At 55.2% G+C, this 475,635-nt stretch overlaps 1 protein-coding gene across 1 annotated transcript; it reads right to left on the bottom strand.

Annotated features, from left to right (window-relative positions):
- Nucleotides 1-34,216: 34,216 nt before the first annotated feature.
- On the bottom strand, nt 34,217-460,543 carry DOK1 (docking protein 1). The gene is made up of 5 exons (XM_069202607.1): nt 459,962-460,543; nt 391,438-391,737; nt 267,465-267,576; nt 207,825-207,997; nt 34,217-39,231 (listed from the first exon to the last, which is right to left on the bottom strand). The coding sequence occupies exons 1-5, from the start codon at nt 460,016-460,018 to the stop codon at nt 37,975-37,977; spliced, it is 1,899 nt and encodes a 632-aa protein (XP_069058708.1). The 5' UTR covers nt 460,019-460,543; the 3' UTR covers nt 34,217-37,974.
- Between the last annotated feature and the right edge of the window lie 15,092 nt (nt 460,544-475,635).

The raw sequence follows: 475,635 nt of genomic DNA, 5'->3' as shown, positions 1-475,635 counted from the left end.
TGGGTGGCATCCTTGAGCTGAAGATGATGTCATCCTTTTGTGACACAGAATGGGTCGCATTCTTGAGCAGAAGATGTCATCCTTGGGTGACACAGAATGGGTGGCATCCTTGAACAGAAGATGTCATCCTTTGGTGACACAGAATGGGTGGCATCATTGAACAGAAGATTATGTCATACTTGGGTGACACAGAATGGGTGGCATCCTTGAGCAGAACATGTCATCCGTGGGTGACACAGAATGGGTGGCATTCTTTAACAGAAGATGTCATCCTTGGGTGACACAGAATGGGTGGCATCCTTGAACAGAAGATGATGTCATCCTTGGATGACAAAGAATGGGTGGCATCTTTGAACAGAAGATGATGTCATACTTGGGCGACACAGAATAGGTGACATCCTTGAGCAGAAGATGTCATCCGTGGGTGACACAGAATGGGTGGCATCCTTGAGCAGAAGATGTCATCCTTGGGTGACACAGAATGGGTGGCATCCTTGAACAGAAGATGATGTCATCCTTGGATGACAAAGAATGGGTGGCATCTTTGAACAGAAGATGATGTCATACTTGGGAGACACAGAATAGGTGACATCCTTGAGCAGAAGATGTCATCCTTAGGTGACAGAGAATGGGTGGCATCATTGAACAGAAGATGATGTCATCCTTGGGTGACACAGAATGGGTGGCATCCTTGGGTGACACAGAATGGGTGGCATCCTTGAGCTGAAGATGATGTCATCCTTGGGTGACACAGAATGGGTGGCATCCTTGAGCAGAAGATGTCATCCTTGGGTGACACAGAATGGGTGGCATCCTTGAACAGAAGATGTCATCCTTTGGTGACACAGAATGGGTGGCATCATTGAACAGAAGATTATGTCATACTTGGGTGACACAGAATGGGTGGCATCCTTGAGCAGAACATGTCATCCGTGGGTGACACAGAATGGGTGGCATCCTTTAACAGAAGATGTCATTCTTGGGTGACACAGAATGGGTGGCATCCTTGAGCAGAAGATGTCATCCTTGGGTGACACAGAACGGGTGGCATCCTTGAACAGAAGATGATGTCATTCTTGGGTGACACAGAATGGGTGGCATCCTTGGGTGACACAGAATGGGTGGCATCCTTGAGCTGAAGATGATGTCATCCTTGGGTGACACATAATGTGTGGCATCCTTGAGCAGAAGATGTCATCCTTGGGTGACACAGAATGGGTGGCATCCTTGAACAGAAGATGTCATCCTTTGGTGACACAGAATGGGTGGCATCATTGAACAGAAGATTATGTCATACTTGGGTGACACAGAATGGGTGGCATCCTTGAGCAGAACATGTCATCCGTGGGTGACACAGAATGGGTGGCATCCTGGAGCTGGAGATGTCATCCTTGGGTGACACACAATGGGTGGCATCCTTGAGCTGAAGATGATGTCTTCCTTGGGTGACACAGAATGGGTGGCATCCTTGAGCAGAAGATGTCATCCTTGGGTGACACAGAATGGGTGCCATCCTTGAGCAGAAGATGTCATCCTTGGGTGAACCAGAATGGGTGGCTTCCTTGAACAGAAGATGATGTCATCCTTGGGTGACACAGAATAGGTGGCATCCTTGAGCAGAAGATGTCATCCTTGGGTGACACAGAATGGGTGGCATCCTTGAACAGAAGATGTCATCCTTGGGTGACACAGAATGGGTGGCATCATTGAACAGAAGATTATGTCATACTTGGGTGACACAGAATGGGTGGCATCCTTGAGCAGAACATGTCATGCGTGGGTGACACAGAATAGGTGGCATCCTTGAGCACAAGATGTCATCCTTGGGTGACACAGAATGGGTGGCATCCTTGAACAGAAGATGTCATCCTTGGGTGACACAGAATGGGTGGCATCATTGAACAGAAGATTATGTCATACTTGGGTGACACAGAATGGGTGGCATCCTTGAGCAGAACATGTCATGCGTGGGTGACACAGAATGAGTGGCATCCTTTAACAGAAGATGTCATCCTTGGGTGACACAGAATGGGTGGCATCCTTGAGCAGAAGATGTCATCCTTGGGTGACACAGAATGGGTGGCATCCTTGAACAGAAGATGATGTCATCCTTGGATGACACAGAATGGGTGGCATCTTTGAACAGAAGATGATGTCATACTTGGGTGACACAGAATGGGTGGCATCCTTGAGCAGAACATGTCATCCGTGGGTGACACAGAATGGGTGGCATCCTTTAACAGAAGATGTCATCCTTGGATAACACAGAATGGGTGGCATCCTTGAGCAGAAGATGTCATCCTTGGGTGACACCAAATGGGTGGCATCCTTGAGCAGAAGATGATGTCATCCTTGGATGAAGCAGAATGGGTGGCATCCTTGAACAGAATATGATGTCACCCTTGGGTGACACAGAATGGGTGGCATCATTGAACAGAAGAGTATGTCATACTTGAGTGACACAGAATGGGTGGCATCCTTGAGCTGAAGATGTCATCCTTGGGTGACACAGAATGGGTGGCATCCTTGAGCAGAAGATGTCATCCTTGGGTGACACAGAATGGGTGGCATCATTGAGCTGAAGATGATGTCTTCCTTGGGTGACATAAAATGGGTGGCATCCTTGAGCAGAAGATGTCATCCTTGGGTGACGCAGAATGGGTGGCATCCTTGAACAGAAGATGTCATCCGTGGGTGACACAGAATGGGTGGCATCCTTGAACAGAATATGATGTCATCCTTGGGTGACACAGAATGGGTGGCATCCTTGAGCTGAAGATGATGTCATCCTTGGGTGACACAGAATGAGTGGCATCCTTGAGCAGAAGATGTCATCCTTAGGTGACACAGAATGGGTGGCATCCTTGAGCTGAAGATGATGTCATCCTTGGGTGACACAGAATGGGTGGCATCCTTGAGAAGAAGATGTCATCCTTGGGTGAAGCAGAATGGGTGGCATCCTTGAACAGAAGATGATGTCATCCTTGGGTGACACAGAATGGGTGGCATCCTTGAGCAGAAGATGTCATCCTTGGGTGACACAGAATGGGTGGCATCCTTGAACAGAAGATGTCATCCTTGGGTGACACAGAATGGTTGGCATCATTGAACAGAAGATTATGTCATACTTGGGTGACACAGAATGGGTGGCATCCTTGAGCAGAACATGTCATTCGTGGGTGACACAGAATGGGTGGCATCCTTTAACAGAAGATGTCCTTCTTGGGTGACACAGAATGGGTGGCATCCTTGAGCAGAAGATGTCATCCTTGGGTGACACAGAACAGGTGGCATCCTTGAACAGAAGATGATGTCATCCTTGGATGACACAGAATGGGTGGCATCCTTGGGTGACACAGAATGGGTGGCATCCTTGAGCTGAAGATGATGTCATCCTTGGGTGACACAGAATGGGTGGCATCCTTGAGCAGAAGATGCCATTCTTGGGTGACACAGAATGGGTGGCATCCTTGAACAGAAGATGTCATCCTTTGGTGACACAGAATGGGTGGCATCATTGAACAGAAGATTATGTCATACTTGGGTGACACAGAATGGGTGGCATCCTTGAGCAGAACATGTCATCCGTGGGTAACACAGAATGGGTGGCATCCTTTAACAGAAGATGTCATTCTTGGGTGACACAGAATGGGTGGCATCCTTGAGCAGAAGATGTCATCCTTGGGTGACACAGAACGGGTGGCATCCTTGAGCAGAACATGTCATTCGTGGGTGACACAGAATGGGTGGCATCCTTTAACAGAAGATGTCATTCTTGGGTGACACAGAATGGGTGGCATCCTTGAGCAGAAGATGTCATCCTTGGGTGACACAGAACAGGTGGCATCCTTGAACAGAAGATGATGTCATCCTTGGATGACACAGAATGGGTGGCATCCTTGGGTGACACAGAATGGGTGGCATCCTTGAGCTGAAGATGATGTCATCCTTGGGTGACACAGAATGGGTGGCATCCTTGAGCAGAAGATGCCATCCTTGGGTGACACAGAATGGGTGGCATCCTTGAACAGAAGATGTCATCCTTTGGTGACACAGAATGGGTGGCATCTTTGAACAGAAGATTATGTCATACGTGGGTGACACAGAATGGGTGGCATCCTTGAGCAGAACATGTCATCCGTGGGTGACACAGAATGGGTGGCATCCTTTAACAGAAGATGTCATTCTTGGGTGACACAGAATGGGTGGCATCCTTGAGCAGAAGATGTCATCCTTGGGTGACACAGAACGGGTGGCATCGTTGAACAGAAGATGATGTCATTCTTGGGTGACACAGAATGGGTGGCATCCTTGAGCAGAAGATGTCATCCTTGGGTGACACAGAATGGGTGGCATCCTTGAACAGAAGATGTCATCCTTTGGTGACACAGAATGGGTGGCATCATTGAACAGAAGATTATGTCATACTTGGGTGACACAGAATGGGTGGCATCCTTGAGCAGAACATGTCATCCGTGGGTGACACAGAAAGGGTGGCATCCTTTAACAGAAGATGTCATTCTTGGGTGACACAGAATGGGTGGCATCCTTGAGCAGAAGATGTCATCCTTGGGTGACACAGAATGGGTGGCATCCTTGAACAGAAGATGATGTCATCCTTGGATGACAACGAATGGGTGGCATCTTTGAACAGAAGATGATGTCATACTTGGGCGACACAGAATAGGTGACATCCTTGAGCAGAAGATGTCATCCTTAGGTGACACAGAATGGGTGGCATCATTGAACAGAAGATGATGTCATCCTTGGGTGACACAGAATGGGTGGCATCCTTGGGTGACACAGAATGGGTGGCATCCTTGAGCTGAAGATGATGTCATCCTTGGGTGACACAGAATGGGTGGCATCCTTGAGCAGAAGATGTCATCCTTGGGTGACACAGAATGGGTGGCATCCTTGAACAGAAGATGTCATCCTTTGGTGACACAGAATGGATGGCATCATTGAACAGAAGATTATGTCATACTTGGGTGACACAGAATGGGTGGCATCCTTGAGCAGAACATGTCATCCGTGGGTGACACAGAATGGGTGGCATCCTTTAACAGAAGATGTCATTCTTGGGTGACACAGAATGGGTGGCATCCTTGAGCAGAAGATGTCATCCTTGGGTGACACAGAACGGGTGGCATCCTTGAACAGAAGATGATGTAATTCTTGGGTGACACAGAATGGGTGGCATCCTTGGGTGACACAGAATGGGTGGCATCCTTGAGCTGAAGATGATGTCATCCTTGGGTGACACAGAATGGGTGGCATCCTTGAGCAGAAGATGTCATCCTTGGGTGACACAGAATGGGTGGCATCCTTGAACAGAAGATGTCATCCTTTGGTGACACAGAATGGGTGGCATCATTGAACAGAAGATTATGTCATACTTGGGTGACACAGAATGGGTGGCATCCTTGAGCAGAACATGTCATCCGTGGGTGACACAGAATGGGTGGCATCCTTGAGCAGAAGATGTCATCCTTGGGTGACACAGAATGGGTGGCATCCTTGAACAGAAGATGATGTCATCCTTGGATGACAAAGAATGGGTGGCATCTTTGAACAGAAGATGATGTCATACTTGGGCGACACAGAATAGGTGACATCCTTGAGCAGAAGATGTCATCCTTAGGTGACACAGAATGGGTGGCATCATTGAACAGAAGATGATGTCATCCTTGGGTGACACAGAATGGTTGGCATCCTTGGGTGACACAGAATGGATGGCATTCTTGAACAGAAGATGATGTCATCCTTGGGTGACACAGAATGGGTGGCATCATTGAACAGAAGATGATGTAATCCTTGGGTGACACAGAATGGGTGGCATCCTTGGGTGACAGAATGGGTGGCATCCTTGAGCTGAAGATGATGTCATCCTTGGATGACACAGAATGAGTGGCATCCTTGAGCAGAAGATGTCATCCTTAGGTGACACAGAATGGGTGGCATCCTTGAGCTGAAGATGATGTCATCCTTCGGTGACACAGAATGGGTGGCATCCTTGAGAAGAAGATGTCATACTTGGGTGAAGCAGAATGGGTGGCATCCTTGAACAGAAGATGATGTCATCCTTGGGTGACACAGAATGGGTGTGTAAGGAAATGCCTCCTTGGCATGGTTGCCCCCTGACTTTTTGCCTTTGCTGATGCTATGTTTACAATTGAAAGTGTGCTGAGGCCTGCTAACCAGGCCCCAGCACCAGTGTTCTTTCCCTAACCTGTACTTTTGTATCCACAATTGGCAGACCCTGGCATCCAGATAAGTCCCTTGTAACTGGTACTTCTAGTACCAAGGGCCCTGATGCCAAGGAAGGTCTCTAAGGGCTGCAGCATGTCTTATGCCACCCTGGAGACCTCTCACTCAGCACAGACACACTGCTTGCCAGCTTGTGTGTGCTAGTGAGGACAAAACGAGTAAGTCGACATGGCACTCCCCTCAGGGTGCCATGCCAGCCTCTCACTGCCTATGCAGTATAGGTAAGACACCCCTCTAGCAGGCCTTACAGCCCTAAGGCAGGGTGCACTATACCATAGGTGAGGGTACCAGTGCATGAGCATGGTACCCCTACAGTGTCTAAACAAAACCTTAGACATTGTAAGTGCAGGGTAGCCATAAGAGTATATGGTCTGGGAGTCTGTCAAACACGAACTCCACAGCACCATAATGGCTACACTGAAAACTGGGAAGTTTGGTATCAAACTTCTCAGCACAATAAATGCACACTGATGCCAGTGTACATTTTATTGTAAAATACACCACAGAGGGCACCTTAGAGGTGCCCCCTGAAACTTAACCGACTGTCTGTGTAGGCTGACTAGTTCCAGCAGCCTGCCACACCAGAGACATGTTGCTGGCCCCATGGGGAGAGTGCCTTTGTCACTCTGAGGCCAGTAACAAAGCCTGCACTGGGTGGAGATGCTAACACCTCCCCCAGGCAGGAGCTGTAACACCTGGCGGTGAGCCTCAAAGGCTCACCCCTTTGTCACAGCCCAGCAGGGCACTCCAGCTTAGTGGAGTTGCCCGCCCCCTCCGGCCACGGCCCCCACTTTTGGCGGCAAGGCTGGAGGGAACAAAGAAAGAAACAAGGAGGAGTCACTGGCCAGTCAGGACAGCCCCTAAGGTGTCCTGAGCTGAGGTGACTCTGACTTTTAGAAATCCTCCATCTTGCAGATGGAGGATTCCCCCAATAGGGTTAGGATTGTGACCCCCTCCCCTTGGGAGGAGGCACAAAGAGGGTGTACCCACCCTCAGGGCTAGTAGCCATTGGCTACTAACCCCCCAGACCTAAACACGCCCTTAAATTTAGTATTTAAGGGCTACCCTGAACCCTAGAAAATTAGATTCCTGCAACTACAAGAAGAAGGACTGCCTAGCTGAAAACCCCTGCAGAGGAAGACCAGAAGACGACAACTGCCTTGGCTCCAGAAACTCACCGGCCTGTCTCCTGCCTTCCAAAGATCCTGCTCCAGCGACGCCTTCCAAAGGGACCAGCGACCTCGACATCCTCTGAGGACTGCCCCTGCTTCGAAAAGACAAGAAACTCCCGAGGACAGCGGACCTGCTCCAAGAAAAGCTGCAACTTTGTTTCCAGCAGCTTTAAAGAACCCTGCAAGCTCCCCGCAAGAAGCGTGAGACTTGCAACACTGCACCCGGCGACCCCGACTCGGCTGGTGGCGATCCAACACCTCAGGAGGGACCCCAGGACTACTCTGATACTGTGAGTACCAAAACCTGTCCCCCCTGAGCCCCCACAGCGCCGCCTGCAGAGGGAATCCCGAGGCTTCCCCTGACCGCGACTCTTTGAACCTAAAGTCCCGACGCCTGGGAGAGACCCTGCACCCGCAGCCCCCAGGACCTGAAGGACCGGACTTTCACTGGAGAAGTGACCCCCAGGAGTCCCTCGCCCTTGCCCAAGTGGAGGTTTCCCCGAGGAATCCCCCCCTTGCCTGCCTGCAGCGCTGAAGAGATCCCGAGATCTCTCATAGACTAACATTGCGAACCCGACGCCTGTTCCTACACTGCACCCGGCCGCCCCTGCGCTGCTGAGGGTGAAATTTCTGTGTGGACTTGTGTCCCCCCCGGTGCCCTACAAAACCCCCCTGGTCTGCCCTCCGAAGACGCGGGTACTTACCTGCAAGCAGACCGGAACCGGGGCACCCCCTTCTCTCCATTCTAGCCTATGTGTTTTGGGCACCACTTTGAACTCTGCACCTGACCGGCCCTGAGCTGCTGGTGTGGTGACTTTGGGGTTGCTCTGAACCCCCAACGGTGGGCTACCTTGGACCAAGAACTGAACCCTGTAAGTGTCTTACTTACCTGGTAAAACTAACAAAAACTTACCTCCCCCAGGAACTGTAAAAATTGCACTGTGTCTACTTTTAAAACAGCTATTTGTCAATAACTTGAAAAGTATACATGCAATTTTGATGATTTGAAGTTCCTAAAGTACTTACCTGCAATACCTTTCGAATGAGATATTACATGTAGAATTTGAACCTGTGGTTCTTAAAATAAACTAAGAAAAGATATTTTTCTATATAAAAACCTATTGGCTGGATTTGTCTCTGAGTGTGTGTACCTCATTTATTGTCTATGTGTATGTACAACAAATGCTTAACACTACTCCTTGGATAAGCCTACTGCTCGACCACACTACCACAAAATAGAGCATTAGTATTATCTATTTTTACCACTATTTTACCTCTAAGGGGAACCCTTGGACTCTGTGCATGCTATTCCTCACTTTGAAATAGCACATACAGAGCCAACTTCCTACATTGGTGGATCAGCGGTGGGGTACAAGACTTTGCATTTGCTGGACTACTCAGCCAATACCTGATCACACGACAAATTCCAAAATTGTCATTAGAAATTGATTTTTGCAATTTGAAAAGTTTTCTAAATTCTTAAAAGACCTGCTAGGGCCTTGTGTTAGATCCTGTTTAGCATTTCTTTTAGAGTTTAAAAGTTTGTAAAAGTTTGAATTAGATTCTAGAACCAGTTGTAGATTCTTAAAAAGTATTCCAACTTTTAGAGGCAAAATGTCTAGCACAGATGTGACTGTGGTGGAACTCGACACCACACCTTACCTCCATCTTAAGATGAGGGAGCTAAGGTCACTCTGTAAAATAAAGAAAATAACAATGGGCCCCAAACCTACCAAAATACAGCTCCAGGAGCTTTTGGCAGAGTTTGAAAAGGCCAACCCCTCTGAGGGTGGCAACTCAGAGGAAGAGGATAGTGACTTGGAGGAAAATTCCCCCCTACCAGTCCTATCTAGGGAGAACAGGGTCCCTCAAACCCTGACTCCTAAAATAATAGTCAGAGATGCTGGTTCCCTCACAGGAGAGACCAACACCTCTGAAATCACTGAGGATAGCCCCAGTGAAGAGGACATCAAGTTAGCCAGGATGGCCAAAAGATTGGCTTTGGAAAGACAGATCCTAGCCATAGAGAGGGAAAGACAAGAGATGGGCCTAGGACCCATCAATGGTGGCAGCAATATAAATAGGGTCAGAGATTCTCCTGACATGTTAAAAATCCCCAAAGGGATTGTGACAAAATATGAAGATGGTGATGACATCACCAAATGGTTCACAGCTTTTGAGAGGGCTTGTGTAACCAGAAAAGTGAACAGATCTCACTGGGGTGCTCTCCTTTGGGAAATGTTCACAGGAAAGTGTAGGGATAGACTCCTCACACTCTCTGGACAAGATGCAGAATCTTATGACCTCATGAAGGGTACCCTGATTGAGGGCTTTGGATTCTCCACTGAGGAGTATAGGATTAGATTCAGGGGGGCTCAAAAATCCTCGAGCCAGACCTGGGTTGACTTTGTAGACTACTCAGTGAAAACACTAGATGGTTGGATTCAAGGCAGTGGTGTAAGTAATTATGATGGGCTGTACAATTTATTTGTGAAAGAACACCTGTTAAGTAATTGTTTCAATGATAAACTGCATCAGCATCTGGTAGACCTAGGACCAATTTCTCCCCAAGAATTGGGAAAGAAGGCGGACCATTGGGTCAAGACAAGGGTGTCCAAGACTTCAACAGGGGGTGACCAAAAGAAAGGGGTCACAAAGACTCCCCAGGGGAAGGGTGATGAGACAACCAAAACTAAAAATAGTAAAGAGTCTTCTACAGGCCCCCAAAAACCTGCACAGGAGGGTGGGCCCAGAGCCTCTTCACAAAACAATGGGTACAAGGGTAAAAACTTTGATCCCAAAAAGGCCTGGTGTCATAGCTGTAAACAGCATGGGCACCAAACTGGAGACAAGGCCTGTCCCAAGAAAGGTTCCACTCCAAACTCCCATCCAGGTAACACTGGTATGGCTAGTCTCCAAGTGGGATCAACAGTGTGCCCAGAGCAAATCAGGGTCCACACTGAAGCTACTCTAGTTTCTGAGGGTGGGGTGGATTTAGCCACACTAGCTGTCTGGCCGCCTAACATGCAAAAATACAGACAGCAACTCTTAATTAATGGGACTAGAATAGAGGGCCTGAGGGATACAGGTGCCAGTGTCACCATGGTGACAGAGAAACTGGTTTCCCCTGGCCAATACCTGACTGGAAAAACTTACACAGTCACCAACGCTGACAATCAGAGAAAAGTACATCCCATGGCAATGGTTACTTTAGAATGGGGAGGGGTCAATGGCCTGAAACAGGTGGTGGTCTCCTCAAATATCCCAGTGGACTGTCTGCTTGGAAATGACCTGGAGTCCTCAGCATGGGCTGAGGTAGAACTAAAAACCCATGCAGCAATGCTGGGTATCCCTGAACTGGTGTGTGTGAAAACAAGAGCACAGTGCAAGGCACAGGGTGAACAAGTAGAGCTGGAGTCTGGAAGAATGGCCCAGCCTACCAAGAGAACAGGAAAGTCAGTTGGGAAACCAACTGCAACACAGCAAAAGAAAGGGAACCTCTCTTCTCAGGAAGAAGTTCTGCCCTCTGAGGGAACTGAGCCTTTGGAGCTTGAACCTTATCAGGTTGAGCTCTTAGGCCCAGGGGGACCCTCAAGGGAGGAGCTGTGTAAGGGACAAGAAACCTGTCCCTCTCTTGAAGGCCTTAGGCAGCAAGCTGCTGAAGAGTCCAAAGGCAAGAAAAATGGAACGCATAGGGTCTATTGGGAAGATGGACTCCTGTACACTGAGGCCAGAGATCCCAAACCTGGTGCCACTAGGAGAGTGGTAGTGCCTCAGCTGTTCAGAGAGTTCATCCTAACATTGGCCCATGACATTCCCCTTGCTGGACATTTGGGACAAACCAAGACGTGGGAGAGGTTAGTCAACCACTTCTACTGGCCCAATATGTCCAACATGGTTAAGGAGTTTTGCCTCTCCTGCCCCACCTGTCAAGCCAGTGGTAAGACAGGTGGGCATCCAAAGGCCCCCCTCATTCCACTTCCAGTGGTGGGGGTGCCCTTTGAAAGAGTGGGTGTGGACATAGTTGGTCCACTAGAACCTCCCACAGCCTCAGGAAATATGTATATCCTGGTAGTAGTGGATCATGCTACCAGGTATCCTGAAGCTATTCCCCTTAGGTCGACTACTGCCCCTGCAGTAGCCAAGGCCCTCATTGGTATCTTTACCAGAGTGGGTTTCCCTAAGGAGGTGGTGTCTGACAGAGGTACCAACTTCATGTCAGCATACCTAAAGCACATGTGGAATGAGTGTGGAGTGACTTATAAATTCACTACACCTTACCATCCACAAACTAATGGCTTAGTTGAGAGATTCAACAAGACATTAAAGGGCATGATCATGGGGCTCCCAGAAAAACTCAAAAGGAGATGGGATGTCCTCCTGCCATGTCTGCTTTTCGCTTACAGGGAGGTGCCACAGAAGGGAGTAGGATTCTCACCCTTTGAACTTCTGTTTGGTCATCCTGTAAGGGGACCACTTGCCCTTGTTAAAGAAGGCTGGGAGAGACCTCTCCATGAGCCTAAACAGGACATAGTGGACTATGTACTTGGCCTTCGCTCTAGAATGGCAGAGTACATGGAAAAGGCAACCAAAAACCTTGAGGCCAGCCAACAGCTCCAGAAGTTTTGGTATGACCAAAAGGCTGCACTGGTTCAGTTCCAACCAGGGCAGAAAGTCTGGGTTCTGGAGCCTGTGGCTCCCAGGGCACTCCAGGACAAATGGAGTGGCCCTTACCCAGTACTAGAAAGGAAGAGTCAGGTCACCTACCTGGTGGACCTGGGCACAAGCAGGAGCCCCAAGAGGGTGATCCATGTGAACCGCCTTAAGCTCTTCCATGACAGGGCTGATGTCAATCTGTTGATGGTAACAGATGAGGATCAGGAGGCAGAGAGTGAACCTCTCCCTGATCTTCTGTCATCAGACCCAAAAGATGGCACAGTAGATGGAGTGATCTACTCAGACACCCTCTCTGGCCAACAGCAAGCTGATTGTAGGAGAGTCCTACAACAGTTTCCTGAACTCTTCTCCTTAACCCCTGGTCAGACACACCTGTGTACCCATGATGTGGACACAGGAGACAGCATGCCTGTCAAGAACAAAATCTTTAGACAGTCTGACCATGTTAAGGAAAGCATCAAGGTGGAAGTCCACAAGATGCTGGAATTGGGAGTAATTGAGCGCTCTGACAGCCCCTGGGCTAGCCCAGTGGTCTTAGTCCCCAAACCTCACACCAAAGATGGAAAGAAAGAGATGAGGTTTTGTGTGGACTACAGAGGGCTCAATTCTGTCACCAAGACAGATGCCCATCCAATTCCAAGAGCTGATGAGCTCATTGATAAATTAGGTGCTGCCAAATTTCTAAGTACCTTTGACTTGACAGCAGGGTACTGGCAAATAAAAATGGCACCTGGAGCAAAAGAAAAGACAGCATTCTCCACACCTGATGGGCATTATCAGTTTACTGTGATGCCCTTTGGTTTAAAGAATGCCCCTGCCACCTTCCAAAGGTTGGTGAATCAAGTCCTTGCTGGCTTGGAGTCCTTTAGCACAGCTTATCTTGATGATATTGCTGTCTTCAGCTCCACCTGGCAGGATCACCTGGTCCACCTGAGGAAGGTTTTGAAGGCTCTGCAATCTGCAGGCCTCTCTATCAAGGCATCCAAATGCCAGATAGGGCAGGGAACTGTGGTTTACTTGGGCCACCTTGTAGGTGGAGGCCAAGTTCAGCCACTCCAACCCAAGATCCAGACTATTCTGGATTGGGTAGCTCCAAAAACCCAGACTCAAGTCAGGGCATTCCTTGGCTTGACTGGGTATTACAGGAGGTTTGTGAAGGGATATGGATCCATTGTGACAGCCCTCACTGAACTCACCTCCAAGAAAATGCCCAAGAAAGTGAACTGGACTGTGGAATGCCAACAGGCCTTTGACACCCTGAAACAAGCAATGTGCTCAGCACCAGTTCTAAAAGCTCCAGATTATTCTAAGCAGTTCATTGTGCAGACTGATGCCTCTGAACATGGGATAGGGGCAGTTTTGTCCCAAACAAATGATGATGGCCTTGACCAGCCTGTTGCTTTCATTAGCAGGAGGTTACTCCCCAGGGAGCAGCGTTGGAGTGCCATTGAGAGGGAGGCCTTTGCTGTGGTTTGGTCCCTGAAGAAGCTGAGACCATACCTCTTTGGGACTCACTTCCTAGTTCAAACTGACCACAGACCTCTCAAATGGCTGATGCAAATGAAAGGTGAAAATCCTAAACTGTTGAGGTGGTCCATCTCCCTACAGGGAATGGACTTTATAGTGGAACACAGACCTGGGACTGCCCATGCCAATGCAGATGGCCTTTCCAGGTTCTTCCACTTAGAAAATGAAGACTCTCTTGGGAAAGGTTAGTCTCATCCTCTTTCGTTGGGGGGGGGCGTTGTGTAAGGAAATGCCTCCTTGGCATGGTTGCCCCCTGACTTTTTGCCTTTGCTGATGCTATGTTTACAATTGAAAGTGTGCTGAGGCCTGCTAACCAGGCCCCAGCACCAGTGTTCTTTCCCTAACCTGTACTTTTGTATCCACAATTGGCAGACCCTGGCATCCAGATAAGTCCCTTGTAACTGGTACTTCTAGTACCAAGGGCCCTGATGCCAAGGAAGGTCTCTAAGGGCTGCAGCATGTCTTATGCCACCCTGGAGACCTCTCACTCAGCACAGACACACTGCTTGCCAGCTTGTGTGTGCTAGTGAGGACAAAACGAGTAAGTCGACATGGCACTCCCCTCAGGGTGCCATGCCAGCCTCTCACTGCCTATGCATTATAGGTAAGACACCCCTCTAGCAGGCCTTACAGCCCTAAGGCAGGGTGCACTATACCATAGGTGAGGGTACCAGTGCATGAGCATGGTACCCCTACAGTGTCTAAACAAAACCTTAGACATTGTAAGTGCAGGGTAGCCATAAGAGTATATGGTCTGGGAGTCTGTCAAACACGAACTCCACAGCACCATAATGGCTACACTGAAAACTGGGAAGTTTGGTATCAAACTTCTCAGCACAATAAATGCACACTGATGCCAGTGTACATTTTATTGTAAAATACACCACAGAGGGCACCTTAGAGGTGCCCCCTGAAACTTAACCGACTGTCTGTGTAGGCTGACTAGTTCCAGCAGCCTGCCACACCAGAGACATGTTGCTGGCCCCATGGGGAGAGTGCCTTTGTCACTCTGAGGCCAGTAACAAAGCCTGCACTGGGTGGAGATGCTAACACCTCCCCCAGGCAGGAGCTGTAACACCTGGCGGTGAGCCTCAAAGGCTCACCCCTTTGTCACAGCCCAGCAGGGCACTCCAGCTTAGTGGAGTTGCCCGCCCCCTCCGGCCACGGCCCCCACTTTTGGCGGCAAGGCTGGAGGGAACAAAGAAAGAAACAAGGAGGAGTCACTGGCCAGTCAGGACAGCCCCTAAGGTGTCCTGAGCTGAGGTGACTCTGACTTTTAGAAATCCTCCATCTTGCAGATGGAGGATTCCCCCAATAGGGTTAGGATTGTGACCCCCTCCCCTTGGGAGGAGGCACAAAGAGGGTGTACCCACCCTCAGGGCTAGTAGCCATTGGCTACTAACCCCCCAGACCTAAACACGCCCTTAAATTTAGTATTTAAGAGCTACCCTGAACCCTAGAAAATTAGATTCCTGCAACTACAAGAAGAAGGACTGCCTAGCTGAAAACCCCTGCAGAGGAAGACCAGAAGACGACAACTGCCTTGGCTCCAGAAACTCACCGGCCTGTCTCCTGCCTTCCAAAGATCCTGCTCCAGCGACGCCTTCCAAAGGGACCAGCGACCTCGACATCCTCTGAGGACTGCCCCTGCTTCGAAAAGACAAGAAACTCCCGAGGACAGCGGACCTGCTCCAAGAAAAGCTGCAACTTTGTTTCCAGCAGCTTTAAAGAACCCTGCAAGCTCCCCGCAAGAAGCGTGAGACTTGCAACACTGCACCCGGCGACCCCGACTCGGCTGGTGGCGATCCAACACCTCAGGAGGGACCCCAGGACTACTCTGATACTGTGAGTACCAAAACCTGTCCCCCCTGAGCCCCCACAGCGCCGCCTGCAGAGGGAATCCCGAGGCTTCCCCTGACCGCGACTCTTTGAACCTAAAGTCCCGACGCCTGGGAGAGACCCTGCACCCGCAGCCCCCAGGACCTGAAGGACCGGACTTTCACTGGAGAAGTGACCCCCAGGAGTCCCTCGCCCTTGCCCAAGTGGAGGTTTCCCCGAGGAATCCCCCCCTTGCCTGCCTGCAGCGCTGAAGAGATCCCGAGATCTCTCATAGACTAACATTGCGAACCCGACGCCTGTTCCTACACTGCACCCGGCCGCCCCCGCGCTGCTGAGGGTGAAATTTCTGTGTGGACTTGTGTCCCCCCCGGTGCCCTACAAAACCCCCCTGGTCTGCCCTCCGAAGACGCGGGTACTTACCTGCAAGCAGACCGGAACCGGGGCACCCCCTTCTCTCCATTCTAGCCTATGTGTTTTGGGCACCACTTTGAACTCTGCACCTGACCGGCCCTGAGCTGCTGGTGTGGTGACTTTGGGGTTGCTCTGAACCCCCAACGGTGGGCTACCTTGGACCAAGAACTGAACCCTGTAAGTGTCTTACTTACCTGGTAAAACTAACAAAAACTTACCTCCCCCAGGAACTGTAAAAATTGCACTGTGTCCACTTTTAAAACAGCTATTTGTCAATAACTTGAAAAGTATACATGCAATTTTGATGATTTGAAGTTCCTAAAGTACTTACCTGCAATACCTTTCGAATGAGATATTACATGTAGAATTTGAACCTGTGGTTCTTAAAATAAACTAAGAAAAGATATTTTTCTATATAAAAACCTATTGGCTGGATTTGTCTCTGAGTGTGTGTACCTCATTTATTGTCTATGTGTATGTACAACAAATGCTTAACACTACTCCTTGGATAAGCCTACTGCTCGACCACACTACCACAAAATAGAGCATTAGTATTATCTATTTTTACCACTATTTTACCTCTAAGGGGAACCCTTGGACTCTGTGCATGCTATTCCTCACTTTGAAATAGCACATACAGAGCCAACTTCCTACAGGGTGGCATCCTTGAGCAGAAGATGTCATCCTTGGGTGACACAGAATGGGTGGCATCCTTGAACAGAAGATGTCATCTTTGGGTAACACAGAATGGTTGGCATCATTGAACAGAAGATTATGTCATACTTGGGTGACACAGAATGGGTGGCATCCTTGAGCAGAACATGTCATTCGTGAGTGACACAGAATGGGTGGCATCCTTTAACAGAAGATGTCATTCTGGGGTGACACAGAATGGGTGGCATCCTTGAGCAGAAGATGTCATCCTTGGGTGACACAGAACAGGTGGCATCCTTGAACAGAAGATGATGTCATCCTTGGATGACACAGAATGGGTGGCATCCTTGGGTGACACAGAATGGGTGGCATCCTTGAGCTGAAGATGATGTCATCATTGGGTGACACAGAATGGGTGGCATCCTTGAGCAGAAGATGCCATCCTTGGGTGACAGAGAATGGGTGGCATCCTTGAACAGAAGATGTCATCCTTTGGTGACACAGAATGGGTGGCATCATTGAACAGAAGATTATGTCATACTTGGGTGACACAGAATGGGTGGCATCCTTGAGCAGAACATGTCATCCGTGGGTGACACAGAATGGGTGGCATCCTTTAACAGAAGATGTCATTCTTGGGTGACACAGAATGGGTGGCATCCTTGAGCAGAAGATGTCATCCTTGGGTGACACAGAACGGGTGGCATCCTTGAACAGAAGATGATGTCATTCTTGGGTGACACAGAATGGGTGGCATCCTTGGGTGACACAGAATGGGTGGCATCCTTGAGCTGAAGATGATGTCATCCTTTTGTGACACAGAATGGGTCGCATTCTTGAGCAGAAGATGTCATCCTTGGGTGACACAGAATGGGTGGCATCCTTGAACAGAAGATGTCATCCTTTGGTGACACAGAATGGGTGGCATCATTGAACAGAAGATTATGTCATACTTGGGTGACACAGAATGGGTGGCATCCTTGAGCAGAACATGTCATCCGTGGGTGACACAGAATGGGTGGCATTCTTTAACAGAAGATGTCATCCTTGGGTGACACAGAATGGGTGGCATCCTTGAACAGAAGATGATGTCATCCTTGGATGACAAAGAATGGGTGGCATCTTTGAACAGAAGATGATGTCATACTTGGGCGACACAGAATAGGTGACATCCTTGAGCAGAAGATGTCATCCGTGGGTGACACAGAATGGGTGGCATCCTTTAACAGAAGATGTCATCCTTGGGTGACACAGAATGGGTGGCATCCTTGAGCAGAAGATGTCATCCTTGGGTGACACAGAATGGGTGGCATCCTTGAACAGAAGATGATGTCATCCTTGGATGACAAAGAATGGGTGGCATCTTTGAACAGAAGATGATGTCATACTTGGGAGACACAGAATAGGTGACATCCTTGAGCAGAAGATGTCATCCTTAGGTGACAGAGAATGGGTGGCATCATTGAACAGAAGATGATGTCATCCTTGGGTGACACAGAATGGGTGGCATCCTTGGGTGACACAGAATGGGTGGCATCCTTGAGCTGAAGATGATGTCATCCTTGGGTGACACAGAATGGGTGGCATCCTTGAGCAGAAGATGTCATCCTTGGGTGACACAGAATGGGTGGCATCCTTGAACAGAAGATGTCATCCTTTGGTGACACAGAATGGGTGGCATCATTGAACAGAAGATTATGTCATACTTGGGTGACACAGAATGGGTGGCATCCTTGAGCAGAACATGTCATCCGTGGGTGACACAGAATGGGTGGCATCCTTTAACAGAAGATGTCATTCTTGGGTGACACAGAATGGGTGGCATCCTTGAGCAGAAGATGTCATCCTTGGGTGACACAGAACGGGTGGCATCCTTGAACAGAAGATGATGTCATTCTTGGGTGACACAGAATGGGTGGCATCCTTGGGTGACACAGAATGGGTGGCATCCTTGAGCTGAAAATGATGTCATCCTTGGGTGACACAGAATGTGTGGCATCCTTGAGCAGAAGATGTCATCCTTGGGTGACACAGAATGGGTGGCATCCTTGAACAGAAGATGTCATCCTTTGGTGACACAGAATGGGTGGCATCATTGAACAGAAGATTATGTCATACTTGGGTGACACAGAATGGGTGGCATCCTTGAGCAGAACATGTCATCCGTGGGTGACACAGAATGGGTGGCATCCTTTAACAGAAGATGTCATCCTTGGGTGACACAGAATGGGTGGCATCCTTGAGCAGAAGATGTCATCCTTGGGTGACACAGAATGGGTGGCATCCTTGAACAGAAGATGATGTCATCCTTGGATGACAAAGAATGGGTGGCATCTTTGAACAGAAGATGATGTCATACTTGGGCGACACAGAATAGGTGACATCCTTGAGCAGAAGATGTCATCCTTAGGTGACACAGAATGGGTGGCATCATTGAACAGAAGATGATGTCATCCTTGGGTGACACAGAATGGGTGGCATCCTTGGGTAACACAGAATGGATGGCATTCTTCAACAGAAGATGATGTCATCCTTGGGTGACACAGAATGGGTGGCATCATTGAACAGAAGATGATGTAATCCTTGGGTGACACAGAATGGGTGGCATCTTTGGGTGACAGAATGGGTGGCATGCTTGAGCTGAAGATGATGTCATCCTTGGATGACACAAAATGGGTGGCATCATTGAACAGAAGATGATGTAATCCTTGGGTGACACAGAATGGGTGGCATCCTTGAACAGAAGATGCCATCCTTTGGTGACACAGAATGGGAGGCATCATTGAACAGAAGATTATGTCATACTTGGGTAACACAGAATGGGTGGCATCCCTGAGCAGAACATGTCATCCGTGGGTGACACAGAATGGGTGGCATCCTTTAACAGAAGATGTCATCCTTGGGTGACACAGAATGGGTGGCATCCTTGAGCAGAAGATGTCATCCTTGGGTGACACAGAATGGGTGGCATCCTTGAACTGAAGATGATGTCATCCTTGGATAACACAGAATGGGTGGCCTCTTTGAACAGAAGATAATGTCATACTTGGGCGACACAGAATGGGTGGCATCCTTGGGTGACACAGAATGGGTGGCATCCTTGAACAGAAGATGTCATCCTTGGGTGACACAGAATGGGTGGCATCCTTGAGCAGAAGATGTCATCCTTGGGTGACACAGAATGGGTGGCATCGATGAACAGAAAATGATGTCATCCTTGGGTGACTCATAATGAGTGGCATCTTTGAATAGAAGATGATGTCATACTTGGGTGACACCGAATGGGTGACATCCATGAGCAGAAGATGTCATCCTTGGTTGACACAGAATGGGTGGCATCCTTGAACAGAAGATTATGTCATACTTGGGTGACACAGAATGGGTGGCATCCTTGAGCAGAAGATGATGTCATCCTTGGGTGACACAGAATGGATGGCATTCTTGAACAGAAGATGATGTCATCCTTGGGTGATGCAGAATGGGTGGCATCCTTGAGCAGAAGATGTCACCCTTGTGTGAGGCAGAATGGGTGGCATCCTTGAGCAGAAGATGATGTCATCCTTGGGTGACACAGAATGAGTGGCATCCATGAGCAGAAGATGTCATCCTTGGGTGACACAGAATGGGTGGCATCCTTGAACAGAAGATGATGTCATACTTGGGTGACACAGAATGGGTGGCATCTTTGAACAGAAGATGATGTCATCCTTGGGTGACACAGAATGGGTGGCATCATTGAACAGAATATGATGTCATCATTGGGTGACACAGAATGGGTAGCATCCTTGAGCAGAAGATGTCATACTTGGGTGACATAGAATGGATGATATCCTTGACAGAGGGTGATGTCATACTTGGGTTGTGTTCAAACAGAAGATGTCACCCCTTCTCTTGAAGTGAAACTCAGAACATACCCGGAATCACAAATGTCAGTGCTGAATGGTAAGCATGAATCTTCCTCAATCCTGAAGAGCTGGCCTTAAAGACGCTAACCCTCACCGTGGTCAGCGAGAAGAACCATGACGCTGGCTCAAGCCAACAGTGATGCTTTTTAAGGACGCAGAGCCCTCGTCCACCCTTAGGTGGAATGCTTCAGCATAGGGCCCGCCCTTTACACATGGTGGTAGCCTCCAGCCTCACTCCAAGGAATCACTCTGCGTGGAAGGCAAGAAAGTACAATGTGTCTGAAGGGACGGTGAGGGATGAAAAATTAATATTAGCTCAAAGTGTGAAAATTTGTTTTATTCCAGGCCAAACAAAGCTACGATTAAAAACATCACTGTACCCTGTAAATCAAGCCAGCAGGTTTGAGCCCCTTTCAAGACCTAAAACCAGTCTACATTGTGTCTTTGAGGAGACTGAATGGACAAAACCAATCGGTTATCTTCGTTTTTGGATTCACTCCCCAGCTGAAGAACCCTAAACAATGGACGGCTCCTGATTAATACTGAGGGATAGGGTGTGGTGGGGGAGTGGTGGGCGTGTGGTGGAAGTGGGGTGGGCACATGGTGGAGGTGTGGTGTGAGAAAGTAGCCTCTTTCTAGCCTTGTTACCCCCACTTTTGGCCTGTTTGTGAGTGTATGTCAGGATGTTTGTCACTGTTTTCACTGTCTCACTGGGATCCTGATGGCTAGGCCCCAGTGCTCATAGTGAAAACACTATGTTTTCAGTATGTTTGTTATGTGTCACTGGGACCCTGCTAGTCAGGACCCCAGTGCTCATAAGGTTGTGGCCTATATGTATGTGTCACTGGGACCCTGTCACACAGGGCTCCAGTGCTCATAGGTGTGCATGTATGTGTTCCCTGTGTGGTGCCTAACTGTCTCACTGAGGCTCTGCTAACCAGAACCTCAGTGGTTATGCTCTCTCATTGCTTTTAAATTGTCACTAACAGGCTAGTGACCAATTTTACCAATTTACATTGGCTTACTGGAACACCCTTATAATTCCCTAGTATATGGTACTGAGGTACCCAGGGTATTGGGGTTCCAGGAGATCCCTATGGGCTGCAGCATTTCTTTTGCCACCCATAGGGAGCTCTGACAATCCTTACACAGGCCTGCCACTGCAGCCTGAGTGAAATAACGTCCACGTTATTTCACAGCCATTTTACACTGCACTTAAGTAACTTATAAGTCACCTATATGTCTAACCTTTACCTGGTAAAGGTTAGGTGCAAAGCTACTTAGTGTGAGGGCACCCTGGCACTAGCCAAGGTGCCCCCACATTGTTCAGAGCCAATTCCCTGAACTTTGTGAGTGCGGGGACACCATTACACGCGTGCACTACATATAGGTCACTACCTATATGTAGCTTCACAATGGTGACTCCGAATATGGCCATGTAACATGTCTATGATCATGGAATTGCCCCCTCTATGCCATCCTGGCATAGTGGTCACAATCCCATGGTCCCAGTGGTCTGTAGCACAGACCCTGGTACTGCCAAACTGCCCTTCCTGGGGTTTCACTGCAGCTGCTGCTGCTGCCAACCCCTCAGACAGGCATCTGCCCTCCTGGGGTCCAGCCAGGCCTGGCCCAGGATGGCAGAACAAAGAACTTCCTCTGAGAGAGGGTGTGACACCCTCTCCCTTTGGAAAATGGTGTGAAGGCAGGGGAGGAGTAGCCTCCCCCAGCCTCTGGAAATGCTTTCTTGGGCACAGATGTGCCCAATTCTGCATAAGCCAGTCTACACCGGTTCAGGGACCCCTTAGCCCCTGCTCTGGCGCGAAACTGGACAAAGGAAAGGGGAGTGACCACTCCCCTGACCTGCACCTCCCCTGGGAGGTGTCCAGAGCTCCTCCAGTGTGCTCCAGACCTCTGCCATCTTGGAAACAGAGGTGCTGCTGGCACACTGGACTGCTCTGAGTGGCCAGTGCCACCAGGTGACGTCAGAGACTCCTGCTGATAGGCTCCTTCAGGTGTTAGTAGCCTATCCTCTCTCCTGGGTAGCCAAACCCTCTTTTCTGGCTATTTAGGGTCTCTGTCTCTGGGGAAACTTCAGATAACGAATGCAAGAGCTCATCCGAGTTCCTCTGCATCTCTCTCTTCACCTTCTGATAAGGAATCGACTGCTGACCGCGCTGGAAGCCTGCAAACCTGCAACATAGTAGCAAAGACGACTACTGCAACTCTGTAACGCTGATCCTGCCGCCTTCTCGACTGTTTTCCTGGTGGTGCATGCTGTGGGGGTAGTCTGCCTCCTCTCTGCACTAGAAGCTCCGAAGAAATCTCCCGTGGGTCGACGGAATCTTCCCCCTGCAACCGCAGGCACCAAAGAACTGCATTACCGGTCCCTTGGGTCTCCTCTCAGCACGACGAGCGAGGTCCCTCGAATCAAGCGACTGTGTCCAAGTGACCCCCACAGTCCAGTGACTCTTCAGTCCAAGTTTGGTGGAGGTAAGTCCTTGCCTCCCCACGCCAGACTGCATTGCTGGGAACTGCAACGTTTGCAGCTACTCCGGCCTCTGTGCACTTCCGGCGGAAATCCTTTGTGCACAGCCAAGCCTGGGTCCACGGCACTCTAACCTGCATTGCACGACTTTCTAAGTTGGTCTCCGGTGACGTGGGACTCCTTTGTGTAACTTCGGGTGAGCACCGTTTCACGCATCCTCGTAGTGCCTGTTTCTGGCACTTCTCCGGGTGCTGCCTGCTGCTGAGAGGGCTCCTTGTCTTGCTCGACGTCCCCTCTCTCTCCTGACGCAATTTGTGACATCCTGGTCCCTCCTGGGCCACAGCAGCATCCAAAAATGCTTAACGCACGATTTGCAGCTAGCAAGGCTTGTTGGCAGTCTTTTGGCGGGAAAACACTTCTGCATGACTCTCCACGGTGTGAGGGACCCGTCCTCCAAAGGGGAAGTCTCTAGCCCTTGTCGTTCCTGCAGAAACCTAAGCTTCTTCTGTCCAGTAGAAGCTTCTTTGCACCCACAGCTGGCATTTCCTGGGCATCTGCCCATCTCCGACTTGCTTGTGACTTTTGGACTTGGTCCCCTTGTTCCACAGGTACCCTCGACTGGAAATCCATCGTTGTTGCATTGCTGGTTTGTGTCTTTCCTGCAGAATTCCCCTATCACGACTTCTATGTCCTTTGGGGAACTTTAGTGCACTTTGCACTCACTTTTCAGGGTCTTGGGGTGGGCTATTTTTCTAACCCTCACTATTTTCTAATAGTCCCTCTACAAGGTCACATAGGTTTGGGGTCCATTCGTGGTTCGCATTCCACTTTTGGAGTATATGGTTTGTGTTGCCCCTATCCCTATGTGGCCCCATTGCATCCTATTGTAACTATACATTGTTTGCACTGTTTTCTAAGACTATACTGCATATTTTTGGTATTGTGTACATATATCTTGTGTATATTTCCTATCCTCTCACTGAGGGTACACTCTGAGATACTTTGGCATATTGTCATAAAAATAAAGTACCTTTATTTTTAGTATAACTGTGTATTGTGTTTTCTTATGATATTGTGCAAGTGACACTTGTGGTATTGTAGGAGCTACACTCGTCTCCTAGTTCAGCCTAAGCTGCTCTGCTAAGCTACCATTATCTATCAGCCTATGCTGCTAGACACCCTATACACTAATAAGGGATAACTGGGCCTGGTGCAAGGTGCAAGTACCCCTTGGTACTCACTACAAGCCAGTCCAGCCTCCTACATTGGTTGTGCAGCGGTGGGATAAGTGCTTTGAGACTACTTACCACTCTTGTCATTGTACTTTTCATAAGAGAAAAATATACAAAACAAGTTCAGTGTGTGTACACATAACTAAAAAAGTTTTGCATTTCCTCTTTTCACTCTTTTCTAAAGTGCTGAAAAGTACTTCTAAACTTTCAAAATGTTATTAAAAGTTTTTAAAGTTTTTTTTTCTCTGTCTTTCTAAAAAGCTCTGACAAACTTTTTTCTCTTTTTCTATCACTTAAACTCTTTCTAAAATGTCTGGCACAGGCCAAAATGTTGACCTGTCCAAAATTGCATATGACCATCTTAGATGGAAAGGAGCAAGGAGTCTCTGTGTAGAAAGAGGTTTGAGTGTAGGGAAGAATCCTTCCTTGGAATTGTTACTTAACATGCTTAGAGAACAAGATAAGGCTAAAAGTGCCCCATCTGTGGAAAAAGTAGCTAATGGTTCCCAATCTGATCCAGGGACTACCCCAGGAAAAGATTCAGGAAAGAAACTTCTTAGCCTGCCCGTTACTAGACAGTCTAGCATAGTTGGTACTGAGGTGGAGTCACATCATACAGATGATGTGCTCTCACATTACACTGTCAGCCAAGCTGTTAGGGTGCCCTCTGTAAGGGACAGGTCTCCTTCTGTTCATTCTCATCAAACTTCTGTGTCTAGGAATGTCCCTCCCACCATCCCTGATGACAGATTGTTAGAAAGGGAACTCAATAAATTGAGGGTGGAACAAACCAGACTGAAGCTTAAAAAGCAACAGCTGGATTTGGATAGACAGTCTTTAGAACTAGAGAAGGAAAGACAGAAGTTGGGTTTTGAAACCCATGGTGGCAGCAGCAGTATTCCCCATAGTCATCCTGCAAAAGAGCATGATTCCAGGAATCTGCACACGATAGTTCCCCCTTATAAGGAGGGGGATGACATTAACAAGTGGTTTGCTGCACTTGAAAGGGCCTGTGTTGTACAGGATGTCCCTCAAAGGCAGTGGGCTGCTATCCTATGGCTATCATTTAGTGGAAAAGGTAGGGATAGGCTCCTTACTGTGAAAGAAAGTGATGCCAATAATTTTACAGTTCTTAAGAATGCACTCCTGGATGCTTATGGCTTAACCACTGAACAATACAGGATAAAGTTCAGAGAGACCAAAAAGGAGTCTTCACAAGACTGGGTTGATTTCATTGACCATTCAGTGAAGGCCTTGGAGGGGTGGTTACATGGCAGTAAAGTTACTGATTATGACAGCCTGTATAACTTGATCCTGAGAGAGCATATTCTTAATAATTGTGTGTCTGATTTGTTGCACCAGTATTTGGTGGACTCTGATCTGACCTCTCCCCAAGAATTGGGAAAGAAGGCAGACAAATGGGTCAGAACAAGGGTGAACAGAAAAGTTCATACAGGGGGTGACAAAGATGGCAACAAAAAGAAGGATGGTAAGTCTTCTGACAAGGGTGGGGACAACTCTAAAAATGAGTCTTCATCAAGCCCACAAAAACACTCTGGTGGGGGTGGTGGGCCCAAATCCTCTTTTAATCAAAACAAAGAAAAGAAACCATGGAGCTATTTATGTAAAGTAAAAGGCCATTGGACAACAGATCCCAGTTGTCCAAAGAAAAGCACCAAGCCTCCTACCACTACAACCCCTACTGCTACCCCTAGTGTCCCTACTAATAGCAGTGGTGGTGGGAGCAAACCTACTAATAGCCAATCCAAGGGAGTAGCTGGGCTCACTTTTGGTAACTTAGTTGGGGTTGGTCTTGTTAGGGAGACCACAGAGGCTGTGTTAGTCTCTGAGGGGGCTATTGATTTAGCCACCTTAGTTGCTTGTCCCCTTAATATGGATAAGTACAAGCAGCTACCCCTAATAAATGGTGTTGAGGTTCAGGCCTACAGGGACACTGGTGCCAGTGTGACTATGGTCATAGAGAAACTGGTCCACCCTGAACAACACCTACTTGGTCACCAGTACCAAGTAACCGATGCTCACAACAACACACTTAGCCACCCCATGGCTGTTGTAAATCTCAACTGGGGGGGGGGGTTACTGGTCCAAAGAAAGTTGTGGTAGCCACAGATTTACCTGTAGACTGTGTACTAGGAAATAATTTGGAGACATCAGCTTAGTCAGATGTGGAGTTGGAGGCCCATGCAGCAATGCTGGGCATCCCAGGGAATATTTTTGCTTTAACCAGGGCTCAGGCCAAAAAGCAAAAAGGACAGGGAAGCTTGGATCCTGGAACAATGGACCAAGTGCTCCCTAAAGCTAGGGCTAGTAGAAGCAAACCACTTCCTACTATCCCTCCCTCTACAGTGGATTCAACTTCTGAGGAAGAAGAATTCCCTCCCTGTGCAGAACCTACACCAGAGGAGCTTGAAGCAGACACTGCTGAGCTTTTGTGTGAAGGGGGGCATGCCAGGGAGGAGCTGAGTGTGGCACAGCAAACCTGTCCCACATTAGAGGGTCTAAGACAGCAAGCTGTCAAACAGGCTAATGGGGATGTCAGTGACTCTCACAGAGTTTACTGGGAGGACAACCTCTTGTACACTGAGGCAAGGGATCCTAAACCTGGAGCTGCCAGGAGATTAGTGATTCCTCAGGAGTACAGAAAGTTCCTCCTAACTCTTGCCCACGACATTCCCCTAGCTGGACATCTGGGACAAATGAAAACTTGGGACAGGCTTGTTCCCTTGTTTCATTGGCCTAGGATGTCTGAGGACACAAAAGAGTTTTGTAAGTCCTGTGAAACCTGTCAAGCCAGTGGCAAGACAGGTGGCACACCAAAGGCACCCCTTATTCCACTGCCTGTGGTTGGGGTTCCCTTTGAAAGGGTAGGGGTTGACATAGTTGGCCCCCTTGACCCTCCTACTGCTTCAGGCAATAGGTTTATCTTGGTGGTAGTGGACCATGCCACAAGATATCCTGAAGCAATTCCTTTAAGGACCACTACAGCACCTGCAGTGGCAAAGGCCCTCCTGGGAATATTTTCCAGGGTGGGCTTCCCAAAGGAAGTAGTATCAGACAGGGGAAGCAATTTCATGTCTGCATACTTAAAGGCCATGTGGAAGGAGTGTGGTGTGACTTACAAGTTCACTACACCCTATCATCCACAAACAAATGGACTGGTGGAGAGATTTAACAAAACTCTCAAAGGCATGATTATGGGTCTCCCTGAAAAACTCCGCAGGAGATGGGATATCCTGTTACCATGCCTCCTTTTTGCCTACAGGGAGGTACCCCAGAAAGGAGTGGGCTTTAGCCCCTTCGAACTCCTCTTTGGACACCCTGTTAGGGGTCCACTAACACTTGTCAAGGAGGGTTGGGAGCAACCTTTAAAAGCTCCAAAACAAGATATTGTGGATTATGTACTTGGCCTCAGATCAAGGATGGCTGAGTACATGAAAAAGGCCAGTAAAAACCTTCAGGCCAGCCAAGAGCTCCAGAAGCAATGGCATGACCAGAAGGCTGTTTTGGTTCAGTACCAACCAGGGCAGAAAGTGTGGGTCTTGGAGCCTGTGGCCCCAAGAGCACTCCAAGATAAATGAAGTGGACCCCACACAATTGTTGAGAAAAAGGGTGAAGTCACCTATTTAGTTGACTTAGGCACTGCCAGGAGTCCCCTTAGGGTGCTCCATGTCAATCGCCTGAAACCCTACTATGACAGGGCTGATCTCACCCTGCTCATGGCAACTGATGAGGGACAAGAAGAAGACTGTGATCCTCTACCTGATCTCTTCTCTTCCACAGAACAAGATGCTCTTGTGGAAGGTGTCGGTTTGGCTGATTGTCTTACTGCTGAGCAGAAAGACCATTGCATAAATCTCCTAGATCAATTCTCTGAACTCTTCTCTACTGTGCCAGGTACCACTTCTTTGTGTGAGCACACTATAGATACTGGAGACAGCTTGCCTGTCAAAAGTAAAATCTATAGGCAGCCTGACCATGTCAGGGACTGCATAAAGCAAGAGGTGCAGAAAATGTTAGAACTGGGAGTGGTTGAGCACTCTGAAAGTCCATGGGCTTCTCCTGTGGTACTTGTACCAAAACCTTATTCCAAGGATGGAAAGAAGGAAATGCGGTTTTGTGTAGACTACAGAGGTCTCAACCAGGTAACCAAAACTGATGCTCACCCTATACCCAGGGCAGATGAGCTCATAGATACATTGGCATCTGCCAAGTATCTAAGCACTTTTGATTTGACTGCAGGGTATTGGCAGATCAAATTATCAGAAGATGCTAAACCTAAAACTGCATTTTCAACCATTGGAGGACATTACCAGTTCACTGTAATGCCTTATGGATTGAAGAATGCACCTTCCACTTTTCAGAGGTTGGTGAACACAGTCCTGCAAGGGCTGGAAGCTTTCAGTGCAGCATATTTGGACGATATAGCTGTCTTTAGATCCAGCTGGGATGATCACCTGATCCACCTATGGAAAGTTTTAGAGGCCCTGCAAAAGGCAGGCCTCACTATCAAGGCTTCAAAGTGCCAGATAGGGCAGGGTAAGGTGGTTTATCTGGGACACCTTGTTGGTGGAGAACAGATTGCACCACTTCAAGGGAAAATCCAAGCAATTATTGATTGGGTTCCCCCTACTACACAGACCCAGGTGAGAGCCTTCCTAGGCCTCACTGGGTATTACAGGAGGTTCATTAAGAACTATGGCTCCATGGCAGCCCCTCTTAATGACCTCACATCCAAGAAAATGCCTAAAAAGGTATTATGGACAGCAAACTGTCAGAAAGCTTTTGAGGAGCTGAAGCAGGCCATGTGCTCTGCACCTGTCCTGAAAAGCCCTTGTTACTCTAAAGAATTCTATGTCCAAACTGATGCATCTGAATTAGGAGTAGGGGCAGTCCTATCACAACTTAATTCTGAGGGCCAGGATCAACCTGTTGCTTTTATTAGTAGAAGGTTGACCCCTAGAGAAAAGAGTTGGTCTGCCATTGAGAGGGAGGCCTTTGCTGTGGTCTGGGCACTGAAGAAGTTGAGGCCATACCTGTTTGGCACTCACTTCATTGTTCAGACAGACCACAAACCTCTACTTTGGCTAAAACAAATGAAAGGTGAAAATCCTAAATTGTTGAGGTGGTCCATATCCCTACAGGGAATGGACTATACAGTGGAACATAGACCTGGGAGTAGCCACTCCAATGCAGATGGACTCTCCAGATATTTCCACTTAGACAATGAAGACCCATCAGGGAATGACTAGTCTTATTGTCCTTCGTTTGGGGGGGGGGGGTTGTGTAGGAAAGTACCATCTTGCCTGGCATGTTACCCCCATTTTTCACTGTATATATGTTGTTTTAGTTGTATGTGTCACTTGGACCCTGGTATCCAGGGCCCCAGTGCTCATAAGTGTGCCTGAATGTATTACCTGTGTAGTGACTAACTGTCTCACTGAGGCTCTGCTAATCAGAACCTCAGTGGTTATGCTCTCTCATTTCTTTCAAATTGTCACTAACAGGCTAGTGACCAATTTTACCAATTTACATTGGCTTACTGGAACACCCTTATAATTCCCTAGTATATGGTACTGAGGTACCCAGGGTATTGGGGTTCCAGGAGATCCCTATGGGCTGCAGCATTTCTTTTGCCACCCATAGGGAGCTCTGACAATTCTTACACAGGCCTGCCACTGCAGCCTGAGTGAAATAACATCCACGTTATTTCACAGCCATTTTACACTGCACTTAAGTAACTTATAAGACACCTATATGTCTAACCTTTACCTGGTAAAGGTTAGGTGCAAAGTTACTTAGTGTGAGGGCACCCTGGCACTAGCCAAGGTGCCCCCACATTGTTCAGGGCCAATTCCCCGGACTTTGTGAGTGCGGGGACACCATTACACGCGTGCACTACATATAGGTCACTACCTATATGTAGCTTCACAATGGTAACTCCGAATATGGCCATGTAACATGTCTATGATCATGGAATTGCCCCCTCTATGCCATCCTGGCATAGTTGGCACAATCCCATGATCCCAGTGGTCTGTAGCACAGACCCTGGTACTGCCAAACTGCCTTTCCTGGGGTTTCACTGCAGCTGCTGCTGCTGCCAACCCCTCAGACAGGTTTCTGCCCTCCTGGGGTCAAGCCAGGCTTGTCCCAGGATGGCAGAACAAAGGACTTCCTCTGAGAGAGGGTGTTACACCCTCTCCCTTTGGAAAATGGTGTGAAGGCAGGGGAGGAGTAGCCTCCCCCAGCCTCTGGAAATGCTTTCATGGGCACAGATGTGCCCAATTCTGCATAAGCCAGTCTACACCAGTTCAGGGGACCCTTAGCCCTGCTCTGGCGCGAAACTGGACAAAGGAAAGGGGAGTGACCACTCCCCTGACCTGCACCTTCCCTGGGAGGTGTCCAGAGCTCCTCCAGTGTGCTCCAGACCTCTGCCATCTTGGAAACAGAGGTGCTGCTGGCACACTGGACTGCTCTGAGTGGCCAGTGCCACCAGGTGACGTCAGAGACTCCTTCTGATAGGCTCCTTCAGGTGTTGCTAGCCTATCCTCTCTCCTAGGTAGCCAAACCCTCTTTTCTGGCTATTTAGGGTCTCTCTCTCTGGGGAAACTTCAGATAACGAATGCAAGAGCTCATCAGAGTTCCTCTGCATCTCTCTCTTCACCTTCTGCCAAGGAATCGACTGCTGACCGCGCTGGAAGCCTGCAAAACTGCAACAAAGTAGCTAAGACGACTACTGCAACTCTGTAACGCTGATCCTGCCGCCTTCTCAACTGTTTTCCTGGTGGTGCATGCTGTGGGGGTAGTCTGCCTCCTCTCTGCACTAGAAGCTCCGAAGAAATCTCCCGTGGGTCGACGGAATCTTCCCCCTGCAACCGCAGGCACCAAAGAACTGCATTACCGGTCCCTTGGGTCTCCTCTCAGCACGACGAGCGAGGTCCCTCGAATCCAACAACTGTGTCCAAGTGACCCCCACAGTTCAGTGACTCTTCAGTCCAAGTTTGGTGGAGGTAAGTCCTTGCCTCCCCACGCCAGACTGCATTGCTGGGAACCACGACTTTTGCAGCTACTTCGGCCTCTGTGCACTTCCGGCGGAAATCCTTTGTACACAGCCAAGCCTGGGTCCACGGCACTCTAACCTGCATTGCACGTCTTTCTAAGTTGGTCTCCGGCGACGTGGGACTCCTTTGTGTAACTTCGGGTGAGCACCGTTTCACGCATCCTTGTAGTGCCTGTTTCTGGCACTTCTCCGGGTGCTACCTGCTGCTGAGAGGGCTCCTTGTTTTGCTCGACGTCCCCTCTCTCTCCTGACACAATTTGCGACATCCTGGTCCCTCCTGGGCCACAGCAGCATCCAAAAACACTTACTGCACGATTTGCAGCTAGCAAGGCTTGTTGGCGGTCTTTCGGCGGAAAAACACTTCTGCACGACTCTCCAAGGCGTGTGGGATCCGTCCTCCAAAGGGGAAGTCTCTAGCCCTTGTCGTTCCTGCAGAAACCTCAGCTTCTTCTGTCCAGTAGAAGCTTCTTTGCACCCACAGCTGGCATTTCCTGGGCATTTGCCCATCTCCGACTTGCTTGTGACTTTTGGACTTGGTCCCCTTGTTCCACAGGTACCCTCGACTGGAAATCCATCGTTGTTGCATTGCTGGTTTGTGTCTTTCCTGCAGAATTCCCCTATCACGACTTCTATGTCCTTTGGGGAACTTTAGTGCACTTTGCACTCACTTTTCAGGGTCTTGGGGTGGGCTATTTTTCTAACCCTCACTATTTTCTAATAGTCCCAGCGACCCTCTACAAGGTCACATAGGTTTGGGGTCCATTCGTAGTTCGCATTCCACTTTTGGAGTACATGGTTTGTGTTGCCCCTATCCCTATGTGTCCCCATTGCATCCTATTGTAACTATACATTGTTTGCACTGTTTTCTAAGACTATACTGCATATTTTTGGTATTGTGTACATATATCTTGTGTATATTTCCTATCCTCTCACTGAGGGTACACTCTGAGATACTTTGGCATATTGTCATAAAAATAAAGTACCTTTATTTTTTGTATAACTGTGTATTGTGTTTTCTTATGATATTGTGCATATGACACTAAGTGGTACTGTAGGAGCTTCACACGTCTCCTAGTTCAGCCTAAGCTGCTCTGCTAAGCTACCATTATCTATCAGCCTAAGCTGCTAGACACCCTATACACTAATAAGGGATACCTGGGCCTGGTGCAAGGTGCAAGTACCCCTTGGTACTCACTACAAGCCAGTCCAGCCTCCTACAGCGACCAGCTACCAGCTGTCCGCCAAATTATGACCGTAGCCGGAATTCCACCAGAAGGATGGCGGAATTCCAGCTATGGTCATGGCAGCGGAAGGCGGTAAGGTGGCGCTGCTGACAGCAGCAGCGTCACACCAGTAGACCGCCGCAGACCGTATCATGACCCATGATACGCCTTGGCGGTGTTCTGGTGGCGGACGCTGCTGCCGGCAGGAGAGCCCGTCCTGTCTCCTGCCGGAGGACCCCCTGACAACAGGTAAGTAGGGTGCTCTGACTGGGGAGGGAGGTGGGGGTGTTTGTGTGTGGTTGTGTGGGTGTCTATGCATGCGTGTATGCATGTGTGAGATGCGTGTTGTCTGTGTGTGCATGTATAGATGTGTGAGTGGATGAATGTTGTATTGTGTGCATGCGTGTGTGCATGTATGCATGTCAGTGTGTGTGGATGTGTGTGTGAATGGATGTATGCATGCAATGATGAATGTGGGTATGAAGTGTAAATACAAGTGTTCAATGGTGCGTGAAGGTGTGGGTATGTCGTGGAGGGGTCTGGAGTGGGACGAGGAGTGGGGGGGTACCAGGGAAGGGGAAGGGGAAGACCCCTATCACTGAGAGGGAAGGAATTTCCTGTCACTGATAGTGCCTACCGCCATGGTCTTCTTTAAGACTGCCACGAAAACCATGGGGGTAGGCAGGGTCATAATCCCGCAGGCCACCTGGCTGGAGACAGCTGTCGTTACCGCCTTGGCGGACGATGTGGTACATTTACAGTATGGCTTGGGCCAAACCACCAATGTCGTATTATGGGGAAAAGTAGCACCAGCTTATTGGCAGTACTTTTCTCCATTTTACCACCGACCGCCAGGGTTGTAATGAGGGCCTCTGTGTGGATTTTGATTGTCTCATAGACAAGACAAAGCAGCAGAAATCGCGTCACCTTCCTCTGCACAGGGGGGCGTGTCATGGGCGTTGCTGAGGGTGTTCCCATGCAACACCCGTGGACTTTGACGCATCCCCATATTTACTCATGATGTAACCTGGAACAGCGCAAAAACCTTACGCTATCCCAGGGGATGAGTAACAACCAGAAATATTGTTATTTTCTCCTCGTTTTTTTCCTCTTTCCATGCATGGTGCATTCTGCAGCACACAAAACGTGGAAAACGCCTCCCAGGATTCTTTGTGTGCAGGAAGGTGGCCCTTCCTGCACAAAAACAATCCTGCGTGCAATGCAGGCTCCCTTGTACTATGGTGCGAGGGTGCCTGTGTTGGTGCTCGGCAGCAGTTTGTGCACCAGCGCAGGGGGGCGGACAGAAATACACTGTATTACATAAATACGCCACGTTCCTGCCCTTTCACATTGGCTTAGGGCAGCGCCTCAAGAAGACTTGTGCCGCTGCCCTTCGCCAACTGACCATCCAGAGCCTAGAGTATCTGTGCTCTCTCCCTGACTTCACTCCAGTAGGTAGTAAGTCTGTCCTTGATATTCAAGATGGCCTCTATAAGGTGCACTTCACCTAGTGAAGGACTCTGGAACCCTCTCCCCGAGGCTTTCTCTGGTAGGTGAGAGGTTTGGGGTGAAAGGTTTGTTCCTGATTTCCCTGTTTGAGATCATTTCTTGTTTTTTCATTTTGAGGGGAGAAGTCGCACTGCTCTTTCTTTGCTTTATAAAAAGTGTGTGTGATCCCCTTCTCATCTCTCTCCAACAAAGGTACATTTTGGAATTAAAAAAGGCACAAACACATATTAGTTAAAGAATAAAAATGTGTATTAAAATAGTTTTAGTTAAAACCAATAAACAGTGCTTCAGCACACCAGGTACATTCTACACCTGGTCCAGGGCTTCAGATATCACAACTGCTTGTCCCAGGTGAACTCTCCCAGGCGTCACTGCGCCTGCTGCACACAGAGCGCTGGATCTGATGGGGCTTCCCTTAGACTATATCCTGTGACTGCTGTGGCACATGTGTTTCTCCTATAGTGAAGTAAAGTCCTAAACACAACTCTATCCTTGGGTGTCACTCCCTGCACCCCCACCCACCGGTGACACCCCTTCAACCCCAGACACTGTGGCGTCTCAATGGCAGGCACTGATCTCTGTGGAGTCACACTGACATAGTGCCTTGCACTGGCAATGTATCTTATAAGCACAATCCTAAACTGACTTTGGCACAGAGGCAGAGGGCACAGTCACCAGTCCAGCTGCAAGTCTCCTGACCATACCTTTGACAATGTAGAGAACCAGAGGGGCAGAGTTTCCTTGACAGACGGGCAGTTACCTCGACAAGGGTTGAGTCACCTGGACAGGGGGCAGGGAAGACTCAACAGAGGGGCAGAGTCGCTTCAATAGAGTCGCCTCAACAGGGGTCAGAGTCGCTTCAATAGAGTCGCCTCGACAGAGGGGCTAGGTAGACTCGACAGAGGGGAGAGTCACCTCGACATGGTAATAGAGTAGGCACGACTGAGGGGCAGAGTCGCCTCAACAGAGGGGCAGAGTGGCTTCGACAGAGAGGCAGAGTGGCTTCAACAGAGGGGCAGAGTCACCTCGACAGAGGGACAGAGTGGCTTCAACAGAGGGGCAGAGTCGCCTCAACAGAGGGGCAGAGTGGCTACGACAGAGAGGCAGAGTGGCTTCAACAGAGGGGCAGAGTCACCTCGACAGAGGGACAGAGTGGCTTCGACAGAGGGGCAGAGTCGCCTCGACAGAGGGGCAGAGTGGCTTCGACAGAGAGGCAGAGTGGCTTCAACAGAGGGGCAGAGTCACCTCGACAGAGGGACAGAGTGGCTTCGACAGAGGGGCAGAGTCACCTCGACAGAGGGGCAGAGTGGCTACGACAGAGGGGCAGAGTGGCTTCGACAGAGGGGCAGTCACCTCAACAGAGAGGCAGGGTGGCATCGACAGAGGGGCAGAGTGGCTTCGACAGAGGGGCAGAGTGGCTTCGACAGAGAGGCAGAGTGGCCTCTACAGAGGGGCAGAGTTGCCTCGACAGAGGGGCAGAGTGGCTTCGACAGAGAGGCAGAGTGGCTCCGACAGAGGGGCAGTCACCTCGACAGAGAGGCAGGGTGGCATCGACAGAGGGGCAGAGTGGCTTCGACAGAGGGGCAGAGTGGCCTCTACAGAGGGGCAGAGTTGCCTCGACAGAGGGGCAGAGTGGCTTCGACAGAGAGGCAGAGTGGCTCCGACAGAGGGGCAGTCACCTCGACAGAGAGGCAGGGTGGCATCGACAGAGGGGCAGAGTGGCTTCGACAGAGGGGCAGAGTGGCTTCGACAGAGAGGCAGAGTGGCCTCTACAGAGGGGCAGAGTTGCCTCGACAGAGGGGCAGAGTGGCTTCGACAGAGAGGCAGAGTGGCTCCGACAGAGGGGCAGTCACCTCGACAGAGAGGCAGGGTGGCATTGACAGAGGGGCAGTCACCTCGACAGAGAGGCAGAGTGGCTCCGACAGAGGGGCAGTCACCTCGACAGAGAGGCAGGGTGGCTTCGACAGAGGGACAGTGTCGCCTCGAAACAGAGGCCGAGTGGCCTCTACAGAGGGGCAGAGTGGCTTCGATAGAGGGGCAGAGTGGCTTCGACAGAGAGGCAGAGTGGCTCCGACAGAGGGGCAGAGTGGGTTCTACAGAGGAGCAGAGTGGCTTAGACAGAGGGGCAGAGTGGCATCGACAGAGAGGCAGAGTGGCTCCGACAGAGGTGCAGTCACCTCGACAGAGAGGCAGGGTGGCATCGACAGAGGGGCAGACTGGCTTCAAAAGAGGGACAGTGTCGCCTCGACAGAGAGGCCGAGTGGCCTCTACAGAGGGGCAGAGTGGCTTCGATAGAGGGGCAGAGTGGCTTCGACAGAGAGGCGGAGTGGCCTCAACAGAGGGGCAGAGTGGCTTAGACAGAGGGGCAGAGTGGCATCGACAGAGGGGCAGAGAGGCTTCGACAGAGAAGCAGAGTGGCCTCAACAGAAGGGCAGAGTGGCTTCGACAGAGAGGCAGAGTGGCTTCGACAGAGGGGCAGAGTCGCCTCGACAGAGAGGCAGAGTGGCCTCTACAGAGGGGCAGAGTTGCCTCGACAGAGGGGCAGAGTGGCTTCGACAGAGGGGCAGAGTGGCTTTGACAGAGGGGCAGAGTGGCTTCGACAGAAGGGCAGTCACCTCGACAGAGGGGCAGAGTGGCATCGACAGAGGAGCAGAGTGGCATCGACAGAGGGACAGAGTGGCTTCGACAGAGGGGCAGAGTGGCTTTGACAGAAAGGCAGCGATGCCTCAACAGAGAGGCAGGGTAGCCTCAACAGAGGGGCAGAGTGGATTCTACAGAGGGGCAGAGTGGCCTCAACAGAGAGGCAGAGTGGCCTCAACAGAGGGGCAGAGTGGCTTCTACAGAGGAGCAGAGTAGCCTCAACAGAGGCAGAGTGGCCTCAACAGAGAGGCAGCGTGGCCTCGACAGAGGGGCAGAGTGGCAGTGACAGAGGGGCAGAGTGGCTTCGACAGAGGGGCAGAGTGGCCTCGACAGAGAGGCAAAGTGGCCTCGACAGAGGGGCAGAGTGGCATCGACAGAGGGGCAGAGTGGCTTCGACAGAGGGGCAGAGTGGCATCGACAGAGGGGCAGAGTGGCATCGACAAAGGGGCAGAGTGGCTTCGACAGAGGGGCAGAGTGGCTTTGACAGAGGGGCAGAGTGGCATCGACAGAGGGACAGAGTCGCCTCGACAGAGGGGCAGAGTGGCCATCGACAGAGGGGCAGAGTGGCATCGACAGAGGGGCAGAGTGGCCTCGATCCTGTGACCACTAACCCATTGTTTATAATTCTGATGAGCAATCGTTTATAATGCTGATGGGGGACAAGTGGGCGACTAAAGTATCTTTAATAGGAATGTACCATGTTCCTCCTTCCCTCTTCTCACAACATGCAGCTGGGTGTTGCTGGGGCATGTGAGGGTGCCCTTGGCATGTCGTGGTGCCCTTGGCATCCAATGGTGCCCTTATCGTGAGGTGTGCCCTTGACATGTGAGAGTTTAATTGTTATCTGAGGGTGGCATTGGTATGTCAGTGTACCCCTGGTATTCGATGAAGACATTGGCATCTGAGGGAGCTATTTGCTTCCGACTGTGCCCTTGTCATGAGATATGCCCTTTGCATGTGAGGAACCCTTGATATGTGACGGCGCCTTGGCACATGAGGGTTCCCTTTGCTTGTGACTGTGCCCTTGTCATCTGAGGGTGCACCTAGTGTGTGAGGGTTCCAATAGCATCAGAAGGTGCCCTTGGTATGAGAGGATGCCCTTGGCTTGTCACAGTGCCCTTGTCGTTGAGGGTGTCCTTGGCACGTATGTGAAGGTCAGCACAGGCTGAGTGCATACAAAACAGTGTAGGTACCAGTAGGCAGCAGGAGGGTTTCCTAAGGAGTGTTAGCAGCCTGTTCAGTCCTCTGACACCTGGGGTTGGCTGAGGGGGTGATGTGTTTTTCACACTCCTGTGCCCCTGTACTGGTCCCACAGTCATTGCTACCAATAGATTCTTCTTGCCTGCACCCTACAGCTCCCCAAGGTCCTCATAAATGCTTGTGCTTCTCTGCTCATCCACCGAATGCTCTTGGCCACCTTCCCTCTGGTCACTGGAGGGGGACACTGCGGCCCCTTGTCCTCTGCCCGGCTTGATTACACGGCTATAGACTGCATCAGAGACAAGGCTGCTACTGTTGCTGTTGTTAACATTGTGAGTGCCCCATGGAGCTCTCCCTGACATGCCCTGGTCCCCAAACTTGGTAACTTGAGGCTTTGGGGCAGGTACAGGTTTCGGGCCCTTGGGTTTGGCCTTCGGCTTCTGGTTGAGTGGTTGGGACAAAGGCACAGAATAATCATCAGTGCTGGGATTGTAGGGGTATTCGTAGCCGAGCTTCTCGTCTATAGCCTGCGTCTTCCATGCATCTTGTGACAGAATGGCTTCATCGTAGATTTTCAAAGTGGCTAGGCTCGAGGTGGGTATCGGGGCAGGAGGCCGAGCTCTGCCCTCTGGCTCATCATATATATGGTTTGCCTTAGGAACCTTCCCTTTGACATCTGGAGGTGGATTCAGCATCGCCAAGTCCACCTGCTCGTAGAGATCGGCATATAGGGGACCCAACATCCCTTCCTCTGGCATGGCATTAGGCCTTACCAGAGTGGCAACTTTACCTGCGCCGCTGGCCACGCTATCCACAGGGTCCGAGTACAAGTTGTCGAAACTCGGCTTGTGGAATCTCATGGAGTCCTTGGGCTCAGAGTAGACGATGGTTGGGTCTTCTAAGTTTTCCAGCAGGCTTTTGGGCACCTTGTGAAGAGGGGATCGAGGAGGAGTATTCAAGACTGTAGGCTTGGCTGTTGGTACTGGGGGCTCTGGAAGAACCCGTCCCTTGAGCATCTTCACTGCCTCTCTCTCCTCAAGGCTTTTGAGCTTCACCTCCTTCTTCACGAACAAGGCCTCATTGGAGCCCACCTTGTTTATCGGCCAGGTTCTGATGGTATCTCCAGATGTGATGTCCGTGTTGGCCGTATCTCCTGGGAGCTCCTCGTCTGTGGTGGTGGCATTGTTTTCAGTCACAGATTCCGCAATGGTGTTCCTGATCTGCATGAGCATAGGGCAGTCGGCGTCCAAGGATGAGTAGCTTTGGCGGTTCTCATCAGCTTGCGCCTTTTGCTCCTTGATTGAGGACTCCACGATGAGGAAGATCTCATTACCCTGCTTGGTCTCGAAGGTGAAGTTCCCAGGGCCTGAGTCACAGCGTCTGCCGGCTTCAAAGGAGAACATGACCTAAGGGAAAAGCAGAAGAGACTTTAAAGAACCATCCTCCATAGAGTACAGAACAGCCAGAGTGACGTAGGAGCGTCTGTCATTGCAAGCATGCTTCGACTCTTGACAGTAGCTGTTGTTATAAGAACACGCCTCTGCATTAGTGATCAGTTATGAACAATGAATACATATCAGCAGTTTGAGGTTCATAAACACAATGGGGGTCATTCTGACCTTGGCGGTCTTTTCGCAAGACCGCCGAGTTACCGCCGCGGTGAAGACCGCCGACCGCGGCGGTATGCCGCTGTGCGCATTCTGACCGCTGGGAGCGTTCCGCCGGAAAACCGCCAGCAGCCACACTGGCGGTCGGCGGGAAAGTGGAGACTGGTCAACCTCCACCACCACGCCAGCAGAACACCGCCCACAGAATTACGACCCACATTTCTGTGTGGCGGTCTTCTGTTGGCGGTCTTCTGTTGGCGGTCACCTCCCCATGGCTCCTGTCACCTCCCGGAGGACCAACGCACAAGGTAAGTTGATCGTCCGTGAGGGGAGGGGGTGGGGGGTGTGTTGTGTGATGTGTGCGTGCATGGGGGTGTGCGTGTGAGTGTGTAGAGGGGGTGTGTGAGTGCGTGCATGCGGGCGGGGAGTGCTGCTGTGCCTATGGGCAATGTGTGTAGTTCGGCGGGTGCGCATGTCGGCATGTATGTGTGCGGGTATGTGTCCCCGTTGTGTATGTGTGTGTGTAGGGGGTGTGTATATGTGCATGTTGGGGGTGTGTGCATGTCGGGGTGCGTGTATGTGCATGTCGGGGTGGGGGTGGGGAGGGGGTTCGTACCACCTCTGGGGGGTGGCAGGGGGGTGGAGGGTGTGGGGGGAGGACTCGGGGGGCAGTGGGGGGTGGGGGAGACCCCTATCAGTGCCAGGGAAGGAATTCCCTGGCCCCGATAGTGCCTACCGCCATGGTTCGCATGGCGGTTCCCGACCGCCAGAAACCGCAGCGGTAAGCAGGGTCATGATACCGTTGGCGGTCTTGGGTCGGCCGCCGGACCGGAGTGCGCAGACTCCAGCCCGTCGGTCATGACCGCCGTGGCTGTCGGAGTGGGGAAGTGGCGGTCGATCGCGGCGGTGACCGCCGCGGTCAGAATGCCATTTTTTATACCGCCGGTCTGTTCGCGGTCCGACCGCCGCCTCTCCGCCGACCGCCAAGGTCAGAATGAGGGCCAATGTCAGCAGTTTGAGGTTCATGGACAATGTCAGCTGTTGGAGGTTCATAGACAGAATGTCAACAGTTCGAAGTTCATAGACTGTGTCAGTTGTTTGAGGTTCGGGGACAGACAATGGTAGCAGCTTGAGGTTCATCAATAGACAATGTCAGCAGTTTTAGGTTAATGGACAGACAATGTCAGCAGTTTGAGGTTCATGGACAATGTCAGGAGTTTGAGGTTCATGGACAGTGTCTGCTGAGATTCGTGAACAGACAATGGTAGCAGCTTGAGGTTTATGGACAGACACTGTCAGCAGTTTAAGGTTCATGGACAGACAACGGAGCAGTTTGAGGTTTATGGACAGACACTGTCAGCAGTTTGAGGTTTATGGACAACGATAGCAGTTTGAGGTTCATGGACAATGTCAACAGTTTGAGGTTCAAGGACAGACAATGTCAGCAGTTTGCGTTCATGGACCGACTGTCAGCAGTTTGAGGTTCATGGACAGAGAATGTGGAAGGTATGAGATACACTGACAGACAGTGTGGGGAATTTGAGCGTCACACATTATGAGCAGGCTGAGGTACAGGAACAGACAATGTGAAAAGCTTGATGCACATGGTTATACATTGTGAGGGAGCTGACATAAATGGACAGACAGTGCCAGGACTCTGAGATACACAGACATACATTGTGAGTGTTCTGGGTTACACTAGTAAACAATGTGACAAGTTTGAGGTAGGTTCATAGGCATTGTGAGGAGTTTGAGGTTTATAGGTAAACATTGTGAGGAGTTTGCGGTTCATGGGTAGACACTGTGAAGAGTTTGAGGCTCATGGATAGACATTGTGAGGAGTTTGAGGTTTGTGGGTAGACATTTTGAGGAGTCTGAGGTTCATGGATAGATACTGTAGGGAGCTTCAGGTTTGGGGGTCAATATTATGAGGAGCTTCAGGTTTGTGGGTAGACATTGTGAGGAGTTTGAAGTTCATAGGTAGACATTGTGAAGAGTTTAGGTCCATGGGTAGACATTGTGAGGAGTTTGAGGTTCATGGGTAGATATTGTGAGACGCTTGAGGTTTATGGGTAGACATTGTGAAGTGTTTGAAGTTCTTCAGTGGACATTGTGAGGAGTTTGAAGTTCTTGGGTAGACATTGTGAGGAGTTTGAAGTTTGTGGGTAGATATTATGAGGAGCTTGAGGTTTGTGGTTAGACATTGTGAAGCGTTTGGCATTCATGGGTAGACATTGGGAAGAGTTGAAGTTCATGGGTAGATATTGTGAGGAGTTTGAGGTTCATGGGTAGGCATTGTGAGGAGTTTGACGTTCATAGGTAGACATTGTGAAGAGTTTAGGTCCATGGGTAGACATTGTGAGGAGTTTGAGGTTCATGGGTAGATATTGTGAGACGCTTGAGGTTTATGGGTAGACATTGTGAAGTGTTTGAAGTTCTTCAGTGGAAATTGTGAGGAGTTTGAAGTTCTTGGGTAGACATTGTGAGGAGTTTGAAGTTTGTGGGTAGATATTATGAGGAGCTTGAGGTTTGTGGTTAGACATTGTGAAGCGTTTGGCATTCATGGGTAGACATTGGGAAGAGTTGAAGTTCATGGGTAGATATTGTGAGGAGTTTGAGGTTCATGGGTAGGCATTGTGAGGAGTTGAGGTTCATGGGTAGATATTGTCAGGAGCTTGAAATTCATGAGTAGACATTGTGAGGAGTTGAGGTTCATAGACAGGCATTGTGAAGAGTCTGAGGTACAAGGCAACCCATTATGAGGAGTCTGAGGTTCATGGGTAGATACTGTGAGGAGCTTGAGGTTTATGGGTAGACACTGAGACATTTGAGGTTCTTGGGTAGACATTGGGAAGAGTTTGAGGATCTTGGGTAGGCACTGTGAGGAGTTTGAGGTTTGTGGGTGGATATTATAAGGAGCTTGAGGTTCGTGGGTAGACATTGTGAGGAGTTTGACGTTCACGGGTAGATATTGTGAAGAGTTGAGGTTCGTGGGTAGACATTGTGAGGAGTTTGAGGTTCATGGGCAGATACTGTGAGGAGCTTGAGGGTCATGGGTAGACATTGTGAGGAGTTTGCAGTTCATGGGTATACAGTGAGAAGTTTGTGGTTTGTGGGTAAATATTGTGAGGAGTTGTGGTTCATCAGCAGACATTGTGAGGAGTTTGAAGTTCATGGGTAGACAATATGAGGAGTTTAAGGTTCATGGGTAGATATTGTGAAGAGCTTGATGTTCATGGGTAGACATTGGGAAGAGTTGAGGTTCATGGGTAGACATTGTGAGGATTTGAGGTTTGTGGGTAGATACTGTGAGGAGTTTGAGTTTCAAGGGTAGATATTGTGAGGAGTTTGAAGTTCATGTGTAGACATTGTGAGGAGTTTGAGGTTCATGAGTAGACATTGTGAGGAATTTGAGGTTCATGGGTAGACACTGCGAGGAGTTGAGGTTCATGGCAGGACATTGTGAGGAGTTTGAAGTTCATGGGTAGACACTGCGAGGAGTTGAGGTTCATGGCCAGACATTGTGAGGAGTTTGAAGTTCATGGGTAGACAAGGTGAGAACTCTGAGATTCATGGGTAGATATTTTGAAGAGCTTGATGTTCATGGGTAGACATTGTGAGGAGTTGAGGTTCATGGGTAGATAATGTGAGGAGTTTGCGTTTCATGGGTAGATATTGTGAGGAGTTTGATGTTCACAGGTAGACCCTGAGAAATTTGAGTTTCATGGGTAGATATTGTGAGCAGTTTGAGGTTCATGCATAGAAATTGTGATGCGTTTGAGGTTCATGGGTAGACACTGTGAGGAGTTTGAGGTTTATGGGTAGACAATTTGAGGAGTTTGAGGTTTGTGGGTAGATATTGTGAGGAGTTTTCAGCTCATGGGTAGACACTGTGAGGAGTTTCAGTTTCTTTGATAGATATTGTGAGGAGGTTGATGTTTGTGGGTAGATATTTTGAGGTGCTTGAGGTTCATGGGTAGAGATTGTGAGGAGCTTCATATTCATGGGTAGATATTGTGAGGAGCTTGATGTTCATGGGTAGACATTGTGAGGAGTTTAAGATGCATGGGTAGCTCTTGTGAGAAGTGTGATGTTCATGGGTAGAGATTGTGAGGAGTTTGCAGTTCATGGGTAACCATTGTGAGGAGTTTGAGTTTAATGGATAGATATTGTGAGGCATGTGAAGTTCATGGGTAGACATTGTGAGGAGTTTGCAGTTCATGGGTAACCATTGTGAGGAGTTTGAGTTTAATGGATAGATATTGTGAGGCATGTGAAGTTCATGGGTAGACATTGTGAGGGGGTTGAGGATCTTGGGTAGGCACTGTGAGAAGTTTGAGGTTTGTGGGTAGATATTGTGTGGAGTTGTGGCTCATGTGCTGACATTGTGAGGAATTTGAGGTTTGTGGGTAGATACTGTGAGGAGTTTAAGGTTCATGGGTAGATATTGTGAAGAGCTTGATGTTGATGGGTAGACACTGTGAGGAGTTGAGGTTCATTGGTAGACATGATGAGGAGTTTGTGGTTGGTGGGTAGACATTGTGAGGAGTTTGAGGTTCATGGGTAGATACTGTGAGGAGTTTGAGTTTCGTGAGTAGATACTGTGAAGAGTTTGATGCTCATGGGTAGACACTGTGATGAGTTTGAGGTTCATGGTTAGGCATTGTGATGAGCTTGAGGTTGATGGGTAGACATTGTGATGAGTTTGAGGTTCACAGGTAGACATTGTAATGAGTTTGAGGTTCAGGGGTAAAGATTGTGATGAGTTTGAGATTCATGGGTAGATATTGTGAGGAGATTGCAGTTCATGGTTAGATATTGTGAGGAGTTTGATGTTCATGGGTATACATTTTGAGAAGTTTGAGGATCTTGGGTAGACACTGTGAGGAGTTTAAGGTTTGTGGGTAGATCTTATGAGGAGCTTGAGGTTCGTAGGTAGACATTGTAAGGAGTTTGATGTTCATGGGTAGACATTGTGAGGAGTTCATATGCATGGTAGACATTGTGATGAGCTTGAGGTTCATGGGTAGACATTGTGAGGAGTTTGATGGTCATGGGTAGACACTGAGGAATTCGAGTTTCGTGGGTAAATATTGTGAGGAGTTTGTGGTTCATGGTTAGACACTGTGAGGAGTTTGAGGTTAATAAGGCAAACTTTGTGAGAAGTTTGAAGTTCATGCGTAGATATTGTGAGGAGTTGAGGTTCATTGATAGACACTGTGAGGAGTTGAGGTTCTTGGGTAGACATTGTGAGGAGTTGAGGTACATAGACAGGCATTGTGTGGAGTTAAAGTTCAGAGTTGGACAGTGCGAGCGACACTTGGACAACGCAAGGAGCTTGGGACAGAGGGACAGTGTGAGATGCTTGGGACAGAGGGACACCTGAGGAGGAGAGACAGTGTGATGAGCTTGGGACACATGGAGAGTGTGAGGAGCTTGGGACACATGGAGAGTGCGGGGGCTCGGGACACACAAGAGTGTGGGGAGCTTTGGACACAAGGACAGTATCAGGGGCTTGGGACACACGGAGAGTGCGGGGGCTTGGGACACACGCAGAGTACGGGGAGCTTGGGACACACGGAGAGTGCGGGGAGCTTGGAACACACGGAGAGTGTGAGGAGGTTGGGACACACGGAGAGTGTGGGGAGCTTGGGACACACGGAGAGTGTGGGGAGCTTGGGACACACGGAGAGTGTGAGGAGCTTGGGACACACGGAGAGTGTGGGGAGCTTGGGACACACGGAGAGTGTGGGGAGCTTGGGACACACGGACAGTGCGGGGAGCTTGGGACACACGGACAGTATGAGGAGCTTGGGAAACACGGAGACTGCGGGGAGCTTGGGACACGGACAGTGCGGGGGGCTTGGGCCACATGGAGAGTGTGAGGAGCTTGGGACACATGGAGAGTGCGGGGAGCTTGGGACACACAGAGAGTGTGAGGAGCTTGGGACACACGGAGAGTGCGGGGGGCTTGGGACACACGGAGAGTGCGGGGAGCTTGGGACACACAGAGAGTGCGGGGAGCTTGGGACACACAGAGAGTGCGGGGGCTTGGGACACACGGAGAGTGCGGGGAGCTTGAGACAAACGGACAGTGCGGGGAGCTTGGGACACACGGACAGTATGAGGAGCTTGGGACACACAGAGACTGCGGGGAGCTTGGGACACACGGAGACTGCAGGGGGCTTGGGACACACGGAGAGTGCGGGGAGCCTGGGACACACGGAGAGTGCGGGAGCTTGGGACACACGGACAGTATGAGGAGCTTGGGACACACGGAGAGTGTGGGGAGCTTGGGACACACGGAGAATGCGGGGAGCTTGGGACACACGGAGAGTGCGGGGAGCTTGGGACACACGGAGAGTGTGGGACACACAGAGAGTGCGGGGAGCTTGGGACACACGGAGGGTGCGGGGAGCTTGGGACACACGGAGAGTGCGGGGAGCATGGGACACACGGAGAGTGTGGGGAGCTTGGGACACACGGAGAGTGCGGGGAGCCTGGGACACTTGGAGAGTGCGGAGAGCCTGGGACACACGGAGAGTGCGGGAGCTTGGGATACACGGACAGTATGAGGAGCTTGAGACACACGGAGAGTGTGGGGAGCTTGGACACACGGAGACTGCAGGGAGCTTGGGACATACAGAGAGTGCAGGGAGCTTGGGCCACACGGAGAGCGTGGGACACACAGAGAGTGCGGGAAGCTTGGGACACACGGAGAGTGCGGGGAGCTTGGGACACACGGAGAGTTCGGGGAGCTTGGGACACACGGAGAGTGTGGGGAGCTTGGGACACACGGAGGGTGCGGGGAGCTTGGAACACACAGAGAGTGCGGGGGGCTTGGGACACACGGTGAGTGCGGGGAGCTTTGGACACACGGAGAGTGCGGGCCTTGTGACACACAGAGAGTGCGGGGAGCTTGGGACACACGGAGAGTGCGGGGAGCTTGGGACACACGGAAAGTGCTGGAAGCCTGGGACACATGGAGAGTGCGGGGAGCCTGGGACACACGGAGCGTGCGGGGGGCTTGGGACAAACCGAGAGTGCGGGGAGCTTCGGACACACAGAGAGTGCGGGGCGCTTGGGACACAAGGAGAGTGTGGGGAACTTGGGACACACGGAGAGTGCCGGGGAGCTTGGGACACATGGAGAGTGGAGGGGCTTACGAAGCACAGAGAGCGAGGGGGGCTTGGGACACACAGAGACTGCCGGGAGCTTGGGACACACGGAGAGTGTGGGGAGCTTGGGACACACGGAGACTGCTGGGAGCTTGGGACACACAGAAAGTGCGGGGGGCTTGGGACACACAGAGAGTGCGGGGAGCTTGGGACACACGGACTGTGTGAGGAGCTTCTGACACACGTAGAGTGCGGGGGCTTGGGACACACGCAGAGTGCGGGGAGCTTTGGACACACAGAGAGTGCGGGGAGCTTGGGACACACAGAGAGTGCGGGGAGCCTGGAACACACGGAGAGTGCGAGGGGCTTGGGACACACGGAGAGTGCGGGGAGCTTGGAACACAGAGAGTGCGGGGAGCTTGGGACACATGGAGAGTGGAGGGAGCTTGGGACACACTGAGACTGCGGGGAGCTTGGGACACACGGAGAGTGTGGGGAGCTTGGGACACACAGAGAGTGCAGGGAGCCTGGGACACTTGGACAGTGCGGGGAGCTTGGGACACACAGAGAGTGCGGGGAGCTTGGGACACACAGAGAGTGCGGGGGCTTGGGACACACGGAGAGTGCGGGGAGCTTGAGACAAACGGACAGTGCGGGGAGCTTGGGACACACGGACAGTATGAGGAGCTTGGGACACACAGAGACTGCGGGGAGCTTGGGACACACGGAGACTGCAGGGGGTTTGGGACACACGGAGAGTACGGGGAGCCTGGGACACACGGAGAGTGCGGGAGCTTGGGACACACGGACAGTATGAGGAGCTTGGGACACACGGAGAGTGTGGGGAGCTTGGGACACACGGAGAATGCGGGGAGCTTGGGACACACGGAGAGTGCGGGGAGCTTGGGACACACGGAGAGTGTGGGACACACAGAGAGTGCGGGGAGCTTGGGACACACGGAGGGTGCGGGGAGCTTGGGACACACGGAGAGTGCAGGGAGCTTGGGACACACGGAGAGTGTGGGGAGCTTGGGACACACGGAGAGTGCGGGGAGCCTGGGACACTTGGAGAGTGCGGAGAGCCTGGGACACACGGAGAGTGCGGGAGCTTGGGATACACGGACAGTATGAGGAGCTTGAGACACACGGAGAGTGTGGGGAGCTTGGGACACACGGAGACTGCAGGGAGCTTGGGACATACAGAGAGTGCAGGGAGCTTGGGCCACACGGAGAGTGTGGGACACACAGAGAGTGCGGGAAGCTTGGGACACACGGAGAGTGCGGGGAGCTCGGGACACACGGAGAGTTCGGGGAGCTTGGGACACACGGAGAGTGTGGGGAGCTTGGGACACACGGAGGGTGCGGGGAGCTTGGAACACACAGAGAGTGCGGGGGGCTTGGGACACACGGTGAGTGCGGGGAGCTTTGGACACACGGAGAGTGCGGGCCTTGTGACACACAGAGAGTGCGGGGAGCTTGGGACACACGGAGAGTGCGGGGAGCTTGGGACACACGGAAAGTGCTGGAAGCCTGGGACACATGGAGAGTGCGGGGAGCCTGGGACACACGGAGCGTGCGGGGGGCTTGGGACAAACCGAGAGTGCGGGGAGCTTCGGACACATGGAGAGTGGAGGGGCTTACGAAGCACAGAGAGCGAGGGGGGCTTGGGACACACAGAGACTGCCGGGAGGTTGGGATACACGGAGAGTGTGGGGAGCTTGGGACACACGGAGACTGCTGGGAGCTTGGGACACACGGAAAGTGCGGGGGGCTTGGGACACACGGAGAGTGCGGGGAGCTTGGGACACACGGACTGTGTGAGGAGCTTCTGACACACGTAGAGTGCGGGGGCTTGGGACACACGGAGAGTGCGGGGAGCTTTGGACACACGGAGAGTGCGGGGAGCTTGGGACACACAGAGAGTGCGGGGAGCCTGGAACACACGGAGAGTGCGAGGGGCTTGGGACACACGGAGAGTGCGGGGAGCTTGGAACACAGAGAGTGCGGGGAGCTTGGGACACATGGAGAGTGGAGGGAGCTTGGGACACACTGAGACTGAGGGGAGCTTGGGACACACAGAGAGTGTGGGGAGCTTGGGACACACGGAGAGTGCGGGGAGCCTGGGACACTTGGAGAGTGCGGAGAGCCTGGGACACACGGAGAGTGCGGGAGCTTGGGATACACGGACAGTATGAGGAGCTTGAGACACACGGAGAGTGTGGGGAGCTTGGGACACACGGAGACCGCAGGGAGCTTGGGACATACAGAGAGTGCAGGGAGCTTGGGCCACACGGAGAGTGTGGGACACACAGAGAGTGCGGGAAGCTTGGGACACACGGAGAGTGCGGGGAGCTTGGGACACACGGAGAATTCGGGGAGCTTGGGACACACGGAGAGTGTGGGGAGCTTGGGACACACAGAGGGTGCGGGAAGCTTGGAACACACAGAGAGTGCGGGGGCTTGGGACACACCGAGAGTGCGGGGGGCTTGGGACACACGGAGAGTGCGGGGAGCTTGGAACACGGAGAGTGCGGGGAGCTTGGGACACATGGAGAGTGGAGGGAGCTTGGGACACACTGAGACTGCGGGGAGCTTGGGACACACGGAGAGTGCAGGGCACACAAGGAGAGTGCGGGGGCTTGGGACACACGGACAGTGTGAGGAGCTTGGGACAGAGAGTGCGGGGTGCTTGGGACACATGGAGAGTGCGGGGGCTTGGGACACACGGAGAGTGCTGGGAGCTTGGGACACACGGAGAGTGCGGGAAGCCTGGGACACACTGAGAGTGCGGGGGCTTTGGACACACAGAGAGTGCGGGGAGCTTGGGATACACGGAGAGTGCGGGGAGCTTGGGACACACAGACAGTGTGAGGAGCTTGGGACAGAGAGTGCGGGGTGCTTGGGACACATGGAGAGTGCGGGGGCTTGGAACACACGGAGAGTGCTGGGAGCTTGGGACACACGGAGAGTTCGGGGAGCTTGGGAAACACGGAGAGTGTGGGGAGCTTGGGACACACGGAGGGTGCGGGGAGCTTGGAACACACAGAGAGTGCGGGGGCTTGGGACACACGGTGAGTGCGGGGAGCTTGGGACACACGGAGAGTGCGGGGGCTTGCGACACACAGACAGTGTGAGCAGCTTGGGACACACGGAGAGTGAAGTATGCGGGGAGCTTGGGACACACGGAGAGTGTGGGGAGCCTGGGACACACAGAGAGTGCGGGGCACCTGGGACACACGAGAGTGCGGGGAGCTTGGGACACACGGAGAGTACGGGGAGCTTGGGACACACAGAGAGTGCGGGGAGCTTGGGACACACGGAGAGTGTGGGGAGCTTGGGACACACGGAGAGTGCGGGCGCTTGAGACACACAGACAGTGTGAGCAGCTTGGGACACACGGAGAGTGAGGGGAGCTTGGGACACACAGACAGTGTGAGCAGCTTGGGACACACGGAGAGTGAGGGGAGCTTGGGACACACGGAGAGTGCGGGGAGCCTGGGACACACGGAGAGTGCGGGGAGCCTGGGACACACAGAGAGTGCGGGGGCTTGGGACACACCGAGAGTGCGGGGGGCTTGGGACACACGGAGAGTGCGGGTAGCTTGGGACACACAGGGAGTGCGTGGGGCTTGGGACACACAGGGTGTGCGGGGGATTGGGACACACAGAGTATGCGGGGAGCTTGGGACACACGGAGAGTGTGGGGAGCCTGGGACACACGGAGAGTGCGGGGCACCTGGGACACACGGAGAGTGCGGGGAGCTTGGGACACACGGAGAGTGCGGGGAGCTTGGGACACACAGAGAGTGCGGGGAGCTTGGGACACACGGAGAGTGTGGGGAGCTTGGGACACACGGAGAGTGCGGGCGCTTGAGACACACAGACAGTGTGAGCAGCTTGGGACACACGGAGAGTGCGGGAAGCTTGGGACAGACGGAGAGTGCGGGGAGCCTGGGACACACGGAGAGTGCGGTGGGCCTGGGACACATGGAGAGTGCGGGGGGCTTGGGACACACGGAGAGTGAGGGGAGCCTGGGACAGACGGAGAGTGCGGGGGGCTTGGGACACACGGAGAGTGCGGGGGGCTTGGGACACACAGAGCGTACGGGGGCTTGGGATAAACCGAGAGTGCGGGGAGCTTCGGACACACAGAGAGTGCGGGGCGCTTGGGACACAAGGAGAGTGTGGGGAGCTTGGGACACACGGAGAGTGCCGGGGAGCTTGGGACACACGCACAGTGTGAGGAGCTTGGGACAGAGAGTGCAGGGTGCTTGGGACACATGGAGAGTGCGGGGCTTGGGACACACGGAGAGTGCTGGGAGCTTGGGACACACGGAGAGTGCGGGGAGCCTGGGACACACGGAGAGTGCGGGGGGCTTGGGACACACGGAGAGTGCGGGGGGCTTGGGATACACGGAGAGTGCGGGGAGATTGGGATACAATGAGAGTGCGGGGAGCTTGGGACATACGGAGAGTGTGGGGGCTTGGGAAACACGGAGAGTGCGGGGGACTTGGAACACACAGAGAGTGCGGGGGCTTGGGACACACGGAGAGTGCGGGGAGCTTGGGATACACAGAGAGTGCGGGGAGCTTGGGACTCACGGAGAGTGCAGGTAGCTTGGGACACACGGAGAGTGCGTGTAGCTTGGGACACACAGGGAGTGCGTGGGGCTTGGGACACACAGGGTGTGCAGGGGGATTGGGACACACAGAGTAGGCGGGGAGCTTGGGACACACGGAGAGTGTGGGGAGCCTGGGACACAGGGAGAGTGCGGGGCACCTGGGACACACGAGAGTGCGGGGAGCTTGGGACACACGGAGAGTGCGGGGAGCTTGGGACACACAGAGAGTGCGGGGAGCTTGGGACACACGGAGAGTGCGGGGAGCTTGGGACTCACGGAGAGTGCAGGTAGCTTGGGACACACGGAGAGTGCGTGTAGCTTGGGACACACAGGGAGTGCGTGGGGCTTGGGACACACAGGGTGTGCAGGGGGATTGGGACACACAGAGTAGGCGGGGAGCTTGGGACACACGGAGAGTGTGGGGAGCCTGGGACACAGGGAGAGTGCGGGGCACCTGGGACACACGAGAGTGCGGGGAGCTTGGGACACACGGAGAGTGCGGGGAGCTTGGGACACACAGAGAGTGCGGGGAGCTTGGGACACACGGAGAGTGTGGGGAGCTTGGGACACACGGAGAGTGCGGGCGCTTGAGACACACAGACAGTGTGAGCAGCTTGGGACACACGGAGAGTGCGGGGAGCTTGGGACACACGGAGAGTGCGGGGAGCCTGGGACACACGGAGAGTGCGGGGAGCCTGGGACACACGGAGAGTGTGGGGGGATTGGGACACACGGAGAGTGCTGTGGGCCTGGGACACACGGAGAGTGCGGGGGGCTTGGGACACACGGAGAGTGCGGGGAGCCTGGGACACACAGAGAGTGCGGGGGGCTTGGGACACACGGAGAGTGCGGGGGGCTTGGGACACACGGAGAGTGCGGGGAGCTTGGAACACGGAGAGTGCGGGGAGCTTGGGACACATGGAGAGTGGAGGGAGCTTGGGACACACTGAGACTGCGGGGAGCTTGGGACACACGGAGAGTGCAGGGAGCTTGGAACACACGGAGAGTGTGGGGAGCTTGGGACACACGGAGAGTGCGGGGAGCTTGGAACAAACGGAGAGTGCGGGGAGCTTGGGACACACGGAGACTGCGGGGAGCTTGAATCACACAGAGAGTGGTTTGGGAAAAAAAGAGACTGTGGTGAGCTTGGGACACACGGAGAGTGCGGCAGGCTTGGGATACACGGAGAGTGTGGGGAGCTTGGGACACACAGAGAGTGCGGGGGCTTGGAACACACGGAGAGTGCGGGGAGCTTTGGACACACGGAGAGTGCGGGGAGCTTGGGACACACGGAGAGTGCGGGGTTTGGGACACACGGGGAGTGTGAGGAGCTTGGGACACACGGGGAATGTGGGGAGCCTGCAACACACGGAGAGTGCGGGTGGCCTGGGACACACGGAGAGTGCGGGGAGCTTGGGACACACGGAGAGTGCGGGGGCTTGGGACACACGGAGAGTGCGGGGAGCTTGGGTCACACAGAGAGTGCGGGCAGCCTGGGAAACGCGAAGAGTGCGAGGAGCTCAGGACACACCGAGAGTGCGGGGGGCTTGGGACACAAGGAGAGTGCGGGGGCTTGGGACACACGGAGAGTGCGGGCACTTGGAACACACGGAGAGTGCAGGGAGCTTGGGACACAGGGAGAGTGCGGGTGCTTGAGACACACAGAGAGTGGTGGGAGCTTGTAACACACGGAGAGTGCAGGGTGCTTAGGACACACAGAGAGTGCGGGGAGCTTGGAACACACAGAGAGTGTGGGGCGCTTGGGACACACGGACAGTGTGAGGAGCTTGGGACAGAGAGTGCGGGGTGCTTGGGACACACGGAGAGTGCGGGGGGCTTGGGACACACGAAGAGTGCTGGGAGCTTGGGTCACACGGAGAGTGCGGGGAGCCTGGGACACACGGAGAGTGCGGGGGGCTTGGGACACACGGAGAGTGCGGGAGCTTGGGATACACGGAGAGTGCGGGGATCTTGGGACACACGGAGAGTGTGGGGGCTTGGGAAACACGGAGAGTGTGGGGGACTTAGAACACACAGAGAGTGCAGGGGCTTGGGACACACGGAGAGTGCGGCGAGCTTGGGACACGCGGAGAGTGCGGGGGGCTTGGGACACACGGAGAGTGCGGGGTGCTTGGGACACACGGAGAGTGCGGGGAGCTTGGAACTCACGGAGAGTGCGGGTAGCTTGGGACTCACAGAGAGTGCGGGGAGCCTGGGACACACGGAGAGTGCGGGGAGCCTGCGACACACGGAGAGTGCGGGGCACCTGGGACACACGGAGAGTGCGGGGAGCTTGGGACACACGGAGAGTGCGGGGAGCTTGGGACACACAGAGAGTGTGGGGAGCTTGGGACACACGGAGAGTGGTGGGCGCTTGGGACACACGGAGAGTGCGGGGAGCCTGGGACACACGGGGAGTGCGGGGAGCTTGGGACACACATAGAGTGCGGGTAGCTTGAGACACAGAGAGAGTGCTGGGCGCTTGGGACACACGGAGAGTGCTGGGCGCTTGGGACACACGGAGAGCGGTGGGAGCTTAGGACACACGGAGAGTGCTGGGCGCTTGGGACACACGGAGAGTGGTGGGAGCTTAGGACACACGGAGAGTGCGGGGGACTTGGGACACACGGAGAGTGCGGGGGCTTGGGACACACGGAGAGTGCAGGGAGCTTGGGACACACGGAGAGTGCGGGCACTTGGGACACATGGACAGTGTGGGGAGTCTGGGACACACGAAGAGTGAGTGAAGCTTGGGACACACGGAGAGTGCGGGGAGCTTGGGACACACGGAGAGTGTGGGGAGCTTGGGACACACAGAGAGTGTGGGGAGCTTGGGACACACGGAGAGTGTGTGGAGCTTGGAACACACAGAGAGTGCGGAGCGCTTGGGACACACAGACAGTGCGGGGAGCTTGGGACACACCGAGAGTGCGGGGGCTTGGGACACACGGAGAGTGCGGGGAGCTTGGGACACACGGAGAGTGCTGGGCGCTTGGGACACACGGAGAGTGGTGGGCGCTTAGGACACACGGAGAGTGCGGGGAGCTTGGGATACACGGAGAGTGCGCGGAGCTTGGGACACACGGAGAGTGCGGGGAGCTTGGGACACATGCAGAGTGCAGGGAGCTTGGGATACACGGAGAGTGCAGGGAGCTTGGGACACACGGAGAGTGTGGGGAGCTTGGGACACACGGAGAGTGCTGGAGCTTGGGACACACGGAGAGTGCGAGGGGCTTGGGACACACGGAGAGTGTGGGGAGCTTGGGACACACAGAGAGTGCTGGGCGCTTGGGACACACGGAGAGTGGTGGGCGCTTAGGACACACGGAGAGTGCGGGGAGCCTGGGACACACGGGGAGTGCGGGGAGCTTTGGACACACGGAGAGTGCGGGGAGCTTGGGACACACAGAGAGTGCAGGGCACACAAGGAGAGTACGGGGGGCTTGGGACACACGCAGAGTGCGGGCACTTGGGACACACGGAGAGTGCAGGGAGCTTGGGACACACGGAGAGTGCGGGCACTTGGGACACATGGAGAGTGCAGGGAGCTTGGGACACACGGAGAGTGCGGGTGCTTGGGACACACAGAGAGTGCGGGGAGCTTGGAACACACGGAGAGTGCGGGGCGCTTGGGACACACGGACAGTGTGAGGAGCTTGGGACAGAGAGTGCGGGGTGCTTGGGACACATGGAGAGTGCGGGGGCTTGGGACACACGGAGAGTGCTGGGAGCTTGGGACACACGGAGAGTGCGGGGAGCCTGGGACACACGGAGAGTGCGGGGGCTTTGGACACACAGAGAGTGCGGGAGCTTGGGATACAGAGACAGTGTGAGGAGCTTGGGACAGAGAGTGCGGGGTGCTTGGGACACATGGAGAGTGCGGGGGCTTGGGACACACGGAGAGTGCTGGGAGCTTGGGACACACGGAGAGTTCGGGGAGCTTGGGAAACACGGAGAGTGTGGGGAGCTTGGGACACACGGAGAGTGCGGGGAGCCTGGGACACACGGAGAGTGCGGGGAGCCTGGGACACACGGAGAGTGCGGGGGGCTTGGGACACATGGAGAGTGCGGTGGGCCTGGGACACATGGAGAGTGCGGGGGCTTGGGACACACGGAGAGTGAGGGGAGCCTGGGACACACAGAGAGTGCCGGGGAGCTTGGGACACACGGACAGTGTGAGGAGCTTGGGACAGAGAGTGCAGGGTGCTTGGGACACATGGAGAGTGCGGGGGCTTGGGACACACGGAGAGTGCTGGGAGCTTGGGACACACGGAGAGTGCGGGGAGCCTGGCACACGGAGAGTGCGGGGGGCTTGGGACACACGGAGAGTGCAGGGGGCTTAGGATACACGGAGAGTGCAGGGAGCTTGGGATACACGGAGAGTGCGGGGAGCTTGGGACACACGGAGAGTGTGGGGGCTTGGGAAACACGGAGAGTGCGGGGGACTTGGAACACACAGAGAGCGCGGGGGCTTGGGACACACGGAGAGTGCGGGGAGCTTGGGATACACAGAGAGTGCGGGGAGCTTGGGACTCACGGAGAGTGCGGGTAGCTTGGGACACACACGGAGAGTGCGTGTAGCTTGGGACACACAGGGAGTGTGTGGGGCTTGGGACACACAGGGTGTGCGGGGGGATTGGGACACACAGAGTATGTTGGGAGCTTGGGACACACGGAGAGTGTGGGGAGCCTGGGACACACGGAGAGTGCGGGGCACCTGGGACACACGGAGACTGCGGGGGCTTGGGACACACCAAGAGTGCGGGGGGCTTGGGACACACGGAGAGTGCGGGTAGCTTGGGACACACAGGGAGTGCGTGGGGCTTGGGACACACAGGGTGTGCGGGGGATTGGGACACACAGAGTATGCGGGGAGCTTGGGACACACGGAGAGTGTGGGGAGCCTGGGACACACGGAGAGTGCGGGGCACCTGGGACACACGGAGAGTGCGGGGAGCTTGGGATACACGGAGAGTGCGGGGAGCTTGGGACACACAGAGAGTGCGGGGAGCTTGGGACACACGGAGAGTGTGGGGAGCTTGGGACACACGGAGAGTGCGGGCGCTTGAGACACACAGACAGTGTGAGCAGCTTGGGACACACGGAGAGTGCGGGAAGCTTGGGACACACGGAGAGTGCGGGGAGCCTGGGACACACGGAGAGTGCGGTGGGCCTGGGACACATGGAGAGTGCGGGGGGCTTGGGACACACGGAGAGTGAGGGGAGCCTGGGACACACGGAGAGTGCGGGGGGCTTGGGACACACGGAGAGTGCGGGGGGCTTGGGACACACAGAGCGTACGGGGGCTTGGGATAAACCGAGAGTGCGGGGAGCTTCGGACACACAGAGAGTGCGGGGCGCTTGGGACACAAGGAGAGTGTGGGGAGCTTGGGACACACAGAGAGTGCCGGGGAGCTTGGGACACACGCACAGTGTGAGGAGCTTAGGACAGAGAGTGCAGGGTGCTTGGGACACATGGAGAGTGCGGGGCTTGGGACACACGGAGAGTGCTGGGAGCTTGGGACACACGGAGAGTGCGGGGAGCCTGGGACACACGGAGAGTGCGGGGGGCTTGGGACACACGGAGAGTGCGGGAGGCTTGGGATACACGGAGAGTGCGGGGAGATTGGGATACAATGAGAGTGCGGGGAGCTTGGGACATACGGAGAGTGTGGGGGCTTGGGAAACACGGAGAGTGAGGGGGACTTGGAACACACAGAGAGTGCGGGGGCTTGGGACACACGGAGAGTGCGGGGAGCTTGGGATACACAGAGAGTGCGGGGAGCTTGGGACTCACGGAGAGTGCAGGTAGCTTGGGACACACAGAGAGTGCGTGTAGCTTGGGACACACAGGGAGTGCGTGGGGCTTGGGACACACAGGGTGTGCGGGGGGATTGGGACACACAGAGTAGGCGGGGAGCTTGGGACACACGGAGAGTGTGGGGAGCCTGGGACACAGGGAGAGTGCGGGGCACCTGGGACACACGAGAGTGCGGGGAGCTTGGGACACACGGAGAGTGCGGGGAGCTTGGGACACACAGAGAGTGCGGGGAGCTTGGGACACACGGAGAGTGTGGGGAGCTTGGGACACACGGAGAGTGCGGGCGCTTGAGACACACAGACAGTGTGAGCAGCTTGGGACACACGGAGAGTGCGGGGAGCTTGGGACACACGGAGAGTTCGGGGAGCCTGGGACACACGGAGAGTGTGGGGGGATTGGGACACACAGAGAGTGCTGTGGGCCTGGGACACACGGAGAGTGCGGGGGGCTTGGGACACACGGAGAGTGCGGGGAGCCTGGGACACACAGAGAGTGCGGGGGGCTTCGGACACACGGAGAGTGCGGGGGGCTTGGGACACACGGAGAGTGCGGGGAGCTTGGAACACGGAGAGTGCGGGGAGCTTGGGACACATGGAGAGTGGAGGGAGCTTGGGACACACTGAGACTGCGGGGAGCTTGGGACACACGGAGAGTGCAGGGAGCTTGGAACACACGGAGAGTGTGGGGAGCTTGGGACACACGGAGAGTGCGGGGAGCTTGGAACAAACGGAGAGTGCGGGGAGCTTGGGACACACGGAGACTGCGGGGAGCTTGAATCACACAGAGAGTGGTTTGGGAAAAAAAGAGACTGTGGTGAGCTTGGGACACACGGAGAGTGCGGCAGGCTTGGGATACACGGAGAGTGTGGGGAGCTTGGGACACACAGAGAGTGCGGGGGCTTGGAACACACGGAGAGTGCGGGGAGCTTTGGACACACGGAGAGTGCGGGGAGCTTGGGACACACGGAGAGTGCGGGGTTTGGGACACACGGGGAGTGTGAGGAGCTTGGGACACACGGGGAATGTGGGGAGCCTGCAACACACGGAGAGTGCGGGTGGCCTGGGACACACGGAGAGTGCGGGGAGCTTGGGACACACGGAGAGTATGAGGAGCTTGGGACACACGGAGAGTGCGAGGAGCTTGGGACACACGGAGAGTGCGGGTAGCCTGGGACACACAGAGAGTGCGGGGGCTTGGGACACACGGAGAGTGCGGGGAGCTTGGGTCACACGGAGAGTGCGGGCAGCCTGGGAAACGCGAAGAGTGCGAGGAGCTCAGGACACACGGAGAGTGCGGGGGGCTTGGGACACAAGGAGAGTGCGGGGGCTTGGGACACACGGAGAGTGCGGGCACTTGGAACACACGGAGAGTGCAGGGAGCTTGGGACACAGGGAGAGTGCGGGTGCTTGAGACACACAGAGAGTGGTGGGAGCTTGTAACACACGGAGAGTGCAGGGTGCTTAGGGCACACAGAGAGTGCGGGGAGCTTGGAACACACAGAGAGTGTGGGGCGCTTGGGACACACGGACAGTGTGAGGAGCTTGGGACAGAGAGTGCGGGGTGCTTGGGACACACGGAGAGTGCGGGGGGCTTGGGACACACGAAGAGTGCTGGGAGCTTGGGTCACACGGAGAGTGCGGGGAGCCTGGGACACACGGAGAGTGCGGGGGGCTTGGGACACACGGAGAGTGCGGGAGCTTGGGATACACGGAGAGTGCGGGGATCTTGGGACACACGGAGAGTGTGGGGGCTTGGGAAACACGGAGAGTGTGGGGGACTTAGAACACACAGAGAGTGCAGGGGCTTGGGACACACGGAGAGTGCGGCGAGCTTGGGACACGCGGAGAGTGCGGGGGGCTTGGGACACACGGAGAGTGCGGGGTGCTTGGGACACACGGAGAGTGCGGGGAGCTTGGAACTCACGGAGAGTGCGGGTAGCTTGGGACTCACAGAGAGTGCGGGGAGCCTGGGACACATGGAGAGTGCGGGGAGCCTGGGACACACGGAGAGTGCGGGGCACCTGGGACACACGGAGAGTGCGGGGAGCTTGGGACACACGGAGAGTGCGGGGAGCTTGGGACACACAGAGAGTGTGGGGAGCTTGGGACACACGGAGAGTGGTGGGCGCTTGGGACACACGGAGAGTGCGGGGAGCCTGGGACACACGGGGAGTGCGGGGAGCTTGGGACACACATAGAGTGCGGGTAGCTTGAGACACAGAGAGAGTGCTGGGCGCTTGGGACACACGGAGAGTGCTGGGCGCTTGGGACACACGGAGAGCGGTGGGAGCTTAGGACACACGGAGAGTGCTGGGCGCTTGGGACACACGGAGAGTGGTGGGAGCTTAGGACACACAGAGAGTGCGGGGGACTTGGGACACACGGAGAGTGCGGGGGCTTGGGACACACGGAGAGTGCAGGGAGCTTGGGACACACGGAGAGTGCGGGCACTTGGGACACATGGACAGTGTGGGGAGTCTGGGACACACGAAGAGTGAGTGAAGCTTGGGACACACGGAGAGTGCGGGGAGCTTGGGACACACGGAGAGTGTGGGGAGCTTGGGACACACAGAGAGTGTGGGGAGCTTGGGACACACGGAGAGTGTGTGGAGCTTGGAACACACAGAGAGTGCGGGGCGCTTGGGACACACAGACAGTGCGGGGAGCTTGGGACACACCGAGAGTGCGGGGGCTTGGGACACACGGAGAGTGCGGGGAGCTTGGGACACACGGAGAGTGCTGGGCGCTTGGGACACACGGAGAGTGGTGGGCGCTTAGGACACACGGAGAGTGCGGGGAGCTTGGGATACACGGAGAGTGCGCGGAGCTTGGGACACACGGAGAGTGCGGGGAGCTTGGGACACATGCAGAGTGCAGGGAGCTTGGGATACACGGAGAGTGCAGGGAGCTTGGGACACACGGAGAGTGTGGGGAGCTTGGGACACACGGAGAGTGCTGGAGCTTGGGACACACGGAGAGTGCGAGGGGCTTGGGACACACGGAGAGTGTGGGGAGCTTGGGACACACGGAGAGTGCTGGGCGCTTGGGACACATGGAGAGTGGTGGGCGCTTAGGACACACGGAGAGTGCGGGGAGCCTGGGACACACGGGGAGTGCGGGGAGCTTTGGACACACGGAGAGTGCGGGGAGCTTGGGACACACGGAGAGTGCAGGGCACACAAGGAGAGTGCGGGGGGCTTGGGACACACGGAGAGTGCGGGCACTTGGGACACACGGAGAGTGCAGGGAGCTTGGGACACACGGAGAGTGCGGGCACTTGGGACACATGGAGAGTGCAGGGAGCTTGGGACACACGGAGAGTGCGGGTGCTTGGGACACACAGAGAGTGCAGGGAGCTTGGAACACACGGAGAGTGCGGGGCGCTTGGGACACACGGACAGTGTGAGGAGCTTGGGACAGAGAGTGCGGGGTGCTTGATACACATGGAGAGTGCGGGGGCTTGGGACACACGGAGAGTGCTGGGAGCTTGGGACACACGGAGAGTGCGGGGAGCCTGGGACACACGGAGAGTGCGGGGGCTTTGGACACACAGAGAGTGCGGGGAGCTTGGGATACACAGACAGTGTGAGGAGCTTGGGACAGAGAGTGCGGGGTGCTTGGGACACATGGAGAGTGCGGGGGCTTGGGACACACGGAGAGTGCTGGGAGCTTGGGACACACGGAGAGTTCGGGGAGCTTGGGAAACACGGAGAGTGTGGGGAGCTTGGGACACACGGAGAGTGCGGGGAGCCTGGGACACACGGAGAGTGCGGTGGGCCTGGGACACATGGAGAGTGCGGGGGCTTGGGACACACGGAGAGTGAGGGGAGCCTGGGACACACAGAGAGTGCCGGGGAGCTTGGGACACACGGACAGTGTGAGGAGCTTGGGACAGAGAGTGCAGGGTGCTTGGGACACATGGAGAGTGCGGGGGCTTGGGACACACGGAGAGTGCAGGGAGCTTGGGACACACGGAGAGTGCGGGCACTTGGGACACATGGACAGTGTGGGGAGTCTGGGACACACGAAGAGTGAGTGAAGCTTGGGACACACGGAGAGTGCGGGGAGCTTGGGACACACGGAGAGTGTGGGGAGCTTGGGACACACAGAGAGTGTGGGGAGCTTGGGACACACGGAGAGTGTGTGGAGCTTGGAACACACAGAGAGTGCGGGGCGCTTGGGACACACAGACAGTGCGGGGAGCTTGGGACACACCGAGAGTGCGGGGGCTTGGGACACACGGAGAGTGCGGGGAGCTTGGGACACACGGAGAGTGCTGGGCGCTTGGGACACACGGAGAGTGGTGGGCGCTTAGGACACACGGAGAGTGCGGGGAGCTTGGGATACACGGAGAGTGCGCGGAGCTTGGGACACACGGAGAGTGCGGGGAGCTTGGGACACATGCAGAGTGCAGGGAGCTTGGGATACACGGAGAGTGCAGGGAGCTTGGGACACACGGAGAGTGTGGGGAGCTTGGGACACACGGAGAGTGCTGGAGCTTGGGACACACGGAGAGTACGAGGGGCTTGGGACACACGGAGAGTGTGGGGAGCTTGGGACACACGGAGAGTGCTGGGCGCTTGGGACACACGGAGAGTGGTGGGCGCTTAGGACACACGGAGAGTGCGGGGAGCCTGGGACACACGGGGAGTGCGGGGAGCTTTGGACACACGGAGAGTGCGGGGAGCTTGGGACACACGGAGAGTGCAGGGCACACAAGGAGAGTGCGGGGGGCTTGGGACACACGGAGAGTGCGGGCACTTGGGACACACGGAGAGTGCAGGGAGCTTGGGACACACGGAGAGTGCGGGCACTTGGGACACATGGAGAGTGCAGGGAGCTTGGGACACACGGAGAGTGCGGGTGCTTGGGACACACAGAGAGTGCAGGGAGCTTGGAACACACGGAGAGTGCGGGGCGCTTGGGACACACGGACAGTGTGAGGAGCTTGGGACAGAGAGTGCGGGGTGCTTGGGACACATGGAGAGTGCGGGGGCTTGGGACACACGGAGAGTGCTGGGAGCTTGGGACACACAGAGAGTGCGGGGAGCCTGGGACACACGGAGAGTGCGGGGGCTTTGGACACACAGAGAGTGCGGGGAGCTTGGGATACACAGACAGTGTGAGGAGCTTGGGACAGAGAGTGCGGGGTGCTTGGGACACATGGAGAGTGCTGGGGCTTGGGACACACGGAGAGTGCTGGGAGCTTGGGACACACGGAGAGTTCGGGGAGCTTGGGAAACACGGAGAGTGTGGGGAGCTTGGGACACACGGAGAGTGCGGGGAGCCTGGGACACACGGAGAGTGCGGTGGGCCTGGGACACATGGAGAGTGCGGGGGCTTGGGACACACGGAGAGTGAGGGGAGCCTGGGACACACAGAGAGTGCCGGGGAGCTTGGGACACACGGACAGTGTGAGGAGCTTGGGACAGAGAGTGCAGGGTGCTTGGGACACATGGAGAGTGCGGGGGCTTGGGACACACGGAGAGTGCTGGGAGCTTGGGACACACGGAGAGTGCGGGGAGCCTGGGACACACGGAGAGTGCGGGGGGCTTGGGACACACGGAGAGTGCGGGGGGCTTAGGATACACGGAGAGTGCAGGGAGCTTGGGATACACGGAGAGTGCGGGGAGCTTGGGACACACGGAGAGTGTGGGGGCTTGGGAAACACGGAGAGTGCGGGGGACTTGGAACACACAGAGAGCGCGGGGGCTTGGGACACACGGAGAGTGCGGGGAGCTTGGGATACACAGAGAGTGCGGGGAGCTTGGGACTCACGGAGAGTGCGGGTAGCTTGGGACACACGGAGAGTGCGTGTAGCTTGGGACACACAGGGAGTGTGTGGGGCTTGGGACACACAGGGTGTGCGGGTGGATTGGGACACACAGAGTATGTTGGGAGCTTGGGACACACGGAGAGTGTGGGGAGCCTGGGACACACGGAGAGTGCGGGGCACCTGGGACACACGGAGACTGCGGGGAGCTTGGGACACACAGAGAGTGGTTTGGGACAAAAAGAGACTGTGGTGAGCTTGGGACACACGGACAGTGCGGCGGGCTTGGGATACACAGAGAGTGTGGGGAGCTTGGGACACACGGAGAGTGCGGGGAGCTTGGGACACATGCAGAGTGCAGGGAGCTTGGGATACACGGAGAGTGCAGGGAGCTTGGGACACACGGAGAGTGTGGGGAGCTTGGGACACACGGAGAGTGCTGGAGCTTGGGACACACGGAGAGTGCGAGGGGCTTGGGACACACGGAGAGTGTGGGGAGTTTGGGACACACGGAGAGTGCTGGGCGCTTGGGACACACGGAGAGTGGTGGGCGCTTAGGACACACGGAGAGTGCGGGAAGCCTGGGACACACGGGGAGTGCGGGGAGCTTTGGACACACGGAGAGTGCGGGAAGCTTGGGACACACAGAGAGTGCTGGGCGCTTGGGACACACGGAGAGTGCTGGGCGCTTGGGACACACAGAGAGTGGTGGGAGCTTGGGACACACGGAGAGTGGTGGGAGCTTAGGACACACGGAGAGTGCTGGGCGCTTGGGACACACGGAGAGTGGTGGGAGCTTAGGACACACGGAGAGTGCGGGGGGCTTGGGACACACGGAGAGTGCGGGGGCTTGGGACACACGGAGAGTGCAGGGAGCTTGGGACACACGGAGAGTGCAGGGAGCTTGGGACACACGGAGAGTGCGGGCACTTGGGACACATGGACAGTGTGGGGAGTCTGGGACACACGGAGAGTGAGTGAAGCTTGGGACACACGGAGAGTGCGGGGAGCTTGGGACACACGGAGAGTGTGGGGAGCTTGGGACACACAGAGAGTGTGGGGAGCTTGGGACACACGGAGAGTGTGTGGAGCTTGGGACACACGGAGAGTGCGAGGGGCTTGGGACACACGGAGAGTGTGGGGAGCTTGGGACACACGGAGAGTGCTGGGCGCTTGGGACACACGGAGAGTGGTGGGCGCTTAGGACACACGGAGAGTGCGGGGAGCCTGGGACACATGGGGAGTGCGGGGAGCTTGGGACACACAGAGAGTGCGGGGAGCTTGGGATACACGGAGAGTGCGGTGAGCTTGGGATACACGGAGAGTGCGGGGAGCTTGGGACACACGGAGAGTGCGGGGAGCTTGGGATACACGGAGAGTGCGGGGAGCTTGGGACACACAGAGAGTGTGGGGAGCTTGGGACACATGGAGAGTGCGGGGAGCCTGGGACACACGGAGAGTGCGGGGGCTTGGAACACACGGAAAGTGCGGGGTGCTTCGGACACACAGAGTGCGGGGAGCTTGGGACACACGGAGAGTGAGGGGAGCTTGGGACACACGGAGAGTGCGGGGAGCTTGGGACACACCGACAGTGTGAGGAGCTGCGAGGAGCTTGGGACACATGGAGAGTGTGGGGAGCTTGGGACACACGGAGAGTGCAGGAGCTTGGGACACACGGAGAGTGCGAGGGGCTTGGGACACACGGAGAGTGCGGGGAGCTTGGGACACACGGAGAGTGCTGGGCGCTTGGGACACACGGAGAGTGGTGGGCGCTTGGGACACGGAGAGTGCTGGGCGTTTAGGACACACGGAGAGTGCGGGGAGCCTGGGACACACGGGGAGTGCAGGGAGCTTGGGACACACATAGAGTGCGGGGAGTTTGTGACACACGGTGAGTGTGGGGAGCTTGGGATACACGGAGAGTGTGGGGAGCTTGAGACACACAGAGAGTGTGGGGAGCTTGGGACACACGGAGAGCGTGTGGAGCGTGGGACACACAGAGAGTGCGGGGCGCTTGGGACACACAGACAGTGCGGGGAGCTTGGGACACACGGAGAGTGCGGGGGCTTGGGACACACGGAGAGTGTGGGGAGCTTGGGACACACAGAGAGTGCTGGGCGCTTGGGACACACGGAGAGTGGTGGGCGCTTAGGACACACGGAGAGTGCGGGGAGCTTGGGACACACGGAGAGTGCGGGGAGCTTGGGACACATGCAGAGTGCAGGGAGCTTGGGATACACGGAGAGTGCGGGGAGCTTGGGACACACGGAGAGTGTGGGGAGCTTGGGACACACGGAGAGTGCTGGAGCTTGGGACACACGGAGAGTGCGAGGGGCTTGGGACACACGGAGAGTGTGGGGAGCTTGGGACAGACGGAGAGTGCTGGGCACTTGGGACACACGGAGAGTGGTGGGCGCTTAGGACACACGGAGAGTGCGGGGAGCCTGGGACACACGGGGAGTGCGGGGAGCTTGGGACACACGGAGAGTGCGGGGAGCTTGGGACACACAGAGAGTGCTGGGCGTTTGGGACACACGGAGAGTGCTGGGCGCTTGGGACACACGGAGAGTGGTGGGAGCTTAGGACACACGGAGAGTGCTGGGCGCTTGGGACACACGGAGAGTGGTGGGAGCTTAGGACACACGGAGAGTGCGGGGGGCTTGGGACACACGGAGAGTGCGGGGGCTTGGGACACACGGAGAGTGCAGGGAGCTTGGGACACACGGAGAGTGCGGGCACTTGGGACACATGGACAGTGTGGGGAGTCTGGGACACACGGAAAGTGAGTGAAGCTTGGGACACACGGAGAGTGCGGGGAGCTTGGGACACACGGAGAGTGTGGGGAGCTTGGGACACACAGAGAGTGTGGGGAGCTTGGGACACACGGAGAGTGTGTGGAGCTTGGGACACACGGAGAGTGCGAGGGGCTTGGGACACACGGAGAGTGTGGGGAGCTTGGGACACACGGAGAGTGCTGGGCGCTTGGGACACACGGAGAGTGGTGGGCGCTTAGGACACACGGAGAGTGCGGGGAGCCTGGGACACACGGGGAGTGCGGGGAGCTTGGGACACACAGAGAGTGCGGGGAGCTTGGGATACACGGAGAGTGCGGTGAGCTTGGGATACACAGAGAGTGCGGGGAGCTTGGGACACACGGAGAGTGCAGGGAGCTTGGGATACACGGAGAGTGCGGGGAGCTTGGGACACACGGAGAGTGTGGGGAGCTTGGGACACATGGAGAGTGCAGGGAGACTGGGACACACGGAGAGTGCGGTGGGCCTGGGACACATGGAGAGTGCGGGGGCTTGGGACACACGGAGAGTGAGGGGAGCCTGGGACACACAGAGAGTGCCGGGGAGCTTGGGACACACGGACAGTGTGAGGAGCTTGGGACAGAGAGTGCAGGGTGCTTGGGACACATGGAGAGTGCGGGGCTTGGGACACACGGAGAGTGCTGGGAGCTTGGGACACACGGAGAGTGCGGGGAGCCTGGGACACACGGAGAGTGCGGGGGGCTTGGGACACACGGAGAGTGCGGGGGGCTTGGGATACACGGAGAGTGCGGGGAGATTGGGATACAATGAGAGTGCGGGGAGCTTGGGACATACGGAGAGTGTGGGGGCTTGGGAAACACGGAGAGTGAGGGGGACTTGGAACACACAGAGAGTGCGGGGGCTTGGGACACACGGAGAGTGCGGGGAGCTTGGGATACACAGAGAGTGCGGGGAGCTTGGGACTCACGGAGAGTGCAGGTAGCTTGGGACACACAGAGAGTGCGTGTAGCTTGGGACACACAGGGAGTGCGTGGGGCTTGGGACACACAGGGTGTGCGGGGGGATTGGGACACACAGAGTAGGCGGGGAGCTTGGGACACACGGAGAGTGTGGGGAGCCTGGGACACAGGGAGAGTGCGGGGCACCTGGGACACACGAGAGTGCGGGGAGCTTGGGACACACGGAGAGTGCGGGGAGCTTGGGACACACAGAGAGTGCGGGGAGCTTGGGACACACGGAGAGTGTGGGGAGCTTGGGACACACGGAGAGTGCGGGCGCTTGAGACACACAGACAGTGTGAGCAGCTTGGGACACACGGAGAGTGCGGGGAGCTTGGGACACACGGAGAGTGCGGGGAGCCTGGGACACACGGAGAGTGTGGGGGGATTGGGACACACAGAGAGTGCTGTGGGCCTGGGACACACGGAGAGTGCGGGGGGCTTGGGACACACGGAGAGTGCGGGGAGCCTGGGACACACAGAGAGTGCGGGGGGCTTCGGACACACGGAGAGTGCGGGGGGCTTGGGACACACAGAGAGTGCGGGGAGCTTGGAACACGGAGAGTGCGGGGAGCTTGGGACACATGGAGAGTGGAGGGAGCTTGGGACACACTGAGACTGCGGGGAGCTTGGGATACACGGAGAGTGCAGGGAGCTTGGAACACACGGAGAGTGTGGGGAGCTTGGGACACACGGAGAGTGCGGGGAGCTTGGAACAAACGGAGAGTGCGGGGAGCTTGGGACACACGGAGACTGCGGGGAGCTTGAATCACACAGAGAGTGGTTTGGGAAAAAAAGAGACTGTGGTGAGCTTGGGACACACGGAGAGTGCGGCAGGCTTGGGATACACGGAGAGTGTGGGGAGCTTGGGACACACAGAGAGTGCGGGGGCTTGGAACACACGGAGAGTGCGGGGAGCTTTGGACACACGGAGAGTGCGGGGAGCTTGGGACACACGGAGAGTGCGGGGTTTGGGACACACGGGGAGTGTGAGGAGCTTGGGACACACGGGGAATGTGGGGAGCCTGCAACACACGGAGAGTGCGGGTGGCCTGGGACACACGGAGAGTGCGGGGAGCTTGGGACACACGGAGAGTATGAGGAGCTTGGGACACACGGAGAGTGCGAGGAGCTTGGGACACACGGAGAGTGCGGGTAGCCTGGGACACACAGAGAGTGCGGGGGCTTGGGACACACGGAGAGTGCGGGGAGCTTGGGTCACACGGAGAGTGCGGGCAGCCTGGGAAACGCGAAGAGTGCGAGGAGCTCAGGACACACGGAGAGTGCGGGGGGCTTGGGACACAAGGAGAGTGCGGGGGCTTGGGACACACGGAGAGTGCGGGCACTTGGAACACACGGAGAGTGCAGGGAGCTTGGGACACAGGGAGAGTGCGGGTGCTTGAGACACACAGAGAGTGGTGGGAGCTTGTAACACACGGAGAGTGCAGGGTGCTTAGGGCACACAGAGAGTGCGGGGAGCTTGGAACACACAGAGAGTGTGGGGCGCTTGGGACACACGGACAGTGTGAGGAGCTTGGGACAGAGAGTGCGGGGTGCTTGGGACACACGGAGAGTGCGGGGGGCTTGGGACACACGAAGAGTGCTGGGAGCTTGGGTCACACGGAGAGTGCGGGGAGCCTGGGACACACGGAGAGTGCGGGGGGCTTGGGACACACGGAGAGTGCGGGAGCTTGGGATACACGGAGAGTGCGGGGATCTTGGGACACACGGAGAGTGTGGGGGCTTGGGAAACACGGAGAGTGTGGGGGACTTAGAACACACAGAGAGTGCAGGGGCTTGGGACACACGGAGAGTGCGGCGAGCTTGGGACACGCGGAGAGTGCGGGGGGCTTGGGACACACGGAGAGTGCGGGGTGCTTGGGACACACGGAGAGTGCGGGGAGCTTGGAACTCACGGAGAGTGCGGGTAGCTTGGGACTCACAGAGAGTGCGGGGAGCCTGGGACACATGGAGAGTGCGGGGAGCCTGGGACACACGGAGAGTGCGGGGCACCTGGGACACACGGAGAGTGCGGGGAGCTTGGGACACACGGAGAGTGCGGGGAGCTTGGGACACACAGAGAGTGTGGGGAGCTTGGGACACACGGAGAGTGGTGGGCGCTTGGGACACACGGAGAGTGCGGGGAGCCTGGGACACACGGGGAGTGCGGGGAGCTTGGGACACACATAGAGTGCGGGTAGCTTGAGACACAGAGAGAGTGCTGGGCGCTTGGGACACACGGAGAGTGCTGGGCGCTTGGGACACACGGAGAGCGGTGGGAGCTTAGGACACACGGAGAGTGCTGGGCGCTTGGGACACACGGAGAGTGGTGGGAGCTTAGGACACACAGAGAGTGCGGGGGACTTGGGACACACGGAGAGTGCGGGGGCTTGGGACACACGGAGAGTGCAGGGAGCTTGGGACACACGGAGAGTGCGGGCACTTGGGACACATGGACAGTGTGGGGAGTCTGGGACACACGAAGAGTGAGTGAAGCTTGGGACACACGGAGAGTGCGGGGAGCTTGGGACACACGGAGAGTGTGGGGAGCTTGGGACACACAGAGAGTGTGGGGAGCTTGGGACACACGGAGAGTGTGTGGAGCTTGGAACACACAGAGAGTGCGGGGCGCTTGGGACACACAGACAGTGCGGGGAGCTTGGGACACACCGAGAGTGCGGGGGCTTGGGACACACGGAGAGTGCGGGGAGCTTGGGACACACGGAGAGTGCTGGGCGCTTGGGACACACGGAGAGTGGTGGGCGCTTAGGACACACGGAGAGTGCGGGGAGCTTGGGATACACGGAGAGTGCGCGGAGCTTGGGACACACGGAGAGTGCGGGGAGCTTGGGACACATGCAGAGTGCAGGGAGCTTGGGATACACGGAGAGTGCAGGGAGCTTGGGACACACGGAGAGTGTGGGGAGCTTGGGACACACGGAGAGTGCTGGAGCTTGGGACACACGGAGAGTGCGAGGGGCTTGGGACACACGGAGAGTGTGGGGAGCTTGGGACACACGGAGAGTGCTGGGCGCTTGGGACACACGGAGAGTGGTGGGCGCTTAGGACACACGGAGAGTGCGGGGAGCCTGGGACACACGGGGAGTGCGGGGAGCTTTGGACACACGGAGAGTGCGGGGAGCTTGGGACACACGGAGAGTGCAGGGCACACAAGGAGAGTGCGGGGGGCTTGGGACACACGGAGAGTGCGGGCACTTGGGACACACGGAGAGTGCAGGGAGCTTGGGACACACGGAGAGTGCGGGCACTTGGGACACATGGAGAGTGCAGGGAGCTTGGGACACACGGAGAGTGCGGGTGCTTGGGACACACAGAGAGTGCAGGGAGCTTGGAACACACGGAGAGTGCGGGGCGCTTGGGACACACGGACAGTGTGAGGAGCTTGGGACAGAGAGTGCGGGGTGCTTGGGACACATGGAGAGTGCGGGGGCTTGGGACACACGGAGAGTGCTGGGAGCTTGGGACACACGGAGAGTGCGGGGAGCCTGGGACACACGGAGAGTGCGGGGGCTTTGGACACACAGAGAGTGCGGGGAGCTTGGGATACACAGACAGTGTGAGGAGCTTGGGACAGAGAGTGCGGGGTGCTTGGGACACATGGAGAGTGCGGGGGCTTGGGACACACGGAGAGTGCTGGGAGCTTGGGACACACGGAGAGTTCGGGGAGCTTGGGAAACACGGAGAGTGTGGGGAGCTTGGGACACACGGAGAGTGCGGGGAGCCTGGGACACACGGAGAGTGCGGTGGGCCTGGGACACATGGAGAGTGCGGGGGCTTGGGACACACGGAGAGTGAGGGGAGCCTGGGACACACAGAGAGTGCCGGGGAGCTTGGGACACACGGACAGTGTGAGGAGCTTGGGACAGAGAGTGCAGGGTGCTTGGGACACATGGAGAGTGCGGGGGCTTGGGACACACGGAGAGTGCTGGGAGCTTGGGACACACGGAGAGTGCGGGGGCTTTGGACACACAGAGAGTGCGGGGAGCTTGGGATACACAGACAGTGTGAGGAGCTTGGGACAGAGAGTGCGGGGTGCTTGGGACACATGGAGAGTGCGGGGGCTTGGGACACACGGAGAGTGCTGGGAGCTTGGGACACACGGAGAGTGCGGGGAGCCTGGGACACACGGAGAGTGCGGGGGGCTTGGGACACACGGAGAGTGCGGGGGGCTTAGGATACACGGAGAGTGCAGGGAGCTTGGGATACACGGAGAGTGCGGGGAGCTTGGGACACACGGAGAGTGTGGGGGCTTGGGAAACACGGAGAGTGCGGGGGACTTGGAACACACAGAGAGCGCGGGGGCTTGGGACACACGGAGAGTGCGGGGAGCTTGGGATACACAGAGAGTGCGGGGAGCTTGGGACTCACGGAGAGTGCGGGTAGCTTGGGACACACGGAGAGTGCGTGTAGCTTGGGACACACAGGGAGTGTGTGGGGCTTGGGACACACAGGGTGTGCGGGGGGATTGGGACACACAGAGTATGTTGGGAGCTTGGGACACACGGAGAGTGTGGGGAGCCTGGGACACACGGAGAGTGCGGGGCACCTGGGACACACGGAGACTGCGGGGAGCTTGGGACACACAGAGAGTGGTTTGGGACAAAAAGAGACTGTGGTGAGCTTGGGACACACGGACAGTGCGGCGGGCTTGGGATACACAGAGAGTGTGGGGAGCTTGGGACACACGGAGAGTGCGGGGAGCTTGGGACACATGCAGAGTGCAGGGAGCTTGGGATACACGGAGAGTGCAGGGAGCTTGGGACACACAGAGAGTGTGGGGAGCTTGGGACACACGGAGAGTGCTGGAGCTTGGGACACACGGAGAGTGCGAGGGGCTTGGGACACACGGAGAGTGTGGGGAGCTTGGGACACACGGAGAGTGCTGGGCGCTTGGGACACACGGAGAGTGGTGGGCGCTTAGGACACACGGAGAGTGCGGGAAGCCTGGGACACACGGGGAGTGCGGGGAGCTTTGGACACACGGAGAGTGCGGGAAGCTTGGGACACACAGAGAGTGCTGGGCGCTTGGGACACACGGAGAGTGCTGGGCGCTTGGGACACACAGAGAGTGGTGGGAGCTTGGGACACACGGAGAGTGGTGGGAGCTTAGGACACACAGAGAGTGCTGGGCGCTTGGGACACACGGAGAGTGGTGGGAGCTTAGGACACACGGAGAGTGCGGGGGGCTTGGGACACACGGAGAGTGCGGGGGCTTGGGACACACGGAGAGTGCAGGGAGCTTGGGACACACGGAGAGTGCAGGGAGCTTGGGACACACGGAGAGTGCGGGCACTTGGGACACATGGACAGTGTGGGGAGTCTGGGACACACGGAGAGTGAGTGAAGCTTGGGACACACGGAGAGTGCGGGGAGCTTGGGACACACGGAGAGTGTGGGGAGCTTGGGACACACAGAGAGTGTGGGGAGCTTGGGACACACGGAGAGTGTGTGGAGCTTGGGACACACGGAGAGTGCGAGGGGCTTGGGACACACGGAGAGTGTGGGGAGCTTGGGACACACGGAGAGTGCTGGGCGCTTGGGACACACGGAGAGTGGTGGGCGCTTAGGACACACGGAGAGTGCGGGGAGCCTGGGACACATGGGGAGTGCGGGGAGTTTGGGACACACAGAGAGTGCGGGGAGCTTGGGATACACGGAGAGTGCGGTGAGCTTGGGATACACGGAGAGTGCGGGGAGCTTGGGACACACGGAGAGTGCGGGGAGCTTGGGATACACGGAGAGTGCGGGGAGCTTGGGACACACAGAGAGTGTGGGGAGCTTGGGACACATGGAGAGTGCGGGGAGCCTGGGACACACGGAGAGTGTGGGGGCTTGGAACACACGGAAAGTGCGGGGTGCTTCGGACACACAGAGTGCGGGGAGCTTGGGACACACGGAGAGTGAGGGGAGCTTGGGACACACGGAGAGTGCGGGGAGCTTGGGACACACCGACAGTGTGAGGAGCTGCGAGGAGCTTGGGACACATGGAGAGTGTGGGGAGCTTGGGACACACGGAGAGTGCAGGAGCTTGGGACACACGGAGAGTGCGAGGGGCTTGGGACACACGGAGAGTGCGGGGAGCTTGGGACACACGGAGAGTGCTGGGCGCTTGGGACACACGGAGAGTGGTGGGCGCTTGGGACACGGAGAGTGCTGGGCGTTTAGGACACACGGAGAGTGCGGGGAGCCTGGGACACACGGGGAGTGCAGGGAGCTTGGGACACACATAGAGTGCGGGGAGTTTGTGACACACGGTGAGTGTGGGGAGCTTGGGATACACGGAGAGTGTGGGGAGCTTGAGACACACAGAGAGTGTGGGGAGCTTGGGACACACGGAGAGCGTGTGGAGCGTGGGACACACAGAGAGTGCGGGGCGCTTGGGACACACAGACAGTGCGGGGAGCTTGGGACACACGGAGAGTGCGGGGGCTTGGGACACACGGAGAGTGTGGGGAGCTTGGGACACACAGAGAGTGCTGGGCGCTTGGGACACACGGAGAGTGGTGGGCGCTTAGGACACACGGAGAGTGCGGGGAGCTTGGGACACACGGAGAGTGCGGGGAGCTTGGGACACATGCAGAGTGCAGGGAGCTTGGGATACACGGAGAGTGCGGGGAGCTTGGGACACACGGAGAGTGTGGGGAGCTTGGGACACACGGAGAGTGCTGGAGCTTGGGACACACGGAGAGTGCGAGGGGCTTGGGACACACGGAGAGTGTGGGGAGCTTGGGACAGACGGAGAGTGCTGGGCACTTGGGACACACGGAGAGTGGTGGGCGCTTAGGACACACGGAGAGTGCGGGGAGCCTGGGACACACGGGGAGTGCGGGGAGCTTGGGACACACGGAGAGTGCGGGGAGCTTGGGACACACAGAGAGTGCTGGGCGCTTGGGACACACGGAGAGTGCTGGGCGCTTGGGACACACGGAGAGTGGTGGGAGCTTAGGACACACGGAGAGTGCTGGGCGCTTGGGACACACGGAGAGTGGTGGGAGCTTAGGACACACGGAGAGTGCGGGGGGCTTGGGACACACGGAGAGTGCGGGGGCTTGGGACACACGGAGAGTGCAGGGAGCTTGGGACACACGGAGAGTGCGGGCACTTGGGACACATGGACAGTGTGGGGAGTCTGGGACACACGGAGAGTGAGTGAAGCTTGGGACACACGGAGAGTGCGGGGAGCTTGGGACACATGGAGAGTGTGGGGAGCTTGGGACACACAGAGAGTGTGGGGAGCTTGGGACACACGGAGAGTGTGTGGAGCTTGGGACACACGGAGAGTGCGAGGGGCTTGGGACACACGGAGAGTGTGGGGAGCTTGGGACACACGGAGAGTGCTGGGCGCTTGGGACACACGGAGAGTGGTGGGCGCTTAGGACACACGGAGAGTGCGGGGAGCCTGGGACACACGGGGAGTGCGGGGAGCTTGGGACACACAGAGAGTGCGGGGAGCTTGGGATACACGGAGAGTGCGGTGAGCTTGGGATACACAGAGAGTGCGGGGAGCTTGGGACACACGGAGAGTGCAGGGAGCTTGGGATACACGGAGAGTGCGGGGAGCTTGGGACACACGGAGAGTGTGGGGAGCTTGGGACACATGGAGAGTGCAGGGAGACTGGGACACACGGAGAGTGCGGGGGCTTGGAACACACGGAAAGTGCGGGGTGCTTCGGACACACAGAGTGCGGGGAGCTTGGGACACACGGAGAGTGAGGGGAGCTTGGGACACACGGAGAGTGCGGGGAGCTTGGGACACACCGACAGTGTGAGGAGCTGCGAGGAGCTTGGGACACATGGAGAGTGTGGGGAGCTTGGGACACACGGAGAGTGCAGGAGCTTGGGACACACGGAGAGTGCGAGGGGCTTGGGACACACGGAGAGTGCGGGGAGCTTGGGACACACGGAGAGTGCGGGGAGCTTGGGACACACGGAGAGTGGTGGGCGTTTAGGACACACGGAGAGTGCGGGGAGCCTGGGACACACGGGGAGTGCAGGGAGCTTGGGACACACATAGAGTGCGGGGAGTTTGTGACACACGGTGAGTGTGGGGAGCTTGGGATACACGGAGAGTGTGGGGAGCTTGAGACACACAGAGAGTGTGGGGAGCTTGGGACACACGGAGAGTGTGTGGAGCTTGGGACACACAGAGAGTGCGGGGTGCTTGGGACACACAGACAGTGCGGGGAGCTTGGGACACACCGAGAGTGCGGGGGCTTGGGACACACGGAGAGTGCGGGGAGCTTGGGACACACGGAGAGTGCTGGGCGCTTGGGACACACGGAGAGTGGTGGGCGCTTAGGACACACGGAGAGTGCGGGGAGCTTGGGACACACGGAGAGTGCGGGGAGCTTGGGACACATGCAGAGTGCAGGGAGCTTGGGATACACGGAGAGTGCGGGGAGCTTGGGACACACGGAGAGTGTGGGGAGCTTGGGACACACGGAGAGTGATGGAGCTTGGGACACACGGAGAGTGCGAGGGGCTTGGGACACACGGAGAGTGTGGGGAGCTTGGGACACACGGAGAGTGCTGGGCGCTTGGGACACACGGAGAGTGCTGGGCGCTTAGGACACACAGAGAGTGCGGGGAGCCTGGGACACACGGGGAGTGCGGGGAGCTTGGGACACACGGAGAGTGCGGGGAGCTTGGGACACATGCAGAGTGCAGGGAGCTTGGGATAGACGGAGAGTGCGGGGAGCTTGGGACACACGGAGAGTGGTGGGAGCTTAGGACACACGGAGAGTGGTGGGAGCTTAGGACACACGGAGAGTGCGGGGGGCTTGGGACACACGGAGAGTGCGGGGGCTTGGGACACACGGAGAGTGCAGGGAGCTTGGGACACACGGAGAGTGCGGGCACTTGGGACACATGGACAGTGTGGGGAGTCTGGGACACACGGAGAGTGAGTGAAGCTTGGGACACACGGAGAGTGCGGGGAGCTTGGGACACACGGAGAGTGTGGGGAGCTTGGGACACACAGAGAGTGTGGGGCGCTTAGGACACACAGAGAGTGCGGGGAGCCTGGGACACACGGGGAGTGCGGGGAGCTTGGGACACACAGAGAGTGCGGGGAGCTTGGGATACACGGAGAGTGCGGTGAGCTTGGGATACACGGAGAGTGCGGGGAGCTTGGGACACACGGAGAGTGCAGGGAGCTTGGGACACACGGAGAGTGCAGGGAGCTTGGGATACACGGAGAGTGCGGGGACCTTGGAACACACGGAGAGTGTGGGGAGCTTGGGACACATGGAGAGTGCAGGGAGACTGGGACACACAGAGAGTGCGGGGGCTTGGAACACACGGAAAGTGCGGGGTGCTTCGGACACACAGAGTGCGGGGAGCTTGGGACACACGGAGAGTGAGGGGAGCTTGGGACACACGGAGAGTGCGGGGAGCTTGGGACACAACGACAGTGTGAGGAGCTGCCAGGAGCTTGGGACACATGGAGAGTGTGGGGAGCTTGGGACACACGGAGAGTGCAGGAGCTTGGGACACACGGAGAGTGCGAGGGGCTTGGGACACACGGAGAGTGCGGGGAGCTTGGGACACACGGAGAGTGGTGGGCGCTTGGGACACGGAGAGTGGTGGGCGTTTAGGACACACGGAGAGTGCGGGGAGCTTGGGACACACGGGGAGTGCAGGGAGCTTGGGACACACATAGAGTGCGGGGAGTTTGTGACACACGGTGAGTGTGGGGAGCTTGGGATACACGGAGAGTGTGGGGAGCTTGAGACACACAGAGAGTGTGGGGAGCTTGGGACACACGGAGAGTGTGTGGAGCTTGGGACACACAGAGAGTGCGGGGCGCTTGGGACACACAGACAGTGCGGGGAGCTTGGGACACACCGAGAGTGCGGGGGCTTGGGACACACGGAGAGTGCGGGGAGCTTGGGACACACGGAGAGTGCTGGGCGCTTGGGACACACGGAGAGTGGTGGACGCTTAGGACACACGGAGAGTGCGGGGAGCTTGGGACACACGGAGAGTGCGGGGAGCTTGGGACACATGCAGAGTGCAGGGAGCTTGGGATAGACGGAGAGTGCGGGGAGCTTGGGACACACGGAGAGTGTGGGGAGCTTAGGACACACGGAGAGTGCTGGGCGCTTGGGACACACGGAGAGTGGTGGGAGCTTAGGACACACGGAGAGTGCGGGGGCTTGGGACACACGGAGAGTGCGGGGGCTTGGGACACACGGAGAGTGCAGGGAGCTTGGGACACACGGAGAGTGCAGGCACTTGGGACACATGGACAGTGTGGGGAGTCTGGGACACACGGAGAGTGAGTGAAGCTTGGGACACACGGAGAGTGCGGGGAGCTTGGGACACACGGAGAGTGTGGGGAGCTTGGGACACACAGAGAGTGTGGGGCGCTTAGGACACACAGAGAGTGCGGGGAGCCTGGGACACACGGGGAGTGCGGGGAGCTTGGGACACACAGAGAGTGCGGGGAGCTTGGGATACACGGAGAGTGCGGTGAGCTTGGGATACACGGAGAGTGCGGGGAGCTTGGGACACACGGAGAGTGCAGGGAGCTTGGGACACACGGAGAGTGCAGGGAGCTTGGGATACACGGAGAGTGCGGGGAGCTTGGAACACACGGAGAGTGTGGGGAGCTTGGGACACATGGAGAGTGCAGGGAGACTGGGACACACGGAGAGTGCGGGGGCTTGGAACACACGGAAAGTGCGGGGTGCTTCGGACACACAGAGTGCGGGGAGCTTGGGACACACGGAGAGTGAGGGGAGCTTGGGACACACGGAGAGTGCGGGGAGCTTGGGACACAACGACAGTGTGAGGAGCTGCCAGGAGCTTGGGACACATGGAGAGTGTGGGGAGCTTGGGACACACGGAGAGTGCTGGGCGCTTGGGAAACACGGAGAGTGGTGGGCGCTTAGGACACACGGAGAGTGCGGGGAGCCTGGGACACACGGGGAGTGCGGGGAGCTTGGGACACACGGAGAGTGCGGGGAGCTTGGGACACACAGAGAGTGCTGGGCGCTTGAGACACACGGAGAGTGCTGGGCGCTTGGGACACACGGAGAGTGGTGGGAGCTTAGGACACACGGAGAGTGCTGGGCGCTTGGGACACACGGAGAGTGGTGGGAGCTTAGGACACACGGAGAGTGCGGGGGGCTTGGGACACACGGAGAGTGCGGGGGCTTGGGACACACGGAGAGTGCAGGGAGCTTGGGACACACGGAGAGTGTGGGGAGCTTGGGACACACAGAGAGTGTGGGGCGCTTAGGACACACAGAGAGTGCGGGGAGCCTGGGACACACGGGGAGTGCGGGGAGCTTGGGACACACAGAGAGTGTGGGGAGCTTGGGATACACGGAGAGTGCGGTGAGCTTGGGATACACGGAGAGTGCGGGGAGCTTGGGACACACGGAGAGTGCAGGGAGCTTGGGATACACGGAGAGTGCGGGGAGCTTGGGACACACGGAGAGTGTGGGGAGCTTGGGACACATGGAGAGTGCGGGGAGTCTGGGACACACGGAGAGTGTGGGGGCTTGGAACACACGGAAAGTGCGGGGTGCTTCGGACACACAGAGTGCGGGGAGCTTGGGACACACGGAGAGTGAGGGGAGCTTGGGACACACAGAGAGTGCGGGGAGCTTGGGACACACCGACAGTGTGAGGAGCTGCGAGGAGCTTGGGACACATGGAGAGTGTGGGGAGCTTGGGACACACGGAGAGTGCAGGAGCTTGGGACACACGGAGAGTGCGAGGGGCTTGGGACACACGGAGAGTGCGGGGAGCTTGGGACACACGGAGAGTGCGGGGAGCCTGGGACACACGGGGAGTGCGGGGAGCTTGGGACACACAGAGAGTGCGGGGAGCTTGGGATACACGGAGAGTGCGGTGAGCTTGGGATACACGGAGAGTGCGGGGAGCTTGGGACACACGGAGAGTGCAGGGAGCTTGGGACACACGGAGAGTGCAGGGAGCTTGGGATACACGGAGAGTGCGGGGAGCTTTGAACACACGGAGAGTGTGGGGAGCTTGGGACACATGGAGAGTGCAGGGAGACTGGGACACACGGAGAGTGCGGGGGCTTGGAACACACGGAAAGTGCGGGGTGCTTCGGACACACAGAGTGCGGGGAGCTTGGGACACACGGAGAGTGAGGGGAGCTTGGGACACACGGAGAGTGCGGGGAGCTTGGGACACAACGACAGTGTGAGGAGCTGCCAGGAGCTTGGGACACATGGAGAGTGTGGGGAGCTTGGGACACACGGAGAGTGCAGGAGCTTGGGACACACGGAGAGTGCGAGGGGCTTGGGACACACGGAGAGTGCGGGGAGCTTGGGACACACGGAGAGTGGTGGGCGCTTGGGACACGGAGAGTGGTGGGCGTTTAGGACACACGGAGAGTGCGGGGAGCTTGGGACACACGGGGAGTGCAGGGAGCTTGGGACACACATAGAGTGCGGGGAGTTTGTGACACACGGTGAGTGTGGGGAGCTTGGGATACACGGAGAGTGTGGGGAGCTTGAGACACACAGAGAGTGTGGGGAGCTTGGGACACACAGAGAGTGTGTGGAGCTTGGGACACACAGAGAGTGCGGGGCGCTTGGGACACACAGACAGTGCGGGGAGCTTGGGACACACCGAGAGTGCGGGGGCTTGGGACACACGGAGAGTGCGGGGAGCTTGGGACACACGGAGAGTGCTGGGCGCTTGGGACACACGGAGAGTGGTGGGCGCTTAGGACACACGGAGAGTGCGGGGAGCTTGGGACACACGGAGAGTGCGGGGAGCTTGGGACACATGCAGAGTGCGGGGAGCTTGGGATACACGGAGAGTGCGGGGAGCTTGGGACACACGGAGAGTGTGGGGAGCTTGGGACACACGGAGAGTGATGGAGCTTGGGACACACGGAGAGTGCGAGGGGCTTGGGACACACGGAGAGTGTGGGGAGCTTGGGACACACGGAGAGTGCTGGGCGCTTGGGACACACGGAGAGTGGTGGGCGCTTAGGACACACGAAGAGTGCGGGGAGCCTGGGACACACGGGGAGTGCGGGGAGCTTGGGACACACGGAGAGTGCCGGGAGCTTGGGAAACACAGAGAGTGCTGGGCGCTTGGGACACACGGAGAGTGCTGGGCGCTTGGGACACACGGAGAGTGGTGGGAGCTTAGGACACACGGAGAGTGCTGGGCGCTTGGGACACACGGAGAATGGTGGGCGCTTAGGGCACACGGAGAGTGCGAGGGGCTTGGGACACACGGAGAGTGCGGGAGCTTGGGACACACGGAGAGTGCTGGGCGCTTGGGACACACGGAGAGTGGTGGGCGCTTAGGACACACGGAGAGTGCAGTGAGCCTGGGACACACGGGGAGTGCAGGGAGCTTGGGACACACATAGAGTGCGGGGAGTTTGTGACACACGGAGAGTGCGGGGAGCCTGGGACACACGGGGAGTGCGGGGAGCTTGGGACACACAGAGAGTGCGGGGAGCCTGGGACACACGGGGAGTGCGGGGAGCTTGGGACACACAGAGAGTGCGGGGAGCTTGGGATACACGGAGAGTGCGGTGAGCTTGGGATACACGGAGAGTGCGGGGAGCTTGGGACACACGGAGAGTGCAGGGAGCTTGGGAGACACGGAGAGTGCGGGGAGCTTGGGACACACGGAGAGTGTGGGGAGCTTGGGACACATGGAGAGTGCGGGGAGCCTGGGACACACGGAGAGTGCGGGGGCTTGGAACACACGGAAAGTGCGGGGTGCTTCGGACACACAGAGTGCAGGGAGCTTGGGACACACGGAGAGTGAGGGGAGCTTGGGACACACGGAGAGTGCGGGGAGCTTGGGACACACCGACAGTGTGAGGAGCTGCGAGGAGCTTGGGACACATGGAGAGTGTGGGGAGCTTGGGACACACGGAGAGTGCAGGAGCTTGGGACACACGGAGAGTGCGAGGGGCTTGGGACACACGGAGAGTGCGGGGAGCTTGGGACACACGGAGAGTGCTGGGCGCTTGGGACACACGGAGAGTGGTGGGCGTTTGGGACACGGAGAGTGGTGGGCACTTACGACACACGGAGAGTGCGGGGAGCCTGGGACACACGGGGAGTGCAGGGAGCTTGGGACACACATAGAGTGCGGGGAGTTTGTGACACACGGTGAGTGTGGGGAGCTTGGGATACACGGAGAGTGCGGGGAGCTTGGGATACACAGAGAGTGCGGGGAGCTTGGGACAAATGGAGATTGCAGGGAGCTTGGGACACACGGAGAGTGCGGGGAGCTTGGGACACACATGGAGTGAGGTGAGCTTGGGACACACGGAGAGTGCAGGGAGCTTGGGATACACAGAGAGTGTGGGGAGCTTGGGCTACACGGAGAGTGCGGGGAGCTTGGGACACACGGAGAGTGCAGGGAGCTTGGGATACACGGAGAGTGCGGGGAGCTTGGGACACACAGAGAGTGTGGGGAGCTTGGGACACACAGAGAGTGCGAGGGGCTTGGGACACACGGAGAGTGCGGGGAGCTTGGGACACACGGAGAGTGCGGGGAGCTTGGGACACACGGAGAGTGCTGGGCGCTTGGGACACACGGAGAATGGTGGGCGCTTAGGACACACGGAGAGTGCGAGGGGCTTGGGACACACGGAGAGTGCGGGAGCTTGGGACACACGGAGAGTGCTGGGCGCTTGGGACACACGGAGAGTGGTGGGCGCTTAGGACACACGGAGAGTGCAGTGAGCCTGGGACACACGGGGAGTGCAGGGAGCTTGGGACACACATAGAGTGCGGGGAGTTTGTGACACACGGAGAATGTGGGGAGCTTGGGATACACGGAGAGTGTGGGGAGCTTGGGATACACAGAGAGTGCAGGGAGCTTGAGATACACGGAGAGTGCGGGGAGCTTGGGACACACGGAGAGCGTGGGGAGCTTGGGACACATGGAGAGTGTGTGGAGCTTGGGACACACGGAGAGTGTGGGGAGCTTGGAACACATGGAGAGTGCGGGGAGCCTGGGACACACGGAGAGTGCGGGGGCTTGGAACACACGGAGAGTGCGGGGGGCTTCGGACACACAGAGTGCGGGGAGCTTGGGACACACGGAGAGTGAGGGGAGCTTCGGACACACGGAGAGTGCGGGGAGCTTGGGACACACCGACAGTGTGAGGAGCTGCGAGGAGCTTGGGACACATGGAGAGTGTGGGGAGCTTGGGACACACGGAGAGTGCGAGGGGCTTGGGACACACGGAGAGTGCGGGGAGCTTGGACACACAGAGAGTGCTGGGCGCTTGGGACACACGGAGAGTGCGTGGGGCTTGGGACACACAGAGAGTGCGGGGAGCTTGGGACACACGGAGAGTGCTGGGCGCTTGGGACACACGGAGAGTGGTGGGAGCTTAGGACACATGGAGAGTGCGGGGGGCTTGGGACACACGGAGAGTGCGGGGGCTTGGGACACACGGAGAGTGCAGGGAGCTTGGGACACACGGAGAGTGCGGGCACTTGGGACACATGGACAGTGTGGGGAGTCTGGGACACACGGAGTGCGGGGAGCTTGGGACACACGGAGAGTGAGGGGAGCTTGGGACACACGGAGAGTGCGGGGAGCTTGGGACACACCGACAGTGTGAGGAGCTGCGAGGAGCTTGGGACACATGGAGAGTGTGGGGAGCTTGGGACACACGGAGAGTGCAGGAGCTTGGGACACACGGAGAGTGCGAGGGGCTTGGGACACACGGAGAGTGCGGGGAGCTTGGGACACACGGAGAGTGCGGGGAGCCTGGGACACACGGGGAGTGCGGGGAGCTTGGGACACACAGAGAGTGCGGGGAGCTTGGGATACACGGAGAGTGCGGTGAGCTTGGGATACACGGAGAGTGCGGGGAGCTTGGGACACACGGAGAGTGCAGGGAGCTTGGGACACACGGAGAGTGCAGGGAGCTTGGGATACACGGAGAGTGCGGGGAGCTTTGAACACACGGAGAGTGTGGGGAGCTTGGGACACATGGAGAGTGCAGGGAGACTGGGACACACGGAGAGTGCGGGGGCTTGGAACACACGGAAAGTGCGGGGTGCTTCGGACACACAGAGTGCGGGGAGCTTGGGACACACGGAGAGTGAGGGGAGCTTGGGACACACGGAGAGTGCGGGGAGCTTGGGACACAACGACAGTGTGAGGAGCTGCCAGGAGCTTGGGACACATGGAGAGTGTGGGGAGCTTGGGACACACGGAGAGTGCAGGAGCTTGGGACACACGGAGAGTGCGAGGGGCTTGGGACACACGGAGAGTGCGGGGAGCTTGGGACACACGGAGAGTGGTGGGCGCTTGGGACACGGAGAGTGGTGGGCGTTTAGGACACACGGAGAGTGCGGGGAGCTTGGGACACACGGGGAGTGCAGGGAGCTTGGGACACACATAGAGTGCGGGGAGTTTGTGACACACGGTGAGTGTGGGGAGCTTGGGATACACGGAGAGTGTGGGGAGCTTGAGACACACAGAGAGTGTGGGGAGCTTGGGACACACAGAGAGTGTGTGGAGCTTGGGACACACAGAGAGTGCGGGGCGCTTGGGACACACAGACAGTGCGGGGAGCTTGGGACACACCGAGAGTGCGGGGGCTTGGGACACACGGAGAGTGCGGGGAGCTTGGGACACACGGAGAGTGCTGGGCGCTTGGGACACACGGAGAGTGGTGGGCGCTTAGGACACACGGAGAGTGCGGGGAGCTTGGGACACACGGAGAGTGCGGGGAGCTTGGGACACATGCAGAGTGCGGGGAGCTTGGGATACACGGAGAGTGCGGGGAGCTTGGGACACACGGAGAGTGTGGGGAGCTTGGGACACACGGAGAGTGATGGAGCTTGGGACACACGGAGAGTGCGAGGGGCTTGGGACACACGGAGAGTGTGGGGAGCTTGGGACACACGGAGAGTGCTGGGCGCTTGGGACACACGGAGAGTGGTGGGCGCTTAGGACACACGAAGAGTGCGGGGAGCCTGGGACACACGGGGAGTGCGGGGAGCTTGGGACACACGGAGAGTGCCGGGAGCTTGGGAAACACAGAGAGTGCTGGGCGCTTGGGACACACGGAGAGTGCTGGGCGCTTGGGACACACGGAGAGTGGTGGGAGCTTAGGACACACGGAGAGTGCTGGGCGCTTGGGACACACGGAGAATGGTGGGCGCTTAGGGCACACGGAGTGTGCGAGGGGCTTGGGACACACGGAGAGTGCGGGAGCTTGGGACACACGGAGAGTGCTGGGCGCTTGGGACACACGGAGAGTGGTGGGCGCTTAGGACACACGGAGAGTGCAGTGAGCCTGGGACACACGGGGAGTGCAGGGAGCTTGGGACACACATAGAGTGCGGGGAGTTTGTGACACACGGAGAGTGCGGGGAGCCTGGGACACACGGGGAGTGCGGGGAGCTTGGGACACACAGAGAGTGCGGGGAGCCTGGGACACACGGGGAGTGCGGGGAGCTTGGGACACACAGAGAGTGCGGGGAGCTTGGGATACACGGAGAGTGCGGTGAGCTTGGGATACACGGAGAGTGCGGGGAGCTTGGGACACACGGAGAGTGCAGGGAGCTTGGGAGACACGGAGAGTGCGGGGAGCTTGGGACACACGGAGAGTGTGGGGAGCTTGGGACACATGGAGAGTGCGGGGAGCCTGGGACACACGGAGAGTGCGGGGGCTTGGAACACACGGAAAGTGCGGGGTGCTTCGGACACACAGAGTGCAGGGAGCTTGGGACACACGGAGAGTGAGGGGAGCTTGGGACACACGGAGAGTGCGGGGAGCTTGGGACACACCGACAGTGTGAGGAGCTGCGAGGAGCTTGGGACACATGGAGAGTGTGGGGAGCTTGGGACACACGGAGAGTGCAGGAGCTTGGGACACACGGAGAGTGCGAGGGGCTTGGGACACACGGAGAGTGCGGGGAGCTTGGGACACACGGAGAGTGCTGGGCGCTTGGGACACACGGAGAGTGGTGGGCGTTTGGGACACGGAGAGTGGTGGGCACTTACGACACACGGAGAGTGCGGGGAGCCTGGGACACACGGGGAGTGCAGGGAGCTTGGGACACACATAGAGTGCGGGGAGTTTGTGACACACGGTGAGTGTGGGGAGCTTGGGATACACGGAGAGTGCGGGGAGCTTGGGATACACAGAGAGTGCGGGGAGCTTGGGACAAATGGAGATTGCAGGGAGCTTGGGACACACGGAGAGTGCGGGGAGCTTGGGACACACATGGAGTGAGGTGAGCTTGGGACACACGGAGAGTGCAGGGAGCTTGGGATACACAGAGAGTGTGGGGAGCTTGGGCTACACGGAGAGTGCGGGGAGCTTGGGACACACGGAGAGTGCAGGGAGCTTGGGATACACGGAGAGTGCGGGGAGCTTGGGACACACAGAGAGTGTGGGGAGCTTGGGACACACAGAGAGTGCGAGGGGCTTGGGACACACGGAGAGTGCGGGGAGCTTGGGACACACGGAGAGTGCGGGGAGCTTGGGACACACGGAGAGTGCTGGGCGCTTGGGACACACGGAGAATGGTGGGCGCTTAGGACACACGGAGAGTGCGAGGGGCTTGGGACACACGGAGAGTGCGGGAGCTTGGGACACACGGAGAGTGCTGGGCGCTTGGGACACACGGAGAGTGGTGGGCGCTTAGGACACACGGAGAGTGCAGTGAGCCTGGGACACACGGGGAGTGCAGGGAGCTTGGGACACACATAGAGTGCGGGGAGTTTGTGACACACGGAGAATGTGGGGAGCTTGGGATACACGGAGAGTGTGGGGAGCTTGGGATACACAGAGAGTGCAGGGAGCTTGAGATACACGGAGAGTGCGGGGAGCTTGGGACACACGGAGAGCGTGGGGAGCTTGGGACACATGGAGAGTGTGTGGAGCTTGGGACACACGGAGAGTGTGGGGAGCTTGGGACACATGGAGAGTGCGGGGAGCCTGGGACACACGGAGAGTGCGGGGGCTTGGAACACACGGAGAGTGCGGGGGGCTTCGGACACACAGAGTGCGGGGAGCTTGGGACACACGGAGAGTGAGGGGAGCTTCGGACACACGGAGAGTGCGGGGAGCTTGGGACACACCGACAGTGTGAGGAGCTGCGAGGAGCTTGGGACACATGGAGAGTGTGGGGAGCTTGGGACACACGGAGAGTGCGAGGGGCTTGGGACACACGGAGAGTGCGGGGAGCTTGGACACACAGAGAGTGCTGGGCGCTTGGGACACACGGAGAGTGCGTGGGGCTTGGGACACACAGAGAGTGCGGGGAGCTTGGGACACACGGAGAGTGCTGGGCGCTTGGGACACACGGAGAGTGGTGGGAGCTTAGGACACATGGAGAGTGCGGGGGGCTTGGGACACACGGAGAGTGCGGGGGCTTGGGACACACGGAGAGTGCAGGGAGCTTGGGACACACGGAGAGTGCGGGCACTTGGGACACATGGACAGTGTGGGGAGTCTGGGACACACGGAGAGTGAGTGAAGCTTGGGACACACGGAGAGTGCGGGGAGCTTGGGACACACGGAGAGTGTGGGGAGCTTGGGACACACAGAGAGTGTGGGGCGCTTAGGACACACAGAGAGTGCGGGGAGCCTGGGACACACGGGGAGTGCGGGGAGCTTGGGACACACAGAGAGTGCGGGGAGCTTGGGATACACGGAGAGTGCGGTGAGCTTGGGATACACGGAGAGTGCGGGGAGCTTGGGACACACGGAGAGTGCAGGGAGCTTGGGACACACGGAGAGTGCAGGGAGCTTGGGATACACGGAGAGTGCGGGGAGCTTGGGACACACGGAGAGTGTGGGGAGCTTGGGACACATGGAGAGTGCAGGGAGACTGGGACACACGGAGAGTGCGGGGGCTTGGAACACACGGAAAGTGCGGGGTGCTTCGGACACACACGGAAAGTGCGGGGTGCTTCGGACACACAGAGTGCGGGGAGCTTGGGACACACGGAGAGTGAGGGGAGCTTGGGACACACGGAGAGTGCGGGGAGCTTGGGACACACCGACAGTGTGAGGAGCTGCCAGGAGCTTGGGACACATGGAGAGTGTGGGGAGCTTGGGACACACGGAGACTGCAGGAGCTTGGGACACACGGAGAGTGCGAGGGGCTTGGGACACACAGAGAGTGCGGGGAGCTTGGGACACACGGAGAGTGGTGGGCGCTTGGGACACGGAGAGTGGTGGGCGTTTAGGACACACGGAGAGTGCGGGGAGCCTGGGACACACTGGGAGTGCAGGGAGCTTGGGACACACATAGAGTGCGGGGAGTTTGTGACACACGGTGAGTGTGGGGAGCTTGGGATACACGGAGAGTGTGGGGAGCTTGAGACACACAGAGAGTGTGGGGAGCTTGGGACACACGGAGAGTGTGTGGAGCTTGGGACACACAGAGAGTGCGGGGCGCTTGGAACACACAGACAGTGCGGGGAGCTTGGGACACACCGAGAGTGCGGGGGCTTGGGACACACGGAGAGTGCGGGGAGCTTGGGACACACGGAGAGTGCTGGGCGCTTGGGACACACGGAGAGTGGTGGGCGCTTAGGGCACACGGAGAGTGCGGGGAGCTTGGGACACACGGAGAGTGCGGGGAGCTTGGGACACATGCAGAGTGCAGGGAGCTTGGGATACACGGAGAGTGCGGGGAGCTTGGGACACACGGAGAGTGTGGGGAGCTTGGGACACACGGAGAGTGATGGAGCTTGGGACACACGGAGAGTGCGAGGGGCTTGGGACACACGGAGAGTGTGGGGAGCTTGGGACACACGGAGAGTGCTGGGCGCTTGGGAAACACGGAGAGTGGTGTGCGCTTAGGACACACGGAGAGTGCGGGGAGCCTGGGACACACGGGGAGTGCGGGGAGCTTGGGACACACGGAGAGTGCGGGGAGCTTGGGACACACAGAGAGTGCTGGGCGCTTGGGACACACGGAGAGTGCTGGGCGCTTGGGACACACGGAGAGTGCGGGGGCTTGGGACACACGGAGAGTGTGGGGAGCTTGGGACACACAGAGAGTGCTGGGCGCTTGGGACACACGGAGAGTGGTGGGCGCTTAGGACACACGGAGAGTGCGGGGAGCTTGGGACACACGGAGAGTGCGGGGAGCTTGGGACACATGCAGAGTGCAGGGAGCTTGGGATACACGGAGAGTGCGGGGAGCTTGGGACACACGGAGAGTGTGGGGAGCTTGGGACACACGGAGAGTGCTGGAGCTTGGGACACACGGAGAGTGCGAGGGGCTTGGGACACACGGAGAGTGTGGGGAGCTTGGGACAGACGGAGAGTGCTGGGCACTTGGGACACACGGAGAGTGGTGGGCGCTTAGGACACACGGAGAGTGCGGGGAGCCTGGGACACACGGGGAGTGCGGGGAGCTTGGGACACACGGAGAGTGCGGGGAGCTTGGGACACACAGAGAGTGCTGGGCGCTTGGGACACACGGAGAGTGCTGGGCGCTTGGGACACACGGAGAGTGGTGGGAGCTTAGGACACACGGAGAGTGCTGGGCGCTTGGGACACACGGAGAGTGGTGGGAGCTTAGGACACACGGAGAGTGCGGGGGGCTTGGGACACACGGAGAGTGCGGGGGCTTGGGACACACGGAGAGTGCAGGGAGCTTGGGACACACGGAGAGTGCGGGCACTTGGGACACATGGACAGTGTGGGGAGTCTGGGACACACGGAGAGTGAGTGAAGCTTGGGACACACGGAGAGTGCGGGGAGCTTGGGACACACGGAGAGTGTGGGGAGCTTGGGACACACAGAGAGTGTGGGGAGCTTGGGACACACGGAGAGTGTGTGGAGCTTGGGACACACGGAGAGTGCGAGGGGCTTGGGACACACGGAGAGTGTGGGGAGCTTGGGACACACGGAGAGTGCTGGGCGCTTGGGACACACGGAGAGTGGTGGGCGCTTAGGACACACGGAGAGTGCGGGGAGCCTGGGACACACGGGGAGTGCGGGGAGCTTGGGACACACAGAGAGTGCGGGGAGCTTGGGATACACGGAGAGTGCGGTGAGCTTGGGATACACAGAGAGTGCGGGGAGCTTGGGACACACGGAGAGTGCAGGGAGCTTGGGATACACGGAGAGTGCGGGGAGCTTGGGACACACGGAGAGTGTGGGGAGCTTGGGACACATGGAGAGTGCAGGGAGACTGGGACACACGGAGAGTGCGGGGGCTTGGAACACACGGAAAGTGCGGGGTGCTTCGGACACACAGAGTGCGGGGAGCTTGGGACACACGGAGAGTGAGGGGAGCTTGGGACACACGGAGAGTGCGGGGGCTTGGGACACACGGAGAGTGCAGGGAGCTTGGGACACACGGAGAGTGCGGGCACTTGGGACACATGGACAGTGTGGGGAGTTTGGGACACACGGAGAGTGAGTGAAGCTTGGGACACACGGAGAGTGCGGGGAGCTTGGGACACACGGAGAGTGTGGGGAGCTTGGGACACACAGAGAGTGTGGGGCGCTTAGGACACACAGAGAGTGCGGGGAGCCTGGGACACACGGGGAGTGCGGGAAGCTTGGGACACACAGAGAGTGTGGGGAGCTTGGGATACACGGAGAGTGCGGTGAGCTTGGGATACACGGAGAGTGCTGGGAGCTTGGGACACACGGAGAGTGCAGGGAGCCTGGGACACACGGAGAGTGCGGGGGCTTGGAACACACGGAAAGTGCGGGGTGCTTCGGACACACAGAGTGCGGGGAGCTTGGGACACACGGAGAGTGAGGGGAGCTTGGGACACACGGAGAGTGCGGGGAGCTTGGGACACACCGACAGTGTGAGGAGCTGCGAGGAGCTTGGAACACATGGAGAGTGTGGGGAGCTTGGGACACACGGAGAGTGCAGGAGCTTGGGACACACGGAGAGTGCGAGGGGCTTGGGACACACGGAGAGTGCGGGGAGCTTGGGACACACGGAGAGTGCTGGGCGCTTGGGACACACGGAGAGTGGTGGGCGCTTGGGACACGGAGAGTGGTGGGCGTTTAGGACACACGGAGAGTGCGGGGAGCCTGGGACACACGGGGAGTGCAGGGAGCTTGGCACACACATAGAGTGCGGGGAGTTTGTGACACACGGTGAGTGTGGGGAGCTTGGGATACACGGAGAGTGTGGGGAGCTTGAGACACACAGAGAGTGTGGGGAGCTTGGGACACACGGAGAGTGTGTGGAGCTTGGGACACACAGAGAGTGCGGGGCGCTTGGGACACACAGACAGTGCGGGGAGCTTGGGACACACCGAGAGTGCGGGGGCTTGGGACCCACGGAGAGTGCGGGGAGCTTGGGACACACGGAGAGTGCTGGGCGCTTTGGACACACGGAGAGTGGTGGGCGCTTAGGACACCAGGAGAGTGCGGGGAGCTTGGGACACACGGAGAGTGCGGGGAGCTTGGGACACATGCAGAGTGCAGGGAGCTTGGGATACACGGAGAGTGCGGGGAGCTTGGGACACACGGAGAGTGTGGGGAGCTTGGGACACACGGAGAGTGATGGAGCTTGGGACACACGGAGAGTGCGAGGGGCTTGGGACACACGGAGAGTGTGGGGAGCTTGGGACACACGGAGAGTGCAGGGAGCTTGGGACACACGGAGAGTGCAGGGAGCTTGGGATACACGGAGAGTGCGGGGAGCTTGGGACACACGGAGAGTGTGGGGAGCTTGGGACACATGGAGAGTGCAGGGAGACTGGGACACACGGAGAGTGCGGGGGCTTGGAACACACGGAAAGTGCGGGGTGCTTCGGACACACACGGAAAGTGCGGGGTGCTTCGGACACACAGAGTGCGGGGAGCTTGGGACACACGGAGAGTGAGGGGAGCTTGGGACACACGGAGAGTGCGGGGAGCTTGGGACACACCGACAGTGTGAGGAGCTGCCAGGAGCTTGGGACACATGGAGAGTGTGGGGAGCTTGGGACACACGGAGACTGCAGGAGCTTGGGACACACGGAGAGTGCGAGGGGCTTGGGACACACAGAGAGTGCGGGGAGCTTGGGACACACGGAGAGTGGTGGGCGCTTGGGACACGGAGAGTGGTGGGCGTTTAGGACACACGGAGAGTGCGGGGAGCCTGGGACACACTGGGAGTGCAGGGAGCTTGGGACACACATAGAGTGCGGGGAGTTTGTGACACACGGTGAGTGTGGGGAGCTTGGGATACACGGAGAGTGTGGGGAGCTTGAGACACACAGAGAGTGTGGGGAGCTTGGGACACACGGAGAGTGTGTGGAGCTTGGGACACACAGAGAGTGCGGGGCGCTTGGAACACACAGACAGTGCGGGGAGCTTGGGACACACCGAGAGTGCGGGGGCTTGGGACACACGGAGAGTGCGGGGAGCTTGGGACACACGGAGAGTGCTGGGCGCTTGGGACACACGGAGAGTGGTGGGCGCTTAGGGCACACGGAGAGTGCGGGGAGCTTGGGACACACGGAGAGTGCGGGGAGCTTGGGACACATGCAGAGTGCAGGGAGCTTGGGATACACGGAGAGTGCGGGGAGCTTGGGACACACGGAGAGTGTGGGGAGCTTGGGACACACGGAGAGTGATGGAGCTTGGGACACACGGAGAGTGCGAGGGGCTTGGGACACACGGAGAGTGTGGGGAGCTTGGGACACACGGAGAGTGCTGGGCGCTTGGGAAACACGGAGAGTGGTGGGCGCTTAGGACACACGGAGAGTGCGGGGAGCCTGGGACACACGGGGAGTGCGGGGAGCTTGGGACACACGGAGAGTGCGGGGAGCTTGGGACACACAGAGAGTGCTGGGCGCTTGGGACACACGGAGAGTGCTGGGCGCTTGGGACACACGGAGAGTGCGGGGGCTTGGGACACACGGAGAGTGTGGGGAGCTTGGGACACACAGAGAGTGCTGGGCGCTTGGGACACACGGAGAGTGGTGGGCGCTTAGGACACACGGAGAGTGCGGGGAGCTTGGGACACACGGAGAGTGCGGGGAGCTTGGGACACATGCAGAGTGCAGGGAGCTTGGGATACACGGAGAGTGCGGGGAGCTTGGGACACACGGAGAGTGTGGGGAGCTTGGGACACACGGAGAGTGCTGGAGCTTGGGACACACGGAGAGTGCGAGGGGCTTGGGACACACGGAGAGTGTGGGGAGCTTGGGACAGACGGAGAGTGCTGGGCACTTGGGACACACGGAGAGTGGTGGGCGCTTAGGACACACGGAGAGTGCGGGGAGCCTGGGACACACGGGGAGTGCGGGGAGCTTGGGACACACGGAGAGTGCGGGGAGCTTGGGACACACAGAGAGTGCTGGGCGCTTGGGACACACGGAGAGTGCTGGGCGCTTGGGACACACGGAGAGTGGTGGGAGCTTAGGACACACGGAGAGTGCTGGGCGCTTGGGACACACGGAGAGTGGTGGGAGCTTAGGACACACGGAGAGTGCGGGGGGCTTGGGACACACGGAGAGTGCGGGGAGCTTGGGACACACGGAGAGTGTGGGGAGCTTGGGACACACAGAGAGTGTGGGGAGCTTGGGACACACGGAGAGTGTGTGGAGCTTGGGACACACGGAGAGTGCGAGGGGCTTGGGACACACGGAGAGTGTGGGGAGCTTGGGACACACGGAGAGTGCTGGGCGCTTGGGACACACGGAGAGTGGTGGGCGCTTAGGACACACGGAGAGTGCGGGGAGCCTGGGACACACGGGGAGTGCGGGGAGCTTGGGACACACAGAGAGTGCGGGGAGCTTGGGATACACGGAGAGTGCGGTGAGCTTGGGATACACAGAGAGTGCGGGGAGCTTGGGACACACGGAGAGTGCAGGGAGCTTGGGATACACGGAGAGTGCGGGGAGCTTGGGACACACGGAGAGTGTGGGGAGCTTGGGACACATGGAGAGTGCAGGGAGACTGGGACACACGGAGAGTGCGGGGGCTTGGAACACACGGAAAGTGCGGGGTGCTTCGGACACACAGAGTGCGGGGAGCTTGGGACACACGGAGAGTGAGGGGAGCTTGGGACACACGGAGAGTGCGGGGGCTTGGGACACACGGAGAGTGCAGGGAGCTTGGGACACACGGAGAGTGCGGGCACTTGGGACACATGGACAGTGTGGGGAGTTTGGGACACACGGAGAGTGAGTGAAGCTTGGAACACACGGAGAGTGCGGGGAGCTTGGGACACACGGAGAGTGTGGGGAGCTTGGGACACACAGAGAGTGTGGGGCGCTTAGGACACACAGAGAGTGCGGGGAGCCTGGGACACACGGGGAGTGCGGGAAGCTTGGGACACACAGAGAGTGTGGGGAGCTTGGGATACACGGAGAGTGCGGTGAGCTTGGGATACACGGAGAGTGCTGGGAGCTTGGGACACACGGAGAGTGCAGGGAGCCTGGGACACACGGAGAGTGCGGGGGCTTGGAACACACGGAAAGTGCGGGGTGCTTCGGACACACAGAGTGCGGGGAGCTTGGGACACACGGAGAGTGAGGGGAGCTTGGGACACACGGAGAGTGCGGGGAGCTTGGGACACACCGACAGTGTGAGGAGCTGCGAGGAGCTTGGAACACATGGAGAGTGTGGGGAGCTTGGGACACACGGAGAGTGCAGGAGCTTGGGACACACGGAGAGTGCGAGGGGCTTGGGACACACGGAGAGTGCGGGGAGCTTGGGACACACGGAGAGTGCTGGGCGCTTGGGACACACGGAGAGTGGTGGGCGCTTGGGACACGGAGAGTGGTGGGCGTTTAGGACACACGGAGAGTGCGGGGAGCCTGGGACACACGGGGAGTGCAGGGAGCTTGGCACACACATAGAGTGCGGGGAGTTTGTGACACACGGTGAGTGTGGGGAGCTTGGGATACACGGAGAGTGTGGGGAGCTTGAGACACACAGAGAGTGTGGGGAGCTTGGGACACACGGAGAGTGTGTGGAGCTTGGGACACACAGAGAGTGCGGGGCGCTTGGGACACACAGACAGTGCGGGGAGCTTGGGACACACCGAGAGTGCGGGGGCTTGGGACCCACGGAGAGTGCGGGGAGCTTGGGACACACGGAGAGTGCTGGGCGCTTTGGACACACGGAGAGTGGTGGGCGCTTAGGACACCAGGAGAGTGCGGGGAGCTTGGGACACACGGAGAGTGCGGGGAGCTTGGGACACATGCAGAGTGCAGGGAGCTTGGGATACACGGAGAGTGCGGGGAGCTTGGGACACACGGAGAGTGTGGGGAGCTTGGGACACACGGAGAGTGATGGAGCTTGGGACACACGGAGAGTGCGAGGGGCTTGGGACACACGGAGAGTGTGGGGAGCTTGGGACACACGGAGAGTGCTGGGCGCTTGGGACACACGGAGAGTGGTGGGCGCTTAGGACACACGAAGAGTGCGGGGAGCCTGGGACACACGGGGAGTGCGGGGAGCTTGGGACACACGGAGAGTGCGGGGAGCTTGGGACACACAGAGAGTGCTGGGCGCTTGGGACACACGGAGAGTGCTGGGCGCTTGGGACACACGGAGAGTGGTGGGAGCTTAGGACACACGGAGAGTGCTGGGCGCTTGGGACACACGGAGAGTGGTGGGAGCTTAGGACACACGGAGAGTGCGGGGGGCTTGGGACACACGGAGAGTGCGGGGGCTTGGGACACACGGAGAGTGCAGGGAGCTTGGGACACACGGAGAGTGCGGGCACTTGGGACACATGGACAGTGTGGGGAGTCTGGGACACACGGAGAGTGAGTGAAGCTTGGGACACACGGAGAGTGCGGGGAGCTTGGGACACACGGAGAGTGTGGGGAGCTTGGGACACACAGAGAGTGTGGGGAGCTTGGGACACACGGAGAGTGTGTGGAGCTTGGGACACACGGAGAGTGCGAGGGGCTTGGGACACACGGAGAGTGTGGGGAGCTTGGGACACACGGAGAGTGCTGGGCGCTTGGGACACACGGAGAGTGGTGGGCGCTTAGGACACACGGAGAGTGCGGGGAGCCTGGGACACACGGGGAGTGCGGGGAGCTTGGGACACACAGAGAGTGCGGGGAGCTTGGGATACACGGAGAGTGCGGTGAGCTTGGGATACACGGAGAGTGCGGGGAGCTTGGGACACACGGAGAGTGCAGGGAGCTTGGGATACACGGAGAGTGCGGGGAGCTTGGGACACACGGAGAGTGTGGGGAGCTTGGGACACATGGAGAGTGCGGGGAGCCTGGGACACACGGAGAGTGCGGGGGCTTGGAACACACGGAAAGTGCGGGGTGCTTCGGACACACAGAGTGCAGGGAGCTTGGGACACACGGAGAGTGAGGGGAGCTTGGGACACACGGAGAGTGCGGGGAGCTTGGGACACACCGACAGTGTGAGGAGCTGCGAGGAGCTTGGGACACATGGAGAGTGTGGGGAGCTTGGGACAAACGGAGAGTGCAGGAGCTTGGGACACACGGAGAGTGCGAGGGGCTTGGGACACACGGAGAGTGCGGGGAGCTTGGGACACACGGAGAGTGCTGGGCGCTTGGGACACACGGAGAGTGGTGGGCGCTTGGGACACGGAGAGTGGTGGGCGCTTACGACACATGGAGAGTGCGGGGAGCCTGGGACACACGGGAGTGCAGGGAGCTTGGGACACACAAAGAGTGCGGGGAGTTTGTGACACACGGTGAGTGTGGGGAGCTTGGGATACACGGAGAGTGCGGGGAGCTTGGGATACACAGAGAGTGCGGGGAGCTTGGAACAAATGGAGATTGCAGGGAGCTTGGGACACATGGAGAGTGCGGGGAGCTTGGGACACACATGGAGTGAGGTGAGCTTGGGACACACGGAGAGTGCGGGGAGCTTGGGATACACAGAGAGTGTGGGGAGCTTGGGCTACACGGAGAGTGCGGGGAGCTTGGGACACACGGAGAGTGCAGGGAGCTTGGGATACACGGAGAGTGCGGGGAGCTTGGGACACACAGAGAGTGTGGGGAGCTTGGGACACACGGAGAGTGCGAGGGGCTTGGGACACACGGAGAGTGCGGGGAGCTTGGGACACACGGAGAGTGCGGGGAGCTTGGGGCACACGGAGAGTGCTGGGCGCTTGGGACACACGGAGAATGGTGGGCGCTTAGGACACACGGAGAGTGTGAGGGGCTTGGGACACACGGAGAGTGCGGGAGCTTGGGACACACGGAGAGTGCTGGGCGCTTGGGACACACGGAGAGTGGTGGGCGCTTAGGACACACGGAGAGTGCAGTGAGCCTGGGACACACGGGGAGTGCAGGGAGCTTGGGACACACATAGAGTGCGGGGAGTTTGTGACACACGGAGAATGTGGGGAGCTTGGGATACACGGAGAGTGTGGGGATCTTGGGATACACAGAGAGTGCAGGGAGCTTGAGATACACGGAGAGTGCGGGGAGCTTGGGACACACGGAGAGTGTGGGGAGCTTGGGACACATGGAGAGTGTGTGGAGCTTGGGACACACGGAGAGTGTGGGGAGCTTGGGACACATGGAGAGTGCGGGGAGCCTGGGACACACAGAGAGTGCGGGGGCTTGGAACACACGGAGAGTGCGGGGGGCTTCGGACACACAGAGTGCGGGGAGCTTGGGACACACGGAGAGTGAGGGGAGCTTCGGACACACGGAGAGTGCGGGGAGCTTGGGACACACCGACAGTGTGAGGAGCTGCGAGGAGCTTGGGACACATGGAGAGTGTGGGGAGCTTGGGACACACGGAGAGTGCGAGGGGCTTGGGACACACGGAGAGTGAGGGGAGCTTGGACACACAGAGAGTGCTGGGCGCTTGGGACACACGGAGAGTGCGTGGGGCTTGGGACACACAGAGAGTGCGGGAAGCTTGGGACACACGGAGAGTGCTGGGCGCTTGGGACACACGGAGAGTGGTGGGAGCTTAGGACACACGGAGAGTGCGGGGGGCTTGGGACACACGGAGAGTGCGGGGGCTTGGGACACACGGAGAGTGCAGGGAGCTTGGGACACATGGAGAGTGCGGGCACTTGGGACACATGGACAGTGTGGGGAGTCTGGGACACACGGAGAGTGAGTGAAGCTTGGGACACACGGAGAGTGCGGGGAGCTTGGGACACACGGAGAGTGTGGGGAGCTTGGGACACACAGAGAGTGTGGGGAGCTTGGGACACACGGAGAGTGTGTGGAGCTTGGGACACACGGAGAGTGCGGGGCGCTTGGGACACACAGACAGTGCGGGGAGCTTGGGACACACCGAGAGTGCGGGGGCTTGGGACACACGGAGAGTGCGGGAGCTTGGGACACACGGAGAGTGCTGGGCGCTTGGGACACACGGAGAGTGGTGGGCGCTTAGGACACACGGAGAGTGCAGTGAGCCTGGGACACACGGGGAGTGCAGGGAGCTTGGGACACACATAGAGTGCGGGGAGTTTGTGACACACGGAGAATGTGGGGAGCTTGGGATACACGGAGAGTGTGGGGATCTTGGGATACACAGAGAGTGCAGGGAGCTTGAGATACACGGAGAGTGCGGGGAGCTTGGGACACACGGAGAGTGTGGGGAGCTTGGGACACATGGAGAGTGTGTGGAGCTTGGGACACACGGAGAGTGTGGGGAGCTTGGGACACATGGAGAGTGCGGGGAGCCTGGGACACACAGATAGTGCGGGGGCTTGGAACACACGGAGAGTGCGGGGGGCTTCGGACACACAGAGTGCGGGGAGCTTGGGACACACGGAGAGTGAGGGGAGCTTCGGACACACGGAGAGTGCGGGGAGCTTGGGACACACCGACAGTGTGAGGAGCTGCGAGGAGCTTGGGACACATGGAGAGTGTGGGGAGCTTGGGACACACGGAGAGTGCGAGGGGCTTGGGACACACGGAGAGTGAGGGGAGCTTGGACACACAGAGAGTGCTGGGCGCTTGGGACACACGGAGAGTGCGTGGGGCTTGGGACACACAGAGAGTGCGGGAAGCTTGGGACACACGGAGAGTGCTGGGCGCTTGGGACACACGGAGAGTGGTGGGAGCTTAGGACACACGGAGAGTGCGGGGGGCTTGGGACACACGGAGAGTGCGGGGGCTTGGGACACACGGAGAGTGCAGGGAGCTTGGGACACATGGAGAGTGCGGGCACTTGGGACACATGGACAGTGTGGGGAGTCTGGGACACACGGAGAGTGAGTGAAGCTTGGGACACACGGAGAGTGCGGGGAGCTTGGGACACACGGAGAGTGTGGGGAGCTTGGGACACACAGAGAGTGTGGGGAGCTTGGGACACACGGAGAGTGTGTGGAGCTTGGGACACACGGAGAGTGCGGGGCGCTTGGGACACACAGACAGTGCGGGGAGCTTGGGACACACCGAGAGTGCGGGGGCTTGGGACACACGGAGAGTGCGGGGAGCTTGGGACACACGGAGAGTGCTGGGCGCTTGGGACACACGGAGAGTGGTGGGCGCTTAGGACACACGGAGAGTGCGGGGAGCTTGGGATACACGGAGAGTGCAAGGAGCTTGGGACACACGGAGAGTGCGGGGAGCTTGGGACACATGGAGATTACAGGGAGCTTGGGATACACGGAGAGTGCGGGGAGCTTGGGACACACAGAGTGCGGGGAGCTTGGGACACACGGAGAGTGAGGGGAGCTTGGGACACACGGAGAGTGCGGGGAGCTTGGGACACACCAACAGTGTGAGGAGCTTGGGACACACAGAGAGTGTGGGGGGCTTGGGACAGAGGGACACCTGGGGAGGAGAGACAGTGTGAGGAGCTTGGGACACACAGAGATGCGGGGAGCTTGGGACACACAGAGAGTGCCGGGAGCTTGGGACACACGGAGAGTGCGTGGGGCTTGGGACACACAGAGAGTGCTGGGAGCTTGGGACACACGGAGAGTGCTTGGCGCTTGGGACACACGGAGAGTGGTGGGAGCTTAGGACACACGGAGAGTGCGGGGGGCTTGGGACACACGGAGAGTGCGGGGGCTTGGGACACACGGAGAGTGCGGGGATCTTGGGACACGCGGAGAGTGCGGGCACTTGGGACACACGGAGAGTGCAGGGAGCTTGGGACACACGGAGAGTGCGTGGAGCTTGGGACACACGGAGAGTGCGGGGAGCTTGGGACACACGGAGAGTGTGGGGAGTTTGGGACACACAGAGAGTGCGTGGAGCTTGGGACACACGGAGAGTGCAGGGCGCTTGGGACACACAGAGAGTGCGGGGAGCTTGGGACACACCGAGAGTGCGGGTGCTTGGGACACACGGAGAGTGCGGCGAGCTTGGGACATACGGAGAGTGAGGGGAGCTTGGGACACACGGAGAGTGCGGGGAGCTTGGGACACATCGACAGTGTGAGGAGCTGCGAGGAGCTTGGGACACATGGAGAGTGTGGGGAGCTTGGGACACACGGAGAGTGCAGGAGCTTGGGACACACAGAGAGTGCGAGGGGCTTGGGACACACGGAGAGTGCGGGGAGCTTGGGACACACGGAGAGTGCTGGGTGCTTGGGACACACGGAGAGTGGTGGCCGCTTGGGACACGGAGAGTGGTGGACGCTTAGGACACACGGAGAGTGCGGGGAGCCTGGGACACACGGGGAGTGCAGGGAGCTTGGGACACACATAGAGTGCGGGGAGTTTGTGACACACAGTGAGTGTGGGGAGCTTGGGATACACGGAGAGTGTGGGGAGCTTGGGACACACAGAGAGTGTGGGGGGCTTGGGACAGAGGGACACCTGGGGAGGAGAGACAGTGTGAGGAGCTTGGGACACACAGAGATGCGGGGAGCTTGGGACACACGGAGAGTGCAGGGAGCTTGGGACACACGGAGAGTGCGTGGGGCTTGGGACACACAGAGAGTGCTGGGAGCTTGGGACACACGGAGAGTGCTTGGCGCTTGGGACACACGGAGAGTGGTGGGAGCTTAGGACACACGGAGAGTGCGGGGGGCTTGGGACACACGGAGAGTGCAGGGGCTTGGGACACACGGAGAGTGCGGGGAGCTTGGGACACACGGAGAGTGTGGGGAGTTTGGGACACACAGAGAGTGCGTGGAGCTTGGGACACACGGAGAGTGCAGGGCGCTTGGGACACACAGAGAGTGCGGGTACCTTGGGACACACCGAGAGTGCGGGTGCTTGGGACACACGGAGAGTGCGGCGAGCTTGGGACATACGGAGAGTGAGGGGAGCTTGGGACACACGGAGAGTGCGGGGAGCTTGGGACACACCGACAGTGTGAGGAGCTGCGAGGAGCTTGGGACACATGGAGAGTGTGGGGAGCTTGGGACACACGGAGAGTGCAGGAGCTTGGGACACACGGAGAGTGCGAGGGGCTTGGGACACACGGAGAGTGCGGGGAGCTTGGGACACACGGAGAGTGCTGGGCGCTTGGCACACACGGAGAGTGGTGGGCGCTTGGGACACCGAGAGTGGTGGGCGCTTAGGACACACGGAGAGTGCGGGGAGCCTGGGACACACGGGGAGTGCAGGGAGCTTGGGACACACATAGAGTGCGGGGAGTTTGTGACACACGGTGAGTGTGGGGAGCTTGGGATACACGGAGAGTGTGGGGAGCTTGGGACACACAGAGAGTGTGGGGAGCTTGGGACACATGGAGAGTGTGTGGAGCTTGGGACACACAGAGAGTGCGGGGCGCTTGGGACACACAGACAGTGCGGGGAGCTTGTGACACACCGAGAGTGCGGGGGCTTGGGACACACGGAGAGTGCGGGGAGCCTGGGACACACGGAGAGTGCTGGGCGCTTGGGACACACGGAGAGTGGTGGGCGCTTAGGACAGACAGAGAGTGCGGGGAGCTTGGGATACACGGAGAGTGCGGGGAGCTTGGGACACACGGAGAGTGCGGGGAGCTTGGGACACATGCAGAGTGCAGGGAGCTTGGGATACACGGAGAGTGCGGGGAGCTTGGGACACACGGAGAGTGTGGGGAGCTTGGGACACACGGAGAGTGCTGGAGCTTGGGACACACGGAGAGTGCGAGGGGCTTGGGACACACGGAGAGTGTGGGGAGCTTGGGACACACGGAGAGTGCTGGGCGCTTGGGACACACGGAGAGTGGTGGGCGCTTAGGACACACGGAGAGTGCAGGGAGCCTGGGACACACGGGGAGTGCGGGGAGCTTGGGACACACGGAGAGTGCGGGGAGCTTGGGACACACAGAGAGTGCTGGGCGCTTGGGACACACGGAGAGTGCTGGGCGCTTGGGACACACGGAGAGTGGTGGGAGCTTAGGACACACGGAGAGTGCTGGGCGCTTGGGACACACGGAGAGTGGTGGGAGCTTAGGACACACTGAGAGTGCGGGGGGCTTGGGACACACGGAGAGTGCGGGGGCTTGGGACACACGGAGAGTGCAGGGAGCTTGGGACACACGGAGAGTGCGGGCACTTGGGACACATGGACAGTGTGGGGAGTCTGGGACACACGGAGAGTGAGTGAAGCTTAGGACACACGGAGAGTGCGGGGAGCTTGGGACACACGGAGAGTGTGGGGAGCTTGGGACACACAGAGAGTGTGGGGAGCTTGGGACACACGGAGAGTGTGTGGAGCTTGGGACACACGGAGAGTGCGAGGGGCTTCGGACACACGGAGAGTGTGGGGAGCTTGGGACACACGGAGAGTGCTGGGCGCTTGGGACACACGGAGAGTGGTGGGCGCTTAGGACACACGGAGAGTGCGGGGAGCCTGGGACACACGGGGAGTGCGGGGAGCTTGGGACACACAGAGAGTGCGGGGAGCTTGGGATACACGGAGAGTGCGGTGAGCTTGGGATACACGGAGAGTGCGGGGAGCTTGGGACACACGAAGAGTGCAGGGAGCTTGGGATACACGGAGAGTGCGGGGAGCTTGGGACACACGGAGAGTGTGGGGAGCTTGGGACACATGGAGAGTGCGGGGAGCCTGGGACACACGGAAAGTGCGGGGGCTTGGAACACACGGAAAGTGCGGGGTGCTTCGGACACACAGAGTGCGGGGAGCTTGGGACACACAGAGAGTGAGGGGAGCTTGGGACACACGGAGAGTGCGGGGAGTTTGGGACACACCAACAGTGTGAGGAGCTGCGAGGAGCTTGGGACACATGGAGAGTGTGGGGAGCTTGGGACACACGGAGAGTGCAGGAGCTTGGGACACACGGAGAGTGCGAGGGGCTTGGGACACACGGAGAGTGCGGGGAGCTTGGGACACACGGAGAGTGCTGGGCGCTTGGGACACACGGAGAGTGGTGGGCGCTTGGGACACGGAGAGTGGTGGGCGCTTACGACACACGGAGAGTGCGGGGAGCCTGGGACACACGGGGAGTGCAGGGAGCTTGGGACACACATAGAGTGCGGGGAGTTTGTGACACACGGTGAGTGTGGGGAGCTTGGGATACACGGAGAGTGCGGGAAGCTTGGGATACACAGAGAGTGCGGGGAGCTTGGGACAAATGGAGATTGCAGGGAGCTTGGGACACACGGAGAGTGCGGGGAGCTTGGGACACACATGGAGTGAGGTGAGCTTGGGACACACGGAGAGTGCGGGGAGCTTGGGATACACAGAGAGTGTGGGGAGCTTGGGCTACACGGAGAGTGCGGGGAGCTTGGGACAAACGGAGAGTGCAGGGAGCTTGGGATACACGGAGAGTGCGGGGAGCTTGGGACACACAGAGAGTGTGGGGAGCTTGGGACACACGGAGAGTGCGAGGGGCTTGGGACACACGGAGAGTGCGGGGAGCTTGGGACACACGGAGAGTGCGGGGAGCTTGGGACACACGGAGAGTGCTGGGCGCTTGGGACACACGGAGAATGGTGGGCGCTTAGGACACACGGAGAGTGCGAGGGGCTTGGGACACACGGAGAGTGCGGGAGCTTGGGACACACGGAGAGTGCTGGGCGCTTGGGACACACGGAGAGTGGTGGGCGCTTAGGACACACGGAGAGTGCAGTGAGCCTGGGACACACGGGGAGTGCAGGGAGCTTGGGACACACATAGAGTGCGGGGAGTTTGTGACACACGGAGAATGTGGGGAGCTTGGGATACACGGAGAGTGTGGGGAGCTTGGGATACACAGAGAGTGCAGGGAGCTTGAGATACACGGAGAGTGCGGGGAGCTTGGGACACACGGAGAGTGTGGGGAGCTTGGGACACATGGAGAGTGTGTGGAGCTTGGGACACACGGAGAGTGTGGGGAGCTTGGGACACATGGAGAGTGCGGGGAGCCTGGGACACACGGAGAGTGCGGGGGGCTTCGGACACACAGAGTGCGGGGAGCTTGGGACACACGGAGAGTGAGGGGAGCTTCGGACACACGGAGAGTGCGGGGAGCTTGGGACACACCGACAGTGTGAGGAGCTGCGAGGAGCTTGGGACACATGGAGAGTGTGGGGAGCTTGGGACACACGGAGAGTGCGAGGGGCTTGGGACACACGGAGAGTGCGGGGAGCTTGGACACACAGAGAGTGCTGGGCGCTTGGGACACACGGAGAGTGCGTGGGGCTTGGGACACACAGAGAGTGCGGGGAGCTTGGGACACACGGAGAGTGCTGGGCGCTTGGGACACACGGAGAGTGGTGGGAGCTTAGGACACACGGAGAGTGCGGGGGGCTTGGGACGCACGGAGAGTGCGGGGGCTTGGGACACACGGAGAGTGCAGGGAGCTTGGGACACACGGAGAGTGCGGGCACTTGGGACACATGGACAGTGTGGGGAGTCTGAGACACACGGAGAGTGAGTGAAGCTTGGGACACACGGAGAGTGCGGGGAGCTTGGGACACACGGAGAGTGTGGGGAGCTTGGGACACACAGAGAGTGTGGGGCGCTTAGGACACACAGAGAGTGCGGGGAGCCTGGGACACACGGGGAGTGCGGGGAGCTTGGGACACACAGAGAGTGCGGGGAGCTTGGGATACACGGAGAGTGCGGTGAGCTTGGGATACATGGAGAGTGCGGGGAGCTTGGGACACACGGAGAGTGCAGGGAGCTTGGGACACACGGAGAGTGCAGGGAGCTTGGGATACACGGAGAGTGCGGGGAGCTTGGGACACACGGAGAGTGTGGGGAGCTTGGGACACATGGAGAGTGCAGGGAGACTGGGACACACGGAGAGTGCGGGGGCTTGGAACACACGGAAAGTGCGGGGTGCTTCGGACACACAGAGTGCGGGGAGCTTGGGACACACGGAGAGTGAGGGGAGCTTGGGACACACGGAGAGTGCGGGGAGCTTGGGACACACCGACAGTGTGAGGAGCTGCCAGGAGCTTGGGACACATGGAGAGTGTGGGGAGCTTGGGACACACGGAGAGTGCAGGAGCTTGGGACACACGGAGAGTGCGAGGGGCTTGGGACACACGGAGAGTGCGGGGAGCTTGGGACACACGGAGAGTGGTGGGCGCTTGGGACACGGAGAGTGGTGGGCGTTTAGGACACACGGAGAGTGCGGGGAGCCTGGGACACACTGGGAGTGCAGGGAGCTTGGGACACACATAGAGTGCGGGGAGTTTGTGACACACAGAGAGTGCGGGGAGCTTGGGACACACGGAGAGTGCTGGGCGCTTGGGACACACGGAGAGTGGTGGGAGCTTAGGACACACGGAGAGTGCGGGGGGCTTGGGACACACGGAGAGTGCGGGGGCTTGGGACACACGGAGAGTGCAGGGAGCTTGGGACACACGGAGAGTGCGGGCACTTGGGACACATGGACAGTGTGGGGAGTATGGGACACACGGAGAGTGAGTGAAGCTTGGGACACACGGAGAGTGCGGGGAGCTTGGGACACACGGAGAGTGTGGGGAGCTTGGGACACACAGAGAGTGTGGGGCGCTTAGGACACACAGAGAGTGCGGGGAGCCTGGGACACACGGGGAGTGCGGGGAGCTTGGGACACACAGAGAGTGCGGGGAGCTTGGGATACACGGAGAGTGCGGTGAGCTTGGGATACACGGAGAGTGCGGGGAGCTTGGGACACACGGAGAGTGCAGGGAGCTTGGGACACACGGAGAGTGCAGGGAGCTTGGGATACACGGAGAGTGCGGGGAGCTTGGGACACACGGAGAGTGTGGGGAGCTTGGGACACATGGAGAGTGCAGGGAGACTGGGACACACGGAGAGTGCGGGGGCTTGGAACACACGGAAAGTGCGGGGTGCTTCGGACACACAGAGTGCGGGGAGCTTGGGACACACGGAGAGTGAGGGGAGCTTGGGACACACGGAGAGTGCGGGGAGCTTGGGACACACCGACAGTGTGAGGAGCTGCCAGGAGCTTGGGACACATGGAGAGTGTGGGGAGCTTGGGACACACGGAGAGTGCAGGAGCTTGGGACACACGGAGAGTGCGAGGGGCTTGGGACACACGGAGAGTGCGGGGAGCTTGGGACACACGGAGAGTGGTGGGCGCTTGGGACACGGAGAGTGGTGGGCGTTTAGGACACACGGAGAGTGCGGGGAGCCTGGGACACACTGGGAGTGCAGGGAGCTTGGGACACACATAGAGTGCGGGGAGTTTGTGACACACGGTGAGTGTGGGGAGCTTGGGATACACGGAGAGTGCGGGGAGCTTGGGACACACGGAGAGTGTGGGGAGCTTGGGACACACAGAGAGTGTGGGGCGCTTAGGACACACAGAGAGTGCGGGGAGCCTGGGACACACGGGGAGTGCGGGGAGCTTGGGACACACAGAGAGTGCGGGGAGCTTGGGATACACGGAGAGTGCGGTGAGCTTGGGATACACGGAGAGTGCGGGGAGCTTGGGACACACGGAGAGTGCAGGGAGCTTGGGACACACGGAGAGTGCAGGGAGCTTGGGATACACGGAGAGTGCGGGGAGCTTGGGACACACGGAGAGTGTGGGGAGCTTGGGACACATGGAGAGTGCAGGGAGACTGGGACACACGGAGAGTGCGGGGGCTTGGAACACACGGAAAGTGCGGGGTGCTTCGGACACACAGAGTGCGGGGAGCTTGGGACACACGGAGAGTGAGGGGAGCTTGGGACACACGGAGAGTGCGGGGAGCTTGGGACACACCGACAGTGTGAGGAGCTGCCAGGAGCTTGGGACACATGGAGAGTGTGGGGAGCTTGGGACACACGGAGAGTGCAGGAGCTTGGGACACACGGAGAGTGCGAGGGGCTTGGGACACACGGAGAGTGCGGGGAGCTTGGGACACACGGAGAGTGGTGGGCGCTTGGGACACGGAGAGTGGTGGGCGTTTAGGACACACGGAGAGTGCGGGGAGCCTGGGACACACTGGGAGTGCAGGGAGCTTGGGACACACATAGAGTGCGGGGAGTTTGTGACACACGGTGAGTGTGGGGAGCTTGGGATACACGGAGTGTGTGGGGAGCTTGAGACACACAGAGAGTGTGGGGAGCTTGGGACACACGGAGAGTGTGTGGAGCTTGGGACACACAGAGAGTGCGGGGCGCTTGGGACACACAGACAGTGCGGGGAGCTTGGGACACACCGAGAGTGCGGGGGCTTGGGACACACGGAGAGTGCGGGGAGCTTGGGACACACGGAGAGTGCTGGGCGCTTGGGACACACGGAGAGTGGTGGGCGCTTAGGACACACGGAGAGTGCGGGGAGCTTGGGACACACGGAGAGTGCGGGGAGCTTGGGACACATGCAGAGTGCAGGGAGCTTGAAATACACGGAGAGTGCGGGGAGCTTGGGACACACGGAGAGTGTGGGGAGCTTGGGACACACGGAGAGTGATGGAGCTTGGGACACACGGAGAGTGCGAGGGGCTTGGGACACACGGAGAGTGTGGGGAGCTTGGGACACATGGAGAGTGCTGGGCGCTTGGGAAACACGGAGAGTGGTGGGCGCTTAGGACACACGGAGAGTGCGGGGAGCCTGGGACACACGGGGAGTGCGGGGAGCTTGGGACACACGGAGAGTGCGGGGAGCTTGGGACACACAGAGAGTGCTGGGCGCTTGGGACACACGGAGAGTGCTGGGCGCTTGGGACACACGGAGAGTGGTGGGAGCTTAGGACACACGGAGAGTGCTGGGCGCTTGGGACACACGGAGAGTGGTGGGAGCTTAGGACACACGGAGAGTGCGGGGGGCTTGGGACACACGGAGAGTGCGGGGGCTTGGGACACACGGAGAGTGCAGGGAGCTTGGGACACACGGAGAGTGCGGGCACTTGGGACACATGGACAGTGTGGGGAGTCTGGGACACACGGAGAGTGAGTGAAGCTTGGGACACACGGAGAGTGCGGGGAGCTTGGGACACACGGAGAGTGTGGGGTGCTTAGGACACACAGAGAGTGCGGGGAGCCTGGGACACACGGGGAGTGCGGGGAGCTTGGGACACACAGAGAGTGTGGGGAGCTTGGGATACACGGAGAGTGCGGTGAGCTTGGGATACACGGAGAGTGCGGGGAGCTTGGGACACACGGAGAGTGCAGGGAGCTTGGGATACACGGAGAGTGCGGGGAGCTTGGGACACACGGAGAGTGTGGGGAGCTTGGGACACATGGAGAGTGCGGGGAGCCTGGGACACACGGAGAGTGCGGGGGCTTGGAACACACGGAAAGTGCGGGGTGCTTCGGACACACAGAGTGCGGGGAGCTTGGGACACACGGAGAGTGAGGGGAGCTTGGGACACACAGAGAGTGCGGGGAGCTTGGGACACACCGACAGTGTGAGGAGCTGCGAGGAGCTTGGGACACATGGAGAGTGTGGGGAGCTTGGGACACACGGAGAGTGCAGGAGCTTGGGACACACGGAGAGTGCGAGGGGCTTGGGACACACGGAGAGTGCGGGGAGCTTGGGACACACGGAGAGTGCTGGGCGCTTGGGACACACGGAGAGTGGTGGGCGCTTGGGACACGGAGAGTGGTGGGCGTTTAGGACACACGGAGAGTGCGGGGAGCCTGGGACACACGGGGAGTGCAGGGAGCTTGGGACACACATAGAGTGCGGGGAGTTTGTGACACACGGTGAGTGTGGGGAGCTTGGGATACACGGAGAGTGTGGGGAGCTTGAGACACACAGAGAGTGTGGGGAGCTTGGGACACACGGAGAGTGTGTGGAGCTTGGGACACACAGAGAGTGCGGGGCGCTTGGGACACACAGACAGTGCGGGGAGCTTGGGACACACCGAGAGTGCGGGGGCTTGGGACCCACGGAGAGTGCGGGGAGCTTGGGACACACGGAGAGTGCTGGGCGCTTGGGACACACGGAGAGTGGTGGGCGCTTAGGACACACGGAGAGTGCGGGGAGCTTGGGACACACGGAGAGTGCGGGGAGCTTGGGACACATGCAGAGTGCAGGGAGCTTGGGATACACGGAGAGTGCGGGGAGCTTGGGACAAACGGAGAGTGCTGGGCGCTTGGGACACACGGAGAGTGGTGGGCGCTTAGGACACACGAAGAGTGCGGGGAGCCTGGGACACACGGGGAGTGCGGGGAGCTTGGGACACACGGAGAGTGCGGGGAGCTTGGGACACACAGAGAGTGCGGGGAGCTTGGGACACACGGAGAGTGCTGGGCGCTTGGGACACACGGAGAGTGCTGGGCGCTTAGGACACACGGAGAGTGCGGGGAGCTTGGGACACACGGAGAGTGCGGGGAGCTTGGGACACATGCAGAGTGCAGGGAGCTTGGGATACACGGAGAGTGCGGGGAGCTTGGGACAAACGGAGAGTGTGGGGAGCTTGGGACACACGGAGAGTGATGGAGCTTGGGACACACGGAGAGTGCGAGGGGCTTGGGACACACGGAGAGTGTGGGGAGCTTGGGACACACGGAGAGTGCTGGGCGCTTGGGACACACGGAGAGTGGTGGGCGCTTAGGACACACGAAGAGTGCGGGGAGCCTGGGACACACGGGGAGTGCGGGGAGCTTGGGACACACGGAGAGTGCGGGGAGCTTGGGACACACAGAGAGTGCTGGGCGCTTGGGGCACACGGAGAGTGCTGGGCGCTTGGGACACACGGAGAGTGGTGGGAGCTTAGGACACACGGAGAGTGCTGGGCGCTTGGGACACACGGAGAGTGGTGGGAGCTTAGGACACACGGAGAGTGCGGGGGGCTTGGGACACACGGAGAGTGCGGGGGCTTGGGACACACGGAGAGTGCAGGGAGCTTGGGACACACGGAGAGTGCGGGCACTTGGGACACATGGACAGTGTGGGGAGTCTGGGACACACGGAGAGTGAGTGAAGCTTGGGACACACGGAGAGTGCGGGGAGCTTGGGACACACGGAGAGTGTGGGGAGCTTGGGACACACAGAGAGTGTGGGGAGCTTGGGACACACGGAGAGTGTGTGGAGCTTGGGACACACGGAGAGTGCGAGGGGCTTGGGATACACGGAGAGTGTGGGGAGCTTGGGACACACGGAGAGTGCTGGGCGCTTGGGACACACGGAGAGTGGTGGGCGCTTAGGACACACGGAGAGTGCGGGGAGCCTGGGACACACGGGGAGTGCGGGGAGCTTGGGACACACAGAGAGTGCGGGGAGCTTGGGATACACGGAGAGTGCGGTGAGCTTGGGATACACGGAGAGTGCGGGGAGCTTGGGACACACGGAGAGTGCAGGGAGCTTGGGATACACGGAGAGTGCGGGGAGCTTGGGACACACGGAGAGTGTGGGGAGCTTGGGACACATGGAGAGTGCGGGGAGCCTGGGACACACGGAGAGTGCGGGGGCTTGGAACACACGGAAAGTGCGGGGTGCTTCGGACACACAGAGTGCAGGGAGCTTGGGACACACGGAGAGTGAGGGGAGCTTGGGACACACGGAGAGTGCGGGGAGCTTGGGACACACCGACAGTGTGAGGAGCTGCGAGGAGCTTGGGACACATGGAGAGTGTGGGGAGCTTGGGACACACGGAGAGTGCAGGAGCTTGGGACACACGGAGAGTGCGAGGGGCTTGGGACACACGGAGAGTGCGGGGAGCTTGGGACACACGGAGAGTGCTGGGCGCTTGGGACACACGGAGAGTGGTGGGCGCTTGGGACACGGAGAGTGGTGGGCGCTTACGACACACGGAGAGTGCGGGGAGCCTGGGACACACGGGGAGTGCAGGGAGCTTGGGACACACATAGAGTGCGGGGAGTTTGTGACACACGGTGAGTGTGGGGAGCTTGGGATACACGGAGAGTGCGGGGAGCTTGGGATACACAGAGAGTGCGGGGAGCTTGGGACAAATGGAGATTGCAGGGAGCTTGGGACACACGGAGAGTGCGGGGAGCTTGGGACACACATGGAGTGAGGTGAGCTTGGGACACACGGAGAGTGCGAGGAGCTTGGGATACACAGAGAGTGTGGGGAGCTTGGGCTACACGGAGAGTGCGGGGAGCTTGGGACACACGGAGAGTGCAGGGAGCTTGGGATACACGGAGAGTGCGGGGAGCTTGGGACACACAGAGAGTGTGGGGAGCTTGGGACACACGGAGAGTGCGAGGGGCTTGGGACACACGGAGAGTGCGGGGAGCTTGGGACACACGGAGAGTGCGGGGAGCTTGGGGCACACGGAGAGTGCTGGGCGCTTGGGACACACGGAGAATGGTGGGCGCTTAGGACACACGGAGAGTGTGAGGGGCTTGGGACACACGGAGAGTGCGGGAGCTTGGGACACACGGAGAGTGCTGGGCGCTTGGGACACACGGAGAGTGGTGGGCGCTTAGGACACACGGAGAGTGCAGTGAGCCTGGGACACACGGGGAGTGCAGGGAGCTTGGGACACACATAGAGTGCGGGAATTTTGTGACACACGGAGAATGTGGGGAGCTTGGGATACACGGAGAGTGTGGGGATCTTGGGATACACAGAGAGTGCAGGGAGCTTGAGATACACGGAGAGTGCGGGGAGCTTGGGACACACGGAGAGTGTGGGGAGCTTGGGACACATGGAGAGTGTGTGGAGCTTGGGACACACGGAGAGTGTGGGGAGCTTGGGACACATGGAGAGTGCTTGGAGCCTGGGACACACGGAGAGTGCGGGGGCTTGGAACACACGGAGAGTGCGGGGGGCTTCGGACACACAGAGTGCGGGGTGCTTGGGACACACGGAGAGTGAGGGGAGCTTCGGACACACGGAGAGTGCGGGGAGCTTGGGACACACCGACAGTGTGAGGAGCTGCGAGGAGCTTGGGACACATGGAGAGAGTGGGGAGCTTGGGACACACGGAGAGTACGAGGGGCTTGGGACACACGGAGAGTGCGGGGAGCTTGGACACACAGAGAGTGCTGGGCGCTTGGGACACACGGAGAGTGCGTGGGGCTTGGGACACACAGAGAGTGCGGGGAGCTTGGGACACACGGAGAGTGCTGGGCGCTTGGGACACACGGAGAGTGGTGGGAGCTTAGGACACACGGAGAGTGCGGGGGGCTTGGGACACACGGAGAGTGCAGGGGCTTGGGACACACGGAGAGTGCAGGGAGCTTGGGACACATGGAGAGTGCGGGCACTTGGGACACATGGACAGTGTGGGGAGTCTGGGACACACGGAGAGGGAGTGAAGCTTGGGACACACGGAGAGTGCGGGGAGCTTGGGACACACGGAGAGTGTGGGGAGCTTGGGACACACAGAGAGTGTGAGGAGCTGCGAGGAGCTTGGGACACATGGAGAGTGTGGGGAGCTTGGGACACACGGAGAGTGCAGGAGCTTGGGACACACGGAGAGTGCGAGGGGCTTGGGACACACGGAGAGTGCGGGGAGCTTGGGACACACGGAGAGTGCTGGGCGCTTGGGACACACGGAGAGTGGTGGGCGCTTGGGACACGGAGAGTGGTGGGCGCTTAGGACACACGGAGAGTGCGGGGAGCCTGGGACACACAGGGAGTGCAGGGAGCTTGGGACACACATAGAGTGCGGGGAGTTTGTGACACACGGTGAGTGTGGGGAGCTTGGGATACACGGAGAGTGTGGGGAGCTTGGGACACACAGAGAGTGTGGGGGGCTTGGGACAGAGGGACACCTGGGGAGGAGAGACAGTGTGAGGAGCTTGGGACACACAGAGATGCGGGGAGCTTGGGACACACAGAGAGTGCTGGGAGCTTGGGACACACGGAGAGTGCTTGGCGCTTGGGACACACGGAGAGTGGTGGGAGCTTAGGACACACGGAGAGTGCGGGGGGCTTGGGACACACGGAGAGTGCAGGGGCTTGGGACACACGGAGAGTGCGGGGATCTTGGGACACGCGGAGAGTGCGGGCACTTGGGACACACGGAGAGTGCGGGGAGCTTGGGACACACGGAGAGTGCGTGGAGCTTGGGACACACGGAGAGTGCGGGGAGCTTGGGACACACGGAGAGTGTGGGGAGTTTGGGACACACAGAGAGTGCGTGGAGCTTGGGACACACGGAGAGTGCAGGGCGCTTGGGACACACAGAGAGTGCGGAGACCTTGGGACACACCGAGAGTGCGGGTGCTTGGGACACACGGAGAGTGCGGCGAGCTTGGGACATACGGAGAGTGAGGGGAGCTTGGGACACACGGAGAGTGCGGGGAGCTTGGGACACACCGACAGTGTGAGGAGCTGCGAGGAGCTTGGGACACATGGAGAGTGTGGGGAGCTTGGGACACACGGAGAGTGCAGGAGCTTGGGACACACGGAGAGTGCGAGGGGCTTGGGACACACGGAGAGTGCGGGGAGCTTGGGACACACGGAGAGTGCTGGGCGCTTGGGACACACGGAGAGTGGTGGGCGCTTGGGACACGGAGAGTGGTGGGCGCTTAGGACACACGGAGAGTGCGGGGAGCCTGGGACACACGGGGAGTGCAGGGAGCTTGGGACACACATAGAGTGCGGGGAGTTTGTGACACACGGTGAGTGTGGGGAGCTTGGGATACACGGAGAGTGTGGGGAGCTTGGGACACACAGAGAGTGTGGGGAGCTTGGGACACACGGAGAGTGTGTGGAGCTTGAGACACACAGAGAGTGCGGGGCGCTTGGGACACACAGACAGTGCGGGGAGCTTGGGACACACCGAGAGTGCGGGGGCTTGGGACACACGGAGAGTGCGGGGAGCCTGGGACACACGGAGAGTGCTGGGCGCTTGGGACACACGGAGAGTGCGGGGAGTTTGGGACACACCAACAGTGTGAGGAGCTGCGAGGAGCTTGGGACACATGGAGAGTGTGGGGAGCTTGGGACACACGGAGAGTGCAGGAGCTTGGGACACACGGAGAGTGCGAGGGGCTTGGGACACACGGAGAGTGCGGGGAGCTTAGGACACACGGAGAGTGCGGGGAGCCTGGGACACACGGGGAGTGCAGGGAGCTTGGGACACACATAGAGTGCGGGGAGTTTGTGACACACGGTGAGTGTGGGGAGCTTGGGATACACGGAGAGTGCGGGGAGCTTGGGATACACAGAGAGTGCGGGGAGCTTGGGACAAATGGAGATTGCAGGGAGCTTGGGACACACGGAGAGTGCGGGGAGCTTGGGACACACATGGAGTGAGGTGAGCTTGGGACACACGGAGAGTGCGGGGAGCTTGGGATACACGGAGAGTGTGGGGAGCTTGGGACACACGGAGAGTGGTGGGCGCTTAGGACACACGGAGAGTGCGGGGAGCCTGGGACACACGGGGAGTGCGGGGAGCTTGGGACACACGGAGAGTGCGGGGAGCTTGGGACACACAGAGAGTGCTGGGTGCTTGGGACACACAGAGATGCGGGGAGCTTGGGACACACGGAGAGTGCAGGGAGCTTGGGACACAAGGAGAGTGCAGGGAGCTTGGGACACACGGAGAGTGGTGGGAGCTTAGGACACACGGAGAGTGCGGGGGGCTTGGGACACACAGAGAGTGTGGGGAGCTTGTGACACACAGAGAGCGTGGAGAGCTTGGGACACACGGAGAGTGTGTGGAGCTTGGGACACACGGAGAGTGCGAGGGGCTTGGGACACACAGAGAGTGTGGGGAGCTTGGGACACACGGAGAGTGCTGGGCGCTTGGGACACACGGAGAGTGGTGGGCGCTTAGGACACACGGAGAGTGCGGGGAGCCTGGGACACACGGGGAGTGCGGGGAGCTTGGGACACACAGAGAGTGCGGGGAGCTTGGGATACACGGAGAGTGCGGTGAGCTTGGGATACACGGAGAGTGCGGGGAGCTTGGGACACACGGAGAGTGCAGGGAGCTTGGGATACACGGAGAGTGCGGGGAGCTTGGGACACACGGAGAGTGTGGGGAGCTTGGGACACACAGAGAGTGCTGGGTGCTTGGGACACACGGAGAGTGCTGGGCGCTTGGGACACACGGAGAGTGGTGGGAGCTTAGGACACATGGAGAGTGCTGGGCGCTTGGGACACACGGAGAGTGGTGGGAGCTTAGGACACACGGAGAGTGCGGGGGGCTTGGGACACACGGAGAGTGCGGGGCTTGGGACACACGGAGAGTGCAGGGAGCTTGGGACACACGGAGAGTGCGGGCACTTGGGACACATGGACAGTGTGGGAAGTCTGGGACACACGGAGAGTGAGTGAAGCTTGGGACACACGGAGAGTGCGGGGAGCTTGGGACACACGGAGAGTGTGGGGAGCTTGGGACACACAGAGAGTGTGGAGAGCTTGGGACACACGGAGAGTGTGTGGAGCTTGGGACACACGGAGAGTGCGAGGGGCTTGGGACACACGGAGAGTGTGGGGAGCTTGGGACACACGGAGAGTGCTGGGCGCTTGGGACACACGGAGAGTGGTGGGCGCTTAGGACACACGGAGAGTGCGGGGAGCGTGGGACACAAGGGGAGTGCGGGGAGCTTGGGACACACAGAGAGTGCGGGGAGCTTGGGATACACGGAGAGTGCGGTGAGCTTGGGATACACGGAGAGTGCGGGGAGCTTGGGACACACGGAGAGTGCAGGGAGCTTGGGATACACGGAGAGTGCGGGGAGCTTGGGACAGACGGAGAGTGTGGGGAGCTTGGGACACATGAAGAGTGCGGGGAGCCTGGGACACACGGAGAGTGCGGGGGCTTGGAACACACGGAAAATGCGGGGTGCTTCGGACACACAGAGTGCGGGGAGCTTGGGACACACGGAGAGTGAGGGGAGCTTGGGACACACGGAGAGTGCGGGGAGCTTGGGACAAACGGAGAGTGTGAGGAGCTGCGAGGAGCTTGGGACACATGGAGAGTGTGGGGAGCTTGGGACACACGGAGAGTGCAGGAGCTTGGGACACACAGAGAGTGCGAGGGGCTTGGGACACACGGAGAGTGCGGGGAGCTTGGGACACACGGAGAGTGCTGGGCGCTTGGGACACACGGAGAGTGGTGGGCGCTTGGGACACGGAGAGTGGTGGGCGCTTACGACACACAGAGAGTGCGGGGAGCCTGGGACACAAGGGGAGTGCAGGGAGCTTGGGACACACATAGAGTGCGGGGAGTTTGTGACACACGGTGAGTGTGGGGAGCTTGGGATACACGGAGAGTGCGGGGAGCTTGGGATACACAGAGAGTGCGGGGAGCTTGGGACAAATGGAGATTGCAGGGAGCTTGGGACACACGGAGAGTGCGGGGAGCTTGGGACACACATGGAGTGAGGTGAGCTTGGGACACAAGGGGAGTGCGGGGAGCTTGGGATACACGGAGAGTGTGGGGAGCTTGGGCTACACGGAGAGTGCGGGGAGCTTGGGACACACGGAGAGTGCAGGGAGCTTGGGATACACGGAGAGTGCGGGGAGCTTGGGACACACGGAGAGTGTGGGGAGCTTGGGACACACGGAGAGTGCGAGGGGCTTGGGACACACGGAGAGTGCGGGGAGCTTGGGACACACGGAGAGTGCGGGGAGCTTGGGACACACGGAGAGTGCTGGGCGCTTGGGACACACGGAGAATGGTGGGCGCTTAGGACACACGGAGAGTGCGAGGGGCTTGGGACACACGGAGAGTGCGGGAGCTTGGGACACACGGAGAGTGCTGGGCGCTTGGGAAACACGGAGAGTGGTGGGCGCTTAGGACACACGGAGAGTGCGGTAAGCCTGGGACACACGGGGAGTGCAGGGAGCTTGGGACACACATAGAGTGCGGGGAGTTTGTGACACACGGAGAATGTGGGGAGCTTGGGATACACGGAGAGTGCGGGGAGCTTGGGATACACAGAGAGTGCAGGGAGCTTGGGATACACGGAGAGTGCGGGGAGCTTGGGACACACGGAGTGTGTGGGGAGCTTGGGACAAATGGAGAGTGTGTGGAGCTTGGGACACACGGAGAGTGTGGGGAGCTTGGGACACATGGAGAGTGCGGGGAGCCTGGGACACACGGAGAGTGCGGGGGCTTGGAACATACGGAGAGTGCGGGGGGCTTCGGACACACAGAGTGCGGGGAGCTTGGGACACACGGAGTGTGTGGGGAGCTTGGGACAAATGAAGAGTGTGTGGAGCTTGGGACACACGGAGAGTGTGGGGAGCTTGGGACACATGGAGAGTGCGGGGAGCCTGGGACACACGGAGAGTGCGGGGGCTTGGAACACACGGAGAGTGCGGGGGGCTTCGGACACACAGAGTGCGGGGAGCTTGGGACACACGGAGAGTGAGGGGAGCTTCGGACACACGGAGAGTGCGGGGAGCTTGGGACACACCGACAGTGTGAGGAGCTGCGAGGAGCTTGGGACACATGGAGAGTGTGGGGAGCTTGGGACACACAGAGAGTGCGAGGGGCTTGGGACACACGGAGAGTGCGGGGAGCTTGTGACACACAGAGAGTGCTGGGCGCTTGGGACACACAGAGAGTGCGTGGGGCTTGGGACACACAGAGAGTGCGGGGAGCTTGGGACACACGGAGAGTGCTGGGCGCTTGGGACTCACGGAGAGTGGTGGGAGCTTAGGACACACGGAGAGTGCGGGGGGCTTGGGACACACGGAGAGTGCGGGGGCTTGGGACACACGGAGAGTGCAGGGAGCTTGGGACACACGGAGAGTGCGGGCACTTGGGACACATGGAGAGTGTGGGGAGTCTGGGACACACGGAGAGTGAGTGAAGCTTGGGACACACGGAGAGTGCGGGGAGCTTGGGACACACGGAGAGTGTGGGGAGCTTGGGACACACAGAGAGTGTGGGGAGCTTGGGACACACGGAGAGTGCAGGGAGCTTGGGACACACGGAGAGTGCGGGCACTTGGGACACATGGAGAGTGTGGGGAGTCTGGGACACACGGAGAGTGAGTGAAGCTTGGGACACACGGAGAGTGCGGGGAGCTTGGGACACACGGAGAGTGTGGGGAGCTTGGGACACACAGAGAGTGTGGGGAGCTTGGGACACACGGAGAGTGTGTGGAGCTTGGGACACACGGAGAGTGCGGGGCGCTTGGGACATACAGACAGTGCGGGGAGCTTGGGACACACCGAGAGTGCGGGGGCTTGGGACACACGGAGAGTGCGGGGAGCTTGGGACACACGGAGAGTGGTGGGCGCTTGGGACACGGAGAGTGGTGGGCGCTTACGACACACAGAGAGTGCGGGGAGCCTGGGACACAAGGGGAGTGCAGGGAGCTTGGGACACACATAGAGTGCGGGGAGTTTGTGACACACGGTGAGTGTGGGGAGCTTGGGATACACGGAGAGTGCGGGGAGCTTGGGATACACAGAGAGTGCGGGGAGCTTGGGACAAATGGAGATTGCAGGGAGCTTGGGACACACGGAGAGTGCGGGGAGCTTGGGACACACATGGAGTGAGGTGAGCTTGGGACACAAGGGGAGTGCGGGGAGCTTGGGACACACGGAGAGTGTGTGGAGCTTGGGACACACGGAGAGTGCGGGGCGCTTGGGACATACAGACAGTGCGGGGAGCTTGGGACACACCGAGAGTGCGGGGGCTTGGGACACACGGAGAGTGCGGGGAGCTTGGGACACACGGAGAGTGGTGGGCGCTTGGGACACGGAGAGTGGTGGGCGCTTACGACACACAGAGAGTGCGGGGAGCCTGGGACACAAGGGGAGTGCAGGGAGCTTGGGACACACATAGAGTGCGGGGAGTTTGTGACACACGGTGAGTGTGGGGAGCTTGGGATACACGGAGAGTGCGGGGAGCTTGGGATACACAGAGAGTGCGGGGAGCTTGGGACAAATGGAGATTGCAGGGAGCTTGGGACACACGGAGAGTGCGGGGAGCTTGGGACACACATGGAGTGAGGTGAGCTTGGGACACAAGGGGAGTGCGGGGAGCTTGGGATACACGGAGAGTGTGGGGAGCTTGGGCTACACGGAGAGTGCGGGGAGCTTGGGACACACGGAGAGTGCAGGGAGCTTGGGATACACGGAGAGTGCGGGGAGCTTGGGACACACGGAGAGTGTGGGGAGCTTGGGACACACGGAGAGTGCGAGGGGCTTGGGACACACGGAGAGTGCGGGGAGCTTGGGACACACGGAGAGTGCGGGGAGCTTGGGACACACGGAGAGTGCTGGGCGCTTGGGACACACGGAGAATGGTGGGCGCTTAGGACACACGGAGAGTGCGAGGGGCTTGGGACACACGGAGAGTGCGGGAGCTTGGGACACACGGAGAGTGCTGGGCGCTTGGGAAACACGGAGAGTGGTGGGCGCTTAGGACACACGGAGAGTGCGGTAAGCCTGGGACACACGGGGAGTGCAGGGAGCTTGGGACACACATAGAGTGCGGGGAGTTTGTGACACACGGAGAATGTGGGGAGCTTGGGATACACGGAGAGTGCGGGGAGCTTGGGATACACAGAGAGTGCAGGGAGCTTGGGATACACGGAGAGTGCGGGGAGCTTGGGACACACGGAGTGTGTGGGGAGCTTGGGACAAATGGAGAGTGTGTGGAGCTTGGGACACACGGAGAGTGTGGGGAGCTTGGGACACATGGAGAGTGCGGGGAGCCTGGGACACACGGAGAGTGCGGGGGCTTGGAACATACGGAGAGTGCGGGGGGCTTCGGACACACAGAGTGCGGGGAGCTTGGGACACACGGAGTGTGTGGGGAGCTTGGGACAAATGAAGAGTGTGTGGAGCTTGGGACACACGGAGAGTGTGGGGAGCTTGGGACACATGGAGAGTGCGGGGAGCCTGGGACACACGGAGAGTGCGGGGGCTTGGAACACACGGAGAGTGCGGGGGGCTTCGGACACACAGAGTGCGGGGAGCTTGGGACACACGGAGAGTGAGGGGAGCTTCGGACACACGGAGAGTGCGGGGAGCTTGGGACACACCGACAGTGTGAGGAGCTGCGAGGAGCTTGGGACACATGGAGAGTGTGGGGAGCTTGGGACACACAGAGAGTGCGAGGGGCTTGGGACACACGGAGAGTGCGGGGAGCTTGTGACACACAGAGAGTGCTGGGCGCTTGGGACACACAGAGAGTGCGTGGGGCTTGGGACACACAGAGAGTGCGGGGAGCTTGGGACACACGGAGAGTGCTGGGCGCTTGGGACTCACGGAGAGTGGTGGGAGCTTAGGACACACGGAGAGTGCGGGGGGCTTGGGACACACGGAGAGTGCGGGGGCTTGGGACACACGGAGAGTGCAGGGAGCTTGGGACACACGGAGAGTGCGGGCACTTGGGACACATGGAGAGTGTGGGGAGTCTGGGACACACGGAGAGTGAGTGAAGCTTGGGACACACGGAGAGTGCGGGGAGCTTGGGACACACGGAGAGTGTGGGGAGCTTGGGACACACAGAGAGTGTGGGGAGCTTGGGACACACGGAGAGTGCAGGGAGCTTGGGACACACGGAGAGTGCGGGCACTTGGGACACATGGAGAGTGTGGGGAGTCTGGGACACACGGAGAGTGAGTGAAGCTTGGGACACACGGAGAGTGCGGGGAGCTTGGGACACACGGAGAGTGTGGGGAGCTTGGGACACACGGAGAGTGTGGGGAGCTTGGGACACATGGAGAGTGCGGGGAGCCTGGGACACACGGAGAGTGCGGGGGCTTGGAACACACGGAGAGTGCGGGGGGCTTCGGACACACAGAGTGCGGGGAGCTTGGGACACACGGAGAGTGAGGGGAGCTTCGGACACACGGAGAGTGCGGGGAGCTTGGGACACACCGACAGTGTGAGGAGCTGCGAGGAGCTTGGGACACATGGAGAGTGTGGGGAGCTTGGGACACACAGAGAGTGCGAGGGGCTTGGGACACACGGAGAGTGCGGGGAGCTTGTGACACACAGAGAGTGCTGGGCGCTTGGGACACACAGAGAGTGCGTGGGGCTTGGGACACACAGAGAGTGCGGGGAGCTTGGGACACACGGAGAGTGCTGGGCGCTTGGGACTCACGGAGAGTGGTGGGAGCTTAGGACACACGGAGAGTGCGGGGGGCTTGGGACACACGGAGAGTGCGGGGGCTTGGGACACACGGAGAGTGCAGGGAGCTTGGGACACACGGAGAGTGCGGGCACTTGGGACACATGGAGAGTGTGGGGAGTCTGGGACACACGGAGAGTGAGTGAAGCTTGGGACACACGGAGAGTGCGGGGAGCTTGGGACACACGGAGAGTGTGGGGAGCTTGGGACACACAGAGAGTGTGGGGAGCTTGGGACACACGGAGAGTGCAGGGAGCTTGGGACACACGGAGAGTGCGGGCACTTGGGACACATGGAGAGTGTGGGGAGTCTGGGACACACGGAGAGTGAGTGAAGCTTGGGACACACGGAGAGTGCGGGGAGCTTGGGACACACGGAGAGTGTGGGGAGCTTGGGACACACAGAGAGTGTGGGGAGCTTGGGACACACGGAGAGTGTGTGGAGCTTGGGACACACGGAGAGTGCGGGGCGCTTGGGACATACAGACAGTGCGGGGAGCTTGGGACACACCGAGAGTGCGGGGGCTTGGGACACACGGAGAGTGCGGGGAGCTTGGGACACACGGAGAGTGCTGGGCGCTTGGGACACACGGAGAGTGGTGGGCGCTTAGGACACACGGAGAGTGCGGGGAGCTTGGGATACACGGAGAGTGCGGGGAGCTTGGGACACACGGAGAGTGCGGGGAGCTTGGGACACATGGAGAGTACAGGGAGCTTGGGATACACGGAGAGTGCGGGGAGCTTGGGACACACAGAGTGCGGGGAGCTTGGGACACACGGAGAGTGAGGGGAGCTTGGGACACACAGAGAGTGCGGGGAGCTTGGGACACACCAACAGTGTGAGGAGCTTGTGACACACAGAGAGTGTGGGGGGCTTGGGACAGAGGGACACCTGGGGAGGAGAGACAGTGTGAGGAGCTTGGGACACACAGAGATGCGGGGAGCTTGGGACACACGGAGAGTGCAGGGAGCTTGGGACACACGGAGAGTGCGTGGGGCTTGGGACACACAGAGAGTGCTGGGAGCTTGGGACACACGGAGAGTGCTTGGCGCTTGGGACACACGGAGAGTGGTGGGAGCTTAGGACACACGGAGAGTGCGGGGGCTTGGGACACACGGAGAGTGCGGGGCTTGGGAGACACGGAGAGTGCGGGGATCTTGGGACACGCGGAGAGTGCGGGCACTTGGGACACACGGAGAGTGCGGGGAGCTTGGGACACACAGAGAGTGCGTGGAGCTTGGGACACACGGAGAGTGCGGGGGCTTGGGACACACGGAGAGTGCAGGGAGCTTGGGACACACGGAGAGTGCAGGCACTTGGGACACATGGACAGTGTGGGGAGTCTGGGACACACGGAGAGTGAGTGAAGCTTGGGACACACGGAGAGTGCGGGGAGCTTGGGACACACGGAGAGTGTGGGGAGCTTGGGACACACAGAGAGTGTGGGGCGCTTAGGACACACAGAGAGTGCGGGGAGCCTGGGACACACGGGGAGTGCGGGGAGCTTGGGACACACAGAGAGTGCGGGGAGCTTGGGATACACGGAGAGTGCGGTGAGCTTGGGATACACGGAGAGTGCGGGGAGCTTGGGACACACGGAGAGTGCAGGGAGCTTGGGACACACGGAGAGTGCAGGGAGCTTGGGATACACGGAGAGTGCGGGGAGCTTGGAACACACGGAGAGTGTGGGGAGCTTGGGACACATGGAGAGTGCAGGGAGACTGGGACACACGGAGAGTGCGGGGGCTTGGAACACACGGAAAGTGCGGGGTGCTTCGGACACACAGAGTGCGGGGAGCTTGGGACACACGGAGAGTGAGGGGAGCTTGGGACACACGGAGAGTGCGGGGAGCTTGGGACACAACGACAGTGTGAGGAGCTGCCAGGAGCTTGGGACACATGGAGAGTGTGGGGAGCTTGGGACACACGGAGAGTGCTGGGCGCTTGGGAAACACGGAGAGTGGTGGGCGCTTAGGACACACGGAGAGTGCGGGGAGCCTGGGACACACGGGGAGTGCGGGGAGCTTGGGACACACGGAGAGTGCGGGGAGCTTGGGACACACAGAGAGTGCTGGGCGCTTGAGACACACGGAGAGTGCTGGGCGCTTGGGACACACGGAGAGTGGTGGGAGCTTAGGACACACGGAGAGTGCTGGGCGCTTGGGACACACGGAGAGTGGTGGGAGCTTAGCACACACGGAGAGTGCGGGGGGCTTGGGACACACGGAGAGTGCGGGGGCTTGGGACACACGGAGAGTGCAGGGAGCTTGGGACACACGGAGAGTGTGGGGAGCTTGGGACACACAGAGAGTGTGGGGCGCTTAGGACACACAGAGAGTGCGGGGAGCCTGGGACACACGGGGAGTGCGGGGAGCTTGGGACACACAGAGAGTGTGGGGAGCTTGGGATACACGGAGAGTGCGGTGAGCTTGGGATACACGGAGAGTGCGGGGAGCTTGGGACACACGGAGAGTGCAGGGAGCTTGGGATACACGGAGAGTGCGGGGAGCTTGGGACACACGGAGAGTGTGGGGAGCTTGGGACACATGGAGAGTGCGGGGAGTCTGGGACACACGGAGAGTGCGGGGGCTTGGAACACACGGAAAGTGCGGGGTGCTTCGGACACACAGAGTGCGGGGAGCTTGGGACACACGGAGAGTGAGGGGAGCTTGGGACACACGGAGAGTGCGGGGAGCTTGGGACACACCGACAGTGTGAGGAGCTGCGAGGAGCTTGGGACACATGGAGAGTGTGGGGAGCTTGGGACACACGGAGAGTGCAGGAGCTTGGGACACACGGAGAGTGCGAGGGGCTTGGGACACACGGAGAGTGCGGGGAGCTTGGGACACACGGAGAGTGCGGGGAGCCTGGGACACACGGGGAGTGCGGGGAGCTTGGGACACACAGAGAGTGCGGGGAGCTTGGGATACACGGAGAGTGCGGTGAGCTTGGGATACACGGAGAGTGCGGGGAGCTTGGGACACACGGAGAGTGCAGGGAGCTTGGGACACACGGAGAGTGCAGGGAGCTTGGGATACACGGAGAGTGCGGGGAGCTTTGAACACACGGAGAGTGTGGGGAGCTTGGGACACATGGAGAGTGCAGGGAGACTGGGACACACGGAGAGTGCGGGGGCTTGGAACACACGGAAAGTGCGGGGTGCTTCGGACACACAGAGTGCGGGGAGCTTGGGACACACGGAGAGTGAGGGGAGCTTGGGACACACGGAGAGTGCGGGGAGCTTGGGACACAACGACAGTGTGAGGAGCTGCCAGGAGCTTGGGACACATGGAGAGTGTGGGGAGCTTGGGACACACGGAGAGTGCAGGAGCTTGGGACACACGGAGAGTGCGAGGGGCTTGGGACACACGGAGAGTGCGGGGAGCTTGGGACACACGGAGAGTGGTGGGCGCTTGGGACACGGAGAGTGGTGGGCGTTTAGGACACACGGAGAGTGCGGGGAGCTTGGGACACACGGGGAGTGCAGGGAGCTTGGGACACACATAGAGTGCGGGGAGTTTGTGACACACGGTGAGTGTGGGGAGCTTGGGATACACGGAGAGTGTGGGGAGCTTGAGACACACAGAGAGTGTGGGGAGCTTGGGACACACAGAGAGTGTGTGGAGCTTGGGACACACAGAGAGTGCGGGGCGCTTGGGACACACAGACAGTGCGGGGAGCTTGGGACACACCGAGAGTGCGGGGGCTTGGGACACACGGAGAGTGCGGGGAGCTTGGGACACACGGAGAGTGCTGGGCGCTTGGGACACACGGAGAGTGGTGGGCGCTTAGGACACACGGAGAGTGCGGGGAGCTTGGGACACACGGAGAGTGCGGGGAGCTTGGGACACATGCAGAGTGCGGGGAGCTTGGGATACACGGAGAGTGCGGGGAGCTTGGGACACACGGAGAGTGTGGGGAGCTTGGGACACACGGAGAGTGATGGAGCTTGGGACACACGGAGAGTGCGAGGGGCTTGGGACACACGGAGAGTGTGGGGAGCTTGGGACACACGGAGAGTGCTGGGCGCTTGGGACACACGGAGAGTGGTGGGCGCTTAGGACACACGAAGAGTGCGGGGAGCCTGGGACACACGGGGAGTGCGGGGAGCTTGGGACACACGGAGAGTGCCGGGAGCTTGGGACACACAGAGAGTGCTGGGCGCTTGGGACACACGGAGAGTGCTGGGCGCTTGGGACACACGGAGAGTGGTGGGAGCTTAGGACACACGGAGAGTGCTGGGCGCTTGGGACACACGGAGAATGGTGGGCGCTTAGGACACACGGAGAGTGCGAGGGGCTTGGGACACACGGAGAGTGCGGGAGCTTGGGACACACGGAGAGTGCTGGGCGCTTGGGACACACGGAGAGTGGTGGGCGCTTAGGACACACGGAGAGTGCAGTGAGCCTGGGACACACGGGGAGTGCAGGGAGCTTGGGACACACATAGAGTGCGGGGAGTTTGTGACACACGGAGAGTGCGGGGAGCCTGGGACACACGGGGAGTGCGGGGAGCTTGGGACACACAGAGAGTGCGGGGAGCCTGGGACACACGGGGAGTGCGGGGAGCTTGGGACACACAGAGAGTGCGGGGAGCTTGGGATACACGGAGAGTGCGGTGAGCTTGGGACACATGGAGAGTGCGGGGAGCCTGGGACACACGGAGAGTGCGGGGGCTTGGAACACACGGAAAGTGCGGGGTGCTTCGGACACACAGAGTGCAGGGAGCTTGGGACACACGGAGAGTGAGGGGAGCTTGGGACACACGGAGAGTGCGGGGAGCTTGGGACACACCGACAGTGTGAGGAGCTGCGAGGAGCTTGGGACACATGGAGAGTGTGGGGAGCTTGGGACACACGGAGAGTGCAGGAGCTTGGGACACACGGAGAGTGCGAGGGGCTTGGGACACACAGAGAGTGCGGGGAGCTTGGGACACACGGAGAGTGCTGGGCGCTTGGGACACACGGAGAGTGGTGGGCGTTTGGGACACGGAGAGTGGTGGGCACTTACGACACACGGAGAGTGCGGGGAGCCTGGGACACACGGGGAGTGCAGGGAGCTTGGGACACACATAGAGTGCGGGGAGTTTGTGACACACGGTGAGTGTGGGGAGCTTGGGATACACGGAGAGTGCGGGGAGCTTGGGATACACAGAGAGTGCGGGGAGCTTGGGACAAATGGAGATTGCAGGGAGCTTGGGACACACGGAGAGTGCGGGGAGCTTGGGACACACATGGAGTGAGGTGAGCTTGGGACACACGGAGAGTGCAGGGAGCTTGGGATACACAGAGAGTGTGGGGAGCTTGGGCTACACGGAGAGTGCGGGGAGCTTGGGACACACGGAGAGTGCAGGGAGCTTGGGATACACGGAGAGTGCGGGGAGCTTGGGACACACAGAGAGTGTGGGGAGCTTGGGACACACAGAGAGTGCGAGGGGCTTGGGACACACGGAGAGTGCGGGGAGCTTGGGACACACGGAGAGTGCGGGGAGCTTGGGACACACGGAGAGTGCTGGGCGCTTGGGACACACGGAGAATGGTGGGCGCTTAGGACACACGGAGAGTGCGAGGGGCTTGGGACACACGGAGAGTGCGGGAGCTTGGGACACACGGAGAGTGCTGGGCGCTTGGGACACACGGAGAGTGGTGGGCGCTTAGGACACACGGAGAGTGCAGTGAGCCTGGGACACACGGGGAGTGCAGGGAGCTTGGGACACACATAGAGTGCGGGGAGTTTGTGACACACGGAGAATGTGGGGAGCTTGGGATACACGGAGAGTGTGGGGAGCTTGGGATACACAGAGAGTGCAGGGAGCTTGAGATACACGGAGAGTGCGGGGAGCTTGGGACACACGGAGAGCGTGGGGAGCTTGGGACACATGGAGAGTGTGTGGAGCTTGGGACACACGGAGAGTGTGGGGAGCTTGGGACACATGGAGAGTGCGGGGAGCCTGGGACACACGGAGAGTGCGGGGGCTTGGAACACACGGAGAGTGCGGGGGGCTTCGGACACACAGAGTGCGGGGAGCTTGGGACACACGGAGAGTGAGGGGAGCTTCGGACACACGGAGAGTGCGGGGAGCTTGGGACACACCGACAGTGTGAGGAGCTGCGAGGAGCTTGGGACACATGGAGAGTGTGGGGAGCTTGGGACACACGGAGAGTGCGAGGGGCTTGGGACACACGGAGAGTGCGGGGAGCTTGGACACACAGAGAGTGCTGGGCGCTTGGGACACACGGAGAGTGCGTGGGGCTTGGGACACACAGAGAGTGCGGGGAGCTTGGGACACACGGAGAGTGCTGGGCGCTTGGGACACACGGAGAGTGGTGGGAGCTTAGGACACATGGAGAGTGCGGGGGGCTTGGGACACACGGAGAGTGCGGGGGCTTGGGACACACGGAGAGTGCAGGGAGCTTGGGACACACGGAGAGTGCGGGCACTTGGGACACATGGACAGTGTGGGGAGTCTGGGACACACGGAGAGTGAGTGAAGCTTGGGACACACGGAGAGTGCGGGGAGCTTGGGACACACGGAGAGTGTGGGGAGCTTGGGACACACAGAGAGTGTGGGGCGCTTAGGACACACAGAGAGTGCGGGGAGCCTGGGACACACGGGGAGTGCGGGGAGCTTGGGACACACAGAGAGTGCGGGGAGCTTGGGATACACGGAGAGTGCGGTGAGCTTGGGATACACGGAGAGTGCGGGGAGCTTGGGACACACGGAGAGTGCAGGGAGCTTGGGACACACGGAGAGTGCAGGGAGCTTGGGATACACGGAGAGTGCGGGGAGCTTGGGACACACGGAGAGTGTGGGGAGCTTGGGACACATGGAGAGTGCAGGGAGACTGGGACACACGGAGAGTGCGGGGGCTTGGAACACACGGAAAGTGCGGGGTGCTTCGGACACACACGGAAAGTGCGGGGTGCTTCGGACACACAGAGTGCGGGGAGCTTGGGACACACGGAGAGTGAGGGGAGCTTGGGACACACGGAGAGTGCGGGGAGCTTGGGACACACCGACAGTGTGAGGAGCTGCCAGGAGCTTGGGACACATGGAGAGTGTGGGGAGCTTGGGACACACGGAGATTGCAGGAGCTTGGGACACACGGAGAGTGCGAGGGGCTTGGGACACACAGAGAGTGCGGGGAGCTTGGGACACACGGAGAGTGGTGGGCGCTTGGGACACGGAGAGTGGTGGGCGTTTAGGACACACGGAGAGTGCGGGGAGCCTGGGACACACTGGGAGTGCAGGGAGCTTGGGACACACATAGAGTGCGGGGAGTTTGTGACACACGGTGAGTGTGGGGAGCTTGGGATACACGGAGAGTGTGGGGAGCTTGAGACACACAGAGAGTGTGGGGAGCTTGGGACACACGGAGAGTGTGTGGAGCTTGGGACACACAGAGAGTGCGGGGCGCTTGGAACACACAGACAGTGCGGGGAGCTTGGGACACACCGAGAGTGCGGGGGCTTGGGACACACGGAGAGTGCGGGGAGCTTGGGACACACGGAGAGTGCTGGGCGCTTGGGACACACGGAGAGTGGTGGGCGCTTAGGGCACACGGAGAGTGCGGGGAGCTTGGGACACACGGAGAGTGCTGGGCGCTTGGGACACACGGAGAGCGGTGGGCGCTTGGGACACGGAGAGTGGTGGGCGTTTAGGACACACGGAGAGTGCGGGGAGCCTGGGACACACGGGGAGTGCAGGGAGCTTGGCACACACATAGAGTGCGGGGAGTTTGTGACACACGGTGAGTGTGGGGAGCTTGGGATACACGGAGAGTGTGGGGAGCTTGAGACACACAGAGAGTGTGGGGAGCTTGGGACACACGGAGAGTGTGTGGAGCTTGGGACACACAGAGAGTGCGGGGCGCTTGGGACACACAGACAGTGCGGGGAGCTTGGGACACACCGAGAGTGCGGGGGCTTGGGACCCACGGAGAGTGCGGGGAGCTTGGGACACACGGAGAGTGCTGGGCGCTTTGGACACACGGAGAGTGGTGGGCGCTTAGGACACCAGGAGAGTGCGGGGAGCTTGGGACACACGGAGAGTGCGGGGAGCTTGGGACACATGCAGAGTGCAGGGAGCTTGGGATACACGGAGAGTGCGGGGAGCTTGGGACACACGGAGAGTGTGGGGAGCTTGGGACACACGGAGAGTGATGGAGCTTGGGACACACGGAGAGTGCGAGGGGCTTGGGACACACGGAGAGTGTGGGGAGCTTGGGACACACGGAGAGTGCAGGGAGCTTGGGACACACGGAGAGTGCAGGGAGCTTGGGATACACGGAGAGTGCGGGGAGCTTGGGACACACGGAGAGTGTGGGGAGCTTGGGACACATGGAGAGTGCAGGGAGACTGGGACACACGGAGAGTGCGGGGGCTTGGAACACACGGAAAGTGCGGGGTGCTTCGGACACACACGGAAAGTGCGGGGTGCTTCGGACACACAGAGTGCGGGGAGCTTGGGACACACGGAGAGTGAGGGGAGCTTGGGACACACGGAGAGTGCGGGGAGCTTGGGACACACCGACAGTGTGAGGAGCTGCCAGGAGCTTGGGACACATGGAGAGTGTGGGGAGCTTGGGACACACGGAGACTGCAGGAGCTTGGGACACACGGAGAGTGCGAGGGGCTTGGGACACACAGAGAGTGCGGGGAGCTTGGGACACACGGAGAGTGGGGGGCGCTTGGGACACGGAGAGTGGTGGGCGTTTAGGACACACGGAGAGTGCGGGGAGCCTGGGACACACTGGGAGTGCAGGGAGCTTGGGACACACATAGAGTGCGGGGAGTTTGTGACACACGGTGAGTGTGGGGAGCTTGGGATACACGGAGAGTGTGGGGAGCTTGAGACACACAGAGAGTGTGGGGAGCTTGGGACACACGGAGAGTGTGTGGAGCTTGGGACACACAGAGAGTGCGGGGCGCTTGGAACACACAGACAGTGCGGGGAGCTTGGGACACACCGAGAGTGCGGGGGCTTGGGACACACGGAGAGTGCGGGGAGCTTGGGACACACGGAGAGTGCTGGGCGCTTGGGACACACGGAGAGTGGTGGGCGCTTAGGGCACACGGAGAGTGCGGGGAGCTTGGGACACACGGAGAGTGCGGGGAGCTTGGGACACATGCAGAGTGCAGGGAGCTTGGGATACACGGAGAGTGCGGGGAGCTTGGGACACACAGAGAGTGTGGGGAGCTTGGGACACACGGAGAGTGATGGAGCTTGGGACACACGGAGAGTGCGAGGGGCTTGGGACACACGGAGAGTGTGGGGAGCTTGGGACACACGGAGAGTGCTGGGCGCTTGGGAAACACGGAGAGTGGTGGGCGCTTAGGACACACGGAGAGTGCGGGGAGCCTGGGACACACGGGGAGTGCGGGGAGCTTGGGACACACGGAGAGTGCGGGGAGCTTGGGACACACAGAGAGTGCTGGGCGCTTGGGACACACGGAGAGTGCTGGGCGCTTGGGACACACGGAGAGTGCGGGGGCTTGGGACACACGGAGAGTGTGGGGAGCTCGGGACACACAGAGAGTGCTGGGCGCTTGGGACACACGGAGAGTGGTGGGCGCTTAGGACACACGGAGAGTGCGGGGAGCTTGGGACACACGGAGAGTGCGGGGAGCTTGGGACACATGCAGAGTGCAGGGAGCTTGGGATACACGGAGAGTGCGGGGAGCTTGGGACACACGGAGAGTGTGGGGAGCTTGGGACACACGGAGAGTGCTGGAGCTTGGGACACACGGAGAGTGCGAGGGGCTTGGGACACACGGAGAGTGTGGGGAGCTTGGGACAGACGGAGAGTGCTGGGCACTTGGGACACACGGAGAGTGGTGGGCGCTTAGGACACACGGAGAGTGCGGGGAGCCTGGGACACACGGGGAGTGCGGGGAGCTTGGGACACACGGAGAGTGCGGGGAGCTTGGGACACACAGAGAGTGCTGGGCGCTTGGGACACACGGAGAGTGCTGGGCGCTTGGGACACACGGAGAGTGGTGGGAGCTTAGGACACACGGAGAGTGCTGGGCGCTTGGGACACACGGAGAGTGGTGGGAGCTTAGGACACACGGAGAGTGCGGGGGGCTTGGGACACACGGAGAGTGCGGGGGCTTGGGACACACGGAGAGTGCAGGGAGCTTGGGACACACGGAGAGTGCGGGCACTTGGGACACATGGACAGTGTGGGGAGTCTGGGACACACGGAGAGTGAGTGAAGCTTGGGACACACGGAGAGTGCGGGGAGCTTGGGACACACGGAGAGTGTGGGGAGCTTGGGACACACAGAGAGTGTGGGGAGCTTGGGACACACGGAGAGTGTGTGGAGCTTGGGACACACGGAGAGTGCGAGGGGCTTGGGACACACGGAGAGTGTGGGGAGCTTGGGACACACGGAGAGTGCTGGGCGCTTGGGACACACGGAGAGTGGTGGGCGCTTAGGACACACGGAGAGTGCGGGGAGCCTGGGACACACGGGGAGTGCGGGGAGCTTGGGACACACAGAGAGTGCGGGGAGCTTGGGATACACGGAGAGTGCGGTGAGCTTGGGATACACAGAGAGTGCGGGGAGCTTGGGACACACGGAGAGTGCAGGGAGCTTGGGATACACGGAGAGTGCGGGGAGCTTGGGACACACGGAGAGTGTGGGGAGCTTGGGACACATGGAGAGTGCAGGGAGACTGGGACACACGGAGAGTGCGGGGGCTTGGAACACACGGAAAGTGCGGGGTGCTTCGGACACACAGAGTGCGGGGAGCTTGGGACACACGGAGAGTGAGGGGAGCTTGGGACACACGGAGAGTGCGGGGGCTTGGGACACACGGAGAGTGCAGGGAGCTTGGGACACACGGAGAGTGCGGGCACTTGGGACACATGGACAGTGTGGGGAGTTTGGGACACACGGAGAGTGAGTGAAGCTTGGGACACACGGAGAGTGCGGGGAGCTTGGGACACACGGAGAGTGTGGGGAGCTTGGGACACACAGAGAGTGTGGGGCGCTTAGGACACACAGAGAGTGCGGGGAGCCTGGGACACACGGGGAGTGCGGGAAGCTTGGGACACACAGAGAGTGTGGGGAGCTTGGGATACACGGAGAGTGCGGTGAGCTTGGGATACACGGAGAGTGCTGGGAGCTTGGGACACACGGAGAGTGCAGGGAGCCTGGGACACACGGAGAGTGCGGGGGCTTGGAACACACGGAAAGTGCGGGGTGCTTCGGACACACAGAGTGCGGGGAGCTTGGGACACACGGAGAGTGAGGGGAGCTTGGGACACACGGAGAGTGCGGGGAGCTTGGGACACACCGACAGTGTGAGGAGCTGCGAGGAGCTTGGAACACATGGAGAGTGTGGGGAGCTTGGGACACACGGAGAGTGCAGGAGCTTGGGACACACGGAGAGTGCGAGGGGCTTGGGACACACGGAGAGTGCGGGGAGCTTGGGACACACGGAGAGTGCTGGGCGCTTGGGACACACGGAGAGTGGTGGGCGCTTGGGACACGGAGAGTGGTGGGCGTTTAGGACACACGGAGAGTGCGGGGAGCCTGGGACACACGGGGAGTGCAGGGAGCTTGGCACACACATAGAGTGCGGGGAGTTTGTGACACACGGTGAGTGTGGGGAGCTTGGGATACACGGAGAGTGTGGGGAGCTTGAGACACACAGAGAGTGTGGGGAGCTTGGGACACACGGAGAGTGTGTGGAGCTTGGGACACACAGAGAGTGCGGGGCGCTTGGGACACACAGACAGTGCGGGGAGCTTGGGACACACCGAGAGTGCGGGGGCTTGGGACCCACGGAGAGTGCGGGGAGCTTGGGACACACGGAGAGTGCTGGGCGCTTTGGACACACGGAGAGTGGTGGGCGCTTAGGACACCAGGAGAGTGCGGGGAGCTTGGGACACACGGAGAGTGCGGGGAGCTTGGGACACATGCAGAGTGCAGGGAGCTTGGGATACACGGAGAGTGCGGGGAGCTTGGGACACACGGAGAGTGTGGGGAGCTTGGGACACACGGAGAGTGATGGAGCTTGGGACACACGGAGAGTGCGAGGGGCTTGGGACACACGGAGAGTGTGGGGAGCTTGGGACACACGGAGAGTGCTGGGCGCTTGGGACACACGGAGAGTGGTGGGCGCTTAGGACACACGAAGAGTGCGGGGAGCCTGGGACACACGGGGAGTGCGGGGAGCTTGGGACACACGGAGAGTGCGGGGAGCTTGGGACACACAGAGAGTGCTGGGCGCTTGGGACACACGGAGAGTGCTGGGCGCTTGGGACACACGGAGAGTGGTGGGAGCTTAGGACACACGGAGAGTGCTGGGCGCTTGGGACACACGGAGAGTGGTGGGAGCTTAGGACACACGGAGAGTGCGGGGGGCTTGGGACACACGGAGAGTGCGGGGGCTTGGGACACACGGAGAGTGCAGGGAGCTTGGGACACACGGAGAGTGCGGGCACTTGGGACACATGGACAGTGTGGGGAGTCTGGGACACACGGAGAGTGAGTGAAGCTTGGGACACACGGAGAGTGCGGGGAGCTTGGGACACACGGAGAGTGTGGGGAGCTTGGGACACACAGAGAGTGTGGGGAGCTTGGGACACACGGAGAGTGTGTGGAGCTTGGGACACACGGAGAGTGCGAGGGGCTTGGGACACACGGAGAGTGTGGGGAGCTTGGGACACACGGAGAGTGCTGGGCGCTTGGGACACACGGAGAGTGGTGGGCGCTTAGGACACACGGAGAGTGCGGGGAGCCTGGGACACACGGGGAGTGCGGGGAGCTTGGGACACACAGAGAGTGCGGGGAGCTTGGGATACACGGAGAGTGCGGTGAGCTTGGGATACACGGAGAGTGCGGGGAGCTTGGGACACACGGAGAGTGCAGGGAGCTTGGGATACACGGAGAGTGCGGGGAGCTTGGGACACACGGAGAGTGTGGGGAGCTTGGGACACATGGAGAGTGCGGGGAGCCTGGGACACACGGAGAGTGCGGGGGCTTGGAACACACGGAAAGTGCGGGGTGCTTCGGACACACAGAGTGCAGGGAGCTTGGGACACACGGAGAGTGAGGGGAGCTTGGGACACACGGAGAGTGCGGGGAGCTTGGGACACACCGACAGTGTGAGGAGCTGCGAGGAGCTTGGGACACATGGAGAGTGTGGGGAGCTTGGGACAAACGGAGAGTGCAGGAGCTTGGGACACACGGAGAGTGCGAGGGGCTTGGGACACACGGAGAGTGCGGGGAGCTTGGGACACACGGAGAGTGCTGGGCGCTTGGGACACACGGAGAGTGGTGGGCGCTTGGGACACGGAGAGTGGTGGGCGCTTACGACACATGGAGAGTGCGGGGAGCCTGGGACACACGGGAGTGCAGGGAGCTTGGGACACACAAAGAGTGCGGGGAGTTTGTGACACACGGTGAGTGTGGGGAGCTTGGGATACACGGAGAGTGCGGGGAGCTTGGGATACACAGAGAGTGCGGGGAGCTTGGAACAAATGGAGATTGCAGGGAGCTTGGGACACATGGAGAGTGCGGGGAGCTTGGGACACACATGGAGTGAGGTGAGCTTGGGACACACGGAGAGTGCGGGGAGCTTGGGATACACAGAGAGTGTGGGGAGCTTGGGCTACACGGAGAGTGCGGGGAGCTTGGGACACACGGAGAGTGCAGGGAGCTTGGGATACACGGAGAGTGCGGGGAGCTTGGGACACACAGAGAGTGTGGGGAGCTTGGGACACACGGAGAGTGCGAGGGGCTTGGGACACACGGAGAGTGCGGGGAGCTTGGGACACAAGGAGAGTGCGGGGAGATTGGGGCACACGGAGAGTGCTGGGCGCTTGGGACACACGGAGAATGGTGGGCGCTTAGGACACACGGAGAGTGTGAGGGGCTTGGGACACACGGAGAGTGCGGGAGCTTGGGACACACGGAGAGTGCTGGGCGCTTGGGACACACGGAGAGTGGTGGGCGCTTAGGACACACGGAGAGTGCAGTGAGCCTGGGACACACGGGGAGTGCAGGGAGCTTGGGACACACATAGAGTGCGGGGAGTTTGTGACACACGGAGAATGTGGGGAGCTTGGGATACACGGAGAGTGTGGGGATCTTGGGATACACAGAGAGTGCAGGGAGCTTGAGATACACGGAGAGTGCGGGGAGCTTGGGACACACGGAGAGTGTGGGGAGCTTGGGACACATGGAGAGTGTGTGGAGCTTGGGACACACGGAGAGTGTGGGGAGCTTGGGACACATGGAGAGTGCGGGGAGCCTGGGACACACAGAGAGTGCGGGGGCTTGGAACACACGGAGAGTGCGGGGGGCTTCGGACACACAGAGTGCGGGGAGCTTGGGACACACGGAGAGTGAGGGGAGCTTCGGACACACGGAGAGTGCGGGGAGCTTGGGACACACCGACAGTGTGAGGAGCTGCGAGGAGCTTGGGACACATGGAGAGTGTGGGGAGCTTGGGACACACGGAGAGTGCGAGGGGCTTGGGACACACGGAGAGTGAGGGGAGCTTGGACACACAGAGAGTGCTGGGCGCTTGGGACACACGGAGAGTGCGTGGGGCTTGGGACACACAGAGAGTGCGGGAAGCTTGGGACACACGGAGAGTGCTGGGCGCTTGGGACACACGGAGAGTGGTGGGAGCTTAGGACACACGGAGAGTGCGGGGGGCTTGGGACACACGGAGAGTGCGGGGGCTTGGGACACACGGAGAGTGCAGGGAGCTTGGGACACATGGAGAGTGCGGGCACTTGGGACACATGGACAGTGTGGGGAGTCTGGGACACACGGAGAGTGAGTGAAGCTTGGGACACACGGAGAGTGCGGGGAGCTTGGGACACACGGAGAGTGTGGGGAGCTTGGGACACACAGAGAGTGTGGGGAGCTTGGGACACACGGAGAGTGTGTGGAGCTTGGGACACACGGAGAGTGCGGGGCGCTTGGGACACACAGACAGTGCGGGGAGCTTGGGACACACCGAGAGTGCGGGGGCTTGGGACACACGGAGAGTGCGGGAGCTTGGGACACACGGAGAGTGCTGGGCGCTTGGGACACACGGAGAGTGGTGGGCGCTTAGGACACACGGAGAGTGCAGTGAGCCTGGGACACACGGGGAGTGCAGGGAGCTTGGGACACACATAGAGTGCGGGGAGTTTGTGACACACGGAGAATGTGGGGAGCTTGGGATACACGGAGAGTGTGGGGATCTTGGGATACACAGAGAGTGCAGGGAGCTTGAGATACACGGAGAGTGCGGGGAGCTTGGGACACACGGAGAGTGTGGGGAGCTTGGGACACATGGAGAGTGTGTGGAGCTTGGGACACACGGAGAGTGTGGGGAGCTTGGGACACATGGAGAGTGCGGGGAGCCTGGGACACACAGAGAGTGCGGGGGCTTGGAACACACGGAGAGTGCGGGGGGCTTCGGACACACAGAGTGCGGGGAGCTTGGGACACACGGAGAGTGAGGGGAGCTTCGGACACACGGAGAGTGCGGGGAGCTTGGGACACACCGACAGTGTGAGGAGCTGCGAGGAGCTTGGGACACATGGAGAGTGTGGGGAGCTTGGGACACACGGAGAGTGCGAGGGGCTTGGGACACACGGAGAGTGCGGGGAGCTTGGGACACATGGAGATTACAGGGAGCTTGGGATACACGGAGAGTGCGGGGAGCTTGGGACACACAGAGTGCGGGGAGCTTGGGACACACGGAGAGTGAGGGGAGCTTGGGACACACGGAGAGTGCGGGGAGCTTGGGACACACCAACAGTGTGAGGAGCTTGGGACACACAGAGAGTGTGGGGGGCTTGGGACAGAGGGACACCTGGGGAGGAGAGACAGTGTGAGGAGCTTGGGACACACAGAGATGCGGGGAGCTTGGGACACACAGAGAGTGCCGGGAGCTTGGGACACACGGAGAGTGCGTGGGGCTTGGGACACACAGAGAGTGCTGGGAGCTTGGGACACACGGAGAGTGCTTGGCGCTTGGGACACACGGAGAGTGGTGGGAGCTTAGGACACACGGAGAGTGCGGGGGGCTTGGGACACACGGAGAGTGCGGGGGCTTGGGACACACGGAGAGTGCGGGGATCTTGGGACACGCGGAGAGTGCGGGCACTTGGGACACACGGAGAGTGCAGGGAGCTTGGGACACACGGAGAGTGCGTGGAGCTTGGGACACACGGAGAGTGCGGGGAGCTTGGGACACACGGAGAGTGTGGGGAGTTTGGGACACACAGAGAGTGCGTGGAGCTTGGGACACACGGAGAGTGCAGGGCGCTTGGGACACACAGAGAGTGCGGGGAGCTTGGGACACACCGAGAGTGCGGGTGCTTGGGACACACGGAGAGTGCGGCGAGCTTGGGACATACGGAGAGTGAGGGGAGCTTGGGACACACGGAGAGTGCGGGGAGCTTGGGACACATCGACAGTGTGAGGAGCTGCGAGGAGCTTGGGACACATGGAGAGTGTGGGGAGCTTGGGACACACGGAGAGTGCAGGAGCTTGGGACACACGGAGAGTGCGAGGGGCTTGGGACACACGGAGAGTGCGGGGAGCTTGGGACACACGGAGAGTGCTGGGTGCTTGGGACACACGGAGAGTGGTGGCCGCTTGGGACACGGAGAGTGGTGGACGCTTAGGACACACGGAGAGTGCGGGGAGCCTGGGACACACGGGGAGTGCAGGGAGCTTGGGACACACATAGAGTGCGGGGAGTTTGTGACACACGGTGAGTGTGGGGAGCTTGGGATACACGGAGAGTGTGGGGAGCTTGGGACACACAGAGAGTGTGGGGGGCTTGGGACAGAGGGACACCTGGGGAGGAGAGACAGTGTGAGGAGCTTGGGACACACAGAGATGCGGGGAGCTTGGGACACACGGAGAGTGCAGGGAGCTTGGGACACACGGAGAGTGCGTGGGGCTTGGGACACACAGAGAGTGCTGGGAGCTTGGGACACACGGAGAGTGCTTGGCGCTTGGGACACACGGAGAGTGGTGGGAGCTTAGGACACACGGAGAGTGCGGGGGGCTTGGGACACACGGAGAGTGCAGGGGCTTGGGACACACGGAGAGTGCGGGGAGCTTGGGACACACGGAGAGTGTGGGGAGTTTGGGACACACAGAGAGTGCGTGGAGCTTGGGACACACGGAGAGTGCAGGGCGCTTGGGACACACAGAGAGTGCGGGTACCTTGGGACACACCGAGAGTGCGGGTGCTTGGGACACACGGAGAGTGCGGCGAGCTTGGGACATACGGAGAGTGAGGGGAGCTTGGGACACACGGAGAGTGCGGGGAGCTTGGGACACACCGACAGTGTGAGGAGCTGCGAGGAGCTTGGGACACATGGAGAGTGTGGGGAGCTTGGGACACACGGAGAGTGCAGGAGCTTGGGACACACGGAGAGTGCGAGGGGCTTGGGACACACGGAGAGTGCGGGGAGCTTGGGACACACGGAGAGTGCTGGGCGCTTGGCACACACGGAGAGTGGTGGGCGCTTGGGACACCGAGAGTGGTGGGCGCTTAGGACACACGGAGAGTGCGGGGAGCCTGGGACACACGGGGAGTGCAGGGAGCTTGGGACACACATAGAGTGCGGGGAGTTTGTGACACACGGTGAGTGTGGGGAGCTTGGGATACACGGAGAGTGTGGGGAGCTTGGGACACACAGAGAGTGTGGGGAGCTTGGGACACATGGAGAGTGTGTGGAGCTTGGGACACACAGAGAGTGCGGGGCGCTTGGGACACACAGACAGTGCGGGGAGCTTGTGACACACCGAGAGTGCGGGGGCTTGGGACACACGGAGAGTGCGGGGAGCCTGGGACACACGGAGAGTGCTGGGCGCTTGGGACACACGGAGAGTGGTGGGCGCTTAGGACAGACAGAGAGTGCGGGGAGCTTGGGATACACGGAGAGTGCGGGGAGCTTGGGACACACGGAGAGTGCGGGGAGCTTGGGACACATGCAGAGTGCAGGGAGCTTGGGATACACGGAGAGTGCGGGGAGCTTGGGACACACGGAGAGTGTGGGGAGCTTGGGACACACGGAGAGTGCTGGAGCTTGGGACACACGGAGAGTGCGAGGGGCTTGGGACACACGGAGAGTGTGGGGAGCTTGGGACACACGGAGAGTGCTGGGCGCTTGGGACACACGGAGAGTGGTGGGCGCTTAGGACACACGGAGAGTGCAGGGAGCCTGGGACACACGGGGAGTGCGGGGAGCTTGGGACACACGGAGAGTGCGGGGAGCTTGGGACACACGGAGAGTGTGGGGAGCTTGGGACACACAGAGAGTGTGGGGAGCTTGGGACACACGGAGAGTGTGTGGAGCTTGGGACACACGGAGAGTGCGAGGGGCTTCGGACACACGGAGAGTGTGGGGAGCTTGGGACACACGGAGAGTGCTGGGCGCTTGGGACACACGGAGAGTGGTGGGCGCTTAGGACACACGGAGAGTGCGGGGAGCCTGGGACACACGGGGAGTGCGGGGAGCTTGGGACACACAGAGAGTGCGGGGAGCTTGGGATACACGGAGAGTGCGGTGAGCTTGGGATACACGGAGAGTGCGGGGAGCTTGGGACACACGAAGAGTGCAGGGAGCTTGGGATACACGGAGAGTGCGGGGAGCTTGGGACACACGGAGAGTGTGGGGAGCTTGGGACACATGGAGAGTGCGGGGAGCCTGGGACACACGGAAAGTGCGGGGGCTTGGAACACACGGAAAGTGCGGGGTGCTTCGGACACACAGAGTGCGGGGAGCTTGGGACACACAGAGAGTGAGGGGAGCTTGGGACACACGGAGAGTGCGGGGAGTTTGGGACACACCAACAGTGTGAGGAGCTGCGAGGAGCTTGGGACACATGGAGAGTGTGGGGAGCTTGGGACACACGGAGAGTGCAGGAGCTTGGGACACACGGAGAGTGCGAGGGGCTTGGGACACACGGAGAGTGCGGGGAGCTTGGGACACACGGAGAGTGCTGGGCGCTTGGGACACACGGAGAGTGGTGGGCGCTTGGGACACGGAGAGTGGTGGGCGCTTACGACACACGGAGAGTGCGGGGAGCCTGGGACACACGGGGAGTGCAGGGAGCTTGGGACACACATAGAGTGCGGGGAGTTTGTGACACACGGTGAGTGTGGGGAGCTTGGGATACACGGAGAGTGCGGGGAGCTTGGGATACACAGAGAGTGCGGGGAGCTTGGGACAAATGGAGATTGCAGGGAGCTTGGGACACACGGAGAGTGCGGGGAGCTTGGGACACACATGGAGTGAGGTGAGCTTGGGACACACGGAGAGTGCGGGGAGCTTGGGATACACAGAGAGTGTGGGGAGCTTGGGCTACACGGAGAGTGCGGGGAGCTTGGGACAAACGGAGAGTGCAGGGAGCTTGGGATACACGGAGAGTGCGGGGAGCTTGGGACACACAGAGAGTGTGGGGAGCTTGGGACACACGGAGAGTGCGAGGGGCTTGGGACACACGGAGAGTGCGGGGAGCTTGGGACACACGGAGAGTGCGGGGAGCTTGGGACACACGGAGAGTGCTGGGCGCTTGGGACACACGGAGAATGGTGGGCGCTTAGGACACACGGAGAGTGCGAGGGGCTTGGGACACACGGAGAGTGCGGGAGCTTGGGACACACGGAGAGTGCTGGGCGCTTGGGACACACGGAGAGTGGTGGGCGCTTAGGACACACGGAGAGTGCAGTGAGCCTGGGACACACGGGGAGTGCAGGGAGCTTGGGACACACATAGAGTGCGGGGAGTTTGTGACACACGGAGAATGTGGGGAGCTTGGGATACACGGAGAGTGTGGGGAGCTTGGGATACACAGAGAGTGCAGGGAGCTTGAGATACACGGAGAGTGCGGGGAGCTTGGGACACACGGAGAGTGTGGGGAGCTTGGGACACATGGAGAGTGTGTGGAGCTTGGGACACACGGAGAGTGTGGGGAGCTTGGGACACATGGAGAGTGCGGGGAGCCTGGGACACACGGAGAGTGCGGGGGGCTTCGGACACACAGAGTGCGGGGAGCTTGGGACACACGGAGAGTGAGGGGAGCTTCGGACACACGGAGAGTGCGGGGAGCTTGGGACACACCGACAGTGTGAGGAGCTGCGAGGAGCTTGGGACACATGGAGAGTGTGGGGAGCTTGGGACACACGGAGAGTGCGAGGGGCTTGGGACACACGGAGAGTGCGGGGAGCTTGGACACACAGAGAGTGCTGGGCGCTTGGGACACACGGAGAGTGCGTGGGGCTTGGGACACACAGAGAGTGCGGGGAGCTTGGGACACACGGAGAGTGCTGGGCGCTTGGGACACACGGAGAGTGGTGGGAGCTTAGGACACACGGAGAGTGCGGGGGGCTTGGGACGCACGGAGAGTGCGGGGGCTTGGGACACACGGAGAGTGCAGGGAGCTTGGGACACACGGAGAGTGCGGGCACTTGGGACACATGGACAGTGTGGGGAGTCTGAGACACACGGAGAGTGAGTGAAGCTTGGGACACACGGAGAGTGCGGGGAGCTTGGGACACACGGAGAGTGTGGGGAGCTTGGGACACACAGAGAGTGTGGGGCGCTTAGGACACACAGAGAGTGCGGGGAGCCTGGGACACACGGGGAGTGCGGGGAGCTTGGGACACACAGAGAGTGCGGGGAGCTTGGGATACACGGAGAGTGCGGTGAGCTTGGGATACACGGAGAGTGCGGGGAGCTTGGGACACACGGAGAGTGCAGGGAGCTTGGGACACACGGAGAGTGCAGGGAGCTTGGGATACACGGAGAGTGCGGGGAGCTTGGGACACACGGAGAGTGTGGGGAGCTTGGGACACATGGAGAGTGCAGGGAGACTGGGACACACGGAGAGTGCGGGGGCTTGGAACACACAGAAAGTGCGGGGTGCTTCGGACACACAGAGTGCGGGGAGCTTGGGACACACGGAGAGTGAGGGGAGCTTGGGACACACGGAGAGTGCGGGGAGCTTGGGACACACCGACAGTGTGAGGAGCTGCCAGGAGCTTGGGACACATGGAGAGTGTGGGGAGCTTGGGACACACGGAGAGTGCAGGAGCTTGGGACACACGGAGAGTGCGAGGGGCTTGGGACACACGGAGAGTGCGGGGAGCTTGGGACACACGGAGAGTGATGGGCGCTTGGGACACGGAGAGTGGTGGGCGTTTAGGACACACGGAGAGTGCGGGGAGCCTGGGACACACTGGGAGTGCAGGGAGCTTGGGACACACATAGAGTGCGGGGAGTTTGTGACACACAGAGAGTGCGGGGAGCTTGGGACACACGGAGAGTGCTGGGCGCTTGGGACACACGGAGAGTGGTGGGAGCTTAGGACACACGGAGAGTGCGGGGGGCTTGGGACACACGGAGAGTGCGGGGGCTTGGGACACACGGAGAGTGCAGGGAGCTTGGGACACACGGAGAGTGCGGGCACTTGGGACACATGGACAGTGTGGGGAGTATGGGACACACGGAGAGTGAGTGAAGCTTGGGACACACGGAGAGTGCGGGGAGCTTGGGACACACGGAGAGTGTGGGGAGCTTGGGACACACAGAGAGTGTGGGGCGCTTAGGACACACAGAGAGTGCGGGGAGCCTGGGACACACGGGGAGTGCGGGGAGCTTGGGACACACAGAGAGTGCGGGGAGCTTGGGATACACGGAGAGTGCGGTGAGCTTGGGATACACGGAGAGTGCGGGGAGCTTGGGACACACGGAGAGTGCAGGGAGCTTGGGACACACGGAGAGTGCAGGGAGCTTGGGATACACGGAGAGTGCGGGGAGCTTGGGACACACGGAGAGTGTGGGGAGCTTGGGACACATGGAGAGTGCAGGGAGACTGGGACACACGGAGAGTGCGGGGGCTTGGAACACACAGAAAGTGCGGGGTGCTTCGGACACACAGAGTGCGGGGAGCTTGGGACACACGGAGAGTGAGGGGAGCTTGGGACACACGGAGAGTGCGGGGAGCTTGGGACACACCGACAGTGTGAGGAGCTGCCAGGAGCTTGGGACACATGGAGAGTGTGGGGAGCTTGGGACACACGGAGAGTGCAGGAGCTTGGGACACACGGAGAGTGCGAGGGGCTTGGGACACACGGAGAGTGCGGGGAGCTTGGGACACACGGAGAGTGGTGGGCGCTTGGGACACGGAGAGTGGTGGGCGTTTAGGACACACGGAGAGTGCGGGGAGCCTGGGACACACTGGGAGTGCAGGGAGCTTGGGACACACATAGAGTGCGGGGAGTTTGTGACACACGGTGAGTGTGGGGAGCTTGGGATACACGGAGAGTGCGGGGAGCTTGGGACACACGGAGAGTGTGGGGAGCTTGGGACACACAGAGAGTGTGGGGCGCTTAGGACACACAGAGAGTGCGGGGAGCCTGGGACACACGGGGAGTGCGGGGAGCTTGGGACACACAGAGAGTGCGGGGAGCTTGGGATACACGGAGAGTGCGGTGAGCTTGGGATACACGGAGAGTGCGGGGAGCTTGGGACACACGGAGAGTGCAGGGAGCTTGGGACACACGGAGAGTGCAGGGAGCTTGGGATACACGGAGAGTGCGGGGAGCTTGGGACACACGGAGAGTGTGGGGAGCTTGGGACACATGGAGAGTGCAGGGAGACTGGGACACACGGAGAGTGCGGGGGCTTGGAACACACGGAAAGTGCGGGGTGCTTCGGACACACAGAGTGCGGGGAGCTTGGGACACACGGAGAGTGAGGGGAGCTTGGGACACACGGAGAGTGCGGGGAGCTTGGGACACACCGACAGTGTGAGGAGCTGCCAGGAGCTTGGGACACATGGAGAGTGTGGGGAGCTTGGGACACACGGAGAGTGCAGGAGCTTGGGACACACGGAGAGTGCGAGGGGCTTGGGACACACGGAGAGTGCGGGGAGCTTGGGACACACGGAGAGTGGTGGGCGCTTGGGACACGGAGAGTGGTGGGCGTTTAGGACACACGGAGAGTGCGGGGAGCCTGGGACACACTGGGAGTGCAGGGAGCTTGGGACACACATAGAGTGCGGGGAGTTTGTGACACACGGTGAGTGTGGGGAGCTTGGGATACACGGAGTGTGTGGGGAGCTTGAGACACACAGAGAGTGTGGGGAGCTTGGGACACACGGAGAGTGTGTGGAGCTTGGGACACACAGAGAGTGCGGGGCGCTTGGGACACACAGACAGTGCGGGGAGCTTGGGACACACCGAGAGTGCGGGGGCTTGGGACACACGGAGAGTGCGGGGAGCTTGGGACACACGGAGAGTGCTGGGCGCTTGGGACACACGGAGAGTGGTGGGCGCTTAGGACACACGGAGAGTGCGGGGAGCTTGGGACACACGGAGAGTGCGGGGAGCTTGGGACACATGCAGAGTGCAGGGAGCTTGAAATACACGGAGAGTGCGGGGAGCTTGGGACACACGGAGAGTGTGGGGAGCTTGGGACACACGGAGAGTGATGGAGCTTGGGACACACGGAGAGTGCGAGGGGCTTGGGACACACGGAGAGTGTGGGGAGCTTGGGACACATGGAGAGTGCTGGGCGCTTGGGAAACACGGAGAGTGGTGGGCGCTTAGGACACACGGAGAGTGCGGGGAGCCTGGGACACACGGGGAGTGCGGGGAGCTTGGGACACACGGAGAGTGCGGGGAGCTTGGGACACACAGAGAGTGCTGGGCGCTTGGGACACACGGAGAGTGCTGGGCGCTTGGGACACACGGAGAGTGGTGGGAGCTTAGGACACACGGAGAGTGCTGGGCGCTTGGGACACACGGAGAGTGGTGGGAGCTTAGGACACACGGAGAGTGCGGGGGGCTTGGGACACACGGAGAGTGCGGGGGCTTGGGACACACGGAGAGTGCAGGGAGCTTGGGACACACGGAGAGTGCGGGCACTTGGGACACATGGACAGTGTGGGGAGTCTGGGACACACGGAGAGTGAGTGAAGCTTGGGACACACGGAGAGTGCGGGGAGCTTGGGACACACGGAGAGTGTGGGGTGCTTAGGACACACAGAGAGTGCGGGGAGCCTGGGACACACGGGGAGTGCGGGGAGCTTGGGACACACAGAGAGTGTGGGGAGCTTGGGATACACGGAGAGTGCGGTGAGCTTGGGATACACGGAGAGTGCGGGGAGCTTGGGACACACGGAGAGTGCAGGGAGCTTGGGATACACGGAGAGTGCAGGGAGCTTGGGACACACGGAGAGTGTGGGGAGCTTGGGACACATGGAGAGTGCGGGGAGCCTGGGACACACGGAGAGTGCGGGGGCTTGGAACACACGGAAAGTGCGGGGTGCTTCGGACACACAGAGTGCGGGGAGCTTGGGACACACGGAGAGTGAGGGGAGCTTGGGACACACAGAGAGTGCGGGGAGCTTGGGACACACCGACAGTGTGAGGAGCTGCGAGGAGCTTGGGACACATGGAGAGTGTGGGGAGCTTGGGACACACGGAGAGTGCAGGAGCTTGCGACACACGGAGAGTGCGAGGGGCTTGGGACACACGGAGAGTGCGGGGAGCTTGGGACACACGGAGAGTGCTGGGCGCTTGGGACACACGGAGAGTGGTGGGCGCTTGGGACACGGAGAGTGGTGGCCGTTTAGGACACACGGAGAGTGCGGGGAGCCTGGGACACACGGGGAGTGCAGGGAGCTTGGGACACACATAGAGTGCGGGGAGTTTGTGACACACGGTGAGTGTGGGGAGCTTGGGATACACGGAGAGTGTGGGGAGCTTGAGACACACAGAGAGTGTGGGGAGCTTGGGACACACGGAGAGTGTGTGGAGCTTGGGACACACAGAGAGTGCGGGGCGCTTGGGACACACAGACAGTGCGGGGAGCTTGGGACACACCGAGAGTGCGGGGGCTTGGGACCCACGGAGAGTGCGGGGAGCTTGGGACACACGGAGAGTGCTGGGCGCTTGGGACACACGGAGAGTGGTGGGCGCTTAGGACACACGGAGAGTGCGGGGAGCTTGGGACACACGGAGAGTGCGGGGAGCTTGGGACACATGCAGAGTGCAGGGAGCTTGGGATACACAGAGAGTGCGGGGAGCTTGGGACAAACGGAGAGTGCTGGGCGCTTGGGACACACGGAGAGTGGTGGGCGCTTAGGACACACGAAGAGTGCGGGGAGCCTGGGACACACGGGGAGTGCGGGGAGCTTGGGACACACGGAGAGTGCGGGGAGCTTGGGACACACAGAGAGTGCGGGGAGCTTGGGACACACGGAGAGTGCTGGGCGCTTGGGACACACGGAGAGTGCTGGGCGCTTAGGACACACGGAGAGTGCGGGGAGCTTGGGACACACGGAGAGTGCGGGGAGCTTGGGACACATGCAGAGTGCAGGGAGCTTGGGATACACGGAGAGTGCGGGGAGCTTGGGACAAACGGAGAGTGTGGGGAGCTTGGGACACACGGAGAGTGATGGAGCTTGGGACACACGGAGAGTGCGAGGGGCTTGGGACACACGGAGAGTGTGGGGAGCTTGGGACACACGGAGAGTGCTGGGCGCTTGGGACACACGGAGAGTGGTGGGCGCTTAGGACACACGAAGAGTGCGGGGAGCCTGGGACACACGGGGAGTGCGGGGAGCTTGGGACACACGGAGAGTGCGGGGAGCTTGGGACACACAGAGAGTGCTGGGCGCTTGGGGCACACGGAGAGTGCTGGGCGCTTGGGACACACGGAGAGTGGTGGGAGCTTAGGACACACGGAGAGTGCTGGGCGCTTGGGACACACGGAGAGTGGTGGGAGCTTAGGACACACGGAGAGTGCGGGGGGCTTGGGACACACGGAGAGTGCGGGGGCTTGGGACACACGGAGAGTGCAGGGAGCTTGGGACACACGGAGAGTGCGGGCACTTGGGACACATGGACAGTGTGGGGAGTCTGGGACACACGGAGAGTGAGTGAAGCTTGGGACACACGGAGAGTGCGGGGAGCTTGGGACACACGGAGAGTGTGGGGAGCTTGGGACACACAGAGAGTGTGGGGAGCTTGGGACACACGGAGAGTGTGTGGAGCTTGGGACACACGGAGAGTGCGAGGGGCTTGGGATACACGGAGAGTGTGGGGAGCTTGGGACACACGGAGAGTGCTGGGCGCTTGGGACACACGGAGAGTGGTGGGCGCTTAGGACACACGGAGAGTGCGGGGAGCCTGGGACACACGGGGAGTGCGGGGAGCTTGGGACACACAGAGAGTGCGGGGAGCTTGGGATACACGGAGAGTGCGGTGAGCTTGGGATACACGGAGAGTGCGGGGAGCTTGGGACACACGGAGAGTGCAGGGAGCTTGGGATACACGGAGAGTGCGGGGAGCTTGGGACACACGGAGAGTGTGGGGAGCTTGGGACACATGGAGAGTGCGGGGAGCCTGGGACACACGGAGAGTGCGGGGGCTTGGAACACACGGAAAGTGCGGGGTGCTTCGGACACACAGAGTGCAGGGAGCTTGGGACACACGGAGAGTGAGGGGAGCTTGGGACACACGGAGAGTGCGGGGAGCTTGGGACACACCGACAGTGTGAGGAGCTGCGAGGAGCTTGGGACACATGGAGAGTGTGGGGAGCTTGGGACACACGGAGAGTGCAGGAGCTTGGGACACACGGAGAGTGCGAGGGGCTTGGGACACACGGAGAGTGCGGGGAGCTTGGGACACACGGAGAGTGCTGGGCGCTTGGGACACACGGAGAGTGGTGGGCGCTTGGGACACGGAGAGTGGTGGGCGCTTACGACACACGGAGAGTGCGGGGAGCCTGGGACACACGGGGAGTGCAGGGAGCTTGGGACACACATAGAGTGCGGGGAGTTTGTGACACACGGTGAGTGTGGGGAGCTTGGGATACACGGAGAGTGCGGGGAGCTTGGGATACACAGAGAGTGCGGGGAGCTTGGGACAAATGGAGATTGCAGGGAGCTTGGGACACACGGAGAGTGCGGGGAGCTTGGGACACACATGGAGTGAGGTGAGCTTGGGACACACGGAGAGTGCGAGGAGCTTGGGATACACAGAGAGTGTGGGGAGCTTGGGCTACACGGAGAGTGCGGGGAGCTTGGGACACACGGAGAGTGCAGGGAGCTTGGGATACACGGAGAGTGCGGGGAGCTTGGGACACACAGAGAGTGTGGGGAGCTTGGGACACACGGAGAGTGCGAGGGGCTTGGGACACACGGAGAGTGCGGGGAGCTTGGGACACACGGAGAGTGCGGGGAGCTTGGGGCACACGGAGAGTGCTGGGCGCTTGGGACACACGGAGAATGGTGGGCGCTTAGGACACACGGAGAGTGTGAGGGGCTTGGGACACACGGAGAGTGCGGGAGCTTGGGACACACGGAGAGTGCTGGGCGCTTGGGACACACGGAGAGTGGTGGGCGCTTAGGACACACGGAGAGTGCAGTGAGCCTGGGACACACGGGGAGTGCAGGGAGCTTGGGACACACATAGAGTGCGGGAATTTTGTGACACACGGAGAATGTGGGGAGCTTGGGATACACGGAGAGTGTGGGGATCTTGGGATACACAGAGAGTGCAGGGAGCTTGAGATACACGGAGAGTGCGGGGAGCTTGGGACACACGGAGAGTGTGGGGAGCTTGGGACACATGGAGAGTGTGTGGAGCTTGGGACACACGGAGAGTGTGGGGAGCTTGGGACACATGGAGAGTGCTTGGAGCCTGGGACACACGGAGAGTGCGGGGGCTTGGAACACACGGAGAGTGCGGGGGGCTTCGGACACACAGAGTGCGGGGTGCTTGGGACACACGGAGAGTGAGGGGAGCTTCGGACACACGGAGAGTGCGGGGAGCTTGGGACACACCGACAGTGTGAGGAGCTGCGAGGAGCTTGGGACACATGGAGAGAGTGGGGAGCTTGGGACACACGGAGAGTACGAGGGGCTTGGGACACACGGAGAGTGCGGGGAGCTTGGACACACAGAGAGTGCTGGGCGCTTGGGACACACGGAGAGTGCGTGGGGCTTGGGACACACAGAGAGTGCGGGGAGCTTGGGACACACGGAGAGTGCTGGGCGCTTGGGACACACGGAGAGTGGTGGGAGCTTAGGACACACGGAGAGTGCGGGGGGCTTGGGACACACGGAGAGTGCAGGGGCTTGGGACACACGGAGAGTGCAGGGAGCTTGGGACACATGGAGAGTGCGGGCACTTGGGACACATGGACAGTGTGGGGAGTCTGGGACACACGGAGAGGGAGTGAAGCTTGGGACACACGGAGAGTGCGGGGAGCTTGGGACACACGGAGAGTGTGGGGAGCTTGGGACACACAGAGAGTGTGAGGAGCTGCGAGGAGCTTGGGACACATGGAGAGTGTGGGGAGCTTGGGACACACGGAGAGTGCAGGAGCTTGGGACACACGGAGAGTGCGAGGGGCTTGGGACACACGGAGAGTGCGGGGAGCTTGGGACACACGGAGAGTGCTGGGCGCTTGGGACACACGGAGAGTGGTGGGCGCTTGGGACACGGAGAGTGGTGGGCGCTTAGGACACACGGAGAGTGCGGGGAGCCTGGGACACACAGGGAGTGCAGGGAGCTTGGGACACACATAGAGTGCGGGGAGTTTGTGACACACGGTGAGTGTGGGGAGCTTGGGATACACGGAGAGTGTGGGGAGCTTGGGACACACAGAGAGTGTGGGGGGCTTGGGACAGAGGGACACCTGGGGAGGAGAGACAGTGTGAGGAGCTTGGGACACACAGAGATGCGGGGAGCTTGGGACACACAGAGAGTGCTGGGAGCTTGGGACACACGGAGAGTGCTTGGCGCTTGGGACACACGGAGAGTGGTGGGAGCTTAGGACACACGGAGAGTGCGGGGGGCTTGGGACACACGGAGAGTGCAGGGGCTTGGGACACACGGAGAGTGCGGGGATCTTGGGACACGCGGAGAGTGCGGGCACTTGGGACACACGGAGAGTGCGGGGAGCTTGGGACACACGGAGAGTGCGTGGAGCTTGGGACACACGGAGAGTGCGGGGAGCTTGGGACACACGGAGAGTGTGGGGAGTTTGGGACACACAGAGAGTGCGTGGAGCTTGGGACACACGGAGAGTGCAGGGCGCTTGGGACACACAGAGAGTGCGGAGACCTTGGGACACACCGAGAGTGCGGGTGCTTGGGACACACGGAGAGTGCGGCGAGCTTGGGACATACGGAGAGTGAGGGGAGCTTGGGACACACGGAGAGTGCGGGGAGCTTGGGACACACCGACAGTGTGAGGAGCTGCGAGGAGCTTGGGACACATGGAGAGTGTGGGGAGCTTGGGACACACGGAGAGTGCAGGAGCTTGGGACACACGGAGAGTGCGAGGGGCTTGGGACACACGGAGAGTGCGGGGAGCTTGGGACACACGGAGAGTGCTGGGCGCTTGGGACACACGGAGAGTGGTGGGCGCTTGGGACACGGAGAGTGGTGGGCGCTTAGGACACACGGAGAGTGCGGGGAGCCTGGGACACACGGGGAGTGCAGGGAGCTTGGGACACACATAGAGTGCGGGGAGTTTGTGACACACGGTGAGTGTGGGGAGCTTGGGATACACGGAGAGTGTGGGGAGCTTGGGACACACAGAGAGTGTGGGGAGCTTGGGACACACGGAGAGTGTGTGGAGCTTGAGACACACAGAGAGTGCGGGGCGCTTGGGACACACAGACAGTGCGGGGAGCTTGGGACACACCGAGAGTGCGGGGGCTTGGGAGACACGGAGAGTGCGGGGAGCCTGGGACACACGGAGAGTGCTGGGCGCTTTGGACACACGGAGAGTGCGGGGAGTTTGGGACACACCAACAGTGTGAGGAGCTGCGAGGAGCTTGGGACACATGGAGAGTGTGGGGAGCTTGGGACACACGGAGAGTGCAGGAGCTTGGGACACACGGAGAGTGCGAGGGGCTTGGGACACACGGAGAGTGCGGGGAGCTTAGGACACACGGAGAGTGCGGGGAGCCTGGGACACACGGGGAGTGCAGGGAGCTTGGGACACACATAGAGTGCGGGGAGTTTGTGACACACGGTGAGTGTGGGGAGCTTGGGATACACGGAGAGTGCGGGGAGCTTGGGATACACAGAGAGTGCGGGGAGCTTGGGACAAATGGAGATTGCAGGGAGCTTGGGACACACGGAGAGTGCGGGGAGCTTGGGACACACATGGAGTGAGGTGAGCTTGGGACACACGGAGAGTGCGGGGAGCTTGGGATACACGGAGAGTGTGGGGAGCTTGGGACACACGGAGAGTGGTGGGCGCTTAGGACACACGGAGAGTGCGGGGAGCCTGGGACACACGGGGAGTGCGGGGAGCTTGGGACACACGGAGAGTGCGGGGAGCTTGGGACACACAGAGAGTGCTGGGTGCTTGGGACACACAGAGATGCGGGGAGCTTGGGACACACGGAGAGTGCAGGGAGCTTGGGACACACGGAGAGTGCAGGGAGCTTGGGACACACGGAGAGTGGTGGGAGCTTAGGACACACGGAGAGTGCGGGGGGCTTGGGACACACAGAGAGTGTGGGGAGCTTGGGACACACAGAGAGCGTGGAGAGCTTGGGACACACGGAGAGTGTGTGGAGCTTGGGACACACGGAGAGTGCGAGGGGCTTGGGACACACGGAGAGTGTGGGGAGCTTGGGACACACGGAGAGTGCTGGGCGCTTGGGACACACGGAGAGTGGTGGGCGCTTAGGACACACGGAGAGTGCGGGGAGCCTGGGACACACGGGGAGTGCGGGGAGCTTGGGACACACAGAGAGTGCGGGGAGCTTGGGATACACGGAGAGTGCGGTGAGCTTGGGATACACGGAGAGTGCGGGGAGCTTGGGACACACGGAGAGTGCAGGGAGCTTGGGATACACGGAGAGTGCGGGGAGCTTGGGACACACGGAGAGTGTGGGGAGCTTGGGACACACAGAGAGTGCTGGGTGCTTGGGACACACGGAGAGTGCTGGGCGCTTGGGACACACAGAGAGTGGTGGGAGCTTAGGACACATGGAGAGTGCTGGGCGCTTGGGACACACGGAGAGTGGTGGGAGCTTAGGACACACGGAGAGTGCGGGGGGCTTGGGACACACGGAGAGTGCGGGGCTTGGGACACACGGAGAGTGCAGGGAGCTTGGGACACACGGAGAGTGCGGGCACTTGGGACACATGGACAGTGTGGGAAGTCTGGGACACACGGAGAGTGAGTGAAGCTTGGGACACACGGAGAGTGCGGGGAGCTTGGGACACACGGAGAGTGTGGGGAGCTTGGGACACACAGAGAGTGTGGAGAGCTTGGGACACACGGAGAGTGTGTGGAGCTTGGGACACACGGAGAGTGCGAGGGGCTTGGGACACACGGAGAGTGTGGGGAGCTTGGGACACACGGAGAGTGCTGGGCGCTTGGGACACACGGAGAGTGGTGGGCGCTTAGGACACACGGAGAGTGCGGGGAGCGTGGGACACAAGGGGAGTGCGGGGAGCTTGGGACACACAGAGAGTGCGGGGAGCTTGGGATACACGGAGAGTGCGGTGAGCTTGGGATACACGGAGAGTGCGGGGAGCTTGGGACACACGGAGAGTGCAGGGAGCTTGGGATACACGGAGAGTGCGGGGAGCTTGGGACAGACGGAGAGTGTGGGGAGCTTGGGACACATGAAGAGTGCGGGGAGCCTGGGACACACGGAGAGTGCGGGGGCTTGGAACACACGGAAAATGCGGGGTGCTTCGGACACACAGAGTGCGGGGAGCTTGGGACACACGGAGAGTGAGGGGAGCTTGGGACACACGGAGAGTGCGGGGAGCTTGGGACAAACGGAGAGTGTGAGGAGCTGCGAGGAGCTTGGGACACATGGAGAGTGTGGGGAGCTTGGGACACACGGAGAGTGCAGGAGCTTGGGACACACAGAGAGTGCGAGGGGCTTGGGACACACGGAGAGTGCGGGGAGCTTGGGACACACGGAGAGTGCTGGGCGCTTGGGACACACGGAGAGTGGTGGGCGCTTGGGACACGGAGAGTGGTGGGCGCTTACGACACACAGAGAGTGCGGGGAGCCTGGGACACAAGGGGAGTGCAGGGAGCTTGGGACACACATAGAGTGCGGGGAGTTTGTGACACACGGTGAGTGTGGGGAGCTTGGGATACACGGAGAGTGCGGGGAGCTTGGGATACACAGAGAGTGCGGGGAGCTTGGGACAAATGGAGATTGCAGGGAGCTTGGGACACACGGAGAGTGCGGGGAGCTTGGGACACACATGGAGTGAGGTGAGCTTGGGACACAAGGGGAGTGCGGGGAGCTTGGGATACACGGAGAGTGTGGGGAGCTTGGGCTACACGGAGAGTGCGGGGAGCTTGGGACACACGGAGAGTGCAGGGAGCTTGGGATACACGGAGAGTGCGGGGAGCTTGGGACACACGGAGAGTGTGGGGAGCTTGGGACACACGGAGAGTGCGAGGGGCTTGGGACACACGGAGAGTGCGGGGAGCTTGGGACACACGGAGAGTGCGGGGAGCTTGGGACACACGGAGAGTGCTGGGCGCTTGGGACACACGGAGAATGGTGGGCGCTTAGGACACACGGAGAGTGCGAGGGGCTTGGGACACACGGAGAGTGCGGGAGCTTGGGACACACGGAGAGTGCTGGGCGCTTGGGAAACACGGAGAGTGGTGGGCGCTTAGGACACACGGAGAGTGCGGTAAGCCTGGGACACACGGGGAGTGCAGGGAGCTTGGGACACACATAGAGTGCGGGGAGTTTGTGACACACGGAGAATGTGGGGAGCTTGGGATACACGGAGAGTGCGGGGAGCTTGGGATACACAGAGAGTGCAGGGAGCTTGGGATACACGGAGAGTGCGGGGAGCTTGGGACACACGGAGTGTGTGGGGAGCTTGGGACAAATGGAGAGTGTGTGGAGCTTGGGACACACGGAGAGTGTGGGGAGCTTGGGACACATGGAGAGTGCGGGGAGCCTGGGACACACGGAGAGTGCGGGGGCTTGGAACATACGGAGAGTGCGGGGGGCTTCGGACACACAGAGTGCGGGGAGCTTGGGACACACGGAGTGTGTGGGGAGCTTGGGACAAATGAAGAGTGTGTGGAGCTTGGGACACACGGAGAGTGTGGGGAGCTTGGGACACATGGAGAGTGCGGGGAGCCTGGGACACACGGAGAGTGCGGGGGCTTGGAACACACGGAGAGTGCGGGGGGCTTCGGACACACAGAGTGCGGGGAGCTTGGGACACACGGAGAGTGAGGGGAGCTTCGGACACACGGAGAGTGCGGGGAGCTTGGGACACACCGACAGTGTGAGGAGCTGCGAGGAGCTTGGGACACATGGAGAGTGTGGGGAGCTTGGGACACACAGAGAGAGCGAGGGGCTTGGGACACACGGAGAGTGCGGGGAGCTTGTGACACACAGAGAGTGCTGGGCGCTTGGGACACACAGAGAGTGCGTGGGGCTCGGGACACACAGAGAGTGCGGGGAGCTTGGGACACACGGAGAGTGCTGGGCGCTTGGGACTCACGGAGAGTGGTGGGAGCTTAGGACACACGGAGAGTGCGGGGGGCTTGGGACACACGGAGAGTGCGGGGGCTTGGGACACACGGAGAGTGCAGGGAGCTTGGGACACACGGAGAGTGCGGGCACTTGGGACACATGGAGAGTGTGGGGAGTCTGGGACACACGGAGAGTGAGTGAAGCTTGGGACACACGGAGAGTGCGGGGAGCTTGGGACACACGGAGAGTGTGGGGAGCTTGGGACACACAGAGAGTGTGGGGAGCTTGGGACACACGGAGAGTGCAGGGAGCTTGGGACACACGGAGAGTGCGGGCACTTGGGACACATGGAGAGTGTGGGGAGTCTGGGACACACGGAGAGTGAGTGAAGCTTGGGACACACGGAGAGTGCGGGGAGCTTGGGACACACGGAGAGTGTGGGGAGCTTGGGACACACAGAGAGTGTGGGGAGCTTGGGACACACGGAGAGTGTGTGGAGCTTGGGACACACGGAGAGTGCGGGGCGCTTGGGACATACAGACAGTGCGGGGAGCTTGGGACACACCGAGAGTGCGGGGGCTTGGGACACACGGAGAGTGCGGGGAGCTTGGGACACACGGAGAGTGCTGGGCGCTTGGGACACACGGAGAGTGGTGGGCGCTTAGGACACACGGAGAGTGCGGGGAGCTTGGGATACACGGAGAGTGCGGGGAGCTTGGGACACACGGAGAGTGCGGGGAGCTTGGGACACATGGAGAGTACAGGGAGCTTGGGATACACGGAGAGTGCGGGGAGCTTGGGACACACAGAGTGCGGGGAGCTTGGGACACACGGAGAGTGAGGGGAGCTTGGGACACACAGAGAGTGCGGGGAGCTTGGGACACACCAACAGTGTGAGGAGCTTGTGACACACAGAGAGTGTGGGGGGCTTGGGACAGAGGGACACCTGGGGAGGAGAGACAGTGTGAGGAGCTTGGGACACACAGAGATGCGGGGAGCTTGGGACACACGGAGAGTGCAGGGAGCTTGGGACACACGGAGAGTGCGTGGGGCTTGGGACACACAGAGAGTGCTGGGAGCTTGGGACACACGGAGAGTGCTTGGCGCTTGGGACACACGGAGAGTGGTGGGAGCTTAGGACACACGGAGAGTGCGGGGGCTTGGGACACACGGAGAGTGCGGGGCTTGGGAGACACGGAGAGTGCGGGGATCTTGGGACACGCGGAGAGTGCGGGCACTTGGGACACACGGAGAGTGCGGGGAGCTTGGGACACACAGAGAGTGCGTGGAGCTTGGGACACACGGAGAGTGCGGGGAGCTTGGGACACACGGAGAGTGCAGGGAGCTTGGGACACACCGAGAGTGAGGGGAGTTTGGGATACACAGAGAGTGCATGGAGCTTGGGACACACGGAGAGTGCAGGGCGCTTGGGACACACAGAGAGTGCGGGGAGCTTGGGACACACCGAGAGTGCGGGTGCTTGGGACACACGGAGAGTGCGGCGAGCTTGGGACATACGGAGAGTGAGGGGAGCTTGGGACACACGGAGAGTGCGGGGAGCTTGGGACACACCGACAGTGTGAGGAGCTGCGAGGAGCTTGGGACACATGGAGAGTGTGGGGAGCTTTGGACACACGGAGAGTGCAGGAGCTTGGGACACACGGAGAGTGCGAGGGGCTTGGGACACACGGAGAGTGCGGGGAGCTTGGGACACACGGAGAGTGCTGGGCGCTTGGGACACACGGAGAGTGGTGGGCGCTTGGGACACGGAGAGTGGTGGGCGCTTAGGACACACGGAGAGTGCTGGGAGCCTGGGACACACGGGGAGTGCAGGGAGCTTGGGACACACATAGAGTGCGGGGAGTTTGTGACACACGGTGAGTGTGGGGAGCTTGGGATACACGGAGAGTGTGGGGAGCTTGGGACACACAGAGAGTGCTGGGCGCTTGGGACACACGGAGAGTGGTGGGCGCTTAGGACACACGGAGAGTGCGGGGAGCCTGGGACACACTGGGAGTGCGGGGAGCTTGGGACACACAGAGAGTGCGGGGAGCTTGGGATACACGGAGAGTGCGGTGAGCTTGGGATACACGGAGAGTGCGGGGAGCTTGGGACACACGGAGAGTGCAGGGAGCTTGGGATACACGGAGAGTGCGGGGAGCTTGGGACACACGGAGAGTGTGGGGAGCTTGGGACACATGGAGAGTGCCGGGAGCCTGGGACACACGGAGAGTGCGGGGGCTTGGAACACACGGAAAATGCGGGGTGCTTCGGACACACAGAGTGCGGGGAGCTTGGGACACACGGAGAGTGAGGGGAGCTTGGGACACACGGAGAGTGCGGGGAGCTTGGGACACACGGAGAGTGTGAGGAGCTGCGAGGAGCTTGGGACACATGGAGAGTGTGGGGAGCTTGGGACACACGGAGAGTGCAGGAGCTTGGGACACACAGAGAGTGCGAGGGGCTTGGGACACACGGAGAGTGCGGGGAGCTTGGGACACACGGAGAGTGCTGGGCGCTTGGGACACACGGAGAGTGGTGGGCGCTTGGGACACGGAGAGTGTTGGGCGCTTACGACACACGGAGAGTGCGGGGAGCCTGGGACACACGGGGAGTGCAGGGAGCTTGGGACACACATAGAGTGCGGGGAGTTTGTGACACACGGTGAGTGTGGGGAGCTTGGGATACACGGAGAGTGCGGGGAGCTTGGGATACACAGAGAGTGCGGGGAGCTTGGGACAAATGGAGATTGCAGGGAGCTTGGGACACACGGAGAGTGCGGGGAGCTTGGGACACACATGGAGTGAGGTGAGCTTGGGACACACGGAGAGTGCGGGGAGCTTGGGATACACGGAGAGTGTGGGGAGCTTGGGCTACACGGAGAGTGCGGGGAGCTTGGGACACACGGAGAGTGCGGGCACTTGGGACACATGGACAGTGTGGGGAGTCTGGGACACACGGAGAGTGAGTGAAGCTTGGGACACACGGAGAGTGCGGGGAGCTTGGGACACACAGAGAGTGTGGGGAGCTTGGGACACACAGAGAGTGTGGAGAGCTTGGGACACACGGAGAGTGTGTGGAGCTTGGGACACACGGAGAGTGCGAGGGGCTTGGGACACACGGAGAGTGTGGGGAGCTTGGGACACACGGAGAGTGCTGGGCGCTTGGGACACACGGAGAGTGGTGGGCGCTTAGGACACACGGAGAGTGCGGGGAGCCTGGGACACACGGGGAGTGCGGGGAGCTTGGGACACACAGAGAGTGCGGGGAGCTTGGGATACACGGAGAGTGCGGTGAGCTTGGGATACACGGAGAGTGCGGGGAGCTTGGGACACACGGAGAGTGCAGGGAGCTTGGGATACACGGAGAGTGCGGGGAGCTTGGGACACACGGAGAGTGTGGGGAGCTTGGGACACACAGAGAGTGCTGGGTGCTTGGGACACACGGAGAGTGCTGGGTGCTTGGGACACACGGAGAGTGGTGGGAGCTTAGGACACATGGAGAGTGCTGGGCGCTTGGGACACACGGAGAGTGGTGGGAGCTTAGGACACACGGAGAGTGCGGGGGGCTTGGGACACACAGAGAGTGCGGGGCTTGGGACACACGGAGAGTGCAGGGAGCTTGGGACACACGGAGAGTGCGGGCACTTGGGACACATGGACAGTGTGGGGAGTCTGGGACACACGGAGAGTGAGTGAAGCTTGGGACACACGGAGAGTGCGGGGAGCTTGGGACACACGGAGAGTGTGGGGAGCTTGGGACACACAGAGAGTGTGGAGAGCTTGGGACACACGGAGAGTGTGTGGAGCTTGGGACACACGGAGAGTGCGAGGGGCTTGGGACACACGGAGAGTGTGGGGAGCTTGGGACACACGGAGAGTGCTGGGCGCTTGGGACACACGGAGAGTGGTGGGCGCTTAGGACACACGGAGAGTGCGGGGAGCCTGGGACACAAGGGGAGTGCGGGGAGCTTGGGACACACAGAGAGTGCGGGGAGCTTGGGATACACGGAGAGTGCGGTGAGCTTGGGATACACGGAGAGTGCGGGGAGCTTGGGACACACGGAGAGTGCAGGGAGCTTGGGATACACGGAGAGTGCGGGGAGCTTGGGACACACGGAGAGTGTGGGGAGCTTGGGACACATGAAGAGTGCGGGGAGCCTGGGACACACGGAGAGTGCGGGGGCTTGGAAAACACGGAAAATGCGGGGTGCTTCGGACACACAGAGTGCGGGGAGCTTGGGACACACGGAGAGTGAGGGGAGCTTGGGACACACGGAGAGTGCGGGGAGCTTGGGACAAACGGAGAGTGTGAGGAGCTGCGAGGAGCTTGGGACACATGGAGAGTGTGGGGAGCTTGGGACACACGGAGAGTGCAGGAGCTTGGGACACACAGAGAGTGCGAGGGGCTTGGGACACACGGAGAGTGCGGGGAGCTTGGGACACACGGAGAGTGCTGGGCGCTTGGGACACACGGAGAGTGGTGGGCGCTTGGGACACGGAGAGTGGTGGGCGCTTACGACACACGGAGAGTGCGGGGAGCCTGGGACACACGGGGAGTGCAGGGAGCTTGGGACACACATAGAGTGCGGGGAGTTTGTGACACACGGTGAGTGTGGGGAGCTTGGGATACACGGAGACTGCGGGGAGCTTGGGATACACAGAGAGTGCGGGGAGCTTGGGACAAATGGAGATTGCAGGGAGCTTGGGACACACGGAGAGTGCGGTGAGCTTGGGACACACATGAAGTGAGGTGAGCTTGGGACACACGGAGAGTGCGGGGAGCTTGGGATACACGGAGAGTGTGGGGAGCTTGGGCTACACGGAGAGTGCGGGGAGCTTGGGACACACGGAAAGTGCAGGGAGCTTGGGATACACGGAGAGTGCGGGGAGCTTGGGACACACGGAGAGTGTGGGGAGCTTGGGACACACGGAGAGTGCGAGGGGCTTGGGACACACGGAGAGTGCGGGGAGCTTGGGACACACGGAGAGTGCGGGGAGCTTGGGACACACGGAGAGTGCTGGGCGCTTGGGACACACGGAGAATGGTGGGCGCTTAGGACACACGGAGAGTGCGAGGGGCTTGGGACACACGGAGAGTGCGGGAGCTTGGGACACACGGAGAGTGCTGGGCGCTTGGGAAACACGGAGAGTGGTGGGCGCTTAGGACACACGGAGAGTGCGGTGAGCCTGGGACACACGGGGAGTGCAGGGAGCTTGGGACACACATAGAGTGCGGGGAGTTTGTGACACACGGAGAATGTGGGGAGCTTGGGATACACGGAGAGTGCGGGGAGCTTGGGATACACAGAGAGTGCAGGGAGCTTGGGATACACGGAGAGTGCGGGGAGCTTGGGACACACGGAGTGTGTGGGGAGCTTGGGACAAATGGAGAGTGTGTGGAGCTTGGGACACACGGAGAGTGTGGGGAGCTTGGGACACATGGAGAGTGCGGGGAGCCTGGGACATACGGAGAGTGCGGGGGCTTGGAACACACGGAGAGTGCGGGGGGCTTCGGACACACAGAGTGCGGGGAGCTTGAGACACACGGAGAGTGAGGGGAGCTTGGGACACACGGAGAGTGCGGGGAGCTTGGGACACACGGAGAGTGTGAGGAGCTGCGAGGAGCTTGGGACACATGGAGAGTGTGGGGAGCTTGGGATACACGGAGAGTGCAGGAGCTTGGGACACACAGAGAGTGCGAGGGGCTTGGGACACACGGAGAGTGCGGGGAGCTTGGGACACACGGAGAGTGCTGGGCGCTTGGGACACACGGAGAGTGGTGGGCGCTTGGGACACGGAGAGTGGTGGGCGCTTACGACACACGGAGAGTGCGGGGAGCCTGGGACACACAGGGAGTGCAGGGAGCTTGGGACACACATAGAGTGCGGGGAGTTTGTGACACACGGTGAGTGTGGGGAGCTTGGGATACACGGAGAGTGCGGGGAGCTTGGGATACACAGAGAGTGCGGGGAGCTTGGGACAAATGGAGATTGCAGGGAGCTTGGGACACACGGAGAGTGCGGGGAGCTTGGGACACACATGGAGTGAGGTGAGCTTGGGACACATGGAGAGTGCGGGGAGCTTGGGATACACGGAGAGTGTGGGGAGCTTGGGCTACACGGAGAGTGCGGGGAGCTTGGGACACACGGAGAGTGCGGGCACTTGGGACACATGGACAGTGTGGGGAGTCTGGGACACACGGAGAGTGAGTGAAGCTTGGGACACACGGAGAGTGCGGGGAGCTTGGGACACACGGAGAGTGTGGGGAGCTTGGGACACACAGAGAGTGTGGAGAGCTTGGGACACACGGAGAGTGTGTGGAGCTTGGGACACACGGAGAGTGCGAGGGGCTTGGGACACACGGAGAGTGTGGGGAGCTTGGGACACACGGAGAGTGCTGGGCGCTTGGGACACACGGAGAGTGGTGGGCGCTTAGGACACACGGAGAGTGCGGGGAGCCTGGGACACACGGGGAGTGCGGGGAGCTTGGGACACACAGAGAGTGCGGGGAGCTTGGGATACACGGAGAGTGCGGTGAGCTTGGGATACACGGAGAGTGCGGGGAGCTTGGGACACACGGAGAGTGCAGGGAGCTTGGGATACACGGAGAGTGCGGGGAGCTTGGGACACACGGAGAGTGTGGGGAGCTTGGGACACACAGAGAGTGCTGGGTGCTTGGGACACACGGAGAGTGCTGGGCGCTTGGGACACACGGAGAGTGGTGGGAGCTTAGGACACATGGAGAGTGCTGGGCGCTTGGGACACACGGAGAGTGGTGGGAGCTTAGGACACACGGAGAGTGTGGGGGGCTTGGGACACACGGAGAGTGCGGGGCTTGGGACACACGGAGAGTGCAGGGAGCTTGGGACACACGGAGAGTGCGGGCACTTGGGACACATGGACAGTGTGGGGAGTCTGGGACACACGGAGAGTGAGTGAAGCTTGGGACACACGGAGAGTGCGGGGAGCTTGGGACACACGGAGAGTGTGGGGAGCTTGGGACACACAGAGAGTGTGGAGAGCTTGGGACACACGGAGAGTGTGTGGAGCTTGGGACACACGGAGAGTGCGAGGGGCTTGGGACACACGGAGAGTGTGGGGAGCTTGGGACACACGGAGAGTGCTGGGCGCTTGGGACACACGGAGAGTGGTGGGCGCTTAGGACACACGGAGAGTGCGGGGAGCCTGGGACACAAGGGGAGTGCGGGGAGCTTGGGACACACAGAGAGTGCGGGGAGCTTGGGATACACGGAGAGTGCGGTGAGCTTGGGATACACGGAGAGTGCGGGGAGCTTGGGACACACGGAGAGTGCAGGGAGCTTGGGATACACGGAGAGTGCGGGGAGCTTGGGACACACGGAGAGTGTGGGGAGCTTGGGACACATGAAGAGTGCGGGGAGCCTGGGACACACGGAGAGTGCGGGGGCTTGGAACACACGGAAAATGCGGGGTGCTTCGGACACACAGAGTGCGGGGAGCTTGGGACACACGGAGAGTGAGGGGAGCTTGGGACACACGGAGAGTGCGGGGAGCTTGGGACAAACGGAGAGTGTGAGGAGCTGCGAGGAGCTTGGGACACATGGAGAGTGTGGGGAGCTTGGGACACACGGAGAGTGCAGGAGCTTGGGACACACAGAGAGTGCGAGGGGCTTGGGACACACGGAGAGTGCGGGGAGCTTGGGACACACGGAGAGTGCTGGGCGCTTGGGACACACGGAGAGTGGTGGGCGCTTGGGACACGGAGAGTGGTGGGCGCTTACGACACACGGAGAGTGCGGGGAGCCTGGGACACACGGGGAGTGCAGGGAGCTTGGGACACACATAGAGTGCGGGGAGTTTGTGACACACGGTGAGTGTGGGGAGCTTGGGATACACGGAGAGTGCGGGGAGCTTGGGATACACAGAGAGTGCGGGGAGCTTGGGACAAATGGAGATTGCAGGGAGCTTGGGACACACGGAGAGTGCGGGGAGCTTGGGACACACATGGAGTGAGGTGAGCTTGGGACACACGGAGAGTGCGGGGAGCTTGGGATACACGGAGAGTGTGGGGAGCTTGGGCTACACGGAGAGTGCGGGGAGCTTGGGACACACGGGCCCTCATTCTGACCTTGGCGGTCTTTTCGCAAGACCGCTGAGTTACCGCCGCGGTGAAGACCGCCGACCGCGGCGGTGTGCCGCTGTGCGCATTCTGACCGCTGGGAGCGTTCCGCCGGAAAACCGCCAGCAGCCACACTGGCGGTCGGCGGGAAAGTGGAGACTGGTCAACCTCCACCGCCACGCCAGCAGAACACCGCCCACAGAATTACGACCCACATTTCTGTGTGGCGGTCTTCTGTTGGCGGTCTTCTGTTGGCGGTCACGTCCCTATGGCTCCCGTCGCCTCCCGGAGGACCAACGCACAAGGTAAGTTGATCGTCCGTGAGGGGAGGGGGTGGGGGGGTGTTGTGTGATGTGGGCGTGCATGGGGGTGTGCGTGTGAGTGTGTAGAGGGGGTGTGTGAGTGCGTGTATGCGGCCGGGGAGTGCTGCTGTGTCTATGGGTAATGTGTGCTGTTCGGCAGGTGCGCATGTCGGCATGTATGTGTGCGGGTATGTGTCCCCGTTGTGTATGTGTGTGTAGGGGGTGTGTATATGTGCATGTTGGGGGTGTGTGCATGTCGGGGTACATGTATGTGCATGTCGGGGTGGGGGTGGGGAGGGGGTTCGTACCACCTCTGGGGGGTGGCAGGGGGGTGGAGGGTGTGGGGGGAGGACTCGGGTGGGTAGTGGGGGGTGGGGGAGACCCCTATCAGTGCCAGGGAAGGAATTCCCTGGCCCCGATAGTGCTTACCGCCATGGTTCGCACGGCGGTTCCCGCCCGCAAGAAACCGCGGCGGTAGGCAGGGTCATAATACCCTTGGCGGTCTTGGGACGACCGCCGGGCCGGAGTGCGCAAACTCCAGCCCCGCGGTCATGACCGCCGCGGCGGTCGGAGTGGAGAAGTAGCGGTCGGTCGCGGCGGGGACCGCCGCGGTCAGAATGCTATTTTTAATACCGCCGGTCTGTTCGCGGTCCGACCGCCGTCTCTCCGCCGACCGCCAGGGTCAGAATGAGGGCCACGGAGAGTGCAGGGAGCTTGGGATACACGGAGAGTGCGGGGAGCTTGGGACACACGGAGAGTGTGGGGAGCTTGGGACACACGGAGAGTGCGAGGGGCTTGGGACACACGGAGAGTGCGGGGAGCTTGGGACACACGGAGAGTGCGGGGAGCTTGGGACACACGGAGAGTGCTGGGCGCTTGGGACACACGGAGAATGGTGGGCGCTTAGGACACACGGAGAGTGCGAGGGGCTTGGGACACACGGAGAGTGCGGGAGCTTGGGACACACGGAGAGTGCTGGGCGCTTGGGAAACACGGAGAGTGGTGGGCGCTTAGGACACACGGAGAGTGCGGTGAGCCTGGGACACACGGGGAGTGCAGGGAGCTTGGGACAAACATAGAGTGCGGGGAGTTTGTGACACACGGAGAATGTGGGGAGCTTGGGATACACGGAGAGTGCGGGGAGCTTGGGATACACAGAGAGTGCAGGGAGCTTGGGATACACGGAGAGTGCGGGGAGCTTGGGACACACGGAGTGTGTGGGGAGCTTGGGACAAATGGAGAGTGTGTGGAGCTTGGGACACACGGAGAGTGTGGGGAGCTTGGGACACATGGAGAGTGCGGGGAGCCTGGGACACACGGAGAGTGCGGGGGCTTGGAACACACGGAGAGTGCGGGGGGCTTCGGACACACAGAGTGCGGGGAGCTTGGGACACGGAGTGTGTGGGGAGCTTGGGACAAATGGAGAGTGTGTGGAGCTTGGGACACACGGAGAGTGTGGGAGCTTGGGACACATGGAGAGTGCGGGGAGCCTGGGACACACGGAGAGTGCGGGGGCTTGGAACACACAGAGAGTGCGGGGGGCTTCGGACACACAGAGTGCGGGGAGCTTGGGACACACGGAGAGTGAGGGGAGCTTCGGACACACGGAGAGTGCGGGGAGCTTGGGACACACCGACAGTGTGAGGAGCTGCGAGGAGCTTGGGACACATGGAGAGTGTGGGGAGCTTGGGACACACAGAGAGTGCGAGGGGCTTGGGACACACGGAGAGTGCGGGGAGCTTGTGACACACAGAGAGTGCTGGGCGCTTGGGACACACGGAGAGTGCGTGGGGCTTGGGACACACAGAGAGTGCGGGGAGCTTGGGACACACGGAGAGTGCTGGGCGCTTGGGACACACGGAGAGTGGTGGGAGCTTAGGACACACGGAGAGTGCGGGGGGCTTGGGACACACGGAGAGTGCGGGGGCTTGGGACACACGGAGAGTGCAGGGAGCTTGGGACACACGGAGAGTGCGGGCACTTGGGACACATGGAGAGCGTGTGGAGTCTGGGACACACGGAGAGTGAGTGAAGCTTGGGACACACGGAGAGTGCGGGGAGCTTGGGACACACGGAGAGTGTGGGGAGCTTGGGACACACAGAGAGTGTGGGGAGCTTGGGACACACGGAGAGTGTGTGGAGCTTGGGACACACGGAGAGTGCAGGGAGCTTGGGACACACGGAGAGTGCGGGCACTTGGGACACATGGAGAGTGTGGGGAGTCTGGGACACACGGAGAGTGAGTGAAGCTTGGGACACACGGAGAGTGCGGGGAGCTTGGGACACACGGAGAGTGTGGGGAGCTTGGGACACACCGAGAGTGTGGGGAGCTTGGGACACACGGAGAGTGTGTGGAGCTTGGGACACACGGAGAGTGCGGGGCGCTTGGGACACACAGACAGTGCGGGGAGCTTGGGACACACCGAGAGTGCGGGGGCTTGGGACACACGGAGAGTGCGGGGAGCTTGGGACACACGGAGAGTGCTGGGCGCTTGGGACACAAGGAGAGTGGTGGGCGCTTAGGACACACGGAGAGTGCGGGGAGCTTGGGACACACGGAGAGTGAGGGGAGCTTGGGACACACAGAGAGTGCGGGGAGCTTGGGACACACCAACAGTGTGAGGAGCTTGTGACACACAGAGAGTGTGGGGGGCTTGGGACAGAGGGACACCTGGGGAGGAGAGACAGTGTGAGGAGCTTGGGACACACAGAGATGCGGGGAGCTTGGGACACACGGAGAGTGCAGGGAGCTTGGGACACACGGAGAGTGCGTGGGGCTTGGGACACACAGAGAGTGCTGGGAGCTTGGGACACACGGAGAGTGCTTGGCGCTTGGGACACACGGAGAGTGGTGGGAGCTTAGGACACACGGAGAGTGCGGGGGCTTGGGACACACGGAGAGTGTGGGGCTTGGGAGACACGGAGAGTGCGGGGATCTTGGGACACGCGGAGAGTGCGGGCACTTGGGACACACGGAGAGTGCGGGGAGCTTGGGACACACGGAGAGTGCGTGGAGCTTGGGACACACGGAGAGTGCGGGGAGCTTGGGACACACGGAGAGTGCAGGGAGCTTGGGACACACCGAGAGTGAGGGGAGTTTGGGACACACAGAGAGTGCATGGAGCTTGGGACACACGGAGAGTGCAGGGCGCTTGGGACACACAGAGAGTGCGGGGAGCTTGGGACACACCGAGAGTGCGGGTGCTTGGGACACACGGAGAGTGCGGCGAGCTTGGGACATACGGAGAGTGAGGGGAGCTTGGGACACACGGAGAGTGCGGGGAGCTTGGGACACACCGACAGTGTGAGGAGCTGCGAGGAGCTTGGGACACATGGAGAGTGTGGGGAGCTTTGGACACACGGAGAGTGCAGGAGCTTGGGACACACGGAGAGTGCGAGGGGCTTGGGACACACGGAGAGTGCGGGGAGCTTGGGACACACGGAGAGTGCTGGGCGCTTGGGACACACGGAGAGTGTTGGGCGCTTGGGACACGGAGAGTGGTGGGCGCTTAGGACACACGGAGAGTGCTGGGAGCCTGGGACACACGGGGAGTGCAGGGAGCTTGGGACACACATAGAGTGCGGGGAGTTTGTGACACACGGTGAGTGTGGGGAGCTTGGGATACACGGAGAGTGTGGGGAGCTTGGGACACACAGAGAGTGCTGGGCGCTTGGGACACACGGAGAGTGGTGGGCGCTTAGGACACACGGAGAGTGCAGGGAGCCTGGGACACACGGGGAGTGCGGGGAGCTTGGGACACACAGAGAGTGCGGGGAGCTTGGGATACACGGAGAGTGCGGTGAGCTTGGGATACACGGAGAGTGCGGGGAGCTTGGGACACACGGAGAGTGCAGGGAGCTTGGGATACACGGAGAGTGCGGGGAGCTTGGGACACACGGAGAGTGTGGGGAGCTTGGGACACATGGAGAGTGCGGGGAGCCTGGGACACACGGAGAGTGCGGGGGCTTGGAACACACGGAAAATGCGGGGTGCTTCGGACACACAGAGTGCGGGGAGCTTGGGACACACGGAGAGTGAGGGGAGCTTGGGACACACGGAGAGTGCGGGGAGCTTGGGACACACGGAGAGTGTGAGGAGCTGCGAGGAGCTTGGGACACATGGAGAGTGTGGGGAGCTTGGGACACACGGAGAGTGCAGGAGCTTGGGACACACAGAGAGTGCGAGGGGCTTGGGACACACGGAGAGTGCGGGGAGCTTGGGACACACGGAGAGTGCTGGGCGCTTGGGACACACGGAGAGTGGTGGGCGCTTGGGACACGGAGAGTGGTGGGCGCTTACGACACACGGAGAGTGCGGGGAGCCTGGGACACACGGGGAGTGCAGGGAGCTTGGGACACACATAGAGTGCGGGGAGTTTGTGACACACGGTGAGTGTGGGGAGCTTGGGATACACGGAGAGTGCGGGGAGCTTGGGATACACAGAGAGTGCGGGGAGCTTGGGACAAATGGAGATTGCAGGGAGCTTGGGACACACGGAGAGTGCGGGGAGCTTGGGACACACATGGAGTGAGGTGAGCTTGGGACACACGGAGAGTGCGGGGAGCTTGGGATACACGGAGAGTGTGGGGAGCTTGGGCTACACGGAGAGTGCGGGGAGCTTGGGACACTCGGAGAGTGCAGGGAGCTTGGGATACACGGAGAGTGCGGGGAGCTTGGGACACACGGAGAGTGTGGGGAGCTTGGGACACACGGAGAGTGCGAGGGGCTTGGGACACACGGAGAGTGCGGGGAGCTTGGGACACACGGAGAGTGCGGGGAGCTTGGGACACACGGAGAGTGCTGGACGCTTGGGACACACGGAGAATGGTGGGCGCTTAGGACACACGGAGAGTGCGAGGGGCTTGGGACACACGGAGAGTGCAGGAGCTTGGGACACACGGAGAGTGCTGGGCGCTTGGGAAACACGGAGAGTGGTGGGCGCTTAGGACACACGGAGAGTGCGGTGAGCCTGGGACACACGGGGAGTGCAGGGAGCTTGGGACACACATAGAGTGCGGGGAGTTTGTGACACACGGAGAATGTGGGGAGCTTGGGATACACGGAGAGTGCGGGGAGCTTGGGATAAACAGAGAGTGCAGGGAGCTTGGGATACACGGAGAGTGCGGGGAGCTTGGGACACACGGAGTGTGTGGGGAGCTTGGGACAAATGGAGAGTGTGTGGAGCTTGGGACACACGGAGAGTGTGGGGAGCTTGGGACACATGGAGAGTGCGGGGAGCCTGGGACACACGGAGAGTGCGGGGGCTTGGAACACACGGAGAGTGCGGGGGGCTTCGGACACACAGAGTGCGGGGAGCTTGGGACACACGGAGTGTGTGGGGAGCTTGGGACAAATGGAGAGTGTGTGGAGCTTGGGACACACGGAGAGTGTGGGGAGCTTGGGACACATGGAGAGTGTGGGGAGCCTGGGACACACGGAGAGTGCGGGGGCTTGGAACACACGGAGAGTGCGGGGGGCTTCGGACACACAGAGTGCGGGGAGCTTGGGACACACAGAGAGTGTGGGGAGCTTGGGACACACAGAGAGTGCGAGGGGCTTGGGACACACGGAGAGTGTGGGGAGCTTGGGACACACAGAGATTGCGAGGGGCTTGGGACACACGGAGAGTGCGGGGAGCTTGGGACACACAGAGAGTGCTGGGCGCTTGGGACACACGGAGAGTGCGTGGGGCTTGGGACACACAGAGAGTGCGGGGAGCTTGGGACACACGGAGAGTGCTGGGCGCTTGGGACACACGGAGAGTGGTGGGAGCTTAGGACACACGGAGAGTGCGGGGGGCTTGGGACACACGGAGAGTGCGGGGACTTGGGACACACGGAGAGTGCAGGGAGCTTGGGACACACAGAGAGTGCGGGCCCTTGGGACACATGGAGAGTGTGGGGAGTCTGGGACACACGGAGAGTGAGTGAAGCTTGGGACACACGGAGAGTGCGGGGAGCTTGGGACACACGGAGAGTGTGGGGAGCTTGGGACACACAGAGAGTGTGGGGAGCTTGGGACACACGGAGAGTGTGTGGAGCTTGGGACACACGGAGAGTGCAGGGAGCTTGGGACACACGGAGAGTGCGGGCACTTGGGACACATGGAGAGTGTGGGGAGTCTGGGACACACGGAGAGTGAGTGAAGCTTGGGACACACGGAGAGTGCGGGGAGCTTGGGACACACGGAGAGTGTGGGGAGCTTGGGACACACAGAGAGTGTGGGGAGCTTGGGACACACGGAGAGTGTGTGGAGCTTGGGACACACGGAGAGTGCGGGGCGCTTGGGACACACAGACAGTGCGGGGAGCTTGGGACACACCGAGAGTGCGGGGGCTTGGGACACACGGAGAGTGCGGGGAGCTTGGGACACACGGAGAGTGCTGGGCGCTTGGGACACACGGAGAGTGGTGGGCGCTTAGGACACACGGAGAGTGCGGGGAGCTTGGGATACACGGAGAGTGCGGGGAGCTTGGGACACACGGAGAGTGCGGGGAGCTTGGGACACATGGAGAGTACAGGGAGCTTGGGATACACGGAGAGTGCGGGGAGCTTGGGACACACAGAGTGCGGGGAGCTTGGGACACACGGAGAGTGAGGGGAGCTTGGGACACACAGAGAGTGCGGGGAGCTTGGGACACACCAACAGTGTGAGGAGCTTGGGACACACAGAGAGTGTGGGGGGCTTGGGACAGAGGGACACCTGGGGAGGAGAGACAGTGTGAGGAGCTTGGGACACACAGAGATGCGGGGAGCTTGGGACACACGGAGAGTGCAGGGAGCTTGGGACACACGGAGAGTGCGTGGGGCTTGGGACACACAGAGAGTGCTGGGAGCTTGGGACACACGGAGAGTGCTTGGCGCTTGGGACACACGGAGAGTGGTGGGAGCTTAGGACACACGGAGAGTGCGGGGGCTTGGGACACACGGAGAGTGCGGGGCTTGGGAGACACGGAGAGTGCGGGGATCTTGGGACACGCGGAGAGTGCGGGCACTTGGGACACACGGAGAGTGCGGGGAGCTTGGGACACACGGAGAGTGCGTGGAGCTTGGGACACACGGAGAGTGCGGGGAGCTTGGGACACACGGAGAGTGCAGGGAGCTTGGGGCACACGGAGAGTGAGGGGAGTTTGGGAAACACAGAGAGTGCATGGAGCTTGGGACACACGGAGAGTGCAGGGCGCTTGGGACACACAGAGAGTGCGGGGAGCTTGGGACACACCGAGAGTGCGGGTGCTTGGGACACACGGAGAGTGCGGCGAGCTTGGGACATACGGAGAGTGAGGGGAGCTTGGGACACACGGAGAGTGCGGGGAGCTTGGGACACACCGACAGTGTGAGGAGCTGCGAGGAGCTTGGGACACATGGAGAGTGTGGGGAGCTTTGGACACACGGAGAGTGCAGGAGCTTGGGACACACGGAGAGTGCGAGGGGCTTGGGACACACGGAGAGTGCGGGGAGCTTGGGACACACGGAGAGTGCTGGGCGCTTGGGACACACGGAGAGTGGTGGGCGCTTGGGACACGGAGAGTGGTGGGCGCTTAGGACACACGGAGAGTGCTGGGAGCCTGGGACACACGGGGAGTGCAGGGAGCTTGGGACACACATAGAGTGCGGGGAGTTTGTGACACACGGTGAGTGTGGGGAGCTTGGGATACACGGAGAGTGCGGGGCGCTTGGGACACACAGACAGTGCGGGGAGCTTGGGACACACCGAGAGTGCGGGGGCTTGGGACACACGGAGAGTGCGGGGAGCCTGGGACACACGGAGAGTGCTGGGCGCTTGGGACACACGGAGAGTGGTGGGCGCTTAGGACAGACGGAGAGTGCGGGGAGCGTGGGATAGACGGAGAGTGCGGGGAGCTTGGGACACACGGAGAGTGCGGGGAGCTTGGGACACATGCAGAGTGCAGGGAGCTTGGGATACACGGAGAGTGCGGGGAGCTTGGGACACACGGAGAGTGTGGGGAGCTTGGGACACACGGAGAGTGCTGGAGCTTGGGACACACGGAGAGTGCGAGGGGCTTGGGACACACGGAGAGTGTGGAGAGCTTGGGACACACGGAGAGTGCTGGGCGCTTGGGACACACGGAGAGTGGTGGGCGCTTAGGACACACGGAGAGTGCGGGGAGCCTGGGACACACGGGGAGTGCGGGGCGCTTGGGACACACGGAGAGTGCGGGGAGCTTGGGACACACAGAGAGTGCTGGGCGCTTGGGACACACGGAGAGTGCTGGGCGCTTGGGACACACGGAGAGTGGTGGGAGCTTAGGACACACGGAGAGTGCTGGGCGCTTGGGACACACGGAGAGTGGTGGGAGCTTAGGACACACGGAGAGTGTGGGGGGCTTGGGACACACGGAGAGTGCGGGGACTTGGGACACACGGAGAGTGCAGGGAGCTTGGGACACACGGAGAGTGCGGGCACTTGGGACACATGGACAGTGTGGGGAGTCTGGGACACACGGAGAGTGAGTGAAGCTTGGGACACGCGGAGAGTGCGGGGAGCTTGGGACACACGGAGAGTGTGGGGAGCTTGGGACACACAGAGAGTGTGGGGAGCTTGGGACACACGGAGAGTGTGTGGAGCTTGGGACACACGGAGAGTGCGAGGGGCTTGGGACACACGGAGAGTGTGGGGAGCTTGGGACACACGAAGAGTGTGGGGAGCTTGGGACACACGGAGAGTGCTGGGCGCTTGGGACACACGGAGAGTGGTGGGCGCTTAGGACACACGGAGAGTGCGGGGAGCCTGGGACACACGGGGAGTGCAGGGAGCTTGGGACACACAGAGAGTGCGGGGAGCTTGGGATACACGGAGAGTGCGGTGAGCTTGGGATACACGGAGAGTGCGGGGAGCTTGGGACACACGGAGAGTGCAGGGAGCTTGGGATACACGGAGAGTGCGGGGAGCTTGGGACACACGGAGAGTGTGGGGAGCTTGGGACACATGGAGAGTGCGGGGAGCCTGGGACACACGGAAAGTGCGGGGGCTTGGAACACACGGAAAGTGCGGGGTGCTTCGGACACACAGAGTGCGGGGAGCTTGGGACACACGGAGAGTGAGGGGAGCTTGGGACACACGGAGAGTGCGGGGAGCTTGGGACACACGGAGAGTGCGAGGGGCTTGGGACACACGGAGAGTGCGGGGAGCTTGGGACACACGGAGAGTGCTGGGCGCTTGGGACACACGGAGAGTGGTGGGCGCTTGGGACACGGAGAGTGGTGGGCGCTTAGGACACACGGAGAGTGCGGGGAGCCTGGGACACACGGGGAGTGCAGGGAGCTTGGGACACACATAGAGTGCGGGGAGTTTGTGACACACGGTGAGTGTGGGGAGCTTGGGATACACGGAGAGTGCGGGGAGCTTGGGATACACAGAGAGTGCGGGGAGCTTGGGACAAATGGAGATTGCAGGGAGCTTGGGACACACGGAGAGTGCGGGGAGCTTGGGACACACATGGAGTGAGGTGAGCTTGGGACACACGGAGAGTGCGGGGAGCTTGGGATACACAGAGAGTGTGGGGAGTTTGGGCTACACGGAGAGTGCGGGGAGCTTGGGACACACGGAGAGTGCTGGGCGCTTGGGACACACGGAGAGTGGTGGGCGCTTAGGACACACGGAGAGTGCGGGGAGCCTGGGACACACGGGGAGTGCGGGGAGCTTGGGACACACGGAGAGTGCGGGGAGCTTGGGACACACAGAGAGTGCTGGGTGCTTGGGACACACGGAGAGTGCTGGGCGCTTGGGACACACGGAGAGTGGTGGGAGCTTAGGACACACGGAGAGTGCTGGGCGCGTGGGACACACGGAGAGTGGTGGGAGCTTAGGACACACGGAGAGTGCGGGGGGCTTGGGACACACGGAGAGTGCGGGGCCTTGGGACACACGGAGAGTGCAGGGAGCTTGGGACACACGGAGAGTGCGGGCACTTGGGACACATGGACAGTGTGGGGAGTCTGGGACACACGGAGAGTGAGTGAAGCTTGGGACACACGGAGAGTGCGGGGAGCTTGGGACACACGGAGAGTGTGGGGAGCTTGGGACACACAGAGAGTGTGGGGAGCTTGGGACACACGGAGAGTGTGTGGAGCTTGGGACACACGGAGAGTGCGAGGGGCTTGGGACACACGGAGAGTGTGGGGAGCTTGGGACACACGGAGAGTGCTGGGCGCTTGGGACACACGGAGAGTGGTGGGCGCTTAGGACACACGGAGAGTGCGGGGAGTCCGGGACACACGGGGAGTGCGGGGAGCTTGGGACACACAGAGAGTGCGGGGAGCTTGGGATACACGGAGAGTGCGGTGAGCTTGGGATACACGGAGAGTGCGGGGAGCTTGGGACACACGGAGAGTGCAGGGAGCTTGGGATACACGGAGAGTGCGGGGAGATTGGGACACACGGAGAGTGTGGGGAGCTTGGGACACATGGAGAGTGCGGGGAGCCTGGGACACACGGAGAGTGCGGGGGCTTGGAACACACGGAAAGTGCGGGGTGCTTCGGACACACAGAGTGCGGGGAGCTTGGGACACACGGAGAGTGAGGGGAGCTTGGGACACACGGAGAGTGCGGGGAGCTTGGGACACACGGAGAGTGTGAGGAGCTGCGAGGAGCTTGGGACACATGGAGAGTGTGGGGAGCTTGGGACACACGGAGAGTGCAGGAGCTTGGGACACACAGAGAGTGCGAGGGGCTTGGGACACACGGAGAGTGCGGGGAGCTTGGGACACACGGAGAGTGCTGGGCGCTTGGGACACACGGAGAGTGGTGGGCGCTTGGGACACGGAGATTGGTGGGCGCTTACGACACACGGAGAGTGCGGGGAGCCTGGGACACACGGGGAGTGCAGGGAGCTTGGGACACACATAGAGTGCGGGGAGTTTGTGACACACGGTGAGTGTGGGGAGCTTGGGATACACGGAGAGTGCGGGGAGCTTGGGATACACAGAGAGTGCGGGGAGCTTGGGACAAATGGAGATTGCAGGGAGCTTGGGACACACGGAGAGTGCGGGGAGCTTGGGACACACATGGAGTGAGGTGAGCTTGGGACACACGGAGAGTGCGGGGAGCTTGGGATACACGGAGAGTGTGGGGAGCTTGGGCTACACGGAGAGTGCGGGGAGCTTGGGACACACGGAGAGTGCAGGGAACTTGGGATACACGGAGAGTGCGGGGAGCTTGGGACACACGGAGAGTGTGGGGAGCTTGGGACACACGGAGAGTGCGAGGGGCTTGGGACACACGGAGAGTGCGGGGAGCTTGGGACACACGGAGAGTGCGGGGAGCTTGGGACACACGGAGAGTGCTGGGCGCTTGGGACACACGGAGAATGGTGGGCGCTTAGGACACACGGAGAGTGCGAGGGGCTTGGGACACACGGAGAGTGCGGGAGCTTGGGACACACGGAGAGTGCTGGGCGCTTGGGAAACACGGAGAGTGGTGGGCGCTTAGGACACACGGAGAGTGCGGTGAGCCTGGGACACACGGGGAGTGCAGGGAGCTTGGGACACACATAGAGTGCGGGGAGTTTGTGACACACGGAGAATGTGGGGAGCTTGGGATACACAGAGAGTGCGGGGAGCTTGGGATACACAGAGAGTGCAGGGAGCTTGGGATACACGGAGAGTGCGGGGAGCTTGGGACACACGGAGAGTGTGGGGAGCTTGGGACAAATGGAGAGTGTGTGGAGCTTGGGACACACGGAGAGTGTGGGGAGCTTGGGACACATGGAGAGTGCGGGGAGCCTGGGACACACGGAGAGTGCGGGGGCTTGGAACACACGGAGAGTGCGGGGGGCTTCGGACACACAGAGTGCGGGGAGCTTGGGACACACGGAGAGTGAGGGGAGCTTCGGACACACGGAGAGTGCGGGGAGCTTGGGACACACCGACAGTGTGAGGAGCTGCGAGGAGCTTGGGACACATGGAGAGTGTGGGGAGCTTGGGACACACAGAGAGTGCGAGGGGCTTGGGACACACGGAGAGTGCGGGGAGCTTGGGACACACAGAGAGTGCTGGGCGCTTGGGACACACGGAGAGTGCGTGGGGCTTGGGACACACAGAGAGTGCGGGGAGCTTGGGACACACGGAGAGTGCTGGGCGCTTGGGACACACGGAGAGTGGTGGGAGCTTAGGACACACGGAGAGTGCGGGGGGCTTGGGACACACGGAGAGTGCGGGGGCTTGGGACACACGGAGAGTGCAGGGAGCTTGGGACACACGGAGAGTGCAGGCACTTGGGACACATGGAGAGTGTGGGGAGTCTGGGACACACGGAGAGTGAGTGAAGCTTGGGACACACGGAGAGTGCGGGGAGCTTGGGACACACGGAGAGTGTGGGGAGCTTGGGACACACAGAGAGTGTGGGGAGCTTGGGACACACGGAGAGTGTGTGGAGCTTGGGACACACGGAGAGTGCGGGGCGTTTGGGACACACAGACAGTGCGGGGAGCTTGGGACACACCGAGAGTGCGGGGGCTTGGGACACACGGAGAGTGCGGGGAGCTTGGGACACACGGAGAGTGCTGGGCGCTTGGGACACACGGAGAGTGGTGGGCGCTTAGGACACACGGAGAGTGCGGGGAGCTTGGGATACACGGAGAGTGCGGGGAGCTTGGGACACACGGAGAGTGCGGGGAGCTTGGGACACATGGAGAGTACAGGGAGCTTGGGATACACGGAGAGTGCGGGGAGCTTGGGACACACAGAGTGCGGAGAGCTTGGGACACACGGAGAGTGAGGGGAGCTTGGGACACACAGAGAGTGCGGGGAGCTTGGGACACACCAACAGTGTGAGGAGCTTGGGACACACAGAGAGTGTGGGGGGCTTGGGACAGAGGGACACCTGGGGAGGAGAGACAGTGTGAGGAGCTTGGGACACACAGAGATGCGGGGAGCTTGGGACACACGGAGAGTGCAGGGAGCTTGGGACACACAGAGAGTGCGTGGGGCTTGGGACACACAGAGAGTGCTGGGAGCTTGGGACACACGGAGAGTGCTTGGCGCTTGGGACACACGGAGAGTGGTGGGAGCTTAGGACACACAGAGAGTGCGGGGGGCTTGGGACACACGGAGAGTGCGGGGCTTGGGAAACACGGAGAGTGCGAGGATCTTGGGACACGCGGAGAGTGCGGGCACTTGGGACACACGGAGAGTGCGGGGAGCTTGGGACACACGGAGAGTGCGTGGAGCTTGGGACACACGGAGAGTGCGGGGAGCTTGGGACACACGGAGAGTGCAGGGAGCTTGGGACACACGGAGAGTGAGGGGAGTTTGGGACACACAGAGAGTGCATGGAGCTTGGGACACACGGAGAGTGCAGGGCGCTTGGGACACACAGAGAGTGCGGGGAGCTTGGGACACACCGAGAGTGCGGGTGCTTGGGACACACGGAGAGTGCGGCGAGCTTGGGACATACGGAGAGTGAGGGGAGCTTGGGACACACAGAGAGTGCGGGGAGCTTGGGATACACCGACAGTGTGAGGAGCTGCGAGGAGCTTGGGACACATGGAGAGTGTGGGGAGCTTGGGACACACGGAGAGTGCAGGAGCTTGGGACACACGGAGAGTGCGAGGGGCTTGGGACACACGGAGAGTGCGGGGAGCTTGGGACACACGGAGAGTGCTGGGCGCTTGGGACACACGGAGAGTGGTGGGCGCTTGGGACACGGAGAGTGGTGGGCGCTTAGGACACACGGAGAGTGCTGGGAGCCTGTGACACACGGGGAGTGCAGGGAGCTTGGGACACACATAGAGTGCGGGGAGTTTGTGACACACGGTGAGTGTGGGGAGCTTGGGATACACGGAGAGTGTGGGGAGCTTGGGACACACAGAGAGTGTGGGGAGCTTGGGACACACGGAGAGTGTGTGGAGCTTGGGACACACAGAGAGTGAGGGGCGCTTGGGACACACAGACAGTGCGGGGAGCTTGGGACACACCGAGAGTGCGGGGGCTTGGGACACACGGAGAGTGCGGGGAGCCTGGGACACACGGAGAGTGCTGGGCGCTTGGGACACACGGAGAGTGGTGGGCGCTTAGGACAGACGGAGAGTGCGGGGAGCTTGGGATACACGGAGAGTGCGGGGAGCTTGGGACACACGGAGAGTGCGGGGAGCTTGGGACACATGCAGAGTGCAGGGAGCTTGGGATACACGGAGAGTGCGGGGAGCTTGGGACACACGGAGAGTGTGGGGAGCTTGGGACACACGGAGAGTGCTGGAGCTTGGGACACACGGAGAGTGCGAGGGGCTTGGGACACACGGAGAGTGTGGGGAGCTTGGGACACACGGAGAGTGCTGGGCGCTTGGGACACACTGAGAGTGGTGGGCGCTTAGGACACACGGAGAGTGCGTGGAGCCTGGGACACACGGGGAGTGCGGGGAGCTTGGGACACACGGAGAGTGCGGGGAGCTTGGGACACACAGAGAGTGCTGGGCGCTTGGGACACACGGAGAGTGCTGGGCGCTTGGGACACACGGAGAGTGGTGGGAGCTTAGGACACACGGAGAGTGCTGGGCGCTTGGGACACACGGAGAGTGGTGGGAGCTTAGGACACACGGAGAGTGCGGGGGGCTTGGGACACACGGAGAGTGCAGGGGCTTGGGACACACGGAGAGTGCAGGGAGCTTGGGACACACGGAGAGTGCGGGCACTTGGGACACATGGACAGTGTGGGGAGTCTGGGACACACGGAGAGTGAGTGAAGCTTGGGACACACGGAGAGTGCGGGGAGCTTGGGACACACGGAGAGTGTGGGGAGCTTGGGACACACAGAGAGTGTGGGGAGCTTGGGACACACGGAGAGTGTGTGGAGCTTGGGACACACGGAGAGTGCGAGGGGCTTGGGACACACGGAGAGTGTGGGGAGCTTGGGACACACGGAGAGTGCTGGGCGCTTGGGACACACGGAGAGTGGTGGGCGCTTAGGACACACGGAGAGTGCGGGGAGCCTGGGACACACGGGGAGTGCGGGGAGCTTGGGACACACAGAGAGTGCGGGGAGCTTGGGATACACGGAGAGTGCGGTGAGCTTGGGATACACGGAGAGTGCGGGGAGCTTGGGACACACGGAGAGTGCAGGGAGCTTGGGATACACGGAGAGTGCGGGGAGCTTGGGACACACGGAGAGTGTGGGGAGCTTGGGACACATGGAGAGTGCGGGGAGCCTGGGACACACGGAGAGTGCGGGGGCTTGGGACACACGGAGAGTGCAGGGAGCTTGGGACACACGGAGAGTGCGGGCACTTGGGACACATGGACAGTGTGGGGAGTCTGGGACACACGGAGAGTGAGTGAAGCTTGGGACACACGGAGAGTGCGGGGAGCTTGGGACACACGGAGAGTGTGGGGAGCTTGGGACACACAGAGAGTGTGGGGAGCTTGGGACACACGGAGAGTGTGTGGAGCTTGGGACACACGGAGAGTGCGAGGGGCTTGGGACACACGGAGAGTGCTGGGCGCTTGGGACACACGGAGAGTGGTGGGCGCTTAGGACACACGGAGAGTGCGGGGAGCCTGGGACACACGGGGAGTGCGGGGAGCTTGGGACACACAGAGAGTGCGGGGAGCTTGGGATACACGGAGAGTGCGGTGAGCTTGGGATACACGGAGAGTGCGGGGAGCTTGGGACACACGGAGAGTGCAGGGAGCTTGGGATACACGGAGAGTGCGGGGAGCTTGGGACACACGGAGAGTGTGGGGAGCTTGGGACACATGGAGAGTGCGGGGAGCCTGGGACACACGGAGAGTGCGGGGGCTTGGAACACACGGAAAGTGCGGGTTGCTTCGGACACACAGAGTGCGGGGAGCTTGGGACACACGGAGAGTGAGGGGAGCTTGGGACACACGGAGAGTGCGGGGAGCTTGGGACACACCAACAGTGTGAGGAGCTGCGAGGAGCTTGGGACACATGGAGAGTGTGGGGAGCTTGGGACACACGAAGAGTGCAGGAGCTTGGGACACACGGAGAGTGCGAGGGGCTTGGGACACACGGAGAGTGCGGGGAGCTTGGGACACACGGAGAGTGCTGGGCGCTTGGGACACACGGAGAGTGGTGGGCGCTTGGGACACGGAGAGTGGTGGGCGCTTAGGACACACGGAGAGTGCGGGGAGCCTGGGACACACGGGGAGTGCAGGGAACTTGGGACACACATAGAGTGCGGGGAATTTGTGACACACGGTGAGTGTGGGGAGCTTGGGATACACGGAGAGTGCAGGGAGCTTGGGATACACAGAGAGTGCGGGGAGCTTGGGACAAATGGAGATTGCAGGGAGCTTGGGACACACGGAGAGTGCGGGGAGCTTGGGACACACATGGAGTGAGGTGAGCTTGGGACACACGGAGAGTGCGGGGAGCTTGGGATACACGGAGAGTGTGGGGAGCTTGGGCTACACGGAGAGTGCGGGGAGCTTGGGACACACGGAGAGTGCAGGGAGCTTGGGATACACGGAGAGTGCGGGGAGCTTGAGACACACGGAGAGTGTGGGGAGCTTGGGACACACGGAGAGTGCGGGGAGCTTGGGACACACCGACAGTGTGAGGAGCTGCGAGGAGCTTGGGACACATGGAGAGTGCGGGGAGCTTGGGACACACGGAGAGTGCGGGGAGCTTGGGACACACGGAGAGTGCGAGGGGCTTGGGACACACGGAGAGTGTGTGAGCTTGGGACACACGGAGAGTGCTGGGCGCTTGGGACACACGGAGAGTGGTGGGCGCTTAGGACACACGGAGAGTGCGGGGAGCCTGGGACACACGGGGAGTGCGGGGAGCTTGGGACACACAGAGAGTGCGGGGAGCTTGGGATACACGGAGAGTGCGGTGAGCCTGGGACACACGGGGAGTGCAGGGAGCTTGGGACACACATAGAGTGCGGGGAGTTTGTGACACACGGAGAATGTGGGGAGCTTGGGATACACAGAGAGTGCGGGGAGCTTGGGATACACAGAGAGTGCAGGGAGCTTGGGATACACGGAGAGTGCGGCGAGCTTGGGACACACGGAGAGTGAGGGGAGCTTGGGACACACGGAGAGTGCAGGGAGCTTGGGACACACCAACAGTGTGAGGAGCTTGGGACACACGGAGAGTGCGGGGGCTTGGAACACACGGAGAGTGCGGGGGGCTTCGGACACACAGAGTGCGGGGAGCTTGGGACACACGGAGAGTGAGGGGAGCTTGGGACACACGGAGAGTGCGGGGTGCTTCGGACACACAGAGTGCGGGGAGCTTGGGACACACGGAGAGTGAGGGGAGCTTGGGACACACGGAGAGTGCGGGGAGCTTGGGACACACGGAGAGTGTGGGGAGCTTGGGACACACAGAGAGTGCTGGGCGCTTGGGACACACGGAGAGTGGTGGGCGCTTAGGACACACGGAGAGTGCGAGGGGCTTGGGACACACGGAGAGTGCGGGAGCTTGGGACACACGGAGAGTGCTGGGCGCTTGGGACACACGGAGAGTGGTGGGCGCTTAGGACACACGGAGAGTGCGGTGAGCCTGGGACACACGGGGAGTGCAGGGAGCTTGGGACACACATAGAGTGCGGGGAGTTTGTGACACACGGAGAATGTGGGGAGCTTGGGATACACGGAGAGTGCGGGGAGCTTGGGATACACAGAGAGTGCGGGAGCTTGGGACACACGGAGAGTGCAGGGAGCTTGGGATACACGGAGAGTGCGGGGAGCTTGGGACACACAGAGAGTGTGGGGAGCTTGGGACACATGGAGAGTGCGGGGAGCCTGGGACACACGGAGAGTGCGGGGGCTTGGAACACACGGAGAGTGCGGGGGGCTTCGGACACACAGAGTGCGGGGAGCTTGGGACACACGGAGAGTGAGGGGAGCTTGGGACACACGGAGAGTGCAGGGAGCTTGGGACACACCAACAGTGTGAGGAGCTTGGGACACACGGAGAGTACGGGGGGCTTGGGACAGAGGGACACCTGGGGAGGAGAGACAGTGTGAGGAGCTTGGGACACACAGAGATGCGGGGAGCTTGGGACACACGGAGAGTGCAGGGAGCTTGGGACACACGGAGAGTGCGTGGGGCTTGGGACACACACAGAGTGCTGGGAGCTTGGGACACACGGAGAGTGCTTGGCGCTTGGGACACACGGAGGGTGGTGGGAGCTTAGGACACACGGAGAGTGCGGGGGCTTGGGACACACGGAGAGTGCGGGGGCTTGGGACACACGGAGAGTGCAGGCACTTGGGACACACAGAGAGTGTGGGGAGCTTGGGACACACGGAGAGTGCTTGGAGCTTGGGACACACGGAGAGTGCGGGGAGCTTGGGACACACGGAGAGTGCAGGGAGCTTGGGACACACGGAGAGTGTGGGGAGCTTGGGACACACAGAGAGTGCGTGGAGCTTGGGACACACGGAGAGTGCAGGGCGCTTGGGACACACACAGAGTGCGGGGAGCTTGGGACACACCGAGAGTGCGGGGGCTTGGGAAACACGGAGAGTGCGGGGAGCTTGGGACATACGGAGAGTGCTGGGCGCTTGGGACACACGGAGAGTGCTGGGCGCTTGGGACACACGGAGAGTGCGGGGAGCCTGGGACAGACGGGGAGGGCAGGGAGCTTGGGACACACATACAATGCGGGGAGCTTGGGACACACGGAGAGTGCAGGGCGCTTGGGCCACACAGAGAGTGCGGGGAGCTTGGGACACACCGAGAGTGCGGGGGCTTGGGAAACACGGAGAGTGCGGGGAGCTTGGGACATACGGAGAGTGCTTGGCGCTTGGGACACACGGAGAGTGGTGGGAGCTTAGGACACACGGAGAGTGCAGGGGGCTTGGGACACACGGAGAGTGCGGGGGCTTGGGACACACGGAGAGTGCGGGCACTTGGGACACACAGAGAGTGTGGGGAGCTTGGGACACACGGAGAGTGCGTGGAGCTTGGGACACACGGAGAGTGCGGGGAGCTTGGGACACACAGAGAGTGCAGGGAGCTTGGGACACACGGAGAGTGTGGGGAGCTTGGGACACACAGAGAGTGCGTGGAGCTTGGGACACACGGAGAGTGCAGGGCGCTTGGGACACACAGAGAGTGCGGGGAGCTTGGGACACACCGAGAGTGCGGGGGCTTGGGAAACACGGAGAGTGCGGGGAGCTTGGGACATACGGAGAGTGCTGGGCGCTTGGGACACACGGAGAGTGCTGGGCGCTTGGGACACACGGAGAGTGCGGGGAGCCTGGGACACACGGGGAGGGCAGGGAGCTTGGGACACACATACAATGCGGGGAGCTTGGGACACACGGAGAGTGCGGGGAGCTTGGGATACACGGAGAGTGCGGGGAGCTTGGGCTACATGGAGAGTGCGGGGAGCTTGGGACACACGGAGAGTGCAGGGAGCTTGTGATACACGGAGAGTGCGGGGAGATTGGGACACACGGAGAGTGTGGGGAGCTTGGGACACACGGAGAGTGCGGGAGCTTGGGACACACGGAGAGTGCAAGGGGCTTGGGACACACGGAGAGCGCGGGGAGCTTGGGACACACGGAGAGTGCTGGGCGCTTGGGACACACGGAGAGTGGTGGGCGATTAAGACACACAGAGAGTGCGGGGAGCCTGGGACACACGGGGAGTGCAGGGAGCTTGGGACACACATAGAGTGCGGGGATTTTGTGACACACGGAGAGTGCGGGAGCTTGGGATACACAGAGAGTGCGGGGAGCTTGGGATACACAGAGAGTGCGGGGAGCTTGGGACACACGGAGAGTGCAGGGAGCTTAGGATACACGGAGAGTGCAGGGAGCTTGGGACACACGGAGAGTGTGGGGAGCTTGGGACACACGGAGAGTGCGGGGAGCTTGGGACACACGGAGAGTGCGGGGGCTTGGAACACACGGAGAGTGCGGGGGGCTTCGAACACACAGAGTGCAGGGAGCTTGGGACACACGGAGAGTGAGGGGAGCTTGGGACACACAGAGAGTGTGGGGAGCTTGGGACACACCGACAGTGTGAGGAGCTTGGGACACACGGAGAGTGCGGGGGGCTTGGGACAGAGGGACACCTGGGGAGGAGAGACAGTGTGAGGAGCTTGGGACACACAGAGAGTGTGGGGAGCTTGGGACACATGGAGAGTGCGGGGAGCTTGGGACACACGGAGAGTGTGGGTGCTTGGGACACACGGAGAGTGCGGGGAGCTTGGGACACACAGGGAGTGCGGGGAGCTTGGGACACACCGAGAGTGCGGGTGCTTGGGACACACGGAGAGTGGTGGGAGCTTAGGACACACGGAGAGTGCGGCGAGCTTGGGACATACGGAGAGTGCCGGGCGCTAGGGACACACGGAGAGTGCTGGGCGCTTGGGACACACGGAGAGTGCGGGGAGCCTGGGACACACGGGGAGGGCAGGGAGCTTGGGACACACATACAGTGCGGGGAGCTTGGGACACACGGAGAGTGCGGGGAGCTTGGGATACACAGAGAGTGCGGGGAGCTTGGGATACACAGAGAGTGCGGGGAGCTTGGGCTACATGGAGAGTGCAGGGAGCTTGGGACACACGGAGAGTGCAGGGAGCTTGTGATACACGGAGAGTGCGGGGAGCTTGGGACACACGGAGAGTGTGGGGAGCTTGGGACACACGGAGAGTGCGGGAGCTTGGGACACACGGAGAGTGCGAGGGGCTTGGGACACACGGAGAGCGCGGGGAGCTTGGGACACACGGAGAGTGCTGGGCGCTTGGGACACACAGAGAGTGCTGGGCGCTTGGGACACAGGGAGAGTGGTGGGCGCTTAGGACACACAGAGAGTGCGGGGAGCCTTGGACATACGGGGAGTGCAGGGAGCTTGGGACACACATAGAGTGCGGTGAGTTTGTGACACACGGAGAGTGCGGGAGCTTGGGATACACAGAGAATGCGGGGAGCATGGGATACACGGAGAGTGCGGGGAGCTTGAGACACACGGAGAGTGCAGGGAGCTTGGGATACACGGAGAGTGCGGGGAGCTTGGGACACACGGAGAGTGTGGGGAGCTTGGGACACACGGAGAGTGCGGGGAGCCTGGGACACACGGAGAGTGCGGGGGCTTGGGACACACGGAGAGTGCTGGGCGCTTGGGACACACGGAGAGTGGTGGGCGCTTAGGACACACGGAGAGTGCGAGGGGCTTGGGACACACGGAGAGTGCGGGAGCTTGGGACACACGGAGAGTGCTGGGCGCTTGGGACACACGGAGAGTGGTGGGCGCTTAGGACACACGGAGAGTGCGGTGAGCCTGGGACACACGGGGAGTGCAAGGAGCTTGGGACACACATAGAGTGCGGGGAGTTTGTGACACACGGAGAATGTGGGGAGCTTGGGATACACGGAGAGTGCGGGGAGCTTGGGATACACAGAGAGTGCGGGAGCTTGGGACACACGGAGAGTGCGGGGAGTTTGTGACACACGGAGAATGTGGGGAGCTTGGGATACACGGAGAGTGCGGGGAGCTTGGGATACACAGAGAGTGCAGGGAGCTTGGGATACACGGAGAGTGCGGGGAGCTTGGGACACACGGAGAGTGTGGGGAGCTTGGGACACATGGAGAGTGCGGGGAGCCTGGGACACACGGAGAGTGCGGGGGCTTGGAACACACGGAGAGTGCGGGGGGCTTCGGACACACAGAGTGCGGGGAGCTTGGGACACACGGAGAGTGAGGGGAGCTTGGGACACACGGAGAGTGCAGGGAGCTTGGGACACACCAACAGTGTGAGGAGCTTGGGACACACGGAGAGTACGGGGGGCTTGGGACAGAGGGACACCTGGGAGGAGAGACAGTGTGAGGAGCTTGGGACACACAGAGATGCGGGGAGCTTGGGACACACGGAGAGTGCAGGGAGCTTGGGACACACGGAGAGTGCGTGGGGCTTGGGACACACACAGAGTGCTGGGAGCTTGGGACACACGGAGAGTGCTTGGCGCTTGGGACACACGGAGAGTGGTGGGAGCTTAGGACACACGGAGAGTGCGGGGGCTTGGGACACACGGAGAGTGCGGGGGCTTGGGACACACGGAGAGTGCAGGCACTTGGGACACACAGAGAGTGTGGGGAGCTTGGGACACACGGAGAGTGCTTGGAGCTTGGGACACACGGAGAGTGCGGGGAGCTTGGGACACACGGAGAGTGCAGGGAGCTTGGGACACACGGAGAGTGTGGGGAGCTTGGGACACACAGAGAGTGCGTGGAGCTTGGGACACACGGAGAGTGCAGGGCGCTTGGGACACACACAGAGTGCGGGGAGCTTGGGACACACCGAGAGTGCGGGGGCTTGGGAAACACGGAGAGTGCGGGGAGCTTGGGACATACGGAGAGTGCTGGGCGCTTGGGACACACGGAGAGTGCTGGGCGCTTGGGACACACGGAGAGTGCGGGGAGCCTGGGACAGACGGGGAGGGCAGGGAGCTTGGGACACACATACAATGCGGGGAGCTTGGGACACACGGAGAGTGCAGGGCGCTTGGGCCACACAGAGAGTGCGGGGAGCTTGGGACACACCGAGAGTGCGGGGGCTTGGGAAACACGGAGAGTGCGGGGAGCTTGGGACATACGAAGAGTGCTGGGCGCTTGGGACACACGGAGAGTGGTGGGAGCTTAGGACACACGGAGAGTGCGGGGGGCTTGGGACACACGGAGAGTGCGGGGGCTTGGGACACACGGAGAGTGCGGGCACTTGGGACACACAGAGAGTGTGGGGAGCTTGGGACACACGGAGAGTGCGTGGAGCTTGGGACACACGGAGAGTGCGGGGAGCTTGGGACACACAGAGAGTGCAGGGAGCTTGGGACACACGGAGAGTGTGGGGAGCTTGGGACACACAGAGAGTGCGTGGAGCTTGGGACACACGGAGAGTGCAGGGCGCTTGGGACACACAGAGAGTGCGGGGAGCTTGGGACACACCGAGAGTGCGGGGGCTTGGGAAACACGGAGAGTGCGGGGAGCTTGGGACATACGGAGAGTGCTGGGCGCTTGGGACACACGGAGAGTGCTGGGCGCTTGGGACACACGGAGAGTGCGGGGAGCCTGGGACACACGGGGAGGGCAGGGAGCTTGGGACACACATACAATGCGGGGAGCTTGGGACACACGGAGAGTGCGGGGAGCTTGGGATACACGGAGAGTGCGGGGAGCTTGGGCTACATGGAGAGTGCGGGGAGCTTGGGACACACGGAGAGTGCAGGGAGCTTGTGATACACGGAGAGTGCGGGGAGATTGGGACACACGGAGAGTGTGGGGAGCTTGGGACACACGGAGAGTGCGGGAGCTTGGGACACACGGAGAGTGCAAGGGGCTTGGGACACACGGAGAGCGCGGGGAGCTTGGGACACACGGAGAGTGCTGGGCGCTTGGGACACACGGAGAGTGCTGGGCGATTAAGACACACAGAGAGTGCGGGGAGCCTGGGACACACGGGGAGTGCAGGGAGCTTGGGACACACATAGAGTGCGGGGATTTTGTGACACACGGAGAGTGCGGGAGCTTGGGATACACAGAGAGTGCGGGGAGCTTGGGATACACGGAGAGTGCGGGGAGCTTGGGACACACGGAGAGTGCAGGGAGCTTAGGATACACGGAGAGTGCAGGGAGCTTGGGACACACGGAGAGTGTGGGGAGCTTGGGACACACGGAGAGTGCGGGGAGCCTGGGACACACGGAGAGTGCGGGGGCTTGGAACACACGGAGAGTGCGGGGGGCTTCGGACACACAGAGTGCAGGGAGCTTGGGACACACGGAGAGTGAGGGGAGCTTGGGACACACAGAGAGTGTGGGGAGCTTGGGACACACCGACAGTGTGAGGAGCTTGGGACACACAGAGAGTGCGGGGGGCTTGGGACAGAGGGACACCTGGGGAGGAGAGACAGTGTGAGGAGCTTGGGACACACAGAGAGTGCGGGGAGCTTGGGACACATGGAGAGTGCGGGGAGCTTGGGACACACGGAGAGTGCGGGCGCTTGGGACACACGGAGAGTGCGGGGAGCTTGGGACACACAGGGAGTGCGGGGAGCTTGGGACACATGGAGAGTGCGGGGAGCTTGGGACACACGGAGAGTGCGGGCGCTTGGGACACACAGAGAGTGCGGGGAGCTTGGGACACACAGGGAGTGCGGGGCGCTTGGGACACACGGAGAGTGCGGGGAGCCTGGGACACACGGAGAGTGCGGGGAGCTTGGGACACACGGACAGAGTGAGGAGCTTGGGACACACGGACACTGTGAAGGGGAGCACGGACAGTGTGAGCAGCTTGGGGTTCTGCTCGGGCCATTGCTGACTACAGGGAGATACAAAGATGTATATGACGAGGACACAGCAGCCATTTAAATAGTAAGCTCGTGGTGCCAGCAGCTGGGGTCCCACAGCAATCCTCACACACATTTTGGCTCTTGTGCTCTCTGCCTCTGAAGTGTGGTACCCAGTCGGTGCTCGCGGGGATTCCTGAGGGCAGGGCGGGGCGGTGCAGGGACAGGGGGATGGGGGAGGGGGATTTGGGGACTTCATTATTCCTTCCTTGTGAAAGGATTTGCAGCGGTTGCTGCTGGCGGGGGGCGACACTGGGGAGATGGGGTGTTTATTATTCCTTCCTTGTGAAAGGATTTGCAGCGGTTGCTGCTGGCGGCGGCAACACTCCTCTGCCCGTATGCAAGAGCCACCATGGTGGTACCAATACTTGTGCTTCTCACTAGGGCCTGCACCAGAGGCAGCAGTGGTCCACCTCAGCTACTGGGTTGGCAACCCGCCGTGCATCACCCACGTGCGGCCTCACATCAGGACCGCTCTAGGCTCTTGGAGAGGCAGGCACCAGTCAGTCCTGAAGGAATCATTCTCCCCTTCCTGTCTGGCCATCGAGAGTGCGCCTACATGTCTATCGTGGCTCATCTTGATCTACCTGTCACTCACGACAGATCCCGCCCATCCATGCAACAGGCACCTCCCCCTCCTATATACGAATTGGTCTGTGGTGCACCAGAAGTATCACCCACTTGCGCCCCTGGGACACTTTGGTATTACTGAAGACAGCAGGTGCCTGTGATATGGATCATGATAAACAGGAGATTCCTCCTCGTCACAGTGAAGGGGCGACTGTGCTCTTGCCAGATGCAAATGTGGGAGCAAGGCCAGACACAAGGAGGTGCACTGAGTGTGTGCCACTGAGATGGTGCAGATGGTGCAGTCAGTGCACCACCCAAGCATGGCGCTTAGGAGGGGCCCACCAGACATCGGTCCCCCGAAGTCCAAGGCCCTTCTCAGCGCTCCCCAGTGGAGGGTCACCTGCGCACAGACCAGGACAGTCTCCTAATCTGTAAGTGGGCGCTCGGTCTCCAAACACTCACCTATAGAGGAAGAGTTCCTACAATGGCTGGGCGCTGCTAGCCAGCTGGACGCAGGAGGCGCTATAAGAATACATCCCCATTGAATGAGGGGTGTACCAGTGTTTTCAAAGAGTTCACCAAAACCATACATTTTAGCATAGAATCTTCCAGGAGTTTTGAGGTTCTTTCTTTCCCGCTTGACTTCCCACAAGGCTTGTCCCTGACTCCTGATCTCTGGACATCCAGTCCCCCCATCCCTGTGGAAAGGCAGAGACTGGTATCTAGTCAGAGAACGGAGTCGGCAGGTGTGAACATGTTAATGAAGTGCAGGAGAATCCTGCAGGTGCAAAGTATGAGATGCCAAGTACCCAGCAGCCTGGACAGCACAAGGCCCCCACCGGGCCAGTGACACACAGCAGCCTGGACAGCACAAGGCCCCCACCGGGCCATGGACACCCAGCAGCCTGGACAGCACAAAGCCCCCACCGGGCCAGTGACACACAGCAGCCAGGACAGCACAAGGGCCCCACCGGGCCAGGGACACCCAGCAGCCTGGACAGCACAAGGCCCCCACCGGGCACCCAGCAGCTTAGACAGCACAAGGCCCCCACCGGGCCAAGGACACACAGCAGCTAGGACAGCACAAGGCCCCCACCGGGCCAGGGACACACAGCAGCCTGGACAGCACAAGGCCCCCACCGGGCACCCAGCAGCTTAGACAGCACAAGGCCCCCACCGGGCCAAAGACACACAGCAGCTAGGACAGCACAAGGCCCCCACCAGGCCAGTGACACACAGCAGCCTGGACAGCACACGCCCCCACTGGGCCAGAGACACACAGCAGCCTGGACAGCACAAGGCCCCCACGAGGCCAGGGCACCAGCAGTGTGGACAGCACAAGGCCCCTCACCAGGCCCAGGACACACAGCAGCCAGGACAGCACAAGGACCCCACGAGGCCAGGGACCCAGCAGTGTGGACAGCACAAGGCCCCCACTGGACCAAGGACACACAGCAGCCAGGACAGCACAAGGCCCCCACAAGGCCAGAGACCCAGCAGTGTGGACAGCACAAGGCCCCCCCAGGCCAGGGACACACAGCAGCCAAGACAGCACATGCCCCCATAGGGCCAGAGACACACAGCAGCCAGGACAGCACAAGGCCCCCACTGGGCACCCAGCAGCCTGGACAGCACAAGGCCCCCACAGGGCCAGGGACACCCAGCAGCCTAGACAGCACAAGGCCCCCACCGGGCCAGTGACACACAGCAGCCAGGACAGCACAAGGCCCCCACTGGGCACCCAACAGGCTGGACAGCACAAGGCCCCCACCGGGCCAGGGACACCCAGCAGCCTGGACAGCACAAGACCCCTACCGGGCCAGTGACACACAGCAGCCTGGACAGCACAAGGCCCCCACCGGGCCAGGGACACCCAGCAGCCTGGACAGCACAAGGCCCCCACCGGGCCAGGGACACCCAGCAGCCTGGACAGCACAAGACCCCTACCGGGCCAGTGACACACAGCAGCCTGGACAGCACGAGGCCCCCACCAGGCCAGTGACACACAGCAGCCTGGACAGCACAAGGCCCCCACCGGGCACCCAGAAGCTTAGACAGCACAAGGCCCCCACCGGGCCAAAGACACATAGCAGCCAGGACAGCACAAGGCCCCCACCGGGCCAGGGACACACAGCAGCCAGGACAGCACAAGCCCCCCACCAGACCAGGGACACACAGCAGCCTGGACAGCATGAGGCCCCCACCAGGCCAGTGACACACAGCAGCCTGGACAACACACGCCCCCACCGGGCCAGGCACCAGCCAGCCAGGACAGCACAAGGCCCCCACCGGGCCAGGGACATCCAGCATCCAGTACAGCACAAGACCCCCACGAGGCCAGGGACACACAGCAGCCAGGACAGCACAAGGCCCCCACGAGGCCAGAGACCCAGCAGTGTGGACAGCACAAGGCTCCCACCAGGCCAGGGACACACAGCAGCCAGGACAGCACAAGCCCCCACTGGGCCAGAGACACACAGCAGCCAGGACAGCACAAGGCCCCCACGAGGCCAGGGACCCAGCAGTGTGGACAGCACAAGCCCCCCACCGGGCCAAGGACACACAGCAGCCAGGACAGCACAAGGCCCCCACTAGGCCAGGGACACACAGCAGCCAAGACAGCACATGCCTCCACTGGGCCAGGGACCCAGCAGTGTGGACAGCACAAGGCCCACACCGGGCCCAGGACACCCAGCAGCCAGGACAGCACCAGGCCCCCACCGGGCCAGGGACACACAGCAGCCTGGACAGCACAAGGCCCCACCAGGCCAGGCACCAGCAGCCTGGACAGCACAAGGCCCCCACCGGGCCAAGGACACACTGCAGCCAGGACAGCACAAGGTCCCCACCGGGCCAAGGACACACCGCAGCCAGGACAGCACAAGGCCCCCACTGGGCCAGAGACACACAGCAGCCTGGACAGCACATGCCCCCACCGGGCCAGAGACACACAGCAGCCTGAACAGCACAAGGCCCCCACGAGGCCAGGGCACCAGCAGTGTGGACAGCACAAGGCCCCTCACCAGGCCCAGGACACACAGCAGCCAGGACAGCACAAGGACCCCACGAGGCCAGGGACCCAGCAGTGTGGACAGCACAAGGCCCCCACTGGACCAAGGACACACAGCAGCAAGGACAGCACAAGGCCCCCACGAGGCCAGAGACCCAGCAGTGTGGACAGCACAAGGCCACCCCAGGCCAGGGACACACAGCAGCCAGCACAGCACACGCCCCCATAGGGCCAGAGACACACAGCAGCCAGGACAGCACAAGGCCCCCACTGGGCACCCAGCAGCCTGGACAGCACAAGGCCCCCACAGGGCAAGGTACACCCAGCAGCCTAGACAGCACAAGGCCCCCACCGGGCCAGTGACACACAGCAGCCAGGACAGCACAAGGCCCCCACTGGGCACCCAACAGGCTGGACAGCACAAGGCCCCCACTGGGCCAGTGACACAAAGCAGGCAGGACAGCACAAGACCCCTACCGGGCCAGTGACACACAGCAGCCTGGACAGCACGAGGCCCCCACCAGGCCAGTGACACACAGCAGCCTGGACAGCACAAGGCCCCCACCGGGCACCCAGCAGCTTAGACAGCACAAGGCCCCCACCGGGCCAAAGACACATAGCAGCCAGGACAGCACAAGGCCCCCACCGGGCCAGGGACACACAGCAGCCAGGACAGCACAAGCCCCCCACCAGACCAGAGACACACAGCAGCCTGGACAGCATGAGGCCCCCACCAGGCCAGTGACACACAGCAGCCTGGACAACACACGCCCCCACCGGGCCAGGCACCAGCCAGCCAGGACAGCACAAGGCCCCCACCGGGCCAGGGACATCCAGCATCCAGTACAGCACAAGACCCCCACGAGGCCAGGGACACACAGCAGCCAGGACAGCACAAGGCCCCCACGAGGCCAGAGACCCAGCAGTGTGGACAGCACAAGGCTCCCACCAGGCCAGGGACACACAGCAGCCAGGACAGCACAAGCCCCCACTGGGCCAGAGACACACAGCAGCCAGGACAGCACAAGGCCCCCACGAGGCCAGGGACCCAGCAGTGTGGACAGCACAAGCCCCCCACCGGGCCAAGGACACACAGCAGCCAGGACAGCACAAGGCCCCCACTAGGCCAGGGACACACAGCAGCCAAGACAGCACATGCCTCCACTGGGCCAGGGACCCAGCAGTGTGGACAGCACAAGGCCCACACCGGGCCCAGGACACCCAGCAGCCAGGACAGCACCAGGCCCCCACCGGGCCACTGGACAGCACAAGGCCCCCACCGGGCCAGGGACGCACAGCAGCCAGGACAGCACAAGGCCCCCACCGGGCCCAGGACACACAGCAGCCAGGACAGCACAAGCCCCCCCACTGGGCCAAGGACACACAGCAGCCTGGACAGCGCACGCCCCCACCGGGCCAAGGACACACAGCAGCCAGGACAGCACAAGGCCCCCACCGGGCCAGGGACACACAGCAGCCAGGACAGCACACGCCCCCACCGGGCCAAGGACACACAGCAGCCAGGACAGCACAAGGCCCCCACGGGCCAGGCACCAGCCAGCCTGGACAGCACAAGGCCCCCACCGGGCACCAGCCAGCCAGGACAGCACAAGGCCCCCACGAGGCCAAGGACCCAGCAGTGTGGACAGCACTAGGCCCCCACTGGGCCAGGGACACACAGCAGCCTGGACAGCACAAGGCCCCACCGGGCAAGGCACCAGCAGCCTGGACAGCACAAGGCCCCCACCGGGCCAAGGACACACTGCAGCCAGGACAGCACAAGGTCCCCACCGGGCCAATGACACACAGCAGCCAGGACAGCACAAGGCCCCCACCAGGCCAGTGACACACAGCAGCCTGGACAGCACACGCCCCTACTGGGCCAGAGACACACAGCAGCCTGGACAGCACAAAGCCCCCAATGGGCCAGAGACACACAGCAGCCTGGACAGCACAAAGCCCCCACGAGGCCAGGGACCCAGCAGTGTGGACAGCACAAGGCCCCTCACCGGGCCCAGGAGACACAGCAGCCAGGACAGCACAAGGCCCCCACGAGGCCAGGGACCCAGCAGTGTGGACAGCACAAGGCCCCCACTGGGCCAAGGACACACAGCAGCCAGGACAGCACAAGGCCCCCACGAGGGGCCAGAGACCCAGTAGTGTGGACAGCACAAGGCCCCCACCAGGCCAGGGACACACAGCAGCCAGGACAGCACACGCCCCCTCAGGGCCAGAGACACACAGCAGCAAGGACAGCACACGCCCCCACCGGGCCAAGGACACACAACAGCCAGGACAGCACAAGGCCCCCACGGGGCCAGAGACACACAGCAGCCTGGACAGTGTAGGAAAATACCCTCTTTTTGCCAAGGGTACCCCTTCCTTTTGCCTGTTTATCTTTGTGTTTTGATTGTGTTCATTGGGATCCTGCTAATCAGGACCCCAGTGACTGTGCTCTCTCCATCTAAATTGGGTTGTTGTGACTTCACACACCCCATATTTGGAATATTGGTGCCCCCATATAAGTCCCTAGTATATGGTACCCAGGTGCCCAGGGCATTGGTGCACCAGGGGTTCCCCATGGACTGCAGCATGTATTGTGCCACCCATGGGAGCCCATGTAAAACGTGCCTACAGGCCTGCCATTGCAACCTGCATTCGTGAAAAGGTGCATGCAGACTTTCACTACAGGTCACTGCACCAGGTCACTGTAAGCCACCCCTATGGTAGGCCCTCCTAGCCCAGAGGGCAGTGTGCAGGTACCTGTGTGTGAGGGCACCCCTGCATGAGTAGAGGTGCTCCCACGAACTCCAGTTCCATTTTCCTGGACTTCGTAAGTGCGGGGAAGCCATTTTACCCATGTACTGGACACAAGTCACTTTTCTGTGTCCAACTACACAATGGTAACTCCGAACCTGGCATGTTTGGTATCAAACATGTCGGAATCATACCCCAATACTGATGCCAATATTTATTGTATCATTCCATGCACTCTGGGGGCTCCTTTGAGGACCCCCAGCTTTCCTCCAACCAGTTTGCAGGGTTTTCCCAGGCCGCCTGTGCTGCTGCTATCTTACAGATGGGTTTCTGCCCTTCTGCTGCTTGACCAGGTCAGGCCCAGGAAGGCAGAACAAAGGATTCCCTCTGGGAGAGGGGGGTAGCACCCTCTCCCTTTGGAAATTGGTGTTACATGGCTTTGGGGGAGTAGCCTGGTATGCTTTGAAGGGCACATTTGGTGCCCTCCTTACATAAACCTATTTGACCAGTCCAGGGACCTTCAGTCCCTGCTCTGACGAGAAACTGGACAATGGAAAGGGGAGAGACCACTCCCCTGTCCATCTCCACCCCAGGGGTGCTGCCCAGAGCTCATCCAGCGGGTCCCTTGGTTCTGCCATCTCAAATCCAAGGTGGGAAGTGGCCTCTGGGAGCATCTGAGAGGCCCGGTCAGGCAGGTGACGGCCCAGCCCCCTCCTGATAGGTGGTCACCCTGCTAGGTGACCAATTACCCTTTCTGGGCTTTTTAGGGTCTCCCTCTTGGGTGGGTCCTCAGATTCGACATGCAAGTTTCCACCAGGATTCCTCTGCACCGTTTACTTCACCTTCTGGCAACTAGAACTGCAACTGGACCCTCCAGGAACCGGCAATCTGCAACTCCAGCCCGACTCTGCTTTGCAACATTGTTTCCATAGCTCCTTCCAGCAACTGCAACATTTTCCCGGCTGTGCCTCCTCTGAGGGTGACACGTTTTCAGACTGCATGGGAAGCAAGTAGGAATCTCCCTATGAGTGAAGGAGTCGCTCCCCTTCATCCGCAGGCACCGGCTGCAACGATGAGCGGCTGCGTGGATCCTCTCTTCTCCGGAGCTGCGTGGATCCCGCATCACAGGTGCTGGTCTGGAGTAGTCTCCTTAGTCCTCTCTGCCAGCTGTCCAACTTTGGAGATGGTAAGTCCTTGCCTCTTCATGCAGTACCCAGGTACACCGCATCTCTTGAAGCCATTAAGGCTTGTTGGCATCTCCTCCAAGGGATCTTCCAGCTCCGTGTAGCCGCAGCCACCGGCACTCTTCCCTATGACGTACAGCCCTCTGCGTGCTGCTCCGGCGACGTGGGGCTCCTTCCAAGGTGTGCTGCTGTGGGTCGCCTGTGGGGGCTGCCTCCTCCTCTTCCTGCGACTCTCCTCACTGCTGAGGGTCACCCGGGATTCCCCTCCATGGGTTGAGTCCCCCTGGACCTTGCTGGTCCCCGGCAGCCCTGCATTTCTTCTTCCACGAGATTTGCCTTTGTCGAGGCTTGTTGGTGGTTTTTCCACACCACTGACTGATTGCAATCCTTCTTCCGGCATGGGACGTCGACTGCATCACTTCAGGAACTCTTCAGCTGCTCCGGTGCTGCACTGCTGACTGTCTTTGTTCACCGTCGACATGGTCCTGCATCCACAGGCAAGTGGGAAGTGGCTACTGTCACGAACGGACAGTCCAAAGTGAACTGGACTTGCTCCCCTTCCTTTCCAGGTCTTCCTCTTCCAGGATCCACCTTTGGTTTCTTGTAGTCTTTTCTGGGTCCTGCACAATCCTCTTCTGAAGTCCTTGTGGTAGGTTTGGGGAGGACCAGATACTTACCTCTCTTCTCCTGGTCGCAGGGGTGCACTCTGGTACTTACCTTTTGGGTTTCCTAGTTCCTCCAGCTCTCCTCTACTATTTCTACTTCCTTGGGTGGGGGCCCGACTTTCACATTCCCCTTACTTAGTATTTGGTTTGGTCCCCCCTAGGCCTTCCGTAAAGTCTATTGCTTTCACTGTTTTCTATTGCCTTTTATGTTAATCACTGACTACCAATGTGTACATAATAGTGTGTTTTCTTGCCTCCATTTGGGGTATTGCCTATACAGTATTTTAGTATTTGTGTTACCATAATAAAGTGCCTTTATTTTTTAACACTGTGTGGTTCTGTCATGTGTGTAAGTGCTGTGTGACTACAGTGGTATTGCATGAGCTTTGCATGTGTCCTAGATAAGCCTTGGCTGCTCATCCACAGCTACCGCTAGAGAGCCTGGCTTCTAGGCACTGCCTACACTTCACTAATAGGGGATAGCTGGATCTCTTTCCTTATTATTTTATGTCAGTATATAATATATAATGACGACCACGCCCACATAACCAGACACAAAACGGCAACGAATGTGGTATTAGATAATATGAGTTAACACCGCCCCAATCTACACACCAGTCAACGTGCTGAATTAATGGAATTCGATTTCTAGGACCTCCCTCTATTCATCCCGCGGATGACCCAGAAAGTCTGTTACCTAAGAGTTAACGTAGTCGCACACCTTCACGGCTGGCAGATATATTACATCAGAACTGGCTAGCTGATTTTTTTCTTTATTTTTATTATGCTATAATATGAATGATTGATCTGTTCTCTGATGACACACACAGTACTTGATTGATACACAAAGTGGCACTGCATGCGACTGTACATGTAAAACATTGATCTAATCAATGGCGGAATAATGCATCTTATACACGGCGTTGTGCAGAATGTCGATCATTAAAATGCATGTATCTTGTCAGATGTTATTAACCAGTATGTGCCGTTCCAAGAAATACAAATATCTATGCTTTGGCAATAATTCTTCATGTTTAGCAACCTGCCCCCCCCCCCCGAAGCATGAAAGGTGTTTAAATAGTTGCAGTACTTCTAGCGTCCACCAGGGGGAGATGTTGAATCTGGTTTAAAATGCTGTGGGCCCAATTCACAAAGGTAAAGTTAGACCAAAAGACTAACTTAAACCCAAAGTCTGGGGCATATTTACAATTTTTGGGGGGCAGGGCAGCAAGCAATATGGTGTATTCCTGGCCCTTGCCGCTGCGCTAGCGCACAATGGGCTGCCTAGCACCAATGCAGGCGCCTTGTTCCACAGTGCAAGTGTGTCTGCGTTGCATGCAGGATTGCTTTTGTGCCAGAAAGAAAACCTTCCTGCATAAAAACAATCCATGGAGGCGTTCTTCCCTTCCTATGTGTGCTGCAGAATGCGAGCAGAAATAAAGATATTTCTTTTTGTTACAGCTTCCCTGGAGAGGCGCAGGCTTTTGACGCATTCCCAGGTTTACACGTTCTTGTAAATCTGGGGCAGCGTCACAATCCATGGCAGCTGCATGGGAACACCCACAGCTACGCTCATGGTACAAGAACAGTCACGTAGAGTGACGTTGCCTGGCCTTGTAGATGCGGGTCTGCAGCCAGGGCATCAAAAAAGTGACGCAGCTTCCTGTAAATATGCTCCTAACTTTACTACGGTAAGGTAAAGTTGAATCAAAAGTTTAACTTTACTATTGGTAAAGTTAGACTTTTCCTCTAAGTTAGACTGTTGGTGTGACTTTTCTAGTGCTAAAGTTAGACTTTTGGGACCGGATGTACAGAGATTTTTTTCTTTTCTTTTTTTTCACAGAATCGGGCTGTTTGCGACAAGAAAAAGGCATTTCCCAATATACAAACCCAGTTTTGTGATTCTGAAATCTATTTACTGAATCGCAAAAACGATTTGCAAGTCACAATTGGGAAAGGGCATTCCAAAGGCGTCCGTTCCTAATTGCGACTCGCAGGCCCATGTATGATTCTTTTGTGATTGTGAATGTGGTTGCAAAACAATTGCAGCTACCACTCCTTCCCCTTTGTGAATAGAAGCGAAAGGACCACTGCCTACTCTGAAAAAATGAAAAGAAATCTTTTCATTTTTTTGTTTGACATGCATCCTGTTGTCCTTTAAGGAAAAAAGGCTGCATTTAAAAAAAAACTGCTTTATTTAAAAAGTAATCACAGACATGGTGGTGTGCTGTCCCCAGCAGGCCACCATCCCTGGGAGGTTGGTCATTAGGAATCACATTGTACTTAATACTTTTGTACATTTTGTTTTGCGATTCACAATTTGTGATTTACAAACGGATTGCAGATTGTGAATTGTGAAACAAAAGGTTGTAAATCTGGCCCTTGGTCTAAGTCAGACTTTTGGCCTAACTTTCCTTTTGTTAATCAGAGCCGGTGTTCTGCTCCTGCAGGAGCTTTGGTTCAAAGCCCTTTCGTGTTCGTAAACCAGAGAAGTTGTATGTGTGAGTGGTCTGTGGTGCTTGGGGTCGCAGACCCCACTGAGGAGTTCTTGAACTCCTTGGTGGGGGGGTAAGTGACTTGTGAAGGGCAAGCGGTCCCCACGGACCAGCTTCCCTGGGGGTCTGTGTTGGGGCGATGGGGGCACCCTCCGCCCAGTGCCTCCCCCAGTCCCTTTAACTAACATGGGGCGCATTAAAAAGCTTCTTACTGCCTGGGACAGCAAAGGCAGAGACAGAGGTGAGCTGTCCCTTGCAGGCTTCCGTCCTGCACTTACAGCCCACCACAGAGGGTTGCACATTGTGAAATGCCTAATAACCGAGCCTGCGACCTTGTGCAAATGAACCACTTGTGATGTGACCTATTAGCACAGGTTGTACCTCAAATTACATCCCTGTTCGCAAACTAATCTGCACTAGTCGTGCATCCTTGGTCCGCACGTCAGGCCCTTATTTATGTGTTTATTTCATTATTTATGGATTTATTTAATTATTTATGGATTTATTTATTTAACGTTGTGGGAGGTCCATGGGGTGGGTTTCTACTGATAGTGCGGCTTCAGCGGCAGGACAAGGGCTGTTCCCTGTTGGGCACCTCCATGCCACACACAAGCACTGAGGGTACCCCGAATTCATGGCTCTTTCTGGTTCATAGGCAGAATCATGAGCCATTTTAAGAGATGGGCAAATGGATCTCTGGGCCTCAGGCTCCGGCGCCGGAGGGAACCTCTCCTTAGGGCGACCAGACGTGCGGCTGCGTGTGATGGGCTGCGCAGCACATGAATGGTGCGTACAGAGCGCAGCAACCCCCATGCAACGCGTCACATGAAGGCGTGGGTGGTGGTTACAGAAATGGTGAGTTTTGCATTAAGGGGCAACTTTTCTGGCTGAAGCTACACCTTCTGCTCAGGCCACGGGGACCCTGCATGTTCATGCAGAAAACATATCCGTCCAGACCCAGTGAGCTGTTACTCCCCAGGTGCCCAGGTGTCTCACGGCTTCAGCACTGCACATAGCCCGGTGCCTTCATCCCGCTTAGAGGCGTCTGTGCTCCACCCTCTGAACGGTGACGCGCACATCCAGGAGCGTTGGGTTGTTTGTCATATATGTACCTTTAAGGGGTGTTCTTCACCATTACCTCAGAAATGGGCCCGACCGCATCAGTCAGACTTTTATTTGTTCTTCAAAATCCTTGGCACTAAGAATTCTTCATCACTTTAGAGTTTCAGGTTCCTGCAAGTGTTGAATCTTCCCCGACGAAGGAGCGAGAAGTCCAAAAAGCCCAGGGCTTCCGAGAAAAGCATCTTGGATCAATTCAGTGATTGATGAACAGATATATGTGTTCAGTTGACAATATAATGAATAAATGGTGTCATTCACGTACCCACGTACCTGCACGTCCTGTTCAGGGGTCCGGTGATGCCCACACCTGCTGAAACGGGAAGACCCCCCACCCCGGTCTTGGGGGCAGCTTGGATGGCCTCAGTGTAGTGGTCCGAGGACAAAAGGCGCTCCCTGAAGACATCCAATACTTTCCTATAAATTGAATATTTGTGACAAAGGGTCCTCACACAGACAAGGAACCCTTTTCCCACCGGGACAAGTACTGAGTCTCTGATCTTGTCTCAGCAAAGGGACAAGATCAGGGAGGAAGAGAAGATTCCATCATGTCCATCACCCGTGACGCCAACAGTGTATAATCCCAATGATCTACTCCAAGGCTGGCGGACCCATGGCCCAGGTCACGAACCAGAAACACCCACCACTGCTACACGGCTCATTAGTGGAGACTGAGGGGAGGATCCTTCCACGCATGGGTATCTCCCACCAGGGAGAGAGAACCAGGCAAAGCGCGGGACCCATCTGGGAAAGAGCCTCTAAAGAGCCCCCATCAAACAACTGAAGGAGAGTTCATCCAAAGTCACAATGAGATGGAACCTCCTCCCCCTGAGACTAAGGGGGTCATTCTGACCTTGACGGGCGGCGGAGGCCGCCCGCCAAAGTCCAGCCGCCAGAATACCACTGCGCGGTCAAAAGACCGCCGCGGTAATTCTGAGTTTCCCGCTGGGCTGGCGGGCGACCGCCAGAAGGCCGCCCACCAGCCCAGCGGGAAACCCCCTTCCATGAGGATGCCGGCTCCGAATGGAGGCGGCGGAGTGGAAGGGGTGCGACGGGTGCAGTTGCACCCGTCGCGATTTTCAGTGTCTGCTTGGCAGACACTGAAAATCTTGGTGGGGCCCTGTTAGGGGGCCCCTGCAGTGCCCATGCCATTGGCATGGGCACTGCAGGGGCCTCCAGGGGCCCCACGACACCCGTTACAGCCAGCCAGGTTCTGGCGGTCAAAACCGCCAGAACCAGGCTGGCGGGAAGGGGGTCGGAATCCCCATGGCGGCGCTGCTTGCAGCACCGCCATGGAGGATTCCCTTGGGCAGCGGGAAACCGGCGGGACACCGCCGGTTTCCCGTTTCTGACCGCGGCTGTACCGCCGCGGTCAGAATGCCCATGGGAGCACCGCCAGCCTGTTGGCGGTGCTCCCGCGGTCGTTGGCCCTGGCGGTCCATGACCGCCAGGGTCAGAATGACCCCCTAAAAGCGCCTCAGCTTTGGTCTGAGGTGGATCTCTCTCCCTTACTGGCTCTCTCCTCTGACTGACACAGGTTCGCACACGGAGGTGGCCAAGAGCGTAGGAGTTAAGTTAACTTTCCAACCGCAGATTAGTTCGGTGGTTGGAATGTGTTCTGGGCTTTTGCAGGCCCTGAAAAAAATCCTGATTTTTTTACCTTCCCAGCCAGAAAAACTATTGCCCATGTGCTCATTACTTCCCGCTTGTAGTGTGCAACACTTTGGCCCGGATTTAAGAGGGCGTAGCGCCTCATTGTGCCAAGTTTGCATAATTTTTTTAATGCTAAAATGGCCCAAGGAAAAATCGCCACACCAGATTTACAAAGTGGAGCAGTGCATGCAATGCGCCACTTTGTAACCCCTTGCGCCACATTATGCCTGCGCAGACATAATGTATGCAAGGGGGGCGCTCCCCTAAGAGATTTCTTTGAGCCATTTTAACACCTGCTCAGAGCAGGCGTTACAAGGAGGCGCACCATTATTTACAATGGGCCTCCATGGGCTTTGCAGGATTAGTGTGAAAAGTTTGGACGCTAATCCTGCAAAGCGCCAAGCTAGCATCAACATTTTTGACGCTAGTTCCCTAAATGCCGCCATGGTGCGTCGTATCTTTAATTTGGCGCACACATGGTGGGTTAATGGGGCGCTATGGGGCGCATGAAGAGTGGCGCTACATTGGATGCAGCCACTTTTCTTAAATGTGCCCCTTAGTATCTTGGACTTCCGGACTGTGTTGTCCATAGGCTTCCGGTGTCCAGAATGCTGCGGGGTGACTAAGTGAACCTGCCTGGGAGAATCAGGGCTTCTAGGCACCTGCATTCTGTGCACTGGATGCTGGTCAAGAATTCCTGCTGACGTCCCGTGCTTTACACAACACTGAGCCCTGCGGCCTGTCCTGCAGAGTCCGTGTCTACTGCCCTGCTAGGAGTCTCCGGGCCTCGAATCCGGCCTTAACAAAGGTTCCGAGAGTCTTTAGGGCAAGAACAGGGGAGCGATCTTTCTCCTTTCCGGGTCCTTCTGAGTGAAATAAACTCCCCCTGCACTTGAGACAGGGGAGCTCTGAGCAGGCTTTCACCCCGGAATCATCATCATTTAGGACAGAGGGGGGCCATCAGAGGAAGGGCATTGCATTGCATTGCCTTTGTTATTCAGGGGGGCGGTGTGATGTTTGTATATCCTGTCCGTCATCTTCAGGAAAAACCTAGTGGTGAGGAGCAGAAAAAAATAATGACCGCCCCAGATGCTGGAAAAGATCTCCCAGGGGCATTAGACTTTTTTTCAGAAATAAACTGCTTTGGGAATTTGTTTCTGAAAAAAAACATTTGAAAAGTTTGCTCAACTAGCATCGAAACAGAGAGTGACTGTTCACCAAACCGCCGCGATGGGGTTCAGGTCACGGTACAGAGGTGACCACTGAGCCGGCTGTCCCTCGGATGGATGGCGTACAATGCGTCAAGGTATTAACCAGTGCTTAATTTGTGCTTGTTGTTTCCGGTGCTGAGCACCGGCACTTATTTTTGAGGCCCGGGGCTTGCTCTTCTGCCTCAAGCATTTACTGCGAGCAAAATAACACATATGGGAAAGACGGAGGAAGAGAAAAACGAAAACGCGTCACAAAGGTAGAAAGCAGAAAGCTGCAGGAGTGAGCTGAAGGGGCAGGGAGTGGCTTTATATGGATTGAAGAGGCCGGAGATGGCTTCAGGATTACGCTCCCTCAGTAGTTTGTGCTCGGACATTTAAATGCAGCGGCCGCAAGTTTCAGAGGAGGGATTTGGGCACCGGCACATTTTTATTTACAAATTAAGCACTGCCTTTCGTAGGAACCCATCCCAGGCAGAGAACCCGCGTCAACAGGAGAACCAGTGTCAGTCACAGAACCAGTATCAGTCACAGACCCAGTATCAGTCACAGACCCAGTGTCAATCAGAGAACCAGTGCCAGTCACAGAACCAGGATCAGTCACAGACCCAGTGTCAATCGCAGAACCAGTGTCAGTCACAGAACCAGTATCAGTCACAGACCCAGTGTCAATCAGAGAACCAGTGCCAGTCACAGAACCAGTATCAGTCACAGACCCAGTGTCAGTCGCAGAACCAGGGTCAGTCACAGACCCGGTGTCAGTCACAGACCCAGTATCAGTAACAGATCCAGTGTCAGTCACAGAACCAGTATCAGTCACAGACCCAGTATCAGTCACAGACCCAGTGTCAGTCACAGAACCAGGGTCAGTCAGAGAAACAGGATCAGTCACAGAACCAGTGTCAGTCACAGAACCAGGGTCAGTCACAGAACCAGTATCAGTCACAGACCCAGTGTCAATCAGAGAACCAGTGCCAGTCACAGAACCAGTATCAGTCACAGACCCAGTGTCAGTCGCAGAACCAGGGTCAGTCACAGACCCGGTGTCAGTCACAGACCCAGTATCAGTAACAGATCCAGTGTCAGTCACAGAACCAGTATCAGTCACAGACCCAGTATCAGTCACAGACCCAGTGTCAGTCACAGAACCAGGGTCAGTCAGAGAAACAGTGCCAGTCACAGAACCAGTATCAGTCACAGACCCAGTGTCAGTCGCAGAACCAGGGTCAGTCACAGACCCGGTGTCAGTCACAGACCCAGTATCAGTCACAGACCCAGTATCAGTCACAGAACCAGTGTCAGTCACAGAACCAGTATCAGTCACAGACCCAGTGTCAATCAGAGAACCAGTGCCAGTCACAGAACCAGTATCAGTCACAGACCCAGTGTCAGTCGCAGAACCAGGGTCAGTCACAGACCCGGTGTCAGTCACAGACCCAGTATCAGTAACAGATCCAGTGTCAGTCACAGAACCAGTATCAGTCACAGACCCAGTATCAGTCACAGACCCAGTGTCAGTCACAGAACCAGGGTCAGTCAGAGAAACAGGATCAGTCACAGAACCAGTGTCAGTCACAGAACCAGGGTCAGTCACAGAACCAGTATCAGTCACAGACCCAGTGTCAGTCGCAGAACCAGGGTCAGTCGCAGAACCAGGGTCAGTCAGAGAAACAGGATCAGTCACAGACCCAGTGTCAGTCGCAGAACCAGGGTCAGTCGCAGAACCAGGGTCAGTCAGAGAAACAGGATCAGTCACAGACCCAGTGTCAGTCACAGATCCAGTGTCAGTCACAGATCCAGTATCAGTCACAGACACAGTGTCAGTCCCAACCCAGTGTCAGTCACAGACCCAGTGTCAGTCACAGACCCAGTATCAGTCACAGAGCCAGTGTCAGTCACAGACCCAGTGTCAGTCACCGATGCAGTATCAGTCACAGACCCAGTGTCAGTCACAGACCCAGTGTCAGTCACCAATCCAATATCAGTCACAGACCCAGTGTCAGTCACAAATCCAGTGCCAGTCACAGACCCAGTATCAGTCACAGATCCAGTGTCAGTCACAGACCCAGTGTCAGTCACAGATCCAGTGTCAGTCACAGACCCAGTGTCAGTCACAGACCCAGTATTAGTCACAGACCCAGTGTCAGTCACCGATCCAGTATCAGTCACAGACCCAGTGTCAGTCACAGACCCAGTGTCAGTCACAGACCCAGTATTAGTCACCAACCCAGTGTCAGTCACAGATCCAGTGTCAGTCACAGACCCAGTGTCAGTCACAGACCCAGTATTAGTCACAGACCCAGTGTCAGTCACCGATCCAGTGTCAGTCACAGATCCAGTGTCAGTCACAGACCCAGTGTCAGTCACAGACCCAGTATTAGTCACAGACCCAGTGTCAGTCACCGATCCAGTATCAGTCACCGACCCAGTGTCAGTCACAGACCCAGTATCAGTCACAGAGCCAGTGTCAGTCACAGACCCAGTGTCAGTCACCGATCCAGTGTTAGTCACAGACCCAGTATCAGTCACAGATTCAGTATCAGTCACAGATCCAGTGTCAGTCACAGACCCAGTATCAGTCACAGACCCAGTGTCAGTCACAGATCCAGTGTCAATCACAGACCCAGTGTCAGTCACAGATCCAGTGTCAGTCACAGACCCAGTATCAGTCACAGACCCAGTGTCAGTCACAGATCCAGTGTCATTCACAGACCCAGTGTCAGTCACAGACCCAGTGCCAGTCACAGACCCAGTATCAGTCACAGACCCAGTGTCAGTCACAGATCCAGTGTCAGTCACAGACCCAGTATCAGTCACAGACCCAGTATCAGTCACAGAGCCAGTGTCAGTCACAGATTCAGTATCAGTCACAGACCCAGTGCCAGTCACAGACCCAGTGTCCGATACTCTGTCTTATTGCACATTCCTCACTTTAGATTATCCCCCAGACGCAAGACTAGATCCTGTGATTTTTGAAGCAGTGCTCTTGTGTGCCACTAGATGGCGCTGTACTGCCCCGCTGGCTCCACAGAGCCTGGAAATGAGGGCGCATGGGTAAATATAAGTTCTGTCTCTGCACTCTGACGTCAGTGTCTTATCTTTAAACTTTCCAAGTCCTAGAACGTGGGACGTGAACAAATGTTGGGGACATGGTGCAGAACACTAACTCTGGACCTTCCTAGATGTTAGAGGGAGGAGGGCAGTGAGGAATCTGCCGGTAGATAGCACATCCCCCAGGAGGTCTTACCAAAGGTAAATACCTTGTTCTTCTGGTGGGTGCTTCTAGCTGCAGATTCCTCACCTTAGAATAGATACCGAAGGAGAGGCTCTGCGGAGTGGACTCAGGCCAGAACGTCTTGCAGAACTGAGGGGGCGAAGTGTCCTTGCCTCTGGGCCTTGCGTTCCAGCCGGTAACGCTTTGTGAAGACCCTGGTGAGTCTTGAAGCTCTTATCTGTGAGTAGAGAACCATGCCGCTCCCTGAGAAGGGTGAAGACGACAGGAGACAGAGTGGAGCCCGGGGGAAGTCCACCACTGATCGGGATGGTTTGCGACCTGGAGGTGCCCACGTGGACAAGCTAGTGCTGTTGGACAGGTAGGAGGACCAGTGAAGGGTGAATCACAGTGCCACTCGGTGCGTGAGGGCAGGATGCTTGACTGTGTGAAAGGCGTCTGAGAGGTTCAGCAATATAAAGCGGAGAGGGTCACCTTCGTCTGTGGTTGGGTGGTCATTGTCCACGATGTGTGAGTTGGCAGTCTCCGCCCTGCAGCATGATCTGAAGCCAGACTGGTCACTGTGTGGGGGATGATGACCAACGATGTGGGCTTGGTGTCGACCACAGTCTGGCTTTTCAATGCTCTTGCAGATGAATGTCAGGTGAGCGATGGCCGGTACATGGTGAGGCCATCACGGTCGAGGGTAGGTTTCTTTAGGAGGGGGCGGATCTGGCCAATCCAGGGAGCTTCTCATAAGATGTCCTAAGTGATGGAGGCATTACAATGATGAGTAAACATCAAAGTGCATCCCCACAGACAGCTTTGATGAAGGACGACGGTAAGACATCTTCTTCATAACAAGTGGCTTTGAGGAAACTCCTCACTAAGGGCCACATGTAAGTAGCTTTTTTCTTGTTGCAAATGGCCGATTCGCAGAATCGGGCAGTTTGCAACAAGAAAAAAGCATTTTGGGATGTACAGACCCTATTTTGCAATTCAGTAATCTATTTTCCAAATCCCAAAATAGGTTTGCGTGTCGCAATGAGGAAGGGGCGTTCCCTTCCTAGTAGCGAGTCGCAGTGCGATGTTTGATTGTTTTGTGACCGTGAATGCGGTCACAAAACAATCGCAGTCAGCACCATTTTCAAATTGGTGCTAACCCATTCACAAACGGGAGGGGGTCCCTACTGGACCTCTTCCCCTTTGTGAATGGATGTGGAAAAAAACAATTCAGAGCAGGTAGTGGTTCCACGGACCGCTGCATGCTCTGAAAAAAAGAAAAGAAAACTTTTCATAAAAAAAAAAAAAAGCATCCCGTTTTCCTTTAAAGAAAAAGTGCTGCATTAATAAAAAACTGCTTTATTTAAAAGCAGTGACAGACATGGTGGTCTGCTGTCCCCAGCAGGCCACCATCCCTGTGAGTGCAGCCATTCCCAATGGGGGTCGCAAATTGCAACTTACTTCATGAATATTAATGAGGTGGATCATTTGCGGCCCCATTGGGAATCGCAAACAGTGTGAAGTACACTGTTGTACATATGGTTTTGCAACTCGTGATTTGCGAATCACAAATGAGTCGCAAATTGCGAGTCTCAAAACTCTGGGTCGTACATCTAGCCCTAAGTGCAGCCAGATCAGAGGACAGATGCTAACGCCCAGGAGTTCTGAGTACCACTCCTAGTCCAATCTGAGGCCACTAGGATGGCTTGGGCATGGCCATTACTGATCTTCTTCATAACCCGGACAGGAGAAGTAGATGCAGGAAGGTGTGCAGGAGTCCATTGTTGCATTCCAGCCAGGATGCATGGCTTAACGAGTCCTCCAAGATGCAGAATTGTTGACATTTCTGATTCTCAACAGTGGCAAAAAGGTTTAGCAGAGTTCTCTCCGCTGGCAGAAGGCAGCCTGCACCTCCTTGGGTGCAGACGCCACTTCTGATCGGCCAGACATCTGCTCAGTTTGTCTAATCTGGCATTCAAGGATCTCACCAGGTGATTAGTGATCAGGAAGATGCCTGCCTTCAGGGATGCAAAGAGTCTTGGCCTAGGCCCCAGGACACTAATCCACCCTGCTTGTTGCAGTACCACATAGCAGTGGTGTTGTCTGTGAGAACCTGCACCATCCTCCCCTTGATGCACAGCAGGAAGGCCCTCAGAGCCAGACAAATGGTTGCTCCTACAGACTGATGTGGAGCAAAGCTCAAGAGCAGAGTCCTCTCCACCTCCCCAGCCGGGACACGTCCGTCGCCACCATCAGCTCTAGGTGGGGAAGGGAGAGAGGCCTGCCATGGGACACACTGCACCCAGTCAACCACCACTGCAAATCTCAAGCTGTCTCCTCCTAGACTTGGGGCCTGGTTTGCAAAGGTAAACCTTTGTGAATCAGGCCCCTGGATGGCGTTAGTAACCCTGCCTTGATGCTGGGCCAAACGTATCTTCAAACCTCACTTCAGAGCACGCATGTGCACCTGGCATTGTGTTGAGGCAGATACATGAGGCTAAGAGGCCGAGGAGACTCAAAGCCACTCCCAGCAAGGTCCAAGATCAAGCCTGAAACACTGGGACCGTAACCCGAATGTCCTAGACTCGCAGCTCCGGCAGAACAGCCCTCGACTCTCCAGGGTCCAGGGTTGCCACAAAGAACGAAAGCAAAGGAATCAGGTGGGAATTCTGTTCGTGTGTAGTGAACCACAACTATGAGAAGTGTCTGTTGTGATCTGGAGCTGCTGCAAACCCACCGTCAACAGCCAACCGTTGACCTGCAAGAATACCGACACGCCCAACCTCCGACAATGAGCAGCGATCACCACCATCACTTTTGTGAACACCCGAGGGGAGCTGCTGAAGCCGAAGAGGAGCACGGAAAACGGAAAACTGAACATGCTCCTGCCCATCTTGAACCACAGATAACGTCTGTGGGACTGAAGGACAGAGTGAATGAAAATACGCCTCCTATAACACAAGTACAGCATCCAATTGCCTGGGTCCAGGGCAGAAAGGATCAAAATGAGCACTTTGTATATGTCTTTCCGCAGCAGGAATTCAAGGGTCAAAAGTTAAGGACAGGCCTGAGGCCCCTGTCCAGTTTCTGGGTGAGGAAATAGGAGCCAAAGCACACCTGAGAGCTGGAGTCACACTAACATTTTCCGCATGGCCTCTTTGAAGGCCTCGATTTGCTGAAGGGTCGATGACAGCCTGAGAAACTCTGGGCAAACCAGAAGCAAATGAGGAGGGGGTTAAGTGGCTAATGACGTCGAAGAAGTGCATCTTACACTGTGATGCTCTTGGATCTTCACTTCGAAGTCAGAGTGGCGGGATGGAGCGAGTCCTGCTTCACTTTCTTGTGCTTGCGTTTGGACGTAGCCTTTGACTCACCAGAGGACTTTGAACGTGAAGTTGAACAGTTGTTGGAGTCAAGGAACATGATTTGGAGTGGAGGCAGGATCTTATATTCAGTGTTTGCTTCTTGATCTTTTGGGTGCACGAGGGCGCAGTTATCACATGACTTAGGGTTGTGCTGCATCAACCAAGGAATTCAGAAGTGGACCTCCGGATCCACATCAGAACGCAAGGACACAAATGAACTGTCCTTATTCGCAGTTCCACTTTGTCACTTCCGGGGTGGTGCGGAGTCAACACCGAGTTGCACGGCGCTACCTAATGGCAAGTGGGGGCACTGCTATGAAAAGATCTCAAATCCAGTCTGGCTTCTGGGGGAATTCTAAGGTGAGGCATCTGAAGTTAGAAGTATTCGTGAGAATGAACCAGTGTTCAAGACAGATGAAGTATTAGTCACAGACCCAGCGTCAGTCACAGACTCAAAGGTCAGTCAGAGAAGCAGTGTCAGTCAGGGCACAAGGGTCAGTCATAGGAGCAGCGTCATTTGTGGTTACAAGGGTCAGTTACAGGACCAGCGTCAGTCAGGGCGCAAGGGTCATTTATCGAAGGTTGTCAGAGATTCATCCTCAGATGTTATAATATTCGTCGTGATTCCGAGGGCTCATTCTGCTCTTTTGGTGGTGATTTCACCACGGCCCTCCAGGCACTAGTCGCACAGTCTCACCTTGTCTCTGCCGTAGCGCCGCAGGAGCTTGTAGGGCCAGGTGAAGAGGGACTGCTTGGTGCGTGTGTCCTTCAGGACAAGACCCTCCTTGCCTGCCTTGAGGGTGTAGGATCCATGCAGGCCGCACCGCTCAGCCGCCTCGGTCTTCTGCACCGTCACCCAGAATTCATTCACTACCAAACACAAACAACACCAGATCAGAGAAGTGTGAGATCAGACAGACTCCACCTGATGGTAGCGCTCCACATGTGCACTGCTAGCAAACAATATCATGCATTGGCAAAGCCAATTGGTCTCGCACTTGGAAAGATAAAAGTAGTTCCCTAAAACTGAGCAGTGGAAGGATAGAAGCCAGCCAATCAGAGAGATGGTAAAGAGGATATGGTCCAGGGAGTGACAAACAGAAGATGGACAAGGAAAGACACTGAATAAGAAGTAAGCAAATGGGAGTGACAGTAAAGTCAACCAATGGTAAGCAATGGGCGGGCTCTAAGCTCCTGTAAGCTCTTGGTGAGACCCCAATAGGTCTTTTGCACATGGACGGATTGCACTGTCTAGAGAGCTTGCTTTGTCTGGTGGGCTCGACCTAAAAACCCACTAGCAACCCCAGTCTTTCTGGCATGGATGCTAATGCAAGCATGTAATGCCCCACAGTAGGCACAGGGTGGCTGCATTATTCCATGCGACTGCAGATACAGAGAGAGAATGACTAAGGAGTACTTGCAGAGTGGCAGGCATCAGTCAGCTGCATGTTGTGCACCTATAGTCATCGCTGGCACTCCCAACACACTACAGCTGTCTACTGGCAGATACTGAAGAAAGAAATGAAAAGTGGAAGAACATTTCTTAAGAAAAGTTACGGAGGCTGGAGCCCCCGCCACCCCGCAGGGAGGCAGATACTGGCCGGATGGAGTCCAGCATACATTTCTCAAAAGTAAAACTAATCAAAAGTCCTCTTTTCGCATTTCTGTGTTTACATGTTTTTGTTTTTTACAAAGTTCACATGAAGTCAAAATACCACTGATAAAAGCAAAATACTATCTCAAAGCTCATGCCTGGTCATATTTTTTAACATATCAATATAATTGCCTTTGATTTCATGAAATCCATGTTATAAACATTTGATGAACTCCAAATATAAATGACATTTTTAAGAGCCTATGGCTTCTTAATCAATATATGCATGCCTTAATGGATATTTATTTGCACATTAGGTATCTAGTTATGCCTATTATTTCATGATATGCAGATAGTTATATATTTATTAATAGATGGATTATGTTTAAATACAGGCTCTTCATTCTTTAAAATATTGGCTACTTTGCATTTGGAGACAACTCATAAGTGCACATATATGTTTACATTAATGTATTATCTACAATAAAGACCCTATGTCAACTTTAACTTTAAAATAGTCCCATTCCATTTCAAGTGAAGGACATTGCTACGGTTGTGACATCACTTCCTGTAAATAACCTCTGTGTATTAGTCCCTCATTACTTTTGTTTAGGAATCACGGATGGTGCTGTTGATATATCCAGCACTTTCCGCAGGACACAAAGGCCCAGATTCTCTAAGGTTTAGCGTCAGATTAGTAAAACGCTGCTTTGCATTACTTTGCGTCAAGGGGGAGTTACATGGGTGGTACATGGGTGTCCCCGTACTATGAACAATGCTTCTTGATGCTAAACCCTATTCTCAAACATCAGTAGAAAGGGTTTGGCACCAAAAATTAACGTCACTGAAAAGCAGGCATTAAACGGATAAATGTTTTTATTCCTCCCTGCATTTCTGACTTTCCATGCGTGCAGCTCGGTACAGCACACATACAACGTAGGAAAACTTTTAAAGTGTGTATAAGCATAGTATTTTGTACAGGAAGGGAACCCTAGCATGGCGGCTGAGCACTGGCCACTGGGGCTTCTTCCAAGTGAGGTCAAGCCTGCTTGAGATGATGCAGTCTAGTGTCTGAACTGCTGGACCTTGAAACGAGATGCCTTGGTCCTAATGCCGAACCCGTGTGTGGTTCTGGGCAGATCATTTTGCCTGCTGTACCTCAGTTTGTAAACTGACCTTATTTGATTGCGTAACATAATGCACAAATAAACTATGTTAATATACAGAACTCAAATGACTCCCGTCTAAGGTGTTTCCATTAGAAAGATAATGTTCTGTCTAGGGTTCTGCCCTCTTGGTGTTTCTAGAAACCTATCGTATTCTGGCCAGCTCTGCCCTGTGTCCCGGCAGACATTCTTCAAGGCAGAGGTATTACAACATTGTTATTTTGGACTTATGAAGACTTGGCTGCACTACCTGCAGGTGACAATATCCAGACTTGTCAGCAGGCTCATGTCACACCTGCCGAGACCCAGCCGCATGGCCTATTGGTGGAGTAACACATACAGTTCCCTGTTTGTGGTACCAGTGAGTAGGACCAGAGGTGTTGAGCTGTGGGCTTTGTCCGTATGATCTCACAAGGAATCTTCGCTACACCTACCAAACTCTTCTCCAAGGCCCATCTCTCCAGAAACTCTGATATAATTTTGATTTGATATACTTTATTAAGTGCTTGGTCACTAACAGAGACATCCTGGTGCAATGAACCAAGAAATAAAATGTAAAAACTCTAAACTTAGCAGGTGAGTTTTAATTACATTTCTGGAAGAAATAGATTATACAAAGTTGATTGAGACCCTAGGAGATGGAGAGATCAAACCCTTATACAGGATTGCTTAGATTGTGGAAATGAAAATAAAAGCCGAGATGTGGGACACGGGATCTTAGGGCCTGATTTAGATCTCGGAAAATGGGCTACTCCATCACAACGACGACGGATATCCCGTCCGCCGAAATACAAATTCCATTATATCCAATGAGATTTATATTTTGGCAGATGGGATATCCATCACCGTTGTGATGGAGTAACCCATCCACCGATATCTAAATTAGACCATAAGGCTGTGGTGGAGGTTGATCCTTCACAGTGGAGTGTCCCTACTCTGGACTTCTTTGCCGCTGCACCGCCAACAGTAGCGATCCTATAGAGTTTCTTGTAATCTTCCCTCTCTTTTTAGTTTTGTTGGGATGCGTTTGAGCTGAAGTTTGGAATCCAGTGTTCTAGCACCATAAAACCTCTGGCTATGTGAGACCTTATAAATAAATACAAGAAAGATATGACCATGACTGTACCTAAGAGTGCACTCTTTTGAGAGAATACTGACATGTTGACAAGTATCAGTGCTTGTCGTGCTGCAAGAAAATTGGACCAGCACCCATTTTTAACTTTCGACTAGCTCCATCTGAAATTTGGACCAGCGGACCAGCTTCATCTTGAAATTTGGACCAGCTTTGGATCAGCTTAAATCCTGAACTTTGGGATAGCCTCAATCCTGAGCTTTGGACCAGCTCCATCCTGAACTTTGGACCAACTCCATCCTGAGATCTGGACCAGATTGCATCTTGAAGTTTGGACCTTTGGACCAGCTCCTTCTGAACGTTTAACATGCTCCCACCCTGAACTTTAGCACAGCCTCGATCCTGAGCTTTGGACCAGCTCCTATCCTCAGCTTTGGACCAGATCTCATCTAACATTGGCCCAGCTCCATCCTGAACTTTGGACCAGCTCCTAACTTGAGCCTTTGACCAGCTTCCATCTTGAAATGTTGACCAGCTCCATCTAAATTTTGGACCAGCTCCCTCATAAGCTTTGGACCATCTCCAGTATTGAGCTTTGGTCAAGCCCCCGTTCTGGGCTTTGGACCAACTCTAAAACCTGAGCTTTGGACCACACCCCATCCTAACATTGAACTAGCTCCCATTCTGAGCTTTGGACCAGCTCCATCTCAACTTTGGACCAGCTCCATCTCCTTTAAGCCAGATCCCATGTTGATCTTTGGACCAGCTCCCATCCAGAATTTTGGACCAGTACCCATCCTGGGCTTTAGACCAACTCCGACCCTGAACATTGGAATAGATCCCATTCTGAGCTTTGAACCAGTGCCCATCTTGAGCTTTAGACCAGCTCCCATCCTGTGCTTTGGACCAGCTCCCATTCTGAGTTTTGGACCGGCTCCCCTCCTAAGCCTTGCACGAAACCCCATCCCGAGCTTTGGACCAGCTGTCACCCTGAGCTTTGGATCAGCTCCATCCTGAACAGTGGACCACCTTCATCCTGAATAATGGACCAGCTCCCATTTTGAACTTTGAACCAGCTTCATCAGAACTTTGGACCTTCTCAATCTGTAAATTTGGACCAGCTCCATCTGAACTTTGGACCAGATCCTTTCCTGAAATTTGGACCAGGTCCTGTATTGGAATTTGGATCAGCTCTCTTCCTGAGCTTTGGATGAGCCCTGCTAATGAACTTTGGATGCACCCCCATCCAGAGCGTTGGACTAGCTTCCATTTTGAACTTTGGACCAGCTCCTTCAGAAGCTTTGGACCAGCTCCCATTCAGAGTTTTGGATGAGCCCCAGTTCGAAGCTTTGGACCAGTTCCCATCTTGAACTTTTGACCAGCTCCATCCTGAGCTTTGAACAAGTTCCATCCTGAACACTGGACCACACCCATCCTGAATATTGAACTAGCTCCCATTTTGAACTTTGGATCAGCTCCATCTTGAAATTTAGATCACCGCCATCTTGAACTTTGGAGCAGCTCTATCTTGAACTTTAGAACAGCTCCATCCTGAACTTTAGACCAGCCCAATCTTGACCTTTAGACCAACTCCCATCTTGAACTTTGGATCATCTCCCATCTTGAACTTTGGACCAGCTCCCATCTTGAACTATGGACCAGCTCCCATCTTGAACTTTAGACCAGCTCCCATCTTGAACTTTGAACCACCTCCCATTTTGATCTTTCCTGATGTCTCACCAGGTATCAAAAGGTGATATACAGGGCTGCTGGTGGCGAACCTGATGAAACTCAATGCACTAGAGGACCCAGTCTTGGAAATACAACAGTTTGGTGTAGTTCCATGCAGGATGTGGCCAAGAGAAAGACTTTCTGCATCACGTCAGTGCTGCTGTAAGTGTGTCACTATGGCTCTCCAAGACTCTAGGTGATGGTAGGGACCAGGTGGCCTCCCAGGGTGTGATCTGCCCTTTCTGTTACAACAGTGTGCCTATTTTGCAGTTGAAACTGAAGTGACGAGTTGGGCAGAGATATTTGCTGAGCTTGTACTGGAGAGGAATGATGTAGAGAGAAATACAGAAGAATTCCGTGGAAAGAAAGCAAGAATCAACAAATATTCTAGAAGGAGAAAACAGGATGTGCTGAAGAGACAGAAACAGGGAAGAAAGAATAACACAAAGGAGGGCTGGAGGAAAATAGAGGAGTAATAGAGGGAAACAAAGAGAGGTTACTTGTTGGACAGAAGGATGAGCATTGGAGTGAAACAGGCAAGTGTTGTTGGGGACCAAATGCAGAGCCCTGGGAGATAAAAAGAGAGACACTGGACAGACAAAAACAAAATGGTGCTGGAGTCACAGAGAGGAGTGCCAGGGACGCAGAGCGGCGTATGTACAAGCAAGTGGCGCATCACTCGTGATGTGCCATTGTCCTTGCGTTGCCCTGCACCGCACTAACAACACCATGTGTGCGCCATATTTACAACACGGTGCACCATGATGCATGTTACAACAATAGCATCAAAAATGTTGACGCTATTGTAGCGCTTTGCAGGATTAGCACAAAAAATATGCCGCTAGTCCTGCAAAGTAAAGGGAGGCCCAAAGACCAATATGGGTGTGTCATTTTAATGCCTGCAAAATGCAAGTGTTAAAAATGATGCAAAAATGGCGCAATGAAATATTGTAGATTTCACTGCGACATTTTTTAGGGCCTCCCGGCGCAGGACGCCCCTTTGCATACATTGCACAGGCACAAAGTGGCACAAGGGTTTACGAAGCAAAGCAATGGAAGCATTGTAGCACTTTGTAAGTATGGCACATCGGAAATGCCTCCCTAACACCACATTAGTGTAAAAAAATGACAAGACATACATGTGTCGGGGAGAGGAGAAGGGGGCAGAAAGAGACATGCATGTGTCAGGGAGAGGAGAAGGGGGCAGATACACACGTGTCAGGGAGAGTAGAAGGGGGGAAAGGCAGAGACATGCATGTGTCAGGGAGAGGAGAAGGGGGCAGCAGATACACACATGTTTCAGGGAGAGTAGAAGGGGGGAAAGGCAGAGACATGCATGTGTCAGGGAGAGGAGAAGGGGGCAGCAGAGACATACATGTGTCAGGGAGAGTAGAAGGGGGGGCAGGCAGAGACATACATGTGTCAGGGAGAGGAGAAGGGGGCAGCAGAGACATACATGTGTCAGGGAGAGTAGAAGGGGGGCAGGCAGAGACATACATGTGTCGGGAGAGTAGAAGGGGTCAGGCAGAGACATGCATGTGTCAGGGAGAGGAGAAGGGGGCAGGCAGAGACATACATGTGTCGGGGAGAGTAGAAGGGGGCAGGCAGAGACATGCATGTGTCAGGGAGAGGAGAAGGGGGCAGGCAGAGACATGCATGTGTCAGGGAGAGGAGAAGGGGGCAGGCAGAGACATACATGTGTCAGGGAGAGGAGAGGGGGGCAGGCAGAGACATGCATGTGTCAGGGAGAGTAGAAGGGGCAGGCAGAGACATGCATGTGTCAGGGAGAGTAGAAGGTGGTGGGGGCAGGGACATAAATGTGTGAGGGAGAGGAGAAGGGGGCAGGCAGAGACATGCATGTGTCAGGGAGAGGAGAAGGGGGGCAGGCAGAGACATGCATGTGTGAGGGAGAGGAGAAGGGGGCTGGCAGAGACATACATGTGTCAGGGAGAGTAGAAGGGGGCAGAGACATACATGTGTCAGGGAGAGTAGAAGAGGGGGGCAGGCAGAGACATACATGTGTCAGGGAGAGTAGAAGGGGGGCAGGCAGAGACATGCATGTGTCGGGGAGAGTAGAAGAGGGCTGGCAGAGACATGCATGTGTCAGGGACAGGAGAAGGGGGAAAGACAGACACAAACATGACATACATGTGTCACGGAGAGTAGAAGGGGGCAGAGACATGCATGTGTCAGGGATAGGAGAAGGGGGGCAGGCAGAGACATGCATGTGTCAGGGAGAGGAGAAGGGGCAGAGACATACATGTGTCGGGGAGAGTAGAAGGGGGCAGGCAGAGACATACATATGTCAGGGGGAGTAGAAAGGGGCAGGCAGAGACATGCATGTGTCAGGGAGAGTAGAAGGGGGGCAGGCAGAGACATGCATGTGTCAGGGAGAGGAGAAGGGGGGCAGCCAGTGACATACATGTGTCAGGGAGAGGAGAAGGGGGAACGGCAGACACATGCATGTGTCAGGGAGAGTAGAAGGGGGAAAGGCAGAGACATACATGACATACATGTGTCACGTAGAGTAGAAGGGGCAGAGACATGCATGTGTCAGGGAGAGGAGAAGGGGGAAAGGCAGAGACATACATGTGTGAGGGAGAGTAGAAGGGGCAGAGACATACATGTGTCAGGGAGAGAGAAGGGGGCAGGCAGAGACATCCATGTGTCAGGGAGAGGAGAAGGGGGCAGGCAGAGACATACATGTGTCGGGGAGAGTAGAAGAGGTGGGCAGGCAGATACATACATGTGTCAGGGAGAGTAGAAGGGGGCAGGCAGAGACATGCATGTGTCAGGGAGAGAGAAGGGGGCAGGCAGAGACATCCATGTGTCAGGGAGAGGAGAAGGGGGCAGGCAGAGACATACATGTGTCGGGGAGAGTAGAAGAGGTGGGCAGGCAGATACATACATGTGTCAGGGAGAGTAGAAGGGGGCAGGCAGAGACATGCATGTGTCGGGGAGAGTAGAAGAGGGCTGGCAGAGACATGCATGTGTCAGGGAGAGGAGAAGGGGGCAGGCAGTGACATACATGTGTCAAGGAGAGGAGAAGGGGGAAAGGCAGAAACATACATGACATACATGTGTCACAGAGAGTAGAAGGGGGCAGAGACATGCATGTGTCAGGGATAGGAGAAGGGGGGCAGGCAGAGACATGCATGTGTCAGGGAGAGGAGAAGGGGCCGAGACATACATGTGTCGGGGAGAGTAGAAGGGGGCAGACAGAGACATACATGTGTCAGGGAGAGTAGAAGGGGGACAGGCAGAGACATGCATGTGTCAGGGAGAGTAGAAGGGGGGCAGCCAGAGACATGCATGTGTCAGGGAGAGTAGAAGGGGGGCAGGCAGAGACATGCATGTGTGAGGGAGAGTGGAAGGGGGGTGGCAGAGACATGTATGTGTCAGGGATAGGAGAAGGGGGGCAGGCAGAGACATGCATGTGTGAGGGAGAGGAGAAGGGGGCATGCAGAGACATGTATGTGTCAGGGAGAGGAGAAGGGGGCTGGCAGAGACATACATGTGTCAGGGAGAGTAGAAGTGGGCAGAGACATACATGTGTCAGGGAGAGTAGAAGAGGGGGGCAGGCAGAGACATACATGTGTCAGGGAGAGTAGAAGGGGGGCAGGCAGAGACATGCATGTGTGAGGGAGGGTGGAAGGGGGGCTGGCAGAGACATGTATGTGTCAGGGAGAGTAGAAGGGGGCAGGCAGAGACATACATGTGTCAGGGAGAGGAGAAGGGGGCAGGCAGGGACATACATGTGTCGGGGAGAGTACAAGAGGGGGGCAGGCAGAGACATACATGTGTCAGGGAGAGTAGAAGGGGGCAGGCAGAGACATGCATGTGTCGGGGAGAGTAGAAGAGGGCTGGCAGAGACATGCATGTGTCAGGGACAGGAGAAGGGGGAAAGGCAGACACATACATGACATACATGTGTCACGGAGAGAAGAAGGGGGCAGAGACATGCATGTGTCAGGGATAGGAGAAGGGGGGCAGGCAGAGACATGCATGTGTCACGGAGAGGAGAAGGTGCAGAGACATACATGTGTCGGGGAGAGTAGAAGGGGGCAGGCAGAGACATACATGTGTCAGGGAGAGTAGAAGGGGGGCAGGCAGAGACATGCATGTGTCAGGGAGAGTAGAAGGGGGCATGCAGAGACATCCATGTGTCAGGGAGAGGAGAAGGGGGGCAGCCAGTGACATACATGTGTCAGGGAAAGGAGAAGGGGGAAAGGCAGACACATGCATGTGTCAGGGAGAGTAGAAGGGGGAGAGGCAGAGACATACATGACATACATGTGTCACGGAGAGTAGAAGGGGGCAGAGACATGCATGTGTCAGGGAGAGGAGAAGGGGGAAAGGCAGAGACATACATGTGTGAGGGAGAGTAGAAGGGGGCAGAGACATACATGTGTCAGGGAGAGTAGAAGAGGGGGGCAGGCAGAGACATACATGTGTCAGGGAGAGTAGAAGGGGGGCAGGCAGAGACATGCATGTGTGAGGGAGGGTGGAAGGGGGGCTGGCAGAGACATGTATGTGTCAGGGAGAGAGAAGGGGGCATGCAGAGACATCCATGTGTCAGGGAGAGGAGAAGGGGGCAGGCAGAGACATCCATGTGTCAGGGAGAGGAGAAGGGGGTAGGCAGAGACATACATGTGTCGGGGAGAGTAGAAGAGGTGGGCAGGCAGATACATACATGTGTCAGGGAGAGTAGAAGGGGGCAGGCAGAGACATGCATGTGTCGGGGAGAGTAGAAGAGGGCTGGCAGAGACATGCATGTGTCAGGGAGAGGAGAAGGGGGCAGGCAGTGACATACATGTGTCAGGGAGAGGAGAAGGGGGAAAGGAAGAAACATACATGACATACATGTGTAACAGAGAGTAGAAGTGGCAGAGACATGCATGTGTCAGGGATAGGAGAAGGGGGGCAGGCAGACACATGCATGTGTCAGGGAGAGGAGAAGGGGCAGAGACATACATGTGTCGGGGAGAGTAGAAGGGGGCAGGCAGAGACATACATGTGTCAGGGAGAGTAGAAGGGGGAAAGGCAGAGATATGCATGTGTCAGGGAGAGTAGAAGGGGGGCAACCAGAGACATGCATGTGTCAGGGAGAGGAGAAGGGGGGCAGGCAGTGACATACATGTGTCAGGGAGAGTAGAAGGGGGGCAGGCAGAGACATGTATGTGTGAGGGAGGGTGGAAGGGGGGCTGGCAGAGACATGTATGTGTCAGGGAGAGTAGAAGGGGGCAGGCAGAGACATACATGTGTCAGGGAGAGGAGAAGGGGGCAGGCAGGGACATACATGTGTCGGGGAGAGTACAAGAGGGGGGCAGGCAGAGACATACATGTGTCAGGGAGAGTAGAAGGGGGCAGGCAGAGACATGCATGTGTCAGGGACAGGAGAAGGGGGAAAGGCAGACACATACATGACATACATGTGTCACGGAGAGTAGAAGGGGGCAGAGACATGCATGTGTCAGGGATAGGAGAAGGGGGGCAGGCAGAGACATGCATGTGTCAGGGAGAGGAGAAGGGGCAGAGACATACATGTGTCGGGGAGAGTAGAAGGGGGCAGGCAGAGACATACATGTGTCAGGGAGAGTAGAAGGGGGGCAGGCAGAGACATGCATGTGTCAGGGAGAGTAGAAGGGGGGCAGGCAGAGACATGCATGTGTCAGGGAGAGGAGAAGGGGGGCAGCCAGTGACATACATGTGTCAGGGAAAGGAGAAGGGGGAAAGGCAGACACATGCATGTGTCAGGGAGAGTAGAAGGGGGAGAGGCAGAGACATACATGACAAACATGTGTCACGGAGAGTAGAAGGGGGCAGAGACATGCATGTGTCAGGGAGAGGAGAAGGGGGAAAGGCAGAGACATACATGTGTGAGGGAGAGTAGAAGGGGGCAGAGACATACATGTGTCAGGGAGAGTAGAAGAGGGGGGCAGGCAGAGACATACATGTGTCAGGGAGAGTAGAAGGGGGGCAGGCAGAGACATGCATGTGTGAGGGAGGGTGGAAGGGGGGCTGGCAGAGACATGTATGTGTCAGGGAGAGAGAAGGGGGCATGCAGAGACATCCATGTGTCAGGGAGAGGAGAAGGGGGCAGGCAGAGACATCCATGTGTCAGGGAGAGGAGAAGGGGGCAGGCAGAGACATACATGTGTCGGGGAGAGTAGAAGAGGTGGGCAGGCAGATACATACATGTGTCAGGGAGAGTAGAAGGGGGCAGGCAGAGACATGCATGTGTCAGGGAGAGTAGAAGGGGGCAGGCAGAGACATGCATGTGTCGGGGAGAGTAGAAGAGGGCTGGCAGAGACATGCATGTGTCAGGGAGAGGAGAAGGGGGCAGGCAGTGACATACATGTGTCAGGGAGAGGAGAAGGGGGAAAGGCAGAAACATACATGACATACATGTGTCACAGAGAGTAGAAGGGGCAGAGACATGCATGTGTCAGGGATAGGAGAAGGGGGGCAGGCAGAGACATGCATGTGTCAGGGAGAGGAGAAGGGGCAGAGACATACATGTGTCGGGGAGAGTAGAAGGGGGCAGGCAGAGACATACATGTGTCAGGGAGAGTAGAAGGGGGAAAGGCAGAGACATGCATGTGTCAGGGAGAGTAGAAGGGGGGCAACCAGAGACATGCATGTGTCAGGGAGAGGAGAAGGGGGGCAGGCAGTGACAAACATGTGTCAGGGAGAGGAGAAGGGGGATAGGCAGACACATGCATGTGTCAGGGAGAGTAGAAGGGGGAAAGGCAGAGACATGCATGTGTCAGGGAGAGTAGAAGGGGGGCAACCAGAGACATGCATGTGTCAGGGAGAGGAGAAGGGGGGCAGGCAGTGACAAACATGTGTCAGGGAGAGGAGAAGGGGGATAGGCAGACACATGCATGTGTCAGGGAGAGTAGAAGGGGGAAAGGCAGAGACATACATGACATACATGTGTCACGGAGAGTAGAAGGGGGCAGAGACATGCATGTGTCAGGGAGAGGAGAAGGGGGAAAGGCAGAGACATACCTGTGTGAGGGAGAGTAGAAGGGGGCAGAGACATGCACATGCATGGAGTGCAGGCAAAGATATGCATGTGTCAGGGATAGTAGAAGGGGATAGACAGAGACATGCATGTGTCAGGGAGAGGAGAAGGGGGCAGGCAGAGACATGCATGTGTCAGGGAGAGTAGAAGGGGGGCAGGCAGAGACATGCATGTGTCAGGGAGAGGAGAAGGGGGGCAGGCAGAGACATACATGTGTCAGGGAGAGTAGAAGGGGCAGAGACATGCATGTGTCAGGGAGAGGAGAAGGGGGGCAGGCAGAGACGTACATGTGTCAGGGAGTGTAGAAGGGGGCAGGCAGAGACATACATGTCAGGGAGAGTAGAAGGGGGGAGGCAGAGGCATACATGTGTCAGGGAGAGTAGAAGGGGGGCATGCAGAGACATGCATGTGTGAGGGAGAATAGAAGAGGGGCTGGCAGAGAGATGCATGTGTCAGGGAGAGTAGAAGGGGGCAGAGACATGCATGTGTCAGGGAGAGGAGAAGGGGGGCTGGCAGAGACACATGTGTCAGGGAGAGTAGAAGGGGCAGGCAGAGACATACATGTGTCAGGGAGAGTAGAAAGGGGGCAGGCAGAGACTCATGTGACAGGGAGAGGAGAAGGGGGCATGCAGAGACATGCATGTGTCAGGGAGAGGAGAAGGGTGCAGGCAGAGACATGCATGTATGAGGGAGAATAGAAGAGCGGCTGGCAGATAGATGCATGTGTCAGGGGGAGTAGAAGGGGGCAGAGACATACAGGTGTCAGGGAGAGGAGAAGGGGGCAGAGACATGCATGTGTCAGGGAGAGTAGAAGGGGGCAGGCAGAGACATACATGTGTCAGGGAGAGTAGAAGGGGGAGGCAGAGGCATGCATGTGTGAGGGAGAATAGAAGAGGGGCTGGCAGAGGGATGCATGTGTCAGGGAGAGTAGAAGGGGCAGGCAGAGACATGCATGTGTCAGGGAGAGGAGAAGGGGGCAGCAGAGACATACATGTGTCAGGGAGAGAGAAGGGGGCATGCAGAGACATCCATGTGTCAGGGAGAGTAGAAGGGGGCAGACAGAGACATGCGTGTGTCAGGGGGAGGAGAAGGGGGCAGATACATACATGTGTCAGGGAGAGTAGAAGGGTGCAGGCAGAGACATACATGGGTCAGGGAGAAGGGGGGCAGAGACATGCATGTGTCAGGGAGAGTAGAAGGGGGCAGGCAGAGACATACATGGGTCAGGGAGAGGGGGAAGGGGGCAGAGACATGCATGTGTCAGGGAGAGTAGAAGGGGGCAGAGACATACATGTGTCATGGAGAGTAGAAGGGGGGCAAGCAGAGACATGCATGTGTCAGGGAGAGGAGAAGGGGGGCTGGCAGAGACATACATATGTCAGGGAGAGTAGAAGGGGGGCAGGCAGAGACATGCATGTGTCAGGGAGAGTAGAAGGGGCAGGCAGAGACATGCAGGTGTAATGCAGAGTAGAAGGGGCAGAGACATGCAGGTGTCAGGGAGAGTAGAAGGAGGGGCTGGCAGAGACATGCATGTGTCACGGAGAGGAGAAGGGGCAGAGATATGCATGTGTGAGGGAGAGTAGAAGGGGGAAAGGCAGAGACATGCAGGTGTGAGGGAGAGGAGAAGGGGTGCAGGCAGAGACATACATGTGTCAGGGAGAGTAGAAGGGGGCAGACAGAGACATACATGTGTCACGGAGAGGAGAAGGGGTGCAGGCAGAGACATACATGTGTCAGGGATAGTAGAAGGGGGCAGGCAGAGACATACATGTGTCAGGGAGAGGAGAAGAGGGAAGGCAGACACATACATGTGTCAGGGAGAGGAGAAGGGGGCAGACGGACACATACATGTGTCAGGGAGAGGAGAAGGGGGCAGGCAGAGACATACATGTGTCAGGGAGAGGAGAAGGGGGGGCAGGCAGAGACATACATGTGTCAGGGAGAGGAGAAGGGGGCAGGCAGAGACATACATGTGTCAGGGAGAGTAGAAGGCAGCAGGCAGAGACATACATGTGTCAGGGAGAGTAGAAGGGGGCAAACAGAGACATACATGTGTCAGGGAGAGGAGAAGGGGGCAGGCAGAGACATGCATGTGTCAGGGAGACTAGAAGGGGGCAGGCAGAGACATGCATGTGTCAGGGAGAGGAGAAGGGGGCAGGCAGAGACATACATGTGTCAGGGAGAGTAGAAGGGGGCAGACAGAGACATACATGTGTCAGGGAGAGTAGAAGGGGGGAGGCAGAGGCATGCATGTGTCAGGGAGAGAAGAAAGAGGCGCAGGGAGAGACATGCATGTGTCAGGGAGGGGAGAAGGGGGCAGTCAGAGGCATACATGTGTCAGGGAGAGTAGAAGGGGCAGAGACATACAAGTGTCAGGGAGAGTAGAAGGGGGCGGGCAGAGACATGCATGCGTCAGGGAGAGTAGAAGGGGGCAGAGACATACAAGTGTCAGGGAGAGTAGAAGGGGGCAGGCAGAGACATGCATGTGTCAGGGAGAGGAGAAGGGGCAGGCAAGAACATACATGTGTCAGGGAGAGTAGAAGGGGGCAGGCAGAGACATACATGTGTCAGGGAGAGTAGAAGGGGGCAGGCAGAGACACATGTGTCAGGGAGAGGAGAAGGGGGTATGCAGAGACATGCATGTGTCAGGGAGAGGAGAAGGGTGCAGGCAGAGACATGCGTGTGTCGGGGAGAGTAGAAGAGGTGGGCAGGCAGATACATACATGTGTCAGGGAGAGTAGAAGGGGGCAGGCAGAGACATGCATGTGTCAGGGAGAGTAGAAGGGGGCAGGCAGAGACATGCATGTGTCGGGGAGAGTAGAAGAGGGCTGGCAGAGACATGCATGTGTCAGGGACAGGAGAAGGGGGAAAGGCAGACACATACATGACATACATGTGTCACGGAGAGTAGAAGGGGGCAGAGACATGCATGTGTCAGGGATAGGAGAAGGGGGGCAGGCAGAGACATACATGTGTCAGGGAGAGGAGAAGGGGCAGAGACATACATGTGTCGGGGAGAGTAGAAGGGGGCAGGCAGAGACATACATGTGTCAGGGAGAGTAGAAGGGGGACAAGCAGAGACATGCATGTGTCAGGGAGAGTAGAAGGGGGGCAGGCAGAGACATGCATGTTTCAGGGAGAGGAGAAGGGGGGCAGCCAGTGACATACATGTGTCAGGGAGAGGAGAAGGGGGAAAGGCAGACACATGCATGTGTCAGGGAGAGTAGAAGGGGGAAAGGCAGAGACATACATGACATACATGTGTCACGGAGAGTAGAAGGGGGCAGAGACATGCATGTGTGCAGGGAGAGGAGAAGGGGGAAAGGCAGAGACATACATGTGTGAGGGAGAGTAGAAGGGGGCAGAGACATACATGTGTCAGGGAGAGCAGAAGAGGGGGGCAGGCAGAGACATACATGTGTCAGGGAGAGTAGAAGGGGGGCAGGCAGAGACATGCATGTGTGAGGGAGGGTGGAAGGGGGGCTGGCAGAGACATGTATGTGTCAGGGAGAGAGAAGGGGGCAGGCAGAGACATCCATGTGTCAGGGAGAGGAGAAGGGGGCAGGCAGAGACATACATATGTCGGGGAGAGTAGAAGAGGTGGGCAGGCAGATACATACATGTGTCAGGGAGAGTAGAAGGGGGCAGGCAGAGACATGCATGTGTCGGGGAGAGGAGAAGGGGGCAGGCAGTGACATACATGTGTCAGGGAGAGGAGAAGGGGGAAAGGCAGAAACATACATGACATACATGTGTCACAGAGAGTAGAAGGGGGCAGAGACATGCGTGTGTCAGGGATAGGAGAAGGGGGGCAGGCAGAGACATGCATGTGTCAGGGAGAGGAGAAGGGGCAGAGACATACATGTGTCGGGGAGAGTAGAAGGGGGCAGGCAGAGACATACATGTGTCAGGGAGAGTAGAAGGGGGACAGGCAGAGACATGCATGTGTCAGGGAGAGTAGAAGGGGGGCAGCCAGAGACATGCATGTGTCAGGGAGAGGAGAAGGGGGGCAGGCAGTGACATACATGTGTCAGGGAGAGGAGAAGGGGGAAAGGCAGACACATGCATGTGTCAGGGAGAGTAGAAGGGGGAAAGGCAGAGACATACATGACATACATGTGTCACGGAGAGTAGAAGGGGGCAGAGACATGCATGTGTCAGGGAGAGGAGAAGGGGGAAATGCAGAGACATACCTGTGTGAGGGAGAGTAGAAGGGGGCAGAGACATGCACATGCATGGAGTGCAGGCAAAGATATGCATGTGTCAGGGAGAGTAGAAGGGGGCAGGCAGACACATGCATGTGTCAGGGAGAGTAGAAGGGGGAAAGGCAGAGACATACATGACATACATGTGTCACGGAGAGTAGAAAGGGGCAGAGACATGCATGTGTCAGGGAGAGGAGAAGGGGGAAAGGCAGAGACATACATGTGTGAGGGAGAGTAGAAGGGGGCAGAGACATACATGTGTCAGGGAGAGTAGAAGAGGGGGGCAGGCAGAGACATACATGTGTCAGGGAGAGTAGAAGGGGGGCAGGCAGAGACATGCATGTGTCGGGGAGAGTAGAAGAGGGCTGGCAGAGACATGCATGTGTCAGGGACAGGAGAAGGGGGAAAGACAGACACAAACATGACATACATGTGTCACGGAGAGTAGAAGGGGGCAGAGACATGCATGTGTCAGGGATAGGAGAAGGGGGGCAGGCAGAGACATGCATGTGTCAGGGAGAGGAGAAGGGGCAGAGACATACATGTGTCGGGGAGAGTAGAAGGGGGCAGGCAGAGACATACATATGTCAGGGGGAGTAGAAAGGGGCAGGCAGAGACATGCATGTGTCAGGGAGAGTAGAAGGGGGGCAGGCAGAGACATGCATGTGTCAGGGAGAGGAGAAGGGGGGCAGCCAGTGACATACATGTGTCAGGGAGAGGAGAAGGGGGAACGGCAGACACATGCATGTGTCAGGGAGAGTAGAAGGGGGAAAGGCAGAGACATACATGACATACATGTGTCACGTAGAGTAGAAGGGGCAGAGACATGCATGTGTCAGGGAGAGGAGAAGGGGGAAAGGCAGAGACATACATGTGTGAGGGAGAGTAGAAGGGGCAGAGACATACATGTGTCAGGGAGAGAGAAGGGGGCAGGCAGAGACATCCATGTGTCAGGGAGAGGAGAAGGGGGCAGGCAGAGACATACATGTGTCGGGGAGAGTAGAAGAGGTGGGCAGGCAGATACATACATGTGTCAGGGAGAGTAGAAGGGGGCAGGCAGAGACATGCATGTGTCAGGGAGAGAGAAGGGGGCAGGCAGAGACATCCATGTGTCAGGGAGAGGAGAAGGGGGCAGGCAGAGACATACATGTGTCGGGGAGAGTAGAAGAGGTGGGCAGGCAGATACATACATGTGTCAGGGAGAGTAGAAGGGGGCAGGCAGAGACATGCATGTGTCGGGGAGAGTAGAAGAGGGCTGGCAGAGACATGCATGTGTCAGGGAGAGGAGAAGGGGGCAGGCAGTGACATACATGTGTCAAGGAGAGGAGAAGGGGGAAAGGCAGAAACATACATGACATACATGTGTCACAGAGAGTAGAAGGGGGCAGAGACATGCATGTGTCAGGGATAGGAGAAGGGGGGCAGGCAGAGACATGCATGTGTCAGGGAGAGGAGAAGGGGCCGAGACATACATGTGTCGGGGAGAGTAGAAGGGGGCAGACAGAGACATACATGTGTCAGGGAGAGTAGAAGGGGGACAGGCAGAGACATGCATGTGTCAGGGAGAGTAGAAGGGGGGCAGCCAGAGACATGCATGTGTCAGGGAGAGTAGAAGGGGGGCAGGCAGAGACATGCATGTGTGAGGGAGAGTGGAAGGGGGGTGGCAGAGACATGTATGTGTCAGGGATAGGAGAAGGGGGGCAGGCAGAGACATGCATGTGTGAGGGAGAGGAGAAGGGGGCATGCAGAGACATGTATGTGTCAGGGAGAGGAGAAGGGGGCTGGCAGAGACATACATGTGTCAGGGAGAGTAGAAGTGGGCAGAGACATACATGTGTCAGGGAGAGTAGAAGAGGGGGGCAGGCAGAGACATACATGTGTCAGGGAGAGTAGAAGGGGGGCAGGCAGAGACATGCATGTGTGAGGGAGGGTGGAAGGGGGGCTGGCAGAGACATGTATGTGTCAGGGAGAGTAGAAGGGGGCAGGCAGAGACATACATGTGTCAGGGAGAGGAGAAGGGGGCAGGCAGGGACATACATGTGTCGGGGAGAGTACAAGAGGGGGGCAGGCAGAGACATACATGTGTCAGGGAGAGTAGAAGGGGGCAGGCAGAGACATGCATGTGTCGGGGAGAGTAGAAGAGGGCTGGCAGAGACATGCATGTGTCAGGGACAGGAGAAGGGGGAAAGGCAGACACATACATGACATACATGTGTCACGGAGAGAAGAAGGGGGCAGAGACATGCATGTGTCAGGGATAGGAGAAGGGGGGCAGGCAGAGACATGCATGTGTCACGGAGAGGAGAAGGTGCAGAGACATACATGTGTCGGGGAGAGTAGAAGGGGGCAGGCAGAGACATACATGTGTCAGGGAGAGTAGAAGGGGGGCAGGCAGAGACATGCATGTGTCAGGGAGAGTAGAAGGGGGCATGCAGAGACATCCATGTGTCAGGGAGAGGAGAAGGGGGGCAGCCAGTGACATACATGTGTCAGGGAAAGGAGAAGGGGGAAAGGCAGACACATGCATGTGTCAGGGAGAGTAGAAGGGGGAGAGGCAGAGACATACATGACATACATGTGTCACGGAGAGTAGAAGGGGGCAGAGACATGCATGTGTCAGGGAGAGGAGAAGGGGGAAAGGCAGAGACATACATGTGTGAGGGAGAGTAGAAGGGGGCAGAGACATACATGTGTCAGGGAGAGTAGAAGAGGGGGGCAGGCAGAGACATACATGTGTCAGGGAGAGTAGAAGGGGGGCAGGCAGAGACATGCATGTGTGAGGGAGGGTGGAAGGGGGGCTGGCAGAGACATGTATGTGTCAGGGAGAGAGAAGGGGGCATGCAGAGACATCCATGTGTCAGGGAGAGGAGAAGGGGGCAGGCAGAGACATCCATGTGTCAGGGAGAGGAGAAGGGGGTAGGCAGAGACATACATGTGTCGGGGAGAGTAGAAGAGGTGGGCAGGCAGATACATACATGTGTCAGGGAGAGTAGAAGGGGGCAGGCAGAGACATGCATGTGTCGGGGAGAGTAGAAGAGGGCTGGCAGAGACATGCATGTGTCAGGGAGAGGAGAAGGGGGCAGGCAGTGACATACATGTGTCAGGGAGAGGAGAAGGGGGAAAGGAAGAAACATACATGACATACATGTGTCACAGAGAGTAGAAGTGGCAGAGACATGCATGTGTCAGGGATAGGAGAAGGGGGGCAGGCAGACACATGCATGTGTCAGGGAGAGGAGAAGGGGCAGAGACATACATGTGTCGGGGAGAGTAGAAGGGGGCAGGCAGAGACATACATGTGTCAGGGAGAGTAGAAGGGGGAAAGGCAGAGATATGCATGTGTCAGGGAGAGTAGAAGGGGGGCAACCAGAGACATGCATGTGTCAGGGAGAGGAGAAGGGGGGCAGGCAGTGACATACATGTGTCAGGGAGAGTAGAAGGGGGGCAGGCAGAGACATGTATGTGTGAGGGAGGGTGGAAGGGGGGCTGGCAGAGACATGTATGTGTCAGGGAGAGTAGAAGGGGGCAGGCAGAGACATACATGTGTCAGGGAGAGGAGAAGGGGGCAGGCAGGGACATACATGTGTCGGGGAGAGTACAAGAGGGGGGCAGGCAGAGACATACATGTGTCAGGGAGAGTAGAAGGGGGCAGGCAGAGACATGCATGTGTCAGGGACAGGAGAAGGGGGAAAGGCAGACACATACATGACATACATGTGTCACGGAGAGTAGAAGGGGGCAGAGACATGCATGTGTCAGGGATAGGAGAAGGGGGGCAGGCAGAGACATGCATGTGTCAGGGAGAGGAGAAGGGGCAGAGACATACATGTGTCGGGGAGAGTAGAAGGGGGCAGGCAGAGACATACATGTGTCAGGGAGAGTAGAAGGGGGGCAGGCAGAGACATGCATGTGTCAGGGAGAGTAGAAGGGGGGCAGGCAGAGACATGCATGTGTCAGGGAGAGGAGAAGGGGGGCAGCCAGTGACATACATGTGTCAGGGAAAGGAGAAGGGGGAAAGGCAGACACATGCATGTGTCAGGGAGAGTAGAAGGGGGAGAGGCAGAGACATACATGACAAACATGTGTCACGGAGAGTAGAAGGGGGCAGAGACATGCATGTGTCAGGGAGAGGAGAAGGGGGAAAGGCAGAGACATACATGTGTGAGGGAGAGTAGAAGGGGGCAGAGACATACATGTGTCAGGGAGAGTAGAAGAGGGGGGCAGGCAGAGACATACATGTGTCAGGGAGAGTAGAAGGGGGGCAGGCAGAGACATGCATGTGTGAGGGAGGGTGGAAGGGGGGCTGGCAGAGACATGTATGTGTCAGGGAGAGAGAAGGGGGCATGCAGAGACATCCATGTGTCAGGGAGAGGAGAAGGGGGCAGGCAGAGACATCCATGTGTCAGGGAGAGGAGAAGGGGGCAGGCAGAGACATACATGTGTCGGGGAGAGTAGAAGAGGTGGGCAGGCAGATACATACATGTGTCAGGGAGAGTAGAAGGGGGCAGGCAGAGACATGCATGTGTCGGGGAGAGTAGAAGAGGGCTGGCAGAGACATGCATGTGTCAGGGAGAGGAGAAGGGGGCAGGCAGTGACATACATGTGTCAGGGAGAGGAGAAGGGGGAAAGGCAGAAACATACATGACATACATGTGTCACAGAGAGTAGAAGGGGCAGAGACATAAATGTGTCAGGGATAGGAGAAGGGGGGCAGGCAGAGACATGCATGTGTCAGGGAGAGGAGAAGGGGCAGAGACATACATGTGTCGGGGAGAGTAGAAGGGGGCAGGCAGAGACATACATGTGTCAGGGAGAGTAGAAGGGGGACAGGCAGAGACATGCATGTGTCAGGGAGAGTAGAAGGGGGGCAGCCAGAGACATGCATGTGTCAGGGAGAGGAGAAGGGGGGCAGGCAGTGACATACATGTGTCAGGGAGAGGAGAAGGGGGAAAGGCAGACACATGCATGTGTCAGGGAGAGGAGAAGGGGGAAAGGCAGAAACATACATGACATACATGTGTCACAGAGAGTAGAAGGGGCAGAGACATAAATGTGTCAGGGATAGGAGAAGGGGGGCAGGCAGAGACATGCATGTGTCAGGGAGAGGAGAAGGGGCAGAGACATACATGTGTCGGGGAGAGTAGAAGGGGGCAGGCAGAGACATACATGTGTCAGGGAGAGTAGAAGGGGGACAGGCAGAGACATGCATTTGTCAGGGAGAGTAGAAGGGGGGCAGCCAGAGACATGCATGTGTCAGGGAGAGGAGAAGGGGGGCAGGCAGTGACATACATGTGTCAGGGAGAGGAGAAGGGGGAAAGGCAGACACATGCATGTGTCAGGGAGAGTAGAAGGGGGAAAGGCAGAGACATACATGACATACATGTGTCACGGAGAGTAGAAGGGGGCAGAGACATGCATGTGTCAGGGAGAGGAGAAGGGGGAAATGCAGAGACATACCTGTGTGAGGGAGAGTAGAAGGGGGCAGAGACATGCACATACATGGAGTGCAGGCAAAGATATGCATGTGTCAGGGAGAGTAGAAGAGGGCAGGCAGACACATGCATGTGTCAGGGAGAGTAGAAGGGGGAAAGGCAGAGACATACATGACATACATGTGTCACGGAGAGTAGAAAGGGGCAGAGACATGCATGTGTGAGGGAGAGGAGAAGGGGGAAAGGCAGAGACATACATGTGTGAGGGAGAGTAGAAGGGGGCAGAGACATACATGTGTCAGGGAGAGTAGAAGAGGGGGGCAGGCAGAGACATACATGTGTCAGGGAGAGTAGAAGGGGGGCAGGCAGAGACATGCATGTGTGAGGGAGGGTGGAAGGGGGGCTGGCAGAGACATGTATGTGTCAGGGAGAGAGAAGGGGGCATGCAGAGACATCCATGTGTCAGGGAGAGGAGAAGGGGGCAGGCAGAGACATCCATGTGTCAGGGAGAGGAGAAGGGGGCAGGCAGAGACATACATGTGTCGGGGAGAGTAGAAGAGGTGGGCAGGCAGATACATACATGTGTCAGGGAGAGTAGAAGGGGGCAGGCAGAGACATGCATGTGTCGGGGAGAGTAGAAGAGGGCTGGCAGAGACATGCATGTGTCAGGGAGAGGAGAAGGGGGCAGGCAGTGACATACATGTGTCAGGGAGAGGAGAAGGGGGAAAGGCAGAAACATACATGACATACATGTGTCACAGAGAGTAGAAGGGGCAGAGACATAAATGTGTCAGGGATAGGAGAAGGGGGGCAGGCAGAGACATGCATGTGTCAGGGAGAGGAGAAGGGGCAGAGACATACATGTGTCGGGGAGAGTAGAAGGGGGCAGGCAGAGACATACATGTGTCAGGGAGAGTAGAAGGGGGACAGGCAGAGACATGCATGTGTCAGGGAGAGTAGAAGGGGGGCAGCCAGAGACATGCATGTGTCAGGGAGAGGAGAAGGGGGGCAGGCAGTGACATACATGTGTCAGGGAGAGGAGAAGGGGGAAAGGCAGACACATGCATGTGTCAGGGAGAGTAGAAGGGGGAAAGGCAGAGACATACATGACATACATGTGTCACGGAGAGTAGAAGGGGGCAGAGACATGCATGTGTCAGGGAGAGGAGAAGGGGGAAATGCAGAGACATACCTGTGTGAGGGAGAGTAGAAGGGGGCAGAGACATGCACATGCATGGAGTGCAGGCAAAGATATGCATGTGTCAGGGAGAGTAGAAGGGGGCAGGCAGACACATGCATGTGTCAGGGAGAGTAGAAGGGGGAAAGGCAGAGACATACATGACATACATGTGTCACGGAGAGTAGAAAGGGGCAGAGACATGCATGTGTCAGGGAGAGGAGAAGGGGGAAAGGCAGAGACATACATGTGTGAGGGAGAGTAGAAGGGGGCAGAGACATACATGTGTCAGGGAGAGTAGAAGAGGGGGGCAGGCAGAGACATACATGTGTCAGGGAGAGTAGAAGGGGGGCAGGCAGAGACATACATGTGTGAGGGAGGGTGGAAGGGGGGCTGGCAGAGACATGTATGTGTCAGGGAGAGAGAAGGGGGCATGCAGAGACATCCATGTGTCAGGGAGAGGAGAAGGGGGCAGGCAGAGACATCCATGTGTCAGGGAGAGGAGAAGGGGGCAGGCAGAGACATACATGTGTCGGGGAGAGTAGAAGAGGTGGGCAGGCAGATACATACATGTGTCAGGGAGAGTAGAAGGGGGCAGGCAGAGACATGCATGTGTCGGGGAGAGTAGAAGAGGGCTGGCAGAGACATGCATGTGTCAGGGAGAGGAGAAGGGGGCAGGCAGTGACATACATGTGTCAGGGAGAGGAGAAGGGGGAAAGGCAGAAACATACATGACATACATGTGTCACAGAGAGTAGAAGGGGCAGAGACATGCATGTGTCAGGGATAGGAGAAGGGGGGCAGGCAGAGACATGCATGTGTCAGGGAGAGGAGAAGGGGCAGAGACATACATGTGTCGGGGAGAGTAGAAGGGGGCAGGCAGAGACATACATGTGTCAGGGAGAGTAGAAGGGGGAAAGGCAGAGACATGCATGTGTCAGGGAGAGTAGAAGGGGGGCAACCAGAGACATGCATGTGTCAGGGAGAGGAGAAGGGGGGCAGGCAGTGACAAACATGTGTCAGGGAGAGGAGAAGGGGGATAGGCAGACACATGCATGTGTCAGGGAGAGTAGAAGGGGGAAAGGCAGAGACATGCATGTGTCAGGGAGAGTAGAAGGGGGGCAACCAGAGACATGCATGTGTCAGGGAGAGGAGAAGGGGGGCAGGCAGTGACAAACATGTGTCAGGGAGAGGAGAAGGGGGATAGGCAGACACATGCATGTGTCAGGGAGAGTAGAAGGGGGAAAGGCAGAGACATACATGACATACATGTGTCACGGAGAGTAGAAGGGGGCAGAGACATGCATGTGTCAGGGAGAGGAGAAGGGGGAAAGGCAGAGACATACCTGTGTGAGGGAGAGTAGAAGGGGGCAGAGACATGCACATGCATGGAGTGCAGGCAAAGATATGCATGTGTCAGGGATAGTAGAAGGGGATAGACAGAGACATGCATGTGTCAGGGAGAGGAGAAGGGGGCAGGCAGAGACATGCATGTGTCAGGGAGAGTAGAAGGGGGGCAGGCAGAGACATGCATGTGTCAGGGAGAGGAGAAGGGGGGCAGGCAGAGACATACATGTGTCAGGGAGAGTAGAAGGGGCAGAGACATGCATGTGTCAGGGAGAGGAGAAGGGGGGCAGGCAGAGACGTACATGTGTCAGGGAGTGTAGAAGGGGGCAGGCAGAGACATACATGTCAGGGAGAGTAGAAGGGGGGAGGCAGAGGCATACATGTGTCAGGGAGAGTAGAAGGGGGGCATGCAGAGACATGCATGTGTGAGGGAGAATAGAAGAGGGGCTGGCAGAGAGATGCATGTGTCAGGGAGAGTAGAAGGGGGCAGAGACATGCATGTGTCAGGGAGAGGAGAAGGGGGGCTGGCAGAGACACATGTGTCAGGGAGAGTAGAAGGGGCAGGCAGAGACATACATGTGTCAGGGAGAGTAGAAAGGGGGCAGGCAGAGACTCATGTGACAGGGAGAGGAGAAGGGGGCATGCAGAGACATGCATGTGTCAGGGAGAGGAGAAGGGTGCAGGCAGAGACATGCATGTATGAGGGAGAATAGAAGAGCGGCTGGCAGATAGATGCATGTGTCAGGGGGAGTAGAAGGGGGCAGAGACATACAGGTGTCAGGGAGAGGAGAAGGGGGCAGAGACATGCATGTGTCAGGGAGAGTAGAAGGGGGCAGGCAGAGACATACATGTGTCAGGGAGAGTAGAAGGGGGAGGCAGAGGCATGCATGTGTGAGGGAGAATAGAAGAGGGGCTGGCAGAGGGATGCATGTGTCAGGGAGAGTAGAAGGGGCAGGCAGAGACATGCATGTGTCAGGGAGAGGAGAAGGGGGCAGCAGAGACATACATGTGTCAGGGAGAGAGAAGGGGGCATGCAGAGACATCCATGTGTCAGGGAGAGTAGAAGGGGGCAGACAGAGACATGCGTGTGTCAGGGGGAGGAGAAGGGGGCAGATACATACATGTGTCAGGGAGAGTAGAAGGGTGCAGGCAGAGACATACATGGGTCAGGGAGAAGGGGGGCAGAGACATGCATGTGTCAGGGAGAGTAGAAGGGGGCAGGCAGAGACATACATGGGTCAGGGAGAGGGGGAAGGGGGCAGAGACATGCATGTGTCAGGGAGAGTAGAAGGGGGCAGAGACATACATGTGTCATGGAGAGTAGAAGGGGGGCAAGCAGAGACATGCATGTGTCAGGGAGAGGAGAAGGGGGGCTGGCAGAGACATACATATGTCAGGGAGAGTAGAAGGGGGGCAGGCAGAGACATGCATGTGTCAGGGAGAGTAGAAGGGGCAGGCAGAGACATGCAGGTGTAATGCAGAGTAGAAGGGGCAGAGACATGCAGGTGTCAGGGAGAGTAGAAGGAGGGGCTGGCAGAGACATGCATGTGTCACGGAGAGGAGAAGGGGCAGAGATATGCATGTGTGAGGGAGAGTAGAAGGGGGAAAGGCAGAGACATGCAGGTGTGAGGGAGAGGAGAAGGGGTGCAGGCAGAGACATACATGTGTCAGGGAGAGTAGAAGGGGGCAGACAGAGACATACATGTGTCACGGAGAGGAGAAGGGGTGCAGGCAGAGACATACATGTGTCAGGGATAGTAGAAGGGGGCAGGCAGAGACATACATGTGTCAGGGAGAGGAGAAGAGGGAAGGCAGACACATACATGTGTCAGGGAGAGGAGAAGGGGGCAGACGGACACATACATGTGTCAGGGAGAGGAGAAGGGGGCAGGCAGAGACATACATGTGTCAGGGAGAGGAGAAGGGGGGGCAGGCAGAGACATACATGTGTCAGGGAGAGGAGAAGGGGGCAGGCAGAGACATACATGTGTCAGGGAGAGTAGAAGGCGGCAGGCAGAGACATACATGTGTCAGGGAGAGTAGAAGGGGGCAAACAGAGACATACATGTGTCAGGGAGAGGAGAAGGGGGCAGGCAGAGACATGCATGTGTCAGGGAGACTAGAAGGGGGCAGGCAGAGACATGCATGTGTCAGGGAGAGGAGAAGGGGGCAGGCAGAGACATACATGTGTCAGGGAGAGTAGAAGGGGGCAGACAGAGACATACATGTGTCAGGGAGAGTAGAAGGGGGGAGGCAGAGGCATGCATGTGTCAGGGAGAGAAGAAAGAGGCGCAGGGAGAGACATGCATGTGTCAGGGAGGGGAGAAGGGGGCAGTCAGAGGCATACATGTGTCAGGGAGAGTAGAAGGGGCAGAGACATACAAGTGTCAGGGAGAGTAGAAGGGGGCGGGCAGAGACATGCATGCGTCAGGGAGAGTAGAAGGGGGCAGAGACATACAAGTGTCAGGGAGAGTAGAAGGGGGCAGGCAGAGACATGCATGTGTCAGGGAGAGGAGAAGGGGCAGGCAAGAACATACATGTGTCAGGGAGAGTAGAAGGGGGCAGGCAGAGACATACATGTGTCAGGGAGAGTAGAAGGGGGCAGGCAGAGACACATGTGTCAGGGAGAGGAGAAGGGGGTATGCAGAGACATGCATGTGTCAGGGAGAGGAGAAGGGTGCAGGCAGAGACATGCGTGTGTCGGGGAGAGTAGAAGAGGTGGGCAGGCAGATACATACATGTGTCAGGGAGAGTAGAAGGGGGCAGGCAGAGACATGCATGTGTCAGGGAGAGTAGAAGGGGGCAGGCAGAGACATGCATGTGTCGGGGAGAGTAGAAGAGGGCTGGCAGAGACATGCATGTGTCAGGGACAGGAGAAGGGGGAAAGGCAGACACATACATGACATACATGTGTCACGGAGAGTAGAAGGGGGCAGAGACATGCATGTGTCAGGGATAGGAGAAGGGGGGCAGGCAGAGACATACATGTGTCAGGGAGAGGAGAAGGGGCAGAGACATACATGTGTCGGGGAGAGTAGAAGGGGGCAGGCAGAGACATACATGTGTCAGGGAGAGTAGAAGGGGGACAAGCAGAGACATGCATGTGTCAGGGAGAGTAGAAGGGGGGCAGGCAGAGACATGCATGTTTCAGGGAGAGGAGAAGGGGGGCAGCCAGTGACATACATGTGTCAGGGAGAGGAGAAGGGGGAAAGGCAGACACATGCATGTGTCAGGGAGAGTAGAAGGGGGAAAGGCAGAGACATACATGACATACATGTGTCACGGAGAGTAGAAGGGGGCAGAGACATGCATGTGTGCAGGGAGAGGAGAAGGGGGAAAGGCAGAGACATACATGTGTGAGGGAGAGTAGAAGGGGGCAGAGACATACATGTGTCAGGGAGAGCAGAAGAGGGGGGCAGGCAGAGACATACATGTGTCAGGGAGAGTAGAAGGGGGGCAGGCAGAGACATGCATGTGTGAGGGAGGGTGGAAGGGGGGCTGGCAGAGACATGTATGTGTCAGGGAGAGAGAAGGGGGCAGGCAGAGACATCCATGTGTCAGGGAGAGGAGAAGGGGGCAGGCAGAGACATACATATGTCGGGGAGAGTAGAAGAGGTGGGCAGGCAGATACATACATGTGTCAGGGAGAGTAGAAGGGGGCAGGCAGAGACATGCATGTGTCGGGGAGAGGAGAAGGGGGCAGGCAGTGACATACATGTGTCAGGGAGAGGAGAAGGGGGAAAGGCAGAAACATACATGACATACATGTGTCACAGAGAGTAGAAGGGGGCAGAGACATGCGTGTGTCAGGGATAGGAGAAGGGGGGCAGGCAGAGACATGCATGTGTCAGGGAGAGGAGAAGGGGCAGAGACATACATGTGTCGGGGAGAGTAGAAGGGGGCAGGCAGAGACATACATGTGTCAGGGAGAGTAGAAGGGGGACAGGCAGAGACATGCATGTGTCAGGGAGAGTAGAAGGGGGGCAGCCAGAGACATGCATGTGTCAGGGAGAGGAGAAGGGGGGCAGGCAGTGACATACATGTGTCAGGGAGAGGAGAAGGGGGAAAGGCAGACACATGCATGTGTCAGGGAGAGTAGAAGGGGGAAAGGCAGAGACATACATGACATACATGTGTCACGGAGAGTAGAAGGGGGCAGAGACATGCATGTGTCAGGGAGAGGAGAAGGGGGAAAGGCAGAGACATACCTGTGTGAGGGAGAGTAGAAGGGGGCAGAGACATGCACATGCATGGAGTGCAGGCAAAGATATGCTTGTGTCAGGGAGAGTAGAAGGGGGCAGGCAGAGACATGCATGTGTCAGGGAGAGTAGAAGGGGATAGACAGAGACATGCATGTGTCAGGGAGAGGAGAAGGGGGCAGGCAGAGACATGCATGTGTCAGGGAGAATAGAAGGGGGGCAGGCAGAGACATGCATGTGTCAGGGAGAGGAGTAGGGGGGCAGGCAGAGACATACATGTGTCAGGGAGAGTAGAAGGGGCAGAGACATGCATGTGTCAGGGAGAGGAGAAGGGGGCAGGCAGAGACATGCATGTGTCGGGGAGAGTAGAAGAGGGCTGGCAGAGACATGCATGTGTCAGGGACAGGAGAAGGGGGAAAGGCAGACACATACATGACATACATGTGTCACGGAGAGTAGAAGGGGGCAGAGACATGCATGTGTCAGGGATAGGAGAAGGGGGGCAGGCAGAGACATACATGTGTCAGGGAGAGGAGAAGGGGCAGAGACATACATGTGTCGGGGAGAGTAGAAGGGGGCAGGCAGAGACATACATGTGTCAGGGAGAGTAGAAGGGGGACAAGCAGAGACATGCATGTGTCAGGGAGAGTAGAAGGGGGGCAGGCAGAGACATGCATGTTTCAGGGAGAGGAGAAGGGGGGCAGCCAGTGACATACATGTGTCAGGGAGAGGAGAAGGGGGAAAGGCAGACACATGCATGTGTCAGGGAGAGTAGAAGGGGGAAAGGCAGAGACATACATGACATACATGTGTCACGGAGAGTAGAAGGGGGCAGAGACATGCATGTGTGCAGGGAGAGGAGAAGGGGGAAAGGCAGAGACATACATGTGTGAGGGAGAGTAGAAGGGGGCAGAGACATACATGTGTCAGGGAGAGCAGAAGAGGGGGGCAGGCAGAGACATACATGTGTCAGGGAGAGTAGAAGGGGGGCAGGCAGAGACATGCATGTGTGAGGGAGGGTGGAAGGGGGGCTGGCAGAGACATGTATGTGTCAGGGAGAGAGAAGGGGGCAGGCAGAGACATCCATGTGTCAGGGAGAGGAGAAGGGGGCAGGCAGAGACATACATATGTCGGGGAGAGTAGAAGAGGTGGGCAGGCAGATACATACATGTGTCAGGGAGAGTAGAAGGGGGCAGGCAGAGACATGCATGTGTCGGGGAGAGGAGAAGGGGGCAGGCAGTGACATACATGTGTCAGGGAGAGGAGAAGGGGGAAAGGCAGAAACATACATGACATACATGTGTCACAGAGAGTAGAAGGGGGCAGAGACATGCGTGTGTCAGGGATAGGAGAAGGGGGGCAGGCAGAGACATGCATGTGTCAGGGAGAGGAGAAGGGGCAGAGACATACATGTGTCGGGGAGAGTAGAAGGGGGCAGGCAGAGACATACATGTGTCAGGGAGAGTAGAAGGGGGACAGGCAGAGACATGCATGTGTCAGGGAGAGTAGAAGGGGGGCAGCCAGAGACATGCATGTGTCAGGGAGAGGAGAAGGGGGGCAGGCAGTGACATACATGTGTCAGGGAGAGGAGAAGGGGGAAAGGCAGACACATGCATGTGTCAGGGAGAGTAGAAGGGGGAAAGGCAGAGACATACATGACATACATATGTCACAGAGAGTAGAAGGGGGCAGAGACATGCATGTGTCAGGGAGAGGAGAAGGGGGAAAGGCAGAGACATACCTGTGTGAGGGAGAGTAGAAGGGGGCAGAGACATGCACATGCATGGAGTGCAGGCAAAGATATGCATGTGTCAGGGAGAGTAGAAGGGGATAGACAGAGACATGCATGTGTCAGGGAGAGTAGAAGGGGATAGACAGAGACATGCATGTGTCAGGGAGAGGAGAAGGGGGCAGGCAGAGACATGCATGTGTCAGGGAGAATAGAAGGGGGGCAGGCAGAGACATGCATGTGTCAGGGAGAGTAGAAGGGGATAGACAGAGACATGCATGTGTCAGGGAGAGGAGAAGGGGGCAGGCAGAGACATGCATGTGTCAGGGAGAATAGAAGGGGGGCAGGCAGAGACATGCATGTGTCAGGGAGAGGAGTAGGGGGGCAGGCAGAGACATACATGTGTCAGGGAGAGTAGAAGGGGCAGAGACATGCATGTGTCAGGGAGAGGAGAAGGGGGCAGGCAGAGACATACATGTGTCAGGGAGTGTAGAAGGGGGCAGGCAGAGACATACATGTCAGGGAGAGTAGAAGGGGGCAGGCAGAGGCATACATGTGTCAGGGAGAGTAGAAGGGGGGCATGCAGAGACATGCATGTGTGAGGGAGAATAAAAGAGGGGCTGGCAGAGAGATGCATGTGTCAGGAAGAGTAGAAGGGGGCAGAGACATGCATGTGTCAGGGAGAGGAGAAGGGGGGCTGGCAGAGACACATGTGTCAGGGAGAGTAGAAGGGGCAGGCAGAGACATACATGTGTCAGGGAGAGTAGAAGGGGGCAGACAGAGACATGCATGTGTCAGGGGGAGGAGAAGGGGGCAGATACATACATGTGTCAGGGAGAGTAGAAGGGAGCAGGCAGAGACATACATGGGTCAGGGAGAAGGGGGGCAGAGACATGCATGTGTCAGGGAGAGTAGAAGGGGGCAGGCAGAGACATACATGGGTCAGGGAGAGGGGAAAGGGGGCAGAGGCATGCATGTGTCAGGGAGAGTAGAAGGGGGCAGAGACATACATGTGTCATGGAGAGTACAAGGGGGGCAAGCAGAGACATGCATGTGTCAGGGAGAGGAGAAGGGGGGCTGGCAGAGACATACATGTGTCAGGGAGAGTAGAAGGGGGGCAGGCAGAGACATGCATGTGTCAGGGAGAGTAGAAGGGGCAGGCAGAGACATGCAGGTGTAATGCAGAGTAGAAGGGGCAGAGACATGCAGGTGTCAGGGAGAGTAGAAGGAGGGGCTGGCAGAGACATGCATGTGTCACGGAGAGGAGAGGGGGCAGAGATATGCATGTGTGAGGGAGAGTAGAAGGGGGACAGGCAGAGACATGCAGGTGTCACGGAGAGTAGAAGGGGGCAGAGACATGCATGTGTCAGGGAGAGGAGAAGGGGGAAAGGCAGAGACATACATGTGTGAGGGAGAGTAGAAGGGGGCAGAGACATACATGTGTCAGGGAGAGTAGAAGAGGGGGGCAGGCAGAGACATACATGTGTCAGGGAGAGTAGAAGGGGGGCAGGCAGAGACATGCATGTGTGAAGGAGGGTGGAAGGGGGGCTGGCAGAGACATGTATGTGTCAGGGAGAGAGAAGGGGGCATGCAGAGACATCCATGTGTCAGGGAGAGGAGAAGGGGGCAGGCAGAGACATCCATGTGTCAGGGAGAGGAGAAGGGGGCAGGCAGAGACATACATGTGTCGGGGAGAGTAGAAGAGGTGGGCAGGCAGATACATACATGTGTCAGGGAGAGTAGAAGGGGGCAGGCAGAGACATGCATGTGTCGGGGAGAGTAGAAGAGGGCTGGCAGAGACATGCATGTGTCAGGGAGAGGAGAAGGGGGCAGGCAGTGACATACATGTGTCAGGGAGAGGAGAAGGGGGAAGGGCAGAAACATACATGACATACATGTGTCACAGAGAGTAGAAGGGGCAGAGACATAAATGTGTCAGGGATAGGAGAAGGGGGCAGGCAGAGACATGTATGTGTCAGGGAGAGGAGAAGGGGCAGAGACATACATGTGTCGGGGAGAGTAGAAGGGGGCAGGCAGAGACATACATGTGTCAGGGAGAGTAGAAGGGGGACAGGCAGAGACATGCATGTGTCAGGGAGAGTAGAAGGGGGGCAGCCAGAGACATGCATGTGTCAGGGAGAGGAGAAGGGGGGCAGGCAGTGACATACATGTGTCAGGGAGAGGAGAAGGGGGAAAGGCAGACACATGCATGTGTCAGGGAGAGTAGAAGGGGGAAAGGCAGAGACATACATGACATACATGTGTCACGGAGAGTAGAAGGGGGCAGAGACATGCATGTGTCAGGGAGAGGAGAAGGGGGAAATGCAGAGACATACCTGTGTGAGGGAGAGTAGAAGGGGGCAGAGACATGCACATGCATGGAGTGCAGGCAAAGATATGCATGTGTCAGGGAGAGTAGAAGGGGGCAGGCAGACACATGCATGTGTCAGGGAGAGTAGAAGGGGGAAAGGCAGAGACATACATGACATACATGTGTCATGGAGAGTAGAAGGGGGCAGAGACATGCATGTGTCAGGGAGAGGAGAAGGGGGAAAGGCAGAGACATACATGTGTGAGGGAGAGTAGAAGGGGGCAGAGACATACATGTGTCAGGGAGAGTAGAAGAGGGGGGCAGGCAGAGACATACATGTGTCAGGGAGAGTAGAAGGGGGAAAGGCAGAGACATACATGACATACATGTGTCACGGAGAGTAGAAGGGGGCAGAGACATGCATGTGTCAGGGAGAGGAGAAGGGGGAAAGGCAGAGACATACATGTGTGAGGGAGAGTAGAAGGGGGCAGAGACATACATGTGTCAGGGAGAGTAGAAGAGGGGGGCAGGCAGAGACATACATGTGTCAGGGAGAGTAGAAGGGGGGCAGGCAGAGACATGCATGTGTGAGGGAGGGTGGAAGGGGGGCTGGCAGAGACATGTATGTGTCAGGGAGAGAGAAGGGGGCATGCAGAGACATCCATGTGTCAGGGAGAGGAGAAGGGGGCAGGCAGAGACATCCATGTGTCAGGGAGAGGAGAAGGGGGCAGGCAGAGACATACATGTGTCGGGGAGAGTAGAAGAGGTGGGCAGGCAGATACATACATGTGTCAGGGAGAGTAGAAGGGGGCAGGCAGAGACATGCATGTGTCGGGGAGAGTAGAAGAGGGCTGGCAGAGACATGCACGTGTCAGGGAGAGGAGAAGGGGGCAGGCAGTGACATACATGTGTCAGGGAGAGGAGAAGGGGGAAAGGCAGAAACATACATGACATACATGTGTCACAGAGAGTAGAAGGGGCAGAGACATGCATGTGTCAGGGATAGGAGAAGGGGGGCAGGCAGAGACATGCATGTGTCAGGGAGAGGAGAAGGGGCAGAGACATAGATGTGTCGGGGAGAGTAGAAGGGGGCAGGCAGAGACATACATGTGTCAGGGAGAGTAGAAGGGGGAAAGGCAGAGACATGCATGTGTCAGGTAGAGTAGAAGGGGGGCAACCAGAGACATGCATGTGTCAGGGAGAGGAGAAGGGGGGCAGGCAGTGACAAACATGTGTCAGGGAGAGGAGAAGGGGGAAAGGCAGACACATGCATGTGTCAGGGAGAGTAGAAGGGGGAAAGGCAGAGACATACATGACATACATGTGTCACGGAGAGTAGAAGGGGGCAGAGACATGCATGTGTCAGGGAGAGGAGAAGGGGGAAAGGCAGAGACATACCTGTGTGAGGGAGAGTAGAAGGGGGCAGAGACATGCACATGCATGGAGTGCAGGCAAAGATATGCCTGTGTCAGGGAGAGTAGAAGGGGGCAGGCAGAGACATGCATGTGTTAGGGAGAGTAGAAGGGGATAGACAGAGACATGCATGTGTCAGGGAGAGGAGAAGGGGGCAGGCAGAGACATGCATGTGTCAGGGAGAGTAGAAGGGGGGCAGGCAGAGACATGCATGTGTCAGGGAGAGGAGAAGGGGGGCAGGCAGAGACATACATGTGTCAGGGAGAGTAGAAGGGGCAGAGACATGCATGTGTCAGGGAGAGGAGAAGGGGGGCAGGCAGAGACGTACATGTGTCAGGGAGTGTAGAAGGGGGTAGGCAGAGACATACATGTCAGGGAGAGTAGAAGGGGGGAGGCAGAGGCATACATGTGTCAGGGAGAGTAGAAGGGGGGGCATGCAGAGACATGCATGTGTGAGGGAGAATAGAAGAGGGGCTGGCAGAGAGATGCATGTGTCAGGGAGAGTAGAAGGGGGCAGAGACATGCATGTGTCAGGGAGAGGAGAAGGGGGGCTGGCAGAGACACATGTGTCAGGGAGAGTAGAAGGGGCAGGCAGAGACATACATGTGTCAGGGAGAGTAGAAAGGGGGCAGGCAGAGACACATGTGTCAGGGAGAGGAGAAGGGGGCATGCAGAGACATGCATGTGTCAGGGAGAGGAGAAGGGTGCAGGCAGAGACATGCATGTATGAGGGAGAATAGAAGAGCGGCTGGCAGATAGATGCATGTGTCAGGGGGAGTAGAAGGGGGCAGAGACATACATGTGTCAGGGAGAGGAGAAGGGGGCAGAGAGATGCATGTGTCAGGGAGAGTAGAAGGGGGCAGAGACATACATGTGTCAGGGAGAGGAGAAGGGGGCAGAGACATGCATGTGTCAGGGAGAGTAGAAGGGGGCAGGCAGAGACATACATGTGTCAGGGAGAGTAGAAGGGGGGAGGCAGAGGCATGCATGTGTGAGGGAGAATAGAAGAGGGGCTGGCAGAGGGATGCATGTGTCAGGGAGAGTAGAAGGGGCAGGCAGAGACATGCATGTGTCAGGGAGAGGAGAAGGGGGGCAGCAGAGACATACATGTGTCAGGGAGAGTAGAAGGGGGCAGACAGAGACATGCGTGTGTCAGGGGGAGGAGAAGGGGGCAGATACATACATGTGTCAGGGAGAGTAGAAGGGTGCAGGCAGAGACATACATGGGTCAGGGAGAAGGGGGGCAGAGACATGCATGTGTCAGGGAGAGTAGAAGGGGGCAGGCAGAGACATACATGGGTCAGGGAGAGGGGAAAGGGGGCAGAGACATGCATGTGTCAGGGAGAGTAGAAGGGGGCAGAGACATACATGTGTCATGGAGAGTAGAAGGGGGGCAAGCAGAGACATGCATGTGTCAGGGAGAGGAGAAGGGGGGCTGGCAGAGACATACATGTGTCAGGGAGAGTAGAAGGGGGGCAGGCAGAGACATGCATGTGTCAGGGAGAGTAGAAGGGGCAGGCAGAGACATGCAGGTGTAATGCAGAGTAGAAGGGGCAGAGACATGCAGGTGTCAGGGAGAGTAGAAGGAGGGGCTGGCAGAGACATGCATGTGTCACGGAGAGGAGAAGGGGCAGAGATATGCATGTGTGAGGGAGAGTAGAAGGGGGAAAGGCAGAGACATGCAGGTGTGAGGGAGAGGAGAAGGGGTGCAGGCAGAGACATACATGTGTCAGGGAGAGTAGAAGGGGTCAGACAGAGACATACATGTGTCACGGAGAGGAGAAGGGGTGCAGGCAGAGACATACATGTGTCAGGGATAGTAGAAGGGGGCAGGCAGAGACATACATGTGTCAGGGAGAGGAGAAGAGGGAAGGCATACACATACATGTGTCAGGGAGAGGAGAAGGGGGCAGACAGACACATACATGTGTCAGGGAGAGGAGAAGGGGGCAGGCAGAGACATACATGTGCCAGGGAGAGGAGAAGGGGGGGCAGGCAGAGACATACATGTGTCAGGGAGAGGAGAAGGGGGCAGGCAGAGACATACATGTGTCAGGGAGAGTAGAAGGCGGCAGGCAGAGACATACACGTGTCAGGGAGAGTAGAAGGGGGCAAACAGAGACATACATGTGTCAGGGAGAGGAGAAGGGGGCAGGCAGAGACATGCATGTGTCAGGGAGACTAGAAGGGGGCAGGCAGAGACATGCATGTGTCAGGGAGGGGAGAAGGGGGCAGTCAGAGGCATACATGTGTCAGGGAGAGTAGAAGGGGCAGAGACATACAAGTGTCAGGGAGAGTAGAAGGGGGCGGGCAGAGACATGCATGCGTCAGGGAGAGTAGAAGGGGGCAGAGACATACAAGTGTCAGGGAGAGTAGAAGGGGCAGGCAGAGACATGCATGTGTCAGGGAGAGGAGAAGGGGCAGGCAAGAACATACATGTGTCAGGGAGAGGAGAAGGGGCAGGCAAGAACATACATGTGTCAGGGAGAGTAGAAGGGGGCAGGCAGAGACATACATGTGTCAGGGAGAGTAGAAGGGGGCAGGCAGAGACACATGTGTCAGGGAGAGGAGAAGGGGGTATGCAGAGACATGCATGTGTCAGGGAGAGGAGAAGGGTGCAGGCAGAGACATGCATGTGTCGGGGAGAGTAGAAGAGGTGGGCAGGCAGATACATACATGTGTCAGGGAGAGTAGAAGGGGGCAGGCAGAGACATGCATGTGTCAGGGAGAGTAGAAGGGGGCAGGCAGAGACATGCATGTGTCGGGGAGAGTAGAAGAGGGCTGGCAGAGACATGCATGTGTCAGGGACAGGAGAAGGGGGAAAGGCAGACACATACATGACATACATGTGTCACGGAGAGTAGAAGGGGGCAGAGACATGCATGTGTCAGGGATAGGAGAAGGGGGGCAGGCAGAGACATACATGTGTCAGGGAGAGGAGAAGGGGCAGAGACATACATGTGTCGGGGAGAGTAGAAGGGGGCAGGCAGAGACATACATGTGTCAGGGAGAGTAGAAGGGGGACAAGCAGAGACATGCATGTGTCAGGGAGAGTAGAAGGGGGGCAGGCAGAGACATGCATGTGTCAGGGAGAGGAGAAGGGGGGCAGCCAGTGACATACATGTGTCAGGGAGAGGAGAAGGGGGAAAGGCAGACACATGCATGTGTCAGGGAGAGTAGAAGGGGGAAAGGCAGAGACATACATGACATACATGTGTCACGGAGAGTAGAAGGGGGCAGAGACATGCATGTGTCAGGGAGAGGAGAAGGGGGAAAGGCAGAGACATACATGTGTGAGGGAGAGTAGAAGGGGGCAGAGACATACATGTGTCAGGGAGAGCAGAAGAGGGGGGCAGGCAGAGACATACATGTGTCAGGGAGAGTAGAAGGGGGGCAGGCAGAGACATGCATGTGTGAGGGAGGGTGGAAGGGGGGCTGGCAGAGACATGTATGTGTCAGGGAGAGAGAAGGGGGCAGGCAGAGACATCCATGTGTCAGGGAGAGGAGAAGGGGGCAGGCAGAGACATACATGTGTCGGGGAGAGTAGAAGAGGTGGGCAGGCAGATACATACATGTGTCAGGGAGAGTAGAAGGGGGCAGGCAGAGACATGCATGTGTCGGGGAGAGTAGAAGAGGGCTGGCAGAGACATGCATGTGTCAGGGAGAGGAGAAGGGGGCAGGCAGTGACATACATGTGTCAGGGAGAGGAGAAGGGGGAAAGGCAGAAACATACATGACATACATGTGTCACAGAGAGTAGAAGAGGGCAGAGACATGCGTGTGTCAGGGATAGGAGAAGGGGGGCAGGCAGAGACATGCATGTGTCAGGGAGAGGAGAAGGGGCAGAGACATACATGTGTCGGGGAGAGTAGAAGGGGGCAGGCAGAGACATACATGTGTCAGGGAGAGTAGAAGGGGGACAGGCAGAGACATGCATGTGTCAGGGAGAGTAGAAGGGGGGCAGCCAGAGACATGCATGTGTCAGGGAGAGGAGAAGGGGGGCAGGCAGTGACATACATGTGTCAGGGAGAGGAGAAGGGGGAAAGGCAGACACATGCATGTGTCAGGGAGAGTAGAAGGGGGAAAGGCAGAGACATACATGACATACATGTGTCACGGAGAGTAGAAGGGGGCAGAGACATGCATGTGTCAGGGAGAGGAGAAGGGGGAAAGGCAGAGACATACCTGTGTGAGGGAGAGTAGAAGGGGGCAGAGACATGCACATGCATGGAGTGCAGGCAAAGATATGCATGTGTCAGGGAGAGTAGAAGGGGGCAGGCAGAGACATGCATGTGTCAGGGAGAGTAGAAGGGGATAGACAGAGACATGCATGTGTCAGGGAGAGGAGAAGGGGGCAGGCAGAGACATGCATGTGTCAGGGAGAATAGAAGGGGGGCAGGCAGAGACATGCATGTGTCAGGGAGAGGAGTAGGGGGGCAGGCAGAGACATACATGTGTCAGGGAGAGTAGAAGGGGCAGAGACATGCATGTGTCAGGGAGAGGAGAAGGGGGGCAGGCAGAGACATACATGTGTCAGGGAGTGTAGAAGGGGGCAGGCAGAGACATACATGTCAGGGAGAGTAGAAGGGGGCAGGCAGAGGCATACATGTGTCAGGGAGAGTAGAAGGGGGGCATGCAGAGACATGCATGTGTGAGGGAGAATAAAAGAGGGGCTGGCAGAGAGATGCATGTGTCAGGAAGAGTAGAAGGGGGCAGAGACATGCATGTGTCAGGGAGAGGAGAAGGGGGGCTGGCAGAGACACATGTGTCAGGGAGAGTAGAAGGGGCAGGCAGAGACATACATGTGTCAGGGAGAGTAGAAGGGGGCAGACAGAGACATGCATGTGTCAGGGGGAGGAGAAGGGGGCAGATACATACATGTGTCAGGGAGAGTAGAAGGGAGCAGGCAGAGACATACATGGGTCAGGGAGAAGGGGGGCAGAGACATGCATGTGTCAGGGAGAGTATAAGGGGGCAGGCAGAGACATACATGGGTCAGGGAGAGGGGAAAGGGGGCAGAGGCATGCATGTGTCAGGGAGAGTAGAAGGGGGCAGAGACATACATGTGTCATGGAGAGTACAAGGGGGGCAAGCAGAGACATGCATGTGTCAGGGAGAGGAGAAGGGGGGCTGGCAGAGACATACATGTGTCAGGGAGAGTAGAAGGGGGGCAGGCAGAGACATGCATGTGTCAGGGAGAGTAGAAGGGGCAGGCAGAGACATGCAGGTGTAATGCAGAGTAGAAGGGGCAGAGACATGCAGGTGTCAGGGAGAGTAGAAGGAGGGGCTGGCAGAGACATGCATGTGTCACGGAGAGGAGAAGGGGCAGAGATATGCATGTGTGAGGGAGAGTAGAAGGGGGAAAGGCAGAGACATGCAGGTGTGAGGGAGAGGAGAAGGGGTGCAGGCAGAGACATACATGTGTCAGGGAGAGTAGAAGGGGGCAGACAGAGACATACATGTGTCACGGAGAGGAGAAGGGGTGCAGGCAGAGACATACATGTGTCAGGGATAGTAGAAGGGGGCAGGCAGAGACATACATGTGTCAGGGAGAGGAGAAGAGGGAAGGCAGACACATACATGTGTCAGGGAGAGGAGAAGGGGGCAGACAGACACATACATGTGTCAGGGAGAGGAGAAGGGGGCAGGCAGAGACATACATGTGTCAGGGAGAGGAGAAGGGGGGGCAGGCAGAGACATACATGTGTCAGGGAGAGGAGAAGGGGGCAGGCAGAGACATACATGTGTCAGGGAGAGTAGAAGGCGGCAGGCAGAGACATACATGTGTCAGGGAGAGTAGAAGGGGGCAGGCAGAGACATGCATGTGTCAGGGAGAGTAGAAGGGGGCAGGCAGAGACATGCATGTGTCAGGGAGAGTAGAAGAGGGCTGGCAGAGACATGCATGTGTCAGGGACAGGAGAACGGGGAAAGGCAGACACATACATGACATACATGTGTCACGGAGAGTAGAAGGGGGCAGAGACATGCATGTGTCAGGGATAGGAGAAGGGGGGCAGGCAGAGACATACATGTGTCAGGGAGAGGAGAAGGGGCAGAGACATACATGTGTCGGGGAGAGTAGAAGGGGGCAGGCAGAGACATACATGTGTCAGGGAGAGTAGAAGGGGGACAAGCAGAGACATGCATGTGTCAGGGAGAGTAGAAGGGGGCCAGGGAGAGACATGCATGTGTCAGGGAGAGGAGAAGGGGGGCAGCCAGTGACATACATGTGTCAGGGAGAGGAGAAGGGGGAAAGGCAGACACATGCATGTGTCAGGGAGAGTAGAAGGGGGAAAGGCAGAGACATACATGACATACATGTGTCACGGAGAGTAGAAGGGGGCAGAGACATGCATGTGTCAGGGAGAGGAGAAGGGGGAAAGGCAGAGACATACATGTGTGAGGGAGAGTAGAAGGGGCAGAGACATACATGTGTCAGGGTGAGCAGAAGAGGGGGGCAGGCAGAGACATACATGTGTCAGGGAGAGTAGAAGGGGGGCAGGCAGAGACATGCATGTGTGAGGGAGGGTGGAAGGGGGGCTGGCAGAGACATGTATGTGTCAGGGAGAGAGAAGGGGGCAGGCAGAGACATCCATGTGTCAGGGAGAGGAGAAGGGGGCAGGCAGAGACATACATGTGTCGGGGAGAGTAGAAGAGGTGGGCAGGCAGATACATACATGTGTCAGGGAGAGTAGAAGGGGGCAGGCAGAGACATGCATGTGTCGGGGAGAGTAGAAGAGGGCTGGCAGAGACATGCATGTGTCAGGGAGAGGAGAAGGGGGCAGGCAGTGACATACATGTGTCAGGGAGAGGAGAAGGGGGAAAGGCAGAAACATACATGACATACATGTGTCACAGAGAGTAGAAGGGGGCAGAGACATGCATGTGTCAGGGATAGGAAAGGGGGCAGGCAGAGACATGCATGTGTCAGGGAGAGGAGAAGGGGCAGAGACATACATGTGTCGGGGAGAGTAGAAGGGGCAGGCAGAGACATACATGTGTCAGGGAGAGTAGAAGGGGGACAGGCAGAGATATGCATGTGTCAGGGAGAGTAGAAGGGGGGCAGCCAGAGACATGCATGTGTCAGGGAGAGGAGAAGGGGGGCAGGCAGTGACATACATGTGTCAGGGAGAGGAGAAGGGGGAAAGGCAGACACATGCATGTGTCAGGGAGAGTAGAAGGGGAAAAGGCAGAGACATACATGACATACATGTGTCACGGAGAGTAGAAGGGGGCAGAGACATGCATGTGTCAGGGAGAGGAGAAGGGGGAAAAGCAGAGACATACCTGTGTGAGGGAGAGTAGAAGGGGGCAGAGACATGCACATGCATGGAGTGCAGGCAAAGATATGCATGTGTCAGGGAGAGTAGAAGGGGGCAGGCAGAGACATGCATGTGTCAGGGAGAGTAGAAGGGGATAGACAGAGACATGCATGTGTCAGGGAGAGGAGAAGGGGGCAGGCAGAGACATGCATGTGTCAGGGAGAATAGAAGGGGGGCAGGCAGAGACATGCATGTGTCAGGGAGAGGAGTAGGGGGGCAGGCAGAGACATACATGTGTCAGGGAGAGTAGAAGGGGCAGAGACATGCATGTGTCAGGGAGAGGAGAAGGGGGGCAGGATGAGACATACATGTGTCAGGGAGTGTAGAAGGGGGCAGGCAGAGACATACATGTGTCAGGGAGAGTAGAAGGGGGGCATGCAGAGACATGCATGTGTGAGGGAGAATAGAAGAGGGGCTGGCAGAGAGATGCATGTGTCAGGAAGAGTAGAAGGGGGGAGAGACATGCATGTGTCAGGGAGAGGAGAAGGGGGGCTGGCAGAGACACATGTGTCAGGGAGAGTAGAAGGGGCAGGCAGAGACATACATGTGTCAGGGAGAGTAGAAAGGGGGCAGGCAGAGACACATGTGTCAGGGAGAGGAGAAGGGGGCATGCAGAGACATGCATGTGTCAGGGAGAGGAGAAGGGTGCAGGCAGAGACATGCATGTGTGAGGGAGAATAGAAGAGCGGCTGGCAGATAGATGCATGTGTCAGGGGGAGTAGAAGGGGGCAGAGACATGCATGTGTCAGGGAGAGGAGAAGGGGGGCTGGCAGAGACACATGTGTCAGGGAGAGTAGAAGGGGCAGGCAGAGACATACATGTGTCAGGGAGAGTAGAAAGGGGGCAGGCAGAGACACATGTGTCAGGGAGAGGAGATGGGGGCATGCAGAGACATGCATGTGTCAGGGAGAGGAGAAGGGTGCAGGCAGAGACATGCATGTATGAGGGAGAATAGAAGAGCGGCTGGCAGATAGATGCATGTGTCAGGGGGAGTAGAAGGAGGCAGAGACATACATGTGTCAGGGAGAGGAGAAGGGGGCAGAGAGATGCATGTGTCAGGGAGAGTAGAAGGGGGCAGAGACATACATGTGTCAGGGAGAGGAGAAGGGGGCAGAGACATGCATGTGTCAGGGAGAGTAGAAGGGGGCAGGCAGAGACATACATGTGTCAGGGAGAGTAGAAGGGGGGAGGCAGAGGCATGCATGTGTGAGGGAGAATAGAAGAGGGGCTGGCAGAGGGATGCATGTGTCAGGGAGAGTAGAAGGGGCAGGCAGAAACATGCATGTGTCAGGGAGAGGAGAAGGGGGGCAGCAGAGATATACATGTGTCAGGGAGAGTAGAAGGGGGCAGACAGAGACATGCATGTGTCAGGGGGAGGAGAAGGGGGCAGATACATACATGTGTCAGGGAGAGTAGAAGGGGGCAGGCAGAGACATACATGGGTCAGGGAGAAGGGGGGCAGAGACATGCATGTGTCAGGGAGAGTTGAAGGGGGCAGGCAGAGACATACATGGGAAAGGGAGAGGGGAAAGGGGGCAGAGACATGCATGTGTCAGGGAGAGTAGAAGGGGGCAGAGACATACATGTGTCATGGAGAGTAGAAGGGGGGCAAGCAGAGACATGCATGTGTCAGGGAGAGGAGAAGGGGGGCTGGCAGAGACATACATGTGTCAGGGAGAGTAGAAGGGGGGCAGGCAGAGACATGCATGTGTCAGGGAGAGTAGAAGGGGCAGGCAGAGACATGCAGGTGTAATGCAGAGTAGAAGGGGCAGAGACATGCAGGTGTCAGGGAGAGTAGAAGGAGGGGCTGGCAGAGACATGCATGTGTCACGGAGAGGAGAAGGGGCAGAGATATGCATGTGTGAGGGAGAGTAGAAGGGGGAAAGGCATAGACATGCAGGTGTGAGGGAGAGGAGAAGGGGTGCAGGCAGAGACATACATGTGTCAGGGAGAGTAGAAGGGGGCAGACAGAGACATACATGTGTCACGGAGAGGAGAAGGGGTGCAGGCAGAGACATACATGTGTCAGGGATAGTAGAAGGGGGCAGGCAGAGACATACATGTGTCAGGGAGAGGAGAAGAGGGAAGGCAGACACATACATGTGTCAGGGAGAGGAGAAGGGGGCAGGCAGAGACATACATGTGTCAGGGAGAGGAGAAGGGGGGGCAGGCAGAGACATACATGTGTCAGGGAGAGGGGAAGGGGGCAGGCAGAGACATACATGTGTCAGGGAGAGTAGAAGGTGGCAGGCAGAGACATACATGTGTCAGGGAGAGTAGAAGGGGGCAAACAGAGACATACATGTGTCAGGGAGAGGAGAAGGGGGCAGGCAGAGACATGCATGTGTCAGGGAGATTAGAAGGGGGCAGGCAGAGACATGCATGTGTCAGGGAGAGGAGAAGGGGGCAGGCAGAGACATACATGTGTCAGGGAGAGTAGAAGGGGGCAGGCAGAGACATCCATGTGTCAGGGAGAGTAGAAGGGGGGAGGCAGAGGCATGCATGTGTCAGGGAGAGTAGAAAGAGGCGCAGGGAGAGACATGCATGTGTCAGGGAGGGGAGAAGGGGGCAGTCAGAGGCATACATGTGTCAGGGAGAGTAGAAGGGGGCAGGCAGAGACATGCATGTGTCAGGGAGAGGAGAAGGGGGTATGCAGAGACATGCATGTGTCAGGGAGAGGAGAAGGGGGAAAGGCAGAGACATGCATGTGTGAGGGAGGGTGGAAGGGGGGCTGGCAGAGACATGTATGTGTCAGGGAGAGAGAAGGGGGCAGGCAGAGACATCCATGTGTCAGGGAGAGGAGAAGGGGGCAGGCAGAGACATGCATGTGTCGGGGAGAGTAGAAGAGGTGGGCAGGCAGAGACATACATGTGTCAGGGAGAGTAGAAGGGGGCAGGCAGAGACATGCATGTGTCGGGGAGAGCAGAAGAGGGCTGGCAGAGACATGCATGTGTCAGGGAGAGAAGAAGGGGGCAGGCAGTGACATACATGTGTCAGGGAGAGGAGAAGGGGGAAAGGCAGAAACATACATGACATACATGTGTCACAGAGAGTAGAAGGGGGCAGAGACATGCATGTGTCAGGGATAGGAGAAGGGGGGCAGGCAGAGACATGCATGTGTCAGGGAGAGGAGAAGGGGCAGAGACATACATGTGTCGGGGAGAGTAGAAGGGGGCAGGCAGAGACATACATGTGTCAGGGAGAGTAGAAGGGGGACAGGCAGAGACATGCATGTGTCAGGGAAAGTAGAAGGGGGCAGCCAGAGACATGCATGTGTCAGGGAGAGGAGAAGGGGGGAGGCAGTGACATACATGTGTCATGGAGAGGGGAAGGGGAAAGGCAGACACATGCATGTGTCAGGGAGAGTAGAAGGGGGAAAGGCAGAGACATACATGACATACATATGTCACGGAGAGTAGAAGGGGGCAGAGACATGCATGTGTGAGGGAGAGGAGAAGGGGGAAAAGCAGAGACATACCTGTGTGAGGGAGAGTAGAAGGGGGCAGAGACATGCACATGCATGGAGTGCAGGCAAAGATATGCATGTGTCAGGGAGAGTAGAAGGGGGCAGGCAGAGACATGCATGTGTCAGGGAGAGTAGAAGGGGACAGACAGAGACATGTATGTGTCAGGGAGAGGAGAAGGGGGCAGGCAGAGAAATGCATTTGTCAGGGAGAGTAGAAGGGGGGCAGGAAGAGACATGCATGTGTCAGGGAGAGGAGAAGGGGGGCAGGCAGAGACAAACATGTGTCAGGGAGAGTAGAAGGGGCAGAGACATGCATGTGTCAGGGAGAGTAGAAGGGGGTAGGCAGAGACATACATGTCAGGGAGAGTAGAAGGGGGGAGGCAGAGGCATACATGTGTCAGGGAGAGTAGAAGGGGGGCATGCAGAGACATGCATGTGTGAGGGAGAATAGAAGAGGGGCTGGCTGAGAGATGCATGTGTCAGGGGGAGTAGAAGGGGGCAGAGACATGCATGTGTCAGGGAGAGGAGAAGGGGGTCTGGCAGAGACATACATGTGTCAGGGAGAGTAGAAGGGGCAGGCAGAGACATACATGTGTCAGGGAGAGTAGAAGGGGCAGGCAGAGACATGCAGGTGTCAGGGAGAGTAGAAGGGGGTAGGCAGAGACATACATGTCAGGGAGAGTAGAAGGGGGGAGGCAGAGAGATGCATGTGTCAGGGAGAGTAGAAGGGGGCAGAGACATGCATGTGTCAGGGAGAGGAGAAGGGGTGCAGGCAGAGACATACATGTGTCAGGGATAGTAGAAGGGGGCAGACAGAGACATACATGTGTCAGGGAGAGGAGAAGGGGGCAGACAGACACATACATGTGTCAGGGAGAGGAGAAGGGGGCAGGCAGAGACATACATGTGTCAGGGAGAGGAGAAGGGGGGGGGCAGGCAGAGACATACATGTGTCAGGGAGAGGAGAAGGGGCAGGCAGAGACATACATGTGTCAGGGAGAGTAAAAGGTGGCAGGCAGAGACATGTGTGTGTCAGGGAGAGTAGAAGGGGCAAACAGAGACATACATGTGTCAGGGAGAGTAGAAGGGGGCAGGCAGAGACATACATGTGTCAGGGAGAGTAGAAGGGGGGAGGCAGAGGCATGCATGTGTCAGAGAGAGTAGAAAGAGGCGCAGGGAGAGACATGCATGTGTCAGGGAGGGGAGAAGGGGGCAGTCAGAGGCATACATGTGTCAGGGAGAGTAGAAGGGGGCAGAGACATACAAGTGTCAGGGAGAGTAGAAGGGGGCGGGCAGAGACATGCATGCGTCAGGGAGAGTAGAAGGGGGCAGAGATATACAAGTGTCAGGGAGAGTAGAAGGGGCAGGCAGAGACATACATGTGTCATGGAGAGTAGAAGGGGGGCAAGCAGAGACATGCATGTGTCAGGGAGAGGAGAAGGGGGGCTGGCAGAGACATACATGTGTCAGGGAGAGTAGAAGGGGGGCAGGCAGAGACATGCATGTGTCAGGGAGAGTAGAAGGGGCAGGCAGAGACATGCAGGTGTAATGCAGAGTAGAAGGGGCAGAGACATGCAGGTGTCAGGGAGAGTAGAAGGAGGGGCTGGCAGAGACATGCATGTGTCACGGAGAGGAGAAGGGGCAGAGATATGCATGTGTGAGGGAGAGTAGAAGGGGGAAAGGCATAGACATGCAGGTGTGAGGGAGAGGAGAAGGGGTGCAGGCAGAGACATACATGTGTCAGGGAGAGTAGAAGGGGGCAGACAGAGACATACATGTGTCACGGAGAGGAGAAGGGGTGCAGGCAGAGACATACATGTGTCAGGGATAGTAGAAGGGGGCAGGCAGAGACATACATGTGTCAGGGAGAGGAGAAGAGGGAAGGCAGACACATACATGTGTCAGGGAGAGGATAAGGGGGCAGACAGACACATACATGTGTCAGGGAGAGGAGAAGGGGGCAGGCAGAGACATACATGTGTCAGGGAGAGGAGAAGGGGGGGCAGGCAGAGACATACATGTGTCAGGGAGAGGGGAAGGGGGCAGGCAGAGACATACATGTGTCAGGGAGAGTAGAAGGTGGCAGGCAGAGACATACATGTGTCAGGGAGAGTAGAAGGGGGCAAACAGAGACATACATGTGTCAGGGAGAGGAGAAGGGGGCAGGCAGAGACATGCATGTGTCAGGGAGATTAGAAGGGGGCAGGCAGAGACATGCATGTGTCAGGGAGAGGAGAAGGGGGCAGGCAGAGACATACATGTGTCAGGGAGAGTAGAAGGGGGCAGGCAGAGACATCCATGTGTCAGGGAGAGTAGAAGGGGGGAGGCAGAGGCATGCATGTGTCAGGGAGAGTAGAAAGAGGCGCAGGGAGAGACATGCATGTGTCAGGGAGGGGAGAAGGGGGCAGTCAGAGGCATACATGTGTCAGGGAGAGTAGAAGGGGGCAGAGACATACAAGTGTCAGGGAGAGTAGAAGGGGGCGGGCAGAGACATTCATGCGTCAGGGAGAGTAGAAGGGGGCAGAGACATACAAGTGTCAGGGAGAGTAGAAGGGGGCAGGCAGAGACATGCATGTGTCAGGGAGAGGAGAAGGGGCAGGCAAGGACATACATGTGTCAGGGAGAGTAGAAGGGGGCAGGCAGAGACATACATGTGTCAGGGAGAGTAGAAGGGGGCAGGCAGAGACACATGTGTCAGGGAGAGGAGAAGGGGGTATGCAGAGACATGCATGTGTCAGGGAGAGGAGAAGGGGGAAAGGCAGAGACATGCATGTGTGAGGGAGGGTGGAAGGGGGGCTGGCAGAGACATGTATGTGTCAGGGAGAGAGAAGGGGGCAGGCAGAGACATCCATGTGTCAGGGAGAGGAGAAGGGGGAAGGCAGAGACATGCATGTGTCGGGGAGAGTAGAAGAGGTGGGCAGGCAGAGACATACATGTGTCAGGGAGAGTAGAAGGGGGCAGGCAGAGACATGCATGTGTCGGGGAGAGCAGAAGAGGGCTGGCAGAGACATGCATGTGTCAGGGAGAGAAGAAGGGGGCAGGCAGTGACATACATGTGTCAGGGAGAGGAGAAGGGGGAAAGGCAGAAACATACATGACATACATGTGTCACAGAGAGTAGAAGGGGGCAGAGACATGCATGTGTCAGGGATAGGAGAAGGGGGGCAGGCAGAGACATGCATGTGTCAGGGAGAGGAGAAGGGGCAGAGACATACATGTGTCGGGGAGAGTAGAAGGGGGCAGGCAGAGACATACATGTGTCAGGGAGAGTAGAAGGGGGACAGGCAGAGACATGCATGTGTCAGGGAAAGTAGAAGGGGGGCAGCCAGAGACATGCATGTGTCAGGGAGAGGAGAAGGGGGGAGGCAGTGACATACATGTATCATGGAGAGGGGAAGGGGAAAGGCAGACACATGCATGTGTCAGGGAGAGTAGAAGGGGGAAAGGCAGAGACATACATGACATACATATGTCACGGAGAGTAGAAGGGGGCAGAGACATGCATGTGTGAGGGAGAGGAGAAGGGGGAAAAGCAGAGACATACCTGTGTGAGGGAGAGTAGAAGGGGGCAGAGACATGCACATGCATGGAGTGCAGGCAAAGATATGCATGTGTCAGGGAGAGTAGAAGGGGGCAGGTAGAGACATGCATGTGTCAGGGAGAGTAGAAGGGGACAGACAGAGACATGTATGTGTCAGGGAGAGGAGAAGGGGGCAGGCAGAGAAATGCATTTGTCAGGGAGAGTAGAAGGGGGGCAGGAAGAGACATGCATGTGTCAGGGAGAGGAGAAGGGGGGCAGGCAGAGACAAACATGTGTCAGGGAGAGTAGAAGGGGCAGAGACATGCATGTGTCAGGGAGAGTAGAAGGGGGTAGGCAGAGACATACATGTCAGGGAGAGTAGAAGGGGGGAGGCAGAGGCATACATGTGTCAGGGAGAGTAGAAGGGGGGCATGCAGAGACATGCATGTGTGAGGGAGAATAAAAGAGGGGCTGGCTGAGAGATGCATGTGTCAGGGGGAGTAGAAGGGGGCAGAGACATGCATGTGTCAGGGAGAGGAGAAGGGGGTCTGGCAGAGACATACATGTGTCAGGGAGAGTAGAAGGGGCAGGCAGAGACATACATGTGTCAGGGAGAGTAGAAGGGGCAGGCAGAGACATGCAGGTGTCAGGGAGAGTAGAAGGGGGTAGGCAGAGACATACATGTCAGGGAGAGTAGAAGGGGGGAGGCAGAGGCATACATGTGTCAGGGAGAGTAGAAGGGGGGCATGCAGAGACATGCATGTGTGAGGGAGAATAGAAGAGGGGCTGGCAGAGAGATGCATGTGTCAGGGAGAGTAGAAGGGGGCAGAGACATGCATGTGTCAGGGAGAGGAGAAGGGGTGCAGGCAGAGACATACATGTGTCAGGGATAGTAGAAGGGGGCAGACAGAGACATACATGTGTCAGGGAGAGGAGAAGGGGGCAGACAGACACATACATGTGTCAGGGAGAGGAGAAGGTGGCAGGCAGAGACATACATGTGTCAGGGAGAGGAGAAGGGGGGGGGCAGGCAGAGACATACATGTGTCAGGGAGAGGAGAAGGGGCAGGCAGAGACATACATGTGTCAGGGAGAGTAAAAGGTGGCAGGCAGAGACATGTGTGTGTCAGGGAGAGTAGAAGGGGCAAACAGAGACATACATGTGTCAGGGAGAGTAGAAGGGGGCAGGCAGAGACATACATGTGTCAGGGAGAGTAGAAGGGGGGAGGCAGAGGCATGCATGTGTCAGAGAGAGTAGAAAGAGGCGCAGGGAGAGACATGCATGTGTCAGGGAGGGGAGAAGGGGGCAGTCAGAGGCATACATGTGTCAGGGAGAGTAGAAGGGGGCAGAGACATACAAGTGTCAGGGAGAGTAGAAGGGGGCGGGCAGAGACATGCATGCGTCAGGGAGAGTAGAAGGGGGCAGAGATATACAAGTGTCAGGGAGAGTAGAAGGGGCAGGCAGAGACATGCATGTGTCAGGGAGAGGAGAAGGGGCAGGCAAGGACATACATGTGTCAGGGAGAGTAGAAGGGGGCAGGCAGAGACATACATGTGTCAGGGAGAGTAGAAGGGGGCAGGCAGAGACACATGTGTCAGGGAGAGGAGAAGGGGGCATGCAGAGACATGCATGTGTCGGGGAGAGTAGAAGAGGTGGGCAGGCAGATACATACATGTGTCAGGGAGAGTTGAAGGGGGCAGACAGAGACATGCATGTGTCGGGGAGAGTAGAAGAGGGCTGGCAGAGACATGCATGTGTCAGGGAGAGGAGAAGGGGGCAGGCAGTGACATACATGTGTCTGGGAGAGGAGAAGGGGAAAAGGCAGAAACATATATGACATACATGTGCCACAGAGAGTAGAAGGGGGCAGAGACATGCATGTGTCAGGGATAGGAGAAGGGGGGCAGGCAGAGACATGCATGTGTCAAGGAGAGGAGAAGGGGCAGAGACATACATGTGTCGGGGAGAGTAGAAGGGGGCAGGCAGAGATATACAGGTGTCACGGAGAGTAGAAGGGGGACAGGCAGAGACATGCATGTGTCAGGGAGAGTAGAAGGGGGGCAGCCAGAGACATGCATGTGTCAGGGAGAGGAGAAGGGGGCAGGCAGTGACATACATGTGTCATGGAGAGGAGAAGGGGACAGAGACATGCATGTGTGAGGGAGAGGAGAAGGGGGAAAGGCAGCGACATACCTGTGTGAGGGAGAGTAGAAGGGGGCAGAGACATGCACATGCATGGAGTGCAGGCAAAGATATGCATGTGTCAGGGAGAGTAGAAGGGGGCAGGCAGAGACATGCATGTGTCAGGGATAGTAGAAGGGGACAGATAGAGACATGCATGTGTCAGGGAGAGGAGAAGGGGGCAGGCAGAGAAATGCATGTGTCAGGGAGAGTAGAAGGGGGGCAGGCAGAGACATGCATGTGTCAGGGAGAGGAGAAGGGGGACAGGCAGAGACATACATGTGTCAGGGAGAGTAGAAGGGGCAGAGACATGCATGTGTCAGGGAGAGGAGAAGGGGGGCAGGCAGAGACATACATGTGTCAGGGAGAGTAGAAGGGGGCAGGCAGAGACATACATGTCAGGGAGAGTAGAAGGGGGGAGGCAGAGGCATACATGTGTCAGGGAGAGTAGAAGGGGGGGCATGCAGAGACATGCATGTGTGAGGGAGAATAGAAGAGGGGCTGGCAGAGAGATGCATGTGTCAGGGAGAGTAGAAGGGGGCAGAGACATGCATGTGTCAGGGAGAGGAGAAGGGGGGCTGGCAGAGACATACATGTGTCAGGGAGAGTAGAAGGGGCAGGCAGAGACATACATGTGTCAGGGAGAGTAGAAAGGGGGCAGGCAGAGACACATGTGTCAGGGAGAGGAGAAGGGGGCATGTAGAGACATGCATGTGTCAGGGAGAGGAGAAGGGTGCAGGCAGAGACATGCATGTGTGAGGGAGAATAGAAGAGCGGCTGGCAGATAGATGCATGTGTCAGGGGGAGTAGAAGGGGGCAGAGACATACATGTGTCAGGGAGAGGAGAAGGGGGCAGAGAGATGCATGTGTCAGGGAGAGTAGAAGGGGGCAGAGACATACATGTGTCAGGGAGAGGAGAAGGGGGCAGAGACATGCATGTGTCATGGAGAGTAGAAGGGGGCAGGCAGAGACATACATGTGTCAGGGAGAGTAGAAGGGGGGAGGCAGAGGCATGCATGTGTGAGTGAGAATAGAAGAGGGGCTGGCAGAGGGATGCATGTGTCAGGGAGAGTAGAAGGGGCAGGCAGAGACATGCATGTGTCAGGGAGAGGAGAAGGGGGGCAGCAGAGACATACATGTGTCAGGGAGAGTAGAAGGGGGCAGACAGAGACATGCATGTGTCAGGGGGAGGAGAAGGGGGCAGATACATACATGTGTCAGGGAGAGTAGAAGGGGGCTGGCAGAGACATACATGGGTCAGGGAGAGGAGAAGGATGGCAGAGACATGCATGTGTCAGGGAGAGTAGAAGGGGGCAGGCAGAGACATACATGGGTCAGGCAGAAGGGAAAGGGGGCAGAGACATGCATGTGTCATGGAGAGTAGAAGGGGGCAGAGACATACATGTGTCATGGAGAGTAGAAGGGGGGCAAGCAGAGACATGCATGTGTCAGGGAGAGTAGAAGGGGGGCAGGCAGAGACATGCATGTGTCAAGGAGAGTAGAAGGGGCAGGCAGAGACATGCAGGTGTGAGGCAGAGTAGAAGGGGCAGAGACATGCAGGTGTCAGGTAGAGTAGAAGGAGGGGCTGGCAGAGACATGCATGTGTCACGGAGAGAAGAAGGGGCAGAGATATGCATGTGTGAGGGAGAGTAGAAGGGGGAAACGCAGAGACATGCAGGTGTGAGGGAGAGGAGAAGGGGGCAGGCAGAGACATGCATGTGTCAGGGAGAGGAGAAGGGGTGCAGGCAGCGACATACATGTGTCAGGGAGAGTAGTAGGGGGCAGACAGAGACATACATGTGTCACGGAGAGGAGAAGGGGTGCAGGCAGAGACATACATGTGTCAGGGACAGTAGAAGGGGGCAGGCAGAGACATACATGTGTCAGGGAGAGGAGAAGAGGGCAGGCAGACACATACATGTGTCAGGGAGAGGAGAAGGGGGCAGACAGACACATACATGTGTCAGGGAGAGGAGAAGGGGGCAGGCAGAGACATACATGTGTCAGGGAGAGGAGAAGGGGGCAGGCAGAGACATACATGTGTCAGGGAGAGTAGAAGGTGGCAGGCAGAGACATACATGTGTCAGGGAGAGTAGAAGGGGTTAAACAGAGACATACATGTGTCAGGGAGAGGAGAAGGGGGCAGGCAGAGACATGCATGTGTCAGGGAGACTAGAAGGGGGCAGGCAGAGACATGCATGTGTCAGGGAGAGGAGAAGGGGGCAGGCAGAGACATACATGTGTCAGGGAGAGTAGAAGGGGCAGGCAGAGACATACATGTGTCAGGGAGAGTAGAAGGGGGGAGGCAGAGGCATGCATGTGTCAGGGAGAGTAGAAGGAGTGGCAGGGAGAGACATGCATGTGTCAGGGAGGGGAGAAGGGGGCAGTCAGAGGCATACATGTGTCAGGGAGAGTAGAAGGGGGCAGAGACATACAAGTGTCAGGGAGAGTAGAAGGGGGCGGGCAGAGACATGCATGCGTCAGGGAGAGTAGAAGGGGGCAGAGACATACAAGTGTCAGGGAGAGTAGAAGGGGGCAGGCAGAGACATGCATGTGTCAGGGAGAGGAGAAGGGGCAGGCAAGGACATACATGTGTCAGGGAGAGTAGAAGGGGGCAGAGACATGCATGTGTCAGGGAGAGTAGAAGGGGGCAGGCAGAGACATACATGTGTCAGGGAGAGTAGAAGGGGGCAGGCAGAGACACATGTGTCAGGGAGAGGAGAAGGGGGCATGCAGAGACATGCATGTGTCAGGGAGAGGAGAAGGGTGCAGGCAGAGACATGCATGTGTGAGGGAGAATAGAAGAGGGGCTGGCAGATAGATGCATGTGTCAAGGAGAGTAGAAGGGGCAGAGACATACAGGTGTCAGGGAGAGGAGAAGGGGGCAGAGAGATGCATGTGTCAGGGAGACTATAAGGGGCAGAGACATACATGTGTCAGGGAGAGGAGAAGGGGGCAGAGACATGCATGTGTCAGGGAGAGTAGAAGGGGGCAGACAGAGACATACATGTGTCAGGGAGAGTAGAAAGGGGGAGGCAGAGGCATGCATGTGTGAGGGAGAATAGAAGAGGGGCTGGCAGAGAGATGCATATGTCAGGGAGAGTAGAAGGGGCAGGCAGAGACATGCATGTGTCAGGGAGTGGAGAAGGGGGGCAGCAGAGACATACATGTGTCAGGGAGAGTAGAAGGGGGCAGAAAGAGACATGCATGTGTCAGGGAGAGGAGAAGGGGGCAGATACATACATGTGTCAGGGAGAGTAGCAGGAGGCAGGCAGAGACATACATGGGTCAGGGAGAGGAGAAGGGGGGCAGAGACATGCATGTGTCAGGGAGAGTAGAAGGGGGGAGGCAGAGACATACATGGGTCAGGGAGAGGAGAAGGGGGGCAGAGACATGCATGTGTCAGGGAGAGTAGAAGGGGGCAGAGACATACATGTGTCATGGAGAGTAGAAGGGGGGCAAGCAGAGACATGCATGTGTCAGGGAGAGGAGAAGGGGGGCTGGCAGAGACAGACATGTGTCAGGGAGAGTAGGAGGGGGGCAGGGAGAGACATGCATGTGTCAGGGAGAGTAGAAGGGGGCAGGCAGAGACATACATGTGTCAGGGAGAGTAGAAGGGGCCAGGCAGAGACATGCATGTGTCAGGGAGAGGAGAAGGGGGCAGGCAGAAACATACATGTGTCAGGGAGAGTAGAAGGGGGCAGGCAGAGACATACATGTGTCAGGGAGAGTAGAAGGGGGGGCATGCAGAGACATGCATGTGCGAGGGAGAATAGAAGAGGGGCTGGCAGAGAGATGCATGTGTCAGGGAGAGTAGAAGGGGCAGAGACATGCATGTGTCAGGGAGAGTAGAAGGGGGCAGGCAGAGCCATGCATGTGTCACGGAGAGTAGAAGGGGGGCAAGCAGAGACATACATGTGTCAGGGAGAGTAGAAGGGGGCATGCAGAGACATGCATGTGTGAGGGAGAATAGAAGAGGTGCTGGCAGAGAGATGCATTTGCCAGGGAGAGTAGAAGGGGGCAGGCAGAGATATGCATGTGTCAGGGAGAGTAGAAGGGGCTGGCAGAGAGATGCATGTGTCAGGGAGAGTAGAAGGGGGCAAGTACAAACATGTGTCAGGGAGAGTAGAAGGGGGCAGGCAGAGACATAAATGTGTCAGGGAGAGTAGAAGGGTCAGGTAGAGACATGCATGTGACAGGGAGAGTAGAAGAGGGGGCAGCAGAGACATACATGTGTCAGGGAGAGTAGAAGGGGGCAGACAGAGACATGCATGTGCCAGGGAGAGGAGAAGGGGGCAGACAGAGACATACATGTGTCAAGGAGAGTAGAAGGGGTGCATGCAGAGACATGCATGTGTGAGGGAGAATAGAAGAGGGGCTGGCAGAGAGATGCATGTGTCAGGGAGAGTAGAAGGGGGCAGAGACATACTTGTGTCAGGGAGAGTAGAAGGGGGCAGAGACATACATGTGTCAGGGAGAGTAGAAGGGGGCAGGCAGAGACATACATGTGTCAGGGAGAATAGAAGGGGGCATAGACATGCATGTGTCAGGGAGAGTAGAAGGGGGCAGGCAGAGACATACATGTGTCAGGGAGAGTAGAAGGGGGGCAGGCAGAGACATACATGGGTCAGGGAGAGGAGAAGGGTGGCAGAGACATGTATGTGTCAGGGAGAGTAGAAGGGGGCAGGCAGAGACATACATGGGTCAGGCAGAGGGGAAAGGGGGCAGAGACATGCATGTGTCATGGTGAGTAGAAGGGGGCAGAGACATGCATGTGTCATGGAGAGTAGAAGGGGGGCAAGCAGAGACATGCATGTGTCAGGGAGAGTAGAAGGGGGGCAGGCAGAGACATGCATGTGTCAGGGAGAGTAGAAGGGGCAGGCAGAGACATGCAGGTGTGAGGCAGAGTAGAAGGGGCAGAGACATGCAGGTGTCAGGGAGAGTAGAAGGAGGGGCTGGCAGAGACATGCATGTGTCACGGAGAGAAGAAGGGGCAGAGATATGCATGTGTGAGGGAGAGTAGAAGGGGGAAAGGCAGAGACATGCAGGTGTGAGGGAGAGGAGAAGGGGGCAGGCAGAGACATACATGTGTCAGGGAGAGTAGAAGGGTCAGGTAGAGACATGCATGTGACAGGGAGAGTAGAAGAGGGGGCAGCAGAGACATACATGTGTCAGGGAGAGTAGAAGGGGGCAGACAGAGACATGCATGTGCCAGGGAGAGGAGAAGGGGGCAGACAGAGACATACATGTGTCAAGGAGAGTAGAAGGGGTGCATGCAGAGACATGCATGTGTGAGGGAGAATAGAAGAGGGGCTGGCAGAGAGATGCATGTGTCAGGGAGAGTAGAAGGGGGCAGAGACATACATGTGTCAGGGAGAGTAGAAGGGGGAAGAGACATACATGTGTCAGGGAGAGTAGAAGGGGGCAGGCAGAGACATACATGTGTCAGGGAGAATAGAAGGGGGCATAGACATGCATGTGTCAGGGAGAGTAGAAGGGGGCAGGCAGAGACATACATGTGTCAGGGAGAGTAGAAGGGGGGCAGGCAGAGACATACATGGGTCAGGGAGAGGAGAAGGGTGGCAGAGACATGCATGTGTCAGGGAGAGTAGAAGGGGGCAGGCAGAGACATACATGGGTCAGGCAGAGGGGAAAGGGGGCAGAGACATGCATGTGTCATGGTGAGTAGAAGGGGGCAGAGACATACATGTGTCATGGAGAGTAGAAGGGGGGCAAGCAGAGACATGCATGTGTCAGGGAGAGTAGAAGGGGGGCAGGCAGAGACATGCATGTGTCAGGGAGAGTAGAAGGGGCAGGCAGAGACATGCAGGTGTGAGGCAGAGTAGAAGGGGCAGAGACATGCAGGTGTCAGGGAGAGTAGAAGGAGGGGCTGGCAGAGACATGCATGTGTCACGGAGAGAAGAAGGGGCAGAGATATGCATCTGTGAGGGAGAGTAGAAGGGGGAAAGGCAGAGACATGCAGGTGTGAGGGAGAGGAGAAGGGGGCAGGCAGAGACATGCATGTGTCAGGGAGAGGAGAAGGGGTGCAGGCAGAGACATACATGTGTCAGGGAGAGTAGTAGGGGGCAGACAGAGACATACATGTGTCACGGAGAGGAGAAGGGGTGCAGGCAGAGACATACATGTGTCAGGGACAGTAGAAGGGGGCAGGCAGAGACATACATGTGTCAGGGAGAGGAGAAGAGGGCAGGCAGACACATACATGTGTCAGGGAGAGGAGAAGGGGGCAGACAGACACATACATGTGTCAGGGAGAGGAGAAGGGGGCAGGCAGAGACATACATGTGTCAGGGAGAGGAGAAGGGGGCAGGCAGAGACATACATGTGTCAGGGAGAGTAGAAGGTGGCAGGCAGAGACATACATGTGTCAGGGAGAGTAGAAGGGGGCAAACAGAGACATACATGTGTCAGGGAGAGGAGAAGGGGGCAGGCAGAGACATGCATGTGTCAGGGAGACTAGAAGGGGGCAGGCAGAGACATGCATGTGTCAGGGAGAGGAGAAGGGGGCAGGCAGAGACATACATGTGTCAGGGAGAGTAGAAGGGGCAGGCAGAGACATACATGTGTCAGGGAGAGTAGAAGGGGGGAGGCAGAGGCATGCATGTGTCAGGGAGAGTAGAAGGAGTGGCAGGGAGAGACATGCATGTTTCAGGGAGGGGAGAAGGGGGCAGTCAGAGGCATACATGTGTCAGGGAGAGTAGAAGGGGGCAGAGACATACAAGTGTCAGGGAGAGTAGAAGGGGGCGGGCAGAGACATGCATGCGTCAGGGAGAGTAGAAGGGGGCAGAGACATACAAGTGTCAGGGAGAGTAGAAGGGGGCAGGCAGAGACATGCATGTGTCAGGGAGAGGAGAAGGGGCAGGCAAGGACATACATGTGTCAGAGAGAGTAGAAGGGGGCAGAGACATGCATGTGTCAGGGAGAGTAGAAGGGGGCAGGCAGAGACATACATGTGTCAGGGAGAGTAGAAGGGGGCAGGCAGAGACACATGTGTCAGGGAGAGGAGAAGGGGGCATGCAGAGACATGCATGTGTCAGGGAGAGGAGAAGGGTGCAGGCAGAGACATGCATGTGTGAGGGAGAATAGAAGAGGGGCTGGCAGATAGATGCATGTGTCAGGGAGAGTAGAAGGGGCAGAGACATACAGGTGTCAGGGAGAGGAGAAGGGGGCAGATAGATGCATGTGTCAGGGAGAGTATAAGGGGCAGAGATATACATGTGTCAGGGAGAGGAGAAGGGGGCAGAGACATGCATGTGTCAGGGAGAGTAGAAGGGTGCAGACAGAGACATACATGTGTCAGGGAGAGTAGAAGGGGGGAGGCAGAGGCATCCATGTGTGAGGGAGAATAGAAGAGGGGCTGGCAGAGAGATGCATATGTCAGGGAGAGTAGAAGGGGCAGGCAGAGACATGCATGTGTCAGGGAGAGGAGAAGGGGGCAGCAGAGACATACATGTGTCAGGGAGAGTAGAAGGGGGCAGACAGAGACATGCATGTGTCAGGGAGAGGAGAAGGGGGCAGATACATACATGTGTCAGGGAGAGTAGCAGGAGGCAGGCAGAGACATACATGGGTCAGGGAGAGGAGAAGGGGGGCAGAGACATGCATGTGTCAGGGAGAGTAGAAGGGGGTAGGCAGAGACATACATTGGTCAGGGAGAGGAGAAGGGGGGCAGAGACATGCATGTGTCAGGGAGAGTAGAAGGGGGCAGAGACATACATGTGTCATGGAGAGTAGAAGGGGGGCAAGCAGAGACATGCATGTGTCAGGGAGAGGAGAAGGGGGGCTGGCAGTGACAGACATGTGTCAGGGAGAGTAGGAGGGGGGCAGGGAGAGACATGCATGTGTCAGGGAGAGTAGAAGGGGGCAGGCAGAGACATACATGTGTCAGGGAGAGTAGAAGGGGCCAGGCAGAGACATGCATGTGTCAGGGAGAGGAGAAGGGGGCAGGCAGAAACATACATGTGTCAGGGAGAGTAGAAGGGGGCAGGCAGAGACATACATGTGTCAGGGAGAGTAGAAGGGGGGGCATGCAGAGACATGCATGTGCGAGGGAGAATAGAAGAGGGGCTGGCAGAGAGATGCATGTGTCAGGGAGAGTAGAAGGGGCAGAGACATGCATGTGTCAGGGAGAGGAGAAGGGGGGCTGGCAGAGACATACATGTGTCAGGGAGAGTAGAAGGGGGCAGGCAGAGCCATTCATGTGTCACGGAGAGTAGAAGGGGGGCAAGCAGAGACATACATGTGTCAGGGAGAGTAGAAGGGTCAGGTAGAGACATGCATGTGACAGGGAGAGTAGAAGAGGGGGCAGCAGAGACATACATGTGTCAGGGAGAGTAGAAGGGGGCAGACAGAGACATGCATGTGCCAGGGAGAGGAGAAGGGGGCAGACAGAGACATACATGTGTCAGGGAGAGTAGAAGGGGTGCATGCGGAGACATGCATGTGTGAGGGAGAATAGAAGAGGGGCTGGCAGAGAGATGCATGTGTCAGGGAAAGTAGAAGGGGGCAGAGACATACATGTGTCAGGGAGAGTAGAAGGGGGCAGAGACATACATGTGTCAGGGAGAGTAGAAGGGGGCAGGCAGAGACATACATGTGTCAGGGAGAGTAGAAGGGGGCATAGACATGCATGTGTCAGGGAGAGTAGAAGGGGGCAGGCAGAGACATACATGTGTCAGGGAGAGTAGAAGGGGGGCAGGCAGAGACATGCATGTGTCAGGGAGAGTAGAAGGGGGCAGGCAGAGACATGCATGTGTCAGGGAGAGGAGAAGGGGGGCAGCCAGTGACATACATGTGTCAGGGAGAGTAGAAGGGGGCAGGCAGAGACATGCAGGTGTCAGAGAGAGCAGAAAAGGAGCCAGCAGATGCATGGATATGTTACAGAGTCGAAGAGGGGTGCAGGGGAGAGCCGATGTGGGGTCCTGGGCGAGTCTATGTGGAGTCCGAAGAAGAGTCAACATGGGGTCTGTGGGTGAGTCGATGTGGGGTCCAGGGGAGAGTCAGCCTGGGCCCCTGGGGAGAGTGGATGTGAGGTCCTGCGGAGCATTAATGTGAGGTCCTGGGGAGAGTCCATGTGGGATCCTGTGGAGATTCCATGTGGGGCCCTGGGGAGAGTCTACGCAGGGTCCTTGGGTGTTGTAATGGGGAGTCCTGGTGAGAGTCCCTGTGCGGTCCTGGTGAGAGTCCCTGTGGGGGCCTGGGGAGAGTCCATGCGGGGTCCTGGGGAGAGTCCATATGGGGTCTTGGGGAGAGTCCATGCGGGGTTCTTGGAGGTGGTGACGGGGAGTCCTGGTGAGAGTCCCTGTGGGGTCCTAGGGAGAGTCCATGCGGGGCCCTTGGGAGAGTCCTTGTGGGGCACTGCGGAGTGTTGATGCTGGTGGCCCTGGAGAGGAAGAGCGAGAATAGGAAACTTCCACAGACCTTCTTCTCTTGAGAAGTAGATGCTGTTCACCGCCATCTGCATGACGTTCACATCTGTTTCGCCACCTTCAGACTCCGGCATCTTTGCCTTATTCAGGTCATTGGGGATGTTCTGCAATAGAATATGAAGAGGGTTAAAGAGCCTGAGGTCAAGGGTCAGAGGTGGTACAGCGAAATCTGTCCTCACAGACAGTCGAGTCAGACCTTGAATGGCAGACTGTGAGGAGTGATGTCTGGAGTCAGACAGGCACAGCACCCTACGCAATAGAGAGTCTGGTGGAGAGTCTGGGATCAGAGACACTCTGGTGTGTGGTGTCTGGGATCAGAGAAAGGCTGGTGTGGTGTCTGGTTTCAGAGACTGGCTGGTTTGGTGTCTGTGATAAGAGACAGGATGGTGTGGTGTCTGGTATCAGAGACAGGCTGGTGTGGTGTCTGTAATCAGAAACAGGCTGGTGTGTGGTGTCTGGTATCAGTGGCAGCCTGGTGTGGTATTGGAGACAGGCTGGTGTGGTGTCTGGTATCAGAGACAGGCTTGCGTGGTGTCTGTGATTAGAGACAAGCTGGTGTGGTGTCTGTGATCAAAGACAGACTGGTGTGATGTCTGTGATCAGAGACAGGCTGGTGTGGTCTCTGTGATCAAAGACAGACTGGTGTGGTGTCTGGTATCAGAGACAGGCTGCTGTGGTGTCTGTGATCAGAGAAAGGCCGGTGTGATGTCTGTGATCAGAGACAGGCTGGTGTGCTGTCTGGTATCAGAGAGTGGCTGGTGTGGTGCCTGGTATCAAAGACAGGCTGGTGTGGTGTCTGGTATCAGAGACTGGCTGGTGTGATGTCTGTGATCAGAGACAGGCTGGTGTAATGGCTGTGATCAGAGACAGACTGGTGTGGTGTCTGTGATCAGAGGCAGTCTGCTGTGGTGTCTGGTATCAGAGACAGGCTGGTGTGGAGTCTGTGATTGGAGACAGGCTGGTGTGGTGTCTGTGATTGGAGACAGGCTAGTGCGGTCTCTGTGATCAGAGACAGGCTGGTGTGGTCTCTGTGATCAGAGTCAGGCTGATGTGGTGTCTGTGGTCAGAGACAGGCTGGTGTGGTGTCTGTGTTTGGAGACAGGCTGGTGTGGTGTCTGGTATCAGAGACAGGCTTGCGTGGTGTCTGTGATCAGAGACAGGCTGATGTGGTGTCTGTGATCAGAGACAAGCTGGTGGGCTGGTGTGGTGTCTGGTATCAGAGACAGTCTGGTGTGGTGTCTGGTATCAGAGGCAGGCTGGTGTGGTGTCTGGAATCAGAGACAGGCTGGTGTGGTGTTTGTGATCAGAGACAGGCTGGTGTGGTGTCTGTGATCACAGACAGTCCGGTGTGGTGTCTGGTGTCAGAGACAGGCTGATGTAGTCTCTGTAATCAGAGACAGGCTGGTGTGGTGTCTGTGATCAAAGACAGGCTGGTGTGGTGTCTGGTATCAGAGACAGGCTAGTGTGGTGTCTGTGATCAGAGACAGGCTGATGTGGTGTCTGTGATCAGAGACAGGCTGGTGTGGTGTCTGGTATCAGAGACAAGCTGGTGTGGTGTCTGTGATCAGAGACAGGCTGATGTGGTGTCTGTGATCAGAGACAGGCTGGTGTGGTGTCTGGTATCAGAGACAGGCTGGTGTGGTGTCTGGTATCAGAGAGTGGCTGGTGTGGTGTCTGTGATCAAAGACAGGCTGGTGTGGTGTCTGGTATCAGAGACAGGCTGGTGTGGTGTCTGTGATCAGAGACAGGCTGATGTGGTGTCTGTGATCAGAGACAGGCTGGTGTGGTGTCTGTTATCAGAGAGTGGGTGGTGTGGTGTCTAGTATCAGAGAGTGGCTGGTGTGGTGTCTGTGATCAGAGACAGGCTGGTGTGGTCTCTGTGATCAGAGACAGGCTGATGTGGTGTCTGTGATCAGAGAAAAGCCGGTGTGGTGTCTATGATTGGAGACAGGTTGGTGTGGTGTCTGGTATCAGAGACAGTCTAGTGTGGTGTCTGTGATTGGAGACAGGCTGGTGTGGTGTCTGTGATCAGAGACAGTCCGGTGTGGTGTCTCAGGTTGGAAACAGGCTGGTGTGGTGTCTGGTATCACAGACACTCTGGTGTGGTGTCTGTGATCAAAGACAGGCTGGTGGGGTGTCTGTGATCAGAGACAGGCTGGTGTGGTGTCTGGTATCAGAGACAGGCTGGTGTGGTATCTGTGATCAGAGTCAGGCTGATGTGTCTGTGGTCAGAGACAGGCTGGTGTGGTGTCTCTGATTGGAGACAGGCTGGCGTGGTGTCTGTGATCAGAGACAGGCGTGTGTGCTGTCTGTAATCAGAGACAGTCTGGTGTGGTGTCTGTGATCAGAGACAGGCGTGTGTGCTGTCTGTAATCAGAGACAGTCTGGTGTGGTGTCTGTGATCAGAGACAGGCTGGTGTGGTGTCTGGTATCAGAGACAGGCTAGTGTGGTGTCTGTGATTGGAGACAGGCTGGTGTGGTGTCTGTGATCAGGGACAGTCCGGTGTGGTGTCTCAGGTTGGAAACAGGCTGGTGTGGTGTCTGGTATCACAGACAGTCTGGTGTGGTGTCTGTGATCAATGACAGGCTGGTGGGGTGTCTGTGATCAGAGACAGGCTGATGTGGTGTCTGTGATCAGAGACAGGCTGGTGTGGTGTCTGTTATCAGAGAGTGGGTGGTGTGGTGTCTGGTATCAGAGAGTGGCTGGTGTGGTGTCTGTGATCAGAGACAGGCTGGTGTGGTGTCTGGTATCAGAGAGTGGCTGGTGTGGTGTCTCACATTGGAGACAGGCTGGTGTGGTGTCTGTGATCGGAGACAGGCTGGTGTGATGTCTGTGATCAGAGACAGGCTGGTGTGGTGTCTGGTATCAAAGACAGGCTGGGGTGGTGTCTCTGATTGGAGACAGGCTGGTGTGGTGTCTGGTATCAGAGACAGGCTGGTGTGGTGTCTCACAATGGAGACAGGCTGGTGTGGTGTCTGTGATCGGAGACAGGCTGGTGTGATGTCTGTGATCAGAGACAGGCTGGTGTGGTGTCTGGTATCAGAGACTGGCTGGTGTGGTGTCTGTGATCAGAGACAGACTGGTGTGATGTCTGTGATCAGAGAGAGGCTGGTGTCGTGTCTGTGAACAGAGACAGGCTGGTGTGATATCTGTGATCAGAGACAGGCTAGTGTGGTGTCTGGTGTCAGAGACAGGCTGATGTAGTGTCTGTGATCAGAGACAGGCTGGTGTGGTGCCTGTGATCGGAGACAGGCTGATGTGGTGTCTGTGATCAGAGACAGGCTGGTGTGGTGTCTGGTATCAGAGATAGGCTGGTGTGGTGTCTGTGATCGGAGACAGGCAGGTGTGGTGTCTGTGACTGGAGACAGGCTGGTGTGGTGTCTGTGATCAGAGACAGTCCGGTGTGGTGTCTCAGATTGGAGACAGGCTGGTGTGGTGTCTGGTATCAGAGACTGGCTGGTGTGGTGTCTGTGATCAGAGACAGGCTTTTGTGATGTCTGTGATCAGAGACATGCTGGTGTGGTGTCTGGTATCAGTGACAGTCTGGTGTGATGTCTGTGAACAGAGACAGGCTGGTGTGATGTCTGTGATCAGAGACAGGCTGGTGTGGTGTCTGGGATCAGAGACAGGCTGATGTGGTGCCTGGTATCAGAGACAGGCTGGTGTGGTGTCTGGTATCAGAGACAGGCTGGTGTGGTGTCTGTGATCAGAGACAGGCTGGTGTTGTGTCTGTGAACAGAGACCGGCTGGTGTGATATCTGTGATCAGAGACAGGCTAGTGTGGTGTCTGGTGTCAGAGACAGGCTGATGTAGTGTCTGTGATCAGAGACAGGCTGGTGTGGTGTCTGTGATCAGAGACAGGCTGATGTGGTGTCTGTGATCAGAGTCAGGCTGGTGTGGTGTCTGGTATTAGAGATAGGCTGGTGTGGTGTCTGTGATCGGAGACAGGCAGGTGTGGTGTCTGTGACTGGAGACAGGCTGGTGTGGTGTCTGTGATCAGAGACAGTCCGGTGTGGTGTCTCAGATTGGAGACAGGCTGGTGTGGTGTCTGGTATCACAGACAGTCTAGTGTGGTTTCTGTGATCAGAGACAGGCTGGTGTGATGTCTGTGATCAGAGACAGGCTGGTGTGGTGTCTGGTATCAGAGACTGGCTGGTGTGGTGTCTGTGATCAGAGACAGGCTTGTGTGATGTCTGTGATCAGAGACATGCAGGTGTGGTGTCTGGTATCAGTGACAGTCTGGTGTGATGTCTGTGAACAGAGACAGGCTGGTGTGATGTCTGTGATCAGAGACAGGCTAGTGTGGTGCCTGGGATCAGAGACAGGCTGATGTGGTGCCTGCTATCAAAGACAGACTGGTGTGGAGTCTGGTATCAGAGACTGGCTGGTGTGGTGTCTGTGATCAGAGACAGGCTGGTGTGGTGTCTGTGATCAGAGACAGGCTGGTGTGGTGTCTGTGATCAGAGACAGGCGTGTGTGCTGTCTGTAATCAGAGACAGTCTGGTGTGGTGTCTGTGATCAGAGACAGGCTGGTGTGGTGTCTGGTATCAGAGAGTGGCTGGTGTGGTGTCTGTGATCAGAGACAGGCTGGTGTGGTTTCTGGTATCAGAGACAGGCTGGTGCGGTGTCTGGTATCAGAGACAGGCTGGTGCGGTGTCTGGTATCAGAGACTGGCTGGTGCGGTGTCTGGTATCAGAGAGTGGCTGGTGTGGTGTCTGTGATCAGAGACAGGCTGGTGTGGTGTCTGGTATCAGAGACAGGCTGGTGTGGTCTCTGTGATCAGAGACAGGCTGGTGTGGTCTCTGTGATCAGAGACAGGCTGGTGTGGTGTCTGGTAGCAGAGACAGGCTGGTGTGGTTTCTGGTATCAGAGACAGGCTGGTGTGGTTTCTGGTATCAGAGACAGGCTGGTGCGGTGTCTGGTATCAGAGACAGGCTGGTGCGGTGTCTGGTATCAGAGAGTGGCTCGTGCGGTGTCTGGTATCAGAGAGTGGCTGGTGTGATGTCTGTAATCAGAGACAGGCTGGTGTGGTGTCTGGTATCAGAGACAGGCTGGTGTGATGTCTGTGATCAGAGACAGGCTGGTGTGGTGTTTGGTATCAGAGAGTGGCTGGTGTGGTGTCTGTGATCAGAGACAGGCTGGTGTGATGTCTGTGATCAGAGACATGCTGGTGTGGTGTCTGGTATCAGTGACAGTCTGGTGTGATGTCTGTGAACAGAGACAGACTGGTGTGATGTCTGTGATCAGAGACAGGCTGGTGTGGTGTCTGTGATCAGAGACAGGCGTGTGTGGTGTCTCTGATTGGAGACAGGCTGGCGTGGTGTCTGTGATCAGAGACAGGCGTGTGTGCTGTCTGTAATCAGAGACAGTCTGGTGTGGTGTCTGTGATCAGAGACAGGCTGGTGTGGTGTCTGTGATCAGAGACAGGCGTGTGTGCTGTCTGTAATCAGAGACAGTCTGGTGTGGTGTCTGTGATCAGAGACAGGCTGGTGTGGTGTCTGGTATCAGAGACAGGCTAGTGTGGTGTCTGTGATTGGAGACAGGCTGGTGTGGTGTCTGTGATCAGAGACAGTCCGGTGTGGTGTCTCAGGTTGGAAACAGGCTGGTGTGGTGTCTGGTATCAGAGACAGGCTGGTGTGGTATCTGTAATCAGAAACAAGCTGGTGTGTCTGTGGTCAGAGACAGGCTGGTGTGGTCTCTGTGATCAGAGAAAAGCCGGTGTGGTGTCTATGATTGGAGACAGGTTGGTGTGGTGTCTGGTATCAGAGACAGTCTAGTGTGGTGTCTGTGATTGGAGACAGGCTGGTGTGGTGTCTGTGATCAGAGACAGTCCGGTGTGGTGTCTCAGGTTGGAAACAGGCTGGTGTGGTGTCTGGTATCACAGACACTCTGGTGTGGTGTCTGTGATCAAAGACAGGCTGGTGGGGTGTCTGTGATCAGAGACAGGCTGGTGTGGTGTCTGGTATCAGAGACAGGCTGGTGTGGTATCTGTGATCAGAGTCAGGCTGATGTGTCTGTGGTCAGAGACAGGCTGGTGTGGTGTCTCTGATTGGAGACAGGCTGGCGTGGTGTCTGTGATCAGAGACAGGCGTGTGTGCTGCCTGTAATCAGAGACAGTCTGGTGTGGTGTCTGTGATCAGAGACAGGCGTCTGTGCTGTCTGTAATCAGAGACAGTCTGGTGTGGTGTCTGTGATCAGAGACAGGCTGGTGTGGTGTCTGGTATCAGAGACAGGCTAGTGTGGTGTCTGTGATTGGAGACAGGCTGGTGTGGTATCTGTAATCAGAAACAAGCTGGTGTGTCTGTGGTCAGAGACAGGCTGGTGTGGTCTCTGTGATCAGAGTCAGGCTGATGTGTCTGTGGTCAGAGACAGGTTGGTGTGGTGTCTCTGATTGGAGACAGGCTGGTGTGGTGTCTAGTATCAGAGACAGGCTGGTGTGGTGTCTCAGGTTGGAAACAGGCTGGTGTGGTGTCTGGTATCAGAGACAGGCTGGTGTGGTATCTGTAATCAGAAACAAGCTGGTGTGTCTGTGGTCAGAGACAGGCTGGTGTGGTCTCTGTGATCAGAGTCAGGCTGATGTGTCTGTGGTCAGAGACAGGTTGGTGTGGTGTCTCTGATTGGAGACAGGCTGGTGTGGTGTCTAGTATCAGAGACAGGCTGGTGTGGTGTCTCAGATTGGAGACAGGCTGGTGTGGTGTCTGGTATCACAGACAGTCTAGTGTGGTGTCTGTGATCAAAGACAGGCTGGGGTGGTGTCTCTGATTGGAGACAGGCTGGTGTGGTGTCTGGTATCAGAGACAGGCTGGTGTGGTGTCTCAGATTGGAGACAGGCTGGTGTGGTGTCTGTGATCGGAGACAGGCTGGTGTGATGTCTGTGATCAGAGACAGGCTGGTGTGGTGTCTGGTATCAGAGACTGGCTGGTGTGGTGTCTGTGATCAGAGACAGGCTGGTGTGATGTCTGTGATCAGAGAGAGGCTGGTGTCGTGTCTGTGAACAGAGACAGGCTGGTGTGATATCTGTGATCAGAGACAGGCTAGTGTGGTGTCTGGTGTCAGAGACAGGCTGATGTAGTGTCTGTGATCAGAGACAGGCTGGTGTGGTGTCTGTGATCGGAGACAGGCTGATGTGGTGTCTGTGATCAGAGACAGGCTGGTGTGGTGTCTGGTATCAGAGATAGGCTGGTGTGGTGTCTGTGATCGGAGACAGGCAGGTGTGGTGTCTGTGACTGGAGACAGGCTGGTGTGGTGTCTGTGATCAGAGACAGTCCGGTGTGGTGTCTCAGATTGGAGACAGGCTGGTGTGGTGTCTGGTATCAGAGACTGGCTGGTGTGTTGTCTGTGATCAGAGACAGGCTTTTGTGATGTCTGTGATCAGAGACATGCTGGTGTGGTGTCTGGTATCAGTGACAGTCTGGTGTGATGTCTGTGAACAGAGACAGGCTGGTGTGATGTCTGTGATCAGAGACAGGCTGGTGTGGTATCTGGGATCAGAGACAGGCTGATGTGGTGCCTGGTATCAGAGACAGGCTGGTGTGGTGTCTGGTATCAGAGACAGGCTGGTGTGGTGTCTGTGATCAGAGAGAGGCTGGTGTTGTGTCTGTGAACAGAGACCGGCTGGTGTGATATCTGTGATCAGAGACAGGCTAGTGTGGTGTCTGGTGTCAGAGACAGGCTGGTGTAGTGTCTGTGATCAGAGACAGGCTGGTGTGGTGTCTGTGATCAGAGACAGGCTGATGTGGTGTCTGTGATCAGAGTCAGGCTGGTGTGGTGGCTGGTATTAGAGATAGGCTGGTGTGGTGTCTGTGATCGGAGACAGGCAGGTGTGGTGTCTGTGACTGGAGACAGGCTGGTGTGGTGTCTGTGATCAGAGACAGTCCGGTGTGGTGTCTCAGATTGGAGACAGGCTGGTGTGGTGTCTGGTATCACAGAAAGTCTAGTGTGGTTTCTGTGATCAGAGACAGGCTGGTGTGATGTCTGTGATCAGAGACAGGCTGGTGTGGTGTCTGGTATCAGAGACTGGCTGGTGTGGTGTCTGTGATCAGAGACAGGCTTGTGTGATGTCTGTGATCAGAGACATGCAGGTGTGGTGTCTGGTATCAGTGACAGTCTGGTGTGATGTCTGTGAACAGAGACAGGCTGGTGTGATGTCTGTGATCAGAGACAGGCTAGTGTGGTGCCTGGGATCAGAGACAGGCTGATGTGGTGCCTGCTATCAAAGACAGACTGGTGTGGAGTCTGGTATCAGAGACTGGCTGGTGTGGTGTCTGTGATCAGAGACAGGCTGGTGTGGTGTCTGTGATCAGAGACAGGCTGGTGTGGTGTCTGTGATCAGAGACAGGCGTGTGTGCTGTCTGTAATCAGAGACAGTCTGGTGTGGTGTCTGTGATCAGAGACAGGCTGGTGTGGTGTCTGGTATCAGAGAGTGGCTGGTGTGGTGTCTGTGATCAGAGACAGGCTGGTGTGGTTTCTAGTATCAGAGACAGGCTGGTGCGGTGTCTGGTATCAGAGACAGGCTGGTGCGGTGTCTGGTATCAGAGAGTGGCTGGTGCGGTGTCTGGTATCAGAGAGTGGCTGGTGTGGTGTCTGTGATCAGAGACAGGCTGGTGTGGTGTCTGGTATCAGAGACAGGCTGGTGTGGTCTCTGTGATCAGAGACAGGCTGGTGTGGTCTCTGTGATCAGAGACAGGCTGGTGTGGTGTCTGGTAGCAGAGACAGGCTGGTGTGGTTTCTGGTATCAGAGACAGGCTGGTGTGGTTTCTGGTATCAGAGACAGGCTGGTGCGGTGTCTGGTATCAGAGACAGGCTGGTGCGGTGTCTGGTATCAGAGAGTGGCTGGTGCGGTGTCTGGTATCAGAGAGTGGCTGGTGTGATGTCTGTAATCAGAGACAGGCTGGTGTGGTGTCTGGTATCAGAGACAGGCTGGTGTGATGTCTGTGATCAGAGACAGACTGGTGTGGTGTTTGGTATCAGAGAGTGGCTGGTGTGGTGTCTGTGATCAGAGACAGGCTGGTGTGATGTCTGTGATCAGAGACATGCTGGTGTGGTGTCTGGTATCAGTGACAGTCTGGTGTGATGTCTGTGAACAGAGACAGACTGGTGTGATGTCTGTGATCAGAGACAGGCTGGTGTGGTGTCTGTGATCAGAGACAGGCTGGTGTGGTGTCTGTGATCAGAGACATGCTGGTGTGGTGTCTGTGATCAGAGACAGGCTGGTGTGGTGTCTGGTATCAGAGAGTGGCTGGTGTGGTGTCTGTGATCAGAGACAGGCTGGTGTGGTTTCTGGTATCAGACACAGGCTGGTGTGGTGTCTGGTATCAGAGACAGGCTGGTGCGGTGTCTGGTATCAGAGAGTGGCTGGTGTGGTGTCTGTAATCAGAGACAGGCTGGTGTGGTGTCTGGTATCAGAGACAGGCTTGTGCGGTGTCTGGTATCAGAGACAGGCTGGTGCGGTGTCTGGTATCAGAGAGTGGCTGGTGCGGTGTCTGGTATCAGAGAGTGGCTGGTGCGGTGTCTGTGATCAGAGACAGGCTGGTGTGGTGTCTGGTATCAGAGACATGCTGGTGTGGTCTCTGTGATCAGAGACAGGCTGGTGTGGTGTCTGTGATCAGAGACAGGCTGGTGTGGTGTCTGGTATCAGAGACAGGCTGGTGTGGTGTCTGTGATCAGAGGCAGGATGGTGTGGTGTCTGTGATCAGAGACAGGCTGGTGTGGTGTCTGGTATCAGAGACAGGCTGGTGTGGTGTCTGTGATCGGAGACAGGCTGGTGTGGTATCTGGTATCAGAGACAGGCTGGTGTGGTGTCTGTGATCGGAGACAGGCTGGTGTGGTGTCTGTGATGGGAGACAGGCTGGCGTGGTGTCTGGTATCAGAGAGTGGCTGGCGTGGTGTCTGTGATCAGAGAGAGGCTGGTGTGGTGTCTGGTATCAGAGAGAGGCTGGTGTGGTGTTTGTGATCAGAGACAGGGTGGTGTGGTGTCTGTGATCAGAGACAGGCTGGTGTGGTGTCTGTGATCAGAGACAGGCTGGTGTGGTGTCTGGGATCAGAGACAGGCTGATGTGGTGCCTGGTATCAAAGACTGGCTGGTGTGGTGTCTGGTATCAGAGACAGGCTGGTGTGGTGTCTGTGATCAGAGACAGGCTGGTGTGGTGTCTGTGATCAGAGACAGGCTGGTGTGGTGTCTGGTATCAGAGAGTGGCTGGTGTGGTGTCTGTGATCAGAGACAGGCTGGTGTGATGTCTGTGATCAGAGACAGGCTGGTGTGATGTCTGTGATCAGAGACAGGCTGGTGTGGTGTTTGGTATCAGAGAGTGGCTGGTGTGGTGTCTGTGATCAGAGACATGCTGGTGTGGTGTCTGGTATCAGTGACAGTCTGGTGTGATGTCTGTGAACAGAGACAGACTGGTGTGGTGTCTGGTATCAGAGACAGGCTTGTGCGGTGTCTGGTATCAGAGACAGGCTGGTGCGGTGTCTGGTATCAGAGAGTGGCTGGTGCGGTGTCTGGTATCAGAGAGTGGCTGGTGCGGTGTCTGTGATCAGAGACAGGCTGGTGTGGTGTCTGGTATCAGAGACATGCTGGTGTGGTCTCTGTGATCAGAGACACGCTGGTGTGGTCTCTGTGATCAGAGACAGGCTGGTGTGGTGTCTGAATTCAGAAACAGGCTGGTGTGTGGTGCAGGAATCAGAGACAGGCTGGTGTGTGGTGCAGGAATCAGAGACAGGCTGGTGTGGTGTCTGTGATCAGAGACAGGCTGGTGTGGTGTCTGTGATCAGAGGCAGGATGGTGTGGTGTCTGTGATCAGAGACAGGCTGGTGTGGTGTCTGGTATCAGAGACAGGCTGGTGTGGTGTCTGTGATCGGAGACAGGCTGGTGTGGTGTCTGGTATCAGAGACAGGCTGGTGTGGTGTCTGTGATCGGAGACAGGCTGGTGTGGTGTCTGGTATCAGAGACAGGCTGGTGTGGTGTCTGTGATCGGAGACAGGCTGGTGTGGTGTCTGTGATGGGAGACAGGCTGGCGTGGTGTCTGGTATCAGAGAGTGGCTGGTGTGGTGTCTGTGATCAGAGAGAGGCTGGTGTGGTGTCTGGTATCAGAGAGAGGCTGGTGTGGTGTTTGTGATCAGAGACAGGGTGGTGTGGTGTCTGTGATCAGAGACAGGCTAGTGTGGTGTCTGGGACCAGAGACAGGCTGATGTGGTGCCTGGTTTCAAAGACAGGCTGGTGTGGTGTCTGGTATCAGAGACTGGCTGGTCTGGTGTCTGTGATCAGAGACAGGCTGGTGTGGTGTCTGTGATCAGAGACAGGCTGGTGTGGTGTCTGGTAGCAGAGACAGGCTGGTGTGGTTTCTGGTATCAGAGACAGGCTGGTGTGGTTTCTGGTATCAGAGACAGGCTGGTGCGGTGTCTGGTATCAGAGACAGGCTGGTGCGGTGTCTGGTATCAGAGAGTGGCTGGTGCGGTGTCTGGTATCAGAGAGTGGCTGGTGTGATGTCTGTAATCAGAGACAGGCTGGTGTGGTGTCTGGTATCAGAGACAGGCTGGTGTGATGTCTGTGATCAGAGACAGACTGGTGTGGTGTTTGGTATCAGAGAGTGGCTGGTGTGGTGTCTGTGATCAGAGACAGGCTGGTGTGATGTCTGTGATCAGAGACATGCTGGTGTGGTGTCTGGTATCAGTGACAGTCTGGTGTGATGTCTGTGAACAGAGACAGACTGGTGTGATGTCTGTGATCAGAGACAGGCTGGTGTGGTGTCTGTGATCAGAGACAGGCTGGTGTGGTGTCTGTGATCAGAGACATGCTGGTGTGGTGTCTGTGATCAGAGACAGGCTGGTGTGGTGTCTGGTATCAGAGAGTGGCTGGTGTGGTGTCTGTGATCAGAGACAGGCTGGTGTGGTTTCTGGTATCAGACACAGGCTGGTGTGGTGTCTGGTATCAGAGACAGGCTGGTGCGGTGTCTGGTATCAGAGAGTGGCTGGTGTGGTGTCTGTAATCAGAGACAGGCTGGTGTGGTGTCTGGTATCAGAGACAGGCTTGTGCAGTGTCTGGTATCAGAGACAGGCTGGTGCGGTGTCTGGTATCAGAGAGTGGCTGGTGCGGTGTCTGGTATCAGAGAGTGGCTGGTGCGGTGTCTGTGATCAGAGACAGGCTGGTGTGGTGTCTGGTATCAGAGACATGCTGGTGTGGTCTCTGTGATCAGAGACAGGCTGGTGTGGTGTCTGTGATCAGAGACAGGCTGGTGTGGTGTCTGGTATCAGAGACAGGCTGGTGTGGTGTCTGTGATCAGAGGCAGGATGGTGTGGTGTCTGTGATCAGAGACAGGCTGGTGTGGTGTCTGGTATCAGAGACAGGCTGGTGTGGTGTCTGTGATCGGAGACAGGCTGGTGTGGTATCTGGTATCAGAGACAGGCTGGTGTGGTGTCTGTGATCGGAGACAGGCTGGTGTGGTGTCTGTGATGGGAGACAGGCTGGCGTGGTGTCTGGTATCAGAGAGTGGCTGGCGTGGTGTCTGTGATCAGAGAGAGGCTGGTGTGGTGTCTGGTATCAGAGAGAGGCTGGTGTGGTGTTTGTGATCAGAGACAGGGTGGTGTGGTGTCTGTGATCAGAGACAGGCTGGTGTGGTGTCTGTGATCAGAGACAGGCTGGTGTGGTGTCTGGGATCAGAGACAGGCTGATGTGGTGCCTGGTATCAAAGACTGGCTGGTGTGGTGTCTGGTATCAGAGACAGGCTGGTGTGGTGTCTGTGATCAGAGACAGGCTGGTGTGGTGTCTGTGATCAGAGACAGGCTGGTGTGGTGTCTGGTATCAGAGAGTGGCTGGTGTGGTGTCTGTGATCAGAGACAGGCTGGTGTGATGTCTGTGATCAGAGACAGGCTGGTGTGATGTCTGTGATCAGAGACAGGCTGGTGTGGTGTTTGGTATCAGAGAGTGGCTGGTGTGGTGTCTGTGATCAGAGACATGCTGGTGTGGTGTCTGGTATCAGTGACAGTCTGGTGTGATGTCTGTGAACAGAGACAGACTGGTGTGGTGTCTGGTATCAGAGACAGGCTTGTGCGGTGTCTGGTATCAGAGACAGGCTGGTGCGGTGTCTGGTATCAGAGAGTGGCTGGTGCGGTGTCTGGTATCAGAGAGTGGCTGGTGCGGTGTCTGTGATCAGAGACAGGCTGGTGTGGTGTCTGGTATCAGAGACATGCTGGTGTGGTCTCTGTGATCAGAGACACGCTGGTGTGGTCTCTGTGATCAGAGACAGGCTGGTGTGGTGTCTGAATTCAGAAACAGGCTGGTGTGTGGTGCAGGAATCAGAGACAGGCTGGTGTGTGGTGCAGGAATCAGAGACAGGCTGGTGTGGTGTCTGTGATCAGAGACAGGCTGGTGTGGTGTCTGTGATCAGAGGCAGGATGGTGTGGTGTCTGTGATCAGAGACAGGCTGGTGTGGTGTCTGGTATCAGAGACAGGCTGGTGTGGTGTCTGTGATCGGAGACAGGGTGGTGTGGTGTCTGGTATCAGAGACAGGCTGGTGTGGTGTCTGTGATCGGAGACAGGCTGGTGTGGTGTCTGGTATCAGAGACAGGCTGGTGTGGTGTCTGTGATCGGAGACAGGCTGGTGTGGTGTCTGTGATGGGAGACAGGCTGGCGTGGTGTCTGGTATCAGAGAGTGGCTGGTGTGGTGTCTGTGATCAGAGAGAGGCTGGTGTGGTGTCTGGTATCAGAGAGAGGCTGGTGTGGTGTTTGTGATCAGAGACAGGGTGGTGTGGTGTCTGTGATCAGAGACAGGCTAGTGTGGTGTCTGGGACCAGAGACAGGCTGATGTGGTGCCTGGTTTCAAAGACAGGCTGGTGTGGTGTCTGGTATCAGAGACTGGCTGGTCTGGTGTCTGTGATCAGAGACAGGCTGGTGTGGTGTCTGTGATCAGAAACAGGCTGGTGTGTGGTGTCTATAATCAGAGACAGGCTGGTGTGGTGTCTGGTATCAGAGACAGGCTGGTGTGGTGTCTGTGATCAGAGACAGGCTGGTGTGGTGTCTGTGATCAGAGACAGGCTGGTGTGGTGTCTGGTATCAGAGAGTGGCTGGTGCGGTGTCTGTGATCAGAGACAGGCTGGTGCGGTTTCTGGTATCAGAGACAGGCTGGTGCGGTGTCTGGTATCAGAGACAGGCTGGTGCGGTGTCTGGTATCAGAGAGTGGCTGGTGCGGTGCCTGGTATCAGAGAGTGGCTGGTGTGGTACCTGGTATCAAAGACAGGCTGGTGTGGTGTCTGGTATCAGAGACTGGCTGGTGTGATGTCTGTGATCAGAGACAGGCTGGTGTAATGGCTGTGATCAGAGACAGGCTGGTGTGGTGTCTGTGATCAGAGGCAGTCTGGTGTGGTGTCTGGTATCAGAGACAGGCTGGTGTGGTGTCTGTGATTGGAGACAGGCTAGTGCGGTCTCTGTGATCAGAGACAGGCTGGTGTGGTCTCTATGAGCAGAGTCAGGCTGATGTGGTGTCTGTGGTCAGAGACAGGCTGGTGTGGTGCCTGTGTTTGGAGACAGGCTGGTGTGGTGTCTGGTATCAGAGACAGGCTTGCGTGGTGTCTGTGATCAGAGACAGGCTGATGTGGTGTCTGTGTTCAGAGACAAGCTGGTGGGCTGGTGTGGTGTCTGGTATCAGAGACAGTCTGGTGTGATGTCTGGTATCAGAGAGTGGCTGGTGCGGTGTCTGTGATCAGAGACAGGCTGGTGTGGTCTCTGTGATCAGAGGCAGGATGGTGTGGTGTCTGTGATCAGAGAAAGGCTGGTGTGGTGTCTGGTATCAGAGACAGGCTGGTGTGGTCTCTGTGATCGAAGACAGGCTGGTGTGGTGTCTGTGATCAGAGACATGCTGGTGTGGTGTCTGTGATCAGAGACAGGCTGGTGTGGTGTCTGGTATCAGAGATTGGCTGGTGTGGTGTCTGTGATCAGAGAGAGGCTGGTGTGGTGTCTGGTATCAGAGAGAGGCTGGTGTGGTGTTTGTGATCAGAGACAGGGTGGTGTGGTGTCTGTGATCAGAGACAGGCTGGTGTGGTGTCTGGGATCAGAGACAGGCTGATGTGGTGCCTGGTATCAAAGACAGGCTGGTGTGGTGTCTGGTATCAGAGACTGGCTGGTCTGGTGTCTGTGATCAGAGACAGGCTGGTGTGGTGTCTGTAATCAGAAACAGGCTGGTGTGTAGTGTCTGTAATCAGAGACAGGCTGGTGTGGTGTCTGGTATCAGAGACAGGCTGGTGTGGTGTCTGTGATCAGAGACAGGCTGGTGTGGTGTCTGGTATCAGAGAGTGGCTGGTGTGGTGTCTGTGATCAGAGACAGGCTGGTGCGGTTTCTGGTATCAGAGACAGGCTGGTGCGGTGTCTGGTATCAGAGACAGGCTGGTGCGTGTCTGGTATCAGAGAGTGGCTGGTGCAGTGTCTGGTATCAGAGAGTGGCTGATGTGGTGCCTGGTATCAAAGACAGGCTGGTGTGGTGTCTGGTATCAGAGACTGGCTGGTGTGATGTATGTGATCAGAGACAGGCTGGTGTAATGGCTGTGATCAGAGACAGGCTGGTGTGGTGTCTGTGATCAGAGGCAGTCTGGTGTGGTGTCTGGTATCAGAGACGGGCTGGTGTGTTGTCTGTGATTGGAGACAGGCTAGTGCGGTCTCTGTGATCAGAGACAGGCTGGTGTGGTCTCTGTGAGCAGAGTCAGGCTGATGTGGTGTCTGTGGTCAGAGACAGGCTGGTGTGGTGCCTGTGTTTGGAGACAGGCTGGTGTGGTGTCTGGTATCAGAGACAGGCTTGCGTGGTGTCTGTGAGACAGGCTGATGTGGTGTCTGTGATCAGAGACAAGCTGGTGGGCTGGTGTGGGGTCTGGTATCAGAGACAGTCTGGTGTGGTGTCTGGTATCAGAGAGTGGCTGGTGCGGTGTCTGTGATCAGAGACAGGCTGGTGTGGTGTCTGGTATCAGAGACAGGCTGGTGTGGTCTCTGTGATCAGAGACAGGCTGGTGTGGTGTCTGTGATCAGAGGCAGGATGGTGTGGTGTCTGTGATCAGAGACAGGCTGGTGTGGTGTCTGGTATCAGAGACAGGCTGGTGTGGTCTCTGTGATCGGAGACAGGCTGGTGTGGTGTCTGTGATCGGAGACATGCTGGTGTGGTGTCTGTGATCGGAGACAGGCTGGTGTGGTGTCTGGTATCAGAGAGTGGCTGGTGTGGTGTCTGTGATCAGAGAGAGGCTGGTGTGGTGTGTGGTATCAGAGAGAGGCTGGTGTGGTGTTTGTGATCAGAGACAGGGTGGTGTGGTGTCTGTGATCAGAGACAGGCTGGTGTGGTGTCTGGGATCAGAGACAGGCTGGTGTGGTGCCTGGTATCAAAGACAGGCTGGTGTGGTGTCTGGTATCAGAGACTGGCTGGCATGGTATCTGTGATCAGAGACAGGCTGGTGTGGTGTCTGTGATCAGAGACAGGCTGGTGTGGTGTCTGTGATCAGAAACAGGCTGGTGTGTGGTGTCTGTAATCAGAAACAGGCTGGTGTGGTGTCTGGTATCAGAGACAGGCTGGTGTGGTGTCTGGTATCAGAGAGTGGCTGGTGTGGTGTATGTGATCAGAGACAGGCTGGTGTGGGTTCTGGTATCAGACAGGCTGGTGCGATGTCTGGTATCAGAGACAGGCTGGTGCTGTGTTTGGTATCAGAGAGTGGCTGGTGCGGTGTCTGGTATCAGAGAGTGGCTGGTGTGGTTCCTGGTATCAAAGACAGGCTGGTGTGCTGTCTGGTATCAGAGACTGGCTGGTGTGATGTCTGTGATCAGAGACAGGCTGGTGTAATGGCTGTGATCAGAGACAGGCTGGTGTGGTGTCTGTGATCAGAGGCAGTCTGGTGTGGTGTCTGGTATCAGAGACAGGATGGTATGGTGTCTGTGATTGGAGACAGGCTAGTGCGGTCTCTGTGGTCAGAGACAGGTTTGCGTGGTGTCTGTGATCAGAGACAGGGTGATGTGGTGTCTGTGATCAGAGACAAGCTGGTGGGCTGGTGTGGTGTCTGGTATCAGAGGCAGGCCGGTGTGGTGTCTGGTATCACAGACAGGCTGGTGTGGTGTTTGTGATCAGAGACAGGCTGGTGTGGTGCCTGTGATCAGAGACAGTCCGGTGTGGTGTCTGGTGTCAGAGACAGGCTGATGTAGTGTCTGTAATCAGAGACAGGCCGGTGTGGTGTCTGTGATCAAAGACAGGCTGGTGTGATGTCTGGTATCAGAGGCAGGCTGGTGTGGTGTCTGTGATCAGAGACAGGCTGATGGGGAGTCTGTGATCAAAGACAGGCTGGTGTGGTGTCTGGTATCAGAGACAGGCTGGTGTGGTGTCTGTGATCATAGACAGGCTGATGTGGTGTCTGGTATCAGAGACAGGCTGGTGTGGTGTCTGGTATCAGAGAGTGGCTGGTGTGGTGTCTGGTATCAGAGAGTGGCTGGTGTGGTGTCTGTGATCAGAGACAGGCTGGTGTGGTGTCTGTGATTGGAGACAGGCTGGTGTGGTGTCTGTGATTGGAGACAGGCTAGTGTGGTCTCTGTGATCGGAGACAGGCTGCTGTGGTCTCTATGATCAGAGACAGGCTGATGTGGTGTCTGTGATCAGAGAAAGGCTGGTGTGGTGTCTCTGATTGGAGACAGGTTGGTGTGGTGTCTGGTATCAGAGACAGGCTAGTGTGGTGTCTGTGATTGGAGTCAGGCTGGTGTGGTGTCTGTGATCAGAGACAGTCCGGTGTGGTGTCTCAGGTTGGAAACAGGCTGGTGTGGTGTCTGGTATCACAGACAGTCTGGTGTGGTGTCTGTGATCAGAGACAGGCTGGTGGGGTGTCTGTGATCAGAGACAGGCTGGTGTGGTGTCTGGTATCAGAGATTGGCTGGTGTGGTGCCTGGTATCAAAGACAGGCTGGTGTGGTGTCTGGTATCAGAGACTGGCTGGTGTGATGTCTGTGATCAGAGACAGGCTGGTGTGGTGTCTGGTATCAGAGACAGGCTGGTGTGGAGTCTGTGATTGGAGACAGGCTAGTGTGGTCTCTGTGATCAGAGACAGGCTGGTGTGGTGTCTGTAATCAGAAACAGGCTGGTGTGTCTGTGGTCAGAGACAGGCTGGTGTGGTGTCTGTGTTTGGAGACAGTCTGGTGTGGTGTCTGGTATCAGAGACAGGCTTGCGTGGTGTCTGTGATCAGAGACAGGCTGGTGTGGTGTCTCTGATTCGAGACAGGCTGGTGTGGTGTCTAGTATCAGAGACAGGCTGGTGTGGTGTCTGTGACTGGAGACAGGCTGGTGTGGTGTCTGTGATCTGAGACAGTCCGGTGTGGTGTCTCAGATTGGAGACAGGCTGGTTTGGTGTCTGGTATCACAGACAGTCTAGTGTGGTGTCTGTGATCAGAGACAGGCTGGTGTGGTGTCTCTGATTGGAGACAGGCTGGTGTGGTGTCTGGTATCAGAGACAGGCTGGTGTGGTGTCTCAGATTGGAGACAGGCTGGTGTGGTGTCTGGTATCAGAGACAGGCTGGTGTGGTGTCTGTGATCAGAGACAGGCTGGTGTGGTGTCTGGTATCAGAGAGTGGCTGGTGTGGTGTCTGGTATCAGAGAGTGGCTGGTGCGGTGTCTGTGATCAGAGACAGGCTGGTGTGGTGTCTGGTATCAGAGACAGGTTGGTGTGGTCTCTGTGATCAGAGACAGGCTGGTGTGGTGTCTGAGATCAGAAACAGGCTGGTGTGTGGTGTCTGTAATCAGAGACAGGCTGGTGTGGTGTCTGGTATTAGAGACAGGCTGGTGTGGTGTCTGTGATCAGAGACAGGCTGGTGTGGTGTCTGGTATCAGAGAGTGGCTGGTGTGGTGTCTGTGATCAGACACAGGCTGGTGTGGTGTCTGGTATCAGAGAGTGGCTGGGTTGGTGTCTGTGATCAGAGACAGGCTGGTGTGGTGTCTGGTATCAGAGAGTGGCTGGTGTGGTGTCTGGTATCAGAGAGTGGCTGGTGCGGTGTCTGTGATCAGAGACAGGCTGGTGTGGTGTCTGGTATCAGAGACAGGCTGGTGTGGTCTCTGTGATCAGAGACAGGCTGGTGCGGTGTCTGTGATCGGAGACTGGCTGGTGTGGTGTCTGTGATCGGAGACAGGCTGGTGTGGTCTCTGTGATCGGAGACAGGCTGGTGTGGTCTCTGTGATCAGAGACAGGCTGGTGTGGTGTCTCTGATTGGAGACAGGTTGGTGTGGTGTCTGGTATCAGAGACAGGCTAGTGTGGTGTCTGTGATTGGAGACAGGCTGGTGTGGTGTCTGTGATCAGAGACAGTCCGGTGTGGTGTCTCAGATTGGAAACAGGCTGGTGTGGTGTCTGGTATCACAGACAGTCTGGTATGGTGTCTGTGATCAGAGACAGGCTGGTGGGGTGTCTGTGGTCAGAGACAGGCTGGTGTGGTGTCTGGTATCAGAGACTGGCTGGTGTGGTGCCTGGTATCAAAGACAGGCTGGTGTGGTGTCTGGTATCAGAGACTGGCTGGTGTGATGTCTGTGATCAGAGACAGGCTGGTGTGGTGTCTGGTATCAGAGACAGGCTGGTGTGGAGTCTGTGATTAGAGACAGGCTAGTGTGGTCTCTGTGATCAGAGACAGGCTGGTGTGATGTCTGTAATCAGAAACAGGCTGGTGTGGTGTCTGTGATCAGAGACAGGCTGATGTGGTGTCTGTGATCAGAGACAAGCTGGTGGGCTGGTGTGGTGTCTGGTATCAGAGACAGTCTGGTGTGATGTCTGGTATCAGAGAGTGGCTGGTGCGGTGTCTGTGATCAGAGACAGGCTGGTGTGGTCTCTGTGATCAGAGGCAGGATGGTGTGGTGTCTGTGATCAGAGACAGGCTGGTGTGGTGTCTGGTATCAGAGACAGGCTGGTGTGGTCTCTGTGATCGAAGACAGGCTGGTGTGGTGTATGTGATCAGAGACATGCTGGTGTGGTGTCTGTGATCAGAGACAGGCTGGTGTGGTGTCTGGTATCAGAGATTGGCTGGTGTGGTGTCTGTGATCAGAGAGAGGCTGGTGTGGTGTCTGGTATCAGAGAGAGGCTGGTGTGGTGTTTGTGATCAGAGACAGGGTGGTGTGGTGTCTGTGATCAGAGACAGGCTGGTGTGGTGTCTGGGATCAGAGACAGGCTGATGTGGTGCCTGGTATCAAAGACAGGCTGGTGTGGTGTCTGGTATCAGAGACTGCCTGGTCTGGTGTCTGTGATCAGAGACAGGTTGGTGTGGTGTCTGTAATCAGAAACAGGCTGGTGTGTAGTGTCTGTAATCAGAGACAGGCTGGTGTGGTGTCTGGTATCAGAGACAGGCTGGTGTGGTGTCTGTGATCAGAGACAGGCTGGTGTGGTGTCTGGTATCAGAGAGTGGCTGGTGTGGTGTCTGTGATCAGAGACAGGCTGGTGCGGTTTCTGGTATCAGAGACAGGCTGGTGCGGTGTCTGGTATCAGAGACAGGCTGGTGCGTGTCTGGTATCAGAGAGTGGCTGGTGCGGTGTCTGGTATCAGAGAGTGGCTGGTGTGGTGCCTGGTATCAAAGACAGGCTGGTGTGGTGTCTGGTATCAGAGACTGGCTGGTGTGATGTATGTGATCAGAGACAGGCTGGTGTAATGGCTGTGATCAGAGACAGGCTGGTGTGGTCTCTGTGAGCAGAGTCAGGCTGATGTGGTGTCTGTGGTCAGAGACAGGCTGGTGTGGTGCCTGTGTTTGGAGACAGGCTGGTGTGGTGTCTGGTATCAGAGACAGGCTTGCGTGGTGTCTGTGAGACAGGCTGATGTGGTGTCTGTGATCAGAGACAAGCTGGTGGGCTGGTGTGGGGTCTGGTATCAGAGACAGTCTGGTGTGGTGTCTGGTATCAGAGAGTGGCTGGTGCGGTGTCTGTGATCAGAGACAGGCTGGTGTGGTGTCTGGTATCAGAGACAGGCTGGTGTGGTCTCTGTGATCAGAGACAGGCTGGTGTGGTGTCTGTGATCAGAGGCAGGATGGTGTGGTGTCTGTGATCAGAGACAGGCTGGTGTGGTGTCTGGTATCAGAGACAGGCTGGTGTGGTCTCTGTGATCGGAGACAGGCTGGTGTGGTGTCTGTGATCGGAGACATGCTGGTGTGGTGTCTGTGATCGGAGACAGGCTGGTGTGGTGTCTGGTATCAGAGAGTGGCTGGGTTGGTGTCTGTGATCAGAGACAGGCTGGTGTGGTGTCTGGTATCAGAGAGTGGCTGGTGTGGTGTCTGGTATCAGAGAGTGGCTGGTGCGGTGTCTGTGATCAGAGACAGGCTGGTGTGGTGTCTGGTATCAGAGACAGGCTGGTGTGGTCTCTGTGATCAGAGACAGGCTGGTGCGGTGTCTGTGATTGGAGACAGGCTGGTGTGGTGTCTGTGATCGGAGACAGGCTGGTGTGGTCTCTGTGATCGGAGACAGGCTGGTGTGGTCTCTGTGATCAGAGACAGGCTGATGTGGTGTCTGTGATCAGAGAAAGGCTGGTGTGGTGTCTCTGATTGGAGACAGGTTGGTGTGGTGTCTGGTATCAGAGACAGGCTAGTGTGGTGTCTGTGATTGGAGACAGGCTGGTGTGGTGTCTGTGATCAGAGACAGTCCGGTGTGGTGTCTCAGATTGGAAACAGGCTGGTGTGGTGTCTGGTATCACAGACAGTCTGGTATGGTGTCTGTGATCAGAGACAGGCTGGTGGGGTGTCTGTGGTCAGAGACAGGCTGGTGTAGTGTCTGGTATCAGAGACTGGCTGGTGTGGTGCCTGGTATCAAAGACAGGCTGGTGTGGTGTCTGGTATCAGAGACTGGCTGGTGTGATGTCTGTGATCAGAGACAGGCTGGTGTGGTGTCTGGTATCAGAGACAGGCTGGTGTGGAGTCTGTGATTAGAGACAGGCTAGTGTGGTCTCTGTGATCAGAGACAGGCTGGTGTGATGTCTGTAATCAGAAACAGGCTGGTGTGGTGTCTGTGATCAGAGACAGGCTGATGTGGTGTCTGTGATCAGAGACAAGCTGGTGGGCTGGTGTGGTGTCTGGTATCAGAGACAGTCTGGTGTGATGTCTGGTATCAGAGAGTGGCTGGTGCGGTGTCTGTGATCAGAGACAGGCTGGTGTGGTCTCTGTGATCAGAGGCAGGATGGTGTGGTGTCTGTGATCAGAGACAGGCTGGTGTGGTGTCTGGTATCAGAGACAGGCTGGTGTGGTCTCTGTGATCGGAGACAGGCTGGTGTGGTGTATGTGATCAGAGACATGCTGGTGTGGTGTCTGTGATCAGAGACAGGCTGGTGTGGTGTCTGGTATCAGAGATTGGCTGGTGTGGTGTCTGTGATCAGAGAGAGGCTGGTGTGGTGTCTGGTATCAGAGAGAGGCTGGTGTGGTGTTTGTGATCAGAGACAGGGTGGTGTGGTGTCTGTGATCAGAGACAGGCTGGTGTGGTGTCTGGGATCAGAGACAGGCTGGTGTGGTGTCTGTGATCAGAGACAGGCTGGTGTGGTGTCTGGTATCAGAGAGTGGCTGGTGTGGTGTCTGTGATCAGAGACAGGCTGGTGCGGTTTCTGGTATCAGAGACAGGCTGGTGCGGTGTCTGGTATCAGAGACAGGCTGGTGCGTGTCTGGTATCAGAGAGTGGCTGGTGCGGTGTCTGGTATCAGAGAGTGGCTGGTGTGGTGCCTGGTATCAAAGACAGGCTGGTGTGGTGTCTGGTATCAGAGACTGGCTGGTGTGATGTATGTGATCAGAGACAGGCTGGTGTAATGGCTGTGATCAGAGACAGGCTGGTGTGGTGTCTGTGATCAGAGGCAGTCTGGTGTGGTGTCTGGTATCAGAGACAGGCTGGTGTGTTGTCTGTGATTGGAGACAGACTAGTGCGGTCTCTGTGATCAGAGACAGGCTGGTGTGGTCTCTGTGAGCAGAGTCAGGCTGATATGGTGTCTGTGGTCAGAGACAGGCTGGTGTGGTGCCTGTGTTTGGAGACAGGCTGGTGTGGTGTCTGGTATCAGAGACAGGCTTGCGTGGTGTCTGTGAGACAGGCTGATGTGGTGTCTGTGATCAGAGACAAGCTGGTGGGCTGGTGTGGGGTCTGGTATCAGAGACAGTCTGGTGTGGTGTCTGGTATCAGAGAGTGGCTGGTGCGGTGTCTGTGATCAGAGACAGGCTGGTGTGGTGTCTGGTATCAGAGACAGGCTGGTGTGGTCTCTGTGATCAGAGACAGGCTGGTGTGGTGTCTGTGATCAGAGGCAGGATGGTGTGGTGTCTGTGATCAGAGACAGGCTGGTGTGGTGTCTGGTATCAGAGACAGGCTGGTGTGGTCTCTGTGATCGGAGACAGGCTGGTGTGGTGTCTGTGATCGGAGACATGCTGGTGTGGTGTCTGTGATCGGAGACAGGCTGGTGTGGTGTCTGGTATCAGAGAGTGGCTGGTGTGGTGTCTGTGATCAGAGAGAGGCTGGTGTGGTGTGTGGTATCAGAGAGAGGCTGGTGTGGTGTTTGTGATCAGAGACAGGGTGGTGTGGTGTCTGTGATCAGAGACAGGCTGGTGTGGTGTCTGGGATCAGAGACAGGCTGGTGTGGTGCCTGGTATCAAAGACAGGCTGGTTTGGTGTCTGGTATCAGAGACTGGCTGGCCTGGTATCTGTGATCAGAGACAGGCTGGTGTGGTGACTGTGATCAGAGACAGGCTGGTGTGGTCTCTGTGAGCAGAGTCAGGCTGATATGGTGTCTGTGGTCAGAGACAGGCTGGTGTGGTGCCTGTGTTTGGAGACAGGCTGGTGTGGTGTCTGGTATCAGAGACAGGCTTGCGTGGTGTCTGTGAGACAGGCTGATGTGGTGTCTGTGATCAGAGACAAGCTGGTGGGCTGGTGTGGGGTCTGGTATCAGAGACAGTCTGGTGTGGTGTCTGGTATCAGAGAGTGGCTGGTGCGGTGTCTGTGATCAGAGACAGGCTGGTGTGGTGTCTGGTATCAGAGACAGGCTGGTGTGGTCTCTGTGATCAGAGACAGGCTGGTGTGGTGTCTGTGATCAGAGGCAGGATGGTGTGGTGTCTGTGATCAGAGACAGGCTGGTGTGGTGTCTGGTATCAGAGACAGGCTGGTGTGGTCTCTGTGATCGGAGACAGGCTGGTGTGGTGTCTGTGATCGGAGACATGCTGGTGTGGTGTCTGTGATCGGAGACAGGCTGGTGTGGTGTCTGGTATCAGAGAGTGGCTGGTGTGGTGTCTGTGATCAGAGAGAGGCTGGTGTGGTGTGTGGTATCAGAGAGAGGCTGGTGTGGTGTTTGTGATCAGAGACAGGGTGGTGTGGTGTCTGTGATCAGAGACAGGCTGGTGTGGTGTCTGGGATCAGAGACAGGCTGGTGTGGTGCCTGGTATCAAAGACAGGCTGGTTTGGTGTCTGGTATCAGAGACTGGCTGGCCTGGTATCTGTGATCAGAGACAGGCTGGTGTGGTGACTGTGATCAGAGACAGGCTGGTGTGGTGTCTGTGATCAGAAACAGGCTGGTGTGGTGTCTGGTATCAGAGACAGGCTGGTGTGGTGTCTGTGATCAGAGACAGGCTGGTGTGGTGTCTGGTATCAGAGAGTGGCTGGTGTGGTGTATGTGATCAGAGACAGGCTGGTGTGGGTTCTGGTATCAGAGACAGGCTGGTGCGATGTCTGGTATCAGAGACAGGCTGGTGCTGTGTTTGGTATCAGAGAGTGGCTGGTGCGGTGTCTGGTATCAGAGAGTGGCTGGTGTGGTGCCTGGTATCAAAGACAGGCTGGTGTGCTGTCTGGTATCAGAGACTGGCTGGTGTGATGTCTGTGATCAGAGACAGGCTGGTGTAATGGCTGTGATCAGAGACAGGCTGGTGTGGTGTCTGTGATCAGAGGCAGTCTGGTGTGGTGTCTGGTATCAGAGACAGGATGGTATGGTGTCTGTGATTGGAGACAGGCTAGTGCGGTCTCTGTGGTCAGAGACAGGTTTGCGTGGTGTCTGTGATCAGAGACAAGGTGATGTGGTGTCTGTGATCAGAGACAAGCTGGTGGGCTGGTGTGGTGTCTGGTATCACAGACAGGCTGGTGTGGTGTTTGTGATCAGAGACAGGCTGGTGTGGTGCCTGTGATCAGAGACAGTCCGGTGTGGTGTCTGGTGTCAGAGACAGGCTGATGTAGTGTCTGTAATCAGAGACAGGCCGGTGTGGTGTCTGTGATCAAAGACAGGCTGGTGTGGTGTCTGGTATCAGAGGCAGGCTGGTGTGGTGTCTGTGATCAGAGACAGGCTGATGGGGAGTCTGTGATCAAAGACAGGCTGGTGTGGTGTCTGGTATCAGAGACAGGCTGGTGTGGTGTCTGTGATCATAGACAGGCTGATGTGGTGTCTGGTATCAGAGACAGGCTGGTGTGGTGTCTGGTATCAGAGAGTGGCTGGTGTGGTGTCTGGTATCAGAGAGTGGCTGGTGTGGTGTCTGTGATCAGACACAGTCTGGTGTGGTGTCTGTGATTGGAGACAGGCTGGTGTGGTGTCTGTGATTGGAGACAGGCTAGTGTGGTCTCTGTGATCGGAGACAGGCTGCTGTGGTCTCTATGATCAGAGACAGGCTGATGTGGTGTCTGTGATCAGAGAAAGGCTGGTGTGGTGTCTCTGATTGGAGACAGGTTGGTGTGGTGTCTGGTATCAGAGACAGGCTAGTGTGGTGTCTGTGATTGGAGACAGGCTGGTGTGGTGTCTGTGATCAGAGACAGTCCGGTGTGGTGTCTCAGATTGGAAACAGGCTGGTGTGGTGTCTGGTATCACAGACAGTCTGGTGTGGTGTCTGTGATCAGAGACAGGCTGGTGGGGTGTCTGTGATCAGAGACAGGCTGGTGTGGTGTCTGGTATCAGAGACTGGCTGGTGTGGTGCCTGGTATCAAAGACAGGCTGGTGTGGTGTCTGGTATCAGAGACTGGCTGGTGTGATGTCTGTGATCAGAGACAGGCTGGTGTGGTGTCTGGTATCAGAGACAGGCTGGTGTGGAGTCTGTGATTGGAGACAGGCTAGTGTGGTCTCTGTGATCAGAGACAGGCTGGTGTGGTGTCTGTAATCAGAAACAGGCTGGTGTGTCTGTGGTCAGAGACAGGCTGGTGTGGTGTCTGTGTTTGGAGACAGTCTGGTGTGGTGTCTGGTATCAGAGACAGGCTTGCGTGGTGTCTGTGATCAGAGACAGGCTGGTGTGGTGTCTCTGATTCGAGACAGGCTGGTGTGGTGTCTAGTATCAGAGACAGGCTGGTGTGGTGTCTGTGACTGGAGACAGGCTGGTGTGGTGTCTGTGATCTGAGACAGTCCGGTGTGGTGTCTCAGATTGGAGACAGGCTGGTTTGGTGTCTGGTATCACAGACAGTCTAGTGTGGTGTCTGTGATCAGAGACAGGCTGGTGTGGTGTCTCTGATTGGAGACAGGCTGGTGTGGTGTCTGGTATCAGAGACAGGCTGGTGTGGTGTCTCAGATTGGAGACAGGCTGGTGTGGTGTCTGGTATCAGAGACAGGCTGGTGTGGTGTCTGTGATCAGAGACAGGCTGGTGTGGTGTCTGGTATCAGAGAGTGGCTGGTGTGGTGTCTGGTATCAGAGAGTGGCTGGTGCGGTGTCTGTGATCAGAGACAGGCTGGTGTGGTGTCTGGTATCAGAGACAGGTTGGTGTGGTCTCTGTGATCAGAGACAGGCTGGTGTGGTGTCTGAGATCAGAAACAGGCTGGTGTGTGGTGTCTGTAATCAGAGACAGGCTGGTGTGGTGTCTGGTATTAGAGACAGGCTGGTGTGGTGTCTGTGATCAGAGACAGGCTGGTGTGGTGTCTGGTATCAGAGAGTGGCTGGTGTGGTGTCTGTGATCAGACACAGGCTGGTGTGGTGTCTGGTATCAGAGAGTGGCTGGGTTGGTGTCTGTGATCAGAGACAGGCTGGTGTGGTGTCTGGTATCAGAGAGTGGCTGGTGTGGTGTCTGGTATCAGAGAGTGGCTGGTGCGGTGTCTGTGATCAGAGACAGGCTGGTGTGGTGTCTGGTATCAGAGACAGGCTGGTGTGGTCTCTGTGATCAGAGACAGGCTGGTGCGGTGTCTGTGATTGGAGACAGGCTGGTGTGGTGTCTGTGATCGGAGACAGGCTGGTGTGGTCTCTGTGATCGGAGACAGGCTGGTGTGGTCTCTGTGATCAGAGACAGGCTGATGTGGTGTCTGTGATCAGAGAAAGGCTGGTGTGGTGTCTCTGATTGGAGACAGGTTGGTGTGGTGTCTGGTATCAGAGACAGGCTAGTGTGGTGTCTGTGATTGGAGACAGGCTGGTGTGGTGTCTGTGATCAGAGACAGTCCGGTGTGGTGTCTCAGATTGGAAACAGGCTGGTGTGGTGTCTGGTATCACAGACAGTCTGGTATGGTGTCTGTGATCAGAGACAGGCTGGTGGGGTGTTGTAGGAAAGTACCATCTTGCCTGGCATGTTACCCCCATTTTTCACTGTATATATGTTGTTTTAGTTGTATGTGTCACTGGGACCCTGGTAACCCAGGGCCCCAGTGCTCATAAGTGTGCCTGAATGTGTTACCTGTGTAGTGACTAACTGTCTCACTGAGGCTCTGCTAATCAGAACCTCAGTGGTTATGCTCTCTCATTTCTTTCCAAATTGTCACTGACAGGCTAGTGACCATTTTTACCAATTTACATTGGCTTACTGGAACACCCTTATAATTCCCTAGTATATGGTACTGAGGTACCCAGGGTATTGGGGTTCCAGGAGATCCCTATGGGCTGCAGCATTTCTTTTGCCACCCATAGGGATCTCTGACAATTCTTACACAGGCCTGCCACTGCAGCCTGAGTGAAATAACGTCCACGTTATTTCACAGCCATTTTACACTGCACTTAAGTAACTTATAAGTCACCTATATGTCTAACCTTTACCTGGTAAGGGTTAGGTGCAAAGTTACTTAGTGTGAGGGCACCCTGGCACTAGCCAAGGTGCCCCCACATTGTTCAGAGCCAATTCCCTGAACTTTGTGAGTGCGGGGACACCATTACACGCGTGCACTACATATAGGTCACTACCTATATGTAGCTTCACCATGGTAACTCCGAATATGGCCATGTAACATGTCTATGATCATGGAATTGCCCCCTCTATACCATCCTGGCATAGTTGGCACAATCCCATGATCCCAGTGGTCTGTAGCACAGACCCTGGTACTGCCAAACTGCCCTTCCTGGGGTTTCACTGCAGCTGCTGCTGCTGCCAACCCCTCAGACAGGCAGCTGCCCTCCTGGGGTCCAGCCAGGCCTGGCCCAGGATGGCAGAACAAAGAACTTCCTCTGAGAGAGGGTGTGACACCCTCTCCCTTTGGAAAATGGTGTGAAGGCAAGGGAGGAGTAGCCTCCCCCAGCCTCTGGAAATGCTTTGTTGGGAACAGATGTGCCCAATTCTGCATAAGCCAGTCTACACCGGTTCAGGGACCCCTTAGCCCCTGCTCTGGCGCGAAACTGGACAAAGGAAAGGGGAGTGACCACTCCCCTGACCTGCACCTCCCCTGGGAGGTGTCCAGAGCTCCTCCAGTGTGCTCCAGACCTCTGCCATCTTGGAAACAGAGGTGCTGCTGGCACACTGGACTGCTCTGAGTGGCCAGTGCCACCAGGTGACGTCAGAGACTCCTGCTGATAGGCTCCTTCAGGTGTTAGTAGCCTTTCCTCTCTCCTAGGTAGCCAAACCCTCTTTTCTGGCTATTTAGGGTCTCTGTCTCTGGGGAAACTTTAGATAACGAATGCATGAGCTCAGCCGAGTTCCTCTGCATCTCTCTCTTCACCTTCTGATAAGGAATCGACCGCTGACCGCGCTGGAAGCCTGCAAACCTGCAACATAGTAGCAAAGACGACTACTGCAACTCTGTAACGCTGATCCTGCCGCCTTCTCGACTGTTTTCCTGCTTGTGCATGCTGTGGGGGTAGCCTGCCTCCTCTCTGCACCAGAAGCTCCGAAGAAATCTCCCGTGGGTCGACGGAATCTTCCCCCTGCAACCGCAGGCACCAAAAAGCTGCATTACCGGTCCCTTGGGTCTCCTCTCAGCACGACGAGCGAGGTCCCTCGAATCCAGCGACGCTGTCCAAGTGACTCCCACAGTCCAGTGACTCTTCAGCCCAAGTTTGGTGGAGGTAAGTCCTTGCCTCACCTCGCTGGGCTGCATTGCTGGGAACCGCGACTTTGCAGCTACTCCGGCCCCTGTGTACTTCCGGCGGAAATCCTTCGTGCACAGCCAAGCCTGGGTCCACGGCACTCTAACCTGCATTGCACGACTTTCTAAGTTGGTCTCCGGCGACGTGGGACTCCTTTGTGCAACTTCGGCGAGCACCGTTTCACGCATCCTCGTAGTGCCTGTTTCTGGCATTTCTCCGGGTGCTACCTGCTTCAGTGAGGGCTCTTTGTCTTGATCGACGTCATCTCTCTCTGCAGGTCCAATTTGCGACCTCCTGGTCCCTCCTGGGCCCCAGCAGCGTCCAAAAACGCCAAACGCACGATTTGCGTGTAGCAAGGCTTGTTGGCGTCCTTCCGGCGGGAAAACACTTCTGCACAACTCTCCAAGGCGAGAGGGATCCGTCCACCAAAGGGGAAGTCTCTAGCTGTTTTCGTTCCTGCAGAAACCTCAGCTTCTTCTGTCCAGTCGAAGCTTCTTTGCACCCGCAGCTGGCATTTCCTGGGCATCTGCCCATCTCCGACTTGCTTGTGACTTTTGGACTTGGTCCCCTTGTTCCACAGGTACCCTAGATTGGAAATCCACAGTTGTTGCATTGCTGGTTTGTGTCTTTCCTGCATTATTCCTCTAACACGACTACTTTGTCCTTAGGGGAACTTTGGTGCACTTTGCACTCACTTTTCAGGGTCTTGGGGAGGGTTATTTTTCTAACTCTCACTATTTTCTAATAGTCCCAGCGACCCTCTACAAGGTCACATAGGTTTGGGGTCCATTCGTGGTTCGCATTCCACTTTTGGAGTATATGGTTTGTGTTGCCCCTATCCCTATGTTTCCCCATTGCATCCTATTGTAACTATACATTGTTTGCACTGTTTTCTAAGACTATACTGCATATTTTTGCTATTGTGTATATATATCTTGTGTATATTTCCTATCCTCTCACTGAGGGTACACTCTAAGATACTTTGGCATATTGTCATAAAAATAAAGTACCTTTATTTTTAGTATAACTGTGTATTGTGTTTTCTTATGATATTGTGCATATGACACTAGGTGGTACTGTAGTAGCTTCACACGTCTCCTAGTTCAGCCTAAGCTGCTCTGCTAAGCTACCATTATCTATCAGCCTAAGCTGCTAGACACCCTATACACTAATAAGGGATAACTGGGCCTGGTGCAAGGTGCAAGTACCCCTTGGTACTCACTACAAGCCAGTCCAGCCTCCTACATTGGTTGTGCAGTGGTGGGATAAGTGCTTGAGACTACTTACCACTCTTGTCATTGTACTTTTCATAAGAGAAAAATATACAAAACAAGGTCAGTGTATATACACATAGCCAAAAAGTTTTGCATTTCCTCTTTTCACTCTTTTCTAAGTGCTGAAAAGTACTTCTAAACTTTCAAAAAGTTCTTAAAAGTTTAAAAAAGTTTTTTCTGTCTTTCCAAAAAGTTCTGAAAACTTTTTTCTCTTTTTCTATCACTTTAACTCTCTCTAAAAAATGTCTGGCACAGGCAAAAATGTTGAACTGTCCAAACTTGCATATGATCACCTTAGCTGGAAAGGAGCAAGGAGTCTCTGCATAGAGAGAGGTTTGAGTGTAGGGAAGAATCCTTCCTTAGAACTGTTAATTAATATGCTTAGAGTACAGGATAAGGCCATAAGTGCCCAATCTGTAGAAAAAGTAGCTAATGGTTCTCAATCTGATCCAGGGACTCCCCCAGGAAAAGGTTCAGGAAAGAAACTTCTCAGCCTGCCCATTACTAGACAGTCTAGCATAGTTGGTACAGAGGTTGAATCACACCATACTAATGGTGTGCTCTCACATTATACTGGTAGCCAAGCTGTTAGGGTGCCCTCTGTAAGGGACAGGTCTCCTTCTGTTCATTCCCATCATACCTCTGTATCTAGAAATGTCCCTCCCACCCACCCTGATGACAGATTGTTAGAAAGGGAGCTCAATAGATTGAGAGTGGAACAAACCAGACTGAAGCTCAAGAAGCAACAGCTGGATTTGGATAGACAGTCTTTAGAAGTAGAGAGGGAAAGACAGAAGTTGGGTTTAGAAACCCATGGTGGCAGCAGCAGTATTCCCCATAGTCATCCTGCAAAAGAGCATGATTCCAGGAATCTGCACAAGATAGTTCCCCCTTATAAGGAGGGGGATGACATTAACAAGTGGTTTGCTGCACTTGAGAGGGCCTGTGCTGTACAGGATGTCCCTCAAAAGCAGTGGGCTGCTATCCTATGGCTATCATTTACTGGAAAAGATAGGGATAGGCTCCTTACTGTAAAAGAAAATGATGCTAATAATTTCCAAGTTCTTAAGAATGCACTCCTGGATGGTTATGGCTTAACCACTGAACAGTACAGGATAAAGTTCAGAGAGACCAAAAAGGAGTCTTCACAAGACTGGGTTGATTTCATTGACCAGGCAGTGAAGGCCTTGGAGGGGTGGTTACATGGCAGTAAAGTTACTGATTATGACAGCCTGTATAACTTAATCCTGAGAGAGCATATTCTTAATAATTGTGTGTCTGATTTGTTGCACCAGTACTTGGTGGACTCTGATCTGACCTCTCCCCAAGAATTGGGAAAGAAGGCAGACAAATGGGTCAGAACAAGAGTGAACAGAAAAGTTCATACAGGGGGTGACAAAGATGGCAACAAAAAGAAGGATGGTAAGTCTTCTGACAAGGGTGGGGACAAATCTAAAAATGAGTCTTCATCAGGCCCACAAAAACACTCTGGTGGGGGTGGTGGGTCCAAATCCTCCTTTAATCAGAACAAGGAAAAGAAACCATGGTGCTATTTATGTAAAATAAAAGGCCATTGGACAACAGATCCCAGTTGTCCAAAGAAAGGCACCACAGCTCCTACCACTACAACCCCTACTGCTACACCTAGTGTCCCTACTAATAGCAGTGGTGGTGGGAGCAAACCTACTAATAGCCAATCCAAGGGAGTAGCTGGGCTCACTTTTGGTAATTTAGTTGGGGTTGGTCTGATTAGGGAGACCACAGAGGCTACTTTAGTCTCTGAAGGGGCTATTGATTTAGCCACTTTGGTTGCTTGCCCCCATAACTTGGAGAAGTACAAGCAACTAACCCTAATAAATGGTGTTGAGGTCCAGGCCTACAGGGACACAGGTGCCAGTGTCACAATGGTGATTGAGAAACTGGTGCACCCTGAACAACACATACTTGGACACCAGTACCAAGTAACTGATGCTCACAACATAACACAAAGCCACCCCATGGCTGTTGTAAATCTCAACTGGGGGGGGGTAACTGGTCCAAAGAAAGTTGTGGTAGCTTCAGATTTACCTGTAGACTGTCTATTAGGGAATGATTTGGAGACATCAGCTTGGTCAGATGTGGAGTTGGAGGCCCATGCAGCAAGGCTGGGCATCCCAGGGCATATTTTTGCTTTGACAAGGGCTCAGGCCAAAAAGCAAAAAGGACAGGGAAGCTTGGATCCTGGAACAATGGACCAAGTGCTCTCTAAAGCTAGGGCTAGTAGAAGCAAACCACTTCCTACTATCCCTCCCTCTACAGTGGATTCAACTTCTGAGGAAGAAGAATTCCCTCCCTGTGCAGAACCTACACCAGAGGAGCTGGAAGCAGACACTGCTGAGCTTTTGGGTGAAGGGGGGCCTGCCAGGGAGGAGCTGAGTGTGGCACAGCAAACCTGTCCCACATTAGAGGGTCTCAGACAGCAAGCTGTCAAACAAGCTAATGGGGATGTCAGTGACTCTCACAGAGTTTACTGGGAGGACAACCTCTTGTACACTGAGCATAGGGATCCTAAACCTGGAGCTGCCAGGAGATTAGTGATTCCTCAGGAGTACAGAAAGTTCCTCCTAACACTGGCACATGACATTCCCTTAGCTGGGCACCTGGGTCAAATGAAAACTTGGGACAGATTGGTACCATTGTTTCATTGGCCTAGGATGTCTGAGGACACAAAGGAATTTTGCAAGTCCTGTGAAACCTGTCAAGCCAGTGGCAAGACAGGTGGCACCCCAAAGGCACCCCTTATCCCACTGCCTGTGGTTGGGGTTCCCTTTGAAAGGGTAGGGGTTGACATAGTTGGCCCCCTTGACCCTCCTACTGCTTCAGGCAATAGGTTTATCTTGGTGGTAGTGGACCATGCCACAAGATATCCTGAAGCTATTCCTTTAAGGACCACTACAGCTCCTGCAGTGGCAAAGGCCCTCCTGGGAATATTTTCCAGGGTGGGCTTCCCAAAGGAAGTAGTATCAGACAGAGGAAGCAATTTCATGTCTGCATACTTAAAGGCCATGTGGAAGGAGTGTGGTGTAACTTACAAGTTCACAACACCCTATCATCCACAAACAAATGGACTGGTGGAGAGATTTAATAAAACTCTCAAAGGCATGATTATGGGTCTCCCTGAAAAACTCCGCAGGAGATGGGATATCCTTCTACCATGCCTCCTTTTTGCCTACAGGGAGGTACCCCAGAAAGGAGTGGGCTTCAGCCCCTTTGAACTTCTTTTTGGACACCCTGTTAGGGGTCCACTCACACTTGTAAAGGAGGGTTGGGAACAACCTTTAAAAGCTCCTAAGCAGGATATTGTGGATTATGTACTTGGCCTCAGATCAAGGATGGCTGAGTACATGAAAAAGGCCAGTAAAAACCTTCAGGCCAGCCAAGAGCTCCAGAAGCAATGGCATGATCAGAAGGCTGTTTTGGTTCAGTACCAACCAGGGCAGAAAGTGTGGGTCTTGGAGCCTGTGGCCCCAAGAGCACTCCAAGATAAATGGAGTGGACCCCACACAATTGTTGAAAAGAAGGGTGAAGTCACCTACTTGGTTGACTTAGGCACTGCCAGGAGTCCCCTTAGGGTGCTCCATGTCAACCGCCTGAAACCCTACTATGACAGGGCTGATCTCACCCTGCTCATGGCAACAGATGAGGGACAGGAAGAAGACAGTGATCCTCTACCTGATCTCTTCTCTTCCACAGATCAAGATGCTCTTGTGGAAGGTGTAGTTTTGGCTGATTGTCTTACTGCTGAGCAGAAAGACAATTGCATAAATCTCCTAGGACAATTTTCAGAACTCATCTCTACTGTGCCAGGCACCACTTCTTGGTGTGAGCACACTATAGATACTGGAGACAGTTTACCTGTCAAAAGTAAGATCTATAGGCAGCCTGACCATGTCAGGGACTGCATAAAGCAAGAAGTTCAGAAAATGTTGGAACTAGGAGTGGTTGAGCACTCTGACAGTCCATGGGCTTCTCCTGTGGTACTGGTACCAAAACCCAATTCTAAAGATGGAAAGAAGGAAATGAGGTTTTGTGTAGACTATAGAGGTCTCAACTTGGTAACCAAAACTGATGCTCACCCTATACCCAGGGCAGATGAGCTTATAGATACACTGGCATCTGCCAAGTATCTAAGCACTTTTGATTTGACTGCAGGGTATTGGCAGATCAAATATTCAGAAGATGCTAAACCTAAGACTGCATTTTCTACCATTGGAGGACATTACCAGTTTACTGTAATGCCTTTTGGTTTGAAAAATGCACCTGCCACTTTTCAGAGGTTGGTGAACACAGTCCTGCAAGGGCTGGAAGCTTTTAGTGCAGCATATTTGGATGATATAGCTGTCTTTAGCTCCAGCTGGGATGATCACCTGGTCCACCTTTGGAAAGTTTTGGAGGCTCTGCAAAAGGCAGGCCTCACTATCAAGGCTTCAAAGTGCCAGATAGGGCAGGGTAAGGTGGTTTATCTGGGACACCTTGTTGGTGGGGAACAGATTGCACCACTTCAGGGGAAAATCCAAACTATTATTGATTGGGTTCCCCCTACCACTCAGACTCAGGTGAGAGCCTTCCTAGGCCTCACTGGGTATTACAGGAGGTTCATTAAGAACTATGGCTCCATTGCAGCCCCTCTTAATGACCTCACATCCAAGAAAATGCCTAAAAAGGTATTGTGGACAGCAAGCTGTCAGAAAGCTTTTGAGGAGCTGAAGCAGGCCATGTGCTCTGCACCTGTCCTGAAAAGCCCTTGTTACTCTAAAAAATTCTATGTCCAAACTGATGCATCTGAATTAGGAGTAGGGGCAGTCCTATCACAACTTAATTCTGAGGGCCAGGATCAACCTGTTGCCTTTATTAGTAGGAGGTTGACCCCTAGAGAAAAGCGTTGGTCTGCCATTGAGAGGGAGGCCTTTGCTGTGGTCTGGGCTCTGAAGAAGTTGAGGCCATACCTGTTTGGCACTCACTTCATTGTTCAGACAGACCACAAACCTCTACTTTGGCTAAAACAAATGAAAGGTGAAAATCCTAAATTGTTGAGGTGGTCCATATCCCTACAGGGAATGGACTATACAGTGGAACATAGACCTGGGAGTAGCCACTCCAATGCAGATGGACTCTCCAGATATTTCCACTTAGACAATGAAGACTCATCAGGTCATGGCTAGTCTTATTGTCCTTCGTTTGGGGGGGGGGTTGTGTAGGAAAGTACCATCTTGCCTGGCATGTTACCCCCATTTTTCACTGTATATATGTTGTTTTAGTTGTATGTGTCACTGGGACCCTGGTAACCCAGGGCCCCAGTGCTCATAAGTGTGCCTGAATGTGTTACCTGTGTAGTGACTAACTGTCTCACTGAGGCTCTGCTAATCAGAACCTCAGTGGTTATGCTCTCTCATTTCTTTCCAAATTGTCACTGACAGGCTAGTGACCATTTTTACCAATTTACATTGGCTTACTGGAACACCCTTATAATTCCTTAGTATATGGTACTGAGGTACCCAGGGTATTGGGGTTCCAGGAGATCCCTATGGGCTGCAGCATTTCTTTTGCCACCCATAGGGAGCTCTGACAATTCTTACACAGGCCTGCCACTGCAGCCTGAGTGAAATAACGTCCACGTTATTTCACAGCCATTTTACACTGCACTTAAGTAACTTATAAGTCACCTATATGTCTAACCTTTACCTGGTAAGGGTTAGGTGCAAAGTTACTTAGTGTGAGGGCACCCTGGCACTAGCCAAGGTGCCCCCACATTGTTCAGAGCCAATTCCCTGAACTTTGTGAGTGCGGGGACACCATTACACGCGTGCACTACATATAGGTCACTACCTATATGTAGCTTCACCATGGTAACTCCGAATATGGCCATGTAACATGTCTATGATCATGGAATTGCCCCCTCTATACCATCCTGGCATAGTTGGCACAATCCCATGATCCCAGTGGTCTGCAGCACAGACCCTGGTACTGCCAAACTGCCCTTCCTGGGGTTTCACTGCAGCTGCTGCTGCTGCCAACCCCTCAGACAGGCAGCTGCCCTCCTGGGGTCCAGCCAGGCCTGGCCCAGGATGGCAGAACAAAGAACTTCCTCTGAGAGAGGGTGTGACACCCTCTCCCTTTGGAAAATGGTGTGAAGGCAAGGGAGGAGTAGCCTCCCCCAGCCTCTGGAAATGCTTTGTTGGGCACAGATGTGCCCAATTCTGCATAAGCCAGTCTACACCGGTTCAGGGACCCCTTAGCCCCTGCTCTGGCGCGAAACTGGACAAAGGAAAGGGGAGTGACCACTCCCCTGACCTGCACCTCCCCTGGGAGGTGTCCAGAGCTCCTCCAGTGTGCTCCAGACCTCTGCCATCTTGGAAACAGAGGTGCTGCTGGCACACTGGACTGCTCTGAGTGGCCAGTGCCACCAGGTGACGTCAGAGACTCCTGCTGATAGGCTCCTTCAGGTGTTAGTAGCCTTTCCTCTCTCCTAGGTAGCCAAACCCTCTTTTCTGGCTATTTAGGGTCTCTGTCTCTGGGGAAACTTTAGATAACGAATGCATGAGCTCAGCCGAGTTCCTCTGCATCTCTCTCTTCACCTTCTGATAAGGAATCGACCGCTGACCGCGCTGGAAGCCTGCAAACCTGCAACATAGTAGCAAAGACGACTACTGCAACTCTGTAACGCTGATCCTGCCGCCTTCTCGACTGTTTTCCTGCTTGTGCATGCTGTGGGGGTAGCCTGCCTCCTCTCTGCACCAGAAGCTCCGAAGAAATCTCCCGTGGGTCGACGGAATCTTCCCCCTGCAACCGCAGGCACCAAAAAGCTGCATTACCGGTCCCTTGGGTCTCCTCTCAGCACGACGAGCGAGGTCCCTCGAATCCAGCGACGCTGTCCAAGTGACTCCCACAGTCCAGTGACTCTTCAGCCCAAGTTTGGTGGAGGTAAGTCCTTGCCTCACCTCGCTGGGCTGCATTGCTGGGAACCGCGACTTTGCAGCTACTCCGGCCCCTGTGTACTTCCGGCGGAAATCCTTCGTGCACAGCCAAGCCTGGGTCCACGGCACTCTAACCTGCATTGCACGACTTTCTAAGTTGGTCTCCGGCGACGTGGGACTCCTTTGTGCAACTTCGGCAAGCACCGTTTCACGCATCCTCGTAGTGCCTGTTTCTGGCACTTCTCCGGGTGCTACCTGCTTCAGTGAGGGCTCTTTGTCTTGCTCGACGTCCCCTCTCTCTGCAGGTCCAATTTGCGACCTCCTGGTCCCTCCTGGGCCCCAGCAGCGTCCAAAAACGCCAAACGCACGATTTGCGTGTAGCAAGGCTTGTTGGCGTCCTTCCGGCGGGAAAACACTTCTGCACGACTCTCCAAGGCGTGGGGGATCCGTCCACCAAAGGGGAAGTCTCTAGCCCTTTTCGTTCCTGCAGAAACCTCAGCTTCTTCTGTCCAGTCAAAGCTTCTTTGCACCCACAGCTGGCATTTCCTGGGCATCTGCCCATCTCCGACTTGCTTGTGACTTTTGGACTTGGTCCCCTTGTTCCACAGGTACCCTAGATTGGAAATCCACAGTTGTTGCATTGCTGGTTTGTGTCTTTCCTGCATTATTCCTCTAACACGACTACTTTGTCCTTAGGGGAACTTTGGTGCACTTTGCACTCACTTTTCAGGGTCTTGGGGAGGGTTATTTTTCTAACTCTCACTATTTTCTAATAGTCCCAGCGACCCTCTACAAGGTCACATAGGTTTGGGGTCCATTCGTGGTTCGCATTCCACTTTTGGAGTATATGGTTTGTGTTGCCCCTATCCCTATGTTTCCCCATTGCATCCTATTGTAACTATACATTGTTTGCACTGTTTTCTAAGACTATACTGCATATTTTTGCTATTGTGTATATATATCTTGTGTATATTTCCTATCCTCTCACTGAGGGTACACTCTAAGATACTTTGGCATATTGTCATAAAAATAAAGTACCTTTATTTTTAGTATAACTGTGTATTGTGTTTTCTTATGATATTGTGCATATGACACTAGGTGGTACTGTAGTAGCTTCACACGTCTCCTAGTTCAGCCTAAGCTGCTCTGCTAAGCTACCATTATCTATCAGCCTAAGCTGCTAGACACCCTATACACTAATAAGGGATAACTGGGCCTGGTGCAAGGTGCAAGTACCCCTTGGTACTCACTACAAGCCAGTCCAGCCTCCTACAGGTGTCTGTGATCAGAGATAGGCTGGTGTGGTGTCTGGTATCAGAGACTGGCTGGTGTGGTGCCTGGTATCAAAGACAGGCTGGTGTGGTGTCTGGTATCAGAGACTGGCTGGTGTGATGTCTGTGATCAGAGACAGGCTGGTGTGGTGTCTGGTATCAGAGACAGGCTGGTGTGGAGTCTGTGATTAGAGACACGCTAGTGTGGTCTCTGTGATCAGAGACAGGCTGGTGTGATGTCTGTAATCAGAAACAGGCTGGTGTGGTGTCTGTGTTTGGAGACAGTCTGGTGTGGTGTCTGGTATCAGAGACAGGCTTGCGTGGTGTCTGTGATCAGAGACAGGCTGGTGTGGTGTCTCTGATTCGAGACAGGCTGGTGTAGTGTCTAGTATCAGAGACAGGCTGGTGTGGTGTCTGTGACTGGAGACAGGCTGGTGTGGTGTCTGTGATCAGAGACAGTCCGGTGTGGTGTCTCAGATTGGAGACAGGCTGGTGTGGTGTCTGGTATCACAGACAGTCTAGTGTGGTGTCTGTGATCAGAGACAGGCTGGTGTGGTGTCTCTGATTGGAGACAGGCTGGTGTGGTGTCTGGTATCAGAGACAGGCTGGTTTGGTGTCTCAGATTGGAGACAGGCTGGTGTGGTGTCTGGTATCAGAGACAGGCTGGTGTGGTGTCTGTGATCAGAGACAGGCTGGTGTGGTGTCTGGTATCAGAGAGTGGCTGGTGTGGTGTCTGTGATCAGAGACAGGCTGGTGTGGTGTCTGGTATCAGAGACAGGCTGGTGTGGTTTCTGGTATCAGAGACAGGCTGGTGCGGTGTCTGGTATCAGAGACAGGCTGGTGCGGTGTCTGGTATCAGAGAGTGGCTGGTGCGGTGTCTGGTATCAGAGAGTGGCTGGTGTGGTGTCTGTGATCAGAGACAGGCTGGTGTGATGTCTGGTATCAGAGACAGGCTGGTGTGGTCTCTGTGATCAGAGACAGGCTGGTGTGGTGTCTGTGATCAGAGACAGGCTGGTGTGCTGTCTGAGATCAGAAACAGGCTGGTGTGTGGTGTCTGTAATCAGAGACAGGCTGGTGTGGTGTCTGGTATCAGAGACAGGCTGGTGTGGGTGTCTGTGATCAGAGACAGGCTGGTGTGGTGTCTGGTATCAGAGAGTGGCTGGTGTGGTGTCTGTGATCAGACACAGGCTGGTGTGGTGTCTGGTATCAGAGACTGGCTGGGTTGGTGTCTGTGATCAGAGACAGGCTGGTGTGGTGTCTGGTATCAGAGAGTGTCTGGTGCGGTGTCTGGTATCAGAGAGTGGCTGGTGCGATGTCTGTGATCAGAGACAGGCTGGTGTGGTGTCTGGTATCAGAGACAGGCTGGTGTGGTCTCTGTGATCAGAGACAGGCTGGTGTGGTGTCTGTGATCAGAGACAGGCTGGTATGGTCTCTGTGATCGGAGACAGGCTGGTGTGGTGTCTGTGATCAGACACAGGCTGGTGTGGTGTCTGGTATCAGAGAGTGGTTGGTGTGGTGTCTGGTATCAGAGAGAGGCTGGTGTGGTGTTTGTGATCAGAGACAGGGTGGTGTGGTGTCTGTGATCAGAGACAGGCTAGTGTGGTGTCTGGGATCAGAGACAGGCTGATGTGGTGCCTGGTATCAAATACAGGCTGGTGTGGTGTCTGGTATCAGAGACTGGCTGGTCTGGTGTCTGTGATCAGAGACAGGCTGGTGTGGTGTCTGTGATCAGAAACAGGCTGGTGTGTGGTGTCTATAATCAGAGACAGGCTGGTGTGGTGTCTGGTATCAGAGACAGGCTGGTGTGGTGTCTGTGATCAGAGACAGGCTGGTGTGGTGTCTGGTATCAGAGAGTGGCTGGTGTAGTGTCTGTGATCAGAGACAGGCTGGTGCGGTTTCTGGTATCAGAGACAGGCTGGTGCGGTGTCTGGTATCAGAGACAGGCTGGTGCGGTGTCTGGTATCAGAGAGTGGCTGGTGCGGTGGCTGGTGTGGTGCCTGGTATCAAAGACAGGCTGGTGTGGTGTCTGGTATCAGAGACTGGCTGGTGTGATGTCTGTGATCAGAGACAAGCAGGTGGGCTGGTGTGGTGTCTGGTATCAGAGACAGTCTGTTGTGATGTCTGGTATCAGAGAGTGGCTGGTGCGGTGTCTGTGATCAGAGACAGGCTGGTGTGGTCTCGGTGATCAGAGGCAGGATGGTGTGGTGTCTGTGATCAGAGACAGGCTGGTGTGGTGTCTGGTATCAGAGATAGGCTGGTGTGGTCTCTGTGATCGAAGACAGGCTGGTGTGGTGTCTGTGATCAGAGACATGCTGGTGTGGTGTCTGTGATCAGAGACAGGCTGGTGTGGTGTCTGGTATCAGAGATTGGCTGGTGTGGTGTCTGTGATCAGAGAGAGGCTGGTGTGGTGTCTGGTATCAGAGAGAGGCTGGTGTGGTGTTTGTGATCAGAGACAGGGTGGTGTGGTGTCTGTGATCAGAGACAGGCTGGTGTGGTGTCTGGGATCAGAGACAGGCTGATGTGGTGCCTGGTATCAAAGACAGACTGGTGTGGTGTCTGGTATCAGAGACAGGCTGGTCTGGTGTCTGTGATCAGAGACAGGCTGGTGTCTGTAATCAGAAACAGGCTGGTGTGTGGTGTCTGTAATCAGAGACAGGCTGGTGTGGTGTCTGGTATCAGAGACAGGCTGGTGTGGTGTCTGTGATCAGAGACAGGCTGGTGTGGTGTCTGGTATCAGAGAGTGGCTGGTGTGGTGTCTGTGATCAGAGACAGGCTCGTGCGGTTTCTGGTATCAGAGACAGGCTGGTGCGGTGTCTGGTATCAGAGACAGGCTGGTGCGTGCCTGGTATCAGAGAGTGGCTGGTGCGGTGTCTGGTATCAGAGAGTGGCTGGTGTGGTGCCTGGTATTAAAGACAGGCTGGTGTGGTGTCTGGTATCAGAGACTGGCTGGTGTGATGTCTGTGATCGGAGACAGGCTGGTGTAATGGCTGTGATCAGAGACAGGCTGGTGTGGTGTCTGTGATCAGAGGCAGTCTGGTGTGGTGTCTGGTATCAGAGACAGGCTGGTGTGTTGTCTGTGATTGGAGACAGGCTAGTGCGGTCTCTGTGATCAGAGACAGGCTGGTGTGGTCTCTGTGAGCAGAGTCAGGCTGATGTGGTGTCTGTGGTCAGAGACAGGCTGGTGTGGTGCCTGTGTTTGGAGACAGGCTGGTGTGGTGTCTGGTATCAGAGACAGGCTTGCGTGGTGTCTGTGAGACAGGCTGATGTGGTGTCTGTGATCAGAGACAAGCTGGTGGGCTGGTGTGGGGTCTGGCATCAGAGACAGTCTGGTGTGGTGTCTGGTATCAGAGAGTGGCTGGTGCGGTGTCTGTGATCAGAGACAGGCTGGTGTGGTGTCTGGTATCAGAGACAGGCTGGTGTGGTCTCTGTGATCAGAGACAGGCTGGTGTGGTGTCTGTGATCAGAGGCAGGATGGTGTGGTGTCTGTGATCAGAGACAGGCTGGTGTGGTCTCTGTGATCGGAGACGGGCTGGTGTGGTGTCTGTGATCGGAGACATGCTGGTGTGGTGTCTGTGATCGGAGACAGGCTGGTGTGGTGTCTGGTATCAGAGAGTGGCTGGTGTGGTGTCTGTGATCAGAGAGAGGCTGGTGTGGTGTGTGGTATCAGAGAGAGGATGGTGTGGTGTTTGTGATCAGAGACAGGGTGGTGTGGTGTCTGTGATCAGAGACAGGCTGGTGTGGTGTCTGGGATCAGAGACAGGCTGGTGTGGTGCCTGGTATCAAAGACAGGCTGGTGTGGTGTCTGGTATCAGAGACTGGCTGGTCTGGTATCTGTGATCAGAGACAGGCTGGTGTGGTGTCTGTGATCAGAGACAGGCTGGTGTGGTGTCTGTGATCAGAAACAGGCTGGTGTGTGGTGCCTGTAATCAGAAACAGGCTGGTGTGGTGTCTGGTATCAGAGACAGGCTGGTGTGGTGTCTGTGATCAGAGACAGGCTGGTGTGGTGTCTGGTATCAGAGAGTGGCTGGTGTGGTGTATGTGATCAGAGACAGGCTGGTGTGGGTTCTGGTATCAGAGACGGGCTGGTGCGATGTCTGGTATCAGAGACAGGCTGGTGCTGTGTTTGGTATCAGAGAGTGGCTGGTGCGGTGTCTGGTATCAGAGAGTGGCTGGTGTGGTGCCTGGTATCAAAGACAGGCTGGTGTGCTGTCTGGTATCAGAGACTGGCTGGTGTGATGTCTGTGATCAGAGACAGGCTGGTGTAATGGCTGTGATCAGAGACAGGCTGGTGTGGTGTCTGTGATCAGAGGCCGTCTGGTGTGGTGTCTGGTATCAGAGACAGGATGGTATGGTGTCTGTGATTGGAGACAGGCTAGTGCGGTCTCTGTGGTCAGAGACAGGTTTGCGTGGTGTCTGTGATCAGAGACAGGGTGATGTGGTGTCTGTGATCAGAGACAAGCTGGTGGGCTGGTGTGGTGTCTGGTATCAGACACAGTCTGGTGTGGTGTCTGGTATCAGAGGCAGGCTGGTGTGGTGTCTGGTATCACAGACAGGCTGGTGTGGTGTTTGTGATCAGAGACAGGCTGGTGTGGTGCCTGTGATCAGAGACAGTCCGGTGTGGTGCCTGGTGTCAGAGACAGGCTGATGTAGTGTCTGTAATCAGAGACAGGCCGGTGTGGTGTCTGTGATCAAAGACAGGCTGGTGTGGTGTCTGGTATCAGAGGCAGGCTGGTGTGGTGTCTGTGATCAGAGACAGGCTGATGGGGAGTCTGTGATCAAAGACAGGCTGGTGTGGTGTCTGGTATCAGAGACAGGCTGGTGTGGTGTCTGTGATCATAGACAGGCTGATGTGGTGTCTGGTATCAGAGACAGGCTGGTGTGGTGTCTGGTATCAGAGAGTGGCTGGTGTGGTGTCTGGTATCAGAGAGTGGCTGGTGTGGTGTCTGTGATCAGACACAGGCTGGTGTGGTGTCTGTGATTGGAGACAGGCTGGTGTGGTGTCTATGATTGGAGACAGGCTAGTGTGGTCTCTGTGATCGGAGACAGGCTGCTGTGGTCTCTATGATCAGAGACAGGCTGATGTGGTGTCTGTGATCAGAGAAAGGCTGGTGTGGTGTCTCTGATTGGAGACAGGTTGGTGTGGTGTCTGGTATCAGAGACAGGCTAGTGAGGTGTCTGTGATTTGAGACAGGCTGGTGTGGTGTCTGTGATCAGAGACAGTCCGGTGTGGTGTCTCAGATTGGAAACAGGCTGGTGTGGTGTCTGGTATCACAGACAGTCTGGTGTGGTGTCTGGTATCAGAGACAGGCTGGTGTGATGTCTGTAATCAGAGACAGGCTGGTGTGGTGTCTGGTATCAGAGACAGGCTGGTGTGGAGTCTGTGATTGGAGACAGGCTAGTGTGGTCTCTGTGATCAGAGACAGGCTGGTGTGATGTCTGTAATCAGAAACAGGCTGGTGTGTCTGTGGTCAGAGACAGGCTGGTGTGGTGTCTGTGTTTGGAAACAGGCTGGTGTGGTGTCTGTGATCAGAGGCAGGATGGTGTGGTGTCTGTGATCAGAGACAGGCTGGTGTGGTGTCTGGTATCAGAGACAGGCTGGTGTGGTGTCTGTGATCATAGACAGGCTGATGTGGTGTCTGGTATCAGAGACAGGCTGGTGTGGTGTCTGGTATCAGAGAGTGGCTGGTGTGGTGTCTGGTATCAGAGAGTGGCTGGTGTGGTGTCTGTGATCAGAGACAGGCTGGTGTGGTGTCTGGTATCAGAGACAGGCTGGTGTGGTGTCTGGTATCAGAGAGTGGCTGGTGTGGTGTCTGGTATCAGAGACAGGTTGGTGTGGTCTCTGTGATCAGAGACAGGCTGGTGTGGTGTCTGTGATCAGAGACAGGCTGGTGTGGTGTCTTAGATCAGAAACAGGCTGGTGTGTGGTGTCTGTAATCAGAGACAGGCTGGTGTGGTGTCTGGTATTAGAGACAGGCTGGTGTGGTGTCTTTGATCAGAGACAGGCTGGTGTGGTGTCTGGTATCAGAGAGTGGCTGGTGTGGTGTCTGTGATCAGACACAGGCTGGTGTGGTGTCTGGTATCAGAGAGTGGCTGGGTTGGTGTCTGTGATCAGAGATAGGCTGGTGTGGTGTCTGGTATCAGAGAATGGCTGGTGTGGTGTCTGGTATCAGAGAGTGGCTGGTGCGGTGTCTGTGATCAGAGACAGGCTGGTGTGGTGTCTGGTATCAGAGACAGGCTGGTGTGGTCTCTGTGATCAGAGACAGGCTGGTGCGGTGTCTGTGATTGGAGACAGGCTGGTGTGGTGTCTGTGATCGGAGACAGGCTGGTGTGGTCTCTGTGATCGGAGACAGGCTGGTGTGGTCTCTGTGATCAGAGACAGGCTGATGTGGTGTCTGTGATCAGAGAAAGGCTGGTGTGGTGTCTCTGATTGGAGACAGGTTGGTGTGGTGTCTGGTATCAGAGACAGGCTAGTGTGGTGTCTGTTATTGGAGACAGGCTGGTGTGGTGTCTGTGATCAGAGACAGTCCGGTGTGGTGTCTCAGATTGGAAACAGGCTGGTGTGGTGTCTGGTATCACAGACAGTCTGGTGTGGTGTCTGTGATCAGAGACAGGCTGGTGGGGTGTCTGTGATCAGAGACAGGCTGGTGTGGTGTCTGGTATCAGAGACTGGCTGGTGTGGTGCATGGTATCAAAGACAGGCTGGTGTGGTGTCTGGTATCAGAGACTGGCTGGTGTGATGTCTGTGATCAGAGACAGGCTGGTGTGGTGTCTGGTATCAGAGACAGGCTGGTGTGGAGTCTGTGATTGGAGACAGGCTAGTGTGGTCTCTGTGATCAGAGACAGGCTGGTGTGGTGTCTGTAATCAGAAACAGGCTGGAGTGTCTGTGGTTAGAGACAGGCTGGTGTGGTGTCTGTGTTTGGAGACAGTCTGGTGTGGTGTCTGGTATCAGAGACAGGCTTGCGTGGTGTCTGTGATCAGAGACAGGCTGGTGTGGTGTCTCTGATTCGAGACAGGCTGGTGTGGTGTCTAGTATCAGAGACAGGCTGGTGTGGTGTCTGTGCCTGGAGACAGGCTGGTGTGGTGTCTGTGATCTGAGACAGTCCGGTGTGGTGTCTCAGATTGGAGACAGGCTGGTTTGGTGTCTGGTATCACAGACAGTCTAGTGTGGTGTCTGTGATCACAGACAGTCTAGTGTGGTGTCTGTGATCAGAGACAGGCTGGTGTGGTGTCTCTGATTGGAGACAGGCTGGTGTGGTGTCTGGTATCAGAGACAGGCTGGTGTGGTGTCTCAGATTGGAGACAGGCTGGTGTGGAGTCTGGTATCAGAGACAGGCTGGTGTGGTGTCTGTGATCAGAGACAGGCTGGTGTGGTGTCTGGTATCAGAGAGTGGCTGGTGTGGTGTCTGTGATCAGAGACAGGCTGGTGTGGTGTCTGGTATCAGAGACAGGCTGGTGTGGTGTCTGGTATCAGAGAGTGGCTGGTGTGGTGTCTGGTATCAGAGACAGGTTGGTGTGGTCTCTGTGATCAGAGACAGGCTGGTGTGGTGTCTGTGATCAGAGACAGGCTGGTGTGGTGTCTGAGATCAGAAACAGGCTGGTGTGTGGTGTCTGTAATCAGAGACAGGCTGGTGTGGTGTCTGGTATTAGAGACAGGCTGGTGTGGTGTCTTTGATCAGAGACAGGCTGGTGTGGTGTCTGGTATCAGAGAGTGGCTGGTGTGGTGTCTGTGATCAGACACAGGCTGGTGTGGTGTCTGGTATCAGAGAGTGGCTGGGTTGGTGTCTGTGATCAGAGACATGCTGGTGTGGTGTCTGGTATCAGAGAATGGCTGGTGTGGTGTCTGGTATCAGAGAGTGGCTGGTGCGGTGTCTGTGATCAGAGACAGGCTGGTGTGGTGTCTGGTATCAGAGACAGGCTGGTGTGGTCTCTGTGATCAGAGACAGGCTGGTGCGGTGTCTGTGATTGGAGACAGGCTGGTGTGGTGTCTGTGATCGGAGACAGGCTGGTGTGGTCTCTGTGATCGGAGACAGGCTGGTGTGGTCTCTGTGATCAGAGACAGGCTGATGTGGTGTCTGTGATCATAGAAAGGCTGGTGTGGTGTCTCTGATTGGAGACAGGTTGGTGTGGTGTCTGGTATCAGAGAGAGGCTAGTGTGGTGTCTGTGATTGGAGACAGGCTGGAGTGGTGTCTGTGATCAGAGACAGTCCGGTGTGGTGTCTCAGATTGGAAACAGGCTGGTGTGGTGTCTGGTATCACAGACGGTCTGGTATGGTGTCTGTGATCAGAGACAGGCTGGTGGGGTGTCTGTGATCAGAGACAGGCTGGTGTGGTGTCTGGTATCAGAGACTGGCTGGTGTGGTGCCTGGTATCAAAGACAGGCTGGTGTGGTGTCTGGTATCAGAGACTGGCTGGTGTGATGTCTGTGATCAGAGACAGGCTGGTGTGGTGTCTGGTATCAGAGACAGGCTGGTGTGGAGTCTGTGATTAGAGACACGCTAGTGTGGTCTCTGTGATCAGAGACAGGCTGGTGTGATGTCTGTAATCAGAAACAGGCTGGTGTGGTGTCTGTGTTTGGAGACAGTCTGGTGTGGTGTCTGGTATCAGAGACAGGCTTGCGTGGTGTCTGTGATCAGAGACAGGCTGGTGTGGTGTCTCTGATTCGAGACAGGCTGGTGTAGTGTCTAGTATCAGAGACAGGCTGGTGTGGTGTCTGTGACTGGAGACAGGCTGGTGTGGTGTCTGTGATCAGAGACAGTCCGGTGTGGTGTCTCAGATTTGAGATAGGCTGGTGTGGTGTCTGGTATCACAGACAGTCTAGTGTGGTGTCTGTGATCAGAGACAGGCTGGTGTGGTGTCTCTGATTGGAGACAGGCTGGTGTGGTGTCTGGTATCAGAGACAGGCTGGTGTGGTGTCTCAGATTGGAGACAGGCTGGTGTGGTGTCTGGTATCAGAGACAGGCTGGTGTGGTGTCTGTGATCAGAGACAGGCTGGTGTGGTGTCTGGTATCAGAGAGTGGCTGGTATGGTGTCTGTGATCAGAGACAGGCTGGTGTGGTGTCTGGTATCAGAGACAGGCTGGTGTGGTTTCTGGTATCAGAGACAGGCTGGTGCGGTGTCTGGTATCAGAGACAGGCTGGTGCGGTGTCTGGTATCAGAGAGTGGCTGGTGCGGTGTCTGGTATCAGAGAGTGGCTGGTGTGGTGTCTGTGATCAGAGACAGGCTGGTGTGATGTCTGGTATCAGAGACAGGCTGGTGTGGTCTCTGTGATCAGAGACAGGCTGGTGTGGTGTCTGTGATCAGAGACAGTCTGGTGTGGTGTCTGAGATCAGAAACAGGCTGGTGTGTGGTGTCTGTAATCAGAGACAGGCTGGTGTGGTGTCTGGTATCAGAGACAGGCTGGTGTGGGTGTCTGTGATCAGAGACAGGCTGGTGTGGTGTCTGGTATCAGAGAGTGGCTGGTGTGGTGTCTGGGATCAGACACAGGCTGGTGTGGTGTCTGGTATCAGAGACTGGCTGGGTTGGTGTCTGTGATCAGAGACAGGCTGGTGTGGTGTCTGGTATCAGAGAGTGGCTGGTGCGGTGTCTGGTATCAGAGAGTGGCTGGTGCGGTGTCTGTGATCAGAGACAGGCTGGTGTGATGTCTGGTATCAGAGACAGGCTGGTGTGGTCTCTGTGATCAGAGACAGGCTGGTGTGGTGTCTGTGATCAGAGACAGGCTGGTATGGTGTCTGTAATTGGAGACAGGCTAGTGCGGTCTCTGTGGTCAGAGACAGGTTTGCGTGGTGTCTGTGATCAGAGACAGGGTGATGTGGTGTCTGTGATCAGAGACAAGCTGGTGGGCTGGTGTGGTGTCTGGTATCAGACACAGTCTGGTGTGCTGTCTGGTATCAGAGGCAGGCTGGTGTGGTGTCTGGTATCACAGACAGGCTGGTGTGGTGTTTGTGATCAGAGACAGGCTGGTGTGGTGTCTGTGATCAGAGACAGTCCGGTGTGGTGTCTGGTGTCAGAGACAGGCTGATGTAGTGTCTGTAATCAGAGACAGGCCGGTGTGGTGTCTGTGATCAAAGACAGGCTGGTGTGGTGTCTTTTATCAGAGGCAGGCTGGTGTGGTGTCTGTGATCAGAGACAGGCTGATGGGGAGTCTGTGATCAAAGACAGGCTGGTGTGGTGTCTGGTATCAGAGACAGGCTGGTGTGGTGTCTGTGATCATAGACAGGCTGATGTGGTGTCTGGTATCAGAGACAGGCTGGTGTGGTGTCTGGTATCAGAGAGTGGCTGGTGTGGTGTCTGGTATCAGAGAGTGGCTGGTGTGGTGTCTGTGATCAGACACAGGCTGGTGTGGTGTCTGTGATTGGAGACAGGCTAGTGTGGTCTCTGTGATCGGAGACAGGCTGCTGTGGTCTCTATGATCAGAGACAGGCTGATGTGGTGTCTGTGATCAGAGAAAGGCTGGTGTGGTGTATCTGATTGGAGACAGGTTGGTGTGGTGTCTGGTATCAGAGACAGGCTAGTGTGGTGTCTGTGATTGGAGACAGGCTGGTGTGGTGTCTGTGATCAGAGACAGTCCGGTGTGGTGTCTCAGATTGGAAACAGGCTGGTGTGGTGTCTGGTATCACAGACAGTCTGGTGTGGTGTCTGGTATCAGAGACAGGCTGGTGTGATGTCTGTAATCAGAGACAGGCTGGTGTGGTGTCTGGTATCAGAGACAGGCTGGTGTGGAGTCTGTGATTGGAGAAAGGCTAGTGTGGTCTCTGTGATCAGAGACAGGCTGGTGTGATGTCTGTAATCAGAAACAGGCTGGTGTGTCTGTGGTCAGAGACAGGCTGGTGTGGTGTCTGTGTTTGGAGACAGTCTGGTGTGGTGTCTGGTATCAGAGACAGGCTGGTGTGGTGTCTGTGATCAGAGGCAGGATGGTGTGGTGTCTGTGATCAGAGACAGGCTGGTGTGGTGTCTGGTATCAGAGACAGGCTGGTGTGGTCTCTGTGATCGGAGACAGGCTGGTGTGGTGTCTGTGATCGGAGACATGCTGGTGTGGTGTCTGTGATCGGAGACAGGCTGGTGTGGTGTCTGGTATCAGAGAGTGGCTGGTGTGGTGTCTGTGATCAGAGAGAGGCTGGTGTGGTGTGTGGTATCAGAGAGAGGCTGGTGTGGTGTTTGTGATCAGAGACAGGGTGGTGTGGTGTCTGTGATCAGAGACAGGCTGGTGTGGTGTCTGGGATCAGAGACAGGCTGGTGTGGTGCCTGGTATCAAAGACAGGCTGGTGTGGTGTCTGGTATCAGAGACTGGCTGGTCTGGTATCTGTGATCAGAGACAGGCTGGTGTGGTGTCTGTGATCAGAGACAGGCTGGTGTGGTGTCTGTGATCAGAAACAGGCTGGTGTGTGGTGTCTGTAATCAGAAACAGGCTGGTGTGGTGTCTGGTATCACAGACAGGCTGGTGTGGTGTCTGTGATCAGAGACAGGCTGGTGTGGTGTCTGGTATCAGAGAGTGGCTGGTGTGGTGTATGTGATCAGAGACAGGCTGGTGTGGGTTCTGGTATCAGAGACAGGCTGGTGCGATGTCTGGTATCAGAGACAGGCTTGTGCTGTGTTTGGTATCAGAGAGTGGCTGGTGCGGTGTCTGGTATCAGAGAGTGGCTGGTGTGGTGCCTGGTATCAAAGACAGGCTGGTGTGCTGTCTGGTATCAGAGACTGGCTGGTGTGATGTCTGTGATCAGAGACAGGCTGGTGTAATGGCTGTGATCAGAGACAGGCTGGTGTGGTGTCTGTGATCAGAGGCAGTCTGGTGTGGTGTCTGGTATCAGAGACAGGATGGTATGGTGTCTGTAATTGGAGACAGGCTAGTGCGGTCTCTGTGGTCAGAGACAGGTTTGCGTGGTGTCTGTGATCAGAGACAGGGTGATGTGGTGTCTGTGATCAGAGACAAGCTGGTGGGCTGGTGTGGTGTCTGGTATCAGACACAGTCTGGTGTGCTGTCTGGTATCAGAGGCAGGCTGGTGTGGTGTCTGGTATCACAGACAGGCTGGTGTGGTGTTTGTGATCAGAGACAGGCTGGTGTGGTGCCTGTGATCAGAGAGAGTCCGGTGTGGTGTCTGGTGTCAGAGACAGGCTGATGTAGTGTCTGTAATCAGAGACAGGCCGGTGTGGTGTCTGTGATCAAAGACAGGCTGGTGTGGTGTCTGGTATCAGAGGCAGGATGGTGTGGTGTCTGTGATCAGAGACAGGCTGATGGGGTGTCTGTGATCAAAGACAGGCTGGTGTGGTGTCTGGTATCAGAGACAGGCTGGTGTGGTGTCTGTGATCATAGACAGGCTGATGTGATGTCTGGTATCAGAGACAGGCTGGTGTGGTGTCTGGTATCAGAGAGTGGCTGGTGTGGTGTCTGGTGTCAGAGACAGGCTGATGTAGTGTCTGTAATCAGAGACAGGCCGGTGTGGTGTCTGTGATCAAAGACAGGCTGGTGTGGTGTCTGGTATAAGAGGCAGGCTGGTGTGGTGTCTGTGATCAGAGACAGGCTGATGGGGAGTCTGTGATCAAAGACAGGCTGGTGTGGTGTCTGGTATCAGAGACAGGCTGGTGTGGTGTCTGTGATCATAGACAGGCTGATGTGGTGTCTGGTATCAGAGACAGGCTGGTGTGGTGTCTGGTATCAGAGAGTGGCTGGTGTGGTGTCTGGTATCAGAGAGTGGCTGGTGTGGTGTCTGTGATCAGAGACAGGCTGGTGTGGTGTCTGGTATCAGAGACAGGCTGGTGTGGTGTCTGGTATCAGAGAGTGGCTGGTGTGGTGTCTGGTATCAGAGACAGGTTGGTGTGGTCTCTGTGATCAGAGACAGGCTGGTGTGGTGTCTGTGATCAGAGACAGGCTGGTGTGGTGTCTGAGATCAGAAACAGGCTGGTGTGTGGTGTCTGTAATCAGAGACAGGCTGGTGTGGTGTCTGGTATTAGAGACAGGCTGGTGTGGTGTCTTTGATCAGAGACAGGCTGGTGTGGTGTCTGGTATCAGAGAGTGGCTGGTGTGGTGTCTGTGATCAGACACAGGCTGGTGTGGTGTCTGGTATCAGAGAGTGGCTGGGTTGGTGTCTGTGATCAGAGACAGGCTGGTGTGGTGTCTGGTATCAGAGAATGGCTGGTGTGGTGTCTGGTATCAGAGAGTGCCTGGTGCGGTGTCTGTGATCAGAGACAGGCTGGTGTGGTGTCTGGTATCAGAGACAGGCTGGTGTGGTCTCTGTGATCAGAGACAGGCTGGTGCGGTGTCTGTGATTGGAGACAGGCTGGTGTGGTGTCTGTGATCGGAGACAGGCTGGTGTGGTCTCTGTGATCGGAGACAGGCTGGTGTGGTCTCTGTGATCAGAGACAGGCTGATGTGGTGTCTGTGATCAGAGAAAGGCTGGTGTGGTGTCTCTGATTGGAGACAGGTTGGTGTGGTGTCTGGTATCAGAGACAGGCTACTGTGGTGTCTGTGATTGGAGACAGGCTGGTGTGGTGTCTGTGATCAGAGACAGTCCGGTGTGGTGTCTCAGATTGGAAACAGGCTGGTGTGGTGTCTGGTATCACAGACAGTCTGGTGTGGTGTCCGTGATCAGAGACAGGCTGGTGGGGTGTCTGTGATCAGAGACAGGCTGGTGTGGTGTCTGGTATCAGAGACTGGCTGGTGTGGTGCCTGGTATCAAAGACAGGCTGGTGTGGTGTCTGGTATCAGAGACTGGCTGGTGTGATGTCTGTGATCAGAGACAGGCTGGTGTGGTGTCTGGTATCAGAGACAGGCTGGTGTGGAGTCTGTGATTGGAGACAGGCTAGTGTGGTCTCTGTGATCAGAGACAGGCTGGTGTGGTGTCTGTAATCAGAAACAGGCTGGTGTGTCTGTGGTTAGAGACAGGCTGGTGTGGTGTCTGTGTTTGGAGACAGTCTGGTGTGGTGTCTGGTATCAGAGACAGGCTTGCGTGGTGTCTGTGATCAGAGACAGGCTGGTGTGGTGTCTCTGATTCGAGACAGGCTGGTGTAGTGTCTAGTATCAGAGACAGGCTGGTGTGGTGTCTGTGACTGGAGACAGGCTGGTGTGGTGTCTGTGATCAGAGACAGTCCGGTGTGGTGTCTCAGATTGGAGATACGCTTGTGTGGTGTCTGGTATCACAGACAGTCTAGTGTGGTGTCTGTGATCAGAGACAGGCTGGTGTGGTGTCTCTGATTGGAGACAGGCTGGTGTGGTGTCTGGTATCAGAGACAGGCTGGTGTGGTATCTCAGATTGGAGACAGGCTGGTGTGGTGTCTGGTATCAGAGACAGGCTGGTGTGGTGTCTGTGATCAGAGACAGGCTGGTGTGGTGTCTGGTATCAGAGAGTGGCTGGTGTGGTGTCTGTGATCAGAGACAGGCTGGTGTGGTGTCTGGTATCAGAGACAGGCTGGTGTGGTTTCTGGTATCAGAGACAGGCTGGTGCGGTGTCTGGTATCAGAGACAGGCTGGTGCGGTGTCTGGTATCAGAGAGTGGCTGGTGCGGTGTCTGGTATCAGAGAGTGGCTGGTGTGGTGTCTGTGATCAGAGACAGGCTGGTGTGATGTCTGGTATCAGAGACAGGCTGGTGTGGTCTCTGTGATCAGAGACAGGCTGGTGTGGTGTCTGTGATCAGAGACAGGCTGGTGTGCTGTCTGAGATCAGAAACAGGCTGGTGTGTGGTGTCTGTAATCAGAGACAGGCTGGTGTGGTGTCTGCTATCAGAGACAGGCTGGTGTGGGTGTCTGTGATCAGAGACAGGCTGGTGTGGTGTCTGGTATCAGAGAGTGGCTGGTGTGGTGTCTGGTGTCAGAGACAGGCTGATGTAGTGTCTGTAATCAGAGACAGGCCGGTGTGGTGTCTGTGATCAAAGACAGGCTGGTGTGGTGTCTGGTATCAGAGGCAGGCTGGTGTGGTGTCTGTGATCAGAGACAGTCCGGTGTGGTGTCTCAGATTGGAAACAGGCTGGTGTGGTGTCTCGTATCACAGACGGTCTGGTATGGTGTCCGTGATCAGAGACAGGCTGGTGGGGTGTCTGTGATCAGAGACAGGCTGGTGTGGTGTCTGGTATCAGAGACTGGCTGGTGTGGTGCCTGGTATCAAAGACAGGCTGGTGTGGTGTCTGGTATCAGAGACTGGCTGGTGTGATGTCTGTGATCAGAGACAGGCTGGTGTGGTGTCTGGTATCAGAGACAGGCTGGTGTGGAGTCTGTGATTGGAGACAGGCTAGTGTGGTCTCTGTGATCAGAGACAGGCTGGTGTGATGTCTGTAATCAGAAACAGGCTGGTGTGTCTGTGGTCAGAGACAGGCTGGTGTGGTGTCTGTGTTTGGAGACAGTCTGGTGTGGTGTCTGGTATCAGAGACAGGCTTGCGTGGTGTCTGTGATCAGAGACAGGCTGGTGTGGTGTCTCTGATTCGAGACAGGCTGGTGTAGTGTCTAGTATCAGAGACAGGCTGGTGTGGTGTCTGTGACTGGAGACAGGCTGGTGTGGTGTCTGTGATCAGAGACAGTCCGGTGTGGTGTCTCAGATTGGAGATACGCTTGTGTGGTGTCTGGTATCACAGACAGTCTAGTGTGGTGTCTGTGATCAGAGACAGGCTGGTGTGGTGTCTCTGATTGGAGACAGGCTGGTGTGGTGTCTGGTATCAGAGACAGGCTGGTGTGGTATCTCAGATTGGAGACAGGCTGGTGTGGTGTCTGGTATCAGAGACAGGCTGGTGTGGTGTCTGTGATCAGAGACAGGCTGGTGTGGTGTCTGGTATCAGAGAGTGGCTGGTTTGGTGTCTGTGATCAGAGACAGGCTGGTGTGGTTTCTGGTATCAGAGACAGGCTGGTGCGGTGTCTGGTATCAGAGACAGGCTGGTGCGGTGTCTGGTATCAGAGAGTGGCTGGTGCGGTGTCTGGTATCAGAGAGTGGCTGGTGTGGTGTCTGTGATCAGAGACAGGCTGGTGTGATGTCTGGTATCAGAGACAGGCTGGTGTGGTCTCTGTGATCAGAGACAGGCTGGTGTGGTGTCTGTGATCAGAGACAGGCTGGTGTGCTGTCTGAGATCAGAAACAGGCTGGTGTGTGGTGTCTGTAATCAGAGACAGGCTGGTGTGGTGTCTGCTATCAGAGACAGGCTGGTGTGGGTGTCTGTGATCAGAGACAGGCTGGTGTGGTGTCTGGTATCAGAGAGTGGCTGGTGTGGTGTCTGGTGTCAGAGACAGGCTGATGTAGTGTCTGTAATCAGAGACAGGCCGGTGTGGTGTCTGTGATCAAAGACAGGCTGGTGTGGTGTCTGGTATCAGAGGCAGGCTGGTGTGGTGTCTGTGATCAGAGACAGGCTGATGGGGTGTCTGTGATCAAAGACAGGCTGGTGTGGTGTCTGGTATCAGAGACAGGCTGGTGTGGTGTCTGTGATCATAGACAGGCTGATGTGGTGTCTGGTATCAGAGACAGGCTGGTGTGGTGTCTGGTATCAGAGAGTGGCTGGTGTGGTGTCTGGTATCAGAGAGTGGCTGGTGTGGTGTCTGTGATCAGAGACAGGCTGGTGTGGTGTCTGTGATTGGAGACAGGCTGGTGTGGTGTCCGTGATCAGAGACAGGCTGGTGGGGTGTCTGTGATCAGAGACAGGCTGGTGTGGTGTCTGGTATCAGAGACTGGCTGGTGTGGTGCCTGGTATCAAAGACAGGCTGGTGTGGTGTCTGGTATCAGAGACTGGCTGGTGTGATGTCTGTGATCAGAGACAGGCTGGTGTGGTGTCTGGTATCAGAGACAGGCTGGTGTGGAGTCTGTGATTGGAGACAGGCTAGTGTGGTCTCTGTGATCAGAGACAGGCTGGTGTGATGTCTGTAATCAGAAACAGGCTGGTGTGTCTGTGGTCAGAGACAGGCTGGTGTGGTGTCTGTGTTTGGAGACAGTCTGGTGTGGTGTCTGGTATCAGAGACAGGCTTGCGTGGTGTCTGTGATCAGAGACAGGCTGGTGTGGTGTCTCTGATTCGAGACAGGCTGGTGTAGTGTCTAGTATCAGAGACAGGCTGGTGTGGTGTCTGTGACTGGAGACAGGCTGGTGTGGTGTCTGTGATCAGAGACAGTCCGGTGTGGTGTCTCAGATTGGAGATAGGCTTGTGTGGTGTCTGGTATCACAGACAGTCTAGTGTGGTGTCTGTGATCAGAGACAGGCTGGTGTGGTGTCTCTGATTGGAGACAGGCTGGTGTGGTGTCTGGTATCAGAGACAGGCTGGTGTGGTGTCTCAGATTGGAGACAGGCTGGTGTGGTGTCTGGTATCAGAGACAGGCTGGTGTGGTGTCTGTGATCAGAGACAGGCTGGTGTGGTGTCTGGTATCAGAGAGTGGCTGGTGTGGTGTCTGTGATCAGAGACAGGCTGGTGTGGTGTCTGGTATCAGAGACAGGCTGGTGTGGTTTCTGGTATCAGAGACAGGCTGGTGCGGTGTCTGGTATCAGAGACAGGCTGGTGCGGTGTCTGGTATCAGAGAGTGGCTGGTGCGGTGTCTGGTATCAGAGAGTGGCTGGTGTGGTGTCTGTGATCAGAGACAGGCTGGTGTGATGTCTGGTATCAGAGACAGGCTGGTGTGGTCTCTGTGATCAGAGACAGGCTGGTGTGGTGTCTGTGATCAGAGACAGGCTGGTGTGCTGTCTGAGATCAGAAACAGGCTGGTGTGTGGTGTCTGTAATCAGAGACAGGCTGGTGTGGTGTCTGGTATCAGAGACAGGCTGGTGTGGGTGTCTGTGATCAGAGACAGGCTGGTGTGGTGTCTGGTATCAGAGAGTGGCTGGTGTGGTGTCTGTGATCAGACACAGGCTGGTGTGGTGTCTGGTATCAGAGACTGGCTGGGTTGGTGTCTGTGATCAGAGACAGGCTGGTGTGGTGTCTGGTATCAGAGAGTGGCTGGTGCGGTGTCTGGTATCAGAGAGTGGCTGGTGCGGTGTCTGTGATCAGAGACAGGCTGGTGTGATGTCTGGTATCAGAGACAGGCTGGTGTGGTCTCTGTGATCAGAGACAGGCTGGTGTGGTGTCTGTGATCAGAGACAGGCTGGTATGGTCTCTGTGATCGGAGACAGGCTGGTGTGGTGTCTGTGATCAGAGACAGGCTGGTGTGGTGTCTGGTATCAGAGAGTGGTTGGTGTGGTGTCTGTGATCAGAGAGAGGCTGGTGTGGTGTCTGGTATCAGAGACAGGCTGGTGTGGTGTCTGGTATCAGAGACAGGCTGGTGTGGTGTCTGATATGAGAGAGTGGCTGGTGTGGTGTCTGGTATCAGAGAGTGGCTGGGTTGGTGTCAGTGATCAGAGACAGGCTGGTGTGGTGTCTGGTATCAGAGACAGGCTGGTGTGGTCTCTATGATCAGAGACAGGCTAGTGTGGTGTCTGGTATAAGAGAGTGGCTGGTGCGGTCTGTGATCAGAGACAGGCTGGTGTGGTGTCTGGTATAGAGAGTGGCTGGTGTGGTGTCTGTGATCAGAGACAGGCTGATGTGGTGTCTGTGATTGGAGACAGGCTGGTGTGGTGTCTGGTATCAGAGACAGGCTGGTGTGGTGTCTGGTATCAGAGACAGGCTGGTGTGGTGTCTGGTATAAGAGAGTGGCTGGTGCGGTCTGTGATCAGAGACAGGCTGGTGTGGTGTCTGGTATAGAGAGAGGCTGGGGTGGTGTCTGTGATCAGAGACAGGCTGATGTGTCTGTGATTGGAGACAGGCTGGTGTGGTGTCTGGTATCAGAGACAGGCTGGTGTGGAGTCTGTGATTGGAGACAGGCTAGTGTGGTCTCTGTGATCAGAGACAGGCTGGTGTGGTGTCTGGGATCAGAGACAGGCTGGTGTGGTGCCTGGTATCAAAGACAGGCTGGTGTGGTGTCTGGTATCAGAGACTGGCTGGTCTGGTATCTGTGATCAGAGACAGGCTGGTGTGGTGTCTGTGATCAGAGACAGGCTGGTGTGGTGTCTGGTATCAGAGAGTGGTTGGTGTGGTGTCTGTGATCAGAGAGAGGCTGGTGTGGTGTCTGGTATCAGAGACAGGCTGGTGTGGTGTCTGGTATCAGAGACAGGCTGGTGTGGTGTCTGATATGAGAGAGTGGCTGGTGTGGTGTCTGGTATCAGAGAGTGGCTGGGTTGGTGTCAGTGATCAGAGACAGGCTGGTGTGGTGTCTGGTATCAGAGACAGGCTGGTGTGGTCTCTATGATCAGAGACAGGCTAGTGTGGTGTCTGGTATAAGAGAGTGGCTGGTGCGGTCTGTGATCAGAGACAGGCTGGTGTGGTGTCTGGTATAGAGAGTGGCTGGTGTGGTGTCTGTGATCAGAGACAGGCTGATGTGGTGTCTGTGATTGGAGACAGGCTGGTGTGGTGTCTGGTATCAGAGACAGGCTGGTGTGGTGTCTGGTATCAGAGACAGGCTGGTGTGGTGTCTGGTATAAGAGAGTGGCTGGTGCGGTCTGTGATCAGAGACAGGCTGGTGTGGTGTCTGGTATAGAGAGAGGCTGGGGTGGTGTCTGTGATCAGAGACAGGCTGATGTGTCTGTGATTGGAGACAGGCTGGTGTGGTGTCTGGTATCAGAGACAGGCTGGTGTGGAGTCTGTGATTGGAGACAGGCTAGTGTGGTCTCTGTGATCAGAGACAGGCTGGTGTGGTGTCTGGGATCAGAGACAGGCTGGTGTGGTGCCTGGTATCAAAGACAGGCTGGTGTGGTGTCTGGTATCAGAGACTGGCTGGTCTGGTATCTGTGATCAGAGACAGGCTGGTGTGGTGTCTGTGATCAGAGACAGGCTGGTGTGGTGTCTGTGATCAGAAACAGGCTGGTGTGGTGTCTGGTATCAGAGACAGGCTGGTGTGGTGTCTGTGATCAGAGACAGGCTGGTGTGGTGTCTGGTATCAGAGAGTGGCTGGTGTGGTGTATGTGATCAGAGACAGGCTGGTGTGGGTTCTGGTATCAGAGACAGGCTGGTGCGATGTCTGGTATCAGAGACAGGCTGGTGCTGTGTTTGGTATCAGAGAGTGGCTGGTGCGGTGTCTGGTATCAGAGAGTGGCTGGTGTGGTGCCTGGTATCAAAGACAGGCTGGTGTGCTGTCTGGTATCAGAGACTGGCTGGTGTGATGTCTGTGTTCAGAGACAGGCTGGTGTAATGGCTGTGATCAGAGACAGGCTGGTGTGGTGTCTGTGATCAGAGGCAGTCTGGTGTGGTGTCTGGTATCAGAGACAGGATGGTGTGGTGTCTGTGATTGGAGACAGGTTAGTGCGGTCTCTGTGGTCAGAGACAGGCTGGTGTGGTCTCTGTGAGCAGAGTCAGGCTGATGTGGTGTCTGTGGTCAGAGACAGGCTGGTGTGGTGCCTGTGTTTGGAGACAGGCTGGTGTGGTGTCTGGTATCAGAGACAGGTTGATGTGGTGTCTGTGATCAGAGACAAGCTGGTGGGCTGGTGTGGTGTCTGGTATCAGACACAGTCTGGTGTGCTGTCTGGTATCAGAGGCAGGCTGGTGTGGTGTCTGGTATCAGAGACAGGCTGATGTGGTGTTTGTGATCAGAGACAGGCTGGTGTGGTGCCTGTGATCAGAGACAGTCCGGTGTGGTGTCTGGTGTCAGAGACAGGCTGATGTAGTGTCTGTAATCAGAGACAGGCTGGTGTGGTGTCTGTGATCAAAGACAGGCTGGTGTGGTGTCTGGTATCAGAGGCAGGCTGGTGTGGTGTCTGTGATCAGAGACAGGCTGATGGGGTGTCTGTGATCAAAGACAGGCTGGTGTGGTGTCTGGTATCAGAGACAGGCTGGTGTGGTGTCTGTGATCATAGACAGGCTGATGTGGTGTCTGGTATCAGAGACAGGCTGGTGTGGTGTCTGGTATCAGAGAGTGGCTGGTGTGGTGTCTGTGATCAGAGACAGGCTGGTGTGGTGTCTGTGATTGGAGACAGGCTGGTGTGGTGTCTGTGATTGGAGACAGGCTAGTGTGGTGTCTGTGATCGGAGACAGGCTGCTGTTGTCTCTATGATCAGAGACAGGCTGATGTGGTGTCTGTGATCAGAGAAAGGCTGGTGTGGTGTCTTTGATTGGAGACAGGCTGGTGTGGTGTCTGGTATCAGAGACAGGCTAGTGTGGTGTCTGTGATTAGAGACAGGCTGGTGGGGTGTCTGTGATCAGAGACAGGCTGGTGTGGTGTCTGGTATCAGAGACTGGCTGGTGTGGTGCCTGGTATCAAAGACAGGCTGGTGTGGTGTCTGGTATCAGAGACTGGCTGGTGTGATGTCTGTGATCAGAGACAAGCTGGTGTGGTGTCTGGTATCAGAGACAGGCTGGTGTGGAGTCTGTGATTGGAGACAGGCTAGTGTGGTCTCTGTGATCAGAGACAGGCTGGTGTGGTGTCTGTAATCAGAAACAGGCTGGTGTGTCTGTGGTCAGAGACAGGCTGGTGTGGTGTCTGTGTTTGGAGACAGTCTGGTGTGGTGTCTGGTATCAGAGACAGGCTTGCGTGGTGTCTGTGATCAGAGACAGGCTGGTGTGGTGTCTGATTCAAAACAGGCTGGTGTGGTGTCTAGTATCAGAGACAGGCTGGTGTGGTGTCTGTGATCTGAGACAGTCCGGTGTGGTGTCTCAGATTGGAGACAGGCTGGTTTGGTGTCTGGTATCACAGACAGTCTAGTGTGGTGTCTGTGATCAGAGACAGGCTGGTGTGGTGTCTCTGATTGGAGACAGGCTGGTGTGGTGTCTGGTATCAGAGACAGGCTGGTGTGGTGTCTCAGATTGGAGACAGGCTGGTGTGGAGTCTGGTATCAGAGACAGGCTGGTGTGGTGTCTGTGATCAGAGACAGGCTGGTGTGGTGTCTGGTATCAGAGAGTGGCTGGTGTGGTGTCTGTGATCAGAGACAGGCTGGTGTGGTGTCTGGTATCAGAGACAGGCTGGTGTGGTGTCTGGTATCAGAGAGTGGCTGGTGTGGTGTCTGGTATCAGAGAGTGGCTGGTGTGGTGTCTGTGATCAGACACAGGCTGGTGTGGTGTCTGGTATCAGAGACTGGCTGGGTTGGTGTCTGTGATCAGAGACAGGCTGGTGTGGTGTCTGGTATCAGAGAGTGGTTGGTGTGGTGTCTGTGATCAAAGACAGGCTGGTGTGGTGTCTGGTATAAGAGGCAGGCTGGTGTGGTGTCTGTGATCAGAGACAGGCTGATGGGGAGTCTGTGATCAAAGACAGGCTGGTGTGGTGTCTGGTATCAGAGACAGGCTGGTGTGGTGTCTGTGATCATAGACAGGCTGATGTGGTGTCTGGTATCAGAGACAGGCTGGTGTGGTGTCTGGTATCAGAGAGTGGCTGGTGTGGTGTCTGGTATCAGAGAGTGGCTGGTGTGGTGTCTGTGATCAGAGACAGGCTGGTGTGGTGTCTGGTATCAGAGACAGGCTGGTGTGGTGTCTGGTATCAGAGAGTGGCTGGTGTGGTGTCTGGTATCAGAGACAGGTTGGTGTGGTCTCTGTGATCAGAGACAGGCTGGTGTGGTGTCTGTGATCAGAGACAGGCTGGTGTGGTGTCTGAGATCAGAAACAGGCTGGTGTGTGGTGTCTGTAATCAGAGACAGGCTGGTGTGGTGTCTGGTATTAGAGACAGGCTGGTGTGGTGTCTTTGATCAGAGACAGGCTGGTGTGGTGTCTGGTATCAGAGAGTGGCTGGTGTGGTGTCTGTGATCAGACACAGGCTGGTGTGGTGTCTGGTATCAGAGAGTGGCTGGGTTGGTGTCTGTGATCAGAGACAGGCTGGTGTGGTGTCTGGTATCAGAGAATGGCTGGTGTGGTGTCTGGTATCAGAGAGTGCCTGGTGCGGTGTCTGTGATCAGAGACAGGCTGGTGTGGTGTCTGGTATCAGAGACAGGCTGGTGTGGTCTCTGTGATCAGAGACAGGCTGGTGCGGTGTCTGTGATTGGAGACAGGCTGGTGTGGTGTCTGTGATCGGAGACAGGCTGGTGTGGTCTCTGTGATCGGAGACAGGCTGGTGTGGTCTCTGTGATCAGAGACAGGCTGATGTGGTGTCTGTGATCAGAGAAAGGCTGGTGTGGTGTCTCTGATTGGAGACAGGTTGGTGTGGTGTCTGGTATCAGAGACAGGCTACTGTGGTGTCTGTGATTGGAGACAGGCTGGTGTGGTGTCTGTGATCAGAGACAGTCCGGTGTGGTGTCTCAGATTGGAAACAGGCTGGTGTGGTGTCTGGTATCACAGACAGTCTGGTGTGGTGTCCGTGATCAGAGACAGGCTGGTGGGGTGTCTGTGATCAGAGACAGGCTGGTGTGGTGTCTGGTATCAGAGACTGGCTGGTGTGGTGCCTGGTATCAAAGACAGGCTGGTGTGGTGTCTGGTATCAGAGACTGGCTGGTGTGATGTCTGTGATCAGAGACAGGCTGGTGTGGTGTCTGGTATCAGAGACAGGCTGGTGTGGAGTCTGTGATTGGAGACAGGCTAGTGTGGTCTCTGTGATCAGAGACAGGCTGGTGTGGTGTCTGTAATCAGAAACAGGCTGGTGTGTCTGTGGTTAGAGACAGGCTGGTGTGGTGTCTGTGTTTGGAGACAGTCTGGTGTGGTGTCTGGTATCAGAGACAGGCTTGCGTGGTGTCTGTGATCAGAGACAGGCTGGTGTGGTGTCTCTGATTCGAGACAGGCTGGTGTAGTGTCTAGTATCAGAGACAGGCTGGTGTGGTGTCTGTGACTGGAGACAGGCTGGTGTGGTGTCTGTGATCAGAGACAGTCCGGTGTGGTGTCTCAGATTGGAGATACGCTTGTGTGGTGTCTGGTATCACAGACAGTCTAGTGTGGTGTCTGTGATCAGAGACAGGCTGGTGTGGTGTCTCTGATTGGAGACAGGCTGGTGTGGTGTCTGGTATCAGAGACAGGCTGGTGTGGTATCTCAGATTGGAGACAGGCTGGTGTGGTGTCTGGTATCAGAGACAGGCTGGTGTGGTGTCTGTGATCAGAGACAGGCTGGTGTGGTGTCTGGTATCAGAGAGTGGCTGGTGTGGTGTCTGTGATCAGAGACAGGCTGGTGTGGTGTCTGGTATCAGAGACAGGCTGGTGTGGTTTCTGGTATCAGAGACAGGCTGGTGCGGTGTCTGGTATCAGAGACAGGCTGGTGCGGTGTCTGGTATCAGAGAGTGGCTGGTGCGGTGTCTGGTATCAGAGAGTGGCTGGTGTGGTGTCTGTGATCAGAGACAGGCTGGTGTGATGTCTGGTATCAGAGACAGGCTGGTGTGGTCTCTGTGATCAGAGACAGGCTGGTGTGGTGTCTGTGATCAGAGACAGGCTGGTGTGCTGTCTGAGATCAGAAACAGGCTGGTGTGTGGTGTCTGTAATCAGAGACAGGCTGGTGTGGTGTCTGCTATCAGAGACAGGCTGGTGTGGGTGTCTGTGATCAGAGACAGGCTGGTGTGGTGTCTGGTATCAGAGAGTGGCTGGTGTGGTGTCTGGTGTCAGAGACAGGCTGATGTAGTGTCTGTAATCAGAGACAGGCCGGTGTGGTGTCTGTGATCAAAGACAGGCTGGTGTGGTGTCTGGTATCAGAGGCAGGCTGGTGTGGTGTCTGTGATCAGAGACAGTCCGGTGTGGTGTCTCAGATTGGAAACAGGCTGGTGTGGTGTCTCGTATCACAGACGGTCTGGTATGGTGTCCGTGATCAGAGACAGGCTGGTGGGGTGTCTGTGATCAGAGACAGGCTGGTGTGGTGTCTGGTATCAGAGACTGGCTGGTGTGGTGCCTGGTATCAAAGACAGGCTGGTGTGGTGTCTGGTATCAGAGACTGGCTGGTGTGATGTCTGTGATCAGAGACAGGCTGGTGTGGTGTCTGGTATCAGAGACAGGCTGGTGTGGAGTCTGTGATTGGAGACAGGCTAGTGTGGTCTCTGTGATCAGAGACAGGCTGGTGTGATGTCTGTAATCAGAAACAGGCTGGTGTGTCTGTGGTCAGAGACAGGCTGGTGTGGTGTCTGTGTTTGGAGACAGTCTGGTGTGGTGTCTGGTATCAGAGACAGGCTTGCGTGGTGTCTGTGATCAGAGACAGGCTGGTGTGGTGTCTCTGATTCGAGACAGGCTGGTGTAGTGTCTAGTATCAGAGACAGGCTGGTGTGGTGTCTGTGACTGGAGACAGGCTGGTGTGGTGTCTGTGATCAGAGACAGTCCGGTGTGGTGTCTCAGATTGGAGATACGCTTGTGTGGTGTCTGGTATCACAGACAGTCTAGTGTGGTGTCTGTGATCAGAGACAGGCTGGTGTGGTGTCTCTGATTGGAGACAGGCTGGTGTGGTGTCTGGTATCAGAGACAGGCTGGTGTGGTATCTCAGATTGGAGACAGGCTGGTGTGGTGTCTGGTATCAGAGACAGGCTGGTGTGGTGTCTGTGATCAGAGACAGGCTGGTGTGGTGTCTGGTATCAGAGAGTGGCTGGTGTGGTGTCTGTGATCAGAGACAGGCTGGTGTGGTGTCTGGTATCAGAGACAGGCTGGTGTGGTTTCTGGTATCAGAGACAGGCTGGTGCGGTGTCTGGTATCAGAGACAGGCTGGTGCGGTGTCTGGTATCAGAGAGTGGCTGGTGCGGTGTCTGGTATCAGAGAGTGGCTGGTGTGGTGTCTGTGATCAGAGACAGGCTGGTGTGATGTCTGGTATCAGAGACAGGCTGGTGTGGTCTCTGTGATCAGAGACAGGCTGGTGTGGTGTCTGTGATCAGAGACAGGCTGGTGTGCTGTCTGAGATCAGAAACAGGCTGGTGTGTGGTGTCTGTAATCAGAGACAGGCTGGTGTGGTGTCTGCTATCAGAGACAGGCTGGTGTGGGTGTCTGTGATCAGAGACAGGCTGGTGTGGTGTCTGGTATCAGAGAGTGGCTGGTGTGGTGTCTGGTGTCAGAGACAGGCTGATGTAGTGTCTGTAATCAGAGACAGGCCGGTGTGGTGTCTGTGATCAAAGACAGGCTGGTGTGGTGTCTGGTATCAGAGGCAGGCTGGTGTGGTGTCTGTGATCAGAGACAGGCTGATGGGGTGTCTGTGATCAAAGACAGGCTGGTGTGGTGTCTGGTATCAGAGACAGGCTGGTGTGGTGTCTGTGATCATAGACAGGCTGATGTGGTGTCTGGTATCAGAGACAGGCTGGTGTGGTGTCTGGTATCAGAGAGTGGCTGGTGTGGTGTCTGGTATCAGAGAGTGGCTGGTGTGGTGTCTGTGATCAGAGACAGGCTGGTGTGGTGTCTGTGATTGGAGACAGGCTGGTGTGGTGTCCGTGATCAGAGACAGGCTGGTGGGGTGTCTGTGATCAGAGACAGGCTGGTGTGGTGTCTGGTATCAGAGACTGGCTGGTGTGGTGCCTGGTATCAAAGACAGGCTGGTGTGGTGTCTGGTATCAGAGACTGGCTGGTGTGATGTCTGTGATCAGAGACAGGCTGGTGTGGTGTCTGGTATCAGAGACAGGCTGGTGTGGAGTCTGTGATTGGAGACAGGCTAGTGTGGTCTCTGTGATCAGAGACAGGCTGGTGTGATGTCTGTAATCAGAAACAGGCTGGTGTGTCTGTGGTCAGAGACAGGCTGGTGTGGTGTCTGTGTTTGGAGACAGTCTGGTGTGGTGTCTGGTATCAGAGACAGGCTTGCGTGGTGTCTGTGATCAGAGACAGGCTGGTGTGGTGTCTCTGATTCGAGACAGGCTGGTGTAGTGTCTAGTATCAGAGACAGGCTGGTGTGGTGTCTGTGACTGGAGACAGGCTGGTGTGGTGTCTGTGATCAGAGACAGTCCGGTGTGGTGTCTCAGATTGGAGATAGGCTTGTGTGGTGTCTGGTATCACAGACAGTCTAGTGTGGTGTCTGTGATCAGAGACAGGCTGGTGTGGTGTCTCTGATTGGAGACAGGCTGGTGTGGTGTCTGGTATCAGAGACAGGCTGGTGTGGTGTCTCAGATTGGAGACAGGCTGGTGTGGTGTCTGGTATCAGAGACAGGCTGGTGTGGTGTCTGTGATCAGAGACAGGCTGGTGTGGTGTCTGGTATCAGAGAGTGGCTGGTGTGGTGTCTGTGATCAGAGACAGGCTGGTGTGGTGTCTGGTATCAGAGACAGGCTGGTGTGGTTTCTGGTATCAGAGACAGGCTGGTGCGGTGTCTGGTATCAGAGACAGGCTGGTGCGGTGTCTGGTATCAGAGAGTGGCTGGTGCGGTGTCTGGTATCAGAGAGTGGCTGGTGTGGTGTCTGTGATCAGAGACAGGCTGGTGTGATGTCTGGTATCAGAGACAGGCTGGTGTGGTCTCTGTGATCAGAGACAGGCTGGTGTGGTGTCTGTGATCAGAGACAGGCTGGTGTGCTGTCTGAGATCAGAAACAGGCTGGTGTGTGGTGTCTGTAATCAGAGACAGGCTGGTGTGGTGTCTGGTATCAGAGACAGGCTGGTGTGGGTGTCTGTGATCAGAGACAGGCTGGTGTGGTGTCTGGTATCAGAGAGTGGCTGGTGTGGTGTCTGTGATCAGACACAGGCTGGTGTGGTGTCTGGTATCAGAGACTGGCTGGGTTGGTGTCTGTGATCAGAGACAGGCTGGTGTGGTGTCTGGTATCAGAGAGTGGCTGGTGCGGTGTCTGGTATCAGAGAGTGGCTGGTGCGGTGTCTGTGATCAGAGACAGGCTGGTGTGATGTCTGGTATCAGAGACAGGCTGGTGTGGTCTCTGTGATCAGAGACAGGCTGGTGTGGTGTCTGTGATCAGAGACAGGCTGGTATGGTCTCTGTGATCGGAGACAGGCTGGTGTGGTGTCTGTGATCAGAGACAGGCTGGTGTGGTGTCTGGTATCAGAGAGTGGTTGGTGTGGTGTCTGTGATCAGAGAGAGGCTGGTGTGGTGTCTGGTATCAGAGACAGGCTGGTGTGGTGTCTGGTATCAGAGACAGGCTGGTGTGGTGTCTGATATGAGAGAGTGGCTGGTGTGGTGTCTGGTATCAGAGAGTGGCTGGGTTGGTGTCAGTGATCAGAGACAGGCTGGTGTGGTGTCTGGTATCAGAGACAGGCTGGTGTGGTCTCTATGATCAGAGACAGGCTAGTGTGGTGTCTGGTATAAGAGAGTGGCTGGTGCGGTCTGTGATCAGAGACAGGCTGGTGTGGTGTCTGGTATAGAGAGTGGCTGGTGTGGTGTCTGTGATCAGAGACAGGCTGATGTGGTGTCTGTGATTGGAGACAGGCTGGTGTGGTGTCTGGTATCAGAGACAGGCTGGTGTGGTGTCTGGTATCAGAGACAGGCTGGTGTGGTGTCTGGTATAAGAGAGTGGCTGGTGCGGTCTGTGATCAGAGACAGGCTGGTGTGGTGTCTGGTATAGAGAGAGGCTGGGGTGGTGTCTGTGATCAGAGACAGGCTGATGTGTCTGTGATTGGAGACAGGCTGGTGTGGTGTCTGGTATCAGAGACAGGCTGGTGTGGAGTCTGTGATTGGAGACAGGCTAGTGTGGTCTCTGTGATCAGAGACAGGCTGGTGTGGTGTCTGGGATCAGAGACAGGCTGGTGTGGTGCCTGGTATCAAAGACAGGCTGGTGTGGTGTCTGGTATCAGAGACTGGCTGGTCTGGTATCTGTGATCAGAGACAGGCTGGTGTGGTGTCTGTGATCAGAGACAGGCTGGTGTGGTGTCTGGTATCAGAGAGTGGTTGGTGTGGTGTCTGTGATCAGAGAGAGGCTGGTGTGGTGTCTGGTATCAGAGACAGGCTGGTGTGGTGTCTGGTATCAGAGACAGGCTGGTGTGGTGTCTGATATGAGAGAGTGGCTGGTGTGGTGTCTGGTATCAGAGAGTGGCTGGGTTGGTGTCAGTGATCAGAGACAGGCTGGTGTGGTGTCTGGTATCAGAGACAGGCTGGTGTGGTCTCTATGATCAGAGACAGGCTAGTGTGGTGTCTGGTATAAGAGAGTGGCTGGTGCGGTCTGTGATCAGAGACAGGCTGGTGTGGTGTCTGGTATAGAGAGTGGCTGGTGTGGTGTCTGTGATCAGAGACAGGCTGATGTGGTGTCTGTGATTGGAGACAGGCTGGTGTGGTGTCTGGTATCAGAGACAGGCTGGTGTGGTGTCTGGTATCAGAGACAGGCTGGTGTGGTGTCTGGTATAAGAGAGTGGCTGGTGCGGTCTGTGATCAGAGACAGGCTGGTGTGGTGTCTGGTATAGAGAGAGGCTGGGGTGGTGTCTGTGATCAGAGACAGGCTGATGTGTCTGTGATTGGAGACAGGCTGGTGTGGTGTCTGGTATCAGAGACAGGCTGGTGTGGAGTCTGTGATTGGAGACAGGCTAGTGTGGTCTCTGTGATCAGAGACAGGCTGGTGTGGTGTCTGGGATCAGAGACAGGCTGGTGTGGTGCCTGGTATCAAAGACAGGCTGGTGTGGTGTCTGGTATCAGAGACTGGCTGGTCTGGTATCTGTGATCAGAGACAGGCTGGTGTGGTGTCTGTGATCAGAGACAGGCTGGTGTGGTGTCTGTGATCAGAAACAGGCTGGTGTGGTGTCTGGTATCAGAGACAGGCTGGTGTGGTGTCTGTGATCAGAGACAGGCTGGTGTGGTGTCTGGTATCAGAGAGTGGCTGGTGTGGTGTATGTGATCAGAGACAGGCTGGTGTGGGTTCTGGTATCAGAGACAGGCTGGTGCGATGTCTGGTATCAGAGACAGGCTGGTGCTGTGTTTGGTATCAGAGAGTGGCTGGTGCGGTGTCTGGTATCAGAGAGTGGCTGGTGTGGTGCCTGGTATCAAAGACAGGCTGGTGTGCTGTCTGGTATCAGAGACTGGCTGGTGTGATGTCTGTGTTCAGAGACAGGCTGGTGTAATGGCTGTGATCAGAGACAGGCTGGTGTGGTGTCTGTGATCAGAGGCAGTCTGGTGTGGTGTCTGGTATCAGAGACAGGATGGTGTGGTGTCTGTGATTGGAGACAGGTTAGTGCGGTCTCTGTGGTCAGAGACAGGCTGGTGTGGTCTCTGTGAGCAGAGTCAGGCTGATGTGGTGTCTGTGGTCAGAGACAGGCTGGTGTGGTGCCTGTGTTTGGAGACAGGCTGGTGTGGTGTCTGGTATCAGAGACAGGTTGATGTGGTGTCTGTGATCAGAGACAAGCTGGTGGGCTGGTGTGGTGTCTGGTATCAGACACAGTCTGGTGTGCTGTCTGGTATCAGAGGCAGGCTGGTGTGGTGTCTGGTATCAGAGACAGGCTGATGTGGTGTTTGTGATCAGAGACAGGCTGGTGTGGTGCCTGTGATCAGAGACAGTCCGGTGTGGTGTCTGGTGTCAGAGACAGGCTGATGTAGTGTCTGTAATCAGAGACAGGCTGGTGTGGTGTCTGTGATCAAAGACAGGCTGGTGTGGTGTCTGGTATCAGAGGCAGGCTGGTGTGGTGTCTGTGATCAGAGACAGGCTGATGGGGTGTCTGTGATCAAAGACAGGCTGGTGTGGTGTCTGGTATCAGAGACAGGCTGGTGTGGTGTCTGTGATCATAGACAGGCTGATGTGGTGTCTGGTATCAGAGACAGGCTGGTGTGGTGTCTGGTATCAGAGAGTGGCTGGTGTGGTGTCTGTGATCAGAGACAGGCTGGTGTGGTGTCTGTGATTGGAGACAGGCTGGTGTGGTGTCTGTGATTGGAGACAGGCTAGTGTGGTGTCTGTGATCGGAGACAGGCTGCTGTGGTCTCTATGATCAGAGACAGGCTGATGTGGTGTCTGTGATCAGAGAAAGGCTGGTGTGGTGTCTTTGATTGGAGACAGGCTGGTGTGGTGTCTGGTATCAGAGACAGGCTAGTGTGGTGTCTGTGATTAGAGACAGGCTGGTGGGGTGTCTGTGATCAGAGACAGGCTGGTGTGGTGTCTGGTATCAGAGACTGGCTGGTGTGGTGCCTGGTATCAAAGACAGGCTGGTGTGGTGTCTGGTATCAGAGACTGGCTGGTGTGATGTCTGTGATCAGAGACAAGCTGGTGTGGTGTCTGGTATCAGAGACAGGCTGGTGTGGAGTCTGTGATTGGAGACAGGCTAGTGTGGTCTCTGTGATCAGAGACAGGCTGGTGTGGTGTCTGTAATCAGAAACAGGCTGGTGTGTCTGTGGTCAGAGACAGGCTGGTGTGGTGTCTGTGTTTGGAGACAGTCTGGTGTGGTGTCTGGTATCAGAGACAGGCTTGCGTGGTGTCTGTGATCAGAGACAGGCTGGTGTGGTGTCTGATTCAAAACAGGCTGGTGTGGTGTCTAGTATCAGAGACAGGCTGGTGTGGTGTCTGTGATCTGAGACAGTCCGGTGTGGTGTCTCAGATTGGAGACAGGCTGGTTTGGTGTCTGGTATCACAGACAGTCTAGTGTGGTGTCTGTGATCAGAGACAGGCTGGTGTGGTGTCTCTGATTGGAGACAGGCTGGTGTGGTGTCTGGTATCAGAGACAGGCTGGTGTGGTGTCTCAGATTGGAGACAGGCTGGTGTGGAGTCTGGTATCAGAGACAGGCTGGTGTGGTGTCTGTGATCAGAGACAGGCTGGTGTGGTGTCTGGTATCAGAGAGTGGCTGGTGTGGTGTCTGTGATCAGAGACAGGCTGGTGTGGTGTCTGGTATCAGAGACAGGCTGGTGTGGTGTCTGGTATCAGAGAGTGGCTGGTGTGGTGTCTGGTATCAGAGAGTGGCTGGTGTGGTGTCTGTGATCAGACACAGGCTGGTGTGGTGTCTGGTATCAGAGACTGGCTGGGTTGGTGTCTGTGATCAGAGACAGGCTGGTGTGGTGTCTGGTATCAGAGAGTGGTTGGTGTGGTGTCTGTGATCAAAGACAGGCTGGTGTGGTGTCTGGTATAAGAGGCAGGCTGGTGTGGTGTCTGTGATCAGAGACAGGCTGATGGGGAGTCTGTGATCAAAGACAGGCTGGTGTGGTGTCTGGTATCAGAGACAGGCTGGTGTGGTGTCTGTGATCATAGACAGGCTGATGTGGTGTCTGGTATCAGAGACAGGCTGGTGTGGTGTCTGGTATCAGAGAGTGGCTGGTGTGGTGTCTGGTATCAGAGAGTGGCTGGTGTGGTGTCTGTGATCAGAGACAGGCTGGTGTGGTGTCTGGTATCAGAGACAGGCTGGTGTGGTGTCTGGTATCAGAGAGTGGCTGGTGTGGTGTCTGGTATCAGAGACAGGTTGGTGTGGTCTCTGTGATCAGAGACAGGCTGGTGTGGTGTCTGTGATCAGAGACAGGCTGGTGTGGTGTCTGAGATCAGAAACAGGCTGGTGTGTGGTGTCTGTAATCAGAGACAGGCTGGTGTGGTGTCTGGTATTAGAGACAGGCTGGTGTGGTGTCTTTGATCAGAGACAGGCTGGTGTGGTGTCTGGTATCAGAGAGTGGCTGGTGTGGTGTCTGTGATCAGACACAGGCTGGTGTGGTGTCTGGTATCAGAGAGTGGCTGGGTTGGTGTCTGTGATCAGAGACAGGCTGGTGTGGTGTCTGGTATCAGAGAATGGCTGGTGTGGTGTCTGGTATCAGAGAGTGCCTGGTGCGGTGTCTGTGATCAGAGACAGGCTGGTGTGGTGTCTGGTATCAGAGACAGGCTGGTGTGGTCTCTGTGATCAGAGACAGGCTGGTGCGGTGTCTGTGATTGGAGACAGGCTGGTGTGGTGTCTGTGATCGGAGACAGGCTGGTGTGGTCTCTGTGATCGGAGACAGGCTGGTGTGGTCTCTGTGATCAGAGACAGGCTGATGTGGTGTCTGTGATCAGAGAAAGGCTGGTGTGGTGTCTCTGATTGGAGACAGGTTGGTGTGGTGTCTGGTATCAGAGACAGGCTACTGTGGTGTCTGTGATTGGAGACAGGCTGGTGTGGTGTCTGTGATCAGAGACAGTCCGGTGTGGTGTCTCAGATTGGAAACAGGCTGGTGTGGTGTCTGGTATCACAGACAGTCTGGTGTGGTGTCCGTGATCAGAGACAGGCTGGTGGGGTGTCTGTGATCAGAGACAGGCTGGTGTGGTGTCTGGTATCAGAGACTGGCTGGTGTGGTGCCTGGTATCAAAGACAGGCTGGTGTGGTGTCTGGTATCAGAGACTGGCTGGTGTGATGTCTGTGATCAGAGACAGGCTGGTGTGGTGTCTGGTATCAGAGACAGGCTGGTGTGGAGTCTGTGATTGGAGACAGGCTAGTGTGGTCTCTGTGATCAGAGACAGGCTGGTGTGGTGTCTGTAATCAGAAACAGGCTGGTGTGTCTGTGGTTAGAGACAGGCTGGTGTGGTGTCTGTGTTTGGAGACAGTCTGGTGTGGTGTCTGGTATCAGAGACAGGCTTGCGTGGTGTCTGTGATCAGAGACAGGCTGGTGTGGTGTCTCTGATTCGAGACAGGCTGGTGTAGTGTCTAGTATCAGAGACAGGCTGGTGTGGTGTCTGTGACTGGAGACAGGCTGGTGTGGTGTCTGTGATCAGAGACAGTCCGGTGTGGTGTCTCAGATTGGAGATACGCTTGTGTGGTGTCTGGTATCACAGACAGTCTAGTGTGGTGTCTGTGATCAGAGACAGGCTGGTGTGGTGTCTCTGATTGGAGACAGGCTGGTGTGGTGTCTGGTATCAGAGACAGGCTGGTGTGGTATCTCAGATTGGAGACAGGCTGGTGTGGTGTCTGGTATCAGAGACAGGCTGGTGTGGTGTCTGTGATCAGAGACAGGCTGGTGTGGTGTCTGGTATCAGAGAGTGGCTGGTGTGGTGTCTGTGATCAGAGACAGGCTGGTGTGGTGTCTGGTATCAGAGACAGGCTGGTGTGGTTTCTGGTATCAGAGACAGGCTGGTGCGGTGTCTGGTATCAGAGACAGGCTGGTGCGGTGTCTGGTATCAGAGAGTGGCTGGTGCGGTGTCTGGTATCAGAGAGTGGCTGGTGTGGTGTCTGTGATCAGAGACAGGCTGGTGTGATGTCTGGTATCAGAGACAGGCTGGTGTGGTCTCTGTGATCAGAGACAGGCTGGTGTGGTGTCTGTGATCAGAGACAGGCTGGTGTGCTGTCTGAGATCAGAAACAGGCTGGTGTGTGGTGTCTGTAATCAGAGACAGGCTGGTGTGGTGTCTGCTATCAGAGACAGGCTGGTGTGGGTGTCTGTGATCAGAGACAGGCTGGTGTGGTGTCTGGTATCAGAGAGTGGCTGGTGTGGTGTCTGGTGTCAGAGACAGGCTGATGTAGTGTCTGTAATCAGAGACAGGCCGGTGTGGTGTCTGTGATCAAAGACAGGCTGGTGTGGTGTCTGGTATCAGAGGCAGGCTGGTGTGGTGTCTGTGATCAGAGACAGTCCGGTGTGGTGTCTCAGATTGGAAACAGGCTGGTGTGGTGTCTCGTATCACAGACGGTCTGGTATGGTGTCCGTGATCAGAGACAGGCTGGTGGGGTGTCTGTGATCAGAGACAGGCTGGTGTGGTGTCTGGTATCAGAGACTGGCTGGTGTGGTGCCTGGTATCAAAGACAGGCTGGTGTGGTGTCTGGTATCAGAGACTGGCTGGTGTGATGTCTGTGATCAGAGACAGGCTGGTGTGGTGTCTGGTATCAGAGACAGGCTGGTGTGGAGTCTGTGATTGGAGACAGGCTAGTGTGGTCTCTGTGATCAGAGACAGGCTGGTGTGATGTCTGTAATCAGAAACAGGCTGGTGTGTCTGTGGTCAGAGACAGGCTGGTGTGGTGTCTGTGTTTGGAGACAGTCTGGTGTGGTGTCTGGTATCAGAGACAGGCTTGCGTGGTGTCTGTGATCAGAGACAGGCTGGTGTGGTGTCTCTGATTCGAGACAGGCTGGTGTAGTGTCTAGTATCAGAGACAGGCTGGTGTGGTGTCTGTGACTGGAGACAGGCTGGTGTGGTGTCTGTGATCAGAGACAGTCCGGTGTGGTGTCTCAGATTGGAGATACGCTTGTGTGGTGTCTGGTATCACAGACAGTCTAGTGTGGTGTCTGTGATCAGAGACAGGCTGGTGTGGTGTCTCTGATTGGAGACAGGCTGGTGTGGTGTCTGGTATCAGAGACAGGCTGGTGTGGTATCTCAGATTGGAGACAGGCTGGTGTGGTGTCTGGTATCAGAGACAGGCTGGTGTGGTGTCTGTGATCAGAGACAGGCTGGTGTGGTGTCTGGTATCAGAGAGTGGCTGGTGTGGTGTCTGTGATCAGAGACAGGCTGGTGTGGTGTCTGGTATCAGAGACAGGCTGGTGTGGTTTCTGGTATCAGAGACAGGCTGGTGCGGTGTCTGGTATCAGAGACAGGCTGGTGCGGTGTCTGGTATCAGAGAGTGGCTGGTGCGGTGTCTGGTATCAGAGAGTGGCTGGTGTGGTGTCTGTGATCAGAGACAGGCTGGTGTGATGTCTGGTATCAGAGACAGGCTGGTGTGGTCTCTGTGATCAGAGACAGGCTGGTGTGGTGTCTGTGATCAGAGACAGGCTGGTGTGCTGTCTGAGATCAGAAACAGGCTGGTGTGTGGTGTCTGTAATCAGAGACAGGCTGGTGTGGTGTCTGCTATCAGAGACAGGCTGGTGTGGGTGTCTGTGATCAGAGACAGGCTGGTGTGGTGTCTGGTATCAGAGAGTGGCTGGTGTGGTGTCTGGTGTCAGAGACAGGCTGATGTAGTGTCTGTAATCAGAGACAGGCCGGTGTGGTGTCTGTGATCAAAGACAGGCTGGTGTGGTGTCTGGTATCAGAGGCAGGCTGGTGTGGTGTCTGTGATCAGAGACAGGCTGATGGGGTGTCTGTGATCAAAGACAGGCTGGTGTGGTGTCTGGTATCAGAGACAGGCTGGTGTGGTGTCTGTGATCATAGACAGGCTGATGTGGTGTCTGGTATCAGAGACAGGCTGGTGTGGTGTCTGGTATCAGAGAGTGGCTGGTGTGGTGTCTGGTATCAGAGAGTGGCTGGTGTGGTGTCTGTGATCAGAGACAGGCTGGTGTGGTGTCTGTGATTGGAGACAGGCTGGTGTGGTGTCCGTGATCAGAGACAGGCTGGTGGGGTGTCTGTGATCAGAGACAGGCTGGTGTGGTGTCTGGTATCAGAGACTGGCTGGTGTGGTGCCTGGTATCAAAGACAGGCTGGTGTGGTGTCTGGTATCAGAGACTGGCTGGTGTGATGTCTGTGATCAGAGACAGGCTGGTGTGGTGTCTGGTATCAGAGACAGGCTGGTGTGGAGTCTGTGATTGGAGACAGGCTAGTGTGGTCTCTGTGATCAGAGACAGGCTGGTGTGATGTCTGTAATCAGAAACAGGCTGGTGTGTCTGTGGTCAGAGACAGGCTGGTGTGGTGTCTGTGTTTGGAGACAGTCTGGTGTGGTGTCTGGTATCAGAGACAGGCTTGCGTGGTGTCTGTGATCAGAGACAGGCTGGTGTGGTGTCTCTGATTCGAGACAGGCTGGTGTAGTGTCTAGTATCAGAGACAGGCTGGTGTGGTGTCTGTGACTGGAGACAGGCTGGTGTGGTGTCTGTGATCAGAGACAGTCCGGTGTGGTGTCTCAGATTGGAGATAGGCTTGTGTGGTGTCTGGTATCACAGACAGTCTAGTGTGGTGTCTGTGATCAGAGACAGGCTGGTGTGGTGTCTCTGATTGGAGACAGGCTGGTGTGGTGTCTGGTATCAGAGACAGGCTGGTGTGGTGTCTCAGATTGGAGACAGGCTGGTGTGGTGTCTGGTATCAGAGACAGGCTGGTGTGGTGTCTGTGATCAGAGACAGGCTGGTGTGGTGTCTGGTATCAGAGAGTGGCTGGTGTGGTGTCTGTGATCAGAGACAGGCTGGTGTGGTGTCTGGTATCAGAGACAGGCTGGTGTGGTTTCTGGTATCAGAGACAGGCTGGTGCGGTGTCTGGTATCAGAGACAGGCTGGTGCGGTGTCTGGTATCAGAGAGTGGCTGGTGCGGTGTCTGGTATCAGAGAGTGGCTGGTGTGGTGTCTGTGATCAGAGACAGGCTGGTGTGATGTCTGGTATCAGAGACAGGCTGGTGTGGTCTCTGTGATCAGAGACAGGCTGGTGTGGTGTCTGTGATCAGAGACAGGCTGGTGTGCTGTCTGAGATCAGAAACAGGCTGGTGTGTGGTGTCTGTAATCAGAGACAGGCTGGTGTGGTGTCTGGTATCAGAGACAGGCTGGTGTGGGTGTCTGTGATCAGAGACAGGCTGGTGTGGTGTCTGGTATCAGAGAGTGGCTGGTGTGGTGTCTGTGATCAGACACAGGCTGGTGTGGTGTCTGGTATCAGAGACTGGCTGGGTTGGTGTCTGTGATCAGAGACAGGCTGGTGTGGTGTCTGGTATCAGAGAGTGGCTGGTGCGGTGTCTGGTATCAGAGAGTGGCTGGTGCGGTGTCTGTGATCAGAGACAGGCTGGTGTGATGTCTGGTATCAGAGACAGGCTGGTGTGGTCTCTGTGATCAGAGACAGGCTGGTGTGGTGTCTGTGATCAGAGACAGGCTGGTATGGTCTCTGTGATCGGAGACAGGCTGGTGTGGTGTCTGTGATCAGAGACAGGCTGGTGTGGTGTCTGGTATCAGAGAGTGGTTGGTGTGGTGTCTGTGATCAGAGAGAGGCTGGTGTGGTGTCTGGTATCAGAGACAGGCTGGTGTGGTGTCTGGTATCAGAGACAGGCTGGTGTGGTGTCTGATATGAGAGAGTGGCTGGTGTGGTGTCTGGTATCAGAGAGTGGCTGGGTTGGTGTCAGTGATCAGAGACAGGCTGGTGTGGTGTCTGGTATCAGAGACAGGCTGGTGTGGTCTCTATGATCAGAGACAGGCTAGTGTGGTGTCTGGTATAAGAGAGTGGCTGGTGCGGTCTGTGATCAGAGACAGGCTGGTGTGGTGTCTGGTATAGAGAGTGGCTGGTGTGGTGTCTGTGATCAGAGACAGGCTGATGTGGTGTCTGTGATTGGAGACAGGCTGGTGTGGTGTCTGGTATCAGAGACAGGCTGGTGTGGTGTCTGGTATCAGAGACAGGCTGGTGTGGTGTCTGGTATAAGAGAGTGGCTGGTGCGGTCTGTGATCAGAGACAGGCTGGTGTGGTGTCTGGTATAGAGAGAGGCTGGGGTGGTGTCTGTGATCAGAGACAGGCTGATGTGTCTGTGATTGGAGACAGGCTGGTGTGGTGTCTGGTATCAGAGACAGGCTGGTGTGGAGTCTGTGATTGGAGACAGGCTAGTGTGGTCTCTGTGATCAGAGACAGGCTGGTGTGGTGTCTGGGATCAGAGACAGGCTGGTGTGGTGCCTGGTATCAAAGACAGGCTGGTGTGGTGTCTGGTATCAGAGACTGGCTGGTCTGGTATCTGTGATCAGAGACAGGCTGGTGTGGTGTCTGTGATCAGAGACAGGCTGGTGTGGTGTCTGGTATCAGAGAGTGGTTGGTGTGGTGTCTGTGATCAGAGAGAGGCTGGTGTGGTGTCTGGTATCAGAGACAGGCTGGTGTGGTGTCTGGTATCAGAGACAGGCTGGTGTGGTGTCTGATATGAGAGAGTGGCTGGTGTGGTGTCTGGTATCAGAGAGTGGCTGGGTTGGTGTCAGTGATCAGAGACAGGCTGGTGTGGTGTCTGGTATCAGAGACAGGCTGGTGTGGTCTCTATGATCAGAGACAGGCTAGTGTGGTGTCTGGTATAAGAGAGTGGCTGGTGCGGTCTGTGATCAGAGACAGGCTGGTGTGGTGTCTGGTATAGAGAGTGGCTGGTGTGGTGTCTGTGATCAGAGACAGGCTGATGTGGTGTCTGTGATTGGAGACAGGCTGGTGTGGTGTCTGGTATCAGAGACAGGCTGGTGTGGTGTCTGGTATCAGAGACAGGCTGGTGTGGTGTCTGGTATAAGAGAGTGGCTGGTGCGGTCTGTGATCAGAGACAGGCTGGTGTGGTGTCTGGTATAGAGAGAGGCTGGGGTGGTGTCTGTGATCAGAGACAGGCTGATGTGTCTGTGATTGGAGACAGGCTGGTGTGGTGTCTGGTATCAGAGACAGGCTGGTGTGGAGTCTGTGATTGGAGACAGGCTAGTGTGGTCTCTGTGATCAGAGACAGGCTGGTGTGGTGTCTGGGATCAGAGACAGGCTGGTGTGGTGCCTGGTATCAAAGACAGGCTGGTGTGGTGTCTGGTATCAGAGACTGGCTGGTCTGGTATCTGTGATCAGAGACAGGCTGGTGTGGTGTCTGTGATCAGAGACAGGCTGGTGTGGTGTCTGTGATCAGAAACAGGCTGGTGTGGTGTCTGGTATCAGAGACAGGCTGGTGTGGTGTCTGTGATCAGAGACAGGCTGGTGTGGTGTCTGGTATCAGAGAGTGGCTGGTGTGGTGTATGTGATCAGAGACAGGCTGGTGTGGGTTCTGGTATCAGAGACAGGCTGGTGCGATGTCTGGTATCAGAGACAGGCTGGTGCTGTGTTTGGTATCAGAGAGTGGCTGGTGCGGTGTCTGGTATCAGAGAGTGGCTGGTGTGGTGCCTGGTATCAAAGACAGGCTGGTGTGCTGTCTGGTATCAGAGACTGGCTGGTGTGATGTCTGTGTTCAGAGACAGGCTGGTGTAATGGCTGTGATCAGAGACAGGCTGGTGTGGTGTCTGTGATCAGAGGCAGTCTGGTGTGGTGTCTGGTATCAGAGACAGGATGGTGTGGTGTCTGTGATTGGAGACAGGTTAGTGCGGTCTCTGTGGTCAGAGACAGGCTGGTGTGGTCTCTGTGAGCAGAGTCAGGCTGATGTGGTGTCTGTGGTCAGAGACAGGCTGGTGTGGTGCCTGTGTTTGGAGACAGGCTGGTGTGGTGTCTGGTATCAGAGACAGGTTGATGTGGTGTCTGTGATCAGAGACAAGCTGGTGGGCTGGTGTGGTGTCTGGTATCAGACACAGTCTGGTGTGCTGTCTGGTATCAGAGGCAGGCTGGTGTGGTGTCTGGTATCAGAGACAGGCTGATGTGGTGTTTGTGATCAGAGACAGGCTGGTGTGGTGCCTGTGATCAGAGACAGTCCGGTGTGGTGTCTGGTGTCAGAGACAGGCTGATGTAGTGTCTGTAATCAGAGACAGGCTGGTGTGGTGTCTGTGATCAAAGACAGGCTGGTGTGGTGTCTGGTATCAGAGGCAGGCTGGTGTGGTGTCTGTGATCAGAGACAGGCTGATGGGGTGTCTGTGATCAAAGACAGGCTGGTGTGGTGTCTGGTATCAGAGACAGGCTGGTGTGGTGTCTGTGATCATAGACAGGCTGATGTGGTGTCTGGTATCAGAGACAGGCTGGTGTGGTGTCTGGTATCAGAGAGTGGCTGGTGTGGTGTCTGTGATCAGAGACAGGCTGGTGTGGTGTCTGTGATTGGAGACAGGCTGGTGTGGTGTCTGTGATTGGAGACAGGCTAGTGTGGTGTCTGTGATCGGAGACAGGCTGCTGTGGTCTCTATGATCAGAGACAGGCTGATGTGGTGTCTGTGATCAGAGAAAGGCTGGTGTGGTGTCTTTGATTGGAGACAGGCTGGTGTGGTGTCTGGTATCAGAGACAGGCTAGTGTGGTGTCTGTGATTAGAGACAGGCTGGTGGGGTGTCTGTGATCAGAGACAGGCTGGTGTGGTGTCTGGTATCAGAGACTGGCTGGTGTGGTGCCTGGTATCAAAGACAGGCTGGTGTGGTGTCTGGTATCAGAGACTGGCTGGTGTGATGTCTGTGATCAGAGACAAGCTGGTGTGGTGTCTGGTATCAGAGACAGGCTGGTGTGGAGTCTGTGATTGGAGACAGGCTAGTGTGGTCTCTGTGATCAGAGACAGGCTGGTGTGGTGTCTGTAATCAGAAACAGGCTGGTGTGTCTGTGGTCAGAGACAGGCTGGTGTGGTGTCTGTGTTTGGAGACAGTCTGGTGTGGTGTCTGGTATCAGAGACAGGCTTGCGTGGTGTCTGTGATCAGAGACAGGCTGGTGTGGTGTCTGATTCAAAACAGGCTGGTGTGGTGTCTAGTATCAGAGACAGGCTGGTGTGGTGTCTGTGATCTGAGACAGTCCGGTGTGGTGTCTCAGATTGGAGACAGGCTGGTTTGGTGTCTGGTATCACAGACAGTCTAGTGTGGTGTCTGTGATCAGAGACAGGCTGGTGTGGTGTCTCTGATTGGAGACAGGCTGGTGTGGTGTCTGGTATCAGAGACAGGCTGGTGTGGTGTCTCAGATTGGAGACAGGCTGGTGTGGAGTCTGGTATCAGAGACAGGCTGGTGTGGTGTCTGTGATCAGAGACAGGCTGGTGTGGTGTCTGGTATCAGAGAGTGGCTGGTGTGGTGTCTGTGATCAGAGACAGGCTGGTGTGGTGTCTGGTATCAGAGACAGGCTGGTGTGGTGTCTGGTATCAGAGAGTGGCTGGTGTGGTGTCTGGTATCAGAGAGTGGCTGGTGTGGTGTCTGTGATCAGACACAGGCTGGTGTGGTGTCTGGTATCAGAGACTGGCTGGGTTGGTGTCTGTGATCAGAGACAGGCTGGTGTGGTGTCTGGTATCAGAGAGTGGTTGGTGTGGTGTCTGTGATCAGAGAGAGGCTGGTGTGGTGTCTGGTATCAGAGACAGGCTGGTGTGGTGTCTGGTATCAGAGACAGGCTGGTGTGGTGTCTGATATGAGAGAGTGGCTGGTGTGGTGTCTGGTATCAGAGAGTGGCTGGGTTGGTGTCAGTGATCAGAGACAGGCTGGTGTGGTGTCTGGTATCAGAGACAGGCTGGTGTGGTCTCTATGATCAGAGACAGGCTGGTGTGGTGTCTGGTATAAGAGAGTGGCTGGTGCGGTCTGTGATCAGAGACAGGCTGGTGTGGTGTCTGGTATAGAGAGTGGCTGGTGTGGTGTCTGTGATCAGAGACAGGCTGATGTGGTGTCTGTGATTGGAGACAGGCTGGTGTGGTGTCTGGTATCAGAGACAGGCTGGTGTGGTGTCTGGTATCAGAGACAGGCTGGTGTGGTGTCTGGTATAAGAGAGTGGCTGGTGCGGTCTGTGATCAGAGACAGGCTGGTGTGGTGTCTGGTATAGAGAGAGGCTGGGGTGGTGTCTGTGATCAGAGACAGGCTGATGTGTCTGTGATTGGAGACTGGCTGGTGTGGTGTCTGGTATCAGAGATAGGCTGGTGTGGAGTCTGTGATTGGAGACAGGCTAGTGTGGTCTCTGTGATCAGAGACAGGCTGGTGTGGTGTCTGGGATCAGAGACAGGCTGGTGTGGTGCCTGGTATCAAAGACAGGCTGGTGTGGTGTCTGGTATCAGAGACTGGCTGGTCTGGTATCTGTGATCAGAGACAGGCTGGTGTGGTGTCTGTGATCAGAGACAGTCTGGTGTGGTGTCTGTGATCAGAAACAGGCTGGTGTGGTGTCTGGTATCAGAGACAGGCTGGTGTGGTGTCTGTGATCAGAGACAGGCTGGTGTGGTGTCTGGTATCAGAGAGTGGCTGGTGTGGTGTATGTGATCAGAGACAGGCTGGTGTGGGTTCTGGTATCAGAGACAGGCTGGTGCGATGTCTGGTATCAGAGACAGGCTGGTGCTGTGTTTGGTATCAGAGAGTGGCTGGTGCGGTGTCTGGTATCAGAGAGTGGCTGGTGTGGTGCCTGGTATCAAAGACAGGCTGGTGTGCTGTCTGGTATCAGAGACTGGCTGGTGTGATGTCTGTGATCAGAGACAGGCTGGTGTAATGGCTGTGATCAGAGACAGGCTGGTGTGGTGTCTGTGATCAGAGGCAGTCTGGTGTGGTGTCTGGTATCAGAGACAGGATGGTGTGGTGTCTGTGATTGGAGACAGGTTAGTGCGGTCTCTGTGGTCAGAGACAGGCTGATGTGGTCTCTGTGAGCAGAGTCAGGCTGATGTGGTGTCTGTGGTCAGAGACAGGCTGGTGTGGTGCCTGTGTTTGGAGACAGGCTGGTGTGGTGTCTGGTATCAGAGACAGGTTGATGTGGTGTCTGTGATCAGAGACAAGCTGGTGGGCTGGTGTGGTGTCTGGTATCAGACACAGTCTGGTGTGCTGTCTGGTATCAGAGGCAGGCTGGTGTGGTGTCTGGTATCAGAGACAGGCTGATGTGGTGTTTGTGATCAGAGACAGGCTGGTGTGGTGCCTGTGATCAGAGACAGTCCAGTGTGGTGTCTGGTGTCAGAGACAGGCTGATGTAGTGTCTGTAATCAGAGACAGGCCGGTGTGGTGTCTGTGATCAAAGACAGGCTGGTGTGGTGTCTGGTATCAGAGGCAGGCTGGTGTGGTGTCTGTGATCAGAGACAGGCTGATGGGGTGTCTGTGATCAAAGACAGGCTGGTGTGGTGTCTGGTATCAGAGACAGGCTGGTGTGGTGTCTGTGATCATAGACAGGCTGATGTGGTGTCTGGTATCAGAGACAGGCTGGTGTGGTGTCTGGTATCAGAGAGTGGCTGGTGTGGTGTCTGGTATCAGAGAGTGGCTGGTGTGGTGTCTGTGATCAGAGACAGGCTGGTGTGGTTTCTGTGATTGGAGACAGGCTGGTGTGGTGTCTGTGATTGGAGACAGGCTAGTGTGGTGTCTGTGATCGGAGACAGGCTGCTGTGGTCTCTATGATCAGAGACAGGCTGATGTGGTGTCTGTGATTGGAGACAGGCTGGTGTGGTGTCTGGTATCAGAGACAGGCTAGTGTGGTGTCTGTGATTAGAGACAGGCTGGTGGGGTGTCTGTGATCAGAGACAGGCTGGTGTGGTGTCTGGTATCAGAGACTGGCTGGTGTGGTGCCTGGTATCAAAGACAGGCTGGTGTGGTGTCTGGTATCAGAGACTGGCTGGTGTGATGTCTGTGATCAGAGACAAGCTGGTGTGGTGTCTGGTATCAGAGACAGGCTGGTGTGGAGTCTGTGATTGGATACAGGCTAGTGTGGTCTCTGTGATCAGAGACAGGCTGGTGTGGTGTCTGTAATCAGAAACAGGCTGGTGTGTCTGTGGTCAGAGACAGGCTGGTGTGGTGTCTGTGTTTGGAGACAGTCTGGTGTGGTGTCTGGTATCAGAGACAGGCTTGCGTGGTGTCTGTGATCAGAGACAGGCTGGTGTGGTGTCTCTTATTCAAAACAGGCTGGTGTGGTGTCTAGTATCAGAGACAGGCTGGTGTGGTGTCTGTGATCTGAGACAGTCCGGTGTGGTGTCTCAGATTGGAGACAGGCTGGTTTGGTGTCTGGTATCACAGACAGTCTAGTGTGGTGTCTGTGATCAGAGACAGGCTGGTGTGGTGTCTCTGATTGGAGACAGGCTGGTGTGGTGTCTGGTATCAGAGACAGGCTGGTGTGGTGTCTCAGATTGGAGACAGGCTGGTGTGGAGTCTGGTATCAGAGACAGGCTGGTGTGGTGTCTGTGATCAGAGACAGGCTGGTGTGGTGTCTGGTATCAGAGAGTGGCTGGTGTGGTGTCTGTGATCAGAGACAGGCTGGTGTGGTGTCTGGTATCAGAGACAGGCTGGTGTGGTGTCTGGTATCAGAGAGTGGCTGGTGTGGTGTCTGGTATCAGAGACAGGTTGGTGTGGTCTCTGTGATCAGAGACAGGCTGGTGTGGTGTCTGTGATCAGAGACAGGCTGGTGTGGTGTCTGAGATCAGAAACAGGCTGGTGTGTGGTGTCTGTAATCAGAGACAGGCTGGTGTGGTGTCTGGTATTAGAGACAGGCTGGTGTGGTGTCTTTGATCAGAGACAGGCTGGTGTGGTGTCTGGTATCAGAGAGTGGCTGGTGTGGTGTCTGTGATCAGACACAGGCTGGTGTGGTGTCTGGTATCAGAGAGTGGCTGGGTTGGTGTCTGTGATCAGAGACAGGCTGGTGTGGTGTCTGGTATCAGAGAATGGCTGGTGTGGTGTCTGGTATCAGAGAGTGGCTGGTGCGGTGTCTGTGATCAGAGACAGGCTGGTGTGGTGTCTGGTATCAGAGACAGGCTGGTGTGGTCTCTGTGATCAGAGACAGGCTGGTGCGGTGTCTGTGACTGGAGACAGGCTGGTGTGGTGTCTGTGATCGGAGACAGGCTGGTGTGGTCTCTGTGATCGGAGACAGGCTGGTGTGGTCTCTGTGATCGGAGACAGGCTGATGTGGTGTCTGTGATCAGAGAAAGGCTGGTGTGGTGTCTGTGATCAGAAACAGGCTGGTGTGGTGTCTGGTATCAGAGACAGGCTGGTGTGGTGTCTGTGATCAGAGACAGGCTGGTGTGGTGTCTGGTATCAGAGAGTGGCTGGTGTGGTGTATGTGATCAGAGACAGGCTGGTGTGGGTTCTGGTATCAGAGACAGGCTGGTGCGATGTCTGGTATCAGAGAGAGGCTGGTGCTGCGTTTGGTATCAGAGAGTGGCTGGTGCGGTGTCTGGTATCAGAGAGTGGCTGGTGTGGTGCCTGGTATCAAAGACAGGCTGGTGTGCTGTCTGGTATCACAGACAGTCTAGTGTGGTGTCTGTGATCAGAGACAGGCTGGTGTGGTGTCTGTGATCAGAGGCAGTCTGGTGTGGTGTCTGGTATCAGAGACAGGATGGTGTGGTGTCTGTGATTGGAGACAGGTTAGTGCGGTCTCTGTGGTCAGAGACAGGCTGGTGTGGTCTCTGTGAGCAGAGTCAGGCTGATGTGGTGTCTGTGGTCAGAGACAGGCTGGTGTGGTGCCTGTGTTTGGAGACAGGCTGGTGTGGTGTCTGGTATCAGAGACAGGTTGATGTGGTGTCTGTGATCAGAGACAAGCTGGTGGGCTGGTGTGGTGTCTGGTATCAGACACAGTCTGGTGTGCTGTCTGGTATCAGAGGCAGGCTGGTGTGGTGTCTGGTATCAGAGACAGGCTGATGTGGTGTTTGTGATCAGAGACAGGCTGGTGTGGTGCCTGTGATCAGAGACAGTCCGGTGTGGTGTCTGGTGTCAGAGACAGGCTGATGTAGTGTCTGTAATCAGAGACAGGCCGGTGTGGTGTCTGTGATCAAAGACAGGCTGGTGTGGTGTCTGGTATCAGAGGCAGGCTGGTGTGGTGTCTGTGATCAGAGACAGGCTGATGGGGTGTCTGTGATCAAAGACAGGCTGGTGTGGTGTCTGGTATCAGAGACAGGCTGGTGTGGTGTCTGTGATCATAGACAGGCTGATGTGGTGTCTGGTATCAGAGACAGGCTGGTGTGGTGTCTGGTATCAGAGAGTGGCTGGTGTGGTGTCTGGTATCAGAGAGTGGCTGGTGTGGTGTCTGTGATCAGAGACAGGCTGGTGTGGTGTCTGTGATTGGAGACAGGCTGGTGTGGTGTCTGTGATTGGAGACAGGCTAGTGTGGTGTCTGTGATCGGAGACAGGCTGCTGTGGTCTCTATGATCAGAGACAGGCTGATGTGGTGTCTGTGATCAGAGAAAGGCTGGTGTGGTGTCTCTGATTGGAGACAGGCTGGTGTGGTGTCTGGTATCAGAGACAGGCTAGTGTGGTGTCTGTGATTAGAGACAGGCTGGTGGGGTGTCTGTGATCAGAGACAGGCTGGTGTGGTGTCTGGTATCAGAGACTGGCTGGTGTGGTGCCTGGTATCAAAGACAGGCTGGTGTGGTGTCTGGTATCAGAGACTGGCTGGTGTGATGTCTGTGATCAGAGACAAGCTGGTGTGGTGTCTGGTATCAGAGACAGGCTGGTGTGGAGTCTGTGATTGGAGACAGGCTAGTGTGGTCTCTGTGATCAGAGACAGGCTGGTGTGGTGTCTGTAATCAGAAACAGGCTGGTGTGTCTGTGGTCAGAGACAGGCTGGTGTGGTGTCTGTGTTTGGAGACAGTCTGGTGTGGTGTCTGGTATCAGAGACAGGCTTGCGTGGTGTCTGTGATCAGAGACAACCTGGTGTGGTGTCTCTGATTCGAGACAGGCTGGTGTGGTGTCTAGTATCAGAGACAGACTGGTGAGGTGTCTGTGACTGGAGACAGGCTGGTGTGGTGTCTGTGATCTGAGACAGTCCGGTGTGGTGTCTCAGATTGGAGACAGGCTGGTGTGGTGTCTGGTATCACAGACAGTCTAGTGTGGTGTCTGTGATCAGAGACAGGCTGGTGTGGTGTCTCTGATTGGAGACAGGCTGGTGTGGTGTCTGGTATCAGAGACAGGCTGGTGTGGTGTCTCAGATTGGAGACAGGCTGGTGTGGTGTCTGGTATCAGAGACAGGCTGGTGTGGTGTCTGTGATCAGAGACAGGCTGGTGTGGTGTCTGGTATCAGAGAGTGGCTGGTGTGGTGTCTGTGATCAGAGGCAGGCTGGTGTGGTGTCTGGTATCAGAGACAGGCTGGTGTGGTGTTTGGTATCAGAGAGTGGCTGGTGTGGTGTCTGGTACCAGAGAGTGGCTGGTGCGGTGTCTGTGATCAGAGACAGGCTGGTGTGGTGTCTGGTATCAGAGACAGGCTGGTGAGGTCTCTGTGATCAGAGACAGGCTGGTGTGGTGTCTGTGATCAGAGACAGGCTGGTGTGGTGTCTGAGATCAGAAACAGTCTGGTGTGTGGTGTCTGTAATCGGAGACAGGCTGGTGTGGTGTCTGGTATTAGAGACAGGCTGGTGTGGTGTCTGTGATCAGAGACAGGCTGGTGTGGTGTCTGGTATCAGAGAGTGGCTGGTGTGGTGTCTGTGATCAGACACAGGCTGGTGTGGTGTCTGGTATCAGAGAGTGGCTGGGTTGGTGTCTGTGATCAGAGACAGGCCGGTGTGGTGTCTGTGATCAAAGACAGGCTGGTGTGGTGTCTGGTATCAGAGGCAGGCTGGTGTGGTGTCTGTGATCAGAGACAGGCTGATGGGGTGTCTGTGATCAAAGACAGGCTGGTGTGGTGTCTGGTATCAGAGACAGGCTGGTGTGGTGTCTGTGATCATAGACAGGCTGATGTGGTGTCTGGTATCAGAGACAGGCTGGTGTGGTGTCTGGTATCAGAGAGTGGCTGGTGTGGTGTCTGGTATCAGAGAGTGGCTGGTGTGGTGTCTGTGATCAGAGACAGGCTGGTGTGGTGTCTGTGATTGGAGACAGGCTGGTGTGGTGTCTGTGATTGGAGACAGGCTAGTGTGGTGTCTGTGATCGGAGACAGGCTGCTGTGGTCTCTATGATCAGAGACAGGCTGATGTGGTGTCTGTGATCAGAGAAAGGCTGGTGTGGTGTCTCTGATTGGAGACAGGCTGGTGTGGTGTCTGGTATCAGAGACAGGCTAGTGTGGTGTCTGTGATTAGAGACAGGCTGGTGGGGTGTCTGTGATCAGAGACAGGCTGGTGTGGTGTCTGGTATCAGAGACTGGCTGGTGTGGTGCCTGGTATCAAAGACAGGCTGGTGTGGTGTCTGGTATCAGAGACTGGCTGGTGTGATGTCTGTGATCAGAGACAAGCTGGTGTGGTGTCTGGTATCAGAGACAGGCTGGTGTGGAGTCTGTGATTGGAGACAGGCTAGTGTGGTCTCTGTGATCAGAGACAGGCTGGTGTGGTGTCTGTAATCAGAAACAGGCTGGTGTGTCTGTGGTCAGAGACAGGCTGGTGTGGTGTCTGTGTTTGGAGACAGTCTGGTGTGGTGTCTGGTATCAGAGACAGGCTTGCGTGGTGTCTGTGATCAGAGACAACCTGGTGTGGTGTCTCTGATTCGAGACAGGCTGGTGTGGTGTCTAGTATCAGAGACAGACTGGTGAGGTGTCTGTGACTGGAGACAGGCTGGTGTGGTGTCTGTGATCTGAGACAGTCCGGTGTGGTGTCTCAGATTGGAGACAGGCTGGTGTGGTGTCTGGTATCACAGACAGTCTAGTGTGGTGTCTGTGATCAGAGACAGGCTGGTGTGGTGTCTCTGATTGGAGACAGGCTGGTGTGGTGTCTGGTATCAGAGACAGGCTGGTGTGGTGTCTCAGATTGGAGACAGGCTGGTGTGGTGTCTGGTATCAGAGACAGGCTGGTGTGGTGTCTGTGATCAGAGACAGGCTGGTGTGGTGTCTGGTATCAGAGAGTGGCTGGTGTGGTGTCTGTGATCAGAGGCAGGCTGGTGTGGTGTCTGGTATCAGAGACAGGCTGGTGTGGTGTTTGGTATCAGAGAGTGGCTGGTGTGGTGTCTGGTACCAGAGAGTGGCTGGTGCGGTGTCTGTGATCAGAGACAGGCTGGTGTGGTGTCTGGTATCAGAGACAGGCTGGTGAGGTCTCTGTGATCAGAGACAGGCTGGTGTGGTGTCTGTGATCAGAGACAGGCTGGTGTGGTGTCTGAGATCAGAAACAGTCTGGTGTGTGGTGTCTGTAATCGGAGACAGGCTGGTGTGGTGTCTGGTATTAGAGACAGGCTGGTGTGGTGTCTGTGATCAGAGACAGGCTGGTGTGGTGTCTGGTATCAGAGAGTGGCTGGTGTGGTGTCTGTGATCAGACACAGGCTGGTGTGGTGTCTGGTATCAGAGAGTGGCTGGGTTGGTGTCTGTGATCAGAGACAGGCTGGTGTGGTGTCTGGTATCAGAGAGTGGCTGGTGTGGTGTCTGGTATCAGAGAGTGGCTGGTGCGGTGTCTGTGATCAGAGACAGGCTGGTGTGGTGTCTGGTATCAGAGACAGGCTGGTGCGGTGTCTGTGATTGGAGACAGGCTGGTGTGGTGTCTGTGATTGGAGACAGGCTGGTGTGGTCTCTGTGATCGGAGACAGGCTGGTGTGGTCTCTGTGATCAGAGACAGGCTGGTGTGGTCTCTGTGATCAGAGACAGGCTGATGTGGTGTCTGTGATCAGAGAAAGGCTGGTGTGGTGTCTCTGATTGGAGACAGATTGGTGTGGTGTCTGGTATCAGAGACAGGCTGGTGTGGTGTCTGTGATTGGAGCCAGGCTGGTGTGGTGTCTGTGATCAGAGACAGTCCGGTGTGGTGTCTCAGATTGGAAACAGGCTGGTGTGGTGTCTGGTATCACAGACAGTCTGGTATGGTGTCTGTGATCAGAGACAGGCTGGTGGGGTGTCTGTGATCAGAGACAGGCTGGTGTGGTGTCTGGTATCAGAGAGTGGCTGGTGTGGTGTCTGTGATCATACACAGGCTGGTGTGGTGTCTGGTATCAGAGACTGGCTGGGTTGGTGTCTGTGATCAGAGACAGGCTGGTGCGGTGTCTGGTATCAGAGAGTGGCTGGTGCGGTGTCTGGTATCAGAGAGTGGCTGGTGCGGTGTCTGTGATCAGAGACAGGCTGGTGTGGTGTCTGGTATCAGAGACAGGCTGGTGTGGTCTCTGTGATCAGAGACAGGCTGGTGTGGTGTCTGGTATCAGAGACAGGCTGGTGTGGTCTCTGTGATCAGAGACAGGCTGGTGTGGTGTCTGTGATCAGAGACAGGCTGGTGTGGTCTCTGTGATCGGAGACAGGCTGGTGTGGTGTCTGTGATCAGAGACAGGCTGGTGTGGTGTCTGGTATCAGAGAGTGGTTGGTGTGGTGTCTGTGATCAGAGAGAGGCTGGTGTGGTGTCTGGTATCAGAGACAGGCTGGTGTGGTGTTTGTGATCAGAGACAGGCTGGTGTGGTGTCTGGTATCAGAGACAGGCTGGTGTGGTGTCTGATATGAGAGAGTGGCTGGTGTGGTGTCTGGTATCAGAGAGTGGCTGGGTTGGTGTCAGTGATCAGAGACAGGCTGGTGTGGTGTCTGGTATCAGAGACAGGCTGGTGTGGTCTCTATGATCAGAGACAGGCTAGTGTGGTGTCTGTGATCGAATACAGGCTGGTGTGGTGTCTGGTATCAGAGGCAGGCTGGTGTGGTGTCTGGTATCAGAGACAGGCTGGTGTGGTGTCTGGTATAAGAGAGTGGCTGGTGCGGTCTGTGATCAGAGACAGGCTGGTGTGGTGTGTGGTACAGAGAGTGGCTGGTGTGGTGTCTGTGATCAGAGACAGGCTGATGTGGTGTCTGTGATTGGAGACAGGCTGGTGTGGTGTCTGGTATCAGAGACAGGCTGGTGTGGAGTCTGTGATTGGAGACAGGCTGGTGTGGTCTCTGTGATCAGAGACAGGCTGGTGTGGTGTCTGTGATTGGAGACAGGCTGGTGTGGTGTCTGTGATCAGAGACAGTCCGGTGTGGTGTCTCAGACTGGAGACAGGTTGGTGTGGTGTCTGGTATCAGAGACAGGCTGGTGTGGTGTCTGTGATCAGAGACAGGCTGGTGTGATGCCTGTGATCAGAGACAGGCTGGTGTGATGTCTGTGATCAGAAACAGGCTGGTGTGGTGTCTGTGATCAGAGACAGGCTGGTGTGGTGTCTTGTATCAGAGACAGTCTGGTGTGGTGTCTGGTTTCAGAGACAGGCTCGCGTGGTGTCTGGAACCAGAGACAGCCAGGTCTGGTGTCTCAGATCAGATACAGTCCGTGTGGTGTCTCAGATCAGAGACAGGCTGGAGTGGTGTCTGTGATTGGAGACAAGCTGGTGTGGTCTCTGTGATCAGAGACAGGCTGGTGTGGTGTCTGTGATCGGAGGCAGGCTGGTGTGGTGTCTGTGATCGGAGACAGGCTGGTGTGGTCTCTGTGATCGGAGACAGGCTGGTGTGGTGTTTGTGATCAGAGACAGGCTGGTGTGGTGTCTGTGATCGGAGGCAGGCTGGTGTGATGTCTGTGATCAGAGACAGGCTGGTGTGGTGTCTGTGATTGGAGACAAGCTGGTGTGGTCTCTGTGATCAGAGACAGGCTGGTGTGGTGTTTGTGATCAGAGACAGGCTGGTGTGGTGTCTGTGATCGGAGGCAGGCTGGTGTGATGTCTGTGATCAGAGACAGGCTGGTGTGGTGTCTGTGATCAGAGACAGGCTGGTGTGGTGTCTGGTATCAGAGACAGGCTGGTGTGGTCTCTGTGATCAGAGACCAGCTGGTGTGGTGTCTGTGATCAGAGACAGGCTGGTGTGGTCTCTGTGATCGGAGACAGGCTGGCGTGGTCTCTGTGATCAGAGACAGGCTGGTGTGGTCTCTGTGATCAGAGACAGGCTGGTGTCTCAGATCAGATACAGTCCGGTGTGGTGTCTCAGATCGGAGACAGTCGAGTGTTGTATCAGATTTCATACTCTCGGCCTGGATGGCAATGAACACAGACCTGGTTACACAGACTTAGACAGGGGGTGCCTTTGTTCTGTTCTGCACTAACTGGCCACTGACTATGATATTAATTAGGACAAGTTTTATTCTGGACTGACCCCTCTTTGACCAGAGAAACCAAATTTAAAAACTTGTTTTTGAATTTTTAAAATTATATTCTTGCTTAGTGGAAAAGAAATCAGGACACAGAGATGTAAGAAACTTCTCAGTGTGTAGGGAGTCCCTGAAGAAAGCATAAATCTCTCAGCCCAGAGGTGAGTGATTCACCGACTGTGTAACCAGGTGGGTACCAGGTGCCCCGAAGCTCTCCGGGTGCTGATGGGAGACGCGTCCAGTGACGCTCCGGCCAACTTCAACGAAATAAAAACACCACAAATGTTAACTTATGATGATGCGTTTGGCAGGTTGTAAACATTTCTTGCTTTTAGCGAGCTGCACGAATCCTGATTAACGACACAGTGTTACTGAATCGTACGTCCTTCACTAGTGCTTTTAGCACACAGCAGAATGGCAGCCGAATCAGAATTTTCTCATCTGCACTTATTCTGCACACGGACACTATAGCGTGCTATGTACGTGTTATCTCTTCCTGCACAAAAACAACCATTCCTACAACGCACACCCGCATGGGTCTGCGCTGGCACAAGGCAGTCGATTCTGCAGCAGCGCAGGGGGAGAGGACAGATATGCACCGTATGTCACAAGTACGCCGCATTCCTGCCGTTTGATGCAGGGCAGCAAAGTGACTTGCTTTACTGCCTGCGTGAAACAATAGTAACTAAGCCCCTCGGGCTGTTTGCTCTTCTGCGCACTAATTGGTCACTGACTATTTTGTAAATTATAACAAGGTTTATCTGGACTGACCCCTCTGTGTTCGAATGTTAACAACTGTATTCTTGCAAAGGGGAAGAGAAGTCAGGACACACAGATGTAAAAAATAAATTTTGTAGCGCGTCATTCCAAGGTAAGTGTCTCAGGGTGGGCCAGCTTCCATTCTCACTTCACAGGACACTTTGCACACAGGAAGAGTTTCCACAAACCTAGACTTTTGCTGAGAGTGGAAAAGGAGTCGATGAGTACACTTAGGGTTTCATTTCATACTATCAGCCTCCGAACAGTGTGCTCGTACTATAAAATGCATCAGTCCCCCGATGTTAACTTTACTGACTGATCACTGGTTCATACTGTCTGAGTACACGACCACTTCCTGACGGAAGCCTCAACTGCGCCCAGTGGCGGTTCTCTCTTCAAGTCTGTGGAAAGTAAGCGCGACCCATTGGTCTGAACACCTCCAACAACCACATAGAAGCAACGGGTTCCTTCCATCAACCGACCAGACACCAGTAGTCATACACAATAAAAGACAACGCTCAGTGTTACTAAAAATAAAGGTACTTTATTTTAGTGACACAAGGCCAAAACTATATTAGAGGCGGTAACTATTATACACAATATATACACTAGTAACCAAAATCAGGTAAGTAAACAGTCATAGAATAGTGCAAACAGTAGAAAATACAATAGAATGCAATAGGCCTAGGGGCAACACAAAACATATACTAAAAAAGTGGAATGCGAATCACAAATTCGTGTAGTGTGTAGAGGGGCGCTGAGAGTGTAAGAAAACACCCAAGGTAAGTAAAGTACCCCACCCCAGAGCCCAGGAAAGTAGGAGTAAAGTACTGGAAGTTTCCACAGGACACACTACAAGTCGTGATATTGCAAGAACCAAGGAAGACTCCAATCAACAACCAGTGGATTCCTGGACCTGAAGACCTGTGGAGAGAGGAGACCAAGTCCAGAAGTCGCAGAGGATTCCAGGAAGGACAGGAGCCCCGGCCAACCTAGAAGATAGTGCAAAAGTGGATTCTCCTGTTAGAAGAAGCATACAGAGGGGCACCTAAGAAAATGGCTGCAGGTTCCTGCATGGTGCAGGAGATGTCCCACGTCGAGTTGTTGGATGCAGGCTGTTTGCGTCGCTGGATTCTGCCAACAAGCCTTGGTTCACACAAGTTCGTGGTTTGCATCAAAGTGGTGCTGCCTGGACCCAGGAGGGACCTGGGGGTCTCAACTCAGACTGAGGAGACAGAGGGGGCTCTCAGCACTGTAGAGACCCCCACAGAAGACCAGGCAGCACCCACGGGAGTCCCAGGACACGGGGACAAAGAAGATGCAAAGTGCGGTCCGCGCAGCACAACAAAGGAAGGTTCCACGCCGCCGGAGAACAACTCAGCGTGTTGTGTGTCACAGGATGGAGTGCAGGGGACCTGGGCCAGGCTGTGCATGAAGGATTCTTGGAAGAAGTGGACAGAAGCCCAAGGAGCTGGAGATGATGCGGTGCACAGAGGTACTGTTGCAGCACGGGGAGGCAAGCTCTTACCTCCACCAAATTTGGACAGCTGGACCTTAGGACATTCTGGGTCACGTCTGTGTTCCAGGGAGCACGCTCGTCATCAGGAGAGGAGTCCCAGAGTGCTGGTCGTCATTGTGGAAGGGTGCCTGCAGAAGCAGGAAAGTGACACCATCACTCCATGGGAGATTCCTTTGGTTCTTCTGGTGCAGGGTGAAGACAGGCGGTCCTCAGAGCGTGCACACTGTGGAAACTGTTGCGAATGCTGGCTGGAGTTGAAGTTGCAGGTCACAGGAGTTGTCCTGGATACTTTGTTGTAGTTACAGCGTTTCCTGGAGCAGACTGTGGTTGATCTGACGGTCCGAAGCTGAAGCAGAGGATGCAGAGGATTCCTGGAGGATTCTTGCAAGTTGAATCTGAGAAAACACCCAGAGGAGAGACCCTAAATAGCCCTGAGAGGGGGATTGGCTACCTACCAAGGTATGCACCTATCAGGAGGGGTCCCTGACATCACCTTCTGGTACTGGCCACTCTGAGGTCTCCAGAGTGTCTCCACACCTTGGAATCCAAGATGGCTAATACCAGGAACACACCGGAGGAGCTCTGGGCACCACCCCTGGAGTGGTGGAGTGGTGATGGACAGGGGAGCGGTTACTCCCCTTTCCTTTGTCCAGTTTCACGCCAGAGCAAGAACTGGGGATCCCTGAACCGGTGTAGACTGGCGTATGCAAGGAGGGCACCATCTGTGTCCTTCAAAGCATTTCCAGAGGTTCTGGGAAGTTACCCCTCCCAAGCATGTAACACCTATTCCAAAGGGAGAGGGTGTAACACCCTCCTCCCAAAGGAAATGCATTGTTCTGCCTTCCTGGGACTGAGCTGCTCAGGCCCCAGGAAGGCAGAAACCTGCCTGTGAGGTGGCAGCAGCCTGGGCTGTAGTGGAAACCTCAAAGAGCTGGTTTGGCAGTACTGGGGGTCCATGGTGGATTGGCCCCCAATTCCAGATTTGGAATGGGTGGACAATTCCATGATCTTTGACACCTCACATGGCCATATTCGGAGTTACCATTGTGAAGCTACATATATGTATTGGCATATATGTAGTGCACACGTGTAATGGTATCCCCGCACTCACAAAGTCTGGGGAATTGGCCCTGGACAGCGTGGGGATACCTTTTCTAGTACAAGGTTGCCCTCACACTTAGTAACTTTGACCTAGCCTTCAGTAAATGAAGGTTAGACATATAGGTGACTCATAAGTTACTTAAGTGCAGTGAAAATGGCTGTGAAATAGTGTGTGCACTATTTCACTCAGGCTGCAGTGGCAGGCCTGAAGGAGTGTTTGTATGAGCTCCTTATGGGTGGCAAAAGAAATGCTGCAGCCCATAGGTATCTCCTGGAACCCCAATGCCCCGGGTACCTAGGTACCATATACTAGGGAGTTATAAGGGGGTCCAGTGTGCCAATTGGAATTGGAATATGGAGTCAGTAAACTATAGTGACTAATGTGGTAAGTAGAGAGATCATAAGCACTGGAGTTCTGGTTAGCAGAACTTCAGTGACACAGTTAAGCACTTCTGACAACACACACACAACACATTAGGCCACAAACTATGAGCACTGGGGTTCTGGCTCGCAGGATCCCAGTGAGACAGGCAAAACACACTGAAAAACAGGCAGAAATTGGGGGCAGCATGCCAAGAAAGATGATACTTTTCTACACTCCCAAATCCCTGACAGGAGTAGATGAGAACCGGATCCAATTGGGGCAGGATACCGGAAATGCAGCTGAAGGAAATCGCTTAAGAGAACCATAATCCTAAAAGCAAGAAGAACAGGGAACAAGGAGCAAAGGTACTCAGGAGTAGAAACCACAGTGTCCACACTTACTGGAGCATTTGAGAGACATGGGACTGATAGTGTCAGCTACATACATAGGGAGACACAGGAAATGACACAGAAGAAAAGAGGAAGCAGGAAGTGACATACAGGAAGCTGATCGGCCATGATAGACTGGAAAACGTCCAGATCAGGTATTAGCAGTGGAGTCCATATTGGATTGGAGAAGACCTATGTTGTCACTTCTTGTTTCATGGTGAGGGATGATCAGATTAGATTACATTGCATTACACCATTACATCAGAATAGTAGACTTGTAGAGCGCATCTTGTCACCAGAGGGTATCTAGGCGCTGGAACAGAGCAGAGATTAGAGCTATATTAGACACAAGTCTGGAGCCAGAGCTCCTAAGGGGACTTTCCATGGTCAGGGTGTGAGTGGGTGGAAGTGATTTGCCCCAACACAGTCTTGTAATTGAATCTGACAAGGAACAGAGACAAAACAAAAACCACACAGGGTGTTTATGGGGCGCCACCATACAGGAAGCATCACAGCAACCCACAGATGTGCTGGCACAACTGAACCCCACAAACAGATGCCCCAAGAACAACACAACACCCAGCGGTAGATGGACCCAGGGACCACTCGCTACCCCGCTGGCCGAACAGCTCAATGGTCCGACGGTTATCCAGCTGAATGACGTAGTACCTTGGATCCTGGCACACCAGTGGTATCAGCCACAGATGCTGCTGTGTGATCTCCTGCAGCTCCAGAACCCAAACGGGTGTCAGAGTCCACTCAGAACTGGCTCAGGTCAGCGTAAAGGTGCTGACAGAAGCACTGACAGGACCTGGTCGCAAGACCCCCCACTAGATGTGGTCTGGTGGATAAAACCTGAGCATGGGGCATCCCAGTTTTACCACTTTATTTAAATATGCCAGAAATAAGCACTACACCCAGAGGTGCACTAGGCTCCCAGTGCAGAGGTGTCTTACTGGGAAAGGCAATCCCTTCTCTTGGACATTGGCAGTGTAGGAAAGTCCCCTCTTTCTTGGCTTAGTTCCCCCCATTTGCTGTCTGTTGTCAGTGTGCTTGACTGTATTCACTGGGTTCCTGCTAACCAGGACCCCAGTGATTATGCTCTCTCCTCTAGATTTGGTTGCTATTAACCTTTTCTTTCCACTATTGACAAACTGGTTCCCCCTTATAAGTCCCTAGTATATGATACCTAGGTACAGAGAGCACTGGAGTTCCAGGGGATCCCTATGGGCTGCAGCAATTATTCTGCCACCCATAGGCATCCATGCAAAGGGTTCTGCAGGCCTGCCATTGCAGCCTGCGTGAACCAGGTGCACGCACTCGGTTTCACTGCAGGTCACTGCACCAGGTCACTGTAAGTCACCCCTATTGTAGGCCCTCTCAGCCCAGAGGGCAGGGTGCAGGTACCTGTGTGTGAGGGTACCCCTGCACTAGCAGAGGTGCCCCCATGAACTCCAGCTCCATTTTACTCGACTTTGTGAGTGCGGGACGTCATTTTATATGTGTACTGGACACAAGTCACTACATATGTCCAGCTACATAATGGTAAGTCCGAACCCGGGCATGATTGGTATCAAACATGTCGGATTCATACCCCCGGACTGTTGCAAGTATTGGAAGTATGATTCCATGCACTCTGGGGGCTCCTTAGCGGACCCCCAGCACCGCTACCACCAGTCTTACATCGTTTTCTGGGCAGCCCCGCTGTGCCACCCCTCAGACAGGTTTCTGCCCTTCTGCTGCTTGATCTGATCAAGCCCAGGAAGGCAGAACAAAGGATTTCCTTTGGGAGAGGGAGGTAACACCCTCTCCCTTTGGAAATAGGTGTTAAAGGCTTGGGAGGGGGTTGCCTCCCCAAGCTACTGGTTTGCTTTGAAGGGCCCATTTGGTGCCCTCCGTGCATAAACCAGTCCACACTGGTTCAGGGGCCCCAGTCCCTGCTCTGGCACATAATTGGACAATGGAAAGGGGAGAAACCACTCCCCTGTCCATCACCACCCCAGGGGTGGTCCCAGAGCTCCACAAGAGGGTCCCTGGGTGCTGCCATCTTGTTTTCAAGATGGACAGGGAACTTTGGTAGCATCTGAGTGGCCAGGCCAGGCAGGTGACGACAGAGCTACCTCTGATAGTTACCTGGTTAGGTGACCAAGCCCCCTCTTTGGGCTATATAGGGTCTTCCTCTGGAGTAGGTCCTCAGATTCGGCTTGCAAGATTCCAGCAAGAATCCTCTGCAAACTCTGCTTTGACTTCTGGCCCCCGGAACCATGACTGGACCCTCCAGAAACCGACAAGCTGCAGATGCACGAGGAAGACTCTTCTGAAACATTGTATCTGGAACTCCTGCCAGCTTTGCAACATCTCCCCAGCTGTGCATCCTCAAAAGACTGCAACTCGTTAGCCTGCACAAGAAGAAGAAGGAAAGTCCCTTGGGGTGAAGGCGTCACTCCCCTGTAACTACAGGTACCTGGCTGCATCAACGACCGGCTGCGTGGATCTCGCCTCCTCCTGAGTGGATCCTGCATCACTGGTGGTGGTCCGGAGAGTTCCCCTTGGTCCTCTCTACCAGCTGTCGTACTTTTGTGGTGGTACGTCCTTTCCACTGAATGCACAACAGCACCCCTATGCACTGTGTCCTCTGCAGCTGCCAAGGCTTGTATGCTTTACCTCCAACAGAATCTTCAGGTGATATGTAGGGCCAGTCCCCTGCACTCCCTCCTGCAACTTCTGGACCTCTGCGTGGTCCTCCGGTGACGTGGGAGCAACTTATGTGGTGCTGTGTGGGCTGCTTAAGCGTCTGTGTCCCTGTCCTGTGGGACACTTGTGGGTGCTGCCTCTGCTCCTGTGGGCCTTCTGTGATGTGGAGGGTCCCCTGTGACTCCCCCTCCTGGGTAGAGTTCTTCTGGACCTTGCTGGTCCCCAGCAGCACCTCTTTTCCTCCAACTGTGAGTTTGCCTTTGCCAAGGCTTGTTAGTGGAAATCCTTCATCAACACCCATCTGCAATCCAGCTTCCGGCGTGGGACACCTTTTTCACGCATCAGGAACTCATCTCCGGCTTCTGTGCTGCAGTGCTGACCTGTCTTCCTTCTTTATCGACCAACTCCAAGAGGCACCTCTGGGTGGGTAGTATATCCTGCTCCCCCTGGACTCTACAGACACTTATGGACTTGGTCCCTCTCTCCACAGGTCTCCATCTTCGGTAATCCACCGCTGGTTCCTTGCAGGCTGTTCTGGGTTTCTTCTTTTTCTCATTTTCATCCTTTGGGGTGGTTTTGGGGAAATCCCGTGTTTTACTCCTGCATTCCTGGTCGTACTGCATTACCAACCTGTGTGGTTTCCTAGTACTCTCAGCTCCCCTCTTCATGACTTACTTACCTAGGTGGGGCCCCTGTGTTCGCATTCCACTTTCTTAGTATATGGTTTGTGCTCCCCCTAGGGTCACTATTGCTTATTGCTGTTTCACACTGTTTTCTAACCTCTTTATGCCTCTTGCTGTTTATTAGTGGATGTATATATATATATATATATATATATATATATATATATATATATATATATATATATATATATATATATATATATCAAAAAACGAAGTTGTCCTCATGTGAAAGCGCACTCCCAACAGGTTAATATAAACGGGAAGAAAAAGCAAAGCCAGCAACTCACAGTGAATTCTTTAAGCAGTTTCATTATTTCAGGCCTTAAGTTATAAAATTATCTCTGGACACGTGTTTCAAGGTCAATCCTTTCTTCAGCAGAGAAAAATATAAAAGTGTTTCACCCTCATAGGTGCAGCCAGTGCTGGAGGTGTTCCAGGCATCTCTTTCTTACTGAAAAGACCGGCATGGCTTCAGCTTGTCTAAATTATTTCTAAATTATTTCGTTTGGCTCCAGCAACCCACTTTGGGCAAAATGAACAAAATTGCAGGACCACCACAACCAGCATGCACTGCTCACTTGAGAGGCCCACTGGGGCGGACTAGTATTTAAAGAGACTAATCAGGTGCCTGTAATTAGACAAGCTGAAGCCATGCCGGTCTTTTCAGTAAGAAAGAGATGCCTGGACCTGGCATAAGGGGGAAGTACCATAGGTACCCGCCACACACTAGGCCAGCCTCCTACAGGCAGCCACTAAGCTCCAGCCGCGGCCTAGTGGACAAGTTGGAAATTCTGCACCCTGGGACGGTTTTTAACCCCATGTTCCTTTTTGGGCAAGTGATGTGCTCTTGGGTAATAGGGTTTTGACCACATTGCTCTGCTCCCTTGCTGGCCACGTTTGGGAGTGCTCACACACAGACTAAAAGCTGCTGGTAAGTGTGGGGTGTAAACACACTCCACCCATCCCACACCAGACATTACCCTGGGAGGGGGTGCTAGTCTCAAGGTCTCTTCCCCAGAATGTGCAATGGTGAGAAGGTGTTCTTGGAGCTGGCACGACAGCACTGTAGGCTCATACCTTCCAAAGCTGATTGACCTTGGGCAGCCACATCCCCCTTTGCCTCAGTCCCCTGATCTGCATATGTGCAAGAAGCACAAAAGAGGTTTAGTCACAAGTCCTCTTTCCACTTAGGTGGCACTTACAAGAAAGTGTGTGAAATCGTGAAACTCTCACCTCACCTGCTGTGGAGGAAGAATTCCAAAGATTGCTGCAACACTGAAGTTGTACTTTCTTTCTCAGTTTAGACTTCATTACAGGCACTGCTGTCCCCTCAGCCTCGGCCTCCAGGGTTTGGCTGTTATGTCAGTCAGATAAATTCTGAGCCTTAAGGGTCATCAATGACATTGCTCCTCAGTAGTAAGCTGGGCACTTGCAATGCCACAGCTCTCTCCCCCGTGCACATCTACTGACTGCTGAAAGGCAGGTGGGGCTGAAACAAAAGGCACCGGTGCACAGAATGTGGGGCTGAATCAAAAGGCACCGGTGCACGGCATGTAGGGCTGAAGCACAAAGCACTGGTGCACGGCATGTGGGGCTGAAGCAAAAGGCACCTGCGCACGGCATGTGGGGCTGAAACAAAAGGCACCAATGCACAGCATGTGGGGCTGAAGCAAAATGCACCGGTGCACTGCATGTGGGGCTGAAGCACAAAGCACTGGTGCACAGCATGTGGGGCTGAAGCACAAAGCACTGGTGTACAGCATGTGGGGCTGAAGCACAAAGCACCGGTGCACAGCATGTGGGGCTGAAACAAAAGGCACCGGTGCACGGCATGTGGGGCTGAAACAAAAGGCACCAGTGCACGGCATGTGGGGCTGAAGCACAAAGCACCAATGCACGGCATGTGGGGCTAAAACAAAAGGCACCGGTGCACGGCATGTGGGGCTGAAACAAAAGGCATCGGTGTACGGCATGTGGGGCTGAAACAAAAGGCATCGGTGTACGGCATGTGGGGCTGAAACAAGAGGCACTGGAGCACAGCATGTGGGGCTGAAACAAAAGGCACTGGTGCACAGAATGTGAGGCTGAATCAAAAGGCACCGGTGCACAGCATGTGGGGCTGAAACAAAAGGCACTGGTGCACGGCTTGTGGGGCTGAATCAAAAGGCACTGGTGCACAGCATTCATGTGGGGCTGAAACAACAGTCACTGGTGCACAGCATGTGGGGCTAAAACAAAAGGCACTGGGGTATGGCATGTGAGGCTGAAACCTAAGAGACCAATGCACGGCATGTGGGGCTGAAACAAAAGGTAATGGTGCACGGCATGTGGGGCTGAAACAACAGTCTCTGGTGCACAGAATGTGGGGCTGAATCAAAAGGAACTGGAGCACGGCATGTGGGGCTGAAGCAAAAGGCACCAATGCACGGCATGTGGGGCTGAAACAAAAGGCACCGGTGCACAGAATGTGGGGCTGAAACAAAAGGCACTGGTGATTGGCATGTGTGGCTGAAACAAAAGGCACCGGTGCACAGAATGTGGGGCTGAATCAAAAGGCACCGGTGCACGGCCTGTGTGTAGGAGGCTGGCCTGGCTTGTAGTGGGTACCAAAGGTACTTACACCTTGTGCCAGGTCCAGTTATCCCTTATTAGTGGAATAGAGGTGTTTCTAGCAGCTTAGGCTGATAGAAGGTAGCGTGGCCGAGCAGTCAAAGGCACTGGCTCAAGGCTCCAGTGCCAAGGTGCCCCCACACTAAGTAACTTAGCACCTAACCTTTACCAGGTAAAGGTTAGACATATAGGTGACTTATAAGTTACTTAAGTGCAGTGTAAAATGGCTGTGAAATAACGTGGACGTTATTTCACTCAGGCTGCAGTGGCAGGCCTGTGTAAGAATTATCAGAGCTCCCTATGGGTGGCAAAAGAAATGCTGCAGCTCATAGGGAATCTCCTGGAACCCCAATACCCTGGGCACCTAAGTACCATATACAAGGGAATTATATGGGTGTACCAGTGTGCCAATGAGAATTGATCAATTTAGTCACTAGCCTGCAGCGACAAATTTAGAAAGCAGAGAGAGCATAAACACTGAGGTTCTGGTTAGCAGAGCCTCAGTGAAACAGTTAGGCACCACACAGGGAACACATACAGGGCACATACTATAAGCACTGGGGGCCTGCCTGGCAGGATCCCAGTGACACAAGGGCCAAAACAACATACATACAGTGAAATATGGGGGTAACATGCCAGGCAAGATGGTACTTTCCTACACTGTGGGGCTGAAACAAAAGGCACCGGTGCACAGCATGTGGGGATGAAGCAAAAGGCACTGGTGCACGGCATGTGGGGCTACAGCAAAAGCAACCAATGCACGGCATGTGGGGCTGAAGCAAAAGGCACTGGTGCACGGCCTGTGGGGCTGAAACAAAAGGCACCGGTGCACAGAATGTGGGGCTGAATCAAAAGGCACTGGTGCACGGCATGTAGGGCTGAAGCAAAAGCCACTACTGCACGGCATGTGGGGCTGAAGCACAAAGCACCGGTGCACGGCATGTGGGGCTGAAACAAAGGGCACCGGTGCACGGCGTGTGCGGCTGAACCAAAAGGCACTGGTGCATGGCATGTGAGGCTCAAACAAAAGACACTGGTGCAGAGCATGTGAGGCTGAAACAAAAGGCTCCGGTGCACGGCATGTGGGGCTGAAACAAAAGGCACCAATGCACGGCATGTGGGGCTGAAACAAAAGGCACCGGTGGCTGAAGCAAAAGTCAATAGTGCATGGCATGTTGGGCTGAAACAAAAGGCACCAGTGCACGGCATGTGGGGCTGAACCAAAAGGCACTGGTGCACGGCAAGTGGGGCTGAAACAAAAGGCACTGGTGCACACCATGTGGGGCTGAAACAAAAGGCACCAGTGCACGGCATGTGGGGCTGAAACAAAAGGCACCGGTGCACGTCATATGGGGCTGAAACAAAAGGCACTGCTGCACGGCAAGTGGGGCTGAAACAAAAGGCACCAATGCACGGCATGTGGGGCTCAAACAACAGTCACTGGTGCACAGAATGTGGGGCTGAATCAAAAGGAACTGGAGCACGGCATGTGGAGCTGAAGTGCAAGGCGCAGGTGCACAGCATGTGGGGCTGAAACAAAAGGCACCAATGCACGGCATGTGGGGCTGGAACAAAAGACACCGGTGCACAGCATGTGGGGCTGAAACAAAAGGCACCAATGCACGGCATGTGGGGCTGAAACAAAAGGCACCAATGCACGGCATGTGGGGCTGAAACAAAAGGCACTGGAGCATGGCATGTAGGGCTGAAACAAAAGGCACTGGTGCACGGCATGTGGGGCTGAAACAAAAGGCACTGGTGATTGGCATGGGGGGCTGAAACAAAAGGCACTGGTGCACAGCATGTGGGGCTGAAACAAAAGGCACTGGTCCACGGCATGTGGGGCTGAAACAAAAGACACCGGTGCACAGCATGTGGGGCTGAAACAAAAGGCACTGGTGCATGGCTTGTGGGGCTAAATCAAAAGGCACCAATGCACGGCATGTGGGCTGAAACAAAAGGCACCGGTGGCTGAAGCAAAAGGCAATGGTGCACGGCATGTGGGGCTGAAACAAAAGGCACCAGTGCACAGCATGTGGGGCTGATCCAAAAGGCACTGGTGCACGGCCTGTGGGGCTGAAACAAAAGGCACCGGTGCACGGCAAGTGGGGCTGAAACAAAAGGCACCGGTGCACAGCATGTGGGGCTGAAACAAAAGGTACTGGTGCACGGCATGTGGGGCTGAAACAAAAGGCACTGGTGTACGGCATGTGAGGCTGAAACCTAAGAGACCAGTGCACTGCATGTGAGGCTGAACAAAAGGCAATGGTGCACGGCATGTGGGGCTGAAACAACAGTCACTGGTGCACAGAATGTGGGGTTGAATCAAAAGGAACTTGAGCACGGCATATGGGGCTGGAGCTAAAGGCGCAGGTGCACAGCATGTGGGGCTGAAGCAAAAGGCACCAATGCACGCATGTGCGGCTGAAACAAAAGGCACCAATGCATGGCACGTGGGGTTGAAACAAAAGGCACCGGTGCACGGCATGTGGGGCTGAAACAAAAAGCACTGGTGCACGGCATGTGGGGCTCAAACAAAAGGCACTGGTGCATGGCATGTGGGGCTGAAACAAAAGTCTTTGGTGCACAGAATGTGGGGCTGAATCAAAAGGAACTGAAGCACGGCATGTGGGGCTGGAGCAAAAGGCACCAATGCATGGCATGTGTGGCTGAGACAAAAGGCACCAATGCATGGCATGTGGGGTTGAAACAAAAGGCACTGGTGCACGGCATGTGGGGCTGAAACAAAAGGCACCAGTGCACGGCATGTGGGGCTGAAACAAAAAGCACCAGTGCACGGCATGTGGGGCTGAAACAAAAGGCACTGTGCACGGCATGTAGGGCTGGAGCAAAATGCGCAGGTGCACAGCATGTGGGGCTGAAACAAAAGGCACTGGTGCACGGCATGTGGGGCTGAAACAAAAGGCACCAGTGCACAGCATGTGGGGCTGAAACAAAAGGCACTGGAGCACGTCTATTGGGGCTGAAGCAAAAGGCACTGGTGCATGGCATGTGGGGCTGAAACAAAAGGCACAGGTGCACGGCATGTGGGGCTGAAACAAAAGGCGCAGGTGCACGGCATGTGGGGCTGAAACAAAAGGCGCAGGTGCACGGCATGTGGGGCTGAAACAAAAGGCACCAAAGCACGGCATGTGGGACTGAAACAAAAGGCACCGGTGTACTGCATGTGGGGCTGAAACAAAAGGCGCAGGTGCACAGCATGTGGGGCTGAAGCAAAAGCCACCGGTGTACGGCATGTGGGGCTGAAACAAAAGCCACCGGTGTACGGCATGTGGGGCTGAAACAAAAGGCGCAGGTGCACAGCATGTGGGGCTGAAACAAAAGCCACCGGTGTACGGCATGTGGGGCTGAAACAAAAGCCACCGGTGTACGGCATGTGGGGCTGAAACAAAAGGCACCGGTGCACAGCATGTGGGGCTGAAACAAAAGGCACTGGCGCACAGCATGTGGGGCTGAAACAAAAGGCACCGGTGTACTGCATGTGGGGCTAAAACAAAAGGCGCAGGTGCACAGCATGTGGGGCTGAAGCAAAAGCCACCGGTGTACGGCATGTGGGGCTGAAACAAAAGCCACCGGTGTACGGCATGTGGGGCTGAAACAAAAGGCGCAGGTGCACAGCATGTGGGGCTGAAGCAAAAGCCACCGGTGTACGGCATGTGGGGCTGAAACAAAAGCCACCGGTGTACGGCATGTGGGGCTGAAACAAAAGGCACCGGTGCACAGCATGTGGGGCTGAAACAAAAGGCACTGGCGCACAGCATGTGGGGCTGAAACAAAAGGCGCAGGTGCACAGCATGTGGGGCTGAAGCAAAAGCCATGGGTGCACGGCATGTGGGGCTGAAACAAAAGGCGCAGGTGCACGGCCTGTGGGGCTGAAGCAAAGGGCACTAGTGGATGTCATAGTAACCCTGTATATATTTACACAGAAGCAGCAATGTTGAGTTGGTCTGATATATATAAATGCATCTGCTTATAACCGGAGGCATAGTTCAAAGTACAGCATCGTACTGGTAAAACACCAGCTCTTTTCTGTACATTAGAGGTATAGTTTGTCATATCTGAGTTTACTGTTTTGGTACATGCTTGAGTTGGGAGTGTAGTCGTCATGCAGGGAAGAGGCAGCTCCTGACTGATCTGCTGAAGTGGGATGGTTGTCAGTGGATCTTGTGTTTGCGGGTAGGGCGTTCCATAGGTTGGCTGCTTGAACACAGAAGGATGTGCCACTCATGCTTTTTTCTTGTAAGTAGGGCCGTGGAGACGGGAGCCATTCTCAAGCGTAGGCTCCTTTGCTGCTTGTATTTGATGATTTTCTTCCTGATGGATAATGGAGAAAGGTGTGTGATTGAAAGTTTGAAGGTGGATATTCAGGCAACTGGCGGCCAGTGTAGGGACCTCAAGGCAGGAGGGAAGCTTGTGGCTTTACACGTAGGAGGAGTCTAGAGGCAGCGTTCTGAATTCTTCTCAGTTGACAAAGGTGAACTGTGGTATAGACCGTGAGCATCGCCCAACTACGGAAGGATTAAAGAGAGGGTAGCTTGAACCTTGTGAGGGACTCCAGGGTGCAGGAAGATGCGTTGAAATGTTCTCATTGTGAGAAAGCTTAATTTGGTTACACTATCCACTTGTGCAGTCACTGACAGTGCGGCGTACATGGTATTTGCAAGGTTATTCCCTGCATTTCTTTTTACCAATAACATTTTACACACTTTGCTTTCATGATATTATTCCAAGAATTCACTGTAAGAGTTGTAAGAGTTGCTTGTTTTAGTTAGCCTTTTCCCAACATGTAATCAGAACGTTCTGTTCAAGGCTTGGAACACAGGACATGATATCCTAGGGCTTGTGTTGTCCATCTGGAGACAGCATCTAACACCTAGATATATCACTGCATCAGAGCTGTGCCTCTAACACAGTGGTGCTTTGATTACATAAACGACGCACTGACCTGGAAGGGCAGAGGGGAAACCCAGCCACGACCGTCCTGGGATGAATGCTGTGTTCGATATGCAGCTCTGCTGGTGCTAATCTACCAGCTTCCTGAAAGAATTCCCATTTACACTACAGTCTGACTCCTGACGCAGTTTCCAGGTATAGGACTAAGGCTGATGCCTTAGAACTGGGAAAGACAAAAGGTAAACCTGTTATGCTCTCAGTATAGATTTAGGGTTATGTTGGAATATCTGGAAATCATTTACTGTGGTTGGATTGCTCATTTTCTTTACCATGTTTATAATGCTGGTTACTTTGCTTTGTTTCATCTGCCTAATTATCACAGCTTCATTCTCCCTACTCAAGACTACTATTGTTCCAAAAATGTATTGAAAACTTATCTTGTATCTCTTTTGTAGTTTCGCCTGGGCATGCTTGAGTAATACAATGATACGTTAAGATCTGTTTCCACGACTTACTTCGAAGTCAGAGTGTCATGTTTAGGTTGCCACAATCACCTGCCACCCCGGTAAGGTTAGGGATTTGATTGAGGCAGTGTGAACTAGCTAGCAATTGGGCCAACAACTCCCGATAGTGTGGACAGACTTATTCCCCCACATTCTGAAGTTCTGTCATCCAAATACGCAGTCTTATTACCTTGGTAGTAACTGTATACCATGCTCGCTCACTGGACCCTCTTTTAAAAACTGGGACATGTTTATTGTTGCAAAATGAGTCGGATGCTGGGAGAGTCCTGGAAAATCTGAGACATCTCGTAAGTGTAACTAGCACATATGTGCCAACATTTTAAAATGGTAAGAGGGAGATTTTGGATAAAGAAATTGGGGGAATTGATTTTCCCCATTGAATACAAAATTCCCTATCAAAGTGACAACATTACGAGGCACAGATGATGATATGGGAGACTCTGATAATCACATGGATACGGATGACCCAGACATAATGATCTGGTCCTAGCCTGTGGAGAAGAGGCGTAAACCTCTCTTAACGAAATGGGAGAAATCTATTGCTAACAGCGATTCTGATACACAACTAGATTTTCCTGGTCAACCGATGTTTGATCCGACTCTTATCCATCACCCAAATGCCACCTAATGGTCTCCTTGCGAATATGTGTCGCTGTGTGTCTCTAACAAATTAAGACAACCATTAGACAACATTTCTTGTGACAGACTTCGTTCTGAACGTCCTGGTCCTTCTTTGCCCAATAACATCGCTGCCACACCAAACATAGATCCAAATATGCTCCTATTCTTTACAAAGTTTGTGAAAGTCCCTAAGAAGGGAGTAGAAGGAGCCTGGACCAATATCCAGGACAGGTTGCTAGACCTGACAGGTCCGCCTACCAGAATTAAGAATCGGGCGGAAAAAGCAAGGATTGAGGGCACCAAAGTACATCCTATAATTTTGTTTAACTTGGCCCAGAGAGTGATTTATCTTTTTGGAAACGCCAATTCGGCCATGGCACAAGAAAGATGCAAAAGTTTGCTTTTGAAGATTGATCCCAAATTGAGAAATTTTGCTACAAAGAAAGCAGGTCAGGAGGCAAACAGTTTGCTTTTTCGCAACTCTTTCATCAAAGAGCTCAGCAAGTATGTGGCCACGTTTGCATTAACAGACAAAGCCGTTAACGCAGGCACACTCCTTTAATTTTGTGGGCCTGCTTATAATCACACTCGGATACGCAGTTCCCCTCCTGCCTCTCGATTCAGACTAGGACGGTCTGTTTCCTTCTTCGGCTTCCAGGCGGCAAGGACTCGCTTCCTTCCTCGAGGACACACCTTCAGACCTGCCTACTATCTAGGTCTACTTCCCTCAGCCTCAGAGTCACGAGCGACGGCTTCCAAGTCTTGACGTTTTTAGTACAACTGCGAGCTATAGCTCGGTGGTGCAGACACTTGCCTTTGGCTCTGCAGTCAAGGGTTTGAATACTATTCTAGGAGTCAATTTCATCTATACCTTAGCACATTCACTTTGAAATTATTTGACTTCATATTTTATCCCAATTCTAATTTAAATAGTTGAACACAGCACAGGCTAGGACAGAGCTCGGGGTATCACAGGGAAGTCAGGGGTAGCACATGCCACCCTGGTGCACCGAAGTGACGTTGATGAACAGAGGAAGGTTTGGATGAGTACACATAAAAGAAATGTGTGTGTGTGTATGTGTATATCTGTGTGGGTGTAGTGTATGTGGGTGTGGATGTTTGTGTGTGTGTTTGTGTATGTGTATATCTGTTTGGGTGGGTGTAGTGTATGTGGGTGTGGATGTGTGTGTGTGTGTATAAATCTGTGTGGGTGTAGTGTATGTGGGTGTGGATGTGTGTGTGTGTGAATGTATCGCTGGTGACATCAGTACAAAAAAGATACAGTTGGACACACTCTGAGCGCCAAGCCGTCTGTGGGTGGGTGTGGTTCTAGGGGGGAAGTTATTTGAGAAGATGTTGGGGAGACCACCCCAGGAGTCAATGAGATCTTGTGTCTTAGAGGCTAGAGGGCAGGATATGGGTGTGCATGGGGTAGTCTGTGGGTGGTGCCTATGCACAGCTGATGGCAGTGCAGGTGTGTGTCAGGATTGCAGGTGCAGCGTGCCAACACATCGCCTGAATCCAGTGTTATCCAATGAGGGAGATTGGTTTCAGAAACAGGCTGCAGACTCTGACCAGGAGGCTGGGTGAGGACAACCCACATCTGCCCAGGTAAGCAGAGATGCCAGGAGTCATAGGGATACTAACGGTCCAGCTCCCGAAGGCCCAGGGGCTCCGAGTGCAGGGATGTCTTTTGGCATCAGAAACAGCTTACTGGGTGGGTCACGTTCAGGGGGAGGCTTCGGATTGAGGCTGCAGGCATCGCTGTGGAGTCCGGCAGGGGTCAGCCCACAGTGGACTCTTGCTCAGAAGTGCTTGGTAACTCGGGTCTTGGGTGTTGGATGCAGAGGTCATTCCAGAGGCGGTTTTGTGGTTCCTCAGGTAGACATCTTCTTCTTTAAAGTTGGTTTCTTTTGGACAGGTCCACTGTCCACAGGAGATCTGGTCTTTATTGAAGGCAGGCAATCCTCTCAGGGCTTTGGAGATCACTGGGCTGCAGGACAAGTCATATTTTGGTACAGATTCTTCGAGGGCTGCAGACATGCCAGTGGGGCTGGGGCCAAGTCAGTTGGGGTCTTCAGTCTTCTCTGCTGGTGCAACGTCTTTGGGGTCGGGCTCTTCTTAGGTCGTCAAGAATCTGAGGTTCTGGTCAGGGTTTGCCACCTAAACAATGTATTTTTAGGGGCTTTAGGGAGAGTACCTGGTAATGGCCTTAGAGCAGCCACACCCACTATGTGACCACCTCCTTTGGGAGGGGGGCACAACCCTGGCCCTAATTGGCTACTTTTCATTCCATCCAAAATGTAGGAAAATTATATGGAGGGATCACCTCTCCTGCCACACCTGAGGGGTGGTGCTGGCTGAGGGTGGCCTATCCTCCTATTCCTTCTTATTTTCCCACCGGTTTCCCCACTGAACACAGAGAGGGCTGAACTGGGGTGTTGCCTTTTGCTGGTAGCAGCAGAGGGTGGGATCGCATTTCAAAGGCGGTATAGCCTGTAAAACTTCCTGTCTGGGCAGGATCCCTGCTGGGGGGGAGGAGGTGTGCCACTCACGCCCAGGAAAAGCTTTGTCTTCTGGTCCCAGAAAGCATCGGCTCTCACCCCAGGGGTCCAGAATCCTATCTGGTGGTGGCAGGCTGGGTACGACCAGTCAGCAAACATGCCAGGGCTTTTAGGTTTGCCGGCGGGCACCTCTAAATGCCCTCTGGGTACATTTTATAATAAATCCAACACTGGCACCAGATGAAGTGGTTGTGAGTTCTGGCCTGGAGTTCGTTTCAATCAATCAATTAATAAAGATTAATAAAGCGTGGCAAATCACCCATGAGGGCCTCAAGGCGCTGGTGTCGGCAGCTGCTACTCAGTGCTCTGTTCATTTGAAGATCCATGTCTTGAGTTCCTTTCTGAATTCCTGTAGCGATGCGGTGTTCCTGAGGTGCAGGGGAAGGTCGTTCTAGTCTTTGACTGCCAGGTGAAAGAAGGAACGTCCTCAGCTGCTGGATCGGCAGATCCGGTGGATGTCTGCAAGGAAAAGAGAGCCAGATCACAGGTGTCTGGTCGATTGGTGAAAGACCATTCATTTGTTGATGCATGTTTGTCTTTTGCTGTGCAGGGCTTTGTATGCATGGGTCAACATCTTGAACTTGCATCTCTTCTGGATCCGGAGCCATTGTAGCTTCTAGAGCTGCCGGGTGTTTTGAGTCCATCTGGGGAGGTCAAGGATGAGTCTGGCCGCTGAGTTTTGTATTGTCTGTAACCTCTTCATGATGTGTGCAGTGATTCCTACATAAGTGTGTTACCGTAGTCCAGTCTGCTGGTGACGAGGGCTTGAGTGATAGTCCTCCTGGCGTCGACTGGGAGGCACCTGAAGATCTTACAGAGCATATGTAGGGTGTGGAAGCAGGCGGATGAGACTGCGTTTACCAGTTTCTGCATAGATAACTTGCTGGTTTGGTGCTTGATGCTCACAAAGTTTTGCCTGTTTCTTGCTTGATCTAATCGTACCCTGAAGGTGGCCTAGCCTTGATGATGCTGGTTTTGTATCTTTTCCTTTTGGCCCGCAGCAGATATAGATTCATGGGTGAGGGGCCTTGTTTCCACCTCCATTCGCGCTGTCCCAGTTGTTGCCTCTCTTCATTTAGATTAGCATTCAACCATTCAGCACAGACCTTTGTTTTTTTAATTTTAAGTTTGTTTTGTGCCATTTCATCCAGGGAACTTGCTGCTGTGGTTTGGTGCCAGCTTGGAGCTTAAGGGCCTGATTACAACTTCGGCGGAGGGGGTTAATCCATCCCAAATGTGACGGAAATCCCGCCCGCCGTATTACGAGTCCGTTATATCCTATGGATCTCGTAATACGGTAGGCGGGATATCTGTCACATTTGGGACGGGTTAACCCCTCCGCCAAAGTTGTAATCAGGCCCTAAGTTTGATGAAAGCTCACTTGGACGTCTTTGCCTCAAATCCCTGGATCAATTTTTCTGTCTGATGGTTTGACTTTTGTGTGAAAGTCCTTCCAGGTTGAGGTGGGGAAAGATAAGGAAGTTGTTGGCCCAATCCAATGGAAACAGAAATTCAATCAAGATAGTTGCTTCTCTGGTGATCAGCAGATGAAGGATGCCTCCCTTGCTATGGGTGGGGGCTGAGCTGGCTTGGACAAGTTGGCTGTTAAAAAGTTGATCAGCAGGGCTGGAGTCAGCATGAGTAAACAGAGTGTTATATAGCAGTGTGTTTTATAATGTGGTATGAGATGGAGACAGGGTGAAAACTATTCTATACCATCTTAATATTGACAGTGGTGGTTATTGACTGTGGATATCCTCTCATTGTACAGAAGTTTTTACGGTCAGTGGGAGTTTTTTCTTCATGGATGTCTGATTGTTTGAAGCTGTGGTTGGTGACAGTGGCATCTTCGTTTCATGCAGAGATTATTCTTTACTTTGTATTTTGTGATCGGGGTATCTATATATAGCACAGAGATGATAATAAAGATATATCCCGCTACCTTGGAAAGGCTTCACTTGACAGATGCAGTTGTTGATAGATCACCTTCCTTCCTTACAGGGTTATTGACAGCAGCAATTGTAAATGGTAAACGTTTTCTATCTTTAAAGGGTTATTGATGACAGTAGTGGTCCATGGTATTTAAAGTCTTTGTATCTTTAAAAGGTTATTGAGGTCAGCCATGGTTTTTGGGAGTTAAATTCCTATATTTGAAGGGTTATTGAAAGGGTTACTGATTGTCTCAAAGGGGTTACTGATTGTCTTAAAAGGGTGTTTGTTGACAGCGTGATTATTGATTTTCTTAGGGGGGTCATTGTTGACAGCATGGTTATTGACTGTCTTAGAGGGGTTATTGTTGACAGCATGGTTATTGACTGTTTTAGAGGGATTATTGTTGCTATTGTAGTTATTGACTGTCTGAGAGGGGTTACTGTTGTCAGCGTGGTTACTAACTGTCTTAGAGGGGTTATTGTTGGTAGCGTTGTTACTGACTGTCTTAGAGAGGTCATTGATTGTCTTAGAGGGGGTATTGTTGACATAATGGTTATTGGTTATTTTAGAGGAGTTATTGATTGTCATGCAGGGATTATTGTTGTCAGCGTTTCTGATTGTCTTGGAAGGGCTATTGTTTACAGCATGGTTATTGGTTATCTTAGAAGGATTATTCTAGATAGCATGGTTATTGATTGTCTTCTAGGGGGTATTGTTGACAGCATGGTTATTAGTTATCTTAGAGGAGTTATTGATTGTCATGCAGGGATTATTGTTGTCAGCGTTATTGACTGTCTTAGAGAGGTTAATGATTGTCTTAGAGGGGGTATTGTTGACAGCATGGTTATTGGTTATCTTAGAGAAGTTATTGATTGCCATGCAGGGATTATTGTTGCCAGCGTTTTTGATTGTCTTGGAAGGGCTATTATTGTCAGCATGGTTATTGATTGTCTTAGAAGGATTATTCTAGATAGCATGGTTATTGATTGTCTTCTAGGGGGTATTGTTGACAGCATGGTTATTAGTTATCTTAGAGGAGTTATTGATTGTCATGCAGGGATTATTGTTGTCAGCGTTATTGACTGTCTTAGAGAGGTTAATGATTGTCTTAGAGGGGGTATTGTTGACAGCATGGTTATTGGTTATTTTAGAGAAGTTATTGATTGCCATGCAGGGATTATTGTTGCCAGCGTTTTTGATTGTCTTGGAAGGGCTATTGTTTACAGCATGGTTATTGATTGTCTTACAGGGGTTATTGTTGTCAGCATGCTCATTGATTGTCTTATAGGGGTTATTGTTGTTGGCGATGGTTATTCATTGTCTTAGAAGGGTTATTTTTGTCAGCGTGGTTATTGATTGTCTTAAAAGGATTATTCTAGATAGTATGGTCATTAATTGTCTTCTAGGGGTTATTGTTGTCAGCAATGATTATTGATGGTCTTAGAGGGGTTATTGTTGTCAGCGTGGTTATTGACTGTCTTAGAGGGGTTATTGTTGTAAGTATGATTATTGACAGTTTTGGAGGGGTTATTGTTGTCAGCATGGTTATTGATTGTCTTCTAGGGGCTATTTTTGTCAGAGATGGTTATTAATTGTCTTAAAGGAGTTATTGTTGAGAGCATGGCTATTGACTGTCCAAGAGGAGTTACTCTTGACAGCATGGTTATTGATTATCTTAGAGGGGTTATTGTTGACAGCATGCTTATTGACTGTCTTAGAGGGGTTATTGTTTTCAGCGATGGTTATTGATTGTCTTAGAGGTGTTATGGACTGTCTTAGAGGGTTTATTGTTGTCAGCGTGATTATTTATTGTCTTATAGAGGTTATTGTTGTCAGGAATGGTTTTTGATTGTCTGAGAGGGTTTATTGTTGAGAGCATGGTTATTGATTGTCTTAGAGGAGTTATTGACTGTCTTAGAGGGGTTACTGTTGTCAGCGTGGTTACTGACTGTCTTAGAGTTTTCAACTGTCATAGAGGGGTTATTGTTGAGGGCATGGTTATTGATTGTCTTAGAAAGGTTATTGTTGGTAGCGTAGTTATTGATTGTCTTAGAGAGCATATTGATTGTCTTAGAGGAGCTATTGTTGACAGCATGAGTATTGATTAGCTTAGACGAGTTATTGATTGTCGTATAGGAATTATTGTTGTTAGTGTTATTGATCATCTTAGAGGGGTTATTGTTGACAGCATGCTTATTGACTGTCTTAGAGGGGTTATTGTTTTCAGCAATGGTTATTGATTGTCTTAGAGGTATTATTGACTGTCTTAGAGGGGTTATTATTGTCAGCGTGATTATTTGTTGTCTTATAGAGGTTATTGTTGTTGGCAACGGTTATTGATTGTCTTAGAGGGTTTATTGTTGAGAGCATGGCTATTGATTGTGTTCTAGGGGTTATTGTTTTCTGAGATAGTTATTAATTGTCTTAAAGGAGTTATTGTTGAGGGCATGGTTATTGACTATCTAAGAGGAGTTACTGTTGACAGCATGGTTATTGATGACCTTATAGGGGTTATTGTTGTCAGCGATGGTTATTGATTGTGTTCTAGGGGTTATTGTTGTCTGAGATAGTTATTAATTGTCTTAAAGGAGTTATTGTTGAGGGCATGGTTATTCACCGTCTAAGAGGAGTTACTGTTGACAGCATGTTTATTGATTATTTTATAGGGGTTATTGTTGACCTCATGCATATTGACTGTCTTAGAGGGGTTATTGTTGTCAGCGATGGTTATTGATTGTGTTAGAAGAGTTATTTACTGTCTTAGAGGGGTTATTGTCAGCGTGATTATTTATTGTCTTATAGAGGTTATTGTTGTCAGCGATGGTCATTGATTGTCTTAGAGGGTTTATGGTTGACAGTGTGGTTATTGATTGTCTTAGAGGGGTTATTCATTGTCTTATAGGGGTTATTGTTGAGAGCATGGTTATTGGTTATCTTAGAGGGGTTAATGGTGTCAGCATGGGTATTGACTGTTTTAGAGGGATTATTGTTGAGAGCATGGTTATTGATCATGCTAGAGGGGTTACTGATTGTCTCCGAGAGGTTATTAATTGGCTTAAAGGAGTTATTGTTGAGAGCATGGTTATTGACTGTCTAAGAGGAGTTACTGTTGACAGCATGGTTATTGATTATCTTAGAGGGGTTATTGTTGAGATCATGCTTATTGACTGTCTTAGAAGGGTTATTGTTGTCAGCGATGGTTATTGATTGTCTTAGAAGGGTTATTGACTGTATTAGAAGGGTTATTGTTGTCAGCGTGATTATTTATTGTCTTATAAAGGTTATTGTTGTCGGCATTGGTTATTGGTTAGAGGGTTTATTGTTGAGAATGTGGTTATTGATTGCCTTAGAGGGGTTATTGATTGTCTTAGAGGGGTTATTGTTGAGAGCATTGTTACTGATTATCTTAGAGGGGTTATTGGTGCCAGCATGGGTACTGACTGTCTTAGAGGGGTTATTCTTGACAGCATGGCTATTGATCGTCCTAGAGGGGTTACTGAGTGTCTAAGAGAGGTTATTGTTGTCAGCGATGGTTATTGATTATCTTAGAGAAATTATTGTTAGTGATGGTTATTGATTGTCTTAGAGGGGTTATTGACGGTCTTGGAGAGGTTACTGTTGAGAGCGCGGTTATTGATTGTCTTAGAGGGGTTATTGCTGACAGCGTGGTTATTGATTGCCATAGTGGGGTTATTATTGTCAGCATAGTTACTGATTGTCGTAAAGGGGTTATTGACTGTCTTAGAGGGGTTATTAATAGTCTTAGAGGGGTTATTGTTGTCAGCATTGTTTTTGAATGTCTTATAGGGGTAATTGTTGTCAGCTATTGTTAATGATTGTCTTAGAGGGGTTATTGATTATCTCAGAGTGGTTATTGTTGTCAGTGATAGTTATTGATTGTCTTAAAGGGGTTACTGACTGTGTTAGAGGGGTTATAGTTGAAAGTGTGGTTATTGATTGTCTTAGAGGGGTTATTGATTGTCTTAGAGGGTTTATGGTTGACAGTGTGGTTATTGATTGTCTTAGAGGGGTTATTCATTGTCTTATAAAGGTTATTGTTGAGAGCATGGTTATTGGTTATCTTAGAGGGGTTAATGGTGTCAGCATGGGTATTGACTGTTTTAGAGGGATTATTGTTGAGAGCATGGTTATTGATCATGCTAGAGGGGTTACTGATTGTCTCTGAGAGGTTATTAATTGGCTTAAAGGAGTTATTGTTGAGAGCATGGTTATTGACTGTCTAAGAGGAGTTACTGTTGACAGCATGGTTATTGATTATCTTAGAGGGGTTATTGTTGAGATCATGCGTATTGACTGTCTTAGAAGGGTTATTGTTGTCAGCGATGGTTATTGATTGTCTTAGAAGGGTTATTGACTGTATTAGAGGGGTTATTGTTGTCAGCGTGATTATTTATTGTCTCATAAAGGTTATTGTTGTCGGCATTGGTTATTGATTGTCTTACAGGGTTTATTGTTGGGAATGTGGTTATTGATTGCCTTAGAGGGGTTATTGATTGTCTTAGAGGGGTTATTGTTGAGAGCATGGTTACTGATTATCTTAGAGGGGTTATTGGTGCCAGCATGGGTACTGACTGTCTTAGAGGGGTTATTGTTGACAGCATGGTTATTGATCGCCCTAGAGGGGCTACTGATTGTCTATGAGAGGTTCTTGTTGTCAGCGATGGTTATTGATTATCTTAGAGAAATTATTGTTAGTGATGGTTATTGATTGTCTTAGAGGGGTTATTGACGGTCTTGGAGAGGTTACTGTTGAGAGAGTGGTTATTGATTGTCTTAGAGGGGTTATTGCTGACAGCGTGGTTATTGATTGCCATAGAGGGGTTATTATTGTCATCATAGTTATTGATTGTCTTAAAGGGGTTATTGACTGTCTTAGAGGGGTTATTAATAGTCTTAGAGGGGTTATTGTTGTCAGCATTGTTTTTGAATGTCTTATAGGGGTAATTGTTGTCAGCTATTGTTAATGATTGTCTTAGAGGAGTTATTGATTATCTCAGAGGGGTTATTGTTGTCAGCGATAGTTATTGATTGTCTTCTAGGGGTTATTGTTGTCAGCGTGGTTATTGACTGTCTTAGAGGGGTTATTGTTGTAAGTATGATTATTGACTGTTTTGGAGGGGTTATTGTTGTCAGCATGGTTATTGATTATCTTCTAGGGGTTATTTTTGTCAGAGATGGTTATTAATTGTCTTAAAGGAGTTATTGTTGAGAGCATGGCTATTGACTGCCCAAGAGGAGTTACTCTTGACAGCATGGTTATTGATTATCTTAGAGGGGTTATTGTTGACAGCATGCTTATTGACTGTCTTAGAGGGGTTATTGTTTTCAGCGATGGTTATTGATTGTCTTAGCGGTGGTTATGGACTGTCTTAGAGGGTTTATTGTTGTCAGCGTGATTATTTATTGTCTTATAAAGGTTATTGTTGTAGGAATGGTTATTGATTGTCTTAGAGGGTTTATTGTTGAGAGCATGGTTATTGATTGTCTTAGAGGAGCTATTGACTGTCTTAGAGGGGTTACTGTTGTCAGCGTGGTTACTGACTGTCTTAGAGGAGTTTTCAACAGTCTTAGAGGGGTTATTGTTGAGGGCGTGGTTATTGATTGTCTTAGAGAGGTTATTGTTGGTAGCGTAGTTATTGATTGTCTTAGAGAGCTTATTGATTGTCTTAGAGGGGCTATTGTTGACAGCATGAGTATTGATTAGCTTTGAGGAGTTATTGATTGTCGTATAGGGATTATTGTTGTTAGTGTTATTGATCATCTTAGAGGGGTTATTGTTGACAGCATGCTTATTGACTGTCTTAGAGGGGTTATTGTTTTCAGCGATGGTTATTGATTGTCTTAGAGGTATTATTGACTGTCTTAGAGGGGTTATTATTGTCAGCGTGATTATTTATTGTCTTATAGAGGTTATTGTTGTTGGCAACGGTTATTGATTGTCTTAGAGGGTTTATTGTTGAGAGCATGGTTATTGATTGTCTTAGAGGAGCTAGTGACTGTCTTAGAGGGGTTACTGTTGTCAGCGTGGTTACTGACTGTCTTAGAGGGGTTATCGACTATCTTAGAGGGGTTATTGTTGAGGGCGTGGTTATTGATTGTCTTAGAGAGGTTATTGTTGTTAGCGTAGTTATTGATTGTCTTAGAGAGCTTATTGATTGTCTTAGAGGGGCTGCTGTTGACAGCATGAGTATTGATTAGCTTAGAGGAGTTATGGATTGTTGTATAGGGATTATTGTTGTCAGTGTTATTGATTATCTTAAAAGGGCTATTGTTCACAGCATGATTACTGATTGTCTGTGAGGGGTTATTGTTGTCAGCGATGGTTATTGATTGTGTTCTAGGGGTTATTGTTGTCTGAGATAGTTATTAATTGTCTTAAAGGAGTTATTGTTGAGGGCATGTTATTGACTGTCTAAGAGGAGTTACTGTTGACAGCATGGTTATTGATGATCTTATAGGGGTTATTGTTGTCAGCGATGGTTATTGATTGTGTTCTAGGGGTTATTGTTGTCTGAGATAGTTATTAATTGTCTTAAAGGAGTTATTGTTGAGGGCATGGTTACTGACTGTCTAAGAGGAGTTACTGTTGACGGCGTGGTTATTGATTATTTTATAGGGGTTATTGTTGACCTCATGCATATTGACTGTCTTAGAGGGGTTATTGTTGTCAGCGATGGTTATTGATTGTCTTAGAAGAGTTATTGGCTGTCTTAGAGGGGTTATTGTCAGCATGATTATTTATTATCTTATAGAGGTTATTGTTGTCAGCGATGGTCATTGATTGTCTTAGAGGGTTTATGGTTGACAGTGTGGTTATTGATTGTCTTAGAGGGGTTATTCATTGTCTTATAGGGGTTATTGTTGAGAGCATGGTTATTGGTTATCTTAGAGGGGTTAATGGTGTCAGCATGGGTATTGACTGTTTTAGAGGGATTATTGTTGAGAGCATGGTTATTGATCATGCTAGAGGGGTTACTGATTGTCTAATAGAGGTTATTAATTGGCTTAAAGGAGTTATCGTTGAGAGCATGGTTATTAACTATCTAAGAGGAGTTACTGTTGACAGCATGGTTATTGATTATCTTAGAGGGGTTATTGTTGAGATCATGCTTATTGACTGTCTTAGAAGGGTTATTGTTGTCAGCGATGGTTATTGATTGTCTTAGAAGGGTTATTGACTGTATTAGAGGGGTTATTGTTGTAAGCGTGATTATTTATTGTCTAATAAAGGTTATTGTTGTCGGCATTGGTTATTGATTGTCTTAGAGGGTTTATTGTTGAGAATGTGGTTATTGATTGCCTTAGAGGGGTTATTGATTGTCTTAGAGGGGTTATTGTTGAGAGCATGGTTACTGATTATCTTAGAGGGGTTATTGATGCCAGCATGGGTACTGACTGTCTTAGAGGGGTTATTCCTGACAGCATGGCTATTGATCGTCCTAGAGGGGTTACTGATTGTCTAAGAGAGGTTATTGTTGTCAGCGATGGTTATTGATTATCTTAGAGAAATTATTGTTAGTGATGGTTATTGATTGTCTTAGAGGGGTTATTGACGGTCTTGGAGAGGTTACTGTTGAGAGCGTGGTTATTGATTGTCTTAGAGGGGTTATTGCTGACAGCGTGGTTATTGATTGCCATAGAGGGGTTATTATTGTCAGCATAGTTACTGATTGTCTTAAAGGGGTTATTGACTGTCTTAGAGGGGTTATTAATAGTCTTAGAGGGGTTATTGTTGTCAGCATTGTTTTTGAATGTCTTATAGGGGTAATTGTTGTCAGCTATTGTTAATGATTGTCTTAGAGGGGTTATTGATTATTTCTGAGGGTTATTGTTGTCAGTGATAGTTATTGATTGTCTGAAAGGGGTTACTGACTGTGTTAGAGGGGTTATAGTTGAAAGTGTGGTTATTGATTGTCTTAGAGGGGTTATTGATTGTCTTAGAGGGGTTATTGTTGTCAGCATGGTTATTGATTGTCTTAGAGGGGTTGTTGTTAACAGCATGGTTATTGATTGTCTTAAAGGGGTTATTGGGAGTGTTAGAGAGGTTACTGTTGAGAGCGTGGTTATTATTAGTCTTAGAAGTGCTTGTTGACAGTGTGGGTATTGATTGTCATAGCGGGGTTATTGTTGATAACATGGTTATTGATTGTCTTAAAGGGGTTATTTACTATCGTTCAGGGGTAATTGACAGTAGCGTGATTATTGATCCTCAAAGAGGCGTTATTGTTGTCAGCGATATTACTGATTGTCGTATAGGGTCCATTGTTGTCAGCTATTGTTATTGATTGTATTAGAGGGGTTATTGACGGTCTTAGAGGGGTTATTGTAGACAGTATGGTTATTGGTTATCTTAGAGGGGTTATTGTTGTCAGCGATAGCTAGGGATTGTCTTAAAGGGGTTATTGACTGTCTTAGAGTGGTTATTGTTGAAAGTGTGGTTATTGATTGTCTTAGAGGGGTTATTGATTGTCTTAGAAGGGTTATTGTTGTCAGCACGTTTATTGATTGTCTTAGAGGGGTTATTGTTGAGAGCATGGTTATTGATTGTCTTATAGGGGTTATTGTTGACAGCGTAGCTATTGATTGTCGTAGAAGGGTTATTGTTGTCAATGTAGTTACTGATTGTCTTAGAGGGGTTATTGACTGTCTTAGAGGGGTAACTGTTGTCAGCATTGTTATTGTCTTATAGGGGTTATTGTTTACAGCAATGGTTATTGATTGTCTAAGAGAGGTTATTGACCGTTTTAGAGGGGTTATTGTTGGCAGCGTGGTTATTGACTGTCTTAGAGGGGTTATTGTTGTCAGCGATGGTGATTGATTGTCATAGAGAGGTTATTGACTGTCTTAGAGGGGTTATTGTTGTCAGCGATGGTGATTGATTGTCGTAGAGAGGTTACTGACTGTCTTAGAGAGGTTATTGTTGACACCGTTGTCACTGATTCTTAGAAGGGTTATTGTTGTCAGCGATGGTTATTGATAGTCTTATCAGGGTTATTGTTGACAGCATGGTTATCGATTGTCTTAGAGGGGTTATTATTGACATTGTGGTTATTGACTGTCTCACAGGGGTTATTGATGTCAGCGTGGTTATTGATTGTCTTAGAGGGGTTATTGTTGGTGGCATGGTTATAGACTGTCTTAGAGGGCTCATTGTTGTCAACGTGGGTATTGATTGTCTTAGAGGGGTTATTGACAGTCTTAGAGGGGTTATTGACTGTACCATGGTTATTGATTGTTTTAGAGGGGTTATTGTTGGTAGCATGGTTATTGAATATATTAGAAGGATCACTGTTGACAGCGTGGTTATTAACTGTCTTAGAGCGGTTATTGTTGATAGCATGGTTATTGAGTGTCTTAGAGGGGTTATTGTTGACAGTGTGGTTATTGACTGTCTTACAGAGGTTATTGTTCTTAGCGTGGTTACTGACTTTCTTAGTGGGGTTATTGTTGATAGCATGGTTATTGATTGTCTAAGAGGGTATATTGATTGTCTCAGAGAGGTTATTGTTGTCAGAAGTGTTTATTGATTATCTTAGAGAGGTTATTGTTGATAGCATGGTTACTGATTATTTTAGATGGGTTATTGAGTATCCTAGAGGGGTTATTGTTGTCAGCATGGCTATTAATTGTCTTATAGGGGTTATTGTTTTTTAGCGTGGCTATTGATTGTCTTAGAGGGGTTATTGGCTATCTTAGAGGGGTTAACGTTGTCAGCGTGGTTACTGACTGTCTTAGAGGGGTGTTTGTTGTCAGCCATGGTTACTGATTGTCTTAGAGAGGTTATTGACTGTCTTAGATGGGTTATTGTTGTCAGTGTGGTTATTGATTGTCTTAGAGGGGTTATAGTTGAGAGCATGGTTATTGATTGTCTTAGAGGGGTTATTGTTGACAGTGTGGTTATTGACTGTCTTAAAGAGGTTATTATTCTTAGCGTGGTTACTGACTTTCTTAGAGGGGCTATTGCTGGTAGCATGGGTATTGATTGTCTAAGAGGGTATATTGATTGTCTCAGAGAGGTTATTGTTGTCAGCAGTGGTTATTGATTATCTTAGAGAGGTTATTGTTGACAGCATGGTTATTGATTATTTTAAATGGGTTATTGAGTATCTTAGATGGGTTATTGTTGTCAGTGTGGTTATTGATTGTCTTAGAGGCGTTATTGGTTATCTTAGAGGGGTTACAGTTGGAGCATGGTTATTGATTGTCTTAGAGGGGTTATTGTTGACAGTGTGGTTATTGGCTGTCTTAGTCAAAAACCATGCTGTCAACAATAACCCCTCTGTCTTAGAAGAGTGATTGTTGACAGGGTGGTTACTGACTGCATTAGAGGGGTATTTTTGACAACATGGTTATTGACTGTTTTAGAGGGGTTATTGTTGTCAGAGTGGTTATTTACTGTCTTAGAGGGGTTATTGTTGGCAGTGGTTCTTATTGTTAAACTTCTCCCATCTTACAGAGGTTACTCTTGGTAGTGATTGATGGTGTAAAGCTGCTCATCTGGCTGATATTTATTACCAGGGGCTGATTAGGGGTCACTGTATTCACCAACAGGAGAGGTTTTGCAGTATGCCATAATCAACCTCTAGAGTACTCATCTTTCTACCCCCCACAGGGTTGTCTTAGGGAGCAGAAATGGGTATCATACTCTCATTTCCACAAACAAATCTCTTTTTCCCTTGTGGCCTGTTCCTTGTGGTCAGCTCTTTCGTAAAGCAGATGTTAAACCACAGAGTGCGCTTGTGTAATGGAAATGCAGGAAATGGTGTAAGCTTCCATGACACATGGCCCAACTTCCTTCCATCTCTTGTTGCAGGCACTGAACAGGAAGCATCCTTGGCATGTGTCTGTGCATCACAAGCACCTCTCATCCCCTTCGAGGGGGCTGCAGAGCCAGTGCTAGGAATCCTACCCCCCACGCTGTGAGCGAAGCTTGCACAGTGCGTTCACCAATGAGCTGAAATGGAAAGACCCACAGGACTGCGGCTGATTGCAATGGGCTACAGTAAACTGCTATGGGCTGCAGCCACTAGAAAGGCTCCTCAGGGTTGCAAGGCGCATCAGTGACCTGCAGGGGGCTACAAGGGGCTGGAGTGGGCTACGAGGGTTGCACTGGGCTGCAAGGAGCATCAATAGGTGTTAATAGACTGCAAGAGCAGCAGTGAGTTGCAATGGGATGCAGGAGGCCACAAGAAACTCCCATAGCTGCAGCTGGCTACAAGGCACTGCAAGGGTGCTACCATTCGACTGCAGGGGGCTACAAGGGACTGGGTGGGATACTAGGGTTGCACTAGACTGCAAGACACATCAGTGGATGTAAGTAGCCTGCAAGGGCCACAGTGAGTTACAATGGGATGCAGTAGGCCACTGCAACAGCTGCTCTTGGCTACAAGGACTGCACTGGGCTACAAAGGACTGCAGGGGGTACTTCGGACTGCAGGGGGTACTTCGGACTGCAGGGGGTACTTTGGACTGCTTGGGGCTACAATGGACTACAGGAGAGTACAAGGAGCTGGAGTGGGCTGCAAGGGGCTCCAGTGGACTTCACCCCATCCCACGTCTTGATGTAGTCAGTTTTCCTACCTCTTTCAAGGGACATTGGGCCCAACTGACAAAGGTAATTGCGGACATAAAAATAGTACTCGTAAATGCCCTTTGTGAATTCCCAAGTTGTAAACTCAGACTTTTGGAATAAGTTTAGAACACAGGTCTACGTTTACGTTTGTGAACCAGGCCACTTGTGTACAGCTTTCACTCCAGGTGATGTGGGAGGAACACAAGATGTCCCTCACGCCAGTGCTGACGCAGAGGTATTGCGGGCCTTCTGGTGCCTCACTTGATAAATGCTCACTAGTCCATCAGTTAGACTCTGCTAAGGCCACTGCTGAAGTTATAAGAAAAGGAGGCAGGACACACACAGTTTGTGACATAGTCTCATTTACTGAGTGAAGTCAAGTGATTATACTGAACTCATCAGTATTAGCCTCAACCCTGGAGAAGTGAATAGACCATGAAATGCGCTGGTTTGTTCTTAAGGCTGAATATTTTTGCTAGGGGGTGAAATTAGCGCTCTATAACAATTTTTCCACATTATTTAATTGATGTTTTTAATATTATAATAGGAGCCCAGGCCCCAGGTGATTCTTTCAACAAGAGGCACATTTTAGATTAAACAGCTCAGGACAGGCTTTGTTTCCTACTTGTCTGCAGTACTCAAGTAAATATAGAGGCACTCTTTGAGGTTAGGCCATGGCTGGGATGGTGTGCCTCACCCAAGTTGGCAGCAAATGGGCACGGAGCCTGGGTGTAAAATACAACTTCCTGCACTGGGAGCACATGAGACACCATCGACTCATCTCCAGCCTCCTTGTGTGGACAAAGGTGCTTGTAGGTGATGTCCACCTTCAGCAAGTGATTCCCTTCACCCCTCTTTGTGCTCACATTCTTTACTTGCATTTATCTTCTCTGGCTCCCACTTTCTTTTTTCACTTCTCACTTCCCTGGGTCCACCCCACTGGTCTTGAGCTTCTCACTTAAAGCACACCATAAATCTTGCATTTTCCTCTCTTTCCTGCTCACGTCCGCCTCTCTGTCCTCATTGGGAGCAATGCACCAACTCTACACCCTCTGCACAAGCTCCCTGCAGGACCTCTCGGCATTGCATTATCAGGTCAAAGGTCCCCTCAAAGACCTCTAGGTCTCCACTTCATTCACCCCCCCAGGTCCATGGTCTTACCGGGAAGGCGATCTCACAGAGCTTGGTGATCCATTCAGAGCTCTCCTGCTTGTCGGTGGCGAAGACGTAGCTCCTGTCGTTGGTCTCCACGTAGAAGGCGGCCATGTTGTTCTTCGGGCAGGTCTCTGTGGGCAAGGGCAAGATGCTGATACACTCTGCCAAGCGTACAATCTTGCGGTCCAGGCGCTTGGTGTTTGGCCTGTCCATCTGGGCGCTGGACTCCTTGGTGTCGAAGAACTCCAGGCGCGCCACCCCAAACTGACTGGCGGGGTACAGAACCACCCAGTTCTTCTTCCATTTCTAGGAGAGAAGAGGCAGAATGGGAATATTTCTACTGCACTTGCAGACTCCAGTGTACAATAAAATACTAGCTAGACAGTCTACATCCAGTGTATTTTGGGCCACAGACAATCCTACCCCTGTTACAAAGGCTGGCTCGCCTTTACTGCCACGCAGACTACAGGCGCTCAGAAAACACTGCAGAGACAGACTGATGGAAAGGACAAAATGTACCCTGGACATTGGGCTCATGGCCCAAAGTGGTGGCAGTAAGCATGTAACCAAATCACGAAATCTTCCCGCTCAACCTGTATTTCTTCTGAATGGTGAAATCATCTAACAATGAACCATACCGTGCAAATGATCAAAAAACAATCCTTTATTTTTCTACTGTACACAAAATATTGATATTGATTTTATTACATAATCCATAACATTTGTACATTTCCAATGTGTGAGTGCATGTATGTATATATATATATATATATATATATATATATATATATATATATATATATATATATATATATATATGCACATATCCTCACTTCAGTAGATTCTCTTCCTCTGCCAACAGCCACACACACACACACACACACATACATATATATATATATATATATATATATATATATATATATATATATAATTCATTATTACAAACTTCATGATCCAATCTCAAAGATACATATCAGATATACCTATTACAAATCATACAAGATTCAGGAGAATACATTCACATTTCATCCAAGAATCTAGATCTTGATCCTTGGGCCACGCTATAAAAAATGGTTGACATGTTTCGGTGGCTACACTTGCTTAAATGCCGCCTTCCTCAGGGCCATCAGATATAAAGAGGATGGCTTCCATTGCTGAGTAAGAGGGTACAATGGACTGCTTGGGTCTACAATGGACTACAGGAGAGTAGTCCTTGGGTAGTGCAAGTGTAGCACTTGGTTGGAAGTTGCTATGATGGTTCGGCTTGTTGCTTTGTTGTGATCAGGTTGGAACCAGGCTGGAACCAGATTACCTTTCATAGGTCTGTAATTGCCCCAGATTGAGTCTGAGCTACTTCAATGCTTCTATTAGTGGGTTATTCATCTGATGTGATTTTTGCACTGTCGTGGACCTCGCAAACCCATACAAAACATCTCTCCCGGTTGGTGGGAATATTATTTGATCCTATAAAATCTTGGTTGGATTGCTTTTCCTATGCACAAGGTGCATTACCAGGGCACACAGTCGGATTTGGCTTTTCGAGAAAGAGTTTGTCAACAAAGATGTTTTGCTGCTGATCTGTATTTATTCAGGAGTCACTTAAGGTGGGATGTGCAGTGCTGCTGATGGAGGATACTAGTGTTTTCACATTTATTGAGTTACGTAAGCGTATGTTCTCCACTGCGGGAATGGGGTGGACTTCACATGGTCCATCTGTCATTGTGTTTGAGTCCCATTTTTCAAACTGATCCTCACAGTTCTTCTTGGATACAGGTATCATGGGTTTACGAGGTCACTGCCTTCTGTTACTGCAAGGTCTGTATTCCATCATAGTTACAGAGGAGGGAGTTGTGTGGTGAGGAGTAGCCGGTGTGGTGAGAGAATCTGGTGTGGTGGCAGGAGAAGCTTGTGCGGTGAGAGGAGAGACTTGTGTGGTGAAAGGAGAAGCTTGTGTGGAGAGAGGAGGGGCATGTGTTGTGAGAGGAGGGGCTTGTGTGGTGAAGGGAGAAGCTTATATGGTGAGATGAGGGGCTTGTGTGGGGAGTGGAGGGGCTTGTGTGGTGAGAGGAGAAGCTTGTGTGGAGAGAGGAGGGGCATGTGTTGTGAGAGGAGGGGCTTGTGTTGTGAGAGGAGGGGCTTGTGTGGTGAAGGGAAAAACTTGTGTGGTGAGATGAGGGGCTTGTGTGGAGAGTGGAGGGGCTTGTGTGGTGAGAGGAGAAGCTTGTGTGGAGAGAGGAGGGGCTTGTGAGGAGAGATGAGGGGGGCTTGTGTGGTGAGAGGAGGGGCTTGTGTGTTTAGATGAGGGGTGAACGGTGAAAGGAGAAGCTTGTGTGGTTAGAGGAGAAGCTTGTGTGGTGAGATGGGGAGCATGTGTGGTGAGAGGAGGGGCCTCAGTGATAAAAGGAGGGGCTTGTGTGGTGAGAGAAGAAGCTTGTGTGTTGAGAGGAAGGGCTTGTGTTGTGAGAGGAGATGCTCGTGTGGTGAGATGAGGGAGCTTTTGGTGTGAAAGGAGAAGCTTGTGTGGTAAGATGAGGGGACTTGTGTGGTGAGAGGAGGGACGTGTGGTGAGAGGAGGGGCTTGGATGGTGAGATGAGGGGCTTGTGTGGTGAGAGGAGTGGCTTGTGTGGTGAGAGGAGCAACTTGTATGGTTAGGGGCGAGGCTTGTGTGGTGCTATGAGGGACTTGTGTGGTAAGATGAGAGGGATTGTGTGGTGAGATGATGGGGCTTGTTGTACTAGTGAGGTAAGATGAGAGAGTTTGTATGGTGAGATGAGGGGGCTTCTGTGGTGAGAGGAGAAGCTTGTGTGGTGAGAGGAGAGGCTTGTGTGGCGGAAGGAGAAGCTTCTGTGGAGAGAAGAGGGGCTTGTGGGGAGAGAGGAGGGGCATGGTTGATGAGAGGAGAAGCTTGTGAGGTGAAAGGAGTGGCTTGTATGGTAAGAGGAGAAGCTTGTGTGGTGAGATAAGGGAGCTTGTGTGGTGCGAGGAGGGACTTGTGTGGTGAGAGGAGGGGCTTACATTGGTGAGATGAGAGGTTTGTGTGGTGAGGGGAGTGGCTTGTGTGGTGAGAGGAGCGGCTTGTGTGGTTAAAGGCAAGGCTTGTGAGGTGCTGAGGGACTTGTGTGGTAAGATGAGAGGGCTTGTGTGGTGAGATGAGGGTGCTTCTGTGTTGAGATGAGAGGTTTGTGTGGTGAGGGGAGTGGCTTGTGTGGTGAGAGGAGCGGCTTGTGTGGTTAAAGGCAAGGCTTGTGAGGTGCTGAGGGACTTGTGTGGTAAGATGAGAGGGCTTGTGTGGTGAGATGAGGGGGCTTCTGTGTTGAGATGAGGGGCTGGTGTGGTGAGAGGAGTGGCTTGTGTGGTGAGAGGAGAGGGTTGTGTGGTTAGATCCGAGGCTTATGTGGTGAGAAGAGGGAGTAGTTCAGTAAGATGAGAGGGCTTGTGTGGTGAGATGAGGGACTTGTGTGGTGAGAGGTGAGGTTTATGTGGTGAGAGGAGGGGATTTGTCAGGTGAGATGAGGGCCTTGTGTGGTAAGAGACGAGGCTTGTGTGATGAGAGAGGGGGTTTATGTAGTGAGAGGAGGGGCTTGTGTGGTGAGAAAAGGGGCTTGTGGTGAGATGAGGGGCCATGTGTGCTGAGAGATGGGGCTTGTGTGGTAAGAGGAGGGGCTTGTGTGGTGAGATGAGAAGCTTGTGTAATGAGAGGAGGTGCTTGTGTAGTGAGAGGAGGGGGCTTGTGTGGTAAGAGGAGGGGCTTGTGTGGGGAGTGGAGGAGCTTGTGTGGTGAGATGAGGGGATTGTGTAGTGAGAGGAGGGGCTTGTGTGGTGAGAAAAGGGGTTTGTGTGGTGAAATGAGGGGCTTGTGTGGTGAGAGAAGCTTGTGTGGTGAGAGGAGGGGCTTGTGTGGTGAGATGAGTGATGTGTGTGGTGAGATAAGGGGCATGTGTGTTGAGATGAGGGACATGTGTGGTGAGAGGCAAAGTTTGTGTGGTGGGAAGAGGAAAAGCTTGCGTGGAGAGTGGAGAAGCTTGTGTGGTGACATGAGGGGGGCTTGTGTGGTGAGAGAAGGGGCTTGTGTGGTGAGAGGAGAAGCTTGCGTGGTGAGATGAGGGGCTTGTGTGGTGAGAGGAATAGCTTGTGTGGTGAGATGAGGGGCTTGTGTGCTGAGATGAGCAACTTGTGTGGTTAGAGGCAAGACTTGTTTGGTGAGAAGAGGGACTTGTGTGGTGAGATAAGGGGGCTTTGTGGCGAGATGAGAGGGCTTGTGTGGTGAGATGACAGGGCTTGTGTGGCGTGATGAGGAGCTTGTGTGGTAAGATGACAATCTTGTGTGGTGAGAGGAGAAGCTTGTCTGAAGAGTGCAAAAACTTGTGCGGTGAGGAGGAGGAGCTTGTGTGGAGAGTGGAGAAGCTTGCGTGGTGAAATGAGGAGCTTGTGTGGTGAGAGGAGAAGCTTGTGTGGTGAGATGGGGAGCATGTGTGGTGAGAGGAGGGGCATCAGTGATAAAAGGAGGGGCGTGTGTGGTGAGAGAAGAAGCTTGTGTGTTGAGAGGAAGGGCTTGTGTTGTGAGAGGAGATGCTCATGTGGTGAGATGAGGGAGCTTTTGGTGTGAAAGGAGAAGCTTGTGTGGTGAGAGGAGAAGCTTGTGTGGTAAGATGAGGGGACTTGTGTGGTGAGAGGAGGGACGTGTGGTGAGAGGAGGGGCTTGGATGGTGAGATGAGGGGCATGTGTGGTGAGAGTAGTGGCTTGTGTGGTGAGAGGAGCAACTTGTATGGTTAGGGGCGAGGCTTGTGTGGTGCTATGAGGGACTTGTGTGGTAAGATGAGAGGGATTGTGCGGTGAGATGAGGGGCCTTGTTGTACTAGTGTGGTAAGATGAGAGAGTTTGTGTGGTGAGATGAGGGGGCTTCTGTGTTGAGATGAGGGGGCTCGTGTGGTGAGAGGAGAAGCTTGTGTGGCGGAAGGAGAAGCTTCTGTGGAGAGAAGAGGGGCTTGTGTGGAGAGAGGAGTGGCTTGTATGGTAAGAGGAGAAGCTTGTGTGGTGAGATAAGGGGGCTTGTGTGGTGTGAGGAGGGACTTGTGTGGTGAGAGGAGGGGCTTACATTGGTGAGATGAGAGGTTTGTGTGGTAAGAGTAGGGGCTTGTGTGGTGAGAAGAGAAGCTTGTGTAATGAGAGGAGGTGCTTGTGTAGTGAGAGGAGGGGGCTTGTGTGGTAAGAGGAGGGGCTTGTGTGGGGAGTGGAGGAGCTTGTGTGGTGAGATGAGGGGATTGTGTAGTGAGAGGAGGGGCTTGTGTGGTGAGAAGAGGGGTTTGTGTGGTGAAATGATGGGCTTGTGTGGTGAGAGAAGCTTGTGTGGTGAGAGGAGGGGCTTGTGTGGTGAGATGAATGATGTGTGTGGTGAGATAAGGGGCATGTGTGTTGAGATGAGGGACATGTGTGGTGAGAGGCAAAGTTTGTGTGGTGGGAAGAGGAAAAGCTTTCGTGGAGAGTGGAGAAGCTTGTGTGGTGACATGAGGGGGGCTTGTGTGGTGAGAGAAGGGGCTTGTATGGTGAGAGGAGAAGCTTGCGTGGTGAGATGAGGGGCTTGTGTGGTAAGAGGAATAGCTTGTGTGGTGAGATGAGGGGCTTGTGTGGTGAGAGGAGCAGCTTGTATGGTTAGAGGCAAGACTTGTTTGGTGAGAAGAGGGACTTGTGTGGTGAGATAAGGGTGCTTTGTGGTGAGATGAGAGGGCTTGTGTGGTGAGATGACAGGGCTTGTGTGGCGTGATGAGGAGCTTGTGTGGTAACATGACAATTTTGTGTGGTGAGAGGAGAAGCTTGTGTGAAGAGTGCAAAAACTTGTGCGGTGAGGAGGAGGAGCTTGTGTGGAGAGTGGAGAAGCTTGCGTGGTGAAACGAGGAGCTTGTGTGGTGAGAGGAGAAGCTTTGTGTGAATAGTGGAGAAGCTTGTGTAGTGAGATGAGGGGCTTGTCTGGTGAGAGGAGAAGCTTGTGTGGTGAGATGAGAGGGCTTGTATGGTGAGAGGAGAAATGTGTGGAAAGAAGAGGGACTTGTGTGGTGAGATGAGGGGCCATGTGTGCTGAGAGATGGGGCTTGTGTGGTAAGAGGAGGGGCTTGTGTGTTGAGAAGAGAAGCTGGTGTAATGAGAGGATGTGCTTGGGTAATGAGAGAAGGGGGCTTGTGTGGTAAGAGGAGGGGCTTGTGTGGAGAGAGGAGGAGCTTGTGTGGTGAGATGAGGGGATTGTGTGGTGAGAGGAGGGGCCTGTGTGGAGAGAGGAGGGGTTTGCATGGTGAAATGAGGTGCTTGTGTGGTGAGAGAAGCTTGTGTGGTGAGAGGAGTGGCTTGTGTGGTGAGATGAGGGACATGTGTGGTGAGATGAGGGGCATGTGTGTTGAGATGAGGGACATGTTTGGTGAGAGGCAAAGTTTGTGTGGTGGGAAGAGGAAAAGCTTGCGTGGGGAGTGGATAAGCTTGTGTGGTGAGATGAGAGGGCTTGTGTGGTGAGATGAGGGGGCTTGTGTGATGAGATGATTGACTTGTGTGGTGAGATGATGGGCTTGTGTGGTGAGAGGAGCAGCTTGTGTGGTTAGAGGCGAGACTTGTTTGGTGAGATGAGGGACTTGTGTGGTGAGATAAGGGGGCTTTGTGGTGAGATGACAGGGCCTGTGTGGCGTGATGAGGGGCTTGTGTGGTGAGAGGAGGGGCTTGTGTGGTGAGAGGAGAAGCTTGTGCGGTGAGATAAGGGGGCTTGTGTGGTGAGAGGAGGGACTTGTGTGGTGAGAGGAGGGGCTTGCATGTGTGATAAGGTGCTTGTCTAGTGAGAGGAGTGGCTTGTGTGGTGAGATGAGAGGGCTTGTGTGGTGAGATGATTGACTTGTGTGGTGAGAGGTGAGGCTTGTGTAATGAGATGAGGGGCTTTGTGGGGTGAGATGAGGGGCTTGTGTGGTGAAAGGCAAGGCTTGTGTGATGAGGAGGGGCTTATGTAGTGAGATGAGGGGCTTGTGTGGTGAGATGAGGGACTTGTGTGGTAAGATGAGAGGGCTTGTGTGGTGAGATGCGGGGGCTTATGTGGCGAGATGAGGGGGCTTGTGTGGTGAGATGAGGTGCTTGTTTGCTGAAAGGTGAGGCTTGTGTGGTGAGATGAGAAGCTTGTGTGGTGTGAGAAGCTTGTGTGGTGAGAGGAGGGGCTCATGTGGTGAGATGAGGGACATGTGTGGTGAGATGAGGCACTTGTGTGGTGAAATGAGGGACATGTGTGGTGAGAGGCGAAGCTTGTGTGGTGGGAGGAGGAGAAGCTTGTGTGGAGAGAGGAGGTGCTTGTTTGCTGAAAGGTGAGGCTTGTGTGGTGAGATGAGAAGCTTGTGTGGTGAGAGGAGGGGGTTGTGTAGTGATATGAGGGGCTTGTGTGGTGAGATGAGGCACTTGTGTGGTGAAATGAGGGACATGTGTGGTGAGAGGAGAAGCTTGTGTGGAGAGTGGAGAAGCTTGTGTGGTAAGATGACAATTTTGTGTGGTGAGAGGAGAAGCTTGTGTGAAGAGTGCATAAGCTTGTGCGGTGAGGAGGAGGAGCTTGTGTGGAGAGTGGAGAAGCTTGCTTGGTGGGATGAGGAACTTGTGTGGTGAGAGGAGAAGCTTGTGTGAAGAGTGGATAAGCTTGTGTGGTGAGATGAGGGGCTTGTCTGGTGAGAGGAGATGCTTGTGTGGTGAGAGGAGAAATATGTGGAAAGAGGAGGGGCTTGTGTGGTAAGAGGAGGGGCTTGTGGTGAGATGAAGGGCCATGTGTGCTAAGAGATGTGGCTTGTGTGGTAAGAGGAGGGGCTTGTGTGGTGAGAAGAGAAGCTTGTGTAATGAGAGGCGGGCTTGTGTAATGAGATGAGGGGCTTTGTGGGGTGAGATGAGGGGCTTGTGTGGTGAGAGGCGAGGCTTGTGTGATGAGGAGGGGCTTATGTAGTGAGATGAGGGGCTTGTGTGGTGAGATGAGGGACTTGTGTGGTAAGATGAGAGGGCTTGTGTGGTGAGATGCAGGGGCTTATGTGGCGGGATGAGGGGGCTTGTGTGGTGAGATGAGGCGTTTGTTTGCTGAAAGGTGAGGCTTGTGTGGTGAGATGAGAAGCTTGTGTGGTGTGAGAAGCTTGTGTGGTGAGAGGAGGGACATGTGTGGTGAGATGAGGCACTTGTGTGGTGAAATGAGGGACATGTGTGGTGAGAGGCGAAGCTTGTGTGGTGGGAGGAGGAGAAGCTTGTGTGGAGAGAGGAGGTGCTTGTTTGCTGAAAGGTGAGGCTTGTGTGGTGAGATGAGAAGCTTGTGTGGTGAGAGGAGGGGGTTGTGTAGTGATATGAGGGGCTTGTGTGGTGAGATGAGGCACTTGTGTGGTGAAATGAGGGACATGTGTGGTGAGAGGCGAAGCTTGTGTGGTGGGAGGAGGAGACGCTTGTGTGGAGAGTGGAGAAGCTTGTGTGGTAAGATGACAATTTTGTGTGGTGAGAGGAGAAGCTTGTGTGAAGAGTGCATAAGCTTGTGCGGTGAGGAGGAGGAGCTTGTGTGGAGAGTGGAGAAGCTTGCTTGGTGAGATGAGGAGCTTGTGTGGTGAGAGGAGAAGCTTGTGTGAAGAGTGGATAAGCTTGTGTGGTGAGATGAGGGGCTTGTCTGGTGAGAGGAGAAGCTTGTGTGGTGAGATGAGGGGCTTGTCTGGTGAGAGGAGAAGCTTCTGTGGTGAGAGGAGAAACATGTGGAAAGAGGAGGGGCTTGTGTGGTAAGAGGAGGGGCTCGTGGTGAGATGAAGGGCCATGTGTGCTAAGAGATGCGGCTTGTGTGGTAAGAGGAGGGGCTTGTGTGGTGAGAAGAGAAGCTTGTGTAATGAGAGGAGGGGGTTGTGTAATGAGATGAGGGGGCTTGTGTGGTGAGAGGAAGGGCTTATGTTGAGAGTGGAGGAGCTTGTGTGGTGAGATGAGGGGATTGTGTGGTGAGAGCAGGGGCTTGTGCGGTGAGATGATGGGCTGGTGTGGTGATATGAAAGGTGTGTGTAGTGAGATGAGGGTCTTGTGTGGTGAGAAGAGGAGTTTGCGTAGTGAGAAGAGGGGCTTGTGTGGTGAGAGGAGGGGCTTGTGTGGTGAGATGATGGGGCTTGTGTGGAGAGTGGAGGGGCTTGTGTGGTGAGATGATGGGGCTTGTGTGGAGAGTGGAGGGGCTTGTGTGGTGAGATGATGGGGCTTGTGTGGAGAGTGGAGGGACTTGTGTGGTGAGAGGGGTTTGTGTGGAGAGTGGAGGGGCATGTGTGGTAAGATGATGGGGCTTGTGTGGAGAGTGGAGGGTCTTGTGTGGTGAGAGGAGGGGTTTGCATGGTGAGAACAGGGGCTTGTGTGGTGAGAGGAGGGCTTGTGTGGTGAGATGATGGGGCTTGTGTGGTGAGAGGAGGGGCTTGTGTGGAGAGTGAAGGGGCGTGTCTGGTGAGAAGAGGGGCTTGTGTGGTGAGAGGAGGGGTTTGTGTGGAGAGTGGAGGGGCGTGTGTGGTAAGAGGAGGGGTTTGTGTGGAGAGTGGAGGGGCGTGTGTGGTGAGAGGAGAAGCCTGTGTGGTCAGAAAAGGGGCGTGTGTGATGAGATGAGAGATGGACACTCAGGGCCTCACTTACGGAGCCTGTGGCGCAGGGTGGTGCAGTAAATGCCTTGCTGTGCCACCCTGCAGCACTGGGAAAGGGCAGAAATGCCCTGTATCTACAAGATATGGCACATTTCTGTCTTCTCCCCCTGCGCTGGTGCTCAAATGGCTGCCTATCTCCAACGCAGGAACCCTTGCACCATGGTGTAAAGGTGACTGTGTTGTGGGGATGATTGTTTTGCACAGGAAGGAACACCTACCTACACAATATATATATAGTAACATCTGGATTTTATCCACCATGCTGGCAGCATTGCTTCACGCAAAGGCATTTCAGATGTTTATACAGCCATGCTTTTTACCAACAAAAAGAATAATGTTTCACAAACATTGTAAGATGGATATACTTACAAATAAACAAACATCCATTACACATATTTACCAATTACCAGCTGCACACTGCCCTGTAGGCAATACAGAGAGCATTCAAAGCTAGTGTGATGGCCACAAGGCAGACTTTGGAAGCTGATGGCACTGTTCCCAATACGGTTATTTTTGGCACTTCCCCCCCTCACCATAGAAGGAGGAGATCTCATTAAACAAATCAAATGAGGAGCCTCGTCTGATCCCTCCCCCCAAGGAGTAACAGAGCACAGCAGAGACAGTAGCCCCACCGTTCCCTACTCTCCTAAACACCAATAGGAACTCAGCACACTCCTCTTGAATGGAAAAAGGCCTCCATCCTTCTGCTTTTACAGAAACCTGCTCTTGCGCAAGTGAGACCAAGAATTACCACCCACACCACAACTCCCTTCCCCTGCACAAGTACCTGAGAAGCGAGTGAACGCCGCTCTGTGCGAATGTTTGGAGGCAAATGAGGTTCTAGGCGTTGCACAGTATGGCTTCAGAGCAAACCATGGCACTAAGGGGCATATTTATACTTAGTTTGCCCTGAATTAGTATAATTTTTTTAACGCGAATTCAGTGCAAACCTAACTCCATATTTATACTTTGGCGCAAGACAAGTGTAGCACCAAAGTTATGGAGTTAACGTCATTTTCTGGACGTGGAAACCTACCTTGCGTCAATGAGATGCACGGTAGGTGTTTCCGTGCAGAAAATGACAAAATGGCCTTAATGCCATATTTATCCCCCAGTGCTAAATTCAAGCACGGGAGGATGGGGGCCTTAAATAATGGCACTAAGCTTGCTTAGCCCCATTATTTAACCGCCTGGGTATGGGCAGACGTTGGGGGTTCTCTGGGCTTGTTTCCATGGTCCGAGACCACGGAAAGAGTCCACAGGTGCCCTTCCCTGGCCCCAGGGACACCCTCACCCACACCAAAGGGACACCACAGGATGGGGGACCCATCCCATGCAGGTTATGGTAAGTATATATATATATATATATATATATATATATATATATATTTTTTTTTTCCCTCTCAGGTGCCCATTGGAATGGCCACTGTGGTGGTGGGCATGACTCCCCTCTTTACTAAGACAAGAGCCATGTCCATGGGGGTTGTGTGCCAGGAAATGGCGTTACTCTGCTTAGAGGCATTTTTTTGCCTCTAAACAGTGTAGTGCCATAATTCAGCGCACAACCTCCGGTTCCCCCTACGCCTCCCCCACCCGGTTAGCGTCATTCACAATGACGCTAACTGGGCATTACCACCATCACTAACGTAGTTTTGTGTGTAAAAGTATAAATATGGGCCTAAGTCAGCTCTGCTGGTGGCAACCGAGGAGCTGAGGAGTATCTTAGATAAGGGGGGAAGCTGAGGTGATCCTATTGGACCTACCGACAACCTTTGACACCGTGTGACATTCTCCTACCGGATCGCCTTGCTGCGATTGGAATCGGGGGCTCAGCTTTCACTCTTTTACGCTCCTCTCTCTCCAACAGGGAACAATCAGTTGCCTCGGGGGGGTTTGTGTCTGAGCCCTTTACACTGCCGTCTGGCACCCCTCGGTGCCTGTCACTGAGCCTCACGCCTTTTCATCTATATGTGGCTTCCCTGACCAGACTCATCCATACATTTGGCTTTTCAACAGTTGCATATTGAGGTGACATCCAAATCGTGGTATCAATCTCCAGCGATGTAGCTGGGACTGAGGGTGCAATGTCGAGCGGATGAACACGAATGAGCTTAAGCTCAACCCAAGTAAAGCCGAGGTCCTTCTGTTTGGCAGGGACCAATCGTGGTGGCCTCAAACCCTGGGCTCCCTCCTACACCGATATCCTCAGTTAGGAGGTTGCGGGTAATTGTTGGTTCCAGTCTTTCTTTTAATGCCCAGATGAATAAACTCACCTCACGACGGACTTTACAAAACTTTTCTCCCTTCTAGCCTTGCGAGCTACAGAAGTCAGTGGTCACAGCGCTGGTCCTGGCCAGGCTGGACTATTGCAAAACCTTAAATTTAGGCATTCGACAACAAGCATTAAAGAAACTTCAAATTCTGTAGAGTGCTGCAGGCCAGCTCCTTAGGAGGGTCCCCAAGTTGGATCGGTTCCAAAGGTTCTGGTGGAGCTCCATTGGCTCTTGTTAAACACAGAAGAGCTTTCAAGGCACTCTGTCTGGCACCCAAGGCTCTGCATGGCAGAAGTCCTGAACATTTAAAGAGGACTTTCTCCTGGGACATTCCCAGGAAAACCCTGCGTTTGGCCACCTCTAGAACCATTAATGTTCCTAAAATTAAGAAAATGACCTGGGTGGCAGAAGTTTTGTCTACATCACGTGCCACCTCTGGAACAATCTTCCGGCACATCTCAGAGCTCAAGCTAACCTCCTTAGTTCCAGGAAACCTGGCTGTTTTGTTTTCCTTCATCTTATCCTCTCATATAAGCTTCTGCCACAGTGTTGGCTTTTTACTAGCGGACTCTAATGCCAACACGCCCTAGGGCATTCGCGTGCTTTATAAAACTATTTAATATTCAGTAGTTACAAATAGTAAACATGTTATATATCAAAGGAACCTGAACAATGTCTTCCTACGTTATTTAGAAAATAGGGCCAATAAGTCTCCTTCCTGACTTTAGAATTCATGAAGTCCATCAGTACCACTGTCAGTCCTTTATTCACAGAGGCCACTCAGTGGAAGCCACCACAGGGGCACTTTTTAGTGTCCATACAACCAAACCAGTATTTTTTTACCTTGAGTTCATAAATGCATCAAAGTACTGTACTGCTTATGCCAACACGTTTCGATCTCAGAAAGGGGGACCGAATATTCAACTAGATCTTCCTCAGGGCTCATACAGCATCTAAACAAGCCAGCTATGTCAATAATCTTCTTATTGGCCACTGCTACTGAAATCCTTAACAGGAAAAGCCATTGTAATCAGTGGTTGAATCCTGACGCTTGTTTCTCCAGGATTTAAGTCTCTGGTGGTATTTCCAAGACACAAACATTTCTTTAGAAGGTGATGTACAAATGTGCAGAGCACAGCCTGGTATGGCCCTTCAGTCTGTTTCTGCCCCCTCCCACATCAGGGCAGTCTGGTAGATACCTTAGCCCCAGTGTCCAGACTCATCTGCCCATCACATGATGGATGACCCATGGGCCCTTCAGATAAAACTCACCTGTGCTGCTCATGTCATGAACCTCCTCTGTAGATTCATCTCTCCTGCTCAGGTGTCTCAGCCCCAAGATACTCCTAGGAAGGATAGCTTGTGTCTTCAAATATAGAAGTGCAAACGTGCTGACCATATTTATCGAAATGTTGGTGGTAAAGACTCAACGCTTCTCTTCACGGGTAGCCAGTGAGGGACCAGAGAGCTGATGCAAGACGCGCACCAGGCCACAGGCCACCAAGATGCCACCGGGAAGCTACTGCTCCATTCTGTGGCTTCTTAAGACACTCAGGTTAGAAACCTATCCAGACAGATCTCTGATCCCCCTCGCTCTTAACACAGTCTATCCAGACAGATCTCTGATCCCCGCTCGTTCTTTATACAGTCTATCCAGACAGATCTCTGATCCAGACAGATCTCTGATCCCCACTCGCTCTTACCACAGTCTATCCAGACAGATCTCTGATCCCCCTCACTCTTAACACACTCTATTCAGACTGATCCATCATACTCGCTCTTAACACAGTCTATCCAGACAGCTCTCTGATCCCCCTCGCTCTTAACACAGTCTATCCAGACCGATCTCTGATCCTCGCTCTTAACACAGTCTATCCAGACCGATCCATCATCCTCGCTCTTCACACAGTCTATCCCGACAGATCTCTGATCCCCGCTTGCTCTTAACACAGTCTATCCAGACAGATCTCTGATCCCCGCTCGCACTTAACACAGTCTATCCAGACAGATATCTGATCCCCCTTGCTCTTACCACAGTCTATCCAGACAGATCTCTGATCCCCTAGCTTTTACCTCAGTGTATCCACACAGATCTCTGATCCCCGCTCGCTCTTAACACAGTCTATCCAGACAGATATTTGACCCCCTTGCTCTTACCACAGTCTATCCAGACAGATCTCTGATCCCCCTAGCTTTTACCTCAGTATATCCACACAGATCTCTGATCCCCGCTCGCTCTTAACACAGTCTATCCAGACCGATCTCTGATCCTCGCTCTTAGCACAGTCTATCCAGACCGATCCATCATCCTCGCTCTAAACACAGTCTATCCAGACAGATCTCCGATCCCCGCTCGCTCTTAACACAGTCTATTCAGACAGATCTCTGATCCCCGCTCGCTCTTAACACAGTCAATCCAGACAGATCTCCGATCCGTGCTCGCTCTTAACAGAGTCTATCCAGACAGATCTCTGATCCCCGCTCGCTCTTACCACAGTCTATCCAGACAGATCTTCGATCCCCCTCGCTCTTCCCACAGTCTATCCAGACAGATCTCTGATCCCAGCTCGTTCTTAACACAGTCTATCCAGACAGATCTCTGATCCCCCTCGCTCTTAACACAGTCTATTCAGACAGATCTCTGATCCCCGCTCGCTCTTAACACAGTCAATCCAGACAGATCTCCGATCCGTGCTCGCTCTTAACAGAGTCTATCCAGACAGATCTCTGATCCCCGCTCGCTCTTACCACAGTCTATCCAGACAGATCTTCGATCCCCCTCGCTCTTACCACAGTCTATCCAGACAGATCTCTGATCCCAGCTCGTTCTTAACACAGTCTATCCAGACAGATCTCTGATCCTCGCTCTCTCTTCAAACAGTCTATCCAGAAAGATCTCTGATCCCCACTCGCTCTTAACACAGTCTATCCAGACCGATCTCCGATCCCCCTCGCTCTTACCACAGTCAATCCAGACAGATCTCTGATCCCCGCTCGCTCTTAACACAGTCAATCCAGACAGATCTCTGATCCCCCTCCCTCTTAACAGTCTATCCAGATAGATCTCTGATCCACGCTCTCTCTTAACACAGTCTATCCAGACAGATCTCTGATCCCCGCTCTCTCTTAACACAGTCTATACAGACAGATCTCGGATCCCCACTCGCTCCTAACACAGTCTATCCAGACAGATCTATGATCCCAGCTCGTTCTTAACACAGTCTATCCAGACAGATCTCTGATCCCCGCTCGCTCTTAACACACTCTATCCAGACAGATCTCTGATCCCTGCTTGCTCTTAACAGTCTATCCAGACAGATCTCTCATCCCCCTCGCTCTCACCACACTCTATCCAGACAGATCTCTCATCCCCGCTTGCTCTTAACACAGTCTATCCAGACAGATCTCTGATCCCCGCTCGCTCCTAACACAATTACTAATTGCAGAGCCCCCCGTCAAGCTTATCAAACTCCACTAAATAGGCCAGTTAGTACTGAGAACCACAAAATGCAACTGCAAGCAACTAGAAAGGAAATGGCATGCCAGCAAGGACTCCACAAAGCGAGCCACCAATAAGACATCCTTCAACCAATATCACCAACTCCTGAAAGAGAGAAAAAGGAGAGCCCTAGCTGACTGAATCAAAGGCAATTCTAACCACAGAAAATAACTCTTCAATATCATCAGAGAGTTTTAAAACTCAGCCACCGAAAACATCATCACCCCTTCCCAGGATCTCTGCATCATCCTGTTGGACTTCTTCCACAACAAGATCGGACCCCAACCCACCACCTCCAACACCCTCAGCCTCCTAGCTCCCACAGATGCTAACCCAACCACCTGCTCACCGACTGGGACCAGCTCACCACACAGAACACCTTGGTCATCATGAACTCCGTCCACCTCAGGTAGCCAACCTTATGGGTGTGGTTAACCCAAAGCTGGTACAACCCTACTGACTAGGTAATTTTCCTGCCTGTCCTGGTGCCAAATGGGCCTCAGGGCAGGGGGTGGCTACACCTAGGGCTGAGGAAGCCGGGGCTGTGCATACCAAAGGCGGCAGCGTCTTTGAAGATCCCAGTCTTGATGTGCAGATCTGCTAACCATCCTTCTGGGGTGGGTAGCAACCCCCCTTTACAGAGCAGGCATTGCTTCTGCCCTCTCACAGCCTGGGCTCTCACCTCTAGGGGGTCAGAAATGCATCTGGTGGTAGCAGACTGACCAAATCAGTCAATCAGCCCTCTATGGACTAGCATGGCTCAAGGGGCACCTCTAGGATGCCCTCTGGGTGCACATCTGAATAAATCCAAGACTGTAATCATCCTGGATTTATTAAGACCAGGTGTTTGATTCCAAGCACCATAGGGTTTGGTGAAGCTACTGCGTGTCTAGGTCACTTGTGTTGACGAGTGTCCAGCACACACCTTAGAATGGTTTCCCAGTTCACTTGCAATGCTCAGCAATGGCCCGAACACCACAGAGCAATATCCACTCATACAGATATGTCAACGTACCACGTGTAGTGCACCTGCCTTTGGGCTCTTAGGCCAGCCTTACGGGGTGTCTTGCGTACGCTTAGCTGCAGTGATAGAAGCATGACACACCACAGGCTTTCTCCTGGTTTGCACCAGGTCAGGCAGTCTGCAATGGCAGCTGTGTGCTTCTCATTGTTAGGGGGGTCCCTGAAGATGGCACAGTCTATGCTGCCGCCTTTAGGGACCCTCTCCTCTACCCATGCCCTAGGTGCCAGGGTACAGGGGTGGAGGAGGGTGTCTTTTGCACACCATGGTACCCGTTTTGGGGAAAGAGCACTGGTACTGGGGACCTGTTTAGCAGGAGCCCAGTGCACCTCAGTCGAAAAACCTCAGTAACAGCGGCAAAAAGTGGGGGTGACCATGTCAAAAAGGGGCAGTTTCACACTCAGTCCGTTGTCTAAAGTAGCATAAAAGGCCCTGCTGCTCCTGTGTTCAGAGCTCGTACCTTCTCCCCGTCCCTAAAGGGTGAACCTATGATGGATTTCACTGAGTTCTTCTTCTTCTCTGTGATTTAAAGGCCTAGATCCTTACAACCCGATGGTCCAGCTTATGCATTTCTGTACTTATATTCTGTGAGTAAACTTTGTGTCTGTCGTTCTTATTGAGAATGTTCACAGCTTCATCCTAATGTGTGAGATGTAGTTAAGCAGAGACGGGTCCATCGGCTGCACCTAAGTCCGCTGGGGACCACGCCGCGCCCGGTCCAAGCAGCTGGCGCGCCCTCTGCAAGTAAAGGAGGGGCAGGTTGCCCACTGACACCTGCAACACTGCTGGTGTGGAAGCTGTGTTTGTGAAAGTGTACATGCATGTAGCAGGCCTCTGTGTAAACCATACATAAAACCAAAGCTATTGACTTTGGCAATGCTTGCCTAATTTGCCTTTGTTTGTTATCAGATGAGCGCAGAGGTGCCCCTGGGAGGTGGCAGGGCGCCAGCTTGGCAGATTACTGGAGTAAATCTCTCAGGAATGCAGAGAGGGTAATTAGAACTGGGCAGCGCCTCAAAAGAGAGGGCTGGACGGATGCAACAAGTTCATGCCACACAAGATACTTCTCTCCCATTGGAGATTCACAGAAAACACAGTGTGCACTTTGGGACCAGCCAGAATTCAGACCACCTGGCCCAGGCCAAGGGTACAGTGTGATGCAAGGACACAGGTTACTCGAGTCCCAGACCAGTGCTACACAGTGCAGTGTGGATTGACCACAGTGTCACCACGAGCACACATCAATACACTTCACACCAGTGGTACGCTGAGGCACGAACATGGCCTGTACACATCACTGAGGCCACAGCCTAGACATGATGGTATCTGTGTACTTATCACATGCCTGAGTCACACACTGCTTTGTGTGATTCCACATAAGTACACGTGAACCAGGGTCTGTGCGTGCAATCTCTGCGTGCATCTGAAGGTGCAGCAGTGTGAGTGCACCATGCACCAGGGTCTGTGCGTGCAATCTCTGCGTGCAGCTGAAGGTGCAGCAGTGTGAGTGCACCAGGGTCTGTGCGTGCAATCTCTGCGTGCAGCTGAAGGTGCAGCAGTGTGAGTGCACCAGGGTCTGTGCGTGCAATCTCTGCGTGCAGCTGAAGGTGCAGCAGTGTGAGTGCACCAGGGTCTGTGCGTGCAATCTCTGCGTGCAGCTGAAGGTGCAGCAGTGTGAGTGCACCAGGGTCTGTGCGTGCAATCTCTGCGTGCAGCTGAAGGTGCAGCAGTGTGAGTGCACCAGGGTCTGTGCGTTCAATCTCTGCGTGCAGCTGAAGGTGCAGCAGTGTGAGTGCACCAGGGTCTGTGCGTGCAATCTCTGCGTGCAGCTGAAGGTGCAGCAGTGTGAGTGCACCAGCTGAAGGTGCAGCAGTGTGAGTGCACCATGCACCAGGGTCTGTGCGTGCAATCTCTGCGTGCAGCTGAAGGTGCAGCAGTGTGAGTGCACCAGGGTCTGTGCGTGCAATCTCTGCGTGCAGCTGAAGGTGCAGCAGTGTGAGTGCACCAGGGTCTGTGCGTGCAATCTCTGCGTGCAGCCGAAGGTGCAGCAGTGTGAGTGCACTGTGCACCAGGGTCTGTACGTACAATCTCTGCGTGCAGCCGAAGATGCAGCAGTGTGAGTGCACTGTGCATCAGGGTCTGTACGTACAATCTCTGCGTGCAGCCGAAGATGCATCAGTGTGAGTGCACTGTGCACCAGGGTCTGTACGTACAATCTCTGCGTGCAGCCAAAGGTGCAGCAGTGTGAGTGCACCGTGCACCAGGGTCTGTACGTACCATCTCTGCGTGCATCTGAAGGTGCACCAGTGTGAGTGCACTGTGCACCAGGGTCTGTACGTACAATCTCTGCGTGAGGTTGAAGGTGCAGCAGTGTGAGGGCACCGTGCACTGTGCACCAGGGTCTGTACGTACAATCTCTGCGTGCAGCCGAAGGTGCAACAGTGTGAGTGCACTGTGCACCAGGGTCTATACGTACAATCTCTGCGTGCAGCCGAAGATGCAGCAGTGTGAGTGCACTGTGCATCAGGGTCTGTACGTACAATCTCTGCGTGCAGCCGAAGATGCAGCAGTGTGAGTGCACTGTGCACCAGGGTCTGTACGTACAATCTCTGCGTGCAGCCGAAGGTGCAGCAGTGTGAGTGCACTGTGCACCAGGGTCTGTACGTACAATCTCTGCGTGCAGCCGAAGGTGCAGCAGTGTGAGTGCACCGTGCACCAGGGTCTGTACGTACCATCTCTGCGTGCATCTGAAGGTGCACCAGTGTGAGTGCACTGTGCACCAGGTTCTGTACGTACAATCTCTGCATCCATCTGAAGGTGCAGCAGTGTGAGTGCACCAGGGTCTGTACGTACCATCTCTGCGTGCATCTGAAGGTGCAGCAGTGTGAGTGCACCGTGCACCATGGTCTGTACGTACAATCTCTGACGCATAGTAAGGCAACGCAGACATTTACGCTGCCTTGCCTTACTCCATGTTTATGAGGCCACTGAAAGCCACAAAACGTGATGCAACAGAGGTGCAAGGGCCTCATAAAGATGAGCTCTTACATCTCCCCAGAGGATTCCTCTTTCTGTGTGTGCTGCAGTGTAGCAGTGTGAGTGCACCGTGCACTTTGCACCAGGTTCTGTACATACAATCTGTGCGTGCATCTGAAGGTGCAGCAGTGTGAGTGCACCAGGGTCTGTACGTACCATCTTTGCGTGCATCTGAAGGTGCAGCAGTGTGAGGGCACTGTGAACCAGGGTCTGTACATACAATCTCCATGTGCAGCTAAACGTGCAGCTGTGTGAATGCACAGTGCACTGTGCACCAGGGTTTCTACGTAAAATCTCTGCATGCATCTGAAGGTGCAGCAGTGTGAGTGCACCATGGTCTGTACGTACAATCTCTGACGCAGAGTAATGGAACACAGACATTTACGCTGCCTTGCCTTACTCCATATTTATGAGGCCACTGAAAGCCACCCAAGTGGGTTGCGCTGCTGTTACGTCACAAAACGTGACGCAACAGAGGTGCAAGGGCCTCATAAAGATGAGCTCCTACATCTCCCCAGAGGATTCCTCTTCCTGTGTGTGCTGCAGTGCCGGATGCAGCACACACCGAATTAGGAAAAAGCCTCCCAGAATTGTTTTTTGCACCTCAGTGTCCCAGCAGACACCATTGCACTATGGTACAAGGGTGCCTGCGTGGCTCTAGGCTGCCGAAATGGTACATTCCTGTCCTTTTCCTGTCACGCAGCACAGCAAGGTGACGTGCAGAGCTTCCCTGCCCCAAGATCTCATATATTTGGACCCTGGTCACAGGTGTATCCTTCACTCAAGCAGAGATGTCAAGGGACACGACGGACGGCTGTCTTTCCATGGATGAATGTCAGTGATGGATGAATGGATGACTGACTGTGACTAGAGGATTGTACACACAGCGCATCAGAGAAGCAGAGAGAGGTAGGGTGCAGAATGGAAGAGCCTATGCTCTTGGTGACTGGCAGGCCCTGGGCCCACTCTAAGGGGAAGTGAATAGCAGGTCACTTCGGGTGACTTGGGGGTGTTTATTTCACTTTGAGTGAATGGCCGGATACTTCGGGTGATTTGGGGCTGTTTCCTTCACTTTGAGTGAATGGCTGGTAACTTCCAGTGACTTGGGGCTGTGTCTCCTTCACTTTGAGTGAATGGCCGGATACTTCCGGTACTTGGGGCTGTTTCCTTCACTTTGAGTGAATGCCCAGACACTTCCGGTGACTTGGGGCTGTTTCCTTCACTTTGAATGAATGGCCAGTCACTTCTGGTGACTTGGGGCTGTTTCCTTCACTTTGAATGAATGGCCAGTCACTTCTGGTGACTTGGGGCTGTGTCTCCTTCACTTTGAGTGAATGGCCGGATACTTCCGGTACTTGGGGCTGTTTCCTTCACTTTGAGTGAATGCCCGGACACTTCTGGTGACTTGGGGCTGTGTCTCCTTCACTTTGAGTGAATGCCCGGACACTTCTGGTGACTTGGGGATGTGTCGCCTTTACTTTGAGTGAATGCCCGGACACTTCTGGTGACTTGGGGCTGTTTCCTTCACTTTGAGTGAATGGCCAGACACTTCCGGTGACTTGGGGCTGTTTCCTTCACTTTGAATGAATGGCCAGACACTTCCGGTGACTTGGGGCTGTTTCCTTCACTTTGAGTGAATGGCCAGACACTTCCGGTGACTTGGGGCTGTTTCCTTCACTTTGAATGAATGGCTGGTAACTTCCAGTGACTTGGGGCTGTTTCCTTCACTTTGAATGAATGGCCAGTCACTTCTGGTGACTTGGGGCTGTGCCTCCTACACTTTGAGTGAATGGGGGACACCTTCGGTGACTTGGGGATGTGTCGCCTTTACTTTGAGTGAATGCCCGGACACTTCTGGTGACTTGGGGCTGTGCCTCCTTCACTTTGAGTGATTAGCTGGTCACTTCGGGTCACTTCGGGCTGTTTTTCCTCCACTTTCAGCTTCTTTGGAGAATGACCTTTTCAATCATGGGGCTAAACTTGATTCCTGGAAGTTCCTGACCCTTGTCTCTTATACGAGATCTGAGCGAATCTATTGGCCCTATTTAAGTAAAGGGTCACTTTGAGGCACTGACGTCAGGGTTAGAGTTTGTATATGATAATCCATCCATTCATCCTTCTGCAAGAATGAACATGAGCTGGTGCCCACTCCCAGCTGACTGGCCCAAGAGGGACTCCTGCAGAGGACAGCGGCCTTAGCCGAGGAAGCCAGAGAGAAGGTCAGAGAGAAAGCCACAGAGACCCTGGCAGGAGTAGGCCACAGAGGTACTGACGGGAGGCCACAGAGGAGACCATAGAGGTCATGACAGGAGTGGGCCGCTGAGGAGGCCAAGGAGGCCACTGAGGAGCCCACAGAGATCCTGGCAGGAGGAGGCCACAGAAGTCCTAACAATTACATGCAAATCACCCCTAAGGTAGGCCCTAGGTAGCCCTAAGGGCAGGGTGCAGTGTGTTTAAAAAGTTGGTGTGTACTTTTAAGTTTAACATTTCCAGGTAGTGAAAACTGCTAAATTGGTTGTTCACTATTGCAGGGCCTATCTCTCCCATAGGATAACATGGGGATTACCAACTGGGGGGCTTGGGTATCCGAGGAGAGGACGTTCATTCTAAGGATGCACTTAGTGCCACGGAAGGAGTTCTGGGGGAGTGATCTACACTGCCATGCTGTACACGGACGAAGTTCAGAGGGAGTGATAGACACTGCTGTGCTGTACACGCTGGGAGTTCCGGGGGAGTGATCTACACTGCCGTGCTGTACACGCAGGTTGTTCCGGGGGAGTTATCTACACTGCCGCGCTGTACACCCAGGGAGTTTGGGGGGAGTGATCTACACTGCCACGCTGTACACACAGGGCGTTCCGGGGGAGTGATCTACACTGCCGTGCTGTACACGCAGGGAGTTCCGGGGGAGTGATCTACACTGCCGTGCTGTACACGCAGGGAGTTCGCGGGGAGTGATCTACACTGCTGCGCTGTACATGCAGGGCAGTGGCTGGTGGGGTCCTAGCGGGTGGGGGTCCACACTGCCGTGCTGTACACACAGGGAGTTCCGGGGGAGTGATCTACACTGCTGTGCTGTACACGCAGGGAGTTTCGGGGGAGTGATCTACACTGCCACGCTGTACAAGCAGGGAGTTCCGGGGGAGTGATCTACACTGCCACGCTGTACACGCAGTGAGTTCCGGGGAGTGATCTACACTGCTGCGCTGTACACGCAGGGAGTTCGCGGGGAGTGATTTACACTGCCGTGCTGTACACGCAGGGAGTTCCGGGGGAGTGATCTACACTGCCGTGCTGTACACGCAGGGAGTTTCGGGGGAGTGATCTACACTGCCGTGCTTTACACGCAGGGAGATTGGGGGGAGTGATCTACACTGCTGTGTTGTACATGCCGGGCAGTGGCTGGTGGGGTCCTGGTGGGTGGGGGTCCACACTGCCGTGCTGTACACACAGGGAGTTCTAGGGGAGTGATCTACACTGCCATGCTGTACACACAGGGAGCTCCGGGGGAGTGATCTACACTGCTGTGCTTTACACGCAGGGAGTTCCGGGGGAGTGATCTACACTGACGTGCTGTACAAGAAGGGAGTTCCGGGGGCGTGATCTACACTGCCGTGCTGTACATGCAGGGCGTTCCGGGGGAGTGATCTACACTGCCGTGCTGTACACGCAAGGAGTGATCTACACTGCCGCACTGTACATGCAGGGAGCTCCGGGGGAGTGATCTACACTGCCGCACTGTACACGCAGGGCGTTCCGGGGGCGTGATCTACACTGCCACGCTGTATACGCAGGGAGTTCCGGGGGAGTGATCTACACTGCCCTGCTGTACACGCAGGGAGTTCCGGGGGAGTGATCTACACTGCCGTGCTGTACATGCAGGGAGTTCCGGGGGAGTGATCTACACTGCCGTGCTGTACAAGCAAGGAGTGATCTACACTGCCGCACTGTACATGCAGGGAGCTCCGGGGGAGTGATCTACACTGCCGCGCTGTACACGCAGGGAGTTCCGGGGAGTGATCTACACTGCCATGCTGTACACGCAGGGAGTTCCGGGGGAGTGATCTACACTGCCGTGCTGTACATGCAGGGAGTTCCGGGGGAGTGATCTACACTGCCGTGCTGTACAAGCAAGGAGTGATCTACACTGCCGCACTGTACATGCAGGGAGCTCCGGGGGAGTGATCTACACTGCCGCGCTGTACACGCAGGGAGTTCCGGGGAGTGATCTACACTGCCGTGCTGTACAAGCAAGGAGTGATCTACACTGCCGCACTGTACACGCAGGGAGTTCCGGGGAGTGATCTACACTGCCGTGCTGTACATGCAGGGAGTTCCGGGGGAGTGATCTACACTGCCGTGCTGTACACGCAGGGAGTTCCGGGGGAGTGATCTACACTGCCGCGCTGTACACGCAGGGAGTTCCGGGGGAGTGATCTACACTGCCCTGCTGTACATGCAGGGAGCTCCGGGGGGGTGATCTACACTGCTGTGCTGTACACGCAGGGAGTTCCGGGGGAGTGATCTACACTGCCGCGCTGTACACGCAGGGAGTTCCGGGGGAGTGATCTACACTGCCGCACTGTACACGCAGGGAGTTCCGGGGGAGTGATCTACACTGCCGCGCTGTACACGCAGGGAGTTCCGGGGGAGTGATCTACACTGCCGCGCTGTACACGCAGGGAGTTCCGGGGGAGTGATCTACACTGCCCTGCTGTACATGCAGGGAGCTCCGGGGGGGTGATCTACACTGCTGTGCTGTACACGCAGGGAGTTCCGGGGGAGTGATCTACACTGCCGTGCTGTACATGCAGGGAGTTCCGGGGGAGTGATCTACACTGCCACGCTGTACAAGCAGGGAGTTCTAGGGGAGTGATCTACACTGCCGCGCTGTACACGCAGGGAGTTCCGGGGGAGTGATCTACACTGCCACGCTATACACGCAGGGAGTTCCGGGGGAGTGATCTACACTGCAGTGCTGTACACGCCCCCAGTGTAGAAGGACCATCTTCTGTTTCTCCTGTTCCGCTTCACAGCGCTGACTTCCCTCACAACATTTGCATGACCCTAGGGACAGCGCCCTGTTAGTGCCCACAAGTGTGGTCTATTAAGAGAAGCCGGAGGCGTGGACTCACCCTCTGTGGACAGATGCAAACTGAGGCCTGGCAAACGTCCTCATTGTCTTCTAGCTGAGCATTAGAGTGCCAACCACAGCTTTCTGAGTAATAGCTCACTGAAGCAGAAATTTAGCATTTATGATAGATCAATCTATCAAACAGGATTTATAAAGCGTGGCTAATCACCAGAGAGGGTATCCAGGTATTCGATTTGTTACTCAGCCTGTTATATAGGTGTTTTGTCTTTTTAACCACAGAACATACCTCGTTCCCGTCCCCTACGTAATGATCCTCAGTTTTATCCACGTCTAAAGAATGAAAGTGGAGCTGTCCATGTCAAATTATCCAGCCTCCCACTCCTATCAGAGAGGGCCTGTGATTGGCTCCTTGGCCTGCCACTCAAGGCTTCAGAAAGCAGACTGTACCATTATTCATGTGGTGGGGGATGGTGTCCTCTTCGGCCTCCCAGAGCTGGTGATGGGCAGTGGAGAGATGGGTGCCTCCACAAACAAGTGGGACTGTGAAGTAAGCATTACTGAGGCCTGTGGGGGGCCGTGGTCTTGGGGTGCCTCAGTCACTCATCTGTTGGGTTAGGTTAGACATGTGCCCCCTTTGTCTCCACATCTCGTCCATCTGCTGATCCTACACCTCATGTCTTTCCTCTTCAGCACCCTCTTTTCACTCACTCCTGAATGCACTTCACCCCCATACACACAGCGCACACATCCACCTCTAAGCACTGAATATTCCTTCTACCGTCCCCTTGACATCTGTGTCCCTCCATCACACACATTTGCACATAAACACAATTACAACAGGAATATGGGACCATTGCTCTGTGCGCCCTGCAGAGAGGCCAGGGACTGAATGGTCATGTATTCTGAACACCTTGTTTGATTGACAGGCACTGTGAGAAACAGGCACTGCCTTCAGCCTCAGCTCCAGAGCTCTCAATCGTGGCACGTTATAAACACCTGGAGGTGATGTCTGCATCATACAGGAGTAATGTGCTGCTTCCCTTTAAGGAATATTAAGAGTAAATAAATCATGTGACTTAGAAGAGGAAGTAAATCGCTGCCATGGATTACCTTATCGTCTATACCATTCACTGTATGGAAATCCATCAGTGCTTTCACCGTTACAGTTGAGAACATGAACTTAGGGCCTGATGGGGACCTGTTTCAGTGTCCGTTTCTAACTACTGCCGGGTCTGAGACCCGGGTGGACCCTGCCCACTTAAAGCCCTGCGCAGAACTGTCCCTAAGCCTTCAGACTCTCCATCTCCCAGGGCAATTGTGGCAGACACACTAGGGGGGAGAGGTGGAGGGCTGAGAGAGAGAGAGAGAGACTAGCACTGGCAAAGCCAATAGATCTGGCTTTACTGTGTTAACCCTGCAGTATTCTCACACGGGAGAGACATAGGAGGAGAGCACACAGGCACAGGCAGGACACACTTAGGCCCATATTTATACTTCTCTTGCGCAAAAATTGCATCATTGTTTTTTACACAAATTCGGCGCAAAGTCCATATTTATATTTTGACGTTAGACATGTTTGCCGCAAAACTGCGAAATGAATACACCTCTGGGCTGAGCCAAGACCTGATTGGAGCATCTCAGCCAATGGCTGGAAGATGCTGTTTGAAAAAAAGCCAATAGTTGATAGAGGCCATGTGCTTGTGTCATGTTTGTGACATGTGGACATGTGCCATTGCATGTTTGTGCCATGTGGCCATGTGCCATTGCATGCTTGTGCCGTGTGGCCAAGTGCTGTTGCATGCTTCTGTCATGTGGCCATGTGTACTCCTGTGCTTGTGTCGTGTGGCCGTGTTCAATCATGTGTTTGTGTCCTGTGGCCATGTGCACTCCTGTGCTTGTGTCATGTAGCCCTATGCACTCACATGCTTTTGTCATGTGGCCATGCGCAGTCATGTGCTTGTGTCATGTGGCCATGCGCAGTTAAGTGCTTCTGTCATGTGGCCATGTGCAATCCTGTGCTTGTGTCATGTTGCCAGTGACAGTTACATGATTGTGCTATGTGGCCATGCACAGTCAAGTGCTTGTGCCGTGCGGCCATGCATACTTGCATGCTTATGCCGTGTGGCAATGTGCCATTGTGTGCTTGTGCTGTGTGGTCATTTGTAATTGTGCACTTCTGTCATGCGGCCATGTGCTGTTGTGTGCTTTGGCTGTGTGGCCATGTGCACTTGCGTTCTTGTGTCATGTGGCCATGTGCACTCCGAAGCTTATGCTGTGCGGCAATTTGCAGTTGCATGCTTGTGTCATGTGGCCATGTGCCTTGGTGTGCTTGTGCTGTGTGGCCATGCTCAGTCACATGCTTGTGTTGTGTGGCCATCTGCACTCCCGTGCTTGTGCCATGTGGCCACTTGCAGTCATGTGCTTTTGTTGTGTGGAAGTCTGCACTCCTGTGCTTGTGCTGTGTGGTCATTTGCAGTCGTGTGCTTGTGTCGTTTGGCCATGTGTATTCCTGTGCTTGTGCTGCATGGCCATTTGCATTTGTGTGCTTGTGGCCATGCGGAGGCACGTGGCCATGTGCAGTGATGTGCTTGTGTCATGTGGCCAATGTACAGTTGCATGTTTATGTCTTGTGGCCATGTGCAGTCGCATGCTTGTGTCATGTGGCCATGTATAGTCGAATGCTTGTGTCATGTGGCCATGTGCAGTCGTGTGCTTGTGTCAATTGGCCATGTGCACGCCTGTGCTTGTGTCATGTAGCCATGTGCAGCTCGGTGTTTGTCTCGTGTGGCCATGTACAGTTGCATGCTTGTGTCATGTAGCCATGTACAGTCGCATGCTTGTGTCATGTGGCCTTGTATAGTTGCATGCTTGTGTGATGTAGCCATGTGCAGTTGCATGCTCGTGTCATGTGGCCATGTATAGTCACATTCTTGTGTCATGTAGCCATGTGCAGTTGCATGCTTATGTCATGTGGCCAATGTACAGTTGCATGCTTGTGTCATGTAGCCATGTGCAGTTGTGTGCTTGTGCCATGTGGCCATGTGCACGCCTGTGCTTGTGTCATGTAGCCATGTGCAGCTGGGTGTTTGTGTTGTGTGGCCATGTACAGTTGCATGCTTGTGTCATGTGGCCAATGTACAGTCACATGCTTGTGTCATGTGGCCAGGTGCAGTTGTGTGCTTGTGTCATGTGGCCAGGCGCAGTCATGTGCTTGTGTCATGTGGCCAGGCGCAGTTGTGTGCTTGTGTCATGTGGTCAGGCGCAGTCGTGTGCTTGTGCCATGTGGCCAGGCACAGTTGTGTGCATGTGTCATGTAGCCATGTGCAGTTGTGTGCTTGTGTCATGTGGCCAGGCGCAGTCGTGTGTCATGTAGCCATGTGCAGTCATGTGCTTGTATCATGTGGCCAGGTGCAGTCATGTGCTTGTGTCATGTGGCCAGGTGCAGTTGTGTGCTTGTGTCATGTAGCCAGGCGCAGTCGTGTGCTTATGTCATGTGGCCATGCGCAGTTGTGTGCATGTGTCATGTAGCCATGCGCAGTCGTGTGCTTGTGTCATGTGGCCAGGCGCAGTCGTGTGCTTGTGTCATGTGGCCAGGGGCAGTCGTGTGCTTGTGTCATGTGGCCAGGCGCAGTCGTGTGCTTGTGTCATGTGGCCGGGTGCAGTCGTGTGCTTGTGTCATGTGGCCAGGCGCAGTTGTGTGCTTGTGTCATGTGGCCAGGCGCAGTCGTGTGCTTGTGTCATGTGGCCATGCGCAGTCGTGTGCGTTTGTCATGTGGCCATGCGCAGTCGTGTGCTTGTGTCATGTGGCCAGGCGCAGGAGTGTGCTTGTGTCATGCGGCCAGACGCAGTCGTGTGCTTGTGTCATGTGGCCAGGCGCAGTCGTGTGCTTGTGTCATGTGGCCATGCGCAGTCGTGTGCGTGTGTCATGTGGCCAGGCGCAGTCTTGTGCTTGTGTCATGTAGCCACGTGCAGTCGTGTGCTTGTGTCATGTGGCCATGCGCAGTCGTGTGCCTGTGTCATGTAGCCATGTGCAGCGTGGTGCCCGTATCGTGTACCAGTCATTAGATCCTAGAGCCATCACCTGTAAAGGACAGAGGGGTGTTCACATGGAAGCTCCCACCTCACTAGGCCCTAGCGCCTCGACTGAGCACACAGGCACCTTCACCGCTTGAGGACTAGCATTGGTGCCTTTTATCATGACTACAGCAGGGGCACCAGAGACCCTCTCACAAATACCTGCAGACTGGGGCTAGAGCAGTACTTGGCCCTGGACCTCTATATCCACTTGTAATTCCAAGTCAACCGTCAGGTCCAGAGTTACGGGGAGGGTCAAAGGGTTAGAACCCCAGCAAGGCCTTAGGATGAGGACTGGGGGGGCTGTGCAGGCCTCTGTTGATAGGCAACGCCTCGTGGGGGAAGGGGGGCACCAAAGTTTTCTTTCAGTCCAGTAAACTGAATGATAAGTTCCTCAGTCAGCTCAACATCATGCATTGAGAGCTGTGTTACAATCTTCACTCATTCATTCAATCACTCAATCATGCATGCATTCATTCATGCAGTCAATCAATCATTCATTCATGGATTCATTCATACATGTATTCATTCAATCAGTCATTCATTCATGCATTTGTTCAATCGATCATTCATTCATGCATTCATTCAATCAGTCATTCATTCATGCACTCCTTCATTCATGCATTCATTCAATTGATCATTCAGTCGAGCATTCATTCAATCATTCATTCATGCATGCATTAATTCATGCATTTACTCGTTCATTAAATTAATAATTTATTAATGCATTCATTCATTCATCAGCCCTTCTACAGTAAAACAAAGGTGGAGGGAGGAGTCCACGCTTTGTGGGGGTTTGGAGGGAGTGAAGACAAACTATGGTGTCAGCAGTCAGGAAGGAAGCAGCTACAGGACTCCATATGGTGCTGATGCTGACTGAGCATCTCTCAGAACATACAAGCGCCCCCTCCCCCACAGAAAGGGGGAAGCCCACCCCCACCGGGGGGCCCCCAGTAGAGGCGGAACCTTGGGCCAGGCTCAGCTGCTGAGGGTTTTCTCTTAAAACTACCTCAAAAGGAGAACAAGTAATGGACAGCTGTCTCTACACTGCATCTAAGTAGCCTATGCTTCTACTAGTTCAAGGCGCTCTTTGCCCGCCCTTGGAGATCAGGCACGTGTAGGCGGGGAGGTTGGTGGTTGTACTCAAGGACCCTGGGGTGGATGTGTGTGGTGGACACGTGGAGAGGCTGCTGGTAAAACGTAAGAAGGCTGGTAGTGGTGAGTGACGGTGAGTGACGGTGAGTGATGGTGAGTGCTGGTGTGTAGTGGTGAGTGTTAGTGTGTGATGGTGAGTGGTGGTGATTGATGAGTGGTGGTGAGTGTTGGTAAGTGTGGGTGAGTGTTAGTGAGAGGTGGAGTGTGATGGTGAGTGATGGTGAGCAGTGGTGTGTGATGGCGAGTGGTGGTGAGTGATGATGAGTGGTGGTGAGTAATGGTGAGTGATGGTGAGTGTTGGTGAGTGGTGGAGAGTGTTGGTGAGTGGTTGTGAGTGTTGTGAGCGGTGGTGTGTGATGGCCAGTGGTGGTGAGTGGTGGTGTGTGGTGGTGAGTGGTGGAAAGTGTTGGTGAGTGGTGGAGGGTATTGGTGAGTGGTGGTGTGTGATGGTGAGTGCTGGTGAGTGGTGGTGTGTGATGGTGAGTGGTGGTGTGTGGTGGTGAATGATAGTGATTGTTGATGAGTGGGGGTGAGTTGTAGTGTGTGATGGTGAGTGTTGGTGATTGGTGGTGAGTGGTGGAGAGTGGTGGTGAGTTGTGGAGGGTGTTGGTGAGTGGTGGTGTGTGATGGTGAGTGGTGGTGAGTTCTGGTGAGTGGTGGAGTGTGATGGTGAGTAGTAGTGAGTGCTGGTGAGTGGTGGTGAGTTGTGGTGTGTGATGGTGAGTGATGGTGTGTTATGGTGAGTGGTGGTGAGTTCTGGTGAGTGGTGGTGTGTGATGGTGAGTGGTGGTGTGTGGTGGTGAATGATAGTGAGTGTTGGTGAGTGGTGGTGAGTTGTGGTGAGTGATGGTGAGTGATGGTGTGTGATGGTGAGTGGTGGTGAGTTCTGGTGAGTGGTGGTGTGTTATGGTGAGTGGTGGTGAGTTCTGGTGAGTGGTGGTGTGTGATGGTGAGTGGTGGTGTGTGGTGGTGAATGATAGTGATTGTTGATGAGTGATGGTGAGCGGTGGTGTGTGATGGCGAGTGGTGGTGAGTGGTGGTGAGTGTTGGTGAGTGGTGGTGAGTTGTGGTGTGTGATGGTGAGTGGTGGTGAGTTCTGGTGAGTGGTGGTGAGTGGTGGTGTGTTATGGTGAGTGGTGGTGAGTTCTGGTGAGTGGTGGTGTGTGATGGTGAGTTGTGGTGTGTGGTGGTGAATGATAGTGATTGTTGGTGAGTGATGGTGAGCGGTGGTGTGTGATGGCGAGTGGTGGTGAGTGGTGGTGAGTGTTGGTGAGTGGTGGTGAGTTGTGGTGTGTGATGGTGAGTGGTGGTGAGTGGTGGTGAGTGGTGGTGTGTTATGGTGAGTGGTGGTGAGTTCTGGTGAGTGGTGGTGTGTGATGGTGAGTGGTGGTGTGTGGTGGTGAATGATAGTGAGTGTTGGTGAGTGGTGGTGAGTTGTGGTGAGTGATGGTGAGTGATGGTGTCGTAACCACCCCCAACGGCCCTGTGGAGTAGGAACCATCAGAGGCTGACTTGTTATCCTGCCCACCTCATCTAGATTACAGGTCAGTTTTCACTGCTCGTCGCCGCCAGAAAAACCCTGATGGTAAGGGGCAGTGCTCCCCTCGCCGTGGGTGAGAACTCCCTAGCGAGGGGAGCATGCTGTTTTTTATTTTCATAAAGAAAATTTCATTTTGGGATTTTCTTATTGAAAATAATAAAATGTAAACTGTTTGATACAGGGCTCCGTCCTGCTGAAATGAGTATTTTATCTGTATTTTATCTACCTTACCGACTGCTGCCCTAATACTTTTCTTGCCATAACCTCACCAAAATGTAATCCATAGTATCCCCTTTCGATAGGTGCTTAAAGCGAAAAGAAATCGTAGCTCAGAACAAGAATTTGAAGAAGAAAAACAAATCCTGAGCTAGATTTTCTAAGCGGGGATTTAGCAAGAAACTCGCCAGGTCGGCAGGAGACAAGGGAGATAAATACAGAGATTCAAGCAGTTGACATGCACGAAGGAAAACCCTCAAGGAGGAACTGAGATGGGGGACACCATAAGATGTATTTCTTCTTTCAGCAAAGGAGCCCCCAAACTGAGGAGTAGGTAAAGGAAACATTGGCACATCCTACCTGCGGATGAGATAATATCCCAATATGTTAGGGAAGAGCCAAAGATCACTTTTAAGACATGCTAAGTAGACGTCATCTGGCTATGCCCACCACACAAACTGGTTTACCAACCAAACCAGGATTTCTCCCATGTGACGACTGTGTGGCATGCAACAGTCGTCACACCTACAGATACTAAAAGTGACAAGAATTTTCATATCTCCAAAGGATTAACTTGCAACTCTGATTACTGTGTAAATGGCCTAATGTGTTTCTGCGAGAGAATGTATATTTGGTCTATGATTCATCCTTTCATTAAAGAGTCAAGGAACACTTAGGAGCCATTAAAGGACGTGATACACAATAGTACAAATCATAAAGTTCACTGTTCCTCAGAGGTCACAGAGGCACTTCTATGTTCAAAAGCTAAAACCCTCACACGCCCACTGGATGTCGTGCTTCATCATCGGGTCTGCTCCTCGTCGGACTGGTGCAGCAATGTCCAACGGGCCCCATGAGGGGGCTCTGTGCCAGAGATCTTTTGAAGTGCGTGCCAAGAAAATGAGTAGGAAAAAGTTCAGACCTACTACAGAGAACAGAGAGCTAGAAGAAATAGATTAAAATTGGCTTGAGAACCCACTATCTCTAGCCCTAACTACAGGAGCTGTAGTTAGGGCTAGAGATAGTGTCCTTTTGCCCTGCACTTAGTTGGATAGAGCAGAGGAACATTATTTCCTTCCTACCCCCCCTCGTTTTTAACCTTGACCGAGACCCATCACGTACATTAAATCTGTTGCGGTGCGGTTCTCGAGCCAGTTCGTGCTAATCATTTTAGGAGTCTGTACACTGGACCTGTCCAAACGCTCCCTGTCCCTCGAATTCTTGTATAGGCATGATACGCAATATACAGTCACAAGACATTTCTCTGAAGTTCATGGTGGAAATGAAAATGTATTGAGGTTCTTCCCTTGTGACAGAGTCCCCCCAAGAATGAGAGGGGGAACACAGTTTTGGAACCCTGCAGACTGGTATCCAAGTCCATTATCAGATGTGATACTCCTCTGCCTGTAGGATTGAACTCAGATGAAGAAATGTTAGTTCAGCTAGGTTAATGACAGTATGACGAAGGAAATGGCAGAGACTGCTATAGGTTGCTTGTTTAGTTTAAAGAGGTAAATATATTACTTTAATTGGTTTTAATCATTTTGAACTTATACTGGTGCACCTGGTGATTCAAAGGTCTACACGCAGTTAAGATATATCATAAGTTATCATAACTTACAAGACAATTTACTTTATTTTGTCTACTTTTGCAGTCTTTGGACAAGCATGACAATGCGCACATTTATTTTGCTTGAACTTGTATTTTGAATTAGGTATTTTATAATGACGAAGGCAGTACTTTGACCGTAGGAGGACTAGCCCATTTGGGCAAGATGAAATCCAACATTATTGAATATAATAATAGATGAATTGGAGGACTTTTCTTTGATGCACAAATTTGTGCCAAACCCAACGGAAGGTTTCAGGACAAGTCTACTCTGGCAGGACGGAATGTATTTCATACAAGTGGAGTGCAATGAAACTTGTAGGCATTTGCTGAATTCATCCGTTCGCACATGTAAAAATAATACATGACATGACCAGATGTCTCGGTTTTGTAGTCACATTTTGACTTTTAAAAATGGCTCCTGCTGCCTCTCCACTGATTCTTTCCCAGTTAAACTCTTTTGATTTTTTTTCCTTTGTTCATTGCATCATGGGTTTCCAGCCAAAACATATCGGTGGTTTGAAGCCAAAATAATAAAGAATTTGATCTGCCGTCACTAGAGCCAAAGTCTTCAAACTCTGGGGTGCGCACCCCCGGGGCATTAGTAGCTTTATTTCCAGGAGGGGCGATGCCTCAGCAAAGAAACATAAATGAAGATTGCCTAGAATGCAGCCTTCTTTATTTAGGAGGTTTTCAGGCTGCATTCATTTAGAATCAGACCTTGAAGTCGTAAGAAAGTACGGGACTGTGATTGTGTGTGCCGCGGAGGTGGAGGGTATAGTGTGGTGGCTAGGTGTGCCACCGCCTAACTGCATATAGAATAACACACACACAGTGAAATGACAAATAAATTAGACTAGGATTCTTTGCAAGTCACTTATTCTCCTGTCTAAAAGATGAATGTCACTTGTGTAATGTAACCGGTGCTCATGTAAAGGTCTCTGGTCCCTTCAGCTCAAGGTTGTGCTATATAAACCTACAAAAAAAGCTAATTTGTGGGAAGTGTGAAACCCCATTTGGTTACTGTGAGCACTGCATATGCCTGTGTGTGAGACGAGAGCGACACAGAATTGAATCCCAGTTGGGAAATAGAGACGTATGTATTTATAGTGCTATGAGGTCCCAGCCTGACAGAACGCACTGTAAATGTGTAAATCAATATTTTAAAATAGTATTATACACAGTATAAGCTAGGCTAACGCAAATGTTTTATTTTGTTTTCAGTTTTACATAGCGCAGACTCAACCAAAGTATTGGAGAACTTACATGAGCAACAGTTACATTAGAGAAGGTCAAAATTAAACTTCTGCACCAGGACCCACTGGAGAGGGTGAGAGTAAATGTGTTGTCTCGGTCCTCTGCCCATCACCGGGGCACGAGGCAGGGATGCCCGCTGCCCCCAGTGATTTTTACTTCAGCATGAGAACCATTGGCTGCCTGGATCAGACAGGACCCTCTCATATGGGACATCAGGGGGGGAGGGAACTGGGAGGAACGGATCTCTTCATCTGCTGATGACATCTTACTGTATGCTGCGCGGCCTAGAGTCACCGTAGACAGAATACTCCATATTTTCCAGCTTTTTGGAAATTATACCGGATGCCAGATTAACTGGCACAAATCCCTTAAGTTCCCCTTTGCCGGGGGCAGACCGGCAATGCGCCAAGGTGTGTCAGTGGTGACGAACGGTTTTTAATATTTGGGCATTCATGTAACACAAAGTGCTGAGGAGTTCCTAGCGAGGAACTTAGGGCCATATGTACAAATACTTTTTCCCATAGACACAGAATGGGGAAAACCCTTTGCTACATCTGGCCCTTACTTCCTGACCTGCAGCGTCCCCGAAACATTGCACAATGGCGGACACTTCCTGTGTCCCTGGCGGGATGGGCAGTACTTTTTAAGATGACCACTATACATCCTCCTAAATTCCCCCTACAAGGTGCCACCTGAATTATGTTGTGGGGTCAGCAGTGAGCTGGGTAAACTTCTGTGGACGGGGTAGTTTGCGTATCTCCCTCCTTAAGCTCCAAAGAGGAGTGTTCGAGGGTGACGAGCGGTCCCTCACATACATACCCATTACTGGGCGGCTCAACTGACTTCAGTTAAGGACTGAGTGTTTGCAGAGATGGAGGACCGGCCTATGGGAAGCCGGGCTGCACATCAATTCTCTACAACAGGAAATAGGAGGGTGAACTACTGATGCACCCTCAGTCAGAGGTGCGGCCACGGAGAGAGGCCACCACATGTCGGGGATGGTGGGAAAGGTTACAAGGATGACCCCACCTGGGACAGCGACCAGCTGAGGGAAGTGGGAACCTAGGGGGGTTGATAGGTGTCGAGCAGCTCCGGGGTATTTGGGAAGGAGGAACGTCTCGGAGCTTTGAAGACCTTGAGAGGGGCCATGAGATGGGGATCAGAGGTTTAAGCATTTACAGGTAAGACGCGCACTGTGCGCCAGGTGCCAGAGGGAGGGCAGCCTCGGAGCTACTTTCAGACCCAGAGCCGGACAGGGCCATCCCCTGACATACAGGAGATAATGAACAGTCCCCCGACCCCCGCGGCCCTTGCAGAGGCCACGTGGGACCTACAGAGGATGATGGATGGCGGGAGGGGGTCCAGAGGCCCAGAGAGGTTGCAACACGGGGGTCGTTCAACAAGTACCGCTCAGAGTGCTTCATACACTTGTACCCACAGGCTATTCTATACTTAGAAATGACAGAATTGACAAAATTGGGGGAGGTGTTGCAGTCATCTTTAGAAACTCCCTTCAACTTAAGGCTCTTCCTAACAGCTCCTTTCACACCTTTGAATGCCTATCTCTTGAGCTTCAATTGCACCACCACTCACCCCTCAGATTCCATGTTATTTACCACCCGCCTGGTAGCAGCCCTTCGTTTTTGGAGGAACTCAGGGACTGCATCAGCGACCAATTCACACAAAGTGACAATCAGATCTTCGTGGGTGACTTCAATGTCCACTGGGGCTCGCCTCAAGACACCTATGCGAACTTGCTGGCCACCTTCCTCTCTGCAAACGATCTTATCCAACACTGCAAAGAAACAACACACTCTAAAGGCTCAATCCTGGACCTTGTTATCTCTAAAACAGGCTTGCTGACTATCGCTACCCCTATTCATGTAGACTGGTCGGACCACCTCCTCATCCCATTCTCTCTTCACCTATCACACTCTATAACTCTTGGCCAGCCTAAGAGGGCTACTTCCTGGTTCCGTGACACTAAAAATATTGACCTCAGTAACCTCTGTGATTCTGCTTTGCTATCACTTCCAAGGCTAGACCCGGACCTTGATGTTAACGATCTCACCTCCCAATGCCTCACAGTCCTTGCAGTCGAAATCGATAATGTCGCTCCTCTCCAAAGCAAAAAGAAAAGGCCCACTCCCTCAGCACCTTGGTTCAACAAATCCCTCTATGAAGAAAGGAAGCTCCTAAGAGCCCTTGAGAAACAATGGAGACAAGTGCCCTCCACTGAAAATTTGGCCACGCTTCGTTCAGCAAGATCCAAGTACCACAAACTCATCTTCCTTGGAAAAGCGTCGCACTACAAATCCCTCCTTGACTCAGCCAAAAATAGACCAAAAAAACTATTCGACCTCATCAAGAACCCAAACAGCTCACCCCCAACCTCCAAATTGGAAGATTCCACAAAGAAAGCAGAGGAATTTGCTGTATTCTTTGACGATAAGGTAAAATCACTTGTAGATCAGGTCATTCATCCTACCCCTACAGAGGAGCGCAAATCCCTAACCATTTGGCAAAACTTTGACCCCATCTCTGACGATGCTCTCCTTAAATGCATCCTCGATACAAAGCCCTCTAACCATTCTCTTGACCCCATCCCTAGTGCCATTGCCATTGACTTCTTTACTAATTCTCTTTCCTATTGGACCACTCTGGTCAACCTCTCCCTCAGTCAAGGCTCCCTTCCTGTTTCCTTCAAAACTGGGCAGGTCACCCCTCTGCTTAAAAAACCCACCGCTGATGCGAACGACCTTAACAACTACCGTCCCATCACTAACCTACCCTTCCTTGCAAAAATCACAGAAAAATGTGTAGCGAAACAACTCTCTCGACATATCAAGGAAAATGATCTTCTTGACAATTTCCAGTCCGGCTTCATTCAAAACTGCAGCACTGAAACAGCCCTGCTGCTAGTGATTGATGACGCGCTGCGGATACTCGATTCAGGGGAGTCTTGTCTTCTAATTCTTCTGGACCTTTCTGCAGCCTTTGACACTGTTAATCACAACACTCTCCTTAACACTCTTCAACAGAGAATGGGCATGGAGGGCACTGTGCTCAAATGGTTTGCCTCCTTCCTCTCTGATAGATCCCAAATGGTCAAAATTGCGAACAGTCTTTCAGCTCCTTTAGTGGTCAGGCAGGGTGTTCCTCAAGGCTCCATACTTGCACCCACACTGTTCAATCTCTATTTAGAACCGCTGGGAAATCTCCTGAGTAAATCCGGGATCCACTATCATCTATATGCGGATGACACTCAGATCTATCTTAAGGTGGCCTCCAATCACGATCTCTCCTTCCTTAGCTCTACTCTCGACTCCATTCAAAACTGGATGTTAACTCATCAACTGATTCTGAATCCCTCCAAAACAGAATTCCTCCTCCTCTCCTCCTCACTTTCTCATCCCCCAGTGCAATCATGGATGGATCAGATCAATCTAATGAACAATAAACCCATCATTGTCGAGAGCGCAAAATCCCTTGGTGTCATACTCGACAAAAAACTCAATCTACTCTCCCACATCGACTCCATTGCAAAGTCTGCTCGACACCAACTGCGCCTTCTTTGGGTGATTCGTCGCTTCTTCCAGGAGCACGACCTTAAAACCCTGGTCCAATCGCTGGTTCTCTCCAGATTGGACTACTGCAACTCTCTTCTTACTGGCCTTCCCAAATCCCACCTTTCCCCCCTGAAGTCTATTCTCCATTCAGCAGCTCGTTTCATATATGGGGCCAAAAGAAGTGACCACATCACACCCATTTTATCCACCCTCCGTTGGCTTCCCATAGAGGCAAGATCTATCTACAAAACTGCATGTATCACCCACAAAGCCTTGCACTCCTCCTCCCCTCGCTACCTGGTGAATAAACTGAAACTCTCTGGGGGCTCCAGACCATCACGTAATGCAGAAAAGTTATTGCTTGAACCTCCCATTTTCAAGAAGGAAAGATCGATGGCCCAATCCTTTTCAGGCAACGCGGTGAGAATCTGGAACTCACTTCCGCCTCAGCTTCGGACCACCACCTCTTCCCAGGCCTTCAAAACCGACCTCAAAGCTCTCCTCCTTCAAAGACACTTCCAAATTTAACTCAAGCCCTCTGTTTTCTGAAGGAAGTCCTTCCATTATAGGAAAATCTGTTCTCTATGCCTATAGAAGTGCCTTCCCAGGGTGTTTTTGTGTTTTGAGTGTCTGCCATTTAGTGCAGTATTATAACTCTACCTGTACTTTGTACTCTTTTGTAACTTGCACACGGCACCTTTCCTTTTACAACGTATCATTTGCTACCTCTTATTTCTTGTGTGCTTTTGATATATGCACAACGGCCACCACTGCCTCATGTAACGTAACTATAGTTTTAGTGTTTTGAGTGTCTACCATTTATTGCAATTTTATTTCTTTTTTTACCTCTACTCGTACTTTATTTGCTCTTGTATCCTGCAACCGTCACTTTTTCCTTTCGTAACGTATCGTTTGCTACCTCATGTATTTTTTTTTGCTCTTGATACTTGCACAATTTTCACTTGCCTCATGTAATGTAACATTTATTTTTGTGACAGGCACACTTGTAATTTTTCTCTTCATGTATCTTTACTTGCCTATTGTGAAGCGCTCTGACACCTTCGGGTAAAGTCTGCGCTATATAAAAACGCATTAAATAAAATAAAATAAAATAAAAATACATCAGACACCTCCAGATCGCTTCTGCAAGGTCTGGGGTGATGTGACTCCAACAAGTGTGAGATGAGGGAACCTGGTGGGGTCCTCCTTTCATGCCCTCGGGGAGGGGGTGGCGCAGGGTCTGGCCCGGGTCACAGGTCTTGCCAGATGGCCTATCCTGCATATAACGGGGTGCGGAAGGGGGTCCAGGTATCAGAAGGTGGGGGTGGTGCTAGCAGTCGGGGTAGCCAAGAGGAGCATAGCGAAGGCATGGGGGGTGACCAGACCCCATAGCGAAGGCAAGGGGGGTGAGCAGACCCCATAGCAAAGGCAAGGGGGGTGAGCAGACCCCAAGGGAAGGGGGTGAGCAGACCCCAAGGCAAGGGGGGTGAGCAGACCCCATAGCAAAGACCCCATAGCAAAGGCAAGGGGGGTGAGCAGACCCCATAGCAAAGGCAAGGGGGGTGAGCAGACCCCATAGCGAAGGCAAGGGGGGTGAGCAGACCCCATAGCGAAAGCAAGGGGGGTGAGCAGACCCCATAGCGAAGGCAAGGGGGGTGAGCAGACCCCATAGCAAAGGCAAGGGGGGTGAGCAGACCCCAAGGGAAGGGGGATGAGCAGACCCCAATGCAAGGGGGGTGAGCAGACCCCATAGCGAAGGCAAGGGGGGTGTGGCGACCCCATAGCAAAGGCAAGGGGGGGTGCAGACCCCATAGCAAAGGCAAGGGGGGTGAGCAGACCCCATAGCAAAGACCCCATAGCAAAGGCAAGGGGGGTGAGCAGACCCCATAGCGAAGGCAAGGGGGGTGAGCAGACACCATAGCAAAGGCAAGGGGGGTGAGCAGACCCCATAGCGAAGGCAAGGGGGGTGAGCAGACCCCATAGCAAAGGCAAGGGGGGTGTGCAGACCCCATAGCAAAGGCAAGGGGGGTGAGCAGACCCCATAGCAAAGGCAAGGGGGGTGAGCAGACCACATAGCAAAGACCCCATAGCAAAGGCAAGGGGGGTGTGCAGACCCCATAGCAAAGGCAAGGGGGGTGAGCAGACCCCATAGCAAAGACCCCATAGCAAAGGCAAGGGGGGTGAGCAGACCCCATAGCGAAGGCAAGGGGGGGTGAGCAGACCCCATAGCAAAGGCAAGGGGTGTGTGCAGACCCCATAGCAAAGGCAAGGGGGGTGAGCAGACCCCAAGGGAAGGGGGGTGAACAGACCCCAAGGCAAGGGGGGTGAGCAGACCCCATAGCAAAGGCAGGGGGGTGTGCCGACCCCATAGCAAAGGCAAGGGGGTGTGCAGACCCCATAGCAAAGGCAAGGGGGGTGAGCAGACCCCATAGCAAAGACCCCACAGCAAAGGCAAGGGGGGTGAGCAGACCCCATAGCGAAGGCAAGGCGGGGTGAGCAGACCCCATAGCAAAGGCAAGGGGTGTGTGCAGACCCCATAGCAAAGGCAAGAGGGGTGAGCAGACCCCAAGGGAAGGGGGGTGAACAGACCCCAAGGCAAGGGGGGTGAGCAGACCCCATAGCAAAGGCAAGGGGGATGTGCCGACCCCATAGCAAAGGCAAGGGGGGTCAGCAGACCCCATAGCAAAGGCAAGGGGGGGTGCAGACCCCATAGCAAAAGCAAGGGGGGTGAGCAGACCCCAAGGGAAGGGGGGTGAGCAGACCCCAAGGCAAGGGGGGTGAGCAGACCCCATAGCAAAGGCAAGGGGGGGTGCCGACCCCATAGCAAAGGCAAGGGGGGTGAGCAGACCCCAAGGGAAGGGGGGTGAGCAGACCCCATAGCAAAGGCAAGGGGGGTGAGCAGACCCCAAGGCAAGGGGGGTGAGCAGACCCCATAGCAAAGGCAAGGGGGGGTGCAGACCCCATAGCAAAGGCAAGGGGGGTGAGCAGACCCCAAGGGAAGGGGGGTGAGCAGACCCCAAGGCAAGGGGGGTGAGCAGACCCCATAGCGAAGGCAAGGGGGGTGAGCAGACCCCAAGGGAAGGGGGGTGAGCAGACCCCATAGCAAAGGCAAGGGGGTGAGCAGACCCCAAGGCAAGGGGGGTGAGCAGACCCCATAACAAAGGCAAGGGGGGTGAGCAGACCCCATAGCAAAGGCAAGGGGGGGTGACCAGACCCCAAGGGAGGGGGGGGTGAGCAGACCCCATAGCAAACGCAAGGGGGGTGAGCAGACCCCAAGGCAAGGGGGTTAGCAGACCCCAAGGGAAGGGGGTGAGCAGACCCCAAGGCAAGGGGGGTGAGCAGACCCCAAGGCAAGGGGGGTGTGCAGACCCCATAGCGAAGGCAAGGGGGGTGAGCAGACCCCATAGCAAAGGCAAGGGGGGTGAGCAGACCCCATAGCAAAGGCAAGGGGGGGTGACCAGACCCCAAGGCAAGGGGGGGGTGCAGACCCCATAGCGAAGGCAAGGGGGGTGAGCAGACCCCAAGGGAAGGGGGTGAGCAGACCCCAAGGCAAGGGGGGTGAGCAGACCCCTGAGGCTCCAAGACTGGGCGAATGATTGGAGAGGAACAGGTGATATATCAAAGTCAGGGCTGTCCCAAAAACCCCGAGCCATGAATCGTGGGCCACTTACAGGGACCTATAAATGATCACTGCTGGGAAGCTTTGGGGGCTCATTCACGAGGGGTGCGCTTAGAATAGATTGGAGTTGTGACTTAGAAATGCAGTTGTGCAACCTACATTGTTGATGGTGATCGCAGTTGTGATGGCGTTGGCCTTTCTTCTGAAGTGCCTCAACTTCCCCTCCAAGAGTTTACCAGGTTCTGCACACCGAGCTAAAAACAGTAAGTGCCGAATATCACAGGATGTTGAGCAGGCGCCGGGACTCGAGGTTGGGCTCCCAGGTCCACAGTCGGCACCTCGCGCCCTCACACCACGTCCTGAAGTATGCTTCAGATCAAATATATATATATATTAGCAATAAGTAATCAAACTGCACCTCGTGTTTACATTTGAGTGTCTCAATCACTCCGGAACTCATCTGAAAACACCCTCAGGTCACCTCTTAAGAAGAATACATCTTTTTTAACATGAAGCTTTGAGGACTCCATCAGAGAAGGCTTTTCTTCTTCAGCTCCTCGTAGCCACCACCCCCTTCTCTCTCAGACAAAGGCCCTTCACGGTCCGCATTAATCATACAGGGGGAGCTTTTTTCTAAAATATGGTCGGGGTGGCAGCGAAGAGGCAAGAGGGTTACATTCAGATGCGGAGCTCAAACTCCCTGGGCCCCTGGGGCCACAGGTGATGATCCAGGACGCACAGGAAGGGGGAGAGATCAGTGGCATAACAAAGGCCCCCGCAGCCTCAGCGGGGCAGGGGGCCCTGAGCTCCCGGGGCCCCTAAGCACAGTACACTGGCCTGAGAGCTGCTGAGTGAGTCCGGGGAGAGGCCCCCCATGTACTGTGCAGGGGGGACCCTCAAGCTTCATTACGCCACTGAGAGAGAGCCATGAACAGTGTCAAAGATATGACCCAGAAGAGGGGGCGCTGTGTGGGGGTCCATTTCCTCATTTACAAATGAACAGAGTAAACTTCCTCAGAGAGATGCTCCCTTGAAAGGGGACACGATATAGATGCTTTCAGGGCCATCACTATGAATAGAGTAAAAGGTACAGGGGCCTGGGGTTCCACTGTACCCCACTTATATCTCTCTTACTATGGCCACTGTACCCCACTTATATCTGTCACTGGAGGGGGGCCCACTGTACCCCACTTACATCTCTCTTACTAGGGCCACTGTACCCCATTTATATCTCTCTTATTAGGGCCCCTGTTCCCCATTTATATCTGTCTTACCAGGGCCACTGCACCCTACTTATATCTCTCTTACTAGAGGGGGGCCCACTGTACCCCACTGATATCTCTCTTACTAGAGGGGGGCTCACTGTACCACACTATCTCTCTTACTAGAGGGGGCCCACTGTACCCCACTGATATCTCTCTTACTAGGGCCACTGTACCCCACTTATATCTCTCACTAGAGGGGGGCCCACTGTACCCCACTTACATCTGTCTTACTAGGGCCACTGTACCCCACTTACATCTCTCTTACTAGGGCCACTGTACCCCATTTATATCTCTCTTATTAGGGCCCCTGTGCCCCACTTATATCTGTCTTACTAGGGCCACTGTACCCCACTTATATCTCTCTTACTAGAGGGGGGGGCACTGTACCCCACTAATATCTCTCTTACTAGGGCCACTGTACCCCACGTATATCTGTCTTACTAGGGCTACTGTACCCCACTTATATCTCTCTTACTAGAGGGGGCCCACTGTACCCCACTGATATCTCTCTTACTAGAGGGGGGCCACTGTCCTCGCTAGCAGTAGAGCCCAGATGCCCATCCTAGGTGAGGCCCAGCCATGCCACCCGTGGTACATACATCCTATGCCCTGCCTCTGTGCACAGCGTGCCCATCACCCGTGGGGGTTTCCAGGTTCACAGGGCACGTACCTGGCAAACACATGACCCACAAACATTGTTTTTAATGTTGTTATGCACTTAAACTACCTCGTGCAGTGGTTCACCGAGGGTTGATGTTTTGGACATGAGGCTCGCCCCTCAGTGAAGACGATTGTCTGACAGATGTATTTCAAAGCCCACATATTGTAACAATTTTACTAGTAAACAAGAGTTGAGGCACTGAAACTAACAGAGAATTCACCTGATTGTCAGTTTAGAGGTAAGAATTCACCAGATGGAAGGATTTTTCATACACTTTCTGCGCACATGCTGGCCTAGTTTGTTCACAGAGGTTTTCTAACAAACCAGAGGTTCAGGAACAGGCAATAAATAAAATCAAAAAGCTTCAAACAGCAGACCACAACCAGAAAAACCAGAAAGTTGCATAACTCCCACATTTATGTGCAGTCAGCAAAGGTACAAAGTCCATGAGGGTTTAAGACTCTGTAACAACCCTGCGCAGCTCGGAGAGGCCAATGAAAGCAGAACAAGGGATGGGTGGACCAGGCTGGTGCCGCACCCCCACAAAGGACACAACCACCCCCACAAAGGACACAACCAGCCCCACAAAGGACACAACCAGCCCCTCAAAGGACACAACCACCCCCACAAAGGACACAACCAGCCCCACAAAGGACACAACCAGCCCCTCAAAGGACACAACCATCCCCACAAAGGACACAACCACCCCCACAAAGGACACAACCACCCCCACAAAGGACACAACCAGCCTCACAAAGGACACAACCACCCCCACAAAGGACACAACCAGCCCCACAAAGGACACAACCACCCCCACAAAGGACACAACCAGCCCCACAAAGGACACAACCAGCCCCTCAAAGGACACAACCACCCCCACAAAGGACACAACCAGCCCCACAAAGGACACAACCACCCCCACAAAGGACACAACCAGCCCCACAAAGGACACAACCAGCCCCTCAAAGGACACAACCATCCCCACAAAGGACACAACCACCCCCACAAAGGACACAACCAGCCCCACAAAGGACACAACCACCCCCACAAAGGACACAACCAGCCCCACAAAGGACACAACCACCCCCACAAAGGACACAACCAGCCCCACAAAGGACACAACCAGCCCCTCAAAGGACACCACCACCCCCACAAAGGACACAACCAGCCCCACAAAGGACACAACCAGCCCCACAAACCAGCCCCACAAAGGACACAACCAGCCCCACAAAGGACACAACCAGCCCCACAAACCAGCCCCACAAAAGACACAACCACCCCCACAAAGGACACAACCAGCCCCACAAAGGACACAACCAGCCCCACAAAGGACACAACCAGCCCCTCAAAGGACACAACCACCCCCACAAAGGACACAACCACCCCCACAAAGGACACAACCAGCCCCACAAAGGACACAACCAGCCCCACAAAGGACACAACCAGCCCCTCAAAGGACACAACCAGCCCCACAAAGGACACAACCACCCCCACAAAGAACACAACCAGCCCCACAAAGGACACAACCAGCCCCACAAAGGACACAACCAGCCCCACAAAGGACACAACCAGCCCCTCAAAGGACACAACCAGCCCCACAAAGGACACAACCAGCCCCACAAAGGACACAACCAGCCCCACAAAGGCCACCCTTGGGAACATTCCCACACCTAGATTACCCCTGAAGGTACTATTTAGAGTACCTGTTTGTTCCTGAGAAGTGCTGGTACTCATTGAATGTGCTGCAGGAGCTCTGAGAAATGCAAGTACTCTCGCTCATGCAGATACTCAGTACCGGACAGCACCTGCCCATTTAAAGCCCTGCTCTAGCTGTGATCACACCGGGACAGGTTCAGCCATTCACCCTCCAAGGAGACCAGAGCTCTCCGTGTGACCCTCGGCACATGTACAATCAGGGAGCCCATCTCCCCCCCGACCATCTGCCCCGCAGGCCGTTCCGGTATGTCCCATGTCCACCCCCATCTCCTGTGACAAAACCAAGGGGAGACATGGTGGAGTATGAATGCAATTTGTCCCTCGCATTCAATGCCATGGCAGGTGTTATGTGTCCCCCCAGTTGTCCGCGGCTCGTTTGTTGTTACTGGTCGCCAACGTTCTTGCACAGCCTATTCTCACGAGCGGCCCTTGGACACGTTTCTGCGGCTCGGCTTCCCTTGGAATCGCAGTCGGCGGCCCCCTGGCCTTGGCCGAGCTGCGAGTGCCGTGTCCGCCGCCGCTAACCCCTCGTTCGCCCGTTGTCTGCTCCCTCCTGACCCTGCCGTGAGGCATCCCAAGGACACTACTTGAGCAGCTCTTGTTTTTCAGGCTAATGTGTTATCCACCCGGCTGTGTCTTTCCACCACGGTGCGTGTGGTTACCCGACCACAGGCAGCTCCACCTTCTGACCTGCCTTAATGGAAGCCTATCAGTTCTGGAGCCCCCATGCGATATCCAGGCCCACCCCCATCAAGTGGATTCCATCTGCCTATTAAAAACCCTGGCGTCCTGAGGTTAATGAAGCCGTGGAGTTAGCCCTACACACCCTGGACATGGATTTGTTTAGCTTCCGCCTGCATCTTTCAACCGCCTGTGATCCTGGGCTCCCCTCCACTCTGGCCTGGCTATTATTTCAGACCATAGAATGTCCACGGGATGGCACAATCGCGCCACTGCCATGAGCCCTGGTACAATTGTCCCCAAGTCCTTCCTACCCACGCATCTTAGATCATAGCTCCCTAGGTGTATGACCACGGCGTCCAGCCTGCCTTCCCGCTGTAATGCGCTCTGTACGGAGGGAAGGGGCTGGGCCCATCTCGTTCCAAGCTGTCCCAGCCAGGACACTGACGTGCCCCGCAACCCTAGCCCCCGCCTCAGTTCTTCCACGCTGCCCACGGCTGCGCCCGCAAGATGCAGGAGTGGCCAACAATCCATATTCTGCATCCATCGCCCGAGGGGCCTGCAGTAGGAAAAGAGAGACAAAACAGGGCCACAGGCTAGATGTATCCTTTAAATGCGCCCGACGCACAGCCTCCCAACCTCATTATCCCATCCTCACTGAGCCCATTTGTTGTCAATGTCGTGGCCGCACATATGCAGAATGAGTGGGATCCAAACCTGCCCTGAGGAACCGTCCGCATGCCAGAAAAGTGGTAAGTCCTTGTGGATGCCCAGCCCCATGTGATCCCACAGGCTGCATATTGGGCAGAGGGTGTCCTGGTCCAGGCAATAAAGGTGAGAAGATTTCCTGTTACCCCCTTGGTCAGCCTTTGACCTGCGTAGGTGGATGTTCATGACTCCATCCCCCAGAAGCACATCCTGACCTTGCAGACAAACGTCCCTGGGGCTTGACCTGGAGGGTGCCAGGAGGTCACTGACCTGATATGCCCTGGAGAAGGCCAGCATGAAGGCTGCCCTGGACAGCACATTCTCCTGCTGTGTCCTGCATTCTTGCCGCAGAGCGGCTATTACCTGCCTCAACATGGGAAACTCAATTGGTAGGTGTTGTCCCGTTGCTTGGGCTGTAGTCTACCCCAACCTTTCATGGCAACCCTGCCATTGACGGAATTGGTAGGGTCCATCCCTGAGAACAATTTTGTATAGTATGCGACTGCACTGAGGTGAGCCTGTGCCCAAACTCAAGGGGCTCCTACCCCTTTTAATGGCCCAAAGTATAAAACTCTGCAGCTCCTCAGCGGTGACATCACCCGCCCCCTTCAGCCAGTGACTACCTAATAAACCTCCCAGCACTTACCGTATTTTGCTGCTGTATTAGGGGCAAGCGCGTTGTCCCCCAACATAGTCATGGCTGATCCACTAGTCCCCATGGCTGCCTGGGTATAGGTGTCATGCACGCGTCTGCAGGAGGAGCTAGCTCCCTGAATTTCTGCCACTGGAAATGAGACAGAGCATCAGCTGCTGAGTTGTCACAACCAGCCCTCAGTGCAATATTATCCTTTAGTTGAAATCCCGCTAGATGGCGTAACAGATGAACCACACGTAGGCACCGCGATGTAAGTGCCTGCACCACCGCGTGGTTGTTGGACCAGAGTGTGGTCTGCCTGTTTGTGAGTCTGGCAACAACTATGGTGAAGAGTTCCAGCACTGTGATGTTCTTGGTTACCACGCCCCCTTGCCATGTGGCTGCCATCCACGCTGATCTCAGGACCGCCCGAAACCTTCGTCCACCACGGCATCCGTGAAGGGTTTGAGTTGTCTGGCGGGGACTCAGGGTCCTTTCATAGTAGCATTCCAAATACCCAGGAGGCACAGCCATTGTTCCAGGTCCTTCTTGACCCCTTCTGTGAGGTGCACTCTGTGGTACATCTCCTTAAGGCAACTGCTCGACCATGCTAGTCACCTGGCAAAAGGCCTGTCTGCTGGTATCACCCTATTTGCGAAGTTGAGTCTGTCCTAGAGATACTGGATTTCACCTAGTATCACCTTCTTTTTTGCGAGCATCGCTACGATGTCCCTCCGCAGCTTCTCCACCGTGGTCTGAGGAAGCCTGCACACCCCCCCCCCCCCCGGGCATCCAGCTCTGTTCCCAGGAAGGATAAGCAAGTGGATGGTCCTTCCATCTTTTCCTGTGCCAAAGGCACCCCCAGCTCCTCTGCGGCATCTTCAAAGTCTGTAGCTGATCCTCACACTCCTGGTACTCGCCATACCCATGAATAGGAAGATACCAAGATAATGTGTGCCCCCCTTCTCAGGGCACCTCTGTAGCAGTACCCGTTCCATGAAGGAACTGAATGCCTCGAAATATGAGCAGGAGATGGTGCAGCCCATGGACAGGCACTTCTCATTATAACATTGGTCGTCTACGTGGAACCCCAACAGGTGATAGCTATCTGGGTGCACCGGCAGGAGGTGGAAGGTGGGTTTGATATCAGTCTCTGTTAACAGCGCCCCTTTTCCTAGCGCTTTAATCCGATCCACTGCATCATCCACCATGGAGTAGGATACCCAGCAGCTGCCAGGGTCAAGTCCATCATTCCCCGACCTGCCCGTGGTGGGTGGCAGGGGGAGGACAGGTGCAGAATTAACCTGAATTTTCTTGCTTGCCCACTTCCTGGTTCTCCCTGACAATTTCAGGTTCCTGCACATGTGGTGTCTTGGGGGGGCTTTGTAAGGGTTGATGAATGCTACCGTGAAACCTTCCGCCAGGTGTCACCCCTGCTTCTTTGTCAAGTGCCCACTGAGTAAGTGTAAAAGCCGGTTTCCCTGGGTGGGGAGGGTAAGTTCTGCTTCTTGTTGCCGCTGCCGTCTCCCTCCCCCGCTCCTTTCGTCTTCCTACATTCGACTGCTGGACGAGCCCCTCCACAAGCGCTGCCACAATGCTTGAATTTGCAGTCCCCACTTGTGAGAAAGTAGCCTCTTTCTATCCTTGTTACCCCCACTTTTGGCCTGTTTGTGAGTGTATGTCAGGGAGTTTTCACTGTCTCACTGGGATCCTGCCAGCCAGGGCCCACTGCTCATAGTGAAAACCCTATGTTTTCAGTATGTTTGTTATGTGTCACTGGGACCCTGCTAGCCAGGACCCCAGTGCTCATAAGTTTGTGACCTATATGTATGTGTTCCCTGTGTGGCGCCTAACTGTCTCACTGAGGCTCTGCTAACCAGAACCTCAGTGGTTTGCTCTCTCTGCTTTCCAAATTTATCACTAACAGGCTAGTGACTAAATTTACCAATTCACATTGGCATACTGGTACACCCATATAATTCCCTAGTATATAGTACTGAGGTACCCAGGGTATTGGGGTTCCAGGAGATCCCTATGGGCTGCAGCATTTCTTTTGCCACCCATAGGGAGCTCTGACAATTCTTACACAGGCCTACCAGTGCAGCCTGAGTGAAATAACGTCCACGTTATTTCACAGCCATTTACCACTGCACTTAAGTAACTTATAAGTCACCTATATGTCTAACCTTCACCTGGTGAAGGTTGGGTGCAAAGTTACTTAGTGTGTGGGCACCCTGGCACTAGCCAAGGTGCCCCCACATCGTTCAGGGCAAATTCCCCGGACTTTGTGAGTGCGGGACACCATTACACGCGTGCACTGTACATAAGTCACTACCTATGTACAGCGTCACAATGGTAACTCCGAATATGGCCATGTAACATGTCTAAGATCATGGAATTGTCACCCCGATGCCATTCTGGCATTGGGGGGACAATTCCATGATCCCCCGGGTCTCTAGCATAGGACCTGGGTACTGCCAAACTGCCTTTCCGGGGTCTCCACTGCAGCTGCTGCCAACCCCTCAGACAGGTTTCTGCCCTCCTGGGTCCAGGCAGCCCTGGCCCAGGAAGGCATAACAAAGGACATCCTCAGAGAGAGGGTGTTACACCCTCTCCCTTTGGAAAAAGTGAGAATGGCTGGGGAGGAGTAGCCTCCCCCAAGCCTCTGGAAATGCTTTGATGGGCACATATGCTGCCCATCTCTGCATAAGCCAGTCTACACCGGTTCAGGGATCCCCCAGCCCTGCTCTGGCACGAAACTGGACAAAGGAAAGGGGAGTGACCACTCCCCTGACCTGCACCTCCCAGGGGAGGTGCCCAGAGCTCCTCCAGTGTGTCCCAGACCTCTGCCATCTTTGAAACAGAGGTGTCTGTGGCAAACTGGACTGCTCTGAGTGGCCAGTGCCAGCAGGTGACGTCAGAGGCTCCTTCTGATAGGCTCTCACCTCTCTTGGTAGCCAATCCTCCTTCCTAGGTAGCCAAACCTCCTTTTCTGGCTATTTAGGGTCTCTGCTTTGGGGATCTCACCAGATAACGAATGCAAGAGCTCACCAGAGTTCCTCTGCATCTCCCTCCTCACCTTCTGCCAAAGGATCGACCGCTGACTGCTCAGGACGCCTGCAAAACCGCAACAAAGTAGCAAACGACTACTAGCAACCTTGTATCGCCTCATCCTGCCGGCTTTCTCGACTGTTTCCAGGTGGTGCATGCTCTGGGGGTAGCCTGCCTCCTCTCTGCACCAGGAGCTCTAAAGAAATCTCCAGTGGGTCGACGGAATCTTCCCCCTGCAACCGCAGGCACCAAAAGACTGCATCACTGGTCCTCTGGGTCCCCTCTCAGCATGACGAGCGTGGTCCCTGGAACTCAGCAACTCTGTCCAAGTGACTCCCACAGTCCAGTGACTATTCAGTCCAAGTTTGGTGGAGGTAAGTCCTTGCATCCCCACGCTAGACTGCATTGCTGGGTACCGTGTGATTTGCAGCTGCTCCGGCTCCTGTGCACTCTTCCAGGATTTCCTTCGTGCACAGCCAAGCCTGGGTCCCCGACACTCTAACCTGCAGTGCACAACTTCCTGAGTTGTCCTCCGGCGTCGTGGGACTCCCTTTTGTGACTTCGCGTGGACTCCAGTTTGCTCTTCTTCCAAGTGCCTGTTCAGGTACTTCTGCGGGTGCTGCCTGCTTCTGTGAGGGCTCCCTGACTTGCTGGGCGCCCCCTCTGCCTCCTCCTCCAAGTGGTGACATCCTGGTCCCTCCTGGGCCACAGCAGCACCCAAAAACCTCTACCGCGACCCTTGCAGCTAGCAAGGCTTGTTTGCGGTCTTTCTGCGTGGGAACACCTCTACAAGCTTCATCGCGACGTGGGACATCTGTCTTCCAAAGGAGAAGTCCCTAGCTCTCTTCTTTCTTGCAGAACTCCAAGCTTCTCCCATCCGGTGGCAGCTTCCTTGCACCCTCAGCTGGCATTTCCTGGGCTCCTGCCCACTCTCGACACTGTCGCGACTATTGGACTTGGTCCCCTTGTCTTACAGGTACTCAGGTCCGGAAATCCACTATTGTTGCATTGCTGGTGTGTGTTCTTCCTGCAGAATCCCCCTATCACGACTTCTGTGCTCTCTGAGGGTAGTAGGTGCACTTTACACCTACCTTTCAGGGTCTTGGGGTGGGCTATTTTTCTAACCCTAACTGTTTTCTTACAGTCCCAGTGACCCTCTACAAGCTCACATAGGTTTGGGGTCCATTCGTGGTTCGCATTCCACTTTTGGAGTATATGGTTTGTGTTGCCCTTATACCTATGTGCTCCTATTGCAATCTACTGTAACTTTACACTGATTGCATTACTTTTCTTGCTATTACCTGCATAATTTTGGTTTGTGTACATATATCTTGTGTATATAACTTATCCTCATACTGAGGGTACTCACTGAGATACTTTTGGCATATTGTCATAAAAATAAAGTACCTTTATTTTTAGTACTTCTGTGTATTGTGTTTTCTTATGATATTGTGCATATGACACCAGTGGTATAGTAGGAGCTTTACATGTCTCCTAGTTCAGCCTAAGCTGCTTTGCCATAGCTACCTTCTATCAGCCTAAGCTGCTAGAAACACCTCTTCTACACTAATAAGGGATAACTGGACCTGGCACAAGGTGTAAGTACCTCTGGTACCCACTACAAGCCAGGCCAGCCTCCTACAATGGTTGTGCAGCAGTGGGATATGTACTTGTAACTACTTAACACTTTGTCATTGTGTACTTTTCATAAGAGAATAATATACAAAACAAGTTCAGTGTATCTACACCTCACCAAAAAGTTTTGCTTTTCTCCTCTTAAACTTTTTACAAAGTTCTGAAAAGTTTCTCTAAAACTTCTAAAGTTTCTAAAAAGTTAGAAAAAGTTTTATTTCTCTGTTCTTTAAAAAGTTCTAAAACTTTTTCTTCCTTCTCACTATTTCTAAACCTTTTACTGTCATGTCTGTAGAAGTCTCTACTCTTAAAATGGTCAATGCTACTTATGACAATTTGAATTACAAGAGCCTAAGGAGTCTCTGCTTAGATAGCGGTTTAGTGATAGGAAAGAACCCTACAAAAGAGTTTCTATTTAACATGCTTATTGTGAATGATGAGTCCCAAGCAGGCACTTCAAATGAGAGGTTAATAGAAGGTTCCCAATCTGACTCAGGGGATCTCCTTGAGGGAGGTGGGGAGGGTTCTGGACCAGATCTGCCCCCTGGCAGGACACCCAGTAATGTTGGTAGTAATGGAGGTTCCCATCACAGTAGGGAAGTCTTTGTTCCTAGAGGCCAAGTTGGTACGGTTCAATCAGTTAGGGACAGATCCCCCTCTGTGGTTTCCAATTTATCTTCTGTGTCCAAGCATTCCCAACCCACCCACCCTGAAGACAGCATGTTGGAAAGGGAACTCAAAAAGTTGAGGTTTGAAAAGACCAGACTGAAGCTTAAACAGCAACAGCTGGCCTTAGATAGGGAATCCCTACACCTGGAGAAGGAGAGACAGAGATTGGGGTTTAGAAACCCATGGTGGCAGCAGCAGTAATCCTCATAGTAATCCTGTTAGAGAGCATGATTCCAGGAATCTGCACAAGATAGTCCCCCCTTACAAGGAGGGGTATGACATCAACAAGTGGTTTGCTGCACTTGAGAGGGCCTGTATGGTACAGGGGGTCACTCAAAGGCAGTGAGCTGCTATATTGTGGCTATCTTTCACTGGAAAGGGTAGGCATAGGCTCCTTACTGTTAGAGAAAGTGATGCTAACAGTTTTGCAGTTTTGAATGATGCACTCTTGCATGGATTTGGCTTAACCACTGAACAATACAGGATTAAGTTCAGAGACACCAAAAAAGAGTCCTCACAAGACTGGATAGACTTTGTTGACTGTTCAGGGAAGGCCTTGGAGGGGTGGTTACATGGCAGTAAAGTATCTGACTATGAAAGCCTGTATAATCTTATTCTGAGAGAGCATATTCCGAATAACTGTGGGTCTGACTTGTTACACCAATATCTAGTGGACTCAGATCTGACCTCTCCCCAAGAATTGGGAAAGAAGGCAGACAAATGGGTCAGAACAAGAGTGAACAGAAAAGTTCATACAGGGGGTGACAAGGATGGCAAGAAGAAAGATGGTAAGTCTTCTGACAAGGGTGGGGACAAAAATAAAACTGAGTCTTCATCAGGCCCACAAAAATCCTCTGGTGGGGGTGGTGGGTCCAAATCCTCTTCAAATAATCAACCTAAAAAGCCTTGGTGTTATTTGTGTAAAGTCAAAGACCATTGGACAACTGATGCCAGTTGTCCAAAGAAAAACACCAAACCTCCCACTACCACAACCCCTACTGCAAATTCTAGTGTCCCTAGTAATAGCAGTGGCGGTGGGAGCAAACCTACTAATAGCCAATCCAAGGAAGTAGCTGGGCTCACTTTTGGTAATTTAGTTGGAGTTGGTCTTGTTAGGGAGACCACAGAGTTAGTCTCTGAAGGTGCCATTGATTTGGCCACCTTGGTTGCTTTTCCCCTTAATATGGATAAGTACAAGCAACTTCCCCTAATAAATGGTGTTGAGGTTCAGGCCTACAGGGACACAGGTGCCAGTGTTACCATGGTGATAGAGAAACTGGTGCACCCTGAACAACACCTACTTGGTCAGCAGTACCAAGTGACAGACGCTCATAACAACACTCTTAGCCACCCCATGGCTGTTGTGAATCTCAACTGGGGGGGGGGGGGGGTTACTGGTCCAAAGAAAGTTGTGGTTGCCTCAGATTTACCTGTAGACTGTCTACTAGGGAACGATTTAGAGACATCAGCTTGGGCAGAAGTGGAGTTGGAGCCTCATGCAGCAATGCTTGGCATTCCTGGGCATATTTTTGCTTTGACAAGGGCTCAGGCCAAAAAGCAAAAAGGACAGGGTAACTTAGATCCTGGAACAATGGACCAAGTGCTCCCCGAAGCAAGGGGTAGCAAGGGAAAATCCCTACCCACTGTCCCTGCCTCTACAGATGATTCTCCTTCTGAGGAAGAAGAATTTCCTCCCTGTGCAGAACCTTCACCAGATGAGCTGGCAGCAAACACTGCTGAGCTTTTGGGTGGAGGGGGGCCTGCCAGGGAAGAGCTGAGTGTGGCACAGCAAACCTGTCCCACATTAGAGGGTCTCAGACAGCAAGCTGTCAAGCAGCAAAATGGGGATGTCAGTGACTCACATAGAGTTTACTGGGAGGACAACCTCTTGTACACCGAGGCAAGGGGCCCAAAACCTGGAGCAGCCAGGAGATTGGTCATTCGCCTGCAGTACAGAGAGTTCCTCCTAACTCTGGCACATGACATTCCTTTGGCTGGGCATTTGGGCCAGATCAAAACATGGGAAAGGCTTGTTCCCCTGTTTCACTGGCCTAGGATGTAGGAGGACACAAAAGATTTTTGAAAGTCTTGTGTGACCTGCCAAGCCAGTGGCAACACTGGTGGCACACCAAAGGCTCCCCTTATTCCACTACCTGTGTTGGGGTCCCCTTTCAAAGGGTAAGGGTTGACATAGTTGGCCCCCTTGACCCTCCTACTGCTTCAGGCAATAGGTTTATCTTGGTGGTTGTGGACCATGCCACAAGATATCCTGAAGCAATTCCTCTAAGGACCACTACAGCACCTGCAGTGGCAAAAGCCCTCCTGGGAATCTTTTCCAGGGTGGGTTTCCCAAAAGAGGTTGTATCAGACAGGGGTAGCAACTTTATGTCTGCATACTTGAAAGCTATGTGGAAGGAATGTGGTGTAACCGACAAATTCACCACTCCTTATCATCCACAGACTAATGGACTGGTAGAGAGGTTTACTAAAACTCTCAAAGGTATGATAATGGGACTCCCTCAAAAACTCAGGAGGAGATGGGATGTCCTGTTACCTTGCCTCCTTTTTGCTTACAGGGAGGTACCCCAGAAAGGAGTGGGCTTCAGCCCCTTTGAACTCCTCTTTGGACACCCTGTAAGAGGTCCACTAACAGTTGTGAAGGACGGTTGGGAACAACCTATAAAAGCTCCCAAACAGGACATAGTGGACTATGTACTTGGCCTAAGATCCAGAATGGCTGAGTACATGAAAAAGGCCAGTAAAACCTTCAGGCCAGCCAAGAGCTACAGAAGCAATGGTAGGACCAGAAGGCTGTTCTGATCCAGTACCAACCAGGACAGAAGGTGTGGGTATTGGAGCCTGTGGCCCCAAGAGCACTCCAGGACAAATGGAGTGGACCCCATCTAATTGTTGAGAAAAAGGGCGAGGTCACCTATTTGGTAGACCTGGGCACTGCCAGGAGTCCCCTTAGGGTGATTCATGTCAACCGCCTAAAACCCTACCATGACAGGGCTGATCTCACCCTGCTCATGGCAACAGATGAGGGACAGGAAGAAGAAAGTGACCCTCTCCCTGATCTCTTTTCCACCACTGAAAATGATGCTTTAGTGGAGGGAGTAGTTTTGGCAGATTGTCTGACTGCAGAACAGAAAGACAACTGCATAAATCTCCTTGGACAATTTTCTGAACTCTTTTCAACTGTGCCAGGCACCACATCTTGGTGTGAACACACAATTGATACTGGAGACAGCATGCCTGTCAAAAGTAAAATCTATAGGCAGCCTGACCATGTCAGGGACTGCATAAAACAAGAGGTTCAGAAAATGCTTGATTTAGGAGTGGTTGAATCTTCTGAAAGCCCATGGGCGAGTCCTGTGGTGCTTGTACCAAAGCCTCACTCAAAAGATGGAAAAAGGGAGATGAGGTTTTGTGTAGACTACAGAGGTCTCAATCAGGTAACAAAAACTGATGCTCACCCTAAACCCAGGGCAGATGACCTCATAGATACACTGGGATCTGCCAAGTATCTAAGCACCTTTGATTTGACTGCAGGGTATTGGCAGATCAAATTGGCTGAGGATGCTAAAACTGCATTTTCAACTATAGGAGGGGACTACCAATTTACAGTGATGCCCTTTGGTTTGAAAAATGCACCTGCCACTTTTCAGAGGTTGGTGAACAGAGTCCTGCAAGGGTTGGAGGCTTTTAGTGCAGCATATCTAGATGATATAGCTGTCTTTAGCTCCACCTGGGATGAGCACCTGGTCCACCTTAGGAAAGTTTTGGAGGCCCTGCAAAAGGCAGGCCTCACTATCAAGGCCTCAAAGTGCCAGATAGGGTAGGGAAAGGTGGTTTATCTGGGACACCTGGTAGGTGGAGAACAGATTGCACCACTGCAGGGGAAAATCCAGACAATCATGGATTGGGTTCCCCCTACAACACAGACCCAGGTGAGAGCCTTCTTAGGCCTCACTGGGTATTACAGGAGATTCATTAAAAACTATGGCTCCATAGCAGCCCCACGTAATGATATCACTAGTAAGAAGATGCCTAAAAAGGTATTGTGGACAGCTAGCTGTCAGAAAGCTTTTGAGGAGCTCAAACAGGCCATGTGCTCTGCACCTGTCCTAAAAAGCCCATGTTACTCCAAGAAATTCATTGTTCAAAGTGATGCAGAATTAGGGCTAGGGGCAGTCTTATCATAACTTAATTCTGAGGGCCAGGATCAACCAGTTGCTTTTATCAGCAGAAGGTTGACCCCTAGAGAAAAGTGTTAGTCTGCCATTGAGAGGGAGGCCTTTTATGTGGTCTGGGCACTGAAAAAGTTGAGGCAATGCCTGTTTGGCACTCACTTTATTGTTCAGACAGACCACAAACCTCTACTTTGGCTAAAACAAATGAAAGGTGAAAATCCTAAATTGTTGAGGTGGTCCATATCTCTACAGGGAATGGACTATACAGTGGAACATAGACCTGGGAGTACCCACTCCAATGCAGATGGACTCTCCAGATATTTCCACTTAGACAATGAAGACTCATCAGGTCATGGCTAGTCTTATTGCCCTTCGTTTGGGGGGGGGAGATTGTGTAGGAAAGTACCATCTTGCCTGGTATGTTACCCCCATTTTTCACTGTATGTATGTTGTTTTAGTCTATGTGTCACTGAGACCCTGCCAGGCAGGGCCCCAGTGATCATAAGTATGTGCCCTGTATGTGTTCCCTGTGTGATGCCTAACTGTCTCACTGAGGCTCTGCTAACCAGAACCTCAGTGGTTATGCTCTCTCTGCTTTCCAAATTTGTCACTAACAGGCTAGTGACTAAATTTACCAATTCACATTGGCATACTGGTACACCCATATAATTCCCTAGTACATGGTACTGAGGTACCCAGGGTATTGGGGTTCCAGGAGATCCCTATGGGCTGCATTATTTCTTTTGCCACCCATAGGGAGCTCTGACAATTCTTACACAGGCCTACCAGTGCAGCCTGAGTGAAATAACGTCCACGTTATTTCACAGCCATTTACCACTGCACTTAAGTAACTTAAAAGTCACCTATATGTCTAACCTTCACCTGGTGAAGGTTGGGTGCAAAGTTACTTAGTGTGTGGGCACCCTGGCACTAGCCAAGGTGCCCCCACATCGTTCTGGGCAAATTCCCCGGACTTTGTGAGTGCGGGGACACCATTACACGCGTGCACTGTACATAGGTCTTTACCTATGTACAGCGTCACAATGGTAACTCCGAACATGGCCATGTAACATGTCTAAGATCATGGAATTGTCACCCCGATGCCATTCTGGAATTGTGGGGACAATTCCATGATCACCCGAGTCTCTAGCATAGTACCTGGGTACTGCCAAACTGCCTTTCCGGGATCTCCACTGCAGCTGCTGCTGCTGCCAACCCCTCAGACAGGTTTCTGCCCTCCTGGGGTCCAGGCAGCCCTGGCCCAGGAAGGCAGAACAAAGGATTTCCTCAGAGAGAGGGTTTAACACCCTCTCCCTTTGGAAATAGGTGTCTGGGCTGGGGAGGAGTAGCCTCCCCCAGCCTCTGGAAATGCTTTGATGGGCACAGATGGTGCCCATCACTGCATAAGCCAGTCTACACCGGTTTAGGGATCCCCCAGCCCTGCTCTGCCGCGAAACTGGACAAAGGAAAGGGGAGTGACCACTCCCCTGACCTGCACCTCCCAGGGAAGGTGCCCAGAGCTCCTCCAGTGTGTCCCAGACCTCTGCCATCTTGGAAACAGAGGTGTCTGTGGCACACTGGACTGCTCTGAGTGGCCAGTGCCAGCAGGTGACGTCAGAGGCTCCTTCTGATAGGCTCTTACCTCTCTTGGTAGCCAATCCTCCTTCCTAGGTAGCCAAACCTCCTTTTCTGGCTATTTAGGGTCTCTGCTTTGGGGATCTCCCAGATAACGAATGCAAGAGCTCACCAGAGTTCCTCTGCATCTCCGTCTTCACCTTCTGCCAAAGGATCGACCGCTGACTGCTCAGGACGCCTGCAAAACCGCAACAAAGTAGCAAGACGACTACTGGCAACCTTGTATCGCCTCATCCTGCCGGCTTTCTCGACTGTTTCCAGGTGGTGCATGCTCTGGGGTAGCCTGCCTCCTCTCTGCACCAGGAGGTCTGAAGAAATCTCCAGTAGGTCGACGGAATCTTCCCCCTGCAACCGCAGGCACCAAAAGACTGCATCACTGGTCCTCTGGGTCCCCTCTCAGCACAACAAGCGTGGTCCCTGGAACTCAGCAACTCTGTCCAAGTGACTCCCACAGTCCAGTGACTCTTCAGTCCAAGTTTGGTGGAGGTAAGTCCTTGCCTCCCCACACTAGACTGCATTGCTGGGTACTGCGTGATTTGCAGCTGCTCCGGCTCCTGTGCACTCTTCCAGGATTTCCTTCATGCACAGCCAAGCCTGGGTCCCCAACACTCTAACCTGCAGTGCACAACCTCCTGAGTTGTCCTCCGGCGTCGTGGGACTCCCTTTCATGACTTTGCGTGTACTCCGGTTCACTCTTCTTCCAAGTGCCTGTTCAGGTACTTCTGCGGTGCTGCCTGCTTGTATGAGGGCTCCCTGACTTGCTGGGCGCCCCCTCTGCCTCCTCCTCCAAGTGGCGACATCCTGGTCCCTCCTGGGCCACAGCAGCTCCCAAAAACCTCTACCGCGACCCTTGCAGCTAGCAAGGCTTGTTTGCGGTCTTTCTGTGTGGGAACACCTCTGGAAGCTTCATCGCGACGTGGGACATCCGTCTTCCAAAGGAGAAGTCCCTAGCTCTCTTCTTTCTTGCAGAACTCCAAGCTTCTCCCATCCGGTGGCAGCTTCTTTGCACCCTCAGCTGGCATTTCCTGGGCTCCTGCCCACTCTCGACACTGTCGCGACTATTGGGCTTGGTCCCCTTGTCTTACAGGTACTCAGGTCCGGAAATCCACTGTTGTTGCATTGCTGGTGTTTGTTCTTCCTGCAGAATCCCCCTATCACGACTTCTGTGCTCTCTGGGGGTAGTAGGTGCACTTTACACCTATCTTTCAGGGTCTTGGGGTGGGCTATTTTTCTAACCCTCACTGTTTTCTTACAAGTCCCAGCGACCCTCTACAAGCTCACATAGGTTTGGGGTCCATTCGTGGTTCGCATTCCACTTTTGGAGTATATGGTTTGTGTTGCCCCTATACCTATGTGCTCCTATTGCAATCTACTGTAACTTTACACTGCTTGCATTACTTTTCTTGCTATTACCTGCATAATTTTGGTTTGTGTACATATATCTTGTGTATATATCTTATCCTCATACTGAGGGTACTCACTGAGATACCTTTGGCATATTGTCATAAAAATAAAGTACCTTTATTTTTAGTACTTCTGTGTATTGTGTTTTCTTATGATATTGTGCATATGGCACCAGTGGTATAGTAGGAGCTTTACATGTCTCCTAGTTCAGCCTAAGCTGCTTTGCCATAGCTACGTGTATCAGCCTAAGCTGCTAGAAACACCTCTTCTACACTAATGAGGGATAAATGGACCTGGCACAAGGTGTAAGTACCTCTGGTACCCACTACAAGCCAGGCCAGCCTCCTACAATGACCCAATAACGAACCATAAACAAACCCATGGCCTGACCGTAACCTCTCACAATAACCCAATAACTAACCATAAACTAACCTATGCCCTGACCCTAACCTCTCACCATGATCCAATAACTAACCATAAACTAACCCATGCCCTGACCCTAACCTCTCACCATGATCCAATAACTTACTCATGCCCTGAAGCTATCCTTTCACCTTAACCCTATTACTAACCCTAAACTAACCCCATGCCCTGACCCTAACCCCTCAACATGACCCAATAACTTAATGTAAACAAATTCATACCTGACCCCAACACGCTCACCCTGACCCACTAAATACCTGTAATCCCTTACCTTGTTACTCTCTCTTTCTTAACCCTTACCTTGTTACTCACTCATTCTTACCCATTACATTGGTACTTTCCCATTCTTAACCCTTACCTTGTTACTCTCCCATTCTTAACCCTTACCTTGTTACTCTCCCATTCTTAACCCTAACCTTGTTACTTCCCTATTCTTAACCCTTACCTTGTTACTCTCCCATTTTAACCTTTACCTTTAAACGCTCCCATTCTTAACTCTTACCTTGTTACTCTCCCATTCTTAACCCTTACCTTGCTACTCCCCTATTTTTAACCCTTACTGTGTTACTCTCCCATTTTAACCCTTACCTTAAAACTCTCGCATTCTTAACCCTTACCTTGTTACTCTCCCATTCTTAACCCTAACCTTGTTACTTCCCTATTCTTAACCCTTACCTTGTTACTCTCCCATTTTAACCCTTACCTTAAAAGCTCCCATTCTTAACCCTTACCTTGTTACTCTCCCATTTTAACCCTTACCTTAAAAGCTCCCATTCTTAACCCTTACCTTGTTACTCTCCCATTCTTAACCCTTACCTTAAAAGCTCCCATTCTTAACCCTTACCTTGTTACTCTCCCATTCTTAACCCTTACCTTGATACTCCCCTATTTTTAACCCTTACCTTTTTACTCTCCCATTCTTAACCCTTACCTTGATACTCCCCTATTTTTAACCCTTACCTTGTTACTCTCCTATTTTAACCCTTACCTTAAAACCCTTCCATTATTAACTCTCCCCCTGTTACTTTCCCATTCTAAACCCTAATCTTGTCACTCCCCTATTCTTAAACCTTACTTTGTTACTCTCCCATTTTTAACCAGTATATTGTTACTCTCCCATTCTTACCCATTAACTTGCTACTCCCTCATTTTTCACCCTAACCTTTTTACTCACCCATTCCTAACCCTAACCTTGTTACTCTTCCTTTCATAACACTGACGTTGTTACTCTCCCATTCGTAGCTCTTAGTTTGTTACTCTCCCATTTTCAACCTTTACCTTATTACTCCCTCAATCTTCACCTTAACCATTCTTAATCCTTACCTTGTTACTCTTGTATTTTAAACCTCAACCTTCTTACTCCCTCGTTCTTTCCCCTAACCTTGTGACTCTCCCATTCCTAATCCTTATCTTGTTACTCTCCCATTCCTGACTCTAACCTTGTTACTCTCCCATTCTTAACCCTCATGTTGTTACTCTCAGATTCTTAATCCCTACATTGTAACCCTCCCATTTTTAACCTTTACTTTCTTATTCTCCCATTCCTAACCATAACTTTGCTACTATCCCATTGCTAACCCTTACCTTGTTACTCTCCCATTCTTAACCTTTACCTTGTTACTCTATCATTCTTAACCCATAACTTGTTACTCTCCCATTTTAACCCTCACCTTGTTAATCTTCAATTCTTAACCCTTGGCTTGTTATTCTACCATTCTTAACTCTTACCTTTTTACTCATTCTTAACCCTTACTTTGTTATGCTCCCATTTTTAACCCCTATCTTATTACTCTCCCATTCTTACCCATAAACTTGCTACTCCCTCATTTTTCACCCTAAATTCTTTACTCACCCATTCTTAACCCTAACCTTTTTACTCTTCCTTTCTTAACCCTAACGTTGTTACTCTCCCATTCATAACTCTTAGTTTGTTACTCTTCCATTTTTAGCCTTTACCTTGCTACACTGTCAATCTTCACCCTAACCATTCTTCACCCTCACGTCGTTACTCTCCTATTCTTAACCTTTAGTCTGTTACACTCCCAATCTTAACCTTTAGCTTGTTACTCTCCCAATCCAAACCATAACCATGCTACTCTCCCATTCTTAACCCTTACCTTGTCAGTCTTGTATTTTAAACCTTAACCTTCGTACTCTCTCATTCTTAACCCTGACCTTGTTACTCCTTCATGCTTCTCCCTAACTTAGTGACTCTCCCATTCCTAATCGTTATCTTGTTACTCTCCCATTCCTAACTCTAACCTTGCTACTCTCCCATTCCTAACCCTTACATTGTTACTTTCCCATTCTTAACCCTTACGTTGGTACTCTAAGATTCTTCACCCTAACCTTGTTACTCTCCCATTCCTAACCATAACCTTGTTAATTTCCCATTCTTAACCCTTACCTTCTTACTCTCCCATTCTGAACCCTTATCTTGTTAGTCTACCATTATTACCCATAACCATGTTACTCTCCTTTTCTTAACCTTTACCTTGTTACTCATTGTCAACCCTAACTTTGATACTCTTGCATTTTTTAACCCTTATATTGTTCCTCTCCCATTCCTAATCCCGACCTTGTTACTCACACATGCCTAACCCTAACCCTGTCACTCTCCCATTCCCAACCCTTAATTTGTTACTCACCCATTTGTAACCCATACTTTCTTACTCTCCCATTCTTGACCCTCAAATTGTTACTCTCACATCACTAACCGTTACGATTTTACTCTCCCATCCTTAACCTTTAGTCTGTTACTCTCCCATTCCTAACCATTGCGTTGTTACTTTTCCATTCCTAACTCTAACAGTGTTACTCTCCCATTCTTAACCTTTACCTTGTTAGTCCTCCATTCCTAACCATAACCTTGTTACTCTTCTATTCTTAACTCTTACCTAGTTAGTCTCCCATTTTTAACCCTTACCTTGTTAATCTTCCATTCTTAACTTATACCTCGTTACTCTCCCATTCTTACCCCTTACCTTGTGATTCTACCATTCTTACCTCTTACCTTGTGATTCTACCATTCTTACCCCTTACCTTGCTACTCATTCTTAACCCTTACCTTGTTACTCTCCCATTCTTAACCCTAAACTTGTTACACTACTATTCTTAACCCTAGCCTTGCTACTCTCCCATTCTTAACCCTTACCTTGTTACTCACTCATTCTTCACCCTAACCTTGTTACTCTCCCATTCTTAATCCTTACGTTGTTACTCTCCCATTCATAACCCTAACCTTGTACCTCTCTTATTCTTAACCCTTACGTTGTTACTCTCCCATTCTTAACCCTAACCTTGTTGCTCTCCAATTCTTAACCCTTACCTTGTTACTCACTCATTCTGAACGTAACCTTGTTCCTCCTACACTTTTAACCCTTACCTTGTTGCTCTCCCATTCTTAACCCTAACCTTGTTATGCTATTACTCTTAACCCTAGCCTTGCTACTCTCCTATTCTTAACCTTTACCTTGTTACTCACTCATTCTTCACCCTAACCTTGTTACTCTCCCATTCTTAACCCTTACCTTGTTACTCACTCATTCTTCACCCTAACCTTGTTACTCTCCCATTCTTAACCCTTACCTTGTTACTCACTCATTCTTCACCCTAACCTTGTTACTCTCCCATTCTTATCCCTCACCTTGTTACTCTCCCAATTTTAACCCTAACCTTGTTACTCTACCATTCTGAAACAAAAAACAAAACAATAAAAACACATTGTGCAATAGTACTCTTGCGTCTCGCGTCCAACTGGACCCACAATGCACCCCAGTGCCATCTGTGTGTGTTAAAATCCCAATAGAACTCATTAACACTGAGCTCCAGAGCAAAGAAGCAGCCTCTGCATGGCACAAGCGCTAGACAAACAACATCATATAGTTCAACAGAGGTAGGCACTTGAACCACCATGAGGTGCTGCCTGTGTCACTGCAGGGAGGGTTATGGGCTGTATGCAGGAGGTCCAGCTGGGTTACGGGAGGGTAGGTGGTACCCTATATGGTGGGCTGGCTGTGCCACTGCAGGGAGGGCTGCAGCCAATGTCTGTGGAGGGCTAGCTGTGTCACTGTGGGGAGGGCTGGCGGCTGTATGGGGAGCTCTACTCAGGAATGGAAGCTGTCACCACCTGAATGAGAGAAAGCTGCCTCAAGCTCAACTCCGACAAGACTGAGCTCATCATCTTCAGAAACACCAACTCAGCTTTGGATGACTCCTGGTGGCCAACATCTCTCAGCACCCCCCCTGCATCGACTGAGCACGCCCACAACCTAGGCATCATCCTCGACTCCTTTATATCCATGACCCACCAGGTAAACTCAGTCGCCTCCTCCTGCTGGAACATACTCTGCAAACTGTGGAAGATCTTCAGATGGATCCCTGTCACAGGACTGTCACAGGACAGTCACCCACGCCTTAGTCACAAACAAGCTCGACTACGGCAACACCCTCTACGCCGTCACCTCAGCTAGAAACAACAAAAAAACTACAACTCATTCAGAATGCCGCCGCCAGACTCATCCTGGACCTCCCACGTCGAGTACAAATCTCCCACCACCTGAGGACCCTCCACTGGCTCCCGGTCGAGAAACAAATCACCTTCAAGCTACTCACCCACACTTAGAAGACCATACACAACGTAGGACCAGCCTACCTGAACCACCGAGTCTTCTTCCACACCCCCGCCAGATCCCCCCGCTCCGCCCAAATGGCCCTGCCACCATCCCTCGTATACGCAAAACCACCGCCGGAGGACAATCCTTCACCTACACTGCAGCGAAGAGCAGGAACAACCTCCCCTTGCACCTTAGACAAAGCCCATCACTCACCATCTTCAGGAAGAACCTCAAGACGTGGCTCTTCAGATGAGGCCCCTCCCCTCCCAGCGGCTTGAGACCCTCACGGGTGAGTAGTCGCGCTTTACAAAAACTGATTGATTGAGCTGCCTGTCAGGGAGGGATACAGCCTGCATACAGTGGGGTCGGGCTGGGTTACAGGAGGTTAGACTGTACCCTATATGGAGGGCTGGCTGTGTCACTGCATAGAGGTCTGGAGCCTATGTGGGCGGGGGGCTGGCTGTGTCACTGCGGGGAGGGGCGGAGCCTGTACAGAGGGCTGAGTTGGTCACTGCAGAGAGGGATATAGAGTGTATGCGGGGGGATCCGGCTGGGTTATAGGAGGGTAGGCTGCACCCTGTATGGGGGGCTGGTTGTGTCACTGAAGGGAGGGCTACAACCTCTATGGGGGGCGCTTTTGTGATTGCAGGAAGGGCTAGAGACTGTATGCAGGGGGGGCTTGCACCCTGCTGGCTGTGTCCCTGTATGGGGGCTGGATGTGGTAAGGAGGAAGGGCTCTACCCTATGTGGGGGGTGCCATAAGAGAGAGGATACACCCTGTGTGTGAGGTGTCACAGGAGGGGTTGTAACCTGTTTGTGTGGGCAGGGGTGCTGGGTCACAGATGAGAGAATGTACCCTGTGTGTGAGGTTTGATGTTTCACGAGAGAGGATGTACCCTGTGGGGTGGAGGGCTAGGTAGGTCACATATGAGGGGATGCACCCTATTTGTGGGGCTTGCTGTGGTGTGTTATGGGGGAAAGTTTGTATCAGTGCATGGGGTTTGCTCATACAAAGGGTGTCCCTCTCCGAGGATTCAGTCTGTCTCTGTGCTACTGCATGGGGCTGTTCAACTCAGAGCTCCATCCTTCTGAGGTCGGTAAACAGTATCAGTCAGGTGAACCTGGCTACAGGGACGCTCTCAATATGGGGGGGGGGCGCGGGCTGTGCCACTGCAAGGGGTAGTTCTCCATATCTGGGGGGAGGGACAGACTGTGCCTCTGCAGGATGCTGTGCAACTGAGCCATCCATCCTTCTGAGGTAGTATCAGTCAGGTGAACATGGCTATAGGGAAATTCTCTATATGGGGGCGCAGGCTGTGCCACTGCAGGGGTGTGTGTTGGAAACAGCTCTTTCTGCAGGGTTATCACCTGCATTTTGCCTTTCTTCTCCTTTTTTCCGACCCTCTTTCTGTTGGCTTTAGGACTCTGGGCACTTTACCACTTCTAATCAGTGCTAAAGTGCGTGTGCTCTCCCCTAAAACATGGTATTATTGGCTCACACCTGTTTGGCTTATTTAATTTACCTGTTAGTACCTTGTAAAGTGGTATACCATATACCCAGGGCCTGTAAATTAAATGTTACTAGTGGGCCTGCAGTGCTGATTGTGCCACCCCCAGAAGTAGCCTTTCAGACCTCTCTCAGGCCTGCCACTGCAGGGCCTCCGTGCGCAGTTTCCTGCCACATTGACTTGGCAAGTCATACTACTTGCCAAGGGCTAAACTCCCTTTTTACTACACATAAGTCACCCCTAAGGTAGGTCCTTGATACCCTATGGGAAGGGCGCTGTGTATATAAAAGGTAGGACATATGTTTTTAAGTGCTACATGTCCTAGTAGTGACTTACAGCCTACTTTGTTTTTCACTACTGAGTGCTGCTCCTCTCATAGGTTTGCATTGGGAATTCTCTTATGTATGTCTAAGTGGCAATTTGCGATCTGTAAGGAGTAGCGTGGGCATGTTTGGAATGTTTGGACTGGTAGGGAGAAATCCTGCTTACTGGTGTAGTTGGATTTTACATTACTATTTTAGAAATGCCACTTTTAGAAAGTGGGTATTTAACTGTGTTTATAACTATTGCTTTGCAGTCTGATTCCAATCCACGTCTGGGGCAGAGTGACAGATCCACTTGGTGCAACCTTCCAGACAGCCACCACGCAGGAGGGGCTGGCTGTGATAGAAAAGGCATCTAGATGCTGTTGGACTTCCTAGGCTGGGAAAGAGAGAGGCGCGAGCACGTTACACTTGAATAGGCTGTGCCCTGCCCTCACACAAAGGGCTTGTTCACCCCATACTAATGTCTGGGGCCAGAGTAGTGGAGAAGGGAAATTCTTGGAACTGGTCATATCTGGCTGCCACCTTTTCCCACCTTCTAGAAGCTGGGCATCTGGAGTATAAGTACAAGGGCTCTTGTCCCATGATTTTTGAGCACTTTTGGAATGGGGACTGAACCTCTGTCAGAGGGACTGCTGAGATGCACAAAGGACTCACTGGACTGCTCTTCTGTTGTTGCCGTGCTGCCTGCTGCTGCTGAGATGCACAAAGGACTCATCTGGACTGATCTTCTGTTGTTGCCCCTCTGCCAGCTGCTCCCTGACCCGGGTCTACTGGAGGACTACTATTTTGTCAGGAGGAACCACCATTTGGTTTGCCCACTCTATGTGCTGGCCTGCTGCCCACCTCCCTGCTCTCGTGCCTGCCAGGGATCTCTATGGACTGTGGGCCAGGCCATTCCTTGTTTGTTTGATGGAAGGAGCCATGTGTTCTGCCACCCCCACACCTTCTTCAGCGCATACGGGGGTCTCTTCGTGATTGCAGAAGGACCGGTGTGGGGGTGGCTAGTGTGGTAGCGGTGACGAGGAGATGCTGGTTTGATTTCCTTTGAGTACCTTGAAAGTGACTGTCTCCTGCCAATTCAGTATGTGCGAGCCCTGAAGTTCAGCTTCAGCCCTAAGTTGGATGTGTGCACTGTAGGGGGTGAAGCCACTGTGCTGTGTCGGGATAGTGTCACCGTGCCTCCGGCCCCCAGGAGTGACACGACCGCCACCCTGCAGGAACCCCTCCTAGGAGGGTTCCCGACAGCCGACCAGCACGGCCCTCCTTAGACCAGTGACACAATAAATACACCACATAAGAGACTGCACACAGAATTATACAACAATACATAGTATATATTGTGCAGAGAATGTAGACTAAAGTGCCAATATTACCAGGGGTGAGCACAGGGTATCTTTGGGGTATAACTGGCTCGCCCTGACTAGAGTGGTGGGTTCTGCCCGGCTGCGGTGAGCACCCTCGCCAACCAGGAACCCCATCTCTTACAGGGCGTGCACTTCTTATGTGGCTGGGGGGGGTGCACTGAGGGGGGTCTTATATATACACATGGGGGGCTGTGCCACTGCAGGGGGTGTTATCTATATGTGGGAGGGATCTCTGGCACCCTGGGTTGTTTCGTTTATGGGGTTGGGGGGGCTGTGTCACTGCAGAAGTCTAAGGGAGGGGTTGGGAAGCTGTGCGCTGCAGGGGGCTGCTGTCTATATGGGGTGGCGGGGTGCCACCCTGGGGGTTGTTTTGTACTTGGGGGCTCTGTGTCACTACAGGAGTCCATTAATGTAGTAAGGAGAGGAGTTTGGGGGGGCACTCACCTTGCCGAACTTCTGGTTCTGTATGTAGAGCAGCCCCTCCCGCACCGGCCGGTCCATGCCGCTCACATGTGGGGGGTCGGGCTCTGTGACCCCTCAGGTTCCCGATCCGGGACCGCGGGTTCGGGTCTCCGCAGGTCTCCGCAGGTCTCCGCGAATCTCCGCTGAGCTTCGGACCCGGCTCCTTCCCCTGCCCCCGGGTTCGGGTCTCGGGGTTCGGGTCCTCTCTCCAGGGGGTCACAGGTCTTCAGATCTCGGGGTCCCCCAGGTCCGGATCTCAGGGTTCGGGTCCTCTCTCCAGGGGGTCAGAGGGCCTCAGATCTCGGGGTCCCCCAGCTTCGGGTCTCGGGGTTCTGGTCTCCGCTGAGCTCCGGACCCGGCGCTCGGTGCCAAGTTCGGCTTCTCTGCCCCGAGTTGGGGTCTCGGGGTTCGCCTCCTCTCCCCAGGGGGTCGGATCTCAGCGTTCGGGTCTCAGATCTCGGGGTCCGGCCCCCCAGGCTGCTCCCCCCGCCCCGCGCTCCTCCCAGCTTCAGACTTTGCCTCTCACTCACTTCCTTGTCTGCAGCTTCCTCTTTAGAGCAGGACCCGGAACAGGGGGGGGGAGTGGGGAAGGGCACCCTGGGGGGGGCAGTGCACACTGCTGGAGAGAGCACAGCTGGAGAGAGCACACACAGCTGGACAGAGAGAGCACAGCCGGAGAGAGGGAGAGAGCACACACACCTGAGAGAGAGAGAGCACACACGGCTGGAGAGAGAGAGCACACATCTGGAGAGAGAGAGCACACACGGCTGGAGAGAGAGAGCACACATCTGGAGAGAGAGGCAGCACACACAGCTGCAGAGAGAGAGCATATTCAGCTGGAGAGAGAGAGCACACAGCTATAGAGCGAGAGAGCATACACACCTGTAGAGAGAGCCCACACAGCTAGAGAGAGCGAGCACACACAGCTAGAGACAGAGAGCACACAGCTGGAGATAGAGAGTGAGCACATTCGGCTGGAGAGAGAGAGCATACAGCTGGAGAGAGAGAGAGAGAGAGACAGCACACACAGCTAGATAGACCACACACAGCTAAAGAGAGAGCACACACAGCTGGAGAGAGAGAGAGCACACACAGCTGCAGAGAGAGAGAGCACACAGCTGGAGAGAGGCAGCACACACCGCTGAGAAAGAGCACACACAACTGGAGAGAGAGAGAGAGAGAGAGAGCACACAGCTATATATACATATATATATAGAGAGAGAGCATGCACACAGCTATAGAGAGAAAAAGAGAGAAAGAAAGAGAGAGAGAGCACAGCAATCAAGAACACACACACAGCTGAAGAGAGAGAGCACAGCAAGAAAGAGCACACACAGCTGGAGAGAGAGACATAGCAATAAAAAGCACACAACTGTAGAGAGCACACACAGATGGAGAGAGAGAACATAACAATAGAGAGCACACACAATTGGAGAGAAAGAGACCACAGCAATAGAGAGCATACACAGCTGGAGGGAGAGACAGCATAGTAATAGAGAACACACACAACTTGAAAGAGAGAGAGAGCACAACAATAGAGGACACACACAACAGGAGGGAGAGACATTTTAGCAATATAGAGCACACACAGCTGGAGAGAGAGAGCACACAGCACACAGCCATAGAGGACACAAACAGCCAGAGAGAGCACACGCACACATCTGGAGAGAGCACACACAACCAGAGAGAGCACACCCACAGCTGGAGAGAGCACACACAGCTGGAGAGGAAACACAAACACAGCTTGAGAGAGCACACACAAATTAAAGCGAGCAGACACAACTAGAGAGGGCGCACACATCCGGAGCGAGCACACACAGCTAGAGAGGGTGTACGCATACACAGCTAGAAAGGTTGCACAAATCCTGAGAGAGCACACACAGCTAGAGAGGGTGCACACATCCTGAGAGGGCACACACAACTAGAAAGGGGGCACACATCACAAGAGAGAGCACACACAGCTAGAGAGGGTACACACATCCCGAGGAGCACACACAGCTGGGGAGAGCACCCAAGGAAGGCACTACACACAGCTGAAGGGGAGCACACACACCTAGAGAGTGTGCACACATCCGGAGAGAGCGCAAACACACACCTGGAGAGGGTGCACACACCCTGAGAGAGCACACATACAGCTAGAGAGAGCACGCACAGCTGGAGAGAAAACACAAACACAGCTTGAGAGAGCACACACAAATGAAAGCGAGCAGACACAACTAGAGAGGGCCCACACATCCGAAGCGAGTACACACAGCTAGAGAGGGTGTACGCATACACACCTAGAAAGGTTGCACACTTCCTTAGAGAGCACACACAGCTAGAGAGGGTGCACACATCCTGAGAGGGCACACACAACTAGAGAGGGTGCACACATCACAAGAGAGAGCACACACAGCTAGAGAGGGTACTTACATCCCGAGGAGCACACACAGCTGGGGAGAGCACCCAAGGAAGGCACTACACACAGCTGGAGAAAGAGCACCCACAGCTGGAGAGAGAGCACACACAGCTGGAGAGAGAGCACATACATCTGGAGAGAGGGAGAGAGCACACACAGCTGGAGAGAGGGAGAGAGCACACAGCTGGAGAGAGAGAGAGCAACACAGCTAGAGCGAGAGAGCACACAGCCGGAGAGAGGGAGAGAGCACACACAGCTGGAGAGAACACACACACCTGGAGAGAGAGCGAGCGAAACAGGTGGAGAGAGAGAGCACACACAGCTGGAGAGAGCACACACGACTGGAGAGAGGGAGAGAGCACACACAGGTGGAGCGAGAGAGCACACACAGCTGGAGAGAGGGAGAGAGCACACACTGCTGGAGAGAGAGAGCACACACAGTTGGAGAGAGAGCACACACAGCTGGAGAGAGAGAGAGAGAGAGAACACACAGCTATAGAGAGAGCACACACAGCTGGAGAGAGAGCGCACACACAACTGGAGAGAGAGAGCACACAGCTGGAGAGAGAGGGCACATTCAGCTGGAGAGAGAGCACATTCAGCTGGAGAGAGAGAGAGCACACAGCTAGAGAGCAAGAGAGAGAGGCAGCACACACAGCTGCAGAGAGAGAGAGATCATATTCAGCTGGAGAGAGAGAGAGCACACAGCTATAGAGCGAGAGAGCATACACACCTGTAGAGAGAGCCCACACAGCTAGAGAGAGCGAGCACACACAGCTGGAGACAGAGAGCACATTCAGCTGGAGAGAGAGAGCACACAGCTGGAGATAGAGAGTGAGCACATTCGGCTGAAGAGAGAGAGCATACAGCTGGAGAGAGAGAGAGAGAGAGAGAGAGAGACAGCACACACAGCTAGAGAGACCACACACAGCTATAGAGAGAGCACACACAGCTGGAGAGAGAGAGCACACACAGCTGCAGAGAGAGAGAGCACACAGCTGGAGAGAGGCAGCACACACCGCTGAGAAAGAGCACGCACAACTGGAGAGAGAGAGAGCGCGCACAGAGCTATAGAGAGAAAGAGAGAGAAAGAGAGAGAGAGCACAGCTGGAGAGTAAGAGAGAGAGCACACACAGCTGGAGAGAGAGAGAGCACAGCAATAGACAGCACACAGCTAAGAGAGCGAGAGCATAGCAATCAAGAACACACACACAGCTGAAGAGAGAGAGCACAGCAAGAAAGAGCACACACAGCTGGAGAGAGAGACATAGCAATAAAAAGCACACAACTGTAGAGAGCACACACAGATGGAGAGAGAGAACATAACAATAGAGAGCACACACAGTTGGAGAGAAAGAGACCACAGCAATAGAGAGCATACCCAGCTGGAGGGAGAAACAGCATAGTAATAGAGAACACATACAACTTGAAAGAGAGAGAGAGCACAACAATAGAGAGCACACACAACAGGAGGGAGAGACATCTTAGCAATATAGAGCACACACAGCTGGAGAGAGAGAGCACACAGCCATAGAGGACACAAACAGCCAGAGAGAGCACATGCACACATCTGGAGAGAGCACACACAACCAGAGAGAGCACACCCACAGCTGGAGAGAGCACACACAGCTGGAGAGAAAACACAAACACAGCTTGAGAGAGCACACACAAATTAAAGTGAGCAGACACAACTAGAGAGGGCGTACACATCCGGAGCGAGCACACACAGCTAGAGAGGGTGTACGCATACACAGCTAGAAAGGTTGCACACATCCTGAGAGAGCACACACAGCTAGAGAGGGTGCACACATCCTGAGAGGGCACACACAACTAGAGAGGGGGCACACATCACAAGAGAGAGCACACACAGCTAGAGAGGGTACACACATCCCAAGGAGCACACACAGCTGGGGAGAGCACCCAAGGAAGGCACTACACACAGCTGGAGAAGGGGAGCACGCACAGCTAGAGAGTGTGCACACACCCGGAGAGAGCACACACACACCTGGAGAGGGTGCACACACCCTGAGAGAGCACACATACAGCTAGTGAGAGCACACACAGCTGGAGAGAAAACACAAACACAGCTTGAGAGAGCACACACAAATGAAAGCGAGCAGACACAACTAGAGAGGGCGCACACATCCGGAGCGAGCACACACAGCTAGAGAGGGTGTACGCATACACAGCTAGAAAGGTTGCACACATCCTGAGAGATCACACACAGCTAGAGAGGGTGCACACAACTAGAGAGGGGACACACATCACAAGAGAGAGCACACACAGCTAGAGAGGGTACACACATCCGGAGGAGCACACACAGCTGTGGAGAGCACCCAAGAAAGGCACTACACACAGCTGGAGAAGGGGAGCACACACAGCTAGAGAGTGTGCACACACCTGGAGAGAGCACACACACACCTGGAGAGGGTACACACACCCTGAGAGAGCACACATACAGATAGAGAGAGTGCACACACCCTGAGAGAGCACACACAGCCAGAGAGGGTGCACACATCTTGAGAGGGCACACACAGCTAGAGAGGGTGCACACACCCTGAGAGACTACACATACAGATAGAAAGAGTGCACACACCCTGAGAGAGCACACACAGCTAGAGAGGGTGCATACATCTTGAGAGAGCACACACCGCTAGAGAGGGTGCACTCTTCCTGAGAGAGCACACAGATCTAGAGAGGAGGCACACACCCTGAGTGAGCACACACAGCTAGAGAGGGAGCACACATTCTGAGAGTGCATACATCCTGAGAGAGCACACACAGCTAGAGAGGAAGCACACATCCTGAGGAGCACACACAACTAGAGAGGGGGCACACATCCCAAGAGAGAGCACACACAGCTAGAGAGGGTGCACACACCCTGAGAGAGCATACATACAGCTAGAGAGAGTGCACACATTCTGAGAGAGCACAAACAGCTAGAGAGGGTGCACACATCTTGAGAGAGCACACATCCAGCTAGAGAGAGTGCACACACCCCAAGAGAGTACACACAGCCAGAGAGGATGCACACATCCAGAGGAACACACACAACTAGAGAGGGGGCACACATCCCAAGAGAGAGCACACACAGCTAGAGAGGGTGCACACACCATGAGAGAGCATACGCAGCCAGAGAGGGTGCACACATTCCGAGGAGCACACACGGCTGGGGAGAGCACCCCATGGGGGGCACTACACTCAACTGGAGAGAGAGAGAGCACACACAGCTAGAGAGGGTGCACACACCCTGAGAGAGCACACACAGCCAGAGAGGGTGCACACATCCTGAGAGTGCACACATCCTGAGAGTGCACACACAGGTAGAGAGGGTGCACAAATCTTGAGAAAGCAAACACAGCTAGAGAGGGTGCACACATCCTGAGAGAGCACACACAGCCAGAGAGGGTGCACACATCTTGAGAGAGCACACACAGCTAGAGAGGGTGCACACATCCTGAGAGAGCACACAGAGCTAGAGAGGGTGCACACATCCTGAAAGAGCACACACAGGCAGAGAGGGTGCACACATCCTGAGAGAGCACACAGATCAAGAGAAGGTGCACGCTTTCTGAGAGAGCACACAGATCTAGAGAGGGTGCACACACCCTGAGAGAGCACACACAGCTAGAGAGGGTGCACACACCCTGAGAGAGCACACACAGCCAGAGAAGGTGTACACATCTTCAGAGAGAACACACAGCTAGAGAGGGTGCACACACCCTGAGAGAGCACACATACAGCAAGAGAGGGTGCACACACGTGAGAGTTCCCACATCCTGAGAGAGCACACATCCTGAGAGAGCACACACAGCTAGAGAGGAGGCACATATCCCGAGGAGCACACTTAGCTGGAGAGGGTGCACACATCCTGAGAGAGCACACACAGCCAGAGAGGGTGCACACACCATGAGAGAGCACACACAGCTAGCGAGAGTGCACACACCCTGAGAGAGCACACACAGCCAGAGAGGGTGCACACATCTTTTTAGTGAGAACACCCAGCTAGAGAGGGTGCACACATCCTGAGAGAGCACACAGATCTAGAGAGGGTGCACACATCCTGAGAGAGCACACAGATCTAGAGAGAGTGCACACACACTGAGAGAGCACACAGATCTAGAGAGGGTCCACACATCCTGAGAGCACACACAGCTAGAGAGGGTGCACACATCTTGAGAGAGAATATACAGATAGAGAGGGTGCACACATCCTGAGAGAGCACACAGATCTAGAGAGGGTGCACACTTCCTAAGAGAGCACACACAGCTAGAGAGAGTGCACACACCCTGAGAGAGCACACACAGCTAGAGAGGTGCACACATCCTGAGAGAGCACACACAGCTGGAGAGAGAGCACATTCAGCTGGAGAGAGGGAGCACACATACAGCTAGAGAGAGTGCACACACCCTGAGAGAGCACACACAGCTACAGAGGGTGCACACATCCTGAGAGAGCACACACAGCTAGAGAGGGCGCACACACCCTGAGAGAGCATACACAGCTAGAGAGGGTACACACATCCTGAGAGAGCACACACAGCTACAGAGGGTGCACACATCCCGAGAGAGCACACACAGCTAGAGAGGGTGCACACACCCTGAGAGAGCATACACAGCTAGAGAGGGTACACACATCCTGAGAGAGCACACACAGCTACAGAGGGTGCACACATCCTGAGAGAGCACACACAGCTAGAGAGGGTGCACACACCCTGTACATACATCCTGAGAGAGCGCACACAGCCAGAGAGGGTGCACACATCCTGAGAGAGCACACAGATCTATAGAGGAGGCACACACCCTGAGAGAGCATACACAGCTAGAGAGGGTACACACATCCTGGGAGTGCACACATCCTGAGAGAGCACACACAGCTAGAGAGGGTGCACACATCCGGAGAGTGCACACATCCTGAGAGAACACACAGATCTAGAGAGGAGGAACATACCCTGAGAGAGCATATGGAGGAAGGTAGCCTCTTTCTAGCCTTGTTACCCACACTTTTGGCCTGTTTTTGAGTATATGCCAGGGTGTTTTATATGTCTCACTGGGACCCTGCTAGCTAGGACCCCAGTGCTCATAGTTTGTAGCCTGAATGTGTTCCCTGTATGGTGGCTAACTGTCTCACTGAGGCTCTGCTAATCAGAACCTCAGTGCTTATGCTCTCTCTGTCTTTAAAATTGTCACTGCAGTCTAGTGACCATTTTTACCAATTCTGATTGGCACATTGGAACACCCTTAAAATTCCCTAGCATATGGTACCTAGGTACCCAGGGTATTGGGGTTCCAGGAGATCCCTATGGGCTGCACCATTTCTTTTGCCACCCATAGGAAGCTCAGACCAATATTACACAGGTCTGCCACTGCAGCCTGAGTGAAATAAGGCCCACGTTATTTCACAGCCATTTTACACTGCACTTAAGTAACTTATAAGACCTATAAGTCTAAACCTCACTTGGTGAAGGTTAGGTGCAAAGTTACTAAGTGTGAGGGCACCCTGGCACTAGCAAAGGTGCCCCCACATAGTTCAGGGCAATTTCCCCGGACTTTGTGAGTGTGGGGACACCATTACAGGTGTGCACTACCCATAGGTCAATACCTATGTGTAGCTTCACAATGGTAACTCCGAATATGGCCATATAACATGTCTAAGATCATGAAATTGTACACCCATGCCAAATCTGGTATTGGGGTGCCAATCCCATGCATCCCCGGGGCTCCAGCATGGACCCCGGGTACTGCCAAACCAGCTCTTTGGGGTTTTCACTGCAGCTACTGGTGCTGCCAACCCACAGACAGGCTTCTTCCCTCCTGGGGTCTGGGCAGCCCAGTCCCAGGAAGGCAGAACAAAGGATTTCCTCTGAGAGAGGGTGTTACACCCTCTCCCTTTGGAAATAGGTGTCAGGGCTGGGGAGGAGTAGCCTCCCCCAGCCTCTGGAAATGCTTTGAAGGGCACAGATGGTGCCCATCTCTGCATAAGCCAGTCTACACCGGTTCAGGGATCCCCCAGCCCTGCTCTGGCGCGAAACTGGACAAAGGAAAGGGGAGTGACCACTCCCCTGACCTGCACCTCCCAGGGGAGGTGCCCAGAGCTCCTCCAGTGTGCCCCAGACCTCTGCCATCTTGGAAACAGAGGTGTTGCTGGCACACTGGACAGCTCTGAGTGGCCAGTGCCATCAGGTGACGTCAGAGACTCCTTCTGATAGGTGCTTACCTCTCTTGGCAGCCAATCCTCCTCTGAGGGCTATTTAGGGTCTCTCCTATGGGCTTCTCTTCAGATAACGAATGCACGATCTCACCAGAGTTCCTCAGGTGCTCCCTCCTTGACTTCTGCCAAGGATCGACCGCTGACTGCTCCAGGAAGCCTGCAAACCTGCAACAAAGTAGCAAGACGACTACCAGCAACATTGTAGCACCTAATCCTGCCCGCTTTCTCGACTGTTTCGTGGTTATGCATGCTCTGAGGGCTGTCTGCCTTCACCCTGCACTGGAAGCCAAGAAGAAATCTCCCGTGGGTCAACGGACTCTTCCCTCTGCTAGTCCTCTGGGTCCCCTCTCATCTTGACGAGCATGGTCCCTGGAACACAGGAGCAGGCTCCAAGTGACACCGACAGTTCAGTGGTCCTTCTGTCCAAGTTTGGTGGAGGTAAGTCCTTGCCTCCCCACACCAGACAGTAATCCTGTGTACTGCATGATCTGCAGCTGCTAGGGCTTCTGTGCACTTTAACAAGGAATCCTTCGTGCACAGCACAGCCCAGGTCCTCAGCACTCCGTCCTGCATTGCTCAACTCGCTGAGTTGACCACCGGCTTTGTGGGACCCTCCTTTGTAGTGTTGAGACAACTGCTGTGCTCAGAATTCTTGAATGCCTGTTCAAGTGCTTCTGCGGGTGCTGCCTCCTTCTGCGTGAGCTCTCTTTATTGCTGAGCACCCCCTCTGTCTCCTCCCCCGAGAGCCGACCTCCTGGTCCTTCCTGGGCCCGGGCAGCACCCATTTTCTTCAACCGTGACCTTTGCAGCTAGCAAGGCTTGTTTGCGGTCTTTCTGTGTGGAAACAACTCTGCATCCTCCAACATGCCGTGGGACATCTTCCGTGCAAAGGAGAAGTTCCTGGCATCTTCCGTCGTTGCAGAATCTTCAGCTTCTTCCACCCATAGGCAGCCATTTTGCACCTTCATCTGGGGTTTAGTGGGCTCCTGCCCCCCCCGGACACTTTCGTGACTCTTGGACTTGGTCCCTTTCCTTTACAGGTCCTCAGGTCCAGGAATCTGTCTTCAGTGCTTTGCAGTCAGTTGTTGTCTTTGCAGAATCTCCTATCACAACTTAAGTGTGTTTCTGGGGAAGTAGGGTCACTTTGCTCCTACTTTTCAGGGTCTTGGCTTGGGGTATCTTGGACACCCTTAGTGTTTTCTTACACTCCCTGCGACCCGCTGCACAATACACTAGGACTGGGGTCCCTAAGTGGTTCGCATTGCACTTTCTTAGTATATGGTTTGTGTTGCCCCTAGGCCTATTGCATCCTATTGTATTCTACAGTGTTTGCACTACTTTTCTAGCTGTTTACTTACCTGATTTCGGTTTGTGTGTATATTTTGTGTATTTTACTTACCTCTTAAGGGAGTATATCCTCTGAGATATTTTTGGCATATTGTCACTAAAATAAAGTACCTTTATATTTAGTAACTCTGAGTATTGTGATTCTTATGATATAGTGCTATATAATATAAGTGGTATAGTAGGAGGTTTGCATGTCTCCTAGTTCAGCCTAAGCTGCTCTGCTATAGCTACCTCTATCAGCCTAATCTGCTAGAAACACCTCTTCTACACTAATAAGGGATAACTGGACCTGGCACAAGGTGTAAGTACCATCAGGTACCCACTATAAGCCAGGCCAGCCTCCTACAGCATACACAGCTAGAAAGGTGCACACATCCTGAGGGTGCACACATCCTAAGAGAGCACACATAGCTAGAGAGGGTGCACATACCCTGAGAGAGCACACATACAGCTAGAGAGGGTGTACACACCCTGAGAGTGCACATACAGCTAGAGAGGCTGCACACATCCTGAGAGAGCACACACAGCTAGAGAGGGTGCACACATCCTGAGAGTGCACACAGATCTAGAGAGGAGGCACACACCCTGAGAGAGCATACACAGCTAGAGAGGGTGTACACATCCTGAGAGAGCACACACAGCTAGAGAGGGTGCGCACACCCTGAGAGAGCATACACAGCTATAGAGGGTGCGCACATCCTGAGAGTGCACACATACTGAGAGAGCACACACAGCTAGACAGGGTGCACACATCCTGTTAGAGCACACACAGCTAGAGAGGGTGCACGCATCCTGAGAGTGCACACATCCTGAGAGAGCACACAGATCTAGAGAGGAGGCACACACCCTGAGAGAGCATACACAGCTAGAGAGGGTGCACGCATCCTGAAAGTGCACACATCCTGAGAGAGCACACACAGCTAGAGAGGGTGCACACATCCTGAGAGAGCACACATATGTACAGAGGAGGCACACACCCTGAGAGATCATACACAGCTAGAGAGGGTGCACACACCCTGAGAGAGCATACACAGCTAGAGAGGGTGCACACATCCTGAGAGTGCATACATCCTGAGAGAGCACACACAGCTAGAGAGGTGGCACATATCCAGAGGAGCACACATAGCTGGGGAGGGTGCACACATCCTGAGAGAGCATACATCCTGAGAGAACACACACAGCTAGAGAGGGTGCACACATCCGGAGAGTGCACACATCCTGAGAGAGCACACACAGCTAGAGAGGCTGCACACACCCTGAGAGAGCACACACAGCTTGAGAGGGTGCACACACCCTTAGAGTGCACACATCCTGAGAGAGCACACACAGCTAGAGAGGGTGCACACACCCTGAGAGAGCATACACAGCTAGAGAGGGTGCACATATCCTGAGAGTGCACACATCCTGAGAGAGCTCACACAGCTAGAGAGACATCCTAAGAGTGCACACATCCTGAGAGAGCACACAGATCTAGAGAGGAGGAACACATCCTGAGAGAGCATACACAGCTAGAGAGGGTGCACACAACCTGAGAGAGCATACACAGCTAGAGAGGGTGCACACATCCTGAGAGAGCACACATATCTACAGAGGAGGCACACACCCTGAGAGATCATACACAGCTAGAGAGGGTGCACACACCCTGAGAGAGCATACACAGCTAGAGAGGGTGCACACATCCTGAGAGTGCATACATCCTGAGAGAGCACACACAACTAGAGAGGTGGCACATATCCAGAGGAGCACACATAGCTGGGGAGGGTGCACACGTCCTGAGAGAGCATACATCCTGAGAGAACACACACAGCTAGAGAGGGTGCACACATCCGGAGAGTGCACACATCCTGAGAGAGCACACACAGCTAGAGAGGCTGCACACACCCTGAGAGAGCACACACAGCTTGAGAGGGTGCACACACGCTGAGAGTGCACACATCCTGAGAGAGCACACACAGCTAGAGAGGGTGCACACACCCTGAGAGAGCATACACAGCTAGAGAGGGTGCACACAACCTGAGAGAGCATACACAGCTAGAGAGGGTGCACACATCCTGAGAGAGCACACATATCTACAGAGGAGGCACACACCCTGAGAGATCATACACAGCTAGAGAGGGTGCACACACCCTGAGAGAGCATACACAGCTAGAGAGGGTGCACACATCCTGAGAGTGCATACATCCTGAGAGAGCACACACAACTAGAGAGGTGGCACATATCCAGAGGAGCACACATAGCTGGGGAGGGTGCACACGTCCTGAGAGAGCATACATCCTGAGAGAACACACACAGCTAGAGAGGGTGCACACATCCGGAGAGTGCACACATCCTGAGAGAGCACACACAGCTAGAGAGGCTGCACACACCCTGAGAGAGCACACACAGCTTGAGAGGGTGCACACACCCTGAGAGTGCACACATCCTGAGAGAGCACACACAGCTAGAGAGGGTGCACACACCCTGAGAGAGCATACACAGCTAGAGAGGGTGCACACATCCTGAGAGTGCACACATCCTGAGAGAGCTCACACAGCTAGAGAGACATCCTAAGAGTGCACACATCCTGAGAGAGCACACAGATCTAGAGAGGAGGAACACATCCTGAGAGAGCATACACAGCTAGAGAGGGTGCACACACCCTGAGAGAGCATACACAGCTAGAGAGGGTGCACACATCCCGAGAGTGCATACATCCTGAGAGAGCACACACAGCTAGAGAGTTGGCACATATCCAGTGGAGCACACATAGCTGGGGAGGGTGCACACATCCTGAGAGAGCATACATACTGAGAGAGCACACACAGCTAGGGCGGGTGCAGACATCCTGAGAGTGCACACATCGTGAGAGAGCACATACAGCTAGAGAGGGTGCACACACCCTGAGAGAGCATGCACAGCTAGAGAGGGTGCACACATTATGAGAGTGCACACATCCTGAGAGAGCACACACAGCTAGAGAGAGTGCACACACCCTGAGAGAGCACACATACAGCTAGAGAAGGTGCACACACCCTGAGAGTGCACACATCCTGAGAATGCATACATCCTGAGAGAGCACACATATCTAGAGAGGAGGCACATATCCCGAGGAGCACACTTAGCTGGAGAGAGCACCCCAAGGGGTTGTGGTGGATTTCCCAGTATAAGAAGAGTCACCAGCCGGGGTTTGGGGTCGCTCATTCTCTTTATTATTAGGTTTGTGGTCTTTTCCAGTTCCCTGTCTGTGTGAGCCAGATTTTATGTCCATCTTTTTTTGTCTTGTCTCTCTGGGATTCCCTTCCAGTACTTCCTTTTGTTTTTCCTTACACTGGATTCTCTGTGCTGGCGTCTCTTCACTGGGTCTGCTTGTCCCGGCATCAGCCCACCTCGGGAAAAGGGACATATACCTTGTCAAGCACGAGTTTGGCTCAAAGGATTTTTTATTTTTTAGAGAACAGGAAGTAGGGGTGCTCATGAGAGAAAAAGAGGGCCTTTAACCACAGGCAGAGGGCTTCTAGGGGTGTCCAGCATGCATTGCCGTCATGCTCCACCACCGTGCTCTTATGGTGCTGTAAGCCTCACCCCCTCCCTTCTCTCTTCCCCACTCACGCCTGTTCTGCTTTCCTTCTCTTATCTTATGACCGAGCTTACAAAACCTCTCTGGAATGCACTTCTGAGTTTAAAGAGGACATTTATTGTTATTATTACTCCACCACGAGGTTCCTGAGAGACGAAATTAGTAGGTTGGAAGCACAGGTTCAAAAGTAGTCGCAGCAATGAAAGCAAAATATATCATAGTACTTCTCAGTTGCAATGTACACAGCAAATACATGTGATTATATTATAGCATAACTTATAAGCAAAGCATAAAACTCAAAATTGCATCACCGTAGGGCTGTAGGGCCTATCCCTCTGCTTCATCTTTCTGGGGCTTCAAGTTGATGACTCCGGTTCAACTGCGAGAAAGAGATTTTCTACCCAAACGGGGACAGGCAACTGACGTCCGTTCCTGTCTGAAGTCAAGATATTTCTCCTTCGCTGTCGCCCAGAGCCATCGTTAAAAGCAAACTCAGTGTGAGAACGAATAAACTTGAAGAGTGGCCAATTCTCCAAACTTCACTCGTTCTCAGACTGGATTGAGAGGTAAACACAAAATCTACGCGCTCTTATCAGCTAGGGTCTGGTGTGAAGAACACAGCTTGGTCTATCTTGTGGAAAAACACAGCTTGGAAAAACACAGCTCATCTGAAATGTCTCAACTGCAATGTCTAACTCCACGTTAAAGACAATAGGCAGCTAACCTAACTACCAAATGGAATGTCTAATGCCATGTTAAAGCCAATAGACAGCTAAACTGAATACAGAATGTAATGGCTAATGCCATGTTAAAGCCAATAGGCAGCTAACCTAAATACCAAATGTAATGTCTAATGTCCTGTTAAAGCCAATAGGCAGCTAACCTGAATAATGTGCTACTGGTGAACATTGAGCAACTAATATGCGCAGTGGTGAAACACAAAGTCATTGGTCAAACACAATTAATAGCATCACAACGCCCTCCCCTTTATTTTCCATAATCCGGTGCCCTTCTGAAGTACAACCGTACATTGTGTAGCCATGCTCCTCCAGCGGCTCGGTATTGGAACAGTTTTGCCTCCACTCAGTGTCGCGACTGCTGTCGGTTCTTCCTCCCGTCTTCACTCTCCGACAGAGCCTCCTCCGCTTCTGGGTCCTTCACGCTGGGTCTCGTGCTTCCTGCCTGTCGGCATCCGTGTCGTCCTGGCAGGTGCTGTCAGCTTCTCGCGTTTCGGGTCCCGCGTCTTCCCCGTCTCCTTTTCCTCCCCACCATGCGCTGCTGTTCTCCTCTGCCTCTTTTCTCCCCATACTTCCCCGAAAGCAGTCCTCCTTGCTTCTGTCTCGCGGGCTCCTCGTGGTGCCTCGTGGCAACTTGAAGAGTTGCTCCGCATATGGCCGACTTTCTCCGGGTGTTCTGTAGCCACTCCGTTACAGGGGCGCTACAGTTAGTTGGAGAGAGAGCACACACAGCTAGAGAGGGTGCACACATCGTGAGAGAGCATCTTCACAAAGATCCAAAGTCCCTGGGCAATCCCTTTACAAGCACAACCCGCCCCCCGTAGACTCTGTGAATGTCCAGCTTTGATGTTCCTCTTTGGTCCTGGACTAGATTAGAATATCATCCAGATATATTACAAGGAAAGAGTCTAGCAGATCCCTGAAGATGTCAAGCAGCAGGCATTGCAGAGGTCGAATAGCGTTACGAAGGTGAGCCTCACCTGTAAAGCTCTGTGCTACCACCACCGTTCAAACTTTCACCACACCACAAGACACCTTTGCTCAGCACCCCTCTACTTCACCCACACACCCCGCATCCATAGGAGCAACTACAGAGGACGTGCTTCTCCTACCTGGCAACAAAATTCTGGAACAATCTGCCTCTCCACTTAGGGTCCTCCACGTCCATCCGAGACTGCAAAAGACAACTCAAGTCCTGCCTCTTCGGCTGAAGTCCCCAGAACAGATTCCATGCAGCTGACACAGTGATGGATACCTTCACGGGCGGTGTGTGCCTACAAATCCTAATTGATTGATTGATAGTAGCCAGAATTGGTAGGCAGACCTCCAGTCATTACACTCCCAGATGAGCATTAGATTATGCATTTCCCATAGATTCAACTTTATATAGATTATGGCATCTGTTAGC

The sequence above is a fragment of the Pleurodeles waltl genome, chromosome 1_1 (assembly GCF_031143425.1).
Source record: "Pleurodeles waltl isolate 20211129_DDA chromosome 1_1, aPleWal1.hap1.20221129, whole genome shotgun sequence".
Taxonomy (NCBI): domain Eukaryota; kingdom Metazoa; phylum Chordata; class Amphibia; order Caudata; family Salamandridae; genus Pleurodeles; species Pleurodeles waltl.
Note: the sequence above shows the minus strand (reverse complement) of the source record. Positions and strands in the feature narration are given on the sequence as shown.

What these genes read in the sequence shown, in the direction of transcription:
- DOK1 (XM_069202607.1), bottom strand. Translation starts at nt 460,018, where the DNA reads ATGGACCGGCCGGTGCGGGAGGGGCTGCTCTACATACAGAACCAGAAG. An exon ending in TCTGTGAGATCGCCTTCCCG is followed by an intron (nt 267,577 to 391,437) that starts GTAAGACCATGG and finishes ATTCTATTGCAG; the next exon opens with AACATCCCCAATGACCTGAA. An exon ending in CTACTTCTCAAGAGAAGAAG is followed by an intron (nt 207,998 to 267,464) that starts GTCTGTGGAAGT and finishes TGTGTTTGGTAG; the next exon opens with TGAATGAATTCTGGGTGACG.